Raw genomic sequence first — 497,172 nt, forward strand, 5'->3', positions numbered from 1 at the left:
AAATAGTTGCTAGAAAGTGAGAAGTATCACCTTTTGATGACCAGCCTCCAGTAAAATGTCTCGGTTTGAGCACCCAAAATAGTGGCATCTAAAATCACGAGTCCCTTTTCTGAAAGTGGTGATTCTATATATAATACAGAGACATCAGCAAGAGTAACATCCAAGGGAGTTAAAAATAATTTTGAAATATTCTGGAAGAAATGAGTTACGAGGAACTTTTCTTGACGGCTTGGGAATTTTTAATTTTTATATGTTTCCTTAATATCTCTTGATTTCTGTGGTCATCCTTTCTCCCAGCTTACCACAGAGAGATAATTACAGCAGTGACTCTTAGAAAAGGAACAATTAAACTAATTACTACAAATCAAATCAACGGAAAAAGATCTTATGTTTCCAAGAATCAAGAAATAATGCACATACGCTGTGGGGACTTAACTACAAACAGTTACTAAAGACAATAACAATGTTGTTCACACGCATTTGGCAGATATATCTCAAATAACAGTCATAGCTTGACATCCAGGGATTAGCTCACGGACTCATTATCATTTGAAAAAGCTTAATGTTTTTAAAATTACTAGATCAAGCCTTGGTCTGACATAGGTATTATGTAAGTTTCCTTCCAAAAGTCAGCCTATACGAGGTGCCGTCCATATCACAATATTCTTGATTTTCCGCTGGTTATTGGGCAGACTTCTGGGCAAATCAGCAGCAATTTCACAATCCACAAAACAAGTTTTTGGCATGAGTTGCCACCACAATTTATGTATTTACTTACTGCTCAAGCCCATAAAAACATTTTGTTCAGAACCCAAATGGTTATTTTAAGTTCTGACATAACCATACCTTACTTCTGGAAACAGAATTTATAAAGAAATTGGTGAGAGGCGGACAAGAATCCAGCTGGAAAATCATCTGAACCATCACGTTCCAAGGCTGGTGATCATGGGTACGAAGTCCAAGTGGCAGCCACTTACCTGTAGAGTCCCTCAGAGATCCACACTGAGGCCAATATTGTTTAGTGTCTTTACTAAGAGACTGGATCAGGGGAATGAGTGTGTTCTCTGCACAGTTTTCAGATGATGTCAACAGAGGAAAGCAGTCAATGCTCTGGGGAGCTGGCTGGAGAAATGGGCTGAGATTAACCTCATGAAGTTCAACAAAGTGAAACACCAAGCCCTGCCCTAGTGAGAAACAATCTCATGCACAGGATGGGCTGAGGTCTGACCGGCTGGAAAGCAGCTTTGCAGATGGGACCCAGAGGTCCCAGTGGACACCAAGTTGACCAGGAGCTATCAATGCACCCTTGAGAGGACGTGACGGGGAGACCTGCTGTCTGCAAACACTGAACAAGACTCTTCTTGGGAACGCATGCTGGAAGGGCAAGAGGCAACAGATACAAGTTGAAACATCCAAATTTTTGACTCAATGTAAGAAAAACATGTTGTGACTGTGCAACTTGTCCCCTTTAAAAGCCCGTCTGCTGGGAAACCAGTCCCTTCTGCTAGGCACCAGCCAGCTTCAATAACGTGACTTATAAATTTTACTTACAAGAAATCTGGATTCAGAAAAAAACAGTGAAGCCTCAGCACTGACCAGACAGTCACGGCAAGAGCAAAATTACCTCCCTGAGCCCCAGAGGGCTACCAGAATATTTGCCAAAAGAAAGGCATGTAACCTAAGGGCAAGAGCTCTTCCTCCTATTGCAAAATGGCATCAAAAGACAAGTTAAAATGCCAGGATGCTTTCAGAGGAAGACAGTGGCCCCTTCCAAGCCATGTCCCTTCCCTCCCAATGGGCTTGTCCAAAAGGCTTATGATACAGCCATGTGTCCAGCCACACTGCAGCCACCGAAGGCTGAGCTTTCAAAGAAGGCAAGAGAATTGCTAGACAAAACCCAAGATACTCTTTTCTGCTCTTCGTCCTGGCAAAAATGAATCCTGATCTTTAGAGTTCTGTAGCCCAAAAGACAAAGTCAAGAATAAAAAGTAAATTTTTTGTTCGTTTAAGATGGCATTAACTAAATTGGAACTTTCTACCCCTCAAAAAAAATGCATGCAGGAAACCCTTGTTTTTATTGGCTGAAAGTTCAAAATCAACCTGAAAAAAGATTAGCCAGTTATGTGTTTTTCAGTTTAGGACTAGGCTGTATTACAAGTATTTAGGGATCTGATGCTAGTGGGCTAGGCATTGCTGTTACTACTGCTTACAGCAGTGGGGGTTTGTAGCTCATGAGAGACCAACAACATAACAAGCAGATGAAATGTGTGGACTGTTGCTTACACAGCACCAACATCTTTATGAAAGATGCATATCTTTATGGCTTTACATCAATTCTGTCACAGACTTCCAAGAATAAATAGTCCCTCCCCTGCCTTGCTAACATATCAGCCCAAGCATCAAGCCATAGACTTACCTCACTTTAAAATGCTGATTCCAAGTGTCTTATCAGTTTATCAAAACAAATATTAACAAAGAGATTAAATTAAAGGATATGTTTGCATTCTTTTCAAGCACATATGCATCTAATATTTGCCTTGCTTTGGGGAGGAAAAATAAAATAAGACTACCTCCCCTGATTACTCTCCAAAAGCAGCCAGGTGAGGGCCAGCTTACGTATCTTCTTACCTGAATCAAATCAGCCATCACACATTTAGAAATAATGTGCACAATAAATTACAGTGAAAAGAAAAGACTAACATATGCCATTTTCCATACCATTCCACAAATATCCTGTGAGAGACTTATGTAAAGGGGGGGGAGGGTTTAATTCCACATAGTATTTTAACTTTTTTTTTCTTTTTCTTTTTTTATTTTCTTTGTCTGAGACGGATGGGTGAACCTAGCATTGGTGTAGGGAAATAAACTACATGTTTCAAATTATCACAGTCTCTTAATCAAAGTATGGAATTCTGATAGGTTTTTAATCATGATCTTGTCCAGAAAAGTAAAGACATAGGAAATGCTAGTGCTAGACTTAGTTATTTTAGTAGAGAAATAGCCGGAACTATTTTGCTGTTGTATCTTGCAGATCACTGGAGTAAGATCATTCAGCAATTAGTACCACAAACAGTGTCATGAGTAGCCCTTTGATGCTGAGCTTGCAGGGTGGTGTCTCTGCGGAAACAGGGAGTAAAAGGAAAGTTTCTCCTTGTGGAGAAATTGTCGTTTGATAACAGGTTGGTAGGAATTACCCAGAGCTTTGAAGATAAAGCAGAGAAAAGGTGCAAGACTGAGCTGAATCCCCACAACTGGGACAAAACATATTCCTGAGGAGGACTGCAGAAAGGTTTTATGCTGTCTTGTTAAGACAGGTGCACAAAAGTGCCCGGAGGGGTTTTTTTCAAAGCCTGAATAACTTCTCTTATATAGTAAACTGCTGCTTTTGATAAGTTCCAAGTTCTTAAAAAGGAAGCAAGAGCAGTAAAACGCAACCAGCATGTGGTCACGGCACCTGCTGCGGGGAGGCTGCGTGCCGGGGGTCCCCCCTGCTGCTTCACCCAGAACAGAGAGGAGTCAGAGAGGGGGCAGCCGCACTGCTCCGGCAGCCCTTGGAAAACCAGCCCAGTAAAAATCATGGGATACCCACAGTACCCAGTGCTTTCCCAGGATAGAAAGGGCAGGACTCTATGTTTGTAATTAACCCATTAACAGTAAGAAATTAATCACCTTTTACATTTGAGCTGGCTCTGCAGCCTGCTTGTCCTCCCGCACCACTCCCCAGCAGTTTTCCCTCGCTCTGCCCTCCCTCCTCGCTGCCTTGGGGGAAACACCGAGGGGGGGGCAATGCCCTGGCCATTCCCCATAGGCAGGGGAGGCTGTGCATACTGCACTTACTGACTGTTACAAGGAGTGAGATTAAGTGCGATTAGATTCACCTTGCACGTAGTTTAAGCGACTGTGAAAGGATTACTGGGTAGTCGAGAGAAGCTGCTTTTCCTCAATTCTTGCCACATCCTTAAAGAAACGTCGGGTAGGATGAGGACTGCTCAATGGCCTGTACATAATGTACTAGCAGAGGGTTTGCAAACATTTTTTTAAGCGGCTTGATAAAGAAAAAAAGCTGCTGTCTCTGTGCCCAGCTGCATCCCCTTCCCCTGGGACTTCTTCACCCTGCTGGCTAATGCAGGGTAGCTGCTGGGGGACCAGAGGTGGGTGCCGGGGGACGGGGATGCAGGGAAGGGCTGTGGGAGAGGGAGCGGGGGCTCAGAGAGGGTGCAAAGGCTTGGGACACCAGGCTGGGCTCTCTCTCCATGGCGCACCATCATGGTAAGGATTGCTTTGGTTGCAGCTGCCTCTAGAGGGCTCATTGTCTTGTTGGAGAGGCAGCAGCCTTTGTTCTCGTCTTAAACAGCATCGCTGCCTGAAAAATACTTCGTGCATCGCTTTGCTTTTCAATCTTCCCTTTATTCCCACCAAAACGTCCAGTGCCTTGACCTCAAAAGAGAAGATGCAGGGTGCGCAGGTTCTGTATGCTCTCCCTCTGGCATCACAGGGGTACAGCGCACACTTCCCATCAGGGAGGCAATGGGGAGCTGCTGCCCGTCCACCTCCTGCCACCACCACATCCCCTTTGCATCCTTCAACCCTCTGAAAGGTCAAGCCCTCAAATACTGCCTTCCATTGCACTTAAACCCTGCCTCACATCTGCTAGTACTGGCGCTTCTGCCACAGAGTTGGCACACACATGTGCCATGGTTATTTGTCCTGCTCCTCAAGATGGGCTGCCAGAAGCACAGAAATCCAAGACCAGTGCCACAACCAGGTTTTGCATCTGAACAAAATTTCTGACCAGAGAAAGGGGAAACCCAGACAGAAGTTGCACTTATTAATCCTATGAGTTGTGATGGCTTCATTGGGCAGATGGACCTTTACCTCCAAACACTTGCAAAGCCTTGGAAGATTTTCAGGACTGGCTTGCTTCTCCAGGATTAGTTGCTAAGTATGTACAGCATACTTTCAAAGCTCTTTCTTTTTTGCGGGCAGCTGTTGCACCTGCAATTAAAATTGTGAATATGCAGCTTTAACACTGTTAGCACTGTCATTCTTGTGACTTTCCCTGTGAACTACAGTGTATTTGTCAGTATTAGATTTCATCTGCAGTTGAGTTGCCCATTCGTTTATCTTCATCCTAATGCAGGATAACCAGCCAGGATTGCTTTGCAAAGCAAGCAACTTAAAAGCTGAAGCCATTTATTCTGACTAGTAATTCTCCCTTGATTTTATAAGCTTCAAAAACCTCTGGAGTTCATCTACATTTGGTTTAGATTAGTCAAACAGGATGAGATCATCTCACTTGCTGTACGGCACCTCCTTACATGGTGAGTTCAGCCTTTACTCATGCAGCTTTTGCTGTCTGCCACCAGGCTCGTCAATAAGGTTGAAACGGGGACAGACCATCAGTCCCCCAAAAGACACACACCATTTAGCAGTGGTGCAAGACTCCCGAGCAAGTCCAGGCCATGACTGTCAGAAGCTGGAGGCTGATAGCATGGGGTTGCTAGCAGGTTGTCAGGGCAAACCAACCTTCCCCTCCCTTCAGGAGGGATCTCCACCTGCCTTCCTCCATTGCAGTAGCATATATCTCCCTCTCCTTCGGGGATATGGCTAGTTGGATTCATTTCTCTCCCCAGGGAATAGAAGCAGCTTCCGGCAGGGAATGGCTCCTACAGTGAGGAACGAAGCTGACTTTCTGGCTACTGGAGTTCAAGCCTCTGGCATAAATTAGCGAACACAGCACACAACGACAGCCTAACAAGTCTTTATTGAAGCAAGAGTGTGAGTCAAAGCAACAGGCAAAACACAAACACCAAGCATCAAAAAGGGAACAAACATCTGACTTGGCAACGCTGTGTGCCAAATGCCCCAGTGCACGACAGGAGACTGTCATGTTGTTGATGGTACTTTGTCATAATTATGTGCAATTTGCTTACACATGTTGTTCAGCACAGATAAAATAATGATCAGCCTCTACTTGGCTTCTGACTGTGGAGTGACTATTTGAGTCCTGAAACAGCCCTAATCTGCGTTCCTTAGTGCCTCCGTGGTGCGAGGGTGAGTATTTGTACAGACGTAAGCAACTGGACTGTACATTTCACAGGCTGCCAGATTGATTTCATGCACTCTTGGAGGACTCAGTCTCTGGGGATCGCTCACAATTGCTTCAGTGTCCTTGATTGATAAACTTTGTCTTGTGGCTCCATGCTTTGGAAAGCCAATTTGCATGTATATTGCCAATGATTATGCACTCATTATTTTTATTAGGGAATCACACAGAGGCCTCTTCTGACAAGCTGTCCTGTAGGTGTTATATGAACATAAAGCTTTATGACAGTTCTGCCACAAAGGTTTTCTGGTGTCTAAGGCAAACGAGCTTGATCACTCTCAGCATTTACAGCTGCTGCAGAGCCAAAAGGAGAAGGATCCTTTCTGCAAACAGTCTTCTTTATTTGCCAGAGCTCATAGACAGCCACATCTCTTGCGGGAGTAGAGGGCAACACAATAAAATCCTCATAAACTAGACCACGTTCCTCCTTTGAGGACCATTTGGGATTGATCTAGATATTTATCGGATAATCTATGCTCCTCTGCCTCATTTCTTCTCAGCATCTGGAGACACCATCAATTTGTCAGGTATACGATATTCACTGGGATTTCAGAACAGTGTGTTGGCCTTCACTACTTAAAAAGCAAGCTCTGTTAAGTCATGCTGAGTTTACTTGTATAGTCTTTAAAAAAAATAAATTGAAAGAACTGAGTTATTTGGAGAAAAGGGGCCTGTTTTGGCTTCCATACACTCATCACTATGTCCTAGGACCACTCACAGTAGCTGCCTGGCACAAAGAAGTTACAAGGCCTGCTGAAATCCTCCTGTTAAAACTTCTTTGCATGTTTTTTTCTCCATTGCATTCTGCCCCCAGGCTATAAGCAGAGATTGGGCCAGAGCATGGCTTTAGCTCTGTGATTTGGGGTCAGCTGGAACCCTACAGAGTTTTCGTACCTTTGCACCTTTCTCCTGGAGGACCAGGAGGTGGGCTGCACCCTTCAGCCATTCCAGGAGTTGCCTTTATTCTGTGCTAGCAGCCAAATTCAACAGAAAAGAGGAGGAAGAGCCCTGAACTGAGAAAATGTGTGCATCCTAGGCTGCCAAACCTGCCCAGCCAGCAGCCCATCAATTTACCTTCACTAAGGTTAAGGTTCACTGGAGCTAGGTGCTGCAGAATCCATCCCAGTATTTGAAACCCCCTACCAGTCTGGCTAGAGCTCCCCATACACCCCAGTGCTTATTCACAGTCACTTACACTTTGAATCGCTTTAAGATTCAAACACTGTGACCACATCCCACGAGTTTCAATGAATTTAACTGGGCTCAGTCTTCCCACCTGGCTCAGGATGAAATTTTAACAAAGTCTTAGCAGACCTGGGCCACCCTTGAGAACTGGTTTATTGCACAACTGGCTATTTTCGTGTTAAAATGAATTATGCAGCCATGAAGATCATTCATATGAGTATATTAAAATAGTCGGATGTTTCCTCTCTGTGTTTTTGATTTTACAATTAATTCAGTATTCATCATTCTTTCATCTTTAAATAATGTAAGATAACTATTGTATAGCTTAAAAGAATTCCAGGTGTCAATGAGACTTGTACTGTCTGTACTTGTAATGTTCCTAGTTAGTGGTATGCTTTGAGACTATAACCATCAACTTCATAACCTGATAACCTTTTAAATTTTGATTGCTCTGTTTCATGCTGAAAGACTTACTTATAGCAATTTATTTTGTTTCATATCCCTTATCATAAGAAGAATACGTGAATCCGTGTAAGGACCAAAGTTTCCTATGAAGAAATGTGTCCAGTCTCCTGAAATATAAGGTCTAAAAGCTTATAATCAACTACAATATGTCCCTTCTTTTTATTAGCCTATCAAACCAAGTGTCAGAAGAGCGGCTTTCACAGAACAAGGTGAGTTTACATGCCTCCAGCATGATGTAGACTGTTTTATTAAAATATTACAGCAGTGATTATGTTCCCTGAGCCTCCATAATTCATTGGATCAGATTTTTAAGACAATATTAAAGTCGTCACTAAAACAGTGTCCCAGCCATTAAAATAGCTAAAAAAAAACTGTTCAAAACCCATCTTTGCTAGTGTCTGATTAATAAGTTCAATTTTATAGCCTAACTAGATAAACCTCATTACTGTGAATATAAACTCAGAAACTAATTTAGTTGCCATGTGGAATGTAAGCCACATACCAGTACAGTTCATAAAATGAATAGCTTCCAGTAATATACCAAAACCTCCTCCGTCCTCCTGGTGACTGAAACATTAGAGCAGTGACAGTGAACATTTGAGAGATTCCCTTCTGTCTCCATGTTCATTCAGGGTTTAGTGAGCCCAGTCTCCTTTTCCTGGTGGAGAGGTCGTGGTCGTATGCAGAGAGCCCACAGCAACTCAATGAGACTAAATTGGGACAAATATAATGCTGTCATAAATTTACTGATTTTTCATAGGAGTATCTCAGGGTTAAACATATTCTATTGGTACCTAAGGTGACTGTGGCCAGAACTGGTTACATGCAGTTTTAGTGTGTGTGTATGTACATACTATATATATAAAAATAAAATATATATACACATATTTATTTCCTAAATGCTCCTCTATCAGATTCTCAGCTGCTATTTCTGTAGGATAAAAATCTTTGTTAATACTATACAGTAAGCAAACCAGTATTCACTGAAAATTCCAGACGACATCCCAAAGCTGATGAATATGCTATATGCAGAATGCAAGATAGTGTTCTGCTTACATCTCAGAGAGCAAAGGTTTGATATTTAATGTTGCAGAGGTGCTCTTTATCACTGTCTTCTGTATCTTCAAGACTATCAGCGTTTCACAAGTGTTGCTAAAACAGTTGCCCAAGGTGCAGCTGAACATCTGGATCACTCTCTTTTTCCATTCGACCGAGTATCCAGTACAGCAAAATTACATGTGCTCATCCCAAAAAATAACTGTTCAGTTTGATGCCAAAGGGGGAGTGAAGGTTTCCCAAATACTTCAAACTTTTGTTTTGAATGTATATAACAGGGCAGAATTCAAATTGCTGCAGGCAGGAAGGCTGCTGCTCCCTCCTAAAAGCTGCTAGGTGGACTGTCTTCAGAGGTCACCACATTTCTCTCTGCCAAAACAAAGTGTGACCACCTAGGATGCAATAAATTTAACTGCTGTAAGTGGGACATTTTCAGAAAAAAATTTTAATTACTTTCACTTCAGGGAAGAAATATTTCATGCAAGCTTTATGCTTAGGACAAGATTTTGTCATCAGTATTGTGTAAATCCTACTGTGAGTCAAAGACCCAAGAATGGGTCAAAAGATCCAGATAACTTAAGGAAAAGCAGGAAATCACTTACATAAGCAAAAAAAAAAAAAAAGCAGTAAGTGGACTGGGCTGTGTGCGTCTTCACACAAGTATACTTACATTAACACCATCATATATGAAACAGTATAATCAAATGTATTCAACAGCTTTATTCATAGTTTGGCCTTAGCTCTGGATTTGAGAAGGTCCTGGCACCTGACATTTCTTTTCCAAAAATGTAGCTTGCCAAAAATATTCTCCCAGTTCCATGAGTTTCTCCATCCCTGAAAAGAGAACCACGCGTCCAGTGCATACGTAAGTTATATTTAGCTCTGCATCAGAAACATGAAGCTCATTGAAAAGGATACAAGCAGGATACAAACCACTCTCTCCTGAGTGTCAGACCTAAGACATCTCTATTTATGTATACAAAAGCCACCATGGATCACCTGCAAGGTATTTTTTTAGTCTCTGTAAGACCTTTAAATATTATTCAGGATTGGCTTGCTAAAATTTCTTTTTTCCACTAATTCTTGTTGCAAACAGAAGCCAGCCGAGTCAGAAGCAAAGCCTTCTGCATAGTGGGAAGGTACATCCACACGTTCTGCCTGGCCTGGCCTGGCCCGCTGGTGGCAAGTGGAGTGGTTCACCTGTAGGAAGAGGACAAAACTGCAGCAACGAAATCCATCAGGCTGAGGTGGCAGCCAGCTTTTGCTTTTACATCATACAGACTTCACAGCCTTTTCAGTACATCGCCGAACAGTAATAACTCTGTGTATAGAATACCCATGGTGCAGGAGAACAGGCTTCCTTGCACAGGGAATCTTTTTATAGCACTTTAATACTTCCATCAAAAATTATTTGACTCAACACGTCAAGATGATTAACTCAGTCTTTGTAAATGATTTGACCGACAAATACTAACTAATGAAAACTAGCTGGTTTTCTCTGCATACTCTCACTCTCACCCTGACACATATCAACAGGTAGTAAACTATTTTATTCCTGTTTTCACTTCAACAAATGTCCCTTAGAGCATCAATTTAGCTCGCTCATAAGAACCACTTGGAGTAGATACCTGGAAGTAACTTTCTCCATGGCTATAAAAGCTTCATTAACTTAGACTGGATTCATACCAACATTTCAAAAGGGAGACCCTTTTCACTTTCAAATGTTCCTCCAGACCATCAACTTTTACATCACTCCTAAGGGCTGGCTCTAAGTCAACAGCTTCATTTCCCAGGTCAAGTAGCAGTACACTTATGCTACTGTATGTGGGCAGTTTGCCCTGGAGAATTAAAAGAGTTTGGACAAGAACTCAGCAATAAATTGTCCCTGAGTACCGAACGTACATACACAGAGACAGAGGAAGAAAGCACTTTACAAATAATAGGATTGAAGCAATAAACACTCACAGCATTCGTGCCCATTTAAATGGACAGATGGAGCTGTTTGGGCCTATCAGGTCACTAATCCACAAACTAAGAAGGATTTATGTGATAGACCATAATGGCTTAAATCCACTTTAAAAAGGAGGTTTACAATAACTTGGAACAATGCTTGGTATATTCAGGGGGCTGATGTGGTAAATAACGACAAACCTTTTTAAATTAGCACAGTTATTTAAAAATCAAAGGTACAGGTGAAATAACAGGGTTTTTAAATGCTTCTATTCCACTGATCTTCAAACTACCTAAGCTTTAATATTGAGTGTCACAACAGTGAGTCAGAGGCAGGCTGGCAGAGCAGCCTTTCCCTGGGGAGCAGTGCAGGGCCAAACCTCCCTTCTCTTCCTGACTTGAGGAAACCAACCTCGGGATGTAGTGGGAAGATGCTTACTGTGGGTGCAGCATATGTCGGTTTTCCTTTTTCCCTTATTTGGCCTCTAAGCAACCCCTAACCTTTCAAAGGTTCTCAGCTGCCATAAAGCCCAGCCTGAATGAGGCAACCCAGGTGCGGTCAGAGCCCCGCTGATTTCCCACAGGAAGAGGAAATGGTCTCCACTCAGTCAGAGTGGGTTGCCCTTAGCTGGTCTGTTGTGGGAGCAGGGCAGGTAGAGTTGCTGAAGATTTTGCCTCTTCTGTTAGCTAAACAATTTAGCAGCTTAATTGTGGGTTAGGCAAACATGTTACAGAGATTTTACGTGTTCTTTTCTGACCAAGCAGGAGCAGGATTTCTTAGGTGCATTATGAAGCTGATTTAATGAGGTAGGTAAGTGTTTCTTTTATTGCTGCATCTGGGAGTGAGTCTAAAAATAGTAGCAAATATTTTAGAGTATTTAGAATACCTAGAGTTCAAGCTCTCATCTACCTTGCTGGGTAGTAGTCTATTTCTGTATTGTCTTCTCCTCTAAAGAGCCTTTCCTATTTCCAGATTCTTGGCTCTGGCCTCCTTAGAGTTTCCTACCCTTTCCCTCAAATTTCATTTCTTCTCCAAACTAATTTTTTTTTTTCCCCTTTTAACTGTCTAAAATATTGGAAAGCTTCACAACAGCAGTTTCCTTTCTTTTTCTGGCCATGTAATAGCTTTTAAATATTTCATTGTAACTGTGTCTGTCAATATTGTTACAAGGCATTAGACCATCTTTTCGCCATCTGTAGAAGGGATGGCCTCACAGCAAGTTAACAAGAGAGTTGTGTTTCATGGCATTCAGAACCTACCATTGTTATGAGGAATGCAACCAGCACCTCTTACAGAGAGGCAATTCCCCTCATGCGGAGGGGTGGGCAAACTCTCCAGCATCCCTCTGGTCACACCAGCACATCTCAACTTTCAACCCAGAGAGAAAAGCTCAAGGTAATTCTCTTCCTCCTGCTGATGAGGAAAGTAAACCGAGTGATGTCTGAGGCACTCAGATACTCTGGATACAAGTGTCCCATTGAAACCCACAAGCGAATACAGAATAAACAGAGGAGCCCCAGCGAATGCGGTGAGCTGCTCACCAGCATGTCCTTGGATGTGTGCATATTGCTCCTCTTCAAGTTAAGAGCAGTTTTCTGCCTGCAGCCCAGGAAAGCGCGTAGTTAAACACATTGTGATCTACATTTTTCCCTTTGTTGCTTTCAAGAAGTTCAAAAGACTTACACCCACCAGCAGCAGAAATTTGTGGGAGCTGAACAAAGGAAGGGTGCTAGGAGTTTGTTAACTTAACCACTTGTGGTTGGTTGTGCACGCTTGTTCCCCTGATGTGTGAAATGTATGTGCATGTATAAGACATAAGCAGCTTGAAACGTGTCCTTTTTTTAATTGAAATGTGTTCTTTTTTAATATATGTATATACAAATGGAGCCTAATCTGTTCCAAAACATGTTTGAACTAGAGAAAAATGAAGAACTGGACCTCAGTGTAAATCTGATTGCTTACTCTATTTGTATAGAGTAAGACAGGAGGGGGAAGCAGGAATATTGGTAACTTGATTGGTCAGGTGCATTCTGTAAGAATGATGTTCCTTCTCTTAATTTTCTTTCTGTTGATTTTTACTCAGCCTTTGTTTCTGTGTCTTTAGATCAATAAATAATATCTCTTTGGGAAGATGGGAAGGGGAATAACCCTTCAGGTGCTCAACAGAACTCACGTTATCTGCAAAACAGAAGTTTTGCAGCGGATGCTTTATTTTCTTTCTCTGATGATCAAAAGGTCAGGATTGGTATCTTTGAAATGTATGAATATTCTCATAATTTCTAAAACAGTCATTTTTATTTTTTTATTTTTTTTTTGTTGAGAAATGAAGAAAAAAAAACCCTATGTAGAAAATCTGCAGAGGAGAAAGGAGGATTGGGGAGTCTTGCTAAGCTTGGCAGTTCAGCATACCTGGCATTCATAGTTATTCAGTGCAGAACCTGAAAAGGTACTTAACAAGCCCTTAATTCTGAGGCTAAGTTTAAATATTCTTTTAAACCGGGTCCAGGATTACAGCTGAATGTGAAGAAGGGTTTCATGATTTGCTGACAGTCATAGGAAAATAAAGAAGTAATGTTGATTTGAGCCGATGAATATTTAAACAAAAATTCACAGAATTAAGAACTAAAAAGAATCACTTGTAGTGAAGAAATGTCTTGATTGGTCTGAAGCAGAGTAGTATTTTCAATCTGAACTTTCTGAATAATTTTTAAATATATTTTGAAAGTCATTTCAAATGGAAAAGTTGTTTTGCGCTTGAAAAGCAAAATACATCACTATCAAAAATGTCAAAGTACAATGTTTTTACTTTTTCAGGTTTGTCATATGCACCTTCTCATCCCTTCTCCCCTCCCCCCGCCCAATAACAGCTAATTATAAGAACACGCACTTTGGTAAAATTCATCCAAATTCAAAAAACTATTTCTGTAACTCTGTATAGAATCTTTCTCACTTGATGTTTCAGACAAAAATTTTTGTTCAGCTATGATCTGGATGTTGCAGGAAACATTAATAACACTTTACCTCTATAACCTACTGCCCTGTATAATCCTTCAAATGTCAGGGTATGTACTGGCTTAGAGAGGTTATCCCCAGCGAATGGGGATACACGTGAGTGTATCATGAGTTACACGAGTGAGCAGAGCACAAGATAGGCAGTGTGGTGGTGTCGGCAATAAGATATCGGTTTGTGAGGGCAGAGCAAGGAAATGTTTAAATGGAGCGATTTGTCATGTACTAATGCAGTGATGAACACAGAAGTCTGGATAAAGCTGAAGGCTGAACTTCCGATATGTACAAGGGGTACATGTTCACCGACTGTGGGAGACTGAACATCACTCTGCAGGCAAAATACCTTGTGATGAGGTCAACTAGAAGGAGCAATAGCAGAAATATCAAGAGCTCACAGGGGAAATCCTGACCCCATTGAACTGGCTGGGAACTTTGCCATATGATCTACTCTGCTGCCTTCATCTTTGTTATGGGACCCAGGGTACTTCTGGGTCTGTGAGTCTGAGTGTGCCTCCCAGTTTCATACCAAATAGGAACTTACCTGGGCACAGATTTAATTTTCTTCTTTGCCTGTGTAAACTCCCCTACCTCATGCATAGGCTATTTCACACAGAAGCCCAGCTATGAGGGATGTTAAACATCATCACATCCTAACAGGGCCTTGTCGGGGTGACCAGGAGATCAAAATGTTATAATATGCCATAGTAGAAGGTTACTTCCCAAATGGGAAGGACTGGATGCAACCAGAGGAACCACAATTCCTTCCTTCCTGCCCTTGTGCAGGTTTCCTCAGGTGGTCTACAGGCAAGTCTTCTACAATAACAGATCAACAGCACAGAAATCAAGTCATGTTGATTATTTCACATTGTATGAATGCATGCAAAGTTTCCATATGCGAGGGGCAGATTATTTTAATCATGAAACTTTAAGCTGCTATTTATAACAACTAGAGCTAGCTACATCTGGTGCCTCTGAGCTCAGCCTCTTCCTGCAAGGGTTAGTGTCTTTACTTGCTGTAGAATAGTACGATTTCCATACCCTTTGAGCCAAGGGCTGTGACGTCTCTGACTCCCTCAAGCTCAGCTTGTGGGCACCTACAATTTATCCCGAGCATGCAAAGGTCTTAAAACAATACGAGCAATAGAGAGGAAAACAAGTGGGGAAATTGACTTTAGGTGTTTTATCTCACCAGAAGATGTTTGTTTTCAACATGTCATGGGAACAGAGTGACACAAGTTCCCTTCAGCTTTCACCAGTTGAACCTCTTATGACAATCTGCTTGGCTGTTTAGCATGTTGCTTATGAACCTTTTGCATAGTCACTGGAATTGTTTTAATCTTAGTCTCCAAACTGACCAAAGAAATCCTAGTAGCTTTGCTGGAGCCCAGAAATAGGCTCTCCACAGTTGAGGACACAGGTTTTATTGCAAAGTGACCTGAGGGTCTTTATCAGTGGGTAGCTCGTATTAACCAAGTATTTCAGGCTTTGCCTCTGTCTTCTAATTAAATCAAACCAACATAATCATGCAATCAACATCATAAATCCAGGTCAGCATATACTATTCATAAATTATCACAAAGCGTCTGTCGCATGCTTAATCTGCTTTCTAAAGTGGGGGGCTCCCTTTGCTTAAGCCTTTGTCTTAAGCTACTGCTTTAGCACCCTGTTGTTTGACAGTGCACGATTGGAGGGCAAGATTGCTTGTGCTTAAGGTACAACATGCACAAGCAGCTGACTCATTATCAAAGAATATCTCTACATGGGTTGTTTAAAGCTTTTAACATTGGTCCTAAAAAGCTAGGATCCAAGCTAGCAGACCTTCATGTTGAATAATATTTATTCCTGAAATTGAGAGGAGGTAGGACTGCTTACTCGTTTTGAGATAGTGAAAAGGGTTACTTTGAGGCATGCAGAGTGTGTTAAATGAAAAATTAAAGTTTTAAAGATGAATCGGAGGTGGGCATTACAGAATTTCTCACTCCTTGGTCTGCAGTAGTTACGTAGCATTTTAGGGCACAAAATTCTGTGTGTTACTGGATTCAGCACATCTCCTCCCATATCTCAAAGTAAATTGTACAATTTCCCTCTTCACTTAGGCTGCTGCGGCCATGGTAAAGATGAGAGGCAGGAAAAGGAATCATGCTTTATGTTGTATGCACTGTGAAGGGGAGGAAGATGTAGTAAAAAACATTTGTCTGTTGACCTCTTGCCTCTGTACCTGTATGAACCACCAAAACCTTCAGGGTAGACAGTTGCAGAATATAGTACACCAGTTCTTTCTCCTCTTGCGTCAAGTGAGGGAATGGGATAACAAATAAAGCTTTCAATCCAAACTCAAACTCTCCTGCTAACATGCGTGGCTCCTGGAATGGCTGCAGGAAGGGGGCGATAACTGAGAAGGCCACTGCTGAAAAGAATACCTTTGGTAATGCCTCTTGTTCTAAACAGTCTAGCCCAGATGGATCAGAGAGACAGTAGAGAGTGTTGCATTTTGTTCAAGGAGCAGCACGATACCTGCCTCAGTCAGGCAGATATCCTGGTTGGGCTTTCATCACAAGCATCTGACCTGCACCACTTACAAGTAGCCAAGAGAACATCAGTCTGACCACACCGATTTGTCTTTTGCACGTCTCCATGAGCATAAATGGAGAATTGATTTTAATAAAGGTGTCTTCACAGGATTCTTCTATGGTGTCCTGAACACTGTCTATCAAAAGAGGATCTGTCCCTTCTGGTAAATCGCAAGATCACTATCACTTCATATCCCCTTCATAGTCCAGGCCTGAGTCCCTTGAGGACAAACCTTACTGTTCTGCAATGAAACAGGATCAAGCAAAATCCTACCAGAATTGGGAATTGCTGCATTCACTGTAATGCTTCTTGTACTCAAACAACATTCTGCCTTATCAGTGGAAAAAGCAGGTAACCAGCTTCCATAAGGGCTGTGACAATGGACCTGTCAGTCACCTCTAAATTTTAACTCTGCAAAAAGTAAATGGGTTTGTTCAAATCTTCTAGGACTTTCTTTCACTGCAATTGCATATATTTGCATAGTGATTCACAGATAAGTGCACGCCAATAGCCACTTCTGTGAACAGATGTTGACAGAAGTATCAACACAAGTATCAGAGTTACGTGAACAAGTATGTCTTTTTTGCATGCACAGAGAAATGCATAATCTAGTAGTGTGCTGGAAATTTCAGTTAGTTCTGCTTTCCAATGTGTGTACCGAGTCACTGCATGCTAATCAGCCTTTGCTGAAGTATTGGTGCTTCTCAGTAATATCAAGCAAGAATTTAGAATAAGAAGGGGAGAACCAGAAGAGTTGTGCTGAAGTAATATTGGTAACAGAGACACTGCATGCATATTTTATGACATCTTATTAGAAAAAAGCAACACTCAATTTAAAATGGTGTGTTTGTCAAACAGTGCAGTGATTGAATATGTTCTTAGTCATTATCAGAACAATAATGTAGCAAATATTGAAATAATTACCTAGAACTTCAAACATTTGGTACGGGCTGTTTTAATGACAGGTTTGAAGGGATCCACTCCACTATATATCCCCTTTGCATGTTGGTATTATGAGGACGAATCCTGCAGCAAAAATACTTGTTAGCTAAAAAGTAGGGATAGTCAACTTTGCTGATGACAGAAGCAAAGGAGGCTCTTATAAATGGCAGTATGTTTCCAGACACTAACATATTTTTCGGACTAAAATGAAATTAAGCAGTATGTAGACCAAACTCAGTCAGGGAAGTGAAATGCATATAATTCTCTCTGTTTCTATTCCTCCTCTGTTATTCTGAAGCAAGTCAACAGTGCTACCCCAGTGATAGATCAGTTTCTGTAACTAAACACAAAATCTGAGATGCACTTAGACAACAGGGGTTTGCGGTTTTTTTTCAGGTTTCTATTGTGATTAACATGGACTCTATCCACTTTTATTTTTATGTTCTTATTGCTGTTTTCTTTCAGATTATACACAACTAGCACTCTTTGAACTCTGTTTTTGTTTCATCAGAGTATGAGATACCGGAAATCTTGTTTCTCCTTTTTAATACCGTTCATCATGCTTTTGCTTTTGATTTGTGCTCAAGAAATCAAATTTTCTATTACTAGAAACAGTCTAGTAACACTTTCTTCTTCTTTTTAACATGGCAAATCATCTGAAACAGACCCTTGCCTGTCTGGAGGTCTCCTTTTATTGCAGACAGGAAGTGGGTGGCTTGATGAGAGCATTCTAAAAAGGAAGCAGAAGGGCAAAAAGGGGGGAAATATAAGTTATTTAATTCTTGAGGATTTGTACTTAAAAGTCAGGTCCAGAAGTCCTGTCCTGAAGGTTAATTTAACTACTCCAAACGTATACTGAGAGTTAGCAGCAGAGGCAAGCTTTTCCTAATGGCTGTTAAGTATACTCTTCTTCTAATGCCAAAATGGGTTTCCACACGACTCTCTGAATACTCGTCTGAAGTTTTGTCCCACTTTGCCAACCTTGGTATTTGGGGATAGGAAGGAAGGAGGTATACACAGTCACACAAAACTCTCAAGTTTAAAATCCTAGTATGGTTTTTTTTTCTGTTACTAAAAACAGTAGGGCACATTTACAAATGATCTTGCTGCAGATGAATGACAAATTTCCCTACATGTCATACATAGCTAAAGCCAAAAAGCACAGTGAATTGCTACTTCACTAGGGTCATCCTATGGGTCTGCCTAGAGAGGAGGGTCAGCTCACATAAAGGAAAATGCTGCCCACATTCACACAGATAATTATGTATCTGCGAGAGCCTGTATCTGAAAGGGCATGGGAATTCCCTTGTGCTTCTACTAGCTCAGGTGTTCTCTTGTGTTTCCTGCTTACACAAGAATAGGGCTAAAGGTCTTCTCTCTGGTCTTCATTATGGGCATTTTTTATGATACGGGTACCTTTTGTTTTCTCCAAATCTTACTAGAAGCCACATTTCCTATAACCAGCCTAATTGTTTCACAGTGTCCCTTTCCACTTCAGAAAATTTCAAGAGAAGTAATTTCTGTCACTTTTTATGCAAGAATTTCTCACAGGTTGAGATTTTTATCTTAGTGACTTTGATCTCTTTCAGAGATGCAAGCTTCCCTTGACACTGCTGTTGAAATGTAATGACTGACATTAGATTCCAGCCCATGTTCTTTTACTTAGTTACTTGGGGTTTCAATCTCCTTCCTGTATCTGAAAATAATAAAATTGAAATTAGCCACGGAGATTTTGCTAAATCTTCCTCTCAACATGATAGTTGATATTAGTGAGGCTATCTTAACACCGTTTAGTGAAGCACCTGAATAAACCTTGAGTACCTTGATTTTCTTTACTTCTTTCTGTGGTTTTCCCCCTCAGTAAGAAGCTAACAGGCTTTGATACTGCTTACGTGCTTGCAGTTGGCACAGTCACAAAAAAATATAAATTTGAGCTTTCGTAATTATATAGGTGCTACCTCATTATTTCCTAGGAGTGCTATACGGTGGCCTAGGCTTAAAGCAGAATCCCCAAAATTAAATGAGTGACCATTGCTGCTGCTGCCATTAGATTATTCAACCACAGTGATTCTCGTCTATAATACAATGTTTGTTCTACCAGGCTTTATAGGACTGGCTATCATACACATCACCAAGTGCAGTGATGGATAGCTATACTAGGTCAATTAGTAAAATCATAGACCAGTGATCAGCAAACATATTTGGACTGATGATGAAAGCTCTTATATCTTGAAGTTTACAGAATTGCAATACTTTGCCAGGGCTCTCATAAGCATTCTGTATTGTAGTATATTCAAAATGCAGCAGCCTGCATCCTTACAGGCATTCAACTAGCTTTACTTACTCTATTTCATTTACACGTACCAAGTGCCAATTCAGTTTGTTTAATCACTTTTCCAGTCTTTATAGCAGAGATTTTGGTTGTAGAATTCTATCTAGAGATAGAAGGCTATTTCTCTGATCCATCCACATACTAGATGAAGTGAGTTGCGTTAAGAGACAGCAAAATTAAGTGCCTGTGCCTCCATAATATAATAAATAGCTACAAGGTAAACAAGACAGTCTATAGAGGAGAACCTTCCTGAAGGAGAGCTTGGCCCTTCAGCAGTAAACATAGTCCTGACTTCACCAAGAATTTCTGGGAAGCACAAAGATAATAACTTACCTGTGGAGTTCTCATCTCTGTTTCTGGTTGCCTTCTTTAGCAATTATGTTCTGCTAAGTAGAGGACTAAGTGGTAAAGTACAGAGCAAAAATCATCTTAAGACATAGTGAAGATGCTAAAATATGAAACGGATACTTTGGAGCCCAGAGAGTCTGAGCTGGCTGATGTCAAGAAGTAGTATTTAATAGATTTTACTAAAATTAAGTGTATGTGTAGCTATTCAGTATTTTTAACTCATAAAAATGCAAGTTTTTCAAAAGTTTAGTCTCTGGAACTGTTTCACTGATTAACCTCCTCTCCTTTATAATAAAAATGAAATCACTTTTTGGCAGGGTTCTCTATAACCAATTCACAAGTCTATTTAAGTCTGCTTCCCAAAGTTTTATTTATTTTTGTATCCTATTTTTTAGCAGCTAATGAGCAGTGCAAAGTATCATTTGCTGAAGCGTGTGGTTTGAACAGCACTGGACTTACTGGGCACTGATTACTAAACCAGAAGTTAGTTGGTAAAGCTCTGAGAAGCAGCTGAAAACTTGGTTCTGAGCTTTGTTAGGCTCACTTTCATGTGTTAGCCTATGAATCAAATGAGGTATTGTTATGATCTCTTTTGCTGCATTTTAAAAAAAATTATAAAAATTTTTTGGGTCTTTACCATGTGGTTAATAACAGTGAGAAATTAACAAGCTAATTAAAACTCTAATCTTTTATGCTCTACTTTTTTTTTTTTTTATCACAGCGTCTAAAAGCTCCATGTATGGTTATAGGGCTGTACACACACAGGAGAGAACAAAAAAAGTTATCCTGCCATAAAGAGTTGACAATTAAAGAAAGAGGCAAAAGGTGAAAATGAGAAAGCAGGAAGCACTGACAGCATCACTTATGGGTTTTTGGTTTGTTAATACTACTGCTAAGGTAGCCAAGGTTGTTTTTTTTATAAAGAAAGCTTTGTAAGGATGGATGACAAACAGGACAAAGAAGTAACTGAAGATTTTTTTTGAGGGTGACTGGTGAAAGCAGAAACTTCTTGGCTGATAATCTTACAGTGCAATAATGGAAGAAGCAATATGTTTGAAGGAAATAAACTAGTCAAGCTTCTGTTATTCTAAGTACAGTCTTAAATTAACCCTTGTTCTGCAGAGCAATAGAAGTAGGTATGACTGAAGCACTGCCTTATATCCGAGTGCTGCACTGAATAAGAGTTACACTGAAGTTTGCAAAAGTCTGTCATCGAATTGCCACTCCATCCTATGCAGTCCTCCAGCTCCAGCCTGGGACTATTGAATAATTCCCTTTAACTGAAGGAAATAGCATTTTGCCTGTTACAGTGCAAGTAGTGCTTTAGGCTAGGTAAATACTTCCTAGTTCTTAACGTGATATTTAAGACTGTAATTCCCATTTCACACTCTATAATTTAGGTATTAATCTTTGACTCATCCTTGACATTCTACTTTACACCTACAAGTACTTTGGTGCACAGTGTGTTTTGGAATCTTACAAAATTAGATATACTGCAGTTTGCCAGGGAATGACTAGAGAAAAAAGTACTTTTTTCCTAAGCTAGCTGAGTAAAAAGCACGCTTCTGCAGCTTTAGCAAGTCTCTGTGTGTCAGGGCAGCTATTTCAGCATTTCACAGGGGGTCTACATCCACTGGAGATGAACAAACTATGCAGAAAGGAGAAACAGTTTTAACCTATCGCCTAAATTTGTTTTACCTACTTTTCTATATGTGCGTGCATCTCTGTGTATGTATATACTCCCTATAGAAGCTTTATGCTACAAATATTTCAGAGAAAGCTCTGCTTTCTCTATTTCATGGATGGTCTCTCCATCTTATCCAGTTCCTAGGGGCCTCACCTCTCCAACTATTTACCTGAATTTGTAATTCAGAATCTCTCCAAATATTTCCTAGGCGTATTTAGTGACTCCTAAGACATAGATCAGACAGAGAATGGTCTAGTTCCTATTTTTCTTTTCCAAGTTAGATTGCGTATGTGCTAGTGAAAACCCACAAAACTTAAATGCTGTGTAGCACATCAACGACATCTGGTTTGGGAGCCAGAAGCTGATGACGGCTGCTTCCTAATGATGCCTCTCACATTGCCATTGCTCCCTTTGTAGCATCTTTTTGATACCCTGTCTGGCACCCATGCCATAGCTGCCAACCCCTGCTCTAAAGCAGAGGCAAGACTTGAAAGACATTGTATTTCCTGTAATTAGGGTGCCACTCTGTGTGCTGGAGCCAGAACAGTTATATCCTGGAGGAAATAGCTCGCTTTGCTGTTTATGCTCCTTGCCTTTAGCTTGATGTATTTTATTTTTTTTCCCTTCTTATCACCAAAAGTTGATCATCCTGATTCTCATGTTGTTGCGTCTTTGTGCATGGAGCGGCAATAGAAACTGAAAATTTGCAGAAAGAATGAAATGTAAAAAAATTAATCCCAGAACAGCAGCAGCAATGAAGGAAGTCGTGGGAAGGAGGGGGAATGGCACATGGACACCTAAGGAAGAAATCCAGAATGGTTATAGCCTACTGAAAAGTAGGGAGCATTTGTGTATTTTGCCCGTGAGTTAAAACAATAGCAAGACACAGCAGGCCTGCCCTGATGTCCCACTAATAGTAATGGTCTGTCCTTTCCTCGTGCTCTCTTCATTATTCCCCTGTTTTCTTTCACGGAGCAAGGAGGCCCTTCTCCCAGCAGCTTTTGCTACTGATTTCAATGAGAAAATATTTAGATGGTTAATTCTTTCAGGCAGGGATTATTTCTTCATTACCTGCCACAGTGGGACTTTTGAGCTATGACTACAGGCATTAGGGACTCAGAAAGGCAAATTATGAAGAAGAATAGTACTGGAATAGCACAAATTGTAAATGATTTATTTCCTGAAGACTGTTTAAAGCAGACACATACAGCACTTAGCTAAATCTCTCAGCAAAATCCAGATCTGCAATGAACTCAGGAACACAATGCAGCTGGGATGGAGCTGTCCCTTCTAATCACAGTAGAAGTAATCCATTCAGTTAATTATGTCTTGGATATATGATCTTCTCTAGCCCGGGTGATGACCAGGCTCTGTCTCGCAGCCAGCCCTGCATTTAGGCAAGGCAGTTTCATAGCGAAGCAGACTGCCGGGGAGGAAGGGGGCCCTTATAACAGCAGTGGCTACAGAGCTCTGTTTCGGTTGTTTGCTTTGCCAAGCAGCTATTGCCAGGGAGTTTCAGTCCCTCCCAGAGGCAGCATCTGCTGCCCCAGCCCCTCCAATTCCACCAGTGGCATCAGAGACACAAGTCCAGCTTCCGTGGCAGAAAAGACCCAGCACCCATGGGGCTTGTTGCTGCCGCTCTTGGGAGCAGCAGCCTTTGCTTTTGCCTTGCAAGGGGTGAGCTCGAGCCACTCTGTTTTTCACTTGACAAGTTTTAGCTTTTATGCTGCTCAGAGTTTGTATTAGCCAACCCAATCTGAATATGCATCACTGGGGTTACTCTTGAATAAATTCTCTTTTTTGAGGGGGTAAAAGGGGAGGGTCTTTCCACTGTGATTGCCTGTCATCTCGGAGCCCTTCTATCTTTTCCCTTTGGAATCAGTTGTTCAATCTCAGACTCACCATTGCCCTAGTCCAAATTCAGTTGGTGAATGTGACTTAAAGGAATAAATCAAAGTGGTAGTGACAGAAGTCCTCAGAGACAGGAGATGGAGAGAAGTCTGGGACTAGATGACAAGAATTTATTTATCACAGAAATACAGATGAGTTTTAGGAGTAAAGAAGTTGTGGATGTGAAAATGAAAGGACATCTTATTGGAATAGTAATGAGAAATAAGCTTTTTTTTTTTACCAATAATGACAATATCAGGCTCTGTCAGTTTTCCAGATAATTGGGAAGTCCAATGGATTATTAAATAAATTAACTAAACATCATCCTTTTCTGAGGTGACAAAACTTAGTGAAAAAAACCTTTGCAGAAGGCAGACAAGGCTTGAAGAGCAGAGTGCTTGAGGGGCTAGACAAATATTTTGAGCATCTCAAATGCATTCTTCATTAAGAAGAAAATGGTCAACTGTGTTCTTCAAAGGTTCTCACATATCAGAATATCATGGTGGCTTTCTAGTCACCTACAGAGGACTATAATTCTCTCCTCAGCAAAGTAACTGAATACATTATTTCTATGTAAGACATTCTAGTTACGCCATCTTGCTCAATTATTCATGATATGCACCAGAAGAAAAGGGGAGAAAGAAAAGTTCAATTTGAAGCAGAGAAATCGGGACATTTTAAGAAAAGAAATTATAACCCCAAGGGTATTGTAACACTAGAAAGGCCTACCAGGGAGGCTGTGCTGTCTTTCAAGGGAGGTTTTAGGGTGTAGGTTAGAGAAACGTTGGTGAAGAATAGTTTGGTGAGGTTAATTTTGCCTCGGTGCACAGGGATTAGATAACTTCTTGAGGTCCCCTTCTGTCTTGTATTTCTGTGAATCTGTGCTTTTGTTGTTGCTTGCTGTCCTTTTATTGATCCATCCCACTATGCTGTTTGTCATTTAGACTGCAACTCTGTATTAAGTACTGCCTTCAAAGACTTTTTCATTCTCTGATAATCCTTTTCCTGGAGAGCACACTACATCTCTCTCTTATTAAACACATGCTATTTGTGTGTTCCACTCCTCACCTCCTCAGGCTTTTACAATTGTTTCCAGCAAATTGCATTTTTTTCATAGGCTCCAGGCATTGAGAGGAAAATTACAGTCTAGTAGTGAAAGTTCACAAAACTAAAAAATGTTAATGTTTCCCAATGTGCACTGCTCACATGGGGGCAAAGAGTGGGCTTGCAGAAGATGGGTGTAAAGCGCAGATTGATTTCAGTAGTGCCAGGATTTGGCTAAAGGAGCCTGTCATATACAACAGAGAGCTGCTATAAATCCTGTCCAACTAGTCCCTTTGGTTAGGGACACTTTAATTTAGTCATACACCACATCCCATTTTCAAGCTAAACCAAATACAGCATATTCTCCCCTACTTCTGCAGCCAGACAACTCATTCTCACTTGTTATGAGACCCACTGAAGCCTCCCTGTGAGCCACAGATGTTGAGCCACCACAGGAACAAACGAAGAGCCCCTTTGGGCTTGAAGGGGGAAAAGGAGGATTCTCACAGAGAGCTCATTTCTGTGGGCTCTTCATAAAAGCAGTGAGGAAAGCGAGACAGGATTACTCTGAAGTAACCTCTGGGGTAATTGTTTTTTGTTGGCAGAGCCCAGGGAGAATAGCTTCCCAGCTGAAGTGCCGCCTCAGGGGTAAGAACCTGGAGCAGCAGGAGGGGTGGTGGCCCAGTTTGAGCTCCAGTTGTCCCCCTGGTCCAGCCCTGATGAGAAATCTGGTGCTGGATGATTTTGTGAGAAATCATTCACAGAACTCTGTGACAGTGTGTTTCTTACATGGCTTACTGGCAGAAGCCCTTTTTATCCTAATACTAGAACATCTTGAGTACCAAATCATTGCCTTGGTCAGTGAATTTCAGTTTAGGACCTGATTTAAATAGAAACCAGTTTTATCTGTGTGTATTACACAGCTGCTTTTATTCCTTTACCTATAGAAGCCAAAAATACAAGCCAAATAAGAAATACGTGAAATATCCCATATCACAGGGTTACAGCCAGCTATTTATAGCATGCTGCAATATTCACTCCATACAGCAGTTGCCTCCCTCTTCCTCTGGACTCTGTCCTACTCCTTTTTGTCACATTGTTATTTTCATTTATCCACCACTTGAAGTTCCAGATAGACAATATTTCAGGGACGGACCTTGCAAAGACATGGTCAGTTGTCTTAACTTTAGTTTTCTATGGTTCCTTTGCTGGAAAGGTACCTGGTTAGACCTTCATCTTACTGAACCATGTTAGGAGACTATAGGTGTTTGCCAATGGTTTATGCCTGTAGAGGACTAGCACAAGGAAGGTGCAAGAAAAATGATTTAGAGGAAGCAGCTGGCACTGCCTGGCTTCAGTCACCATTGTAATGGCACTGTGCTCACTTACCTCCACTGCAGAAGCAGAGTTTCCTTGTACACCCCAGAAGAAATACTGTAAAAAAACCATTCTCCTAAGTTAGTTGGTACTTCTATCTTTCTTGACCATGCTGTCCATCTCTAAGAGGCACAAAATTCTGCATAATTCTTCATGTTTTCTCTAAGCCTAGTATAAAGCTACACAGCCTAGTTTATAGGCAATACCTGTCTTTGCTGACTGGTGATTTTTATGAGACCTTTTGTTTGCAAAGCCCAATACTCTAATAAAGAATATAAGAATTCAGGCAATGGCAGAGCTACTCTGTCTCTGTGAAATGGAGTCTTTCCACACTTGAACTCTCTACTGGAAATACCTGGGAGACCTGGGAGATTCTGATAACCTGGGAGTTTCTGTTATTGTTATAACAATGACAAAGGTGGTGTATTATCACACAATAGTTCTCTTCTTGCTTGTCTCATTTGTTTTCATATATATATAAAAACATACATGTGGACATATGTGTTCACATACAATGAAAATATCTTTATATATTTCTTTAAATCTGACACAACGAAACTGAGATGCTTTTTGTGCATGTTTGACCACTTCAAAGGTGGTAACAGAAAGAATTCATTTCCTAGTCTGTTTGTATTTAATAATGCTTTTTACTCTATGTTACTCTGCTCTGTTTAAAACAGGTATAGATAAAAGATACAAGGAATAGTGAACAGCAAAGCAGATGATCTGGACAGCCAAATAGTAACTGTGTGTTCTCTGTTACAGAAACTTCGTAACACAGAGCTGTAAGCAATGAATACTCTATATCTCTCTCCCTTTTGACAAGGAGATTAAAAAAAATCCATATTACTTTTATTTTTTCATTATTTTTATTTTAATATTTTAAGCCTCGAGTTCAAGCTGACTTTACGTAACTTCTAAAGCTATAAGGGGCTAGGCAGAGGAAGGATCTCCTGAGACTGCTTCGCAGCTTTTAAAGTTCTTTCCATGACAGACCACTGATTGCAGCCTGCAAGGATATTAAATACTGTCACTCTGCTGGTTTGATCATCAGTGTCTGATTTCTCCTCTCCCCCCTTCTTTTCTGAAGACATTGTTAGTTGTAATACTGGGCATTCCAAGACTACAAATATGACCATTCAGACAAGATATTTTTGGCCTTTGCTAATTTCCTCAACTGCATTTTCAAAATCACTATTTTTTAATTGGTCACTTGAGCTTTTTTCAGTGACGTTGAACCTCTGATGCATGTCATTTCAGAAGCATTTTCCAAACATTGTAGGCGTCATGGAGCAATTTTAGCATAAAAAGAAGAGTATAACTAGAGATGGCGGGGGAGCAAATTACATTTTGTATATATAGTATTAAATGCTTCCATTAGTTGCCATAGGGATGGGCAGAAGTTGGTCTGAAATGACAGCTTTTCTGATGCTTGATGTGTTTAAAAAGAAAACATCGGGGGGAGGGGTTTTTTATTGTTATTATTACCTTGGGAGTCTTTTATAGGGGAGGGGGAAATATTAAAGTCATATTTCTCAAAAAACCCACAGTGGGCCTACATTAACAGACCAGGCATCACCTTCACCTCTCTGCAGAGACACTGACCTCTATAAAACATCTTTGTAGCTTCAGGGCTGTAATTCCAGCGCTGCTCTGAGCTTCACATTTTCTTCTGTTGTGCAACACGGGAGCTATCACCGCAATCCCTCCTCCTGAGCAGTATCCCTAATTCTGCTGTAGTAGTAACCCAGGGAAAACCATGTCCTGTAATTACTGCTGTGCACGCCCTAACTACAACAGAACTGTGAGACCCGGTTGTCAGACCGGGCTTCTCCGTTTGCTCCCTTTAACATTTACTTGGCTTGTATATTGGAAATCAACAGAAAGCAAGCCCTGCGTTTATAGCTCTATGAGCTCCCACGCGATCACATCAAAAAGCTAAGAGGTGCAAGTCGTGTATCTCGGCGTGTGACCTAAGCATAAAGCCATCCGGTGTTAAAATTATCATTCATACCAAGCCTGACCAGGAGCAGGATGCCAGCTGTGCCGTTTGGTGGCATTCAGGTCCCTGGAAACGTTGTGTGGATGGTATGTGTGTCACACAAGGGACACTTGCTGGTTTTGCTAACTAAAAAAATGAAAATGGCTCAAAAATGACTACTACACAATACGTAAATGGGAGTTAACCAGGAGGCTTAATGTTATAACTTTCAGTGTTTCTGAAGGTAGTCCATAATAGAAGGATCTGCCCTGTAAGGAATGAAACTGAGGCACCGTACTTACTGAGTCTAATGTAAATTCACTGGACTTTCCACTGATTTTTAGTAGGTTTTTAAACAAATACCTGTGAAATGCAATTTTATTTTAAAAATTTAACTTCTAGGCTGCACCACAAGTGCCTTTTTTTTTTCTTCATTCTTCCGAAGACAATGTTTTATTAAAATTACTTATCAGCCTGGGGGGCACAGAGAAAACATTAAATGTTATTTTGAGAAGACCACCCATAGGCTGTGAAATGTCATTTGTCAGGGCAATTATTTGCAGTCTGCCTGTACGTGCTGTTCTGACAATTCATGGGGATACACCTCACTAATGTGATTGTAGTGTCTCTAATAATTAGTGAAACTTGGGCAACAGAATAAATGCGTTATTTTTCTTCTTAATGGGGTTGACTGAAAATACATGCAACCCACGTAAAATGCTGGACCCGTCCTAGGCTGATGTTTTTTTAGAAACTATATCCAGTCTGGTGGTGTTAAAAGACCTGATCTTCTGTCAAGCTGAAGAAACTGGAGGAGAGGATCTGCATTAGCTGTTCCATGGTGGAACGCAAATTTGATGTTAGTCCTACAAATTCCTACCGAAGGTGCAAAGAGGTTTTGCTCAAAGGCAAGCAGAAATTCTTTGAAATCACGAGCAACATGAAGAGTTTGAAGTACTCTCCTGAGCCTGAAATGTATGGTGAAAAAGGAGGAGGACATGGGCAGAAAGCAGGCATGTCTGAGAAGACATGAGAACTAGTGTAGCCCCCATCATGCTAATGGAGCATGTAGCTGCAATATGTATTCCTCTTTTAGGCCATACTTTTGCTACCAGGCAAAGTAACTTGACAGCTCTACAGTCTCACTATCATTAAGACAGAATTAGGTTCTTCTGGCTTGTTATCTTCCTCATCATTTTTGACATTGCATAGACCTGCATTATGCAGGATCAAATGCTTCGGTAAAGTACAGAAAGCACAGCAATATGTACTTGCATATGCTTATATATTTGAAATGCACAAAAATATCCAACTTGTGCACATAAAAAAAACTTTGTCCAAACTAAGTTAAAGGTAAAAGCAAACTTTGGAATAACTCCAGAAGTCAGGTACAGTGATGCGTGTCTAGGAATAGCTGGGGTATCGGGATGATTTTTGTCAGTTACATTCACCTGTTTCATCACAAGTCCTATAAATATTCCCACTGCAAACAATGTGGCTCCTCAGTAGCCTCTGCTACCCTACGCAGCACAGGGTAGGAAACATAAGACAGGTGGATGTTTTTTCTGAAGCTCTTGTTGTCGGTCCTTCTTGTAGGGAAGTTAATAATAAAAAACACAGGTCAAACACTTCTGAAAACTGTATTAGAAGTTGAAGCAGTTTTTAGAGGATAGCACAGTGTAGAATCAGGAAAGGAGATTGATTTTTATGTAAACTAGACTGGCATTCATATGCATTATTTAGGTATGCACAGTGCCCTATGAATATTAAGTCTCATCTTATTTGAGGACTACACCTTGTAACTTCATTAATACTCCATAGCTATGTCTCTGCCTTACATAAAGTCAGTTGATTTTGCTCTAACCAGATTGCAATTCCTAGATTTTTATCAAATGTAATCACGTTACTGCACTGTATTTATGTACAGCTGCTCAGTTACTTCAAAATTGTTTATCTCATTTAAAACAGCGACCAACTGAAACCAGATTTAGGAACGATCCACTATCAGCGCAATTTCTCAAAGGCCATCAGGAGACCGTAAGCAGAACATTTGTTTCCAGATTTCCTGTGCTGGTTTCCCTTTCTTTCAGTGAAGATTAAGACTGAGATTATTGGTACCTATGTTAGTGCAAATTAAAGGCATTGCCTATTACATCTTTGGCCAGTCGCACTGTCCTTTGGGTGGGGGATAGCTCAAACTCTAGTGGCTGCTCAATCCCAGGAAGGCACTAAGGATGGATGATTATGTTGTCTGTCATTGCTTCCAGCTGCCCCTTTGAATTCTTTTAAAGTTCCTTTGCCAGAACTCTCTTGAGTAGGCAAAGTGAGTAAGAAGCTGAAAGGGATACCTCCACGACTGCTGCATGCTGGTGGGGCAATGGAGGAAGGCTTACCCAAAAGATCTCTTTTAATAGTTTTATCCACTTCCCCTGCCACAAATAGCTCTGTGTTTCTCTGCTTCCACCAAGTCACCCATTGTAACGAATTCGTGAAAGTTCCTCTTCTTCCATTCCTGCATACTTTGTTACAGAAAAAAAAAAAAAAAATCTGGTCATGTAATTGAGGATGACGACGAAGGTCTATTAATGCAGAAGAACTTCTGCCTGTATAAGGATGAAAGGATTAGGCTTTAACATACGTGCTCTTCCAAAATCTCTCTTCTCTAATATGTTTATCATATAATTATGACTTCAACTTCTCCTCCCTCAAATGAAGGCGTATCAAACTGCCATATATCATCTTAGAATAGACTTTTTCTATGCAGGATAGCTAACCTTTGTTCTCCATGACAGCACTTCTAAGATTTTCTCAACTAGCAAGTTCTTGAACTTCTTGTTCACGACACAGGATGCTGGAGCTGACTCTTTTCAAGCTCATCTCTTCTGCTTTGGAATCTACGCAGTTCCTGCTCCAGAGCTAAATAACAAGAATGTGACCCTGATGCAATGAAAGCCCAAACCAAACTTTTCACTGATTTCAAAAGACCTTTATGTTCTCTTCAGTGTTTCTGGATACTGATAATTTTTATGGCAAAAGCATTAAAAATAAATACCTCTACACTGGGAGTGCCTCTTCTTCTGGACAACTCTCTTAAAATCCCTAAATGGTTTCAGCCTGAGGACCCCAAGATGGAGTTGTACAAAATTTGTAGAAACTTCTGAAAGCATCAATGTTAGATCTCTATAACTGTAAAGCACCTGTAACTCTCATTTGAATATTTTTATGTTTTATTGTATGTTGTGTGCTTCATAATATTTGTCTTGCATTACAAATAAGAAATAGAGAACATATTTGTGTCTTAATTTTGCTAGCAATCCTTTCTTTTTAATATATCTAAGCACAAACTGATAATTATAATTTCAAAAAAACCCATTTTTCATAGCTTAGGGGCTTAAACTTTTATATTCTTCCTTTATTCTGAATGTATCCCTCAGGAAACAACTCTCTGTAATAATCACCTTGCCTACACTTCTTCAGTCACACATTACATTCTCTCTCCCACTTTCTTTCAGGTTAATATTAGTGTTTGTCAGCAGCAGACTTTTTTTTCCAAGGCTCTGAGTCATTACAGTAACAGTTATGTTCTCAATAGAGAGTTCAGGGTAGGAAAAAACCCCAGCCCTATGCCTACATGTATCTGACTGTTAGAGAAGCAGAAGGCTACTCACTCCTTTTAAATGCCAAGTGTTCAATTACTTTCTTCTTGAAGATTTGTGGTTTTTTGCTTCATTTTCTTTTTTTAATTTGAGAAAAAGTCAAATGTGATGCAGTAGGTTACTTAAGCTCATGATGAGGAATGCTGGCTTCACATTTTTTCCAAAGCGTGACAGGTTTTTTCCAAGTATTTCTTTAGCAGAGTTTGGTTGGTTGGTTTTATGGTCTAGCTCCCAAAGAGTTCAGTCTCAGTCTAGTCCTCCGTGGCTATCTACAAAACCATTGCACTCATTATCCTGAACAGGGATCTGTGCTGATAAGACGTCCAGTCAATAGCAGAGGTTTTGCAAGTTTGGCTTCAGGGCTCGATAGAGCAAAGGGAAGCATTCAGAGAGCTGGAGAGTACAGTTTCTGGTTCTGGCTATTGCTGTCCTTCCCTGTCCCGCTCCCTGAGGTGCTCTGCTGTTCTGTGGGAAGCAAGTCAGAGTACACATTCCAACACACACTGCATTAGCACAAGAGCTGGCAAAACTTTCAGAGTGAGCCCCAAGGATATGCGAAGCCTAATCTGGGGGTCATACTTAACTGAAAACAGATCTGTTTAACCTGGATGTTTTTCTAGACACATAGGCTTTTTAACTGAACTGGAGGTAATGGATTTCCCTTTCTGAGGGCAGAGTTCTTTCTGGACTGTGGGTCAAATCTGAGCCCACACTACCATCGTAAAGACTTTGTAACCAGGCAGGGAAGGATTTCCCTCATGGTGATGAATGCCACAGAAGCATGTAAATATAAAGGCACTGTTATCTTTCTTGTTGCTAAGTACCCCCTAGTCAGAGAGAGCTCTTAGCAGCTGTCAGAACTGCTGCACTATAATTTAAAGTGAACTGTAAATCCCTGAGATGGATGAAGATATCAAGATGGATGATCTTGCAATGGTCAGTAGAGAGGCTGCTGGTGATTTCAATGACTACGCTTGTCTGTCAGGGTGGAAGATGACAATGCAGCTTGAAAGGGTGATGGCAAAGAGGATCAAAAGGACACACCAAAGGCTAAAGGACAGGTGCTATAAAACATTCTCCAGCATGCAAGGTTGTATTTTTTCCAGCCTCCTTCTGACTGGGAGATCCAGTGCCCCTAGGAAAAAAAAAAAAGTATTCCATGTTGCTTGCAAGCAAGCAGGATAATATCCTTGTAGAGAGTGAAGGATAGTGTTCTGCTGTCTTCCGTTTTTCCATCTGTGTGTCTGTGTTGCCAGCCTTTCTTCTTTTTTTTTTTTTTCCCTGGTTTTCTGTTGAAGAAATTCAGCTGGACTAAACAGGCAACTGGCCCCTGGTACGTAAGTTAGTGATCCGATAACTCTCAGAGGATAGCTTGGAAGGACCTGTTGTTCAGTAGTCATCATGGCAAATGCAAACTCTCCAAAATGCAAAGAAGGCAGCTTGCAGAGTTCTTGCTGTTTGTTTTTGCTTTAATTTGTGTTTAGGAATGAAAATGTTTGTCACACCTCTGAAAACAGGAACACAGTTTGCACAAGCCAGATCCACCACTACAGTGGCTCTGTGAGACGCCTACTCAATCCAACCATATTAAGTGGGGTGCTAGTGCAAGAACAGCCATACCAGATTGTACCTGGAGTTCATATAGCTCACCCTTATCTTTGATACTGTCTGGGTGCTTTGAAGAAGCATGTAAGAAATCTTAAGAGTGGAAATCCATGGAATAATCTGCTCATGGGGATTCTTACTTTCTAACCTGCACCAAAAAAAAACTGTATTCTGGGGTTTTATTTATATTCTTGGGTTTCTTCTTAAAAGCCGGAAAAATCCTATGCTAACTGATACTGAGTTTTCTGGTACTGAAATGAAAATCTAACCTTTCAGAACCCACAGTTTTGAGCACCAGTAATGTTTGGTGGCAATGGATTTCAGAGGGCATTTATACCTGATCTTTGGAGCAGAATATCTGCAAATACAGAAAGACAAAGCCTGATGCTTCCTGACACTTCTCTTGGTCATAACTTCTGAGTCTAAATTTATCAAAGGATCACTTTATGACTGCCTTCTTTGATCTCTGATCTGCTTCCAAAATCAGACTTTGGGGAACTACACTGCTGAAAGAAGCAGGGTCCTGACCCTCTTGTGAGGGATGCCCATACAACTTAATAGCGTGACCCTTGTTAGTCTCTAGTGTCTGGCTTCATCAGGATTCCAAACCATGTGCAGCTCCATTAATGCTAAACTAGATGAGCTGGAAGCCACCGAGAGATAACTGTGTTATATTTCAGTTTATTAGCCATACAAGCCCACTTTCAAACTCGGGAAAGGCACATTATAATTGAAAAGATCTCGGTAGAAACATACTCTGCTTTCACGGTCTATGGATATGCATGTTTAAGCTATCATGCCATGACACTGTGCTATTTGATTTATGTTTTTACTGATGCTTTGACTGAATAGTTTGTTGCAATGTACTGCTAAATGGAGGAAAAATCAGAAACTGCATCCGACAACCACTCTGTATTTCATTCTAGAAAATAGCTGGCAATTATAATTACTCACCATGTTTCTGGCTCAGAATAAAAGTGGCATTGCACAAAAACCACACTGAACATTCATCGTGATTAGAAAATGCTCCATACCTTGCAGTGCAGTGGAGACATAAGAATAATTTTAAATGCAAATTAAATTGTGGGGGTAGCAAAGAGAACAGATAAAAGACAGTAAAACAAAGCCTTTCACTTTCCTCAAATTAGCAGGCTAATGTAGTATAAAAAAAAACGGTTCTACTCAGATCTGTGCTAAGAGCTTTCATTTCATCATAATATAAAACAGCAGATCCGTCACCTTTCTCTATTCAGTACTCTTGATTTCGAGGTTGAAGTGAAAATTAGAAGCTGTTCATTCTGGCTCACAGGCTGGGTTGCATTTGCTTAGTCTTATTCCATGACAGTAGGATGGAAAGAGGTCAGTAACACTGGTAAGTACTTATCTCCTGCATCTGATTTTCTTTATTTATTTTTAAAATCTTTGACAGTGCTTTGGCTTTTTATCAATGTGTATTTCCTGAAAAAAGCTACATCGTATATTTTGTAAAAGGCTGTATCTTAAACAGAAACGCAATGATTCCTTGAGAATGCTTGTATCAGATGTTAGAGCTCCTTCAAGAATGAATTAATTACTTAAAGTAGGAATTCTGTAAGAGGAAAGGTTTCTGGATAATCTATATATTTCATAATGTTACTGGAACATTTTGTGTGTTGCTTTTTCTGTCTGCCTTGCCCAACAAGCAGTACTAGATAAGAAATTAATCTCTTTGAGATGTTATTTGCATTATATTCATAGCAAAATACTTAACAATCTCATTACCCTTGTGGTAAATGGTGGAGAAAGTAGGTATTTTAGTTACTGAAAGCAAATTATTAGACAAAACACAATGTTACGGTTAATCATTATGAAACACTTAAAATATCTCAGAATACGAGATGCAACAAGGAAGATTAGAGTGAAAAACAAATTCTTAAGGAAACTTGATGTAGATTTCCCCCCCTCCTCCCCTTGGGAAAGTTTTTATCAAATCAAAACCAGGGGCTTAATTTTTCAGTATGAAGGGTGAGGGGGAGTTGGGGAGATGATCGTAGTGTCACCTCCTGTTGCTAAGTAACAACATCTCCTGGCCATTTTTATCTGATAAAGGAAGTCCAGTTGACGTTATGCATTATTCATCACAGTTCCAATCAAACAATCAAAATTGTTTGCTTACACTGGGGACATTTAGTAAGATCAAAGAAACCCTCCTTGAAACTACTGGAGCTTACACCACTGCCTGGCAGCTCTTGATACTCTGCAGTAAGTATCGTTTCTGGTTTGGGAGTGCTCCAGTGAAGTGAATTGCTGAGGAATTTTAAAAGTTTTCTCATCGGGATAGGCTTCTGAATTTCAGAAAGGACTGCATGTTGATCAATGAAAACTGAACCAAAGGAAAAAGGGAAAGCTTTGGAACACTGATTTCCTGATTTCTGCCAACGTCATTAAAGGAATTGCTTGAAGCGAGGGTCAGGCTTCTTGCCCCAAACCTTTCTGTTAGGTTTGCATGGAAAAGGACTAGAGGTATTTTTGTCTGTCTGTCTTGAAATAAATGTTGTGCAGAGCTGTTTGTATGCTTATGATTATATGCTGTAGCTAACTGAGGTGTGGAGGAGAGAACTGGTTTGCCTGTTTTCTGCAAATTCTGTTTTTTAATGTGAGTTGTTCAGAGTAGAAGAAAATGCAGAAGGTAGCAAGAAGGCTGGAGAAGGGTCATGATAATGTGCATAATCCCGGCAACTCTGCCCGGCAGAAGCAAACCTGATTCAACGTACATCTTAGACAGTTGCAATATAGGATCTAGACAGATCCAAGGTTCGGAAGAATGCCAAAAATATAAACCTCAGCTAAGAAGCAGTGCTAAGAATAGCCTACCATTTCTTAATTATTGCTTTTATCACATCTTTTAAAACTGATGGTGGGATGCTCTGTTGCTACTTCTGGTCCGTAAGAGGGGAGAGGGAAAGCAAGGTTTCCCTCTGGTCATTTAGGTGGAATGAAATATCCAGAATATTGTGTCTTCCTTTCTAGTGCAGTGTTTTGGCGTAAGCAGCATGAATGCTATATTTAATGTAGTCTATTACGACAGTGCCTATTCGGAGGTGCTGGCTGTGGATCTGGCTAAAGGAGGTCCCTGCCCCGAGCCTTTCTGATCTTTATAAGAGCAAATATGACAGGCAGGTGAATCTAAGTATGTAGTGTAAGAAATGGAGATTGTGTCTAAAATAAATGTGATTGTACTGTAAAGGTACTAGGAATATTGCTAGTACTGCAGTAGGACTTTTCTTTTATGTCTTTAGACAAGGATTTAAACCAAACATCCTAAAATAGAAAAGGATACTTATGAAGTTCTATGAATACTGATTTGAAAATGCTTTGACCCTAATACGCCAAATGAAGCACTTCAGTGACTGCCTACACAATTCTTTCCACAAAAAAACTCACCAGCTTTTTTCTGTCTGACATCTCTGTAATCTTTCCCAGGAATCTGACTGATCATCCATACCGGAGTATTGTACACAAACATAAAGTTCCTTCAAAATGGACTACTTTCTGGATGTTGAGTCTGCTCAGAGACTGTTTTACAGTCAAGGAGCTCAAGGTAAGAAACTCTGGTACTGTCTCAGAAAATGACTACTTCAGTTGTATGGTAAAGACGTATAGGGCCAGACAAGGGCCAACCTTTGTGACTGACCTACTGAAGTGTACAGAGGCCATAGGGAAAGGCCTTCAAAATGCATGGGGTGTAAAAGAGATTACAAGAAGAGTAATGATAGGGTTGATCTTCCCTCTTGGAGGATAAGGAAAAGCTATGAGAGCTGTTGGGTGCCCAGCAGGAGCAAAAGGCACTGCCAAGATCCAAACCCTGGTGTTGTAGAACCAAAACAGACAAGTCAGAGGGGGTAGCAATGGTCCACTGCTTGCTGTGTAAGCCTGTGGTGTCCTTCCCCTTCTTCTTTGCTTATTGATGCTGTCAGGATCATAATGTGGTGGTATTCAGTGCTGCAGGAATAACTGGTTTGGGAAAGCCCTGAGGCAGTCCAGCACCCTGTATGCAAACAGCAGGCTCTCACTGGTCTGCATCCTTCCCTGTGAAATACTGGTCCCCACCAAGCAGCAGCAGTGCCAGAAAGGGAAAGAGTAATCAAGCTTCTTTGCTTCAATGTAGTTGAGACTTGTTCACGACATAGATGATATTTTTGGTAAAGTCAGTTCACATATTTCTCACCAGCTCTATTTTGGAGAAAACTTGCGATTTCAGAGAGAAGGGTTTGTTTTGTTGGTTTTTTTTTTTTTTTTTTTTTTGTTCCTTAAACTTTAAACACCATATTAAATTGAAGAAAACTGTAAGAACCAAGTAGCTCTATTGGCCTTTTTTTGGTTTTGCATAATGCCTGTTTTCTGAAAACGCGATCCAGCTTTTTTCCACCAACAATTTCATCAGCTCCTAATCAAATTCAAAGTCTGGTCAACAGAGTTCTGCCTTCCCTCTGGAGGCCCTTCTCCCAGAGCGAGACATAATCCAGCTGGGGGATGTCACCATCCCAGGATACACGTGGGTCAGTACCACCTTTAACCTTTGGTTGAGCTGAGATGCTGCTGCCCAGTACATGCTGCATTGCCCAGCTGCTGCCCCAGTTGTTGTGATACGTTTTCATCTGTACAAGTCACAGAAAACCTTTCATGTCACAACACAGCCTTCTGCATTGAACAACAGAAGCAAATGCTAAGCACCTCAAAATCAGAGGAAAAATTGGCTGAGGGCAATGACTGATTTTGCTGGTCTTTTCTCCATCTCTAAAATGCAATGGACACCTGAGCATTGCTACAGAAGGAAGATTAAAATAAGTTCTTCAATATCCCTATGAGAACAACCCCCTTTCCATTCCATAGAAACTGAAATTCAGGAACTTACTGCTTTACAAGCTATAGCAATTTATCAACACCATCCCTGTGCGCTGCAAGGTACAGAGGGGACTACAGAAGAAGGAATATATATTCATGCAATGAAAGTCTATTACAGTAATGTGCACAAGGTGACTAATAAGGGTTGCACAGGCAACCTTCACTGTAAGTATTTCCAAGGCAGCAAGGGAAAAAACGATTATTTTACCCATACTTGGAGAAATTACATTGTTAGCACACAGAGAAATGCTTGTACTGATCAGTTAGATGCATGACTGAAATTTTAACCTTAGCACCTGGTTGATTCTTTGTTTTAATGCAATTATTTTGCTTTCTTAAATGCAAAATGAGGAAAAAAATCTGTCATGCAGAACTGTATTCCTTGATACAAAAGTCATCAGCAGGGTGCTAACCTTTAAATCTGTCATGCGGGCTTCCATCCCTAGGCCAAAACAAGCAGGAACCAGCACTGAGACTGGGGGATTTTTGTCCCCCTGCTTGTGAACATTTTATGAAAGACACCAATGACATGCTTCCACTGTGCACCGCAAACATGCTCCCAAACCCCAGTTGCCTCCACAACTGGAAACAGTATTGATAAAGAGCCATGCTGCACTTACGCTCTGTCCCCTTCAACTTTTCACCTTTCTCTTTCCTCCTTTTACTGCATTTTCCCCAGCTCCTTTCCTTCACATCTCTTACCTCACAGTTCTGCGAGATCCCTTCCCCAAACTCTGGTACTTTCCCCTCTCTTCATCTCGCTGTGTTTGAGGTCAGCTGCTTTACAATAAGCTGGGTGCCAGCAGGGAAATCACTCTGAGCACAGAAGTGACAATGCTTCTGCTCTACATTCTCAAATGCTGCAACACAGCAGCCCCCTGGCAACAGGAGAGGTGCTTGAGGGGGGAAGGATGGATGGACAACCCCACCAGCTATAGGTGTGAGAGATGAAATGTGGCCTGTGCAGAGAGAAGCTTCAGGAAGCTTTCACTGTGTGAGGTAGCACTAAGCATCTCTGAGGTGACAGAGATGGCTTCAGCAGGCAAAATAATAAATTTCTGCAAGAGTTTTATCATCGAGGTTTCCTATAGTAAATACCTTTATCATCGTCCTTAGCCCCAAACATCTTGATGGTAGCATCCCCTTCCTCTGAGCTATCTTACCCCCTGTAGACAACAAGGAACTCAACCCTATCAAGCGTGTGTTGATGCTGCCCATACAGCTCTGACAACTCTTGTCATCCTTGTACTTTGTGCCAAATTTTAAGGTTGTCTTCCACAGAACAGGCATTTCTATATGAGATAATGGCATGATTTCTCCAAACATGGGCAAAACGAACATATTTCCTTCCTTATTTGCTTTCTGAGAAACATTTAAACTGTGATAGCTAGAAGTTTCTGAAAAAAAAAAAAAGAATACACTGAATGTGAGGCACTGATCTGTGTGAATAGCGTAGCTCAAGTAGCTAGTTTGGAACTGAATAAAAGGTCTGCAAGAAAGCATCATCACCAGATCTACCTTGATCTAACTATTTGATGTTAATATAATAACATGATGCTATTAGCAAATCATACTATCAAACAGCATGTGTATATGCAATATGCATTAAAACTGCACTATGAGAGAACTGATAGAAGACTACACTATTCTACCATTTAAATAGAAACAACATCGGAACACATTATATGTATTATTATTACTTCAGTTATTCATTATTGCATTAAAAAATGCTCTGTTTACACACTCTGGAATGGGAGTTTATGACCCACTTACTCTTTCTGTGAGATTTGAAGATTCCTGCCTTTTAATCCTTTCAGATTAAGAAAAAAACTCCTTTGTGATGTTTTCACATTAATGATATGACAGTGTTGAAAACGGCAGCTGTAAAGCACTCATTCTCATCTGTATCCACTCCTTGTGGGTGGAAGAGAAGGGAAGGAATAGGACTGCAAAATGTTGGGAAGGAACTCAAAGAGCTATGATGGCATTGCTAACAGATGATACCAAATCCCAACTGACCTGAAGTCTTGTGTAGTTGAATGCAGGATGCTCTGGCCTCAGCAAACAGACTAAAACAGGGTTTTGGCCCACAGCAACTAACCAGTTCTCTATCCCTTGCTGCCTGCACTAACATCCCCACCTCATTCCTACTCCTGCAGAAAGTGCAGAACAGCCTTTGCTGCTGTAAGGTAGGAGGAGAGAGGTGTTACCTTACCAGCTGCCTCCTCTCCCATCCTCTCCTTCTGCAGAAGCAGCCATCACCTCACTCCCGTGGGCTGAGTGCAGAACAGAGGATGTTTAGCCATTTGGGCTACATCTACTGTTCAAACAGCTGTTCCCTGTTTCCTCCAAGGAAAGTGAAGCAGAAGGGATGGAAAAGTCACAAAAGCTGGATCTGGCAGTAGGATTATCTAGATTTAGAAAACTTGGTAAATGAAGCCAGCTGGCTGTAGTCTTCAGATACCAGCCAGAAATATCCTAAGCTCCATAGCCCTCCCTGACTGTCTCTTCTGTGGCTGTATATTGGGATCTAGGAGATGGGGGGATGTCCTTGCCAAGTGCATAATGCCTGGTGACGCATCTGCAAATCAGAAGCAGGAAAGAAGAGACTGTGATCCCCTGCACCTAGCCCCTTGCCATAGGAAAGTCCAAATTTGAAATCTAAGCATGGAGCTGGACTCAAAAGTCTTTTCCCTTGAAGTGCGTGGAAGATAGTAGTCATTCTTGGATGTAAATGTATTCTAAATACAAATCTACCACAGCTTTCAGCCATGAGGGCTGAAAGTGTATGATGGGGCCTGGAAGAGGATTCAGCTCACTTATTCCTTATGTGTCCCCAGGGAAGATGTTTCCACCTAAGACTTCTGACTACCCTGGCATGGATCAGTGGAGAGAAACAGTCATTATAAGAGCAGGGTTCACCTAATCTCAGACATCTTTCTTGGGATACTATAAATCATGCCTTATTCTCTACTGATTATGAAAGCCTAGACCGCTAACTTGGGTGAAAGATGCCTGTTCTATTGGCATTTGTTTGCATAGAGGAATTATGTGTTGACAGGCAAGACAGGACCTAATTCAGGACAGGGAGTAACTTCCCCAAAACAAGTTAAGTTGTAATACGAAGCTGTAAACGTGCAGATCCCGTCTCAGCTGTAGCCTACTTTGGAGAGACATCAGCTTTGATCTTGAAGTTCTGCTTGAAAGAAGTTATGCTTTGGGACATGCAAAGAAAGACTTCATATTTGACAGAGCTGAGCAGGCTGGTGCTGAGGAGCAGCAGAAGCAGGCTGCTCCATAACGGAAAGTGAGCCAAGAGGCAGCAACATGGGCAGAGGCAGTGGCCTCGCCTACAAGAGGTAAAGCACTGCAGCACACAAGCAGGGCAGGTCCCATGATGGTCACCATGTTCATCCAAGAGTCCAGATCATCAGATAAGACCATGGTGATGAGGCAGGTGTGAGGCCAAGCAGGACACCAAATCAGCAGTAAGGATGTGGATCAGTGAGGAACATAACACAGTAAGTGGGCAATGGCCTCAGTGTAAACACAGCTCTCAAAAGAAGGGAGGGAGCAGCTGTTGAGGCTGCTTACCCCTTTCTCAAACAGCTCCAAAGCTGGTCAGGGCTTCTCAAGCCACTGTCTCCAACAGCTGTGCTATGTCAAGAGAGCCTGCCTTGAGCATAGCCAACTAAACTGTGTGCAGAAAGTGCACGCAGGGCTCTGGACATTGGTATCTAGCTCTCAGCCAGGCTTGCTCAGGATTAAGAAATGAGGAAGCCCTCCCTTCCCTCGTGGAGCCCCTGGGACGAACCCTTAAGAGAGAAGAATGACTTCTGCCCGGTACATTATAAATGAAGATTTTAGGTACTGTCATAAAAGGAGAGTTGCCTATCACAGACTGCGTGTAGCATTTTTCTTCAGCCATGAGTCCGATGGAAGGGATCCTAAGACTCACTCCCTCTTTTGGTGCCTCTGGCAACCCCACCCCACAACCTGACGGGACAGGCTGGACGTCATGCCATCAGGATGCCATTCTGGGCTGCATGAGCCCACATTTGTGCTACCATCGGACCTTCCAGTCCCCGCTGGGAGTCCAGGTTCTGCTCTCAGGTGCCTTCTGACTCAATGATAGAATAGTTTCTAACTCCCTGGTGACCTGTGCATCCACTTTTCCAATCTTATCTCCTTTTGCACCAGCAGGGGGCACAAAGCTTAAAATTAACTGCATTAATTGAGTATTTCTAAGATGCTCCTACATACCTTGAAGCTGCTTGGCGTGACACACTGTGCATATCTGGCAGGACACACTGTGCATATTTAAGTAACTGAACAAAACTCTCCTGAAGGCTTATCTTAAACTAACTTCTGTATCTATAAATAACGTATAGACCCACTTACATTAGGTGTGCTTTTACTGGTTGCAACATTCCTGCAATCTACTTGATGAATGTAAGGAGTGAATGAAAAAATGTAAAGTAGAAAAAATATGGAAATAAAAATATAGTACATGGGGCCAAGGGATAACAGGTGTACAAGATTGTATAGACACTTAGGGGATGATTGCTCAGGAGATTTCAGGAAATCCTTCTTCTTGATCAGTTTTCCAGGTTTAATAACGTACTCCCAGGCATAGTTTTAATTCCACATTTTCCTTTCGCACTTTGTCTCCACAGTTTATTTATTTCACTGTGCTTCACTTTTCCTATTTACTTTAATTCATACGGTGCTGACTCATTTTAGATATTCGACTTTAACCACTGCTGACTAGTTAGTGCTACTTCCCTTCTGCTTTTGCATATGAAATTTACAGTGTCCAGTATTTTACAAAAGTGTATCGTGGCACTACTCCCAGATCCTAATCCAGAACAATTCCACTGCAGATGTTCCTTGTGTAAGTAACGTTAGGATAGTCCATCCACCAAAATTTTGCGATTAATCCATCCCACAGATTAACACCTTTTCTAAGTGATGTTATTTTGCAGGTCTTTTTCTTTTTTTTCATTCACATGATGTCACTAGTTCTTAGATTAATAATAACATTAATAGCAAATGTGCATTCCGGATGTAATTTCCCTCCTTTTAAATCCATGGAAGTAACTGATCAACATCGACTCTTCCCTTTTTAAACTTTTTTTCCCCTTTCCCACCTCCTATTCTGTCATGTCCCCATTTTTTAGGAACGGGCAACTGACTGCCAAGATCAGAGCCTCTGGCTTGCAATCAGGTAGCCTAGCTTCACCAATGCTATAAAAATAGCTCATGATAAGTTGCAGTAACTGTACTTTAGCTACTTTTTGTTCATTTATTTCAATATCCAGTCTGCCAAATTAAAGTCAGAAGAAATAAGGATCTTCTAATTTCCAGCAGCACAACTGAATAAAACTAGGATGCTTGAGGTCCAGTTCTCTAAACCTCTATATAAAGAAAAATTTAGAAAACCTATGCATGGATCACACTTGAAAACATTTGATTCTGAAAACTAAATCTAATATTTTTCTGTTACAAATTAATTTTAAATATCCAAGCCTCCACTTGCCCCTATTTCATAATAATTATCATAGAATCATAGAATGGTTAGGTTGGAAGGGACCTTAAAGATCATCGAGTTCCAACCCCCCTACCATGGGCAGGGACACCTCCACTAGACCAGGTTGCTCAAAGCCCCATCCAGCCTGGCCTTAAACGCTTCCAGGGATGGGGCATCCACAACTTCCCTGGGCAACCTGTTCCAGTGCTTCACCACCCTCACAGTAAAGAATTTCTTCCTAATATCTAATCTAAATCTCCCCTCTTCCGATTTAAAACCATTACCCCTTGTCCTGTCACTACACTTCCTGACAAAGAGCCCCTCTCCAGCTCTCCTGTAGGCTCCCTTCAGATATTGGAAGGGATACCTGTTAATCCCTGGAAGGGATTATCTGTTTGTTTATTTATTTATTTTTAATAGTCTGTTTTCTGAAGCCTATGCCTTTGGACTCAACTGCAGAGGAACAAGCATGTTTCCTCTAAAATGTACAAAAAATGTTAGTTAGGCATATTGTGTGTACATTTACACAACTATCACAAACCAGCATAACGAGCATGTGCGTAAAAGTGGATGTCCTTTTGATTGTCTACTACTGTTTGCAACACTCAGGCCTGTGTTTGAATACTACGTATCTAAGTACTTTCTTTCAGATTACTGATGTCCATCAAACCGGCGTCAATGGTCTCAACACCTTTGCTTTAGAGACACACAGCAATCCATATGCATGTGTTTCTGTGTTTATCCAGGAGACACAAGACTATAAATCATTCTTCGTAAATGACAAATTATGTTCTCTCCAGTAGTTGCACACATCTTCTACTCTCTTCTCCTGCCAGTAATACACCATTTCCCATCTCTAATCCTCCAAATGTTATTCTTTATCAGCTGCATTTAAAACAAGACAAAAGTGAAGTGGCATTAAATCAGACCACAATATTTTTTCCACTTGGACCCATTGTCTGGTCTGTCTTGTAAAAAAGAATATTCACAATCTCATATTTATTTTTTTTAGCACAGATGGAATATCATGTTCTAGGTGCATCAAAATGTACCTGAACTAATGTTTTTAAAGCTTACATTTAGCCAAAACCACATTTCTGTGTGCATTATCTACATGTTACGCCATCTTGAGCTCTTTCCACAGAAGCATAAAGGAGGAGAACTGAATAAGAAGCTCATATGCTTCTCTAACGAAAAAAAATGGAAGAAAAAATCATACTCAATCAGCAACAGCAGCACTGCAATGAAAATGTTTTCATAGGTATTCTACAAAGTTGTTCAAAATTTACCCTGAGAAATTAGGTTTTCCTCAAAAAAGTCTTAGAGATTTCTGATGTAAACCAGTATTCCTTTACGGCGATTTCCATGTCCTCTGAAGTTGGTTGTGATTATATGGACCAGAAACATACCCTTTCCAATGCATCTAGGTCTAGACATCTCCAATAGAAACATTTTAGTACTTTGCTTGTGCTAAGACTAAGATCTTCAGGTATCAAAAGTTTTTGCCATTTTGAGGTAAGAATCTTCTATGCAAATTAAGGTTTCTAGATGAAGGCCCTGTTGAGCCCAAATGACCAGGGTATTTGAGTCACCAATGAGATATTTAAAAAACATTTTAATAAAAGTTGATTGATAAAAGTGGATGGAAAAATCCAGATGAATATTTCACATTTTCTCTGACTGATTTTTAGGACGATGGCTTTTCACCTCTGAAAGTTTTCCAATTAAAAATGTCCAAAATTTTTCTAAAAACCATGTATTTAAAAAATCAGTATTACAGCTCTTCAAAATATAAAGCTAATTCTTGGCAAACAAAAATTAGTACTAATATCTTCATTAAAATATGTGGAAATGTATTTTAATGGAAAAAATAGAAGCCATCAAAAACACTTTGCAAACTGTCCCCCATGTTTTCAGTAATTTCAAACAGCATTCAAAAATTGGACCACCTGTAGATGTAACTAAATATATTGAAATTATATGTTCAAATGCCTCTAAACATGCAATATAATCATTTACGTATTTCACATTCCCTTCTCCCAAATGCATACTTGTGTCGTACTTCAGTAACATACAATATTTTGAGACAACAGATGTGAGATTATATATAATCAGTTTGAAGGTGTCATTACATACATTAAGGCATTTCTATTTTTAAAGTATTATTCCTCCATAAGCAACCTTTTCCCTTTATAAGAAATGCCAGACAAGATGTTGCTGCAATGTGCCAATCATGGTGTAACCCTATAAGGAGCAATGCAAACAGAATGAAAGAATTTAACCAAAATGACTGATTTGCCATCTATGTGCTGTTAAGAGAGGCTCCTTAAAATGAGTTTTTGGACACTGGTCTCAAATACATTTGCAGTGTATGCATGCCCCATAATGTGTATCGTAATGTCATTCCTTTAATCCAAGACCATCAAGAGGACACTTTCTAGTTTTCCTGAAAACCATCTCCTAAAAATGTGTCCCAGAGACTGAGCTGGTTTGTGGAGAACAGCTGAAGCTAGAGATACTGGTAGGCTATCTGTGATGGACTCCATGGTCACATTGGGCAGCTTTCAAGTTGACAGCTTTACTAAAAAAATATATGGCAAGTCATTCTCATAATAAGGAGTTCTATGGAATACAGTTAGGAAAAGAGTGCATACAGGTATACGCATGGCATGCATAAATATTCAGCATCATCGTATGGATATCAGAATGTGATCAGCTATACTTCCCAGTTCTGTGGCTGCAAAAGAATTCGTCCTGGGTTTTTATTGCAAAACGTTTTAATGTTTATTAGCTTCCTCTGAAATTTTTCCAATGCTTACTTAAAATTTCCAATCACTCTTGAAAACTCCTTTTGGTAATAGGCACAAAGGGGAGACAATCATAGTTGTCAAAGTAATATATAATGATTACTCCAGGAAACATTTTCCAGCATCCACCTACCTCTAGTCAAAATGAATACAAGCCAGATCCCAATATTTTGACCCAAAAGGTAAAAATGATTTATAAACAATTATATAGAAAAGCCCACTCTTATTCTCTGTTTACCATAAATGTATATGCAATTTGCTGTTTTTTTTCCAAATAGATTCCTGTGCTGTGATCCATCCAGCCCTGAAATGCATGGGTGCCCTTTCACCGACTTTAACTACAGCTAAATCATGCCAGTTTTAAAAGACAAATCTTTTACATGGTTGTTTTATTAGATGATTTTTACAATGCTGACTTCATATGCAGATAAATCTTCCTTAAGTGTAATTTTGATGATGCAGTACACAAAATTCTCCGTAGCAGAAATTTTCCATTCTCTTTTATCTTCATTAGTTTACATCCCTATTACAAGGGAATAACAGTTTACAGTCTAGTCACAGTGTTTACTTTAGCTTAATCTAAATAGTTGACCCTATTAAATCAATTTCAACACTTGCCCTTAGCTCTTACTTCAAATCCAAATGCTAGGTTGGAAATGAGCAAAAACTTGAAAGAAATCTATTTAAAACCAGAAAACAAGTAAGTTAGACCAGAAATAACCGCTACCTCCAGCAGTGCAGGTATGCTTGTTTAGTAAACTACAATAATGCTGCAAATTGAAAAACAGAGCGTGACAGCTTTTGTTAACTCATACTAATTAAATGCTATCATATCTAACACCCAAGTCAGGTTTTAGGCATCTGAAGGCTTCTGATTGACAGGTATTACTTGGAACTCTAATAAACTTTTAAAAGAATCACACATTTAGCAGGCTGCAGAATATGCTCTTAGTCACTATCCGTCATGCTCTCCAGTCCCAGCAGGAAAATATAGTTTTTTATTAGTTATTTGAAGTGTGGTGACTTGCAGAAGCCCTAAGATAAAGACTGTTATGCCAGACAATGCCCAAATGGCAAGAAACATCCATGGCTTAGGCTCTTACAGGGTCCCACATGGAAGTTAACGTTAATAGTCCCTCAGTAAGGGTAAGGATGGGCTTTTAAGCTCTGAAATTCTCTTTCTGGCTATATATGAGGTGGAGGGGAAAGAAACACACTGAGAAGGTACTTGTGCATGGTGCTCACGCTTTCAGCGATCAGCCAGATCCCATCTAGCATTTGTGATAATCTTTATCTACTCAGAGAGAGAATTGAGGTGGATATATTTATAGAGGCTCTTCTGTTTGTGATTTGTAATTTATGGGCTCAGGACCCAAAGCATTCAACAGCCACTCATAATTATATTACACATAAAAACCACCTACATTAAAGGGACATTATCTAGGCTGTAAGGTCAAGTGCTAAATACTAAGGCAATGCCAGAATGAAGGTTGCCTCTGCAACATTAGTTCAGTCTCCTTATACATATGTATTATAGTACAGTTTCTAATTGCACAATGACACAGTATTTTTTACTATCCTGCCGTTTGCTTCATCAGTGCATGGAGTGGGCAGTGCTCACTTAATGAGACAGTATTAAATATTTTGCTTTCTTGTCCTTGAAGGCATGTACCCAAGACATTTAAACCCTGTTCAGAAGGGTTCAGAAATGTTCAAATGAACAGAACCCTGTTCATTTCTTCATGGGCTTTTCTTCAGTGCTTCACTAAACTATATGAATACTTTACAAATATTAACTAATTTGTATCTTCACGACATCCCTCCTGAAAGAAAATTATGATTTTCTCCATTTCACAACTAAGAAACTAAGACAAAAAGTGATCAAGAGCTAAAAGTAGCTGCTAATTTTGAGTGCCCAAATCAAGAGAAGAAGAAACTGAGTTTCGGAATAGTTGCTGTAGGCATCACGTTACGTGTCCGATTTCTGCAAACTAAGTGAACACTTAAATGCTTTCATTACTCTGGCATCACAGCCTCAAAAACAGTATTCAGAAAAAGAGAGATTGCAGCTATTGAGAAACTGTAAAAAGAGCAGTTTAAGTTGTCAAACTAGGAACTTTGAACAAGCAAGCAGTGGCAGGAAGAGAGCTATAACCTGTGTCTTTGGGGCACACAACACAGCAATCTTTTCTCTTTCTGTCATCATCCACTGCAGCCCTGAAATTCTGCAGCATGTGAGGCAGGGACCTTACAGCAAACAGCCTCTGCTACCTGCTAAGGATCCCATTTTCCACTGAGTGATTTTGTTTCTCTTTTCTTCTCTTTTTCTCTTTCTCCCTCTTCTCCCCCTTTCCATTTCTCCTTTCTCCTGCTATTCTTGTCTTCATTTGTTCTTTCTTACCAGCTCGTCGGGCAACTCTTCTCACCGTGCCCACTCTGGTGACAGCCTCTTCTGAGGATGACATAGACCGGAGACCCATCAGAAGACTCCGGTCTAAGAGTGACACCCCTTACTTGGAAGAAGCTAGGTTCTGCTTCAACCTTGATAATGGTAAGACCACCCCTCCCCAAACAGCGTATGACGTTAATGAAAGACTTTTTTTGAGATGCAGATGGACTAGATGGCACCTTCTTGTTCACAAGTGGTATGGTGGTTCACCAGACATTCAAGGACATCACAGCTGTCTAAATACAAGTACTTGCAGATGTACAAACAGGGATGCTTTTCAAAATTCTCCTGCAAGTACTAACTAAAAATTTTCCCCTGTTTGAGCAAAGGTGAGCCAGTGAGATCACAGCAAAAGAGCATGGCTTTGCAAACATGGTATATTTATATCTTACCCACTCCAGGAATCCAGAAACGTGAAAGTTCTTGTGAACATTTACAAAAGGGTTAGAGCTAACAGCAGACTTCAGCTAAACCCAACGTTACAACCATGGAAGAACATCCAGCAGGCCCCAAAACCTCTATAGGTTTAATTGGCAAAACAGTAACCAAAAATTCTTGGTTCTGCACGAACAAGTAAGAGAGCTGCTCCCCAAAATTCACACTAGCCAATGTTACTACTGCTGCCTTCAGAGTTATTGAGCCCCGGCATTCCCTAGTCCTTTTTCTCATTGAGGTTGACCAAAACAAAAGATTTTGGAAGTACTGACAACTTAGTGACTTTAAGCAGACTGGGTTTTCTTTAAAAAAAACTGAATTAAATGGGATGAACTAGTACATTCCCTGGCACATATTTTAACAGTTTAACTCTCACTTTATGTAATACTTTTGTGCTATCCAGATTTTCTTTAAAAATAGCATTTTTAATTATTTGTATTGCACTATTATTTAAAGGTCCCAAGCAAAGCTGGAGCCCTAACCTGGCAGGCAGCCTACAACGACAGGGTAAGAAATGACATCTACAGGAAGAGCTGATTACTGAATAGAGGAGACAGAATAGGGGAGAAGCAGCAAAACAGCGTCCCCAGTTTGAAGCTGGGGCGAATGGACTCACAGATTTTTGCCTATGGTCGCATTTTTTTCAAAGACCCGCCAAGGTGACTTACGAGTACAAGTCCCAGGCTTTAAGTGACAGTCGGTTTTACACGTTGAGCGTAGGCTCCTCAGTCCCCTTGGCGTTTTAAAGCGCTTGGCCTGGTGCACCTTTCTGGTTTACTTAATGGGTTTGCCCAAGGGAGGAGGAGAAGGAGGTGAAGGGATGAGCCCTTAGACAGCCCGCCAAGTCTCCATCCAGCCGCGCTTGGAGTTTCAGGACCCCTCGGCTAGAATAGAGCAGTTCAGGTTGCCCAAGGCTGGGGTGGGAAGCGGCACCTCGGCCAGCCAGGCCCACGGCGGCCTGTGGCACCTCAGCCAGGCCGGGGGGGCGGGAAATCACCTCAGCCGGGACCCTGCACGAGGAAGGGGGGGGGAGGAGGGGGTGTCGACACCTCAGCCGAGACCCCGGCCCGGGCCTCCCCTGGTCAGGGGAACAGGCAGGGCCGTGCGCGGAGAGGAACACAGCGAAGGTCGCCGCCCTGAGGCGACCGGTCGCGGGCGGGACTCGGCCGGCGGAGGCGCTGGCCGGCGGGCAGGGCCGCCGCGGCCGCTCCCGTCCGTAGATCCTTGACGGGTTTTCCCTGTCTCTTTCCCTCTCTGTCTCCCTCCCTCCCTCCGCTCCTTTCTCCCTTTCCCTCTCTCCTTCCCCGTCCTCCCCTCCCCCTGCCTCTCCCCCTCCTTCCCTCCCCGCCCGCCCCCTCCGCCCCCTCCTCGCCCGGCCGCCCCGCGCCGCGCCGCCGCTCGCCCTCGACCAGCTCGCCGGGCCACGCTGCTCACCGTGCCCACATTAATGGCGGCATCTTCCGAGGAGGACATCGACCGCAGACCCATCCGCCGCGTCCGCTCCAAGAGCGACACCCCCTACCTCGCCGAGGCCCGCATCTCCTTCAACCTCGAGACAGGTGAGAGGCGGCCTGGCACGGCGCGGGGTGGGGGGGGGAACGGCCCGCTTCGCCCACGGCCGCCCGTGGACCGGCGGCGGAGGCAGGGAGGGAAGGGGCCGCCCCCGGCGCCGCGGCCTCCTCCCCCGCCAGCGCCGGCGGGCTCCCCCAGGCGCCGCCGTCCGGCCCGGCCCGGCCCTGCCGCCCGCTCCTTCGCACCTCCCCGGCCTCCCTCCTCCGGCCCTGGCCCGCTGACCAGCTCCCCTTACTCCCGCACCTCTCGCCCGCCCCGCCAGGTGCCGGCTTCCCTTCGCTGCTCGGCCCCTCTCCCGTCCTCTGGCCCCGCAGAGCCTGGTACCACGTCGCTGCAAGACTTCTGGTCTGTCCCTCCTCACCAGGCTGTTCTGGCACCCCTCCTGGAGACGCTGCCCGTGGCGTTTTTGCAAGGCTCTCCCCCTCTCACTCTTTGCATTATTCCCCTGATGGGTTAGTGCTTCAAAAGTGCAGGGAAACTCGCGCCTGCCTTGGCCACTTCTGCTCAGTCTCGTGAGGTCCCCTGCATTGCTCTTGGTGACTCTCCACCAGCACATCTCCAGCTCCTCAGTTTCACCTCCTCCTGCCCGTAACCTGGACGAGCCTTCTGCAAGGCTCTACCTGGCCTTTCCGTCCCCCTTCTCCACTGCTGCTCCTTCCTCTCTGCCACCTCTTCCTCATGGCTCCCTTGAGATTTTTGCTGTCCCCTTCAGTTCAACCTGCACACGGTGACAATCCTGTTTCTTTCCTACTAGGCCTGTGGTTTTTCCTTCTTCCCTGACCGTATGGGTTCTGTCAAAAGTAAAGTACACCAGAGGTTACTTGCTCTCAAAAACAAAGGAAAATAAAGTTCTTTCTGTTGGTTCTCTCCACCAAACCAGACTTTCCCTGTCCATTGGGGAGGCGTGAGGGAGGTTCTGTAGCCAGGAAGCTCTTCTGCAGCCTCCCTCATGTCCCAGCAGCAGTTCACAAAATGACCCAACTGTGTAAGGGTCTTTGATGCTGAGCCTGTCAGCTCACTGCCGGCTGAAAAGGGAAAAGAGCTGCCTTGGAGTTGCTGCTTGCCACGCTGCAGTCTCCCCTATCCCTCCTCTGCATTTTCAGCTGGCAGAAAGTTGCAGATGGCACAGATGTGTTTCCTTCTCCATTTGGGGATGGAATGGATTCCCCTCCCCCTCTTGTTATCCCCCCTGTGGTTACAGCCTTTGTAATGGCTAATACACAGTTTGGTTTTACCATTGTCAGAATGGTTGGTTACATTGTACAGCAGGTCATTATTTCTTTACGATCATAACTTCTTAAAAATTACCAAGCTGTAGGTAAGTTGGGTGGCATTTCAGGGCACAGGTTGCAAGACAGATTCCAGGTTTCAGCTCTAAAGAACTGGGAGTGAAAATGGAAAGAGCATTGCTGTGCGTAACATGTAAATAAAAAGAGGCTGTATATGGTTATTTGACTGCTGAAATACCCCTGCGTTGACTTGTGCTGTCACAGGTAATGTTATATCATGTAGTTATAAATAGATAAACCAGTTAAGAGCAAGGCACCTTCAGGTCACCTGGTGCCTCACATCTCTATGCTGAGCTAGACATGTTGTCTTTGCTGCAAGTCCCAGAGGATGTGCAAGTGTCTAGGGACCTCTTTCCTGCAATCCACAGAAAATTTTGATAATTACACTTAGCTTCTTTCTGTTCCTCCCCTCTTCCTGGCTGTCTTTAATTTATGTCTTTACTTTTAAACTTGGGAATGGAATTCCTTTAAAAGAAATAATTAAATGAAACAGTACTGGTGTATCTAGAAATATAAACGAAAAACGTCGTAAGTAGTGAAAGTATGTGTTTTCATTAATCCATCTGGCAGTGAGTAGTTTTGAGCTTTTTAAAAAGAAAAAAATCGCTTAGCAACCAGTATTGAGTGAGTGAGCCAAAAAGCAAGAGAAACGTGCCACTGGTACCCGCTTCATTTCTGAGCTGTTGGATTTACTTGTCAGTTTGCTCAGAAAGCACAAACCAAGCAACCTAGGTTTGAGAACCCTCTATTCCAAGGAAACAGCTCTTAGGAAAATTTGTTTAGCCACTTTTGCACGTAGTTGATGATGCTGCGTGGCACAGGGTGTGCTTCAGAAACTCGTTGTTTATGAGGTGCAACGTTCGTGAATGTACTTTTTGGGGGTATGTGTGGAAAAAACCAAAACAAAACGGAGCTGGAGAAAACCCAAAGCAAAACCCCCTGTTTGTAAACTTACCTGGTTTTCATGTGCAGTTGCGTGGCTGGTGACGTTACTGATGTGCCGTGGGGGGTGCGGGTGGCTCTCGGTGCCCCGGCGTGTGCTGGCGGTCCCGCAGGCGAGGGGCCGGGCCGTCCAGCTCGCCCCCGCGGCGGGAGCCCGCGGGCACTGTCCGTCGCCCGTGGTGCTGAAAGCACCGGCCGGCGCGGCGGGGTCTGGCGGCGGTCGCTGAGCGCTCGGCCGGGGGTGAAAGCGGCACGTCCCGCCTTGTCGTGTCCTCACTCACTGTCCGTGGGTTGGCAGTGCACGTGTGTGCACAAAGGTGCGTGTGTTTCTTTGCCTGTGCAGCGGGAAGGTGGCAGAAAGGAAGTAATGCTGATTCTTCAACCCGTTGATGCAGTCAAAACTAAAGTGACGCTTGGGGCACAGAAGTAACCTCTTCCTTAGGTGCTTCTCTCTTGCTTTCCATTTAGTGCATACCATGTCTACAGCTGCTGCTCAGCCACTGCTTACAGAGCTATTTTTCCTAAGCAGCTACAGGTCGAGCTGTGTTCCCCAGTCATTGTCTTCTGTCAGGACATGGTCAGGGCTTGGATGCAGTGTGCAGCTGCTTTCCTGTATTGGAACTTAAAATCCACTTTTATTAATGAAACATAAGCAGATGCAGCAAATACTGCTCTTCTCTGCTCTTAATTACAACCACTAGTTAAGAACTAGCAGGTTTTTATCTACTTCAGCTGTAAGTTATAATTATACCATTACTGCTGTTATCTGTATTGTTGAACAACTGAGAGATTGCATACACAGAGTCAATTATACAATTTGGCTATAGCACAGATTTGGTCTGGATTGTAAAAAAACCACAATTTATAAGTGATTACCAGTGCAACTCCTACTTGCCCTTTCGATTATATTAAGAGTTCTGCTGTGTTTGATTTTCCAAAATACACTTATTACATTTGTTTCTAAATGTTGATCAGTTAATTCACAATTATTATCTAGCATGAATTAACAAATGCTGTTCAATTAGTTGTCCATGGTATGATTTTTTTACTGGTGTTCCCAAACTGATTAAAATACAAAGCTGTTTTCCAAACTCGGGGTTATTCTCCCTACTGTTATACATATGCAAATCCTATTAATCTGAGTTATGTTCTCATATCAAGGGGATAATGTTTCCCAAAGGATTTAAATTGCCACTCCTGCCAAAATTAATGTAGCTACATAACATCATAAAACTGTAGACAGTTATGAATTCCTTTTGCATATTTGATACTGAATCAGTCCACATACAGAAATTAATTTTTTAATTTTCTGAAAGACTTCCTCCAATGCGACACTAGAGGAATATGGAATGTGCTCTCACTTTCAGGTGGTGATCTTTTGTTTTCTTTATTATGATTAGCAATCTGGCCTGGCTCCATCTCTTTACAACCATTGTTGGCTTTTCATACACATCTTCTTAAAAGCAGTTTTCAATTATTTTTCTGACTTTCTGATTCAGGCATCTAAGATCTAATCCCAAATTATTTCTGAAAACTTGGGCCTCCATCTGTGACAGTTGTCCAATAGCATAATCCATTTCCCGGTCCTGTGCCAGCTGACGAGTTCAAGTGTTTTTTACAGGTTTTGACCTCTTCCAGGTTTTGACCCATTTGTATTTTTCCTGTTGCAAAATATTATACTTTTAAAATGGCAACACATGGTAGGTAGCTTTGAAGCTTGATAAATTAGCAAAGCTGATGACTGATAAGGAAATAGACCACTTAAATCTCTTACTAAATGATCCAAGCTTTTCTTCTGCTTTCCCCTTCATGCGGCTGCCTGGGGAATCCCTGTCAGAATTTTACTGATGTTTGTTGGGGGAGGGGGGACTACCACATTGAGTTGGTCTGATCAGGTTCTCTTTTAGCCCTTCAAGTGTCAGTCAGTATTGGAGGTACCTCTGTATACAGCCAGATACTTCTACTCCTTGCTAGCCGAAAAAGAATAAGCTTTGTACTGCAATCCTTTGCAAAGTTAATTCTAGCAGACTGGCTTCTTGCTAAGTGGTCCAAGAAGTTGTCTTTATCTCAGCTGCCATGGGACCTTCCTGAGCTCATACAGGGAGGTCACCAAATGTCAGTCTTTGTTTGAACAAGGCTGATTGTCTACTTAGAATTTAACCTGGGAATGGAGACTCAGGGAGAAAACAAGACAATGCCTTGGAGAAGGTGTAAGGCCAGAATGACTGCAGTAGCTGTAGTAGAGGTCAGCAAAGAGGGGGTGTTCCTTCAGAAAGAATATATTTAGCTTCCATGCTGAGAAATGAAGGGAGGGGAACTTTTCAATGCGAATGTATCCCACCCACCCTGACTTAAAAGTGTGCACCAGTAGTGCAACTGAACAGAAGCCTGTGGCTAGAGGGGTGCGGGAGCTGGGCTCTGAAGGTGGAGAGAGAGAGGTAGCAACAGAGTGGACCCGATAGGGATGGTGCAGCTTGTGCTAGCTGTGGAGCCCAGATGGCTCGTTCAGTCCTGAAGCACAGCACAGATTTTAAGTGTACTGAAGTCACTCAGTAATCTCACTGAAGTGGCTGGGTCCTCAAGTGATGTAAGTCATGTGTTGACTTCAGCCAGGGATCTGAGCCAGACTGTAGAAATATACATCTCTGCTTCCCTTCAATGATGAAAGATCTGTTTTATCTCTTTGTGGTATGGAGCCACATGTTCTCCTGGAATGTGTTCTGGGAAAGCAAAGCTGAGAGGGAAAGGACTGAGTGGCTCTGCACAATTTTGCCATGTGTAGAGAAGAAAGGTCCTTGTGTCTAGATAGGCAAGTGAACTTGGTACCATTTACTGTTCTTAAGCAGTGACAAATATCTCACATTGGGGAGAGGAAAAAAAACCCAACGGCAGCCTGTGTTAGTGCTGCTGCAAGCAGAATTAATTCACAGGATGTAAAGAGGGAGGAGGATCCTGGCAGAAACTGCTGAATGGCTGAGACAAATGTTAGTGAGCTGGGAAATGTTCATAGTCGGCTGTTTCTGTGATGCAGAGCTGGTGGGGGAAAGCCAGGACACAAAGGGTGGCTGTTGATTTTATACACAGGAACTTTCCCGGTCTGAACTGTGCACAAATTTGAAATCAAAAGCTTCTTCCACTTTTATTGTCCTGGCATCTTCCATGCTCTTTTTGGGCCCTAGTGCTTCTTACAGCCTTCATGGTAGACTGCCTTACTGCTATTATTTGTATCGCTGTATTCATTCCATTATATAGCTTTAGAGCTGTGCTGAATACTTTTCAGCGAGTAAAATGATGTATGATTGTTGTGGTTTAGGCTGTATCCGCCAATGGTGGGCGACAGATTCTCTCCCCCACCTCTCACTCTACGGAGAGGAGAAATAGAGATTTACGAGTTTAGAAGGAACTAAACTTCCTTAATGAGATATTAATAATAATATGAAAAGGAAATAATGAAATAGATACAATATATACAAAACCATAACAAGCTCCCAGGATGACGTCACTGGCAGGCACTGGGGAAGTCCCAGACTGGACTCAGCAACGGATGGGAACTGGATTCCAGCTCTGGATCAGGAATGCACGGATTGGGATCAAAAGCAGATGAACAGACAGGGTCCTTTTCGGACGTCAGCCGTTGAAGAGAGAGAGTGCTGACCCTTTGATCCCTCAGCTTTTATACTAAGCACAAGGCAGATGGGAGGGAATACCCTGTTGGTCAGTTTGGGGTCATCTGTCTTGTCTGCTCCTCCCTGGAGGTGGGACCCCTCTACACCTTTCTGTTTCTGACCCTCCAAGGGGGCAAATAAGATTAGCTGACCTTGGCTGTTATAGCAATAAGTATAAGCAAGAGCCTCTCTGCATACTGTTCCTTGGCATCAACTATAAACACAGGTGTTATCACTCTGAGAACAAACAGTTTTCTGCACAATATGCTGTTAATTTTGGAGAGTTAGAAGAGGCCTAGCTAAGAAGTAAAATTTCTGGACAGAAAGTTGATTGTTTTACCTCAAACCAGGACAATGATTTTACTTTCTAATGGAAAGGTAATGTCATGTGTATTAGCCTCATATGTGTTGATTCGTCTAAAAGGATATATTTTTCTGCATTGATCAAGGAGGAGGTTGTGCACTTTATTTTGTCACAGTGTAAAATAAGAAAGAGTATTTATACAGCTCACTGAGATGGGTACATTCTAAATAGGCGAGAATAAAGTGAAATGACTTGAGTGGATTTTCTGCAGGAAATTTCCATCCCATCCATTTTTAATTTTCTCCAAAACCCATCATTTGATTTAAAAATCTGTTTTGAAGTTTCTGAGTTTGCCCCTGGTCATCCTAATATATGATTTAGTACACTAACCTGATTAATCATCTCTGCAGTTATTTGAAATGTTATCACATTTGGAGTTGTGTTTTTTTCTTTCTTGTTTATCCGGCGTATGTTTGCATATATCCATAATAAAATATTCTGCATGGTTTCATGATTAGAGTAAATAATCCCTCAAAAGATATAAGAATTTAAACTACTTTGGATTTATGGAGCTCACAGATTAGAAATAATGTTGAGAGGGTAATCTGAAGGGCGTATTTGTATTTTTAAAAATACTTTCAAATTATGGTGGCTTTAACATTTCAGGTAGAAAAGATTGGGCTCAGGAGAACGGGGGAGAGAGAAATATTCAGTAGTAGGCTTTCTAATACGTGTGGGAGGTTTTATTTCTTTCTGGAGAAAGATTAGTGAAAATGGACACTTGGAAAAATTCCACTTTTTCTCTCTGCTCTAATCAGTCCCTCAGATTATTGTCATGGAGATCATCTCGTACTTAGGAAGCCAAATCACCGGCTTTGGCAAAGCATTTCTTAATACCTTTGTAAAAGGGCCTGAAGAACTGGCCTCTTTTGCCATCAGGCTTTGCATTACCAAAACTTGTGCCTGCACTTTAATTGAATGATGACTGTGAGTCTTAACAGTGCGTAATTTGGAGTATAGCTAAACATCAGATGTGTGCCTATCACTCCTTTTGTGGCTGTTTTCCAACCCCGGCACGAGTGCACGCACCAAGAAAAATGAGACTCCAAGCTGAACGATGCCCACTGTGTGGCAAGAATATGCCATTTGAAGTAACCAGCCTGTGCCAACGCCAGGTGGAGTGGCTGAAATCGCCTCTGTATCAACATCACATGTGACAGGTAAACAGTCTGTTTTGAGGTAAGAAGTCTTAAAAGCAATGGGGATTTCAACTCTCATACTAGTCTTTGGAGGCCTTTAGTTTAAGACTATGATCTTAAGTGAGTGCCAGATGGGTAAACGTTTACAGGTTCTCCAAGTCCTGTAAAGGGGAGAGATGCCCGTGCTTCACCATCTGTCATCCAAAAGGAATTGTTGGTGCGGGCTTTAGTTAACAAATATAATTGGGGACAATGTGAAGGGAAAGGCATAGCTAGTCAAAATGATGGAACTGGCAAGAGGAAGATGATACAAGATCCATTTCTCTGAATGCTGAATGTATTGGTGGAATCGGCTAAAAAAAGGTTTGATATTTTAACCACTCTTGTGGCATGGTACACGCGCATCACCTTTCTGTGTCAGGGAGGCAGTTGATACCCGTACAGTCAATGGCACCGACAATGGTGTGGAATAAGCATGACAGGAAATAGAAGGAAGGTGCATGTTTGCTTTGGGATTGGAATATGCAGACCTGCTGCCTCTTACAGCTCTCTGCAGTATGTGTGCTTTTAAGGCTGCTGTAATGCTTTGTTGCTAACCTGGTCCTTCAAGAAAGTGGATGTGGTGGAATTTGCCTGAGTAAGAGCTTACCTCTATATTTGCCTTTTACTTGATGAGCTTGTTGGGTTAACACAACCAAGTTTATTCCTGCAAGCTGGGACACTGCAGAGTCATTTTATTTTTCTTATTTCATCAGGAACCACAGTTTTCTTCTTGGAACTAGGTCTTTAAGGAAAATACGTCTTCCAAAACTTCAGATAAAATTGTCAGAACTGGCAACCCTGTTCAGAATTATTATCTGTAAAATTTAGTAAAAAAAAAGGCCTAATTCTCAGTAACAGGTATAATTAACTTTAATGCTTAATTACTCTGAGTCAACTAATTGGTTTCATTGGGACTACTCGCAGTAATACTCCCAGCCCCACTCTAAGTGCCTTCAGAATCAGTCTTAAAGTTTGTAAGTTTTTGCAGTATGACAAAAGTCATTAGTGCAGAAAGAATGTCCTGGGCTGTCTGCTTTCAGATAATATAAATGTCAATGCTAATGAAATATTGCGTTATTAGCAGTTGTTTCTTGTGCTTAGACTTTAGACCGGAGAATCAGTGTGAATTATTATACTTCTGCAGGAAAATAAAACTTGGCTCATGCTTTCTTGGTGACGAATATTCATGACAATTTACCTCGAGTGGATAAGGTGCAAAAAGTGTCATTTCTAACATTTTAGTGCTTATTAATTTAATGTATTTTACATGGTAAATGATATAGTGAGCTAAAAATGTTTTCTTCATTCAGAATACTTTTTGAGTAAAATCATTTATCATCATGCAATTACCATTTATAATCATGCAATTCTGTTGCCTTAATTTAGATTGCATTGACGGTCTTGTTTTATATTGATATGCTGAGGCTATGGCTTGGCCCTTGGTACGTGGTTACCTTCCCTAGGTTTGTGGAGCCAGTGTTACTGAATATTTAAAAGAAGATAATTATTGCCTTTACTGCAGACTTCGTAATAATTTTCGTATCTTGATATTACAGTTCAACCTATAAGAAAAAAAATGAAGATGATGTCCAAAGAACAACTTAAGTGAGTGGCAAATTCATCAAGAAAATAGGGAGGCAGAGTTGAAAAATTAAATTCCTGTGTTTCTTCTGCACTCCAGACTCGCTGCGGTTTCATTCTGGTTATGAAGTACATAAGAGAGGGGAAGTATGTGACAAGTGTTTGCATGCTGATATACTGTAAGGACACATGCCATTTCAACTACGATGGGTAACAACTGCAGCGCATATTTCAGTTAATCAGAAAATCCTTGCTATGCATAATTTATGGTGCAATATCATTTTTACAGTTAGTGCTTACAGTACTTGGACAGACAGACATCTGGTTAATAGTTCATAAGCAAATTAAATACTTGATGCATTATTAAAATGGAAGAGAAATTTCATCAAGCCTAAATCTAATTCTTTCCTACAGCGTCCGAAATAGTTGAAGCCTGAGGCAAGCTTGATGCCCCAAACTGGGGAGGAACTGGTTTGAGTGTGGCACTTGTCTGTCTGTGTGTCCTTATTTCTGTTCTATGGATAAAAAAATAAGGAGTCTACTGATGGTTAGTTTTGAGAACTGACTGAGGTGAACGTCGTTGGGAATCATGTTCCTAGGTTCCCTCAGTTAGTCAAAAAACCTAAGTCAGTCAATCGTTACGACAGTGTTAAGCCATCAGAAACAGCCTTAAGTTAAAAGATTCTGTCTCAAGCTAGTCCCATTTTGCTACGTTTTTGCACTAAGTCATAGGAATTTCTCTCAGAACAGAAAATACGCCCTTGGTTAGGATTAAAAGAGAAATTAATAGTTATATTGTGGTGTTCCTTGAGAAAGAGATTACTCCCATCTGACATCTGTAATGGTCCTTTGTTTTCCTTGCTGAGATGATGATAGTACAGTTTTCATACATAACTTTTTTCCTTCTGCATAATTCTCTGTTTTCTTGTAGTAGAGAAGTGCTAGAAACAAATGCAGAGACCTTGATGTGGCTGTGCTTGATGCACGAGGCATCCATAACGTTTGGAGGAGAACGGCTCTTCCCCATGCTCAGCCTCAGTTGCTGGAGCGTGTGGGCGTAAAGGTCATGTTGTGCAGATTGCTGGTGAAGAGGGCTACAGTCGAATATCTCACACCATGCTCTCAGCTTCTGCCTTCTCTGGGGTTTTGTTGTTGTTGTTGTTGTTGTTGTCATCTCTCTTTTCCTGCCGCCTTTTCCATTCTCCTGTGTTTATCAGGGCTACGTCTGCTGGCAGCAGCGATGTGTTGGCCTGCAGTTTCTTGAAGGCTGTCCCTGCTGGGTTGGGCGAGTTGTCGTACCAGTGTTTAAAGCTGTAAGTTGGGAACTGTGGCTTTAAATGATCACTGTATCCTTAGGACCTCTGTTAAAGAGCTATGTAATCTAAATGGTGTTTCCATGAACCCAGTTAAGACAATTATTCCCCTGAGATCTCGTAGTGAGTGCTCTTTGGGTTGTTGTGGTTTATTGAAAATACTGAGGTGGAGAGTTAGGAATAAACTGCATTGAGGTGCTAATGAGTAGTCATTGTTTATATTCAAAGCAGTTTGGCATGTTCATTCCATTGCTTATATTCAAAGCAGTTTGGCATGTTCATTCATTCATGAACAATTTAATTTTGTCTTATCACCTCCTTTGTTCATCGTTCCTTATGACTTACACTACATATGAAGGCTCTTTAGATTTCACCAGTGTGATGAACATTTTTCCAAAAAATTTTAAAAGTTTGTTTCAAAATTAGCACAATTACCTACAAGGTTGAAATAGCCAAAAATAGATGGAAAGCAACTGATCACTTTAATTTTCTCTATGTGGAAGCATGGCAAAATCTTGGAGCATTTCAAAGCTAATAATAAAAAATTAACTGGGGGTAACTAATAACCTGTAAAATAATAGCCTATCATTATAAGGCAAAAAGAAATCAATAAGGCTCGATTTGTAATTCAGTCTTATCTCACGCTTCAGAATAACAAACCATTGATAAGATTGCTTGAAATAGTATTTTTTGGGACAAATTAATTTATAAATAATGTTGGGGTTTTTTTTTAAAGGAAACGCGATAGGCATCACTGAATAACCTTGGGGGTTAACCTTGCAAGCTTTCCCCTCTGCAAGCAGTGCATGTAACAGCTCTGTCGGTGTTAAAGGAGACCCAAGGGGAGAGTGGCAAAAATGTTTGGTGGGGAAATATCATTACACAGATGGAATATAGCTTTTTGTTAATGGGCTTCATGACATAATAGTAGGAAACCAGGGGGAAAGAGTCACCAAGAGTAAGGTAGCATAGGACACGTGATGTCATTAAAAAATAGCAGGGCTTACTAAACGTAGCTGCTCATACTTAATGCTGCCCAAGGCAGCAGAAACACGATTTTAGCAGGTACCCACCTAAGTGGCTGTATATACTTAGAGGTATGTGTCAGCAGCCTTAGGAGCGTGCAGGGACCATCTGTTAACCAGCATGAGTTTAAAAGGCTTAAAGTGGGCAGCAGAGGGATCGCACTAAAAGATGCGCACTTGTTCTTTCAGTTGCCCGAGCCAGTGGCGGGTAGACAGGTCACCAGCAGTGATGGGTATTTCTTCCTTCATTGTAGCTGTTTCAGGTTACGTTTCTGTGGCTGTTGGCAATGCTTATGGGTATTTGTAGTCAACTGCAATTTAGCGTGTGCCCAGTGTTGAGAGGGAGCAAAATGTAGGACCTGCTTGCTTAGCTTTTCAGAGATACATTCTGCTTTTAAACTTCTTTCTTCCCTCTACTAAAATAAAACTTTGTATTGGCTATGTATCTGTGTGGTGAATAAGGAGGCACTTAGCTTTCATTAAAGCTCATGACAGAAAAAGTTTATTGTCAGCAAGAGATAGAGGGATGTATTGAAGAAGTGGACATGGAGTTACTATTAGACATAGTAAAATCCAGAGTTGTTTTAGCAAAAGATCATTCAAAATATCTGACTTGCATATAACTTTTTATCACAACGTTGGAACACGTTTGGTCTTGTTTGTTCACTTGTGTCAAACTATGGGATTAGGTTTTTGTGTGCAATAGCACTTTAGTGTACCGTAGCCACTAGTGTACGTCCACCTTCCCTTGTTGAATGGTATTGTTGTGGATGGTTTGCCTTTGGGAACAGAATGTTACACCCCTTTTAGAATTTTACACTGAATTTAAGGCACAGTTTTAAAGTGCATTAAGCAAGGAAATGTAGGTTGGCTCTTGAAGAAGGTGTTCTCACTAGCTTAGATCAAGTTTCATATTTTGGTTTAGCTGGTGTTGCTATCTTAGAAATCCAGGACTGTATATAAAGGTGCCCCTCATCTATTTGTTTTATTGGGTGGGAGGGGTATTGTTGCTGCTGCTCACAGTGTGGCCCCTTAACTAATATGTCATGCAATGAACACAAGAACTTATCTGTTGTCCTTCCCCTGCCTTTAACCGTGCCTTGAAGACTCCAGGATAACTCATCTCCAACCTTCATATATGTCCTTTCCATAAGAAGGAAGCTCAGAAGACCTAGGAATCATACAGAAAGAAAGGATTAGAGTTGTGGAGATGACACAATACAGGTTGTATCTCCAATCACAGTGGCCTTAGTAAGTGAGCTTAATAATTGTATTTGCTAACAGTTCTCCCTCTCCAAATTTTGGGATCAAGACATTTTCTGGGCAGAACTTGTATGTGTGGAGGGAGCGGGAGGATGGCCAAAGTGGATTTGATCATTAAGATGTATTTCCCTGAAAATAAGATTGTTGGACTGAAGAAAGATGTTCCTCTGTGCTAGAATTGAATGTGCTGGGTTGGGTTTTTTTTTCTGCTTATTGGATTTTAGAGGACTGTATTTTTTTTTTTTTTAATTTAATATCTCACTTCCCATACAACATTACCAAAACAGTTTCTATAAATGTTTATTGCAGAGTGTTTTATGTGAGCCAAAGATATTTTTTCTTGCCAGATCTTTTGTACCTTGTGACACAACTGCACAGGTATTTATGCGTATCCTTAAAAGTTTTTACTCTCATCCGTAAACTAGAATCTTGAGTGCTAACCTCTTTCTTCTGACAAAGTCCTCTGATGCTTTTCCCTTAGGAATCCCCTTCCTTATTTCTGTCCCATTCTGTGTGGTAAGGGGGATGTTCTTTCTGAAGGATGTGTCCTCCCTTCTGAAGTCTGCATCACAGTCATCTTTCTTTTGAGGCTGGAGAACTAGCAGTTATTTGTAACAGAGCTTCTGTGCATTGTTCTTCATATTGGCTAAAGAATTGACTATAAAAGCCAATAAAGATTCTTTTTCAACCCTTTATCTACTGATTTAGGTACCCTGAAACCACATTGGTCTCAGAGCAAACGACTAAGGATGTATCTTGTGCAGAGAAGCTTCTCAGGTCATTGCAGTGTCTTGTCACTGCACTTGCATGATTTGCCCTGTAAGAATTATGACAATGTGTTCGTTACAACGCACACCTCACCTTAGAAACCTTTTCTAGTAGCTTCATGATTAAGTAAAAGCAATGCTTTTGTAAGTTTTTTCAGGCTTCTTTCTCCTCTCTCTCCCCTCAGGAAAAGGATACAAAATATGAGAAAATAAGTTTCCTTTTAGTGCAGTTTTGGAGTAGTTCAGGGTGGCTTGAAAACAAATCAAAAATGTTCAGAAAAATAGGTCTGACTCATTTCCTGTTCATTTAAATTACATGTGTATCCAAAGGCCCTCTTATATAATATGGTTTTTATTCCCTGGTGGGTAGGAAATAGTTATCTGAAGCTCTCCTTACTTTTTTACACTGTATCAGAATGAGTCTCCCAAACAACCTTTAAAGGGTTGCAGGGTAATTAAAGTTCACTGGTACAAGGGTAACTAGATGGCTGTATTTAATTAGTCTCTCTGTAAGGTAGAATTGCTGCATCATAATTGAAATGCACTTTGAAGAAGATAATGAAATATGTCTTACAGGAGCTTTAGTGTGATGACAGTGTGGTTAGTATTTAAATTTGCTGCAAAGTGAGCTTCTGTTACACAGATAACAGCTTCTGATAGATCACCATTACAGAATCCTTCTTCAAATAAATAAATACATATTCTATTACAGTTCCGTAATTAGCCATGGGAAATAAAGAAATACCATCTCACAATGATACTGACTTCCCTGTCCACCTCCTGCTTTGGCTTATTGTGACTGTGGGAGGACCCAGTTCAGGAAAGCACTGATGTGTCTAGGTTCATCATTAGCAAACATCAGAAGTGTGTTCCTAAATTGGTCTCAAAGTTGCAAATGAAAATCTACTCTGTGGAGATCTTCATCTCAGCACCTTCTTTTTTTTGGTGTTTGTTTCAGAAAAGAGATAGTAAACTGGCACCCATCCCAAATAAAAGTGTTGGCGGGAGCTGGGGCAAATGAGGTTCTTCTCGTATATTCCCATTAGGATGCTTGCATTGTCTCTGGAGGCACGGCACAAACCCCGAGGTGCTGTCACACCTCTTCAGAACTGTTTGCAATTCTGCAAAGTGTCATGTTCAGAGCCAGGCTGTGCCCATGCACAGAAGAGTGCAGGGAACAGACATTGGAGAGAAAGGGGAAGACTTCACCACATCAACTCAAATAATGGTTCCTGCTGCTCTGACTCGTAACTGTTCCTTAGAGCCTCGTGCGTTCCCTGCTTGCACACTCACTTTCAACTGGGCCAAACTGTGTTTGCTAGACCAACCTCTTGGAAATCCGAGCCACATATGTGTGTGTCTGATGTGCACCCTGATGTGCAGCTGGGATGTACCTCGGTCACACACCCAGTTTTAGGAATGCAGGAGTGTTCCTCAGGTTCCTAATCACAGTATACCATTAATTTTTTCATAGCCTCTTCCACTGCATTTGTGCTGCTGGCCCACACAGCCTTGTAACATCTCTCGAGTTGGGCAGGTTTATGGTTGCCAGATGTGCTGCGGTGCTTGTGGTTTCTGCCCAAACGCAGTTTCTCTGTGGGGAAGAAATCCAAGTCTGCCAAATATTTGCCAGGGATTTCTAGATCTGAAGCAACCCAGTCAGAGCAATAGTATTCTACCCAGGAAAAAGCTATATCCCAGGGAAAGCTACCCACCCCAGCCTTACTAGCGTCCTCAGGATGCCCTCTGGAAAGTAACTGACCTCATGGTGCCTGCACTAGAAGGACACTTCTGGCCTGATGAGTAAGCTGCTGTGCTCTATACTTCCTTTACTTCCTTCTATTAGTACACTAGTGCACCAGAGAGGTGAAAAAACCCAACATTCCAGTGTTTCTCATCCTAGAGGTGCTAGCAGATAATTATTAATTGACTATATTGAAATACTAATAGGTACTGCTGAGTTAGATGGAACCTCTGTTAATACAGAGGAACTGATGTACTGAGTCAGTTCTGAGATCTTATTCTGAGGTTTTGAGCTCTTGTTCTCTATATTGTTTAAAGGACAGACAATTCAGGGGTTTGTGACTTTTGCAGCTCTTTAATTGTTGCAGAAAACATTGGTCGTGCTTATCAGAAGGTCAGAGAAATAATAGATTAACTGTTTATGGAAGTCATGGGAGCTGTTTCATTTTGGTCGTTTGCCATGCAGGATGATTATTTCATTGCTGATTCATATCTTTAAAACATTGGTTCTGCTGCATTTGTGGAGGGGAGCAAGAGAAATGGATGCGAGCAGGTGGGTCCATTTCATTGGGCAAATCAAGAGCCTGGAAGCTTAAACCTGTACAGCAGTGCAAACAGGGTTTGGATTCTCCTAGACCAGGATTACCAGGCAGTGGTGGTAGTGACGGATTCGGTTTTCACTGCTTCTGTATTTTTTAGGGTAGCATGACTCATGTGATGTCAAAAAATCAGTAAGCTCCTAGCAAGAAGCTTACTTGAAATACAGGCAAAGTTAGTGAATTCTTCTCCTGATAGGTGGTTGGTTGCTTCGCTTTGGGCTTGCTAACAGTACTTGGAAACTCCGTTCTAGCCTTAGTGTGGCAGAGAGCTTACTTTGGTGTATGGCCTTTGAAAATCCTATGAAAGAGTCCATCCTATTCCCTAACTCAACACTGGGCTTCACTGGGTGACCTGCATGCAATTTTATTAATTGCATGCTTTTATGGAAGCATGCCAGTCCTTGGCGTTTTCGGGATGGCCACTGTTGGGGTTTCTGGCAGAATTTGAAAGAAAATCAGCAGACAGTATGACAGTCATAGCTTATTCACATCCAGTTCTTGTCTGTTCACTGCCATGGATCTGAACTGGGATGGCTACTGGGGTGTGGACTTTATGGGTTGAAGGACTTGGAGGGATGGGGGCGGAATCTAGCCCAAATGGTTGTGTCCCTGAAGGATTTAATGAAAAACTCAGGCTATGAAATATGGAATATTTTCTGTCTTAAGGCTCTTCACTGTTCAAACGTACTTCCAAAGCTTTTAGACTCCAAATATTAATGCACTTCCAAAGCTGTATTTATTATAAAAAATAAAATAAAATAGCAGAGGTCAGGATTTTAACAGGTTTCCTTTAAAATAGTAATGATTGTCAGTTGATGCATTATTTGGCAGTTAATGGAGTAGCAGCGGTTCTAGTACTAGAGTCTCAATGCCAAGAAATGAAAAAGCCAAATGTTGTCACAAATACTCTGCACTCTGGAAAAAGATGAAGGTGAAACTGGAAAGGCAAGCTTTCCTACTCATGAGCTCCTTTTTCACAGGCATGGAGACTAGAGTTAATGGTGGGATATGAAGGGGTAAGGTGATACTCCATCTAAAGAAGCAAGACAGATTCTAAACTAAAGTATATTAGTTAATAAATTACAAGCTTGTTTTTATTCTTTGTTTCTTTTTGTCTACCTTTTAAAGTTTTATTGTGCTCCTGCTGTGGTGTTCATAGAACAACTTAGTTTCTAAAGATCTGATACAGTATCAAAAAGAGGAAAAAAATAATCACCTTGTTATGATCAGATTTGTAATTTACAGTTACCTTGGTTTACTGCAACTTGAACATTAAAAAAAAAAGAAAAAAAAAAAGGAAAAAAAGAACTTGTGGGGAGGAAAGGAGGGAAGAAAGCTCTCACCTAGAGCTGATAACATACGCTGAGGGGTTTTTGCTTGCTTCACTGCTGCATTCCTTAAAAAAAAAAACCACACGAATTTTTGTACTGCTGCTGCACAGACTGGTTTGTTAAATGAATCATCACAAAACTGGTAATCATCAAAGTTTGAAATTTTATGCTGAGTCCAAAGGTGGCAGGTTCTGAGTAGCAGCTACTTATGTGAGCAGCCCTGTTTATTTCCCTGGGATTACACAGGTGAGAAGGGACTGCAGAACTGAACTCTGCTTTGAAACTCAACTGGGATAGACTGCTGTCCTGGCTTTGGGAGGGTGGGAGGGAAAGGCACTTAGCAACACACTTCCCAGAGCAGAAGGCCACTGTTTCATCTCTGCTTCATGGGATGGGAAGACCCGTTTCCCCCATGTGGTCAGTCTGGACCCTGCTGAGCTGTTGTCCTCCTGCAGGGACGTGTGTCCAGCCAGGGTAGATGTTTAGCCCAAGGAGCGTTAAGGTCACGTATGTGTCTCAGCGCCAGCCATGCTCTGCTTGTGCCAGGGAAGAAATCTGCCCTTCGGGGCTTCCCTGCTGTGATGCCCTTCTGTGCTGCTGCCAGTGTGGAGTTACCCCTTGAAGACACAAGAATATTTGTCCCTCAATATTTGTCTGTTTCAAAAGCACCAATACGTCCTCTCTTGTTTAGATCTGTGTCAATGAACAAGAATGCCTATGAGCTAAGCTATTGTAAACCCAGTGAGAAGGGGATGTAAATAATGTAAGCCCTCTTGTTAAAATAATCTACTTTTTTCCACCCTCTGCCTCACTGGTCTGTAGGTAAGATTTGTTAATGGGTGAGATGGTTGATAAATCTAGGTGGGGTTTTACTGAGTAATCCAGAATGGGGGATAGCAATGTGTCAGTTGTACTGAGGCTGAAAGAGCATCAAGGTCATGTGTTTTGCAGCCTGATGTAAATACTGTCCAATGCGTATCGGTGGCCCTTCTGAGTCCTACAGACTTTGGCATCAGCAGGATCCTGCTCTGGCTTTCTTCTAATTGCAGTTCTTAAGTAGTCTCTAGGGAGTTGTTTTTCCTCTCAGCAAGTAGTGACTGAAAATCCAGTAAGTGATCTTTATGAACATCATTTAAATTCTCTGTATTGCATTTGATTACTAATTCCTGGCCTGCTCTGTGCTGTCCTTCCTACTTGCTCGTTCTCAGCTAGTGCACATGTAGTTTCATGTTGCTCTACCACCTTTCAACTCCTTTGTCTGGAGGCTAAAGCATGAAAGTTGAAGCAGTGAAGACCCCAGTTGCAGCCATTCAGGTGCTGTTCTGCTGGAAGAGGTCAGTGTAACAACAGGGTTGGAAAAACATGTTGATTTTTCTTACCACAGAGATTGGTGACCTTCTAGGGCAGCCCCAATGTGCATACGTAGATTTAGGTTTTGATGATTTGGTCAAGGATAATATGAAGTCAGAAGTGAAAACCGGAGGTTCAAATCAGTCATAGTTCACCATCTCTCAGGCCAGTAGGATTGCCAATTAAGAGTGTTACCTTTATCTATATTTCAGCAGCCTTGTGAGTGAAATACGAGCATTTGCCCTAAGGAGCAGCTGAAGAAACCCTCAAAGAGTTAAGGATATGCTGTATGCATTTGTATGAAAGGGGTTGTTGGCTTTTGGGGTTTCTTTTGGTTTTGGTGCTGTTTCCTATGTGTCTCTACTATTGGTAAAGTATCACCCAACCATCCCTGTACTTTATTAATTTTATGCTTTTCTTTTGATGCTGCTTTGTAAGATGACTAATGTTGGATTCCACTCCATTGCCATGGGAAAGTATTATTCAACCAGACAACGGAAACACAGAAAGAATCTCTTAAAACTGGGATTTAATCTGCTGTTTTGCTGTACAAGTGTATCCCAAGTACGTGAAAAAACATGCCCTCATTCGTACATTCTCGCTCCCCTAATCTGTGACCCTAATCTTTAAATGTTTTTTCTAGCCTTAGTTGTAGTTTGTAAGAGGGATGGAGTTGTTGAGACATTGCTCTGTCTGGTCAGGGTTTCTTTTGAAGGGCCCTTGCTAGACAGCGTCCACTTGCAGCTCACTGCAGTGTTTCAGCCTTGCATCATGGCAGGAGCTTCAGTTACCTGGGTGAAGTGTGGAGCGGTTTCCTCCCTTTTTGTTATTGTGGGGTTTGGTTTGTTTTACTTAGAGTGCCATAAGGACATAAACTTTCAGGAAATTCTTTTTATTTCTGAGGGCCGGATTCTGGAAATCAGTACTAAAGCCAGGTGTCCTCCATCTCATCATTTCCATTGTGTAGAATTAATCAGACCTGGATGCGTCTTCAGTGGAAGAGAGCATCATTTTTGGAGAACTATTATAGACATCAGGCGGGCAAACCAACTTCCCTTTGCAAATCCTCTTTATATAAAAGAAATACTTTTCTAAGTTACTGAATGCAAACAATTTAGGTGGTGTAGGTGTAGCAAAACCAGTATTAAGGATGCCTGTGTGGCCATTCAGTCAAATAAGAAATTACTCATATATTTAGTGTAATTGAACGTTTCTGGTAATGTGTATTGCTTATAATGTGCACTGACAGTACGCTCTGAAAATATCAACCTGAATATTTTCTGACAAATCTTTCCATGTGGCAAAACATAAATTTGCCTGTAGTCATTTAAAAATTGATGTGATGTCCTTGTACGGATATTTTGTGAACCAGTCATCTAAAGAAAAAACAGATGCATCTTTCGTGAAATGAGTGTTGAGTGCCTTAGATATATTTCTTTATTTTTTAGTGCTTGTTGGACCTCCAAGGATATCTTTGAATCCCTCCCTGTATTTTTTTGTTAATCTAACAGAATACAGCTGGCTTCTATGCATCCCTTACTTTTCTTCTTTCAGGTGGTTTTTAGAGTTTGGTTCTAAAGGTTATTCAGTCTGTAGATAATCCTGAGGTAGCCTACAGGTTGATAGAGGGAAAGGAGATGATAAAGTAAATGTTCCTTCTGCCAAAACCGTACTATGCTCCGGTGGCGATGCATCTAGCTCTAGTTCAGCTATGGTGAATGTCAGCTGCGATGCTGTTTCCTGACCATAGATGAGTGTTTTTAAGATATATTTCAGAGTTGTTTCACATAGGCCATCTCTATCGTGTTTGCTCTCGTTGGCTCAGATAGCACTGAAGCTTGAGAAGAGTTTCTGTGCTTTTTTGAGTAACTTTGCTGTTCTTTTCCCATTGTCCTTTGTAACTTCTCCAGTTGCTGGGTAGCGATGAATGTAATTGCATGTTTTATACCTTTTCAATAAAACAACTTGTCAAATTTCCTAGAGGTTTCTGTGTTTGGTTACTGGAAATCTCCAAACAAACAAACAAGCCAACTAACAGATGAAACCAAAAAAGCCCACCACCACCAAAAAAATCCCCAGCATAAACTCACCACCCTTTCTATTCAAATTCTTTCCATGTGGAAGCTCAAATAAAAAGCACTCAAATGCTGACAAGAGCTTACATTTTGCCTGTTATTTTAATTGCTACAAATCAGTTGTGCTTTATTTATACTTGAGTCTCTTCCTATCAGATGGGTTCCCTCTTGCCTAAGAGAATACATTTAAATCTATCCCTTTCATCCTGAAACAATAAATTTTAGAAGTATTCCATATACTATGCTGAAAATTTTAACTTAACCATTTGGGTTTTTTTAAATAAAGATTTTCTTTTCTGAAAAAAACCAAGGAAGTTGGTTTGCATTTGCAAGCAAATGCAGCACACAGCTATAATTTCAGTGTATTTCCAAGCATAAGACAGAGAAGCAACCTTTGAATAAGACTTAACAGGATGGGCAGACATGCTATTCGCAGAAAATTTGAACTGATTCATAAACTACTGATGGTTTTTTTTTTCATTTTTTATTCGCAAAAATTTAGATCTAGCACTACCTGCATTTCTGTGGTATCTGTCAGGAAGGAGGTTCTAGAGGCAGGGAAATGTCCCCAGCTATTGATTTATCCCAATGTCTTCTTTAAGAAGCTTTTCTCAGTGTATGTATTTCTCCTACAGCTGCCAGCACTGTAAGCACAAATCTTATACAAATTCTTTTTTAAATGGGTAAATGTAGTGTTCCTGATGTCTAAGGAAAGATCCAGTAATGGAAGCTGAAAAATAATGCTGAGGCTGCCTCTGTGGTCAGCAGAGAAGTTGCCATTTCCCAAATGGTTTGTTGGATTTCTTCCTGCAGAATCCCAGTCTTTGTGCAGAGAAACTCCTTAATCTTCTGTTGAAGTGGCAGGGATTTTGTGCTTTGGAAATGTGTAATTGAAGAAGTTTGCTTAGACAGTTAAAACTGTTACATCTCTTCAGTCAGCCTGTGTTTTGCAGGCTTTGGGCAGCTCTGGATTCATCAAAATAACATGCTTTGAAGTCCAGTGTTATCAGTTTCTGGACTTGATCTCTCCTCCCTCTGCCAACTGACTTCCAGATATTTTGAAAGCTTCTTGGTAATGGAAGCAGCTACTCTTGCAGTGTCTTTTTTCATTATGGTGTTAACACAAGTACTTTGCTGCCCTCCATCACTGGTCGTGAGATGTCTATTTTTAGCAAACACAGAATGCTCAAAGTTGGCTAGCTTTATAAGTGATTATTCTATACTTTCAGAAAATTAACTTCTCTGAAGTTGGTTTCCCCATACTGCTTTTAAATCTGGGAAAATACTACTTTGCTCTTTCCTGGCTTGATTAAAATTTATGAAAATTTTAGAACCATAAGACCTCCATGACTACATCGGGGAAAAAGCAGAATAGCCAAAATAGGATGAGGCTGTAATGAAAAGCCTTTGACTTGGAGGGCAAATTAACTGAAAACTAAAGCTGATGGTGGTTTAAGATCTACTGTGACCAAAAGCTCATATCTGATAAAGGTTGTTATTTGAGAGAAGGCGATGGCTATGGAGCCTTGCAGATTGCAGAAGGAAGGTTTCAGAAACATGACTGCCTTCTGTGGTCAAACATCATTTGGTTGTTTCACACATGAAAACCTGGAAGTTACTGTTATGTATAAGCAAATAGTTTCATGGCAGTTTGGGCTAATCTGTGTGTGAAATGCCATTATCTGTTCCATCCCTGGCCATTTCCTCATTTCAGCTGGAACTAGCACATCTCCAGAAAACCATCTAGTAAAAGAACAGGCCCCCACAAAAAAAGATTTTGGCTGAATCAGCTGTCTGGACCAGCTCTCCACACAGCTACAGTGGCCGGCTCTAGGGAGTGCACAGGCATTTACAGCTGGGAGGGAAAAATCCTGTGTCACCTTAAATTTAAATTGGATTGCCTTACTGTGGAACCACACCTAAAGCCGCAGCAAGGGCAGCAGGGAGAAGCAGAACTGCCCGATTCTCTCTTCATAGTATTAGTCATTTGTTGTTAATGTACCTTCCTATAGGAAGAAAGAGAGACAGGATTCTGGCTTCTGGAGTAGGATAATGGTGTGGAATGATTAAAACTAAATTGGTTGAACATAATACCCTTTTACATTGGTGCAACTAATGGCAGAATTAGGCCCCGGATATATAGGAAGGACAGTAAATTATCTGCTTCTTCCATAAGCTATTGTTGGCACGAGAAGTATTTAGAAATATTTATTGCTCTAATTTAACTAGGTCATATACAGAACATTCTTCTCTTTGTCTGGAAAAATGGGATGTAGGAGCTGTATTAAGCATGTGTGGTAATTTGAATGTGTTGCAACATCACTGATTTTTTTTTTTTTTCTTGCTGTGTTTTACCTGATTACCTGATAAAGATTGGGCAGTATTAGTCAAATGTGTCCTTTATGCAACAGTATTTTTTTCAAGAAAATTATGCCAAAAGGAGGCAATTTGAATACACTCAGCTGAGTCACGCAGGTCTAAAGTAAAGTTAAGAAGACAGACTTAAATAACAGTCATACCTTTAACTCATCTGATGGGCAGTAACATAGTGCAGTAGATGAAAAGATTTCTGATGACAATGGTAAGCCACAGAGCCATGCTGTATAACTTGCGCTACTAAATGTAGCCTTTGTCAGTTATTGCTGCTCTATGTCTTATGTCTAATAGTAGAAATAGTACTGATTTCAAATACTTGCTGTATGTTGAGGGTTTTACTCAATGAGTCTCTATCTTGTACTCTGTAAAAAAGGATCTCAAACTTACTTGAGGGCCTTCTGTTTACTTAAGCCTGTGCTTAAGGTTAAATGTCACGGTTCAGTCAAGGACATGGTAAGCAGTTGCAGTGTGGAAGCAGAAGAGGGATTGTTAAGTCTCTCATTGGTTTCTTAACATAGTTCTTTGAGGAATGACGCAACATCTCTTACTTTCCTAGAACAGTTTATTTCCTTCTCCCCTTACTTCTCTGATTTCTTGGTTATGATGACTTGGGTGTTGTTCAACAGGTGAGGGTAGAAGGCAAATATCTTTGCACACTCTCCCTTCCTACCATTTGGTAAGGAGGATTAACAACGTGAGGATGGCTGCTCTGACATCCTATTTCAAAGAGTTGTCAGTATCAACAAAGTTCATGCTTGTGTGCACCAACAAAGAATCATTAAACGGGAGTAGAAAGAGCTTTGAAGACATCATTGTGTCCAACTCTCTGCTCATGTAGCTTGCCTGAGGGTGGATCTGTGCATTCTCTGCCTGGTTGAAGAGCTTTGAGCTCTTCTATACTTTAGAAGTGCTACTAGCAGCATTACGTTGGATAAAGGTGTATGTTTTTCTTTGTTTGCATGCATTTGTTTAGCAAAACATATGTAAAAGCATGAATCATATGGTGGGACACTGTTATTGCTGTAAAAACATTGGTTCCCAAAACTGAAACAAGCTGTACTTACAGCTTTTGTACCAGTACAGCCATATCCTCACTTAGAGAATTTTGCTGCTTTTTACCATTGACTCTGTCTGTCCTAGTTAAAGCAACAGAAGTCTTAAATGTGAGCTTAAAAGCTTGTCTGTACTTAAGTATTTCAGTGAAGTGAGACCCAAGGAGTGCTCTTTCAGCAGTCCATCGGTTAATTGTGAGTGTTCTGGCCTGTAAAAGCAACTTGTTTAGGGATTTCAGAAGCAAGATTTAAACCATCATAACAATTTCTCCTGTGCAAGTACAAGTTAAAACAGTAAGTCTGCAATGGAAATCCTTCAAATCAGCTCTTAAGGCATTCATTATTTCATTTGCTTGCTAAACTGTCACTTCCATGTGTTTTACAGTATCCATCCAACCATAATTTTGGATTCTGGGTATTCTTTATTGTAGCAATGTGCTGTTGAATATATACAATTACTTTCTTTATATTACTTAAGGGATAGGTTTTCAAATTCATGGTTTTCAATGGTAGGCATGAGCCTGCCGTACAAAACTTCTATTGACTTCAGTAGTGTCAGTTAGGTCAATGATCAGTGCTATAGAAAATCCTCAAAATAAGGTGTAATATGAACTATTCCTCGGTATGTCAGAGTTGTAAGGTTAGAGGACTTTAAAAGAAATTTCAAATTGAGGTTTTATATAAGTAGTCTGCAGTGTAGATAAATCAAATTTTTATTCATATGCATTTGGACTTGTATAATTGGCAAAGGTGACTTGATGTTGTTTAGAAAATGTGCTGCAGACATGCTGTCCAAAATAGGAGTTATTGACCAACCCAGCTCCTCTTCAATGCCAGAGTAAGGTAGGAGATGTGCTCCCGGTGCTTTTATAAGCTGTCTCTGTGGGCATTGTTCTTCTGCTCCAGCCTCCTGGTTAGTGCCTCCTGAAGGCAGATCCCTTGCCTGAGTGAACTTTAAGTTGTTCTGGTTTCTGTGTAGATTCTCTGGCCTGCAAAGTGATTTAAGTTGAAAACCTGTAGAAAACAGCATAGTATAAACTTTTCTGAAACATTTTGAATAGTTATTAGCAAGCCAGATTTACTCAGCTCTTTTTTTTTTTTCAAGCTTCAGGAAGCTGAAGATAAAGGATGTTTGCTATTCTGTCTTCCAGGTGACTCACGTGGAGAATTTAACTTGTGGTAAAGCTTCAGTAGTTAAAAGATGTTGTGGGGCTTTAGTGGCTATCATGGTGTGGAAAGTGAGCAGAAGACCAAAGCTTGTGCTTGTGTGTGCAGAGGGCCCTCTGACAATGCTGTGTATTGCTTCCTCCTCTCTGTTGAGAACAAGAAAGGAAAGGATAAGAAACATCCATTTCCTTTGCCGTTTGCAGAGGTCCCTCAGTTTGTCCAGACATTGCCAGTGATGGGAGTAATAGCCTCTGGCTACACACACGAGGCATTATTCTGCAGTTTTAGAGCCATTGAAGTAGTCCTGTGAAGTAATTAGTGCTCTGCTAATGATAAGGGAACTGCCAGTTTGAAAACAGAGGCTGTAAAACGTCCCTCTCTCCTCCTTCCTCACCTCTTGCTTTTTCTTCTGGGCATGTCTCTTCCTTCTTACACGTGCATACACATATGTTCTGATGCAGGCTTGCCAACATTTGAAAGTGATAATCTCCCTCCAAGTCTATTTTTAGGTCATAAACCCAGACAAATGTCTGATAGCATGTTTTTTATTGCTCGTACATGCAAGTGTTAGCCTTGCATCATTGCCCATGTTGCACTTTGTTAAATTTGTCTTTTAACACCATGGTGAAAACAAACATAAGAGGATTATGGGAAACTTTTGGAAGTTCTCACTCGGTAATAGGGTTAATAACTTAAAAATAGGAACCATTAGATCCCCAGTCCCCAAACATCACCGTCACTATTTAGATGTGAGCAGCAAGAGAAAAGAAAGACTTAGGGTTAGCGTGTTCTTATGACAATCTTAAGCTGAGGGAGAAATCCCTGGGAGGGATAAACTGTCCATTGAAATCAGTGATTGTGCATTTTTGCCTAGGAGAAAGACCACAGGACCAAAGGCGGACACATGCTGAAAGCCCCATCTTGCCAGACTGCTTTGAAATATGTCACAAAATATGTCCAATAGCATTCAAATACAGTCTGCAGTGCCAGCTAACGACCGAAACCGAATGATTCCTCAATGTTTCATTTAAATATTTGTGTGTTTGTTTTTGGAATTTGCGAAATCCTGCATCAAGCTGTGAGACTGTAAAAGATGCAAATTATGATTTAGTGGGGGCTGCCCAACTGGGGAGTGACATTGGCTATTTGTTGGGAGCTGGAAGATTCCAGCTCAGGAGCTGACAGTGGTTATTGACATCTTGGACGGATAAGTACCACTTCTGAAGACTGTGTAATGTGCTTGTATGACATATTCTCCAGACATTGGTACACAGGGGACAATGATCTACTTCTGTGCACTAAATAAATTATTCACACTTTTATAGTATGAATAGTTGAGGTGGGAAGGGTCCCCTGGAGATCATCTAGCCTTGTTCAAAGGAGGGTCAACTACAGCAGGTTGCTCAGGGCTCTGTCCAGTTGGGTTTTGAATATCTCTGCGGGTGGAGGCTCCACAACCTCTCTGGGCAACTTGGTCCAGTGTTTGACTGCTCTCACTGTAAAAGAGTTTTTTTCTTATGTTTAAGTGGAATGTATTTATTTCAGTTTGTTCTCATTCCCTCTTGTCTGTTCACTGAATACTGCTGAGAAGAGCTTGGCTCTGCCTTCTCTACATCCTGCCATCAGATATTGATATCCATTGATGAGATTCCCCCGAGCCTTTTCTTCTCCAGGCCAAATGCTTCCAGCTATCTCAACCTCTATTCAAATTAAAGATGCTCAAAGCCCTTTTTTTTCGCTCGTCTCACTCCAGTACTTCCATGTCTGTCTTGAGGAGCCCAGAACTTGGGAACCCTAGAACTGGACACAGCAGTGTCCAGGTATGGTCTCTTACCTTCACCATCTGTGTGCTGAAACTCAAAAGTCTTTGGTTTGAGTGCTGTGTTAACGCATAGGGAGCAGGTCACTGCCACGTCAGTACTGGCTCAGGCATGCAACGTTCCCCATAGCTGTATTTTCCTCTTGCAAACATGAGGGACCCCAGTCCATCATGTTTCCCTAGCGGTGAATTGTAAATCTTGCTATTTTCTAAGACCCCATAAACAGACAGTCCTCATCTGCTCGTGTCCAGTTTCCCCTGTCACCTCTTGGTATGTTGACAGAGCAAGGTGTCCATTCCCACAAGTCTTGTACGAGGAGCCAAAATTATCCCCAGAGGGAAACCAGCACTAAGCCATAAAACTCTGTGCCGGAATATAGCAAGGAATAAAATGGAGTTATGATTGGGCATATGTGGGGTTGCCAAGTGCATGAGTATTGGCCAATGACCACAAAGATGCATGGAAGTAGGTTTCAGGGTACTAAAAAGCACATCTCCTAAATATGCATAGCTGCCCCTCCACCTAGTTCATGCACTACTTGTTTCTGGGTGACCACCTTGAGCCTGGCAGCCGGCTCCTCAAGGCAGCCCATCTGGGTTGATCTAAGGACCAGCTCCTGCCGTTACACCGGGTGTGTCTAAGAATTGCGATGCCTTGTGCTCGTGCCTTCCTCACATGGAAGTGGATGGAGGCAGAAGGATGTCTGGCTCCACCTCCCTGCCGCTTTGATGCATCTTTCAGCCTCTGCTGATTAAAGAACGTCCCTGCAGTCAGGGCAAGGAGTACTTAATTTGCTTATCTTGCTTTCAGATAGCAGAAAAGGCATGGTATCACCAAAGACAAACATTTGGTGTGTGCTGCAAGTTGGGAAGGGGCGACCCTCTCCCTAACATGGAAGTAAAAGCAGCTTAGATGTCAGTTCCACATATTTACTTCTTTCCCTGTTTTGCCCTGAAGGTATCAGACAAGGAGGCAGTAGGACTTGTCCTAAGTGGAGAGCTTAGAACGCTCCTCTGCAATATTTTAAAGTGTCCCTGCAGGGCTTAGGTTGTTGTTGGTCTCTGAAAACTGATCTCGAGCGTTAGCTTTGGATCCCTTATAATAACAATGTGAGCTTTTTGTGAGCATTTATGCAGTGCTTTGATACCGTCAGGTAGAAAGGCTTGTTTTTCTGTATGAATGTAGAGGATCTGTTTTTTTTTTTTTGTAATGTTAATAGAAATCACTTTCTTTAATTACATTTTTCTCATCGTGAAGACGTGTGAGCACTAAGAAGTGCTGAGAAGAGAGATGTAATGATGCAGAAGCCAGAAAATCATAGGGCTGCTTCTGGCTGTCACTCAGATGATTTTGTGTGACTTTAAAATTAAAGAGATGTATATCAAGTGGCAGGAGTGAGTCACCAGAATGGGGATGACTCAAGTTGTTGCTATGAATTCCGTGAGAAATGTTAAAAGACAGGCTCCCACAGCGGCAGTTCTGCAAGTCTCTAGGTGACAAGAAAGGAGCTTACTAAATATTAGCAGTAAGATGAAGTGAAATTTAAGATTACATTGGGATACAATGCAAACGGTAAGACTTTGCCAGTTGTCCAGTTTCGCAGCCTTAAAACATTGTATAGGAATATGTTACTAAGTCTTCTCATGTAAGGCTGTCAGTAAGGATAAGAGTAAGGAGAGTGATGTTTAATACAGTACTTCTGATTTTACTCAGGTGTTTATAAATGATTTAACTCTCTTTAAACAGAGGACCAGGTTATCAGCCTTGCTACAATGAAGACTTTAATGAATATACTTGAGCACTAGCCTGGAGGCCAGGTTATGCCTGGCATGAAATGAGAGCCGCTCAGCAGGATGTCACCGTTCCTGCACCCAAAGGTCATGTTATGTTTTGGGAGCAGAAGGGCTGAGAGATACCAGTGCTTGCCATCGTGCTTCCAAGTAACAACAGAGCAAAAGTACAGCCAGAAAGTCTACTGGCCTATTGAGCTCTCGCAATGTTTTATTTCTTGTGGACAGGGGAATCAGTTCTTTAAATAAAGAAAAGATGAAAGCATGAAAGGGAAAGAAAACAGCCCTTGTGACTGGGCATGTTCAGTAGAGTACCTGAAGGTAATTTGGCCTGGTTTATGAATGGAAGGCTGTGGAAAGCTGTAAACCGGTGACCCAGACAGAATGAAAAGAAAGCGAAATGCCTGCCTACTCCAGCTCTTGTTGATGCTGCCAATCTAAAATAATAATCCTCACAAAATTACCTTTCATGTGTTCTGCTGAAATCTCTGAACAGGTGAACAGTGTCTGTTCAGCAGTCAGCTGGATGGCGTGCAGGGTTTGGGTCCCTCAACGTGATTCTTTATTCCTAGATTGTGTGAAACAGGATAATGTAGAAAATGCACTTGCTTGCCTTCAGGAAGGACAGATGTTGCTGTATGACAGTCCTAAGGTGATGAAGCGTCACAAAGGTCTTCAAATAGTAGCCATAATATTATAACATATTTAGCTTCCAGTGCAAATTTCAGCCACAGAAAAAAGACATGAGGAGGGTATCTATTCCAGATGGAAACCTGCTGGTGTTTAGAGCAGTACTAGTTTTAAAATAAAACAATTTTACAACTTTTCTAATGTTATTGGCTATCAAGTGATCACTCCCACTGACCTAAGCTATTCAAGACCATAGTCTTAATACAGCTATGCAAACTGCCTTTGCAAGTTTATTTTTGCAGTCCTTGTACATACAAGTGCCCTTTTCTTACAAAGAACAAGTGATTCCTTAGTATTCTTACTTATGCAATTGCATGAGTTGATACTTTATATCAAGTCCATTTGTTTCCCCCCCCAACCTCCTGTCACCATGGAATACCAGCTGCCTTCAGTGCATCCAAAAACAAGTCTTCTGGACAGGCCAGGTAAAAATGTGCCTTTTCAAAAGAGGCTGAGGCACTAGAGTTAAGTTAGCGTGAGAGTCCTGGTGTTAGCTTTGGCTTGTCTGTAACAATGCCAAGAGTATGAAGCTCTGATGTTCTTTCTGGCCTACATAAATTCTTAGGGCCAATTCTGAGATTTGCTCACTCCAGCGTTCCATGAACAAGTTTATTGGTGGCTTTCTCATGTCAAGGATCTGGCTAACAACACTAATTCAGTTTCTGGAATAATAGGTGTGTTTTTCTGGAAAACAGAGATTCAGGTTGAACTGTGCCAGAATAGGTTTTGACTCTTCCCAGCCATCCTTTTTTCACCTGCCTAGTGAAGATTGAGTTTTGGGGGGTTTTGTTTGCTTTTTCAATACTTCTGTTATGCACCTCTCTAACTGTACTTTGCTATGCACAGGGAGAGAGACACTTCCCGGGTGTCTTTTGGCCTCCGCAATAACATGTCACTGTCCTTTTGTTAACTTAGTTGCTATAGCCAGAGCAATTCTCTGTTGACAAATCTAAGACAAATACTGTTCTTACTGATGTTTTGGCTATGCCACTGAATGATGTGCAAACCAAAAATAGACATTTCCCAACTACCTTTCAAGGCATTGAAACTCCACTAAATATTTAACCTTCTCACGTAACAGGTAGCCTGAATAAAAGCTTCTATGAAGAAATTGGCAATCAAAGCACTTCAGAAACTTTTCAGCCTTGACTACTCCTACTCGTTTGCTATTCTTAGTGCACTCTGTGTTGCCGTCAAGAATCTAGCTCAAAGCTCTGAGATTCTTCTCACTCCATCAATATCGTAAGACTCCTTTTTTGCATCTTATATTTTTAGACATACAGTTTCTGGCAATTAATGCACAACCTCCTTTTCTGGGGAAAAGTGTGATTGTTAAGTACTGCAAAAACAGGCTGTATTTCATGAACATTTGAGGGTAGAGAATGAACTTTTTCCTATTTCATTCTTACTCTGAATTGGGGGCAGATGTTGCTAGTGCAGCTGATTCTGTTTCATTTTTCTTAGTAGGATTATCCACACTCCTAAAATTCTGTCCTGCACTTGAATAAATATTTTACTGGCCTGGAGCTTAGTCTGAAACAATGACTAGGAAACCTGTTCCGAAGAAATAAACTATGCATCAATGAACAAGTGAATAAACACAGTGGACTGCAGAATAAGAAACACACTGTTTAAGGAAATGAACTTTGTTCATTTAATAAATGCTGTTTGGTTTTTTTATAACTCATAATTATACTCCTGTAAGATACTAGCACAAGTAGTCCTGTGTAGGACAGAAAAAGGGCTGCATATATGAGCAGAAGATGGAAGAAGCAGCAAGTCAGACAAGGGAACCCCAGGGAACTTGATCCCTCCTGAATGAAAACAGTGCTGCTGGCTGCCAAGTTCCTTTTCCTTAGCATCCGGAGCAGGTCTGAAGAGGGTACAATGACATTTATTATTGGTTAGTGTACGGTTGTTACTAAACAAGATATAAAGAGCTTGTGATTTGAATAGTAGCCACAGAATACCACAGACCCTGAGGAAGGAATCATTTAATATGCTTGTATTTTACTTTTTGCAGCAGCAGAATATTTTTGAACTCTCGAGAAGGAGTAATGGTTACTCAGGAAGACAAATTAGAGAGGATTTTTTCTATGGGAACAGAAATGGTGGTAGTTCAATGCATCATGTAAAGATGTTGACTGTTTCCAAAAGACATATAGTCTCCCCCCCTCTCTTTTTTTCCTTCCTCCCTGCCGCTAACTAATAGTGATACAAATATTGTTTATGAAAGGATCATTTTATAAATACGTGCTGACCTCTCTGCCACTGGGATAGTGCAGAGGAGCAGCCAATCTTTGATTGTAAGCACTCAGTTAAAACATTCGCCTACATAAAACACAGTTTTGCTGTGCCAAGCCCCAGTTAGTGCATGTTTTGAAGGTATTTATGCTGCTTCTCTCCCTGCAGAAGCAAAGCAGACCTTGCTAAAATGAGTTCTAGGTGGAGGGTGCATCCCTGATTATACATGACTATGTACAAACCAAGTCAGGGAAGTCTTGAGGCTGCTCTCACTTGACTCAAATGAGGAACCATCATCTTGGAGCTCAAAGTGAAGGGAGAAAGTTAAGTGGCAGTCACCTACTTTAATTGTAAAGTAATTAGGCAAAACCAGTAGCAGATTGCAGTGATAATTGAGAAGCCGTTGAACAAATTGTTGCCTTGAATTTTGACTTTTTTGCAAAGTGTTATACAGAATACACCAGGTACAAGCATAACATCTGCTGTTCTTCTGACAGTCTTAAGTGTTTCCTTCTGGATTACTGTTTTACCTTGAAGTGGCAGTAAATATGATTAAAAATAGGAATGAGGAAATGTGGGTGTCATACATCTGATGCTACAGAGTAAACACAGTCTGTGAAAATGAGACGACTGGTAGGACAATACTCCAGTTGATGATAAAAAGCTTCAGTTGTGTAGGGAGCAGAGGCCTTTTGACTGGATAACCATAATCTGAGACTGTCAATAGGAAATGAGGGAAATGCAGTGGTGGGAAGAGAGTAGATTCACCCTGTCGATTTATTCAACATACTACTCTAGTTTGGAAAGATTACTGAAAGTTTGGGATAAGTCCCTGTTCTTCTTAAAGTGGTCAAAAGCTTAACCAAGGAGCACTGCCTAGAGCCATAGCCTGTATTCTGCATGCAGGTCAGCCTGTTTGAAAAGCATTTTTGTCTCTGTGTTTAACTGATGTGCTGGGAAACCATGCAGAAAAACATAGAGTGAGTAAAAAAATGCTAGAATTAAGCTGAGCGGAGAAAAGCCAGACCTAACCTGCTGGAGTCCTTTGAAGATCTTACTACAAAGATACAGTGCGTGTTAGTGTGTTTAGCGATTTGTCTCCAGCTGCTAAAATCAAAGCACTCACTGAAACCAAACGATCACATCTGTACTGCACAAATATTTGCACATCACTCACCGAACCCTTCAGAGCTCAAGCCTCCATGACTACAGCCTGGCATAAAAACCTATGGGTCAGCCCATCTTCTTTTTGTTGTTATTGCTGTTATTATTATATCGTACTTTTAGTCCTTCTCACAGGGAATATGACAGTGATAGTTTACTTAAAAACACATCTGAGAGCCTTCCCCCTCCATGTATGACTCGACAGACGCTGCTGAGAAAACGAGGAACGCTTTTATTGTCTGCTTCTACAGTCACCTCTGTTAGAAAGTGTGCATATAATTGTTACTTAAAATGAATATTCCAGTCATGTTCTTCTCAGAAGATTTTAATATATAGAAAATTACTGCATCTGATCCCATTAGAGTGCTTTTATGCCTGGAAGAAATCAGGAAGTAGCATATACCCCGTGCTTTATTTAAAACAAACAAAAAACCCAAAACCAGAGTACTTGCTCAAAAACATACACCTAGAAAAGGAGACTTTTTCTCAGTAGGCCAGGGAAGTGGTGGTGTAATTCCTTGCTGGGATGCCTCTGTTCTGACCTGAAAAAATTGCCTGTAGAGTTGTTTCATGCCTTTGCGCGTTCAGTTTGAGGCACCTCTCTGGTGATTTCATGGTGCAGCCATCCCTCGGGCTTGCAGATAGACTGTGGCCACCAACCCCTTTCACACAGGCTACTGATGAGCTATTGAAAAGTAATGCCTTTTAGTCGCCACCTCCAAAGTGGCCTTCATCTGATTTAGACTGTATGGAGCTCAAAGGCTCCATACAGTGTTTCCAGGCCACTGAAAAAGCTGTTTGTCTCCTCGCACAACCTTGCCATGGAGAACCCAACAAAACAGTCCAGCTATGATGAGTTTTCAAACCGTGAACAGTCTCGTGGCTCTTTCCTCTGTGCTGGTCAGGCTTTGAGAAAACATTGAGTTTTCTCACTGCACTGAGAAAGCAGGAGGAGCTTTAGTATGTTCATCCTGTGTATCTTGGGTTGTGTTTTGCCTGTGTATGTACATACACACAGACTTTATATATTTGTGTGTAAAATGGCACCTTTCTTAGAAATGACATCTATCTGAGATGTCAAGTGTGTGCAGGCACCTTAATGACCTAAGAGTCAGAGACACTGAATAGAAATATTTGCCTTGCTTTGCTCGATGGCAAGTAAAATAAGAGCATGGAATTATTTAGCTCCCACCAGGAGTGGTGCTGCCCCAGCGGTGTTATTTTTGGGTTGATGGTAGCCGTGTCATCACTGGTTTTCCAAGTGCCACAGCAACTACTGACCTACCTGTCTGTGCTCCAGCCCTGCCTAAGCCACAAGAGCTATTTCATGCAAAATTACTCTCTAATTAAGTTGCACAGTGGTAGAGCTAGCACAAGCTGTACTGAAAAGGGGATGCCACTTTCCAGTAGGTACCAGAAGCTCAGCGTGACATTAAGCAAATGGAATAAATGCCTCTTCACAGCCTAGTGCTCACTGTGTTTGACCTTGTACTGCAAGCTATTGTATGTTGGCTAACATTACCCTGGCTATACTATAAACAGGACCCTGATAGTGACCCCAGTTACAGTAGTTATGCCCCAACCATATCACGAAGTGACTTTTTATTCGAAAGGTAGGCTGGGATATACAATTATGTTTCATAAGCTGGTGCTGCTCTGTCAGGGTGTTATTACCTAAGGCACCCTAAGAAGCTGGAAAGAAAATTAAGAAATAAGAAGTCCATAGATATATACGTTCTGTTGCTTTCACTGTTACTAGCAGGTGTTATGTGAGTAATTTCCATGAGGAAAATGTACTCTTTTGCTGCTGTTCTTGACATTCTGAAATGCAGACTATTTTATGTAAATTGAAAGAACATTTTGTAAGAAATTGTAGATGGAGAATGTATTAAATCTTCTGCTAAATGAAGGAAAAAATTATACTAGAGGAGATAGATCATCCAACTGCAGAAACCATTCACCTCAAAGTGTGAAGAGAGGGGAAAGTGAAAGCCATTAATCGGGTAGCATTAGAAGACTACACGAATTATCTGGGCTGCTTACTAACCAAAATGTAATTAGGTGTGGCTGGTTGCTTGAGGTTACTTTAGACATCAAATATGCGGGAAATGAGGCGGACAGAGTGGTTACTGAAGCAGGGGTAGGGAATAGCCTTGTCAGACCCAGTGCCTCCGTGACCATTGCCTTGGCATTCTGTGCCCTGCGCTGCCGGCTGCTCTGCTACATACATTCCTGGCTGTTTTCTATGTACTTCGGAGCCATTATCTGTAATGCAAACTAAAAAAATTTCTCTTACTTAAAAAAAAAAAAGAGACACTCACAGAAGATGTGGAAGTAGATCCACAAGGATTTATGCAAGTACAGAAGGTACTTGTGGACAAGTAAAGGGTAGCTTGGCATTTTGCTGTGGGAGAAGGTGTAGTGTTCATGAAGTTCCTTAATTGTCATCCCTGGAGAAGGATATCCTCTTTGCTTGAACAAGTCAAAGCGACCAGAAAATGAGTATCACCCTCCACCTCCCAGGAAAAATTGTGTTCATTTTTTACAGCTGTGTTTCACATTTGTTTCTTAGTGGAACATTACCTGCTTGCACTGCTTCCATTGATACGTATTTGCTGCTTTGTCTCTACACAGATGACTCTTTCCAGAAGGGTGACCTTTTTGCTGTGGCCTTAAGTACTCCTCTCTTGTGTGTTTGCTTTTTTCATTGTAAGCCCCTTGCTGAAGAAAAATAAGTCATTATGAAGGCTTCACCTGCAGTAATAATTTTTGTTCCTTATTTTAACAGTTTAGGGAACTCAGTCTCCCTTAAGTAATAAAGTAGAAGATATGACTGGTGATACTAGTCTGGTCTCTGAAAATTAAATGGGATTACAACTTCTCACACTGTTCCAACCAAGGACAGCATCCCACTGTGCTATATCAGGAGCAGAGTAAACTCCTCCAACTGTTGTTTTACATCCTCTGCCATTTGTTCAAGGATCGGATTAAATTATTTTTGTCATGTTTCATTGGGCTGGCACACAGGGTGTTACTTTAGGCAGCCAACATGGACATGGAGTTGGGACATTGCACTCTGCTCTTCCATGTTCCTCTTTGCCTGTTTACCCATCTCTGGGATGATACAAGGTGGGCAGTGAATGTTGACAGTTTTCCCGTTCCTTTCTCATCCTGTTGTCAGAGTCAGAAAGTGAGAAGGGACAGGGAAGCCAGCTCTTTCACAGGATTGCCCTTTTTTATATGGGAAGTAATCTGTGCTAGCACAGTCCCAAATTTACTATATAGACTGACCTCTTTCTTTAAAGGCCACAAGTCACAGCCTACTACCCATCATAGCTTTCTTGTAGGAAAGCAGAGGGATTGATGCGCTTCGTATTCTTGCCTAGCAAAATCTTTAAAGCTTGCTCAGTCTCAGGTTTCTCTTTTTTTTTTTTTTCCCTTCAAACTTGAAAGGAAGAGGGAGAAAGTGAGAGAGAATGTACCTGCAGCAGGTGCTCAGAGATCAGATCAAGATACTGTCTGTCTTCATTGTGTTTAGACTGCCAAATAAAATAATGATTGAAAATGAAGATTAAAATTGGAAATCTTCTTTCATATCTAATGAAAATCAGTAATCTTGGTATAACATATGGCGCTACGTTCAACTCTTAGTGCTGTAGGAGTAGTTTGCAGCTGACAGCACATATGTCTGTACAGTATGCTTCAGAATCCCCAAATTTAGATATTCCATTGAATCAGTAGTTTTTAAGCTTGAAACGTAAGCATATTCCTCTTCCCTTTTCTTCTCCTGCTCTGCCTCCCACATCCCCAAAATGCAAACCTTGAAAAGTTAAGCATTTCCTAAGGCTTTAGAATTATGTCTAGTGCTCATTTGGAGTGATCCTTTCTCTTATGCTTCCAATATTTCTTCAAAAAAAAAAAAAGGTACTTGCATTTCTGTTCAAGGGAACAAAGGATCCCGAAGAACCTCAGGTGGCATCATCTCAGAGCTCATATAATACCTGCCAGCAAAGCCTACTGAGTTGCTAATTTCCAATTCTAGACAAAAATTTGCTGCAACTGCCAATATGGGTTTGAGCAAAAAGGGTGTGAATTATATGTACAGTGCGATGCTGAGCTGCTTCTCTGACTGACATGGTAAAACTTTCAGGATGTCTGAGCTTTCCCTTTGCAGAGGATTTATTAATCCAGTTTCCAAACTCATCTCCATACCTTCACCATGCATAAACTCTCATTAATTCATCAAAGTGTGTGGTGAATTGTATTCTCTAGGAAGAAAGAATATAGAGTTCTATTATTAGGGTCTTGCTTTGCTTTGATCCCCTCAGGGTAAAATGTCAGACTTTTTTTTTCTTATGGCATTAAATTTTGTTTGTGTTTCATTACCAGTAGCACTTGAATCAAAATTTTGACACAATTTATATTCTGGCATTTGGATTCCAAAGCAGAAGACCATGTGTATGTTAATTAAAATTTTTATATATATAAAAAAATGGTTTAATGAACACAGAAGTAACACCTTCTTAGTCTGAATCAGAAGTTGGGGATAGCATGCCTTTGCAAATTCATGTATATTAGCCCACTCTCCTGAAAGCAAAAATCTAGAAAGTAATGGAGAAAAGATTACTGTTCAGCATGAAGTCAAGCATAGGGATGAGCTTTCATGACTGCTAAGGTGAATTAGATATGGGTGAATATTTGAAAATAAATATTTGGCTGCAAAGATCTGCATATTAAGAGAGCCTGTATCAAGATATCTGAGTGCAAATTTGAATATATTGCAAAGGCACAGTACTAGGTGCACTTTCTGACTTACTCATTTTGATACTTTAAAATTGAGTTTTTCTCTTTGAATATGCAATAAGACTGCAGGAGGTTGGGATTCATTTGCTGTATTTATTTTCCTGCATCCGTCCTTTGTAGAGCTGTGGCACACAGACTGCATGGAGTTCTGTACTGGCACGTGAGATGGCCCCGTTTCAACCTGTTTTATCCTTCCTGAGCGCTCTTTTACGCCCATCACCCTGTGTACTTACTCCCCTTTACCTCCAGTCTCTGACTGAACTGCAAGCTGTGTACCTAGCTTAAAATTCTCTGCACTGGACTGGCAAGCCTTTTGGCAAAGGTGCTTTTACCCTCCTTCATCAAATGGATCTCACCTCAGCTCTTCTTCCTCAAAGAGGGATCCTTGGCTGTGAAAGCCAAAGCACTGTTTGCAACACCAGCTGCAGAGCCAGCTGTTAATTCTCAACGTGCCTCCACTCCTATCCAGGCCTTCCCCTTCATCTGCAGGATCAAGGAGGTCATCGCCTGGGCTCTGATGTCCTCAACCTCTGCTCTCCAAGCTCTGTACTCATTCTGGAAGTGGTATCTGTCCATCTTGTTCTAGTTACTCACAGTAGTCACACAGCAAAAAAGAGAAAAATTTATTTTGGAAACTGTGTTCCTTTGATATTTTACAACTTCACGATGTCTGTTCTGTGACTCTTCTAAAAAGACCAAACAGACTATACTAATAGTTCTGATTATTTCAAGTAAAGAACTCGCACAGTGACATAAAACATGAAGAATTGATTATTGGCTTGAATAACCCAGATTTTCTGGAAATGTAAGATTTGCTTCCCAACAGAGTTGTCTCTATATATTCACTTTTTGGGGGAAAAAAATTATGTATGTAGAACTGTATGGACCACTGTCAATCAGAAGAGATTTCGGGAAACAGGATTGAATCTGGATTGGAACACATACAAAATCTTCTTGAAAACAGGAGCCAGAACACTTTGATGGTATTCATGAGCCCTTTCGTTCGTTTTTCTTGAGCAGCGACAGAAGTGACATTTTCTTTGCAAGAATGTCTGCAGAACTCCACCTTACTGGCAATTCTTCAATAGTCTTTTCAATACAATAATCATTTATAATATAAATAAATCTTTAGATTTTCCAGCTGATTTTATAAAAAGTTTCAGCAAGGGAGCAGAGAAGCGCTACAGGAAACCAAATCACATAGGTAAGCAGCTCTCAGAATTTATATGCTGAAAGTTGTTTGCTCAGGATATTTGAGAAATTTAGGCAAATTAGAAAAATCAGTGTTTTGTAAAGCGAAAAAGAAGCTAGATGCTTCTTGGCAATATCTTTTTGGTTTATTTCATGCTGGGTTTATTTTTGTAACTTAGTATTTTCATCTTCTGTTCCCCTACCCCTGAGAGTTAATGTTTTTGCTACCTGTGACAAAAATTGCTTGCTCTTCATAATGTCATGTTCTGAGAGCTGCTTGCTATAATCTGTCTTCCTTTTAGTGCTCATCTGCTCATCTTGGATTCTCATACTGATCCACCGTATCAGGGTACAGGCCAGCAACATATGGCGTATCATGAAAAACAGTTTATATTCCTGGTGCAATCTCCAGCAAAGGTGATTAAAAATTAAATAAAGCTCAGATTATTTTTAATAACCAAGTTTTACCTTTTCCATGGCATTTTCTTGCTGGCTTTTAGGCGTATGTGTATGTGCTGCCCTCTAGCAGGATATCCTATAGCATAGCTATTGTTTCTAATTGCTTAGATGTTTCTTAATTGCTGTGTACTGCTTTTTGGTATACAGAAATGCTCCTAAAAGTTGGGCTTATACTTTGGACTCCGATTGCAAAGAGGAAGTGTCACTCAGAGTTTCTCTACCTGTCCCCACTATTGCTTTAGAAGTACTGTTGGTCTCCACCTCCTCATTTGAGTGGTGTTCTTAGATGGGCGTTGCATACAGATGAGTAGTCAAGAGGGAATTTCCATGCACCCCTTATCCATCAGTTGGGCAATTTAATCTGAATGCCATGACAAATATTTGTGCTGCCTTTTCTGAACAGCTCAAGAGCAGCCCCAAGGGCTGTTCTTGTAGTGGGAGGTTGAGTTCCTCTAAAAAAACCAAACCAGCCACATTTTGACACCAATATATCTCTGCTGGGACCAGTCCTTTACTACCGTGAGGTCTACTACAAGTGTGGAAGGAATCATCTACTATATGAGAATTATTGAAAGGTATATGATCATTTGAGCCAAAATACTGGAGCAGAAACACCAGCCTGGATCTCCTCAGAGACTAAAGGATTTTCTGCAGGTCTAACATAACATGGGAGAAGTAAAATTGTCATGTGAATGACATTGGAAGTGCCAGGGAAACACATGATTGTCTTTGTCTAAATGTAAAGATGATGTAATATAGATTTCATTAAGGAAAAGTTGGAGGCTCAAACATTGTAATATTTTTTTTCTCATGGGAAGTTGTAATTTCTTGCCAATTTTTAATTTATTTCTCTCTGGCGTATGAAAAAAAATGCTGTTTAATTACATCTAAATTTGGTAGGGTGCATCTTTGAAAATGAATCTTGACTTATGAAAATTTGTAATTTATGCCATTTATAATTAAATAGATTGAAAACTTTGTTTAAAGTCTCATAGACAGGAACCAATCACTGACTTTTTTTTTTTCTTTTTCTGCATAGGTATTTAATTTTTAAGAGTTCTTTCAGATGAAAGTAAAACATCAGCCTCAAGCTGTTAGCACAAGTACCCCTCCCCCCAAATTAACATTCTTTTTGAATTTTCATAAAGATGTGATAACTTTTGAAAAGTAAATATTTCTCCCCTGTATTATTATTATATTTTTGTACAGTGAGACCATCTCTTATTTTCTTTGTTTTGTGTAACACTAGGCAGATGATACAGATGTTGGGAGCAAAGAGTTGAGGATGCTGGGATGGTTCAGCTAAGAGAGAGGCCACTCAGGTTTGTAGGCAGGTGTAGGAGGATTAAAAAAACCCCACCGTTTTCTCCTAACTGCATCTGCTTGGGAAGCAACGGCCATCAGGTGCAGGGTATATAGCTAATGCTGCTGGCCATCAAGGGAGTTCGGGGCTCTACATGACTCCAGTCCTAGTGGTATTTCTCTTTAGGGTGCACCAGCTGGGCCTGTTGCTGTGTATTTGGGCTTATACCCCTGTGGTATTTAGGCAGGGGGAAGAGAGGGATCTTCAATCCCTGCAGTTGCTGCTCTGGCACCTCTCAGTCTCTACAGAGACATAATGGCACACTAAACCTTCAGAGTAACTGTAAAACTACTGTAAAGTATAACTGCTGTCTTTTGACAGACTCTTTCTATTGCTGGCAGTTCTCTTCATTTATTCCTATTACTGTGTCAGTTATTTGGGGTTTTTTCTTGTCTTGAAGTGATTTTTTTTTTCCTCCCTTTTTTCTTTTTCTTCCCTCTAACCTGGCTCTGTATGGAAAGGGAGGGTAAGGTGGCTGTTTACCAGGTGATGCTTTTAGGACCCTACCCAGGAAGGGCAGTTTATTCGCAGTATCATTACCCTGCATGCATTTAGCAAGATCGGGGGGACCAAATGAGATAAGTGCCAACTCCTCATAAAACAAGCAAAACAAAATAGGAGTGCTGAATGCTGTGGAGGCAGTGGTTTGAGTAATCCTTGTTTGTTTGTTTTTCCAAGTGTCCTTCAACATACTCAGAAACAGTTCTTTAAGAATTGTATTGCTCATGTGATTGTATCCTGTATCATCAAGAGCCAATCTTTGAACCTCCTTTCTCTTCTTCATCCTGACTATCTTGCCACTGCCTTGGAGCACAGGGTAGGAGGGACAATTGGCTCAACTCCTTAAGCAGTTCACAAGTTTCAAGTCCCATGATAACCTTGTATAGAGATGTAATTCAGAGTGAAAAGGAGAGCATCTTGTTCAGGTCTACCAAGAGTTACGACATGCTCCCAGATAAACTATGGGGCCTTTAGTACAAAAGGTAAAACATTTCAGAGGTTTCAACAATGCATTGGGGAAAGTTCATAAAAGTAAAAGATTAAAAATATGTATTAATAAAGCCGTTTAATACTGCATAGGTATTGGAGGTCTTGCCAATACCTTTGCAAAGGAATTTTCATGCAGTCTGCTTTGAACAGGAGTCCTAATACCTGAGTCTTGATTGATGGACTCATTGTATAGCTGAGTGCCCGAGAACAGGATTCACACAGAGCTACAGACAGGTTTGAAGGCAGCTTAAGCAAGGCTACATGAGGTGCTGGGGAAAGGGTTGGGGCCTCATAGTTAAATGACTTTCTCTGGTGTCGTAGTTCACAATATTTCTCCTCTGCTGCAACTGTAAAAAAGAGCAATCCCGCTGGGAACAATAAGAATGTGCATGAAATGGTAATCAGAATAATAATTTGAATAATTTTGAGCATTAATTTGATTACAGTAGCATTTGAATTCAGTGTAGATCTTCTTAGTTCCAGATTTCAGCCGTTGGTATCCAAGTCTGAATTTTCATGGGCGACCATACTTAAACCCTAGTTTAAATGATACATAGTTCTTCCACTAATATCAGTAAAGCTGTAAGCGTCCTTATCATAAAATCCATTCTTGAACAATTCAGGGAACTGTCAGTTTCTTGATAGCAATGGTGTTATCTTTGCTGCTGATCGAGATGTTGTGATTATCAGTTGCATAATAGGGTTTTGTGTGCCATTGCTATTGTTGTGCACAGACCTGACTGAACTAAAGCTGACATCAGTGGTCTCAGCTGAAATAACTGATTCTATTAATTTGGCACACAGCATTTTCCTGAAACACAGTACATCAACTTAATTTAAGATTTTAGTATGCCTCCATACCTTTTCCAAGATTATGTTGTAGATTTACCACAATCCTTATGAGTAGGGCAATGGGAGGTGATTTTACACTGGAGTTTATTTCAGTGCTAATGCCCGAGGTGATGCACAGCACGGAGCAAATGATCTTGCACTCAAGGTCATGTGTCAGAACCATCCTTAGGTGTGCTGCAGCACAAGAGGAGATGTAATTCATTTGTCTCTAAAAATGCACCTTCTGGCAGGAAGACCCACTATGGTGGTGCTCCTGTTTCTTTTGCTGGAGGAGCCCCTATGCCATGTGTAGTGAAAATGGGAGAAAACTGTGAAGATCCAGTGTGTGTGTGTGTGATACAGCGAAAGGCCACATAAGGTAGTGTCACACTCTGAGCATAGGATATATTTTATGCTTGAAAAAGTATGCGTCCTCTGTTCTGTCCGATATGTTAAAGAAGGGAGAGAGGAAACAGTCTTCTGAGCTTGTCCCTGTGCTCCCATCCAGATAGCCAGTAAGGTGTTCTGGCCTCATCATTTTCTGGTCAAAATAAGAAAACGGGGCATCGCTTAGTTCTGTAACTTCACTTCAAGTTACTACTTGGTTAGAAAGGAATAATTTGTACATTAGTAGTTTTCTGTCTTTCCTAGGGATCTTCTACAAATGTCTTCTAGCTCAGCCTAGCAATGCCACCCGCCTGTGGTCATCAGGTAGGCAGGTTAAGAAGGTACAATTTGGTATCTGATAGCCACTTTTCTAAATTTTTCTCCTTGTCAATGCTTTTTTTCCCTTTATTTTAATAGGGGAAAACAAAAGGGATTAACATATTTTAGGTCAAGGAAGATTTTATGGTTTTCTGATATTTGGGGTCTTCAAGTATTTTTGTGAGCAACTACTGCTTGGGGCTCATTCTCAGCCTGCCCAAGTGAGCTGTAATGAACCCTATATTTAAATAAAAAAAGCTCATCTCCCTACTTATCCCTTCTTTGAGAACATGTACTTCATAGTCAGTTTTGGTTTGCTTGTTTGCTTGGGCTTTTTTTTTTTTTGCCAATATGGAAAACCAAAAAAGTGTGTCCTGGTTTGGGGTGGAGCAGAGCCAACTTTCTGTTCAGTGAGAGATGCTCTTGCTTATCCTTGTTGCTGTGGCAACCAGGGTCAGCTGACCTGGTTGCCTACCCCATGGAGGGGGTGCACCTGTGGGGAGGAGTGGGCAGGTCAGGTGACCCAAACTGACCCATAGGGTGTCCCATCCCATCTGCCATGATAACTATAAAAGCTGAGGGATCAAAGGCTTCAGGTTGGCTCTTCTTGAATGGCTGCTTCTCTGAGGGCTCTATTTCTTTGATGCCTGAAGAAGACTCGGAGTGGTCCCTGAGACCAGTCTGGAACTTTCCCACTGCCTGCTGGTGATGTCTCCCTAGGAGCTTGATACAGGTTTATATATATTTATATGTATTGTAGCTATTTCATTATTTCCTTTTTACTTTAATAGTAATATTTCATTAAAATAGTTTAGTTTTTCCTAAATTCATAGATCTCTTTATTTCTTTTCTTCCTTGCCTTGGAGCGAGAGGTGGGGGAGAGACTTGTCGTTGGCCAACCTGGCCCAAACCACATCAGAGTGGAATTTAATTTGCAGTGGTGGAAAACTGCTCTGTAAGTCACCCACCTAAATGGGGAGAACTGGAGGGATTAGATGCAGGACGTGGCTTGGAGTGGTGTTGAGGTTGTGCTACATATGTGCAAAGGTTTAGTCCTCTGCACTTTCACTGCTGAAAGCCTGATTTTGCTCCATGCAAGTAGGTTTTTTTGGTTGTGGTTTTTTTTTTTTTTAATGAGTAATTAACATTCTTGTGCTTTAATTCCACCCCCTCCAACTCTCCAAATCATGAGTAGCCTTAAATGTGCAAAATTTGAGTATACAGATTTATAAGCCTGTTTTCCAGCGTTCAGTTACGGATGCTTTTAGATTAACACAACACCATTGCAAAATTACACGTTGCAGTGCTCTCGCGGTGAGCATGGCCTGGGGAGAGGCCTGGAAGGCCAGAGCAAAGCACTTATTCTGCAGTTCAAAAAAAATTGCCATTAGCTGTAAGACAGCTGTTACCATTTTGAGTAAATGAACTTAAAATACCATACCAGCTTCTCTTTTACATTGTTTTTCACTGCTACTGGATACGCCATAGATTAAACTAAAGCACAAGAGTTACATACTGAGGAGGTTATGATTGACCTACTGCATCCATGTGTCCTTGTGCTGAGACCTGAATATGTTGGCCTGTGTTTCAGATAACTGTTGATGCTCTGCTCGGTTGCTCTTTTGCAGAAGTGAGATCTAGTAAAGGATACAACAGAAATTTGAGTGAAGGGGACCTGCAGATCTGCATGGCTATATAGTCTGACCAGAAGCAAGTAGACCATGTTTAGGTTTTGTGATAAGCTGCACTTGCTCTGCCCCTTATGTGTTTGTGGTAATAGCAGGAAGTGAATGGAATACAATTCTCAGAGAGTTATTAATTCAAACATAGATATACATTTTATTAAATAAGGAGAAAGTATGTAAAAATTAAGCACTAAAAGAAAAAGGGGGGAAAAAGCTGCCTGATTCTTAGATACCATTGTAAAAGATGCCATAGAAATTGGATACACATACTGAACTTAATGCAATAAGGTCCTTTGTAATCTAATTATATAAGCATTGCTATGGTTTGTTTTGTTAGTGGAACTATGGGGGGACTTAAAAAAAAAAAAAGAGTATTTGTCAGCAGAAGATATAAAAGCGATTTCCTTTAAACTGGAAAAACAACAAATCACAGCACTATGCATTCAGTCCACATAATAAATCATATCATATTGAATGCTCCAGATCTGAGAGGTGACATTGAGCACTGGAGACTTTCCAGGAATCAGCAGTAGCTAAATGGTGCAAATGGGCAAGATATCAGTCTTTTGTTTCTTGTCCAGTTTAAGGGTAGTACCTTGGAAATAAGAAAATAACAGGATTTCCCTGGCCTGTCTTGGATCTCTAGTATTCATCTGAACACAAAGAAAGCAGAGATATTTTGTCAGTTAAACCACTCCAAAAAGGAAAGAAAAATAGCATCTGGAAACTGTATTGCTCAAATTCTGCCAATTTTAATTGTAGAAGGCGGCCTGTTTTGAAGTGGTGCGATGCGAAGCAATGGAATGAGCTCAGTGAATATGAGGGCACAGAGTCTGTGGTCTTTGAAGCATGTGGCTCTTACTGTTGTATTTCACCTTCTAACTGGTGCTGCCTGTCCAGTTTTGAATTTTGCTCCTTTTTATAAATCAATTGGTGTTTCCTGTTCCTTTCTCCAGTACATGAATATGGTCCATGCTACTTCTTGGAAACTCGCTGGATCAAGCTCTCACTTAGGTTTCCCCTGATGCCCCTGCTCTTACAAGCACACGAGAGGGTCTCATGGCAGTCTCCCAGCCTCACGTGGGAGGTGGATGGAGCCAGCCACACTTGCTGGTGTTTCTGTGACCCTCCTGTGCTGGCAATGCTTTGGGTCTGAAGGTCTGCACTTCCAGTTGTCACCGCTACTTAGGCAGTGCATGCAGTCCTCTCCTTTGGCAATGCACCTATGGGTTTGCAAGGCTCTGGTCCAAGTCCTGGTTGTGTTGGGAAGCGGCGATGCTTCTGGAAGTGTTGGCATGGCATAGCAAGCCATGGTATTTTAACCACTGTGCTATTTAGGCCTGCTACAGAAGGAATTAAACGTTAGTTGAAGTGTCAGATAGTGCCTGAAACCTTGTCTGTCTTAGCTCACACCAAGAGTTGCCCTGCTGGCAGCAACATTGGGGAAGAAGTGTTCAACATAAATTTGCTTGTGATCTTGTTTGTCTCTTCTACAGAATTCAGAACAAGATATACTTTGTAAAAAGTATGTTCACTTGCTGGGAAAACTAGTGCAAAGAATGATGCATACTAGAACAGAAGAGTTGGTATTTATAGCATGAAGAATATTTACCATTTAGATCAGAGCAAAAATGTGGTGGCAGGGTTTTGGGGTTTTTTTTTTGTTGTTGTGTGTGGGTTTTTTTGGTGGTGGGTTTTTTTTTTTCTGTGTGGTTTTTTTTTTTTTTTCCCCTCAAAGCACAATGTCTTTTTGCTGGAGTACTCTTTAGGTCACACAAATGTGGCAATATTTAAACCTGTTTAAAGCATCCTGCGTGAATATATCATCTCACTTTAAAACAGAGTGTGTCCTGTAAACTAGCAAGGATAGGCCAGTCTGAAGAATATGTATCTGAACTGAGCTAGGTATCCTTGCAGGACTTTGAACTAGTTTAAATCTACTGGTGTAAAATTAGAACATGTAGTTCCTCTGCTGTAGTGTCTATCCAGGTGTGAAATCACACCTGTAATTAGGTCATAATTAGCAGGTGCGTCGATGCTGGTGTAGATCAGGAAGGCAGTTTTGAAACAGATTCCCTCCTGGTCCCCGCTTCCTGTGAGTTGGCTGGTGTGATGTGGCAGCCTTGGGAAGTCCAGGTGTCCTGAGCCTGAAGGGAGGCCATGCTCTGTGTGGAGATGCACAGAGGCAGGATGAGAAACAACAGTCATGAGCTGAGTAGGGGGAGAACCGGATTTGCCAAAGAGAAGAAAAAATATTCTGTCAACATGACTGTAGTCAAGGCCTGGACCAAGTTGCCCAGAAAAGCTGTAAGGTCTCCATCGTTGAAGACCCTTCTGGACAAAGTTCTGAGCACCCTGGTCTGTGATCCTGGGTGCTGGCCTCATCTCAGATTAAACTAAACCAAAGGGTGCTCTCTAGGAGGATCTAACATGCTCCACCCATTAGGTGGTCTTACCGGGATCTTCAGAGGAGATTTGAAAGTGAACAGAGGAGCATGGACAGAGTACAGGGGCATAGAAAGTATTTCTGGATATGGATAGTAGAACAGGAGGGAGTGCTGACTTGTTTGTGAAAGACAGCCATTGAGGTCACAGAAGTATAACACAGTGAAGGACACTGTGAATCTCATGTCTGTGGCACTACTTGATCCCCAGGGAACATCACTTTGTGAAACTGAGCAATTGTTTTTAAACACAGATTAATAAAACTCTTAAAATTTTTCCTTTATCACCTTCTTTCCCATGCTCAATTATGTTGGGCACCTGTCTCCGAAATTAGAAAAATCATAATCCTATATGATCTTCCTCAGAGGGAAACACTTTATGAAGATTACTTTCCTCAGTGAGCATCCTTCACGACGTAAGCACATTTACTGACGATTTAGCTGACCTTTCCTTTCTGGGCCCCGATAGTCAAGTAACTTCTGTTTGCTTCCAGGAGCACGTGCTGCGATGTGTCATGCTCCTGTCCTGGGTTTAGTCTGAATGGCTGCAGAAAGAACTACTGTGCGTATTTCTGCGGTACAGGCTTGTGTAGTGTTTGTGTTAGAGTTTCTGCATTGGTATCATTTGTAGTCACATTGTGAAGATTCAGAGTGCAGGACATCTCTACAAAGCATGCTGACTCTTGCACCTGGGTGATATTCAGCGCTAGTCATGGGAAAACTTCCATTTTCTTTGCTATCTCATCTCAAGCCTGTTCCCAGAATCAGAGATACCTGAATTTCCAGTAGTGTGCTTTTTCCATTTCACTGACCGATAGTGTTCTTTGGTGGGGTTTTTCCCCGTAGCGTATCCACGCTTCAGCACTCTCTGGAGCAGATAAATATTGAAGGCTAAATAAAATAATTACTGCTGTTTGTGGGGAATGAGAATTAGTTTTTGCAACTGTACTGCAAATACTTTGAGAGGAATGTGATGGAGCTCTCCTTTTCTCAAAATGGCTGCCATATAGGCAAGATTTCTAGTCCAAGAGACAGTTAACAAAGCTAGCTAGCTTTTCAGGTTTCCCAAATTAGATTTAACATGTACACATCATTACTTCTATGAAATGCTTTCAAATTGCCCTGATTACAAAATACTTCTTGTAATCAGATCAAGTTGAACAGGAAATCCCAACTAAGTGCAGTATCTCATGAGTAATTGCTGTACAAATACTTTAAATAAATTGTGAGCAATTTCTTATGCAGTGGCTTTAGCTAATGTTATTAGGATGCTTAATTGACTTTTCTGTGTGTCAGGTTTAGCTACAATGCTGAAATCTGAAGGGAATAAAACATCTGTACTGAAATTGAGGTGCAGTACTTCATTTGCATTGAGGCACGAGTGACAATTTTTCTTCCATAGATCCGTAAGCATTGATTAAAAATGAATAAGAAGGTTGGGGGGAAAAAGCTGGCATCAAAAAATTGAGGACTTTTTTGAAATTCCTGTTTCGGTATGTGGAGAAAAAGATTCAGGGGTGGGATGCGGGAGCATGTGCAAGAGGAGGGGAGTATCTGTAGACATGGAATTTTTAATTTTTTTTTTTTTTGACTTGCATGGGGAACCCCATTAGCAAAACCAGTCCTGAGATATGGAGATGAGCATTCAAGCTGGTCCTGAGTGAGCCAGAAACAAATTCTTGAACCATGGTCTTTTTCCTGGTAGGAAGTAAATGTCTTTATATGGTGAGGAGAGTATTTTTTTTCTTTTTTTTTTAAATTATTTTTCTTTTCTTCTGATAAAGCCTTTAAAAGTTTTGAATTTGTCTCCATATGACAGGAGGAAATTTCACATGTGGCTTCCACCATCCTTCTAAGCATTTGTAGAACACAAGCTTATTTCCAGCCTGGTTCTGCTAAAGTGGCTCAAAGATTTTGGTTGGGTTTGGGAGGCAGAGGGATGGGTGTTTTTGTGGGTATTTTACTACACTCTAGGTTGAGTTCACTGTGAAATGGTTGGTTGTTGGGAAAGTCAGCTTTTTTTGTTTGTGTTAAAGAGTTCTTGTCTTTTTCAAAATGACCTTGTCAGCATGTGGAGACAATGTTGTGCACTAAAAGGTGCTGTAATGTCATCATGTTTTCTTTTGTCATTTTGCTTTTGTTGTTGAATTTACATCTAATTCATCACTTGAGTGATTAGTCATATAGACTGATTTATATCAAAGTTATGTATTTTGTTAACAAACTAGATTGCTTTGATCTGGTGTAATATGGGAGTATTTGTCCAAAGATAAAGACACAACCAGTACACATATACTACAGCTATGCAAAGATGACTTACTTCTATGAAATGAAAGTAAAATCAGTAATGTCATTTTAGATAATTTTGTAGTCTTTTAATGTTAGCATTAATGTACATTCAAAGACTATCTTAATTTAAGACTACAATATCCACATAAAAGGGAGCCCCTTTGATTCAATTGTTGGTGTTTAAGGCAGAAGAGCCTATAGGCAGAAAGCCTATAGATTTTTGCAAGCGTTTCATTGAATCAAATCAGTTTAAAATAAACTTCAAATTGTGTGTTTTATTTCAATATCATCATAATGTGAATCTTTCACATATCATTAGCAGGCACTGCAAGTTGTTCTACAAAATAGCACAGCAGTTATTTACATAAAACATGAAAATAGCATCAAGGGACTTCTCTTACGTTTGCTGTCCTGTTTTAAATTTCCATTTAAGTTATTTCCGTTTTAAAAACAAAAGCAAAATATATGTTGAGAATTTATGTAAGTGAGGGGGAAAAAACCCTCTTTTAACACTTCCCAGTCCCTCCCCCGTTAAAACTATTGATGAGAAACTATTTGGAATATGCATGAGTATTGCTGAGGAACTGCAGCAGAGACAGATTTAATAATTAATGCATGGGAATTATTTATTTCCCTAATATATTGTAAAGCTTCATCATTTCAGTAATGAAACATAGTCTTGATGGTGCTGGAGCACTGAAAACACAAAGGAAGATGAAAACAATCACTGAGGCTTGTTTATCACTTGAATATGTGATTTTAATATTTTTAAATGTTAAAGTTTTTTAAAATATATATTCAATACCTACATATTGTTTAATAGTGGGTGTTTGTTAATTTCAGTGGGACCTTACAGATATATTGACCAAAGTGAGATTTTTCTTTCATCAGGAGATACTTTTTATCAAAGGAACTATCTGTTAGTAAATGCTATCCCTGATTTGTCATGCACTATTGCCTAGCTTGTGCTCACATTTATATGACTTGTTCCAATAGAAATGCCATTTCAAATATCTATTAGATATTTACTTTTCACAGTTTAGTCAGTTATTTCAATGCTCATGTTCTGCTTTTGGTTTTCTCCTTCTGCAGTGTAGTGGTTTTGCTTGTCTTCATTTTTCATTGTTGATATGGGGCTGTTTCATAAATTTACCAAGCTCATTTCTAATTCTAATCTCGCTTACTAAACTGCTTGCTGCTCCTCCAATCCAAAGGCATCCACAGATTTTAGACATCTTCTCCAATTGTGTCAGAGTAACTGCTGAAAATATTGAATGCACCCAAGCCCAGGAAAGACTTCTCCACAGAGATCCTACTTAAAACGCATTCTTGGTTTGTGCTGCATGATTAATAGCTACTTTTTTAGATAGATGTTCTCAACCAATTGATCAATCCAACAGTGATTTAAGGGAAAAATGTCAACAGGCTTGATAAAACACAACACTTGACGTCACCTCTTCTGCTCCCATTCTCATTTCTTTCTGCCCTTCCCTCCGACCCATGAGGTCAAGAGAGAAATTAAATTGATTAGACTTAACCTTGTTCTAGACAAATATGTGACATTGGGGGTTGGGGTTGAGGAAAGATGTCAAACAGCTGTTTGTTTAATAATTTAATATCATTCCAGGCCATCAAGTTGACTTGTCTGTAAGTCTTTTTCTTCCCCCTTTTCAAAGGCTGGACATTATTTGGTTTTTCTTCAGAAATAACACTTGCTGTTTTTTCCATTATTTTTTTCTAGCTTGTTCCTAAATAATACTGGGGTAAATATTATCATCCTGTTGACGTGAATAAAACTAACTTAACTAAATATTTCTTGACCTGTTCTTTCTGTATTTTGACCTGTATTCCTCCTCCATTGTTAAAGCTAATTTAAGCACTTAGTTATAACTAACTTTTTTATGATGAGGAGGTTTTGAATACTTTGGTGTCTTTGTAGGCTCTCCTTCCCCCTTGATTAATGGACCTGTTAATTAACTGAGATAATGGTTTTCCTCTTGTTCCTGGTATACTTGGAGAATCATCACTAATTGTAACTTATTTTGCCTCTTTACCTTTCTGACTTTATCTCTACCTGATTTTTCCTTCACGTGAATGGTGAACTATGTTTTTGCCTCCATGTTTTCTATATTTTATTCTGTTTAAGTCTTTAAAGTGTCTTGTTGCTCCTTATTAGTGTAGTTGTTTGGTGTGCTTTTATTATGCTCCCTTCCAATAACTGCAGTTTTCCTAAATATCTTTATCCCTCAGGCTGTAACAGTTACAAACCCAGAAGTTTGTAACAGTTTGCTGCAGCTTTTTAAAAAATAAAATATAATTGTCCTTATTTTGTATTTATTTTTTTATTGATAAATCCTGGAGCACCTGCTCAGGCTTTCTTTTAGGATGATACTTCAGTTTCTAGCTTTACAGACATTTTCCTACTGGACAATGCATTAAAGGCATGTCGTGGTGTTGTTTGACTACAAAAGAAACATGGATATACTGGGGTGAGTCCAATGAAGGGCCTTGAAAATGATTAAGGGACTAGAGCATCTTTTCTATGAGTAAAGGCTGAGAGAGCTTGGAATGTTCAGCCTGGAGAAGAGAGAGCTTGAGGAATTTCATCAATGTATATAAATACCCTAATGGAGGGCATAAAGAAGATGGAGCCTGGCTGTTTTCAGTGGTGCCCAGTACAGGACCAGAGGCAACAGGCACAAACTGAAATACTTCTGAACATCAGGAAACACATTTTCACTTTGAGGGTGACCAGAAAGGTTGTGGAGTCTCCATCCTTCGAGATACTCAAAACCCAACTGGACATGGTCCTAGGCAACCAGCTCTCGGTGGCCCTACTTGAGAAGGGTGGTTGGACCAGATGACCTCTGGAGGTCCCTGCTGACCTCAACCCTTTCGCGATTCTACGATGGCTTGACACTTCAAGATTGTGTCGTGTTCTTGTGCTCTTAAGGCTGAGGCTGTCACTACTACAAACACTTCTGAAGTACTATGCTTTAATATAATACTTCAGAGACTAATATTTGATGAAACTAGAGCAATTTTGATGATTAACAGGCATATTTGGCATAGAGGTAACATGGCAGGGAGCACCGATACTGTCACCTGGATGGTTATGTCTGGATTTTCTTTCTTTAGAAAATTTTATTGTTGGGGTTTTGGTGCTTTGGTTTTTGGGCTTTTTAATTGTCACAAAAAATATCTGTGTGGTTTGAGTCTGAGCTCAGTGGACCTGGTCAGACCTCCTTCAGGAACACAGGCTTGAGAGGACAGTTTTGGTCATCAAGTCCAATCACTATCATAGACATCGTGTCAAAGATCTGTCCTCATAAGCAGTCATCTTCTCTCCACAGCACTTCAGCTGGGAGAGAGAAGCAGCAGACAACTGTTTCATTGGCAACTGTTAGTGGCAAGACAGTTTTCCTGTCTCACCAAACCTTCAGTTATCTATAGAAGATTGGAATTAGTCATTTGGAGAGGCATCAAATGCAACTGTATCATTAACAAGAGTTTTTGTGTAGCACTCTTCCAGGACCTATTTTCTCTCCTCACTCCAGTATTTCTATTGTGTGTATGTAAACTTAATATTGTTCTTTTACAGAATTTTTATTTTTATTAAATAAAGGAAATAACACACCTGTGTGAGATGGGGGAACCTATGTATGTCAAGCATTTCAAAGATCTCAGAATAGACCTGGAAGACTACATTTGATATAGAGAACATTGAGGGAACACTCTCTTGCTTCTGTTTATTGCTTAATAGTAGCATAGTAGCAAGATTTAAAAATGGATAGAGAAAGAAAGATAGCACAGGCTTGCAGAGATCTTACTTGGTTTAATAGCTAGAGCAGTACATATGTTTTTCTGCTCAAAGTTACATATATGCGTGTGCTGCTGTTGTATTATTTGCCCAAGATGTTCAAACATCAATGGTTGGAGGACCACAGTACAGGCCCCACCTCACCACCTTCTCGGAATCGGCAGTTTCCACTTATTCCCTGAAGCAGCAACTAGTCTCTTCTCTTTTCTCTTTCCATGGATTCATTAGCTGCTGAAAGGGCTTGTTGCAGTCTGACACAGAGAGCTGGGCAGATCCTGCTGGCTCTGTGGGGAGGCATGGACAATTCATCTGCTGCAGTTTGGGACAAGATCCAGGTTTCTGTACCAGAGGGATGAGGAATAAACTCCTTTCCTAGCAGAGAGACATGAGCATTTTCAGCTCAGCTGCACGTGCTCAAAGCCAGCATAGAAGGGAGGAGGCTTTCTGCTGCTTGGGCTGTTTCCTCCTCAGACGTGGTTGCCTGCTTCTGGGGCAAAGGCAATGGACTGGATGGAAGCAATCTGCCTGCCAGATCCTGCTCTAGGGCTGCCCGCTGGACTGCACTACTATACAAACTTGTTGGTTTATTTTAGAAGTAAATTTGTGTATTTGGAGTCTGTGCATTGTATGCATGTGTGAGTGCCTTTCTTTTCATAGAATCATAGAATCGTCCAGGTTGGAAGAGACCCTTGGGATCGTTGAGTCCAGCCGTCTACCCTACACTACAAAGTTCTCCCCTATATCATATCCCCCAACACCACATCTAAACGTCTCTTAAACACATCCAGGGATGGTGACTCAACCACCTCCCTGGGCAGCCCATTCCAATGCCTGACCACTCTTTCTGTGAAAAATTCGTTCCTAATGTTCAGTCTAAGCCTACCCTGTTGGAGCTTGAAGCCATTCCCTCTCGTTCTGTCATTAGTTACCTGTGCGAAGAGGCCAGCACCAACCTCTCTACAGTGTCCTTTCAAGCAGTTGAAGAGAGTGATGAGGTCTCCCCTCAGCCTCCTCTTCCTCATACTAAACAGTCCCAGCTCCTTCAACTGCTCTTCATATGATTTGTTTTCCAGGCCCTTCACCAGCTTCGTTGCCCTCCTCTGCACTCGCTCCAGCACCTCGATATCCTTTTCTGACATAGGATATTTGTTGAGTCATTTCTGCAGGTGGTTCCAAGCATGTAGAACATATGTGCCTGGCTGGAATTCGAGCACTATATTGCAACAGTGTTTTAGGTCATCCCTCTTGCTCAGTAATAACGTATTGTGGCTTGTAGTCTGCATTTAAAGATTTTTCCTTGCTTTCAAAGTTTAACTAACAAGGTCTACTCCTCTAGTTGTTGTTGCATGGATGAACAGCCCACACCACTTGCCACGGTAGGCTCTCTGGGCCTGTCACATTAGCCTAAGCTGCATGGTACTCCTTAAAGCTTTGTTGAATAGTAAGCAAGCTTAAAACTTCATATTTCTCAGCCACCAATTCTGATAAGTTTACTGTCCCACTCCTTAATAACTTTCAGACAAATAACAGGATGTTATTTTTTATTAAGCTTTCTACCTCTCACTTGAAAAGATAGAAATGTCCATTCTGGACCAGATTTTTTTTTTTTAAATGGCTTTAACATTTGATTTGATGAGTCAGGAGCCAATGGATTGATTGAACCATATTAGATGTCCTCTTTAATCTTACCTTGAGGAATTAATAATGCAACAGACCATCTTTTGTGTATTCTCTCACCTTCTGTGGTGGCCAAATTATATTGTCTCCACTGTAGAGGGACACCAAAACAAAATCTGCTCTTAAATAAGTGAAACCTCTATTGAAGCTAATAGGAGAGAGCCCTACTTTAAGAAAAGGATTGACTTTTTATCTAAATATCTAATGATAAAAATATCCCTCTCCTAGCTTCAGTGGTGAGGTAACTAAGGTCTAGAGAAGGAACAGGGCTTGCCAAGATGACACAGTGGGTTAATGGCAGAGCAAGAAGTAAAACCAAGTCTCTGACTCATATCCTGGTTATTTGATGCTTTGAACCCTATTGTCTTGAGTGACTTCTTGGAGGCCATTGAGGAAGTATTTTGCAGAGCAAGAAATAGCTACCATTTATGCATATTCTTAAGATCATTTCCTGAGGAGTATTTTCTTATCCTTTCTTACTCTTTAGTCTCATTTGTTTTCCACTGGTTCTAATGAGCTTAATCTTTTCCTTAAATCATGTGCTTGGCTGCTGTCCTGGCAGGCTAAGGTTTCTGACAACAGATTTCTCTTTTTTTGTTATTTTCTTACCTGAAAAAGTAATTGGAGTAAAAGTTGCTGTATTTTTCTTGCTTATTGAAACTGAAAAACTGGTAAGACTGCAGGTTACTCTCTCCTAGATCTATTAGCAAGAGGGTTTCTTCAGGTTTGGAATCAAAGATTTCCTAAGCCATAAGCTTGATTGAGAACAGAACGTGTTTTCATCAACCCAAAGGGAAATGTGTGTGTGTGTATTCTCTATGGTAGAGTTGTATTAAAATTAAAAAAAGGCAAAAAAAATCCTCCCCCCAAGTGGAGGTTTGTTTTCTGAATCTTTGCTTTTTTGTTGTAACAGGAAAATACTTTGACTTCCTGCAGTTTAATTTTTGAAAATTAGTGTATATCTAGTTCTGTAGCCCTTAATTACAAAATGCCGTGTTAACTTCAAGGAGAAGAATGCATTAGTTCAGTCTCTCTGAAACGGCAAAAATAATGCTCTGTTTTCACTTGGCTCCTTGACAGTGTTCAAATTCTTAGCTGTGATCGATATTAGCAGAATTGACTCTCTGTTCTCTGGTTCTTCAGGTTTATGGTATGAGTAAAAATAATTTTTCATGTGTCAAGTTCTACTGGTGTAACTATTAGTATCCCAGATCATTCACATTATCCAAGTAATGAGATGTTGAAAAGGTTGCTTCTATGTAAAATACATCTATTTATACCTTCCTTGGCTCTGTAGCAGTGAAAGTGTTATCCTATCTCTGTGAGGTTATTCTTATTTGCTCTGTGGTGAAAACAAGTTTAAGGCAGCCACTAAAGTTTTCTTGGCAAATAAGCGCTTTGTATAGAAAGATATGAAAAATGTGCTTCATTGCTATCTGAGTTTGTAGCATTCCTCGTGTTTTATTGTCAGTGTCTCTAATTTTCTGATTTTTATTTCTTTTAATAAAGTGGAAAAAATTAAATGCTCCAGGAAGAGCTGTCCTCATAAACAGCAGGAGCTTATGACACTGTAAGATTCAACTGGAGGGCTCAAGAACTTGCTTTTGTATAAATTTGTCCTGCAATTTGTGGCTGTAGAAGGGTTAGCAACGTTTGCATAGCATGGTAGATAAAGCACTGATTTGTTTTGTGTTTGTAACAGCTGGATCGGAATTACAGGTTAAGAAAAGTGTTGAAGCCTCTTCAGGAAAGTTTGGGGTCTAAACACAAACGGTGAACCTAGCTCTTTCGCTTTGAAATGTGATGTGCTGGTGGCCACTTTGAATTTTAGCTGTGTTTCTGTCAGTGCCTACCACTTGTTTTAGGAAATTTTTGAAGGGGCAAAAGGGAATCTTTTGTATACAAAACGAATGCTTTCAAGTGACTTTTATCTTGTATGGGGGAGAACCTAGGCTTCTACTTTTTCAGGCACTGAAGGGAACTTGCAAAGCTCTGACATTTGTCCAGTGGCAGAGAGTTATTTAATCTGATAAATGATTCATACAGTCACAAAAAGAAAAAAGAGCTTTTTGCTATTCACAAAGCTTCAAGAAAGAAAATTAAACAGCCGCAGGAAAGACACCCAATTAAAACTATCTGCCAGCTGTTCCTTTCTTCTAATTTAAAAATAGCTGCATTTAAAATATAACAAGAAGCAATTTTGAGTCTGAGCACATACAGTCCAACTGATTATTGGCCATCAGATTTTAGTATCTTGTGTAACAGTGTGTGGGAACTGCTTAACAGCTCCTTAATGGGCCAATATCTTGTTCTCATTTATTTCTACAGTTCATGTACTCTATATTTTATTATGGGTCTCTGTGCAAATGGCTTTCCCACGTCTGAGAAGGACAAAAAACTGAGACCCGGTGTTTTCCCAAACCGAAGAATGAAGAATCAAGGAGTTTCTCTCTTTCAGTTTGCTATTTAGACCAAAACTTTTCATTGTTTGAGATTTTTTTTTTTTTTTTTTTTTTTTTTTTTTAGTGCAAATTGCAAAACAGAGAATGCAAGTGCCAAACTTTGTGGTTTTGATGTTCTGTTTTTGGAACAGTAAAATTATTTGTTTGATCCGAGATGTAGAGGAGGGAGAAAGTACAAACAGAATTTCATAGGATGTAGAAAAATTATCTTGAACTTGAAATGTATCTATGGATTTACTGAGTAACTCTGCATACATGTGTACTTATATATAAATAAGTATTTGCACTTTTTTATTAGCTCACAAGTAATTTTAAAAGTTCCAGTGATTAGCAGTATATAGAGAAGTGCCTTGGAGCCTTCTCAGTGTGTTTATTGCAGTAAGAGCTGTTCAATGCTGGCAAAAGATGTGCAGTGCATACACCCACAAAAACCATTTGTACTCTGGCCAAGTACTTTGTTCACATAATTATTTGTGATTTTCTCAGTTAATGCATAGGCTTATTATCCATATTCATATTCCCATCTTCTGGTGGTCCTTCAGCACTGTTTATTGCAACCTATTTTGGGAGATGCTGAAGATCCTTTTGGGAAAGGAAGAACACAGTGATTCTATGGGCAGTGTCTCAGCTGGTAGCGTGTGGGCTCAGCCATAAAGGAAAAAAGCCATAGAGGTGTTCTAGATGAGTGAAAACATGGTTTGAGTTTGCAGTGCTGGTGTACCAGCACTGTACCCCACTGTATTTTTCCACTGTACCCTAAACTATATTACAATCTTGGAAAATGCAGGACCGTGCTGCTATTGGGATGTAGTGGGAATCGGTGCTACTTGTGAAGGTGTAATAGGCATATTATGTTGGCTCCGTAAACCTGTGATTAGAGATCAAAGGAATCCTAGCTTGTGTATGGATTCAAAGAAATTCCCAGTAAAATCTTTAGGAGTTTATAAATCATTGCCAGGTAATGTTTCCACTGAACTTACAGTGGTTGCAGTAGTCATCCCATAATAAGATATTATACACCTTTGGTTTGTGTACTTGTCAACTGCTTTTGCCATATGCCAGTAAGTGTTGGTTCTCCCTTCTCTCCTCTACAGGAGCCACATTAAATAGCACAACAGAACAATATATAAATAGATATAGAAACAAAACCCAAAAATAGATATAGAATCAAAATAGAATATCAGAAACACAACCAACTTGTTGTCTATCTCATTAATAAATTTATTGACCCTGTTCGTCTGGCTTCCATATTATGTTATGTAGGCTTGTTTTAGTGTCCTTTTGCCCAGCTCTTGAGGAACGACAGTAGTATAACTATAGTACCTTGCAGGTGCAACACCTTTCTGTAGTCTCAAAAACACTTTACAGACACTAATTTTCTCACACCTCCAATCCTACCTTATTGCAAGGAACCAAATAGAATGTACCTCTTTAAATAGATGGGGATTCTGAAATTTAAAAAAAACTCTAAAAATATTATGTGATGTCAGTGAAAATGAACCTGTCTCTGTAAGCATGCTACAATGCAAAGGAGAGATACCTGAGCAAGCATCACCCTGTGGAGAACGTAGATTGAGCCCTAGATTACCCAAGCTCATTTGCTTTTAGTGTATCACTAGTTTTTTGAGGTAACACTGGTATTATTGCAAAACACTGTGTGTACTTGGGGTAAAGATACCCCAAGGATCTATGCTGCTAGAGCTCTGTGGGCATGAGATGTGGGCAGCTATCACAGCCTCCTGCAGGACTCTGAGGCTGACATTGAGCATCAGTCAAGGGGAAACAGAAAGGGAATAGGACAAGGCAGCCCCAGAGATCCCTGGAAAGACTGCTTCTCTATGTAGTAATATCCTGGGAAAAATAATTTAGCACCAAGGTCAAAACTTGAAGATTTCTGTTTGCATCTAGGCTTGTTAGGAGTAGCCTGGACCTCGGGAAGCGTCATTAGGACAAAATTAAGCTTGATGAATTGGCAGCAAAATTGTAAATGAAGTACAAGGTGAAGTGCCTTTACGCTTCACAGCTACGGTTAAACCTGGCTCTATCCACTCAAGAAAGACAGTGGGCATGCTGGACAACTAGTGACAAGCATCTTTTGCTCGGTTAAACAATCTGGTTTACTGTGGCTTAGTAGGTTTACCCACCTTATTGTCACCAACCAGCCCCAGCTGCTATGGTGAGGTCAGAGCTCAGAAACAGCCAATTTTGTCGAAAACCCTGCAGTCTCAACAAGAATTGAGAGGTTGGGAGAATTCCTCTGCCACAGAGGAAGCTTCCTCTTGGTTATCCCTCTTCCCTTTTGCCATTGTGTCAAGCTGACTATTTGTGTGTCCTTTCTGAAGGGTGGCAGTCACTTAAGGAGAAAGCAACAAGTTGAATGTTTGCATTTTTAGCACACTTTTTTATTTTCCAATCCAAAAATTAGTTATGTTTTGAAAGACAGTATTAATAACCCTCAATGATGAAGAATAATATTAGCTATGACATTAACCAGGAACACTTGTCTCTTACCACTTCTGCTAGCAAATCTCAATGCCTATGAAGTGCCTCCTATTACTCTGGAGTAATAGTACTTCTCTCCCCAGTGATCTTAGAGACTTCTGACCCTCTCTGACTTTGACCTGCGTCTGTAACAGTCCCTGAGACTGCTTTTGTAATTTCACTAATTATAAATTAGAAAATGCTATTTCAACATAATGACTTTTTTTTTTACTATTTAATACCATATTGGTGGCTAACATACATTGTTACTCCATCACCTTTTATTTTATTTTCTGAATGTTCCCAATGCTTTTGTGCCCCTTTTACAGTTATGACCTTGAAATTGGTTTGTTACCCCTATAATTTGCAAATTTACATTCTACACTTAGAATTGAAGTTCTTAAATAAAATATAATAGGATTAGCAATGTAAATCCTGCACTCCATCCTGATGGATCTCAGCCTGGGTCCTGGTCATATTAGTCCTCTTGCTAACTATATTGCCTACCTCTTCACATTACTATTAAACAGTCTCTTTCCCTTTTTCAAAGGGATGTAACTTCTGCCTACTCTGTACTCCCACATTCTCACTTGAGTCTCCCTTCTCTAGATGATAAAAGATTAATTTATCTTGGTGCTTTTTTTTTTTTTCTTTTCTGCTTCTATCTTCTCAGCTCAAGCTTCTTCATAGTCAAGCCACACGAAGCCCCATAATGCCAAAACCAAAAGATCATTATCTGGGTTTTGACTAACCTGAACAGTAGTGTTTGGGTCTGATCTATAAATTTGCTGTGTTGAAGCAAGGTGTATGTAATCGTCCCATTTAGAAAAGAAAAAAGGAAACAGTAGAATGAATGAAAACAATTGTCTTTATGTTTGTGTCAATGCCCTAGAATTGGGATTAATTTAAGGAAGTAAATTATGGTGCTGAACTATTGCGCAAGAAAGAAAGTGGCTACCATGGAGGAAAATGAAGAGGCAGGGGGAAAAAATTTGTTCCAGTCACTTTGTGAATAGCTAGTAACTTGTCTACTGGGTTTTCAGTGCAGAAGATGATTTTCCTTATATTCAGATTACTGCTGAAAGAGTGAATATTCAAGTTTCTGCATTTTTTTTTTTCAAATTCGGATGTCACTTTGTATAATAGAACTTTTGTGACAGGCATATTTCTTAATAACATGTTTTTAGGTATCCACAATGAAACTGATACCTCTCCAAGTGCTATGTAATTTGAAGTTGTGTAATAAAAGCAATGTATTTTAGAACTAAATCCAGTAATCTAAACACTGCAAGAATATCTTTCCTTTCCTGTCTAGTACGAACATGTTTTCATATCTCATGAGCATTTAAATACTATGTTCCCATTTCCCCAGGCACTATCAGTTTCTTTTTAAGAGCTATTTAGTGCTAGCCTGCTTTTAAGATCGTAAGATAGTACAATATTAAATTGTTCTCTCTGGTTATCCAAGGCCTCTCAACTTTCTTAAAAGAACTGGGTTTCCCAGTGTGATTAGGGTGTATTGTAGCCATTTGGGGACAAATTGGTATTGGAAAGCAGGTGTAGGTTGCCTGGGCCAGGCCACATGTCAGTGGAAGTAGAAATCTTTCCACCCTGGATGGGCTGTTTCAATGCACCTAATCCCCCATGTGGAAGCTGCAAACGCAAATCCAGCTCTAGATTTAAAAGATGTTAAATTGAGAATTAATATCAGGGAAGAAAGGCTGTAAGGGGATTTTTTTCATTCATATGAAATAAATCCTCCCTGCAGTGGCTGATCCAGCTTGATACCCTTAGCAGAAAGGCTGCTGAACAAGCACACTCACTGCTGAAACGTTTCTAAAGCTGTTTAATTTTATCACCGGGCTTGTGGAATTAGAAGCCAGGAGACAACTGTCAGCTGCTGCTTGTCTGAGCGGGAGCATCGTCAAGAATTATGTCCCACTGCACCCTGTCTGAGCTCTGTAAAGATACGTCAGCTTACAGGTGAAAGTAAATTTAGCCTAAAGTGAGTGTGTGTGATGGTGTGGGGTTTGGGGATTTTTTTTTTTTTTAATTTATTTATTTTATTTAATGCTTGAGGACTGGAAAGGGAAGAAGGGCTGCTTCTTAATGGCATCAGGGCATTGACAATCCATCACCAGCAGGAACAGTAGTTAGCACCTTTGCAATGCTTTTCAGCATGGAAGTGCTTTACACACATCAGTTAAAGTTATTCACCTCTCTTGATTCAGCAACCATTAATTTTCCTCTCCTTACGAAAGGGGGAACAATTGCCTGATGTGACTGACAGTTTATTCAGAGCTAGAATTATCTGCACAAAGAGGGAGCTGTGGGTTGGGGTTACTTAACTAAACCTCTCCAATCAGGGTGGGCTGAGTGGGCTGGCAGTGCCAGGGCGGCTCTCTGGCAACCGCAACTAGATGTGACGGGGCTGCGGCAAAGGCACAGGCAGAAGTTTATTTGGTGGTGGTTGCTGAAGAGAGATTTCAATGCTTAGTCTTGACTTGCAGAGTTCAAATAGAAGTTGTTGCTGTTGGTTTAATAATTGGCCAATGCAATTATATTTCAAGTAAGTAATATGGGCCAGCCACATGTCTTTATATACCGAGTTCAACGCTGGGCATGAACTTATTTTGGATGTGGCACTCCTGAAAATAATTGTGAGCTTTAATGGAATTTAACTGCTGTCTGGAGACCAAGGGTGCATACACCAGTCTGTATCAGTAGTGAAAGGGGAGACTGCATGAGAGCGGAAATGTCTCAGGCTCTTTGTTAGTAAAAGTCTTGGAAAAATTCTGGAGAGTAGGAACATTTCCATAAGGTTGTGCTCTTCTGGTTTTCGTTGTTTAAACCATCCAATACAGCCGAGTGCAGAATAGTAGTCCTGCTAACAAAGATGGGAGGTTCAGAATTGAATGAGTCTTTTGTGTTATGTTGTATGAGTAGATATCTGCTGCTTTTGTTGGGGTTTTTTTTAAGTGTAAGCTGAATTTATGTTCAGCTATACTATTGGACCATCTCTTGCCATTCAAACCAGTGAATTTTTAGAGTAATTTCTGTCAATTCCCCTACAGCAATTTCATTCTATCCCTTTCTTTCATTTTTGCCATGTGGATCTTATCCATAAAGGGTACCTGCAGGAAAATGATAACAGTGTGGCTAAAATGTTTCTTGGCAGCATTCTTCCCCCCAGTTTTGCAAGAGGCAGTATTTTTCTACCACATCATGAAAATTCAGGTCACCTGATTGATTACATCTCTTAAAGAACTTGAGTTCTACTTGATCAGCATGAGGAGAAGATGGTATGGCAAAGCATTTACTTGTGCATGTTCAAGCTCCTAATAGAAATAGAAGTTAACTTGATTTGACATGATTCTTTGCTCTAGTGAAAGTTTTCCTGCCTGAAGGTTTGGCTTGGCACAAAGATGGGGCTTGACTCTTGACTTTTATGGGGCCAGAGAGGAGAGAAGGAAATTCTTGCAGTGTAAGCAAATATGTGTAGCAGCTATGTAGCCATGCAAAATCGATTTTGCTGTCAATATTTAATACATAATTGGAAAGAAATCTGCCTCAGAGACTCTGGTTCCCAAGTAGGTAAACTGAAACAATGAAGACTAATCAGTTTATTCCAATAAGAAAATCAAGGTACTCTGCAGATACAGGTGGAACATGTTTCCTGATGTAGTGATAATTAATATTTCACGCTTTATTTTCCCTTCACTTAAATTTATCACTTAATTCCATTCATTAAAAAGACTAGATACCTATCTGAACCATGTAACTCACTCAGTGGGATTACTAACCTTGCTTTGCAATGAGAAAATTAAGGTTCTTGGGGAATAGTCAATGGCTAGCCAAAATGACAGGAACAACTCTGGTTATCAAAATGGCAATACAGTTGTTTTCCCAGTTCACTTCTTTCTCAGCCTCCATAAACATGCTCAATAGTGTCCTGAAAAGCAAGCAGATGTGAGTGGAGTTCACTCTTTCAAGAGTGTGCTTGAACCCGTGAGTTTATTTGCTTTCTAAAAATTTTGCATTGAAACCTACTCATCAGAAGGCTTTTTATCAAGACAAAATGTCCTCCATTACACCACATCTCTTTCTGTTTTGATACTAGTTTATAAAATTGTGTGCCTCTCTGCTCTGTTAATAGCAGTACACTTAAATCAGTTTCTTTGTGCTTCATCACAGAGCATCTCCAAATAAAGCCAGTAAATAGTTTGCCACTGAATTAGCCATGATGCCTGATAGTTTCAGACCTTTTATTGGCAGGAGTACCGTGAAATTTAGGGAAGGAGGGAGAAACTTTCTCCTTTCTATTAGGTGTTTTGTTTTCCAACAGGATTTAACTGTGCTAGGCTGAGGTTTCTTCTCCCTGTGACCTCTGAAGTCTGAGGCAAACACTGCCCAACTCTGGCTGATGTTGCTTGCTCTGGCTTGTTTCCAATCTCCTTAAGCATCCCTCCTCCTCCTGGGAGCTGTCAGTCTGTGCCTGGCATCTGTCCCCTTTTCATTTCTGGAGTGGCAAATATACATATATATATATAAAAATTATTATTTTATTAGTGTCTGTCTTTTGTCAATAAATGGTCCTTACTGAGTTTTAAAGGCATTGTAGCCTTGAAATTGTATAGTCCCCTTCTCCTAAGGAAGGGAATATTTGCTTTACATGTCCTAATACTGTTCAGTGAAATTCACCCTACTGTGCAGCAATTGTACCTCTGGGCGGGAGTGATCTTTCTCACTCCAGGAAGTGTGCTGTTGCTTTCAGCAGTTGTTCTTTATCGCTGTATCTGGCTGCAGTTCCTCTGTGAGCTAGGTGGGAACCTTCGCTTACAACCACAAACCAGAAGTGGCGCTAATAAACTAATACTTCGTAGGACAGCAGTCTGGCTTTGCCAAAAAAGTAACTTTGTGATCAGTCCAGATTTAGGTTAGATAGAAAAAGCCTAACAGAGAGGCCTCTTACATTTCTTTTCATTTCTACATTGAACTCTTTGCTTAACTGTTTTTGACCTTGCAACTGTAATGCATGGCTTCCTTTCATAATGCTTGAACCTTGTCTTTCTGTTTCACTCGTGTTTTCTTGACTCTTCATCATTTGGAGGTTGTTCAGAATACAGTGATTAGTTGCTTGCTGGCTGGAAAATTATGTCGTCTTCACATCACCTGTTTGCAAAATTGAAGACCGACTTTGCTTTATCACGGCTGCTTTCCAAAGCCAGGTTCTGGCTCTGCTCTGTTCCCTCTCCTCCTGACTGCGTGTCCTGAAGACTTTTCTGCAGCCAAGATCTCCCATCATTTTGTAGATGCTGAAGACATCAGCATGCCAATGGATAAGTGCATGCTGCACCTGCCTTACAAGTGTTCTTTGTGGTTCCGATTGGCCTGTATCGGAAGAAATATAGTAGAATGGAAATGGCACAGGAGGGTGGAGGTAATCAGAGCTATGGAAATGATTCTGTAGAAACAACTACTTAGGCCAGTCTTCTTCAACCTGCAAAAGGCACAGCTGAGGGGGAGGTATGATACAGTTATATAAAAGCAGAAGTGGGGTGGAAGGGAGGAATAGAGATCAGCTGTCCTGCACCCCTTCCAATACAAGGGCTAGGGCAAGTCAAGTGCAGTTCAAGTGGTGCAGGTTTAAAGGGAACAAATGGAGATGGTTCTTCACACATTGTGCTGTTAAACTTTGAAATTCCTCAACACGCAATGTTGATGTAAAAAAACTTACATGCTTTCAAGGGAAGACTGGAGGTGTTCATGAAAAAGAAATTGATCGAATGCTATAAACTACCAAAATATTTCCTTTTGGGTCAGGTAGTCCCTGAGCCTACATATATTCAAGCCTGGAAGAATAGTCTGGAAAAGGATCATTTCTTTCTTGCCCTATTCTTGAGCTGTCCTGTAGGCTTCTCTTTTTGACTAATGTCGAAGCCAAGATACCAGGCAAGATTGCTTTTTGTTCTGACCTGGTATAATTTTTCTTATGTTCTTAAGCATTGCTGCAGTGACCTTCAGGAATTATGAAACAGAGAAAATAAGTGTGGCATCTTTCTACAGGATCATGGCAAATGCACAGCCAGTGTAGTTAAATTTGTAGTATTATAAACCAGAGGCTTTTTTAGTATTTAAAATAAAAGTCCACTGGGTCCAACATTGTCCTGATAGACAGGAGCTATGAGGCTGAAATCCTTCAGACTGACAAGGGGATTAAGCCCAAATCTCTCAATGCTCTTCCCACTTCTGTACTATGTGAGAGGTGGGCAGCATCTCCCCCCTTTTTTTGAAGGGTCAAAGACTACAGTATTTGAGTAGCTTGTTCAGCAAGAACCTGCCAGATGGGAGACTTTGGTGGGAAGGTGCTTATAATCAAGGTTCGGGTCAGTAAGAGTGGAGAACTGCCATATGCCTGGGTGGGCAGTTCTAACACGCCAGAAAGTTAAGGTTCAAAACTAAATATAAGGTCTTGTATAGTTTAAGTGGCAGCTGAATCTACTCACGCTTTTTATTTTCTTCATATATGTCTATTTACATACTTAGTTGCTGTTCATACTTAACTTTCAGCATTTAGTTTTATTTTATCTAGCTGTTAATTTCTCCTAACCCCGTTTTATCTGTACTCTCTCTCATACACGTATCATATAATTGTTTTAGCATAATAGCAGTTTTGCAATGTTTGTAAAACTGCTTTGAAATCTGATGGAAATGCTAGAAGTTATTTTTGTTATTTTTGAATATCAACCATTGTCCTGCGAGACTAAGAGGTCAATATGAACTAAATACGGAGGGAAAAAAAGCAAGAAGTAGTTAGTCCATAAGATAATTCTGAACCATTGAGTATTAAAAATGATTTGGTGTAGATGGAATCCACTTTAAATCAGTTTCTGGTGATGGAAGTAATGTTAGCAGACTACTTCTCATTTTACAGTGTTCCTTATGACAAGTTAGAGAAACTATTAGAGTTGTCTCAAATTATTATTTTATTGCTAGCTATTCTACTGTTCATTAATAATCTGGAACTTCCTGCCATGAAGAAATTCTTTAATTTTAGAAAATGTTAAAGGAGTGAAATTTGAAGCAGTTCTTTTACAGGAGTTGGCTTCCTACATGGCAGTTGACAAATGATAATGTGGGATAATTTTTTTAATATATATATGTATCTGTCAGAACCATTCATGAGTATCTCAGGAGATTATTCTCATTTAGGGCATTTAATTTCTTAAGTCAAATTCAGAGTACTCTTTAAAAATGATAACTTGCTCCATAATCCAGCTGACGTTTTAAATAGCATAGGCATTTATGCACGTTATATGCATATGCTCTTCTGTGCCTTAGCATTTAAAAACCGCAAGCACAGAATAGGATTGCAAAGGTCATTTATGTATAAACTTGTCATAATACACCTTACAACATGATGTCAGTCTGGAATCCTGCCTCCACAATTTCAGCTGCCGCAGTTATAAGGAGTCATTTGCCTGCCATCCCTTCATAGGTGCTAAACTAAATTGCAGCATGACTGTGATCGCTTCCAGTTAAGCCTTGATAATAAGAAATGAGCTCTGCCTCAAAAAACCCCAAACAAAGAAAAACAAGCAAAGAAACAAAGCATCTGACTATTGTTATCATCTATGTGACTTAAGAAGCTTGTAGCTATGCTAGGATTAAAACCAGGACTTCTTGAATCCCTTTTTTCTCCCTTCTTTCCACTCTGAGGTCTGTAAAGCCACCTGGTTTTGCAGAATCCCCATTGCTGCACTGATACTGCCCTTTGTGGCTGCTAAACTGGTTATAGATTAGGCTGCAGTTTCTGGGGTCACCTACTTTCCAACAGCAATCAGTATGTTTTTAAACAGGTAAAGAGGGTATCGTACTAAGATGGAAAACACCTTGACTGAAAACATAGTTTATCAATTGAAAGGATAAAAATTGCTTCTTTTGATGCTAATGACAAAGCTTATATTGATTTAATTGGAGCCTGACCAGAAGTCGTTTGTGGGTTTTTTGGTGGTGTGTGGCGTTTTTTTGGTTTCTTTTAAATGGAGCTGATCAGAAGACAGCAATTCTGTTCAGTGGCTGTTTACAGAATCACATGGGGTTGGAAGGGACCTCCGGAGATCTAGTCCAACCCCTCTGCCAAAGCAGGTCCACCTAGAACAGGTTGCACAGGAACTTGTCCAGGCGGATTTTGAATGTCTCCAGAGAAGGAGACTCCACCACCCCCCTGGGCAGCCTATTCCAGTGCTCTGCCACCCTCAAAGTAAAGAAGTTCCTCCTCATGTTTAGGTGGAACTTCTTATATTCAAGTTTGTGCCCATTTCCTCTTGTCCTATCCCTGGACACCACTGAAAAAAGACCATCCCCGTCCTCTTGACACCCATCCTTTAAGTATTTATAAGCATTGATCAGATCCCCCCTCAGCCTTCTCTTCTCTAGACTAAAAAGACCCAGGTCCCTCAGCCTTTCCTCATAAGGGAGATGCTCCAGGCCCCTAATCATCTTTGTAGCCCTCTGCTGTACCCTCTGCAGCAGTTGCCTGTCCTTCTTGAACTGGGGAGCCCAGAATTGGACACAGTACTCCAGATGGGGCCTCACCAGGGCGGAGTAGAGGGGGAGGATAACCTCTCTGGACCTGCTGGTCACACTCTTCCTGATGCACCCCAGGATGCCATTGGCCTTCTTGGCCACAAGGGCACATTGTCGGCTCATGGTCATCCTATTGTCCACCAGGACTTGTAGGTCTTTCTCCTCAGAGGTGCTCTCCAGCAAGTCAGCCCCCAACCTGTACTGGTGCACGGTTAGGGTTTCCTTCTCACTGGAGGAAATGGTTGGGTACTCATACATATTCTATCCATTCTTTATATATTTCTGAGGACCTTTCTTCCCCCACAATTCTTGTATGCTACTTCTGGAGAGAGGCGCTGGGAGATCTTAAGTTTTATTTTCAAGTCTGAACAGAGTAATAAATCCGTGCTCACGTCTGGCTATTAGGTGGGACTGGGAAGTGAAATCTGGTAATACTAAACAATAAATACTAGAGCAAATCCTAGGATTTTAAAATTCTCTAGTTTAGAAAATTTAGAAATGCTACAATTTCCCACATATCCCAGTGTTTAAAAATACCATGATATATAATTCTGGGAGTTGAAGTCCTTCACACAGCTGGGAAAATATGTCCTCCTTTACAGGCTGGAAGGAAGCTGTTAAGTGATGTGGTCTCCAATGCTGAGATTTCTGTGCGGAGGCTCTCCACAGGTTGTTCCTGCCCTGGCTGAGAGCTGTGTCACAGTGCCTATTCTCAGCCTCTTGTTTGACAAGAGAGAGGAAAAATCTAAGACCCATGACTAGGGAGAGTAAATGAGCAAAGTTCTCTGTCGCATTTATTATAATTACAGCCAAAAAAAGGGGGGAAGGGAGAACAATGACTTCTGTCTCTACCTACTTTAACTTTTTATCTGTGAAACATAAAATACCAAGTGACAGGAAAACATCAGAAAACATGAATTACAAAGTAACTCAAAAAGAACAAAGCATTTATATACTTTAGAAATAGCCTCAACCATTAAGTTTGTCTTTATAAATAAATTAGTGGTATTTTTTCTTAAACCTAAATTTTAAAACACAGGGTGGTAGGGGATCCTGCCAAATTTTTCCATTTATGTTGCCTGAAGTTAGGTATCTAAGAGTCATATTTAGTGGGCTGCTTTCTGAAGGTTTTGCTCTGTGCAACTCTAATCAGATTGGTCAAATGTACAATTTCAGGATTCATTGCCATCCAATACTTACTTCACTCAGAACTCAATTCGCAGAAACACCAGAATGTAGCTTGCAGATGCCAGTTACTGAGCAGAAGAAATAGTTTAAGGATCTGCTAGACGGTATTTAGAAATGACTGGCTCTGTTTCTCATACATCTGTTTTTATTATTATGAGGGGACCTCCAGAAACAATGGTTGCATGTATGTTCCCCTTGAAACTTGAGAATATTAAAATGTCTTTCCAAATAGACCCATGATTAAACAAACAATGAGATGCCAAATAAATCAAGTATTACTATATAGACATTGCTCAGCATAGAGTTACCTAGAAATGTACCAAATTCTTTATTTTGTTTCCCTTTTCATACCCCTGTACAGCTTTATGGAAAATTTCCTGTATTAACTAGAGCTCAGTAAAATAAAATACTTCATCAAAAGTTAATCTTTTCTTCAGTTCTTTAGTAAGTTATGTTGTTTTCACTTTAACAATTCTAACCTTGGTTAAGGCTTAGAGATGCAAAGTATCTGAGAATAATTTAATTATTGGAGCAGTAAGGGCCATGTTTTAAATTACTTCTGGATAATGCTGTATTCACCAACTCTTCCCATCAACTTTCAGTTCCTTAGGGAAAGAATCTACACCAAGTACAGTGCAGAGTCCAAAAGCATTGCATCAATTTATAGCACTCCTACCTGAAATAGATACAGAGACAAAGCCTAAAAACTTAAGGGAATTCAGGTTCTGCACTGGTCTGTATAATTTATTTTACATTCATATATGGCTAATCTCATGGGTGCAGTGTGCGCTCATCCAAACCTTGATCCTGCCTCCTGTATTGCTTGCGTGTTTTCTGTATGTGTCCATGTGATTGTGGGCAGGGGAGTTTGATTTGTTTGTATGGTCCTTGTAGAACCAGGCCCAGAAAAGCATGCAGTTAGAGAAGAGGCTTCTGCTTTCTGTTGCAAAACGTGTGATATCTATTCTTTTATTATTTGTTTACACTTAGTGTTATGTGTTGCTGAGCTCTATGGTCTCAAACCAGGGCTTGTTTGTGCTTGCTGTTGTATAGGTATAGAGCAGTTTAATGAGCGTAGCTGTCTTCTGCAAAAGCTCTGTCGCCATTTAAATAACCCTTCTGCTGAGTTTAGGTCCAGGTTGTTCCTCATCGTTTAAGCTCCACTCCAAAACTGCAAGGAAGCTGTGTACACAGAGGTGATGCAAGTGATTCAACTGACTTGCTTTTACATAAGTTAATACAACTTTGCTGAAACTTTGGTTTCCTGTTTAAAACAAAGGAACAAACAAAAGAAACCCCCAAAATGGAAAATGCTGGTTTGACATACTGGATGCCTTTGGGATTTTGATACCCAAGGCAGCAGAGTCATTGAATGCTACCTCGAAGTGGGAGAGAAACAGATTTCTCTGGAAGGTATCTAAGTGCAAAGAGAAACATCTCTGTTTTGCATTGATGTTTTGTTTGAGAAATGATCTGCCTTATCTCCCCATTCTTCTATTAGTAGAAAATCATTGTCTCGTACAAATGCATTCTTCTTCTTCTGACATTATGGCTTAAGTAAGCTGGAGTTCATTTCAGATGGCGTTGGCATTTATTGCCTTTTTTACAGAAGTGGAAGAACTCCATTAGAACCAGTTGTTTAGCTGAGATGCAAGTCTCAGCCTCTGAAAAGAGATTGTGACTTGAACTACTCCTGAAGCATTTAGTCTAGAATTTTTTTTCCCCCTCTTACTACTTTAGGAATCCTTCATATTTAAAATGGGGCAACAGTTGGCCTTGCTTCAAACCAGAAGTCAACCTCATCCAGTGTCATGCCTGGCAATGGTTGCACCACATGATTCATGAAGTTTTGGAGAGCTATCCTTTTTTAGCATGTAGCTAAATCATGTCTTTGAAGAGGGACAAGCATATATCTGTTATCTTAAATTGGACTTTTTACTGAGAAAATGTATTTGTTTTTCAGACTGAAGGAAATAGCATAATTTTACTAGAAGTATTGGTCTCAGTGTGACATTTAGTAAGGGACTGTCTCTTAATATTAATCAAATCTACTGGACAGAGTTCATTTCCTGCGTTATTGCAGTGATACAAGCCTTGGATACTAGTGGTGTTCTCTTCGTGTTGTGTCATAGTTTAGTTCATGTTCATTGACTTTTCTCTAAACCAATTAAAAGTTAATCATATGTAGTAAATAATTTCCCAAGTCTGTATTGTAATGTGAGCCTGGTCTGCTGGGTTCATTACTCGTTTCTGAGTCTCGACATGAAATAATTTTGTAATATTCCTCTTTATAAGAAGGATGTGAAATTTGTTTTTTATTTTCTGTATAGACCTTTTTTATATTCATTTATAGTTTTGTTTGGCAAAATGGGAGTTCTTCTTTCTGTGTAACAGCAAGAAATGCGTTTGTTCAAGAAATGTACCTTGTTGGTTCTTATCTGTAGATATGATGTTAAGCAGCAGCATGCTTTATTAGTTATATGTAAAATAATTTTAGCATCATAGACCCCAAAGCAGAGATTTTCTCACCCTATGTAAGACAAGTACAAGGCTAAATTCCAGCCATTCCTGCTTTTAGGGAAAACTGTAGTACCTTAGCACAGACTTCAATAGTAACTATGCAAAAAAGCAAAACAAATGCTTGAATAGGTAAGACCTAATTTTAACGTACACGCATGGGAGACAAGCTTGCTACTCAGCCTTGCCAGCTGTACATACGCTTAGGTTGTCTGAGCACAAGGGAGCTGGGTCTGCAGTAAAACTAATAAAAATTAATTCTACTTGATCACACCATGTTGATTCCAGAGCAACCAAAGCCTTGAAAGGTGGTCTTTATTAACACGAGATATTTCTGTTTGTTCGTAGATGAATCCCCAGGTGAGGATATAAGGGCTCTTATGCATTCTTCCCCAGTTACGGCTTGTCTTTGAAAGACTGAGGAGAAGCTTGAGTGATAGCTTGCCTTTTGAAGAGGGAGAGGAAAAGGTATTTGCTTGGGGGCGGTGGAAAATAAGGGAGGTGGGGCTGTGTTTCCTGACTGTAACACATAGTGCTGCTATAAATTATGGGTCAGATTAGAATATTTGAAAAAAAACCAAACCAACCAAAAACAAAACAGGAAAAAAAGCAAATAAAAAAAATGGCCCAGTCATACCTGGAGAAATGGCTTAAACCACTCTGTTGCTTTGCTTTACTGCATTTCAGCCTTTGTGTCAGTATGTAAGCCCCTAGCGTGCTGATGGGCAGAGTTTTAGACCTTGGGCTCTGCCACCTGGGGATGCTGGGATCCAGCAGTCCAGGCCACTGTCCTAGTGCTCCTTCCTGTGCTCTGGAGCGGTAAATAGCAGCCAGGTCCTGAGTGGAGCATCGCTCCATGCACGTGTGAAGTCAAATTTAGAAGGCAAGTGATGTAAAGAAACTATTCCACCAGCCATCCCCTCATCCTGCTCCTTTTTGTAAGTAACCCATGCCCTTAGCAGGGCTTCTGCTGTTTCACAATTCTGCTGGTTGTTTTTACTCTTTTTTGCCGTCTCCACTGTTGCATTTACTGACAGCTATTTCACCCCAGCCCGGCAGCTCAAAATAGAGCCTAAACATGCAAAGGATATTAACTTTAAAAACCTTCCTATCAGCAGACCCAGAAAGTCTTAGGTGAGCAGATTACTGTGGTTTTTTCTCAGTACTGTGTCATGTGAATTTGCTGCATGCGATGAAGGAAAATGGGAGTGTGTCCTCCACTCTCTCAAAGTATTCAGATGCCCAGCATTCTGGCTCCATCTCTATAAAAGAGAAATGTAATGACTGTCACAAGTAATAGAAGGTAAGGGTGTTTTATGTTCTAGTTTAAAAAAAAAAAAGTTATTAGAACATTTTTAGAAATTACTTGAGAGTTGGGTAAAACTGACAGGGAATAGGAATTGTGGAGGGAAGAAATAAATCCCACTTTAATGCAGAAATAAGTTTGGCAGGTAGGTCCTAGAGTAGCACTGTCCATATCAACTGGCTACATGGGTTTTGTTGGGGAATGTGTTGGACACAAAGCACCTATAAGTTTTCTAAGCATGTGTGATAAGCCTGCTGTCTGTGTCTCAGTGGTTCTGCAGAAACTCATTTTAAATGGTAAAAAATAAAGAGCAGTAAGAAAAAGGGGGAACATACCAGTCAGACCAAAAGAAAAAACCAGCATGACAGATTGGCTTAAGATAATGAGTTATTGAGAAACTCCTGTGGTAGTTATCGCAGAGCTTCAAAATTGCTGAAATATAAATCCTATACTGTTATTAATATTTCTGTCGTTCTCACAGGGAACAGGTCTTAATTTTTCAGTGGCACACCAGTGAAATAGTAAAATCTATTAAAACCGCACTTTTGTCAAATCCTGCCAAAGAAAACCCAGAACACTTTGGAGAAATTGGCCTCTTAAATTTATAGCAAAAACCAATCATAGGAAATTGGCGCCTCTAGTGCCATACACATTAAATGTGTTATGAATCAAAGTCACTAGTAGTTTCTTTTTGAAACATAAAAAAGCTGCTATAATATAGTGCTTAGGAAAAAAAAAAAAGTTGTAAAGCTTCCTCCCAATGGAGCAGTGAATGCTTTACTGAGACAGGTTTTACAAATTCTCACCAGGGCAGGAATGGGTTGGAATGTACTCCTGGGAGTTCCTTATAAAATGCCATCAATTTTTAAAATAAATACTGGGAGTACTTTCCCTGAGGTGAGTGGACTTCACTTCCCTAGCTGGAGACTGCTTGGAGCATCCTCAGCAGAGGTTACATCCCTGAACGTCAGTCCTTGCAGAGCAGTGACTTGTGCTTCAGACACCATGTGTTGCAGTGAAAAATAGCCCAAGCAATGAATCCTCCAGGTTCGTGTCTATTGAGAATATCACAGACAAAGCATGGCAGTCTAAACTGCTGCTTGCGTTACCGTGCTCATCCTAAAGGCTTAACCCAATAAAAAAAAAAAACAAACAAAACCCAACAACAAAGGAAAACAGTCCCAGCCTTCTCTTTCTCCCCAAAAGCACACATTTACGCAGTCCTTCACATGCCTGGCATGTGGCCGCCATCTTTAGGTGGGGTTTTTTTTTGGTGTTTTTCTCTGTTTGGATTCTTTTGACTGGATAAACTAGGGAGGGAGAGATCAGGAGAGGTTCAATATCTTTCTCGTTTCTGTTTCTATTATGAATAAGGTAGGGTATTTTTGAGACAGCCCATTGGCGGTTAGGATACCTCGTTGTCTTTCTGCTGCAGGTATTAGGCAAAGAAAGTTAATAGAAAATATTTGTTTCCTGCTCTTAAATCTGCAGTCTCTCACTGACACAAACCTCACAGTTCTTAAAATTTCCTCCTTTTTTTAGTGATGAGAACCTTTTTACAACTCCTGTTTCTCTGTGTTGCTGTATCCCTGCATAATTTCTCCTCAGACCAGAAATCTGCAGTTAGGTAGCTTACCAGCTCGCTGGTGGCCCATGAAGGGCCTTCCGTGTGGTGGGAAGGAACGATCTGGTTCTCCCCTTTGGGCCACCGTGTACTGCAGGTGGAGAACCTGTGCTGCAGCCACTGAAACAAAACAAGCTTGTGGGGGCTGACCAGAAGGCCCAAACGTTCCATGTGTCCCAAAGTACCTGAGAAAATGTAGGATGGCTTTCTCGTTGCTGAGACCAGCTTGAAAAGGCTCCTTTTCCCCTCAGACCAACAGACAGAAAAATAAAGTCCAGGTGACATAAACCAGCATTGATTTAGCTCAGATTCCGTTTCATTTACAGCCTGAATACTTCCCCCCCCCCCCCCCCCCCCCGCCTTCTTTCTTTAATACATCATGTGTGCAACCCCAGGAGTTACTTTTGATTAGTATTTTTGTAACGGGGGATAGGATGAAATCCTCGGGATCAGATATTTCCATTAAATAGCCTAGCAAAGATGCAGAGCTGTTGCTTCTGTTTATTAGGATTTGCATTCGTTTTGCAGCAGCTCCTGGGATAACTGGGGAAGGCCCAGCAGAGCTAAATGCATAACAAAAGGACAGTCTGGATAGGATTCATGTCTCCTAACAAGGGGTATGTTCAAGGGAGGTATCTAAATCTGAGCTAATCCTCTTAGGCTCCATTTGCAGACAAAAGAACTTAAACAGACCCTTCAAGGCTTTAAAGGAGCGATTCATTTTCCGTATTGTGATGGGTACTTTAGGGGAAGATGAGCTGCTGTCATCTTTTTCCCCACTGACTTTAACTGGAACTTAGAGCGACTACCTCAGATGTAAATGTTTATACTACAGTGTGTTCATGTTGTGGTATAAATACATGCAAAATAATATTATTTTTTTTATCTTGGTAACTCTACAACTACTACTGCATTGTTTGGGATTCATAGCACTTAAATGAGAGTATAATGTGGTCTTCTAGCTAAAACTCATAGTTTTAAGAATGCTCTCTCCTTACTGCACGTACCAAACCCAGTCTGAACCTGTGACTTGAGCCTCTGCTCATTCAGTGGTCTAACAACAGTGATAACAAATAACCTTCCAAAAATCTTGACTGTGGCGAACGCTTACACTGAACTGGTTCTATATGAAATATCTTCAATGTTTATTTTCTTTTTTGAAATAAACAAAGCCATAAGTTACATTTTGAAAAATACTGAGAATAGGAGACCACAGAATTAGATGGCTTGCTTGTGTTTCAAGTTCAAACCACTTCCAAGGAATTCTGTCTTAGATTTTCTTAGCTATTTGTTTTGAATCAAGTGATAACATTTTATTGTAAAAGTAATAAAAGGAGAAAGTGCAGCTGTCAGAGTTCAGGCTGCTGGAGGTTGATTGAAGTACCAAGTTTTCTTCAGTCTGACACCCAAACAGTTGCATGTGTTCCTGTGATGAAAAGAGGGATTATCAGCCCTCAGCTGGACTGCATGGGGTGCTTCTCCACCCCAGAACCTTCCAAATGAGAAAAACAAAAAGGAGGGGCTTTCTCATGGCATTGTTTTTCTTCTGAACTTCGGAGTAGGTCTTCAGTGACTGTAATGACAGAAGGAGTTACTGGACACTGGGTTTTTTTCTGTTCTTCAGTGAATGCTGCCTATGTGGCAGGCTTTATTTAACTAAAAAGTGTGTATGTTTATTTGATACCATGTTTTAAAACAATTGGCTGTTTCATTGCATTCTTTAAAATGGGTTTCCAGAATGAAGTGTCATTTTGCTTTGACAGTCACCAAGACCCACATTTCAGATCCTTCAGGATGGGAGCCTATGAAACACCACTGCAATTCTTCCAAGTCAAATTTGCTCAAGTTTCTTGAGCAAATAGGCAAACAGTTTTAAGATCTCTAATGGTTGCTGCCAGGATGGAGGAATATCCAGCTTCTGAGTGGCTAAATAAAATATCTTGCAACATGTTTTGTTTCACTAGTTGAAGAATGGGGTAGCTCGCAACCTGGAGCAACAGCAAGGTAAAAGTAATTTTTAGTCTTTCTGAATACCTGAAGGCATTCTTCTCATTAGTACTTCACTAAAATTTGAGCATATAGAAGCAGCAGCTGTAAAAGCACAGACCTGCAGCTCTTGTGTACATATGAAGAGATGATTTTCTGGGTGTAAACAGAGAATGAGAATTAAATGCATGCCCAGCTGTGCATGTTAGAGAAAAAGATGTACATCAAAGGTCAGCTATGTTAGGAATTGGTGTACCTGATGTTTCCAGTAGAAGTTTATTTCACTTGCTTGTAGATTATGCTGGGTAAGGATTTGTTTTGGGGTGTTATATACACGTTTAGCCCATTGTCTTAGTGAAGTGAGCAGATGACGATACTTGTAGGTAGATGAATATTGTTGCATTAATCATCTTTAAGCTACATTGGTTAGAAGAGGTGCTGCAATCATCTGGTAATCAGTGGGTTCAGTCAGGCGAAGGTAGGGCCTTGCAGCCGTGTGTGTATTGGGTGTTTGCACAATGGTTTCCTGAGAGCCTCTTCAGTGTAGCTACCTTGGCACTTAAGCTGTGGATTTATTCACGTTACTATAGTGTAGCATTAAATTCAGACACTGTAAATGGTAATTATGCCTCCTGTGCATCTCTTCCTCATGCTCTATTTTCCACTTCATCAATACACTCCAGTAATGGTATCTCAAGTAATCATTTCTTCAGCATCTCCACCTGTTCGGCATGTCTAGGTTCAATGTCCCGCATACAAAAATTTGGTGAGAGAATCTGTTGTATTTTCATTTGAAATGTTTCATCTGCATTATTAAATGACAAGGTGCCTGCAAAGTACAATTGACTGTCACGAAACTGTATTTAAGTACTGTTCTTATAAGGAAGCTACTGTCTTGGAGGACTATTGTAAACTGTCTCTGTTTATTCCTGCTAAATTATGCTTGACCTTTACTTGGAGATGTCCCTCACCATGTGACCTGATGCAGGGAAGGGAAGTCCTTCAAGAAGTCACGCTCCTTAGAGTGTGCATCTGTGTTGATGAAATAATTCAAACCCTTTTCCCAGCAACAAATCGGTTAATGTTGAATGTTCCAGACCTATCCAGAGATTTTGGGTGAATTCCCTGACATTGAAATAAAGGGCTAAGCTTCTTCCACTAACTTCTGTAGGACCAGATTTTTATCCTTGGATGTTCTTGACAAAACACTTTTTTTAGGTATGTGACAACAGTGATATTTAAAAACCCGATCTTAAGATTTCCCTGTGAGTTCTCTAGCCCAACCAACTCCTTTCCCTGGTCAAAAAAGCCTGTTATACAAGTTAATAAAACATTTAAAGAATAAAAGACTAGAGCAACTTACTTGTTGTGAAGTAAGTTTCAGAGAGATTATGAATCCTGGTTTGTAATCTGGGATGTTGCTGTTAGTTCTGATTTTTAAATGGAAGACAATTATGGTCTGTGGTTCTTGACAGCACTGAGAAATCCTTAAGTGTCTAAATGAATGAATGGCGAAGAGGGTGGTGCAGTATTACACTGTATTCATTACTCTGCTGTAACTCAAAAGCAACTTGATTATTTATTTTCCTACTTTCCTAAGGGAGAGGAGAATATGCAATTATTGCTTATACCTTGGAAGCCTCTAGTGGGTGGGTGATCTTGCCTGATCAGAAGACTGTATAGAGCTTCTGAGGCTCAGCTGTGTCATTTATGGCAGGCAAAATTTCTTGCTTCTCCTAAAATGTAGACAGAGAAGAAGTTGCAGGAGGCTCTATTAGCTGGAGTTTGGAATGGTGTTGATGGCCACTCTTATGATATGTTGAATTCCCAATGCACCATGACGTTCGTATTTTTCCCCTGACAATAAAAACGCTTTTGTTTTTCCTCATGATAACTATTCTGAATTTAAAATAATTAACAAGATCAATGACTGCGACATTCCACTATTTTTTTTTTTCTCCTGAAATTCATATGAAAGAATATACAGTTGACTAAAAGGCATACTAAGCTGCAATTTTAAAGCAGTATTAAAATTATCTTAAGGTGACATCAAACTCAGGATAACAGGAAGGGTCGATCAGAAAACTTAAAATTATTAAGTAACCTTTAACCATTCAGCTCAGTGCAAAATCTTACGCCAGTTTAAGGCACAGTCTTTTAGCAGAATTCTTTTATTGGACTCTCTCTAAAAGAAGTTAATCTGTACTAATCAGGGAAGGTAATCTGAGATTTTTTTTTTGACACATTGCTATTTAAATGTACATTATCTGATGATTTCTCTTACCCAACAAGAAGAATGTTGCTACTGTCTAATGTGAACTTGGTGGCATTGCGGTCTGCTGAAGACAAAAGGTCAGATGGATCACTAGTTTAGATCAGCGCAGCTGTATTTGGCCCAATCTGCACAAGCTGAAGGTACGACTGAAGCACGCACTTGGCAAGTGACACTTTTTTCATCAAAACATGTACAAATAAGTTCCTTCTAAATACTTCTCATTTATGGGTACACAGAACAAAATAAACATTACATGTTCTTCTCTATGTTATGTAATCAACAATAACAGTGAGTGACTAGAATGGCCCTGAACTGTAAATCCAAACAACAATAATGACCAAGGTGAAGATGTGAGTAGGCGTTACTTGTTAGCTATTCATCTCCTGAGGAGCTCTCATCATGGGATGCCTTGGCTTAGAGTCCTCCTGATGCCAGGGGTAAGTAGCTTATCCTGCAGGAGCTGCTGTGACAGTAGCAGGCACAATTTATGCCAGTCTGACAGCTTGATTTATACATCAATTAAGCGTGTGGTTACTGATTTACTAACAAGGCTTGATTTCCTCCCCTCGCTCCCAGCACCCTCCCCTCCATAAGCTTAGTAGATCGCATCAGAAATCGTTATTTGCTGGCACAGCGGAGAGTCAGCAGGGACAGAGATAAAATCAGGAAACTTGGATCATGCTTGTTTGGGATTTTTGACATTCTTATGATGGCATCTCAACATGAAATTTAGGGATGAAGGAGATGCTGAAGATGTGTTTATTGCCACTGGTGGTGCTTGCTATCAGGTTGGTGAGATGCGGGTTTCTCATCTTCTAACTTTTTGCTGTTACGGGAGACAGTTAATTTCAGTGGTTTTAAATAGCTCAAATAGACTTGCTTGGGGCATTGTATCAACTGGATTTTGAAAGGTTGATTGGCACCCTACTGAGAATAAAAGCCAGCATAAATGACGCCAGTCTGCGATGTAGCCAGCTGAAATAGGCTTTCAGAGGCCTGTCCGTAAACTATCCTTCTGTTGCTCCACCGCAGAAGTCACCAAAGAAGAGCCTAGCTCTGTTCCTTGTGATACAGGAGTTCTGGGCAGCCAGTCGTGGGAGGAAAAGGAGAAAAGCAGTTTGGGGAAACAAGCTCTGTGCTGGTGTGAATTGGTGTGCTTGCACTGGAGCAATTGGGGCTGCACTGATATCCAGTGAACATAAAAGGGCAAGCGCACCAAAACCCATCGGGTGCTTTTTACTGTGGCTTACTACAAAATGTGTTTTCTGGTCTGTACAAAACCCGCTGGTGCATCTCCCTGAGAGCACAGAGGAGTCTCCTTCTGGATTAAAATGTAGTCTTCTGCAGAGTGGCCTGAGAAAATAGATAAGCTCTTGGAGAGCTTTTGTCTCCTGGGCTGCTTTTGACCAAATGTTTCACTTGATTCTCCAAAGCACTGGAAAAAAGCAACCATTCATACCTATTTCGATGTTCTTTCTGGATACTTTGTCACTTAGGTTTCAAGAAGGTAGCTCATCACACTTGTATGTCCCTTTCTCCTTTCCACATCATATTACTTAACACTTGGCTAACACCACTCTGAACCCTCTTCCTCACGTCTCCCTCTGATTGGAAAAACTCCCACAGTGGAAGAAGAGTAATTTTTTTTGAGTTAGAAATCTTTGTGACTGTATTTATGCATGCTTAGCTGTTCTCCCACTTTGTGCAAATGTTGCTGCCTGGAGGTGCATAGGCCACTGCCTCCCTGTTTGTGCCCAGTGATTAATGCAGTCCTGAAATAGATTTCTTCATGCTGGTGGAGCTGCGTGCACAGAGAATGGGAGTTTGAAAAATTGGAGTTAACAGCATGCATGGGAAAAGACGGCAACACACTTGACTCTGGTTTTTGTGATCATGTGCAGATGCTGTCCTAAATAATGGTAATAATGAGAGCAGGAGAAAAATAATGGTAATGACTAGAAATACAAGGCCAATCCCTTGTGTGCTCTCCGGAGTGATACTCTTCACAAAGACTCTTAAAGCGTCAGTCTCGTTTCTAGGCTCTCCTCTCAGAGAGGCGGCCTTGTGCCCCTTTGCCACAAGTGAAAACACCAGTGGTTTGTCCTTCACTTTTCATCTAGCAAGCTTGCCAACTATGTTTGCCTGTTTCCTTCGACAAACGTTCTCCAGAGAGGAATTTGCTACTGTCTGCTCTGGGGTGCAGGGGCTTGGTAGCTAATGGCTGGGTCACGGTCTCAGGCGAGATTTAGGTTCTTAGCTCTTACTGAGCATCAGAGAGCTGAGGACCCAGCTGCCTCTTTTGTCCTTGCAAATATCCCCTCTTGCTAAATGATCTCCTCTTTATCCTTTCCTGTAGATTGTAATTCTTACTGGATTTTGCTGCAGGTGACAGCAATTGAGCAGGGCACGGGATAGGGGATGTTAATCATCACTCGTGGTCCCAAAGCAGAAAAAGGGCGAAGTCAGATTTTCTGTAGACTTGCTCCCTGTCGCTGAAGGTTTTGCTGTTGAAGGAATGCAAAACTTAAAGTAGAAATTTTTCCTGCAGCTCTCTCCCCCTGCGCCCCTCCCCCCCCCGCCCCGGTCATTCTCTCTGGCTGTACCTATACCAGTGGATGAAATAGAATGTTTCTGGGCTCTTTGACCCCAACTGTCCTTGAACGGACTCTGTTGAATGTTTTTGACCACGGGCAACAAAAGTGCTCTCAAACAACCTCTGGACCTTGTTCAGGAGTTGGTGCAGGACAGGGATTGTTACCTCTGGGCAGTTTGCTTGTGGGCAACCCCTTTATAAGAATAAGGGAGCTGAATAGTGCAAGTGGAGGCTGTCCTATTGCCCACTGGCCCCTGTCTCAGAGAAGAGACCCAGGCGCGTCTTGTCAGTGGTGCCTTTGGAGGGTAGGCTGCTGTCTTGCTCTGGGGAGCCCGTTCATGGTGTCTCTGTGGCAAAGCCAAAGCCTTGCTAGCTTTACCGACATTGCAGGAAGGGGTCTGGCTGGGTTAGATGAACCTCAGCCACTTGAGTCTGCATTATCCAGTAGTACAGGCTTGACGGCTGCTCATGGTGGTGCCTCAAGGTCCATCAAAAGTTGAGGCCAAACAAACCATCCAGTTATTTTTCCTTCCCTGTAGAAGCACTAATGCTACTAATATTGCTACCCAGTGACAGCTTTGTCCATCGGATTTTTAAGTTATTGGGAAGGAGAAGGGAACTCGTACAGAGTGTGTCAAGGTAAACTTAATTTCCTGAGGCCACTGATCAAACTAGCAAAGTTGATACTGCCGATTTATCTTTTAAAAACTCCAATAACAATTGCTGGAGAAATGTGCTGACAACTCATGGTTTTGTCTATAATTAATTAGTGCCTAAGAACATTCTATTATTTTTCACAGTCCGCCGAAGTTCTTGAATTGATATTTATTGCAAATAGCTTCGAAACAGGAGTGTATTTACAGTCAGTTGATGGATTTGAAATCGTGATTAAAATAGATTATTTAATCAGCCAGCAGAAATCTTTTACGTAAATTGTTAACTTTTGTTTCATTTGTACTTGGTAGTTATTTTCCTGAAGAAGCATGCATTCTTAGGGCACATGTGACCATTCAAAACATGTTGATTTACAACTCAATAAAGCTTTTGAACTAAAAGCTAGGGTTACCTTGCTAAAGTGGCAAATGCACATTATATAATTGTCTACATAATTTCATTTACAAATACAAATATGTGTTCTTAATTTTTAGTCATTTTTTTAATTGGTGAGATATACTGGGTGTTTTTAACCTCTGTCTTGTGTCAGACAGTCTATGAGTGGGAACTAATGAAAGTGCAATTGAGATTCATGTCAGCATTTTGAATTGTTTTTATTTTATAAACTTAATAACATGCATACTGCCACAGACAGAAAGTCCATTTGGCCTAGTCTCTTTTTAGTACCACCTAATAGTTCATGCTTAGGAAAGACTATAATAATGAGGTAAGCGTATAGTAATACTTCCCCAGTGCACTGTACTGGTCTCTAGAGATTTGTAGCTTATGGACTATATGAGCCAAATAAGCTTTTCCACGTTTAATAAACCTGATAGATGTATTTTTCTCTTCCATTTATTTGTCTGAATGCTTGTGAATTTGGTAAGATTTTTAGCATCTCTTACTATAGCAAGTAGTTCCACTGCTGAATTGTGCATTGCATGAAAAAAAGCCTCCTTTCACTGTTTTTATCCTGCCACATGCTGGTCTTATTGATTTCATTTTATTTCCATTAGAAGAAACAGAGAACAGTCACTTCCTGTTCACTTTCTGCAAAGTAATGAGGATTTTATGGATGCCTGTCATCTTTCCCTCACCCATCTCCCTAGATCCTGATGAGTCTTGGTCTGTTTAATTGTTCTTTATGTGGATTCTGCTCTGTGACTTTGATTCTCCTTTTGTACCTATTTTTCTGTACTTATTTTGATGATGCTACATTTGTTGTCCTGTAGAGGGAACCAGTTTGGCCACTGTTAAAGATGCGAGTGTACTGTGCATTTGTACCAAAAGCATTTTCTCTAGTTCTCTACTCTTCTTTAGAGGTAGCTTTAATATTATAGTGCTGGGAATTATTACAGTGTTTTACAGACAGAGGGGAAAAATAAGTTTCTCAAAACATATTTCATGTTCAAAACTAACTAATCCATTCAAGAAGTATGTAACTATAGTTAGTGAATTGAACTAGCAGTTTATGGTCATGCACTACTCATATGTTTAGAACTAAAAGTTCTAGAAAAGAAACTTCTGCTGTGTTATTTTTATATGAGGGTGGTTTGGTTTTTTTTATTTCTCCAAATCCTAGTTGATTTTATTCAAAGTAGAATAAGTTAGCTTGACACCAATAAACGTGTACGATTTTATTACAGGGATTTGTGTCAGGATGGACTTTTTTGTCCTGATCTTTCTGGGAAGCAAATGATGCCTGGTACCCTTGGAGATAAGATGCCAGGGTAGTAAGAGTCATACTATAAAATGACAGTTTTCTTACTCCTAATTTCTTACAGACTTATTTGCACACACTTTTGATATAAAGGTTAATAGTATGAGAATTTATTCTAGGTCAACCCTGATGGGGGTCTCTAGGCTTACTTAACAGAACAATGTTAACATATCTTTATTAATTTTGCTCCTTTTAATTTATTCTTCATACCGTTAAAATATGATACGCGTGTCAGTATTCATAAAATGTTACATGTAATTATTTTTAAGTTTTAATTAATATAAAAGTCATTGTTGCCTGGGCACAGTTTAAATATATTATAACAGTACACACGTGAAATCTTTTTGGCTTTAATAGTCAGTCTTACTAAAAAGAAAAAGAAATAGTGGCATAATCTGCTGTTCCCCTTGGCAATGAGGTTATATTCAGTTGTATTGCCATAACATATTTTGCAAAGATTCACAATGGGTTCAGCTGTCTTTTCTCAACTTTTTTGACAATCGGTGAAATCTTAGCAGTGCCATTAGTTTTGATATGACTTCAGATTGACGGAGATATAGTCCATGTATGGTCTGTCATTAATAGCACCTGGTCTCTTGCATGCCGAGACTTCCGTCTAGTGCTTACGGTTCTAATTGCTTTCTGGTTTGGGTCCTTAAGGAACCCTTTGCTCCAATTGGTGTAATCAGTGATGGTGTGATTGCCTCTACACCTAATGAAAGGAGGGTGCCAGTTGTATTTTTTTAAGTTATTACTGTGGTTAAGTAGTGACAGCCATGACAAAGCCACTAGATTTAATTTTTTTGGACCGTAACATTTCAATGATAGTTTTGTATCATTGATAGGTGTCAGCTAAGCCTTAGGCAGCTAAGTCCTTGATGTAATGGTTTATTTCAGTGGAACTGTGTAATTTACATCATGTTTCTGGATTTTTTGCATTGTGCAGCATTCCATCATACACAGCTAACGGCCCAAATCCTTGGTTTCTTATGAGTATGTCCATTCCTCTAGACACAACAGTGCAAATATGAATTTGCTGCAGTCAAGCAATAGAAAGCATAAAATCAACACTCAATTTTGTTTGACTGTAAGCAAGGTAAGATTTTCATGGAGAGAAAATATTTTTGTTAGATGAACAGAAATAGTTGGGAGAAACAGGAAAGCTTCCAGGCCCACGAGCTTTCTCTTCTCCTTTATCAATGTAAGAACCAATCGCTTCAAAAATCTCATCCAGAAAGACATATTACAAGCTTTGTTGCCAATAGGCATGTATAAAATTAAAAACGATCAATCAAATGGGTTTTTTATGTTTTCTTAAAGAGAATTTTAGTGATGCATTTCCTTTCCAAGGCAGAAACTTTGTAACATCTGACCATGAATTTTTATCCCTGGAGCAAACCTGCGCTGTACTGTATTTAACTAACACTTTCTCTTTTATTGCTTGCCTTTCTTCCTATTTAGGTTGTGTTGTACGTGTTAGCCTCAGCTGGGGATTCGAGCTTTGATTGTAACTGTGGAGTGAGCTGGGATCTACATTTCATCAGCTCTAGGTCACCCTGTGTAATGAGGGTATTTAGCTGGAGGGTGAATAGACATGGGAAACAATGGAAAGCGACTTTGCTAACCTATTGAATCAGACCACAAATAAATATCAAATGTTTTGCAATTTGTTTTCTTAAGAACTGTGTTTATAAGAACATGCAGCGTTTTATATCCTGATGAAAAGGTTTTGTGGACAAAGGCTGCTGCTACATGATATAACAGATGAAATATCTGATTTTGTTTCAGTCCTTTCCCATTGCTGATCTTTGTAATTAGATCCCTGGGCATTGTGTAGAGAAGCTGCCCACTTTCAAAACAAGCTGATGCATCTTTTTAAGCATATTAGAGAAGCTTGGTATGGCATGAGAGCTTGGTATTAATAATATGAGAGCTAGATGTTATTATTAATAGTATGACTGTTTACAGTTGTCAAGAATGACTGGCAGGCAAAGGCAAGTGAAGAAAGCCATAACCTCACGCTTCTGAAATCTGTAGACACCTGCTTTGAAGTACCGTGCAGGAGCATCTCAGACTTGTCAGGCTTGCTCTCTAAGTAATGAACCACATTTCAAGAAGACTCTGTTGAAATAGGGGTTTGATCAATAAGGAGAGCAACATGGATCCTAGTGGCCTGAATAAATTTGGCTTATGGTATTGCCCAGAACTGCCTGAAATGCAAGTCTCTCCCTTCTCTAAATCTGTCCTTCCCCCTTAGATTTTTCCCATTCTTCTTCTGCTCTAGCCTTGGGAGCATAAGCAGCAGGATGTGAGAGAGTATGGCTATGTCTTTAAGATCCCAGTTGGGCTGTTTTCTGTCACGATACCTATGCTGCCCCTTCCCACTCACACATTAAATGCTGTTTCCCAAGCAGAGTGGCCTGTCCTGATTACCTTGTGATCCTGCCCCACAATCAGGGTGTTGCTTTTGCCCAAGAGGTTAACTAACCCATATGTTACCCAGTTTGGGAAATGGGCAGTGATGTGCTCCAGGCTACTCAATGGGCCACATTTATCCCTGCTCTTCCTCTGGGCTCAGAGGGAATGAATTCAGCCCTTTGCTTGCATGTAAAGTCAGCAGCTGTTGCACAGGGGCTGCCAACGTCTCTGCTCCTAGCCATTTCAGTGGTATTTTCTTCCCCTTACATCAACGAATCATTGGCAAATAGTAAAGGGAAAGCCGTGTCCTATTGCCCACACAAAGGATGTCAATAATTAATAATCTTGTGCATTGAAAGTGAAAAGAGAAATGAGAGTGAAGGAACACATTAACTAACTACCTGAATGATCACTGTTGTTTGAAAGCTGGATAGTAAAGATTTGTAATTTTGGTTAGCACCTTCAAGACTTGCAAAACAAAACGATGATGATAAATGAGAGGCGCTGTCACAGGGTACAATTAAAGGGATGTAGAAGAATTGTGTTAAGTTTGTATGCGCAGAATATAAATTAGAGTTGTGATGCCGTAACAGGTCTCAGTGTGGATGTGGGTCTTTGCAGACGGAGTTCCTGCTCAGTCAAGCTCTTCAGGAAGAACCTAATAGGAGTCTGGACTTGCTACTGCAGCCTGTTTGTGCCACGCTGCCAGGCAGAAATCACAGCCCTGACTTAGGTGTCTCTTTTCCATCTGCTCTGCACAAGGAGCTTTTGGCACCTGAAAATGGGGTGCACCAGAGTTCTTGCTTTACTGAATTCTTTCACGCAAAATGCTTAAAGGTTAGTTGCCTAAGTGAGTGCTGTGGCTGCTGGGTGACGTGCTTACCTGTTGTGGAAATGGAAGAGTATCTAACAAGGCCATTGAATTGGAATAGTTTCAACTGCAGTTCAGCAATGCTATTGCAGAATACCCCATAGCATACTCTTTCCCCAAGACCAATCACATGCTGTTATTTCCTGCCCATGTTTCTATGTGCTATAGGTTCACTTGAACCATTTATCTTCATTACCACTTTCAAAAAATTTCAAGTTAGTACTCTACACAACTGAAACGATAGGTGCTTTCACTCCATTTTCCAGACCATTATGAAAGTGATAACATGCTCCAGATAACTTCATGCAGGTTGTATCAATTGGTTAGGAAAACTGTCTGCTCATCTCAATGCGGATATATTAAATTCAGTATATAAAATCCGTATTTCCTGTTGTACAAGGTATCCTACTTAAATCTAAATTTTGCCTTTTTTTTTTTTTTGTCCAGCTGAGCAGTATTAGTTGACAGCAGGCAGTAAGTAACGCCAGGTTGCAGTGGCTCACTGCAAATGGACTTTTAATCAAAGTGTGGTTTTGCACATCCTCTTCACAAGGGTACGTGAAGAAAAGGAGCCACCAGAGCCCTGAATCTAAGCATACGGGTTACCAGATAACAGCCTGTTGCCTGCAAGAGGAAGGATTAGTGAAATAATTGTGAGGTTATGTATACATGTTTACTTATTTCAGCTTCAGTTGAGACTACCGCCTTTCTGGACCTTTCATATAGTCTTGAAAAAGCAATGCAACGAAGATGTAATAAACTTGCAGAGTAAAGCCAAAAGATATGTACAACTTCCCACATCCTGAGAAAAACTATAAAGCTTAACATTCGTGGGTTTGTGTGTTGTTTTTTCCCTGAGGCACGCATTTCTCATACAGCCAAGGAGGAAAATTAGGCCACTGTAAAACTTGAGAAAGTATGGGTGTAGCAGAACCCAACAAGCCAAGCAAATTGCAGGGATAAAGAATTCACTGAAAAAACCCCATCACCATCAACTGATGGTGCTGTAGCTTAGGACTCTCCGCTGACTCTAATGTTGGCTACTGGGGACAGTAATTGTTGCCATTTGATGATCTATCAGAAGGCCACTCTCAAAGTTAATTTGTGATCCCATTTAAGAGACCCGTGTTGTCTCCTCACAGTTTCGTGTTTTGTCGCTCTTGCTGAAAGTTTTACCAGAGAAGCCAAAAACTAAGTGAATGTGGAGAGCGACTCTCTTCTTCTGATAACATTTACTCATATTTTGGACATAAGACAGCTTTAAATTTCGGGTTAAGATGTGAGCATAAGCTGGACAGATGTTTGCTTGTGAAAGACATGGTGCATGTAGCACATGCTGTAGTTGTGCATCAGTGCTGCATGTTTTACCATGTCCCCTTAGGCTGTTGTGAGCTGCACCAGATGTTGCATTAGTTACGTGCCACTTGCTGTCTCTGTTCTGCACGGCCTCTGTGCTGCAGTTGGTATTGTGAAGTTACTTTTCTGTTGGCCATACAATGGGAAGTTTCAGCTCTCCACCAACCCACTATTTGGTGAAGTTCTCCAAGTACTTAATTTCCTCTCTTTCCTTTCAGTTTTCTAGGCTAGAGTGCAAATGCATGAACACGTCATGAGAAAAAACTATTTTTGCGTTACTTCACACCCAAGTGAAACTAAGAAGAACTAGCACACACACACCCACATCCACACTTTTCCCTCTCGTCCCTGTGCGCACACTCCTCCTTCGTTCTTGCATAATGCTCTTGCACTAAGAAGCGTGGGTGGGCTGAAATAAACTGCTTGATGTTCATCTGGCCTAAAGAGCTGAATCTTTCAAGATTTCTCATCCCTACTGCTTAATCACTCTACCATTGTCTGTACCACAGTTGATAACCATGTGTACATGTCTGTCCTTACCAAACTGCCCATTTCTGAATGGTTACATCAAATAACCACGCCTTATCTGTTGAAGAATTGCAATAATATTTCTATTGGTCTGTTTTCTTTGTATTACAAAGCCTGTCAAATTTTTCTTAAGAAACTGCTGAGGGGTGGAGATTTTTTACCTTTAGTTAATATGTTTGATTTCAGGCAATGCAGGCTTAGCAGCTATATTAAAGTTCGGTAATACAGCAAAATTAGAGTTAAAAAGTTATCAGAACTTTGTAGCACTTAATAAGAAGGCACATTTAAGACCGTCAGCATAGGGCATAACCTCAGGGTTTAAGACTTTGCCAGTACTGTTGTCGTTTTAGTGCCATCACGAGGAACTAGAGCTTCTATGAAACATCAAAAATAGTATCCTGCAGAACAGCTGCTTTTGCAGAACTTGAGTAACTTATCCCTCAGTGATTGATCCCCAGATCCACGACCTGAATACCTTCCTTCATCCCCAACAGTCCCTTATTCTCCATCTCATTCGGTGCTGGGCTGTAGCCAACATTGATGGGTTGTAAGGAGGTGCACAGGGCACTTCAGGGTGTGTAATTAGAGATTTATTCTTCTCACAATCAGTCTTGGAGCAATAGGAAGAAACACTACTTCACTGTGGCCTCCTAACAGAGAAACTGCTGTGTCCTTCCACTGTGTACAAGTGTCCATCATACTGACTGTCACAGCAGGAACTTGCTGCTTACTCTCAGCATGTGTGCCTGGCAATCTCGGGCACTTCTATAAATGTAGGTATCCAGTTGCTAGAAAATGGAATTAAATCCACGTATATTGGCTGTCAAGTCATGTGCCGACCAAAGGAAAACATGAATGAGCAGTCTGCATGCACATAAACAGCTTAGGAGGTAATATTTTCACAGAAAACATAATTTTCAATAACTGTGAGACTTCTGTGGCCTCCTAGGTCTAAAAAATACTCGTAGTGTTTCTGGTTTTTCCTCCTACTCCTGTTTTTCAGTCAGAAGTCTAATTTGTACGATACCTGTAACATCTCAGAGCTCACTTCTTCCTTATTACACCCACTCTTCATCATTCATGAGGGCTTCAATTATTCTGTTCTGTAGCTTACTACCAAGGATACCTGATTAAATAAAAGTAGGAAACGTAGTGGGCTTGTACTGAGCCTTGACAAGCAAAATAGATGTGTTTCTTTCTAATTAAAAAAATACATATAGCCTGTACAGCATCTTCAAAAGGTACTGAAGGCTGTGGAACTTTCTCCCATGTTAACGAAGGAAACTGGTTTTATCAAAAGCATTAACCATTTTTGAGTGTATGTAGCATATGGAAAAGCTAATGGCATCCCAGCCCTGGAAATCAAAAGCCTCTCTGGGAAACAGCAACACAGACTTCTTTGGCTGTTTTCTGAGGTGCTCAAATGAAGGATTTCCTGGAGTTGAAAGTTTGTTCTTCCTGCTTGTTCCAAGTTTTAGCTTCCCTATTGAAACTGCTACCAAAATGTGGTAAAAATGCCTGTTGTGATGGTGTTTTAGGGTTTTTGCTCCTTATGAAAAGAGGGGTAGGAGAGGCTCTGGCACTTCTACAGCAGTTACATGAGTGATTTAGATCATCCTTATTTATAAATACAAATGTACACTTATCTGCAATCCAGAATTAAAATTGAAATTGGGAGTACAGGATTGCAAGCAAAGATAGAGATAAAAAGACATAGTTAAAACTCGTTGAAACCCATAAGTACGCATTGTCTGTGGTCCTGTAGTTCAGAACATGATCATCTTGCAAGGTGATAGCGTTGTATAAACCTTCCTGTTAAAATAATGTCTTTCCAACTGTGGTCTTTCTCAGTTTCACCTCTAACAATATTATGAGGGGGTTTGAGTGTGCAAAAAATTTGATCACAAAGTTGAAAAATGTAATGATTGGATCTTGTTTGCTTTCTTAGGAAGCCCGTATGGCATAATGACTGTTCATGAGAGCTGGAAGTTCAGATCTTAAAAGTGTGAAAGGCTGCTATTTTTACCTCCCACGCCTGGCATTTGAAGCCTGTTTGATTTTCCTCCTTGCTCTGCCACCAGGGTCATTGGCCTTAGGGGAGGGCTGGGACATTCTGGGTATAAGCATAAGCTTTTGGGGTTTATGCCCAGAGTCATTAGGGTGTTTTTTTTTCCTCTTTAAACATCACAGGTTTTTAGGAATGCCAGTTTACAGAAGAAGTTGTTTAAAGCCAGGGACAATTGCAGGAGTCTGTCTTAGCAATTCTTCTTTTTTATGACACCACTCTCTTGTCTGCCCTGCTGTCCCTCCGTAATGCAATTAATCATGGCCCATAAGATAAAGTAACCACTTTTTTTTTTTTTTTTTTTCTGTGAATTGAATCAGATGTTTTCCCCTAGTTGTTTTGTTATTGTTTTGTTTTGAAGTATGTTTAATTCATTAGACCCCCACAGAACATACCTAGCAGAGGTAGATCCAGTTCAGACCAACTTGAGATAATCGTAGAGAAATTCGGCAGTGTCACCAAAAAAGCCCATCTTTAAAAAGGTATTTTAAGGGGTTAAGTTGGCTCATGTCAGGTGTAATGGCCTCTGATTTGCCTGGACAGCCTGCCAAGCACTCACCACAACAAATACCCTGGCAAGTCACCACAGTTTTATGCCACAAGTTAAAAATTACTCAGACTTGTCTGTCTGTGTTCAAGTCTCTGATTTATTATTTTTCTTCTTATTTTCTTCCCAATCTGGAAACAGGGAGCAAACCAGCAAATTTTCATATAATTTAGTTAGTATAAAGAGAGGTTGCATTTTCTTGAAGGAGAAGAGAAACATAGGACAATTTCTCTATAAAAAGAAATTCATTCCAGAGAATCTTTTTTTGCAGAGATGTGCAGGAAGAGTTTAGTCATAAATTTCTTTGTCTACATCATGATGAATGTGACCCAAGAGTATTTCATCCATGCGGGTTTTTAATTTTTGCACCAATAAAATTCTGTCCTGTCTTCTGTCTTTGCTATGGCACTTTTGTCCTTTAAAATGCTGTCTTGACCATCCACCACTTCTTTCTTTTAACAAAGCAAACAAAGTTCCTTCCTAGCTCAAGTTTCCTATGCTGCCACTGCACTCTTTGGATCCTTTCTGCTCAGCAAGTTATTTATCTCATTTTGGAGCTACCTTTCACGTACTATTGAGCCATTGACCTCTCTCAGAAAAACTTTTTTCACGTGTTATTAGCCATGCTTAGAATATGTGCCCAAGAGCCGTGAAAAAGGGGTCTAATGTATGGTCAGCACTTGCAAAGCAGAATAACCCAAAGAGCATCCAGGGTGAATGGGAAGATGGATACAGAGAGGAGGAATGGGCAAGCACAGTGAACAACACCATGGCACTAATGGAGGTGGGTTTGATGTATTTTGTGTTAAGTAGGGCTGCTTAGGTTTAGCAGCCAGCTCCCCTGTTTTGGAGAAGTAAGGAAAGGTGGGCAACGGGAGGAAGGGAAATGGAGAGGGAGAAGGAGACAGGAGGAAAGGAGCCAGGGGGAGACGTGTGGGCAGACCTGGGGGAAACACTCTGAATTTCCACCCTCCCTGCCTGGCTGCTTTCACAACTGCTCTTCCCATAGCTGCCATCTGCAGCCAGACTTCCTCTCTCATCTGTCCCATCTCCTATCAAACGCCTCCACGCTTTCTCCTCTGCTCTGCGTTATGCGTAGGAGGGCTTTCCACAAAGCTTTGCAAAACTATTAGCACTTGGCTCCCTTGCATTTCTCTCTCAAACTTACCTTTTGCTTGGGGCCCACAAAATTCTTGCTGATTTTCAGGCGTTTGGGGGTGCGTGTGTGTGCACACACGTGTATACATTGGGGGAACGTGGTCTTTTCTGGGTATGAAATTCATAGTGTTTATTTCAGGCAATTGCTTTCTGTATCTGCATGTTGTATCTCAGCTTTACAGTTTTACTGTGAACACTTGTGTGGACAGTGTTATAATGCACCTCTGCAGTGCTCGTCACAGAGTCCCTCTAGGCACCAACATACTGTCATACCTCTAAGAGCTAAAAATTAATATGTTTTTTGTCCCCAATAAAACAACTAGTGAAAGATCTCCAGTGCTTTCATAGTCCTATTATATTATGCAGTGTAGCTAATCCCTGTGTGTTGTGGGTTGAGCTCCTCATTTATTCTCTGCAGAGGCAAATAATCCCTCATTTTCCTGTTTTTACTACACAGCTTTTTCTTTCTTTTCTTCTCCTTATTTTTAATTTTATTTCTCCCACTTCATGCTTTAACCCTCTTTCCCCCACTGCAACCTTTTGGGTTTGAGGGAGACATTTTCTTAGAGTAGTTCGGAAGCTCTTCTGAAATAAATCTGTTTTGGTTTTCTTTGTTTTCACTCTTCCATTCACACCAGCCCCCTGCCTGCAGGTTCACAAGTCTCCGTCACCAGATTGAGTCCCATTTTGGTGGTCCCTCTGTATCGTTGATGCAACAGCGTCAGAGAGACTATCTATGCGCTACTCACTTCTGCCTGTACTCATCAAAGATCTAATGGTGCTTGTCCATGTTATCCCTCGCATCCTGAAAAGGATAGCTGACTAATCTGTTCATCCCTCACTAGCAAGGCCTTCCGGATGTGTGCGTGTTGGGTTTCAAAGGCTTTATACGAGAATTCAGCTATGTTTTTTTCCTATCTATGAAAATCTCTTTCAAATCCCTCAATTGCTAATGAACGTATTCACTTAGGCCATCATTCCGTGCTGTTCTCATTTGAACTAAATGCCTTCCTCAGAGTTAGTCCATGTATCTCTCTGTGGTAAAAGAACTTGCAGTATATGAAATCTTGCAATTAAATCACATTTTTTGCATTTGAAACTCTATTCTCTAAATCTGTCTTCTCTGTGTGACGTCTTATCTTACAAAGATTAAGTAAATGAGTCCTTCCTACTTTTGGCAAGAAGCAAGGAAAATCAGTGATTACTCAGAAATTCCCCTGGTTCAGGGTCTCCCTTAATTTCATCCCCACTGAATGGTGGCATCATGTGACTGCAGAGCTGTGCAGTCTTCACAGTGCATGTTGTGCTCCTCAGCCTCATCTGGTCCATAGGGTCCTGTAGTTTGCTTCTGCAATTGCAATGCAAGAATTGGAGGCTATTTTTACAACTACACAGTAGTGTGCAATGCTAGAGCGTCAGTTGTCTTGCTCACAGAGTACTCTCATGAAGTCTTTTTCAGAAACATCAATAGCACGAAGGACTAGATGTCAGTCTTATTTTAAAAAGTGTTTTAGTTTAAATCTTGACGTGCAAATTACCACCAGCAAGTATGATTAGGATGAACAAAGAAGAGGCAAAATACAAGTATTTGGGGGGAAAAAGCAAGCAATCCAAGAACGCTTGCTTCGGATCACACATATGTTTATATGGCTTGACAGTGGAAGTTTACAAAATATGTGAACAGTAGGCTTTTGTGTATAACTGAGTTCTCTATTCTTCATTACTCTGTATAAAAGGAATCAGTTCTTAAAGTAGATGAAATCTCGTGGTTTGGGGCTTCTCCCTAAAATCCCACACAAAGTCAGATTTTCCCCCTCATGCAGTTTTATACCACTCTAATTCTGGTGATTTCACAGGATGTGACCCGTTTTATGGGAGAAGGGGATAAATAATAACTACATCAATTAGATTGTGTTCTTAACCAAATGAAACAAACCAGGAATTTCAGATGATCAAATGAGTCTATTCTTGGTGCTTAAATCCTCCTTAGCTTGTTAATATTTAATATTGGCTTTGAGGACAGCTTTATTTTTGTTTTGAATGCAGTGTGCAACAATTCCCAGTGTTGTTTTTTTACTGGGAAATAGAACCAGTTAAACCAGGTAAAAGAGTCTGTCAAAAGTAAAAAAAAAAAAAAAAATCTTCCCTATACAGATTCTATCTCTAGCTTCAGGTATCCTCACAAAAGAAAAATATGAGCCCTTCCTGACATAAGGTCTTATATCAGGACTGGAATTGCAGCTTCAGGGGTAGGCAACCTATCAACAAATAGACCTAGGGCATGAAGCTTAAATATAATGAGCTATGACATCTGTATCTAATAAGCGCTCTATATTTGTTATATATTGGAAGAAATGGAAAGCAAGACAGTCAAGTTTAAATAATCGAGACGTGGTTTATGTGCATTTCATTAGTACTCATGCAGTCACTAAGAGGTCATATCAAGTCACACTGTTGTTCATCCTGTTACTCAGTTGCAATAAGTATTTCTGGGGGATTACAATAAATAAAAGGATCATTAGCTTACACTACATGGGACTTTGATTTGCATGTTTAAAAGTATACAGTACTTCTTGATCAAATTAACTTTGAATTGAGTATTTTTCCATTAATGTGGTTTGTTTTGGTTTTTTTGCAATGATCTGTCCTGTGAAATTAAAGCTGTGTTTCTAAGAATCAAAGTGAGAAACCAGATTTGAAAATTCTTGAAATTTGAAGACATTCACAGCTAAATGGGAACTTTCTAGCTCAAGCTCCTTGCCCAGCAAGTTAGCTCTCGTTATTTTTGCAGATACACAATACTTTTTAGTACTGAAAAACTTTCATACTTTTATGGTTTTTGTAAAACCTGGGCTACTGTATTTACAGTATCCAACATGACTTGTAAAAATAAATAAATTTAAAAAAAAAAATCCACAAAAATCTTGATCCTAAATTGGGTATACACCTGGCTTGCCTGAGTGATGGCTGTAGCTGACATGCTTTTTTCCCCTAGTCTTTCAGTTCAGTAATGGCTCGATTCTGCATCTGTTTCACCCATAACAAAATCTCCGTTGCCTGTTGCATGAGTGCGAGCTGGCCTAATCTCTCATAGAGAAACACGACTTCCATGCAAAACGTGAGCTGTGCCTTGGCAAGGAGCTAAGCTGAATGCAAACAGACTTCTGACGATTGCAATTCTCCATAAAACTTGTGAACCAAATCCAGCGTTATTTTCATAGTCATGGTTTTCAGACTCATGCTTTTGGTTAAAAAAGGTTAGATTTCTCTCCTGCTTCCCTCCTCTCCTCCACCCCCTTCTCTCCCCCTCACCTTTTGTCTGTCTTAGCACCTGGCTCTTAAATGCAGTACATCAAACATCTTTTGAAGGGCTCAGAGATTAAAGATTGTAAGTTACAATTAGAAAAGCTATAATGATGATCAACACTTAGGTCCTGCATAATGAGTAGGAAAATGAGTTACAGAAGACTCAACTCAAAGCGTTAGCTAAGATTTGAACTGAATCTTTTAAAAATTAATGTTGTGATTTTGTTAAAGAAGAAAAAAAAAAAAGAAGGAAACAGCCTGTAGTCCTTTTTGCACATTGGAGGTTCAGATGATTTGGAGAGTAGGCTCAGACTTTCAGGTGCTTACTCAAAATGGAGCATTTCAGAGGTTTTTTACTTTCTTACCTGAGACACCTTCAAACTTAAAGCCTTCTGTCAAGGTATAGTTATGTTTTCAAGGGACTGAAATGAATTAATCAGGCATTAGATTTGGGCGGGGGGGAAAGATGTACATTTTTTTCCCCCCACTGTGAGTGATGGCTGATTCAGGCACGTCAAGTAAGGTGGTTATTGTGAGGTATGATTGATGTGTCTCAGTCTGTGTTATTATCTGCACCTATATGCATATTTATATATTTATAAATATGCACCTATATGCATATTTAAAGCTATTGCTTTAAATAGCAAAATAGAGCCTGAATTGTCACAGTAAACATGATTTTAACAGCATGATGCAGCTGTGTGAAGTTTCTAAGTAATTCTCTCTGAAAAAGGGAGTATGCATTAGTGTTTTAGATAGCTTCATATAGCAGCCAACAGACTCCTTTAGCAAGATCTTCAGCTGGTGGCAGTGCTATGGTGTACCTCTTCTCACAAGGAAGACCATGAGACAAATAAGCTTGCAAACAAATTTAAGCGCAGCTTTTCATGTGGCCAGCAGTAGGGTAGTGCTTGCCAAAGGCTTGCAGAAGAGTCAGCATCCCTAGCTGGAGGTGAGGCAGCACAGAGTGCTGAGGGAGGCTGCCGGGGCCAGTTGATCTGAGTTCAAAATTGATCCTCAAAACTGAGCCAAGATCCATCCATAATGGAAATAACCAGGGAGCTGTTGTCACCTCTCACCTGAAAAAAGTGAGCACCCTTTGCTGTCTGAGGTACAGCAGTGTGTACAGTTCTAAGCCATCTGAGGGTTTAGCATCTGGCTTCCAATTCGGGGAGCCCTGTTTCTTTTCTAGAACTACTCAGGACTTGCACACTCGAGCTGTGGTGCTGTAAAATGACACCCCCTCTCTGCCCCCAGGAACTCAAATTATTTCAGAGCATTCTGGATATGCTGTGTTTTTTGTGCTGGTAGCTATCTCAGCCCATGTTTACTGGGGAAAAAATGCAGAGTAAGTATTTGATATGCAAAAGAATTGTCATCCTTTATGACTTCCAAGCTATTTGCTCTTTATGTTTATTTTCAGTGATAGCCGGAAGGAAATTACGTGACAAAATTATTTACCAACTTTCTGCTAGCATCTATATCACCTGCCAGCTTAGAGAAATATTTAGAATTACAACTCAGCTGTCCCAAAAGGAAAAACTATGTGTGTCCAAAAGCAACTTTATCTGATTGCTGTAACGCTCAGTTTCACTTACAATGAGGAAAACAATTCTCTGCCCGGTTTCCAAAGCGTATTGCAATTTTGGTCTGAGTTTTGATAAATGTAACCAGATTACCATGTATAGAGATTTTAAAGTGTGAGCAGAAGACTTCTTATGGGTCCCTGCCCTGCCTTGTGTCCAGCCTTCTATAGTTGTACATGGTGAACCAGAATAATCTTGGATTTAAAAGGTGATTGTAAACATGCACCATATATTGTGCAGGGGGAGTTTTCACTGTGTTTTCTGCATCTCTATGCTAGAAAAGTCTGTGCCAGACTCCTGGTTCTTCCATGCAGGATGTGGCTGGGCATTACCAGAGCCTGCGTGCCTGGATTTCCCTCTCAAGGAATCACAGGAAACCAAGGAATATCTCATCCCACCATGGAATTAGGATTAGAATCATAGAATCATAGAATCATCCAGGTTGGAAGAGACCTTTGGGATCATCGAGTCCAACCATCTACCCTACACTACAAAGTTCTTCCCTATATCATATGCCCCAACACCACATCTAAACGTCTCTTAAACACATCCAGGGATGGTGACTCAACCACCTCCCTGGGCAGCCGATTCCAATGCCCGACCACTCTTTACGCACAGGTGCAAACCTGACACGAAGGAAACAGTCACGGGTTGTGTGGTTTTAGATGCAGCGTGTACATCCTTGGGAAATCATCCCAATGCATTAGAGCACCCAAGACTTAATCTTTCTATACCTCGGTTTCCCTGCCTGTTCAGTATGGGCACTAACACCTCTTTCCTACGTGTGAGGGAACCTCACTGTTTAGACTGTGGAGTCCTTAGATCCTCCATCTAAGAAGAAAATCTTGCAATGTTTCTGAAAGAACTAACCCACAGAACTGTGGGCTGTTCCTGCTCTAACATTAAGCTTTCATCTTGCACAAAAAGGATACAAAAAAGGGGAAACCTATTCCCCCTGCAGATCCTTTCTGTTTGTTAAAGGTGCATCAGCATCCACAGCTCTACGGGGTTGTGCACGGTAATAATCTTCATTGTGTTCAGTCCTGTGCAGGGCAACTTGTTGACTAATTACTCCTGAACTACTTTGACATTTCTAGTGCACAGATTTAGAACATTCATGAATAAGGAGATCTTTGCTTTTCTTGTCTACCAATTAATTATTTTGAGAATAATCATCCCCCAGAGCCGGGAGGGGAGAAACATAACTGATCACAGCTTGTTGTGCTGTATTGGTCCAGAATCCAAGGCAGGAATCAAAGGCTGCTCCTGACACAGCACTGTAGTCCTTTATTCCACCCCAGATGAAATCCCACTGCGGCACGTCAGTACAATGTTTACTTTGTACTGATTGCATCCCAGGCTGCCGAGCAGAGAGCAAGGAGCTACGAAATCCCCATGCTGATAAATAAACCTCACTTGTCAATTAGACGGCATTAGCAATGACTGCCTATTTGTACAATTCCTCTCTGGCCAATTTCAGTTTAATTTTTAAACTTCACCTCCATCTTGCGGTCAGGCTAGGCATTGCATGCAAGAGGCAAGGGATTGCTTGCTGTCTTGGCAGCTCTTAAGCTCCAATTTTTCAGGCCTTCTCACCACGCACCTTATATCATGGTGTAACTATATCTATTGTAAATGTGTATTGTTGGGTTTGGGTTTTTCTTTTTTTTCTTTTTTTTTTTTTTTTTGAGGTGGGAGGGTTGGCTTTTTATAGCCAAAAGCTTGTCCCGCTGTGATACAGTGTTCTGCAGCAAAACTGTTCTTTTTTTGCAGATTAAGTGAGGCAGAGCATCACGCAGCAGAGGGAGGTTTCACGGTGCAGCAGAGCTAACCTAATGACTCTTTCCCACCCAAGCAGCATTCCCAGTCTTCCTTATTGCCAGCTCTCAGACACAAGGCCCTGCCCGCTTCCTTTTTGATATCTTGGGTATTCGTAAGCTATTCATTTTTCTTATGGTAGAGCTAATTTTTTCCAGATTAATGAGCCACGCAAGGGAAGCAGCACAAGTGAGCTGCCTGCGCGAAGGAGGAGGAGGAGGAGGAGGGAGATGGATGCCTTTTGGTAGCAGAAAGCCTTTGTATTAGTTCAACTGTTAAATGAGATCGCAGTTATCATAGCATCTCTCCTTCAGTCACCATTGTCCAGTGTTTGGCTTCCTCCAGCACACCCCTCCACCTCCGTAGAAGCCAGTGAGCTCTCTGAGGGTTTCTGAAGGCAGAGGGAAACTCACTTTTCCTCACTTGGGACCATCTAGCCCTGTCCTTCACTATTTCATGACTGATATATGGGTTAGGAAATTGCTTTTCAATAATGCAGAGGCAAAAAAAAAAGTTTAAATATATCTTGTGACTAGAGAGCCTTAATTTTGAAGAAATACCTACATGGCAGCCATGAAAAGCTACAAGGAGGTGTATTTTTTCCATTAGCAGATGAGTTAGTGTTAATGGGAATCTAATTTCTGTTACCATTCTGTTCAGATAAAAGAAAAAGTGTGCCTCTCCCTATGGTAAAATGGTGTAGTCAGTAATTTAAACTTGCGTCTCAAGTTTAAAAAACATTTTTTTTCTCATTAGAAAGCTTGATGAAGTAGGAAAAGAAAGGATCAGTTAGTTTCCTGATGCTTTAATGATCCAGAAAATAAGATTTAATCAAGTCAATTCATCTTGTCCATGGGCTCTGATCCTGCACCATTATAATCAATGGCAGTTTTGTTACTGTCTTAAGGACATGCAACTTAAATGTGAAAGGATTCCTTATAAAAGGATATTAAAATTGTGGACAACTCACCAAATTACTCATACCAAGTCTCATTAATCAAGTCAAAATTGTTAAACCTTTCTATTATGACAGTTTTATTTCCTGGAAGATTGCATGTCATAGCCCAGTAACTCAGTTTATATCCTAGAAAGTAAATTCTGTTAAAGAAACAATCAGTGTGAAGGTGCCTATGAGGGGTTGTATTGAACTTGGAATCTCCTCATAGTGGTCTGTGAATTTATCCTTCTAGTACCATCTGCATGTACCTTCTGCAGTACTTGTTTTGTTCTTTCACTTCTTGTGGTTTTAAGTCCCTCTAGTCGTATCTTATTTTATTGCAAATTTGAGGTAATTGTCTCCCTTATAAGAGGCAGCTCTATTTCTGAGAAAGACAACAGAGTATTTGGTTCATTCTTTGGACCTTTGTTAGTGCAAACCTGGCAGTTCTCTGGTAAAATGTGAAAAATAAGAGGAAAGAATCTGAAATTGATTTCTGAAAATTATCTGTAGTGCAGATGCCACCAGTAGTCACTTTATCAGTACTGTTCCACGCATCATTTTGTCAACATATTTTTAACCATCCTTAAGGAAGAAAACACTGTTCAACTTCGCATGCTAAGGTTTTGAATTTGGTAGGGCTCCTTCACCATAATTTACAAAAAGACTTCTCTAAAAATGTGCTCCAGTGCCCACATTATCGTTTAATTATCCTGAAATAACAGTTTTGTTACTAATTACATAATAGTACTATCCACCCTTCACTGCAATTAAATTTGCAGTGCCTGACTATTAGAAACTGTTGTCATAATAAGGGTAGTTTCCTTTATTTGCTTATGCTGAGTCGCAGAATCTATAATTATATGCACGGATCATCAATTTTAGACTTATTTGTATAATTACAAGTAATTGAACATGAAAGCAATTTCAGAATATCAGACTATAAAGTACTGTGTCTATTGTGGAGTTGGAATAATTAGTAGATTAGAGAGATGATTATCAGTTAAGAAAGAGCTTCATAATTTGGTAGTAATTTAAATATAAACAAAACCCCCACTTCATGAGTTCAACAGTAGCTTGCCTTGCTTACAGTCAGGGATAGTCAGATTTTCAAAGTTATTCAGCTATGTGCACATCCAGAATGACTTTGGATTGGTCTAGTGTGTTAACAGTTTAGCACAGTTATTTCTCCCAGTAATATATTTTATGTAGTGTATTAATTCCTGTAAATATAGGCCTTATTAGTAGCATTATTATTAGCAATACATTTTATTGCTAAAAATTGAGAGGCCTATAAAATAAATAATAAATATATATAATGTCTTAATTATCATTGTGCACAGAAAAGAGCTTCTCCATGGAAGCAAACACATTATTTGGAAGAAATTGCTGAAAAGCTTGGTGTGGAGGAAAATGTTCATTCTTTCACGCATCAGAAATGTATATTACAAAAATCTCAGTCTGTGAAAGTACATGCACTTGAATCGTCTCAGATCAGACCCCTGGACTAGACTGTCTCTCCAGAGAGAAGACGCTCTGAACTTTGAGCAGGACCAGAAGGTTTGGAGCTGGGGGCTCAGCTGGAGGCGAGAGAGAAAGCTGTGCCAGCGGGTCTTGCTCTCCCCATCAGGGCTACTGTGCTGTAACCCGCGGGGTCCCGCTGCCGCTAGCCCAGCTAGTGCTAACCCTGGCTGCAGAAGGGGATTTCACTCGGGGCTGACTTCATCCTTCCCCAGCGCTGAAGGCAGGGATGAGGGGAGAGGCAGCATCCTCTGCTGAGCTATGGAAATGCAGGCAGCGACTCTGTCAGCGTCACCCCAGGCAAGTCGTTTGAGTGTTCCGATGTTTTTATGGATTTCCTCGCAAGGATGCTGCTGTTGCAAGTCCCTCAGTGGTAGAGAGTGGTGATCAGCTCATTCCTCCTGCTGGGCAGCAGGAACGAGACCTGCCTGTATGCTCAGGGCGCGGGATGAAAAATAAGCTCAGCATTCAGGGACTGATCATGTTTTTTACTTTTTATTGATATTTTTGTGGTCACTAGTTCCGTTAATTGGGTATTCAGAGTGCTTCCCCATCAAAAGGCAGTGCTTGGGGCACGCTAGTGCCTCTCCCTCTCGTATTCAGTCAAGTCAGCAGGTTATTTTGGGGATCCCACTAATGGCTCTGATCACAGGAGGCAGGTATTTGGGACCAGATAGCAAAACTGTTTCAAGAAGGATGGTTTCTGTAATTCCCACCTCCAGGGATAGTTGCTGGAAACTAAGCACTTCATTGAAATTCTTTTTTTGTTCCCTCAAAAGGGAACCACCATCTCTAAGCTTTCATCAGCTTTATTTTGCATATGTTTTATTTCTCTTGCCCAAAATACATAAAAGCAAGAAGTTTTAAAAAGATAAGCAAATTTCCTTGGATTAATATCATTTTATAGCAACATTGAACTGAAACTTCAAAGGAGCAAAGTAAGCCAAACTCAGCAAAACCCATAAAATATGGGCAAACGTAGCACCACCTTCACAATACATGAAAGGAGACCTGCTTGCAGTGTGATCTATGGGGTTTTTCTTTGTGTTGGTGATGAGATTTCAAGCCTAGATAGGTTATTGCCCGGCTCCTGAGTGGTTTGGAAGTGCCACTATGCGCTGGTGTGACATATAGTTTATGTAGCACTGACATCTGGTGGCAAGAGGCAGTATGAACCCCAAGTTGCAGTCCAGCAAACAAAGCTGCAACAATCTGCATGCTCTTCTCACCCACAGTATTTTCATGTGTTTTCCAAGAAATGCAACGTATTTGAAAACTAAACAATCAGAGAAGATTTGGGGCTTATTAATGCTGCCACAGGATAAATATTAAGTAGTAATTAAGAGCTGATGATAATAAAACCCAAGTAGCAGCTGTTAAGTGGTAATTAAAGTTGAGGGGGGAAAGAACAAAAATAAAGACGAAGATGCAAATCAAAGGCATTATATTCCTTTCAGCTCTTTCATCTTTCCAAAGGGATTTTGAAGAACAAAATGTTATGTATGTCCTAATAAAATTATTAAACACTCACCAGTACGACTTAGAAATGCTGCAAGGGAGAATTCTCTTCTCTCTTCCTCTTCTAGTTAGGATTAAAAAATATCCTAAAAGGGGTTCATCTTCTTGCTTTCCTACCCCTTTTTTGCCCCCCTCCTCTTTTCTGCCACATTGCCCTCAGTCAGAGTCTCAGGCGTGCAGCTGGGTGTCATCAGAGACCTTAGATGATTCCGATAGCAGTGCCAAAACTAAGAGCTGAAAATCTTGGGACACCCCTAAAAAGACACCTAAACTTCCTGAGGTATTTTTAAATTAAATTTGCTGTGCTTTCTATTCACCCTTTGGAGTTTGAGATGTGAGGGCTCACGTTTTCAGGACTATCCATCTAGTTTCAAGGGCTAAGGTTTTGTTTTCTGTGCTTTCTTTTTTTTTTTCTCAATAAAAGCTGGTCCTGATGCACTCACCTGGTTCCACAAGCTGGGACCTCCAGAGATCTGCCAGCTCCTGGGAGAGTCACACGAGAGCTGCAGCTTGGCTGCACTGAGCATCTGGAGAAATGCACGTCTCTGCATACCCAAACCCTCTCCGTGTCTGTACTTTGGTGTTTAACCAGAACCTTGGATTCCTGTTAAGAGACACTCACGTCACTTACGGCCCAAAATAAATGACCCTTAACAGCATCTCACTTTTCTCGAGTGAAAGATCTTTAGATAAATTATCTAAAATCATAAATTACCATTAAGATCTTTAGATAAATTATTCATAGCATAATTGTTCTTATTATTAGTCTCAATAAGCAATAGCTTAAACTCTCTGCGAACTTGCCAGATTTTTATAAGGCAAAAGCTATTTCCTGACAGGCAGAGCTTGTAATTCTTTGATATCTGCTAGGGGGCAACATCTGTTAAATAATACCATCCTTTTCTGTGTGACTAATGCTAAGATCTGTAATAGTGATACAGTGAGGAGAAAGCATGTAATAATTACAGAATTTCTGTGCTTGTAGGGGGTAAATAATAACCCCAAGATGCATAGAAAGTGAAAGAACAGCAGAGACAAGAGATCCTGCTTGTATTTAGATGAGAAGATGCTAGCTTATAGCTTCACATAGACAAGTACTCATCTGGCAGATACTACATGCACGGACAAGGGTTAAACTTCGTCATACAGAGTGCAAACAGACAATGCAGGTTAGTCAAATTCTGCAGAAATGTAGTTTCCATACCACGGGCATTGCAGTAAACACAACTGTGGTGCTGCTGCTGCTGCTCGGGGAAGTCTGGTGACTAAATAGCTAAGTCTTGCAGTAATTCAGTCTCTTTGTCCTGGGTCTTGTAGGCATTTGAAGGCATAAAATCATTCTTTCTAGTGATTAAAGTAACGAGAAAACACCTGTTCTGTGCAAGTAAAAAGATGTTTCCTGTTTATTGGCCAAGCCATAGAGAGAAAGAGGATTTGTACCCAGGTTTAACACAAGTATAGGTCTGATCACAAATTTAAGATCAAAGAAATAAAAAAGACTGCAAATCTCCACAATATATAAACTTTATACACAGTGGGGCGCAACAGATGCATGTTAGGTAATGTACTTCATTTTCTATCTCTATTAGCATCTTTTGACTCTTGTCTTATGCCAGGCCTTTTCTTATGTTCGGGTGATTGTAGCAGTTACAGTATGTCATATTACCTTTCTACTCATGCTGAGCTCCAGTGCATTTCACTTAGGAGAAACTCATAGGTGAGAAATTCCTTTGAAGTCGTTAGATAGCATTGCTTTTATAATATTTGATCATTTATGAAATTCGGGAACACAGATTCACGTATTTGTTCTAGGACATGCTCACATGCTGGCAGATGGTTAGTATACCCACCGGGAACATATATTTTATGAGCACTAAACTGGATTTGCAAGAAAGAAAGTAATTCACCGTGGAAATAATTCAAGAGAGAAATGGTAGAAATAATTCAGTTTCTTTTATTAAAAAACATTTATCACCACCATATCCTTTTACAACTAATATACAAGTGTGGGTGCATTTAGCAGAGCATGAATTTTATAAATGGCAAAACAGGCACAGACATAAGCAAGTGAGTTCTTTTAGTTACCCGAGTAGTCCAATTGAATTCTTTCAGGATGCGGGCCCTGGGGAGTGTGATGAGTGGTTTAATTAGTTTTAAACCATCATATTTAATCAAGCACTGTGCATTTTTAAACTGCTACATTAATTCTACTTCTAGGAAGCCTGGTTCAGATCTTTTTATCATTAGTAGTTTATAAGAGTTTGGAGCTCTAGATTCAGTGTGAAGCAAATCTATTTAACTCACATCTCTGTGCTCTAAAAGAAATTATTATTCTCAAAGTCAAACCTTAGACTTAAACTCAACTTACAAGAAGGAAGAGCCATTGGACATTTATGAGCTAAAATTTTAATTGGGATATAGTTCATCTGCAAAGCAGCCAGAGTTCATTCCATTTATCCCTATGATAAGAAGCTCCAAAAGGCGTATGTGATAGAACAGCAGGCAAAAAATAAAGGAAATACACCCATAACAATTAATTTCATTTTGCTGAACAAATTTTTGAGTCAGAGCTGTTATGGGACAACTGAAATGTTTGGTTTACATTTTTATAACTTAATTCATTGAGCAATTATCAAAGCAAAATAATGATATCTTAGCCTCTTACAGTGGTTCTAAATAAGCTTTGATCAATTTGAAGAGAAGGATAAAGGCTCTCACTGTGTTGTGATTTTTTATTAAATGCAAAGAAGACATAAATTACAGTTTTCACGACATTCCGTGTGGAAGCAACACGCTTGCAAGCAAAGAAGCCGGTTTGGGCTGTATTCTTTGCTGTGTTAAGCAGGTTTGAGCTTTGTTGATGCTATAAAGCCAGTGGGGCGAAGTCTGATTCTTATTTGGACACAGGGACTCTGCTAGAGGCTCTCCACCACCCTTCCTGCCAGATGCTAAGAGGATCTGGAGCAGGTTCTGTGTCTGAAGATTAGGCTGCAGCTGTGTGGGGACAAGTAGGTGAGAGCTCCTGCAGACCTGCTGGCTTCCTTAGCTTCAGCCCTCCTGTGCGGCATCCCTGGAAATAACATCCCTGTCCTGGAAATAACCTCTTACTGAAATGATCTGGACAAGTCATGTCTCTTAGTGCCTCTATTGTGCTGGTCACAGATTCAAGAAAATGGATTAGACATTTGAGGTCAGTTTTCATATTCTCTTCTTTCTTAGCAAGCATGGAGTTAATCTTAAAAATCACTTAATCTGTCTTTTTCACAAAAGGTTTTTATAGTGGATTCCAGGAAGAGTCTTTCAGGGAAGTCTCTCCTTGTTAAACAATGAGTGCCATGAAATTATGAAACACGGGATCTTACGGTTTTAAAAAGTGGGGTTTTTTTCTTCATATTTATAACAATTCTAAAAAGCAAATTGGTTTTAAAGAGTCTGCACTGTCTGTAAGAGAAAACAAGAGACAACTGTTTTTCTTTGACTGATAGATAGCATCTCCATGCCTAAGTACTTTGAAATGATGTATGGTTAGCAGCCTTCAGTCTTTATGAATTGCAGGGGTAATGTTATGACAAAATGTAGAAGTTCTGGCACTCTGTAGCCTCTTTAAGTAGCCCTAGTGCAAGCACAGTCCTTCCCTTAAAAAGTTTACAATCTAAATAACTTAAAAGTTACAATCTAAATAGACAATCTAAAAGATGGTTAAGGAGATGAAGGGAAGTGCTTGCTGAGGGAAAGGCAAAGTGACTTGCACAAAGTCACCCAACTCATTTATAACAGAGCTAAAAGTGTACTTCCCGGTGCCCTCAGAACTAGGTGGGGTTTTTCTAGCCAGTGACAGATTTAAGGTTTGCTGTCTCGCAGTCCATCTGATCTAGTCTCAGGATTCATAACATTGCAGTAAAATTTATAGTTATTGCTTCTACCCCTGGAAGGACTTAAAGTATCAGATCTGAAAACTGCCAGAGTCTTATATATGGGGAAGCTGTACTGGGTCACTTTTAGGTGCCTCTAAAATTGTATCAGTCAATTCTCTACCTAGTACATAAAATAGAATGAGTCATTTCCCCCCAAAAAGCCACTTTATGTTTTCTGTATATGTGAAATATCCAGTACATGATGGTATGCCTGTGAGCTAAATGTTTTACTGACTTTTGTTAAAAGAAATACACAGTTAAAGCATCCTAGGTTCATGACTTCATGATAGACTAGCAAGAGGCTGTCCAGCAAAATGGTTTCTTTCTTTCTACCTGCAAATGCTGATTCATCAGAATGACAATGTTCTTTGGAAAAAATTCAAAACAGGCAAGAAATTACAATGTTCTTTGGAGAGGATTCAAAACAGACAAGAAAGCAAGCAAATTTCTGCTGGAAATCTCTCTGGTTTCTCAGCATCCTGAGCCGAGAGTGTTGACCACTGGCCGTGCCGGTTCCCCAGCTCCCAAGCAGGCACCTCCTCTGTTAGTACCATTTGCTCAGGCCACAGGTTATCTTCTCAGCTTAGGACAGGGATGAAGAGCACACAGGAGAGGAGTGGACTCCTTGACCCACCTGACAGGAGGAAAAGGGGTGTCACTTGCCTATAAATGTGTCTGTAGACAAGGTGATATAGATGCACCAAAATTCTGCCTCGTGATCTTTTTCTCTTTTTTTCCTGAGTTGCCTGCATTCACTAATGCACAACACCTTTAATGCTTCTTTTTGGTGGAGAATTGGGGTTTGGGAGAAAGAAATACTGTTTTGTTTTGTTTTGTTTTTTTTTTCTTTCATGGCACAACAAAAGTATACATAAGAAACCTTCGTAAGTTGAAATTACCTTTCCTTCCCTGTCCCCCCAGAACCCATCTCAGTGATATATTTACACGTTAGAAAAAAGAGATGATACTCCAATATTCTTCACTCAGATGCAATTCTGATAAATGTTGGCTAGGGGAAGATTTTCAGTGTGAAAGGTACCCAGCAGTAGGAAGGTCTGGGACTTGCTGTCAACCACAGAACAATGCAGATTTCCGAAGAACCCAAAGTCTCCAGGGTAAGGCCCAGATGTTTGATGCTAGCTGTGGAAGGAGGCTTTCCTGAAATATAGGCACTGTGGAGCACAGCTATAAAGTGATATGTCCTAATGAGCCTGTCTGGAGTCCTGAGAAAAGACCACAGAGGCTTGCTGAGACTAAAGCTACAGCTTGCAGTGCTGTAGAGATTTCAAGATTTTAAAAAATGAGGTTGCTACTGCTGTGAGCTCTTCATCCCCTGCTATGGAGGTACTTTAACATCTCTTCTTTCTTAACTGGACCATCTACCTTATGCCTCTCTGAGGCATAGTGTAGAACCGGAAACCTTTTTGATGTGGTTTTCTTTGTAGTCCCTTAATTTTATTTCTTTCTGAATGAAAATGTAGAGGCATTTTTTTTGTTTTAGATATTTTTCCTCCCCCAGGTGCTGTGGTATGATAATTTTCTGTTTCACAGTTTTGGCAATCACCTTGGAGTATGCATCACTTCTGCTGTTAAAAAACCAAATCTGTTTTATTAGTAACAAAGTGATCTTGTGGTTATGATTACAGAAATTCATAAGGCTGAAGTTCTGCAGTGAGGGAAAGGAAGGTGGCTCTTTGGGTTGACATGGCTGCAGAAGCGACCTTATTGAGTACAGAGCTCCAGGTTCTTGGTAGTGAATGTATAGAAGAGGATGGAGATTGGCAGCTGGGCCCATAAACTGACTCATGTTTTGCTAAAAGAACAAATAACCCACTACTCCTCTTTGACTTTTAAGTGTTTCTTAGGGGCTTCTCTAAAGGATTTCAGAGTCTGTTTTCCTGTTGTCGCTGGATGTGTGTATTTGTGTCAAGGTTATCAGGCAAGATCCTTCTCTAAGACAAGACCTCAAAGGCCAAAGTCCTTATCTTTATGGTCAGAGATGTACAGAATTCCTGTTTAAAAAACAGTAACATCTCAAATTCTTGTTTTGATTGATTTGCCTGGCTGGTTGGTTTGCTTTGACTTCCCTCTTGCCCTTAATGATTGTGCCTTTTTTCTTTGGTCACAGATGGATTTAACCTGGGATAGTTGATGCACAAGGAGCTTTGATCTGTTTTGTAGCAGCTACTGGTGCATCACACAGTTCTGCATTGTGTGAAACCCCCCTTCAGAGTAGAATCAAATCCTATTGAGATCCCTGCAGGGAGGTTCCTACAGCATCTCCTTGCACCTCCTGTGGAGGTGCGACCTTTTTTCATTGACAATTTGGGAATTGTTTGTATGTGTTGTCATTGATTTGTGGCATACTAGACATCAGCTCTGTGGCCAAATTTAGCTGAGTGGCTTTTTTTTTTGTGTTAGTTCAATTTAGGTTTGGATTTCTTGTTTGATTTCTTGGAATAAATTTAAGAAACTGAAAACGTAGTGTTACTAATAAGAGAACAATTTCTTTTTTTGGAGCGGGAACATTATTTCTTTGAATTTGACATTAGAGAATGAAAAAGGCTGCTAATTGTCATGATATAGAAGGCAGGATGGTCTCATTGCATTGTAAAGGTAGCTTTATGAACAAATTCTGCGTATCGATCAAGTTAGCTTGGATATTTTCCCAAGTGTTGTGCTAATCATGAGGGTGATCCTTGATGTGATGAGCACAGGCCCACTTATGCTGGAGCAATAAATGCTTTTTCAAGAGTCACAGTAATAGGCTGTGGATTGTGCTCTGTTTGATTGTACATAGCAGATAAGGGAAGTTGGGTGGCTTTCAATACTTGAACAAGGGTCCACACAATCATCAAATCATAGAATAGTTTGCATTGGAAGGGACCTTAAAAGGTCATCTAGTCTAACCACCCTGCAATGAGCAGGGACATCTTCAACTAGATCCTGTTGCTCAGAGCCTCATCCAACCTCACCTTGAATGTTTCCAGGGATGGGGCATCTACCATCTCTCTGGGCAACCTGTTTCACCACTCTCATTGTAAAAAATTTCTTCCTTCTATCTAGTCTGAATCTTTCCTTTTTTAGTTTAAAACCATTACCCCTTGTCCTATCACAACAGGTCCTGCTAAAAAGTCTGTACCCATCTTTCTTGTAAGCTCCTTTAAGTATTGAAAGGCTGCAATTGCATCTCCCTGGAGCCTTCTCTTCTCCAGGCTGAACAACCCCAACTCTCTCAGCCTGTCCTCATAGAAGTGTTCCATCCCTGTGATCATTTTTGCGGCCACTTTCTGGACCTGCTCCAATAGGTCCATGTCTTTCCTGTGCTGAGGACTTCAGAGCTGGATGCAGTACTCCAGGTTGGGTCTCACTAGAGTGGAGTGCAGGGGTAGAATCACCTCCCTCAACCTGCTGACCATGCTTCTTTTGCTGCAGCCCAGGATATGGTTGGCCTTCTGGGCTGCAAGCGCACATTGCTGGTTCTTGTCCAGCTTTTTATCCACCAGTACCCCCAGTCCTTCTTGACAGAGGGTCTGTCAATCCCTTCATCCCCCAGCCTGTATTGATACTGGGCGTTTATGCAACTTGAGAGTGTGACTGCACATCTCAAAGGTCTACAGACCAAAGGGGAACATGTTAGAGCAGGACAAAAGAGGAACCTCATCTCCTGTTAGTTCAGTGGGGTTTCCCAAGGCAGCAGTCTATGTCCTAAACATGGTCCACAAATACATGGGAGGAAATAATTTCTTTCTAAAGTTGATACCTCCAGCATGGATTGCATCATCTACCTTGCATTTATCGTAGGTGAGCTCTTGGTATTGTGTCAGGGCTTTGTATTTACTGGGGAAAAATTTGTGTGGGTTCTTTTGAACATTACTTTTGAAGCGTACAAATGGGTTTTTTCATTAACTGTGCAAGTACTGCAGTCTGTGCTCCCTCAAACGTTAAATAAGAGAATAAAAGCATTTCTCTGAAAAGTTAGAAAGCAGAGATGTATTAAAATGTCACAGTAGGAACTCAGTTTGGATCTTTGTTCCAAAAGATCAAAAGTTTAATTTTCTCTTCAGTACTGACAGTTGCTGGTTCAGCCTCTTCCACCTGTTGTCTCAAGGTTTACTCTCTTTTTAAACATTTTTTTCCATCTTTTTCACAACCCATGACACATAACTGAATATATTTTTAATTATTGTTAGTTTTTATGTCCTTATGGTAATTTAAGAAAGTCTTAATAGTTTCCTACTTCTTCTTTGCTCATATGGTAAATTATTGTAAGTGTCAGTGTGAATATTCATTTCATAGATGAGTCTTTCAGATGGCCCTTTGGTGGGTGTTGCGATGAAAAGTGTCTGTTTGATGTTATACTGAATGTAACGGAGATTAATTATGAACATGTTTTTGGTTTTTCTTAGGCATGATCCCCTATAGTTTAAGAGGTGCATAAACTGAGAATAGCAAGGCCTGTACTAGGAGGTTGAAGGAATTGAAGCTAACTGAGCAAGATGGCAGAGGAACCTGCAAGCTTATTTCAAAACCCCACCTGCCTCCCTTCCCCTTCTGTGTATGGATTCACGCCTGGGATCAGCCCCAGGCTGTGGAATTAGCGTGTGAGTCAAATCCACACCTCCTGAATCTGGAGTTCAGATCCAGCCTTTCAGGTTTGTTTGTGAGAACAAACTCGGCCAGTGCAGCGCTCTGTTGCGTTTCCATTGGTTACATCTATTCCAAAAGCAGGACATTGCCACAGACTGGCTTTCCAAAATCTCCCTTTTGTAGTGCTCAGATGCCTATTTTTGTCCAGTTAATGGCTGCTGGCTTTTGGTACTGGGAAAAAAAGAAGCTTCTGTTCATGAATTTGCTAGAAGGAAGAAAAAGAAATTGTTTGCATAAACATTTCTCACCAGCAATCTGGATGTCCCTGAGTACTTTCCTTGTTTAAGAAGCTTAGAGTGCTTGGAGTGAGGCATCTTCTGCACATGTCTTCTGACAATCTTCTTAATTGGTGGGTCAGAAAAGATTATTCCTTTGGTCTCTTTCAGTCCTTAAAAACAGAGAATAATAATTTCTAAGGCATTCCAGCTCTGTGAAACACTGACCCCTCTCAGTGTTCACAGCTCTTTGTCAGGTTGCTCAGGCCACAATTCACAAGCACTTAATTCTCCCCAGGGGCATGAGATGTATGCAGGCACTGAATATTAAGGGTTTGCCTGAGTGCCATACTGAGCACAGAACTTAAAACCTGTATTTGGAGATATTTTTGTCTCTGCAGCTTCATAAGCCCTCAGGAATGGGCTCTTTCTCTAACAGACAAGGCTGTGTGCTTCGCAGACACATGTTCCGTGCAGCTCTTTTCCCGATCTTGCCTGGTATAGAAGTTGCCCTATATGCAATCAGGGCGTGAGGGAAGACCTAGGGAAACACAGATCAGTTAGTCTAACCTCAGTTCCTGGAAAAAATATGGAGAAGATTATACTGGATACTATTGAAAGGCTTTTAAAGAATAATGCAGTCATCAGTCACAGTCACCATGGGTTCACAAAAGGAAAGTCCTGTTTAACTACTTTGATACCCTTCTACAATAGGGTCACCTGCCTAGTGGGTGAAGAGAAGGTGGCAGATGTAGTTTTCTGAATTTTAGTAAGGCTTTTGGTACTGTCCCTCACAGCATTCTTATGCACAACTTGTCCAACTGTGGGATGAGCAGGTTCACAGTGCGCTGGGTGAAGAACTGGTAGAACGGAAGAGCTCAAAGGGTTGTGGTGAGTGGGGCTACATCGGGCTGGTGGCCAGTCACTGGCGGTGTTCCTCAGGGCTCAATTCTAGGGCCAGTGCTGTTCAATATATTTATCAACAATCTGGATGCAGGAGTTGAATGCACCATTAGCAAGTTTGCTGATGATACCAAACTGGGAGGTGCTGTTGACTCTCTTGAGGGACAGGAGGCCTTGCAGAAGAATCTAGATAGATTGGAGTGGTGGGCTATGAATAATGGGATGAAATTTAACAAGTCCAAGTGCCAGATTCTGCACCTGGGATGAAGTAACACTGGACACAAGTATAAATTGGGAGAAGAGTGGCTGGCAAGCAGCCCTGCAGAAAGGGATCTGGGGGTACTGGTTGACAGCAGGCTCGATAGCAGTCAGCGGTGTGCCCTGGCAGCCAAGAGGGCAAACCACATCCTGGGGGGCATCAAACACAGCATCACCAGCCAGTGAAAAGAAATTATTATCCTGCTGTATTTAGCGTTGCTGCGGCCTCACCTTGAGTATTGTGTGCAGTTCTGGGCTTCACAATTTAAGAAGGATGTGAAGGTCCTTGAATGTGTCCAGAGAAGGGCAACAAAGCTGGTGACAGGGATGGAAGGCTTGTCCTCTGAAGAGTGGCTAAGGACTTTGGGCTTGTCTGGTTTGGAGAGAAGGAGGCTAAGGGGTGACCTTGTTGCTCTCTCCAGCTTCCTGAGGAGGGGAAGCAGAGAAGGAGGTGCTGATCTCTTCTCCCTGGGATCCAGTGACAGGACACGTGGGAATGGTTCAGATCTGTGCCAGGGGAGGTTTGTACTGGACATTAGGAAGCATTTCTTTACCACAAGGGTGGTCAAACAATGGGACAGGCTTCCTGGAGAGGTGGTTGATGCCCCAAGCCTGTCAGTGGTTAAGAGGCATTTGGACAATGCCCTTAACAACATACTTTAACTTGGTCAGCCCTGAATTGGTCAGGCAGTTGGACTAGGTGATCGCTGTAGATCCCTTCCAACTGAAATATTCTATGTTATTCTATTATAGCATGTAAGTCTATTCTATTCTATTTGACTTCAGGGGAGCTGTATTAGGGAAAACATGGGCCCTGCATGATATTTTCTCTACTCTGTATTGGCCATTCATTTCCCATTCTCACCTATTCCCAGAACTTTGCATTCTGAAGGAGAATGTTTTCACCTGGGTTATACTGCCACTATCCAAAAGTGTGACCACCTCTCTTCAGCTGCTTTGTTTTACCCTTGATCCCATTTAAAACCTCTCTTGTTTAACATGCAGCAAGTTCTAAAAATACACATATCTTGAAAGGATGTGAGAGATATGGCTGTTTGTGAAAACCACCAGTACTGGCATTTCAGATGCTTCAGATGACCCCTGCATCCACCTCCACGACAAAGCCAGATAATAGCTTTGTCATGGTAATCCTGCTTTGCCATTCTCTCTCTCTCCCACTTACTCATTACCTTGACAGCCCAAAATTCAGTGGAACTATGTGCAAGCTAAGGTGAGAGAATTTAACCCAGGTATTTGCATAGGCAGATCCAGACCTGCAATGAGACAAGAACAAATTAGTCTGGTCTATATTTAGATTCACTGTTAGGGTAATGTGGATTTTCTTGAACTTCCTCTTATTACAAACAGCTTTAGGTAAGCATCCCAGAGTTTTTTAAGAAATGTTTTCAGCAAAGACACTGCGCAAGTCAGTAGATCTACAAAGTGTTAAATTTGGCTCCCAGGTGCTGGCCAGAATTCCTAGCCATGGTACGGAGATACCCACAGAACAATGAATTCTCCCTGTGGCTCAAACTACTCTTCTACCATTGCTTTTAGATTTGACCTTGAAGCCAAGTCTCATCATGTTTGCTTCTTCCTCCTGTTCTTTCTGAATGCCACTTGTTGAGTCTACAGCCTGTCTTTTTGTAGCAGTCGACATAGCTATTGGTCACATTTGACACCCCTCTCTCAAAGGATACTGAGGACCAGCAATTTCCGTTCTCCTGCTTTTGTTATGGCTCTGGCTATAGCATCCAGATTGATTGGATGGGGGAGACTCATATATCGTCAAGCCAAGCAACTCTGCCTGTACTTTTGCCCTAGTATAGCTGTTTGTGTATTAAAAAGGATGTCATGGGCATTTATGGTTGAACTATGTAATTATTCCTCACATAGACACATAGTCATTTCTCTTCTCCCAGAATAATGTGGTCCTTCAATATAGAGAGAGCTACTGCCCTCCTCATTGGGAGGGATTTGGACCAAGCTTTCATTTTTAAGAACTACTGGGATATGCGATAACGAAAGTAACTATTCTAAAAATAAGACTGCTTGTGTAAAGGGTATGTGCCATACGGAATTAACGCTTCACATGATCTGCTGTGGCACAGCATCCAAATGCCTTCTGTACAGTATTGTGTCTCTGAGTGAACAGCCAAAACTGTGTATGGTGCAAGACTGTGGAAAGGTTCATTTGTATTCATTTATCCTACCACTTGCATGAAGGTCTTTGCTAAATAGTTGTACTTAAGTACTGTCTAACAGCCAGGTAGGAATGGGGCTGCTGTGTGGTAGGTGCTCCACAGGGAACCAGCAGGAAGGGAACACCACCAAAACCCATTCTAGTCACTAGACCTGTAACAGGACTTCAGTAGACTGTTTTCTTAAATGAGAGGTTATTCATTTAGAATGATTTAAGATGCCTGGAAACATGTTAGCTGTCAATACTCATTTGATTTTTAGCCCTACTTTTCCCTATGGCTCTAGCCAAATAATTTTACTATCCTACCTCAATGGGCCTATCTGTGAAAGGAGAATTAGTAACCTATGACTTTCAAAGGAATGTCGTAAGGATTAATTGGTTACTCTTTCTGTTGAATGTTTTGGAAAATGAAAGATGCCCTAATTCCAAAGCATCTTTGTTTCGTGAATTTTCTCTGAAATACTGCATTTTTATGCTAGGAATATTTGTATTATGGACTTTTTTTTTTTTAAAAAAAAACCATGCATTTAAGTTGCCTGTGTGAAGCACTACATAATGTGAGCTATATTAGGAAATTACTCAAAGTATTACAGACAAAAGACTGAATTCAGAAACTCCCTTACTATCTTACAGCCCCCTGAAATGCCTCATTACTTAGCGATACTTAATCGAATTTAATCTGCAGTAAATCTCTCTGTGTCATTAAAATTCTGGTAGGCATTACTTTTACATTATTTCTAGGGAGTTTGAAGTAGACAAGGTTTTGGATTTTTTTTTTTTTTTTAAACGTGTTATACTGAGGAAAGGAAAAATAATTCGATGGGCTTGCTTCACAGAGATACAGCATTAAAAATAAGTCTGTCTAGCAAAACTAGGAGAAAGTATTGCTGTCTCTGTTTCACATATACGTTCTGCTTGACACTAGATTGTTTTGCCCATTTTCCACTTTGAAATGTCTTAAAGTTGTTGTTTTTTTACAATTTCAATGAAATGGGTTTTATTTTTTCATCTTTATCTCCACCATGCAGAAACAAAAGACAGTTGGTTTGGACACTCTGTACTGAGTTCAGTAAACCCGGTGGAGCTGCACCAAGGATGATGGCTGTCCCAAATGTTCAGCCTTTCTGTGTGGAGCACAGCACATGACTGCACTCCACGCTGCAGTTTCTCATGGAACCCCAGCTCCCCCAGTCATGTGAACATGTCAGAATCACAGCTGTTTGATGAGGTTTATTTTTAAAGCGCAGAAAGTAAAACAAAAATAGACCAACCACACATAGTGAATCAAAGTGCAGTTGCACAGAGGGCTTGTCTATATTTATTACTGTTTTTAAAATATTAAGATTTAAGATCTGGGGTTTTTTTAGGCTGCACATGATGAAACTGGCAAGAGGAAACATCTGATTCTTCAGTAAATGTTGATCCCCTTAATGAGAGTATGCCTTGCATTTCTAAGCAGTTGTTAAAAGCAGCAAAGTAGATGAGAGACTGGAGACTGAAAAATTGGGTTGAGGGGAGAACTTCTATGGGATCATGCAAGTACAGGCCTCTCAAGATGAAACTGGACAATGCTGTGTGTCAGGCCACCAAAGATGTTCACGAGATGACTGTCAGATGTTGCTTTCCTGACCGTTCAGAAATTGCTCAGTACCGCTAGTCCATTTGACTTGCTTGTTCAGCTGGTGATTTATAGGGGGCAACTGTGCTACAATCTGCTGTCTTTTCACAAGACAGGCAATAGATTTTGATTCAGATCCCCATTGTATGGACTATACTATGGTTTTAAGCTCCCCTTTTTCTCTGTATTATAAAGGTTCCTGTGCCAAAGTGAAACACAAAGTTAAACAAGTGCTATGTGTTCCTTCCAGACGTCGATAGTTTTAGGACAGTAAAATCACAGAAATCAGTATATTCTGTCAGCTTTCTGCTTTAAACCTTTTCATACATGGCAGTTTTCATTTGCATTAGAGTCCAACACCAAATCCATCCCATCACTGAGTCCCCCCCTGAGTTTGGGGACTTCACTTCCACACCCAAATTTCCAGCAACCCAAGTGGATAATTTTTTTTCTTCTTTTTCCTTTTTTTTCAGCAGCAAAGTTTTCCATTTTTATTGTGAATGTTAACTTCCTGTACATCTCCCTGCGTGTGCTTTGCAGGGGTTAAGTGGGATGTGTAAGGAGAGGGCAGCTTGCTGCACAGATGAGGGTGTCAGGGTGATGTCATAGAATGGTTATAATTGGAAGGGACCTCAAAGATCATCGAGTTCCATCCCCCTGCTATGGGCAGGAACAACTCCCACTAGACCAGGTTGCTCAAAGCCCCATCCAGCCATACCCAAAGCGGGAAGGTTTCTGGAGAGGAAGAAGATGCAGTACGTAGTGATTGGGGGGCCACTTTGGAAAGGCTGAAAGATTTGTATTTGAAAGTGCTCTGGGCTGAAGCAGAGCAGAAGGAAAGTTTCAGAGGGATGAACATCACGGATCAGAGGAGGGGCAAGGTGCTCAGGAGCTGCCTATTCCCACTGTGGGTCTGTGCACCTCTGTTAGTGCCTCCTCCAGCAAGGTTCTGGTCTTTGGCTGGCTCTTGGATGCATTTTGGCAGCATAAGTAATACCCCTGATCATAAGGAGAATTGTGTTGTGTCTTCTAAGAGTTGTGTTGTGCGGGGACTTGAATGCAGAGGAGCAATACTTATTTGGTGTGGGGAATAGGGGAAGGGACATCTTGGGAATAGAGAATGAACAATTATATGAAGTAATCTGTAAAATCAGTGAATTGGTTAAAAATGAAACTGACTACCTCATTAAACAAATAGAAAGAAAACAATTAATAAGCAGAACTGTAATCAGGACAATAAGCAGGACTGTCATCAGGGAAAAAATATTACAAGCAATTTGTGAAAGAAGTTGAAAGTCAACTAGAAACAGTCTGACAGCTGAAGCAAACATTGTCCCGGAGGGGGCAAGAGGAACCTAAGGAATATGCCTAACCGCGTGTGGATAGAAGGGCATGACAGTATCCACCAGAGCCACAGATCCTTTTACTGGGGCTCACCACAGCAATGAATCCAAATGCTCCTTAAGTATGGGCAGGGAGGAGGAAGAAATGTCTTGGGCTCAGTTTTAAATCAGACACAAACTCCATGGCTGATCCCACTGTGACAAAGGCTAAGAGGTCTCTGTGCTACATTTGCATTTATAAACACCTCCATGCTAATTTTTATTGTGGTCTGTATGATAAAGACTTTCCAGAGTGTTATGATGGAGCTGGTCTAACCCAAAGTCTCAAAATATTTTTATCAGATTGCTGTGGACTTTATGAAACCCTGAAATGTTTGCTTAATTTTGAACAACTTTGAACCTTGGAGAAGGCTTGTATGGGACTTTAATTGGAATTAGAAAGTTTGTACTATTTGTATATTATTGAAAGTTCCGACCCCCCAGATCTGATAAGCTCACATTCATACATATTCTCTTCTCCCTGATAGCCATTCCATTGAGGATGTGTTGCAGCCCGTTTCCCTGCTTATTTTCAACTTCAGGTACTACCAGGTTGCTTTGTAGCTTAGGTGAGGTTTATACGACTCCATAACAGTTTTTCTGTGACAGCAAGCCCTGGGTGAGTGCAGCCTGAGAGAGTTACAAGCTTCTAATTGTACAAAGATAGTGTTTCCTTGTCATCATTTGGTTTTATTTATCTCCCCACCCCCATATGAGTTCCAGATCAAAACCCTAAAGAGCCTTAGCACGGTTTGAATCCTCTAATTGTGCTGCTGCAGCCATGTGACTGCCTGGCTGAGTAATTCCCTGCAGAAGGAGACAAACTGCATGTTAAAAAGCCCAACAAATAGTGTTTAAAACACAAACATGTGGCAGTAGTATCCAATACCCATGCCACTTTGCCTTTGAAATCTCTCTACTACTGCCGCAGCCACATGGAGGCTTGATTTATGGTAGTAAGCTTAATGATCTGAGGGGAAGAGCATGGGTGGGGAGGCAAGGCTAGTGGACCTTTGGCTTGCTTCTTTTCCCCTTCGATATCCCACTGTCTCCAAAACCAATTTAATCTATCATTTATCAGAACAAATGGTTCCTTGGCGGTCTCAGTGAGGAGGTTGAAATCTCTGCCTCATGGAGGTAAGGAGCAGTCGCCTTCCCCACCGCCTGGGAGCCTGAATCCGTTCTTGCTGTTCTGCAGTGGTGTAAGACAGAAGGAGAAACGGAGAGCAGCTGGCATAAAACATGCAGGGATCTGCTAAAGACCTTCGTCGTTTATAGGTAATATGTGGGAGGAGGGGAAGGGGCAGAGATAAACCCGGATTGTTCCCATTTTACAAAAAGCCTCGTACTGTTTTCAGGACGGTTAATTGCAGTGATTGTTCCGACCTCTGTATCTTCCTTTCGTAGGGGAGCTGGTCATTGAATTGTAACTTGTTTTTCGGCTGGCTGGCGGCGGAGGAGAAGGGGCTGTCTGGCACGGCCAGGCTGGATGCGTGTGTGTCAAGCGTGTGCGTTTGCAGAGCAGAACACTTAGGGAGGCTGTTGCTCAGTTGCCGAAAGCACAGCTGTGGCAGAGCAAGGGAAGGGAGCCTGGCAGCAGCCTTGTGATCTCTATCAGGTAGGCAAACGTGCAAGCCATATGCTTATTCCTGCCTAATTTTATTTCTCAAAGCGGCGGTGTTATTAGCGGGTAGGGCTCGGGTTCACAAAGTCCTCTTTCCTGCTGGTGGCAGTCAGAGGGGGTTGATGAGAGCAGCTGGGTGTGTTTGCCCAGAAGCCGGGATGTATGAATGAGGAGATCAATAGCTGTGCTAAAAATCACTGAGCCATCTGGGATTTACAGACAGAGGATTGACTTGCAAATCCTGCTGAAATTGAGATCTGCAGTAACTGCTGAATAACCGCACATGCGATGGAGGTAGCATAGAAAGTTATCTAGAAGACCTGATATGGCCTAGTGGCACTTTTCTCAGCCCATGGTTGCAAAGAATCTTAGGAAAGGGTGAGAAAATGTTGAGGCAGGAGGAAATTGTGTTCTGTTGCTGATATTTTGTAACCCTATTGTTGACATGCGATTTTGAACAGACCGCAGGATGATAGAAAATGCAGCTATATTTTACCAGTACCTGGTGGCTACCAAAACCAGTCTCTTCTACATCTGCATGCAAGCTGGGAAAACCCGTAACCAAGGGGAAGAGAGGGAGAATGCACATGGAGAGAGGAAAAAAGGCTCGTTCAGAAAGACAGCAGAGGATGTACTTAGAAATTGAGTTTAGGTTTCGAGTCAGTTTTATGCTTATTCTGTGCTCTGTGATTATGCAAAACTACAGCAGCTGTCAGGCTGCAAAGAGGAGCTAGGGACAAACCCAGATCTGAGGCTGGAAAGAAAAAGTGCAGGAACAATCTTCTACTGTAGGTGAAGAAGGCAGTGGATTCGTAGCCTCTGTAGCATCTTTCGGCATGGATAGGAAGTATGGAAATAGTCTGTCATTCTTTCTCAGTGGTAAGTAGTGATACTTGCCCGTTTTACTTCACATGAAGAAACTGAGGTATGAGAGAGTGTCTGTGGGTTTCTAGTCAAGCTGTTCTAAAACAGGGCCAGGAATGGAGAGGCTGGTTGCTGACACAGAATGCCGTGGTTACAGACCTACATAACAGTCAGGTAAATAGATACGTGTTCATGGTATGGAGCAAAATGGATATTCTGCTCTATATACTTCTCTGCTGTCTTTCATCATGGACAAATCCAGATGTTGACACTCAGCCATCCATAACCACGCTAGACATCTAAGTAGGAAAATAGTAACATTTGGAGCCTAGAAAGACTAAACAATTTAGCCAGTGTCGAAGAAGAAGTTTAGAAAAGAACTGGAAATGCAAACCAAATTCCCCACTGTCTTATGCACTAAAGTGTTCTAGTAAAGCAAAACAACAGCTTTTCTCTTGTAATTGTTTTTTTTGTTCTTGGCAGGGCACGGTCTGACCTTATGTTAGCTTGGATAGTTGCATTGTCCTTCTGTGTTATTCTAGCCTCTAGTTTTAAGAGGTGTTTCTAGTATGTATTTTATGGAGTTGCTGTGTGGAAAGCTTCCACATTAGAGAGAGAAAGATTTTGGTGGCAGATGATGCCACCTCTGAACTACATATAAGCTAGTTTGTAAATAAATGTGAGAGCACAGAACAAAATGATTATTAGTCCTTCCTAACAGTGGTATTGCTAACTGCTGTGTGTTCAGAGGTTTGTCAGTGTTAACAGTATTTTCCAGATCTTTTCCCTGAATTTATTTCTCAGTGGAGACATTAACAGTAAAAAGGCTTCAGGTAAAACTCTGATAGGTAGAAGGCATCTTTCATAACTGTAGCTGTCACTGCATCACACAACAGATGTAGCGGTGCTGTGATCGAACTCTACCGCCCTTGCTGATGGGTTTGTTAGTGAAGCTATGCTTAACTGCACTGGCCTTCCTCAGAAGCACTGTTAGGCCTTTGTAGAGTTCATCTCTTTTACTGGAACTGCAACCCTGGATCTTCTGCTTCCAAAATTGAGACCGTGGTGAGTTTCACTCATGGGGAGTTGAAACTGAGAAACAGTTGCTCTCATCTTTTGTTTTGTCTTCTTGGGGTGCAGCTACTGGAGAACATCTCTTTTCCTGTGACCTAGACCACTGAATGGCGTCACTCTACAGGGGAATCTCCCCAGGTAGACACTTAAGGATATGTTCATCACTTGGCATAATGCTAAAGGAAGCTCTTTAGCTAGTGCTGTAGGTAGCCAACAGCGTATCACTACGGTATCTTTTGAAGAAGAAGAAAAATTAATTTCACCGATTCCTTACAAACTGTTTCTCCATGCTCCCCACTCCTAGAGATCAGAATTTGAATGATCTGATACTACTTTCAGCATGGTCATGCTTATTTCCATGCATTACCTCCATTGATGGCAGTAAGAGTTAGGAGTAGCTAGCTAGGAGAGCACAGACCAGTTGATTCTCATAAGGATTAGTTAGTCGAACTGAAGATTAAACTGTTAATCTCTCAGGGAACTGTCATGGTTCATTGGGTAAGCGATCTTCACATGAGAACTTTTCCAAGGAAACTAACTGTGGTACATGACAAATGAAAAGAATGGTCCAAAACAATCTTTCATAAATTGATTAAAAGAAAAATTCTGGCTCGAGAGAAGTTAGGATCTGATAAATCAGATTGAGAAACAAACTCAAATTTATTCATTTTTGCCTTGATCTTCAAGCAATAGACTGTATAGGTATGTGAGTGAAGTCCAGAGTCCTCAAACATTCTAATCCTACGACTATCAGATAGTGGAACAGAAGGTGTCTTTAGCATTTTTAACAGGCTATCAAGCTGGTAAAAGAGCAAATGTGCCTGTTAGAAAGTCTGTGGTTTAGTATTAACTTGAGAGGGTAAAAAAAAGAAGGCAACAACAACAAAAAAAAAAACTCAAACAGAAAAATCTGTGCAGAGCTGTATTTATAAAGTAGAATGAGTAGAGTCGTCACAGAGGTGAAGCACAGAGCAAACCATAGCTGTAGCTCTGACTCTGACCAGCGTTGCAGTATTTCTGCCTGAGTAATTCTTGTTTCACCCAGTCTTGGTCTGATAGAGGTATGTAAAATGCAAGAAATGGCAAAATGTACCTGGTTTTCTAGTACTCTTAACCAGTTGTCAGGTCTCCGTAGATTCACCGTGTTGTTGACAATTGAAGAGAATGCTAGGAACTCTTTTGAGTGCAGCTATAGGAAAAAAACCTCTGTTTGCAGGAAGTGAGAGCATTTTTTGAGAGACAAGTACTCTTTAATAGTTGCTTGCCACGTAGCGGAAGCCCACACTATAGAATAATGTTGAAAATCATTTTTGTCACACTTCAAGTTGTTTCAGAACAGTGAAACAGGAAAAAGTCCCATGTGATTGCTCAGATTTTACTCAGTACCAAAACAAATCAAGCATTACTCTCAACTTTTCATGCTGTTTTTCTCAATCTAGTTTTTTAGGGATCTTCAATTTGAGTTAGACAGCTTTTCCCAAAATTCTTTTCCAACATACCAAAATTCAGTTTTGAGTAAACCAACACTGCTTAGCATCACAGAATAATTGAGGTCAGAAGGGACTTCAGGATGTCAAATCACTCAATTTAATGGTTTAATGTTAAAATGGTGCTCCATCCTGTGTAGAAGCAGGCAAGACTGAACTCTTGGGAAAATTTAGATTGTGAGTAGAAGCTGTAGAAGAAATTTGGGAGATTCCCTTTGAAGAGGGACTTTATGCAAAAGCTTTGAGGTTTTTTTCTTTTTTTCTTTATTTTCTTTTTTTTTTAACTTACAGAGTGGGAAGCTTAGTTTTGCTGAGCAGTGCAAGGCCAGACATTCCTAGAGAAATGATGTATTTCCAAAATACTTCACCTTTTTCGGATGTAATGGCAGGCTGGGCTGAGAGCCGTACTTTCCATGGTGTATTTTGCCCTCAGGCACTCAGGTCTGATTGTTCAAGTGTGAATCCAACACAAAATGTTTCGAAGCATGTAGCATTTGTCTTTTTGATAGTTTGTGTACACTTAGAAATGTATTGGGAAAACACTGAAAAACCAAAAAGCAAAACCCCTTCAATATCCTGGTGGAAAATGGTGATCAGGAGGAGTCCTCAGAGTCTGCATGGATTTGACATCAACTCAGAGCCTTTCCAGGAATGAAAGGGATCTGCTTTTGGAGCCAGTGCAATTACACAGGGGTTGAATCTGTCTCCCATTGTACCTTTCCCAGCTTTTGCTTAATGTGGTGCAGTGAACTAAAACTTGAAACTTATAGAGCACCATTCCCACTAATAGAAAGATCTGCAGATTAATCAGGCTGTGGTACTTAACATTAAATCTTGCTTATTATAATTGACTGTTATGTCACGCTAATGAGATTTCTTTCAGTTTTACTGCCTGCATGCTGCTGATCCAGACAGCCAAGAGTTTTGGTATTATTTTATGTTCAACTACGCCTTACTGGCTATTCTTTCTTTTTTTGCGGGGAGGGAGAAGGTAAACAGGGTAAATCAGGAAAGTAGATGACTTCTCTGTTGAATACTTTATACGTATCTGAAATGAATAGGAAAGCTGTGTGTTTAAGCATATGAGGTTTCTGAGGCATCTTAGTTTTAATTAACAAAGACCAATCAGATCCTGAAAATAGTGTCTTATCTTTGTTAAATATCCAAAATTAAAAAAAATGGCTGGGAATAAGAATTGGGGGGGATGAGAAGGGAGGGAGGTGTTGGGAGGATCACATTTTTAGAGAAGGAAAAAAAACAAAAACCCAGTAGTGGCTTTTCTTTTTTCATTTCCTCTACTGTAAGCAGTTATACAGAGTAAAGTGAGAAAATCCCAGTGATATAATGATATAACTAGCCAAATGTACTTTCTTTATTTCCCAAAGGCCAAGCTAATCTGCTCACTGGAGACCTGATCCAGATGAGAGTTACATCTCCTGGGGAAAACTTCAGGTCTTGAAATAAGCATTGAAGGAAGGCTGGTGGAATCCTTGGCATTGAGAGGCCAGTCGAGACTGCCACTACTCGCAAGGCATGACCGTCCATACTTTGAATTTACCCATTTTGCTCTAGTTTTTCCTGGACGTAATCTAACTTCTCACCTCACAGTGAGAAAATGACCCAGGGAGGTTTCATCTGTACATACCTCTTTATTCTTAGGGTATGAAGTGAGTATAGTTCTTTGAGGAGAGAGATGGACATCCAGATGACTTTTTTTTTATTACTCAGATCTCAATTGAGAGTAAATGGTATAGCCATGCTGAACGCGATGGCATCCAACCTGAACACCTCTCATTGCTTCTGCTATTTAAGGCATCTGTAAATAACTGGTAAGGACGCCAGCACTTATTTACCTCTCAGACAAAACAGCAAGCCATCTGAACAGTGATTTTTTGGGGTTTTTGCTTAAAAAAAAAAAAAAGAAAATGAACCCACCACCACTGACTTAGAGTGGACCTTGGAGAACAGGCAGGCTAGGGTGCCCAGGTCACATAGGGTGCCCAGGGATTTGTTTTGTAGGAGAAGTGATTAACTGCCAATCAGCCCTGCACGTGTTCCTCTTTTTATTTCTGATGCATAACTTTTCAGGAGAACAGTGTTGGGTTTTTTTACAGCCCTTAAAATTGGCCTGTTGTTTTTGACTCTTGGAGACCTCTGAGTCATTTTGGAGTGGTTTTGACCTGTTTTGTATCTGAGCTTTCTTGCTTACAAGCTGCTTTTCCCTGAAGAAGTGTTGTTATAATTGCTGCACTTGCAACCTTGCTTGTGTTGCTTATGTGAGTCTGTGTCCCTGGGAGTCACGCTTTGCTGAAACAGAGCTGATTCTGTGCTGTCTGGTTGTAAAATCCATGGTGTCATTTTAGAAATTGTATTTAAAGATGGGATTAAAATAAGTGGGGTTTAGGCTTACTTTTCCCAAACAACTGCTGTTTTGTTTGTTTGCCGATGTGGCCAGCTGGCCACATCTTAAAGGGGGCCGCCTTTTAAAATTTCTCACCCCTTGCTTTTGAAAATATTTAGTGCGTTCTAAGCTAGGCCCCTATAGTTGCTAGTCATTTGAAAACCTAGGCCTTCGAATTGACCTTTTTTGTTTGTTTTCATTTTTAAATCATCTTTCTTTGAGACCTCAAGGGAAAGGCAAATTAATCATAATCTGGTGACATTCCGTTAGGGAAACAAAATTCTTATTGCAGTCTCTGTGCAATTGTTACAGGGAAACTTTCATTGTGTCAAAACCTCAGAGATTAAATGTGTAAGACAGTGAAAACCAATATCCATTTCAAGAATGTGACAAAATACTAAATTTGTGCTGTGAACTAGTTTGCAATATACTTTCTTCTTAAAACAGATGCATATTATCCAGGATGGGGTATTGCATCAGTAGAGAAAGCGTCTGTTTCTCAGGCCAGCTTTCTGCATTATGTGAATCATAGAATCATTTAGGTTAGAAAAGACCTTCAAGATCATCGAGTCCAACTGTAAACTTAACACTACCAAGTCCACCACTAAACCATGTCCCTAAGCGCTTGTCCACGTTTGCATAAGAGTGTAGGTATGGGGCCTTCCTGGTGCTCCCAGCATCTGTAGGGTGTAATCAGCATAGCACTGGAGAAGCTAACTCATTACAACCGATGTTGGAAACTGAAACCAGTAGCTCAGGGGAATGGGATACTGAGTTCTGCACTGAGTTTGGCACTGAAGGATAGCAAGGAGGTGGTGAGCGTGGCTGGTGCTCAGACTGCTTGAAGGGAGGGGACAGGTTGCTGCTGGCTTGCTTCCATTGCATTCCCCCAAGCAGATAGTAGTATTGCTGACAGCCTTCTTCAAAGGAGAGAGATAACACACCGTCACAGAACCTTACTTGGGGCTAGGGAAGGAGAAATACTGTATTTATTCTAATACATGCCTATTCTTTTTCATACGCTGGCTTGTCTTTTTTTGAGAGACTTAAGAGAATATATGTTCTCTGAGCAACGCGCTTGCCATTTGGGGTGCCAGAACAGGGCACGTTCCCTGCATCTGAATGGGGTGGCTGTTCCCTTGGTGAAGGCCTTTGCTTCAACCAGCCTGGAAAAGGAGAGTCCAGAATGCACGTAAGCTGTTGCATTTTTACCAAAGCAGCCGAGGCTTTCTGACATCTATAGGTTGGCCCTTTTGCATGTGTCCCAACAACACAGATCTCTATCTCTAGTAATGAAATGCCCAGTTGCCAGAGGAAGAAGGAACTGGGTACCAGTTGAAACTCAGTAGGAATATTTTTGTTGGCTTTACTGGGCAGGATCTAGAAGTCTGCAGTCATTACTTGAAACTGAAATTGCGTTCTGGCAACATATAATTGAATGCAGAACTGAGCACTCTTGAGATGATAATGAACCACAAAAGCTCGAGGTACTAGATTATGATGCCAACTCTTACGGTAGGCATCAATTTATCAATTGTCTTGATATAAATGAGTATCCCATACCATGCTAAAATTGTGCTTCTGCAGCAAATCACAGCTAAACAGCAGGATTCATGTACAGATACATAAATCGTAGCTATGCTTAGCAATGCTCCCCCCTGTTTTTCCCTGTTTCACAGGGACAGTGAAGTCATTAATCTTTGTGCGTGAGAAGCTTTAAAAAAGGAGACAAAAAAGCTGAGGAAAGTGTCAACAATCCAGTCTCCAAAGTGAAAAGTGGTTACTGACAGGAGTCCTGTCTTATTTAAATCACTTCAAAGTGTGTTAGCTAGAGTTAGAGAGCGGTGGATGGCCATTGCATTGCTAGACTGCATCTGCTGTACCGCAGAGCATCCTTTTGGTGCCTTAGGTGAGATTCTGTGTGTTAGGTGTCTCTTCTGTGGAAGAGACATATTTTGAGCGTGGTATTGTTTCTGTTTGTCTTTTGAATGAAAGTACCACTTTACAGTTTCTAATGTCCCCCACCACATAATACATTCCCTGTGAAATGTAATGGAAAGTTACTGCTGTAATTAACTCATTAATTGTTTAAAACAATTCCTAATTGTACCTGGCTGGAAAGCTGGGAGGATCTCACTGTCACTAATGTGACTGGATAATTATAGATTTTTCTTTTCATATTTTTTTCTGTAAAACATGTTTTCTTTGCAGAAGCTTTTATTTCTAGCCAGCTAACTTTCAGTTCCCATGAATGGCAGATGCAGGCTAGCAATCAGCCCTGGGGCAGCAAATGGGATGAAGATACTTCAGACCCCGATAACTCTGCTCCCTTAGGGACACTCTAGGCGAAAAATGTATTCATTTTTATATGTAATGCATGGAGGCTACTACAAAGCTGTGAAAAACAAAGGTCTGTGCAATAGCAAAAAAGCCTGTATGCCACTGGAAACATCATCTTTGGGAGGCTTGTTCTAAGTGCCAGAATATGGTTCAGTTGTTCTTTTTTAGAAAAGGAAAGAAATAAAGAAAACAAATACCCTGGAAAGCCACCTCTGAGATGCTGCTTTTGCATCTTGGCATAAGAGCCTGTACACAGCCTGCCACAACCCACGCACATTCAGTATTTCTTTTCAATAGGCAGCACAGTTGCTAGCCATTACCACAAATCCTGGGGAAGCTGGCAAATGTCAGCTCTTTCATCTTCTGCTACTCACAGCCAGTTAACAGTATGTCTGCATCGCACAACATGTTAGTGCAGTACTTCTTCCAGATAATATGTTATGCTCCACGCATCCCTGTGCAGCAACGCATTGCCCTCCGTGGATATGTCTCTTTTAAAGCAAATGCAGGTCCTAGCCCTTGGAGTAGTAGCGGCTCAAAGCCACCTCTTCCAAAGATGTTGAGAGACTTTTTAAGTGAATGCGTCCACAAGAACTGACTGTAGCCACCATAAAAAGCACGGTACTCTCTTCTGATGTGTGTCTTGCAGCTCTGTCGCAGACGTCCTGTCAATTTGTGTGAACCATTTCTGGATCTCAGTTATTTATCTACAAAATAAGTACCTATTTGTCTATCTGTAATGGGACTTTTTCTGAGCCTTTACTATAGCGATTAGCCACGTATCTTTCCTGAGGCTTTCCAGGACATATTATGGTACAATTATAAATAGTAATATTTTCTTTAGGGGCTCTGTGTTTGTTTATGCAGTGTAGCTACAGTTTAGTGTTTTGGTGTATATTGAGAGATTTTGCCATTTCAGTGATGGCCTGATAATCACCACTCTAATGGGCTCATGCTACTTAAGGACTGAATTCAGCTATCCTTGCTAGAACTGAGTAGTATATTTTCCTCACTCTTCATCCATAAAATAACACTATAATGTCTAACGCAAGGCCTTCTTTACATGACATAAACCTCAAGGAAGTCAAACATTCTCCTTGAATTGAACTTCCCATAGTGTGGCTGAAGAGGTCTTGAGTGGTTTTGTTCTTTGAAAATCACATCTGTAGTCATGGATTCACTTGCCTCATACTGAGCAATGCAGAAGACATTACATAGCAATATTTGCATCTATTTGCATCCAGCTTAACTCAGCAGGGGAGTTTAATTCTGCATTAATCTGGGCATTAACTTTATTGTAGTTATTTCATAGCTTTACGGGGGAAGGCAAAGCTGCTGAAGAGTTGACACAGATTCAGTAGGATGTTCTTCCCATAAGACAAGGCCAAAGTGAAATCTCAGTGTATACAGGAGGAGAGGTATCAAACAGGAATCAGCCTGGGACATCTGTTTTAGGAAAAGCCTCAAAGTACTGTGGTAAAGGAACACATTTTTGAGGAATGAAGTGTGCCTGGCTTGTTTGTTTGCTTTTCAGGGTGAATGGACTCAGGGCATAGCCTCAGAGCCTTTGCATTCTCAAACCTTGAGGCTGAGAATGCAGCAGCAGATGGGACCTATTGGGCACAGGAGAAATGTGGTCTTTGGTTGTGTTTTTTCCATGAAAGGAAGACGGAGGTGGGGCGTATTGCTTGGATAATTATGGCCAGAATTTGGTAGTATTACGTTTTTGCCAAGAAAGTGTATTCTCCAAAGATGGCCAGTTTGACTTAGTTGAATGCATCTAAAAGACAAAATCTGTTGAATGCTTATTTAAATAATTCTTCACCAGTTTAGTGGGTTGGAAGTACTCCTCCCATTTCCATTTAAATTCCGGTATCATGACTCCTGTTAAAAAGCCGAAGAAGCAATGAAGATTCATTTCCTTAGTCTAGATCTGAATCTAGCCTTAAAAATGCCGTAAGTGTTTGTTTCAATCCAGCTCTGAAAAGATAAAAGCGGAGGAAGGTATGAATAAATTCTAAATCTTTCTGACCACATACCAACGTTTAAATTCTGTATTTGGATCAAAAATCAGTGCTAGTGACTAGAAATTAAGATTTTAATTCTCTGCTCTGAGAAACTAACTTGAGTAGAATGAGAGGGAAAAAATTAATTTAATTGTTAACTGGGGAAGTGGTGCAGGAGATGGTTTTTCAAAATGGCATTGATCAGGACTGTAATCAAATGACATCTTAAAGAAATGAAGAGAAGCTCAGCATAGATTTAGTTTTTAAAGAAAGCTGGATTTAGAGTGCTCCAGATGTTTTGCTTAGAATAAGCTTCATTGACCTGGAATGTGAAAGTGTGCCAGCATACTCACTGGAGCATTGTTAATGCCTCTGGTTGGGTTTGTTTCAGGATTTTTAGTTTGAATTTCAATGTATTTCATTTTGGGAGCGCAGAGATCTACAGAGAATGTTTTTTCTACAGAGAGTAAAATTATAAAGGTATACCAAGCATCCAAACACAAAGCTTTGCCTCGTGACACTTCCCTACTCTGTTTTGGTTTTAACTAAGTCATGCCAAGTGTGTAGATCCATTATTTCCTGAAAACCTATTTTTGCAAGGCTTGCATTATCAACAATCTTTATTAGGATAACTATGTTTGAAGAATGTTTTCACATTTTTAAAAGGCATGTGTCTTATCTGATCTGTCATCCAGGCACCTTTTGTAGCCAAAGATAGCAGAAGGCAATGCCTGAAACAATTGAAAAATTGCCAAAAAAACCTCTGTAATCATCATTAAAATGATAGTTAAACAATATTTTGTGTTCACCCAATGTACTTCTTTTACTGTTCTTCCCCCCAACCATAGACAATTGGACGTTACTCATTTACAGAATATGGCAGTTTTAGACCCTTATGACTAAGAGATATTGATATTACAGCGTCTCTCATCTAAAACAGTGCCATGCAGAGGCAAATGAGGCAGGCTTGCAGCAGCTCTTGTGTCTACTGACATATGGAAGACCCACCCTAAATTTTACAAGTATCTGTTATGCACAGGCAAAGTATATTTTCTGAGTTGCTTCTGTGAAGCAGTTGAGCTCTTTGTTCTAGATCTGAAATGACTGCATTCAATTTTAAAACCTGTGAACAAAACTAAAGGTCATGGACATTGTCCTTCATGCCTCAAGATCCTCAGGACCATGAGTCTTCTTGCTGTTTTCCCGAAAACTAGCATTCTCTTAGTAATTGGTTGTCCCTGGATGATATGTCATCTTGTCAAACCTAGCATCACCAGCTCTGAAACTGGACAGCTGTAAGCCTTTGGATATCCTGGGGCAATGCATTAGAAATCTTGATGTTTGTAGAAGGGTCCCAGTGTCATCATTACTGTGCAGTAAAAATGCTTTGTTAGATGCTCAGTCAAATATGTCAGGAGCCAGAATGTAAAGATAATAGATTTATTCAATCCATGGGCTTTTAACAATGGAATAAAACATCAGAAAGATAAGGTAACAGAACACAGTAGTATATGTGAAAGTAAAGAAATTCCTCAACTGCTCTAGCACCTCAGCTAACTCCTAATTTTTTCTCCAGAATCAAGCTGCAATCCTTCCCCCTTCCTTTGTTGTCCAAAATGCCTGCTTTTCTCTGCTCTCCTCAGAGGATGGGGAGAAGACAGAAAGAAATTAAGAAAAAGAGATCACTTTCTCCTGTGCCATCCAAAGCTAGATTCCCTTTGTCTCTCCTTACAAAGCTGTGCTTCTTTCTTTCTAGCTATGGGGACATTTCCTTCCATCTCCTCCCTCAGATGCTTTGATTAATATTCCTTGGTTATACCTGAATTACCCCGTTCCTGCCTTGGACACATTCACAAGTCCTGAAGTCCTACTCCTTAAACTCTATGCTTCAAACTTCTTATAATCGTAACTGTTTTAACTTTGGGAGAATTGTCAAAATACAAAATCTGATTGTATGGACTGCGCAGCCTAGAATGGGGAACTGAAGACTGGTTAACCTCCCATCCGCTCTCCTCCACACTGTTGGTTTTGTGGTAGTCATTCTACGGACCCAAGGAAATTAATGTTCAAAAAGTTCACAAAGTCCAGTTGCTCAACATGATTATACTGTTGCAAATGCCTAATGTGGTCCCATTGCACAGGAGTGGGCTAGATGAAGCACTGTGGTGCGTGGTATTTTAAATCCGTGTTGGGTCAGTGGCAATGACCATGGACTGCATCATTTATAACCCCACTGATGGGTCAGGTCACTGCAGTTTCTCTGGGGTCTCTGTGTATTAGCTCCCTGTCTCATCCTTGTTTTATTTCTTTTCTTCTCCCAGGTTCAACTTAATTTCCTAGAATTCCTCCTCTCCTTCACCTTTCCTACCTCTTTTTGGCCCCTTAACTAAGTCTCCGTTCTCCACTACCTCTAACCTCTTCTCATGCACTTCATTTACTATTAACAAAATGTCCAAAACAGAGGATTCGTAATTCTGAGTTGCTGCAAATTTCTGGTAAGGACTTGAAGTACAAGTTGTGGCTTGCAAATACCAGTGCTTCTCTGAGAGTAACCCAGTAGAAGAGGCAGTTGTCCATTGTGTGAAGATAATGTTGTTTATAGCTCTTGCTAGCAAGCCAGAAGCTGACGCTGTTACTTGGTACTAACTAACACGCCTTCTCTTTCTCACTGAGGGGATTTGTGAGAGCAGAAGCAGACTCTTGAAAGATGCTGATGAACATGGTGGCTAGCAAAGGGCACCTTATGTTCTTTGCTTCTTTATATAGACTGCAGTTTTGCCCAGCAGGAACACTTCAATTTCTAAATGTCCAGGCAGGAAGAACTGGCTTGTAATTAAATGTAGATTCAAATAAAGCTCTGGCACATAGTTTCTGTAAGGCATTGGACAAGCGATGCCATCTTCCTCTTTGTCATATTTAAATTATACTTTTACAGTTGTTATCTAGTTGAATCTAACCTTTTCAGGCTGGGCTGTTTGAACAGTACCGTGTATAAAGCACCTCCTCATGCAAGTTGAGGTGCTTATTATGGATAATTACTTATGAATAAGCCTTTGTCCCAAAGAGCTTACAAGAGACCAAGCTCATTCCACACAGCCTGATGAAATAAATCAGATGGCATTCGCGTTCAGTTGGTACTGACTTCACCTGAATTCAACCTGTCTGATATAAAGATGAAAATCTTTCCATATGATTATAAAACCCCTTCAAACATTCATCATGTCTAATTGCTAACTTCGTTATCCCCTAGCTAAGCAGCAAGCCAACTATTCCTAATAGCTTTATAATATGCTGCTTCGTTCTCTACAACCCATATTCTTTGTTTTCTCACCTTCTTTGCTTTTAAGCCCTGCTTCGGTCAGAAGAACAAGAGAAAGAGCAAAGCAAACACTTGTTCCCCATTACTGGTCCCTGCACTTCCACTCGGAGGCCAGATTGGCCTCGCAAAATTCCTGCTCCTCTCCCATGTGCAGACTCGGGTAGTGCCCCTATATTGTCAGGGGCTGGAAGCCTTTCGGTTTCCCTCTCTGTGTTTCTGTGCAGACATCAACAGAGTGGTGCCTCAGGCAGCCAGGGCAGCCCTTTGTCGAGTGATACTTGATGTGTTTCCCAAAGTATTTGTCTTCTGGCAGCCAGAGTGTGGAGATGACATTCCTTCAGATGGAGGTGGTTAGGAAATGATGGGGGAGCCTCTATCATGAAAGGTTACAAGACCTAATTGCAAAATGTGCATAGTTCAGGAATTCTCAAAGCAGCTAGAAAAATAGCTAAATATGACCAGGAAAAGAAGAAAAAAAAAAAAAAGTCAAAAAAGAACCAGTGCCTTGATATGAAAAGCTTATTTGCAGCTTATAGTGCATGAGATGTCTCAAGAAGAGAAGCTGCAGGTCCCATGAGGAAGAAAAGCCAAAAGGCTTCCCTGGAGAAAACTGAAAAGCTGTGTATATTCCCATGGGCGCAACTCAACAGCTTCTTATCAAAGGGCTGTAGCATGGTCACATCCCACTCAAATATCTCATCTGAGTGGCTGAAAGCTGTTACCTTGACCAGCCAGCTTGGTCACTGCAGTTGCAGAGTGCACAAATACACTCACACCCCTCTATGAGCTAGTCTTTGGCCCTAGACTGCCTTTGGTTGTTAGCTCAGAGGTGTACAAGTCAGAGGAGGATATAATTGATGGAATGGTTTAGATTCATAGAATAACATAGGTTGGATGGGATCTCCACAGCTCAAAGCAGCTCTAGTTAGATCAGATAGCCTGGGGACTTGGCCATTCCAGCCTTGAAAACCAACAGAGGTGGAGATTTTGCAGCCTCCCTGGGCAACTTGGGCTTACACTTGGTTGCAAGTAATTAGTAGTTCTACTTTTAAGCCTTCACCTGTTGTGGGGAGGGGAAAATACCTTTTTATGCAGAAGCATTTGCTTCAGTGCAGGCATCACAAGAGAATGCAAACTGGGTTCTCTCCTGAAGCTTCTCTCAGTGTGGTCTTTAAATGCTGCTTATGAACAGTAAGTTCTTGGTTGTTCGTGGTGACATAAGGAACATAGATACGTTTGGCCTCTTAGTATACATTTTGTTGATTGATTTCCAGTCATAACCCATAAAGTGATTGAAAGCTTCCATCTGCTGTTGGCCTCATGATGCTCTTAGAGCCTTACCAAAGTCTTGAAGCTGGGTTGCTTTAAGCTCAGAGGATCACTGCACTAGAGACAACTTGAAGAATATCATTAGGACAAAAAGTCTGTTGAAATGTCAGAGTGCATTTGTATACTGCAGTCCTGAGCTCTGCTGGGGCCCCTTGGAATTTCTGTAATACAAAATAATAAAAAAGATGTGCAGTGGGTTTTACCACTATTTTGCTGCATTTCCTCCACTGTGAATGAAATGCACATTGTACTGCAGACTTTCTACTTCAGCCGTCAGTCATATGTTCTTCTCTGGTTCAAACCTGTGGTAGAAACAAAATCTTGCTTTTTGTGCTGCCTTCACTTTTGAACCCTGAAGACTTAGGTTTTGGTAGATAGGCATTATGGGTCATGCAGGTGAAGCAGCTGGATCCATAAAACCTCGAAAAATAACAAATGTTAGGAGTAAGTTCTTATTTCTTATGAATAATTTACACGCACGATGGCTAAGATTTCAAAGACGAGTATAGGTATGTAGATATACATTGTGACAATGCATCATTGAGAAAGCTGCATTAGATTTTAGCTCCTTTTAGAAAAGGCCCTGAAAAATTACTAAAATCTAGTCTGGATCTTGAGGCTTTATAATTATCCAATAGGTAGATGTTAAAGAGCTCAGCAAATTTCACATTACAATATGTTCCAGGATTTCAGCAAAAACTGATTATACTGCTATTCCTTCAGATCCTTTAGCACACTGCAGCTTCTTTTGTTGACTGCTACTGAAGGTTTTAAAGAGGCAAACAATGTTCAATATGGCCTTTTGCCAACAAGATCTGTTGATGGCAAGTGTATTGTCTGTTGGTGTTGTAGAGAGGAGCCTGGTTATGTTACGCTCTGGGGACTTTAAGGGAATGATGACGTGAGACTGGTGCAAAGCCAAACTTTTTGCTCAATGCTTTGTGCATCGCACCAGTCCACAGTGAAAGTACAAACAGCGACTAAGAGATAGGAGTCCGACGATGAAAAATAACCGGGCTGCTGCAGAGATAATAGGGGCTAAAAGGGGGAGAGGAAGAATCCTTTCTTGCTGCTTTTCTTTGGACAAAGGGAAAGGCTCCTCATGCAGATTTCTGTGCTGTTCGGAGGAGCCTGTGTTTATGCTGAAGGAGGAAAAGACTGAAAAAGATGCTCATTATATTGTCAGAAGCTGCTTGCTTCATTTCAGTTACTGTGAGCTGCTAGCTCACTGGGAGATATGTATAGAAACTGCATGCTATTCCTAGGTATTTGTGTTGTCTTTTTTTTTCTAATTTGAGAAAAATGTGAGTGTTTATTGAAGTGGGGAGATTGATAAAGCGTGCTGCTGTCGGGCCCAGTGGTGGCAGGTGCTTGTGAAAGCTTCCCCCTACAGCTTTGCCAGCGTATGTACCTTAATCGGGCTTTGCAGCTGCCCCAGTACTCCTGGTTCCTGCACTGGTTGTGTGTAATTACAAAGTACTTTTCAGCAGTGAGGAAGCCTCTGAAGATTGGGAGAGTCTGTCAGCTCAAAGGCACCCTGAAAGTTTGAATGTCTATTCACAGCTTTCCTAATCTTCTCTTTTCCTTCTTCTTCCATTTATCTGCTTTCTCTTGCTACTGAATGTTGCTTCCCTTCACCTCATGTTCCCTCCTGAATCTCTGTCTGCCTGCCTACTCATTTGTACCTCTATTACACCCCACAAATATTTAGCTTGCTCCTTCAGCTCAGCCTCTCATGTTCAGTCTGAGCTTGGTCAGGGTTTGACTTTACTGGACTTGCTGTCTGGCTTTCCCCACATGTCCATCTTCCAAAACTTTTACATTTTAGGACTTTCTTAGATTGCCTCAAACACAACGGTGCTGGAAACCATAGGAACCATAGCAAGCCCTTAAACTGAAATAAAAACTTCCTGGTCCTGTGTGGCTGACCCCATGGCCCACAGGAGACATGGCGAGTCCCAGGCCATTGGCCTGGAAAGTTTGGGTAAGAGTGTAAAACCCTGTTACTGCAAATGAGCTCTTTGGGGCTAAGTCTGCAAAACTTACTCTTCTTCATTTGCCTTTTCTTTTTTTGTGTGTGCAGGCGCTCCCAAAACATGTGTGCTTCATGCACAGTCATATCCCTGACCTTCAAGTAAACTGTTCTGAACTAGAAGCAACAGACTTAATATGAGTCATTTATAAAGGCAAAAAAATCCAGTCATCCCTATTATGTGCTGATTGTAACTTTGTCCACTGTAGGCTGGTGATCTCAGTAGCCAGTAGAGACTTTCTGAAGAAATAACTATCCATTTAATTGTTTTGAAATAAATCTTTTGGTCTGTCTCGCAATTTCAAGCCATGCTCTTACTTATTTTGGATGTATTACTTTACCAGAGATTCCTACAGTCTGATCCTTCTCCATAATTTTGGCTTGAGAAGCAACAATAAAAGTAAAGATTATCAGTAGGAAATGTTAGTCTGTGTGTATTCTTAGGGAAGCCATGCTACTTGATATCATCGGGAATTAATTTGATTAGTCATGTAGACAGAAGTGCGGGGGCAATTTGTGCTGAGAGCAATGCTTTTGCAAGCTGATTGACTTCATTGCAATTGCCTGTGATGGAAAGTTCAGTTTGACCTATTTTCTTAAATTTTCCTTAAAGCCAGATGACTCAGACCTTTCTGGAGACAGGGCAGACAGAGCACTGCATATGGCTCAGTCCTTGAGTGCCTGTGACAGGGAATGGAAAGTCTCTGGGATTTCATGATATTCATGTCTGTCCCATACACTGTAAAAGGAATAGAGTTTCAGGATATCCCAAGTGGCAGATCTTGAAAGACTTGAGTTTTTCCTGGATGTCTCAAGCTGATCACCCTAGATTTGCAGGCACTAGCAATTACAAGTAGATTTCGCAGCAATGTTTTGTATCAGTAGGAAATGTTTACTCCCACCTTGAAACATGCAATTCTTGAGCAAACAGGGAGAAAACCATAGTGGCATCCTGAAAGATGGTGACTGTGACCTGCTTTACTGAGCTTTCTTTGCGTGCAAGAGTCTTCAGAAAAGGCTCTTCCAAGTCATTGGTTTGTCACACACAGAAAAAAGATGAATCATGAATTCACATTCCAGAGATGTCAGGTTCTCACAGTAATGGGCATCTCTGGAACCCTCCAATTACCTTTTTTGCTTTGCTTTTTCAGACATGTAGTTTTACTTAGAGCTAACAAAACCACAAGTGCTTAATTTCTGTATCCGTAGGAAGAGGTATAAAACTAACCCGTGATGTGGGAGCAGTTCTGCCTGTTTGCCACCCAGAGGTGGCCAGTACTTGACGTTATTTACTCCAAGAGCTTGGAGTGCTCCTCTGGACCTTCTCCCTCCCTTTTTCATGGCTAGGAGCATTTCTGACAAGAATAAGTCACATTGAGTCTTTCGCCCAGGGGCTTGCTAGACCTACAGGCATGCACCCAGGCAAAGCTCTGCCTTCTCCCCTCACTGAGTTTTTTTTAGTGTGCTGTGGGGGAATATAACCTAGTGAGGAATTACAGATGCAGCCAGATACCTGATTGTGGGTTTGGTTTTGTGTTGAGTTTTTTTGTATGTTTTTTTTAATATATATTTTTCTGCCCTGTATATAAGACAGGTCTGGTTTTGAGGGGAGGAAAGCAGAAGGTACAGAGCTGTTTATTTATGAGCAGAAGGAAAAAAGTATTTGGGAGGTGGTCCACAGTGTATATGCGACTTTATTCTTTCAATGTCAAGCAGGGAGTAACTAGCGAGGAAGCTGCTACGTCTTGTGAGTCTCCAAGTCACCAGTACCGTTGTATTTTGGTGTATGTTATGATGTGCAGAACTTGATTCAGGTTCCTCCTTGATTTCAGTCTCGTAATTGCACTGAGGTTTTTGGAACTACTTTTTGTTAACTTCAAGATTGCAGCTATATCTAAACCAAGGGTGCGGGAGTCCTACAGAGTCTATAAATTCACGCTTCTGCTCTAGCCTGTGTCTGTTGTTAAGGTAAAAACATTGTGGGCTTCCGTTCCCCTGGAAAGCCAGTTACGCAGGATCCACAAAGTGCTCCGAACAGATCACTAAAACCCCAGGGCATGCCACATCTAAATTAGATACAAAATTTCAAGAGTGGATTTTCTAAGAAAGGAGCTGATGACCTTGTTAGGACTGTAGTGACTAGTGGCTCTGGTGCTGGGACTTGCAATGACTTTGCTAGAGCTAGAACTTCATCTATAATTTCAGAATAAAGATTGTTTCTTCCTTTGAGCGTCACCTAATGCTAATGGTTGCTTGCTCAGCTGTTTTACAAATCCAGACTCCACATTGGTTCATTTCTGGTGTTTAGCCTTAACTTCATCAGGACTTTGTGCATTAATTACACATACATGTTTGGCCATTCAAATGGCAGCTCAGCAACTTTCTGTCTGTCCTGCTGGGTAAGGATGACATCTTCCTTTTATCCTTAGAAGTCCTTTACCATCAGCAATTCTTCACACTTGCAGCTAACAGGTGTTTCTAAGCTTATGTGGTTTTTTTGTGTGTAACCTTTTCTGTTCGTTTTTATCACACCATATGGTATCACACTGAAATAAAGCAGGGCTTCTCCTAAATAAGGAGAGAACACCATCATAGCAAAGCATGCGCATAGGGTATGGAGAGCCCTACAAGTAGAGCAAGAATGAGCTGTGTGATGCTTCAGCAGCATTGCTGGATATAGGAAGGACAGGACAGGGCATTTTCTTTCCTTTCTTCTCTGTTCAGTTTGCTTTTGTTTGTGTGGCACTCATCACCTGGCTCTCTTGGGCTGATGACTGCAAGGAGTAGCTGGGATTGTTGCTTAAGAATGTGTTTATAGCTGCAGAACTAAAAAGGTCACATTCTATTTTGGCCTGCAGGAGTCTCGGGCTGATTCTCCCTCCTCCATGCCCTCACACTTTTGCTGATGTGCCATGCAGTAAGCAGAAATCCACGGAAATACTGTCAGCCTAGCACCCTGGAGCCCCCGCCATGGACCAGAGTTCTGCTGCACTAACTGCCTGGCAAACAGAAAATACTTGGGTATCCAGGTTTAAGTTGTGGCTTGCAAGTAGAAGGATGTTGGGTTGGAGCTGGCCCAGAAGAGGGCCACAAAAATAATCAGAAGGATGGAGCACCTCTCTCCTATGAGGACAGGCTGAGAGAGCTGGGGTTGTTCAGTCTGGAGAAGACAAGGCTCCGGGGAGACCTAATTTGCAGTCTTTCAGTACTTAAATGGGGCCTGCAGGAAAGATGGGGACAAACTTTTTAGTAGGGCCTGTTGTGATAGGATAAGGGGTAATGGCTTTTCAACTAGAAGAGGGAAGATTCAGACTAGGTAGAAGGAAGAAATTTTTTACAATGAGGGTGGTGAAACACTGGAACAGGTTGCCCAGAAAGGTGGTAGATGCCGCATCCCTGGAAACATTCAAGGTGAGGTTGGATGGAGCTCTGAGCCACCCGATCTAGTTGAAGGTGTCCCTGCTCATTGCAGGGGGGTTGGACCAGATGACCTTTACAGGGCCCTTCCAACCCAAACTATTCTATGATTCTATGCTCCACCTGGTAACAAACTCCTTTGGCAAATGTCAATTGTCCTAGGGTGGCTTTTGGGGCATTTTTTGTCAGTGAATAGAAGATACTACCAAAGGCGATACTGTGTTAGTGGCTGATTCCTCTGTTGTAGTCAGTGGATCAAATTGTATGTATTTTCTATTCACTGCAAGTTGATCAGTTTGTTTCAGTATGTGTAATACAACATCAATGTATGCATTAATCACTAGAGCAGCTGGTAATTAGTTAATTTATCTCTTATCTCTTTTTTATTCTCACTGGGATTCATAGTACAGTGGGCAGAGGAAACAGGAAGGAAAGGAAAATATTTAGAAAAAATTGCCAAATACAGGGGCATCCCTGCAAAAACATCACTGTCTAAGTAGACTGTAAAACCAATGAATCATGGTGTTTTGGTTAGCAAGACTAAACTGCTAAGAAGAAGAGATGCTGCCTTGTTAGACTTGCATTTGTCTAGCATTTTCACCTGGACAGTGCCATTCTGTTAGTCACAGCTTCTTCACGGAAATCCCACAGCTCTCTAAGACAGCCTTTTTATTGAGGAATGTGAGAGCCTTCCATGCAGTGTCTGATGATGTCCACCTATTTGTGCTGGAAGCAGGAGGGACCCTGACCTGCCCTCACAGAAACCTCCATGTCGTTCGGCTGAGGGGCTTAGGGCAGACTTATGGGGTGTCCTGACTGGCCTTGGGCACTTGCATGGTACCACAGCTTGGAGAAAGAACCAACAGGAAATCTTCTTTTCTGTGGTGTGGAGGATATAGCCCAAAGCTTGCCTACTTTTGACTGTTTGGTTCCAGCATCAATTTTTGTTTTCACAGAGGTAGTTTTGAGGACACAGTGTCCCAAAAAGGCTCTCAGCCAGGTGACCTGTGACAGGGGGAGACATGGTTCAGGGAAAAAAATGGAAAGACAGGAGCTTCAAAGCTTTTGATGCAGATGTGAATCTGTATCTCAGTAGTAGTCATCTGTTTAAAGAGGATGCTGCTTTCAATTTCATCTCTTCTTTATGGAAAATGGAAGTGGCACTCTAGTAATGGCAAAGGCTGTGGCACAGAGAAACTGAAGGTACAAACGGTTTCTCAAGCTTACAGAAGAAGCGAATGCGGGCTGGGGCTAGGATGCAAGTTTGTTGATTCACTGGCAAATAACCAACTGTCTGACATCCTCTGCATTGATTTTGTTGTCCACTGTGCAATAAAATTATGCCAAGGTTTGTAGCCACATATTGAGGCAGTGAAAGAGTTATTATGCTTTTTTTTTTACTTATCTTTAAAAACAAGGCAAAGCAAGTAATTTTCTGCAGGCATACTCTAGTACGTTCATTTTACATTATTTGTCCTGGAACTGATTAGCAGCAGCAGCTTTCACCATAATTACACAGATCATAATTAAACATATTTTTGTTTTATGAGCTGTGGCAAATTCAGATTCTCTATAAGGCAGCTCTTAGGAATGAAGGCAATTTGCATGTTATAGCGAAGTGCATGTTACGAGAGACATACTAGCAGATGGCTTCAGGGCTTGTTTACATTCAAAATACATAGCACCTGCAAGCAAAAATGCCTTGAGCTTTCTCCATGATAATTTGGGGTTCTTATCCACACAGAATCAGTGTTACCTACTGGACCAGTTATTTAATTCCCAGACTTTCCCAAACATGTCAGAGCAGCTGGGCTTCTGCAGTCTTCTGGGATCTGCTTGCAAAAACTGTCCGTTCCCGTAATGTTTGGTGTTTCTTTCATAGTACCAAGTCCATGTGAAAATGGATGGAGTCACTAAAGAGCTTTCGACCTGACCTGCGGGAATAGTTACACAGATAGCCTCCTTCCAGTCCTTGCCTGAGAAAGGGGTTGCTCCTGTCCATCTCGAAAAGTTGTTTGAGGTTGGGAGGTAATAACAGAGTCACTAAAAATGCAGGGGTTTGGATACCAAATCTGTTTTCGGATCTGAGTTGAATTTCATGGTTTTAGAATCAAAAGAGTTGGAAGAGGATGGATAAACACTGTTGAAACAAAATCCAGTGAAACAAAAAAGCTTAAGTTTGGAATGAGTGAACCATTTGGACTAAGCCTGATGGAACATGTTTTTTCTGTTTCCCCTCTCATTTTTCTATAAATAGTAGATTCTGTATTTGAACAGTTAGTGTAAGTGTTCCCTCTCTGTCATACACAAACACCGTCAGAGCACCTTGAAATACGATTTCATAAAATTTATCTGAAAACCAGAAACATCAACATCACTGTTCTTTAGCCAAGGAGCTGAGCTATGAAGACATTTTAAGTAATCTGTCCAAGGTCACAGAGGGACACTGCAAAAGACTGATGTCCTGACCCAGTTTTTCATGTCCTGAGTTCTACCCCATTCCTGAACTAAAGAACATTTGCCTTACAAGACCAGCTCTGCTGGTCTTCAGTTCTGCTGAATGTATCACTCTGGTTTCCTTTCCTAGAACAGGTGAGGCACAACACCCCAATACTGCCCTGAGACAGCAGATGTTGTATTCCAGTTTTGAGTTCACGCCGCATTTCATTAACACTCATATTTCCCAAATTTGGGGAAGTTCACATTTGAATGTGCTTTCCTTTCCTGGCCCATTTCTGTAATGCAGCAGTGCCAGGTACCAGTGACAAACAGCTGTGAACTCTAAGCGAGTTCAGAAGGTGAATTATGGTCGTGTCTTCCGCTTACCTAATTATTTTCTAAAATCACAACCCAACTGAAGGTGTTCTCAAAGGCAATGAATAAGTTAGAGGGAAATCCATGGCAAGTGCCTGATCTGCTGTGTGACTGCTGGGGGATCAAACTCGTCTCAGCTTTTGTTTTCTGAAGGTGTAAGGTAGCAAATGGCATCTCAGCATCAGGCATTCGAAGGGACAGCTTTTCGGGGCATTAACTCATAACTACGTGATATGCACGTTTGGGGAATTCACCTGCTTGTTCCTGAATAATTCTGCATTCCGTGTTCTCCTACCACTTAAATGAAATGGATGAGAATTTTAGATGAGCAACACATGCAAAATCGAGTCCTTTGGCGCAATGCTTAACCTGAGGTGACCGACTCTGTTCAACATAAACCTATATACACAGCCCCGTGTGCAGGATGCTTTGCGTGACTTAGTGAACAGCGTGCTTCTGCTGAGAGCATGCTTCAGCCCGTAGTTCTGTGAGATCTGATGGCACCTAGGCTGATTTGTGAACACCGCCGAGGAAAGTAAAGCCTTGCCGTTTTTGCCGTATGTGACATCTCAAGGTTTCGGCTCCCAGGAGCGCCAGGTGAGAAGTTAGACCTGCATCAGAATGACGCAGAACAAGTAGGTCAGCAGTGTGGTTGCATCTTGTGTGTGTCTGTGCGCATGTGTTCGTGCATGCCTTTGAGAAAATGGAAAACCATGGCACTGAATCCTTAAGTTTCTGCTCCGTCTTCCTTTAGGGCAGAAATCTCACTGACTGTTCCATGTGCAGTCGAACAGAATAATCGGGGCTGTTTTGGCCTCTCATTGCAGTAAAACATGTGGCAACAATATGTGGAAATGGTGAAGAACTGCAGAATGAGTGGATTTCCTGTAGCAGCAAGCAAGGGCTTTGGCTAAAAATAAGGAGAATGGTGTTATTCTTTGCCATGTTTCGTCTGCCCCAATTGCACTCTCTCTCTGCTTAGTGCCTGCCAAACTGATAGCTTGCTGAAGATTTAAAGGAGCAATGCTTACATTCCTATAATAGCTACCAGAATAGCTGAGGTTATCATATCTTCTTTCTTCTATCTTTCTTGAAGGCTTTCTTTCCTGAAGCTTGCAAGAAGCAAGCATCCTTGCCCCTGCTCCCCCCTCTCGCTGTGTCACAGGCATTGTCCAGAGCTGCTGCTTCGGCAAGTTGGGCAGGTTGGGCTGTTTACTGTGCTGCGGAAGCAGACAGCACATTTTGGGGACAGCAAGGGATTGACAGAGCGTCTGGCCAGAGATTCTAATCCCCATCGGGCTGGGGGAGCTGTGGAAGCACCCTGCTCAGGCTATGGGCACCCGGGGATGGCGGGGCTGCTCTCCGGAGCAGCCGTATGTTGGGCAGGAGGCAAGAGGGGACAAAGAAAGGGGTATTCGTTCTCCAGATTAGCATCTAAAATTAATTCAAACTGTCTGCACTTGCCTGGGAGCCTCTGGACAGCCTTAGCCTAGGAGTTGCAGGGGGGCTGGGGCTGAAGTCACCAGTTAGTGCCAGCTGCTGTCAGCGGCTGGCATTGTGAGCCCCAGCAAAGGCCAGGACAGGCACCCCCTCTGTCTTTTAAAAGAAATGGGGAGAGAAAAAGCAAGAATGAAAAGCAGGAGGGGTTTGCAGGGGAGCAGTTGGTTTTCCTGGGGCACCCAAAGCAGAGGGGCCCTGTGACCCCAGAGCTGAAGCCGCCTGTGGAGGTGCTGGGCGGGGGGGAGGAGGCAGCCTGCTGGAAGCCTGTCCTTTTTGTGTAAAATATGAATTACGGCGAGACGTGCTGTTGTATTAATTACATGCTGCCCAAGCACGGGCTGGAGAATCGCAGCATGTCCTGCCAGGGGCCCACAGCGCTGGCAAGTGCCCGCCATCCCAAAGGGCTCGATGTGGGGCTCCTGTGGGTGTGTGGGGGCTTGTCAGAAGAGGGGAGAGGCATAGGAGATGGAGGGGGGGGGACAATGAAGGAATGCTGTGTGCTCCTGGGATGCATGGAAGCCAGCAAGGTGGCCAAAACTGTACCAGGCTCAGCTTTGCCGCCAAACATGCCCAGAGCCTGTGGCTGAGGGCGAGTCTTGCCGCGGGCATGGCCAGAGCAGGGACACGCTGAGCATCCTCCAGCCCAGCCCGGGTGGATCAGGGAAGGAGCAGAGGGCCGCCGAGGGCAGCAAGGCTCAGGCAGCGCTTCTGCCTGCTCTGCCTCCCGCCTGCTCCCCCCTCCTTCCCACTCCCCCCCAGCCCTCCCCTTCATCCCTGTTGTGTGTGTGGCAGCTAAAGGCTGAGGGAGCGGATGGCGGATTGCACGCACGCCAGGCAGCCTGGGATGCTGGCTTTTTCTTCTCCTGGCTGCAGGCAGGGCTCGGTTTCAGACATGAGTGGAGAGAAACCTAAAAAGAAAGCTTTCTATCTAGTGAGGATGAAGCCACTGAAGGAGCCCACCATCACCACCACCACTAACAACAATGTCTCTTTTGTGATACACTGTCACATAGGCAAGGAGATCAAACACATTTGCAGCAACTGCAGTCGCGGGGAGGAAGCCCGTGACGGTGAGTGCTGAGATCCTGTGGGTGTAGGAGAGAGGCAGGGGAAGCGCGTTTTGCTTGCATGGGGGGTGCGTGTACATGTGTGCGCTCCCGTCGGAGGCTGGGATGCTCGGCTTGCCCCTCCACAGATCCCAGGGAACGAGGAAAGGGAGCGCGGGAGGAATGCACTGGGCATCGATTCAGCGTGTCGATCAGAGGGATGCCAAGAGGGACAGGTCCCCTCATTTGCCACAGAAGCTTTGTGCTAACAGTTAAGGAACCAACTCTTTTTCTTTTTTTTTTTTTTTTCCCCCAGTTGCTATAGAAATTGCTGTGTGTATCGATTGTGTTTTGTTACCGTTCCCGTGAATTTTAGATCAGGGTTTTCTGCCTTGATACATCAACTTTTTCCTCGTCGTGCTGCAGTAGAGTTTGCTTGACTCAACTCAGTATTTGGAAGGACTGGTTTACCTGGAATCCAGCTAGTGTGATTTTCACCATGCTGTCAAATGCATGGGGGAAATTGTATTTTTATTGGAATTAATATAGTGCTCTTCATCAGACAACTGTTCTCATCCCTTCCCCCCTCTCCTTTTGGGACTAAGCAAAACCTCCAGAGGGTATTCAGAGAGTGACGGTGTAATCAATCACAGGTGTTGCTACAGGTAAGTATATGCTTTTTATGTTTCTGGGAATGCAAATACTTGAAGGCAACAATGACAAATTACTTGGATTTTGCCAAAGTCAGCAATTAGGAGAATCTGAGAACTAAAAGGAGCATAAAAGCATTCAGGCAAAAAACAGCCTCACAGATGTTAGCCCACATTCTTGTTCAATGTTGTATTACTTCGTTTTGCTGTGTGGTTTTACATGTTAGTTAGGACTGAAGGCACTCGACTTAGGACTCCCTATTAACTGATGTGGTAGACAGATCTCGTTTTCTGAAGGTCAGGGAAAGGGTTTTTGTGATAAATGTGAATATGAAATTGTTATCATTTTCTGAGCTGAGGTTCTCAGTAGTTGTTGGCACTTCATTTTTCAGCTTTTGTTGCTAAGGTTGATTATTGTTGTTATTATTAACTAAAGCTGCTTTCATTTGCTGTATGCAAAAGAACAAAATATTATTTGGGATGTGATTGTTCTTTGTCAACCAAGGTCTGCAGTTTAACGAAGTAACTGTGGTTTTGCTAAGGTCTCCTCAGAATTAGCATCCTGCTAGTGTGATTAGTTTCTTTTAATTAAACTGCAGCTAAAGCTGATTGGAATTGCTTTCAGTGGAAAGGGAAAAGATAGCCTGAGAAGCCTGGAGACCCACAGTGGGTTAAGCACTCTTACTGCTTGTGCCACTATAGCAGAGGGAAGAATCTGATGAATGCTATGCAAATGTTGAGCGTTTTCTTTCCTCATCTGTGCTGCTGGTGACAGCAAGCCCCACCGATACTGAATGAAGGGCTATGTGCAGCAGCAGCAGGTGCTTTACGCTATTACTGTGGTTTATTTATCCTTAAAAGCAGATTAAGCCATTTGTTAAAAATATGCTTTCCTAGATTAATTGAATTGACCTAAAACTCAATTGCATCAACATCTTTTGCTGGGGTTTTTTTGCAGCCTTGTACTTGAAATTTTAGCACAGTAAGAGAACATTGCTTTCCTCCCTTTTAATGCACACGTGTATGCATGGATGCTTATGAATGTATAACTCCAGTTACTTGTACCTCTTAACAGACTAATAGGTATGTATTGAAGGACTTTAATTCCTTTTTCATGTTTGATTATTTAGTTTCAAACCGTTAGATACTGTGAGGGGAGGGTATGCCTTTTGACAGGGGATAATCTAGTAACCCTAGAGAGGCAAAGAATAGAGTGGGGAGGCTTCCAGAGCATCTCATCGGTCTGCTTTCACCCTCTCCGTCTGTGGGGTAGGATTTCATTCCACTCAGTGCAAATAACTTTTACGGTCATCATTTAAAATGTAATACCGGTACGGCCTTAATCCTTTCTTTCCCACAAGCTTGCACAGCTGAGTTTCTTTCAGAAAGTAAAGAAACTATAGTCCCAGCTATGCTGGCTAAGCACACTCACCGGCTTGGCTCTGATACATTTTTCAGGACTAAAAAATGCCAGTATTTCTGTGGTTAATACCTGCTCTAGACCTTTTGTGATTTGGAGGGAATAGATGATACAATGAACAGAAATTATGATGTGATCATAATATTAGCAGGACAGATCAGGTAAAAAAGTGTGACTAGCCCACGTAGTGAGAAACTTGTAGGGATCTTGAGATGTCTGTGCATCCTCACAGTTGCACAGCCTAAAGAGCACCCAGAAAGGGGACTACTTAGTACTTCTTATAAGGGAAATGCATATAATTTTGCAACGTGGACACTCCCACCCTCCTATTCAAACCTATATATATTTTATATATGGTCTTGCAGGCCTGAAACTGCATTATTGGACGCAAAAGTATTATGTGACCCAAGCAACTACAGTATTTGTTGGAACTGTGTGCAAGGACCAGGATTCAGTCCTTATAGCATAGGCAGGCCAGCGGAGTACTTTGATTTAGTGCTGAAATACCTTCCAAATCCAGTTATGAGTCCTGGATTCTAGTCATCATCTTACTCTGCATTCTCATTTTAATACTGTACTGGAAGAACTGGAAAAGGAAAATTCATGCTGAAACAGAAGGAAATCCTTCAAAGACCACTAAGTAATCTAGCAAAAGTCACGACTAGAAGAATATCAGGAGAGAGAGAGAGCTGTGAAACCAAAGGAAAAGATGGAGGCGAGTGCTGAGTTGTATGATATCTTGGAAGGGAGGTCATGTAATTCAGAGAGAAGTCAGTGAAGGAACGTGGACATGCAGATGGGCTCACTGAAGTAAGGATAAAGGGAGTTGATGTGGATGCAGCATTTTGATGAGGTAAAAAATAAAAAGTGAGAAGCTCAAAGAGAAGCAGGAGGTTACAGTAAAGTAGATGGAAGTAGGAGATGCTTTAGCCTACTGGCTAGTTTGGACTGAAACTAATGGATATATTTAATGCTAATTTAGTTGGAAAATAGAAAACAGAGAGAGGGGTGTATAAAGCACCAAAATTCAGAATTTGGGTGACAGAATAGCAGAAATGGTTTTGGAAATGACAAAGTAGTGAAACTGTATGTGAGGGAAGAATGAGGGCTGTGGTTTCATCCTGTGAAGTTTGAGTCGCCATAGCACATCCAGGGCAGGATGCCAGAGAGGCAATCAGACATGGTAGACTGAACCAAGAGGGAGAGGTCAAGTGTAGAAAGATATGAGTCACCTCCAGGAATAAAAGAGCAATCAGGACTGAGCTCTGAATGCTGCCAGAGCAGGTCTGCGAGGGAGATGTTGGGAGAAGCAGGATGGTGAAGAGTTGCAAAAGTCCCAAGGAAAAGCAGACGAGAAGTGAGGAGACAACACAAGTGGAGGTATTTTGAAAGTGCCAGAAGCATGAAGGGGAATGAAAATACTTTCTTAACTTGAAAGTGGCTGAGAAGCTTGTAAAGCAGAAGGAGTTAGAGCTACAAGAGATCCAGGTGTGCTGCAACTGTGCGATGCTAAACATCTCCTGGTACGTACAAGGCACTTCTCAACGTACTGATTTCAGTGGCCTCTGGGAGGATTGTGGGAGTGCTGGTTCATAGCAGATGACATGGCTGATGAGCAAGGGAACAGTAGCTAGAGGAACAAATACATGGAGAAGAGATTTAGCTGGGTTTTATTTAAGGTGTCCATACACAAAAAACTGACTGCAAATCTCAATCTCCTGCAGAAGCCTGAGCCTGGATGTGGAACATGGTTTAGACGCATCTCTACTTTAGTGTGGCTAGAAAGAACTGTAGAGGTTTCAAAGGTACCCAGAAATTACCTGAGAGAAAGAGCGAGTGGAGCAATTGAAGTGGGATACTTTTGATTTTTATGCAGAGGATCTGACAAGAAACCTAATGGTGCATTGGAAAAGAGAGACTGCACAGGGAAAAGCAAGTCTTACCAGAGTAAGAAATGAGGGTTCTCAGCTCAGTTCCCAACCCTGCAGAGGATCTCTGGGTGGCTGTGGACATGTCCGTCCATGTGGCGTGCTGTACCTAAGTTCCCTGTCTGTAAAATGGAGATAATGGGATTTCCTTTCCCCTGCCTGCTGGTCTGTAAATAGTCTATGAGTCTTTGGGGTGGAGGGGACTGTGGGAAGACCAGTCCTGCCAAAGACTGTGAGGCTTCAGGTTTTTTGGGTCTCTAGGTACAAGTGTAGTAGAAATATAAATAAATTTAAGAAGAAACATACCCAAAAAGCTTTCATTTAGAGCTTAAATCTAGCCTGCTTATTGTATGCTCCTATACTTCAGGGTTTTGCTGTTTAAGCAGAAATGATTAATTATCTTATATATTCATGAAAATCAGCATGGACTGAGATGCTGTTGCTGTAGGAATTCCAACAATTGCTCCTTTTTCTAGAGGTTTCAAATAAATATCTTTTTTCAAATGGAAAGGGGGATAGGGGTGGTGGGAGGGATCTATATGTGTGTGTGTGTGATTCCCACCTGGAATTGAAGACTGTACGTTTTTAACAAGGAACTTTGAGAACATTTACTGTGTCATCACTTAAGAGATTGTCTCAGAGGTGATTATTTTGCTTCCCACAAAAGTAGTTATTAAATGGTTATCTTCTAGACAAGACATGAGCCCTGCAAGAGCTGTGTATAAAAATAAGTTTTCCTCCACTAATTCTCACATTATTTCAAATGGTAGTTGCTCTTCCATTACCATCTCTAGAGTGAGCGCAGTATGTGGCTATGAGGCATTGCAGTCGTTTACAATTGTACCTGTTAAAAATCCTGAAATATTTTGGAGGAAAAAAATTAGACTACATGGAATGGAAAAGAAGGCAAAAAAACAGCGTACCTGGTCCTGCTGTGAAGTGTGGGAAGCTGAAAAACGTTTGAGGTTTCAACAGCTAATATAATTATTCAATGTGTCCCTTCAGTCTCTGAGGGATAGTTACCTTAAAGAAAGGGGAGGGGGGGGAAATGCATGGGCTTCCATTACAGAGTGAAATATGTCTCTTTGAAAGCACAGATCGTAAAATCAGATTGGTTTATTTTTGTTGGTTGAACTCGGTAGAGTTTGATTTGGGTGAATACGGTGCTATGCCAGAGAGAGTTGATGAGGTCGCAGCGAAGGTGCTCCATATCCCAACAGGCTGCCGGGGCGCCAGGCGGGACTGTTTGCTCCCACCAGCATTGCTTTCTGCTTGGGAAGGTAAGAGCCCGGGCTGAGAATAAATGTGCTTTTCTGGGAAGAAGGTGTGATGGGAACTTGCAGATGGCAAAATCCCAAGGCAGGCAGGACACAATTGTTTACCTTTCCTTTACAAGAGAGTAGGGAGAGCAGAGTCCCAGCGCTCCACTCCTGTCAGTGTGTCTTGCACGTTAAGGACTAACAGAAACTCATCAGTTACCTGTGTTTTGTCCTGAGATCAGAGACTAACAGGGCTGCACTCTGCTGGCGTGGCTGGGCATGGCTTGCAGGCAGGGAGGACAGGGGGAAGGAAAAGAAAACGAAGAAGAAGGTCAGTTTGGGCTATGAGAGGGTGTACGTCTGGCTTACGTGCTAAGACTTGCAAATGTGAACGGCTACCCAGAGATATGCAAGTCTTCCCTTAAACACCAGCAGTTATTTCAGTTGGCTAGTCTGCCGTAAAAGGAAAGAAAAGAGATGGGAAAATAGAAGAGGGATGATATCTTCTACCTTTATGTCCCAAAATAAAGCTGAAGAAACATCACTAAGCCTGGGGCAAGTTATTAACTGCTCATGTGCATCTCATACCGGGTTAAACTGCCTGTAGCAAAAACTGCTGGCCACAAAATAAGCCAGTTCTATACAATTCCGTGTGAGGCCGTGCTGACAAGGGGAAGTTCACTGTCAGGGTTGCATAGGCTGTCACCTAGCAGAGCTCTGGGCTTACTTTGAAGAGCCCTGGAAGATGCTGTGGCCAAAACTGCCATATAATTTACATTATTGACCAAAACTGCAGGAAAAATATAGGTAGTAAGCGGGGTCTGGTCTTCACTTGGATAAATTGGATAGTATGGGAGAAAAAGGTATACACAAGATCGGGTCCAGTTTATGCAAGCACAGATCTAAGTCCATTGTTTTCCAGTGAAAACTCCTGTGTGTCTACCAGAGAAATGTTAGCCATTTTCCCTTGGAATTCTGTATTTCTGTGTCATTGATTTGAGGAGGTTTAGGAACAAAACCAACAAAAAATGATGGAATTGGTCAACAGTAGCTCAGCCCCCCTCTCATTTTTATTACACAGTGTTGACATAAGGACACTGATAAGAGAACACCTCAATTCTTTGGGTCTTTAGAGAGCAGACGGCCAGCCTGTTTCAGTCCTGTCTCTTCTCAATGATTTATCTCCTTTTCAATGCTGTAACTCAGTTGTCATCTTTTGATAGCTTCTTAGCATCCTGCTCTCTATTCTGAGAACCAAGTTTAAAGTGTTGGGGTATGTAAGCCTCTTAAGTACAAAGACTGGGGCAACACTGAATACATGATGAAAAAATCAGTTCCTCCTAGGGAGTTCAAAAAAGCAAAGAAAATGCCATCAAATATGATAAAAGCAATACAGTATATTTCCTATATTTAACAATAATACTCTGCTTTAAGTATTTGTTGTCGTCTTGAGTAGTATGACTAATTTTGATTCTTCTGTATCAAGCTAGATACATCAGATGTACACATAACTATTTGATAAACCATGAAAGGCTCCAAGTTTTATATGCGTAAAGGGCAGATGCACTGTGTAAAATGGTGCAAGGTGCAAAAGATGTCATAGATCATGGAGAAGCAGGTTCTCTTCTCACTCTGCTATTACTGGAGCGTTTCAAACCATCTGATATTGACCTGGCTGAACAAGCTTGGCTTTCTGTGCCCTTGTGCATCATCCCTATGTCCTATTTTAAGGTTTGATCCCTGCTCAGGTGGGCAGTTAATTTCCATTTCTGTGTTTGTCTTTTCTGAGTAGTCCCCTTGTTTGCTTAGAGATGTTTCTCTTAGAGGATGGATGGTTGGTATAGTTGGCCTCTTTCTTTTCTAAAAATTGAGATTCTTTAGAAGAACATGAGATATATGGAAGTACTTCACTTTACATCAATTATTGGAATTTTATTCATTAATATCATCGCTGCTAGTCAGAATTAAGCAGCAGAAAAAGACTGGGTATGTAGGGAAGAGATCAGAAGAGATAATCTGATTCGGTATTCTGCCATGAGACATCTCTTCTTTTCATCTCTTTTTGTTTTACTTTTTCTTTTTTGTAATTTATAACCAGTACTATTTATATCAGTGTGTGCTATTATAGTACCTTCTGCCTCTGTTTAGAAACAAGAGCTAATATCATGTCATTAAAAGCACCAGAGTTCATTTATGGCTCCTTGACTGATAAGTGAAGCCTATCCTTTTGAGTACGCTGTTTATAATGTTATCATTGCTGCTATTGCAGCAAAAGAGGTAGACATTCTACATTAATTTTTGTATTGTAAGAATTTATTTCTTGATCCATTTCATTGGCTGGTAGTAAATGTATAGCTATTTCTTTGTATCTCCTAAGATTTTCTTGTTTGTAATCAGACAATACCTTGGCTTCCTTTTGTTATTACCTTACTCAGCCCCCAATCAGCCAGAAAGTAATTTCAGGACCACAGTATAAGTTTATGTGGTACCAACTTGCTAACAGTCTGCCAGGATGTCTAAGATTAATCGTGTATGTTTGTAGTCTGTTAAATTGATCATGCCAGGTCTCGCCCATCTTCCCAAATCCATTAGCCAAAACCCAGCATCAGGGCACTGAGGCAACAGAAGGGCAGCACCAGAATGTACAGTGATTAAAACAGCCCTGGCTGGATGTTGCAATGGCTTTCTTAAGAAACGGTGATGTTTGCCATTATCTAGATGGATATGATAAAGCTGCAAAAGAGTGAAGCTGGGACATACTCAAAAGCCCCATTTTTCCTTTGTGACTTTGATTTGCACGCTTCTCGGAAAATAATGATGTTCTTGCCATCCCTATGAGCCGGAAAACTGTCCTTAGCTTTTTGGCTCATGTGAAGTGACATGAATCTTCACTGGTCTGTTGCTTTTAGTCTCCTTGTTTCAGGAAGGATTGGGCAGAGAGGAATAAGGTAATGTCTGATCTTGTCACTGTCACCTCTTCCTGACTTTCCTGGCTTTGAGTCCAGCTTACTGAAGGTGAGGCAGATCTAGCAGAACCTCTGCCTTTGAATAAGACTCTCAGATTTAAGAGAAGATTAATGATTTCTGTTGCTCTGAAAAACAGTGAACACACAGTATAATTCAAATCAAAGATAAAATCAGTCATTATAAAACCACCTGCTGTAGTTTCTTTGGAACCACTAGACATATCATTCTGGCTTGGTTATGCCCAAGCCATCCTGTCTAAAAGATTCCCCCAGAATCATAGCACCCATCAGCCATCATGAAGACGTGCTGTTGAGAGAAATCTCATGGACAAGCTCTGTTCCTCCCCAGAGGAAAGCTCTGGATCCCAAGTGAGACAAACCACAAATAAGAGATGACCAGACCTACCTGACAGCCTCTGCACGTTTTTTCTGCATAGATAGTGGACGTTTTGAAGGTTTGAAAATATGACTCAGGAATAAAAGCCAAATATTTCCCCAGCTTCCTCCTCTGTTCTGCCCCCTCCCCAAAAATGTAAAATTGTGTCCAAAATATCTGAAGAGAAGGGGAGGGCAGGTTTCTGCATGTGTATCCTTTGTGGTGTGCTAGTCAGGACGTGGACCAGGGTGAGACACACATGCTCCAAGTCCTTGGTTTGTGGAACTGAGATTACTGTTGTACCCATTTCTTGGCCCCTGTCTAGGAGAGGCGTTCTGTCCCAGCTACTTACTGAATCTCTGAAGCCCAGCGGTTGCAACTTAAGATGTACAACCTTTTATGCAGGGAGGGCCCAGTGTATCTGTTGCTTGGGACATTTTGGAAAGGATCTAAGGTGTACTTCAGTTCTTCTCTTTCCTTCCTCCTGCCCCGAGCTGTGCAGCCCAGGACTAGGATGATGGGTTTAGTGCTGCAGTTCAGCAGACACCCTCCCATATCACTACTTAAGAGAAGGATCTTGCCCTTTGTCATCTTTCATATGACATTTTTCAAGCCATTAGTCTAATGGCTTTGTGCAATAGGAGTGCAGGGAATAAAATTAAAATGGATCCAATTATTTAATTTATCTTGGGAGATTTTGGTAGCAGAGAATGATTTTTATTTCACCTTGCCTCCTAAGAGAAGTTGATTATCTGTTTGAAAAAACAGAGAGTAATGGTATTTTAAATCTTTCCTTGTAAAGGTCTGGAAGCACAAAAGTATAATGATGGTAACACTGAGAATATCAGGTCATTTCAAGAAAGGCATGTCTAAGTTTTGTTAGAAATAGGTGATAACGATATTCTTTATCTTCAGCAGTGGGCTGAGGGATGTACAGCTGCAATACAAATACCATTGTCCTGAACGTTAGTTATCCTTTTAACACAGATTCAAGAATCAACAGATGGAAATGCTGGTAAGCAGACTTGAATGCACTGGGGATCTTAAGATAAATAATTAGAATACTCATTAACTACATCCTGACAAATGAGCCAGGCTTGGAAATGCCACTGTGGTCTCCTGCATCTGCAGGCCACGTATTAGCAAGCTTCTCTGAAGTATTAGTGATCCATATATTCACATCCACATGGATCACGGCCACGGTTCCTAATGTCAGCAGTCCATGTCATAAGGATTATGGCACTGGCTTTATCTCTCTTTACCCATCCATTGGGTGCATCTGCTTTGACATTTCCAATATTCAGATACTATCTGACGCAGCATGTGCGCTTTTTTTTTAACATGGAGACTTTGTCAACCTTGCTTTTGTTAAAGCAAATAACATTTCTACTGATTTCATTTATTTATTTCTTCTACATCAGCTGAAATTGAACTGATAGAGTGTGTGTGTCATGCTGCTATAGAGCTTTATAACATCTTATCTTTCTCATTTTACTTTCCAATCTGCTTAAAATGTCAACATTGCTGAAAATTCAGATGGCCAGGCTGAACCATCAGCAGTGCAAGTGCACAGACATGTGGATGGCTGGACAGTGAAAGCTATTTGAACCAGAAGCTGAGCCAGAATTGAAAGACCTCTTCCCTCTCCTCTTCCCAAGCACCAGCAAAGCAGCATCCTCTCCTTCTAGCACAGTGGTTTTATTGGATAAATAGCTCTGAAATTTGGGTTCAGCCTGAAGGAAAAGCCAGGTGCAGAAACTTGTGTGGAACTTAGGCTGTTAGAATCTGAATTGTACTCTTTTGAGAAATAGAAGAGTAAGATGATTAAAGCTTTCGTTAGTATTTACAGCCCCAAAGTAATTGTCTGCTGGTCTATAGCCATAAGGGTGAGGGCTTGTCTTGTTGCGGTCTGCTGTGGCACTTAAAATGGGATTTGCTGCCTCCTCCAGCATCTGAATTGAGAAGAGCAATTTCTGACTGTCTACTCTCTAGGGCTGCCAGTCTTTGGATCTTCTAGCAGCCGTTGGAGAGAATTAGACTTTTCCTAAATGGGAAAGTAAGGAGGGACTTGTGAGACTTGGTTATGTAGGAGGCATTTTATTTTCTCTTTCTTGTGTGTCTCATTAAAACAAGGACAACGTTTTGCCTGCATTGCTTGACTCTAGGAGAGTACTCATGTTACTAATGTGGATTTGGCTTGCTATGCTTTTCTGTCATCCGAATCAAACACCGTTTTCCTTGTGAACTCAATATGCTTGTGCCATGCATGGAAACCCATGAACCTAAAAGAAAACAGGGAGATCCTGTAGTTCCAGTGAACTGATCCTTCTTTCTCCTATTCATCTCAAGTTGGCAGAACAGCCAGTTCACTAAGCAGCAAGACAGGCGTCAGTTCACTAATACATTTTCTGGCATTGTACAGAGGCTCAAGAAAGACACTTTTTGGCAATATTTTTCTTTGGGGTTGTTTTAATTTGTTTTTCTTTCCCTTAGCCTTCTTTGGACATTGGGGCCTGTGTGATAAATAAAAAATAAAAATAAAAATTGCAAGCCTATATAGAGGTGGTGTGTAATTTTAGAATTTAGCTGCTCTAAGCTTGCAGAGCTATTCCCTGTGTTCAGTAAACAAATGAAGGTGTTCTTCACCTGCTGTGATTCATTTATTTCAGAGTTTTGCATTATTAGAATCATAGAATCATATAGAATCATAGAATCATCCAGGTTGGAAGAGACCCTTGGGATCGAGTCCAACCATGGATCATCGAGTCCAACCATTATTTGCATTTGTTGTATATCAGCCTCCATTTTTATATGTTTGTGTGTACCTGTGAGCATATATCTCTTTTGTTTCTTCTTTCCTTCCTTTGTAGCAAAATGCTTGGGAGATTTGTCATTCTGAACACCATCACAAACCTTGTAAAGCTTCAGGTACTCAGCCAGATGTCATGGTTCAGGCCAGCCTTTGACTTGCTAATTCAAACCAAATGCTGTTTAAGTAAAGAGATTTTTGAAAATCGGGCTTGTGTGGCAAAGACTGCAGTTCAGTTTGAAGAGCATATACGCAGGTTTGACATTTGTCTTGACAAAAGGGCATCTGTGACACTTGTAGGATGTTATACAGATACTTTGCTGGAAAGAGATTGGTACTTAAAATTGAGAACACTGTTCCCCATAGGTTATACGAACAGAGGCAATTTGTAGTGTCAAAAATGCTCAGAAAGGCTTCTGTTGTAGTTGTTGTGGTTTGGTTTTATTTTATATCTTCTTGGTAGCAGAATCTTTATAACTTTGAGAGAAAACTTCCAGCATTTGGGGAAGTCAGATTTCATCAATTTGTTGCTTTGTCCAGTGCCAGCAGAGAAAGGGTGAAAAAAGATAACTTTAATTGTAAGAAATGTCAGGGTTTGGTTGGGTTTTATCCTACTTCTGTATTGAAGTGAAATCTCATGCAGATGCCTATCTCAGTTACCTTCGCAGTGCTGCAAAATGAACTTCACTGCCAATTTCATGATCAAGTGGCTCTGTAAAGGCACACCCTGAGGTGCTGCTGGGACGCTCCAGTTTCATTTGCAGCTCACAACATGCCTCTGGTTCTTCTCTGAAACACCACAGAAAGGGGTCATTCCCATCAATACAGAGGAAATCACTCATTAAAACCACTTGCTGTAATGTTTCCTCTGCCAATTTCTTTTTCTGTAGGTGAATTTTAGCCTGCTGGAAAGGTCCTTTTTACGGCTTCGGCCACTAAAGTCCTCTGACATCAGTAAGGAGGCATGTCTTAACATGCAACCAGCCTGTCTCAACCCCACATGAGAAGGGCCACACATAATACAATTCATCTCCCCTCGCTCTTCCTGCTCATCTCATTAGTCACCAGCAAAGAGCAGAGGGCCATGTTTTAACTTCATTTACAAAGTTTTGATGGCCCCAAGGGCAAAATATATCCCTAATTCCCAAGATGGTCTCCAGTCACTAGATGGCTTGGGTAAGGTAATCCCGTTCCTTGTGACCTTTGCCATTCACTTTGGTGTGGTCAGGATTTCATTTCTTTCTTTCTGTTAACATAATTTCCTTGCATAAAGCTGCTGGAACTATTTCAGTAGCTTTTTGAATGATCCTGTTTTCTTGGCTCCCTGTAGAATTTTTTTCCCTTAGCTCTGATCCACACTCTTTATCATTTTGAGCTATTTCTGGTTGCTGGACTCAGAATTATTCATGAACCTGAAGCTACGTGCATAGATCCTTCCTTTGGCTGTAACATTTCTTAGGTATATACAGCAATTTGATTACCTGATGGGCTCCCTCTTTTTTTAAAGGCAGCAGTTTTTAAAATCAGAGGCTTTCCTCTAAATCTGCAAGAGCAATAGCCTGCAGAGCTCAGCAACCATGAGACACCCTAGACCTTAATGCTAAAAAACAAAGGTGAAAAAAAGTGAAATCATAGCTATGAAAACCACACAGAAATACTCCGTGTATTTTAAACTGCAACTCGCTATGCTTTATTCATGACTTTAAAGGAGTTGTGGGTATTCTTCTCCGCTCCGAGTATTCATCTCTGAAACTCAAGCTTCTACCATAAGGGCCTAAACAGATATTTCATCACAGCCAAGGGTCTAAACTAAGCATCATTTGGATCAATAAAAGAATTCCTATTGTACTGACAATCAGCGAAGACCTTGTGTAGCTGCACTTAGGTACTCAAAGCAGAAGTATTTAGTCCTTGTTTTAAATCTGTGAACGTGGATACCAGCTGTCTCTTTTCAGAGTCCAGTGAAGATTGGCTTTTTGCTAGACTGTTACTGATTTATTTTTTTTTAACTTACATTTATGCTCAATATAAATGTGCCATTTGGTATAATTACTCTTTTCCTCTTGGCCAACTTCCTATCAACTTCTTTAAAGAACAGAAATAGAAGTTTCTTTTTCCCAAGAGAAGCAATATAGAGTTTACAAGGGAATGGTTTGAACTTTCTAGCTCTTAAATGAGGTACTTTGTTCCTTTTCTTCTGGCCATTAAAGTAATTAAAAACTTATTTTTTTTATCTTTATGATGATAACGGTGAGATGGTACCATTGTGTTTAGAAAGTTTCATGGTTGTGCCATTTCCTGAATGGGATTACTTCTAATAAGAGGACATGCCCTCTCAAATTTCTGAATAGTCTAAAGATATGCCTTCTAAACTGCACATTTTTAGTAAAATGAAGTATAAATATTGGGTATTCCTACTTACAAGAACTTCAAAAGATAAAGATCAGAAATTGCTCAGTCCATCAAAAGTCCCCTAAGAAATTAGAAGCATTTAAAATACTTTCTTCTGGGCTTTCTCAAAATAAACAGCCAGCCTTCAGCACTAGTGGTCTGTTTTTAGAAAGGCTGAACCCTTTAGCCTGGGAGAGCTTCCCTCATTCCCAGTGAGGAGCTGGTAGAGCAAGGCGCTCTCTTCGGTGTGAGCCGGGCTGCCTCTGTCCACATGGCAATTAGGAAAATTATCACCCAGTAGCAGAGGCCTAGCAAAAAGTGAGCAACAAGCCCATGGTCTTCATGGGCTGGATCCTTTTCTTGGATTACTTTTATTTTTTGCAGCTGAGTAGAATGTGCAACTCAGGCGGTATAAGAGAGAAATCCAACCATGAAAATGGAATCATTAGCAGCTCCTTCAAGAAGACACTTTTAATCAGTAGCAAGTCCTTCACTGAAACAAAACATAGGAAAAAATGTTATAAGCTATTTCTTCATTGGGTTAAATTTAGGAGTTGAAGGTAGATGGGTTTCAGTTCTGTTTTTTCTTGTTGAATGGGTTGAAGACTCTCCTGGAGGAAGACAGCTTCTCTGTCATCCATGGCTTTGGCTTTCAGAAAGAACTTGAGCTGTGATGGATGAGATTTAACTCTAGACTTGATGAGTTTGGGTATGACGGTTCGGATTGCTTAACAACCCAAGTGTCTGCACCAATACAGCCAGGACCCCCGAGCCATGGTGCTTAGTCCTGTCCACATGTATTGGGGAAGTTACTGGTGTTGGCAGTGGTTCGTGCCCGCTTGTAAGGCAGTGGTCACAAACACCGCTGCAACTGTTTTGCCTGGTAGCGTTTCATTTGTTGCACATGTTAGAGTCTTGCAAATAGTCCTGTGGGTATAACTCATGCTCAGCCTTCTCATCTGAATTTTTTGGTGTTGTGAGATTTAGTCTCCTCTTGTAGGCTCTGCAAAATACCTTTTAAGGAGGTTTAAAGAGTTGTATTTTTCTAATGCTATGTGCTAGGGGACACAGCTAGTTGTGAGTAGGCAGATCAGTTCCATCCTACCCAGTTTGTTTCTAGTCGTAGAAGCTGAATGGGTTGAATGTGGGTTCATCCAGCTCCCAGCATGTTTGCGCTTAGAGGTTGCTCTGCTCCAGGTCATGCAGAATGGACTGGGGCTTTCCAAGAACCTGTTACTGTGATGGTTACTTAGAAAGGGCCAGCTTTGTTCAGTAGGTGAGTTTTTAGTATGGTGGTGTGATGACAGTATGAGGCGGATACCTTGGAAGCTTATGCTCTGGGTGAGAAATTCTGCTTGTAACTGCTGTTTACCCCAGAACAGGAGGTTTTTATGGCAGTCCTTCATAGGCTGAAACACATCTCCCTCTTGCTGGGTGCCCAGCCAGCTCTGGTAACAGGGATCCATCTACCCATTCATCCTCTCCTCCTTTCTGGGGAGAGGATGTAAGAGACAGTGCCTCACCTCTCTTCTCTCCTCCCTCATGACTTGGATAGAAGATTCTATACCAGAAGTGAAAGAAAGGGACGGTGAGAGGCAGTATCTTCAATCCCCTTTGTTCTCTTTTGTGTGCAACTGGACAGGATCAGGCCCTCAACAAATCACAGCTGTGACTAGCCTTTTCTTTCAATCCATTAGTGAAGCAGAAGGACGTTTGGGTTATTTAATCCAGGGCAAAGCCCGGTCATAGTCTTGGAAAAGGGTCTTCGTGCTGACAGATGAGTGCCCTATCAGGAGCCGTGCTTCCACTCATGCTTTCTTTAAGACCCACTAGGTCTTGACTTCTTCATAATAATAACAGTTTTAGTAGGAGAGATGAGGAGTGCTCCCCATCCATCATAGTACGAAGTACAGTAATGTTCCCAAGGAAAATGGGAGATGTGGGCTTGAAGTTTCTCAAAAGGAGGCTGAAAGTGACCCTGTGATTCTTCTGTCTCCCAAGTAAATGCTCTAGCTGCTCTAATGGAAAAGTCTTTGCATCTCATCTTACTTCCTCTGCTTTCTTAAAAGCACAAACTGCATCTCCTCCCTGCTTGCCTTTAGGAAGGGTAAAATTTCCTTTCCTTTCAAGCTGAAGTTTCTTACCAGAGCAATTCCTGGTACTTGTAGAATTGCCTTCATGTGTCCCCAGGAAAGGTAGGATCTCTGCTTCTGCTCTCTGCTTCTGCTTGCCCCGTTTCTCTCTTAGTTGGCTTTTGGTTGTGCTCCACTTGTACTGGTGCTCCGAGTCCTGTTCTGGAGCTGCTGAGCCTCCACATAGTGTGTGTGGCACCCAGAATAGTCCTATGGATTCTGCTCCAGTGTACGGGTGCCCAGAAGTGAGGAGCTGCAGTATCTTTTACTGGATTTAGCACCAAATCTGTATGTAATAAACACTTAAGAGATGGAAAACCCAGTGAGTCGTAACAGCAATAAGGGATAGAAAAAACAGCAGATATCAGCGAATCTAACAATCCTTATTTTCTATAATTGCAGGGTTTATAGGAAGAGATTATGTAGCTATCGATGACATAACCTCATAAAGTGCTTTTGTTGCAAGTAAAAATCTTGTGTACTGTGTTAAATTATGGAAAGTGCTTGGTGTTTTGCAAGATTTCATAGCAATAAAGACGTGTTTAGAGTGATGCATGCAGTGCAGTATAGTTTGCAGAGGTTAAAAACGGCTTTCAGATTGCAATCACCATGAATAATTAACGTTTTACGTCAAAATGTAGGGAAGATGAAAGCAGGGTCCTAAAGGGATTTGACTTCCAAAGCTGATCTTTGCAATTCTCTTCCAACAAGAGAAATAAATACGCTGAGAGATCGCAGGAGAGAGCAGAGCCGTGCCACAGTCTGATACCTGTGCTGAGACAGGCAAGTGTGAAGGGTGAGAAATTCAGTTTATGGATACAATGCAAAGTGCGACACACCTGGGGAGTGGGAATAATTGGCAGGGGTTTGGAAAATATGTGGGCTGCCTAACATGCAAAGGAAAGCTACTGTGACAGCCTCTTCATGGCTCATAAACCCACTACACCAACCCAGTGTGTGCCGTTGCAAATGCATACATCCAGTGGGAGCTGTTGTCAACTGAGGAGGTAATCATCCCTGTTTGGCAAGACTGCATTTAGACTGCTGCTTGCCATGCCTCGTCTTTCATTGGAAAACAGACCTTTGAGAAAGTTAGGAAAAGTTTTAAATGGGCAATTCAAATAGTAAAGGGAGGGCTGATGAAAATTAATTCCAGGTGCAAAGGGAAATTAAAGGGAAATAACTGAACAGATGATAATAGAAGAGCAGAAAATGAACCATTTTCCTGAAGGAAAAACAAGGTGCTTTTTTAATTGAAACTGTTCCTGTTCAGGTAAAGAGAAGACATAAGTGTTCAGCAATTAGAGTAGTCGCTCAGGTTTCCTGTCATTTCAAAAAGACACGTGATGCATCTGCATCTTGATTGAGCAAAGCTGCTGGAGTAAGTTCTGTGCAGTCTGAAGTGGAGGATATTCAGAGTGCAGGGTTCAAATGAAACCTTGCAACAGGAGTTTGTTGAAAACTAATCTGCAGAATAAAAGGCTGGTTGGATGTGGATTATGAATAAGAAGTATGTTGTTAATTTTTTTTACTTATGCAAAGTTATTGTCATTAGATAAAATGGCACATTTTGTCAGTTGCATCTTTAGGGCCAAGATCATTTTCAGCCTGTTACTAGAGATTTGCACAGGTATAACAGAAAGCACAATGCAGCCATTGGTGTTTCCTAGGAAGGCTTAAAATCTGTCTGTCTGTTAAGATAATCATGTGTCTGATTATGAACTATGAGTGTTAAGAAATGGTCTGAAAGGAAACCTACTGTGATTACTGGTGAGGACAGTAATATTAAAGATCATGGATGGGATGGGTGGGTTTCAGCCTTCAGCAATGAGATTGCTCCGTGTACCCAAATGTGGTAAGAGTGTTTTTTTCTAAACACTCTCAACTGCTCCCAGTTCAGCAGACTGATCAAGCTGGGACTGCTGGAACTGCTTTCCTCTTTGAAGGCAAAAAAAAAAAGTGCAAGGCCTGGGTTGGTTTCCATTCACGCAAGTACCACCTTTTTTAGGAACAGCAAGGGTGTGAAACCAGCCTACGGAGCCTGCTGTCAGCAGTGGGTGTCGCAGCCCACAGCCAGTCAATAGTCATTAGGAGCCAAAAAGACAGAGAAACCCGGCCAACTTGAGCAAAAGATGCAGCAGCAAAGAAGAGCGCAGAAATCTGGCGTTTGCTTCTCGCATCGTGGTCTGCTTTTATTCTTGCTGTATTAAAACTGTCATGGCTTTATGCTAATGTGGTTCATTCCTAGCCAGTGATTATTATTCTTTGAATTAGCAGTGCTCTTGAGAGTATTTTTCATGAAAAAAAATGAGGTAGTCCTTCTGAGAAATAGGAGTGAGAGGGGAAAAAGAGCTGTTACTTGCATTAGCTCAAAGCTGTGTATGTTTGGAGAGGATGAAGAAGGGCCACGTTCATGGCTGATGGAGAGCACAGCAGGACTCCTGGGGCACAGATCTATGTGAGAGATTATACTGAAATTCAGAGAAGAGGCGTCAAAATATGGAAATGGTTTTGATGCTGTGTTTGGCTTTTAATGAACCCGCCCTTTGGGTAAATTTCTTTAACTCCAGTGTTAGTTTTGCCTGACTGTGAATCCATACTCATTTATCCTGAACGGGAAAAGCTTCCCGGGAGCAGTGAGAGCTCAGCTGGTGTGGGACAGAGGGGATGTGCATTGCAAAAGGAAAGAGTCTTTAAGGGATGTCAGTTCTCCCAGGAATGGCCTCAGCAGTGCCAGTGAAGACCAGCTCTCGAAGAGGAGTTGTTGCCAACTCTGAGATTCAGTAACTAAAGCACCTGCGTAGCAGAAATGGTGGCTCAGTGACGGGGAAAAGGAGAGAGGGTGAGCAGCAAGCAGAATTTCATTATGTTTCAGCTGTGGGTTTATGCAGCAGGAAGCCTAATTCAGCAGCAGTAGTTTGCCATTCGCAATTTACTCAACGAGTTGGTTCTGCACCCTGTATCCCTCAAGTAAGACAGCAAAGACAATACCAGCCCATTATTTTTAGCAGCATCTCTAAAACTCACAGCAGTGGAACACAATGTGATGTTATGTGCTTTAATGAGCAGCATCTTAAAAATGGAGGAAGGAGAAAAGGCATGGCCCCTTTGGATCTGCATATCAAGTGAGGTGGCCTCTACCCTGTACTGGTCTTCAAAGCCCAGCAGGTTCCAGTGAAATCAGAAAGTGTAAGGAAATTTCGGATTTCCCCTTCTTTTTACCCTCGCAATTTGTTCCACATAACCAGGCGATTTCCAGCCTTGATGCAGCATGTCCCAGCCCCTGTACAGGATAGAGCCTTGAAATGGGCTCTCTCTGTAAGAAGGTGTTGCTCTGGGCAGTCAGGCACAAAGAGCTCGAACAGAACTAAATGCTTTGCCCACACTACCTTTTTTACCTCTGCTTTAAATGGAAAGAAGCTGTTCTCAGAAATGTCTGTCTTTCTCTCCATTACCCCAAAGAATAGTTGTTTTTAACCATTTCCACTGAAGTAGCTGGGCTCTCTGTGTCTTGCTGGGTAGCTTTTTCTTCTCCAGAAAGTTACAGGCAGCTGTATCTGGCAGTGATATTTTACAGGAAAAAGGATTGTGTTGCCAATGTTAATAACCAAACAAAAGACCTTCTTGCAAAAACCTAAGGGGCTCAAATACTATTTCGGTTTGGAGTTCTGATAATGAAACTTCCTTTGTGATAGAGATGTGATTCCCATGAAAACCCAGCTAAATTTGGCATACTTAAAGCCTTGGAAAATTTTCCATTGAGACATACAAGAATTTGCCAGCCAAAATCTCTGATGTTTCTGTCAGTGTGGCGTAGGTACGCTCATCCCTTCAGAGCAATGTTCCTGCTGAGGTTCCCGAGCCTGTGCTCGTGGCTGTGGTTGATACTTGATATACTAGAGGCAAAATAGAAACCCTGGGCGGCTGTCTTCAGAGCGGGAGAGGTGAAGATCTGTGTCTTTATGAATCCAGACTCCGTGTGTACAAACCACTCAAATAAGTTTTACTGGCAGTGTCGCATTACAACGCAAGCCTGGGAGATTATATCCCTCTAAAAAAAACCCAGAAGACAATACCACAAAACCCCCCTCCCGTATGCTGACTGAACCGCGCAGATGCTTTTTTATTTTTTAAAGAGAGAGAGCGCGTGCTTCAGCCCAGGGCTGGGAGAGCTTATTGCAGCTTTGGCAGCTATGGCATGGAGAGACCCTCTCTCTTGGGCTACTGGTACCGTCCCCCTGTTGGCATTTTCCTTTGTGGCCCTGGCTTACCTCTCGCTGTGCCTCTAATGACAGGGACATTATTTCTCAAAACTATCAGCATCTTTTCCCTGCAAAATATGAGGGGAGGACCATGCAATGTAACTGCACCGAGTCACCACTCCCAGACTTCTCTTGGTCTCATCGGGGAGGAAGGATAATTGAAATTCTTCAGATTTTTTTTTAAAGTATTAAGACTATCATGATGTATTACAGTGTAAAGTCTGCAGAAAGCTGAATTTTTTAACAACAGAAGCTCAGTGAAAACCTGGAACACCCCCATGGGAATTCAGCCCTAAGTACGAATTCTATTAATATTCTCCAAGTCCCTGTGTTAAAAGACAAGTATAAGAATTGGAGGGGAATGAGTGGGCAGGAAAGTGGGACTGGAAGGAACCTTCTCAATGTTTAGCACCCTTTCTGTCACTAGGAAATTCCTAATGCAGCCCCTTTTGTAACCCTGGCAGTTTTAATGGACACAGTAACGACACCAGAGGGTTGTTACTTATCAGGGTCCTTGCTCCTGATAAATATTTGTTCATGGAAATGTCTCTTTCCATTGCAAAAAAAAAAGATTTGCAATATTTCTTTTAAGCAGTATTGCATCATTTTTTTGAGCTTTCTCCTCCCCGATCTCTGTCACGCTTCCCCAGGAATGGCTGGCGGATGGACTGCCAGCTGTCTAGAGCGATGCAGAACAATTTGTTAAAGATTATCACTTTGCTATTGTAATAATCCATATTCCTGTTGAATCTGGTTGTTAATACTGATCTTTACAGTAAATTATGGATTCCACTGAAAGCAAAGAAAATAATATTAAAATAACAATGACTACAATTTTTTCCCTTTTTTACTGTTCTCTGTAACTGTGGAAAATTTTGACCATCTGTGTGGTTCTCCGATAATTTATTAAAGCATTAATTTTACTTCCCCTCCCCCCCTTTTTTTTCTCCTTTTCTTGCTGAAACTACAGCTGAGGAAGTGGAAAGACTGGCTGCGATGCGTTCAGATTCTCTAGTACCTGGGACTCACACACCTCCGATCAGAAGAAGAAGCAAATTTGCCACTCTTGGAAGACTTTTTAAACCATGGAAATGGAGGAAGAAGAAGAGTGAAAAATTCAAGCACACTTCAGCAGGTAATAGTCGCGGTCGGGTTGGTTTGTTAACCTGGAGCTGTTTGCTCGACAAGGCTAAAAATTTATAGTGTAGCCCTTGTTTCTACAGGTTTTAAAGGTTGTTGAAGGCTGGCTTGGAGATATTTCTCAGATTCTAAGAGATCTTTAACTTTGGTACCAGCTTTTTTTTCTTCAAAAAAAACTCAACACATCGGGTGCACAATTAAAGCAGCAGCTTGCCAAAGACGTATATTCGGGCTCTGCTACGAGAGCTAAAGGGTAACCTGGAAGAGATGTTGTTACATTCATTTAGCAGATTATGGGTAAAGGAAATGGCAGTATGAAAGACAACACTAGTGGAGGGTTTATCCACATTCAAATTCCTGTGAATGCTAATAGAGGAGTGAGAAAAATACATGACAAAGGAGTTGACATGGTGTTGGGTAACTTGCGTAACCATAAATTATTTGTTCCACTGGGCAGGAAAGATGTGTCAGTTTTCTGAGAAAAACAAGTCTCTCTTCCTGCCACACCCTTTCTTCTGCCATTGCTTTCTAACACTCCTGGTTTAAGACTCTTTTTAATTAAAACATAAAAGTATGGAAAACTGCAAAACCGTGGTTTAATATTGTAAATTGGTCTGTGGAAGAATCCCAGGTCCAGGCACTGATGCACGTGGTGGAAGTTTGTACCTGGTATGTTTGTGTCCAAGCTTTGTGATCTGTTTAGAAGGTCTCTTTTCTTTGTTTTTCCATGATGACTAATTACTACATGTGGTTTTTGCAAGTCTTGAGCCTGGATTGTCTGTGAGAAAACATAAATTTTCTTCTGATTTTTTATTCTCACAAGAACTAGAAAGCAAGCAGTGAGGATCTTACCCCTTTACATGCCAGAAGAGGCTTGAGTTACAGCCCAGTTGCTCTCTTAGCTGTTTATTGCACAGTGGAAGCTTTCAGGCAGGACTTGACTGTACCTTCTGGCACCCTGTTGCCTGTGCTTCTGAAAAAGGCCCATAATTGCATGGGAAGTCCCATTTATCTAAATGTGACCTCTTGCATGAGGCTAAATGCAGAATAAGAGTTTTAAGGGTTCATACCTGAAGGTGCTCTTTACTGCATGTTGTTTCAACTGCTCTCTAATCCATCAGGCGGAGACTAATGAACTGGAATAGATGGCTGCATTACTCTCAGTGATGACTGTATATTTTGACTTGGCAGCTGAGAACTATTGTCACCAAAAATGATGTGTTTCTGCAAAACAAAAGGCTTGTCTTCATGTTCTGTATCAGTCATAACCATAGTGCAGCGTAGCAGGATTTCCATGATAACCTTATAGCCCTTAAGGACACTGGAGACTGTGGTGACAACTACTTTGAAGCTAGTTCCAGCATTCTGGGTTAGTTGGTTCCAACTAGGAGGATAACCACAGCAGTTCAGAATGTACCACAGATTGCCAAAACCTGCCTGGTGTTTATTTGTGTGGTTTATCCAGCTCTAGGAGCTGGGGTGGAGGTGCATACTGCTGTGACTGATCAGTTTGAAGCTGGCTTGCATACGCCTGCATAGTCTGCTCTGGGCATTACAAGAAGCGTTACGTAGATGTGCCCCATTTACCAAAACATTTGGAAAGTACACACCAGACATGCCATCAGATCTCCTCCCCTGGTACGAGGGACTTCAGAGTCTGAAGAACTAATTTAAAAGCTGGGTCTCCAGGTTGCAGGCAATGTTTGTCGATTGCAGTACTGGGTTTGATCTCAGCTGAATCCAAAAACCTTTTTTTTTTTTTTTTTAATTTTCATTTCTAGTAAGCTACCAGTATCCTGCAGCTGCTTTGCAAAATTGGTATTCCTTTCAGCTCCCCTGCTTCTAACTGCGGCAAAATTGACAAGGATGTCAAATTTGCTGAGCACCCTGCAGGAGGCACTGGGAGAGATTCACTTCTGGGCTGTACCAGAGCTGGGGACCCCACAGTTTCCATCATCCATGAGCCTGGGGAACAGGAATCTACCAGGATCCTACCAGACTCCCCTGGCAATTCAGCAGTGTTGGTTGAACCTAGTATGTGTAATACAAAAGATTTTGCACCGTAAAACTAGTATTTTTCTGCCAGCATTTCCATGACCTTTCATCTAATACCTCTGATCTCACTAAGAAAATATATTTAATTTTTATAATAAATCAAAGGACAAGCTTATGAGATGGCATAATGAGAGCCAGCATGAAACTTCCTAATACAGGCTTATTTTCTTCTAATGCACTGATAAATGTGATGCTTGGAAAAAAAAAGATATTTCCCATTAGTGTCCTACAGGTATGCAACCAAGCTTTCCCACCTGCATAGAACATCAGTAATTATCAAAAAATAAATAGTAATACAAGTATTTTATTAGGCTCTTATTTGCTGCAACAATAGATTCAATTATTTTAAATGTCGAAAGCAGTAAGGGTCAAAACACATGACCTTATCTGTTGAAACTTCCTTTGAAATTAATGGGAGTTTTTTTCTGGGAGAGGACTGGAAGAAATAGAGAGTCAGGCTGATATGTAAGGTTGAAAGGTTGCCTTTTTCTTGAGATTTCCAAGTGCTAACATTTTGTGTCTTTATCAGACTAAAAACTCTGATTATTTATTCAGGGATGAATGCTTTAGTTCATCTGTCAGTTTAGTTGCCACTGTCAGTAGGCAAAAAACCCCCTTTAGGTAGTAGGAAAAGTTATTTTCTGTCATCTGATAATTGCATAAGATGAGATAGAAAATCCATAATTTGATTGATCGAGGACCTTAACGTTTTGCTTATTATGTATGGTTCCTTTCAGCACATCAATACTCATATCATGATGTTTGATCATAACAAGTCCCCCATCCTCTGTCTTCATTATTGTATTGTCACTAACAAGCCAAAGGTTGAAACAATGAATGTGTTTCATATACTTTATATGTTTAAAGGTTATGTTGGTTCTGATATCCCTATAGTGACTATGCAGAAGGTTCAAAGTCTGGCATTGCCTTGGTACTTACTTAGTCATGAAGGTGAAAGTCATAGCTTTTGATGCAGATGTCTAATGCCTTGGCCTTGCAGTTGGTCTGTCCATGAGTGTTGTTTTGGTATTCTGTATTTTGTAGTTAGGTATTTTGTAAAGTGACCAGAACAGGTAGAAAAGATCATGCTATAGGGTGCTCTATTGTTGCAGATAGTAGGCGCCAGATCAGCCCGCATCTGGGGTTTGATTTGAGCGACCTCTTCTGCTAGAAGGTGGAATGTTAAGAAGGTTGTTCAGGGCATGGACCATGGGTGACAGATGGGTTCCATCTGTGGACAGGCTCAATGTCAGAGCAAACGGAAAGGGAGATTATACTGTGTGAGGGATGCCCGTGTACCACAGTGGGGCAAGAAACAAGTTAATTCTCACTGTAATCCTGCTCCTGGACAGAAGTGAAGCTCCCTCCAGCACAGAGCGATTTTCAGTGTCAGGACTGCAAATCATTTTACGACAGAAGGTCCTAATGAAATATCTTTGATGGACACCAAAACTCTCACAGTACAATATAAATGCTCCTGACAGTGAAGTTGCATGTACAGGGAGTTAGACAAAAAATTAAACTCAGCCAAAATGTTATTCATGCTATAGTCAAAAGTGTGGGGGTTTTCTTGTTGTTTTTTTTTTTTTAACTTGCCTAAAATTTCATCTTGCACAGGAAGCACAGAAGCCTTTATTACCATGGAGGGCTGAGGACCCCTCACTGCAGTGAACAGTATAATAAAGCTGACAGCTCTAGCTTTGGGAGCACAGGCAAACTTCTGAACGGCAAGATTATATCAGTTGATGGGACAGTTTCTTTTAACTGATAAGGAGCAGTCTCACTTATGGCAGAAGAAGCCAATTAGAAATACTGAATTTTCTTTGCCTGAGCATGTTTCCTTGGCTGGATGCAGCTGGGATGGCTTCAGGAGGATGCACAAGGTTTTTAAAGCCACACTGTGCTCTCTGGGAACCAGCAAAGCAGATAGCAAAAGTGAAAGCTGACTGTCTCCTCAGCCAGACCTTTGTAATTGTTTTTAATACCTTCATCTTGTTCTGCTCACCTTGATGTGAATTTGAAAACAGTTCCTGGGTGTGCTGTTATTTTATTGCAGTGCCGTACGCTTGCTGGTGAAATGTCATTTCCTGGTGATGTTTTGGAGAAAGGAGGTGCTTCTGAAATAAAGACGCCTGGGGGAAGATTGGTTCTGGGCTTACTTGAAATATTATTGAAGTTTTTTATCACTGTATTCATCAAGAGCCAATTGCTTGCAACCTTTCAGAAAAAAAAGTATTTCAGCTGCTTGCAGGAGTCTGAGTAGGGGAAAAATGTCTTGTTTTGCCATTTTACATTTCTGGTGACCTTCATTTTAAAGAATTGGTGTGTCTGTCTTCCCTCTTCCTTGCTCCCTGAGTTGCAGTGCTCAGGCAGAGGGGAGTAAGAAGCATGTAACTTGTACTTGGAGGAAACTGGTTGGACTGATAAGAGGAAAGCAGGAGATGGTAAGAAATTAAGAGCTGTAGAGAAAACTCTAGTTGTAAGTAGGAGAGGCAAAGGATTCAGCAATGTTTGGGTTGGGTACGTAGGCACCCTGTAGATTGAGCAGAGAAAGTCCAGTGTCAGAAGAAAGCTCCACAGCAGCTCTGTTGCTAAGCAGAGGATTGTCTGACACAGTCAGTCATACTAAAGAGAGAAAAGAAAATCTGTTAAACTCAGGCTTTCCACTCCTTCTAGGTACTTTGAAACCTCCCTTCATTTGTCTACCATGTCCCCCTCCTAGAAACACTTACAACTTCTTCCACGGGGCAGTGAGGATGGATGAGTCCTCTGGTACCACAGCTGCCATCCTCAAAACTCATGGTTGAGCTAGCAAGCCATGTCCTGTTCTGTGGCCAAAGAAAGGTATGACAGTGACTTCCTAGCCTTGTGCTTGGAGTGCCCTCCTGGGAAGAGTGAAGTCCCACTCCTACTTCATTTAAAGCTTTGTTTGCTTAGTGTAAAATTGTAGAGATTGCTGTTCAGGAACCTGTCTCAAGGTGTAGGGCTGGGGAGTTTGTAGAGATAAAGACTGGGGCTGAACAAAGTAGACCTGGATATCAAAAAAACCAAGAGGCAAATCAGCGTGAGCCAGGCATCATCAGTTGGGTTGGGGAAGGTTGGGTTGGGGGACTAGGACTTTCAGGGCAGGTTCGTGGGTTGATCTGCTGCCCAAGGACTTTAGGATTCTCTTAATAGTTGTCTGTGCAGAGGATGACAATCTTCTCTTGCTAGTAGTTACTCTGCTAAACAGGAATAGCTGAGGTCTGCACTGAGGATCTAAAGATTAAAGCCCAGTAATGTGGACAGTGCCACAAATGGAGCATCTGGATTTTTTCATTTTGCTTTTTAGGGAGAGTATGTGTGCTCTTCCATTTACTTTGATTCACACTCAAACAGTTTAAAGAAAATTAAGTGTGCCAGACCTAAATCCACTCATGCAACCTTTAGCAGGCCCACTCCCAGAATCTGCATTAAAACAGCCATTCATTTTCTGTTCAAATGCTATTTTTTTCACTTGCTAAGCCTTGGTGCTTTGGTTTTTCCAATCACAGTTTTTTAAAAAGTGCTCTATAAAAATTCGTATGCCAATGTGTTTATGTAAGTTAAGTCTCCCAGTCAGCAGAGAGATTGTTTAAATTTGGCAACACTTACAGGCAAGGACTTTCAATGTTTCTGATGAATAACAAGAAGAAAACAAAATGTGGTAAATCTGTGTAATTAGAGGAACTGCTATTCATAAACCATCCCCAGATCATTTTATTTCTACTGTGGATTATTTCTAACTACAATAGGTAAATATTTTGAACTTTGCTTTCCAGAATGTTCGAATCGGTAGAAATTCAATAATGTGTTGCCAGTTCTGCTCTTAAACCTTCCTACTCCCTTCTGCTTTGCCAATGATTGCCTCTCGTGTTTTCTCACGTAAAACTCTTGGGCTGATAAACTAGTCGTGCCATTTGGGTGAGACCTTTGCCTGGGGAAGAGAAGGAGAAGCGCAGCCTGCAGACATGCCTGCCCTCACCTCTGCCTGTACTTTTGGGGAAGTGACCAAGGTGGGGGGAGATTTGGGGGTTTTTTTCCCAAGCGCCTACCAGGTTATTGAAATCTATCCACAAAGGTACTACTTTCAGCCCGTACTTTGAAAGCAGTGGTTTTGTTTGGATCATGTGTTTTAAAGTACTTTATGTACCATTCTGTTCTCCTGAATTTTACTTAATAACAACTCTTATCCCACGTGAAAGGTATTAATATTTCAGTTACAATTCTTCTTAACTTTCAGGGCAGACTGTCTCTAGGTTTAGTTATGGAGAACTGAGGTAATTATGTTTTTTTTCTTGCTTCACCCCCTTATTCTGATAATTTGGAAATGTAATTCTGAATCAGCATTGAGAAAGAGAGCAGTCTCCCCCCTGCAGTGTACCTGGGGCTGAAGTTACCCTGAAGCCTGAAATATCCCAAAGTCCTGTTCTCATCCTTCATGAAGTCCATCAGTGAGACTGTGTAAAAACCTCCAGTAGCCCTTTCGATGCGAAACAGTGAGCAGGTGATATGGAAATTGGTCCCAGCCAGGTATTTTTGCTGTGCTGGAGTGGCTCATAGAGCATTAATGCTGCAATGAAAATCACTGATCATTCCCAAGATTGTGGGAGAAGAGAAAGAAGCGGCACTGATGTAAAACTTAGTCCAGTCTTCCAAAAAGGAGCTCCAGTTTTGTAAAAACCCAGCAGTACAACCACTTTTTAGAGTTACTCAGTGATTCTTTGTTCCCTGTTTTGTGGGGTTTTTTTGAGGGAGGTGCAAATTGTCCTTCTCTGAAGAAAAGCGTCATTTTGCAGGAACTTGGGCTGTTCAGGAATGCACATTGAGTTAACAAAATATTTTTATCTGAAAGAAATTCCAGAAAATAAGCACATTATATTTCAGGATATTCTAGATTAATTTTAGAAGAGTTTTTATGCAAATACACATTTCCGTTTCAAATTTGAATTAGATATTAACAAGCATAGCTAAAAATTTGAATTACAAACATAAAATGACCTGGCAGACAGGAAAACACTTGTATTTTACATCTGCTGAAATGTTACAGTGCTTCAGCTGAAGGACTGAATCAAACATTAAAATTAATTTTCAGTTTTAGTTTTTCCATTAATCCAAAATTGCACACTTGATGTCTTCTTAATTTTGGAAGTGAAAAAAATATCATTCTAAGTTTAAATGCAGGTTGCCCATAGCTTCTCTTTGCATGCACTAACATTTTCTTAATGACTTTCAAGAAGCTGGCTAGAAGTTGCACCAGAATTCATGCAAAACTATAGGCAACTTTTAAAAAAATGAACTTTTTGCCTTTCTACAGAGGGAGCAAAACTAGCCTGTGTATCTGCTTGCTGCTGTGGAACTGAAGATCCACAGAGATTTTTAAACCCGGTGGTCATTTGCAACCATGGGATTAGATAAACAGCCCAAAGCTTATGGTAACAGAAGGCACTTCATAGCACAGGAAAGCAGCGAGTGATGTTTGCTTCTTTATTGCTGGATTTATAAATTATCAGTGGTTTTAGATTTGTCATTTTAAGCAGATTAAAATAATTCAAATGCGTTCAGAAGTTGCGGGTCTAATTTGTAGACAGAAGGCAGTTAAAAGTAGTCTAGTTTTATATTTGAACTGCCAAATGGAAGCTCCTGGTTCAAAAATGGGGGGGGTATAATCACTCCCCCAGGAGCCTGTATTCCACTATGGAGCAGCATCATTGTGTCTTCCTCAGATCTGCTGCAGAACGTTTCCAGGGTTTAAGACGTGGACTTTGCTTAGCTGGACTGGAAAATGCATCTTGGGATCGTTCTAGCCCCGTGCCAGCTCTAATGGAACATGGGAGACGAGGCCCTTAAATGTGTCCCTTCTTACAGGAAAGAGATGTTTAATTAGGCTGGTTGGGTTTTATATTAATTACTTTTCCAGCTGCTGTGAAGATTATACGAGGCCACCCAAACTGTAATACTGCAACATAATTCTACAGCAATGCACTCCTGTTAAAATAATATAATAATACAATTAATCCATTAGAGGATTTACAGCAAAATTTGAGGATTGAAAAATAGATGCTGTTAACAGCATAGGCTTCTGCATGGTATGTGGATTAGAGAACGCATTCGTTGGAGGTGTTTTAAGAAGCGTTTCACCAACAAATCAGCAATAATAGAATATCTGGTTGGGGGGAGAGAGAAGGAGCGTGTTTGGAAGAAGCTCATTCTTGCGTAAAAAATCGTTGCATATCCTCAGCTGCTATTGCCATGACTCACGAAAGTACACTCTTCATCAGGCTGGGTCCTTGCAGATTATTTTAGAATGCTTTCATTTAACACCAAAATGCAATTAAAGCTGCTTTTTATTTTTAGATTGCATTTAAAGCATGGAAATTAGTTAGAATTTCTCAGACTGTTGGCTTTCATTCTTTAGCTTTTTGCCACCGTTTTTTAAGATGTGGGGGGAAAAAAGGCAGCATTTCACGGTGACATGGAGCCGTGAGGCATCTGGTCTGTGATGAGAACAAAGCCTGGGCGACAGCGATCAGCCGTAGCGCCAGGTTATCCCAGTGACCCCAAAAAAGCTGCGGGTCCTTTCTGGCAGGATGTGGCTGGTCGCAGGATCCTGCTTGTAGGCAACTCGTGCCCTGGGTCATTCTTCTTGTTCTATCAAAGCAACAGCCATTGAATATTGCCATGCAAATTTGTCATCAATCAGTGATCCGTATTGGGCCGGTGCATGCCTTGATACTCGGCAGAGCCCATCGGTGGCACCGCAGAGACCAGGTGCTTCAGGTGGGGCAATCTGCTCAGTGACTCCACCGGCTCCTCTGCGCTTTGTTCCGAGGTGAGCATGGTCCTCTCAACTCTCCTAACAACGGAGAGGAAAACCTCCCCTGCCTTTCAGAGAATGCTGCCGGGTAGTTTCTGAAAGCAAAATTGGTTAGATGCCTTCACTTGGAAGCGCTATGGAGGAAGTTTTATTCCTAGAATACTGTTTTGCTCTTGCTCAGGATGTCCCGCAGACGGGAATTGAAGCAGGAATCCCCGACGCCAGCATTGGTAGTACCTCAGTTAAGCCCTACCGTATCAGTGACCTGATTGACATCTGACCCGTGTTGTGATTGGGAAATGGGTTGGTACATGCAGCCCAGTGACTCTAATCTGATGGGATATTTTAATCACAGTAGCTGTCCTTTATTTCCATGTCTGTGAACTGCATTAAAAATGCACATACAGCTAGATGTATAGGGTATTGTCAGCAGGGATGAGAATCCCAGGTCCTTGGGGATCTGAAACATGGATGAGAGTCATCCAGACAAAACCATTAGCTTCATAAGCTCTTTCCAGGGCTGCTGGGGCTAATATGTTGAGGAATAATAAATAGTTACTAGAAAGAGAAACTGAATTGCCCTGTGTACAGAGGTTTAATAGGAAAAATCAATTATGGATCCGTAATCAGATTATGGATTGGGAATCAAAGGTAGCTTGATGAAGAACAGTTTCTTAGAAATCTTGGTCTAAGTCTTATTTATAGTAGGGCTTGTTTAACTTGAATTATTTAAACCATAAATATGAAACAGATTAGTTGTATCACCATAGACCCTTGGGTGTGGATGTTTATTCAGTTCATAAACTCATTCATTTTATTTTAATTCATTAAGGCCAATTCAGTTCTGAATTAAAATGTCCATGCAAGTGTTTAATGTGGCATTGGTGATCCTCCTTGAATCACTTAATTCTGATTGCTTTTCCTGAGCGCCCATGTAAGTAGCCATAGGTGCTAGTGTGTGGGAAAGAGTCGATGAGATAACTACCTTATCTGCCACAAGAGATGGGATTTAGAGGCTCCGTTCAGTGAGAGCTATGCCTGGCTACTTGGACTGAGCCAAGGGACTAGGCAAAAGAAGCCTGAGGTCGTGATTACAGAATTTAACAAAGAGAGAAAGCTGTTGTTGCTGTCTTCCAAATTCTGCTGCTAACCCCATCCCAGTCTTGTTGCGAACGATGCCTATAGATCATTACACTCCAAGTATTGCAGGACTTAATTACAATTTCACCAGGTCTCCTCTTTTTTTTTGATCAATGTGTCCCTGTGTGCAGTTTCTTCAGAACTGCAGTTCACTAAGTCAAGTCATTCAGAGAGGATCTTGGATTACAGTAATAAAAAGTATTATTGAAAACCCCGTGTGACTGTAGAAGAAAGTTTTGGAAATCAAAAGCATGGAAAAAAAATCTCAAACTCTTACTAGAAATTAAATTCACTATTTTGAGGAAACTTACGGATTTTTCGGAATATTTATAATTTGCTTTACTGATACCAATTACATTTTCAGAGGAATGTTTCAGTTCCATAGTATAATGTCTGCGTGAAGAAGACTGAAGTACTTAAAAATAAGTCTTATTTTCTTATCTTTGTTTCATTTATTTGTCTAGGCCAAAGATATAATACTATCTGTTGTTAACTGCAGTTGTTTATTATCTATAGATAATCTGTAGTTTATTGTTTATTATTGTAGTAGTTGTTTACTATCTACAGAATGTCCCACACTTTGAGATACACTAACGATAGAATAGATCCATGATGCTGAACATCGCTCGTTACTCCTTTTGTTCTTGCTGAAGTAGCAGGTATATGTTCCTAAGCTGAAAAATGGAATATCTCAGTCTCTTATTTTGCAGGTGAATATGTGCTTGTAGCCTTTTGAAGGAACAGACCTTTGTTCCTCTTAAAAAGGTTTTAATGTGATAATTAACACTCTTGGTCCTTTATGTCTTCAGAGTTATATATATACACATGTCTCCAGGTTAATCAGGCACTCACAATTCTGTGTATCAAAACAGGCAGTAAAAGCCATCTATTTGCTGTGATGAATGATACTTTTTCAACTTAACCAACAGCATTATTTGTCTATTTTAAAAGAGAAGTTATTAGGGAATTTATATTTGCCACTAGCCACTGCTTGAGCCTGAAAACACCAGTCCCTCACCTCCCTGTGTTTTGCAGGAAGCTCTTGGTCTCCACGTGCTCTTCATTAATTCCTTAGTTGAAAATAGCATGGGGCTGACAGCTGAACGTGCATAGATAAGCAGTACTCTGATGAAGGTCCAAAGAGTACCTAGAAATGCTGCTGCCCGAAGGCGATGGCGTGTATTTGTGCTGAAAATGGTTGACAGTGGGTTTGATTTTTTTTCCTGCTGAAGCTGGTGAATTCCCCCCTCGTCTTCACTGAGCGCAGGGTGCCTGGCAGGTAGTCACTGAATACCAAAAGCCTTTGCTCATACAGAGAGGCCACAAAGGCTTCTGGCAGCTGCACGGTCTCCCTTCTTCGAGGTGCTTTGTTCCCAAAAGAAGACCATGAGACTCGGTGGGTGCTCAGCTCTTTGCAGTAGTTAACTTTGTGTCTGCAGGCCAAAATGGTTTCAGGATGTGCACATATACTCAAAACACACCCTTGCAGCCTTTTATATTTAAGTTCTGCCTCAAGACGCTTTGAAGCCAACAAATTTTCTATCACCATCATCCAGAATCAATACTGCATTTACACTTCTATGCTGACACTTAAATTTTCAAAACTGTACACGTACCTCTAATAGCCTGTGTGCTCTATGGACCTGATCAAAAGCCCAGTAAAAATGATCGTTGGATTCTCTCTGGTTTTCATGGCACAGGATCAAGCCTATATTAAGTACTCATTGTAGCATTCCTCCCAATTTCATATCTAATGAGAAAATATGCTATAGGTAGATTAAACATCAGTTAAAAAAAAAGGATGTAGTTGCCTGTGACGAAAAAATTCAGATGGCATTTGGACTAAAGTTTAAATATGCCTGAGTGGTGATATTTTTTTTCACCAGCCAGTGGCTTCTTGTACATCATTTCCTGTGGGGAAAAACAATTTGATAATTCCATGAGCAACAGAATTTATGAAACCCAATTTTGTATGGGTTGCTCCTTCCTGGGTCTTTTGCTGTTTAATCATGAGGCTAGGAATGGCAATTTGGATCCATTTTCCCTAACCAGCCTCCCAGTTTCTCTGAATTTTAGAAACATAACGAATATATGGTCTTTTGTCCTGCCACCAAAGTTGGAAACAGGTAGAGAAGTTGTTAACCGGGACAGAGAAAGACAAGAAAGCCACTACTGCTGGTAGAAGTACACAGGAATGGATGGGAGGAAACTGGTGTTGACTGGCTGGTACAGAAAAGGGTACCTTGGCTGTTCTGGTTTTAGACTGAGCGATGAGTTTGGGAGAGTGGCAACGCACCTGGCATCCTTCTACGACTTCAGTCTTGACTCCAAAATATGTGGAACTAACATACTTCTGTAAGGAGGGCACGTATCAGAACAGGGAACTGCTCAAAAATTGTCTATGCAAATAATTTTGGATTTTATGATCAGTGGAGAATCTTTGTGTGTCCTCACCCTTCCATTTACTTTGAAAAGGAGGTAGGAAGGAGCAGGTATTATTGACATGTGAGTATTTGGAGGACAGGTATTAGACATTAGCAAAATTTAACAAAGATTATATTTTCCTTTAACTAATTGTATCATAGTTAGAGTCTTTTCACCAGAACAGCTGAGGACACAAGATGCTTTTTCTCCCTTTCTTTTAGAGTTGGAAAACCTTTGTTAGGTGCACTCACGCTTACAGGGGCATAGGGGAGGGCAGCAAGTCAAAACAAGGAGGGAACAGAAAAGGCAGAGTCACAGCAGCCGCTTCTGGAGGTGCAGTGGTGAACCCCAGTGCATTAGCACTCTCCTGTTGAGCATTTCAGTGCTCCTCACAGCGTGACGGAGCTCTGCGCCACCTCACAACTCAGGTTGTAAACCAGTTGGGACATAGTTTCCCAAGACCCTTGGCGTTAGCCAAGGTGTGAATGGCACTCTGCAGGTGTTTGTGCGGTTTGGATCAGACCCCTGAGAGGGAGAGGAGGTTTCTCTGCAGACGAATTAATGCAGAACTGTTGTGGGAGTTTCATGCGTTCCCCGTGAAGCCTGTTGAGAGGGCAGATGTTGGCCAGGGTGGAACAGAGGCATGGGAACTTACTCATTTCTTCCGATTCTCCAGTTGAGGTTTGCAGAGAGGCTGCGCAACGACATCTGGAACTGTTTGTGTGATACCACCTGCTTACTGATAAGGGAAAATGGGTTTCCTCAATCTTCCAGTAGTTTCATAAGGAGTCAGGTTTTGGTCTTCCTTATCCTGGTTACCTAGGACAGTATCTCAGGCAATGGTTATATTTTTATGGTTCTATGGTTTATTTCAAGGACTCACAGCCTGTCCTCTTGGGTAGGAAGAGCACAAAATCAGTCAAGATCTAAAATTGTGAATTCTACAGATAGATGACATTTTGCAATATTTGATCCTAGTAGGGCACAAGCCTCAATAATTGCTCTTTGGGTCATGTCTCATTCAGCCCTTGAATTAATAGTATTGAAAATTTCACATGGGTGTCTTAATTAGTTTGGAATGAACAGCATCAAGGGCGAGGGGTATCTTGATTGTAGAATAAATAACTGGTGTGCTTGTTTTTCACAAGGCAGATGAATGCCAACCAGAGCCTCTGCCAGTTGTAAATCCCCTACTACTATATCACTCTGATGATGATGTGATAATTGAAAGACTCTGTAAATCTTTTCTAGCTTTTATTTACTTATTAACCAGAGGATAATTATAATTGTTTATCTCTGTAATCTCATTCAGCTTTTGCTACAGCTGCTAATTCATATATGACGAGCTCTTAGACCACCACCATCTCCAGAAATGGGTGTACTGTAGTGGCCTCAGTCCATCCTAGAAGGGGAGCTCAGTGCTATGGAGACTGGTTTTCTTCTGCCATAACGGGATAATTCACTGCAGTATGCACTGGATCTGCTCCTTGTTGCGTCTGTCTCTCTTCAGAGGTATAGGAGGGGAAGGTAGAATCTGAGTCCCTACTACATGTGCTGACAGTATTTCTTGGTGTATGTATGTACCGCTATACAGCACACGTCTTGGTAGTTCACAGAACCCATTTCAGCACAAAAGTGAAGATCATTACAGCAAATTCATGTATATTGGTTTATAAAATAAGAGAATGCAATCAGCAACAGCTACTCTTGTTAATTAGGGATGGCTCTAAACTGGCCCTAGTTAGTCAGGCATCCATTGTTAATCTCCATAACACAGGAGTCTATCACATTGGCAGCGCTGATGCAGCAGCTGTAGCACATATACTCATCCCTTCTAGTAACCAAGTCCATATACTATCTTTTATTTAGTTGTGATGTTTACGCCCCAGAAAGCTTGTAGTTTGGAATGGCTACCTCTAAATATTGATGTTGACTTTTTGCATCTGAGCCTGCAAAGGCATTGTGCTGAAATGAGAGGCCAGTGACGCTGTGGCATTTCTGGCATTAATGTGCAGACAACATTCCTGCAGGCTAAAATGCACTGCAAGGAGCTGACAAAACCAATCAAAATCCCCTGTTTGTTAGTCTTGCAGATTAGTCCATTTTCTGATTTCACTGCAAGGGTTGTGAGACTGGCTTAACACAGCTGCCCTGGTTTGAGTGGCATTTAGATCAAGGCCAGTCTCAGCTGTGTCGTGGTATCGCACCTTTTGAACTCACACAGCTGAGATTGAATTGGTGCCATTGAATTAACACATTTAAAGCTAATTCACATTTTGGTTAAGATGTTTTATTTAGGATACTTGCATCTGTTGAGAGGGAATTTGCTGAGCTCCTCTTGCAGAAGGTCATGAGCCAGCTCCCCACCACTACCTCCCACCCGATGGGAACCACTGACAGCACCCCATGGGCTATCCTACGTGATGAGACCTGACCCTGGGTTTCTAGAGGACCTGAGCCCCTACTGCCAGTGAAGAGGTAGCAATTTTACTATTTCTTCCTTGCCTTCTGGCACAGTTTCATTTGCTGAATTGAGCTGGCTCTGAGCTCTTCAGGGTAGTCGTGACATCTTCCTCCTGGGGTCCTGATCATTAAATGGCCACTGAGAAAAAGAAGTTGTATTTGACCAGGATCTTCAGGATTTATCTCTGGAATTATATGCCCTGAGAATGGCTTTTGTGTGTGGTATCTGTTGTCTTGGTAACCTGGTTTCATCGAGGAAATACAGTGTGTATTTGAGCACCCTTGATACCCCAAGCCGCAATATGAGTTATATCGGTCTGTCTGTTTTCTTTCCTTGCATCCCTAGAAGGGGGAATCATAAAAGTGAATGCTGTGAATACACAGGATAGAAAAGCCACAGGGGAAGAGAGCTGAGATGCTCCCTTTCTGTGCTAATTGAAAATATGCCAAATCATAGTTCACTGCACAGATAAATGAGCGAAACAGTAGACAGGCTTTGAGGGTTGTGCTATCTAATAAAACCCAGCAGTATCTCCAGAAGAGCAGAGCTCTCTCTTAGCCAATGTTAGAGGAAACATGGTACCAGTATGCATATTATGAATAAATTGGTGTGCATACTCGGTCTGAAACTCCCTATAGATTAAGATGAACAAAGCGATAGCTATTCCAAGCACGTGTGACAAGGTATGGGCTAAGTGAAGCTGCTGGTCTAATGATGTCTCTTGTGCTGCAGAGGAGCTGGATAAAAAGAGGGCTAATAGTCATGAGCCCTAGATCCATATTATAGTTGATTTGCAGCAAGTAGGGTAAAGAGTCTCCCTATTCATGTAACACCTGCTAGTTCTGTACAATCTTTATGTATATATGCTTATGTCCTACTTTTTTCCCTAGAATCTATACATGTGTTTGAGTGCTGTACCTCACGACATTGCCTCGCCGCAGTGAATAATGTAGGGCGCTTTTTTGTCTGTTAAACTCGGTGGTAAAATCTCATTGCCTTGAGTGACAACAGGCCTGACCCTATGTAAAAATGTGGCGAGGGCAGGAGGCTTTCTTCTGCATATCTAGGACACTCTAGTTAGTGAGAAGACCATTTTATATAATGCTCTCAAGGAAAGGAGAACACAAAAAATGCTCACACATTTATTAGAGGAGATAACTGTGGAACAAAATTACATTGTTGAATAACAAAGTGGAAATTGTTTACAAAATGCTGATTTCTGGGTCATCATTTGCTTAATTTTTCCTCTTCTGCTTTGCTTGAATAATGCAAATGCATCGGTCCCATTAGTCTCCAGACAATCTTTAGTCTTTTCCATTTGTTAGTTGCTCATGTGAGTGTTTCCCAAAGTCTTTTGAAGTGGGACTACCTCTGTGTAGGAAGACAGTCTCAAGAGCCACCTCCCATCCTGTTCCTGACTCCGTGGCAACCCCATGGTAATCGAACCAACTGCTTATGTGGAAAAGTAATATGAGGAAACCACTGAGGCAATTTTAGCTGTCTCTTAATGAAATGTAACAGCTGGAAATCAGGAAGAGCACGAGCGTCATGGGACCAATCAGCCCTCTGTGGAGAAGCAGCAAGTGCTGTGTAAACCACAATCAGTGTATCTCTGATGAGAGCAGCACTGTACTGAGTGGGTAGCTAATACTATGGTGGAATGCTTAAATCCAAACACCACTTTAATTAAATTTCACTAAGTATTAGGTCTAGGAAATATAAATTAAGCAGTTGACAAGATTTTAAAAATTGGAACCGGTCCTGGACTGATGTGAGCACACTGACCTGTGTCTTCTTGCCATCTGCCTGAGATCATTTTCGTGCCTTAGGATATCCTTTCCAGCCAGTGGTCCACTGTATTTTAGTAAAACCTGTGCTGTTTTCCATTCTTTCAGTACTGTCTGCTTTGAGATTGCTCAAAGTTTGTCCTGGAGGATTTTGGTGGTTTTTTTCCATACTCCATATCACAGGAAAATCCCTAAGTCAGATAGGAGCTTCCTCAAGACAATGCAAGTTAGGTCTCCAGTTCTTCCTGCCAGAGACGCCCCAGACAGATGGTGGTGGTATTCTATTCACTGCAGAAATAGACAGTAGGAAAAGACCTTACCCATGGTGGGAACAGAGCACCCACAAGGGACGTGGGGTGGTTCATCACTCACATGTCAGCCCTTTTACATCAGAAAAATGACTACAGAAGTCCTGGATCTGCCCGGAGAATAACTCCCATGGTGAATAAACTGTAAGAGACAACCAGCAGGGCCTCATCCGAAGCTGTGCATGCAAGCGCTTGCCTTTGGGTATCTCAAGCAGGCAGCCAGGCCATGTCCTTGGCTCACAGCATTTTCTCAGCTTGTCTTCTGTCCTGCAGCCCAGTGGGCAGGCTAGGAGAGGATAGAGAAGGCACAGAGTGCCTTAAAGTCATGCTAGCAACAAATGAAGTGCTAGGCTAAGGTTTCACTTCATTTTATTTTGCAATGTCCTTTATGAGAGCCATGTGTGATCTTTCCCATTTTTGTAAATAGTCAGCACCAATGCCATGTGGATAACACAAAGCAGCAAATAACAATTGACTTTTGCTTACATAAGATCAAGTTGTATTTTGCTTTACACCTTTATTCCACATATCTCAGGTCAAATTTTGCTTGCAGATATTTTCTAGGTATTTCCTGTTAAATCCATCAGGTTGGGAAACATTGGCATTGTAAATAAAAGCATAAATTTTGCTTCAAACTACGTTGTTCTTCCAGTTCATTTTAGTCTGTTCAGTTACATGTTTTTTCATTGTCAAGCTAACTCCTAAATCAAAGTGAACCTGTGCTCAATGCTTGAAGGTGAGAAGCATGGGGCAGACTACATACTAGTTGTAAATGAGTAACAAAGTTAGTGGCTGAATCCAGACAAAAGGAAGACAAACAAGGCATGACTAGATACCTACTGTGTATTTGTGTGATTATTGCATACTCACACATGCTCACATGCACTCATTCTTACTTTTCTCTTTCTAGTTTTAAAAACCTAGTCAAAATCCATATACTGAAGATTTCTAGTTCATAAATTGCATTTTGGTAGCACATAGTAGGTGTGTATTGATGTAATTACTCTATGAGGTTAAGTGTATTAAGAGACATTTAACTACTCAACTTAAGGAGTGGACCATCCAGAGCAGCTTATTCAAGGGTGCTATATATATAAATAAAGATACTGCATAGCTCAGTAGGCTGGAACAAGTCAGACAGGCATTAAATGGTGTATGTTCTAGTTCTTACTAGCCATGTTTTGTTTTAATTTGTTATATTTGCTATACAATATAAAAGTTATTCCTGTTCTTGGCCATTTGTAGAACAGTTTTAACCTTGGTTATGTAAACACGTGCATATTTTATATAACTTTTAAATTGAATTTATGGATTGGATGCCACTGAGTAGAAGTAAAGGCAATGGAGCACATAATTGTAGTAGGTTTGTTTTCAGCTTTTTCTAGCTTTCAGATGAGACATGAGTAATTCAGTCTTTTTTCTTACCAATTATTGCTCCCCAAAAATAAAGGCAATGCGAAGTCTCCAACAAGTAAAATGTTTTGCTAGATTTGCAGGGCTCCTAGTGATATAGAAATAGATTTAATAATAACGAGATGTAAAGTGATTGTGTATTGCCTGGGCCCTTACAAGAAAGTGCCTAATTCTTCCAGTCTCCTCATATTTCAGTATGTGCTTCAGCACAGATACCATGTGTTAATGTGCACGGGCATATATACTCTTTCCTCCTCTCTAGGATATTGTCAAAGCTCATCAAGAGTTTCAGGTGCATAATTCCTATAGGAATTAACTGCAACTGAAATGCTTACTGGCCAGGAAGCTGAGGAGAAGTGAAAATTTGCACCACAATTCCTGGTATTTTGCGTACCTGGTTGTTGCTTCACGCCGCAGCGTTCAGAAATGCCCAGGACACTCCCAGGCATTTTCGATCATGACTGAGTGAAGTGCCAGAGCAATGCAGATGAATCGGGTTGTGAATGGCTTCAGACCTTCATGGGAACACGCAGGCAGGTGAAACCACACGAACTGGATCTGACAGCATGGCTTGTCAGACTTGCATGCTGCTTTAAGCTTAAGGAGGCTTCACAGCGTGGAGCAGCGTGGTGGAAATCCGTGCAAAAGAGTCAGTATGAAAAACCAGGCAGGCACCATTTTCAGTCCTGCCAGCACCAATCCGTTACAGAGACAGAAAAGAAACTTGCGCACTGAATGGTGGCTTCCTGGGAAACATAAATCCTAATGAATCTATTTTAGTGCATCTCGGATATTTTGCTGATGTGTGTGTGTTTATGTGTCTCGCTTCTGCTGGCTACTGTGTGCCAGCTTACAGTAGCGGGCCAGCTTGGAGCGATTCTGTTGGTAGTGACGCTGCGGCTGTCTCAACCTGTTCCCAGTGACTCCAGAGGGGGGGAATAAATTAACAATCTGCCATTGATTCAGTGAGCACAGAGGTAGACAGGATTTTGGGAGCTGCCATCCCTTTGGCATTTTTAACATTCGGACTGCCTTCCTGTTTGAGAATAGCAAGTCTTTAAAAATACATATAGGTGTGCTTTTGTGGCATCAGTTTTTAGAGGTATATAACGTAGGTATAATTAATTAGATGACTTCAGTGTTAATGAAGCACTTGTGAAATTCTCAGAGAGCTTCACCTATGATGGTTCTGGTTAAAGTTATATGTGTACCGAGTGTACCTGAACCTTGGTCAAACGTATTAAGATGAGAATAGGTGAATTTGATGATCCACCTAAAAATTTATCATGATTTTTCTGAGTTGGGTTTATAACAATGCTAGCAAAATACTGTCAGAGTTTCAAACGTTGTAATGGGGATTTCATATTTGTCGTGTCCTTTCCCTACTCTGCTCCACTTAATTACAGGAGAGTAAAGTGGAAATACTGTCTTTGTTTACATCTCCGTGTCCTGCTTGAGAATAAAGGGATTGCTTTGGTGTACTGAGAGCAGTATCTGACCGACAATGGCTGTAATGCCATCTGCTAATTAGAGGATTTGGCAAAATAATTGCAATTTTCTACTTAAATTAGAAAAGTACTCTTAGACTCTGTAATTCTTCTTCAGCTTGGGGGATATACAGGAGGCTTGCATCAGGGCAGGCAAATAACTGCCTGTTAACAAAACAGACTGGCATCAGAAAGACAAAAGCCACAGTTCTTTATAAGGAAAAAACACGGCACTCCTCTCACCTGGGACACATGGTTCTCTCTACCTCTCTCTCTCTACCTGTGTATGCACACGCCTCACAACTCTTACCTCTTAACTGTGTTATTTTAATATTAGTCAATAGTATTCCATAGAACAGCAGCATTAGGGTTGTTTGAGAAAAGGACAAAACATACTATTGCAGCATTTTATGAAGAACAGCAGGACATCACAAACCACTTAAAGTTTCCGTGCTGCAGAAATATGATTATGTATTTATAAAGATTAATTTTTAATAAAGTTGTTAGCTACAAATGTGCCTAGATCACATGTTTGGGTATAAATATTCCTTGAACTCTGGTGGAGTTCACATCTAAATTCAGAACAACGAAATCTGTACAATATTTCGACTAGGTCTGGAATGTACAAAAATTCTGGATATTCAGTTACCATGAAGTTTTCATACCTGATTGAATATTACTGGAACTTCTGACGCTTTTGTTGCAACTATGCCCATCGTTCATTTCTTTGATGTATAGTCAGTATAACGCTGATAATGCAAAGAAAATTGTAGTCCTATCATTTTCTTTAAGTATGTAACTCATGACAGTGCAGAAAGTGGTATTGAACAAACCTGAAAAGCAAATAACTCATAAATTCATATACGGAGTGCTATCTATCTAAGCATATTTTCAGATAAACGGAGACTGAAAACATAGCAGCAGTACCAAGATTGGAGTTTGTAATATTTTCATGTAAGCTTCTGGAAGCTCATGTGCACTTGCATATTGAAAGTGCTCTCCATCTTCTGTGGAGAAACCTCCATGAAATTCAGAGCCAGGAGCACCAGCCTTGCAGAACTGGCCTTTCTCAAAGAATAAATGGACTGGGAAAACTGTTACAATCAGTGGACACTGTTCCCTCTTGCTGTTCATTTCTAAGTGTAAGTCCTCTGTGAAGACTTTTCATTAATAAAGTCTCATGCTTCAGATGTCTTTTCTCCATATAAGTTGCTGGTTTGGGATGGGCAGCCTGGCTCAATTCTCTGTGTTTTTCAGAGACTTCTGGTGGAAGGTTGGACATGGTTGAAGCCATAAAGACGGGTGTTAAAATGTTCTCTGTTTGTATATGGGTTAATCTTTTCCACATATTTTCATAGGTACAAATTGTATACTGCATAATACTAGACATTTCTCAAACAAGATACTTCAGCTATTGGGAGACCTCAGAGACATAAATGCAGCAAAGTTGGATGGTGAGGGGAGAAGTGTTTCTGCACTGAGGAAAAACTTTTGATCCACTCTTATCAGTGGTTTTTGGTGTTATTTTGGTGTTAAAACTGGCATAGGAACTTACCTGACACTAGGTTGTACATGACTGACACAGAGTAGTCTGTAAACTTGAAAAAGAATTTTGCACAGAACATGCTGTCAGTTGGGTGCCATTTCCAAGACTATTACAACCTGGAGGAAAAAAAAAATCTGAGATTATGTTTATGTAGTAAATTGTACTCTGTAAGACAGGCAGAACTAATACCAATAGGGGGGTGAAGAGGCTTCAGAGGTTATAATGCAAGATCCTCCCTGGTTTTGCCAGGTTTGTTATAGCTCATCTATACAGTAGATGCCTCTGTGTTATAGAGAGGGATTTGCTTTTAGTGTTTCATTTTAGCTTTGATAATCGTATTGTTATTTGACAGAAAGCATGAGGCATATCAGAATACGTAATCTCCTGTACGTTTTTGGAATACATTTTGTATCTGCAGTCATTTTGCTGGACACAGTAAATTCAGTAGCAGTAAGGTGAATTTAAAGTAAAGCAAGTACTTTAGAGAATGCTTTCTGCTGTTTAGTTTTGTTTCCAAAACTTCTGCATCTGGTCTGCTACTTCCTCAGCACAGCTGGCTGGGCTTCCTGACGCTGCCTATATGTATCATTATATTATGCTATATAAAAATATTGGAAAACTCAAGTTCAGGTGCCTCCATTCTGATTCCTCTGAGGTGGCTGGATCATTGAATTGCTTATTGCAAGTACCAGCTAAGCCTACCTTGTTGAACTCGCCTGTATCTTTAAGTAATTTATAATGAGCAGAAAATAAAAAGAGCACCTTGTGTCATAAACTGCCCATTCTTTAGCCTGTTTTCCTACTAGCATGTTTTCCCGAAGCAGAAGCATAGATATCTTCTTTAGCATTAAAACTTAGCATATATCACTTTCACAAATATTAGTCTGGAAAAACATCTCTGCATTTAATTTTGAATTTATTTCAGTCATGCATATCTGCCTGTTGGCATTTTCTTTTCGTAAATATTTGCACAATCAAGGTTCACTCGTGATTACCCATAAAAAGCAGTTAGCTGGCTGGATGAGATGTGAGATGTCCCTCCTTTTATATAGGAAGAGATGACTGAAGTGACATGACAGGTTTTACCAAATCCAGTCACCAGAGCCTTAGCCTGGTTAGTCAAACAAAGATCTGATCCTCACCTAATATAATGCAGACCTTTTGAAACAAAATTAAGTTTTAACTGTATACTACCAACATAATTCATAGCTCAGCCTCATTTTTGTAATGGCCCTTTTGCTAATGATTGTGTGACCCACCAACATTTGGCTGGTGGGGACCAACCACAGCTGACTACACCAGCACAGCACGGGTACACAATGCTCTGGGTCAGCTCCTCCATAATTTACCTGAATAGAGAATGAAGACAGTGGTGGAAGGGGGAAAGCTGATTGAGCTCAAATCATACCAGTTCAAGGATGTTAGACTGCTTCTGTAAATTTATTTCAAGATAAGAGTACATATTTTGTTTGCTATGTTTGAATATGTAGGAAATATATGGGAGCTGTGGAAATAACTCTTAACAGTGACAAGCAAGACTTTCTAAATCATTGGAGATTTTTACTGCCATTTTCCAGATACATTTTCTTCTGCAGGTTTTAGCTAGGCAGTACACGGTAAGCGTACAGCTTTCTGTGTTTAGGAAGTGCTCAGCACAGAATATAGCTCTTGAGAAACCATTCATCTTAAACAGATTTATTTCATGTAGATGAAATTCAGCAAGGAAATCTCCCTCAGGTGCCTAAGCTAGTCATTAATATCCCTAGTTCACAAGGGAGCCCAGGAGAGCAGCAGAAGAGAAGAGCAGTCAAAGCCAGAGCTGGGACCCTGCTAGTGGCAAACGGAGGGTGATCAGGACACCACACGCCTCCTATTATGTTATCTGAAAGCTCTCTTTCCCCTTAAGCTGAGCTCAGTTATTCTCATGCATAAAGAAACGGTGGTGGTCTAAAGGGTATTTGTTTGCTGCCAGGCTGGGCTCTGGTCAGCAGATGCTACCCGCACAAAGCAGTAAGAGGGGTCTTTCCCCTATCATTTCACTCTCTTCCTGCAGGGTTTTCACTCTCTGCCCCAAAGGCTTTTCCTCACTGTTAGACAACTACTTAGATTTGCAGCTGAAGTTCAGTTTAGTCAGAAATTGCAGCATGGGGGTGGGACTTATTTCTGAATTTTGTTCACCCATTGTACTCGGAAGTTGATTAAAGTTGGAGTGATGACTAAGCAGCTGGGCTAGGGATCAGAAAACCCTGTCATGCTCTGAGCTCTGCTGCCAATCTGCTGTGCAATGCAGAGGGCCTCTTCATTTCTGCAGATCTCCGTGCACGCGAAGTGCCTGGCATGGGGAGCGGCTTTACCATGTTGGTTATCAGTGGGATGTCATCCTGGGACAGCATGCTTACAGCTTCCAGTGTCGTCTACCACATCTGGTTGGAGATTGCTGTGCCATCCCCAGCCTTCACCTTATCCTTCCTGGCCTCTTGGGACTTGTTAAGTAAACCTTGCTCCTCAGCCTTGCTGCCCTGAACATAAACGTAAGCCTTCACCCAGTGATTTCAACCTGCCCTAACCTGAAAGCAGCCAGGTAACCTCCCCTGTCAAAACTGCAAAACCTGGTCAGGCTCTGTTGAAGCCGGTTAAGCTCTGGTTAAGTTGCTTAGTCACTGAGCAACTCTTTGAAGGCCCAAGGGCTTCTCCATGCTGGAATTACTATTGGTAAAAAAAAAAAAACCAACTAGCTATAAGCAGCTGGTCATAAAAAAAATGTGAAGAACATGCCTGTTAAGTCAAAAGTTATTTCTACTTAGTCCCATTTGTAAGTAATTTAAATTGAGATGTTTTTGAACTGAAAATTTATGTCAAAATATGAATATAAAATCAGTTAAGACTGAAATATTTGGCATGATGATATTCAGTGCTTGAGCCCCTGACAGAAAGAGCATGCAGGCTCGGGGCACCTTGTCAGCAAAAACCTCCGTTAACTTCCCCCAGCCCAGTTTTATTAGTAAGGCATATGAAAGGTCAAGCAGATTTCTTGTAACAGCCTGGTTATGCTATTTATTTTAAGGAGTCTAGTCTCTATCATTAAAGTAGCTTTAATGCAATTAAATTTAGACAGTTATATGCAACCCGCCTCTATCTTTTCGTGTGCCTGCTAAGTCTTACAAAGAGAGGACTTTTATTTGCCCATAACAGCAAAATAAACTGAAAGTGTGTTCTCAGGTAGTCACAAAAGATAAATTAAAAACTGTGATAAAATAAAGCCCACCGTTCAATATGTTCGTCACATAAAATAGACTTGACTTTCAAATTCAGATTTTCACACTCTATTCTTGTCTAGCATTTGACAAGAATCAGACTCCAATTTTATTTTGACTTCAAATTCAAGGCTGGCAATTCTCTCCCCCATCTTGAGGTTGGCAACAAGAGATAGTCATAAAGAAAATGACCAGGTGGAAGAGTAAAAGCACAAAAAGAAATTGGAACTTTGTTGTTTGGTTTTTTTAAGTATTGATCTTAAACAGAGAAGTTGTGTTTACTATAGCTTGAGGCTTTCCTTTCTCTAAAAATAACGTTAATATTATAGGCATTGGTTGTGACAGCAGGGACCAGAACACCTACAAGGATGTGACTTGTAGAAATACATAGTAAAAAAAAAAGAAATGTATTGAAATGCCTTACTTCTTCCACTATAATGGCTCAGGTTCCTTAGCTGCCTGACTGGAGAAACAGGAAGGCATGTGAGTGATTTTCCTTAGGCACCTCACCAATTTCCGTGGCTTTATTCATCATTTCTCCAGGAAACTCGCAGCATGGCAGCGATGTGTCCTCTTCCTTACTGTAAAATGCAGGCGTATTGGGACTAGAAATTCGTACACAAAAAAAAAAAAACCCTGTTCATGTTACTGAAACTAACCTGAGAAGCCTTTTCTTCATTTCATAGTTAGCCTGGCTGGGCTTAAAAATTTACATGAAAAGCCCGTGCAAGCTCGGAGGTTTCCTGCGGAGGCCTTGTCTAAAGCTTATAGCAGAGTAGCGTGTTGGGCAGGGGCTGGTGCCAGCGAGTGAGTTAACTGCGTATTGCCTCACCGTTTCAAACTGGGCCATCGATTTCCCTTTGGCTCTTGCTCGCTTTCTCCTCTCCATTTCCTCCTGTGCAGCTTCTCCCTTTTCCTCCTTCAGCCACAAAAATGCCTGAACCCCAGCGCCTCCCCCCCACCCCCCCTCCTTTGCCACAGAAAGCGTTCAAGCAGCAGCGGGAGGAGGAGGAGGAGGAGGAGGAGGGGAGTGCCAGCCCCGGCTCAGGGCTGCAGCCGGGTCACCCCCTCTGTGCCTGTGCCCTGGGGGCACCTCCCAAATTGGTGAGTCTCACAGCTGAGCCCCGATATACCCAGAAGTGGAGGTTAATAAGAATGCGATAACCTCCATGTGAGTCAAGTTTAGGGAGTGGGGAAACTTGACTGCTTTAGACGTGCTCTTAGGGGACATTTTTTGCCCTGCATCCTAAAGAAGGGCAAAGTGAATTCAAGATGACAGTTTTGTGCTCATATAGCGCTTTTCCCCCTTACAGGCAGTAACTCTTACATTTTTGAATTCAAAGGGCTGGACGCAGCCCCTGCAGCTAATTTTCCAGGCAGTAACGCACAATAAAAATAGGCAAATATGCCCTCCTTACTCCCCACTGCAGCCATCCTGAACCTCTTTTGGTAGATCCGTACCTCCAGCTGTGACTATCATTCACAGAATAACAACATCCAGTTCAAGTTTCCTCTCTACCTTTTTTTAAGTCATGTTTAGTTTATAATTAAAAACTGGTATACTGAAAGAGAAATGACGCATCTCCTGCTTCATTCTCACCAGTTCTGTTATGAGGGCAGACTGAGGGAGCTGGGGTTGTTTAGCTTGGAGAAAAGGAGGCTCCGGGGAGACCTCATAGCGGCCTTCCAGTACCTGAGGGGGGCCTACAGGAAGGCTGGGGAGGGTCTGTTTACAAAGGCCTGCAGTGACAGGACGAGGGGCAATGGTTTTAAGTTGGAGAAGGGGAGATTTAGATTGGATATTAGGAAAAAATTCTTTACCACGAGGGTGGTGGAACACTGGAACAGGTTGCCCAGGGAGGTGGTTGAGGCCCCTTCCCTTGAGATATTCAAGGTGAAGCTCGACGAGGCCCTGGGCAACCTGGTCTAGTTGGGGGTGTCCCTGCTGACTGCGGGGAGGTCGGACTAGATGACCTTTGGAGGTCCCTTCCGGCCTGGACCAATCTATGAATCTATGTTCTGGCCTTGGTCTTAGACGGTTGCAGCAGAAGAGCTAGGTCTTCCTGAGTACCCTGAGACATCTGTAGAGGACGAAAGTGTTTCCCTGACAGTTAGAATAATTCTGTCACTCTTACCAAAATGACTGTTTCTGCAGCACCCCACAGGGAGATTGTAGTGTTGAGAGTTGCCTTTGGATGTAATTCCGTGGCATTTTTCTTCACATCCTAAAAAACTGGAATGTATTTTCTCAGGGAGTGTTGTGGTTTAGGTTTTTTTGAAATAGTGATTTTGAGCACGCATATTTTGTGAGATGGATAATCAGATTTCTTTATAAGACCGTGTAGATATTTAGTATTTTTCTGAAAGTTAAGACCTTTGAAGCTGAACATTAGGACCAAGAAGCACAAGCTACGTATTACATCACTGTATTTTAATGTACTGAACAGCACTGAAGTGAGCCTTGATTTTAGTTGGTAGCATTCAAAATGCCAGCATACGGTGACAGTACTACAATAGCAAATATTAGAGATTTCTCTGAGGGAATGCTTAGTTGTGGCTTATATATGGAAAACTATTAGCTAAAAATAAACCTTAAAAATAATTCTTAAATAGACCCGCAAGGACATTGTATGTATTTTTCTCTCATTAAAATGAAACCTTTCCTGTTGTCTAAAATTATCTCTAATTAGGATTGCATAACCTAACAATAAAACTGCTGAGGATTAGAACCAGCAGACACATTCAGCTCATGGCTTTAATTAGATTAAGCTCTTCATTGCCAGAAGTAAGAGATGGAGGCTTAGACCTCTTTAACATTTAATCTGGAGAATGCTTTATAATTGTATTTAATATTGTGAGGCAAAAGTTTACAGGGGGAGGGGGAAAGCAATCTGCCAACATCTTTTTATGTAATGCTTGCTTAGCTGTTTGTCACATTTTAAAGACAGATTGTTTCAGGAAGGCATACCAAGATAGGGAGGGGGGAGGTCTCACATGTAAGCACAGTCTCATAAAAGTCCAGATTGCCTCTAAAGTCGCTCTGTCAGTAACTATCTCCCTTTCATCCCGATTTAATCCTGTGTTCCTCAAGACCTATGGAAAACATTTGAAAAAGAGTAAGTCTAGTAGTGTTTCTATTAAGTCATCAAATCCATGATCAGTCAACCCAATGGCTGGGGTCACCAGTGCACTGTACTTTGTGTTGAAACGCGTTCCTACTCAGTATATGATATTAGGTTGCTAATAAGCAAATTTATTAGCCGTGTCAGGGCTGCAGACTCCACATTCCCAGTGCAAGCACTGGAGACTCAAAATTACAGCTCCCCTGTCTCCACCAGGTACCAGGCCATCATGGTCCAGTAATGGAGTCAAAAGTATCTTGTTGAGCTTTGTTGTAATTGACACTGTTCACCTTTCAGCTACTTCTCTGAGACCCTCGAGAGTATGAGACGGAGTTCATCTCCACTTTCTTAGCAGTAGATTCCTGATGTGGACTGTGGAGAAGATTATTAGGGTTTCTGTGCTTCGCCAAGGCAACTGTGCAGTATTTAGCCACTTCTTTTCTCTCTGAGTCTGTACCACAACAAAGTCCTAGAGAGAAATCAGATCTGTGACCTCCCTCCTGCAGGCAGTGCACACATAGTTTCTTTCCTCCTCACCCATAAGGGATAAATGCCTACAGAAGACGACACAACTGGACAGATGTGCTCTGGCAGTCACCAGCTAGCAGGGAAAAGGCAAAATGAGCATCTTCATATAAAGGTAGCGTTCAAGCTTTGCTGCTTAGGACAGCTCAACCTGGCTGACAAAGTTTCAAATTTTTCTTGCTCTCTTTAGTGCTGTCGTCCTATTTTCCAAAATGTAGTTCTGACCTGCACAGCTTGGTCCAGAAAATAAATTCTATGATATTTTACTCAAAGATGCCATTTATAATTGAAATGTGAAACCACGCTCCTGAGCCCTTAAATGCCTCTGTCCCAGAGATGTTTTTGGTAAGTTTTTGGGAAATGATCTCTATGGAATCTCAAAACATTCTGTTTTCCTGAATTCCTTTACTTCAGCAGAATAGAGGGACTGCAACAGTTGTGTTGATGTGAATTGTGTGACTCCACTCCATCAGGAAGGACAATAATGAGGTAATTCAAGAAGAGTAGTTGATAATAAGTTTAAGATGTTTTTACTAATAGGTACTAAAGTAAGGCTAGGGGCTACAGCTAATAATCAGCAAGTTCTGCAGTTTCTAAATGAAGAGAATTGTAGGTGAAGTCAGCTGAAAGCTGGGCTTGGTTATTTTTGTCATGGTGTACTTGGATCCTGGTCCAATTGAACTCGGTTGTAATGCTGCAGAGTATTGCAGTTAACCACCCCAGTAATACCCCTACAGACAAGGAAATAATCAATGTGTTCTTCTCAGTGAAAGGAGGTTGCCTTTAAGGAGTTTGACCTTCTACCATTTTACAAAATGTCCTTGATGAACAGAGTTCAGATAACTAAACCTGTCTAAAGGTTGTTCAGCCGGGCTAATAAAATCTGTCATTATTCAGTTCCTTAAGTTCAGTAGTAAATTACATTGTGGGAGCATTTACCCTGAGCATTCATCTTCAGACAGAGGTACGTGATATGGTCTTTTTAAATAAAATCTTATATGAAGGCAATGTCATCTTAAGGGAAGGGAATTCATATTAGGACAATATTCTGCCTTATATCTTGTCTCATTTAAACTGGACTCCTCTTAACTGAACCTCTCATTACAAACCTGTCTGAGGAAATCACTATGACGTGTGCTTATTTCCAGGCAGAAAGGTTAATACTTTTAATTAGAAGAGGCTTGCTAAGGTATTTTTAAATCAACTGTCTTTGATCATAAAGGCTTCTTAGACATTTTAAACTTTTTATTTATTTATGTTGAAACCATTCCTCATTTAAATTCTACTGGAGAAAGAAGAGGCATCACAAATGTTAGAGTGTGTAGGAAAGATGGTAGTTTCCAGCTAGCTGAAACAGAACTTAAGGTTACTGGTTTATTTTCCTTGCTTAAATGCGTATTCATGTGAAAAACATCATGTTTCAGTTCTCCCAGCAAGCTTTGTGTTTTACTTGTACATTTAGAGGTGGCATTTGTAATGTTTTCAGAGTGATCCTGATATTTTTACTTACCGAAGTTGGATTAATTTCAAAGGAAATGATGCTTTCATTTCAAAAGAGTTAATCTTGCAATGCCTAATTTTCTGGGATGTGTATGGAATTAGTTTTGTTGGAGATGTGGGTATTATTGCTTTTTTAATTATTGGCCAGCTTTATGGATATAACCAGCAAAGTTAACCAGGTAATGATGCTAGCCACTCAACCAGTACAACCACTTCCTTCATCCACAGGAAATCATGGAAATCACAACTAAAGTTAAATTATCGGCTGGGAGTAATAGTAAAAATTGAAGTGGTATTCCCACTTTCTAAGCAATGGAGTGCTTTGTGGGGGGCAAACGTATTGCCCAGTGATCCTGTGGCATATTGCTACAAGAACTGTGGGGCAGAAGGGCACTGATGGTCTGTCTGTGGATCAAGCACCAAGCACAGATGTGGAGTTTGCCTTAGATTTCCAATAGGAATAGTACCTGAGAGAGAGGATGTTAAGATACTACTCCAATATTTGAGCTCTCTTTGATCTGCTTTGACAGAAGCTGCTGTTGAAATGCAAATGATTTATTAATTACAGCACGGTGCCTCACAGGGCAGGAGAATTGGGTTGTGCTGTAATTTATGAGTCCAGCAAGACAACCTCATGAAACTTTACAGAAACTCAGGAGCCTGGGAAAAAGGGAGTACTCAAGCCCAGATTTAGCATAGCAATTAAGCACCTACTTTATCAGCTTGGCAAAGCAATTGCCTCCCCTCTTCTCCATCTGTGTAGTTATTTCGTGTTTCTAGGGACTGAAGGAGAGGAAAAGAATCAAAGAATGAGAAAGGAAAATCTTCCTGAAAAAAAAGTACAAATTCAGCAAAGACAGAAGCAGCAGTGATTCTTCTTGGCTATGATTGTCTCTCCTAGTAAGAAGAGGCTAGCTCACCTGGGATTTGATAATTTTGTTCCGATACAATTAGCCTGTGAGCCAGACTCATCCTCTTGTCAGATTCCAAAGCTGCAGGATTTCACAGTTTGAAAGAATTATCTTATTGCATTCATAAAAACTGGCTTGAGGAAGTATTTTCAGAAAAACATCAAAAGAATTGCTTTTTTTTTTTTTTTTTTTAAAAACCACAAAACTATTGTGGTACTATGGAAAACATCACCTCTCCACCTTAGGAAGCATGGTTAAAAGGCTGCCAGTGTTGATGCTATGAGGAAGGCTGGCTGCACACCATACCTTTCTGGGTAAGTTAATGTAATGTGAACAACTATTTCGTATTCTCTTTGCACTACTCATCACTTCTTTGAAATAAGCAGACTCCTGTTTCTCTTTTGTATAAGAACTTGAGAGTTGCCAGTAGTCCACAGTCAATGAACACCCACTGATGGTGTTGCTTTTCATTCATGACTTCAAATAACACTGCAGCACACAGTTCCATGAGAATACGAGACTATGTTTAGGGGACTATAGCAGTGCAAAAAGTGAAATATTGCTATCAGCGAAATTGGGCAGAAAGGAAAATTCCCATAATTATATATTTCTTTATTTATAGTTTCTAGAAAGCTGAATTATGTCATATTTTCCTACATACACATGCTTTGGGAAAAGCTGGGAAAACTTTCTTGCATTATCAAGCTATTTATTTTGCAAAGATGGTAAGCTAATGAATTCCATCAAGGGCAAATTCATAAATTATAAAGATTTCACCAAGCAGGCTTAGCTTGTCTCTTTTCTCCATGAAAATTTATGTACAGCTTTTATTTTAGAAAGGTCTTAAAAATATCTAAGCTAGGATTGGTCTTTTTTTTATTTTCCCAACTTCTGGTGTCTGTTCTGTACACTTTCCTTTGCACATCATGAGAGTTGCTATGAAAATTTGAAAAAATGAAAATTGCAGCTGCTGTCAATGTAACAGTTCAGTCCCAGAAGAGTTTTGTTGAGGGCCAAGTCATGGGGAAGAGTAACATGGTCACCTTCTCAGGCACAGCGCTATTATGGTGCAGGGTCTGTGCTTCTCTAAAGGAACATCCAGGTTTTGCTCCTATTGCAGTGAAGCTTAGGTTCTTTATATTGATTTGTCCCTTATGATTTACGTCGTTTCTGTGGAAGCCAGGAGAGCTGTAGAAAGTGTTACTAATTGGCTACAGGATCCACTGTATTCTCTAAACTTAGCTTAACTATGTCACTAAGGAAAGTCATACTGCTAAGGATTATGTTTCAGAGGAAGGCAGGCATTAACAACTGCTTGCAGTCATTGAAGATACCTTAGAAATTTTCACAAGAACAAGGACTCTATCTTAGCCTTCGGATCAACTTCCACCTCGGGCAATTATTTCAGCCTCCCCCTTTCATGCTTGGCCCGTGCGATTTTAACTGATGGTGATTTTCTTGCATTCCCTCAAGAGTCGCTGTGCTGTGTTGCTGGCACATGGCAATTACTGCTTCCCACCCTGGTACTGGCTGCACTTCAGGGGTGGTTGAGTAATCTATTTATGTAGGCTGAGGATGTCTTACCGTCTTTCTGATGAAAGATGTAATACCAAAAGCAATTTTAATGTCACAATTGATTTTTTTTTTAAAGTTTGATTTGGTTGTCAGAGCCTGTACCTAATGCTTATGTTACTGTGATTGCTCTTCTTACAGTATGCCAGGCCAAAATAAAGGGATGGAGCAGAACACAATCAAAAAGTCACTTGAAAAAAAATTGCCTCTTCTTTATAAAGAATGTGGGAAATCAAATGCATCATAGATTTTTCTTTGAGCTCAGCTGTCGGATCTTTGGTAAAAGCGGCCTACAATGAGAGGAGGACTTTTGTTTCCATTTTCTTCCATTTACAAGGAAGATTGAGATTATTGCACATTTATATTTGCATTTTCTCCTGTATTAAAAGTGCAGATTTTATCTGCCCTGGAAGACACTTACCCTGAGTAGTTCAACTTATGTCCTCTCAAGAACAGAGCAGCAAAAAATGTTTACCAAATCTGTTCGAACATTTGTTCTTTGTAGCATCAATTAAATGTGTATGATTAATTCTTTGGGGAAAGAGAACAGTTTTACAAAGTCCGATAGCATTATGCAACAAATATCATTTCAGTCCCTCAAAAGTTCATTAACAAAACCAGAGATAACCGAGCATTTCTTTATCTGATGTTTCTGAGATGAAATGAAAACAACAGTATGGAAATACTGATCACCTCTGTCTCTTTTCTGTCTTTTTTGTGTACCAAGAAAAAAATCAAATAAGGCAAGCAACAGTAATTGTTTGAAAAAAAAAAAAAAAGAGAGATTCTACCCTTTTAAATTATTTTTTGAACTGTCAACTTATACCATTGTTTAGAGTAATTTAAGTAATGCAAAAATATGTGCACCCTGCTGAATCAATTTGTATCCGCAATAAGCACATGAACTCTAGTGAAATTTTGTCTAAGATTTAAAAAGGTATAATGAGAGCAGGATTTGGTTCTCTGATTGTAGTAATTAGTTACCTAAATTGGGCCTTTATTTTTACTCTTGAAAAAAAGTCAGATCTCACTATAATATGCTGAGATGAAGGGAAGCCAGCTGGCATGTCCGTATCTATCCATTGACTAAATAAATACAGTGTCATTAAATAATTTTCTGGAAATATAAAATCATAATTATTTAATTATGTTCTGTTCTTTGCCAAGGCAGCAAGCCTGTTGTGAATATGCCTCATTCCACTCCGTATATAATACTGACTGACTACATTCCTACGGTGATACTCAACAGTAACACCTGCCTGACTCCCCCTTGATGTCTAAATGACAAGATAAAAGGCTATTTGAACTCCAAAACATTCAAGATAATGCCAAGCAGATTTTTAAGTCCTGCAGGGCTTTACTTCTTAAGCATTACACAAGAGATTCTTGCAAGAAGAACCCACCCAGTAACCGTTCAATGGTTTTCATACATTCATCATCTCCACCGTATTTAGCCCTTGGCTTTTTCTCAGATACAGCCTTCAAAAGCCTAATATGTCGTCTGAATCCCAGGAAAAAAAATAATCTTTTTTCTAATTTTCTACTTTTCTCTGGATTTTTTGGAGGTAACTTTCCATTCTGCATTATTTTATTTATTGGCTTCATGGGTAATCATATATTTCTGTGGTTGGTGTCAGTTTGCATAGTTATTATTACGCATAGTTGTTATTATTATGTTAGATACCCCAAAGCAGTCTGGAAATCCTGCTCATATTCATGGGCATGTGTGGACTGCTTGACGGAGCTAGTACTTTTGAAGCTTAGAAATGCTATGGCATTGACATCTCAATTATTTTCAGCCAGTACCTATCAAATAAACAACAAAACAGGAAAAAGAAAGGCAACTACCTGCTGCTGTTCAGCAAATAAATCATATCCCAAAGGCAAGAGAAACTCCCTAAAAGTCTGATGCCCTTGAGCTTTTCTTTGTTTCTTGAAGCAGTTCTTAAAGACTGCAATTATATCTGAAGAGTCACATCTCTGGGCTTTCAAAGCTTTGATAGATGTCAGTGGGAGAGTTCTGAAGAAGTACGTCAGGATTGAGACCCGAGTTCATAGTAAGTTCCTGTTAATCTACGTGGTTTACAATATGAACAGGTATACTCTTTCCAATAAAAAAAAAAAGATTTCCTGAATGTTTCCCTAACCTTAAAGCTTAACAGACCTTTGCATTTCATTTAAAGAAGGTGAAATAACGTATGTCTTGGGTTGTTTTCTGCTTAGAAACTCTCTGTACTTCCTGGTCCCATTTCCTTGTTCAGTCACTCAAGGGTGCCTGAAATCTTAGGAGGGACTGAAATCATCTCATTTTCAAGTTCTAACCTCAGTCAGTTATCAGCTGTTATCAGTTATCAGTTACCATATCTGTAATTGGGAGAGGAATTTCCTAAACTTCTGGGTTTGTGACTTGCAAAATGTGTCGTCACATCCATCCTAGAAGTATCTAGATCATCGATTCTCAAGCAATTGGCCTTCAGCTTGGCAGTGACCACCATTCTGAGACTTAACGTCATAATGTAGCTGCAGCATACAGCTGCATAATGCAAATATGCTTTCATGTGGTAGCGGCTGTGAGAATTGCTGGGCTAAATAATATCAGAAATTAGTTATAAAAGAAAAATAAAAGACAGTGTATATTGATACACAAATGAGATCCAGTGGAAAACTGCAGTGCGAAGGAGAAGTCAGTGTGGGGAGAACTCACTGCAGGAGCCTGTGCAGCTGTTAAAGGCCACATCTCTCTTATGACAAAGAAATAGCTCACATGTAAGAAGAAGTGATGTGATCCCAATTAACTATTTGCAGTATCCAGCCTGTACCAAGTCTCAGCCATTCTAGGAGATTTCAGTGCAGAAAGTGTTACTCCTTCATTGCTGCAGAAAGAAATTCAAGAAGCTGGAGGTATAAAAAGTTCTCGGTAAAACCTGATCTTTTCTTGGGGTTGTTAGAGCATCTCTCAGAGCTGTACTGATGTGTAAAGCTGCAGCTGTGCATCATGGTTTTATTTAGCATGCAGAAGGTAGATGCTGCGGATCCTGCCCAGCTTTTATGAGAGGCTGGGAGATGTGCAGTCTCTAGTTTGACCAACATAGAGAAGAAAATTTACAAACCAGATGCATTTTCAGTTTTAGATATATGTGCTTAATTGCCTGCTAAGCAAAGCCCTTTAATACATACAAACAAATCAGTTTAAAAGCAAGAGGGTTCACATCAAATTAGCCTAATTATCAGGCTACCATATCAGCAACAGTGGCTTGAAAAGGTACAGTAAGTTAATAAAACAGCAGGTGAGTGTGTTTTGGGTTTTGCCTTGTTAAGTGACTGATGTGAACTCCTCTCTGAACATTCGGGATGGGTCAGAATGGGGTGTTCACACAAACAAAGAGATCTTTCCATTCCAGTATCTTTGAACACAAAAGGCTTGTTGATACTAAAAACACTCAGTGTTTGGTTGCTCAATCAGTATAAATCCACTGATATTCTGAGGCTCTACCATCCATGAGTCAGTCCACCTAAATTATCTTTATGATCTTAATAAGGTGCCAGGATACTTGTTTGGTGTTGAAAAAGCTATCTAAATAATGGCATGGAAATCTTGGGAGTATATTTCTGGTATCAGTCACTCAGCTATGCTCACAGAGGGGAAGAAATCTTGTTTTACAAGCAGCTGCTTCTCGCTTTCCCTTCACGTTTCAGAATACAGCAACTTCGCTCTAAACAGCAGTACATAAGAGAATACTTAGCTCAGTATTTAGCTCAGTCAAGCTTTAAAAAGTTTGTTTCTTCATAAAAGCATAATTTGGGGAATCTTTTTTTTTTTTTTCATGCAGGCCAATTGCGTTGTGCTACTGAGGCAGGAAAGGCAAAGATTTGATAATGCTGTCGTTTTGGAAGTGCACACAGTGGCTGTATGAAGGCAGCATCATTAGACACAACCAATTATGCAGTTCTCGTTAGACAGTTGAGGTGTAGATTGGAGCGTCAGCCAGCCCTACAGCAAAATACGACATAATGCAAAGGACTTCTGTTCTAAAATAGTACATCAGGAATTTTGTCTACTTTGTCCTTCCTCCCTCCGAGAGGTTCATTAGTCTTCAGTGAAAGATGCAGTTTGATTCTTGCCTTTTAAAGAACTATGTCAAGGGGATAATTCCAGCCACTCTTCATGCAGACACTTGAACACCTGTTTCTCCTTCATTTATCTGCCAAAGAATATTAGTTCAGGATAACACCTACTGATTTTATGTACTACAGCTATGGGTTTTTTTACCTCACAGTAATAAAGGTGAGTACAATAAGTCAGTTTTTTCTATAGGCCTGAAGCAAAATTATATGTAACAAAGTCATAAGATGCATGTGTTGTATGATAATTTAACATTAAGCTAAATTTAAGATGCCATCACGTGTAACTGTCGTGGTTCTTCAGTGTATCCATCTGAAATGTACACCACCCCCATATTCTGTGAACCTGCTCTTTACTATGGCAAATTCAAATATCTTGTACTTAACTAGTTTCAAGTAACCTTGCAATATTTGGAGATTATCAGTGTCATCTCTTCCTGCTGCTTATTCCTCATTTGCAATTATAATCCATGATATTTCAGCCATCTCCACAGCAACTAATTATGATGGCAGAAATAGACTGACATCTATTGCTATTATGCAACAGAAATAAGTGAACTTTCACAAAAATAAATCATCCAAATCTTACTGATGTAAAAAAAGACCAGGATAAAGTTGGAACAGAAGAATATTTAGGTAGATTTAATCATTAAATTGTATTATTTCTTCCCTTGCATCTGAATTTTGAAGCTACTTCATGAATATTTTAATTAATGTATCTATAACAACATAATGGCATTTTGATAATCTTCAGAAAAATATTTCAAGGTAGTGCCAACTTTCATCAAACTTGTAATTTTACATGGAACAGTGATTTGCAGCCTCTTTGTGGTTTTTCTGTGAAGCATTAGTCAAAATCTGCAGAACAGCTTGACTTTATTCTTTTTGTTAAAAACCATCTACAGTGAGGTCTTTACCTGAAACTGGGCAGAATTTCAGATTTCAGGTTCGCATTCCATTGGCGCTTCACATACTGTGCTGTCAGAAGGCAATCAATAATAATTAAGGTTTGTCCAATGTGAAATGTAGCGCACACTCTTGTATTTCCTAGATCTGAAAGAAAAAAAAGTTTAAAAAAAAAGTCTTATCTTTTTCTGGACTTCATGAATTGAGAAATCCTGAAGCCCATGATGAAAAAGGGTTCTAAGCCTGGATGCCACACTAGCTAGTGAGCTACTTTTGCAACCAGCCCTACACAGGCAATGAAACCTCAACACATTTTTATAATTCTAGATGCCGGTATGTTGAGCTCTGTATTACTTAACAGGTCTGATTTAATCATGCAAGAAAAATCCCCTGCCATGCACACCAAGGAGATAAAAATCCAAGTTCCTTTCAAAGGCAAATTAGATGCCTTTGCACATTTCCCAAAAATTAGATAATTTAATACAGTGTGTATTTTTGTGTGTTGCAATCGAGGGTGTTTTCCTCTGATCCATTAAACATATCCTTTAAAGATAAATACACTCAAGCACAGACATAGTAGATCAAACCGAAGTCCATGTAGCCCAGTATCTTTTTTTTGCACTTATGTTTAGTAAAAGCATATGTAAGAAGCAGGGTAAGTATGTAGTTATCTGTCCCCTCACATAACAAATCAGATTCCGGCCTTAGAAATTTATAAACCAAAAGCTCCATCCAAATTAAGGAGCCATGAGTAGATTTATCCTCCCATCACTTTGTGTCATTTGAATGCAATTACACTTTTTGTCCTTGCAGTTAATTCCACAATGATAAAAGACATCGTACACAAAAGCACCTTTTTTTTCAGGTGTACCCTTATCATTTTGTTGGGTGCTCTTTATTTTTTGCATTTTATAAATGAGTGATGACTATTGATGTTATTACAGAATCACAGAATGGTAGGGGTTGGAAGGTACCTCCAGAGATCATCTAGTCCAACTCTCCTGATAAAGCAGGTTCACCTAGAGCAGGCTGGACAGGAACACATCCTGGTGGGTTTCGAATGTCTGCAGAGAAGGGGGTTCCACACCCTCTCTGGGCAGCCTGTTCCAGTGCTCTGCCACCCTCAAAGTAAAGAAGTTTTTTCTCATGTTATAGACCTCTGTTGTATTCCCTGCTGGTTGCCTCTTTCCCAGCATGAAGACTTCTGTTTTGTAGTTTGCTGTCACGGTGTTTGCTCTAGCGTGGCCCATGGTCCCAAGGGCAGGTGATGCAGATTGACTCACATCTCTCTATGTTGTTACGGCCGCAGATCTGGAGCAATGGGTTGTGAGCATGCTGCATGAGAGCAGGAGCTCTCACTGCTGCCAAAGGCCACCCCATGCATTCAGAAGGCAAAAGGCCTTCTGGCATGAGTTTCCCCTCATCACTGGGCCCAGAAGAGTGCAAGGGCTGTGGGGATGCTTCAGAAGGCTCCAAGGGAGCCCTGTCTGGTGCAACTCCCACCAGAGAGTGTGTAGAATACGTGTACTGCTGTTGGCTGTCCTGTTTTGTGCCTTGATTTTCCTTCAAGGGAACCACCTTGTTCATGCAGAGCACAGCCTAGGTGACAGTTACCATGTATTTTTGTGAATATCAGGGGATCAGGACCTTCGTATAAAAGAAGAGATGACAAAAAATTACAGTTATACTATTACTCTTTACTCCTGTACAAGATACTCCATCCCTTTAATAATTCTTTTTCCATTTTCCATAACTTTTTTAGTTCTACTGTATCTTTTTGGAGATGAGTAACCAGACTTATGTCAGCTGTAGACTAGTACACTAGTGCAAAGATGCTGTATTTATTTCCTAATAATGCCTAATTTCAGTTTTCTTTTTTACTGTCCCAAGCATTAAGATGATGTTTTTGGAGAATTCTCTGCAGTTTCCAAGCACTGTCTTCTGAGTGGGAATGACTAATTTAGCTGTTATTATGTATGTATAGTTTAGGGCTACCTTTTCCCAAATGTTTTTTTTTGCTCTTATTGATGTTGAATTTTGTCACACGTCATTGGGTATCGTAAGATCTCGTGTAGCTCTTTGCAGTCAGCCTTGGTTTTGACAGCAGTCAGCAACTTTTGTTGTCTCCCTGTTGCCAGCCTTTCTAGAACTTGTCCTTGTGAAGAAGAGAGCCAGTCCTACCTTATCCCTCTGCTTGTGGACGGGGCATTCCTCCTTGCTTTCTACATGTTATTAATCCACTAGAGAATGCTCGCTCTTATCTCATGCAATTTTAATTGTTTCAGTGACCTTAGCAAGGTAGTCAAACATTGGAACAGGCTTCCTAGAGAGGTGGTCGATGCCCCAAGCTTGTCAGTGTTTAAGAGGCATTTGGACAATTAACAACATGCTTTAACTTGACCAGCCCTGAATTGGTCAGGCAGTTGGACTAGGTGATCGTTGTAGGTCTCTTCCAACTGAAATAGTTTACTCTGGTCTAGACTAGTCTATTCAAGAAAGGGGTTTTGAAACTCTAAAGACATAACGTGGAAAAGAGCGTCTTCATTCATTGACTTCTATGAACTTCCACCTCAAACCCAGGATGATTCTTCTCCCATCTCTCTTCTGTTCTAGGTCTCCTATTTCTAGCTCTGTTCTATATAGCTTTTCCTAGGCTGGTGATATGGAAACCAAGCTTACTGTCTGTAATTCCCAGGTGACTTTTGGACTCTTAAAAATATCAACCTTCTATTTGCCACCTCCCACTTTTCTATCTTATCTAGGTTATATGCCACACTTAATAGGTCATATATTATTTCCTGAGGAACTCTGGGAAGAAAACCGCCTGATCTTGGCAGTTCACTACTCTTCATTTGGTTGATTTCTTTCAAAAGTTCTCCAAGTGACACTTCATTTAGACTTCCACAGTTCCTCATAAAGAAGAGTTTCACTCTGCGATTCTGCTGAAGCTCTTCAGAATTAGCACTGCTGTGAAAAATATTTGGCTTGTTTACCATGGCCTTTACCCTTCTGGACCATTACTTTTTTAACCTTAGTTCATCTATGAATCTACCAATTTTCTGTTTGTTTTTTGGCAAATTTAACTAGTAAACTTTATTAAGTTCTGGACGGTAGAAACACACTGGGATTCTGAGATATCAGACTGCCTTTATTTTATACAATATTACCGACATTTATAATGTGATTACACTGTGAGAAATGTGTCAGGCTATTATCATATCTCCTTCACTTCACTGTCTTTCCTGCCTATCCTTTTCTGAATGTGCTGCTTATATCAGTACTTCAGTTCAAAACTGTTAATGTCTGAAGGTGTTTGGTGTCTTCAACTCTGTCTCCGCATCCCAGACAAGAATCATAACTATGTTTCTGCACACACAAAAAAAAGCACTAAAATAACATAATACTAAGGGTAAAAATGCCTTATTTTCTCAGATAACTTCAGCACCGTATTTCCCGGAGAGAAGGATAAAACCATTTTGTCATTTTCGATTTAAAAAAAAAAATACCTCCTAGTGAAATAATGGAATAATTCATACTATGAGGCAGGATGGTGCATGCCAAATTCTCATGAAGCTATTCTGCAGTCCTGTTACTGTAACTGAGATCCCATCCTTTTTCAGTCTGTTGATTCCAGAGGACTGCCATGCATAGTGGAAAGTTTCTCTCTATCTGGAAAAGTTATCTTTTCAGCCAAAAAAGGCAAAAAATCATACCAAAACTCTGAATGCATAAAACACACTGAAATTGCACGTGTGGCTTTACTGTAGCTTGAACTATTATCAGCTTCCAAACCAGAAAGCAGACTGCACTATCTTGGGTGATGAGACAATGGTGTTAAAGACACTTCTGAGTTTTTTCAGCATTAAGTCTATTGTATACCAACCAGCTACTGCCATTGCACAAGCTGAAAATGTCATCCCAAGATAACTGCTGGCTGATGTGACAGCTGCAATTCAGGAATCTTCTTATTTCGGAGGAAGCGTCTGTTGCTTTGTGATTCTGTCATTTCTATAATCAAGTACTAAATGAATGATTTCCTATTTGGCTTCTAACAGAGGTTTGCGTTGAAGGGTTGATGCCAGTTGATTCTGATAATAAATGCATTTTTAGTCTGTGTGTGCTTAGTTGAGATTTTCTGGTTGTACAAAGTAGTGATGGTTTCCAAGAAGTATTTGAAATCTTAATAGTTTCTCTCTTAAAAAGGTCCTAAGCCAACTTCAGAATTAAGTATGTATCTCTTAGTTGCAAGCTATGCTTTGTAACACTTATTTTAAATAGGTGTACATACGGACACAGATAGACAACTATCCATCTGCTTTGTGTGTCTATTTGGGAGGCTACTGTATACTAATTATTCCAGTACAAGTGGAAGAACTGTTTCCTAAACTGTAATTTACTGTTGTTGTATGTATAAATACACACCTTGGGTAATGGGCAGCTGTTTTTTAAGTTATTCCAAATCCCCAACGGAGGAAATAGAAGCACCCGGCAGATCAAGCTCTCTTCACTGTACCCAAGAGAAGATTTCATTAGGGAGGAAAGCACTGTTCTTACATATCTTCTGGCTGTGGGTACCAGGCAATTTATGTCTGTAAAGTTACAGCTGTAAGGTAAACTCAAGCTGTAAAGCAATCTGCACGGCAGTTTGTTGTTACTATAGAAAGAGTTGTGCTGTTTGGCTTACTGAGCACAGCTCTCTTTTCTGTCAGCAAGGTGGTCCTCCCAGCTGCCAAACGAAGGGACCAAATACTGGCCAGTCATCTCCTGGTGGTCTGTCCAAGCATTCCTCCTCCCTTATCATTGGCCATTGTTTTGGTTCTATCTTTGTATTTTTCCCCCCTTTTCTGTCCCAGGAAAACTGACTCCTTCACCCTCTAAAAGTTACACTGGAGAATCCAGTTTCCTGACATCTGCTAGACTTGTTTCTGTAAACTGTGCTCTGTATTTTGCCATCTGGATGTGTTGTCTGATGAGGAGCAAATCCAAAGGCAGCAGCTTGCCTGGTTATTTATATCCCATGTGTAAACTCTGTTCTGGAGAGAATTCTGTTCAGCTGCAGAGAGTCACAGGAGTCGTTATCTTATTCTAGTGATGCCCACCATGCCGATGCTTTGGTTTATGCTTTGAGGAAGGTCCCTTAAACTGTTACGTAGCAGAGCATTGCAAATAGACATTTCTGCCATTGCAGATGACACTGCAGAACCCTACTGCAGTATCGTCTGTCTGAGTACCATCTTGTCAGGGTAAGGGAAACACACTGCAGATATCTCACCCAGCTCTTGGCTGATTTGCTTTTAGCAATAGTTGTTGTTTGTTGTACGTACAGAAATCTGAGACAGCAAGGTGCCTAAAGCAACTCGACTCATTTATAAAAAGCAACCATTCTTTGGAATGTGCAGATGATGATGTTCCTACATATTTCTTTCTTTAAAGTAATTTCAGATGGCATCACTCATCATGCCTGGTTGTGAAGGCTTGATGAATAGAACCCATATTCTTACTGTTCCTTTGACGGTACAACTTCTGCATGTTGTAATGCAGAAGCCTGTAGGAGAAACCATCATTTCATCTGCTAGTGGTCCATGTGAAAATGTGGATCTCTTGTCATAAGGATTGCGTCAGCTGCCTTCTGCTGGCATTTAGGACATAGATTCATTGCAGCAAGAACTGTGGTGGTAATAGCTATGCTCAAAATATCTTTAATCTAGCTGTAGTTATTTAGGGTGCTGGTAGCAGTATGGACTTCAGCATGGGCTGTTCAAGCCTGCCAGGTTTTTTACTTGGATGAAAGCCTTCAAATAAGTCAGTACCACCCCCTCATTACTGTTTTTGATGCCCAAATTACATATATTCAGAATGGCCAAGGCATGGCTTTCTGTGCTGCAATCACACTATAATTGCAGAGCAGGGGTCCTCTATGCTACCTTGTTGCAAATTTCTTTTAATTAAGCTACACAGCCTCATTTTTCATGAAGTTGTGGAGAGCAATACCTGTTGGTGGCTCGGCTTTCCAGTTTTTGACCTAGTATTACCTAGGAATTCATGAAAATGCTGTGCTGCAGTTCAGAGGGAAGAACAAGAGGAATGTATTTTCTTCATTTTTTCAATATTCTGGTCAGCTTTCTGAGTTTCTCCCTAACCTGCTGTACAATACTTCTCAAATGTGACAAGAAAAGCAATTATGTAGAAAGGGGATGAAAATGTGAGTCTTTCCAAAAGGCTATCACATCTCATTGACATGGTGGAGTTCTGCTTTGCTGTTTATTAGCTGGGCAGTTGAGGGTGATAATATTTTTCTTAAGGGTGTCTACAGTCTCATTTTCTTTTCACTCCATTTTCTTCGATTTTTTCAAACACACACCTTTTGTTATATTTGTCAAGACTTCTTGTTTTATCTCCTCTTTTCATGTATTCATCTTCCAGGGTTGCTTTGCTTGGCTTGTGAAATCAGTTCTGTTGGGTTTCTTTGGATCTAGCTTGAAGTTTAGTTCTTTCCCTAGGAAGGCAGCTTCTTTGATTTTTTTCAGTCCTTCTATATGAAAAAATTACAGACCATCTGCTCTTGGATTAGATTTCTGATTTCTTCAGTTCTTTCTGTTAATTATGGTAGAACTGTTCAGATTTTATTTCTCTGCCTTTCTCTGTGTTTGCTGAATTCTCGGTTGTATGCTGCATTTCTAAGTTGTGTTACTGTATTGTGATCTTCTTTGCTTAATGTGGTTTGCAGTATTTTGATTAGCTCTGGCAATTCTATATTTAGATATTTGACTTTGCATCCATTTTCCTACTGAGTCTGTCCTCTGGCAGTTTACATATAATTATGAACAGTGTAAATCCAGGGTTTTCTTAAGGCTGATTTCAGCTTCTTCCCCAGTTTTACTTTCTTTCACCATCAGTAAGGAAAAGAGAATTCAATTTTTATGTGTAATTACCAGGCATGGCAACTGTTATACCTCCTAAACTCTTCTGGTTAGTAACTAGGAATTTGAGGTTTGATCCTGTGTTGTCAAAGGAACATGTCTATTTTTATTGTGTGATTTGATAGACTTGCCTGTCACTAATGAAGATTTACCATGCTCCTAGTCCAGTGCTTCTAAATGGAGATGGACAGGTGTCCTGAGTTGATCTGAATTTGACTAGAAGCAAGATGCCCTAATATTGTCTTCTCTGTGTTTTAAGTAGTCATAATCTAAAATAAATTCAGTGTACTTAAAAGACTGGAAATGAAATAAATTTAAGAGGCTTATTATTATTATTATTTTGGCCTCTTTTTCCTATTATTTGTCTTAATTATAGATTAACACATTTTAAGTCTAGAAGGATCATTTCTTTGCCTAGCCTGTTGGCCACTGTCTGCAGAACAGCTGCTGGTAATGCTTTGTTAATGCTGATGTAGGAGGTGATGAGCCAAGCTGTTTCAACTTGTCTGTACCTCACTTTTCCACCTCTTTAATGATACTGGTTATAAGGATACTGAGTATTTTGAGTTACTCCTCCGGTGGGACATCAATGCTGAGCATTGCTCCTGTTTTAGTAGTTTGTCTCATACCACATGCTACAGAAGTTTTCCAAAATATTCATGCACTGAAAGGGATTTATTTGGTCAACTACTCTAGCGGCAGCTGATTTGGAGAGGTATTTGCAATATTATATTTTTTAAATCAAGCTTAACTTTTAATACCCACACATACTTTCCCTGCTGATGTTCACTTATTTTGTAATCTCATAGAATAGGAGTCCTAGGCTACAGTCAGAACAAGAAATGTCATGTGTGGACATCACAGACGAAAAGGCACTCCTGATCCTTTCTAGGTAGTGATCTGAGTCAGATTTTGTACATGGTACTGTTATAGGAAATCCCAGGCTGAGATTAGAGACACAAAACTTCTGTAAGGAACTTTAAATTTCCAAGATTCAAAACTCCATTGGAATGTTTTTTCTTCCCTCTGGCTTCAAGGGACTTAGGAGTGTTTGAAGCCAAGCAAAATTCATATTTAGCACTGAATAAAGCAAAACAGTTATTTCAAACAAGCTATGTTTTGGCATTGCTCAAACCCCAAGCTCACAGCAGCAATGCTGGGTGTCATGCCACAGCTATTGGAACAATCCCCAAATTAATGGAGCTCTGTGTGAACTGACACATCTACATTTTCCTCAGCTCTGAGACTTTCATCTACAGCAGCATTTCTTTTCTTAAAACTGCCCTCTTCTGTCTGTGGATTTCAGGATTGGATTCAACCCTAATTTTATGCATCTGTATCTCAGCTACTCACCCTTAGTTTCCTTTTACGGTCAGTGAAGACTAACAGGCACTTCCAAGGTGCAGTTCAGACTGGTTTAGATGCTCACATTAGGCTGAGGTCAATGATGCCCAAGAATTGCTCTTAATAAATAAGGAGGCAGAAGCCCATACTGTAAAAATTTGTATCAGGTGAATCCTGCTCCATTTGATTATCGAGAAAGTCTACATAGTTGGAAGAATTTCAAGATTCATAGATTCATAGATTGGTCCAGGCCGGAAGGGACCTCCAAAGGTCATCTAGTCCGACCTCCCCGCAGTCAGCAGGGACACCCCCAACTAGACGAGGTTGCCCAGGGCCCCGTCGAGCTTCACCTTGAATATCTCAAGGGAAGGGGCCTCAACCACCTCCCTGGGCAACCTGTTCCAGTGTTCCACCACCCTCATGGTAAAGAACTTTTTCCTAATATCCAATCTAAATCTCCCCTGCTCCAACTTAAAACCATTGCCCCTCGTCCTGTCACTGCAGGCCTTTGTAAACAGACCCTCCCCAGCCTTCCTGTAGGCCCCCCTCAGGTACTGGAAGGCCACTATGAGGTCTCCCCGGAGCCTCCTCTTCTCCAAGCTGAACAACCCCAGCTCCCTCAGTCTGTCCTCATAGGAGAGGTGCTCCAGCCCCCTGATCATTTTGGTGGCCCTCCTCTGGACGCGCTCGATCAGGTCCATGTCCTTTCTATATTGAGGGCTCCAGACCTGCACACAGTACTCCAGGTGAGGTCTCACCAGAGGAAAGTAAAGTGGCAGAATCACCTCTCTGGATCTGCTGGCAACACTTCTTTTGATGCAGCCCAGGATGTGATTGGCCTTCTGGGCTGCGAGAGCACATTGCCTGCTCATGTCCAGCTTCTCGTCCATCAGCACCCCCAAGTCCCTTTCCTCAGGGCTGCTTTCTAATACCTCATCCCCCAGTCTGTATTGATAGCGAGGATTGTTTCTTCCCAGGTGCAGAATCCTGCACTTGCTTTTGTTGAACCTCATGAGGTTCATCTGGGCCCACCTCTCCAGCCTGTCCAGGTCCCTCTGTATGATGTAACATGTTTTGATACATAATCCATCACACCTGGAAATCTCTCCTTCCTTACAAGTCTAAAGGAAATGTTGATGGTTGTTTATCTTAACACTGTGCAAAGCAATTGGTTGACTTGGTTTTAGTTATTCAGATCTGAATTATTAGCAGAGCAAATTTCTGCCTATTGAATCCATATATAATTGGTACACCAGAAAGCTCCTGCTCTAAGCTCCATTCCTATAACGACCTTTGCTTCCTAAAATCATCATGAAAATTATAGTAGCCTTTGAAAGGAAGAATTCATGCAAAGCAACCCCCAGTGCTTTTTAAGACAAAGGCCGAGGGCACCCTCAGAAGGAAACGAGGTTAAGATTCAACTGGCTAGCACAGACTGGGGTTTAGTTTCATTTGTCAGATGAGAAAAAAGGGCAGGACGTGTTTATTTAGTCTGTCCCTTGGTTTAAGCAGCAACGTGATGAGTTATGCAAAGGTTTATTCTCATATAGATGCAGGTTGGAAGAGTCCATCTGAGATGTTCTGGTCTTGGAGAAAAGGCTGGGAAGGACAGAAAGGTTACAAGTCCTGACTACGTAAATGCCTCTCTGGCTGGTTAATGGAGCAGCAGAGGCACTTGGCGCAGAAGCAGTGGTGAGCTTCACCTTCTCAGCTGGAGGAGCAGCCCACAATCACTGCCATCATGGAGTGCAACAGCTTATTAAAGGAATAAAGACAAAACTGTACTTGATTTCCAGAACAGAGGGGCAGGAAGTCCTCCTAACCCTGTCAAGGCTTTACTGATCTTAATGGGTCTGCCACAGAGAAAATCTCCGCTTGAAAAGCGGAGGGGTGCTGCTCCTGAGGGACGAGTTCAAAAACACCAGCTCAGAAACATTAATAAAAACATTTCCCACTGTTTCTTCATCAGATCTTAAAAGAAACAGCGTACTGCAGAGCACACTGGCAAAATCTGTACACTTATAGCATAAAATATACGTTCTCATTTCTATAAACTACTAACTGAGAATTGCTTGGAGAATGGATGAATTTGTTAAGATAACCAGTTTCTGGCATAAGTAGACCCCATAAAGAGGGCTTAATGCTTATTTCTAATCTCCTGGAAGATTGTACAAATGAAAAAAAATGAGGTTAATCACCAAGGAAAATCGCCAATGAAGTAATACATCTTTTGTTAAATATTAATTATATTTCATTTTTCCCCATCACAGAATTTACAAGGTTCACATGAATCAAGGATTAATTCAGAGGTTTTTATTTATCCTCTGCTGTGAATGGATCCCTTCTCAGTGGAGAGTGAATGAATTTGTTTTGTATCAGCTTTCTGCTTGAAAAGAAAATCCTTCGTAAAAGAACTGGCAATCTTTGCCAGAGAAATCCAGACCGAGTGAAACATTTCATTGTTCAGGCTGTTAGATCCTAATGAGTTCTGCATCTAAGCGCTTGTGGTTTTTTTCCATCTGATCCAGCAGTAGCATAGCAGTTCATGCACTTAAATGTACGAGACTTGTTTGGGAGGAAGATTTGTATTAAAGGAAGGCAGCATGTTCCATAGTTTTAGTATAACATCTGTTATTATCATTCAGTGCTGCTCTTAGCCCAGCATGCCCTTCCTCTAAATATCTTATTAATTAAACTGGCTTAGTAGGAAAATAATTAATACTTTAAGTCCTGTACCTACTTAGAAAGGATTTAGAAACTGAAAAAATTGTTTTAGTCTGAGCTTCAAACTGGAGGGTTGTGGGTTTTTTTTCATTCTTGAGCAGAAGCAGATTACAACTAAAAGGGAGTATCTGAAAAGCCTGTGTATACACAGTCTTCCAAAAATACGTATTCTACCTTTGAAATTCTGCTAGACTGCAAAAATAGTCCATGACTTCGAGAAGTCTTGGTCAATACTTGAGTGTCTTCCCCAGCAACAGTTTTGAGAGAGGCGCTCCTGCACTTCTTGAAAATGTCCTGCTGGCCCAGTTTAGCACTTGATCCTCCAGAAGTCTTATCTCCAATCCCCCAAATTACTGTGTTTCTTAGCACTGCTTTTATACTGCGATGGGACTTCCTAGCCATGAAGTCCGTAGTAATGTTGCTACCTTGCATAGCCAGCTGTTGACCAGGCAGGAGGGTGAGATGGTGAACCTGGGTGGGTGCCAGTGAATTTGTGTGTAAAGTGTGGATCTGTTACTTAGCTATTTAAGATGAAGTACAGAAAAAGCAGTATTTTTCCATGTCTTTGTTTTGTGAACAGTGCTGCTGTTTATATGGAGAAACTGCTGCTTTGCTGAGGTTTCACCCAACTTTGTTTCCCACTGAAGAACAAGCTCGGACAGACTGCGTGCTCTTTGCTGTTCACACTAACAGAAAATTATACTTTCTCAGAACTATTGGAAAAGGTGTTGGGTGCCACCGAGTTGCTCTTTAAAGGTAGTCAGGGTTTTAACAATTTCTTTGATGGAAGAAAGCTCGGGAGTTAGCTGTGGCTTGTTTGGGCTTTTTTGGAGGGGGTGGAGGCAGCTATTAAGGAGGAAGGGGGGAAAGGTTTAAATACTGTTCCAGAACAGGGCCCCTCCAGTGCAGGGAAAAGGCAGGTTGGGGAGCAGTCTGCAACGTGACTCCAGAATCTGATTGTTGGGCATTTCTTTTCAAAATCCTATTAGAAACTTAGAAATTGAAGTTTCATTGAAAGTCAGTGAGGTGCCTGAAGAGCTTCATCAAATGGGGCTAAAGCACTCTGGAAAATGCTGTGGCTGTTATGTCAACAGCCTCAAAAATAAAACTGTACTATTTTATTTAGGTCACTGGCTAATGGGTATGGGGTCTTGTGCCTTAGCGAAGGGACCTGCCATTAATTCTGATCGATGCTGAAGTTGAGGGTGTGTTTAGGGGAGACCAGGGGGGTACTGACTGTACCTGAAGTACTGTACCTGAACTGTACCTTCTTTGTCCTGAGGAATGCATGTTCAAAACAGATTCTAAAAATGGGGAAACCTAAATTTACCCTATGGGAAAAGGTGAAGCAGAGCCGGCCCTGTACGTTCCAAGCTGTACATATCTGACAGCAAATAAGTTGCAATGAGTGCAGTGTGTCAGTATAAGCATAGCTAATTCACCAAGTATACTGTGCCCCTGGGGAGCAGCCAACGTGCAGCAGTGCCAGAAAAGGTTACATCCTCCGGTTTTCAGAGATGGAGAGAGGGTTTCTTTTTTGCTTTAAATTTTGCTTTAAATCTGCCTTGGGCAGACAGAAGATGCTAAGTCCCAGTTCATTTGTGTGTGCGTGCATCTGTGCTGGGCCTGATAGGGGAGCATATGGCAGAAGCGATTCGCCCTTGACTGTGCCTCTTTTTTGGCAGGCAGAGGCTTGTTTCTCGCAGAGCGCATGCAGTCGCAGCCACTGCTGCACATCACTTCTTGCGCCCCTTGGTTGCTGGCTTTCAGCTCTTTGCCTGAATGCCTGTCCTTTGTGGTGTTTTGGTTAATTGGACATTGTTTTAATTACTGCTGAACTAAACAAACACGGAATTTCTATCTGTCTTTTTGCTGCCCCAGTGACCACAGTCTCCAAGCAGGCAATACAGGACTCTGTATAGCTGTTCAAATCTGGTGTAAATTGCAGTGGCTCTTGTGGAGTTCCCCTCATTTACACCTTTTTAGGGGACAACACCCCTCCAGGGAGGAGAAGGCTCCATTAAAAAGCTCATTTTTTGCACTGTTCCAGATGCCTTGCTCTGCTCTCACTTGAGTCAGTGGAAAACAAGCCTTGGCTTCAGGGCAGCAGAGGTGCCAGTCCTCTTCCATGGCCTGGGGAGAGTTCTTGGCCACATCTTTCATTGGTGTGATCCTTCACATTGCCACCTTTCTTACCTTCCCCCTCCAGTTTCTGCACTAATTGCCCTTTTCTCCCTTCGCTATCTCTAATTCTCCACAGCAATGCTTTGGTCATGTGTCAAAATTAAGCAATGGGAGTGCAGGCATGCCCTCAGATCAGTCAGTCTGTAACCATTTCTGTCAATAACACCATGCTACAGCAGCAGGCAGATTCTCTGGAGTGCCAGTAGCCTTTATTTTGAGATGCTAATTTGCCAATGACTTGAAGAGGAGAAAAAGCATTATTTAAATGCCTTAAAAGGCATAGAACCTTATAAAACAATCATGCCCCTTCTTTTCTATTTATATTGACCCTTCTCCTTTGCTTACAGCTTTGGAAAGAAAAATATCGATGAGGCAAAGCAGAGAGGAGCTTATAAAACGAGGAGTGCTGAAAGAAATTTTTGATAAAGGTAAGTGTTCTTTTCACAATATTAAATTGACATCCCATATAGTTTTATGGCTAGATATTACATTATTGTAACATTAAGAACTGGGAATACAGCCTTGAATTGCAGGACTGTGCAGAATAAGGTCTCCAGACATCTCTTGATTTCACTGTGGGCTGGCCCTCGCCGTTGGATACATGTGATAGTTATCTAGCAAATAAAACTGAAAGCTAATCAGAAATATAAAGCCATAAAAATACAAATCACAGCATCATACAGGAGTCACTTGCTGCAAAACAGTGAGGCATCCAGACTGCGGGGAGATGGAGTGGGTCCGTGCCTGCATGTGTTGTCATTGTCTGGTTGAGTCACTCTGGGATTTTCTGTTGTGGAAAAGGGAAACATTTAAAGGTTTTGGATACTGGCAAGCACAGAACAGTGCACATTCCCTTGAAACAGCTCAGAAGACATAATAATAATTCCTTGTTCAGGATAATTAATTTGTTGAGTCGCTAATATATTATTTATGCAAAATGCCGTTGTTTTGCAAACACCATTGTTTTACACTGGTAATGCAACAATATTTGACATCTATTACGTATGTGTCAATCTTTAACCACAGCTTTTATTTGTTTTGCTGCTTCCCTTGTCAATAACTAAGACAATGAATTCAGTAAATTATATAAAGACATTCCAAAGTTGCCTCTTAATTTCAATAGAACTTATGCATGTGCTTTAAAGCCCCATTAATTCAAAGTCTAAAAGTCTTTATCTATACCAGTATAAAACCTGTTAAAAGTCAGTGTAAGTTGCAAACTTTCACAGTTACTGAAAGAGGGTAGATATAGATTAGGTGTTAGGAAGAAATTCTTTACTGTGAGGGTGGTGAGGTACTGGAACAGGTTGCTCAGAGAAGTTGTGGATGCTCCATCCCTGGAAGTGTTCAAGGCCAGGCTGGATGGGACTTTGAGCAACCTGCTCTAGCGGGAGGTGCCCCTGCCCATGGCAGGGGGCTTGGAACTAGATGATCTTTAAGGTCCCTTTCAACCCAAACCATTCTATGATATTTGAAGTAGGGTCTACCTCAGGAAGTCTGGAGCATTTAAATCTGCTACCTTCCTTTTTAATCTGGCTTATTGGGAATTTAAAAATTTACTAACCTGAACTGTTTTTGTAAGTGAAAAAAATGCAAAACATTGCAAAACCAAAGAAATATGCTGCTTGTCATTAGATTCTACAGTTGTTACCCATTGTGCATTTTAGATGCTGCTAGTCCTCTAGATCTAACATTGGCTGAGCTCTCACTATGGCCTGCTGCCTTGGAAGTCATGCTAGATGCAACTTCAGGGTAGAACCAACACCTGATGAAAGGTTTGCTCTTCTCACTGCCTTGGGTTGCCCACGTTTTGGAGCGTGACTCAGATCGGATACATGGCCATGAGGCAGGCATCCCTGCGGCCAGCGAGGCACAGTCCAGGCTGTCACACCAAGTGTGTCATAGCCCAGGAGAGGCCAGAGCATAGCTCCCCATTCTGTGCCATGGTCAGCTCAGAAGTCAGCCTGCAGTGACATCTCCATCCAGGGTGTGCCCTCCTTCATCCCTGCCTCACATTCCACACATATCTCCTTTCCGACTCACCCCTGCATACACCTAAAGGCATGCCGGGGGAAAAGCCTTTTCTGTGCAGCCTGACCCTGCCCTCCACATTGACACCTGGGGAGTTTCCCCCTACTTTGCTACCAAAGCACTACAGCTTTCTTCATTCCTCAAATAATCCTGTAGTTTGTAATCTTCTATGTCATCTTGTGAAGCAGATGCTAAGATGTCTGGATGTCCTCGTCTGAAAAAAGAAATTAATTCCTCTTTATAGTCATTTTTCACCTTCTCATACTAGAAAAAGCTGGTATGAAATACCTGCTGCTGCTTCCTATTTCCAGTGCAAAAAGCAGAGACATCAGACTTTTTCACTGTCAGCTGCCACTAAAAGGGAAACTAATGCAAAAGAGCTGGACTTCTTATTCAGTATCCTACATTATTTCCTGCTGGGTGCAAACACAGGAAGCTAAGAATTGGTACCCCTCCTTGAAAGAAAAAGAGAGTAGTGATACACAAGTATTGTGGCAGTGATAAGTAGCTTTGATGATATAAGGATATGAGTAAGGCAAGATTTGTAGAGCAAAAGCAATATTTCCTTCAGTGGTGTAATAATCCGAGAGTAATTCTAATACAGGATATTGTATCTCACTGCAAACCTTAAGTGGAAGTAACATTTTCCTTGTAATTCCCATTAGGGAATCTCTAATCCTTCAAGAAAACACAGCAGACTTTAGTACTTAATAACAGAAGGCTTCATTTGATGATGGTAGCACCTTCCATGCCAAGAGGCATCTTGCACAGACAATAGGTGTAGCCATAATGTTAAATCTCTTTGTCTCCCTTTCCTAAGAGGACAACAGAGCAGACAGAATCAGCCTGTGAATGAGTAATTTTGCCGCCTTCTTTCTTAAAAAAATCCGTGCAGATCAAAGGAAACTTAATATGGATTAAACTGACCCAAGAACAAAAATTCTGGAGCTTGCCCTGTGCTTAGTATTGGGTTTATTGTATCTTTTATTTTGAAGAAAAACGGAATTAGTGAGTTTGTTCACCTGCTGTATAAAAATGACACTCTGACCTGTTTGCTTCAGGATTTGCTGGCTTTTCAGAGGACGTTGTGTCGTGCAGCAGGTGAAAGTTAGCAGAGCACAGTAAGTCACAGTGCTCACACATGGGAGAGTCACTGCAGTCCAGCTGCTATATTTGGGAAACAAGAAATGCTTTTATCACTTCAGTGACCCCCACAGTTAAACTAGTCAAGTGAAACCACTCCAGACTGAAATGCAGAGAGCTCTTTTCTTGGCAAGGGCCAGACTCATAACCGAATCAGGTTTTGTCATCTTCCATTTCCAGGGTTATGTGACTTGAGTCTTCTGCCAGTGCAGGCAAAGGTTGCAATTTTTTCAAATACTGTCTGCTTTTAGAAAAATAGTAAGTTGAAGAAGTATCTGATGAGGCACCCGCTGTTCTAATAGTTTGTGGGTGGGCAGTGCCAAGAGGTTAAAAATACAGCTTCCACCTGCAACTCAGAACATACCACAGCATTTAGAATAACTCACATCTTTGCTAAACCATTGCTCCCACACACAGATAAACAGCTTTGATTTTTTATATTAAGGTGTAACCGTCCCAAAAGCATCTGTCTTTAGAATTACCCACTGTTCCATGGTGCCGGTCAAAGAATTAAATCTACTTGTAGTATTTTGATGCCTCTTCTTTTATCTGGACATAGATGAGATTACCTGTAGTGTTGTGGTTTAACCCCAGGTGGCAACTAAGCACCACACAGCCGCTCACTCCCTGCCCTCCATGGTGGGATGAGGGAGAGAATCAGAAGGGTAAAAATGAGAAAACTTACTGGTTAGATAAAGACAAAGTAAAGCAAAAGCTGTGGATGCAAGCAAAGCGAAACAAGGAATTCATTCACTGCTTCCCATCGGCAGGCAGGTGTTACGCCATCTCCAGGAAAGCAGGGCTCCATCACGCATAATGGTTATGTAGGAAGATAAATGCCATAACTCCAAACATTCCCCCCTTCCTTCTTCTTCCCCCAGCTTTATATACTGAGCATGATGTCATATGGTATGGAATATCCCTTTGGTCAGTTGGGGTCATCCGTCCTGGCTGTGTGTCCCCCTCTCCCAACTTTTTGTGCGCTCCCAGCCTACTCGTTGATGGGATGGTGTGAGGAGCTGAAAAGGCCTTCACGGCTCAGCAACAACCAAAACCATGAGTGTTTTATCAACACTATTCTCCTCCCAAATTCCAAACACAGCACTATACCAGCTGCCAGTAAGACAGTCAACTGTATCCCAGCCAAAATCATGACACTCTAGTGAGGAATTTCTGAATATGAGTCTGAACTGATTGCTTGCTACAGGGATGATGGCGCAATGGTTCTGCAAAGAAACATGGGCAGTCTTCATTTTTTATACTTTTGTATTTTTGTACTCTCTATCTAATCAAAATGATGGATTCAGACCCAAATTTCAGGTTACCTAAATCCTGACAGGATTTCGAAATGGGGCACTTATGTGCTAATGCAGGTTTTGTGGCAGTATGTGAGCATAAGTTTGAAGAAGTGGCTTTGGTAACACAGCAAGGAGGCAGAAGGCACGGCAGCCACTGGAGAGCCAGTTGTGCTGCAGTTTCAATACGCTTAAAGGATTTGAACTCCTGCAGAAGTAGGGAGGACATCCAAGCGTCAGCCTGTCTCAAGCTCCACAGGATTCCCCAAAATCGGGGGTCTGCTTAGAGACTGAGGATCCTAGCCCCTATGCTAAGGTAGCCACCAAGGCTAGGAAACAGTCCTGAGGGCAGGTCTTGACCACGTGCAAGAACGCTCAGTTTTTCATCCCCTAGCCCATGGCAGCCATTGCAGAGAAGGACATGACTTTTTTTCTGCTTTCCTAGTTTTTGCCATCAAGAATCCTTGCCTGGACAGTGTTATTTGAGAGCAGGCAAGTACTGAAGGAAACAACCCAAAGTGGAAAATAACTCAGGATTTCAAACTCTCATCATTTTGACTTCCTTAGCCATTTGTCTGTGGAAGGAGCTCATGAGCGTGGTGCTTTTTGGATATGCAAGTTCTCTAGTCCAAAACATTCAGAATGAAAAGACACAGTGAGAGGGTAGGCAGAGCTCCAATGTAAAGAAACAACAAAAGGAGCGGTCTGTACCAGTCAGTGTGATGCACTGTGGGCTGCTTCACACCAGGCAATTTTTGAAAATGTGCCTGAAAGTGGAAATGGCAGGTGAGTTCAGGAGTACAAACCATGAGTAGGGGGCACATATTTTGAACATACCATCTATGCATTTCTGGGCCTTTACCCCATGGTGTTATTTTCACGTTAAGGTGAATCAGAGTGTCTGGGTAGAGTCCTCTGCATCAGAGAGTTTCCTCTGAGGTCCCATTTCTTCAGTGACTTGGGGTGTGTGGAGCCTCCTGCGTAACAGAAGAGCAGCCTTCATGTGTTCCTTTTGCTGCAGAGGTTAAGGTGACTTCTCTGGTCCCGTCCAGATCCAGTTGATTCAAACTCAGCTGGCATTATCAAGCTCATGCATTTAGGGAAGTTCGTTGTCCACTAAGCAGCAGCAGGCTCTGTGAAAACACAGCAAAGGACTTAGCAAGTGTGAGAAAAAAAGATTACATACGTTATCACTCTGCAAAATTAACTTTAAACTCATAACCAGTTCCTGAAGACTAATCACTTCATCTGTGTATATGTAATAATTGCATTACCAGGATTCTTTTCATTTGTCTGTCAGCTAACCAACATAGATTTTAGTACTTTAAAAATAGTGAGTAATTTGCCTCTTATATCTGGTTGTCAAGCATGTCTCTGATCCTGGATTAATTCACACTAAGATATTCTTCATTCTACAAATTATTTCATCTGCATCTTCGATCTGTTTGCTGTACTTGAGCAGCTCCCCATGTAGTTCTCCTTTAAGTGAGATCAGATTTAGGGTGTATATTTCAGTCATGATTCTCTGTCATGTCTGATGATTTCAGTCAAATCCAAGGACAAGTTTTAGAGTCTAAATGAATATTGTACCTATTCAGGAGGTAAAATTAAAAGAGTTTATGCTGTCAGTACAGAAGGCTCTCATACCTGTTATTATGACAAAAAGTAAAAGCCAGAAGCTTATCTCACATTTTACTTTTTTGCAATTGTAAACCTTCAACAGGTCGTTTGAATGCTATCTTCTTCAATCATACTGAATATACCTTGAGAAGTGCAAAGTGCACTTAGGACAGTAAGATTTCAAGGTGCTCAGCATGTTACAATAGGCATCCCACTTCATTAAAAATGTGTAGACATGCCTCCCCAAAATAATTGTTACTGGTTTTGTCACGCATACTTTTTGTCTGCTCACAGTTACAGCCTAATTTAGTCCTGCACTGAATTAATGAGTATTGCTGAACACAATCACTGCCTTTCATTCAAGAAACAGTTGTTCTGCATAAGAAACAGTTATGCTCTTTCATGAAACCAGGTGACTGAGACAACAGCAGCTCCTATCCCGAACACGTGTAAAGGTCTGTGTTTATAAAAGGGAGGCAGAGCAACCACAGAATACATAGCATTTCCACCCAAACAGCTAAGTCAAAAAACATTCATACTGGCTGAACTGCTGTTTGATTTTTGCTGCCTAGGGAAATAAATGGGTTTGTATTGAATGACCACAGCAGTTAAAAGGAGACTGTGCTGCAAATAGTTGGCCAAAAACTTTGGTTTTGATGAATGTTGCCACCTTTTAGCCAGCTCAGTTGATTGCTCTGAAAGCTGTGGGTCAGGTTTCAGTCTATTATGATGTGGCTGTGTACCATAATAGCTTTCCAGGTCTTCAAAAAGCCTCCAACAAAAACAAGAAAGTCAAGACCTTGGTATTTCTAATAATTCCAAAATAAGCAGAAGACCATCTTCACACACTGTGGAGAAGCTTTAAAAGGCAGAAACATAGTTCTGAATACTTATCAGCTAATGTACTTTCAGACTTGTTAATTGCTGTTTCCTGATGCTTAAGTGAAACTTAATTTTTTTTCTTGTTTCAGTATTGTTTTCCAGTGTTTTGCACATCTAAGACCTGCAAGGGGAAAATGTACACTCACTTGAATAATGTACATCTCCACTCAGTACATTGAACAGTAATATGGCTAATCAGAAGTACCCAAAAATCAAGAACCAGATCCTGAAATCCTGAGTTTGACTTAAAAGAATAATTTAAATGCATAGTAAAATTAGGCTCCATTTATTTGCCTGCTGGTTTTTAGCCTTACAGGTCACATTCTGGTTATATTTTCAAGCTTCCACTCATAACCATGGAGGCTGAACACTTTCCTTTATAAAATTGTAATTGAGATATCCATGTAGTCATTGCCTCCAGGTACCAGAGTGCTGTGCATAACAAGTTCTGAGATAAAAATCATGCGGGTTGACACCATAGAGAATGATCTGATCCCTCACTTCTGTTCTTTATTATTCTAATGTGAAGTGGCGTTTGACAGGAAAGAAACTACCAGCTGCTGTTACAGAAATTTTGCTCACAGGAGATATTAATAATAACTTTAAGAACAGGCTTTCTAAATAGAAACTGCTATATCCCAGTATCAAGACCTTCCACCAAAAAAAAAAAAAAATTATTCTCTCCCTTACTTAAAATCTCGATGCTGGGAGCTGAAATGTTTTTATTTGTGTGCAAAACAGGGACATAATTCTGTGGTTTCGCACGTGTCCCTTATAGCATAAAAATTGGTTTAAGGGAAGAGAATAATTGTTGTTATTATTAAAATATCATATACTGTGTATGTTAGTATTCTTTAAGAAAGCTCCATAGCTTCAGTTCCAGCCCATTCTCATTCCTGACTTCCCAGCTTCAACAGAGACAGAGAGAAAACAGATTTTGTGGCCCTGGATGGGGCCACATGGCCCCATGCATGGAGGATGGTCGGGAACCATCCAGCTTAGACCATGGATCATAATGACCATCATAGGGTAAGCAAAGGATCAACACAGATATTTGACAGATCTTTCTCAAATCTTAATAACCCCTTAAGGCAAGTAGAATGCTATCAGACTCCTGTGAAACTGTTGTGGACAGAACATCACAGTCAGACATCTCCAAAAACTGCACAAGTTGTATTTTTGAGATACAAACCATATTGATTTGATCCTTATCAGTCTGATCTCGGTTCAGGTTCCTCATTTGCAAGCAAGCTAATGGAGATAGCAGATTTCATTTTAAATTATTTCTGCATCATATTTATGTGTCTTCTGTTGTCATTCTGCTTTCTTCCAACTATGAACAGATGGGGAACTTTCCATACCAAATGAAGAAGGAGCTTTGGAGAATGGGCAGCCTCTGGGCTCCGGGCAAGTGCTGAGCTCCAGCCAGGTATCCCTGCCAGCCCTAGCAGAACTGGAGTCAGGTCCAGCACCTGGGGAACCCTGCTCATACGAGGTGCTCCCAACCACAGAGATCATGGATGGGACAGGTAACATCTTGTTTACATTATGATGTAGGCACTCTAAGCTGTTTGAAACAAGTTTTTGACTTCTAACATTTGGTGTCTAGCCCTGAGAAATCCTTGTCAAAGACAAAAGTCTTCCAGTGGAGGAGGTGACAGCACACATATTGTCACTGCATGCTCCATGAGAAATTTTGACTGACTTGGCGTAGAAGACAGCTTCTACACAAGTAACCTCTTCATGAGTAAGGCAAAGTCCCTGCACTTTGTGGACGTTTAAGAGTAGATTTCTCTCTCGCTGTGTCTCAGCTGTGCCAATGAGCTCTAGAGCAGAGAGCTCCTAACGTTTTTAACCCTAGGGTACAATGTCATGCCATTTAGCTGCCGCGTGTTGTTGGGTGATGTTCACACCATGCATGTTTGAGAAGCTAACGCAGCCAGCTGCCCTACCCTAGGTGAGGCTCTCTGCACTGCTTCCCCAGCCCGTGCAGAGAGATGGCAGCGCTGTGCATCTAGGTTAGCTCCTCTTCCTGCACCACTTAGTGCTGAGAGTTGTGGACGAAGGTCGAGTGAGGAGAAGTGACTGGTAGAAGTGTTCATCCATGATCCTGCACAAGTATGCGGCCTCTTTGAAATGCAGTAGGCCTCCTGAGGTGCCTTTGCATTTATAGGATAAGTTTAGAGACCACCTGCTAACATATGTGGTCCTGAGCAAGCTGTGGTGACAGACCATCTGAGATGTGACATTTTAAGGCTCTTGGTTTGTGTTCAAGATGTGGGAATACGTCCCAGCCTGGCATTAAGGGAGCTGGCTTCTGTCAGAGGTAATGGGAAATTCGGCTGTTGTGTAGATGTGTGTTACTCCTGCTCTTTCTCTTTTTCTCTCTTTCTTTCTCTTCTCCTTTCCATGTTATATGATGTTCGAGTGAAATCTATTAGTCGTTCTTAATCTGCATTGCTGCGCTGCTGTTCTTGTCTTACTGCGCCTGTATCCGCTGCTGCTTTGCTCGTAACGTTGTTGCGTCTATGATGTGGTTGTGTCCTCCAGTGTCTGAAGAGAGCCCCACATCCAATGAATCCGGCGTCCTCCTCTCCCAAGATCCTACAGCTAAGCCAGTCCTGCTACTTCCCCCCAAAAAATCTGCCGCTTTCCCTGGAGACCATGAGGACACCCCAGTGAAACAGTTGTCCCTCCTCAAACAGCCCCCTGCCCTGCCTCCTAAACCTATTGCCAGGATTGCCAGCCATTTAACTGGTAAGTAGGTGTTCCTGGACCCTCAGCACCACCGTTTCCCTTACAGGAAGAACCCACCCTTACAGCAAGGTTCCCAGTGTCCTTCCTCCTTCTGTAACGGTGTTTGCACGTGTTGTTGTGTGTAGTGGTAACGTGTCTGTGTTGTACCTAGGGCAGGGATCACGGAGCATTTTCAGCCTATAACTTCATCAGGGTTGCTTCAGGGTGCTTCCCCTCTCAGCTGTAATTACCTAAGACCGCCGCTGCGTTTCCTAACCCTCCTCACTCCTATTCATCAAGATTTACCATCACCACAAAAATTGCAGGATGTGCTTTGATAGGAAAGGAAATATCAGGAAAATATTAGGATGTCTTTAAATGCCTTTAATGAGAAAAGGGGTGAGGGTTGAGGGGAAAGGGAGATTTTTGGTTTCTCCTTTGGCCCTTCATTGCTTCTCCCCTCAACTGCCATCTGGACAGGTTCCCCCTGCACACACCCTGTATTTTTCCACCTGTTTGTCTTTTACTTGGCCCCCCAATCCTTAGACAGGCCATTCTGTCCCATGGCTTCTTGCCATTTTGCTTCCGTGCTCCTACTCCCTGCCTAACTGCTCTCCCTTTCCACCCTTGCTCTGACTACTCCCCTGCCACTGGTGAGTTCTGATGATGATGGGCAGCTCCAGTTCCCAGTCACCAGGATTTTGTGTCCTGCAGCTTATGCTGCACTTTATTTCTCACTGCATGGCAGCTAGCAACTGTGGACAATACAGGCTCCTTTTTCTGTGTTCCAGATGTTTTCACAAGTGTCCAGGCTCTTTGGGATTCAGAGCTCTAGGTACATGTGGAAAGAGGATTGGTGTGTCTGCTCTCTCCAGTCTCTCATTTAGACCACCAAAGCAAAGGATGGCTACACTTACACAGACCAAAAAAGGTTCCCTAAGTGCTTGCCTGCACCTTTTGAACAGTCTGCTTGTAATTTCAGCTGCTGCCCAAGAGACAGCACCTCAAAATACTAAGTTCAAGACAAGGTGGGGTGCACCTCTGGGGCAGCTACCCATCTTCTCATTGGGTCAATGTTCTTGTGTTAATGCTGCCCTGATCTTTTCAGGGCTGATGTGAGAAATGCTCAGACCCTGTTAGTACATTCTAGAGGTTTGGTTTTTTCCCTGACAGTTAATACCCGTTTTATTTGGGTTAAGAGATATATCAGGAAAGAGCTCATTAGGAAAGAGCATGTTCTGGTTTTCTCTCATATCTCTACGTAGTCTTTTCGTGTTTCTGTTCAGATGACCACACGTTTTTGTTCTGTAGAGTTTTGTTCATTTTATGTGAAATCTCTTTACTTTCTCTCCTGCCAAAGTCTACACATAATGCTTAATATTTTGCCTTATACTACAAACTGAATGGGCAGTTCTGCAGCCTGCAAAGCAGTATTAATGGCTTCAGGTGAGGACAAAACCAGCTTCCTATGATCTCCCATAATACTCTGTCCCAATTACAAGAAGCTGCTCAGAAATGAGGCCAAAATGGAAGAAATAAAAAAATATCGGAATAGCATAGGAAAAAACTCAGGTACTAAAGGTCCTTCATTCATAAGCCTTTCTTTTATAAGAGACAACAAAAGAATCAAAGGATGAGGGCTTCTGATGGGGTTTATTTTGCAGCTGGAGATTTTGTGCAAAGTAGAGTCAGACTCAAGCTATCAGCATAAGTCAATTGCTTGATGGTGACAACTTTCCAATGAAAGTGAAACAGAACTGTGACTTCTCTTACTTTGTGGTGGCCTTTAGTGGTCTCTCACCCAGTCATAAATGAACTCTTGCATGTGCACATAGACAAATTTTTGCATGTGCATATACAGAACCCTCAAGGAAAAGGAACAGAGATTCACATTTAGTCACAGGGCCCTAATTTAACTGACAGGTATTCCTGGTAGAACTGAAAGCCTCGTTTATACACACCTTATAAATAACAGTATTAAACTTATTCTTAAGGGTCTTTTTACTTTGGTGGTCTAAAGGATATATGTGTTGTTCAGTGCCTTGTGTTCTCCACTGGTAGTTATTTTAGCCATGTATAATCTTTGGAAACGAGCAATCAATCCTAATGAAGCACCCTCATCAGTGAGAAGTAGAATTAATGCTATTCTTTTACTAATTGCTCCAGAGATATCTTCAGCTTGTGTGTGAGAAAACCAGTAAAATCTGAATTCTGACATTTGAGGTGAAGAGTTTTCTGTTGTTGTTGCATACCCATTTTTCTACTGAAGTTTTTGTGAGAAGGTTGAAGGACAAATGAAAACATACTGGCCTTGGCTAGTGGAGAGTGACAGTGGTTTAATGGTCTGGTAGCTCTGTTCAAGATGACTGCAAGGGGAGATGTGATCTTGTGAGAAGGGTTCAGGTACCCATCTGAAAATGCAGAAGTGCCTCAACTTCTGTCTTAAGATATATATATATGCATATTTTTATTTAATAGAAACTTGTTTTATACAAACATATATTACAAAAACGCTACAGGCGTGGTCAGCAGCAAAAAAAAAAAAAGAGAACTATTTTAAATACAAAACTTGAGGAAAGAAAAGCTTCCTTTGAGTCTGACCACCTTCTTGCTGTGAACTTATCCCGATGTTCTTCAATAAAGGCATGAAGGCTGACTTACAGGGTTTGGCAAAGGACATAATACAGGTTTTAGAAAGGGAAAAGAAACATTCCTCATCTCTGAAAGCATTTGTGAACCATTTCAAACATCTATCTGCCTGTGCCAAGACAAAGATTGTCCGTCCCTTTGATAAGAAATGCACATAAAAGAACAGGCCTAAAATAAACATGTAAGAGTGCATTTAATTTTGGGAAGAATGAAAAGAAAAAATCCGTTTTAAAGGTGACAAGAAGAGAAAACTACCACTAGCAAATATAAATCACACAATGGCATGCTTTTTCTCAAGGCTGAGGTACTGTGGGGACAGGGCAGTGCCGGAAAGGGTACAGAACCAAGAGAGGACTGCAGGTTAACCCCGAGGAATGGTGCCGCTGCTGCAGAAGATGCTCCATGCGTTGCCTCACACCATCTCCCATGGTCTTGATGATGATGCCTCCACAGGGAACATCCCTATCACAGCACTGGGTCTGGAAGTGCCCGTACAGCCCTAGAAGACAAGCAACTCTAGGAGAAAAACATGATCCTTAAATGTTTTGATACTGTTGTTCCACAGCTCTGCATTTTCTGTTGGCCAGTCACCTCCTGGTGAGCCTTCTACTGGTTTTCAGATATGTTTATTATAAGGCAATGTTCATAGACAGAATTTCTTTCATCATGTAATTCTCCAATATCCACATGCAGAACCCAGGCATTTAGAATAACACTTGCAGCCCCCTTTGTGGAAAATGTAGGAGGAGCTGAAATAGTTATCTGGGACCAAATGTAATTGGAATGCTGGGGTAAAGTCCCCAGATTATCATAAAATCTTGAGTGGCCAAAAGTGACAAGAAAACTGGTCATATCTGATTTGGTAGACAACATAGTGGTGTAAAGCTCCTTTTGACCTTGATTCATTACACTGTTCTTACCAGCACAGATAATGTTTTCTGAAATTAATTAGATATTTTCCATTCAAACAATTGAATCACCAGTAACCGATGAAGTACCCTAAAACATCAGAGAATAAAATATATGCCAGTAAACTGGGATCTCAGCAACACCTGATTGTATTTGAGCCCAGATTTAGCCTAATATTATGGTAGGGTGTAGCCTTGGTCGTATCTGACCACTCAGCTATTGTATATAAGCTTTGCAAAACCTTTTGTGTTCTCTTGCTTTCTTCATTCAAGATTTTGAGGAGAGGAATAGCACATTTTTAGTCCTGAGATTGTGCTTTCTAGTTATGTCTCTGTAGAGTAAGAACTAATTGATAATTAGAGGGAAACATTTAATAGGGTAGAAAGCGTTGAGAGACCCCAAAAGTTATTTTTGATAATGCAGACAAGCCCAGGATGAGGTTTGAGAACATGGATGCCTGGTGTCCTGCTGCATTGCCACAACACAGCTTGTTGTTAGTTACAGCATTATAACAGTATTTACAACTACAATTTATCCAATAAATATTCTCTGCAGTATTTTATAACACAAAAGTCAGATGTGTCTCAGAAGGCTCCTCTGTAGATGAGCCCAAGACATTATCCACAAGCTTCGTCCTCTGTGACGTTACCTCCTGCAGCCTGCTCTGGCAGGCTACATTCATGAAGACAGGTTACGTTCATCTGGGGGCAGTGGACAATCCTCTTTCCACGGTGTGCTTGAGGGGGAAGCAGCAGAGCAAAAGCAGCTGTCCTTCACCAGCAGTCCCAGGCTCTATGGGAAGCTGGACCCTGATGCAGTTGCTCTCTCCACACTTCCTCTGCCTGCCACTACCTGAAGGGGAGGACCTAGCACATACAGGTACCAGGAAATCTTCTCATCTTTGAAACCCTCTTCAAGGCTCTGCACAGGAATTCATACAGAGCTGTACTTTGCAACCTTTAGGCTAAGCATTCTTGGTTTGTATTCTCCAAATTCAACTTGAAGCTTGGATCCAAACATGGAGCAGAAGAACAGCAAAGAATATCAGTCTTAAATCTTCCCTGAAGATACGGCTGCAGGTCTTGCCATAGTCAGCAGGAGATGCATAGCAGATATTTCAGAACAGTTTTTAACTTGTTTTCATGAATCTACTCAAAAAACTCATTGAAAGAAGGAGAGAGGCTCCCATTGTTCAGACACAAGTGATTCCTGGAGAGAGGACCTCAAAATGTAAAAGCCACTTGTCCAAATGCTATCAGCAAATATCAGGCACATCACCTCGTTTCCACTGTGGAGCTCCCGTCAATAGGCAACGCTGGGTTTTGCACATTTTTTTGCATGTTACTTTGCAGAATTAATTACTTGGATGGAATTTAAAGAGTAACTCATTAACTTTATGATAAGTTGTATTACTTGTAGTTGTATGTAGTACAGCAAAGGTCATAGTATAACGTTCTTCAGGTGGGAAGGAACCTCAGCAAGCCTGTAGTCCAACCTCCCACTCAAAGCAGGGCCAGCTGTGGGATCAGACGAGGTTGCTGAGGGCTTTGTCCAGCTGAGTCTCGAAAACCTCAAAGGATGCCAACTGCACAACCTGTCTGGGCAGCCATTTGGCTCTTCTCATGGGGGAAGATCTTTCCCTTATAGTCCAGTCCAGAACCTCTCTTGTCTCCCCCTCCACAACTGTGAAGAGCCTGGCGCCACCTTATTGATAATCTCCTCATAGGTACTGGAGGGCTGCTGTTAGGTTCTCCCCAGCAAGCTGTCTTTTCTCCAAGCTGAATAAGCCCTGGTCCCTCAGTTTCTTCTCACAGAAGAAACTTCTGAGTTGCTCCAGCCTGCAACCCTTGTGGTGGCCCTCTGCTCAACTCATTCTAGGCTTTTGGTGTCTTTCCTGGGGGGCCCAAAGCTTGACACAGTAATGTAGATACAGTCCAAGGAATGCTGAATAGAAGGGGAGTAATCACTTGATCTCCCGTCTGTTCTTCTTCTCATACAACCCAGGAGGCCATTGACTTCCTTGCTGTCGGGGTACAATGCTGGCTCCTGTTTGGCATCACAAGGAGTCAAGAAAGAGCTTTTCTCCCACTGGCAGGATAGAAAACATAGCCAGCTCTGCCACAAGCCCAGGATTCCCAGGCGTGCCCTCTTACTGCATGCAGTAGTTGTGTTGGGGGAGGATGTGAGGATTTTAATGAGCTTTTCTAGCAGCCCCGCTGGAGCAATATTTGTTACCATACATCCAGAGCTTCCTAACACTTTGTTTGCAACAGGTATATGTGCAACATGTGCTGACCAACTCTCCAGCCATGTTCAGTAGCTGGGAAGCATCATATTTGGTGTAGTTAGTGTAGAGCTTCAGTGTACTCCAAACACATCAGAAGAACCACATGTGGACCTTCTGTGCCATGAATAAAAGTTTATTTATCTGTCTCCTGAAAATAACAAGAGGAAATGCAGCAACTACAGATATTAGCAAAATTATCTACATGGAAGGAGTAAGGGGTGGCCTCTTTGTCATAGGTCTCATCTGCAGCAAATATTGTGGCATCCACAACTAGCTTTTAAGTAATTTATTGTCATCAGCAATGTGAAGGTTTCTATGTTTAACATCTCTTTCATCAGTTCTGGCAGTTATTATTTAACCATGCACACTGCTGAGTGGTCACAACCCTGCTGGGAACCAACATCTTGCAAAATTGCTCATTGTTCTCTTGAGAATGAAGAACCTTAGCCAAAAGAGATTAATCAGACTTGCACACCTGGCTTCACACAGTTTGCTTCTCTGCCGTCACACGAGTGCTTTGTGCAATGATTTAAGACTCTGGTAATGTTCCACTGAGAAGACACATATCACAGATTCCATGTTCATATTTCCACTGTCCAGCTTCATATTCATCTAGAGATGTCCGTGTCTGATGGATATACCATGCTGGAGACGATAACTGTTTCCATCCCTGGTTCATACATCACATACATTGTGAAATTAAAACAAACAGTGGAAAGAATTATAAAACACAGTCATCTCACTCTTACATGCAGGGACAAGTTGTTCTCTCATTTACTCCAGATAATGGTAGTGCAGTTTCCAGCAGCATGCTTGGAGCCCATGGATTTGAGCAAGGCCCCATTTGTTCAGCACACTCACTGGTCTGACCATGTCTTTGTTACTGATGTCAGTGAAGATATACTGATACATTTCCAAGCGAATGGATTGAACTCTCCTTCTCTTGGAGTCATTCTCCTTTCAGCCATTTTTTTTAACAAAGTAGAATTCTCCCAAAGGTGAAGGGCAGACAAGTAGATTTAATGCCTCTGGTTCATTTTCAGGGCTCTATTTAGGTATTAGGGTCATATTCAGACAGGTTCAAGGACTTGGGTGAAACACAGTCAGTCTGAACAAAGCCTTACGTTAAAAATAATGGACAAGATTTTTGACAGGTGTCCAGTGAAGTCACCCTGCATTGATACCAATGAAAACATGTTGATGTGAAGGATTTCTTTAAATTTAAGTAGAAACTAAACCTTTGTTGTGAAGAGTGGAAACCAGATTATGCACATCTGATTCATGATGGAGTATGTGGTTACTTGGGGTAATTAAGCTGGACTTATTCTCCCATGCAACTGCAAAGCTGCAGTGTTTCTGTCACAACTCTACTAGATGAATGCTTGCATGAGAAAGGAAAAGAAATTTTCACAATATATTAGAAGAAAGATGGAAGGATTCCTGTTTGCTTCATACCTGAATCATTTGGCAACACTCCCAACATGCAATATTGATCTAATCTTCAGGATCACAGAAGGCAGCAAACCTAGTTGATGCTCCCAGTTATTATTTTGTCAGAAGCAAGAGGTGCCTGCAGTTGGGATCTCTTTGAATTCACTATTATGGAGGACTTCTCTGCATCTGATGGGGCGTCTAGGTGCACACACTGTCAGATGAAGATGTTAATTGAGATACAGCAGAAAAGGATCTAAAACCAACAGTCAAACCTGCACTTTTCAAAATGGAAGTTCAAATCTCAGTGCAGTCTTTGTAATTCAGGACTAGCTCTAGAAGTGAAATTGCCTGGAGCACAAATGTATGAAAGCACTTTGTTACTACAAATCCCATAGGAGCCTTATTCTCAGGGCTGTATACAATTTACTCTTTCTGTTATTTACCTTTTATTGAGGATGGTGTGTTCTTTTATGCAGGATACAAAGAGGAAATATACACAGATAACGTGTATGTAAGAAAAAAACGGTAACTTGGAGACCTTCCTGTGCTTGAATAAAAAGTCCTGGAAGTGTTTTTTTTTCTGCTGTACAAAAGGCAATCTGCTTTAGAGGAAAGGGCAGTGCCCTGTCGTTTGGTAATCCCATGAGTTAGATTTCAGCCTTGGTGGAGCCATCAAAAGAATTTTTGCCTTCAAGAGCCATGTCAAGTGGCTACGATACTGCACTGAAAGCCGAAAGACTCGAGTTGTGCTCTCTGTAACTCTCCCACTCTGCAACATGGGGAGACCACTTTCCCTCCATGCCTCTGTTTCATCTGTGCACAGCCTTTGCCTCTCCTATGTCTTTAGCCTACAAGCCCTTTGAAGAAAGGGAAGACTTGCTGTCAGCGTGTTGTTCCTAGCATAGTAAAAAAACTAGTATCAGGTGAATATTGTGGAGGCTATGAAGCTACTACTAGCTCTAGAAAAAGATTTAATGTCATCTGTAGGCTTGGCTCCATGTGTGGTCTTTTTCCACATTACTGTCCTTAACCAGTTTCAAGAAGTATTAGTGCTTGGAAGTCCTAGTATCAACCTTGTGCTGGTAGATATGGATACTAATACAGGCAATACCCAGAACAGGCCAGGAGGGAGGAAGGGGGCAAGGAGAAGGACAGTTAATGCTAAAAAGAACCATCTGGAAAAGGACTTCAGAAATCTGATATCACTCGGGAGGGTGATGACCTTTGAAACCTGGAGGGCAACATCTTACTCCCAAGCTTTCTCAGGTCAAAAGAAGATGCTAGCCCTTCTGTTCCTTTACCATGTTACAGCAAGAAGAGTGAACTGAAGCAACAAGAGGCCAAAAAGCATGCAAGCTTTGCACGCAGAGCTGCATTGCAGTGCCAAATGTCCGTGATATTCCAGGCTGGAAAGGGCATGTCCTTCCTCCTAAACACAAACTCACAGTTGCAACTCACAGCATATATATTTGCTCTCGTTTCTGCTCTTAGCATAGGTGGTGGCCATTTCCCACCATCTTGGGAACTACAAGCCCTCCCATTAACTTCTTTTCCCTTCTGAAAACATTTCACAGTGCAACTCCAAAAATCTCCATCCTGCAGTTGAGTCCTGGCAGACAGAACAGATTTGATTGTGGACCTTTCATTGATTTCCCGTAGAAGTCAGGGTAGTCTTTGCCTGGCAGATCAACTGTGTGATTCAAGGAATATGCCCAGTGTTAAAAAGGTTAAAATTCAGTGCGTGAGTCCAGAGAAAAGTGCCCACCAAGTCTTTTGTAAAAGAATACATTAATCCTAACAATCTTCTGCCCATTACCATTTTTTCCTCCTGCGCCCTTTGTTTTTCCAGACCACTTCTGTTTAGTATTCAAACCCTATTTCTTTTCTCTCTTGCCCTGTAATGTAATTTTTTAACACCAGATGTTTTGCACGTTACAAAGCTGTAAGAAATGTGACTTGCAGTGATTGCACTGCAATGACTGAGAAGGATCAGGAGTCCCTGAGCTTTTGCTCCAGCAGTGATGGTGGTGAGTCATCCTGTAACTTCAGACACCGAACTGCTCTTCCCCTATTTGTGTGCTTGTTGAGCGGGAGACATCACGCTTACCTCACAGGGCTTCTTCTGGTGGATTAGAGCTTTGGAGCGTCAAAGTGCGCTGCAAGCCTTGTTAAGCATTGCTTAACGTGTTTATTAAGGGGCATGCACAGCCCTGGGATGTTTTTTGTGAGACTCAGAAGTGCCACAGAACAACAGTATTTTTTCTGAAGACCGTGCTGAGTGCACGCTATGCAGAGCTGCCTGTCGCAGCAGGGAAGGGGTGCGCACTCCCGCGTTGACTAGCAACCTCAGTACCTGCTCGTCCAGGCAGATACTCTGATCTCCATCTTAGTGACGTGAAAATTAACACCGAGGCCTCTCTTTCTTCTGTTTTAGATCCTGGCGCTCCTGTGAAACTGCCTTGTATGCCAGTTAAACTGTCACCTCCACTACCTCCAAAGAAAGTCATGATTTGCATGCCTTTAGGGGGGCCAGACCTCTCTCTCTCATCCTATTCCACGCAGAAGAGCTCCCAGCAGCCTTTGACCCAGCACCATCACACTGTCCTGCCATCCCAGTTAGCAGCTCACCAGCACCAGTACGGCAGCCACAGCCAGCACCTGCCTTCTGGATCCAGCACGTTGCCCATTCACCCTTCAGGGTGCCGGATGATAGAGGAACTGAACAAAACACTAGCCATGACCATGCAAAGGCTAGAAAGGTAATGAATCAACTTTTAAAATTACATATTGATGTGCACTGTTTCCTGATAACCTCACTATCAATATCACCACTTGAGTTATGTTGATAGTACTTGAGTGAGGCCTCTCTTCTGGGGGTCTAACAACTCCAGGGAAGTCATTGCTGGAGAAACAGATGGGGAAAGAGCCTGTCCTGACTTGTTTCACGAGTTTGTGTCAGAAAGGAGAAGAAGACCAAATTTCCTGAACCCCATCGTCCTGTGCAGAGTGAGATAACACAGCCAGCAGAGAAGATGTTAATTGGACATGCCTGGCTTGCAGTATGTACTGCAGAGTGCGTAACTGCAAAGCTGTGGTTACGTGGAGGATTGCTAAAAAAAGGAGAGGAAGTATAAGATTCAAAAAAGAGCAATAAAAACCAATGTGCCACTCAGCCAGGGCATCTGATTAGTATTACCAATTAGCTCGAAACAACCTATAAGGACTTCCTACAAGTCACTCAGAGGGGTTTTAATATACTATTTCAATTAATTTAAATTAAATTATATGCTTGGTCTTAAAATAAGTATTTAACCATTTCACAGCAGCTACCTTCTTAGCCATTTGTATCTGGAGGAAGGTTGTACATTTGGTCAGAAGAGCCTTACCTGCCTTGGGGCTGTTTCCTGTTACTGTCACTTGCAGGTATATCTGAATGCTACTTCAAATAGTCTGAGTAAGCAAAGCGTGTTGTATAAATGCAAGCTCTCCTCATAGACTCCAAGATCAGCAAGCTTTGGAAAATTTATTTTGTCTTGTAGAGGAAAATTGAGCAAGTCCCAGAATAGGGAAGGTAATCCAAAAAATGACATGTTCTATTTAGTACCAAGGGCAGCTTTGTAGCCAGCTTGTTCTAGGAGCATCAGATCATCCTTCTCTTAGACAGGATGTGAAAATATTTGGTCTAACAGACAAAATTCCTGATGATTTGCCCCAATACCTCCTTGCAATAATGTTACCTTCATTATAGCACATGGTTAAAAAGAATTTGATTAGGGATCCAGACTCTCCTTCATGAAAAACAGTCAGGGGACCAGAGGCTGTCCCACTCTGCCAGCTTATTTTAGTACCAGGATAGCAAGACCTCTGTGGTTATATTGGGGGGGGGGGTCTGATGTTTCTGCAGTGTGGGGAAATCTCTGCTGGGGAAAAATGGTTAGGGCTGTGAGGGAGGTTCCTCTTCCCATCAGTAAAAGGGCTGTAGCAGTAGGATTGGAAAAAGCATCCACGTTCCCCCTTGTGCCCAGTGGCTACCCAGTTACCGCTCACATTGCTGGCAGGGCTGGTCCAATGCATCTGCATCTCCCCAAAGCTTGGTGCACCAAACACAGAGGAGAGCTGGTGTCTCCCAAAGGCTCCTTTGGGGCTGCACTGCCCATGCCATCCCCAGCATAGGTCTTACTGTCTGGCTCACACTGCGTGCAGAAGGCACTTTGTTATCCTGAGCCCAGTGACATCTCTCAGAGTATGACTTCATTGTGGCATCTGTTGCCCCACAGCAATGAATGCTCCAATTTCTAGGCATCCATCATGTATATGTCTACAAATACATTTAACTGATTTGAAGAAGGTGATGCTGTTTGGGTTTAACTATTGATTTGAAGCTGAAGCTCTGCTGCTTATTAAAAACTGAATAAGCAAGGATTCATTTCCCAATATGAAGCAATTGCCTCCCTTTGCAGAAGAAAATAAGAAAAGGTCGTGGCACCAATATTTCACATTTAAAGTGAAAATGAATCCTAGTTCATAATATTGCAGGCAGTTGATTTTTCATAGCCTTTTTGCGTTGATTAACTATTATTTCAATCACAAAGTATTGAGTACTTCAGTTATTCTCCTTAGTGTCAAAACAAATCAATAACATTTGCATTCACAAGAGATAAAATAGGTGATGGCTGCTTCCTCTGCAAGAGCAATTGTTATTTTCATAGTATTTCGAGGTAAAAGTATTTCAGAGTATTTACAGATCTGTGGAGCTGACACTTGCTGTTAAAATCTTAAATTGCTTTTTCAGGCCACATTATGATCTTAGTGGCCTGACTTTTTAAATTTGCTGACTTTTACTGAAGATTTTTAAAATACATGTATTTAACTTAGGAGAGGATTATTTGCACCTAATGCTGCTATTTCCTACTATTTTTGACAGTAGTTCTTTTCCCTTAATTGTATAAAATCTGAATTAAACCTAATGGAAATCATACTGCAGTATTTGTCATCAGACACATCAGCCCAGAGGTCTTAAGGGCCTGTTAAAACTACAAAGGTCCTGGATCTGCTTTCCTCCATTTCAGATTAGGTAGTGTGCTCACTGGTGTTGCATGCATAGGATATGCAGTGACAATCCTGAGCTTTACTGTTCCTTCCAAGATAACAATGTACTGGGTCACTGCTGTTGGGTCAATAATCTTGAGGAGATGAGAGAGCCTGACAAGTCTCTGAGGCACCTTCTGGGGAATGCAAAGTTCCTTGGCAGCATTTATTTTTGCTGATCTCAGTCTTTATCTCAAAAGAATCCTACAACTTTATGGAATAATTGCTATGATGCTGCAGTAATAATGCTGCCAAGTCTGGTAATTTATGAGATTATTTAGAATAGTATTTTGTTTTTAATAAGGGAGGATCGTGTAGACAAGTGCAGAGCAGTTTTCTGCTCTAAATTTTTTCTTCTTTTTTTCCCTTCAGGAATCTTTTTTTTTCTTCCCCGTGTCTAGTTTCTTTGGTCCTGGTGCAGTGGAAGCTCCTCAAGTCTGTTAAACACCGTTGACATGCACTGTATCCATAACCAGTGTGTATCAATTCCACATTTTGCCCAGTGAACTTTTCTTAGACCTCACAACTCTTCTCTCCACCAGGACCGTGAGTGTTGACAGGAACAAAGAACAAAAGACTAAAACATCCCCTTCCTCTAGCAATCTAGATTTTTCACTTTCACAGATAAGGCCTCCAGAATTCGGATAGTCTAACAACATCTAAGACTTGATACTTGAAATCAGTGTTTTGCCAATGAGCTAGAAGCTTGCCAAAGAAAAATGAGCTGTCCCTCTGTACCGGCCTGGAAGCCAGAAGTTATTTTGCTGTGTTTGACCTTGAGAAAGCTACTGAGCTTCTCTACCTCTATTTTCCCCTCTGCAGGAGTGGTTGCATGTTACTGCCTCACCTATTATCTAGTACATATTAATAATTTAATGTCTTAAGGTACATTAGAAGCATGTAATAGCTATTCAAGTCCCAGTTGTTCTTACGACTTCAAATGGCAGTTAATTCCAGGGTTTTTTTATTCAGTTTTATTACAGACATTATAGAACATTAAGTTCATTTGCACACTTAACGCTTTTGATTGCAAACATTTTCTAGTACTCGTAACATCTATTCATAACCTATTCTCAGAAGGGCAATCTGTCCCTTGTCATAGTATGACTATTATGACATGTCATTTGTGCTGCCAGTTTGCCTCTGTTTTCCCTGATAAATTACCAGCTTTATGATAGATTAAGCTGCAACAGAGAAGAGTGTAATTTCCACTCAACCTTTTTTCTGCAACCTCTGTTGCTAATTAGTGCCCTACTGCAGACGAATTTCCACTTCAGCCAAAGGGTATGTGTCCAGCATAAGTAAAACTCTAGATTCTGGTATCATTTTTTACCTTTTCAGAATGCATTTGAAGAGTTGGTGAAAATCTGATAAGCCTTGCCACCAAAATCCACAGGTTTCATCCTCCTGACTTAAATGAATTTGAGAAGAAAGACCATGCCCAAAAGCCGTGTGTGTCACAAACAGCAGTAAAAGAAGCTTTAGAAACCCTCTTGTGCCACTGGAATGTATCTTTCATTTTGACTTAGGGAGGCAGCTTCTTGATCTGAAATAGCCTTATTTTCTGCTTTGCCCATATACTTCTCCGTCTGTCTGGTAAGAGGACAATTAATTTCAATTACTCTATGGGCCATTGTAGGCTAGCAGCTGAATCAAGGCCCCAGTTTGCTCAATGTATGTACTAAAGAGCTGTTAAAGTGGCAGTATCTCACTCTGGGCTAGAATTGCCTCTGTGGCAGAGCAGTGAAAAATCGCTGTGTCCAAAAAGACAATGTGTGAGACCAGTTCCTCTGGGACACCCAGTTCAGCTTCAGACTGTAGATTTATGAAATGAAATGCATTAGACATTCCTGCCAGTGTCTTGTAAATCTTATAAAACATATTTGAGTCAGAAAACATTTATCTTCCATAAAACTTGTCAAGAGAATTGCTTTTTGTCTAAACTTCAGCATTGCCTAAGGATAGAAACACTTAATATTTATGGCTCTGCCTTCTCCCTGTCTCTCACACATATGCCTGTATAGTAGAAATGTATATACAATGCTTTGAAGTTTTTTCAGATTTTTGTTTTGCTGATAAATACAGAATAGTGTACTGTGGATCTGAAAACATGCTGATAAAAATGTAACTCTTTATTCCACAATCAAAGAGCCTGGGATGACAGATGAGAAGTGTGCTTTTTTTCCCCACTAGATTTTACAGGAGGGATTTCACTTTTTTTTTTTTTTTTAGATTTTGTCTGTACCATGAGTCGCTCATATGCTTAAATTCTGATTTTTCATTAAAATCTTTTCTCACTGGAAACATTGAAAGCTATAGTGGCAGAATTTTTTGCTGTTTTGATCACGTAAAGATGATGCAACAGTAATTGCAGGTGCTTGTACTAGTCAGCTATGAATCCCTGAAATCTATGGGTTAAGATATATTTACCTTAAGTACTTGCTTAGCTGTGGCTTTGTTCTCTAATTTTATTGAAAAACATGAAGCTGATTTAAAATAAACTGTTTGACATAATAGTGTGCTTTTTGGTAAATAAAGCTAAAAAATTTTGTGGTGTAGACCACCTGACCATGTGGGGTTTTTGCTAATAACCCAGAGGAATTTATACACAATGGAAATATCCAGTGACCTTGATTTGTCTTTCTGAAGTATACTGCAATACTGCATGTATTTCACAAGTGCTTTGCTTAGACAGCTGACTTAGTCAAAATGCTGTGGAAAAGGCTGATTTTAATCAAGAAGAACACAAAACACCAGGAAAAATGAGGAGCTTAAAATAGAAAGTAGTGTTATCAAGAAAGTGGATGATTTGGAAAAATTACAATGAGATGAGAAGCCATCTATTTCTAGATCAGTAGTTCAAATAAAGATCTAGCGTGGTAATTTGTAAATCTTGTTGCCGTCTGATACCTGCTTTGGTAACCTAAATTGGTGAACCACTTTGATACCTGCTGCCCTATGGGCACACCCATAAGGATGCATCTGTCACCTACATACATCCTTCACAGAACAGGGAAGCGCCAAATGGTCCTGGATGCTGAACTACTTTTTGCTCCTTCCATTTGTACTTCCAGAAAGGACATATTAAACTCGTACTTACTCTCTGTGTATGTATTGTTTTAAAAGTAACTGAATGATCTAGTGGTTGAATTCTCCATTGCAAGTTTTTTATTTATCTTTTTTTTTTTTAGCAATGTTAACAAAATTTCACGGCATTTTAGTTTCTTTTGTAAATTTAATTCCAAGTTTATTCACTTCCTACTTTTCCTTTTAAAAAAGTTACACAAAAAATAGGTTACAGAAAAAACAGATTTTAGGAACAAAGTTAATATAATTAAAATTATTAAAGCATATCAGTAAATTAAAAGTTAGTTGAAAGTTTTTAAATACTAAATATAGTGCATTTATGTGTTATTGAGAGAATTCAGCTGATGACTTCTAAAACTACCTCCAGGATAAAAAAAAAAATTTGGCTCAAACTCATTGAAGTCTAGTACAAAAATTCACAAGCCAGTTCTTCATGAATCTTTCATCGTTTGTGGCACAAAACATAGACTAAGGAAATGGAGTGACTCTCTTCAAGGCCTCCAGTAAAGCAATGCATCTCATTGCTGGTTAGCCTGCAATAGTAAATGTTGCAATTAAGAAAATTATTTAAGAAAGAGAAGTGTTTCAAGTTGACTCAGTAGAATATCATTTAAGGAGAAGAATGCAAGATTTTTTCAAGACGCAGAATGCCTCTGGTATTCTGAACAGGCTAAAATATTCAAGAGAATTGAGGCTACTCAGCACTCAGTAAGGTCAGAGCCAAGTTTAGGTGCCCTAAGTGCAACTTGGCCAGCACATCTGGCTTCTCATCTATGTTCTCATGGAAAGTAAAAATGGAAGTTTGACGTAGAGAGGGTGTCTGACAGGAAAACGTTCCCCACCTTGTCTACAGCTGTTGCCTCTGCTGGGACTTAAGAGAGAGAGTGGTTGCTGCTGACTCAAAAGTAAACCTGATCAGCCATCATTTCTGCCTGCCAGTCGCTCATTCTCTTTCTATATTGGAAAAGGAACATGAGCTATTAGATAAAAATGGTTGGGAAACTTGGTTCTGTTCCTGACTTTTCCTTTCACCTTTTGTTTGACTTCGATCTTCACCTCCTTGTGTTCCTGTTTCCATATTTGTATTGGATATTACGAAAAATTTCTTCACTGAAAGGGTTATCAAGCATTGGAACAGGCTGCCCAGGGAAGTGGTTGAATCACCATCCCTGGAGGTATTTAAACAATGGGTAGATGTGGTGCTCAGGGACATAGTTTAGTGGTGGACTTGGCATTGGACTCGATGATCTTAAAGTCTTTTCCAACCTAAACGATTCTATGATTCTGTGGTTGATATGTTCCCTGCTAAAGGGCTTTAAAATCAACACATAAACAGAGCTAGATGGTAGTAGTACTGATGACAGGCCTGAACCTGGTAAGCTGCAGGAAATGATCAGTCACACTTTATGTGACAAAAGAAATACATTGTTAGCTCCAATTCAGATTGATCTCCAGCACCTGGCTGAAGTGAGCGGTCAGGGCAGGAGAAGGAATATCGTCACATAACTGTGCCCTTCGCAAACAAACCTCATAGGTTTTAGCTCCCTCCCTCTCACCAGCTCCCAAAGTCTCTTTTCTCCAAGCCCAGTTTCACATGCTTGGTCCCCTGAGCTTCAGACAGTCATACCCTTCCATTCCCTCAAGTCAATCAGCAACTTGCAAGTCATGGTTTCCCTCTGCCTTTCTACAATCTTCCTCTACAACCTATACCTTTCCTCCCTCCCACTCTCTTACTCCACCTTTTGCATTCAGGTGAGGCATTTTCTCCTTACTACCTGCACACCAATGAGGAGGGGACGCAACACTGGACTGAAGACATGCTTATTGCTCTGAGTAGCTGGTGCAATTCCCACTAAGACTGTATTTGCTGCATATCCTTTGTTCTCAGTCCTGGCTGCCAGTATTTCTGCATGCTGTCCTACCTCTCCCTAACCAATGTTGTGCCTTAAATCTAATCTATACTCCGTTTAAACCTGTTAGATGTCTTGGTCATGAAGATCTTTTCTGTCCTCATTTCTTCCCAAAAAGGGATGAAAGACCGCTACTTTCCTCAATACAGTGAGAGAAGCAATTCAGTCTTCCATTGAGCTGTTTCCTTGAGTTTATTTATTTGTTTTTCTTTCCCAACAGCTCTGGTTTACACACAGGTGACAGTGTTACAAAAGCAGGACCTGGGGGCCTTCCAGACATGAGACAAGTGCCAACTGTTGTGATCGAATGCGATGACAATAAAGAAAATGTGCCTCATGAAACCAACTATGAAGACTCTTCCTGCCTCTACACAAGACAGGAAGAGGAGGAAGAGGAAGACGAAGATGAGGATAACTCAATATTTACAAGTAAGACTCATTCCATTTTTTCCTTTTCATTTATTTAATTTTTCCTCTGAACTCTCATAATACAAGACCTGTGGATTTTCTTTCTTGACTGTGGCTTTTGCATCTTTCAGGGCTTGACTACATGAGGACACTTGGTAAATTAATCCAAAATAAAAAATAGTATGAATTTATAGTGATTTCCCTAATCCACATGAATCCCTATCCAGGTAGCTGTCAGGCAGAGTTCAAATGATTGTTTTTGGCTTATATTAGTTCACTGCCAAATTGGCTTTTAGATCCACTTTCCCAAGTGTCCATGGTCTAGAGAATCCCTGGTTTTGGCTTAGTTCAAGATCAGCTCTAATAGAGTTACTTCAGGAGGATGAAATAAGTGACACTGATAGAGAATCAGAGCTTTTATATATATTAAGTATTAAACCATGTCAGAATTGTAGGTCTGCACATACTTTGAAAGGGTCATGATCAGAGAATTGGGCTCAGGTAAGAAAAGAGGAGGTTAATTGGTAGCCATATTGCAATTACAATCTGGAGAGGGACCTGTGGCCCCTTCCTGACCTGTCTGAGAAACACATCTCCTGTCTCAGTGTGGCATCATAGGACTCTCCCATGAAGACAAGATGCTATACTCTATGTATGACAACTGCTTGCCACCCTGCGGGTCAAGCTGAAGTTTCAGGCCCTTGGATTTCTTTTCTTCAGAAAACTGGGAGCAGTGCAAACAAACAACACCCTTTTAAAAACACACACAAAGAAGCTGCTAAAACAGGCATATTTTATCTTCTCAGAATCCTCCCTTACCCTGCAAGTGAAATTAAGCAGTCTTTGTTCTTAAACTAAGAAACAGAGCAGAACTGCACTATCTCACACTCTCCTCTCAAAGCCCAAAACCCCTCATGGGATGGTGTGTCTCTCTCTGCTTCTGTCCGTCTTCCTGGCTCAAACTGCTTTGGATGCAAACCTAGGAAAGCAAACTTCAGCCATGAGAGGCCACTGGTTTTCACAGTGTCTTTGCCACTGTCACTGGCTGAGAAGCAAGTGTCAATTAATGTACATAGAGGTCTGTGCTGCTTCTGATTGACTTTTGATTCCCTCAGGTGCTAGCGTTAATGTCTTGATATTACATTGCAAGGGAGAGAGAGAGATACCTCTTTCCACATGCTGTAGCTTTGCTGCCTGCCCAGACTCTGAGGTTGAATTATTCGTTCCATTACATGGTTCAGAAACACTGTGCTAAAGAAAGCTACAGATGCTACTAGCAATTCTGAAATAAGCCCTTCTTTTCCACTCCCCTCTGTGGAGCAATATTTTAATTTCTTTTTCCTGTATACCTACCAAATTCAGCTTTTCCTTATTATAATATGAATTGAGGTTAATTGCAGCACATGAAGTTAATTGACGCCCCTTTTCCCACAGTCCATACCAGTATAAATGAGATCCTAGTATCCTCCCTTGGCTAGTACTTCTTTACCTGCTGCATGCTGTAATGAAATGTTGATACCTCCTTTGGCAGAGCCTCTCCTCTCTCCCACAGGCTCCCTGGCAATGAAAGTCTGCAGGCAGGACTCTCTAGCAATCAAACTAAGCAACAGGCCTTCCAAGCGAGAGCTGGAGGAAAAGAACATCCTCCCCATGCAAACTGATGAAGAGAGGCTCGAACTTAGGCAGCAAATTGGGACAAAGTTAACAAGGTAGGAGACAAAATGTTTTTCTGACTCTTGCTTTTGGAAATATGTGGTGGAATGCAGTTTTTGTCCTTAGTCTGTAAACATTTGAGATCTGTTTGTTCACAATGTTCAAGAGGAAGAGGCAGGGGCAGGGGGAAGAGGGAAAGACTGTAGACACTATTTCTGCTCAAATATAACTTCCCATACAACTCCCCATCTCATTTTCCTGGCATATCCTATGGGATCTTTGGTTGTGTTGTCAGCAGGAACTATGTGGATTTGGTTGGTTTTGGTGCACCATTGGGAAATGTTCAGCTTTGATAACATTTTGGACCGTAGCTGCAGGTGTCATTTGATAGGCTATTAGTTTGGCCAGCGGGCAGAGGTATAAGTTTTCGTCTGACTGCATCTCCCGTGAGTAGCTGAGTCTTTTCCTGATCCAAAATGCTTACATCCTTCAGTACTTGCTTTTGTTGCATCAGGTTGGACAGATTTACCCTGTCTAGACTCTTTTTTTTCTTCACAAAAGCATTACTCACCAGCTGTTCTGGTTTTCTGTATTGCATGGATATAGAGGGGCAGCCATTAAATGTGGAAGATTTCTATCACTAATTACTAAACTGAAGTCAGGTAGATATGTCTAAGAACCTCTTGTGCTCCAGATGTGATTTCTGTAATCAATTTAATCCTGTTATGTTATCAACTTGTTGGTATAAAGATGGTGAATGCTGTTAGTTGCCCTCCAGCGTGACTCCAATAAAACCGTAAGGAGAAGACCAACCGGTTGTTGGGAATTTCCTTGTGGGTTTGGTTTTTTGGTTGAGAGGATAAGAGGGGAACACCACAGCCTTGTTGTGGAGACAGGAAGAATAGGAGCTCCTGGTAAATACCTCTTTCAGCATTTTACCTGTTTTTTTTCATGGCCTCATTTATTGCCTCTTCGAAATAAAATAACCACATCTTTCCAATCTGTCTTTGAAAGTCTTTGTGCTGGATCATGCTTAGCCTACTCCAAGACCTGTCTAATTCTTCAGTATTCTTGTTGAAGGGCCTCAACAGTGATGCCCGAAGGACGGAAGAGGGTGCTGCACTGTTGCTGGTACTATGATTTTTCAGCCCAGTCTTTATTCAGCCCAATACCTTGTTAGTCTGCAGCTGCACATAGAGCTCTGGGTCCCAAAGAGTAGCACACGATAGCAAGGTCCGAGTGCTTATATGATTAATTCCGAACCCTTTTGAAGCATGTGAAGAGTTGAAATTTTTATCTCTTAGCATATCTTACTGTGCAGTGCTTGACCTTGCAATGACATTGAACAGCATTTCCACTATGTTGCCTATTTGCCTAAATTACTTGGGTCTCTCAGAACTTTTACAGCTCTGTCTGATGAAGGTAAATAGTGTCATTTGCAAACATTGACTCTGCACAGCTCACTGTGCCCCAGGTAATTTTCATTATAAATGTTTTATATCTTACCTCTCCAAAACCTGCTTTTTCCCCAGTAAAGAATTATTCTTCAGCATCTCTCTTGTTAACAAGGGAAGCTAATTTTGGCAATGCCCAGAACCCTCCCAGTGTAAGCCCCATATTCTCACAATGTCGTTGTTTGTTTCCCCAGTTGCATCTCTGCTCATTCGGTTTGAGGTATAATGCTTGATCTTGTCTTCTAATACAGCTAAGACTTAGGGGCAATCACCAATAGTTAAAATAAGTAAAACTGTGTATATACGAGCTCAAAAAATAGCTCTATTTCAAATAGCTTCTATTTCATTCCCATTTTATACCAGTGTAGCATCACTGAAATTGGTAAAATTTTACGAGCCTTATCTGGAGTAATAGGGTTTCCAGTCTCACCTTTTAATTACTAGGATTTACAACATAGTATCTCATCCTTTTGAGTAGTTAAAAACAATCAAGAAATATGAGGAGAAAACAACTTTCCTCATCTCTAATATGCAAAAAGCCACAGATATTTCAGCAGTAAAAAGGAGGAAGGTGCCTGTCTTACTAGTGCTATGTATTTAAACATGAAGCATCCATGTGCACAGACTGATGAATGTTAGATTGAAAGAGAGAGAATATTTCAATTTGGACAGTATTTCTTTGCTGTCCATACGTCATTACTGAATCCACCCTTTGCCATTACTCGGTAATTGTCACTCAGTGATGCAAATGCCAAGCAAATTAAAGTAGTGAAGCATTTATAGCCCTTAGAGAAGATGCTAGATGCAGACTATAATTGCAGCTGGCAATTTTGGATTTCAGAGGGATTTGTACTGTTCCACCAATGGTCCCCAATGGTTTAAAATAGCCAGCCAATGAAATCACATAGGCTACTTACAGAAGTAAAAAATGCAGAATAAAAACTTCAGCAAATAGTTATTGTCTGTAATGGATCAATTAATTTTCACCAAGAGGCTGATTAGGATACTTCAGTATTTATGCATAATACTCACAGTATTTAGTTTGGAAGAGCTCATTGGCTGGCACATTTGGCAGATTAGAGTTTAGTACTATAAAGAGAACGTCATTTTTAGATGCTCATAGCCAGGCATATTGAGAGATTGACCATTGACATATTGTGTGGGACCAAAATCATCCCAGGTGTAGTTCCTCCAGCCTTACTAGAGCTGCACCAGGAATCAATTTGGCTCAGAGCTGTTTGCTCAGATCCTGTTTAAGTGTAGCTTGGAACCTCTGAACCTCCAGTTAGTCCCAGAAAATTGTTATGACTTTATTATTGCATCCGCCAACTGGTGGAGAGACCCCAGAGCAGACTTCACCATGTCACCCGTTTCCCATGCTTGGAGAAGAGTGGGCTGGCTTACACCAGACCAGTTGTGGGGGTGAGGCTGCAGAGACCGTATCTTACAGCAGGATCTGGCCAACTACACACCTGAATATTAGCTCAGCCAGGAGACCAGTTAACACCTTTGTGCCTATCGTAAACACTTCACAGGAATGTAGTGCTTTGCTGGTGTGCATCTTGTATCAAGACTGAGCAAATGTAGATCTAAACAAAAATGGATCTTTTTGCCCAAGATGGCAAAATACCTCCTAGCAAAGGCAGGAGAGCCCACAACACGTGAATTCCAGCCGCACAAACAGGCCAATGCACTGTAGCCTATTTCTGGGCAGTCTTTACGCAGCAATTAGAGCACTGATTAGACAACCTCTTCCTATAACCCAATCAGAATGGACTACTAAAATGTGATACTATGAAGCCAGGAGCAAAAATAGTGACATAATATGCAGAACTTCAGCTCGTAACCTCATGGGACTTGGGGGTAGGAAATGGATGCTGGAGGCCATGTTCTTGGCTGCTAAAAACCCTTACAACTCCATTAACTTCTGCTCTGAAAAGCAGACCTTCTGCACTAAGTAAATCTTTAAGTGGGTATGGTTTTCATTTTTCCTGCCTGCTCAGCTTCTCCCAACCTCCTCCTTCGTTTTATCCCTCTGGTGCCTGCACAGCTTCACAGCTGTTCAAGAAGTACTTATAAGTGACTGTAAGATAGAAAATGGAAAACAGAATAAAAAGCAGGACTCTCAAAGTGAACAGGCAGAGGGAAAAGACACAGTTCTGTCTTCTGCCTGTTCCTCTGGCTATGTCAGGCCTTCTGGAAAGCACTGGTTGCCCAGGCTAGAGCAAGGGACAGGAAAACCTGGATTTAGCTTTCAGTGGTTATCAGGGTGAAAGGGGTGGAGCATATCTGGGCAATGACTGTGAAGCAAGGACTCAAGACAAGCTCTGGATCTGAACTTGAAGGTTCTCTCAGGGGCAATGATAAAGGCATGGCCTGTCAGGAGCCCCTGGCAAGGAAGAGGGCCAGCGCTGATGGGTGATGCACGTCAGAGCCGTGTGTCTCCCAGAGAGTGCAGGACCATCCCCTGGTACTGAGATGGGTGCTTCAGTGCTGGTCCTTGCCCTTCTGTTTCACCAAGGAATCATAATGGTGATCATAAGAGACCACACAGACTTCTTCAATCAACATATTATTTAGTAAGCACAAAAGCCCTTTAGAGAAAATGTGTTCTGCAGGGCTGCACACTACTCCAGACTTTGCTGAGGACTTTGCACTCCCTTGAACTGGGAAGACCTGGCTCCTTTGCGTGTCTTTCCCAACGTCTCTCCCATACCTTGAGACAATGTGTGTCTTTAGACTATGGCTGATCTCCATACATCCTACGAGAGAGGCTTTCTAAAGCACTCAAGTCTTTTTTAGAGTCTCTTAACCCCCCCCAACTCTAGTGAAAGTGCTCATTAGCAATTAGATACAGGAATATCAAAGCTGAGATTTTAATCCACAGCTTTTGAAGAATGCATGGCAGTGTCTTTATCTGGTTTCCTTGAATTGCTTCCATCCTGGCTTTTCCCACCTGCTGGAGTAGGATGACTGACTCATACTAAATATCTGGTAATCCAGAATTATTAGCAGCAGATTGCTAATAACCAATGTTAAGGGGACTTCTCAGTATTCACAGTATTATTACTGGTCAGCACCACGTCTGTCTCAGCAGCACACTCCTGCCCACCTCAGGGCAGAGGGCAGACTGGCTACAGGTCACAAGGCAGGGGAGGCAGATAGAGGCTGTCCCCAGGCAAGCAGCACATGTCAGGGGACTGCTGCCCATCACTGGCACCTGTCACAAGCAACCCAATAAGATTTTGGAGCTGGTGCTGTGCCACTGCCAAATGCTGTCAGTTTTAGGAGTCACATTTAACCCAAGTGTGAAAGCGAAGAGAGGTGAGGTGGGGGAGAAGCCCTCTACCCATTAACAAAATAATTAAATTAGAAACAAATGAAGAAGAAAGAAACTTCTTGCAGTGTCCACACACTACCGTTTGCCTCTCGTGTGACTTTAAGTGATGGATATCCCATTGCTCGACTGAATCCTGTGAGTGTGTTGCTGTATATGTTCAGCTGGCTTTAAAGCAGTGAATCAATGGCAAGCTCCTCTGTCAGTATACAGTAGTGCTCTGGTTGTTTATTGTATAGCCCTCGATTTACTCGCTACGGTACCTTACAGGGTGCTGTCCTTACACCAGTAAGTGGATAATCTTTATCCAAGCAATATAAATAATATATTGCAAGTATCATGAGGCAAAGGAGGGGACGTATGAAAATAGATCACAGAGACACTGTCTGTGTGCATATGGCTGTAAATATGTATGCGTGAAATATGGACATGCACACCTGCTAGATGTGCTTATAGTCCCATTGATGCTTTGGAAATAGCACCAAGATGTCTGTGACTGAGAAATGTAGCATGAAAAGACATAAATCTTTGTTATGGAGCAGCAGGTTTGACAAATGATGGTCACCTAGTACCTCAATCAGAAAGGTAATCTACTCTACGCATTCCCCGATCAATACTGCATCTTCCTCAGCTGTGCTGAAAAATACCACCTAGAAACAGAAATCCTGTGATGAAATGAACTTGGTGAATACCCACAAGTATAAAAAATTGCCACTGATTTTTAAAATGTCATGTGGCTGCTGTGAGATTTTTTGGACTTGCTCACACCAGGTGCTAGTTGTCCGTGTGTCCCTCTGCATGAGGGAGAGTACTCAGGAGAAAGAGCAATCGAGTATGTTTGTAAACAGAAGGAGAGACATGAACCAGAAAGCAGAGTAGAAAAATTGGACAGTTTGGGAAAAGAATGGGGTTTTCAGCATCGCCATGAAGGTGACAGAGATATTACCAATGTTGAGGAAGGGCCAGACTGCAAGGCTTGCACAGTCATTCAAATGCACAGCAGTTGCCTCAGAGGATGAGGGGACTGAATAGTCCGAAGTGATCATTTTTATTTACTAAAAAATGAGGCTGTGAGGCGATTCAGCTTTTTGAAGCAGTTAATTATTTAAACAGCATTGCAGGTCTGTAGAGGAGAGGGTTTTATTCAACCAGAGGATGGCAGCAAGACGGCCCCCATTGAGCACAGCTGAGTCTCTTCATGGCTGTCCCCATCCAGCGCTGTGGAGAGCATTTTGTGCCCTCCCCATCTCTGAGTCATTTAGGGATAAAAAGAGTGGGCAGACAGCAGGATTAGGCTTTATTCACAGACCTCATTTCGTTGGGGAACGTGAAATAATTTCTTCCTAATTACCTCTGACGTCTGCAATTCTCACACTTATTGTTAGCTTCCACTAATGAGAGAAAAGCAAGTGCGTGTGTGTGTGTGGAGCTTGCCTCTTCACATGTCGGGTGCTGGGGATAAATCACACGGAAAATGAGATTGTGGTAAACAAGCTCATCTAAATCCTGGATTAGAGGGGATGATGCGACAGCACTAGATGCATGAATGGGGGTGACTGAAAAAAGCCGCAAAGGGCTGAGACTGGGTTTTAGCCATGCTGGTACCCGGGGAAAATGATGGTTTTTTTCCCTTTTAGTTTAGCTTCATGAGGAGACTGTACTTTTGTGAGAAACCCCAAGGGAGCTATCTAAATTGCCATTAGCATCAGAAGGAAGACAGCAAAAGCAGGTGATTATCCATGGGTGACAAGCTCAAACCAAGTTATCATTACACACCTGGGCTCAACCGCCAGGAATAGATACTCTGAGCAGAACTGAACTTGGTTCCGTGCAGGGGTACGAGTGAGATGGGCTCTCAAGGCCCTTGTCAGCCCTCTTTTCTGTGGTGGATGTCCTGGCAAGCTCTGTTGTGCTGAAAGGAAAGGTGGCTTTGCAGTTAAAACACTGTGGGAAGGTTGCATTTTCCATAGGCTTTCCAACTTCAGGCAAGCCACTGAAAGAAACACATGCACACATATGCATATATTTTTAAGATGTGTTGGGGTCTCCAAATGTACATATGTATGTATGAACTTTGGAAAATTCCCCTAGTAGACAAACTCTCATTGACGGCAAAGTTTGTGTCCTTTCAAAAAAACACCCAGATATCAGGATTTCTTTAGACATCTAACTATGTGTTTCAGTAGGACAAGAATCCTCATTTCTGAGTATGGTTTGGACTTGTGTCTTTATATTAGGAATTTTCATAGCTAACATCATGATTCACCATAGAAAAAGACAAGTCTAACATCAGGAATGATGCTATTATTATTGTTTTGATATGAATTTCAACAACTAACAGCATGAACTTGCCTCATCTGAGTAATTTGCTGTGGGAAAAGGTCAATGGAGCAATCAAGGGAAAGGGGAGGTGACAGTGGGTAATGTCACCACAAAACACCTCACCTCTACTTGCTCCCTCATTTGTAGGATGAACAGTGTCCTTAACCTATGATCTGGATGGGCCCTGGCAGTATGACCTCTCCTCTGTTGCAGTTCCACTTTGGGGTGAGATGAACCCCTGCCACCACCAGTTTTGCTCAACCGGGGCCAGCAGATGTTTTGCTGTGTATGAAAGCAAAGCCTCGCAGAGATGATATAATCTGTCCTTGGGCAGATGTGTCTCTCCATGTTAGAAGGTGGGGCTCCAAATATGCAGAGACAATTTGTTTATGTTAGTATAAAGGAGGAGAAACATTGTGCTGAGAAGAAGAATGCTCTTAATGGTAGGCAGCAGGAAGCGGTATTTGAGGGCAAGGTCTCCCCAGAGGTACCCAAGTGGCTGTTGATGAAATGGAAAGTGTTTCTTCCATGTCAAAAGTTCATTTCAATCAGAGATGTCTCCAGCCCAGGAAGGTATTTGTTATTCCTGGGGTCTGTTCCCTGCTCCCGTTGCCTGCTCTCAGGGAAGCAGTGCAAGTCACTCCGCGCTGTCGTTGCAGCATCTGTTTCTCTCATCCTTCCTCTACAGAAGCAGAGGCAGAATATACGATGAGGTTACAATTTCCCCTTCATGCTTCCCATCCTCCCCAGCTCCCTGACACAGTCTGTATTTGAGGTCTAACTTAGGCTGTCAGCACCACCAAGACAAATATATTTAGTCTACCTTAGTTTCCTTTGCAGTTTCAGTGGGGTGTGGTATCCTTCATTTTCTGCCCTGAATTGATTGCAGTGTTGCTTTTACTTGTCAAACCACTGTCAGCTTTTACCTCAAAGGAAGCCACATTTCTCTGCTGGGCAAAATAATTCATGGTGATATAATACAAGCTTGTGGCAGTAATGAAATAACATATGTCGGTAATAGAAATAGTCTTTTATTTCTCCAGAAAACAAGAGACCGTGTGGAGTCCACGCAGTACTCTCTTTTGAGTAACAGAGTGACAAATATTAATAAAAACAGGTGAAACAAATACAGGCAAGGAAGTAGAAGTAGCTGATGCAAAATATTATATTCTGGCTTTAAAAGAAGAAAACAGGGTGGTTTGGTGTTTTTCTTTTGCTGATTAATGCTGACAAATTTAGGGCAGGTCCATTAAGAACTAAATTTCCACCTTGGAAAAAAATCTAACCATAAATCTTCATGTTTTCTGTCTGCTGATTGTGGGGAGTTAATCAAAAGCACAACAGTTGCTCAGCTTTGATGACCTTGTAATTTCCATAAAGGAAACAAATCAGATGGCAGTAGAAGTAGATAAAAGAAGTAGGCTGGCAGGAATAAATTTCAGCCTTGTAGGCTGATGATTGTGAAATGGAGAAATTTCTTTTTGAGCAAAATATTTAACCTCTCTCAGAAGATAGTTTCCTCTTTTTTCCCCTTCAGTCTATTATGGCCTATTTGATAACACATGTGCAGGAGATTAATAAAAGTAATCCTTGTAAATGAGTCAAACACACATAACCAATTTTTTATCCTGACTCCAATCAGCTTTAAATATATATATATGCACATATATGTGCACTGTGACTATTACTGTAAGCACAAGCAGGACTGATAGAGAGGTAAGTCTAACTTGTGGGCACAGTCATCTATCCGTGTCTGGAAACACAGGAGTTTCATAAACACATTTATTGTATGTGAGTAAATAGAGGTGACTTTTTGAAGAGTTGGCCCTGTAGTAAATAGGATTGAATGTTTTATATGTTTGTTTTACATAGGATTAAATGTCTTTTGGACAAATGTACCAAGAAAGTGAATATACTTGCCATTACACCTGATACAATTGTGTAAGGTCAGAATTTTGCATGGTTTCCCTAAGACATAGGGTTAACATGAGGATCACTTAGACATGAACAGGGACTTTTTTGCTTACATGCAGAAAAGTTGCAACTGGTCTTTTAGAGGCAAGAATTCTGGGTGAGAATTATGCTCATATTTCAGTGCACTGGGACTCGTAAGCACTGCACAGGCCATATGTGGGGATTAAACTAAGTCCTTAGCGTCAGACCTGACCATGTAAAATTACCCTTTATGTTAATAACATTAGGGAAGAGGAAGTGTTCTCATGTGCAGTAGACCGTATCAACATGTCTCTAAGTATGCAACCTGTAATATTCATTGATTCCCTTTCTGATGATAGATAATTTTCAAATCGGCAAACTACAGGGAAAGCATGTTAGCATCAAGGTAAATTCACTAACTTGGCTCGTCAGTGACATCCTGAATTCAGGATGCAGCAACGCGAATGGTTAATGGGTAATTAATAAAATAGGCATTCGGTATATTGTACTTTCTAAATGAGCAAGCATCTGTAACATCAGGCTGGACTATTTATCCTGCAGAATATCTGAGATTTTCAGCATGCTGGAAAAGTCTTCCTGATTTCCTTTGCCACAGTAATCAAGACAGAAACAGTCTTTCTGCCTCCCTGCAATCAACTGGCTTTGATATAAAAGCTAGCCTTGGAAGCAGGAGCCACTGATCTCAAACAGCGGGGACTGCAAAGACACCAGCCCTCTCCCTCTGTGGGGAACAAGAATGCTGCCTGGACCAGGGCTCCTTCTCCTGCACATGCACAGGGACTTCAGTCACCTGGTGGGATGGTGGACGGCAGCATTTGGGGGACCTGAGTCACCTGGTGGGATGGCAGATCGCTTGCACCCAGGCCCTGTCGGGGGAGTACATGGGGAGATGTAAACTGCAAGTAAATGCTATCCTCAGGAGCCCTCACGGAAGCTACAGGGAAAGGTCCCTGGCCGTCTGCCATGAAGGTCTTTTCGCAGGCCCATCATCTGGCCCACCACCAGCCAAGCCTGTGAGCAGCATGAACAACAAGCTCCTTTGACCTGTTTGGCTGCACTGGGAAGTTGGAGCACCCAGACTGTGGTCCCTGGCACCCTCTGCCCCAATGCAACGACTTCCCTGCCCCAATATCAACGTTTCAGCTGTAAAGGAAAGAGGGCAGGCAGCCCCTCTGACAGGAATTGGTTTGTTTGGAGTTGGGTTTATGGGCACGCTGTAGCTGCACATCAGTCTCATAAGTGGGGAGCAACTTCCCTGACAGGAGTTTGGTGCCTTGTTGAACCTCCCCATCAGGGCATTCTCCAGCTGATCCCCAAACCTCCCTCTGCTCCTTTTATGAGGAGTGACTGATGTCCCAGGGCCAGAACGTCCCCAGAGACTCCTTCCCTTTTCCCAGTTAAGAACTGAGTGTAAATGCATGGTGTCCTTCACCCTCGGGTTGGGCCAGAACCCCTTGTTTGTGCAGACATATACGCTGAGACAGACTCGGGCAACTGCAGGGATCATAGAGCTATGCAGTAGTCCACCATCCATTTCGTCTTCCACCTCAGACTAGCAAAGTAAGTCTAATATTCTACTGCAGTTAGAAGAGGTGCCAACATTTTGCACTGCGCTGTTTAGTTTCAACGCGTTAAGGGCTCTATCCTATTTTCTAATGTAACATGACAGATGAAAAAAGGCTCCGCAGTAGTGAAAAGATACGATTTTTGCCTCTGAAACCCATCACAGGTGACACATTTTTGGGAGGTACTTTTATTTCCCTTTGTCTTGACTAATTCTTCTCTTCAGAGTTTTTATTCTGTCTTGTCTCTCCTGGTTGAAGATACCGTACAGCACTTGGCCTCAGTCTGAAGGATTTTGGAGCAGATATAAAGACAGTGCAAGGCATCAGGGGGGGAATAATAGGCATCACAGCTCACTTGTCTTAGCATCCTCCCTGATCATTGTGCACTTGACTGCCTCAGACTTGATTCTCCCACCTGCCTATCACTGTACCTTGCCTTTCCCTCAGTTCTGTGCACTTGTCACTAGACATGTCATGTTTTAACAATTAAGGACATGTTAAAATCTTCAAGAGAGAACAATGCTGCTTCACTGTTCAGCATAAAAGTATATCTGAAAGGATGAGCAGCTTAACAGAAAAGGATCTGGGGGTCCTGACAGACACCAAGTTAGACATGAGCCAGCAACATGCCCTGGCAGGAAAGAAAAGGCTAATGGTATCCTGGGCTGCGTTAGAAAAAGTATTGCCAGCAGGTCAAGGGAGGTGATCCTTCCCCTCTGCTCAGCACTGATGAGGCCACACCTGGAGTGATGTGTCCAGTTCTGGGCTCCTTCATACAAGAGAGAGATGAGTATATCGGAGAAAGTCCAATGAAGGGCCACAAAGATGATTAAGGGACTGGAGCATCTCTCCTATGAGGAGAGGCTGAGAGTGCTGGGACTGTTCATCCTGGAGGAGAAGAAGCTGAAGGAGCATCTTATCAGTGTGTATAAATACCTGAAGGGAAGGTACAAAGGGGATGGAACCAGGCTTTTCTCAGTGGTGCCCAGTGACAGGACCAGAGGCAACAGGCACAAACTGAAACATAGCAGGTGCTGTCTGAACACCATCAAACATATTTTTTTTCACTGGGAGCGACCAAGCACTGGCACAGGTTGCCCAGGGAGGTTGTGGAGTCTCCCTCATAGGAGATACTCAAAAGCCATTTGGACACCTTAGATGTCCTTAGGTGGACCTTAGGTGGCCCTTCTTGAGCAGGGGGGTTGGACAAGATGACCTCCAGACACCCCTGCCAGTCCCCACCAGTCTGTGGTAACATAAGGCATCAAAAGAGCTGACAAAGTCTTTGTGTTTTAGAAACATCTTTGCCTTTTGAAATGTATGATGTTGTTGGCTGATTTTTTTTGTGTGCCTTTGGCACTGCAGAGTGGCCAAGTTCTGTCTCAGACTTTCCCAAATCCCAACTCCCTTCACTCCTCCAGTCTAAGTTTATGGTGAGTGTGTCTCATAAAGCTATTCTGTGCAATGCTTGATGAGTTTCTGCTGCTATGGGTTATTGCACAATGGCTGTGCTGGCACAGACAATTTAGCCAGATCACAAGCTCTGACAAACGCCTGTCTATGACATGTAGACCATAAAAGTCTCTAGCTCACTTCAGTTCCAAGAGACTATGGGCTTAGGCCTTGAGAACAAACTCCTCATGCTCCGCTCCATGGAAAAAATTACCAGGATTCAGTTTCTAAACAAGAACATCTCACAGGCAAGCTGTATTCACAAGGAAATCAACTCCAGATGCCCCACTTCCTCAAAAAGCATTTCTCTTAGCCCTGCATCTCCCCATCCCTTCAGTTCACCTCTGCCATAGCAAAAAAACCCAAGTCCCAATTTCACTTCCAAGAGTTTTTAAAATTCCTTGCACCCTTTGCATCATTGCTCTTTTCTCCTTTCCTAGCTATCCGAAGCAGAGCCTTAAGATCTGCCTTCAAAACTTTCTGTTTCTGGGTGGATCCAGAGACAACAAACAGCAATTTATTGTTCTTTCTCAATTTGGGGAATTGGGAGCTTGCTCCTCTGAGAAATGTCCCAGAGAGCCTGCAGTGGTGCTGTCTGGTATCCGTACAACAGCAGTGATCTCCAGTAGCGCAGAGTACAGCAGTGTTCTAATGGCTCTAGTGAGAAGTAGGATGGAAGCCTGTGTTTGCACATTTTGCCAAAAACACTGCTCATAGGAGTTTGAAAAGCTGACAGAGTGTATAGTTGTGAGATGTTGTTTTCCCCCCCTCTTCCTTAGCAGCTGGTGTTCATTAGCTGGGCTCAGCAGAGCACCACTGCTGTCAAGCAGGAGCAAAGTTGTTCTTAGCACTAGGTAATCTCCAGTCATGAGAGTGGGCTTAACATCCAATAAACTAGAAGATAGAGATATAAATTCAGTATGCTTGTAAAGCAAAACACAACTCCACATGGCTGTGGCCAGTGAGGGCTGGAAGGAGGAGCTGAGAGAGTGTACTTTTACTTCAGCTAAGTGCTGGATGCATGAGAAGTTGCACATTTTAAACTAATAATGAAGTTGAGCAGAACACTAGGAAGCAGGCACTGTATCTGTTTGCCCAGGCTCTCCTATCTAGCATGTTTTAGTACCAATCTGCAGCCTCTCATAGCAGTAGGTGTAGTTTCCAGTTTTACAAACACTTTGTGCATCACCGATACGTGTTCAGAAGGGGTTTTTGTTAAGGTGACTGGGCTGATTCCCTTTGCTACCTCTCCTTGTCTTCACTGCAGCTGATTATGTAGAAAACAAGTGGATGCCACAAAAACAGGGCACTGAAACCCCAGGACAGAGGTGTTTCAGTCCTGGCATCTGAGTGAGCCCTGCAGGGAAATCCAGGCTTCTCCTATGGCATGTCAGCAGCCATAAACAAACATAGTTTGCTCATCTTGCATAGGAAGTGTTTTAAATATTAACTCTCTTTGGCCTCTCTGCCTGAGTGCCAGCTACATAAACTATTCAGACCAGTAAGGGGCTCAGAAAACAAACACCAGTTTAAGGCAGTCTTTCTTTAGAGGACAAACAATAGCAAAAATGTGGGATTTAATAACTCCCCTTGTTTTAAATGTCACAGGGAAGACATCTACAACACTGTCCCAATGGGGCTTAAGAAGTGAAGTGTCTGAAGTGTAAAGGAGAAATTACTCTTCAGGTCAGCTGGGCCAGGAACAGGTGTCTCTCCCATTTTCTATAAAGAAGATGGAACATGTCATTGCACATTCCCTCCCCCTCCATAGCTCTAAGTAAGAAAAAATATAATGAAAAGACCAGTACTGGTCTTTCCCCAGCAGCTAGATTGTGGTAATGAAGCAGGTTTTCACATGGATAAAGTGTCAGGGGGAGCTGGGGAATGTGCAGGCAAGAGTACTGGCACCTGGTATTAGTTGGAAAACTAAAAGTGGAGAAACTTCAGTAGGGGTTGAACTGAGCCCTCCAAAGTTCAGGGAGAAGATGTAAAAAGCCGATGTCACTTTATGCACAAGAGGAAGAGAAAGGCCATAGACTGTTCAGCATAGCACACAGGGTTTCAGTGTCCCTCTGGAAGTGTTTTGTTTCATGGGGGTATTGTTGTTTATTTTGGAGTTAAGAGTATTTGCCTGGAAATAGGATCTTTGTTACTTTGGAGATTATTGATTCCTGCTGCTAATTCCTTATTTGAAGTAATAAGCCTCTTTGTAACATTCCATTTGTTTTGCTGTGGCAGTACTTATAAAGCAACAACAACAGAAAAAGATTATCACTTCATGGTCCAAATTTAGCCTCTGGGTAATTAAATGCATCTCAGTAGCTTCAAGAGAAGAAAATGCAGATTGGACAAGAATTCTCCCAAGTAAAAAATATCTTGTCGTGCTTTTAGGCCACTAGATTAAAACCTAAAGGTGATGATATAACTGTGAGCAAATCATGCCTAGTATCTTGTCAAAATAACAACTGTGCACTTTCCTAAGGTGTGGTTTTTTTTAATTTTAACCAGATGAATAATTTATTCTCTTTTTTTAAAACTAGACATTCTTGGTATTTTCTGTCTCTGGTGCAGCATGTTTTCACTGATGTTCCATGAGATGCTACGATTTAAAAAAAAAATTCTGCACTTTGCTAACGCATAGAGGCAGAAGTAGGCTCTGGCAGTGAAAGTGTTAAATGCACAGTAGCTTGAAGGGGGCAGGTTGTGTTCTTGAACCAGGTGGGAATTTATACAATGGGCAAATCTCAGGGTACGGTGGTGAAACATGAAATTCTCTAGAGCCGTAAGAAATGAATTTGCAAACAGTGATGCAGGTACAAAAGAATCAACATTGTAAAACATGCAAAGACCCTGTCTGATCAGCAGGTGTCACAGATCCAGATGTGACCATTAAAGGGCTAGGAATGACCCAGACATCTGCACTGCAGCTGGCAATGCAGCTACTGGGGAAAGCTCTCCTTGTAACCTGCTTAGGTAGATTTGTGCTTGTAATTACCGTAGCAGTTACTGCAAGAAGAGTTGTGTGTACTGCAGTTGGCTGAATAAGGGATTTTTTTGCATTTGGTACTCAAATGGAACAAAACAATTAACAAGTGGGGTAGGGAAAACAGTAGAAAAAGAGCAAATTGAGGCATTAACTTTTTATTTCAAACTGAAAACTAGCATTTCAGATCAGAATCAAATACTTTGTCCAACACATTTTTAATGCATTTTTAAATTATTTTTTTGAAGAAAAGTATGTCTAGTGAATTGTTTTCTCAGCTGAAACTACTCACTAAATTTGACCTCACTTCGCAGAGAGTTTCTGACCTGCTGAAACTCAATTTTTCAGCAGTTTTACTGTTTCACCCAGCCCTAATTCTCAATCTTCAAGTGAACATTTTAGGTGACAGCCCTTCACGGTAAGTCACTGCTATTTATCACCTGCTTTTCATGCAATCTGGGGGTCTGAAATCCCTCTGGCACAAAATAGTTAATCACTCCTAAAGCTCCCAATTTTGTTCACTTCCAGGAATTTTTCACTTCAGTAACAAGACGAAGTGTGGTCACCCTGCTATTTCCTATGCATCTTTTCTCCTAGAAACTGAATTATGGTGGTTTTGAATTGCTAACATTGCCAACTTCTGTTATAAAAGTTTATTTGGAATTGCTGTATTGTGGCTCTTCCGAGTCACTGAGTATTTTAGCTTTTGATTCATTTCTCAGAAAGTGGATAAGTTGCTCTTTTTTGATATTACCAATATAAAGTGGGTGTTTGCAGAAATAAAATTCATCTCCAGTATTGTTCGTTTGTCATTCTTCATGCTGCCATTGGTAAAATGGTCTATAGCAAACTAACGCTGTCAGGGGATATACATAATTCCCACCTCTCCATTCTTTGAGTGGTCTGTAGCTGCTTCAGTAATAGAGGAGACTTTTCCAAGTTGGCTCTGTAAGTGTTGAGCTTGCCATCAGCAAGCTGGTGAAGCTCCTCACCCAAGTTTCTTTCGGTAAAACCAACAGGGTTTTGCATTTTGGATTGAGATTTGCCATGATGGTCATATATTATTTGGACTGCCAACCAAAATTGGTTTGTTTGTTTTGTGTGTTTTAAATGCCCCTGGCTTGATATTTTAGGATTACAGCTGTGTTAGTGCATATATGAATAAGAAGATATGGTATTGTTGCTAGTGCTAGAAGTGTAAGATACCTGCTAATGCACAGGCTATGTAGATACAGTCACTATGGTCCATATGTAATCACCACATAGACACTGTGGTCCATAGAGGCCCATCAGGAGGTCTGATCTCCATTATGTGCTTCAGCCTTTAACCCTTCCTTGGAGCCAGCAGCTGCTTCTCAGCATAGGCAAAATTTAAGTGTGTGTGGCAACAGATTTCTCAGAAGAGGATCCTTAGAGGAGAGGGGTGCTGGGAAAGACCAGTGAGGTTTTAGAGGGTTGTAGAAGGTTTGGGAGGTGGGGTTGGGCTCCCGTTGTCATCCCTCAGCTATCCTCTGTGGTTTCTTCCCTGGCCCCATAGACCCTCTTCCTGCCTAAAGCATTGCTTCCTCTCTCCATCCCAAGGCCACCACGTGCACAGGAATAACTGCTTTATTCCTATATCAAATCATGCTCAACCACGCGACCTTCCCTGAGTACCAGGAGCCAGCGTGGGGGGACATGCCAAGAGGGAAGGGGGCTCTGCTGTTCTGGCTCTTGCTTGGAGATGGCTCTGCTTTTAAGAGTGTAACATTTATGCTAAGAAGCAGCCATGTGCTGGAGACTAGAGGGGTACCCCAAATTTGTTTAATCCAAGTTGCTAAGAACGCCAGAGGGTGGTGTCACAATTCCCGTCACAACTGGTTGGTTGGGTGACAGAGAGCTGAAGGGGTCTGGGCTCCTGCCTCAGATCTGTTGTTTGGCAGAACAGTTCATAGTCCAGGAAGCCCTTCAGCCGCAGAAGATTGGAGACACCTTTGCAAATATATTCCTGGCAATTTGGTCTCCTACAGATCTTCCAAATACAAAGTCACACCTCAAAACTGAGTAAGTGCAGAAGGTGACAGGAGAGGCCTCCAAAGACTAGTGTTTGGAGGAAAAGAATATTGCATTTAACTAGAAAACTGTAACTCACTATGAGGAGTAAGGCAAATAATGTGTCTAAGGTTTAGCATCTAGATCTTTCCTTCAAAAATGCATCTTTAAAGACTCATTGCTGTATGTTTGTTCACAGACACAAAACCACATTACTGTAGAGAGAAGAGATTTTAAAACAAACCAGACACAATAATGCCTATAGACAGCAAGCATATTTGTTCAACTCAGATTGATTTTCGTGGTGCCATTTTATTCAAGTCATTCATGGATTGACCTTGAACTGTGAATTATGATCTCTTTAGCTTTGTAAAATCAGCTTTTTGTTCAATAATATTAACTTTGGAGAAGCAAGTGTCTTCTCACAATGCTGTACAGACAACAGAAGGACAATCACTAACATTTTAGAACATTTTTTTTCTTTATTACAATGGATCCTAACATCCATCTGTGTTTTTCTGGCATGCTTTAGATTTTCAACCAGCATTTAGTACATTTTTCCCTCTGGATTTCTAGCACTCAAAATTATCCCATTTTTATTGTTCAAAAAATATATTCTTGAATTAGATACATAGTAAATTCTCTCCTCGAAAAAAGATTGTTCTTTGTTTCCTACTGCAGTTGTTGGATGTTTTGTTCTTGGGATTAGGGATAAGAGACTTGAGAATTAATGCTGCAAAGCTCATGTGGTGTAACTATCTTAATTCCACCATGCCCTTTTTTTAAAATAATTTAAATTTGCATGATCATATTTTATGTGAACAGCCAGCATTTGGCTAAAAGGTTTGATGTTAATGAAACAGTACAGTAATGAAACAGAGGAGGCTCCATTTTAGAGCTTGAGGTGATCTTGCAACGTTCCACATACCAGTAGGCATTTTGCAGTTAGTATTACTGAAAAGGAAGCCAAAATCTGAGTTTAGCTGTCTAGCGCTACTTGGCTTTTTCTTTAAAAAAGAATAAGAAATTAATGCCTTGGGAAAATGCAAGTGTCTGCATTGGGATGCTGCTGTCTAATGAAAGATTGATGACTTGGGTATGTCATTATTCACACTGTTTCTACTCAGAGTCATAGGACTGTCTAGTCATTCCTTTATTTCTTTTAATAAAATACAGAGTTCACGGCCCAAGATGATTCTGCTTTATTTGGGTATTTTAAAAAAGTGTGTTCTGTATATGATAGGCAAAATTTTAACTTTATGCAGATATAATGAATTGTAGAAATCTACATTTTGAATATGATTCTCTTTCCCCAGGAGACCTAATCTGGGCAGCCTGTTCTTTCTTGGGGAGCTTGTAACTTTCCCAAGAGTAAATCAAAATCATAATAAATCAATCCCTCAGTCAGCTGAAATAGAAAAGACTGCATTATTTGAGCTATGAGTCAAGAATGGATTCACATGGGCTAAAGAATGAGAAAACAAATTGGTCAGGTTTAGAGTTTTAAACAAAGGGCCAGCTTGGTTATATTTTTCACTCGCCACAGATGCTTGAGCAAGCAGAAAATTTGCTGATTAGTTTTTCTAAAAATCCGCAATCTAGACTAGGAGGAGCTTTAAAGTTTGTGTTGAAGCTGTTTCTCAACACAAAACCAAGTCTGGGATAAGCATAATTTTGGGGGGTGGTAAAAGACTGCATAAAGCCTAAATTAAAATCTGAATAATTTTAGTTGAAAATCTGATCTTCCTGCAGAGCTCAGCTGGATACATGACTGCAGATGTGTTATGGGAACTGTTATTTGGTTGATTTGTGTGCCAGACTGCTCTGTATTCCTTGCGGTGCACTCGGAGAGCTGCTGAGCAAAAGCATTGCCTCTCTCCTCCAGGACACGGGACTGGGGTAGCTATCCTGGACTAGGCGATACAGTCTGGGGAATAAACTGGGATGCTGAGGCAGCAGTACTTAGGTCTTCAACTGATACTTATCAGTTTTTAAACGTTCACCAAAAGCAAGCACTTCCTATTGAAATTGTATAAATAGTTCTCACCTAAACTCTGTCTCGGTGGTGCTTCACCCATTTTCCCAGGGATGAACAGGGGTCTCTGCCTGCTTTGGTCTGCTCTGGTCATTGCTGCAGGCTCCTTTATAGCTGCAGAAGCACCACCATCTCCCAGGGGCTGAATGTTTAAAATCAACAGGGAAGTGGAGTGCAGTCATTACATGGTAACTGAATCGTGGCAAACACTCCTTATGGTTTTATTGCCTTAATTTCTCAGGAAAAGGAGTTATAAGGCATATTACCATGACTGATACCAGGAGACTTGTCACATAGGAAAGAGAGCTTAAAGGAAGAAATAATGTATCCTACAAATTAGCAACATCTTAATGGGGTCTAGTACCAGAATTTTAATGGTGTAAAACTCTTACATTTGCTTCTTTGGGTAGGGATTTTATATTTAATATGCCATCAGTTTATTCACTCATTGATAAAACTGTATTTAATCCCGTTTTATAAATCCTGTTAGGAGAAAGATAGTTCTCTGTAGAGTCTAAAGTCTGGCAGGCAATATCTGGGCTGATATTCCAGAGAAAGTGAACCTCCAGGTTTACAAATATTTTCTGCTCATTGTGCAGTGACGTAAGGAAAGGAGGTAGTTCATTCCTGCCCTCTGCTAACAGTTAACTAGCAGAAGAAAATACAAGATTTTCTCCTCCATTTTTCTATTCCAATTTTCTGTACTGGGCATGGGAGTGCGAAGAGCCCCTGGTAGCCTATACTTCATCAATATTGCTTTGCTATCAGCGTTATTATTGGGAAAGGCAAGCTAAATTAAGCAACAGTAAGACTCTTTACTCCCATCGAATTTTCCTCATGTTGAATTCTATAGCTGATGTAAATCAGCACAGTTCTAGTGGCTTTAGTTGTGCTCATTTACACCAACTAAAGAGCAATGTGACAAGTAGTGCTTTGTAACAGCTGGCTTCTCATGTGCCCAGCTCAGATTTACTCCTCTCTTAGAGCAGTCTCTAGGGTGGTATGAACCCAGTTGCAACTGAGTAAAAAGATTTACATCTACAGAATGAATTCAGGAATTGCTCCAGAGGTTATGCCCCACTGTGCTCAAAGTTATTTTACATCAGGGTGACCTATGTCATCAGGAAGAGCTGCGTGAGCGTGGCTGGGCTCCGTTTGGTGATGTTCTGGACACTTCACCATACTGCCTCGTGCCCTCTTGTGACCACCCGTGACTTTTTTGCCCATCAGTCCTGCTCTTGGGTCACGCACACCAGATGTCACCATTCAAGCACTGGAGAACTGCTGGGTTCTACCTCTTCTATCTGCAAACGCTCAGACAGCGTAACAAGCCTGGCAAGTGTATGGGGCATCATTTTCCAGCAAGCCCTGTACTATATCCAGCTACTTATAGATGACCCCATACTAAGTTCTTAGATTTTCTTGCCCTCTAGGCAGAGGCAAAGATGAATTCCTGATACCCAGAAAACACATATCCAGCACTGTCCTTTTCACACAACAATGAGCTGAATGGCATTAACCAGCTCTTTCTCAGAGTTCATCTACAACAAAGCAAGAGACTAAGGAGAGAAAACCCAGGACTCCTAGTAGAGGACAGCTGAGGCAGCCAGAGGCACCTTGCTTCAAAGGTGCTACCAGACAAAAAGGATGCAAGAATCTTACCCTCAGCCCCGCAGCTAGTTGGCCACTGTCCTGAGAGCCCTCTGGGTATGGCCACACTGCAGAGCAGGGTAAGCATCACTGTGTGGGCTCTTCATTTAAGTGTTTTGTATTGCCTGGGGAGATGTACAGCCAGTTTTTCCTTTTATTGCTCCTGCAGGACACTGCCACATGGAGCAAAAACTTCCCATTCTGAGTTCTCAGTTTGCTGGGCAGGTGCCAAACAGTAGCATCTATCAGTGAAAATGCTGCCTTTCTTTCCTCTGGCTCCCTGAAGAGATTACACTGCCAACAGCCAATATTTTAGGTTTACAGCAATTGATTTTTCATGGTTGTCCCTCCTGCCCCCAAACTCCTACTCATCCTCCATGACATTCCCAGCCCAGCCCAGAGGTAATTCAAAAAAACAAAACAAAACAAACCCACCACACAACGTCCTTACAAAGAGCTGCTTAGCTCTTGTATAGTTCTAGCACAAGGAGTGTGGTGGATTTTGATCATGCAGGGAATTAATTCAGAAAATTGGTTCACCATAAATTTTAGGAAGGTTTTCTTTGCAGTAAATCCTTTGTCAGTGTATTTCCAAAACCACTATTAACAATATTGCAAACCTATATGAAGTATAAACCAGGCAATACTTTGCAAAGCACAGATTACAAAAAACAAACTTTCCTATCCCTTTGAATGCCTGAAGCCTATTGCAAAACTGTGTGAATGGCACAGGGAAGGTCAAGCATGTTCACCCAAGAAATTGTAGATACAGAAAGTGCTGTTAAAGGTTGTTACTTTTCAAGGGCTGTCTTGCCTTTTTCTAGGTTAGACACCTACGCTCATACAGCTCTATGAAACAGCTTTAGTTACCTTTCTGATCAACAGCAACACTGCACATCCCACTCAATTCTTGCCGTTTTCACAAGCAGATCTGTTCTTTGCTGTTGTACCAGGCTCCTTCCTTATCTTCATTTTCTCCTGTTTATTCTGATCATGCTGCTAATGAGACACTTGTTTCCTGACCTCTGGCCTCTTGACAGCCTCATGCAGCCCCTGTGATGTTAAATAAAATAAGGCACAGCAGCAATCCAGCAATCAAACCACTGAAATCAACCTCTGCAAGCTAGGTGGGCTTCATTAATACTTATTTATTCTGGGCAGCACAGGAGGGAAGGAAGGAGAGGGGAGGTATCATGCCTGGTGTTTTGCCAAGATCAGAGCAGCGTTCTGGAGATGGTACACTGAAATTTGGTGGGGGAAAAAAACTGTATCTTTGCAGCCATGGTAACAAAGCAATAGCTGCTTACATTTCTTGATTTGCAGGATCTGTAACTAGCATCAAGATTTTATAAGATGGTAATGTTAGCAGCTGTTCAACATCTGGTAAACCTAGAAGTTAAGAGGCAAGAAAAAAGAACTAAAATGACACTGTTCTGAGGAGCTGGTGGAGTTTGTAAAGCCCAAAGATAGTTCGGAGGAAGAAGTCACTGTAGCAGCAAGCGAAGAAATGAAATGAAAAGAGCAAGAGACCAGGAGATAATTGTGAGAGCTTGGAAGGGAAGCTGGGGAAGGAGCTGGGTTTGTTTGAGGAGCTCATCAAGGGGGACTCACAGTGAGGGAGCAGGAGCAGGTTCAGTCAGTCCAAAAGGATAATGGAAATGAGGATGTGACAGCAGTTCATGGAGATTAAAGCACATACCCATACTGGAGACCAGGAACCTTCACAGCTTCCATTCATTACCTTCTTCATCCTCCAGCTGTGCTTCACTGCTTGTACTGTAAGGACTAGTCAGGATTTTGTTCCACTACAAGGATACCTTACCTTTTCTTACTGCCTGTGTCTTGCTATTAAAAATTCTTGGGCTTGTAAGAGTCTAGAAGTGATCGATAGCCCATGAATGCAGATAGCTTCAGATTTCCAAACTGAGTCTTATCAAAAGTGCCATGGCTTTTTCTGCCATGTAAGTGGATCACTTGAAGATGGTGGTCATCATTTAGGCATGAGCACACTGCAGCCTGAAAAGGGTGGATAATGGGATCTATGAAATAATTTGACTTCCGATGGGGAACACTGGTATTCTTGGCTGGCTTTCTCTAGGGGACCTACCAGGCAGTGTGGAGAAGAATCCTGCAGTCTATAGGTCTCTGAGCAGCACAGGAGTAGCTGGTGCATATAGTACCAAAGGCATACTTGGAGGAAATTTCTGTCTTCTTGTGTGGAAGCAATGACACGGTGAAGTGAAAGCTTTGTTTAAATGCATCTACTTCATGGCAGGTACCCCAGTAAACACATGGAAGACTTGGTCCTTTTCATAAATCAGCTACGTAGATAGATAAAAATTTTGCCTTTTGTTAGAAACACTCCAGTGCGATCTGTTCTTGACAGAGCTGTTAGCTGAGTCCTTCAATCCGTTTTCTTGGAAAGGGGGGGACCTTTTTGGGAGCGTTCTCTTTAGACTAATTTCTCCTTTTACTTGTGTGATGTTTGTTTCTATAGAAGCAGCCGCACACTGGATGGCTGGAGTCCATCCTTAACATCCCTCTGATGCATCCTCTTGAAAAGCACCACAGTGCAGTGGATTCAGAACATTGTATAACTCAATTCCTGTAGACACACGTGGCGGGGCTGAGTGGCAACTTTTTCTCTTTGATTCTCATGCACTGCTAGAAATAAAGTAGTTTTAATTGCTTCATAGTCCTAAGGTGAAGTCTCCCATTAGCAACAGCTACTATATCTTAAAGATGGTAATAGGAAGCGCTTGAGTAGCACTTTCTATCTTCCAAGTACATTGCAGGCATTCTTTACTTCTGAATTAAGGATGAGTTTCTGTCCTTTTCAACACTTTTTCCAATGAGGTAAATGTTCAATCTGCTGTGGGAAAGAGACAAAGGTAATGACTCCAAATTCTCCACTGGAATAGGGCCATGTTCTGCTGGGTTTTTTTCATGGTGCAAAGTGGCCCCAAAGGACATACGGCTGGAATTACTTCTGCTGGTGGAAATCTTCAGGCTATATGAAATCAGATGCCTGTAGCACTTCTTGCCTTCATACAGCTCGTGTAGGGGGTTGGCTCCTACCCACCCCATGCGCTTCAGCCCTGTGCATCATGCACGATGTGAGGGGCAGGGGTGTTGAACTGGCCCACAGGCAAGCTCCTGCCTCTGGAGAAGGCTGGGGATGTGTGTGCATCTCTTAGCAGTGGCTCAGCCCCTGTATTGTGGGGAGCTGTTGTCAGACATCCCTCCTCCAGCCATGCAGAGACAGCCCTTTTTCAGTGAGCTGCTGTGCCCCGAGTCAGGGGAAGCATTCATCGCAGAAGATGAAGCTGTGCAGCCGGCCTTCATCTCATGTTTCTCACCAGTACCCGTTACCTCACATGGGAACTGATGAGCCAACTGGCAGAGACTGGGGCCCCCAAGTCGGTGTGTCTCTGAATGACCATGTCTGAAGGAAGAGGCTCTGTGCTGTCACTGGCATCATTGACAAAACGCCCATTGACTCAGAGAAGAGTATGAGGAGGCCTAGCAGTGTTGGCTTCTGATGTCATCTCCCTGATTTACTTTGTTTTCCAAAGACCCCTTTGTGCTTCTCTCCCTTGCTTTGTATTCTGAGTATTCAGACCATTTTCACACTCAGGGTCCCCATTTTTAATTAGATTGCGTTTGTTGTGACCCCGTTACGTACAGGTTGACTAGCAAGTCACACGATCCTTCAATGTAAGACTGAATAAAAGCCACGAGAGGAGGAGGGAAGCGAGGGTGCGGAGGAGGAGGGCTGCTATTGTTCTGCCCTTGGCGCTGCCAAACCATCCCTTGTTTTTGCTGCGGACTGTCTGTGTGCTCAAACGCTGTTTGAACAAACGGGGCACAGGCAGGAGGCTGGCAAGAGGGCAGCGGGAGGGTTAGCCGGGTCTTAGCTAGGAATACTTGCACGAGTCAGGAAGCAGGCATGGGAGGAAGGAAATTAAGTGGAGACATCTGTGTGGCTTAGCTCTCAGCAGCTCTGCCTGGGGTAGGGGTGGGAGAGTCATGCCTAAGATGACATAACGTATTTTGTCTTTCATGAGCTGAAAACAGAGGAAACTGCGAAAGCGAAGCATGGTCTGTGTCACGCATGGTCCGGGTGTACCAAGTACATAATGGAGCAGTGTCAGTGCTTGCTGCTCTGCCTTTCACACCCCAAAATAACTCTTCAAGACAGAGAACTGAGGAGAATGTGATATGGTCCAAAAACTGATCTTGGACTTTTTTCGCAGACGACTGAGCCAGAGGCCGACTGCTGAAGAATTGGAACAGAGGAACATTCTGAAACGTAAGTCCTGGTGCTGCTGACACTTAACCTTAAGCCAGCTAGTTTGGGTTAGTTCAGATATATATTGGGTGGTTCTTTTATTATAAAACGTAAACTGTTCTGTACTTGCATCATTAATAATAATAAAGTGCATCATAAATGCAAATAAGCATGCAGGTCTGTAGCAACATCTGGAGCTGCAGAAACAATTCTTTAAAATCAGAATCAGTAAATTCACAAGAATGAACAGTCTATGGGGGAAAAAACCCTAGATGTTGAATCTCTTTTGCAAGTCTTGTTCCAAACAGAGGGTCCATCGTTCTGGAAAGCCTTTATGCGGCTCTTAAACAGGACGAGCATCCCATTGTAAGTTAGTAAAGACATTAGGGCATGGCTTGATTAGTTTTCCTAAAAATCTTCACAGCAAACTAGATTAGGTGGAACCTTTACTCGATTAAAAAAAAGAAACCAATGTGACTCAGGATTGTTTCCCTGAAATGTCCCCCTGAAACTCTTCCTTTAAATCAGCCAAAAACTTCCTGGTAGGTCCTCAAAATGTGAAACGATGTTTTAAAGAGACACCGTTTAGAGACTCTGATCTAAGCTGGTAGTTACATTGCCACCAGTTTCAAGGGAAACAGGACTGAGTCTAGCACAAGTCTCATCATTTCATGAATTAATAGGGAAAAATTTAGTTTCTTTACTCACGTTGAAGTGGTTTGAATATTTAAAAAAAAAAGCTGTTTATCTAATTGTTGTTATTTTGGAAACAAAAACCAAAAGAAACAAGTTCTTCCCTTGTTAAGTTAGTAAATCCATCATTCCAGGGAAATCTAAAAAATGACTACAGAAAAATGTATTCTTAAGTGGTGCCTTAAAATACCATAGTGTCTCCTTAGGTAGTCCATAATTTACTTTCTCTTGTTGTTCAAATAACTGCATTGTACAGAACCATAAAAGTGTGGTAGCAGAAGATTAATTCTCTGAAAATTAGCAGAATTGATTGATTAAGTACTTCAAAATCAATTTCCTAGCAATTTAATGATAGTGTTAATGCACAGCAGCACTTTTTCATCTGCTCGTGTTATTACATGTGGCAGAGAAAGAGAGAGACGCCACTGTCAGTGCAAAGAGGAGAAAAGACCAGAGAGCAGAGAGGCGTGGGCGAGCCTGAGTCTGCCAGGAAAGCCATTTGCTTGGGGTCAGCCCCCTTTTGATAGCTGTGCTCCTGCCATCTACTCCTGACTCCCATACCTGGCAGCTGGAGAACATCAGGGGCAGAAAGTGGGGAAACGGGTAGCACATCCAGACGCAATTGTCTCATGAGGGGGGCACCAGAACAGCTGGAGGAGGGGGAACCTGCAACGTGACTGATGCCAGGCTTGGGCGAAGAGGGACAGAGGCCAATTCTCTGGGCAGCTCATGTTGTCATCCTGGGACTTACCACCAGCATGACCCAACATGTGTCATGCACCACCTGGCACTGGTGCGTGACCAGTAAACACCGCCCTGGCACTGGTGAGGGTGTCTGGGGGGAGGTGGGGGTCTCAGGCAGCTGCTTTGGCAGTAGTGTTTGAACCAGCATCAGCAGAGGCTGCATCTCCAGCGCTGGGTGCCTTACAGAGATTCCTAAAGGTCACATTGCCAAAGCAGCCATGTAATGATCTAAAGATCTATTACATTTCAGAGGAATTATCCCCCGAGTCACAATGGTTTCTTTTTGAATTTAATAAAGGCTCTTAAATGACATGGATGTGTTTGAAAATATTACCCTGAACCCAGGGTAATATTGTATTTCCTATATTGTATTTCCTAAGTGGAATTTTTGTAGCTTGATTCCTAAGCACAGATCTGCCCCAAAACATGCGTGTCTTGGTAGACAAACAACTTCATAATTAGAGGAAAAAGTAATGTGGTATTTCCAAGGCATCTCAACTTTTGGTGAAGCACAGCAGGAAAGGAACAAACAATTAAAATAGCTACATAATTTAAAAAAAAAGAAAGAAAGCGTAAAAATGCTCCACTCTTAGGCAAGTAAATATAAATAGTGCCTGGTTTGTACAGCATCACTTTGTGTTCTTTCCCTAGACTTCTGAGAAAAAGAATTATAACAAATATAATGGAGCCTAGAGAAAGAGAGACATAGGAAGCAATAATTAAAAGAGTGTAAATTCTCTGCATAAGCAGGTCGAGCTGTTTGCAAAAGCCCAGTTCATAGCGTGCACACACATACAAAATAAAAGAAAACCCAGATAGCTCCTGAGTAGAGTTTACTCTGCAGTTAAAGCTGAAATCTCCTTGATGCAAACGTCATGTCTGATACCATGATGATCCTGTTACATGTGTAACCACATTATTGCCCATTCTGATGGGAAGAAATGAGGCAAAATGCAGTTGGACATCCAGTCTTTATACATGAAATGACCACTTCCTAGCTCCATGCTACTGCAGTAATTGTGACACAGTCAGCGTTATTGAATTGCAAGGACAAAGCATCCACTGCACAAGTTCCACTACTTGCTGGTAGCAACAGTGAGATTACAGCAGCCACAGGAAAGAAACTGAGAACAGGGACACTGGTGCTTGAGGGGTCCTTCAGTGAAGGATACCAAATCCACTGACACTTATTTAAGTCAATGTCATGTAGTGAGAGGAGTCCTGACCTGCAGGATTAGCATGAAGACTAAAGAACGCTTTTTGCAGTTAATACTTGCTGGCCAAGTTTCTGAGGAAAGATGCCTCAATCCCCCTCATGCACCACCCCCATGCTGGTTCTCAGGTGGATGCAAGTAATTCAGTTGTCAGCCGGGCACATACAGGGCTGCATAAATTCCTCACAAACATGATGGTTAGATAGGCTCTGAGGGTCTATTTCACACTGGCACAGAAATCGGGCCTGAAAATTGCACCCACCCACCCACCCACAAGTCTAGAGAAACAGAGCATCTCCTGAACACCTAAGATAAAGCAACAGTTTTGTAGCTTCACAAGGTAGGCATGACTTGATTAACTTTAAAGAAGCAGCTAAAACAAAGTCACTTTCTGGTTTCAGAGGAGAATATATTCCTTATTCTCAGCTTTTACCTGACCAAGGTCTTCAGCCTGCCTGGCAGTCTCTGAAGGTGGGTGGCTGGGCTAAGAAGTGAGGAGAGAAGAAAGACATTGTATGCAAGTACAAAATGAATGGCCGTAACTAGGTTTCATACATAACTCCTCAGCTGCTTGCAGTATTACCCTGACTCTGTATGAGCTGTTTAGCACTGTGTCTCTTTGCCTTACTCTTACAAAGGATTTATTACTGGCTCTGTTTCTGAGAGTAGGCATTTGCAGGACCACCTCTTCCAAATCTGAGACACAAAGGGAAGAATGAAATTGCTAGAGGAGCAATTGCTAGAAGAGAATCCAGCTCAGTATGGACAGTAACCATTGAAAGAGGAAAAAAATATTTATCAGTGTAGTTATTTCAGTTATCACCTAAAAAGCCATTTGTGATTCCCTGCTGTCTTCTGTTCTTTTTACTGCAGTATCAATTTCCTTCATCCTGAGAACGTAAGCAGTATTTTTGGTAAAACGACATTTAAAGATCAGCAGCGTATTGTAAAACATCTTAACATTGACTGGCTCTTTGTCCTCTTTGGTGGAGATTTCCCAGTCCTGCTGAAGTTAGTGAGCAGTTGCGATAGACCTGTCAGCTCTACTGTCCTGAGCAGCAAGAAACCTGGCTTCCAGCCTAGCCCTCCTCACCTGCTCAGAGACTTCTGTGGTCTCTGAACCTTAGGTCTTATTTCTGTGAGGGGAAAGCCCCGATTTTGAATGCATTGGTTTGAAATGTTGCATCTCCTCCACTGTGGGCAGACTTCCATTGGATTAGGACCTCCTTATATTATTTTTGGCTTGTCTCGGTTAGGGGGGGTGCTGACCTGTGCTCTCTTGGCTGAAGAAGTTACAGCAGGTGGTTTGTTACTGCCACTCTGCCAGGGGTGCCTGCTGCTCCCGCAGGTTCAGAGGAGAGGAAAGTGGGATTTCCCTCACCCACCCCCCCAGGTTTAATTCAGTCCAAAGTTGGACAATTTCAGTCAAGCCACCTATCCCAAACTGGCCTTTGGGGTCCATACTATCCTGGGCAAAGAGTTATTCCTGCCTGAGCTAGTCCTATCTGAGGGAAAACCGGGTCACACCAGGGGAACAGGGTACTTGCTGGAAAAGTTGATGAGCTGTTTGCTCTCATCCGTTATGCACAGGTATGATTGGAGTAAGGAGTAATTCAGCCAACAGCGAAGCAGTGGAAACGGATCCTAACTGACTGAGGAGCTGGGTATCTAGAAACCTGGGCTTTTAGCAACTTTCAGTAAAGTTCAGTGGAAAGACATACATGACAGGCTGCTCCTAATTTGAAGAAGAGTTAGTATACTCAAATGTTATTGTCCTCTTGAGGGATAATGGTTGAGCCTTGCCCTGTTAAGTACTTGTGATCTTTTGGCTTAATGTTGAAAGTGGATTGCCCTAGGATGTGCTTTTACGGTCCAGTGTGATGCTGTGAAGGCTCATGACGGAAGGACATTCTCTCCTTACTCTGCTCAGGTCATGGGAAGTTGCAGATTTTGCCTGGCACCCCTAATTCTGATTTTTTTTTTCCATTCTCTCCAAAGAGCAGCTGCAGGGAAATTATTCTGTAGATGGAAAAAAAAATGCATGCGTTTCTTTTCCAACCATTGACCTCGCAGCCTCTTAGAATCCAACCATATCATAGCTGAAGCCCCTGAGGCCACCAGGTCTGTGGGGAGGGAGATAATGGTTTCTGAAGAGCTGGCTCGCTGCCTGGCCCTTCTAGAAAGTGACACACATGAAAAGGTGCCAACACAGGGAAAGGAAGGAGACCGTAGGTGTTTTATGAAGTGTGTGAAGAAGTGAAGTAGCCCCAGGGGGACACACTGTGCATCAGAGAGCTCCTGAAACATTAATAAACTGATGGAGAGGCTTATTTTGTTGCATACTGTGCATGTCTGATGAGTCCACAACCTGAGATCCTTGTAAATCTTTTACAGCCCGGAATGAGCAAGAGGAGCAGGAGGAAAAACGAGAGATAAAGCGAAGATTAACACGTAAGGTGAGAAGCAACTTTGATCCTATTATGACACTACGGTAACTTTCTCCCTACTGCACAGTTGTTTCCCTTTCTCCTTTCCCTCAGCACCATTTTCAAAAGTAGAGTGTGAAACAAGTCCTAAAAGAAATCTTTGAAAGAAATCACTGACCTGTAGGGTGTAAGTCCACAGACAGTGAAGGGAACTGCTTTATGGGCTATTGCTGGTAACATTTTGAGACAGGACAAAAGAAGATCTAGCCTTTATAACTTTATAGCTTTGAACAGTGAAGGATACAGAGCCTAGCATTTGTCTAACCCATCTCCCTGTAAATTTAATGGCTTCTTCAGCCATTATGAAGTGAGCAAAGTTAAAACAATGCTGATTGCATTTGAAAATTCCACTGAAAAAAAAAGCATAAAACTGGGAAATAAACTTTTTCCAGAAAGAGAGAGACTGTCACTTGAGGCATCTAAACTAAATAGAGACAAGCACTCACAAAAGGGTATATAGTGCAGAAAAGAATCTTGTATTGGCAGGGAAGGACGAATGAAACAGCATAGTTTGGGTTTGGTTTTCCTCCCATTTGAAAGTCATTTACTCTTAAAACTGAAGAACAGTCATTTCACATACACACATTCAGTTTCTCAGCTGGCATAAACGTCTACAGATGCTCCGATATACATAGCCAAGAATCCATCCTGTTATTGCAGATGAACTTTATTTCACCACTGACATATTTCCTATCTCCAGAAGTGGAGAAAGCCCCCTAAACGCTCACATGCCTGTGAGACAGCACCACCATCCCCTTCCTGTATATATTTAAGTGGTTTTGTCTTTTTGACCTATGTGATCACAAGCTTTCATGGTATGAATAATGGCGAGGAAAGGGCTGTAAATCTACCCGCAAAGGTTACATTCAGAAGCTGGATTGTTTTCTTTCATTGTTAAAAATCTCACACCTTGTTCTCAGCTCACATAAATCAGCAGAATTCTCCATCACCAACACCAACAATTCTCTGCAGGAGCTAAAAATGTGACCCAGAGATCTGTAGTATTATTTTTTAAACACTTAAATTCCGGACAGCAATGGCAGGGATGTTCTCGTGTCTCCTCATAGCGCTGCCTGAAAGAAAAGATCCTAACTGCATTGCAGATGTTTCATGGGACTCAAGCTCTGTGCAAAGGCTAGAGATACTGTTTTACCAGGCTTTCAATTTCCCTGTACATTGAAAAGTAAACACATACAGGAATCCACTCCAAAGCTTTGTACCATTTGATGAACAGCTGTAATAGATAAAAAGCAAAGCTGCCCATACCCAATCTGCTGCCTAAGAAATGGAGGCTTGCTAACTCAGCCTGCGGTTCCCGTCCTCCACTACTTTGTAGGAAAGCTACAAAGCACATGGATTGTCTGTTGCAGGCAGAGTCCACAGCTACTTGCTATACTAAAACTCCTGGGCTGTTAGAGCATCGCAGCAGTGTCCACTCCCTGAAACCTCAGTAGTCTTCTATGAGATTTATTTCTTTGTCTTGGTTGCACTTTTACGTAGAAACAACAGTGAGAGCAGCGTCAGCCCAAGCCCCTGGCAGTCCGCTCTTTAATGTCATGCCCCCATTCCTGCTCACATTCCTTTTTAGGCTTCTTCCCTCCTAAAGATTTTTCTCCCCGACATTTGTGAGGTTGGTAGCAACACGCCTTAGTTAGCATTGTTCAATTTTGGTCATCTTTTTAAACTGTTGCAAGTTGTTCTAGTGGCACACTGTAGTTTTAATGAAAGAACCACAGGCCTGGTCTAACAGCAAATTTTGTTCTCACCTACCAAGCATACTGTTATAAGAGCTCAGGAATCACTAGAGGAAAGAAGTGAGTAAAGTGTGCGAGTGGATAGATAACAACTAGAAATGCCAACCACCTAGTGAATCCTGCAAAAATTGTTGTTATTCCCCAGCCCTGTCTTTCATGAGTGTGTCCCAGATGTGTCGTTGTGTCTACAGCAGAGCAGCAGCCTCCTTCTGTCGATTTGTACCGAAGCCTTATTACCAAAGGATTTTCAACCTCAGATCAAGCAGAAGTTTAATTGCGCACGGCAAATGTTTTGCCCAGCAGACCTTTCTCTTTGCACTGAGATCTGATGCACACACATGCCTGCAGGGTAAATCCAACATAAGGAAAGTGTGCCACCTTGCCTCCTTGTGACCACGTCTAGCTGGTAATAAGAAGGGAAGGGGGGGGATGGTCTGCAGAAGCCACTGAAAAGGCTTTTGACCTTGCACTATAGAAATTGCTGCTGTCCCCACATTTTCTGGTGGCGTGATTCTACCGCCAAGGGAACAACCCACTTCATCCATTAAAAAAGCTGTTCTTAAAATTCCTTCAGCGCTGACATTTTGTTACAGTATTATGATGATAAGTTGTAACATGACATGCTGTAATAAGTAAGATTACCTTGCTAGGTCTAGATGCCTTATTAAAGTCGGCAATAAATATCCAGTTGAATTCATCACCTGGACAGGCAATTTCTAAAAAAAATCAGGTGAACTATAGCGAGTTGCCCCTTTAAGCTCTTTTCATCCCCTCAGACTCATCAAACTCCAAATGAACTGGGGATGGGGAATAGGTGCCATCCAAAGGACAAATAGGAGGTGAATGCTGCTTGATTCAGTTTCTCTGTAGCTTGTGTCCCTCCCGCCCGATGCAGTAGAGGTGAAGCGTGTTTGCCTGTCACCTGAAATGCCCAGGGATGGGTTCTGCCCATCCAGCCACCCCGTGCTCCCTCTCACTGCCCCTCGGGGTCCAAAGCAGCTTCGTTTGAGTGGAGGGACATGCAGATTAGGAGGGGTTTTTCTCTGAGCACTGATCTTTGCCCACAAGCCCATTCTGGAAATATTTACCTGCAGAGGCCCTCTGGGAGAAGTGTAGCAGGCGGGTCCCCTCCATGAGGAGATCTGGGCCTCCAGGAATTGCTACTAAGAATTTATCCTCTCTGAACCGTGGTGAATTTGGCCGAGCACCAAGGCAATTAACACAAGCCTGAACTCCCCCTGAGGACTTCCACTACAGAGAGAGTCATAGCTTGGATTACCAGAATACATTACAAACCACTTGCAAAGAGGAATAAAACTCTTCTTTTCCTACCTTCTCTTGTCTCAAATAGCATCATGCTCCCCATTCCCAGAGCTGTTGACTGCTTCCGATCTCCCACTGTCAATAGCTAATTTTTCTCAGCGGTCTAACTCCAAAACTAAAGAATCTTCTAGCTTTAATAATGACAAGCAAAGTGATGAGGTTTGGCTATTTCTTAAAATCCATGCAATAATCTGGAATCTTTGCTCCCATTAGATTCCTGCCCCAGTACAACTTAAACTCTCTGCTCACTGGAGAGCAAGCTGGTGCCTCACTAGGAAATGTCTTGCTGTTCAATCTTTTCTTTAATTGACCTCCACTGGCTTGCATCAGCGCAGGCTGTTCAAAATAATGAACTCTTGAGAGAGGTGGGACTTATCAGAAGGAGGTGAGAGGGAGGCAGGGGGAAAAAAAAAGGTCAGAGAAGAAAAAAGGTTAGCGGCTAATTTAGATAAACTGCATTTATAGTCAGAGGGAAAGGTCTTCGGGGCGTTTTCATCACACCCCCCTCCTATGTCTTACCACAAAAGGTGAGGAGCAAAGGAAAGAGGGGGCTGTGTGTGCTGCTACTTAGAATCTGTAATTTTTCACCTTGGTTTCTTCAGTAAATAACAATCACATTTTAACGAGGTAACAAAGCAGGCAACAATGAAGTGACAAGACAGTGAGCTTCATTGTGACTGAAGTGGAGCAAACTCAGCATTTCACATTGACTAAATCCCAAGACCAGACTGGCCAGAGTATGTCCCCCTCCACTTTACCTGGTGGCAGTGCATAGGTTTGCTTCATTTCCCCCATGCCGGGAACAAAAGGGTTTGAGTTAAACCTTCCCTTCCAAATTGGTTTAGTGTCAAAGCTTGAAACGTGCCCATTTTTATCTCCAGTGATCCAGAATATACAGAGGAAAACTTGAGCTCCTGTGACAAGATATGGGAGGTGCTGTCCTCATTTACACAGCTTTTGCATTAATAGAAATTTACTTCGAAAGGAATTCTCATCCTGGTTCCTGCTCAAATAACGAGGTACTCGCCATAAAGTTGTCCTGCTCCCTCAGCTCTCAAATGTTCACAAACGGGTAAATAGAAAAGTGTAAGACCAGGAGGCACACCCAGAAAAAGTCCAGACATACACATGCATATACCTCTGATGTTAACAGAGGTAACTAAAGAAAGGTCCAGCTCAGCGAGTAGGATCCCTTTGTTCCTGCATGGAGCACCACCACCTTGTGCACACGATAGCACTGTGTCCTTGACCATGTCCTTTTACCGAAACTTTCGAACGTGCCCTGTTCTTTCTGCCTGTTAGAAGAAGCAGAGCTCATTCTCAGGTGCTGCCCAAGAAGGATTGTGTAGCCTTAAGCAATTTTGACCCAAGAGACTGCAGCTCACAGGTCATAAAAATAAACTCCAAGGTGAGATCTCAGGTGAGCTGTCTCTTATTGTGAACAGACATTGTACTGACGCCTACAGTGGAGCCACTTACAGTCTATTAGCAAAGCTGTTTTCCCAGCTATTTAAGAGTTAAGGGTGCTCTGGGTAGCTCAGACATACTGAGGGACCCTCATGCTTAGCAGCTCACAAGAAATCTCAGCAATGGCATGGGAAAGGGGCAGAGCAGTTTGTGAACTGTTCAAATAATGTAGCTTTAAGTAATTGCTTTTAGAAAACCACTCAGCGTGGTTGTCCCTCTCTTTTCATTCAGTGTGATCAGATCGGCACTTTGGTTTAATGTACTGAATATTTTGTGTGTGTTTATATATGTAAATATATGCAGATTTATGCCTATATGTGAACTATGTGGTATAAGCTGTGGATTTCAGGACTCTTTCATAGTCAGAGCACTGGCACGAGATTAAGTGTATCTTTTTTCTGTTCGTAGCTCTGCCCTGGGCCTCCTGGGTCACCTTGAGCTGGTTGCTTGGTCTCTATGCTTTGCTTGCTCCAGCTGCTCTGTGGGGATGGACACGCTGCCCACCACTCTGATGAGGTGGATAAATACCTTAAATTGCACTGGTTGTAGGTTTCTGAAGCAAAGACAGGACATCTAAAAATAATACGCAGTAATAGTTGTATGACTTCAGGAGAAAGAGAAGCAGCAGCTTTTATTCTGTGTTACGTTCAGGTGTCACCTAAGAATGAAAAATGCACATTAACACCAAAGTTTCATAATGTGCTTATGCCCTTGACATTTTTTCATGTATAACTGAGTGCACTGTTCTTCACACCCAGGGAAGGATTGCAGTGTTTCAGTGCAGGGGTTGCATCTAATCTGGTTTTTGTGCATTTGCGAATGCGAGAACTTACCTCAGATTTGTCTCATTTCATCATGTGGCTCTTAACATTTACAGTCACTTCTCTGATTTTAACCCACACCCAGTGCCCCGAGGAAGCCACATGAGCTGGTTGAGACCCAGTGCATTACTGAGGTAAATACCAGCAGCAAGTTCACATTGCTGGCAAAAGTACCACTGCCTCTGTGGCTCTTGGTGCTCTTGGGCTCTTGACACCACGTAGACATCAGCCTGGCAATGGCCATGCTTCAGTGTATTAACAGCCACCTGCCTTCTCCTTTGTACAGACTTACTAATCACTTAGGCTACAGTTACAGGCTGGATCGATGGGCTGAGACCAACGGGATGAGGTTCAATAAGGCCAAGTGCTGGGTCCTGCACTTGGGTCACACCAACCCCAGGCAGCCCTACAGGCTTGGGGCAGAGTGGCTGGAGAGCTGCCTGGCAGAAAAGGACCTGGGGGTGTTGGTCGACTGTGGGCTGAACGTGAGCCAGCAGTGTGCCCAGGTGGCCAAGAAGGCCAACAGTATCTTGGCCTGTATCAGGAACAGCGTGGTGAGTAGGACTCGGGAGGTGATTATCCCCCTGTACTCGGCACTGGTGAGGCCCCGCCTTGAGTACTGTGTCCAGTTCTGGGCCCCTTACCACAAAAAAGACATTGAAGTGCTGGAGTGGGTCCAGAGAAGGGCAGCAAAGCTGGTGAGGGGTCTGGAGCACAAGTCTAGTGAGGAGAGGCTGAGGGAGCTGGGGTTGTTCAGCCTAGAGAAAAGGAGGCTGAGGGGGGACCTTCTTGCTTTCTACAACTACCTGAAAGGAGGTTGTAGAGAGGCAGGGGTCAGTGTCTTCTCCCAAGTCACAGGTGACAGGACTAGAGGAAACAGCCTCAAGTTGTGCCAGGGGGAGGTTCAGGTTGGATATTAGGAAGAATTTTTACACTGAAATGGTTATGAAGCATTGGAATGGGCTGCCCAGGGAAGTGGTTGAGGTACCATCCCTGGAGGTGTTCAAAAGACGGGTTGACATGGTGCTGGAGAACATGGTTTAGTGATGGGGTTTTTTTGTCAGAGTTAGGTTGATGGTTGGACTAGATGATCTTGAAGGTCCCTTCTAACCTAGATGATTCTATGAGTCTATGATTAGCACAAACTTGAAAGCCGGCTACTGTCAAGAGCTGACAGAACCTGTGAAATAGAGTCAGTTGTTCTGTGAGAGTCCTCTTCCAGCTTGGAAAGCCTATAGGAGTTCCTGCTTCCCTTGTAGCCATTTAGAAACACAGAGTTTAACTCACAGGATTTTATGTTTTGTTCATGTCATCATAATCTGTGTAATAAGACATTTTGTTTTTTAAAAAACTCAATCCTAATTTAAAACAGAATCTAGGCTACATCCTAAAATGATAAAAGCTGAGAAATGTACAGATAATATTAGCGATTCATCCTTAATGCATGCTGTTGTGAGAAAAGAAGCAGTTGATGCAAATAAAGATGGAGTCTCACCCTTATCTTTGACATTTTGGGGTGTAGTCATAATATTATTTCAGCATAAAGATTCTCTATTCCTATAGCCAGGGCTTAGATTTTAAATAATCAGAAGCAAAATTCTGCTGTGCTATCTGAGTAATAATGCATCAGCGCTGACAAACCTGCAGCTCCTAGTGCTAGGGCTGCTAGAAAAAACTACCAATGTGAAATCACATTCGAGATGGCTTGTGAGAGAGAGAGAAGCCTCGCTCACAGAACCACGGAATCGTTGGAGTTGGAAGGGACCTTCTAGAGATCATCTAGTCCAACTCCCCTGCTAAAGCAGGATTGCCTAGAGCACATTACTCAGGACTGCATCCAGGCGGGTCTTGAAAATCTCCAGAGAAGGGGACTCCACGACCTCCCTGGAAAGCCTGTTCCAGTGCTCTGTCACCCTCACCGTAAAGAAGTTCTTCCTCATATTTGAACGGAACGGATTTGAACTTCACTCGTCACATAAGTGTGATTATACTCCAAACACAGTATAGCAGTTTGGTTTGCTTGCTTTTGTTAAAAGTCCGTCTATTAATTGCAGCATGTATTGGGCTTGCAGGTGACTTAGGAGTGGGTATCAGGGCTGCAGGCTGAAGAGGCAATTCTGTTCTGCTAGAGTGAAAAATAACATTTTTAAATCTATACGTGTTTCAAGCTACTTTATTGTGCCCTCTGGCTTTTCTGACATGGTACTCTAGCTCACAGATGGGTTTGTCCTGTTGTCTGAAAAAAAAAAAAGGTTATGCCTACGCATTTTGGTTTTTTAAAAAAGGGTCCCCGAAACTTGTAGTCTGAGCTCAGAAAGGCATGCTTCTTGCCAGCCTCACTGCCTACATGATCTTTGCTGACCTGAGCATGGGTGGCCTGAACATGAGTATGTGAAACAGGGCTTTTCTTGGAAAGCTTATGGAAGAAATAGGAGGAATGTTGTGTGACAAACACACACAGAGTAGCTTGCCACAGGAAATTTCATGCCTCCTGTAGAAGAAGGTGGGTGTGAGAAAACTGTCTAGTTTTAAGATCTTTGCAATATTCAGAAGTTTTGAAGTTGTGCTTTTTCAAACCAGCAAGGAGTTTTTCCCTTATTAAATGCTGTAATCTACCCTAAAATGGCTATGGAGACAACACATAAACTGCCAAGCAGCAACGTGACTGATGATGGCTGTCCTAGGCAAGAACATTACGTAGCAGTGTAGAGTTGTGCTCCTGGCTACACTTGTTCTTCCCAAGGTTTCTCTTCCTTCAGTGTGTGCAAAATGGCTGGGCTGCAGCCAGGAGGGGTAGAACCTGATTCCTGTCCTTGAGCATCTCACAGGCAGAGCATTAGTGCACCTCTGCAGGCTCTCTGCGTGAGGTGTTTGAACCCAATCCAGGAGTGTACGCTCAGGGCTATCCATGTAGAGAGAGCAGCCTCACTGTCACCTCCCATTGCAACCATCTTTTCTAAAAAGAGAAGAGTAAGGCAACCATCCATGCCAAGAACAAGCACACAGGGATTTAAATACAGAGGCAGGATGGGGCGGTGGAGCTGTCTTGCATCAACACCCAAATGCTGGAAAAAGGCGGGACTTCAAGCATGTGCTTCCCTTTCTTGTGGTCTTGCAAATTTTTCACCCTCCACTTAGCATCCTGGCTGTTTTGAATCTTAGTTCTCCCTGGAAGATGAAATGCAGGGAACTTACTTTGGGAGGAAGGTGGAACTGTATGTCTGGATCCAGAAGCCTAGATACCTTTGTGGAATAGACTCAAGCATTTTATGAAATATTTAGACCTTTTGCTATTCACAAGGGTGAAGTATTGCAACACACACCTATTTCTAATGAGTGGGAATAGCATGATACACTGTCCAGCTAATTGTTGGCAGGATATTATTTTTCACTCTAATGGTGAAACCTTTGCAACTAATGTACAGCCACATGCATGCACATACGTAGCACCTTTTTCAGAAGCACTTAATTGCTTGACATTAACCAGCATGCTGTCCATCCAAGGAGAACTGACCACTGAAAGCCAATTCCTGTCCCGTGTGACTAACACTGCAATACGTGGACTACCAGCACACTACTGTTTCTAATTTGAGAGGAGAGTTTTGGCTGTGGCTGCCTATTCTGCTGTGGAATTTGAAAGAAATGCTTTGGAACAATGAAGATGTTTTCTTGACGTGATACAGTCCACCCTTGCAATTTTTTTTTCTGGACTTGTAGTATGCAATGTAAACTTTTAAAAGTCAAATTCACTGTGACACAAAATTGAGCTGCAGCATACAGTGAAGAGTTCAGTGTGCAATAGTCATCATCTTGCCTGCCTTTTCTGGAGGTAAGGACAAGTCTGCAGAATATCAGAATGGTAAGGAAAGTCATTTTGTCACCTTTTGCACATAATTCAGGGCAGGAGCGGCTCGGTGCCTTTGCTTGACTCTTCCCAGGCAGCACAGAAGCACACGCAGCAGCTCAAGGCTGGGGATCATACAGCCTGTGCGGGTAGTCTTAAAATTGTGTTATGGTCTTTGTTTCTTCCTGAGACATTGGTGCACGAGGAGACTTCCTTGCATTACATCTCATTTCTGCCAGGGATGATTGACCTCAGCCAGGGATTGAGGTCTCCAGCCACAGCTGCTTCCCAAACAACAGTGGGCTGCTCCGGCAGCAAGGTGGGATGATGTTCAAGGTGCTATAACAAGTGGTTATCTCCCAAGTAGTAATTCTGTGAAAGGCTGATAAAAACAATGGTCCTGGGAATGTCTGAACCCTCTTAATTATCATAATAACAAAATAAATGCCCAAGCAGCACTCTGCAGGGAAAAAGCGAAGTCCTGATGTCTTTTTCTACTCCTCTCTCAAAACCTGCAGCTGAGTCAAAGGCCCACGGTAGAAGAGCTACGTGAGAGGAAGATCCTCATCCGCTTCAGTGACTACGTAGAAGTGGCAGATGCGCAGGACTACGACAGGAGGGCAGACAAACCTTGGACACGCCTCACAGCCGCCGACAAAGTAAGTGGAACAACTTTGAGAGCGCCATGGTCTGAATAGCTAGAGCATGTCACAGCAAACAGCATCCCTTGGGTCCCACAGGTCCCACGACCATCAGGGAATAAGCTTCCACCTGGCGTCCCTTCCCAACATACCTGTGGTTTCTTTCCATTCACAAGGTTTGTTGTTTGAGTCATAAATCTTTGGCAAGAAGGCTCCTATATGAGTGGAAACCAGGAGCAAGGCTAGCAGCGTTATACCACTGAAATAGAGAGGAGAGAACATGAAGCCCTTTGAGGAAAGGTCTCGTAGCAACCCTGTTATTTGTTTCTTGGTTTTGGTCTTGCCACATAATTTCTGCCAACTGAGAGCTCCTGCAAGACCTGGCAGAGCAGTGTGACGACAGCATTTGCCAGAATTGTGATGCCAGGACAGAGCAGGCCTAGGTGCAAAAATGGAAGCAAGTCATATAATTGGCAAAAGCACCTGCCACAGAACCCAGGTAACTTCTTTATAGTGTGTTAGGACAGGGATGTTTACTCAGGATTTCTGCTCCATTCCACAGAGCGTTTTAAGCACTGAATTGAAATGGCATGAGCCCTGCAGGTAAAGAAAAGCTGTGTGTTTGGTATTGAGTGTGCTGTCCTCTGAGTGCCTGTGGGACCTTCAAAAAGTGATGTCTCTAGGGGCAGCATTGGTGGCAGAGGCGTTAAATTGCTGGCAAATTATAACAGTCATATCCTGAGGGTCTTTATCGTGCCTCAGGAAGAAGACTTAAAAATTTTATGGCCACTGTAAGAGAAGAGGACTACGAGGCTGATCAGTGACTCCCATGCTTTAGTCACTCTATGATGCCCATGTAATTTTAAAGACTTTCAGGTACCCGACTATTTCTTTGCTGTGGGACTCATGCAGCTGGAGACTACAATGTCCAATGTTTAGACAGGGGAGCAGGATTCCTGGCCATGCCACTTATTTATGATGCTCTTGGTTTTATTCACAGAGGAAAGGGCAGCCTGTTACACTTGTGTAATGGAACCAAAGGACTTGTATAGTTTTGTGATCGCTGGTTTTCTCCTTGACAGAGGGTTTTTTCAGATTTTACGTAAGTTAATGTAGCATAAACTGGTCTGAAAAAAAAAAAAAAAAGAAAAACTTCCTCAGGACTATACACAGACCATTGTATACTGGGTTATATTAGCTTTTCCCATTTTATCTTCTCCACATTGGATAAGATCTTATTCAACTGACTTAGTTATATTCTCCCAATTGGTAGATGAGGGAGGGAATAAATCTCCAGCTGCTTCTGTACCCTTTGAGAGATCTCTGTCTGGGATGAAAGGCATGGAGAGACCCAGCTGGGGAAGGAGAAGATTTGGTGTCCAGAGAGGTCCTTCCTCATCCTGTGTCTGGGAAAAGAACAAGTATTAAATACCACTATTAAATGTAGCCTGGTAAAGAATTGAGTATTAAGGCCTCAGAGTACTTTGAGGTCACTTTTTCGTTTTCATAATGAATATGTGAAGTCCATACAGAGAGCAAAGGGCTTAAGTTCTCCAGTTCTTTTTCTAAGCAAAGCAGGAGTAGAAGAAATGTTTGTCCTTCTAATATGAATGCCACTTATGGCATAAGGAAGGAGACATATTATTTCAGGGGTTTGAGTCAGATGGGTGGTAGTCTTTTTTCTGCCATTCAGATGACCTGCTTTTCCCCACCACTGTGTCCACTGTTGGAAAAAATAGCCAGACAAACTGGAAGCAACTCTAAAATGTCTGACAAAGCTGCAACATCCTATAAAAGATTATTTTCTTGCAGAGCTTTGATTCAATAACCATCTTCATTGGTCAGCACAGGCTAGATTTATTGCAAAAATAGATTTTTAGTAATGGACTTTTCTGATGTCAGTAAATCTGGCTCTGTGTGCTGGGTGTCGGGAACTGCCTTCAGTCTGACTTCATCTTTACCATGTCTGGCTGTTAGAGGAAAGAAAAGGGCACTTCTGAATCTCTCCAGCAGATGAGGGATGCAGGGGGGAATAGATTTCGGACCTTGTGGGATTCAGCAGCCCACCAGGCCTCCTTCACAGGCACTTCAGCAGCAAAGTGGTCTGCTGAAGGTAAGGCCCTTGTGTTGCTGCGTAGCCATGGCTCCATCCTGATAGATGGAGGCAGAGCCTGACAGACATTTCTAAGGTAAATAAAAACCCAAAGCTGTGCAGAAAGAGCACAAAGGGCCTTTTCTGTAGATCACACTCGCAAAATCTATCACTTAGAGCTTGTCAAGGCAAAGGTAGTTGGTGACTGGATCAGTGGCTGTTGCAAAAGCCCTGTTTTGGGCTCATGCTGTTCATAGAGGTTTAGCTTGCCTTCATCAAGCAAAATTCCTGATAAACATGAGCACCACCAACTGGAGCAGCCCCTTGCAGCCACTGATGCTTTCAGCATCACAGTTCCAGGCAGTGGAACACACCTTGGACCCATGGGAGCATTTGGCTGCAGCAGCCTCACATCTTCGTACCCTCACAATGAAACCCACCTGTGAGCTGCAAATACCACAGGGCTGTCAGAAGCGACGACTTCAGGGCCTGGGACTTGAGCCAGTTCCACTGAATGCCCTCTCCAACACAAAGCTGAGTCCTTCCAAATCATCCCTTTTTACTTTTTTTATTTTATTCTTGAATATTTGTCTTCCTGCCAGTCACCCCTGGTTTTCTTTTCTCTCATGGACAAACCATAGAGGCTGTAGGTAACCGAATCTCTTGTGGATGCTGAATATAACCACCTGTGGCTAGTTTTCTGCTGGGCTGGTGTGTTGAATCGACTCAGTAAATGGCACAGCCGGGTCAGAATGGCAGAGGAGCACAGCCTGAGGCAGAGAGGAGGGCAGGGAGCCAGGAACCCTTCTTCCCCTTCCAAGTACATTCAAGGTCAGGTTGGACAGGGCTCTGAGCAACCTGATCTGGTTGAAGATGTCCCTGCTCATTGTGGGGGGGGGTTGGACTAGGTGACCTTTAAAGGTCCCTTCCAACCCAAACTATTCTATGATTCTGTGATTCTGTGAAGTCAGCTCAGCTGCTTTAGAAATTCAGGACCTCGTAAAGGTGGGAGACATCTCAAATACGAGTTTGGTGAGATCTGAGCAGAGTTTACTCACAGTCTGGCTCTGAAAATGATCGCAGTGTTTGAGCAACTCTGGTGCACATTCTTTTTCTCATGCTTATGCTAATTTGGATTTTGTACATTAAAGTGTTTATATAATAAGCCAGAATTGGGTTCTGTATCTGCATTGTCTTCGATAGGTTTTCAAATTGAGCCATTCCACCGAAGCATTTATCTCTTCCCTTTATGTGATTTAGAACATGTTTATCGCTGTTCCTTTTCACATTTTAAAGTCTTTTTTATGTTTTTCTTTCTCTCTCTGATAGTGTTATCTATCTGCTTCACTTTTAATATACTGTTTTGAGAACAAAGTGAACTTATTTTGATCTTTCTCATTTATACATTCATGAGTTTATTTCTCCTTTGCAGGCAGCCATTCGAAAAGAGCTTAATGAATTTAAAAGCACTGAAATGGAAGTTCATGAATTAAGTAGGCATCTAACAAGGTAAGCTGAGATTAATTTTTTAAAAGTATCAGTGAATACTGTTGTTTAAAAAAAAAAAAAAAAAGCAGCTGTTTCTCCAACACCCACTGAACACACCGTGAGGTCTAAACAACATTTAGAATTACAGGCTGTAAAAGAAACTCGCACAGAGGAACTCATACCGCCTCATTCCGTGGCGGTATGCAGGCACGGGCCATCTGTTTAATAAAGCGTAACCTCCTTTTATTTTATTTTTTTAAATCATCACTCTCTAGCTGCATGTCTATTCTTCTGATGTCAAAAGCAAATAGCGTTGGTGTAGAGCAAATAGTGTTGGTAGAGACCGAATGAATTATCGGTGACCCCAAACTACCAACCCTCCTCTCTGACAGGCTATGGCCAAGCCACACTGGGAGGTCAGGACACGTCTCCTCACACGGCCTGTGCTGAGTCTGCCCCGGCTTTGGTGCCGGGATGAGCTGAACTCCTGGCATTTCAGCTGAAGTCAGGCCTTTGCAAATCAACATTAACCCACACTCATTGTCAGACGTTAAAAATGAGTGTTAGGTATTGAAGACAAGTGAGAGTGAGATCTGGTACAACACTGGAGCTGCCCTTGTATTAATACGTTCATCAGCTGGGCACTCATAAATAATGCAGTTAATACTTTCAAGAAAAATACAGAAAAGCTTAAGGCAAAATTAATTTTGTATTAGGGGATTTTTATGTGTATAAATTAATAATTATATTAAAATTCACCACATGTATTATGCATATATTCCCTTGCAGAAATGATCTCCCTTCTACTTCCTTAGCGTGTGCTGGGGTGGTTGCACTGGGGTTTGTAACGAGTGCTGCTAGAGACACGCCAGCTGCCTTTCAGCCAGGAGGTCTGGAAGACGCTTTAGGGTGTGCAGTTGGCCTAGATCTGTTGACCCCAGTGACTGAGCCTTTGAGGGACATTTGGCTCACTCCTCCAGAAGGGTGGTGACAAATTTGGAAAGGATGAGGCTGTTTTAAGGGGGGTGTTGCTACAAGGAATTGAGCTCCATCGAGAGCTCAGTATAGTTCCACAAGACCTTTAGCATCCCACATAGAGGCTGGTTTAGTTTTTCAGAAGTCTCTCCAGCTGCTTGCCTTTCACATGTTTCTGGGCAGTATTTTGCTTCTCTTCCAGTGTTGGGGTGAGCAGAGACCCTCTGAGGTGACTCAGTTTGTATTTGAAAGCCGCCAAGTGGCTTTGACTTGCTAAGTCTGGGCCTATACTCGGATATAGCTAATGGAATAGAAATTGGGATGAGGGTTTGTCTGAAGTTCAGTAGAACTTACTGGTTAGACAAGTGGCCTCAGGAAATACGCACTTGAAGGAAGCGCGCTTAAACAAAACAGTAATTGCCTTAAACAAACATAGCTAAATCACCATTATAAAATCATTAGCAAGGTAATGAGCTATTCATGTCATTAAGCAGTGGCATGAGCTGAGCAAAGAATGTGAGTGTTGCTTTACCAGTGGGACACATTAATTCATGACAGAGTGGAAAATCAAAGCTTAAAAATAAAAAATACCTCCGCAGAGCTGACAAACCCAGGCCTCCTGACACAGGGTGGACTTACAGAAAGAGTGGCCGTTTTATTTTAGCTCTACTTGTCTCTTCAGCCTCAGACATTAAGGAATAATCATGCTTGAGCTGTATGTAAATCTTTCTGGGTGAAGAGCATAAGGTTTGTCTAAACCAGACAATTTTTGTGGAATCAGGCATGGCGTGGTCTGAAAGAGGCCTAGCTGATCTGAAATAACTCGCTCGGAGATCTGATAGGATGGACCCAAAGCGTGTTAGTGCCTTTGGCAGATTTTGGTGCAAACAGCTTATGCCTATGAACTGTGATTCTGGCAAGGACCAAGGCAGCGTGTGTCTGCTCTGGGTCCACACTGCCAGCGTGGCTGATGTCAATGCTGCAGGAATCAAGCTGCCTAATTGTGTCACTGTAGCAATTAGTTCTCCATTTTTTTTAATGTACAATATGCACTTGAAGCTATTATCTTACTCTTTTTTTTTTTTTTTTTGCATTTAGGTTTCATAGACCGTAGCAGTTCAACTCTACCTGACTACTATGCCGTCTTCACAACTAAAAGGAACCATAAGTGCTGGTATTATTCACTTCCCTGTTACGTACAATGTAAATCTTCTGAACTGCCTTTTTAAAAAAAAAGAAAAAAGAGTAGAAAAATAAATATAAAAAAAGGAAAATTGTATTTACATGTGATGGGTACTGCAGCATCATCAGACCTGCTGGTTCAAGCTTCAATAACAGAAAATACCCCTGGTGGGAATCGTGCCAAGACTTGGCATCTATGTATAAGACTTTCCTGGCATGTGGATTTGCCATACATGTTCAAGCCCAGCTGGTGGTGCATCCATTTCGTCTTCAGGCGCCCCTCATCCTGACAAGCCTCTGTCATCAACTCCAGAGACCCCTGAGATGCTGTTCAGGGAATCACTGGCCTGGGTGAAGTCTCCAAAAGACCAGCACCTATGGCACTAAAGCACTTATACCAAACACTCCTTTCAGGCTGCGAGCACCTTAGGAGGATGGTGAAGGATGAACACTCCTCTACGGGCCACCCCATCTGTGAATATCATCTGACTAGAAATGCATTTCTTTCCCTGGAGAAATTTATGGCCAGTCAATAGGCTTTGTTTGGCTCCCAAGCAGAAAAAGGCATCGCCTATAAAGAACAGGACTCCCTCGTGAAGGCTGGTTGAGTTCTATAGCAACTGTTTATTTTTCATCTCCTTCACGTATAATTTTCTAAACCCAGCTGTGAACCCACCAGCAATTAGCGACAAGAATGCTGAGGACAAGCAAGCAAAACTCATCTCTTCATGGTCACTGCATGGCATTCTTTGCTCAGCTTGTAGATTGTTTTTACGCCCAAGTCTCGTGATTGCGTAAGAGCCGACGCGTGCCCGGCCGCAAGAAAGGCTGGCATTCCCACCCGCTCACAGGAGGAACTGGGGGGTCAATGAGGGGTATCTATCCTCTCTGCATCAGGTGTTTCAAGAACTGATCCTAACCTCACACTGAGAAAAGCATGACAGATCGTGTTACCTGGCCTGACAAAAGGAGTCTGGTGCATTGCTACGGATGGTGGGACTTGTCACCTGTACCCACGGCTGAGGCCCAAGGACAGCAATTCAAAGGTTTTCTGGTTTGGTTTTAATTTATTTTTATTATAGTAGTTTAACACACAAACTGACCAAGTAGAGCTCAGAGAGCTGGTCGCTCTGGGCCTGGTTTACCTGCCAACTTAAGTGTGTGCTTAATACTAAGTAAGCATGCAAATAGCCTCACTGCATTCAAGAAGATGTCTGACAGGCTTAATTGAAGCTGAACACATGTAAGTGCTTTTCTGAACTTTGGCCAGCACCTCCCAGAATCAAGTCCTTAACTAGCATAACGCCAGCAAGCTGGGGCAAACATTGTCTAGGGTTCCTTTCCAGCTCTTAAACGGAACTATTATGCCATGTTTTGGGCCACTGGCCCAAAGCACTGTAGCAACATCACTGGTAAGAAGTTCCAGATTATTACTTCAGGACACCTTTCTTCCACAATAGCTATTTTGCTTTGACAGATCGAACAGAGAGGCCAAAGTTTTTTACTACAATGTTGTTATTTCTGTTATTATTTTATTATTTTTTTTTCCTTTCTCACTGTCTTCCATGTATCTATCCACTCTTCTGTGCTCCCTCTCTACCTCCCCCGATGCCATGCTAACATTGCCCTTTACCGATCGCGGGCTGAGAAGCCTCTCTCACGTGAGCACTTAGTGGCCAATGCTGTGTAGTGCCAACACTTCTGCCTCTTCTCAGGCCTTCTTCTCATTCCTCTGGTCTCAGGAGTAAAGCGAAGGAACCTGCGCGTAGCCCATGGAGTTGCTCTAGCTTCCAGCCTGACCAAACGACACCGGCACTCCATTTCGCTTCACAGCGGTACTCAATACCTCACAGGTTTGCTCTCCATCAGAGACAAGCGACAGCATTTCATTCTCATCTGCGGCCATTCTTGCAGTGCTATGGGGTATTAGCTATTGAACAACAATTGGCTGCTATAGGATGGAAGATGCTACAAAGGAAAAGTAAAAACCAGCTGGTTTCTGGTGCCTTGTTTTTGAGACAGCCTGTCTCTGATGCGAGACGCTTCCCAGACGAGGTAATGATTGCTGAAGAAACACACACGGCGATCCCTGTATCACCAGCTCACAGTTGCTTTAGATTCAAGTTCATCAGCAGTGGAAGCCTTTAATGTGCAATGTTATCAGCTCAGTGCAGCAAAGACAGACTTACGTACTAGCCAGGAATACACTGCTTTCCCGTTATTTTTCATGAAAACGCAGGGGGCATCATGTTTTTGAATTCATTGACATACACATGCACTCAGAGCAAGACTGCACCACAGCTTTAAAAAGGGGAAACAAAAGTAGGCTTTTGACTACACACACATTGCATTAGGGAAGGGCTCTGCAACATAGCTGTTTTGAAGAGCAACAAGCCTTCACATTCCCAGTATGGATCCCATGCCTACCCTGCCATCTTTAGCTTAGAGGTTCAGTGTGAAAGGGAAAGGAGGCCATTTAAGGACCAGCTGTGACAGAAACCACAGGACTCAGTAAGGTGGTGGGAGGAAAAGGTGAGATTATTTTTTTTTTTTTTTCATTTTATGATTAAAATTAAGAGGAAGGAGGTAGCAGACTGCTGCTGTCAGTCTGTTGTCGGTGCTACAGTCCCCAGGGGAACAGGTAGCCTGTGGGCAAAGTCACTTTGGGTACTGCCACTGTCCCTCGTGGGCATGGACCCCAGCAGTGCCGCGCCTGCCAGTCTGGTAGCCTCAATAAACCCTTGGGCAGCAGTTGACCCTACTCCTGGGTGACGGCCAGATGTTCCCCAGCACCCTGCCTTCATCTGGGTGGGCCCAAGGCAGGTCCCTGCTGACCTCTTACCAAGTTGTCACCCTCCGCCTGCCTCAGGATTCAGGCTGTCCCCAGGGCAGCTACATGTGGCAATGCTTTTTTCTTTTTTAATGATGTTAACTCCTGGCTGAGCAGACACCAGGACACAGTGGAAGAACTGCCATATTTCTCCCGAATTGCAAGGAGAGCTTATTACTGAAGATGGAGGAGGAGGAGAAAGAAGCCATATAAAGTGTTTGGCACTGTAGTAAGCATCACAGAACTGGCACTTCATTTGGTTTTAGCTTCAGTTTATCTGGGTATTTTGCAAAGTGACCCTTTGGCGAGGCGTTCTTCAACAGCCTTTCAGTGCCTGAACGCTGCACGCAGTTTGCACGCCCGCCTCTGGCATCCATGGGAAGCTGCAAGCAGACTGGGGAACAGTTAGTCCTTTTTTTATTTTCTAAATCTGTTTTCTTCTCATCTGTGAAAGCCATCTCTACCACAGTAAAGTAGTCGTGATTCTGCTGAGGGTGAAAAAATTAACAGTCATGATTTCCCCCCCCTTCAACCTGAATTACGTGCAGGACGTAAAGATGATAAAATTTCTGCTAAGACTCGGTTAATACCACAGTTACCACCACCCATTCTCAGTCACATTAGGAGGAGATTTAATAGTAGTAATAAAGAAATTGCATCAGGTTTAGATAATGGAAAACTCAACTGAGAACAAAAATGGCTGTTCCAATCATCCATCTCCAGGGCTGATAATGGAGATAATACTCTAGACTCAAGAAAGAAAAACATTTTGGTTATAATCCACTAAATCCTGAGGGGTTATTCATACTTAAAATGTACCAGTATTGTGACATGCTCTACAGCCTGTGGAAAGATGACATGGACAATGGGGGGGGCTGGGGCGTTGGTGGGGATTGGAAAAGCAGCTCCAAAACATCTACACAAGTTTTGATTGTTTGGGAAAAAAAAAAAAGAAGTGATGGTGAGGAAACACAATGGTGGCCTGGCCCTCCCACCCACGGGCCTTCAGAAGAGAAGGAAGGGGGGAAAAGAATATAATAGACTTTTAACGATTTTATGTTAACTGAAACTATTTAGTGAGCCCATTACACAAATATATTTCAGGCTAATATTTATACGTAACCACAGTGCTTTGTCATCACTGCAACTAGTCACCAAAACTCACCCATTCTTCACTTTGCCAGTGCCGTCTGTACAGTGGAAACACTAAAAACCGACAGAGGGGAGCACTTCCAACATGCCTAGTGAAAGCTTGCACTCACAGTAAAATACAAATGGGCGAGATGGAAATGCAGTTATACAAGAATGGGGGCTCCCTAACGTGCCTGCAAATAAAATCACTTTGTATAAATAGCCATGGGAGATGACTAGGCTAATAAATAAAAAAAATCAGGAATGAAAAAGGGGACAAATGGTTTTTCCCAGGTGTTCGGTCTGCTCGAGCTTGGAACAACTTGTGTAAACAAAGAGGAGGTGACGGGCACATTACCTGCATTCCCGTGTGTCCCAGTTACTCCTGCACCAGTTGCATTTTCCAGTTGATATCCAAGTGTATGTATATAGTTTGTCTTTGTATAGGAGTGAGTGTGGTGGCTGTCAATCATGTGCTCTTCCAGTATTGTAATTTAACAGATTATGGCTGTACGAAAATGATGTAAATAACTAGAAAAAAATTAAACTGGATCTCTATGTCCTAGTTTTTGTACATACTGAAACTGCATGGTATTTAAATTATTGTTTGTCTCTGATGTATGCAGTTTCTTAAAAAAAAATTCATTTAAAAAAAAAAAAAAGCATTCCTGTGCTTGTGTATTTTATCACCCTCTGCCCCAGTGACTGATGGAGTACCAGAGGGACGCAGTGGAGGACACCAGCCCTCCTGCTGCCAGCCAGGCTCAGCGCGGCAGCCTGGCAGCTGCAGTGACAGAGTGCATGCCCACTGTGTGCCCACTGTGTGCCCACGGGAGCAAAGCGGAGGAGCAAGGCTTACCTGAGCAGATGGATGGGACCGTGCTGGCTCTATGAGCTGGTTCAGCAAAGGTGTGCAAAGGAGGATGACTGGTATCTCAGCTGCTAAAGTTGTACCCAACACCAGGCTAATAAAGAACAAAACCAAGTCTGCGCTAGACACATACACACACCCCCCCCCCAAAACCCACCTCTCACCACAACGTTGTCAGTACAGGGAATGCTCGGTGAAGTGCCTACTGCCAGAGCCAGCGTGCAGCATTTGCCAACTCTACTTTCCTTTTCCTGTTCACAAGTCTTTGTCCAATGGGGAACACCCTGTGCATCCCAGATGCACACAGAGACTTCCAATGAAAGGTCCATATACGCTCTAACTGACCAAATTCTTCTCTTTTCCATTGCTGATATGGAGACACACCATGACCAAAATTCTGGTACTGGGGTTTTTTTTGTTTGTTTCCGTTTGTGTAAATTTTCACTGACCTTACAATCCCTGTTTCTGTCTATCCATATTTCCATTCTGGCAGCCAGCAAGTTTGTAGCTAACCAGTGAGGTCTGGCTAAATAAATGAAGTAAAAAAACAACAAACAACTAGTTTTGACAAAAGAGCCCCTTCGCCCACAACTAGCTGTGGCTTCTGTGGCAGCATTATATATAGTGGCTTTTGCTTTTTTTTTTTAAGGTTTTAACTGAAGCATTTCATAAAACTGGTCTAAGGAAAGAGATGTGTGTCTTCAGCAAAGTCCATGTAATTACTGGCAATCGAATTGCAATCTAATGCCATCTTTAGGCAGGAAAGAAAAAGGAGGGATGAAATTAAAAAAAAAAAAAAAAAAAATCAATTCTCCATTAAACAAGCAGCCCCTGGTGACCAGCTCAGCACTAGCATTTGTGCTCTTTCTTTACCAATTGCTTCAAATCACTTCAGAAAAAACCTTAGGATAGCAGACCCACGGGACACACAGCAGTCACTCTCTTGCAACATTCCCTGGTAATGGGACATAAGATACAACAATTTATGCTTTAACATCTATTTGATGAGTTTTACATATACGGATACATTAACCCTGAGCGGTAGAAGACCAACATAGCTGTTCAGCAACCAGTTTAGAATGTAAAGCTAGATACATACATGTATCTCTGTGCACACATATGCTCAAGAGCTGCTCTTCAGCCCAAAATAATGGCCAGTAGGCATCTACATAATTTTTTTCAGGGGTGGGAGGGATGTAAGGAAGTGAGAAACCTGCTGAGGCCACTGAGCAAACCCTACAAAGGCACTGGAAGCCAGAGAGGAGCACGGCAGAGCCCCCACTGAGCAGTGTGCAGGCAACACCACCCTATGCCCATGCCACCATGCGTTGCCTACAAATTGTACAAAATAGCTTATCAAATTCTGCCCTGAGTAGCAGAATGAACGAAAGCTTGGCTTTTCGGTAACTTTGCGCCATGTGGTCAGGAGCTCTGGTGTTCAGAAAGACATCACCTGCAATTGCCAGTTGTCCCATGGAGTGATGGAAGTTGATCTCCACAGAACTCTGCTCTGTATCACTGTTACTTTATCAGCCTCTGCATTTCAGCCACTTCTGTCTCCATATTCGCCTGCTTTTCTTTCCATGTTCTCAGGCCCCGTACTAGAGTTCAAATCACTCATCATTTTTCAAGCATCATCCTCTGACATCTGCCATTACTTTTCTTATCTGGAATTTCCATCACATTTGGATGTCAGCTGGAAAAGAACGTGGGAGAGCACAGACATGTGGCATTGCTCTAAACCTCTCTGGAGAGAAAGTAATGCTTGAGGGGAGGAACTGGACCAAATTAAGCTTATTTTGTTTGTTTGCAAAGTAAGTCCATGAAGATATTTGGCGGAGCGGGGGGGAAGCTTGAGGGGAAAGCTTTCACTCTCCAAATGAATGCTTCAGTGTTGTTTCTATTGTCTCCAGGAAAAACAGAAGAAAAAAAAAAAACAAAAAACACCAACAAACATATGCAACAGCTAGTTCTAGGTCAACAAACAAGCACACAGCAAGCAGTTACATACTCTGCCAGTCAAGGAGAAATACTGGAAATAAAGACAAAATATTTAATTTTCAAGCTTTTTGAGGAAAAAAATGACCGTCAGATGACTTGTTACCACACTCTTCCTGCAATAACATGGAGCTAACAACAACAAAAAAAATTTAAAAAAGCAAAGGTAACCCCTTACCCCACTACTTCACCAGGGGTTTCAGTAGCAGGCTCAGCTATGTGCAACTTCAAACCAAACTGTGTAAGGAACTAGTAGTCCCCAGTAGATAAATGACCAAACTTGGACTGCCCACTAAAAGTGCCCAGCTGGACACTACAAATATTACAGTGTTTTAATTCAAGAGGTCAAAGAGCAACTCCAGGCCGATTACAGTTGCTGGAGGCACAGACCAAGGCTTCCCAGTAGTGGATTCTGGTCTAGGCTGGGACTTTCAAGGTATCTTGCCTCAACCTCACTGCGCTCACCACATGCTGGGGACAGTGCAAGCTCACCTTTTGCTGTTTTTCTCTCCTGGGAAGTAGGTCTCTGAGCTAAAGCGTTATGTACAACTGAGCAGACATCACCAAAAATTAACTGAGCGTTACGTTAACCATACTTTTTCATACTTTCACTCTTTTGGGAATTCAGTAAGTTTTTCTGCATAAACTGTATCCCTCATAAATCCACAGTGAAAGCTTGGAAATGGATCCATTAAGATACAGACAAATGTCTCTTACCAGATCGGTGAAGGAAGCATGGCGTTAAACCACTGTCTACCCTCTAGAGAACTCCCCTCCTTCAGCACAGCCCAGAATAAATAATGCACTCTGTTAAAGAAACATTCCTGTTCTTTCTTTGTACGAGAAACTGAAAAAGCTGCACACGAACTTCAGCTGACATTAAAGTGGAACAGTATTTGAGGATGAATTCCACATACAATCAAACGGTTAAGTAAAATTGCTGTTGCTCGTGGAAATATGAAGATTTTCACTGAGGATGACCAAGCACTAGCACAGGTCGCTCAGAGAGATTGTCGAGTCTCCCTCCTTGGAGACGTTTAAAAGCCACATGGACATGGTCTTGGGCAACTGGCTGTAGGTGGACCTGCTTGAACAAGGGGGCTGGTTGGACCAGATGACCTCCAGAGGTCCCTGCCAACCTCAACCCGCCTGTGATTCTCAGACAGTAGATCCGTGTCTCTCATCTGTGAAGCTCCAGGGCCTGCCTATTAATGGAGAAAGGCTTTTTTTAAATTAAAAACTAAACAAAAAAACCACATTTGAAGCTTTCAGTCAAGTAGTGATTGGAGGAACACTCACTGGCAAGTCTGGAAGCAATAACACTAAACTGGCACTTCTAATCCTGATGCAGTGCATCTCTCTTCACAGAGTATGAGTTATTGATTCCCTTCCAGGACTGAAAGTGCAACACCTTCACTGTCATCAGGACTTGTTTTTTTTTAATGATTAAGTAATCTGCAGTGTAAAGGCCTGAATAACGCATATGTAACTTTGGGGAGGTTGTAAATACGCTGTGCAGCCTGAGGGAAAAATGTTCAAATGGGTCATCTCTCAGACTGTACCTGTGGCCATTATTTGAAGAACTTATGCACGGCATGTTACAGAATGCAGGGCTGTTATTCACAGAATGTATATGCTCTTTCCTCCATGCTTCCCCAGCTCACGTGTGGAAGGTAAGCCTGATGTAGTTTAAAACAAAAGTGAAGTTTCTAAAGCATTTCAAGTCTGCACTACGCTGAGTGCAAGCTAAACACACTCTTTCAAGTGCAATGAGCACACTTGGCACTTGGCAGACTAAGCACCAGTTTGAGTCAAATAACAGCTAAGCAACACATTTTTATATACAATTCCCTGGTCTATGCAAGACGTAGAAATATGATTCCACACGTTTACAAGAAAAAGATTAGTTCTCCAGCAAATCTCTATCTATGGCTAATCACCCTACTTTTACTTAGATCATGAATTACATTTCTGTATTAAATTTCTTTTGAAATCTAAACCAAACAAGACTCAAATTACAACAACTTTAATCCAAGCATTCAACAGAGGCATTGTTTATTACTGGCCTGTAATTCTGAATTATATTGACTCGCCCCACTGATTTTCTCCATACCTGCCCAAAATTGCATTTTAGGATAGGACAGATCCACCTTTGTAGAGCATCTTCCATGAAGAACGAAGAAGGAGGTACAACCATAGGGAGCTGGCTGACAGATAAAAAGGAGTATTTTAAGACACTTTAGAAAAGCATGTCAGCCCTGGTCATTGTGATGTCCTCTTCCTCAAACTTGTGATGCCTCTTCCAGAACATTTACCATATTAAGGAGTACATTTACATTTCTAGCAAAGGCATGCTTGTTCACCAAAGAGTTCCAGGAGACTAACATTTAGCAAATTCACATTAAAAACACCTCCAAGTAGTAACTAGTTATATCAAGTATAAACTGGCATACAAAAACATTTTTGAATTACAAAAATCTATTTACCTTGCTTCAAGAGTTAGAATTATGTTCCCAAAGAGAGCACACTGTGCAATCAGAATACTGTAGGTGGCTGGCCAAGAAACATTCTGGACATGATCACCCTGACACTAGGTATTTCATTCCACCTGTATTTATTAAAAAATATTTACATATTGATCACTATGCTATTAGCTGCTGTAATAGCATCTGTACATAGAAGGGGTAATGAAGAACATCACACTGGGATGGAAGAAGAGTGGTGAAAATGTCTTTTCAAATGTCTCTTTTTTTTCCCAAGCTGTCATAAGCAAAGAAAAGTTCTCAGACTGAGTGTGCTGGAGTCCCACAGTGTGTGCGCCAGAGATCGACAGCTTTGCTGACAATAGCGTCAGTGTTATCTTGAGGAATCTACGAAAGATCAGGGCAAGATGCCTTGTCAGAGTACTTTATTTGGACTGTTTCGTTTAAAATAAATATTTAAATTTCCAGGTTTTTTATTTCTTTTTAAAAAAAGAAAACAAAACTAGAATCCCATCTCTCTGCTCTACCATCCCACCATCCCTTTGTCCTACACACATCATACTACCTCCAGGTTTTAGACAAAAAGCTTTTATTTACAAAATGGTACGATGACCACCCAGGCATCTCACACTTCACACATCCCTACCCTGACATCAGGCAGAATTTATACTGGCCATCCATGGCCACAAACTTACCTAATCTAACCCACCTGCATTACACTGGGATCCTACAACCCTGCTGTGACGCTCGTTACTAATCACAGAAGCAAAGGTTCAGGATCAGATTCATGATCTCACCCTCATATCCACAGAAAATATACCTTGAGTCTAGAGAGCCACACTCAGGCAAGGAACAAAAAAAAGGTGTCAGAACCAACCCTGTAAGGAGCTTCCAGAAAAATGAAGCTAACCTCATCTGCACTTACTTTCACAGAAAAACCCTTTAGTATCACAAGAAACATTGTCAAATCTGTACAAGCACAGATAACATTCCCCAAAGCCTAAAAATCATTTAAATCTATGAAAGCCTTACCTCCTGATAGAAAAAAATATTATTCTCATCCCTGCACATTCTCTCTTCACCTTGGTACTACTACACTATTCTCAGCGAGTAATGTAATAGTATCTTATGGTATGTTTGCAATAGGCAAACTAAGGCTGAAACATTTTTATAAACCATAAAAGGTAATGCAAAGCACAACAGTACTTACATTTTCCAAAAACTGTGTGATTTTTTCTGCAGTATTCAGTGCCATTATCTTCATTTTAAAGGTTAATAATATCTCCAGAGCAACAAAAACAAGAATCTTGCAGGACCCACTAATAACTTTGTCCCAAACTCTAAAAAAAAAAAATAATGAAAAGGAATCACTAAACATTGTAGTGCTTATCTGCTTATTTATCTGCTAGAACAGTCATTGTACAATCACTTTTTTCCAGATTAGTTTTCTGGATAACAGCAACGTATTGAATTATTCAGTCGAGGGTAAATAAAAGACGTTTTATCAACTCCTAAATCTGTACAGGGGAGAGTGCTGGCAAGCAGTAATGCATTGATATGGTGTGGTCTTGTTTAGAAATCGAACTGTTTACAAGCTCAGATACAAAAAGCAAATCTTAATAGTGTGAACTGTGACAACTATGCTACAGTATATGGTAAAGGTGAGAATTTTTCCTAGTGCAAAAAAGGAAACAAACTTAATTAGCATGCCTAATAGAGATACTCTTCAAACAGTTAAGCAGCTGAGAATTCAAAAGGATGTAATACTGATCTACTACATCTCAAGAAGCTAAATATTCCAGGTCATTGCTGTATGAGATACAAATATGACATATCAGCAGGATATAATCCACGATGTTCAAAGTGGACGCAAGGAACAACTATTAAGTCTTTCAATCCATCCCACTGTGCACAGACTCTCTCAGAATTATCTAAGCACTCCTGCCACTTGTATGAAACTGTACCTGGACCTCACATTTTTAATGAAATCTGAAGGGCAGGCCTCCAAAGGCTGCAAGTACTTTAGCAACAGAACTTGGATGAACATTAAAATGGATCCACACTACTAAAATAGCCTGCAACAATTTGAGATCAACTCCTAAAGCCTGCAACAATTTGAAATCATCCTTCAGCCAGCAGCTCTCTCAGGCCCAACTCAACAGACTTGGGATGAAAGATTATCCAAAACCAGTGTGAAACCATCTGTCAGATGGCAGCTTATATGGGCTCGCATTATTTTTAGTTCTTGAATTTTAAGAGCTGTGTCAGAAAGACTTTCTGAGGATTACTGTTCTTGCTCCTTCTGAGCACTTGTTAAAAGTGTTTCTCCTTCCAAATAAAAACATGGGGGTCAAAGATCACATACTGTCCTCCATCATCTCTGAATACAGTAACACTTAACTGGAAAACACCTACAGCCTACCTACAAACTTGGATCTATGGGTATACTTCTTCCAAAGACAATTCGATTTTAATATGACCTTCTCTCTCAGCACGCATAACATGAACTTTGACAGCTGAATCGAAGAGTAGGTATCACACCTTTAAACAAGAAGGCATTAAGAACTAAAGAGCCATGAAGAGGATGAAAGGCCTGGAGCATCTCTCCTATGAGAAGAGGCCGAGAGACCTGTGACTCTTCAACCTGAAGAAGAGAAGGCCCAAGGGGGAACTCATCAATCTATATAAATACCTGAAGGGAGGATGCAAAAAGGGTGGAGGTAGGCTCTTTTCAGTGGTGTCCAGTGACAGGACCAGAGGCAATGAGCACAAACTGGAACACAGGAGGTTCTCTCTGAACATCAGGAAACACTTCTTCACTGTGAGGCTGAGTGAGTACTGGCACAGGTTGCCCAGGGGGGTGGTGGGGTCTCCCTTCTTGAAGACATTCAAAAGCTGCATGGACATGGTCCTGGGCAACCAGCTCTTGCTGGCCCTGTTTAAGCAGGGGGTTTGGTGGGACCAGATGACCTTCAGAAGTCCCTGCCAATCCCAACCTTTTTGTAATTCTTTGTGAAAACTTTATAACTCACGATGTGGAATGGCTGCTGCTGTCACAGTGCTTATTTTTCAACTCTTTGTTGGTTTCTTAACATTCTATTCACATAACTCTTTTGATGATACTTTCACAACCTCTCCATTCATAAAAGAGTTAGACTAGAATTTAACTTATAATGAAGAAATGAGGAAAAGAATATGTGAAATCCTCAGGACTACTCTTACAAAAGGAGGAAACAAAAAAAAAAAAAACCAACACATGGACAGATGGGAAAAAAGGCACTGCCAGTTTCTTTCTCCTTTGCAGTTTAATTCCCTGTCTCACTATGATTAAAAATGAATATAATTCCCATATGGCTAGGAACAATAAATAATCCAAGACTAAAATCTTACTGCTTCCTTTGTGGTTCAAGCATCCCAGGAGAAGTGATCACTGTAAATATCACACTGATGTTGAAGTCAGGTCCAGAAGATTTAAGCAAGGCTATGAGAAAACTGAGACCACATTCCTGTTCCACACTGTACAGGTCATCCCTGTTTATTTCTAACACATTTTCCTTCACAAATGTATTGTTTAGAACCCAAGAACAGCTCCCCATGTGTTTCATGGGCATCAGAACTGTAATTATGAATGACAATACAGAGAGTAGCAGATCTCAGAAACAGGGAAGAATTTTTAAAGTTCATATTAAAGCTCGTTATTTTGAATACAAACTTACTAATCTGAATATAAAATATCCAGCCCTCTTTCACTATTTTGCTCCCAAGTCTCCTGACTTCAGTTTCCATTATTACATTACAGTAGGTTACATTTCATGCTCAGAAAACACTCTAATGTTTTCCTGCATTATTTAGTCTGATTCCAGAACAAATGCTTTAACAATGGCAAAACAGATGCAGTATCTAAATTATCAGTGCGTAACAAATTTTGGAAGGGGGTACAGAGCAAAGTGGATGAGATGTCAGCACTAATCAGCTGTGTCTGCTGCAGTATTTTTCCCCTTAACATTTCCAGCTATTGTTACTCTCAGTACAACTCCACCAGAGACAGCAATAGGGGAATGACTGTGCGACACTGTGATAAACAGAGCAGCGGTCAGCACCTTGTCTGTACCAGCAGAGCCAAGAATAGCAACGTAAACTGTGTTTACTTAGAATGGAAAAAACCCACAGCAGTTTCAAGGAAACAAGTATTTTAATGATCCTATTTTAATACAGTGGCCTTTATACATTGTATCTCTATTGATGATAACATAACTATTCTACTTCCACTTTTACAATAACAGCAAACATTTAAGATCAAGCAAACTGTCAGAGATTACAACTTTTTACTCATTTTTTGATATTCCTAGAGATGGGAAGATTATAACAGAAATGTAACACAACTGTGCCTATAGCCCTCTACTCAGGAATGCTGAAAAAGAAAGTACACGCAAAATTCATTATGGTTTTTGGGACTATCAGCCTCTGTGAAATAGACAGTACTCAGTTAACCACGGGAGCACTCTTGTACGTATTTCTTCAACAGTGAAGTAATAGTAATAACCACAAGGAAAAATAAAAAGAAACAGGAAGGTATGAAAGTAAAAAGCATGCCAAGGATTATGCAAATGAAGCCATTCACTTTTTTCACTGAGCTTTTTCTGTAGACAAGATACAACTTACTCTGTGTGTGCATGTGTGTGAAGGCATGGCATTCTCAAGGCAGTTTCTCAGGTTCCTCAACCACTACAGCGCAGCAGCACCCAAAAAGCATCACAGCATTGCTGCACTCTCCTTTTCTGAAATATTATCATTAATCTCACAGCTTTTTCCACTAGGATGCAGGGTAAGCACATTCAAACATTCCTTGGTTCTGGTCCTCCAGTCATCCAGGCCAGAGGCATTTAAAGAGAACCAATGCTTGCTCCTCTGGCTGCATTTCTGAGTGTCCTTCCAATGGTAACCAGGCATGGAGGGACATGATGAGGCTCACAAAAGTCTCATCCTGACATCATGCCATGAGCTCATGCCCATCTGTTTCCAGAGCTGGGAAGCAGCTCACGTATTTAGACAAAGGCAAACAGACTAAGTTTCTCTATAGTAGTAGCCCACTTGCACATTCTTACGCTCTCCCACAACACAGTAAATTTAACCATTTTTCATATTTCAGTTGTCTCTACTAACAAATGACTTGTATTTTTACAACTAGATGTAATTTGTGCAGGACACGGAGATCACAGATGTAAAACTACAGAAGCCATATATCAATACATGAGGCAGTGCCAGTTTGAAAGGCAGTCATAAGATTTCAGAACTACCAAATGCTTTGCCACAAACAAGTTAGCAGAGGCTAATAACCTAACACCACCCCCTCAGCTATTACAGCCCTGCTAATGCCGAGTCTTCAGTGCAGAATACAAACGATGTGAGTCAGGGGCATGATACGTGATTGGCAACGTTAGGCCATAAAAAATGTTTGGCTTATTCACAATTATATCTGCAGAGCTGCACTACTTCTGTTGTAGCTGGATCATCTGGGGTGACAGTGCTGGAATAAACTGGCAGCCAAAGTGCCATTTTGCCTGTAGAGCTGAAGCCACAAACAGGACGCTGAGCTTTAACAGCAGGGCTCTCTGGCTGGGGGCCCACGCAGCACCATTGGAAAGCTCTCCACGCATGGGGCTTACGGAGCAGATGACAAGATGTGCTGTTGCAGAAATCGAGCAAATAGGGCAATGCTGAGTATAAAACCAAAGACGTGATCCAGTTCTCTCCCTGTTCCAGAGACGAGTAAGCCTTTCTGCCCCTCTCCAGCCTGTGCTACAGGCTGGTTAATGTTCCAGGAAGCACTCTGTCTATATTTATTTCAGGTGGGATACAGAAGCCCTGAGGATACAGGGCCTCGGAAATGGCTGGTCTGCTCCTCTCTTTTACCAGTGTGGCACCTTTAAGAAGTTTGTTAAGAAGCTTGTCATATGTCAAGTGTATTAGGGCAGGCAAAGACATTGCATAAGCTCAAAGGAGAAGTTTCTGCATGAAACCTGTCTATATATGTTTTCCAAGCCCATTTAAATTAAACGGATGCATAAATTTTATCTATGGTATAACTAAGAGAAGTGTGCTATAAAACAGTATTTATACTAAATGACAATGCCTGTCAGGAGTAAAGCTGGTATTACGCAACTTCATCTCACCATTATTGGATAAAATTTCTGCATAGCATATACAAATCTTGTACACCTTAAATAAAAAGAGAAAACCATGAAATTTAGATTTAGCTGCCTGGCAGAGAAGACTACAGTTTATAGAAAGCAAGCAACCTCTCCAAGAAATACAGTACTACATCATGAGTTAAATTAAATCACAAAAGACTGAGCTCAGATCATCTCTCACATGACAAAAAAGTAAAACTCACAGGAGAATTGGAGACCTGTTTTCAATTCTCAGCAGTTTCAACACTGCCATTTGGATACATTTCAGATAAGCGTTTGGGCTTCTAGATTCCAATCCAAACTGAATCTCCAAGCATTAATTAAGTTCATCTGTCACATGCTGCCCATGAAGTATGTTATTTCCTTAGCAAATGAGGCCATTATGATTACAACTGAATAATTCAGAAACCTAAACTGGCAAGAAAAAGTGCACTTGTATCATGTTCCCACAAGAACTGTTGGGAAACGGGATCACTGTGCCATCAGAAGTACCAACACTGAAATTCGCTTTTACTCCAGAGTGACACAAAAAAGAAATCCAGTATTTTGACCTTTTCCATAAAAAAAAAAAATATTTAAAAAATTTCAGGTCATCAAAATATTCTATTTTAGTAGCGTACAACAGTATATGAGAATGCTAAAGAGTAACTAGATAAAATATTTTATATAAATGCACTGATTCAAAATGGTAGAAGTTTGAAACTAAAGATTCTGACAAGATGAAATACGAAAATCAGAATTCTTCATCTAGATTTTTTGTTTCACGCTATCGAGATGACACAGCTCCATAAAATGTTCAATTGTCAAGAGAAATTTTAAAACAACCCTGAATCTTCCAACAGCAAAACTGTTCTGATGCAAATTCCTCTTTCAGCTCTAGTTCTCAGCCATAAGACCTCGTAGAAAAATTAAACCACATAAGCTCTAAATAAAAATATCTCCTAGAAGGCAAAGAAAGACGTTTCTAATGCAGTAGTTTGCAAAGACTATGTCAGATCACAGAAGCCTACAGAAAAAAAGGCAAGTCCCAGGTACAGCAGCCAATTTACTGACAAACTGCATTAAGTTTCACACAGAGGAGCACAATGAAACAAGATCAATCATTATCTGCTGAAAGTAACCTACAAATGCAAATGTGAAATGGAGATGCAGGCAAACCACAAGTGTTCAATTGCTTTTAAGGATGTAAGAAACATTTTATACATGTTCACATAATTATGTAGCCATAAAAGCAGTTAAAGTTTTAACCACCACACCACGCACAATCACAACACAGAGATGAATATTTTGGAGCCTTGTGCGTGCTTAATGAGAAGAACTTGCCACATAACAATTAACAAACTGCACACGGCGTAACAACTAAATATCTACCACCAAATCTTTCCGTTTTGGTTCAAAAAATTGTTTTCTCAGACATATACCTTGCCACCAGTAGAACACACACAACCTCAAAGATCACTACCACAAGACTGAAGAGCATGATTTCTGATCTTACAGCTTGTTTCCTAAAACCTCCTTACATTCCTAAGGGCAAATAAAACATTTTTAAGAACAACTGTTTCCCACTTTCCTTCATGAAATGTGAAGTCCTAAATAAGCAAGCAAGACTGACTCACTATTCAGATTATGATCAACTTTACTACCACAAAGCATTGTCTACAGAGCACTTTACAAAGCGCTCTGTTTCCACGCTAGGTTCCTGTATTAGTGTCCTGGTTTCAGCTGAGATAGAGCTAATTTTCTTTCTGCTGATTGCTGTGAAAGGAATGTCAGTAATACATACTGGTTTAGTTGTTTCTAGGTGACGTTTATACTTTTCAAGGACTCTTTTCAGCTTCCCACAGAAGCTGAGAAGGAGCCTAGATAGAACAATGGAATGACCAATGGAATATTCCGTACCATAGATGTCATGCTTGGTATACAAATGGGGGTTGGCTGGGGGGGTGGGAATTCGCAATCACTGCTTGGGATGGTGCCAACTCACCAGGTGGTAAGGCTGACTTGTGTCATTATTATTGTTATTTTCCTTTTCTGTTATTCTTCTATTAAACAGTCTTTACTTCAACCCATGAGGTTTTCTCCTTTCCCTTTCCCCTCCTTTTCTCCCTCTTCTCCCTGCCCTTCTGGAGGGGAGGAGGAGAACTGCACAAGTGGCTGCATGGTCCTAGTTGCTGTCTGGGGTTAAACCACGACAACTAGCCACTGAATTCCTGGAGGTGCTGGAGTAAAACTTCCCTGGCCCATATTACTTCTCCAAGTTTTAAGGTGGCTGAAAACAAAACCATTGCTTTCTTTGTGCCATCTCCTACTCAGCTATTAACAACTCCTTTTAATGCAGAAAGCATATGCTTTTCTACATCTAGATTGCATTTTTCGCTTTCCATGAGTTCTCAGACAGCAGAATTAGAGAAATTATACAAGCTTTACTTCAAAGGCCCTTTAGTGAAGTGCCACGCACAAGAGTTTTCCCCCTTTAAAAGCTGGACAGCCTATTTTCAGCCATAGAATCTTGATATAATGCACTAATTCTGTAATACTCAACCTGCCCTAGTACTTTTAACAATAAACATTCCCAAAATCTTTTTCATCAAATGATAATACAGTTTTATAATCACTCCCTAAAAGAGGATGTTGGTTAAAAAGCCTGAAAACTGACTACCATTTAGCTATCTATCACTAAGAGGGGATCTGGAGTTTTAATTCCTCGAGGCATTAAGTGTCTAACAGAATCAGCTGCTATATTTAACTCCATCCTTTTTTAATTTCAATGCGAGAAATGATCACACAGAGATTACCTTGCATCAGTAACAGTTGGAATCAAATCAAATTTTATCATTTCTAAGTCAACAATAAAGTTAACTCCATAATCTTATAGATAAGGTAAGGAAAGCTCTTTGCCAGCTAGTTATGACAAAAATTACTATGTAACTACAAACAGAAAGGAAAAAAAGAGAACTTGCCTCTGTAAACTGGACTCAGGTAAAGAGCCTGCAAAACACTTTTTAAACCAAAGATCATAAGGCAGCTTGCTCATTGCAGCACATGTTTTCAGATGCATTAGAAGTCTGTTATCTTCAATGTTCAAATACTGCTCCAGAACTTTTGGCTGAAAAAGGAATTGGAAAATTTTAGATAACTATGGAGGGCACTCTGATGTGAGTTAACACACACTGTAAGTCAAGAAGTGCCTTAAAAATTAAAAAAAATCAAATAAAACAGCATGTTAAAATAAAGAACTTTCATTACTTTAACTACAAACATGACATTCCAAAATACAAGCGTTGCTGATTTCTGCAATTAGCTAAGTAAGTGCTTTACTAAACAAACAACCTCTGGTTCCTTAAATTGCTGACCACTAGCAGAACTTCCAAAACATGCAGTATTCACTAAAGCAAGGAGGTGTTTGAGAGCTTAAGGCAATGCAGAGATTAAACCTGCACTAATTACTGCTACCTTCACAAGTAAAATGAAGTTTCATTCACCTCAAACCTAATCGCCCTAGCACACATCAAAAAAAAAAAAAAAAAAGATCACACACAATGCAGCAAAACCCAGAAAATCATTTCTGAGAGTAAAATCCCCATGCAATATACTAAAAGCTGGACATTGATTGCTTGTTTAAAAGTCCAAAGTAGTTTGAAATGCCAACAGAAAAGCGTAAGATAGAGCTAAAAAATGAGTAATTATCTTTTTTAAAAAAATTCTAATGTAACACAACATACATTTTCATAATTTCAGTTTTTGGCATAATTAAGTAAACAGCTAATGACTTCAGCTGTCAAAGGACAAGACCACTTCCCTTGTCCATATTCTAATATCCAGATTCTTGGTACAATGTTCACATTGCAATGAAAACTTAGGAAGGTAGACACTTGGCACTCCCTATGTAATGAGAACACATACTTTCTTTAAAAACTCTCCTCTGTCCTTCAAAAGGAATTACAGAAATGTATCGCTTACAGCAACAGGAGGTAGGTTTAAAAAGTATTTCTTACTTTGAAGAGAGTAACAAAGGACATGCATAATTTTCTGTAACAAATTTTCACTCAGCGATTGTTAGTGCACAGGAAGTCAGACATTTTCACCTCAGTTGATACTGTTAACTAAAAGGTTTCTTATCTTTTAAGACTATTTGAAGAATTACAAAAGCTTTCGTATAATGAAGCAAATTTTATAAGCATGCATTTTCTTTAAAATCAAATTTTAATTTTATGAAACAGTAAGACAGAAATTCAAAATTAATATTATATCAGAGCATTTAAATGATCAGTGCCAAAAGAACTCTATACCACTTTTTACTATAACTTAATTTGCAACATACTGTTTTTCTGAAGATGTACCCTGATCCATTTATAAAGTGAAACAATTGTTTTGTTTTGTGTTTTGTCTATCACCTAATGAGCAGCATATGGATAGCAGAGATGCAGCCTAAAAGGTAGCATACATCAACACATTCTTAACTTTGTGACATCTTTAATTGTTTAAAATAAATAAAATTTTGTCCAATTTGTGAGAAATATAACTCAACTAAATACAATTTAAGCTTTAGCTAACCTAAAAAGAAAATGAAAGGCAACTGAAAACTGCCATGTAGCAACCAAAAACAACTTCCTAATGTTATGTTAGACAAAGTGTCCTACAGGACAGTACATACACAACCCAAAAAGCACTCATTTTCTCAAAGCAGTTGATGAAACAGAATCCAAGGGTGTCACCTCTGACGCTCCAGTTGTCTCCATATATTAATGCTTTCCATGACTTCCTCCTCTCTCCTTTATAGCTCTCCTCACCAAAAAAAAAAAAAAGTATTTTTTCCTTACCAGTTGTTGTAATGAATCTTTGTGCTTGCTGTTCAGCTGATTCACAAAGCAACTGACAAGCCAATAGCATTCTATGGGATCCTCCACCATCTCCTCCATTGCTTTAGCAATAGCAAGAAACACTTCATCTTCAGGTTCCTGGAAAACAAAGCAAAAAAAGTGAACTACACAAAAGTACTGGACTATCTGATTTAACTTATTCTTATATTCCTTTTCCCTGCTATTTGGGAAAAGAAAAGGCAATCAATATACACAAAGAGCTATTCTGACATTCATAAATAAAACATTGGGCAGCAACTGCATTACAGTGACAGATACCCATTAAAGCAGGACAAATAAGACTTGTCTTGCCTTTAAAACTAAAACATACAACAGGAGTTTAGAATAACTGATTCAAAGTTCTCAAATGTTCTCAAATGAGATAATATTACATCCTAACAAGGTAGCAATAATCCTACCTCTATGCCCCACATTTTCATACTGCACAGCAGCAGAATTTTTCATCCTACTCCTTGCTAAGGGCCAAACAGGCCCTTCAAACACAAAGTCATGAATGTTGCAGCTACTGAAAAAAATAATGCTGTACACCGACCTTCAATATACAGAAAATAACTTGGTTTGAGATAAACATCTTCCTAGATACAAAAGGTGACGAGTATCTTATTCACCACAATACATGACCAGAAGCATGTTGATGGGTATGCCGTCATCTTTTCTCCAGAGGACACACTTTCCCAACAGAAGTATCAGCATGGCTAAACCACAGTTAATGGTATGACTACACGTAGTGCAGATGGAGGTGAGCTAACTCTAAACCAACTAGACCTCATGCAAACAGCCAGTTCAGGAAGTCTCTAAACTTGGAAGATGCACAAGGTAAGGTTCTATATCTGCCCTGTTTCTTACAGTCTTCCTTACAGAGGTAGTACTGACTACATTATGAGGCAGGGTAACAAGCCAGACGTGTCCACAGTCTGATCTGCTGTAACCATCAGTAGCAGTAAGTTATCGTATCACAGGCTTTTGCACAGATTACAACTCCTGCAAAACACGTGGACAGCCTAAATACTACCAGGATATGCCTCTGCTGCACTGACTGCCGCAACACACACATATCTCTACTTAAACTCTCTGCTTTCAGATGCACAAAACGTACAAATCAGGAAAGTCTGCTAAATGACTCAAACATTTCAAAATATTTGGACCAATCCAATATTATCTTTATACTCCCTCTGCCTCCAGAATAGAACATGTGCGTTACTATCAAGCAATAACCTCTTACAAGTTTAAGGGAACAGCGACTGAACTGAAAACTGGCTGGCATGAAAAGAGAACAAATGCCTGCTGCAGCAAAACAAACACAAGTTACAGGAATAATAGCTGTGGAGCTGCTAAACACCATCTCTATTAAACCCCATCATGGTACTGAGAGCAGCTAGTGCTCTGGGATGCAAAACACCTGCTCAGAAAGCAATATTGCTCTAGAAGGAATTAATTTTCAGTCCAAAATATTACTGGATTTTCTATGTTAAAAATGAAAAAAAAAAGTTAAAGTTAACTTTTAATTTTTTAACTTTTTTTAAGTTCTTACACCAAACTGTATTATTACAGATGAAAAAAACAAGGTAAGCTGAGCTAGAGTGAACATGGATAAATTAACTTTAAATACAGGATAAAAATCCGCTTCAGAAAGTCCCATGACTCATTTCATCATCTCCTCTTTCACAGAGGTTTATATGCAAGTTCCACATTGTTTTTATCTTCACACTATAGACTTACCACCAAAACATAGACTCACTTACCCACGTGTGAGTACACTGTAAACTACAGAATACAGGCATTACCTGCCTGGATCAGTTCAGACTAACAGAAAAAGGAGGTCAAGACATTAAAATCTAGATTTAAAAACAAGTAATTTAAATATATGATGTAATTTGCAATAAACAGCTGCTTGTACCAGCTCTGAATTATGCTTGTTCCAGGACATTTAAGAATCTATGAGCTCCGGTAAGATTATGCCGTTTTCATTTCAGTGCTATAAAGAAACTGAAGTGTACTAGAGTACAAAAGGCTTGAAGCCTAGCAAGCAAAATACACAAAAGAGATTTGAAGGCATAAAAATCTTATGCAAGTACTCAGGGGAAGAAAAAAAGAAAAGCACTTTGACTAAAATTCCTGATTTTATACTTTTACTTCTTTTTTTTTTTTTCTCCATTCACCTTCCTTTGTCTATCTACGTGCATTTGTGGGGCTACTAGCAGTTCAGTTCCTCACAGGTTTGTAGTTTGAACTTAAATAAAATACTGTATTTAAAAGACTGTTAAAATGACAACTAACCAACGGAAAAGCCAAGTTTCGAGGCAATTTTCCTGATTCCAGTTGATGTATGCGGAGGAAAATATCAACCTGTGGGGTAGAATCATTAATAAAACGAATTACACGAAGAGCGTGGTGTATATCCCAGTACTGCTCCTTCCGGTACTTCATCACCAAAGCATGAGATTCATGGTGAGGAGGAATAATTCCTAAAAAAAAACCCCAAAAATAATAATATTAAAAAAAAAAAAAAACACCAAGAAAAAAATATATAAGCAACTCTAGAGAGAAAAAACAGGGCACTCAAACTCCCTTTCCAAGAGATCTGGCTGAATTCAACTTCTACTACAATTGCAACCTACAGCAACATAGGACCTGGCACTGCAGTTTGTTTATAAACTTGGTCAAAGAATACAGAGCAAAAATTCCACAAAATTCTAACTCAACGGACCGACAAAGCACTTTTATGCTTATAAAAACAAATTTCCTATGGTAACTGAACATAGGCAAAATCTAGTCTTAGACTATTGTTTCTCAAGTTCTTCTACAAGGTTTTCAGGAAATGAATGCTAACTCTTTTGTATACCACATCAGCATGCTGATAAGAAACAACACTGTTGGGATAGACTGAAAATAATTTAATTGGTTTACTCTCCCTCTCCAACCAGCTTTCTTTATTTTTAAATTGTGAATCTTACTTGTTTATACCTGCCTGTAGTATTTAATACAGTACTAGTTGCGTATTTATAGCTAGCTTCCATTTATTTCAAAAACACAGCAGATGCAGAATGGTTTTTATATAAATTAGCTGTTAATATTCTCAAATTCTACACTTTGAGGTGACCAGAGAATACATATATGCAATTAACTAATGCAAAGATACTGTACATTCCAGTATTATTTAATCCACTGTTAGATCTCTGCTGGAAAATTCTTTACTCGCTGTAATATAGAGATTAATTCTCTCTAAAACAACATTCAGAAGCAAAATCAATCACATATGTTGAATCAGTTACAGATTAAAATTTAAGAATACCACCCAAATTACCAAATGTTACCACGTCAGGTAACATTTTTTACTTTCTTAGCACAACACAAATATTTTTCTAGTTTCCTAGGAGGAAAAATAAAAAAGGAAAAAAAAAGGTATCCAAGTAGAAAGGCAAAGAAAATTAAACTGTTTACAATCTCCAGAAGAGATGCTCAACGTTTCACTCGATCCTTCCCCTCACTCAAGACTCAGTCTTGCCACGCACTGATGTTCACAACAACACTGTCACGGGCTTCAACAGAAATAAGATCTTACATACACCAAAGCAAAAAAATGCCACTTCCGTATCACTAGCAGAGCAGAATTCTTCCCATTGTAGAAACCCATGAGAACAAAGTATTCCTCAAAACTCAGTTCTGAAACAGGCTACCTGCTGCTTTCACCTCTCATTGAAAGAAAAAAGTATTTCTGCCATGTGTTAAAACATTAAATGGCTGAGTTCTAGTAACAAGCATAACAGACAGAAAATTATCTTTTATTTTCCAACTACAAACCTGTCTGCATTTCAAAAGCTGGGACAGAGCAAGACATTTTTCACATTATGCAAAAACAGAGTCAACATCATGATTTTGTATGTACATACTGCCAACTGCTCTCCTCAAATACAGAAGACTACCTTAGGCAGACAGAAAAGAAGCTCCAACACCACAGGGATGTCTAGAAACCATCATGAGTCCCACTTGAAAAAGAAGTTGAGAGAGACATCATTGACACACCATGTAACCTGGGACAGCATTGAGCCTTGGTATGTGTCTGAGATAATTTTGCTGACAGGATAGAATCCCTTTTGCTAAACTATTAACATTACCTAGAGGAGATGTAACGCCTCCCACCAGAAGTGGACTGGGCTGTTGTTCCAGTCATTTAGGGAGAGAGATTTCACATTGCCCTTCTGAATACCAGCTTGTCTAATGAGCGTTAACACTGAGATGCAGCATAAGAAAAGTCCTTGTACCTCTGCTCACCCAAGGAATATACAGAATGACAGAATGCATACTTGAAATAAATCACTCTGGGTTTAAAATATAAAATCCTTTAAAAAATCAATATAATCTTCTATGCAGTTAACTCAGAAGGTGTTTTGTTCTATCATACAATTCACAGATCATCCTATCTAAAACAGTCAAAGACAAACCACTGGCTCTGCAGTGAGGTGCAAGTTTGCCAAGGGAATGTACTTTGCTATTATAATTTTGGCTGAAGGATCTTGTACTGAGTAACTTGTCCAAACCTCCTACACTATACTTCCTACTACTAGTATTTTAAAGGATGCTGACTATTTCACTAGAGCCCGGGGTACAAGAATCTTTTCCATCCTAAAATTAGTACTTTTAACAGCAGAGGCTTTTATCAAGTAGGATTATTCTGTTAGTTCAATGATCAATGCCAAGAAATTCAAGTTTTATAATTAGATCTTGCACGTTCTGCACACTGTTCATTTACTACCTCTTCCAAAGAAAGGCTTACAAATCCAAATAATAAGGAATATGAAGCCATGACTTTTAACTTGTAGAAAATAGGAAGGGGAAAAAAAAAAAAAAGAAAAAAAATTAAAAGATTCCTTAAAAGTCAGCTAAAACTTCCTAATACATTATTTTAAACTCCAGACACTGTAGTGGAACATGGACACCAAGAAGGGAAACAAAAGACACCTACCCGAACATTGTTCAAGATCATAGCACAGCCTAAGATAAACAAACATCCTAAACCAGAAAAGAACTGTTCTGTAAAGTACTCCTTCTGAGGTAGGAGTCACCAATCTTCCTGACTCTGAATCACATGCCAAAATCTTCATGTAAGAGAGATATATGGGATCTGTATCGCATATTCTGGAGAGCCAAAGGACAAAGAAGTAGAGTAGCTCACAGACAGCAAAGGACAGCAGCTTCTAAGCCAACCTGAAGACTGATGCTGCTGCTCTCTCCCTGACAAAAAGACTTTTTGGATATTAGCACCCTTCCTGCCAGCACAGCCCTGGTAATACAAGACTGAGCAGGGGAGCCACACTCAGGCTTTTCAGAAGTGGCACAATGCTCCACGACCAACAGTATGGTAAATCGCATTTCTCTTCCAGAGATTCAGTCAGACAATGTACCTTCACACTCAATCTGGCAGTGTTTCTCTACACGCAACAACTCTCCAGGGAAACTCTCCAGACACCTTGTAAGGGTCAGAACTCCTGGACCTTCCACAACCCCTCCTGTCTACAAGTGACATGACTTCGCATCTAGTAAACACAACATACTTGACCAGTTACTGCAAAGCCATTAGTACTTTTGAATTTGTCATCTAACACACTTCAAGTAAAATTGAATCGATTCATGAAGGGCTTTTTATGACTTCTGGGGATACCATAATTTGTCTCTGGCCTCATGACTTCTTTAATGGCAAACACAATTTAAAGCCAGAAGCAAAACCAGAAGAAATCAAGATTTTATAGAACACAAAACTTCTCTTTAGAATAAACATCTTTTACATACTTTACCCCTTTTTTTCCAAGTTTAATCACAGCTTTAGTTCAACTTAATTATCTGTTATTTTAGGAACAAAACTAAGTATCTTATCAGGTATCAGTGACTTATTATAATCCACCTTTCAAATCCATTTTAGAAATTTACTTGAATAATGTTACAAAGTTACATATAGAAATACACTATTCTAGGTACACTTCAGCAAAAGTTCTCAAAAAATATGCACAAAATATTGCTTTATAATTACCGTTGTGCATCCTACACGGATACAAAAATAGGCTAAAACTGTATCAGTAGGCAAGGTAGTACAGAATAATCCACGTCATTAACTCTCTAAAGAAAAAAAAAAGCAAACCAGAAAAAATACACCTTCCTACATACTCATTTCTACAGAAGATCACAAATGTTACATTTCATACCTAAAAGTACTTTCCACACCAGTATACGATACATGGATGGGAGAGGAAACCTCTGACTAAATGTGCAAAGCTTCTCAATATCTGTAGAGAAATAGAGGGAGTGAAAAACAAGGTAAATTTAAATATAATTATAAATAGGTTTGAGACTGTAATCTAGCTAAGTATGACTAATCCTTAGCTGCAGATCAAAATCTCCACTTTCACCATATATGATCAACAAATACTTTCACTGCTTCAATTAAGAATAGAATTTACCCTATAAACTGCAACAATTTTGAAAAATATACATGTTGGCTTGATTTACAATACAACTACCCTAGGTTTCACCAGGAAGAAACTGTACTATTTTATAGACATTTTGTAAATTGCGTTGCTATGTCAAAACAATTAAGGGCTTTGTTAAAGGGACAACATTTATCTTTCTTTTCTGTTAGAGATGGGGCACTCCTCAGGGACCACCAGCCATAACAATCATTTTGATGGAATCAAAATGATGGACTTAACAGCATGAGATGATGTATTTTCAGATTAAAACTACTTTCATTAAAAAACTTAGTTTCTTGGGCATTGAGAATGAGAGAAGGAAGAAAAAAAAAAAGAAACTAGCAAGCAGACAACAGCTTTAATAGTTTTAAAATCAGATTTTCAGATCTTTGAAACACAAAGGACTGCTAATAATAACTGAGAGATTGGTGGTAAAAGATGCAAAACTTAAATAAGTACTAAGCACAGCAGGCAAACATTTTGTATTATTCCTTCCTGAGCCCCAGATCACCAAAGTAATAGAGGAAACAGTGAAATCAACTTGCCCAACCGGTCATCTTTTAACAGAATTTCCAATGACTTCTTTTCTTCAACTCCACGAAATCCCACTTTTTCATAATACACTGAGCGAAAGTTTCTCTGAGAGTCGTCAGCCATGATTGATTCCTTCTGGAGAAACAGTAATTCCCCTTAAGACTTACAAGAGTACATTCCTATTGTGTTAAGGTCAAGTACTGATAACAGTTGACTGCCAGTATCTCTATAGTATTAATAAACCCTACAAAATGTAAAAATTTCCAAGATTTTTTCATCATATGCTCAAACAATCATAAAAATAACTGAACCGAAAAAAGGTCTAAAGTTTTCCAATTTCTAAACAAAACAGAGGGATTTAAAAAAAATTTTCATTCCCATAGTAAATTATCCTACTTTTCCAAAAGTTTCAAAAAAAAAAATATGCTGGAGATACATGTAGTCTTTTATGTGATATTATGTATTTCAAAACCAATATAAAAAATACAGTTAAGAGTCAGAGAAAATTTTATCTACCGAAACCCTAATCAAGAACAACTGTTACCCAGATAAGTAAAATCATCAGGTTTCATACTCACCGGACAAGAACAAGCCGATGTTGGCCTCAGTAGCACAGAGGTGATAGGAAAGAATAAGGCTAGGTGTGTAGGTTTGTTCTTAAATTGCAGATTTGAATTAAATGTTCACGTTGTTATCAGGTGCTGTAACAGCCACAGGCTTGAGCTTGTGATTCCAGTACTAAAAAGAAATAACTGTCTCATCCCTATACTGGAAACAATGGTAAATTGCAGTGAGTACTCTGTGTTTTATGACATATGTAATTGACAATTCAGTTCAACCTTCTAAATATCAATTCTCTTTGCATGCTTGCAAATATGAGAAAGTTCTGTTTTGTAACTCAAAAGACTAAAAACAATCTTAACTTTTATGCCCAGTGACAGCAGCAAAATTTGGAGAAAAAATAATTTATTTTGAGAAGTAATGGGTGAATTGTGCACTGGAACACTCTTCCAGTTAAAGTCTTCTTTTCCTTGCTAAACTAAAGTACACATCAGGAGCAAAGCATTTGCAGATATAAACAAAGGCCACAATTTTATAAAGAATGCACATATTTAAATTTGTATATCCACTAGGCCTATTTGTGTTTCAAATTAAGTACATTTTTAGTGCTTTGCAGGATCAGGGCCAAGACCAAACAGAAAAATATAAACAGCAAAGGACTGAATTAATGCTTGCTGAGACAGGTCAAATACTATCTCAAAACCAGAGAAAAAAATATTTTTATTACTTGCAAGACATTCCAGTTGTGCACTATTCTTATGATGACGACTGTGATGTTCACTGTATCGTGCACTTAAGGGTCCAATGATCCCAGTGTTTACTACATAGATTGCAGCCATGTCTTAAAGCAGACTTATGATGCTACAGACACTCAACTACATTTAAAAGATGTGAAGTTTTTAAAATCTGAATTTAATATGGGTTATTTAGAAAACATTTAGCCCATACCACTTATGGAAAGCTGACGGTAGAGTCACAGAACAGAACAATACATATCACTTGAAAAATAACGTCATGATCTGCAAGAAAGGAACACGATTTTAATAATTTTAAACTATCACTATTCCAGCAGTACATTTTATTTACTCAGTGGGAAAACAGAGGAACGCTGTTTCCTCCCTCCAAATTTAAGATATATATTTTCACGTTAGGCAAAGGACCAATGTTCCAATCTTTACATGTATCACTGATGAACTGGAAAAAAGGGAGAAAACAAATCCCTTGCCAACTCCTTGGAAGTGTTCTGTACAAAAGAGTACAATTAACTCATCCTGCCCGCAAAGATTAATGCGTTTTTGGCCTTAATAGCACTTTTCAACGTATTATTAACATTTCACGCCAGGTGATTTTAACAGCAGCAATGAAATACAAAGAGGGAGCGAAGAGCCAGAGGGGACGCCGGCACCCTCCTGCCCAGCCACGGGCGGCCCCCCCCCTTCCACAGACCGAGCCACACTGCGGGCTCAGGCCGGAGCGCAGCGGCGGCGCTCCCTTACCCCCGCACCGCCCGGACAGCGGCCTTGGCCGCCGGTCCGGGATTTGGGGCTGCGGTACGCGGTCCTCGTTATATTTCCAAAGGAAAACACAGATGCGTTTGGGCACACGACCGCTTACACACACACCCCCACACACCCCTCCGCAACTCACACCCTAAGCTGACGGCCTCCCACCACCCTGCGGGCCGGGCGGGGCGGAGACGGGGCACCGGGCCGATGGCGGAGGGCCAGCGGCGCAGAGGCGGGCCGCGTCACTCGCCACCCTGCGGCAGGGTAAGGGCTCGGGATAAGGGGATGAGAGCGGGGCCGGTGACAGACAGACACCCCCCCTCCCGAACCGCGAATACCGGGAAACCCCCCCGCCCCTCCACAAGCACCTACGGCAGCCTGGCGCGGCCCGGCGGGGCATGCGCAGGCCGCGGCGGCCCCGCCCCGGCGGCGGCGGCGGTGGAGGGGCGGGGCGTTGGGTGGGGCCCCCGCCCACCGGTTGGGCCACGTGCGCAACGGCAGGGGCTGGCGCGCGCCCGCCTGTCAGCGGGGGGCGGTCGGCCGTTACGGCCATGGCGGGGTCTCCGGGTTCCCCGGTCTCTCACACACCTCGGTTGCTTTCCTCCCCCGCCAGTACACTCAGGTTAAGCCGGCCTAGTCCCTCAGAGCTGGCTTCCCTCCTTCTTGCTCCTCCCCACGTTTCATGGGGCGCCTTCAGGTAGGGCGAGGAGTGCCGGAGGGAAACGGCAGCCTCCCTCTTAGGCCCGTCTCAAAGGGACACCGCAGGCCTGGGCGTTTTGGCAGAACAGGCCATGCCCGCTATGGAATTGCACAGAGCAGTGATCCAGAAAGTACAGTGCCACACGAGACCCACTCATAATGCTCATCGATAAGGGAATAACTCCCTTAATGCTGAGGCCGTGAAGAATAGCAAAGAATGATGCTGCCTGCACCATAGTATTTACTATAATTGGCATGCTTAGCTTTTTGGCCTATACACTGTGACATCTAGGGATATTTTATTTAGAATAATCTCTAGGAAGCTAAGTGAATTTTCCAAAACCAAGATGTACTCTGAAGCATGTGAGCAAAGTACTTGATGCTAAAACTCCCACCTCTCAAAACAGCTAAAGGACCTAGATCTCATTGCTGAAGGCCACACTCAAAAATCCACTCATGCTGCCAAAACCAGGGGACATCAAATTAATAGTGTGGTTTTATTTGGGTATTTTTTGTAGTTTGTGGTGATGTTTTTCTTCAGATCTTTGAGATCTTGCCAGCCTCAAGCAGTGTAGTGATAGGACAAGGGGCAACAGTGTTAAATTGAAAGAGAGATTTAGATTAGGTATTAGGAAGAAATTCTTTACTGTGAGGGTGGTGAGACGCTGGAACAGGTTGCCCAGAGAAGCTGTGGATGCCCCATCCCTGGAAGTGTTCAAGGCCAGGTTGGATGGGGCTTTGAGCAACCTGGTCTAGTGGGAGGTGTCCCTGCCCACGGCAGGGGGGTTGGAACCAGGTGATCTTTAAAGTCCCTTCCAACCCAAACCATTCTATGAGCCTATGATTGCAAGGACTAAGCAGCTGCTTTTAATAGGAGCTGAGTTTTCAGCTCATTGTCCCTTTCCAGGAGTGGAAACTTGAACAAGACCATCAAGCACCTGAGCTAGCATCACCAAGATTTAAAAGTTCTAGAGCCTTCCAAGAGAGTCTCTTAGGTTGTGGCCTTTTTTCAAATGCACAGAACATTCCATTATTTTAATCTTTCTCAATGTTTTTGAAACACCAAGGGGAAAGCATTCTGCAACACGTAGTTGCAGAATGGACATGCTTTTGTTGAACCCAGTTCACGCAGGAGGGCTTGAGCCAGTGGAAGGCCTAGCAAATATGTTTCCCGAAGTAATTCTGTACAGCAGCAGGTGGCAGGCTGGTGCCATTTTTTTGCCATTTTTGGCTTCTTCAACTCAAATGCATCTTTTATCGATAGGTGGCACTTGTCTCTGAGCTCGGTTTAGTGCCGTTGGGAGCTAAACAGTATCACATGGTTCAGAAAACAGCTACTGAAATTCAATCAAATCTCTATATTTTTTAATTTTTAATTATTTTGGGCCTTGTCAAGATGGATTACATAGCTATTGTGGTGCTCTAAAAAAAGGCTGAAGCTAGCACAATTTATTTCAGCACTAATTTATTGTACAGCAGATACGGCAATATTTTAAGCAGTTTAGCTATCAGACACTGTGCTATGGATTTGCATTATATTAATGGTAACAATTATGGCATTGCTAAAAGTTCCTAATAAAAATTAGGGTCTGAAAGATTTAGCTGCCTAAAAATAATACCTGCCCTGAAAAACAATAAAATTAATGCTCTCCCCCTAGTAAAGTTTCTCAGCCCACATATAGAAAGCTTCTTAATCATGTTATTTGTACGGACAGATTTTCTTGATGGTGTCTGTAAACAGTTTCTAACATATAGATAATAGGTTATAGTGGGATCCCATCCAAAGTCAGTTGTAAATATGACTACCGGCATTATCTTTAGGTCAGTGGGAAATGAATTAAAGGTTTTAATTTGAGACTTTTGAAACTGCAAATGAAATTAAAAGCATAGGCTGAGCGTGAACTGCTAATGACTACAACGATTATTGTGCGGTAACACATACACAGTGACATAAAGATGGCTAACCTAATTTTTTAGAAAGACAGCCATGCACAGAGTTAGACTTTCTTACTTTAACAGCCTTATTTCTTTTAACTGCCCTCGAAATACCTAAATATGCTGTAAATCACTCTTGTAAAGCTCACAGGTGACTCATTACTTAAATATTTCATTTAAGGAATTTTACATTTTCATAAGCCAAATAATTACCTTATTTTCCTTTGTCTAGGGACATAAAGTATTTTCATTTCTACTGACAAAATATCGTTGTTGCTACTGTAAATTAAAGCAGAATTTCATCATTAATAGCTGCAGGTGTCAATCAGCCAAGTGGAGGACTGTGTTTATAATAAAATTGATTAATACGTCATTAATCAATGATACCTTCCTAGGCATCTGTCCAAACCATGAAAACCTAAACATTGAATTTTTTTAACTGCAATAATATCAGAAAAGGTAGCACACATAAAAGGTAAAAGGCAAACAGGTTTGGAATTGGCTTGGGATTATCTGAGAAAGCAGAGCCAAACTAATTAGTACCCTGCTAGCATACTGCATCTCTCATTTTTATCTGTGACTTTGAATATTACTGTTTGTATTTTGTAGTGATATGTTTATATTGCACAAGTGAATTACTCACTGACATAAAAAGACACATGAGAAGGAAGCCAAACAGGCATTGCTAATGTTTTTTATTGCGAAATGTGAATTGCATTGTGTCGATGGTTCTTCATGGAAAGCAAAGCTTTTGCTATTAAAGCTGGAATAATTTTATGGGAGCAACGTGCTGCTGAATATTACATCTCTTCGAAAATCTTCAGGGTTTTGGTCTCTCCTATATGACTGATCTATCAGTGGAATTACAGATGATTATCTGAAGCACACCTTGTTATGTAAAGTTGAAAATGCAAAGCAATGGAATGTCAATTTTACGCAGCATGGAGGTCCGTGTTTGCATGGCATTATAACACATGTTGTAACATACAGAAAGTAAGTGCAGTTTTCAGGTGGGTTTCATTTGCTCTGAACTGGCTGAAGATGCACTTTCTCTTTTTTTTTTTAAAGACATTTGCCTAATAATATCTCCACAGTATATCAAAACCAGTGTGTACTTTCAGCCTGCTAATGCACCATCCCTTGTTCCTATTGCAATAGGAAATGATTGATGTTCAGGCAAGGAGTAACAAGTTTGGTCATTTAACCTTTTCTAAGATATCATCTCCTGTTTCTTCAGAAGCATGGATAGTTCCAGATGACGAGTAGGACTGTGTTAATGGAAAGGACAATTTACTTATACATTCATGTAATCTTTTCATTATGAACATCGGCAGATCTAGAAAAGCTTGGCCTCGTTTCCTGGCCAAAGCAGCATCACTCTGCTGTTTACATGCTACCTGAGAGAAGAATGCAAATGTTGGAGCTATAAATGTTCACAACTTAATCCCTTGTTGAAGTGAGATGGAAAAAAAATAACACCTGGGGTAATAAAAATATTGTAAAACCGTCTGGCAGCAAAAGGGAATTCAGCCTTTCATTTTAGCATGGCAGGTCTGTCTCTGCACAACAGGCAGGTCTGTCTCCAAGCAGACCAAACACTGTCTCTGTAATCACGAATACACACCCCTAGATGACAGCAAGGAGAAGGCTTATGGGGCTGAAAACAGCATAAGGAGCAGCTGAACTTGGAAAGCTGAGTTCAAATGTGTCCTACTTTTCCGTTTCTCATCCTGCTAGAGAATGAGAGCGCTTCAGAGGTGACATGCTTTTGTATGCAGAGATACACAGAAACTGCGTGACAATTACGAAGAAAATAACAAATGGCTGTTGCTTGTTGCAAACATAATTGAAATAGGATTTGTTTTAAAATTGTGTTAGTGATTTTTTAGGATAATGTCTTCTGGATTCTAGTCATAACTTGAATTTGTTGCTTAACCTCTGATATCAACAGTGCCTGCCCTAATTATTCTTTTACCAAACTGCTGAGTAGCTGTGTTAAGGGTAAGATTGATGTTTTTGTCTGAAAAAGGGTTGCGAGTTTTTAAATAGCGCCAAAAACATGCTTTATGCTGTCAGTGAGCATGGCACATTTGGGGCACTACACAATAAATAGTCCACAATCATCTTATCTCAGTTTTGTTACTCTTTAATTGAGAAGTGACAATGAGGTGACAATGAGACAAAGATTGGTCAATTCAGGGACAGTGGGAAAATTAAATGATACACCTTGAGAATCCTAATCAAGAGATTTGCTATATGGATGAGGTATAGTTGTTATGATCAGTATATATGGTTAGAAACGGAGCAAAAATTGTGGCAATATGCAGGTATCTGCCATGAAATGAGAAAGGAAGCAGAATTAGGAACGGTTTTCAGTCTTTGCAATATTTCTCCTTGTATCAGAGCCATAAATGTGCCCAGAAGCTAATTCAAGGTCACAAGCTGGATATGGTACATAGATTCTGTATTCCTCACTCAACCAAGTACCCCCAAAAGTTCAGGGCCTGGGCAGACGGCATGGTGCATTGGACCCAAAGGATTTGGGAGGCAAAGGATTCTACTCTCTTGAGCACTGTAAGCCAGGATGGAGATGGGGAAGGTTCGTTTCAGTCCCTGAGCATATTTGGACCAGACATTCTCTAAAGCGAGCCCAGCCGAGCCAGAGTTTCAAAGCATCATTTCAACAGCCAGGATTGCAGAAGCCAGTTGGGCGTTTCTCACCATTGCCATCCTCCTCGGCCAGGACCTGCGCTGAGAATGGCACCTGGCTACCTGCTTGCACTTTTGGCCATGGAAACGAGTTCATAGCCCTGACCTGCTCCCTAGGCTGAAAGCCAAGAGCCTAACCCAGTGGCTTCACCGGGACCACTAATGTAAGGGTGAGAGGATCGGATCCAACCGAAGCAACACAGCAGACACAGCACTTGTACCTCCAAAGAATAATTTGTCACTTAATCACCTTCTTTCAGAAAGACTGCCTACCAAGGGGGAGGGAAGCCTTGTACACAAGCAGGCTTTTGATCTCGGTGGAGCTCAGAGGGCTTTGCCAGCACATTCATTTAAAGGATTGAGCAGCAACTAATTAATGACTCTAAATTATATCAGTCATGGTTTGGAGGCTTGTTTTAATATATGAAGACAAGCTGCTAAACTGGAATGGCGGACTGATTTTTATTTTGTAACAGGAAAAAGTAGACTCACCTCTCTCCTGATCATGATTTTCAGTGTCAGCTTTCCAGGTCTGCGTTTCTATAGTCATTAAAGGTGCTGCCAATGTCCTGCTTTCTGGTTGTTGTTGTACAGAATAATGGAAAGCCATAAAAATCGCAAACAATTTACCTCATAAATTTCTGAATTACACTAGGATGATTATCATCTGCCTCTCTAGGTAACAATTTTCAGCCATTACATTGAGAACTCGCCAGGAGGAACTGAAAGGAGTGTTCTCTTAGGGGCTTTGGACCAGAAATCCTTGCCAAACCGAGCAGTGTGAACTATAGGGTGCAGGGAAATACACTCCTCTAACATCCTTACTCAAAACGCACAACAGAACTGCGGTTTTGTGCTAACTGACTTGGACTTTTTCAGGCTGATTGATTATTTTAGTGGTTTTCTGGTCAGCACATAGATCTGGTGCTAATTTTGTCAGCTTGGTTTTAAAATCAATGCATGGAGAGTGCAGTGTCTCTCATCCTCTCCTCTATAGATGGAATTACACAAAATGTATTCACTTAGATAAAGCTGTTGATATTGGCTTTGGTGTTGCTAGCACTTTTCTAAACTGATGAATTTGAACTTAGACTGTGGAGACAACACTAGCTTATTTGGCATTCACAAACCGCAGCAGCATATTAGACATTAATTATATATGACTAATTATATTAATTATAACGAATGAGAATAATATTAGGTTTAAGAACTGTTTAAAGGGAACTAGAAATTAAAGCAGCAGGATTTAGTATCTGGCTGTCATGGACTTGTTCTGTGTGGCCTTGGGCAGCATCGTTTGCCATTCTGTCTCTAGTTTTCTGAAAGACAAGGTAAAGGTAATGGTATGTACCTCCTTTGCACAGCCAATGAGATCCTGTTATAAACACAAATATCACTATATATATATATTAAAATCACAGCACGTCATTTCAAATCTTCTAGCACTATGGTTTTAAAACCTTTTTTTAAAGCTAAATAGTTCACACCACTTAGTCCATAGAAGGAGAAAAATCCTACCACCGAAAACTGCCTTTTTAAAAAGGTTAGAAGCTACAGGTAAATAAGAAATTATTAAAAAATATTACTATTTGTAGGAGTATTTCCAAGTAAGCTGAAATTACATAAAGACCTGAGCTGGTACCTGGTCTGGAATGAGACATTTCTATCATCTCAGACATTTGGAAGGCCCTCTGACAGTGATGTATTGAGTGGTGGGTTCAGCCACTGGGAGAGGGCAAACCTAATAATCCAAGTAGGAAATTCAGAGAAAAGAGAAATTCATTAGAGAGTGATCTCACAAACTTCACCTCTGCCTCTACCTTGCCAGCTGCAAGACGGGAGTAATCACAACAGCTCATTTGGTGGGGATTTGTTAACCTTTATAAGGTACTTCATACGTGTGAAGCGGTACAGACAACGTTTGCCGTGTGCGAGTGGATAGCTGTGAGCTTTGTCAGCTCAGCAAGTGATTCAGTCCCTTCTTCTCCGCAGAGGCCCTGTTCCTGCTGTAGGCCTAAACAACAGGAATTACTCCCAGCTAGCAAGGGCTGGGCCGAAAGGGCAGAACATCCCCCAGGAAGTTGTCATGAACATGTCATGGAACTGCAAGCAAAAGGCATAGAAAAGTGAATGGGGAAATAGTCCATTTTAACCAAAAATGTTGTGCTGAAACAGCTCGGCACGGTTTATACCTGCATTTTCTCTTACTGGGACAGAGACTCCCTCATTTTTTAACACACTAGTTTTGTAATACCAACATCCTTCCATTTTATCGATCAGTTCTCAACTCTCAGCTACGTCCATAGCAGCAGATGAAGGACCACCCTCTGGCCCTAAGGCCGGTGGGCACAGATAGGCCATGGCCTTATTAATTTCATAATCTCCAAAAGAGGATGGTTACAAGCAGCGTGCTTAGTGGGAATAGTCTCTGCTGCATGCTAACTTCCTGACTGTGCCACAGAAGGGATATAGAAGAATATAAATTGATCTAAGCCAAAAATCATGTTTGAGATGTTTCTGTCAACTTAACAGGATAGAGAATCAATCGTCAGTGCCCAGGGACATTCTTGTTTCTTGTGAATCTGCTTTTTATCCTGGTCCTGACTTTCCCTCTCTTTCTGATTACCTTCTTTCTTGAGCTGGAGAGCTTGTCACGTTAGTAGTGTAAGGCCTCTTTTCATCACAAATACTTCCAGAAGATACAACAACTAGCACCACTGAAAAGAAACGTTAAAAAAATAAAATCTAGCAATGTAGGGACAGCAGCAGGAAGAAAAAAGCCACCAAAGAAAATGCCTTATGCTACAAGTCAAGCTCCATCTCTTTCTGCATTCCCGAAGTCTGAAATGCAGGTCTGAGTGTTTTCAGGTTTGGCCGAAACGCTGTGTAGAACTTAACTCGCGCAAGTGACAAAGCTGGTTGCATTCAGAGGCTGCCATCATTGCCTGGATGTGATATGATGATTCCTGTAAAAGTCTTTAGTCTGCAAGATGTGATTAACGGCGAAGGGCAGAGTTGTTAGAACAGACTGGAGCAGACTCTGAAAGGCTTCTCTAAGGATCTGTGTGTGTATCACTTCCACGTCTGGAGCGGGGGGCTTCCAGTTTCTTAAGAAACATTTGCTTACATGTATGTCCTTTTGTATAGAAATACAGGACTTAAAATTGTTTTCCTTTATCCATTCCCTTTTCTTTTGGTCCTGTTTATTATTCTGCAGTTATTCTACCGACTCTTTGATCTGATGAAAAAAGCACGTTTCTGGCAGTCAGCAGACCTGGTTTCTATTTACATTCCGCTATTAAAGTGATCTGGCATAAATTGCTGTCGACAATGACTCAGATCAGGGAACGGATCTGCCTGAAAACTAAACCAGTAAAAAAAACCCATGTTGTTAGTTTTCATGATCACGTTAACCAGGTGGCTGCAGACACGCTCCCCGGTGCCAGTGCTCAGGGGAGGCAGGAACAAGCAGCTGGGGACAAGAGTAAGGAGTGGTGCCCTGCGCTTGTCAACAGCCCTGCCTCATCCCTCAGGAACTGCTCGTGGAGCTGCCATTACTCATTTTAAAGCCAAGACGCAGTGCCACACCAAGGTTTGTGGTGCTAAATTCGCTAGTTGGAGCAGTCCCAAGTGGAAAACGTATTACGAAAGGCAACATAAGCTGGAGATAAACGTTGGCTGGTACTAGCGGTGTGGGACAGGGGACAGGTCTGGCGACCCCGAGAGCTGCCTGCTGGGGATGCCTGGTGGAAATTTCCTCCTTCCATGCTGAGCATGATGGCTACAGCAGTGACTGGCAGAGGCACGTGGGCCTGAGCAGGCCAAGCAAGAGGCACCTGGGTGCCGTTCCTGCAGCTTCCAGCCCCAGGAAAGGCTGCTCTAGGAAGAGCCATGCCATCTTGCGCCCATTTGAGCTGCTCTGGAGTATTGCATTGGGCAAAAAGCCCTGTTGTCCTGTGCATCACGTACATCCACTCTGAAATGTGAGTTTTCCACAGGCACTACAGCGACACAAAGAGCTCTGCAGCTTTCCACCGCCCGACAGGGATCGGTAACAAAGGCATTAAGTGTGTCTTCTCTGGCACAGCAGCACTTTTTAATAAACCTTGCCCCAGCAAACTCTTAATCCATGAAGAGAACAATGCAATGCATTTAACATTCTTCTGATTAATATTTATGGCTACAAGCCACCCATTGTTTTTGCTACATAGCTGCTAATCAATAGGGGCTCCAGAAAACAGCAGAACAAGCTAGAGCAGCTGTGGAAGCCTTGGTTCCTCAAAAATTATGGAAAATGTCGAGGTTTTCCCCCTCACCCACATTTCTGCAGTTTGTTTTAAACTCATACCTGGGTTCATAAATCTACACTAAAGTGTCTCACTATGCTGGTCCACGTTTGAAAATGTTTACTTTAGCATTTATGTAGCCTCATTAGTGTGGAATGTTTACACTTGCTCTTGCATTTGCACTTACCTATACAGTTATATATTGTATGCTCTGACTGTGTACTAATAATTCCACTGTATCTCTGACACTCTTTCACAGTAATTACTCCCCTAGGTGCTGTTTTCCAAAGATTTCTATGTTTTAACCTTTGAAATGGAAGTAGGCCTTGTTTTACTATGAAGTTGATAGAAAAGGATATACCATAAATTTGGCCCTATTTTATTTCAGTGCTTAATTGATTAGTTGGAGACAGTGATCTGGAAACCTGAGCAAGGTTATACTACATTTACTCATGAGGGCAAGGCAAACAGTAAAATGTAATTCCTGAAGACCTGGGCACTGATTCTTCCTTGCATTGTGCTTTTCTCCTCTTCAGCCTAAGAAAGAATGTGTATTAAAACAGATGTAAATGTATTTTATGTGTATATAAATATCATTACATCTTTAAAGTATGATACCTGCAATGGTAGTAGTAGAAATTGCTAACATGCTGAATTTCTGGGATGAAGTAAATGTTATATCCACTCTGTAAATTTATATATATATATAAAAAATATACAGTTCACAATATAGTGTGATCTGGGGGGAGGTGTGCATTGTAAGGGATGATGATTTCCCATCCCTTCACAAATTTGTGCCTCGAATTGTGGTACTTTCATAGTGCCTGGGAAACGAGTGAGCACTGACATGAGTAGAATCCAACATCTTTCTGTGTGGTCTCCTGTAAAATAGAAAAATCAACATAGGAAATGCTCTATCCTTTTTAGGAATCAATCACAGAGGCAATAAATCTTTCCTCAGAGCCTAGAATTGCCCACTGCTTCGTATTATCTTCTGCTTTGTTCTCCAGCATCAGAGGGGCTGGAGTAACAAGCTCCTTACTTGGCTGATGAGATACTCACATGTAAGAGAGAAAAGGAGCACCAGAGTACACGAGAAAGACATGACAGCTCCTGGCAGATGGAAGCAAGGATCAGGTCATGGATGGGCATGTCGCTGGAGGAGCTGAGGATGGGGAAGACAAAGGCATCCCAGGACACTGGAGGGGAGGTTGGAAGAGAATCTCCAGGCTGTGCTGGAGAAAGGAGGAGAGAAAGGATTCAGGAGAAAAAGGAAATCCAGGAGAAAGAAATCCTGTGCTCAGCAGGGGTGTCCAGTGCCCCCATTTTTCTATGCCACCATTTTCTATACTGGCATCCTTTGGCAATAAAACCAACTGTCTCCTCAGGACACATCACTCCAGCAGGCGTTAGTTCAGTCCTTGTCATAACGTTAAACCTTCAAATAGCTCAGTGTTAAACCTTCTTCTTTCTCTCCCTCCATCACAATCCTCACCCCCAAGCACAAAGTCTGTGTATTTTACTCCAATGTGTTGGACTTAACAAGCTGGCCAGAAACCGGGTTATTACCCTCCCACCCCAATACAAGTGTGGGGAAGAACAACAGACAGCCGAGATCACATCCTTTTACATCTTTATTTGCCAGTTAAGATCCTTTTATTCCATCAATGCAAATATGCAGAACAGCAGGAAACCATGTTTGAAGCAGCACATACCAGTTGGCTGAGAATAAACTAACTACATTCCCCAAGCAATGTAAAAGTAACAATGCACATCATCTTCCAGAAGAAGACACAAACAGATATTGCAGCCGAGAGGCACAGCAGGCAGCTTCCGTACAAAGGGGTTTGGCTATTTAAAATGCTAGAACCAGCCCTTGCCCGTTTCTTCAACCCCACCCCCCGCCCCCCGAAAGTCCTACTATAATTTAACCACTTTTTTTTTTTTGCTATCTACATAATATATAAAATATAAACTCTGTTTACTTATAACACTTACTTTTCTTGATAAATAGCTCTTTAAAATATCTACTGTACATATGTCCATGCGTTTGACATTATATATATATAGCATTTATATATATGTATGTATGTCTGAAAAACAATAAATATATACTCAATATTGACACAGCAACAAACTGAACATATTCTCATTTTCAAAATCAAATAAAAGAAAACCAGTACAGAGAGAAACAATGAGTGTCGCTTGTGGAGCACAGCACAGCAGGGAGCTCCGATTCCTGCCCCGGCGGGGCATTGGGTACAGCCACACACTCGAGTAGTTGTGGTGTTAACACATTCTTTAGTGACTCTGTGTTAAAAGTTACTTCAAGTTGTAGGTTAGCCACCCTCTATGCCGTGTGTAACACAGACCGAGCGCGAGCTCAGCGGGACACAAGGGAGACTCGCCTCCCGGCTCGCAATGGAATGAGAAACAGAAAGGGGAGGGAAGCGAGTCTGCCGGCTGGTGTGAAAAGAAAAAGAAGTCATGGCCAGCACATGGCGGAAGGTCATAAATAACCATGGTAAACAAGTTAATAGAGTTAAGTGCTTTTAAAGACGATGGCTGGCACTGCTGCAAGAAGTGTCTTGGTTATCTGTTGCCAACTCCATGTAATGAACCAGTTTTCCCACTGCCACAAGGAGACACAAATGAAACCCAGATTGCCAAATTCAGATGCTAGAGATGGGGTCCCTGCATGACACTGCGAGGCTGCAGGTTCAGAGCCAAACCTGCCCAAGGGCAGCTGAATTCACTGAACAGCCTTAAACCTAATGGATGGGATTTTTTAAAAGTATTAGCTTAGAAAAAAAACCAAAACAACCAACCAAAAAACCCCACACCCAACCCCAAACAGTTAATTTCACACATGCCAAAACATAATAAAAGATGGACGTTTTTAAACTTTTCATTTCAAAACAGCATTCTTTAAAAATGGAACTTAATCCCAAAGGAAAAAAATTAAATTGCCTTCTATAAACATGTTCTGTGTTCAGTTTTGGATAGACGATAGCCATTCTGTTTATTCATTTAACCGAAAATGCTGAATAAAAGCTATTTCACTTTGACCTAAGCTGATACCCTTCATTCCCCAACCCCACAGCTTTGATTTGGCAAGTCATTACTTGCCTGGGCTCTGGCTTCATACACTCAGTAAGTCATGAGGTTATGACATCAGTTCATGAATGCAGCATTATGTATAGTCCCGTCTACTTAAAATTTCATCTTTTAATGAGCAAGTGGAAATGGGCAGTTATTGTTGAAGGGGAAATCATTTTTATTGGACAGACTTCATCCAGCTGCTCAAGAGAGAGGAAATTTTAAAGCAGATAAGACTGCCGATTATATTTTGTCTCTAAAATTTACAAACTGTGCTCCCCACAAGTAACAACTTCAACAACAACAGCAAGAAGCTGCTATCCTGAATAATCCTGCCAGTTCACAACCAGTCCTAGATACCCAGAGAGCACTGCAGAGGTCAAACAGTCCAGTGTTGAGTTTCATACGTACTTAAGAGTACATCACTGGGCCACTGGAACATCATACCAACATGTTGATTATCTGCATGAAGCCAAAAGTCTGCTGGCTGGTTTTAAACCCTTGTAAATACAGAACTTAACAGTGAAGAGACTTGATAATTTGTGGTATTTTATACTGAAGGCAATAGATAAAAGCCAAATCTAAAAATTCCCAGCAACAAGAAATTCTGTCATCAGTAATTTCTGAATCTCTGCAACGACACCATCAAGATACTTTACACATTAAACTTTACCCATTAAATAAAATCTGGGTTTTGGGGTTCTTTTTTGGTAGATAAATTAGTCATTTTAAATTGTCTGGATCTTTTTAACATTTGTATGGACACCAAAATAAACAAGGTAACAGAGAAATTGAATTGTCCTTGCGCTGTGACCACACGCAGCAGAAAAGCCTCCTGTTTTGAATGGCTGAACTTCCAGGACAGATGTTCACTTGCACTGTGACTGATTGGAAAGCTCTCCAAAAGAAGGAAACACTAAGTACAAAGTGGAGAGTGCCTCTGATTGCCCTATGCTGGCTGGGCAGGAACTTCTCATGCTTTCAGCCAAAGCTGCCCATCCTGAGCCTAAACTCATCTATGTGTGCCCTGATTCTCTGCCAAATTGGCTGCATGGGTAAGAACATATCATCTCTACTTGGTATTTTCTAACTACACAGTTAAAGTACTACTAATTGAACGCATGCATGGTACTAGATATAGGAAACCCCAGGCTCTTGCAGAGTTCTTATGCCTCCACGTAGGACTTCACTGAGTTCAGCACTGAGGACATGCACGGATCTAGCAGGAGTACAGGACGGATGATGCTTCTCTGAGGGCAGGGTCCCTTCTCGGGCTCCCAAACACTAAGGTGCAGCAAGGCTGCTGCTGTCACCCTCGGGAAGGGCAGCCCTCATCCTCCTCATGACCACCATGTTCTCCCTGTTGGTGTGGGCATTTTAGGTACCAGACTGCAGACACCACTCTCCCTTTGGGCATATGGAAGGACTTCAGTTGTGCCCTGCTGTTGCACAGCATAGGGTTGCCCTACTCCTGGTGTGGACCCCAATGCAATTCCTACGGAAAATAAGACATTGTCTCTCAGCTGACTGTCCCAGCGTTGGAATAAACCCCTGCAGAGCAGCAGAGAACTTCACCTGGGCTCTCCCCTTTGGCTCTTTTTGTCTTTGGCAACAGACCGTAATGTTCCGTATCCTCTGTGCACAGATTGATGGCAAAGGAAAGAGCCTCTCCAACAGCAGCGCTGGGAAAGAGGAACAAACATTTCTTACCTAGTGTATGAACAAGCTCATTTGGGGGCTACTGTAAATTCCAGCAGTAGCCGCAATTTGGCTATTAGGCCTGCACCAGTTCTAGTAGCATTCATCTCAAACCTTGTGGCACAGCATTAAGGAACAGCAATAAAAGTGCAATTTCCAAATACATTTTTCCTGTTGTGGTACCGCTTTTGAGTTCAATCAAGTCCATCTCTGCTATCTGCTGCCCAAATTCTTAAACCCAGCGTGAACTCCGGAGGCTACTTAGGGCAATTCAATGTACTTTCAACTGTACCAAAATAGCAGAGGGCTTGATGCTGCCATGAAAGATCCCAATTTATCAGAATAGTAAAACAGATTCTATAAATAAACTAAATTCCTTTCTCTTCTAAGCCAGGCAGAAGGTTAGTATCTTTACACTTGACACTACAGCACCTTCACCTCCCAGAGAATGGAAAAACTGTCATACAATCCTGAATGTATGCAGTTACTGCTGCTACCCCAGTTAGGTAACAACTTCCCCTAAATCTAGCATAAGATCTCTGTTGCTGTCAGAAGAGGAGGACCCACCCCTTCCCTGCTCATTCTGGCTGCTTCTCTGGGGCCAGCACTGTGGTCCCACAACGAGCCGTACAGGACTGAACCCATTTGCAAGCCAGTACTAATACTAGCATCAGATGGCTACGTAACCAAAGCATTAGATTTTCTTTCTGCTAAGCAGTACTATCTGCACCAGTAAGTCTGCACAGAAGATGGATAAAGTCTGTCACCTAAACCTTTGAATCTGGGACAGAAAGGTTGAGCTTAGTAGTAATATTCCTGTGTCTCACCTGGGGACTTGTCCTGGTTTCAGCTGGGATAGAGCTAATTTTCTTTCTAGTGGTTGCGGTGTTTCAGATTTGGTATGGCAGGAATGTCAATAATGCATATTGTTTTAGTTGTTGCTAGGTGGTGCTTATACTATTCAAGGACTTTTTTCAGGTTCCCACAGAAGCTGAGAAGGAGCCTAAACAGAACAACAGAACGGCCAATGGAATATTCTATACCATAGATGTCATGCTCAGTATATAAATGGGGGTTTGTGGGGGGCACAAATTCATGATCACTGCTTGGGATGGTGCCAACTCACCAGGTGGTGAGAGTGTCTGGTGTTGTATTACTTTATCATTGCAGCATATCTTCTTCTAGCTAGTATCACAAGACTCAGAAAGGAGAAAAAAAAATTAGGAAAAACCGTCAACATTTGTGAACCAAAGCGAGGTGCAAAGACATGAACAGCAATTCCAGCACAACAGCCAAACCACTAAGAAGCAAGAGACACAAACATTTTGGTCTATGTTTAGTTCCAATTTTGGATGATGTTTAACTTGACATGGTTAATTATCCACCAGGCTTGCATTCATGACTTGAACTAGCCACTATTTTCAATAAGTGGCTTTTGCCTTACTATATGAAAACTCTCTTGATCCCCTTGGGGCTAATTCCATTTTTCAGGACAAAAAGAGAGATGATTTCTTGATCAGATTCTCCCTTGTGTATTTTTCAGGGCAGGAACTGGACAGCATGGTATACCGTGACAATTAGAATTGGAAATTCCTGTTGGCACTACCTCAGGAATTCTCAGAGATGCATTTTTAGGAAAAACATCCAATCTTGTCAAGGGCTGCTTTCAAGGGCTGCTTTCATGAAAGTTTGCCCGAGGTCTTAGCAGAAGTGGTCAGCCCCAGAGAGAGTTGCTAGAACTGGCAAAACAACATGGATAGAAACAATTCCAGTGTTACATTTGGGTGTGGTTTTGCAGTATTACATTATTCCTTCATCAGTCACACTATTACACTTTAGGGAATATTTCATGAAAGGTCACAAGTATGCTCTTCAAAAATTGAGCACACATTAATAATTTTGGGGTGGGAGTCAAGTTTCCTAACTTTAGCCACCTAAAAATTTAGAAGCCAAGATTCTCTGCAAAGGAGGAGGACAGGAATTTCCAATGGGCACCTCCTTCTATATGAATCTCAGGATTAACTGAGCCAGCCTTTGTAGAGCTCTCTCTGCATTGACTGCTGTGCCCTTGCACAGTGCATCAGGACAAGACACCAGATTTTCAGCCGGCTAAAGTCAGATGAGATGAACCACCCTATTGATGCCCTCCTGTTCAAAACCATGAAGCTCTACAACTGGGAATAGGACAGACAGCAGCATACAGCAATCACACGGAGTCATTTGTAGGAGAAGCCCTAGAGAAGCCCTTAGCGCTCCTAAAAATAGCAAAATGGCAAGTGCTTTTTAAAAAAATCTAAATTATTCTGGCAGTTCTCTTTCTAACCTAAAATGGCAACACTAATGTGATAGCCTTGAGAAAGAGGGTAATATTTTCTCTTTTAATTTACTGCTCATCATCTTCTTTCCCCTAGTCAAAATTAACAAAAAGCCCTGACAAGGTTTTTCTCAAGTTTAATATAATTTAGTGCTATATGCTTGTGTTCTATTTTTTTCCTATGTGAGGACCTAGCGCTGTAAACACATAAGCACTGGAGCAGCTTTATGCAGAAAAGCAGTATCCCTGTTTACCGGGATAATTCATGTGCCTGTCACTATATTCTTTCAAGAATATATTCTCGAAAGAATATACTATTTCAAGACTGCAATCTAAAATATTAAAAAGAAGAATACGACAAACATATCAAAAGAGTTTGTCCACCCCTGCACCGCTGACAGGGAATGATGACTACAGTACCAGTAGCTGGCCACTTTAAGGAGGTGAAGAGGTGGGGGTTTTATGTAATTTTTTTCCTGGAAATGGACAGGAAATTTTCTCGTCCCTTTTTGTTTTTTTCACTCACACTCACCACTTGGTGGAGGTGAAAGCTTCTGGGTTGAGCTATATGAAATTAATTGTCACTATGCATCTCTCAAGTGCAAGTTTACAAAGGTTTAAAAGAACACCGCCCGTCTAAGCATCATACGGTTTTGGGCTGGATTTCTACTGTTTTCCACCTAAAACCAAAACGCATGATGAGTTCACTCAAAAGTCAGTTCCAGACACAGGAAATTGTGTGTAAACCTTCATAAGGCTAGCCTGGGTTCAGCTGTGTATCAAAACCCACTGCCACTACTGTGTCATGCCGCTTGCCATCCACGAAGGTTTTGCACAACCCATTTTAATCAGCAAATCTGTGCAGTTAACACTAAAGCTTACTGGGGGCTCACAGAAGACCCTCCCTCCCCCAATACTAGGGAATATGCACTGTGGTTGAGGGCTGCTCTGTTTTAAAAGCCACACATTTTCCTACTTAGTTGTGCTTTAAATAAAACAAAACAAAACAAAAAACAACTAGCTAAATCAACACAGAGAAGCTCCTAACAAGCTATATGAAAAGTGAGCTGCCAAGATTTTCCATATCACGCAACGCTTTCACACCAAGTCCTATTATTCTGTGTGTTGGTTAGAGGTGTAGTACTACAGCACGGCGGTGTCAGCTGTCATGGTAGGAACCATTCATGTCAGACACTACAGAAAATTTAATGACATGACAGTACCTTCACAGCCCTCTGGTAGGTAAGGAAAATCTAAAAGGATCTTCCCAACCTTTCACAGTAAACACAATTGGATAATCTAAAGCACCTGCAAGCAGGAGATGAGTCCATGATACATCTTTCCAATCAGCCAGCTAATACTGTTATTTAAACAGTTACATTATGTCAGCTCTTAAGTCTCCTATCTTTTTTGGGCATTTCTAAGGACCTTATCACTTTGGCATTTAGCCACCAACAGATTTAGTTGATCCAAACACCGTATCCTCAGCTGTTTCTAACATGCCCAGGCCCTTCACAGGGGCTGAATTACTATTTTTTTTAAGAGCTGTCGGGTTCCTATTCTTTCCTAGGAGCTGAGAGGAGCTAGCAGTACAGAGACATCCTGCTCTTCCGCATGGCTTCACTGATTAAGTATGCCGGGCTCAGTTCTGGCTCCTCAGTCATGATTGAAATGTTCTGCCACTCCCCCAACTGGTTTGACTTTTTAATGGTGTCCACCACACACAGGGCGTACAGACAGTCGTCAAAAGTGGCAGCCATCGTGAGGGGCCTCCCGTCCCAGGTCCTCCTGTCGTCCTGGTCCTCAAATGCCTGCCGGACAGCTTGAACCATCTTAATGGTGCCCCGGAGGTAGGGGGATGGGATGTCACTGAAGGCCTTCTCTGGAAGTAAGGAGTTGCTGACTGGCGTGGAGTCCTTCAGCAGGAGCTCCCGCTGAGGAGAGCTGTTGCTCTGTCCGTAGAGATCAGTGCCTATTACAATCAGCCGTCCTGCTGAACCCACCACAATAATGTCTTGTTTGAACTCCCCTGGGACGTTGAAGTTGAGCGTCACCGTGCAGCACACGCCGCCTTCCAGGACCATCTGAAACGTACAGAAGTCATCGCTGGTGATCTGTCGTATCCCCTTGATGTGGTCCGTCTGCTTCACGAAGGTCTTGAGCAACCCGTGCACCTTCACGGCCTTCTGGCTGGTGAGGAAGGTCAGAAGGTCGATGATGTAGGTGCCAACTGAGTGCAAGCCCCCACCTCCCATCAGGTCATCACAGCTCCAGTTGTATTTCTTGCCCAGCAGGCTTCCGCTGTGAACCTGTACCTCGCACACCAGCAGCTCCCCTACGTAACCCTCCTGGATCAGCTGCTTCATCTTCACGAAGGCGGGCAGGAAGCGCAAAACGTTCCCCATGATGCTCATGAGCTTTGGGTAATAATGAGCCGCAGTCATCATCCTAAAAGCATCCAGGGGAGTCGCCGTTCGGTCACAGATGACATTTTTTCCAATGCCTGAAAAACAGTTTAAAAAAAAACATCAACAAAAATATATTGATTGAGTAAGCTGAAAGCTTTCAAGGCTATTCTTTAAGACTAAGCCAAGAAGAAAGATCCTTGAAAGAAGAAAACATTTCAATGTGGTGTTAAAGGCACTAAGATCCTCTCTGGCATGTTTCCAAAATGCATGTAAGACTTTCTTAAGCACCACAGTGAAAATGTATCCCTTTATATTTTCAAAATGCACTCATGACTAAAAACAGCACGAAGGTGAGGGCCTGCACAGATAAGAAAGTAAGCTAAGCTAAGGTGGACTGCTACCCCACATTGGCCACCTTCTGGGAACAGATACAAAACCAACCACCCCCACTTGGCCATCTCACAGACATCTCTCCTGTGATAACCTGCCTGTGTGTGGGCTGCTGAGAGCTGAATCTGAGCTTCAGATTCAAATCCCTGAAGCATATGAGTAACACGACCACAAGTAACTTAACATAGGTACACTGAAAAGCCTGGGCTTGTCTTCTCAATGGTCTTGTCCCTTCATTTTTCCTGTTCCAACTCTTTAAGAGGCTCTGACTGTAGAGAGGGAGAAGTACTGGGCTTGTTGCTTGATTTAAAATGTAGGAATTGCCTCTCACTCATAAAATTCCACACTATTCTGACAATGGCACTCATTTTTTTTTGAAGCAGCTCTGCTGAAATGTCAGCAGCACATCCATGGTGCCAAGGGAGAGCCACGACTGCTCTAAAACAGGTCAAATGTAGCTGTGACAATCTGTTCCCTCACGGAATTGCCCATATGGGCACGCTGTTTACTGAAGCTTGCATGACAGTCCTGTTTTATCTGGCCATCAAGGTGTGCAACTGAATGCAGTGCAGGCTGAGATGCCTAAAAAATGGTTTTATTATTGATTTCTCCTCGTCAAGTACTTTCATTCTGTACCCATGCACACATAAACTGTCAGAATCTCCAGCTTCCTTTTTAGCTGCATACAAAGATTTTTTTTTTTTTTACACTTAATGAGCAATATTAGGTGAGCTATACAATACCTCATAGCACTAAATACCTTTGCCTTGACAGCTTCAGGCTATAGCTGGGCCGGGCACTCTAAAGAGCTGAATTTGGAGCCTGTCTGCTGGAGTCTGGATGCATTAATCTGGTTACACACTAAATCGCTTTGTGTTGTGATTCCTTTTCCCTTCAGATAGGTGAGAAATCCTTTTTTTTTTAAAGAGCTATTGTGAGGATAAAATTTTACATGTTTTGGAACTGTTTGGATGAAGTCATATAAATACAGACAGATGGCAGGGATCTGTCTGAGCCCACTTACATGAATATTTAACAGCCTGACTGGAAGAAGAAGGGGGTCACAGTCCAAACATTCAATAACCAGCTTATCCACACTGCCTATTCCCAGTCTTTGTCTGCTGCTATTTGAGCAGCTGAAACTGGACGGAGGGCTCTCACCACTGAAGTGGCAGTCACATCTAGCTAACAGCCAAGAAGGGAAAGATCTTCCTTCAGTTTGCTCCTATTTACCTTCTACTTAATCAGGTAAGTAGAGACATACTCATTTTCCTCTTATATTAGGCAGGAATCCTCTCTTCAGTGGCCATGGTCTTCCTGTCTCAATTTTCTTTCTCATCTTTACAGACTGCTACTGGTGGCCTAGTTGACACATTCAACCATATAGCACTTCTTTTCCTGCTCCTGAATAATTTTTTTCTGTATCTGTTTTATACTGGAGAAAGCATTCATCCACCTGCCCTATATTCCTCTAACTGGCAGCTCCAGCTTTGGCACTTGATACAGATCACTAGTATAACAGCCCTCCTTGAGTTACACAGACTCTTTGCAGAGAGATTTTAGTCTGGCAAACTACTTATGAAAAAAAAAGGGAAATCTTAGAGAAAACTTACCCATAGTCAAATCTACCTGAAACAGTCATTTTTCCCATAAAGAACCCATACGTACTACGCCATCATCTGACCTGCTCACCACTGATCCACAAGCATCATTTTCTGCTCCAGTTCAGCTTCCATCATTCTGCCTCACAGGCGCCTGTCGCATTTTGTCTGGGGTCTGTGCAGGCACTAATCTCTCAAGATACGCAGCTCTGCACGTGTGCTTGTGAGGAAAAGGGTCTGCTTTCATTAGGAATTGCAGCCCAGGGACAATCTTTTTGCTGGATGTTCAGTACCGCGCGCAGTGGGGGTCTGTCCTTCACTGAGCGGGGCAGGGAACACTTGGGACTGTCACAATCTGAGCACCAAAGGACAATTATAAAGAGGAAAGAGAAGCTTATGGGTTTTTACATCCCTTACAGTCAAGAAAAATTCCCATTAGGATGAGTGTAAGTCAGGCACACATGCAGAAAAAAGAGAAGAGCCCTAACTATTTGTACGGAGACAGTAAAAAGGTGAAGTCTTATGCTTACTGCTTCCACCATTTCAACCTTTCTGGAAAGGTTAAAACCTTTTAATTACAGCAAATCCAAAATGCAAATGTTTTGAGAGCCCTCCCATCTCTCTGCATACACTGACAACGCAGGCTGTGCTCTCATCCCTGTCAGGGATTTAAACAGATTTTTGCTTGGTGCCTGGAAAGCTTTTATATTCTATTAAAGCTCGTGCGCGTTCTTTCAGCGTGACACTGCTCAGCGCTCGAGCCTGTGCACACCACAGATCTTTGTCTTCTCTGTAGCTGCAGATCTGCAAGCAGCCACATTAGCCTTCTCCAAGCAGGGACGCAACATGAAAGGTCTGCTTAATTTAATTTAAAGAAATACTCTGGTGTGTTTATGCAACTAGAATAAGAAACAGGCGGATCAAAACACCATCGTTTTCCGCTCTCCTCCCTCTGCTCCCTTCTCAGAAAGAGAAGGAAAAAAGGCACCCTTCCCTTTGAGCCGTTCACCAAAGCAGCGACAGGCAGAGGAGAGGGGAGCGGGTGAGGAAAACCTCCCAGTCTCAGGCAAAGGCCGGCTCTGACCCCAGGTGCTGCAGGGGGAGTCACGGGGAACTGACCCCTTTCTCCTGGCCTGGGGTTAGGGGCTAAGCCTGTCCGCTTTTGGACAAGACTCTCCAAGAAACAACCAACTGTTCACTGCTTGTCATTCTGTCAATGTGTTTTGCTGCTTCACACACCTTTGAAAATCACACCACAGCTACCACAGCATACAGCAAAGGCTTCATTAATTACATAAAAGCAGGGCGGTGCTGTTGGCTTGTTTCAGGAAGAAAGCGCAATATATTTGTCCACGGTGATAAGCAATAGAGGCAAATACATCTCATGGTATGAAAGGAGACATAGCCCTTCCACACACATCAAGAAATCTGGTCTACGATGCTACACTTCTCAATCAGGCAACTTCTGAGCATTGACTTCTTGAGTTCTTAGGTAAAATGAAGAAGAAAAATAATTTAAGTACACATCATTCTTTTTGAGGGCTCCACACAGCCTTCACCCCAGTCTCTCTGCTTGGCTGTGCTTCAAAAAGAGACAGAGCGGTGCCAGCGAGGTGGTAAGTGACATGATACGGCATGGGATTTCTCTGACCTGGCACGGAATAGGGGAGGGCTCACTCCCAGTCAGCCTGAGTCCAAAGTTGAAGTCAGGGAACACATCTCCTAGCAAAGCTCCTGGGGGTACAAGTTGACTCTGTGGAGTCAACCCACAGCTGCCATGCAGGGCTTCAGCCTGGGACCTGCTTTGCGGCCGACTGCTCCAGGCACAGATGGACAGGAACACAAAGAACCTGCATCAGCAGGCACTGTGCTGTGGTGCCGGTGAGCCACCTGTGACCGGAGGTGTGGGGCCACCCAACAGGTCTGCTTCCCTGAACCCCTCTGACTTCTCCCTCCAGCAGGAAAACAGGAAAAAACAAATAATGGTGGATCTGGAAGATGTCCATTCCTGAGACAGACCCAGATCCCTAGGCCAATGACTTAGGTATAACTCGCTCTAGCAGTCCTTAAAAACAGGAAAGGACATGAGTTGAGCAAAATGACACATGAGAATCGACTTCTAGGTTTGGTTGCTAAAGACTGAAAGATGGCAACATCTGACAACTGCTTGGTTCCTCTTTAAAATGAATCAAAGTTTCCATAACATGTCCACATCACAAAACCACTACTAACACTAGTGTCTTCTCACTTCTCAGTGTCTCATAAGGAAGGTTAAGGGCTGAATGGTCCATCTTAACTATTCTTTTTCTCCCAGGGTGCATATATCCCCCAAGCCAAACTTCAAGAACTTACATTCCAATCTGCATTTATTTTAAGAAGGTTTTTTAATAACACTGATCTCTGAAGATGTAGATGTCTAACCAACTCCGTAGAAGCAGCTGAGCAAATAGAAAAAAATTGTCTATAGTGTCACTGGTGCTATCATTTGAGTGAAGATTTCTCTAGCACCTTATGCTAGAAAGTCCAATTGTAACCACGAGCTAATGGCTCGCAGTAATTATTTTTCTCAGGAAGTCATGTGATCTATTTGGAAACCTCAGCCTTCGTTTTAGAAAAAAGAAGCCCTTGTGATGTGGAGATAATTTTGAAAACCAAACAGCCCAGAAATGAGTGGCGAGTAGATACAGTGCAGGGTAGTAGTATTTACAATTTTTTTCCAAGTAAAAGCAGGGGAAGAGTAAGGTACTAGAGGAAGAATTTAACTCCAGATTTTGAAATGCCTGGTGTTTGCAGCTCTTCATTTTACAGACAGCACTAGCTCCTTGGCTACCAGCAGCCCGAGATTCTTTGTCCCTGTAACTTTCCAGTGCTGCACAGCCTAAAACCAACCAGACCTCCTGGGTCCACAGTGCAGGGAGGGTAGCACGGCTGTAACTGCCACAGGCTTTATCAGTTCCAAAACCTGCAATGTCAGCTTTCTTCCCCCATCTGCTCTGATTCTTTTAAATAACCATAGAATCACAGAATCATAGAATGGTTAGAGTTGGAAGGGACCTTAAAGATCATCTAGTTCCAACCCCCCTGCCATGGGCAGGGACACCTCCATTAGACCAGGTTGCTCAAAGCCCCATCCAGCCTGGCCTTGAATGCTTCCAGAGATGGGGCATCCACAGCTTCTCTGGGCAACCTGTTCCAGTGCCTCACCACCCTCACAGTAAAGATTTTCTTTCTGGTATCTAACCTAAATCTGCCCTCTTCCAATTTAAAACCGTTACCCCTTGTCCTGTCACTACACTTCCTGACAAAGAGTCCCTCTCTGGCTCTCCTGTAGGCTCCCTTCAGATATTGGAAGGCTGCTATGAGGTCTCCCCAGAGCCTTCTCTTCTCCAGGCTGAACAACCCCAGCTCTCTCAGCCTGTCCTCATAGGAGAGGTGCTCCATCCCTCTGATCATCTTCATGGCCCTCCGCTGGACCCATTCCAACAGGTCCATGTCCTTCCTGTGTTGAGGACTTCAAAGCTGGACACAGTACTCTAGGTGGGGTCTCACGAGCGCAGAGTAGAGGGGTACAATCACCTCCCATGACCTGCTGGCTCTCTTGATGCAGCCCAGGATTCGGTTGGCTTTCTGGGCTGCCAGTGCGCATTGCTGGCTCATGTTGAGCTTCTCATCCACAAGCACTCCCAAGTCCTTCTCCTCAGGGCTGCTCTCCAGCCATTCTCCGCCCAACCTGTATTTGTGCCTGGGATTGCAGTGTCCCAGGTGCAGGACCCTGCACTTGGCTTGGTTGAACTTCATGCAATTTGCACGAGCCTACCTCTCAAGCCTGTCCAGGTCCCTCTGGATGGCATCCCTTCCCTCCAGCGTGTCAACCGCGCCACCGAGCTTGGTGTCGTCAGCAAACTTGCTGAGGGTGCACTCTATCCCACTGTCCATGTCTCCAACAAAGATGTTAAATAGCACTAGTCCTTGCATCAACCCCTGAGGAACAGGGGAGGAGGAGAGAAACACTTTCACATTAAAAACTCCAACTAATTAAAAAAAAGTGTTCATCATTGAACTGAAGTAAGACGAGGACTCTATCTGTTCAGCTCAGGACATGAGGCCCCAGTACGGTATTTTCTCCTCCTCCTATTCACAAGAAAATCCAAAAGGGCTCTATCTGGAGTCTGGGCATGTAATCAAAACCTTCACTGGCACCAGAAAGATTCATTAGTTAGCAGTCGCTACCTATTGCTCTTGGTCAGGAGAGGGGTGAGAGAAAGGGCAAAATAAGGTTTTGGTGCATGAAGCTAAATTAGCCAGCAAAAAAAGTACATTTCTAAAGCTAAAGAAGAATTCAGCACTCAAAGAACAGTCTGAGAGTTTCAGCAAATACAGGAGGAGTGGAAGAGCGTGCTTACCACATTATTTCAAATGGATGATTTTAAACATTTCTAACAGATTATAGTATCTTCTTTAAACATAGTTTTAATTTTTTAAAACCAAGCTAATACAAAATTACATTCCAAATGGTGATAATCCACATTACCATTAATATGGTTACAATAAATAAATATGGGCAAATTTTTCTTCTCAGATTTTGACCATCGCAGCTGCCATTGTTGCCTTTGCATCCTATGTAGAATCAGAGGAGAAATCACCTTTGGCACTCAGTTCTGTTCACAGCTTTTAAGACATGTCGCAATGATACGTGCTATATTATTAGTACACGTATTATTAGTTGTAATCAGATCACAGTTGCCATCCTAATGCAGCTTGACATGGTTTGCAAATACAAAATAGTATCATCTAACACATGAATGAGGAATATCTCATACACGTTTTTCCACCATTGTAACACTGAAAAAATAAGCTGAGATATTCAGCACTTTTATTCATAAGACGTACAGCTACTCTTATAAATGTACCCAAGTCAACAAACAAAAAGTAGCAAGTTTAGTTAAAAGGCTGTATTTTGCTGCAAATCAGTCGTTTTGGCCATATGACAAAAGACCTTTCCTTAGGAATGTATCAAAAAACATAGTCAAAATAAATGGCTTAAATCAAAAATCACTACCTCTCATTTAAATAGTTGATTTACAGCAATTTGCTGTACAATCTTCTGCACATTGTAACACACACATTGTCAGCTCTATGGTTTTGCACAGAAACCATCTCAGAAACTACATTAGGAACCAGGAGCCAGCGCGTGGTTCCCTACAGCTAAACTGATGTTTGATATAAGCTGAGTATCAGTAGAACTGTGTATTTTGCACATTCCTATACTAGACAGAGATCTGTTTGCAATACTAATCGGTTTAGTGAACGGTACTACTGTAACCCCATCGGATAATCAGAAAATGTCTTTCCATTTCTTCGAATTCTGGTGTATATCTATATGCAGAAACATACAGAATTGTTTTTTCCTTTTTCCCATTTCAGTAATAATGACTTCAGAAATCCTCACAGCTGTTTGAACGATTCCCTTCTATCCCTTTCTTTCAAAACTGCAGAAGATACAACATTTGGCATCTGTAATTTAGCAAAGCCTCAAAAAAAATTTCAAGTTGTCTACACTGACTCATGGCAATACTTGAAGACTCTGAATAAAAACAGGGCTTGGTAATGAAGTTCTCTTTCCCTTCCAAATTCATCACTCCCTAAGAAACCCAGAAAAAAATATAAGTGATCTGAGCTGTAACTGCGCTGAACTGTTGACTGCAAGAGAGACCCGCAAAGCTAAAAGCAGATTTTTGTGAAACAGCAAAAGGCACTATTTTTGCTGTTTCAGACCTGTCTATATGATAATCTCACAGTCATGGTCCCTTTTGTATGTAGCTGGAACAAACCAGTTCGGTATTATTCTGTATTTCTAGCAGATGTATACCAAGGAGAGAGACGCAACATTGAGAATGCCCCTTGGAAACTGTATGCAAATACAGAATTTGAAGGCAGTAGCTCATGCAGCCACAGTTCATTTATTTTAAGTTTTGATAGCTGGAGTGGCTCTTCAGTCTCTCAGAGATACAGCCATCGTACAGTCGGTTTACCCTGCTACATGCATGATAAGCCACAAATATTTAGCACCATAAATCATGATTTTTTGATCTGCTCTTCAATCAGTGCAATATTACTTAGTGAGCAGTACCCCCTCTTAATTACAACTCCGCAAACGGCTCCTTGCCCACTCGGCTGCAGATGATGACTCTAAGGATACTTTGGCCCCTTGCTGTTAGCAGCAGGCAATGCCCTGGCCCGCAGGCACTGTTTCCAAACAGTTGTCTCGCCAAAAAGTGCTTCTTTCATTTGGCTCATTAATATGAAGCTCATCTGGGTGTTGGAGCAGTGGGAAGGGACTGGCAACCTTGGCATTGGGAGGACCCAGGAGAAGCCCAATGTCTTGCTTCCCTCCTGGAGCTCCTGGGGGAACCCAAGGTGGCCATGGGGGGTGGTTCTGGAGTCACTCCAGATGAACAAGCAGTGGGACAGGATGCAGCAGAGGAAAGCGGGAAGGCGGATGGAGGAATGGAGAACCCGAAAGAAGAGGGAAGGGGAAGGAAGAACGCTACAAGATGGAAAGGAGGACACTGGAAGGGGCTGGTGCAAGCAGTCCAGAGGAGCTCCTGCAGCTCCAGGAGCTGCACAGCAAGTCCTAATGGCATCAGCAACATCCCCAGTCCTCAGAGGTCCACCCTAAAAGGCTTTCCTTCAGTCCAATATTTGTGTGAGCACTGCTAGCAACTTTTCTGCAGAAGAAAAAAATAACAATGGAGGAGAATTAGACAGATTTCAGACAAAATGAGCACCCTTCTGTACCCAGAGACTGGACAGGAGGGAGGGATGATGAAGAAAGAGCATCTACATCAAAATGGTGATATAGGTGTGAGTTAAGCTATTGCCCGATATGTACATCATGATAGAGAAATACAATACTGGGACAGGCTTTTCTATGGGGCTGATATTATTTTCTGATGCTTTACACGTGGAGATGTGTGAATCACATGCTGCATAGTGATGAAAAGCTTTTGATTCCCTCAGAAAATGGTCTAAATAAATACGGATATGTGCATTCTAGCAGGAGGAGTGAAAAACCTGACAGAAGGTAGCTCTGCTCTGGGAAATGAGCAGCAATTTCTGGGCTATCTCATAAAAACAATCACTCAGGTGATTCGAAAACGTGCTCACACAGGACAAGGATTTTTTTATTAGTATATAGAGGTGTCTCTGCTATTATTAGATGCTGCTGCTATTGATATTGTGATACAGTAATAACTACATTAACAATAAGAACAATAGTTGTATTTATTGTATTCAGTGCACGATCTATCACTCAGTTCCTTGAGTGGCATAAAAAACGCATTTATTTCAATCAATACATCTGCCAGGGGAAAATTCATGGCAAGACAATGTTTCTTTGAGGAAACCTTATTTAACAAAACTTTTGACAAGGAGATAAATCTGGATGATGAATGCCTAACAAGATTGGCATTAGTCACAGCTCTAACATTGGCCAAGGCAATCTTTGTTAATCACAGATATGTATAGCAGTTGCAAAAAATCAAGTTACTATAGCATAATGAGTCATAGCTCATGAACTGATTCATATTAACAGGGCATGTGTGTGTTCCTAGTCTGCTCTAAGTGTGAAGGAAAATAACAGTGACTGAAGGAACATATTTTCCTTCACAGCTGAAACAGACGGCGAATGCACACAGGGAGTAATACACCGCCCTGCTGACAAGGAACAGCTCATTTGGCCGCAGCAAATCAATGGCTTACACAGATTTTACAAACCCTGCATCTCTTCCTCTGCATCAAAATATTATGAAGTAAAAGAACACATGCGCTGTTACATTTTATAGTCAGCTGGGATGAGGCACACTTCACAAATATTAGATGAAAAATTCTATACAGTAAACATGCACACGCCCAAGCTGTACACACCACCACTACAGCAAGAGTCTCAGTTCATGCACCTACATCTGGCCCTGGTGCATCACACTATGATTCAATTTTTTAGGCTGGTTTACCCTCGCTGATATAACCTCTTTGCCACACAACTGCTTTGAAAACAAAACCCTAAACATTCAAAAAAAACTGTTTGTGACTGCCTCTGCCTTGGCTGGCCTGTAACCACAGGCTAAATCAAAGTACGCTGAAGTGACTAGCTGCGTGATGAAAAGAAACCCTGCAAAGACACCCTGCTGCTAGTGACATATGATCATCAACAGTTTAGGTGTCACCAACGAGACATGGGCAGGTCATGCAAACAGCCTGAGAACTGCAAGCAGGCTCAACAAGCAAGAAGGTGAACATGAGCTGTGAGCTTACAGAAGTGATTTCAGTTGGGTTAGCGGTCTGTAAAACCATTCAAGGAAGCAGAAAAACAGGGAACTGGTTTGTCTTGAAATAAAAAAAAAAGAGATGCTGGGTTCTTTGTAGATAGCTGCTGAGGTGTGGTGCCTAGGCTGGGAAAATACCCCTGCTGACTCCAAAAGATTATAACGATGCCTGCAGGTAAATAAGTGCCATCTAAGCAGAACCAGGATGGTTCATCAGGATGAGAGAAGAGTGCAATGATGATATCAATTTTCATTATGTATTAATATTGCCACTAACTTTTATTTGCACAGAAGTAGTCATTAGGGTTATGGACTGAGGCCATGTCTGTGCATATGTTACTGTTGCTGTAGGTATAAATGCTGCTGTAGCAGTATTCAAGATGCTTTGAAATAGATGCAGACCTTTTGTGCTTGACGCCGGACTGGAGGCTGCTTCATAAAATTTTAGGTAGTCCTGCGAGCAGCAGGGAGTCAACTCGATGATCCTTATGGGTCCCTTTCAACTTGAGATACTCTGTGATCCTATGACAGATGGTCTCTTCTGCAAAAAGCATATGTATCCATGTGATTTTGACAATGCACTGACTTGAAGGTAACTATTCTAATTAAGTCCATATGAATTTTTGATTGCTTATTCTGTTAGTTTGGCTAGTTGGGGCCTTTGATTTGGGACCTATAAAGCATCTGCATCACTGAATCCATAGGCAATGTGCTTGAGAGCAAGGAAAGCAACGAAATCTTGCATTACTATGTATGCCAGCACACTTTGCAAGGCAAAGCAAAATTCTCTAGCCCTTTACTAACATGGGCTAGTTTGATGCTTGGTTTATAGCCCACCTGGCATGTCATTCTGATCTCTTCTCTGTAGGCACTTACGCAAATAAAAACACTGGAGACTGAAATAAATGAAGCACTTCATAGTTCTTTAACTATTTAAAAGCCTTTAACTGCTGGGAAAGTGAGAGAAGGTGCAAATACAGCCTGACAAACAACCTACTTGCACACCACAAGGAAATGCTTCAGGGGTCCCGGCTTGAGATTATCTGTTCAGGCATGTGAAACATGCTCAGATTTAGCATTCCCGGAGCCCTACCTGGATGCTTTCCATGCTCTCATATGCACTTGGGAAAAAGTATATGGGACAAACCATGCTGGGTTTCCCAAATTTCTATTCAATTTTTATATCTTCAAATCTTCATCAAAACTGCAGAGTCACATCCCCGCTGAGTACTTCCCTTTGAAAGAAAAAAAGCACTACATACTCAGATAAACTGAGAAAAGAAAACCATTTTACTTAGACCTTATTCAAGCAAACACTCATTAATTTAAATGGGATTTTAATTGTTTTAGGACTAAATAAAAAAACTCAGTGAAAATCTCTGTATTTGGTCCTTTATTTGTTCCAATTACTCTCAATCCCTCTATTCAACTTCTAGAGCAAAATGCACGCCATCAGTCCAGTATATTATAATACCTTTCTTTTGCACAGTAATGAAATCACAGGGCAATCACAGCCTATGGTCGATCTCTATTCTCCTGAGGCATTATTATCTGTATTTAAATATGTTTCTTTTTGTGTTAGCTGACAACAACTAAATGCCCAGCTGTTGTAAAGGCTTTGGGAGGATTAGGAAACCAGGCAGTTCAATTTTCTTTCAGCTTGCCTTTCCATCACAGAATTGTTTACGCTTACTGAGTCAGATAAATTTATGGCTGATAATTAGAGTTAATTTTCCTTATGTTTCTCTTGCCTACCCCTTCTACCCCCACTAAAACTAGCAAGTTGTAATCTGGTACTAAATAAACTGACAAAACATAAACATCAGACTAATGCTGGTGAGTAATTAATGCAGCCATTAGTTTGGCAGATTTGTACAGGATTCATGAAGCTTTATGAACATTGAAAAATCACATCTCACCAGCCAAGTGACAGGGAAAGTGACAGGAAATCCAAGTCTTAAGAAAAAAAACCACAACTCTACAAGTTGTAGTGTCAGATCCCTATCTGTATCTTACACGGCATCACCGTGCAGAGCAGCAAACCCTGTACTCTCCCTGCACTTCATATTTCGGGATTGTTTTTCTTCAGTAAATGTTCAACGATACTATCAGTTTGTATGAGATGCACTGCAGTTTCTAGTATGATCCTTCCTACGTGATGGATTACATGAAGCATTAGCTTTGCTACCTAGTTAACCCAGACTCTGGTCCAAACATTTTTCTTAACCTTATTTCTCTGCAATATTTTCAGCTCGAGTATTTCTACTTCTTTTCCTGCCCAGTGAAGTCTGAAGGATCTCTGTGCTGAAGAAAATGTGTGTCACCCCTGCAGTTCTGGATGAATGGAGCATGCATTTGACCTAATTTCCTGATACGAGTGGTTAAAATAAATTCTAAAATCATTACTCACCTTCCCAAATACTGTACTGACTACAGACACCAAAGCACTCAACCATGGACTGGTATGCACTAATATAACTGGACACATCTGAAAACTGCACACGCCCCCAGTTTTGACTTTAGTATTTAAGCATATACAGACAGACGCACACACGTGCAGAGAAAGGAACGTGAAACCGAGCCCCTTTCGCATACCTAAATACAAGGACATGGCAGGTGGAGGTGAGCATTTCATTCCTTTCATTTGGTAGTGTATGTATGCACACTCTATGTGTCCCTGTGTGCATCCGCATGTACAGGATCACACCATAATTCACGTCTCTCTACAGCTGCAGAAATTGGAAATGTAAATTTATAATTATTAGGCAAACCCTACTAGAGCCCATAAAGGTTGTGCCTAGCAGTGGAACAGGATTTTCCTGAGTGATGTGAAGTTACGCAGGATGGACGAACACCAGGTTGCAAAATGCGTCTTGAGGAGGAGAACATTCTCTCAGTGGTTTTGTACTCGTGTCAGCAGGTCCCCTCTCTGCTCAATGAGTGGCATCAGCAGCAGGACTGGAGAGGCTGACACGACTGCTCCACTCTCATGAAAGGCCGCAGCAGAGAGGAAGAGAAAAGTTGGGAAGCAAAGGGTGTCAAGACGAAACAGCTCAGCTGGGCCAACCTCCCAACTTCACCCAAGGGGCTCAAGGCTGCCTTTTCTATCTGCTCATTTCTGGTGTGCCATTTCATCAGCATCTGGGAGACTACAAAAGCATATACACAAACAGTCAGTCTTCAGGACAGCATTTTTCCGCCTGCCTAGGTCATCAAAGTTTGCCTAAGACTATTTACAGATGAGACCACAGTTTGATTCTTCATGGCTTCTCATTTCTGCTTCACAGTCTAATTCCTCCGCTCAGCCCAGTGGTGGTTTTTACATCTTGCCAAGAACAGCAAGGATCAGGACCACAGAACACACAGGTGAAGAAAATAAGTAAGCATGGTCCACATATGAAAATCAAGCCAGTTTAATTAAAACGCTGATCATAATGAAATCCCTTTGTTGGGATGCTGTCAAGCCACAATACGTTCTCATAGGAACTCCCACCTCTCCGAGTCAATGGTGAGTAGCACAGCTCTATCCCAGCCGTTACTGGGTCTGGTTCCTTCAGGCCAGTCCCGTTCCCATTTTGAATTCTCATTAACATGAGAATTTTGAAAATGGAGTTTTCCAGGGATTTGGCATCAGGCCTTAGCAAGCTTCAGGTCAAATCTACCCCAGCTGTAATCCCATTAATTAAGTAGTGACACTGGCCATTGGTCTAGCTCTTCAAGCAACACCGTCAACAGAACAACACTGAGCAGATGACAAGCAAACTGTAGTTTAAACTAACTGCACTTTTGTTAATTTCTCATCCAACACTACTTCATAATTCTCAGTTTCTTTGAGAAACTTCTAAACAAATTATAAAGCCCCTCCCACACACAAAGGCAGTTGCTTAGAATTGGTGTACTTTCTCAGATAGTATTTTATTCCTGTCAGCGAAAGCTAAGTGCCACCAAAGAGAAGCCATAACCCCATTCTGAAAAGCAGCAGCGAGAACGGATCAAAGTGAATCAGCAATTCTAACTACGTGAGACGCTGACATCGTGCTTCCCTGGCTCCAACCCTGGGTCCATAAGAAAGATGGACGCTTGATTAATTTCTCCCCAGACTGCAGAGCTTACACAAGAGCCAAGGACTCAGCGGCAGCCCAACCAGCTGACTCAGACAGCAGTAACTCATCAAATGCAATCTGCCTGGATGCCAGATTGCCCTGTCTGCAGTCAGTCCACAGACTAATCCTCACAAAAGGGTTTCTTGGAAAATGCCATTCACGCTCACACTGGTTAAGTGTGCACTGGACAAGACACAGCTACACTACAGTAGCAGCTGAAGCCATATTTCACTATGCTTTTCCACAGCTTGCTGTAATGGAGACTGGGAACTCGTCCCCACCAATGAAAATCTGCCAGAAAACACGTCAAGGCTGGAATGTTTCCCCATTATGTTCAGTAGGCTGGATGTAGTCAATTATGGTAGCCCAACTTGACGTGTTCTTTATCAACCTCAATGCCTGAATGCATTTGTATGGTAATCCCAGGACCCTCTTGTGCTAGATGCTCCACAAGCACACAGTAGAAAACGCACCCCTATTTGCAATGGGCTTTGTTTTACCATGTACATGCTGGATACCTGGACTGGAAAGACTGATCAATGCAAGTAGCTCCTCTCGCTGTGCCACCTTCAGACAGATCTTCTGCAACGGGACAAGTGTGACCTGTACTTTATGCTGCCCTGAGCTCGCTGCAAGGCTATATTCAGATCTCATCCCTATGAAGCCCCAGGAGAACTTGAAGCAATATTCAAGGGGTAGAAACTTAAAGAAGAGAGTTCTCCTGCACTTGACCTCTGCCGAGATGGGTGAAAGAAATGTAATTTTTATCTACCTACACTCTCACAAGTACCTATCTGACTCAATGAAGAATAAAATACCTGTAAAGTAGGTCAGTAATTCTTAAAAAGCACTTGCACTTACGTTTCCTTTCAGAAGCTGCGTAACACTGATCTCCAAGGAAAAGAAGGGTGGAAAGGACAAGGCATTTTCAAGTGAATAAAATCACTTTATTTCTCAACGACAGTATGCAGCTAGAAGCCTAAAGCCCTTCAACTACTGCATTTTTCAGTCACAGATCTGGCTCAGATGCCTATGCAAAACAGCCCTAGAAAGATTTTTTTCAACGTAATAACACTGTTTTCCCCAAATACATGCTATTTTCTACCTGTAGCCCATACAAAAGAAGAATGAGCAAGAACTCACGAGGAGAAATATCACAGTGGGCACAGACAGTTTTCACTGTAAGTCCTATTGAGATGCTAACTCTGATTGATCTTCCCACAGAGCACCTCTCCACTCAGACACAGCCACTCAGGAGGCCCAGGGCTGGGATGCTAGAAAGAGGCTTAGGCTAATTAATTGCATTTCTTTTTCTGACTGCAGTGTTTTTCTGCCCTGCTGGATACTAAGAGGCCAGCACTGGCTCCTCTGATTAACAGTACCTCATCATCAAATCAAAAGAAAAGCTGCAGGCTAAAGAAAACTGGATTTTTGTTAGCAAGGATTTGCTCTTGGCGAATAATTATAATTGCCAATGTTAAAAGGAGATTGTGAATCAACTACAGCAGACATAAAAAATTTGGAAAAAAGCTTTCAATAATTACAGTGCATATGTCAAATGGAAATTACTCCAATTTGCATAGCTCTGCAGTCACACTGTACAATATCTCAAGTGGCTTCATAACAACAAGCTTGTATCTTTAAAAACACTTAATATAGCCCAGGGTTTTAATAACCCAAAAGACACTTCAGTAAGTGCAGACGGAAAGCTAGCCTAGAATTCTTCATTTTTTTAGGCCACGTCTACACACAGTTCATTATTATTTCGTAATGATGCATTAAAAAACATACCATCCCCACCCCTTAGCACACACATGGCTTTACTGATAAGAAGTACTTTATAGTGGTTTGGCTCATTTCTATAGGTCATCTTTATTCCAGTATAACCAGCCACATTAGAAGCCACACCACCGCAACTCTGTATGTAAAACATCATGTCCCACATCTTATACCAGGACTAATTTCCATGCAGGTCAGACAGACAGTTCCTTGGGAGGTCTGCATTATTTGCGATGTGCTTCAGTCTGGATGAAGTTTCTGGTTAGAAACCCAAATGTGACTGCATGTGGGTGGATTCAGACAAGAGCTTTGCTCTGAGCTCCAGCCGAGGATCACAAGCTCGTGGGCCATTGGAAAGGACCATTCTTGGCCAGTCACACAAGGGTGCCACTCGGGTCTTGTGTGTCAAGGGGCTGATTCCAAATTCATATGCTTGTTGCTGTTTAAGAATGCGAGAAAATTATTAAAACCACCCTCTTACTTTCCCTTTCACCTGTGACTCCAGCCTATTTAACTTGAACTGGGAATCTTATATGTCAAACCGAAGGCTCCCTAGGACGTGTCGGAGCTGAGCTTTTTGGTCCTTCAGTGTCATCATCTACTTCCACCTTAACTGTGCATTTATACCCACCCGTGCCGCAGAAGAAATTGGGAGTCAGATTATCCCTTTGCAGGAACAACAGGTAACCACAATATTATTGAAAGCAGCCATAGGTCAGTTATGGACCACAGTTCACTCACAGATCTCAGAGCACTTGATGAAGTCAAGCAGGTACAATCCTCCCATTACAAAGACAGAGGAAAGAAGAGTCAAGAGGTTTGCTGATTTCTCCTGGTACAGATACTGTGAAAGTGGCAAATGCAGCAATCATATCTAACCTTTTCCTCCCCTGGTAACCCTTCTGCACCTGCAGGAATTATACCATCCTTTCAGATTTTCCATCCAATTTTCCATCCAAAGGCCTTCATTTCCACTTTTCTTAAAAAAAAAAATCCATATCTGCACTTAGCAGAATATTTCAACTTTCTGTGTTAAAAGTGATTGCTGTTTAGCTAGAAATGAAAGACCAAACCTTGTCAGTAGGAGTGTTGGTCTAACTGCCCAAGGGCAGAGACTTCCCAGAGATTTTGCATGTAGCACAACCACCAAGCTCTTGTTCTCCTGCCTTCACACGCTTGACTGTGAGTGCTAGCTCTAGGCTAGATTCATGCCTGGCTATTTTCCTGTACACCAGCCTGTAAAGAGAAGTGGGGAGGGTCCTGAAACAAAACCTCCCTAAAAACGTGGCAGAAACACTAGCTTGCCTTGGTTATACCCATCAGCAGCAACAGGTCCATGTGGAGAGAAGCCAGCTGGTTGTGCAAGCCCTACAGAGGGGTAGGCACCGGCTGCAAGAGATTATTTGCAATGCACTCGTTTCCAGCTAAGGGTTAATATTTACCCCACCTAACCAGAAAGGAACAGAGTGCCAAAGGCAGGAGAGGCCAATTTCTCCGCAGGCAACTGGCTGCCGGCAGAAGCTCACCCCCATGACTCAGTGCGCCAAGAGGGAGATGCCAAAACAACTATTTGCAGTTTCTCGTGAAGTAAGCCTGGTCCCAACACAGCGCTGCAGGGCGCTCGGCTGCTCACAGGAACCCCTCCAAGCCCAAATTCGGCTCAGTAATGGCCAACTGCGCGTTGTTATGCCTGCCAAAAGCGTGGTGGCCTGGGTGAAACGAGAGGCTCGCTCTGCCTCCAGATGCCAGTCATGAAGCATCACCGTCATGAAAACGTCTTGACAAGACCAGTGACTCCCCCTCAGGGCTCTCCCAGCGGGGTGGTGGGGGCAAAAGCAGAGCCCAGCAGCCGGCTCCAGGCACACGTTGGGTGCTCATGCTGCTGTGCCCTGCACCACATAGGCTGTCCTGACCGTGAGGATTTTGGTTTCCCAGGTTGATCAGCCCACGAGCAAACTTTTTACAAGTAGCAGCATGCACTGAAGAGGTGTTTCTATTGCAGCAGTAAGTACATCCCACCAAACGCTCCATTGCTCCACAAACTTAGGCACTTCTCTCGGGCATATTACAAAAGCTGGCTTTGCACCCAAGGCAGAAGTCCAGGGTAGAGCTCAAACAAGTCAAAGTTAGTTTTTTTCAGGATGGACACCTGAGCTATTTTAGTGAACATGTCCATATCATCTAACGGCACATCAACACAAAATAGTATGTACGTGTTCCTTCCCTACCCTTCTTCTAGCAAGTGTCTGCACGTAGGTCTCCCATTTTCTTAAAGACGGTACGAGAACCCATGGGCAAGGTCAGAGACAGTAGATGCATGATCCTTTGCTGCAGGAAAATACAGCCAATGTACTTTTGCACAGCACTATCTGTCTATTGAGTGCTGCTTGCATGGCCTGCACTGCTACCTTGGAAGAGACATGGCGTGGTGGATCTGAACAGACTGTCCTGCTGCCCACATTGGGGACATAACAGGGAAATACCAGCTTTAGGCTAGATTCATCCCTGGCTCTTTTCCTGTACACCAGCATGTAGAGAGAAGCGAGGAGGGTCCCGAGACAAAAATTCCCTAAAAACATGGCAGAAATACCAGCTGGCCATGGTTATACCCATCAGCAGCGTAAGCATCCAGCCTTTGCCTTGAGCCTGGGGCCAGCTGCTGGGCTCTCTTATGCCCCGGCCCCCATTTCTCACTTTATAGAGAGAAGCTACAGCAGAGGCTGTAACAAGGTGCTGACATCTCCAGAAAGCTCAGAATACCAGGAGACAACAGGCTGTTTAATCTTTAGCGATTTCTTACATGTGCTGCCAAACTACTGCATACATTTTGTATGCTGCCTGGATACTTAGATTCCTTAAGCGAGTTTTTGTTCACTGCAAATGTGTTTGGTTTCAAAAATGCTTTTTCTAAACTGTGCAGCTTGTATTTGTCCTTGAGGCCTGACAGGACATAAAAATGTGGCAACACGCTGGAACAGCCTCTCTGCTGCAAGCTCCATTTTGCACCACAGCAGCACATTTAGCAGAGGAGTTTTCCAATTCTATAGGATGTCATCACCGCAACACAGATTTCTTTAGCTCGGACAAGCCTTAACTTTACTGCTATGCTATAGGTGTGGCTTCCCTTTAATAAAATTATTTTTAACGCTACAATACTCGAGGGTGAACAAAGCACACGCCTGTGCCGATGCCAGTGTTTTTACAATACAGCAGGTTTCGGTTGGCTCTGTGACACCAGAAAGAAGCTGGGCTTCACAGAAATTTGGATAGTTCCCTTCTGAGTCACATCCAGTTGGGCTATTCTTTGGAAAAAAATTGTGTTGTTTGTTCTCAACAAAACTGGCCCTCTTAAGTCTATAAAGAATACTTTGTTCTCCAACTGTATGATTTGGAGCTTCTGTTGTTGTCATCGTTGGTTTGGCTGATCTAAAATTGTCCCTTCCACAGTGAGAATTGACAAAACAAATCTGGTCACCTGGTCACAATATTCTGCTGAGGGGAAGCAAAGACAATTCCAGCTCATCTCTTGCGCTTTTGCTTCTATTTCAGAAAAGACTCTAATGCATCCCTTCATTTACAGAAAGCAAATATTCCCAGTGTGCATGTTCACTGTATTACCAAAGAGTTTTCGTTGCCATGCAAATAACCCTCCAAAGCACAAGCAGCAATGAACACATCCAGACGAAATATCGGGCTGCAACATGCCTTCATTCATCCACATCTGGTCCCTTGAGTCAGTTGCCCTGGAAAATTTGAGGGTAGGCAACAAAACATCAATTTCAGAGAAGGGAAGAAGGCAAGAAAGAAGCTGGTTCTCTGACTTCTGGCATTATTGTACAAAGCCAGGGAAAAGGTGACAATATTACACAGAATACAGAAAACGAAGAAAGGATCTACTAGAGGAAAGGAAAAGCTTAGTTTGATACAATCGGTAACTTAAGCAGGATTTTTTTTTCCTTCCAAAAAGCTTCTGACAATTTCACTAATGACTGAAAAAAGCCAAATGAGGCAGGCAAGACCCATCATTCAGAGCAAGTATCTACCACAGGCTTAGCTTTCCAGCACATCCTTTCCCAGTGACAAGGACAGAACAGCACACCTCCAGCTCTCATATGGAACCAATTACTTGTGTGAAAACAGCCCTTCCTAGGAGGAAACAAATGAACCTCATGCCCAGTCTGATTAATGACTACTCCCATGCAGATATGTAAACAGCCACATAGTTGCTACCTTAGCTTAGCAAAATTTTCAAGTTACATGATTTTTTCTCACTTGTTTATGCTGTTCTGCCAAGCACTGGGTTTTTGGAGGGGATCCCATTTAGAGGACAGAGGGTGGCTGCAGAAACAAAGAGTACAGAGCTCTGCTGTCCAGTTCTCCCCATCTAATTATGAAAATGCAGTATCTTTCAGGTTTCTTTTCTACTTGCTAGATGTAACCTTTTTATTCCCTCCAGCCCAAATAGGATCTAAGAAGGTTACTGCTTTCTCTACAGTGGATATACCAGACAATGTTGGTGGCTCCTGCCTCAAAATATCACAAATGCACTTAGAAAAATGATTTTTTTTTATTGACTATAGTTACAGGAGAGATCTCTGCAAGGACTGTGCCCCGCTCACCCCCAGCCAGCTTTATACAGAGACCCTCTGGTGACAACAGCTGGTGACATTGGTTAGAGTCTCAACTCCACTGTCCCCTGAGCCAGAACAGCAAAGGCATCGGCCCATCCTCCAACACCCTTCCCTGAAGTGCCACCAGACACCAATTCACCCCTAGCTGCCATAAGCAGCTGGAAAAGACCTTGGCATATAGCAGCACGAGGAGCATGGGGTACACCCACATCAGAAAAGGGTGATCATGTTGGTGGGTCAGACACAGGCAGCCTGGCACGGCTTATGCTGCAGGAATGTTTCCACACAGGCTGACGCTCAGGTCTGAGTGCCAGAGATCTGTGTCAGCCACAAAACACTGACACAACCTCACAGCCAGTCTGCAAGCGCAGGAGCCTCCAAAGCTGGCTGTGAAAGGAAGGGAAGAGGAACACCATATCCAATTAAAACTGAAACGACTTTGTCTCCCTGAATGACCAGAGATGACTTCCCACTGCCCGAGTTCAGTTAAGGCTTCTCAGCCATTAATCTGCAGTCCCTTTAGGGGACTGGATCTGCGCTGGAAGCACTTTTTATTTTCCCCCGAAGAAATTACACAAGTTAAATCCTGTCTTCAGCACTGGGCTTTGCCTCCCTATAAAACATTTCAATAGGATCAGGCAGTTTAAGCAAATAGAGGCTGGGCGGACCCTATCTCGTCTGTGGCTATTCATTTGTCACTAACAGCCACTGCAACTTACCTGACATTTCCACTGAAGCTCACAAGGAAAACCACCTCTGCGTAACACAACCAAAATGTCCTCAGGGAGAACGTGAGTCCCAGCATCACAGAGGCAGAGGAGCAGGAGGGATTTGCTTCTCCCTCCTTGGGCAAGACCTTGCTCCAGCTGCCTCACTAGGGCTTAATTTAGTTTTCCACACAAAGTCATCCACAGCTTCTTTTCTTCCCCCCACCCCCCCAGCAAGAACTGCTTGTCCCCATTTGCCCCTCTACACTGTCACTTCACAGTGGGATCAAAAGTAGAGACAACAAGGAGAAATCTGATGCATATAAATGTGAATTTGGGCTGTGCACAGCTTCTGTGCAGCCAGTCGAGTCAGACTAAAGCCTTCACTCACCACTTTGGTGCAGACAAACGTACGTGGGTGTAGAAAGGGGACAAAGCTTTCCCCGCCGCATTAGCGAGCAGAGCACAGAAAGACTGCAACTGTCTCTCTGCCACCTGAACGCTTCTGAAAGGCCCAGAGGAGAAGTGCACGGACAGGGACTCCTGAGGAACACCTACGTGTGCCTTGCCCACCATGAGAAGGTGCTTCAAACACTGGTTTGTTGTAGAAGCCAGATCCTATCAATGCATACAAGCTCCTTGGCGTACAATTAAATATTACTGATACAACGCTGGGCTTCTAGGCACCTTTTAACTACATGAAATCCAGATCTCACAATAAATCATTACACTGGGCCATTTTTCATGTCGCAGCATTAGGACCAGTAAGTTGGCCAGCCCCACTGCAGAAGCTGTATTCCACCTCTATGGTTGCAACTGGAGACGGGACGTAGCATCTTGAACCTGTGCCTGCACACGTCTACAACTGCAATGCTTCATCTTAGAAGTGGTTTCAACATACTCTGAAGTGAACTTTCCCGTAGCTGGTATAACAGTTTTTTGGAGGCATTTTTTCATTGGTTTCTTTTTTCTTTTTTAAATTTACCAATCCTATTGGGAATATTTGGAACAAAGTATTTCCGTATCTATTATTGAGTCATATGCCAGATTTTACGGTAAAGTTTTATTCATTCAAATCCATCAGGTTTAGCCTGTGAAGATACAAATCAGAGACTAAAGAAACAAACAGAATAGCACTGGAGAGGGGATAAAGCTTCCATTTCTTAACAGCTTGCAAACAACCTGCAAACTAGCTTGACCATGAGAAACCTTCAGAGGTTCAAGTCTCCCTATTTTTTTTTTTTTCCCTAAGATAGACTAAGATAGGACTGGCCACAGAATAATTTTAGGCTAATTTTATAAGCTCACAGGATCACACTTTGTTTGTAGGCCAATATGGTTGACCATCTGACTCCTGATGAGTTTTTCACATGTTCAATAATTCCACATAGGGGAAAAAAAAAAAGAAAGCTATGACTGTTCAGCAACGCATGTCTTTACCTGTGCAGGTACAACGTATTATGAACAAGATGCGTCATGATGATAAAGTGGTCATTTCAGGACACAACAACAACAACAAAAAAGCAGGGAGAAGGGGACACGATGACACAGGATTGGATGAGGACACACGCAACTGATCTTCCACTTTCTTTTAGAAAATGCAGTTGTTCCGACCGGGGCGGGATTTTGATTCATATTGCAGAGGTGCTGGACAACAGACAAGGTGCCGAGCAGAGAAGAGATAAGCTATATAAGCAGGAAACCGAAAACTAGGCTAACACACGGCCTTTCCCTGACCCATCCCGAGTAATGCAATAAGGGCTTAGCAGTATCCCAGCCAGCAAAGAAAAGCTTGTTAGAGGAAGTCAGTGAGCAGCGTTTAGCTGCGGGGAGCTGGACCATCATCTGGATACGATACTCAAAAAACTCTGCTTGCAGACATGGTGGAAAGCCAAGCCCGGTAAGATAAAAAGAAACAACTGGCAACCTCTGTATGCTGGCAAGGGAACCCACACGATCGGCCAGCACGAGACACTGACCCCTGAGTTAAAGAGGAAAAAGTGTCACTAAATATTTAAAGAAGGACTTCAAAAAAGAGTCCCAGTTATATAAAGCAAAATCAATGACATTTAATAGCAATTTCTTTCAGCTTGACCTAAATCCTCTTTCAGAAACATTTGTCTCCTTATACATCACTGCGTTAGGAATACAATAAACAATAAAACAAAAAAATGACGATCAGAAGCCAAATTCTAGGGCTGATTTATGCAGTTACAGGGTCATGGCGGGCCACAGAGGGTTTCAATCTGTGGCATAATGCCAAAAATGCGAGAACCTCTGAGCATTCAGTCAGAGAAACAGGAGGAAATCTCAAGGCTCAGAGTTCACATTCACCAGCTCCCCAGCCGAGAGAGAGACACGGTGCTCTTACAACAAAATACAGTGAAACAGATAAACGTAGCAGTGGTATGGGTACGCTGTCTGAGATCACACCAGGTCATAATCTACAGCTTTGGTGAAAAAGGGAGTCTAACATGTCATTAACAATGTACATTAGAGTGTGTCTATGAGCGAGATGCAAAAGGGAATGAGTTAAAAGACATAGGGCTTTCTTCAACACACACCTTTCTTCAAATTACCCTGCATGCCATAGGGTTTTGTTTTGAACGGGGGAGTTCTCTAGAGCAAGGGGAAGTGTGAAACATCTAGTGGTAAAACACCTGGAGAAGGTCTCCCATGGACAACCCCAGCCGTGCGAGTGCCATAACATCTGTCAGTCTCTTTAAAGGCAGCTCTTGCAGCGTAAGCGTAATGTGCACCTACAAGGGAAAACGCTTTTCCCTTCTCATCACATAGTACACGGTGGAGATGTGCCACCAGGAACATACTCCAGGGTAAATGAGAAGTGTCATATCTCCCGTTCAGGGTGAGGAAGGCAGTACCACTAAAGGGATCAAGGACAGCACAGCGTGCAAGCTGCCTGGTGGGAAGTGACATATTTGTATCACAACCGAAAGCCAGCGTAGCAGGTTTCTATGGAAAAGCACTTGAAGTCTTAACTTCATTCCCCAGTTTCCTCAATAAGCGCAGACACAAAGGAGCGGGAAAATGGTTCCAGAAGTTCCTATTACCCGTGAGTCATGCCCTGCTGGGATTAATGCTGCGCAAATACACAAGTCTGACTCCTTGGGTGGCTTTTACAACCAATCAGAAAATTTTTAACAAAGTATTTTGTGTGATGAAAGCAGAGTAGTATAGGGCAAGCAAAAAAAACCACTCACCATTCCACACCGGGTCTCACGCTAAAAGAAACAGATTGTTTTTCTCTAGACCCTTGAAATTGTTTTCAAACAGTGCCTCAGAGGTGTGAGTGAATATAGCATCTGGCTCTGGTGGGTCAGTTTCTGCTAAACAAATATGGATCTGATCTAGGAGGAAAAACTAATTGTAACTAAGCGGGTCTTATCTGGCACCTGAGGCATCACGCATTGCAACCTCCTTGAAGCCTTTCCAGGTTGTCAGGTGGGATGAAGCACACAGCCAAAACCTGTCAGGCAATGCTGGAAGGCCTTCACACGCCTTTCAGTAGCATGTACTGAGCTAAACCACCTGGTGGTATGTCTTCATTGCTGCCCTGCTGGGCTGAATGAGACCAAATGCAAAGCCTGAGAGCCTCACGACTCCCACCACTGTGCAGGACACATCAAGATCTCAGGGTCCTGCACGATGACTCGCTCTCTGCTCAGATGGCCAGTTCTGACCAGGGAGATACCAAGCTCCCTGGTGGCTGGGATCAGTGAACCTGACCACACTTCCCAAAGACAGAAAGACACCAGTGTCTTCTTCACAAAACCCTAGAAGACCAGGGTGTGAGATCCTCTCACAAGAAGGATTATTACTATCCCAAAAGGGTAGGACACGTGTGGGACTTTTGCATAACAATCTATTCCATTAACAGTGATAGCAAGTGGCCCAACCATAAGAGCAGTTGCTACCCTCTTTCTGCCGGGAAGAAGATCCAAAGACCAAAAAAGCAGCCAGAAGTCCTGAGTAAAGGAACCCAACAACTTGCACAGATCTCCCCAGTTTTCCATGTGACTGTAGGGAGGAACAGAGGAAAAAAACACGATGAGAAATCAAACAAAATGGTAGCTAGAGTCCATCTGCACCTAAAGCACCCATCAGAGAATCAAGAGACCATCCCTGTCGTAATTTATCCTCTTGGTCCTCAAAAAACATCATTCAAACCAGAGAAGGGAAAGAACTACAGAAGAAAAACAAAATGAAAAAAAGAAAAATTCATTTACTCCCAAAACTTGGGTAGAGACACAGGGTTTGTGATCAGACAGTACATATACAGAAATCTGTGAAAGACTTAACTGTAGGGGAGCAGAAAGTGCAGTCAAGATTGCCACAAAAGCTGCTTATACTTTTGACTTTATAAATTTAATGAAGCTAGCTGTTTGAGAAGAGAATAAAGGTTCTCTTTTTATTTCCCACTCAAAAGAAGCCACTGTCACTTCATTTGGGTCACCTCTGCTTACACGGGGGCAGGTTTCCCTTCTGCATAACTTAGTTACTTATAAAATCTCTGGGCACTTTCATCATTACCAACCACAACATCCTGTGAAACAGCAGATAATTATTGATGATTTGTGGAGCCTGTGAAAAGAAGCATAGAGAGACTACAAACTCTGGATTCATTTCTGCTCCTTTCTGCCATCACAAAGTTAAGCATCTTGTCTAAATTAATAATCTCGGATTTCTGTGGACTCAACAGACAGAAACACGCTGCCAGAAGGCTATTTACCTTATCTAATTTAGGCACACATTTTAGGACGGTGCCCATCTTTCTACCATCTACAAAGAGCCTTGGTAACCAGTCAAGACTAAATACATGGCTTTCAGACCAGATGCCTAAAGAGAGACTGTCCAAAAGTTAATTGAGACAGGCCTCCACTACAAAGGAGGCAGAAAATCAGTAGCAGGACAGAAAAGTTAATTTGCACCTTCCAAATTTCAGGCTAATGGGCAAACTATTGGAATGACCCTTCCAACACTGCATTATTTCATAACGCTTGTTTGGCACGTTTGTGCCTGGTAACAGAGGACACCTGTAAGAGCAGCACCATTAAAAGTCCCTCACACTGGGGCTGTTTATAAAAACGCAGGTTTTTCACTAGGGCTAAACAGCCTAGAAGAAGATGGCTGTGTCCCCAAGCACACAGTATTAGCACCAGTCCCTCGTGCCCTGCGGGAGTGACTGTGGGGCTCAATACTGTTGGGGTGCTACGAACCGGGCTGCTCGGATTGGCAGTGGTTCTGTAGGATGTCCACTCGGACAGCTGAAAAGGCAGATGCCTGGCAAGTCTAGTAATAAACAGAGATTATCAGTTCAAGCTCAAATCTAAATAGAACTCAGAAGTGCTAATCCATGTGAAACAGTAAATTCACATATCCTTGCCAATTTTTTAATCTGAGTTAGCCAAGCCAAGCTGAAAACGCATCTCAGCAGGCACAGAAAGACGCTCACTGTAAGTGGAGGCCATGAAAAAGGCATCTGATCTGAGCTACCACACGACTTCCCTCTCTGGCTGGAGACAGTTCAAGAAGAAATCTGAAGGGTGGATCAGGCAGAGAGAGCAACGGGGATTTCATTAATTGGGGAGATGATGTACTGGCAGAGCAAGCTGAAGGCGACGACAGCACTGCCGTCAGGCTCTGCTGTTCTCCTCTGTGACATCCCCGCATCTGACTTACTATCAACGGGCAGCTGCTGCAGAAATTGAAGCGATGCTGAAATGACAACTCTATTAAAGGGGCAGATGGTCCTATGAGCAAATGTTTCACCAAGGACTGGGTAGGTATCATCAAACTCATTTCTCAATGACTCAGAAATGACAGCTGATGTCCCACGAGATGAAATTTCAGAGTGCTACTGTACCGTGTAGCCAGGGGCCAGGAATAGTCTTGAATATAACCTCACCTAAAAATATAATTAAGCCGGTCCAAAGACAAGTCTATCAGTAAGGCTATCCTTGGTAGCAGCAAGAACCCTTGGTAGCAGCTTTTATGACAGTCATGGTTGAAATGTGCCATTTTGGGAAGACAGCCAAACTGCTTATACATGGACTGCAGCTGTACCATAAAGCCATTGCAGCTTTTGGATGGATTATCATAATGAAGCAGGATAAGACAGAAAAATGAATAAAAGAGGTGCCAAAGTAGACCATATTTATCCTAGAAAGATGTGCTGCTCTTCTTAGAGCACTAGAAATCAGATTCATAAGACAAAGATTACTGGACAAAATATTGACTGTAAATTAGTTCTCCTGTTACCTTAATAGAAAATCTTTAAATTCAAATTGATGTGTATTGTCACCTCTCCCTATGCACGAGGATTGAAAAAGCCGACAAGTAATGCAATGTCTTTCACACGTAATGCTTCTTTCCGTTTTCTCCTTGCCGATTAATCAAACTCAATTATTTATAACTTCCAATAAAAAACATGGATATCCTTGGAGCATAGGTCAATAGGGTAAAACTTCACAGCTAATTTCTGCATAAGCATTAGTCTCTAAGGCTTTCAAGAAAACATGTACCAAAGCCAGGACACAACTAACGAGGTTCAAAGCATGCAAACAACATTCAGAGGACGTAGGGGTTAAAATGCACATGAAGCTGATCACACAGCAAGAACATGGGATAGTCCTTCACTGTTCCAAAGGACAACGCCAAGAAAGTGATAGTCCATACTACACAAAGTCACCCCTTCAGGGTTTAATCCTCCATATGCAGGGAACAGTGGCACAACAAAGCTTGGCAAAAATAACTCACAACAAAACAGATCACCAGATTTAAAAATTCTTACCCATATGGTCAAGTTTAGGGACCTTCAGATCCACTCCAATTCTTAAACTGCATAAAACATTACCTCAGTCTAGCTATCAATTTTGTACACCAAGGGGAAATTCCTGCCCTCTTTCCACACAATTAAGCCAACCTTCACACTGCCTTTTCAAGGCACTGACATTTACATTGGCAAAATACAACAAGGGTTAAAAAAAAGCCTTTACCTATATATGCACATATGTATGTACATACCTAAGCATCGTGGTTTCAGAGGCAACGATGCTGCTCACCACCGTGACTAGTCCCTACAAATTCATGTGATTGTTCTTGGCAACACTACAGCTGGAAATGCTTGCAGGGTTGGGACCATGTGTTAAACCATTTTGCTCATAAAGCGTGAGGTAGTGCTATGTTATTTCGACCCGCCCTCTCTCTGTGTTTCTGTAATGTGCCGTTCATATTTACAGTACGAAATACAAAATATATTATAGGATCACAGAATCATATTATCAACCACTGTTATTATTTTAGTGTTTTACAAATTAATTTCCATCTCTGTGCCCAGTGAATATTCAAACTGGCAGCTGTGATGGTTCTTCTGTGTGGTAAATTCTGCAGGGCTTTGGTTCCATCTCCAACTTCAATCTCCACTAAGCCTACAGGTATCCCAGGTACTGGGAGCATTTCTGGTTTCTGCATTTAAAGAAGGATGAAGTGGAAACAGAAAGGTAAACAGACAAGCAATTTGTCTGAAGACAGTTATGAAGACAGTGGATAAGGTACTCATAGAACTGTTTTTCACTAAATTCAGTATTATTAAACGTGGAAGGCATTCACTGAAACTAGCAGGAAATCATTTAAAATTTATAAAAGAAGGTACATTTCTACTGAGACTCTAGTGAATTTCTGAAATCTGTTGCCACAGTAATGACTTGTAACATCTGTTACAGGCAGACAGTATCAGCAGGTTCAAAAAGGGATTAGACAAATCCAAGGACAACAGGTCCATAAACAAACAGTACAAGGAACAGGCAAGGATGCTCCTCCTAACATGCCCAATACCAAGTGGTGGATGCAGGAGAGTCCAAGGATGCAGACTGCAGACAGGGGCCAGGCTCCCATGCTCTCCTTGATCAGCACATCCTTTGGGCACTGTTGGAGAGGAATCCAGGGCCAGGTATGAACTTTGGTCTGATTCAGCCATTGAACTTTGGTCTGACTCAGCTAGGTGACTGCTAGTTTGGGGCGCTTAATTTGGGATTGATTTCCACAGTGTCCACTACCTCACTTGCAGCAGTGGGTGCTCTAAAAGTCTCTGGTAAAGGGCATCCAAAAAAAGGCAGCAGCCAATATTCACGAAGCCTACTGAAAAGGGAGGCTATAAACATTTTTTCCCTTTACCCTGTCCCAGGGGAACGAACTCCCCGGCAAATGAGCACTCTATTATACAAACATATTTGTAGTTATTTCACTTTCACAGCATTAAGAACCCTCATAAACACCCTTCGTGGATCCCGCTAACAGGCTGATGCCCCTTCAAATCTGTTTTTACCCTAAGAATCCCAGCTCACCCGCTTCTCCACCAAGGCTTGCTTTTATTATTCTGCACAGAGACTGGCTTATAATGCAGTTGCCTGATGAAAGTTCAGCGCTACCCTTGAGCGGTCCACATGACAGCCCAGCTTCATGGGAACACGTGTTCTCCGTGGCGCAGCAAGCAGCATCAGGATGGAGTTGGAAACGTTAATTGCAAGCATGCCTGCCAGGCCTGGAGCTCACATGCTCTGAACAATAAGAGCAGAAGGACACTGAGAAGGGACTTCAACAGATGTCAGAGGACGTGGAGGAGTAGTTCCCTTGCTGACTCTATCACTGTTGTTTTTTTATTGCGATAATTATCTGGCATGCAAAGCCTTTGTATATGCACTGTATGAACCTAACATTTTCCATCCAATAAAGGAGCTGCTTTACGTTTAGTGGCCATCTAGTGATGACTGACAACAGTGACAGGAAGAATTTAGTTTGGATCTTCTCACTCGTGCTTTAGCTATCTTTCACCTGCATCTAAGCTTTTGGCACACTGTTAGGGGCACAGAAATAGGTCAGCAGGAGTCCAGTTGACTGCAAAAGACCAAGTCAAGTGAACTTCAACTTAAATATTAGGGAAAAAAAACCCACCTTTGAGTCTTACTTCTTGTTTTCTGTCTATGTACTAAATAGATCTTAAAAGTTCAGCTCCACATGTCATTTGGTCATATGAACATTCATGTGAAGCTGATTGCTCATGCTGATGAACTTTACTGTCAAATCCAGTAAGATCCTGTGCCTCAGCAAAGGACAAGACTTCTGAGTCACTGGTGAGATACGTGTGACCTACACAACTTGAAAACTCTGATTCATCCTAACTTGGGGCATCTTAAACCTCTATGGATTATTGGCTTGTACTTTTTTTCATGTGTTATGGTAAGAATGAATAAAGAAATACCTCATGGTTTTGGGGAATAGAAAAGGTTATTTAAAATGAAACCGGCAGCCCTATGCTGCTGCGTGGGAACATTCCCCAAACGAGGACGGAGTCCCACCCTGAAGTCAGGAAAGTCTGTAACTTGCTACACAGCTAAAACACCCCCCAGCCACTTCAAATCCAGCTGCAAAGCCAGTAATATTTTTTTTTTATAAAGCAACTGATGTTTCAAGAAGTTTGGCACTTGCAGTACCCAAAACAAGGTCAAGTCCCTTTCATATAAATGAAACCACTGCACCTTCCCCGGTGTCACGCTGGCAAAGATGACACGAGTGAGGCCGCTCCCTTCAACAGGAAGCTAAAATACATAACACCTTTTGTAATTAGCCCCTTAGGTTCCCTGAGCTCCTTGGACACCAGGAAAATACCAATGGACTTCCTTGGGATTATTCCTGATTTACACTGAAGAGTCAAGGCTCACTGTAGCTTCATATTGTCAGTAAGAAAATTAGACAACTATTACAAGAGAATAAAGCAAAAAGAGAAGACAGGGCATACGTTTACATCTAAAAGCTTTTTTACTTTGCTCTAGGCAGAGCAACATCAAGGTTTCCAAAATATATCCACAGGAGGTCTCTTTGCAAATATAGTTGTTCTTAAGTTAGTTTTATCCTACCTAGTAAGCGAGATAGAGCAGCAGAGACTTTCCACTGCCTCCCCCGTTACTACTGCTGTAGCTTCCCTCTACTACCACCACACCTGCACCCTTCCGTGTTGGCACCATCCTCTTGATGTGTCCACATGGCACGCAAAGGCATAACTGGATGTCATGCAGCCACCTCCACGCAGGTTTGAACTCACCAGCTGAAGCAGCCGTAACAGGCTTCATCACAAGCAGCAACAAGGATACAAGCCTACTAGGTGCCTGGGCACACATCCACGACATGCTACCCTGGGTCGAATGAAGCCCGCACTACTATGTCTTTATTAATGTTACTACCTGCACTGACTACGTTAGGGCTAGCACGGATGTACCCAGCAGTCATACAGCATCAGCACACCCTGTTCAGGGAACCGGCATCACACGGGCTTGGGTTTACCTACAAAATCCGAGCCTGAGCGGCAGCTTCCTCCACCAGAGACCCCTGGGCTGGACTGCTGCGAAGGCTTTGAGAAATTCTGTCAGATGGCAAGTCACCACTTCTGCCAGAAGAAGTGGTAACCCATCATCATCGGTAGCTGAAAGCTTGTCGGGGGGAAAGGCAACAAAAAAAAAAAAAGATTAAACAATTTTTTTCCTCTCCCTCTTTTTGTTCCTCCCGTTTGCTGTTTCTACATCTGAGGCCACTGCATGCATTATCAGCCTGGCTCCCAAAAGCTTGTGCAGGGTTTTCACAATGCAACTTTGGCAAGAAAGACATCTTAAAAACAATACAGAAATGTGACAAAATAAGATTGTGAGCTGTCTGAGGAAGGAGCTCCTTTCTTGCTTCATGTTTGCAGCCTACACCGAGTTCACATTGGGCTCCCACGTGCCAACACAGTGCAAGTGTAATAGCTGGTAACTCAGAAACACCAGCCAAGGGAAAGCCTTTTAACTTGTTTTTTCCAACTGACTCACTTCCAAGGAGACCGTGCTCCTTCAGTAACAGGACAAGACCTTTCTCCTTCCCTTCGGAGCATTGTCATGGTGTAAAGAGTCACCACACTCTCACACCATGTAACGGTTGTCAGATGTGTTGGTATTATCCCTAGGTAGAAGGTGCCTCTGTTTACATATATAACTGAGAATTTATTTCATAAAAATGTGACCTATAATGTAATCAGTAAAAGTAATATAGGATTTGACACTTAGTATTTGAAGTGCACTAAGATAGTTTGGTTAGGGATAGTACAGAGAATTAATCTTGACTAAGTTATCAAAATTGACACGCGGTCTTACGTACGTCAAATGGCCTCTTAACCATGCTCAGGTATTCTCATCTGCTGCATGCAGTTGAGATACTATTTTAGGGAAGATCCAAGGAGAGCATTCTGATCTCTTGGCTTGGCTTCAGTATGATGGGAAGAGTACCACTCTTCCCATCTCACAGCTCCTCAAGTCACTCATTTCTGTTCCCAGAATATATATATTTTCCAGAGAGAATCAGAAGTGATTTACATCTCAGCAGGAAGCCCACATCCTTCCAGGCACTACTGGCTCAGTTCCTTTTGTTTAAAGAAAAGATTTTCCCCAAAAGCTGCATGGAGAAAGGGGCTCTTTAACTGTTTTGTCCTGTGGTTTGCTCGCGTAAGTCTCTTGCCGGAAGCGTGCAGGGCTCACGCTGAGTCTGCTCTAGTTGGAAATACAGGCAGAAGATATCTCCTGGTGATTAGGCACGTATTGTCTACATGGATACGAGGTGATAAGTAATTTAGTTCTGCTTTGTTTCACAGACTATTCCGAATGCGCTGCCCCAAAAATGCTCTAACGATAAAACTATGTCATAAGAATGGCTGGAAAGTTTCCTGCTATTTCTTTCTTTTGGCATCAGGATATGTGTTTCTGTGCTAAAATTTAACTGATTTTGTTTAAATTACAATTTTCTCCTGGCCTGTCTTTGCGCCCAATAAGGTCATAAGCTCTCAGAAAAAAGAACATATATATTTACTTCAAATACAACTCTTTCGGCCCTGAAAGGAGCCTAGGGATGCTACAGAAAAATAAGTAACAGACTTGTTTAGATCACTGACCTGAAGCTGGCCTGGTCCATGGCAATCTCCCTGCTCCTTATGGCCAGGGGAGGCAAGAGAATGAATGCCACTCAGGCTAAAACACTACAAAAGATACCGTAATCCAGGGCTGACCACATCATATGCTTCTACATCCTGCCAGTCCCTGCATCCTACAAAAGCTTTCAATGAACAAACACCAAAAGAACCAGGGCTAACTATGAGAGTCCTAAATATTCATGTTCCTTGAGCTCACGCCAGATGCTATCTCCTTTTACGAGTGATGTCTTGGAAACAGAGAAGGTTCGTACCAAGGGGAATGCCACAGCTGTAAGAGCAGCCTGATTTAGCTTAACAAGAGAAAAGAACGCACACCAACCTCCCCAAATTCCTTCTAGACACAAATCAGACATCAGTGTAAAGCAGCCAGTCGGTTACAGCGTTACCTGAGTTAGAAGGTACAGCACCAGCAAGGAAACAATAAAAATTTCTTCCCTGCGAGACAGATCTGAACACATCAATGGTGAATGTATGCTAAGGTTAATTTCCCTGTTTAGTTACTATAGCAGAGTATTTCTTGGCAATTCATAAGAAGCTTTTCCAGTCACTCTGCAACCTGAAGTGCAAAGCTGATGCTTCACACACAGGTAGATCTCTTCGGGCAGTGCAAAGACTGCTAGAGAGAGAGTAACCTGAAGGCTGAGGAGGAGGACGTTTTCACTTCAACACCTAAGTAAAACACAAATACTGGTAGGGCTTCTGCGAGCAAGAAGCGGGAACTGCAAGCAAAGACACTGTTGTGTTTGCTTTTTCTCAATTTGTTTCCTGCTGGATCTCAGAGAGAACAAATCACTATGCCTGGTAACAACTCTACAGTCTTTTTGTTCCAGGGGAAGAATAAATTAGTTTTACCGTGCCAAATTCTGGTTTGGAAAATTACCATTTACCTACCCATGAACTTCCCCATAATGACAGCAAGCGCACAACTCCCTCCCTTGGCTCAGCTAGCATGGGCAGCACTTCTTTGTGCTGCCTGACAAGCGGCACCTTTCAGCACTGAAAAGCCAGCATTTCAGAAACTGGTGAATGAGCTCCTGCTGTCTGCAGAAAAAAAAAAAAAATAATCAGAGATCAGAAGTGCCCTCATAAATCAAAATATATGCTTTACAAAATACGTATTTGTCAGATCCAAATGAATTATGAAAAGGATTCATATTGAATGCAATCCACCAGAGTGTGAATTGTAACTGCAGGATACATTCGGTTCTTGTTAGAAAGATTTAAGCAGCACCTGCCAGTTGTTTTTCCCACTAATATTTGTCCTTACATCTGCAAGCTAAGGTGCAAAACTTCCGAAGTGCCCTTCCATTTCTGTATATCCAGAACATCTGACCACATATTAGAAGAGTACACCCCTCTGGTTCAGAGAAAAACCTTTGGGCGGTGGTTTTCTCCAGTTCTTCTGATTAGAAGACTCGCTTTTGGTGGTATATCCCACTTTTCCTGGCTTGCTATCCCAAACACCGCTGATCGGCTAGATTCCCAGCACCACTCCTCCCAGGCACAACTCGTTTGGGGCCTCTGCCTTGCAAGGCGTGCTGGATGGAGAAGTTGCTCCCTTTGAGGCTTACAGGTGGATATATTTTTTTCCCCACACACATTTTCTTCTTGAAGCTTCAGACTTCCTTGAAGCTTTTTTTAAAGGGAGATCTATTCTTCCAGAATACCAGCCAAAAATCTTGTAGTTACATACTATTTAGAAATCTGTGGAAGACAGATATAAAGACAGATCTTGGTATTCCTATTTGGAAAACATATCACAAAGAAACATACTCTCTCCTCATCCAGCATGCCTGTTCTTTCTCATGGCCTGTATTTCTGTGAAAAGACAGCAGAGTAGAAAAGCGTTCTGCAGATCAACAGGCAAACAAGCATGCTGATTAGTTTATAGTCTGACTATTTTGTGCCAGAATTGGGAGGTTGTTTTTTTACCTTCTCCTTTTACAGGTGAAAAATTGTCTTCGCACCTCTCCTCGACTACTGGTCATGGCAAGAGGAGGCTCAAAAGTCCAGTGCAGAGCAAAGCTTTTCTCCCCAAGTTATGGTGGTGGTGCTGTCAGCGTTGCAGAGCTCTTATCTCCCCAGGTTATCAGCTCACCTGGCCATCTAGCAAATTACAGGCCTAAAAGTGATTTTCTTTCTGCATTTCTACATCCAAAGATTGGAAGGGATCCATCCCTTCATTTTAAAACAATGCCTATGTACTGTGGTTATTGTTTGCCTTCTAAGACTGGACTGCGCTATAAAAGCAGCTAGCAAGACTCCAACACGGTCAGTAATCATATAAGAATTAAGGTAGGGGAATGAACAGTTATAACTGTGGAAGGATTAGGTGTTAGGACAATCGCTCATTGACATGACCCTCTCAGTTCTTTCGTTCTAAGCAATGCTAGTGACTTTTGTACAGCACCCAAACACTTACTTTGTCCTATCTACAGTACCACTTGCTCCTACTTGATGCCTTTTTTTCAAGTGAATGGGAAACTAATGTTAGAAGTCAACACTTTCAGAAGCGGCCATTGATTTTGGATAATACTGAATTTGAGGATCCACCATGGGTGCCTGCAGCAGAGTTGCTTCAGGTGTTTTGAGTGATAAAATACATGCACATGCTCAACAATCAATAAAGTCAGGCCCAGAGGATCCCGCTTCTTCCTTACTATCCTTTCAAATGGGAATGCTACTGCCAGTGGAGCTTAGTTTGTAAAAGTGGAAGTTACCAGAAATGCCACAAAGCTGCCTGGGGACACTCCAACTTCCTCCACGTGGAAGGTACCCAGATGTCCCACTGATGGCACTCCCAGGATCAACAGTCATCTCTGCAAGGCCAGCCATATATAGCTGAAGTACTGACCTCCAAACTTACACTTTAACGAACATACCTCCCTTTTTTTACCAGTTACAACGAAGCCATCCTGTATTACGGTCAGTGATGTATGATACAGCATATCCTCTCCGATTCTCCAAGGTCTTAAATGACTCAACTGCTTTAGTTTATACGCACAGAGACAGTTTCTATGACTATATTTAGAGAGGGTCTGGAAAAGTGATATCACCACTGGAATGAGGAAGTATTTATCCCCCAACTGGAAACACATGATGATGATGTAAAGGTACTATTTAGGGAGCTCTATTAATATTGTTGTTTCCTGAATCTTAACGCGACTCAAGAGAATCTCGGGACGTAACGTGGTGCCACCGCCGTAGTCTGCGGGAATCACAGCCAAAGTTTTGCAAAAGCTTGACTAACAGCAAGTTACCTCGGCACTGCGAAGCAAGGCTGAGCAGCGGATGCTGAAATTTAATTACTTGACCAGTTTTTTACCAATGGATTTAAACTGCGTTATTAATGGTAGACCAGTGACAACATGACATGGAAAATAGCCAACAACTACAGTATAATAAATATGCAAGGGCAGTTAGTGCAGAGTGAAATTTGATTTCACTAATTACCGCTTGTTGCAATTATTCTGCTTTTATGGATCAATAACTGCTTTCCCAAAGCCAATTCCCTCCTGCTTCCTGACCACTCAGGAATTTCTGTGATAATCAGTTGTTTAGAAGTACTTTCTGTAAGGTTTACAAAGGCAGAGGAGATCCAGCTGCAGAACAAGCTCCCAGGAGCAAATCTTGTGAAGTTTACAGTCTGAATGTTTCCCCGAAAGGACCGCAAACCTTTTCGCTCAGACAGGAACATATCTCCATTAAAGGCAGCAACATTCAACCACGTCTCTTTCCTTTTACCTTTAAAAAATAAAAATAAACTAGAACACAACTCTCTACTCCGAGCAAAAACTGCCAGAAGCCCGATGGCTGACCAGTCTATTTGACGTAGCAGGCTGAAGAAGAACATGGCAAAGGTTATCAGAAAGAGGAAGAAAAACAAGAACCAAAATGTCACACCTATGAGTGCCAGCGATCATACTGAAGCCAAGCCAAGCCCATTAGAAACAGCAGTAAGGTAACCTGGCATTAGCATTCCTAATTTGATATTAATATACCTAACAGATCTTCAGCACTCTTGCAAAGCCAAGGCGAAATCCAGCCACAAAACAGGATCATCGAAGATGAGAGGTTTCTTGTACAAATCATCGTCTAATGACTTCGATACGTCAACATGGATCTCTCTCTAACTATGGTCATCTGTTTCTGCTCCAGCCTTCTCTCTGGAACTCATCCATATCCATCCTTAACAACTGCATTATTCTATATGCCATACTGGTCCATGTACCAGGACATGGATCGAGCGCAGCACTAACTGCTATCCTGTCAAAATGGCAGAAGCTTTACACCTGCTTTGCACAAAACAGACGAGTAGTGAATCAAGCCATGTTTATAGTTTATATTTGGCTGATTATTTACTTCTTGGAAAGTTTAATATTTAATGAAAACACAGGGTAACAAAATGGTGGTACACTGCTCACTTCTTAAGGGCAGAAACTCCCATTGATTACAGAAGCAGGTGGGATGCCTAAATACAAGATAGCAGAAAGCATAGAAAAGAGGCTCAGAAAGGAGGGGATCATACCTTTATTTCCTTGACAGTAGTTTGTGGGGTTTTTCCCTTTCAGTCATTCTCGCAGGAGGCAGATTTGCTTCCAACAAGAAAAAAGAGCTAGGGTAAAAAACACCACAGACCTCCCCAGAAATTGTTTAAACTTCAGGACAAATGGGAAATAGGGACCATCTACCAAAAAATCCTCATGTTACCATACCAGCAAGGAGACCTCAGTGATCACATACAGCTGAGTCACATGGCCCTGGGTTCTCCATGGACACCGGGAACATCAAGGGTTCCCTGTCACAGCCCAGAACGGTCTTACATTTCTGCTGTCACACAACAGCTCCCACACCAGCCCCCCAATCTTGCTGGGCCACCTGTGCTCTTTTATGCCACTTATAGTCCCCAGCCTCCAAGAAAAACCCAGGTTAAGTCTTGCTGCTGCACCCTGTTCAGTGTCCCATATAAAGATACAAGCCCCACCTGCAGACAGTATCACAGACATCAGCAGCACCCTATTACTTAGCTTGAAAAGAGAAACAGAGCCAAACTTAACTGGGTGTAGGCTGATTGAAAATTGTTTTTCAAAACGTGCTTATTTACTTCTTCAGTATGAAATATGGCTTTTACACTAAAATTGCATTTCCTCAGCAAAAGTCTGCTATCAGTAAAAATACTCATGGTTTTACATTGTGAAAAAGGTATATACGCTTCAGTCTTCAGCAAATAGCTTTCCTTGCTCCTGTCTTGTCCTTTCAAGTTTCAGTAATCAAAAACTTCAGCTAGTTGCAAGATATCTGCCATATAATCAGAACCAAAAGTGTCCCATAGGCTACAATTTGGTTGCTGAATCCTCTCCCCAAAATATTTAGTTTAGGAGGCCAGAAAAAAAATAAATCTACAGTATCAAACCCATTTTTGTTACTGTTGGTATCTTTCACAGAGTTAAGAAAACCAATTGCACTCTTCCATAACAGAGCAGCAGCGCTGGCACTGAGCAATTAATCATTATATAAGGTTCTTGTCTCGTTACCATCACAGACAAAGTTAATTCAATTGTTTGCCAAGATTAGAATGCTAATAATAACCATTGATTGCTTATATTCTTTATTACACAAACATTGTAACAGTATTAATCATACAGCATCCAGCACCTCTAATGTGACCTTACAATACTACAACAGTATTAATAGAATTTTTCAGGTTGTCTCTCAGTACATGTAAAAGCCATTATTTTTATGACTGTGTTCAAAACTGATTTCTACTGCTTTACTCATGCCCTCCTGTTACATACAATACTCTGATCAGCTTTTCTTCCCCCTCTGTGTCTTGTCTCTGGCTAATTTTAACAGCAGTTTCAACTCTTTGTGAACTGATGACACATGGATGTGCAACTATTTCCAGACTTCTCACTTTCAGCACTCAGTAAATCCTTGGCTTGTCTTTTGGACGACACATCCCCGACATCCAGCCCTCAGCTCCAGCACAACACAGGGAATGTTTCATTTCCCATTGAATTTCACCTCCTCTTGCTTTTCATCCTGGGGACAACACAGCTCCGCCCCGTATCACTAGCTGTCATCTTGGATATGCTATGTCATCTTTTAGGTCTACACATCTGGATTATGTTGAAGGTCTTGCTGCGACAGAGCTTCTCCCGATTTCTTCAACTCTGCAGGAGGACACTTTTCTTCCAGACCAGAAATATGCCTCTTTGCAGTTTCACTTGAAAACGGTCAAGCTAAAGAGAAAAATGCATCTGTTGTTCCCAAACAGAGCTACCTGCAAGTGGAGTTGTTAGTAACAGAAAAAGCGCTTTAAATTCACAACTTATTTTAGCCTGTGTCAACACAGAGGGGTAGATAGGACACCCTCCACGTACTTTTTACACAGCATCTGTACAGTTCTCCCTCTCAGGCATCCAGCGCTGATCATCTCTGACTCAGACACCGTTTCCTCAAGTCCCAATAAAGAGAAGCTTGTTCTCTCCCACCCAGAAGGCTTCGGAAAAGACCATGGTCCAAGTCTGTCACTATCACCTCACTCACTGCCATTTTTACCAGCTCTCTCCACACATTCTTGCATCAAACTTATCTTTAGTTTCAAGGCTTTCAGCATCAGCTTATCTTTGATTTCAGGGCTTTCTGTCACTTACCCTCACCCTATCTATCACTCTTCACTTGCTACTGAGGCATTGATTCCTGCTTCTGATCATCCCATGAAGCCTTCTGCTATCACCCTACTATCAGATTTTCCAACATGTGCTTTTGTGCTTTCCTTCATCCTGCCTTTTATTCTGCTACTGCTCATCTCCTTCAGTTTTTTCTGTGTCAACTTCTCGGTGCCACTTAGAACTGACATCTGACTCATGAAAAATATTATGCCGAAAAATATTATGCCCTTGTCTTCTCTGCACTCCTCCATGTACCATCTATATCCATCTGTTACATATTGATTTCTATTAAGATGAAGAGCTCAGAGAGAATTTCTGCTCTGTGCTGATACAGTGCCTAGCAAAGTGAGTGGTGCTCATGTGCCTACGGTATGGTAACGTGTTAACATGATAACATGTGTCGTATGTATGTACCTTGTTAATGTATGGTAACATAGTGCTGATCTCACACATGGCCACATGCATCTTCGCTTGTTCTGGATACAAGTAGGGCTGTGTACCAAAGGAGCCAAGAGGTAGAAGCAAGCGAACAAAATACACCACTACTTTTGCTGTTTGAATTCAAATCTGAAATTGTAAAGTAAGATAAATTTTTTAGAATACAAGTATCCTGATTTGGCTTATTAGTAGCCACCCACAGAAATGGCAAACAATTATAGTCTAAACTCTGGAGTAATTCTTAAAACCCTTCCCAAGTGCTCACAGATTCCCCAGTCTATCTGTTGTGAAAACAGTTATATCTGTATCATACTTTATTTTAGCATAGCTTATTCCACTCTTCTTACAGGAAGAAACTACACTGATACAAACCATCTTTATAACTACACAGCTGCACCGGCACTGTTTCTGTTAGTGTAGCTATTTCAGGTTTCATAATAGCTTAACAAGTAAAAGCCAAGCCTGAGTTTAGCTCATTGAGTCATAAACTCATGTATGATACCATCATACAGAATCACCACCCTGAATGAGAACAATGGAGAAAGCCTGCATGGCGATTCCCACCTTAATCTACCTTATTTTAAGTTTTATCCCCATTTTAAAGGTGAGCGGTTGTAACACATTCTGGAGTCATGCTTGCCGTTTCCCTCACACCTGTGAAGACACCACCTTACCACTGTTCTCTGAGGCCATGTCTACACTGCAAGCAGAATATGAGCACTGCACACGCTGACACACTTGTTGAATGACTTTTACTCCAGCAGCAATAGCAATGAAATCACAGCAGCATGGACAACAACAGACCAAAGGACGCCTGGTGACTTTGCAACGAGTGCGCTGATGTCTGTGCTACTCCAGCTTCACTATTGCTGATCACCAACCTATCTAGGTTAGGGCATGCAGGGCACCAACCAGACATCTGTGTATTTGGGGGGGTTTGGGCTGCCAGGGCAGAAAACCGTGACTCTCAGCCTGTTTTTGTTCCTGTTCTTGTTGTGCTCCCACCTTCTGTACTTGAGAGCCTGGGCCCTCTGCTGCTATGGTCCAGAATGCTTGAGATGTGAGAGCCATTTCTCCTGCCTGAAGTATAAAGAAAATATTGATTTTTTTTTTCTTTGACCACATTCAAGTATGATCAAATCTACAGTACAAGGTGGTCCTAAAACAAACAAGGCAATGACACACGTGTCAAAAGCATATCCAGTCATCAATGAGAACTTCTTGCTTGTCCAGACATATAAACCAAGCACAGATTAACCAGCTCTGATTGTGCGAGATATTTTTAATCCAGCCTTTTAGGTGATAGAGCAGCATTGGTAAAAGCCTGAATGGCAAAAAGGGAATTCTACTGCGTGTCTGCTTAAAACTACATAAGCTCTCAGTTACACTTTTCCGGCGTGCACCAGTGAAGTGGAAAGAGCTTTAGCATGGTTCACTGCCCAGAATGCAAAATAAAACTAAAGAACAGAAAGTCTGCTGAAGTTTCAGCATGTCTGTCTCGCCCATTAATGCTCCTGTAATACTCAACTAAAAAAAAAAAAACAAAAACAAAAACCACCAACCCAAAGAAAGGTTTGTGTGCTTGAAAGCTTGCTTTTTCTTCAAAAACCAACTTTTTCTTCAAGTGACCAACTTCATCAGTTGGTCAAACAGAAGATACTGTGTCGCTCTGTAGACCTTAGATCACCTTCGACCATAACTGCACAATGCCAATAAAACAATGCATTTGCAATAAAACAGTTTAAAATGTGCTCAAAAAGCACATGGAATTCTTAAAGGGTCATGGTCTCCCTTTCTGCACACACATACACTCACATATTTGTACTTTCTACAGACAGGTCATGAAGTTATTGCTTTTATAAAACGCTTTTTTGTCAACCAAGTGACTGCAGCGGACAGAGTTAAGCTTGCAATGCTGGTTGAAAAACAGATTCCCTACAAATTGGAACACATTATCGGATGGCAAGAGAACAACCCCTTCAGAGATATTAAGGATTATGAGCCTGACTCTTACCTACCCAGAGCCCCCCCTCACTCCATTCTCCTAAGTCTAAAGCAGCCTTAAAGCGTATTTACTACATGAGCATTTTAAAACATTTTTACAGTAGGAGGAAGCGCAGTAGTGTAAACGAGATTCACATCCTCATACTCTACCTCAGTTTCAGGAAAATAAACATCAGGAAAATCATTGGGTATTTTATGGGAAAACTGCTAACAAGCAAAGAGTCCGAGACCAAAAAATATCCCATCACAACCTCCCCCGTAGAGCTCGGTGTTGGCACTGACAGAGACTTCAGCTTCAAACAGTAATCACAAATTTCACATTATATCATTGCTAGGGTTTGTGTACTCTAGTACAGGCCCAACAGAAGGCACGACAGCACGTCCGTGTCTCTGACAAGAAACGCACCTGGAGATCTTCACGGGGAGAAAGCATGCATGGGCAAGAGGAAGCCACATGGGCATCAAAAGGCAAGTTTGGGGTTTCATAAAATGCAGTAGGCCTAAACTTGCAAACCTAAATTGCCAAAGCCAAAGACAGCCACCCTGTTTTATCAAATGCATGTAGAACCTAGATTACTCTGATTACATCAATTTTTGTGATGCTTTCACATCAGGCTTTTGACAAGTCACTTGCCTATAAAGAGTCATCTACCCAGGCTCAAAACTGATTGTTTTTTTCCAGATTGTTAATTTACCTGTGTGATTTTTCTGCTTGCCATTGCATAGTTTGTTATTAGTATTTCTTCACCGTTAGTGATTATTGCACAGCAGCCATCATGAACAACAGGATCCTATCATCCAAAGTCTCTGCCATACACTCTCTGCCAGGACCTCTTCTGACAGGCTAAACACTTGCTTCATCTGAGTTTTCAGTGGCATTCACTCCCAGTCTTGAAATCAGGAGTGAATCTCTGACTACACCCTAAGAAATAAGTCCCTATAAACTCCAAAACTGCTCAAAATGGAGCAGTAGTCACTGTTTCAGCTCAGATTGTAGATACTATACATGTCTCTCAAGCTCCACAGGCACACAGATTGGAAGGACTCCCAGGAGAATTGAGACAGGAGTAATTCTGCCATCCCACCACCTCCAGTTCATAAAACTCAACCCAGCTTATGAGCCCAGCAGTATTCCCTATTTTTTAAGAACACGCTAATTAGCACGTAACACTCTATTAACCTTGCCTGCACAGGTCCCCGCACATTTTAACTACTCTGGAACTGAAATAGATATGTCTAAACATCTACATGTGGATGTCCTATCCCTGGAAACATGTAAGGTCAGGTTGGATGGGGCTCTGAGCAACCTGAGCTAGTGAAAGATGTCCCTGCCTGTGGTAGGAGGGTTGGACTAGGTGATCTTTAAAGGCTCCTTCCAACTTGAACCATTCTATGATTCTATGAAACAGGAGGAGCTGTTTTCCACATATTGATGAATACATGGCAAAACCGTGCTGCAGACAGAGCAGAGGTATACATTTAGCATATGCAATGTCATCACAGGAAAACCCAGCAAGTTCTCTCAGGTAAGCCCAAGAACTTGCTACCATTATAAGGTTTTAAATATTTTTTTAATTCTGTGCTCAGTACTTCAAATGCTAGTATTGTTTTCTAGCCTGACACTTCCATGCTTGGGGCCATGTCAGGCCTCAAGATAAAAAAAAAAAGAAAAAATAACTAAAAAATCAGTGATTTATTTCAGAACAAAAGGTCACTTTTTACCACCCCATGAAGATTATGTACGCACTTCCATCACAAACCCAGCTAGTTTGCTCCAAGGCAAATGCACTTCTGAAAATTAGGTCTTTTTTGTGTTTCATCAAGTCCATTGTTTCCAAAAGTAAATAGCCATTATCCTTAATGATTGAGTAATCACTCCCCTTCCTTAAATCAAGGGCTTTGAAGGTGATAGGGGAAAGGCTGCTTGGTTCAGATAGCCTCAGTGGGAAAGAGCAGCCAGCTTTTGTGCTGTTGTATTTGCAGGAAGACTTGCTCTTGTTTTTATTATAGATAGGTTTTGTTTTGTTTCTCATTGACAGGAATTATAGGAATTCAAGCAAGAATAAAGAACCACCATGAAACCCTACAAGTTATGAAAGCTGCCCCACAGCTTCCACTGGCTGTCGAAATGTGATAAATGGCAGCCTGAAGACAGCAGAAGAAACCAGAGCTCAGGAAGAGGAGTAGAGTTTAAGGAGATGTGCCCTCGGAGGGCTTCCAGATGTTAAAATTTCTTGCTCTAGCTCCCTTCTCAGACAACCATTAAGTTTCCCCAAGAGGGCTCCCATCTCCAGCCAAAAAGCTGTGCTCAGCAATGCAGACTCACCTTTCGCTGCCCCTGGTTTGGCACAGCTGCATGGAGTAAAATAACTCACATCAGCCACGTGGTCAAGAGAGCTTTATAGCTGAGTTTAAGTCACTTGTAAAAATCAGCTCATGAGAGAGTATATACTGTATCTGACTTGAAAATGCAGATTATTTTTCCTCCCCTCAGTGCTTTTAAAACACTCAAAGACATGTTAAATCCAGCAGGCCAGGAAAGCTCAGCACTGGGTTCTCTGTTCCCCTCGGAGTTAGGGTCAATGAAGTTGAGCGCTGCTGACTGCTGCTGAAAATCTCATCCAAGGACCCAGTCCAAAGCAGGCTAAATTCACTGGACAACTTCTTTAGACTTCTACGGACCTTGGCTCCAGCCCAGGCTATATTAGCATCCCCCAGACCAGTGTGTTTTAGCAATTTATACTGCCCAGCAGCTCTCAGTTTTCAGTGTCTCCAACTGAGCCAGAGTAAAATGTGCTGTTATTTAGCATTATTTTCATAGTGTCTATTGTACATTTGGGAATTAATTTTTTTTTCTCCTCCCAGTAGCAGTGACTGAACCAAGCTGCTGCTTTCTAAGGACTACCTAAAAGACCAATGGTCTCAATGAGAGGGATGTTTGCAAGCATCAAACACACCAGGTCATTCACTCTTACAGGCATTACATAAGTGCAGCTCCATTTGTCCACAGAATACAGACAATTCCGTTAATGAAATGCATCACACCAGTCACCAAGAGCCTTGTGGCATAGCACATTTTTGTGCCTTATGCACTGCTGCGTATTAGCAAGTGACTCCTGTTCAGAAGCCTGCATGTAAGCTACAGTCTGAAGGAAAATATAGATATTAATTAAACTACAAATAAATGTCTGAAAGAACTATCAATCCACCAACATCAAGAAGTGATAGGCAACGTTGCAGGGAAGGATAAGCAAAGCTTGATGCTGGTGTACATGCCTAGATGTAATCCTGCTCTTCTAGAAAAGTAAAGGGTTTCTCCATCATAAGAAGGATGAAGATTTAAAGTTGTACTATGGTGACAATGAAGAACTTTAAAAAATAGCTTTGATTGTAATAATATTTTTTTCCCGAATTCAAAACTAGTTGTTAATCAATAACGTTCAGAGTTCAACATCATTTGTCACAAAATTCAGGGTCCAGTTTCAGAAGCTGTCAGGTCTGACTAACCCAAAGGAGGCCGAGCTTTGCTGATAGGTGCCAGAGAAGCATTAAGCCGACATATTTACAAAGACTGTGAATTATACATGAATTTCTGTATGAACCAGATGGGTTTAATGCGCCACACATTCTTCATGTATTACATTTGGATCTCATAATACAACAATTGCATTTTACTGTTCTGTGAATTTAAGGCTGGTGGAAGCACAAGACTGACATCCCTAGGGACTCGTATGCTGCTCCTGAACAGAATAGCAGCTACGATTTTTTTCCACACCACTCTACATCAGTGCGTCCATTCCTGAAGGGGCCAATACCTGAAAGTACAGGGGTTTCCGTGCTCATGGGAACCTCTCTCCCCATGGGGTAGCACCTCAGCCACAACCTTACATATATTTTATAATGTGTTTATACAACCTGGGGAGTACACTTATACATCTCCAGGGTCTAATACTGCCATACTAACATTTAACATAAACCCATGCACTCTAGCTCTATTTCTCTAACACCCTCAGTATCTTCGTTAACAAGACCTCTACATTCAAAAGGCTGCATCCACCCCTGGATTTCCTGACAGCAAAATCCTTGAGCTTCTTAATGCAGAGCTTACATGCCCTCTCAGCGCATCCAATATTTAAATAAGCTTTCCAAAAGGCCACTATCCCCCTCGTGAGACTGTTCTGCCTTGATGCTGTGAAATTTCAGCTTCAGCTCAGGATACAGAACAAATGTTCCTGTAAAGCATATGCTAGTTTTTGACTGGCTGCATCTGATCATCACCCTTTTCCGCCAGCTCTCAAATACTGCTAGAACATCACCCACTTGAATGGCAAGAGACACTGGCAGGCTTGCAGTGAATAGACATCACAGCTACTGTCTACCTATCTGACACGACTGTGATCAATGGGCATGCCAGATCCAGCATCATCATGCAGACTGCCTTCATACAGTGCAGAGTGAAAGCACATCACATCCTACAGACAGCTTGTAGCAGTACAGAGTGAAAACACAAGCCCTTCATAACACAGTTGTTCCAGAGGGTCTGAGAAAACACATTACAATTTTCTTACCCTGCTGCTTCCCTCTGATCCATCCAGCTCTACAATAGTGACTGCTGACACATTCAGCATTGTCTTTGCAGGCTTTAAACGGTTTAAATCCTCTGATGGGTCATCTGACCACACATCAAAAGATGGACTGCGACCACAGCATCATGAAAGCTGCTTTTCTGCTTTTTACTACACCATTTGGACATGATTTAAATTGGAAACAGATTTGGGGGATTATTCAACTCCAAGCTTTTCTATCCCGATGGTCTAACCCTCCAAACAATTTTAATGACATCTGAATGCAGTTCAAAAGATTATGCGAGTCATTAGTAAACAGATAATTTCAGCAATCACACTGAAAGATACGTATGACACACTAATGCAGAAATCCCTAATAGAGGTAGATGTGAACCTGAAGAATAGGACATAAAGGATTGAAGGGAACTCACTAAGGTATTAGAAGTTGGAGCAGCATGGAAATAGTGTGATTAAATTAAGAAAGGACAATACAACCTAACTACAAAGGTACCTCTTCCAGAAGAGAGATCAATCTGAACTATAGCCTTCTGAGGAAGGTGGTGGAATCCCCACCAGAGAAAATATTTAATACTAGATATATCACAAAATAGGTGGTAGGGAAAACTGCTCTGTGCAGGATATTGCCTAGGTGACCTCAGCAGCTTTGTCTGTCTCTAATAGCTATGAATGCATCACACAATAGGAGACTTTGTCTGTCAGAGACAAACCCAAACCTGAATAGTTGTTTTCATGACGAATCCATAGCAGCTTATTCCAAAGATTTAACATGACCAGTTCTTCCAGTATGCTATGATTATGCCAGCTCTCTCTCTGAACACTCTTATTTCTTTGTAATGAACTGTGACTATTACGAGAAAGGGCAGTCCTGGGACTAAGAACATTACTGCACATCTGTGCCAGCTAAAATATCCACCGCTACACATGTAACACTAAATAAAACTTGGTAGAATATATTCAAGTGACAACATTAATCTGCTCTGTACGATCATAGTATTTTTAGTAGGTTTCACTCATGGTACATTAAATTACAACTGTTGTAGCCTCAGTGCTTAGACGGCAAAGTAAGCAGTGGAGGATGGGAAAGGAAGAAAATGTCATTCTAGCTTCGTGGCTGGATTAAAATCAGAGGGGAGGGCAGCTACCAAGGAAGTAGTCAGAAGTGGAACTTGCAGGAATGACAAACACAGCATGAGGGAAATGGCAATGGCCACCAACCACTATCTTTTTTCTGGCCACTTCAACTACTCCAAGTCCATGTTTCTGCATCTACTTAACTCCCTTGTGACAAGATGCTTCAAGAAGAAACCACACAAAACACCAAGTCCTCCCACAAACACATCCCACATGAACGTCATAGCTATGGGTACAAACAAGGACAGCCCTCTGCTCTTGGGCCAGGTTACGGTCAGCTGAGCTGAAACATCTCACACCAGATCCAGCGTCATAAGCCTGTTATTGGATTTACTGAATTCCTGCTGGGTGAGGTATGCTTTCTACAAGGTTATGATTCAGAAATACACTAAAGGAGGCCACACTCAACAGTGCCTAATGAAAATCACTGGTTTTATTTTCTGCAAGGGAGATACAGGAGGTACAAGGATGAGATGTGCTCGAGCCTGCAGCGTTACTGCGCAGGTATGCTTGTGCCTAGGCAGTCTTTCCCTGCTGCACTGCTTTCATGTGCCTCAAACTGTTGGTCCCCATTGACCACTGTCTGACAAACACAGCATTAAGAAGTCACATGTGAATTCATATGGGCTTCCCATAACTGCACCTAAGTTACAGTGCCTAATTGTATCAGCAGCCTTCTTTGCTCTCCACTCCACCTCTGCAAAAAGTAGACCCTTCCCAGAGGGCCAGTCAAGCAGGTGAAGCAACTAAGTACGTTTCTGCATGTCCCAGTCTGCTGGAGGAGGGCAAACGGTCAGCTAGCTCATGAACAATGCACCGTCTGTTTATGCAGCTCCAGTGATCTACTTCCAATCAGCTTGTGGTCTCCAAAATTATTTTCAGTATACTTGGCCAGTCTCTTTGGTAGGCAAATCAAAAAGCTGCTTTTGAAATTCTCTCTGCTCACTTGAGGCTTTTACTCCTCTCTGCTATACATAATCCAGAAGGAAGGAGACATGATTTTCTGGTCACTCCAGTTTCACGCTGGTATTACTTGACTGACTTCAGCAGATTTACTCCTCATGTATACTGCTGTGACACAGTGAGGTTCAAAGATGGCTTAACAGCATACAGGGATGTACCAGCAATTCAGAAATGAGTCAGGAGGAGATCAAGCTGCATGTAGTACCATCAATGCCTTCTAAGAAGATGGTTAAGCACAAAGTATCACAATAAGGGCTAAACCAGCCTTTTCTTCCATGTTGTAGAGGTGGAATCTGAAATAATGAGCAAGCAGCGCAAGAGTGAGAGGGTGAAATCACAAAATATTCCTCCACCCTGAAAAAAAAAAGAATAATCTTTTTAAATACTGGCTCTCAGCCCAGAGGTCTGACCCCAGGGGATATGATGTCAGTAAGCCAATGCAATAGCAGAAGCAAACCTTGAAATGTAATGCCAACTCCTTGTAAATCTCATCTAATCCAAAATATTTCACATGAGAAAAACTTGGATAAAAAGAAGGCAGAAGAAGAAAAACATAGCTCAACTATACAAAGTCATGCAAACTCTAGAAATAGCCATTTTAGGAAAAGGCTAAGCTTTCTATTGGGCCAAGGCAAGCAAGTCATGGTGACAGCTCCCTGTTCCAAGCCCAGCATTCAGAAATGTGCCAGTGTGGGCTCTGAACTAGGTAAGAGCTAGACAGTAATTAGCTATAACTTACAAGCAAAAGGTTCTCAAGAATTTTTAATCCAAGGACCACTAAACTTTTCTTAAAAAGAAAAAAAAAAAAAAAGATACTGTCTTGTACCTTGGTTCCCCCATTTGTGTCATTTGCAATTGTATAAACATTAAGTTAAGCCTGAAATACTAATTTATTGCTTTTTTCCCCCTTGTAGATTGATTACTTGCACTTAGAGGAAGGTATGTATCTGCAGACTCTTATCTCACAGACCTCAGCTTGAGTAACATTGCTGGACCTTTAACCCCTCTTAAGATGAAGCATCACTCATCCTCACAGCTGTGTTTCTGTTGTTATTTTTTGGTTCAAGCCATACCCTTTAAGTCACAGAGCAGAAATACTGCCCCTGGAAAAGAGAAAGCAGAGGATTTCTGTCATGCATTCCCACTCTGGAGACTGATAATAAACAAGAGCTTCAAGAAGGATTCATTAGGACCTAAACATCCTTCTTCCTCCCCTCTCTGCCCCCTCCAGACATAAGCCTTGTTCACATAGCCAAGGAATAATCTTAAACCTTGCCCAACCCAGAAGTAGTATCGCTGAGCAGATAAAGTGCCACTTAGTTTGCTCTCTCTCTCTACCTGGGCCTGGCAGAGTCACAGATCGCTCTGAAGATGCCCAGCATACAATTTGTTGCCTACAAGCCCCTGGCTGGGGACTCCTGGGGCTGCAGGAGTATGCTCAGGTATTGCATGCATTGGGAAAGTTCAGCCTGTGTCTCAACGATAAAGAAGGCTGCAGGGATGCTGTGAACGGCATCTTTTCACCACTGGGGCATTTAACTCCACTCAAACAAGACAAATGAGTTCATGCCCAGCTAACCATAATGCTTGCTGCACAACTGGAATACACTGCAGGTGAACCACCGCCAGAGCCAGACAGCACTGTGGCACAGGTTGGGATAATACATACTTATCTTTACAGGCCATCGCTAACATGAGCTGGGTGGCACCAGCAAAACAAGGCAAACGACAGGGTTGTCACACAGAGCTATGTAGCAAGCCCTGACAGAGCTCTTACCAGCACTGTCCCCTTCCCAGAGCACGGGAGGAAAGCTTTGTCCTGGAGGCCCACTCCAGACTTCCACCCGTTCTCTACACACAAGTTGCACTCAGGCCAGGTGACACTGGCTGCCTGTCCATGTGCATTTCAGCAACCAACTTGGGAAGAAGAGGGCTCACATAGTTTCAAGTACGTGAGGCTATGCCACACGCAGACGCATGACAGGTCACTTCAAACAGACCTTACTGTGTTTGGCATAGACTTCTGAAGTTACTCAACATGGCTCTTATCAAATGTCTCATGGCTTATTGATGCTGAAACAGTTACTCACCACCTCTGTTTAATAAACAAAAACCTATAACTCTGCTTAACTTCTCAGGAGGCTAACTTTCCATCCTTCACCACCACAACTTATGTTCTCAGTAAGCTGCTGCATTTGGTGCCCAAAGCAGTTTCTGCCTGACCAGAACACGGTTTGGTAACTCAGTGTGGAGTCAGCAGCCAGACAGGTTGCTTTTCTTGAACTATGAAGTTCACATCCACAGGGAGAGCATCTTGACAGCATCTTTCTCTGGGAAGTTCAAGCTTGAAGAAGCTTGAAGAAAAGACAGTAAAGGGGAACACGCTTCTTTGTTTAACCTTTTTCACCACCAAGGTATACGGCTAGCACTTTCACTTCCAAGGAGGGTTCATTAATTCACTGCATCTTAGTGTTGGAGATGCTACAGCTCCTCTCTGAAGTCAATCGTGTCTCCCCCCCCCCTCCCTGCCATGCACTCCCTGCCTCCTGCTCTGGCTGTCTCCCATCTCCTCCCCTGCCAGCCTTTATTCGGCTGGTTTCCTCGGGCCAAATCCCTCAGCGTCACGGGTGCTTTTCCACTTTCTGTATTCATCTGTTTTCCCCGTTTCTAACGAGGGAGGTGTCGCATGCTCAGGCCCCAGAGAGCAGCCCCTCCCCTCTTATCATTTCAGTGAAAGACATCCTCCCCTTCCAGGCAAATGTTATCTGGAGTTGGTTTCAAAGACAAGAAATGCCAAAGAATGCTACGCCTTTTCAACACCAGGCTTCACACAAAGCTGGGCACGGCTCTCCGCATTGCTGCTACATTCAAGGAACCTGCAGCAAGCGTCTGGCTCCCACAAAGGGGGGGGGGGGGCAAGCAGAGGGAAGACTTTGGTGGTTCCCACCCCTAATCTAGGACCTCAGACACTCAACAGCCCACGCTACTCCCTCCCTCATAAGTGTCCTTTTTTGGCACCGCTTCCAAACGGAGGTAACAAGCCAAACGCAAGCCACCGAATGCAAGAAAATCGGCCAGGCAGAAAGCAATACGGTGTTTGCTGATTTGACTAGAGCTTGCTGCTGTGCAGACGGCAGCGGCAGCCTGGCACAGCTACGGCCCGCTGCACATTCCCAGCACAAATTCCACTCTCTTTATCCCACTCCCAGTATTTACAGCTTAACCATAAAAAACTGCTCCAAGATGAAAACCGGCAACAAGGCATCAGCCATAAAGCAAACACTACACACACACACAAAAAAAAAAAAAAAAAGAATTTGTTTAAAAAAAAAAAGCTTGGTCTGGCCACTTTCTTCAGTCTCGCGGAAGTGCCGAGACAATGCAAGCGCATGGGTTTGGCTTTCCATTTTTTGTAACGCCGTGTTCAGTAGAAGACCTGTTTCTTTGGAAGTTTTGGGCAAAACAAAAACTGCTGGACAGAAAGCAACTTCAAACAGATGACTTTCCGCCAGCTGCAAATCAGAAGAAGGCTTTCAAGTCTTTAGGTTTCAGGCATGTGGAAGTTCATTTAGGGTCATGCCTGGGAGCCCTGACACTGATCAAACTCTCATGGGCCACATTTGGAAGATGTTTTTGTGACCAAAAATTTCAGAGACAGCAAATTCTTTGAGGCTGTGGATCTTTCAGCACTTAACCTTGAAAGTAAATCTGCTTGAGTCTTCCCAGGTACCTCCCACCAAGTAAAAGTCATCTTTGCACTGATGGCTACCGAACTGCCTGCCTGTAGGACAACTGCATCTATTCCACTGCTTTTCACCAACAAAGAGAGCCCACCCAGGCAGGTAACCTCCTTCCCACGCTTAACCCCAAACACCCACTGCTGTACTGAGGCAGTCTGCAAGGACAACAGTGTGCAACACACCCGAGGTGAAGATTGGCAAGACTTCACAATACACCCATCTCCCTCCTCCTCCCCTAATCCAAGTGACACCTCACTTTCTGGAAGACCCCTGCCAACTAACGCTGCCTTCGATCACTCACCACTGTTGATGAGCTTCAAATCAACAGGCTCCAACCCCTGCAGCTATCAACAGCATTGAGAATTTTCCTGTCACTGTAAAACTTCTCATGGGAGATGTGAAAAAGCACAGGAGAGAAGGATTTTCACAGCTGTGTAAAGGGCTATAGGACCTGTGAAACTGGGAACCGGAGACTCCTGTCCCCGGCTCCCCAGAAGTGTTCTTCACCTGCTCCACCTCTGCACAATTTAATCCCAAGGAGGAATGAAGATGACTGGCTGCATCCATATTGTTGTGGGAAAGAGTTTGAGTTGCATGAACACACAGGAGATACCGCCATGAACACAAAAGATTAAATTCTTCTAGGAAATCTAGAGGTAAATTTCAGATTACTCCACACATCTTTTTTTCTGGCTTGCGTGTCTGAAAAGCAACAGGCCAGTTGAAAGTACTTTAATCCTAACAGAATGAACATTTGAATATCAATACATTGTTTTCACTTAGGGCCCTGAATTTTGACTATCATGCACCCCATGAAGCAATTTACAGTTACTTGCAAAAAAAGAAGAAACAAGACCAAAGACTGATAACTCATGGCGTTTTAAATGAACTATTCTACAGTTTCTTTAAAAAAAGCACATAAGGCATATTGTTCCCCACATCATCCATGCTATTTTAATTAATATCCTAACTACTGTCCACATGAATTCATCTCTCATAGTCTTGTAATTACAGGTTTAGGGACCGGGACAGCACAGCTGCATTAAATCAGGACAGAGGCTGGTGGTACACAGTTCTCCAATCAGAGCTACAGAGTCTATCTTAGTCCAAAGCTAATTTTCTGACTTCTCTTTCTCTGTAGCCATTTTTTTTTTCCCATTCAAAAAATTACACCCACTGTTTGCTGTGAGCAAACTGAAGCAGCACAGTCACCCACACCTTTAATTTCCCTAATATTAGTTTCAGGCCCTAACAGGCTTTACAGTTCCAGGCAAGCTCAGCAATAAAATAATAGATAGAGAGAAAAAAGACAGAAAGGAGAGACTGAAAAGGTAATCTTATTACTAGATATGTACATGAACAACAGTCAACTGCAAATTCATATAATTTTATTTGCTGGCAGAACTTCAAGAATATGATACACAGTTTTTCCTACATTAACAGTTGTAGCAACTTTGCAAGCCTGTTGCCGCAGCACAAGCCCATCTGAAGTTTGTTCTAGTGATTTTTGATACACAGATGAAGAATATATACATACATTTACACTCATTACAATCACGAGAGTAAAATCCATGTGATCTGCTTGGTTCCCAGCTGTAAGCACTCCACAACCCATGCAGAATTTAGGCTAGCATACTTAGATCAGACAGGCAGTTATAAAAACCTCAAAATATCCATCATCCTCGCCCTGGTCCAGAGCTGTGGTGCAAACACCTGACGCTTCTGACCAGGAAACTATCAGCATGGATAATATCTGCTAGGACAACTTTGAAAACACACAGTCCTCTCAAACAGAGGGCCAAAGCCATGTCCTCAGTGTCTTGGTAAAATCTATTCTTTAGGCAAAAAAAAAAAAAAAAACAAACCACCAAAACCCAACCCAACAGTTTCTTATATTTCTGTGCTATCAAATGAACCTTACAGGGCAAGCACCTCCTGCATGTTAACTCTTTCGATGCACCCTTTCCAGTGAAAGGAGATGCAGGTAATTCCTCCCCAAAGTAAGCAAGAGCCTCAAAATCCACTCTTTGTTCATTACACTGAAAAGCTCACAAGGGCGGTTAATATCACACTTGTTGCATTACTTTTAAGACTCTTCAAGGGAACCTTTGATTTGCCAAAATCCAGTTCAGCAGTTAGAGCATCACCCCACAATTTTCTTTTGAGCATCAAGCAAATGAAATGTTTTAAAATACCCTGTTATTTACCGACTTGGTGAAACAAACTAAAATGCAGATGTAGCCAGAAAGGGAAACGCATCACACGTGGCTCCACACAGCGCAATCCCATCTAGCACAAGGTCCTTATAAGCACGATTACGCTGAGACAGTACATGACAGCTCCAGCAACAACCAGCACCCTACTTGCTTTCACCCAGCGCTCTCGGATGATTCTGCCCGATGCAGGAGGCCCTAGTCAAGCAGTCTAGAGGACTGAAAAAATAACATCCAAACTCCGTATCTTCCTACACTTGAGCACCTCCTAACAGGAGCTGCAAATCTGAACTTGACCCCATCGGCTTAAGCTGATGCTCAAGATAGTATTTGCAACTGGCATGACTTATGTGTGTGTTATTGTATGTCTTCCAAAAACGCAGATGCTCCAGTCGGCATGGAAAGGCCCTGCCTATTTGCTAAAGAAAAGGGTTTCCAGTATGCAGAGGGCCATAACATACACTAAAGACAAACTCCATACTTCATTAAAAATAAATACACAAGTCTCCCAGCTGCTGAGCCATCACTGTTCATAGCAAGCTGGCTTAGTAAGATATTTGCAGCATCTGTTAAATTAAGCTCCAACACTGGAAAGATGATTACTATCATTAATAACCCACAGAATATTCAGTGCCAGATACAATCCTCAAGCTTGACACAGCCACAAATCACTCAATCCCAGCCATGAATCTTGCCCAGAGAAGGGAGACCCTCTAACAGTCTGCAATTCCTTCACAAGCTGTCCCATAAACATTAAAAAGGGACACTAAAAGATGAGTGTAGAGCTTGTTTTCAACTGGAAATCAGGTTTCCCTGCACTGTCCCCACTCCTCTCTTCCCACCTTAGTTTTAGACCACCTGCACAACCATCCAGGAAAAAGACATGGCCAGAGTGACAGACAAGTCTCTTCCAGCAGCGTAGAGATATTTGTCATGATGGCCATCCATTCAACAGCGTTCAGCCACAATGGGTCCCACAGTGAAAAAAGAGCAGACATCAGAGGACCCAGCTTCTGTCCCTGTCACCAGTTGCACACACAAGCTTCAGTAAGTCTCTTAATTCCTCTGTGCTCCCCCATCCCAGCTGTAGTTTTGGGAGCCCTGAAAGATGAAACCAGCTTCAGGAAGGCTGGTAAATGCAATCTATACAACCTGCCTTATGGAGAATGAAAGCTCGGGACAGAAACCCTCAAGCCTATTCTCATTGTGCCATTCTTGCTTAGAGCAGATTGGAGTCTCACACACACACACCAGGTGTATAAACGCAAGAATTTCATCCCCACCTGACACGTAAGAGGTCAGGTCTCTCTGCACACAGATGGCAGAAGGTGTGGTCTCAGCAGCTGCCAAAACATCTGTGCACATCAGGCCTTGTGAAGGATTACCTTTACCTATGTGAACAAATCTGTAATTTCAAACAACAACAATCACAGTACCAACACAATTAAATTTATATGAGGAGCTGCGAGACAGCACTATAATCAAAGGCATAAATAAATCTGCCAGCTAGCATCAAATCTCACAAGCAAACAGATCAGTGCTTATGAGACAGAAGTGAGATGGCTTGTGAACACAGACTTTCCTTATTTTAGGCATACAATGCGTCAAAGTATTTTTTCCTAATGGTAAGACGGTGGGATCCAGTAAAAATTACAGACAGAATTACATTTCAGGTCCACGGTTCTCTCAAGCCATGCCAATAGTGACAGACCATGTCCAATTGTACTTTGGCTAATTTAGCAAAGATGTCACCCCTGCAAATTGAGCATCTTGTGACGTGGATTTGTAAGCAGAATTCTTCAGCAACATAAGTAATGAGTCCTGCCTGTTAATCAAGGATACAAATTCAGGACACCTTCCCATGTATTTGGATAACGCTGTATCTTGTTTCCACAAACTAGACTCGGGGAGTGCTGCTTGGTGCTCTGCCCAAGAAATGAGTCTTTATCAGGGCATCTCATACTGTTTAACCATGAAGCATCTTTCACAACGCTGAACTGTCAAGTTCCGTCAAAGCAAGCAGCAAGTCACAACAGTTCTGCAAGCTCCACCACGCTCATTTAGTGATGGACTTCTGTAGGCTATGGCTAACATTTCTAAGCACCTCTGCTTCAAATATTTTCCATCCTGTTTTTCATTCCTACAGACATGCTGCCATAACATGTTATAGAAGCACAACCGTATTGAGCTGTGGAATTGCACAGATGTAGCTCTATCTTCATTCTCAATGAACTGGTACAAAAGCAGGTTGCAAGCAAATTCCTACTTACATGAATTATTGTGCCTGACAAACACTCCCTGCAAGGAATCTGGGATTTTCTCTTCAAGGAAACTACTGAAGTAAGCAAAGGTTTGCAGAACCATGTCCCAAGACTCCCACCAATCATTTCCTAAATTGACAGAGATGCCTTTGCCAAGAGGATGCAGATCTGCAAGGCCAGGCTCCTGTCCCTACTGCATTGTTGGTTTTTCTTTTGTGCCACAACATATTTTCAGTACCATCACCACAGATTTCAACTATTTTCTTTGATCCAGCAGAGCTTTTCTGGCATTTACAGCGGACCAAGTGAGATCAGAATCCAAACTTTTACATGCATCTTTCAGGCACGTTTCTGGAATTTAGTTTAACATGCACGAGCTCAGCTGCAACTGTTCCAGATGTTCTCCGAGCTTTTCTCTCTCCCCTTTCCTATCCCCACACAAAACAGTAACAGTTGCATTGTCTTTTATGGGCTGAGGAAGTGAAGGAAGGGGAGGGACTTCCAGGAATTTTTAATTTATGTATTTTTCACCTTAATGTTGTTTCTTTAATTTTTATACATATATGGTACTATATATAATGCATATGTATAGACACCAAGAGAAAGAATTCCAAGTGCTCAGTCGAGCCTTTGGTTTCACATTTTTAAGCAACACTACTCCAGCCCAGAAAGGACAGCTACTATTTTTATAGTTCTCTCTCCTTGCTTGGCTATTTGGATTTTGAAAAGCTCTCTCTATTAAGGCTTCTCACTAGCCATGTGAAGCCCAGTACCCTAGAGACAGTATTTAATTCAACCATGACCTCCCTTCTGGGCATTTCCTGGCAAAAAATGGCCAGATGGAAGAGCTAAAGACTGCCAAACATTCATTGCAAGGAAGTGCCAAAACAAGAGTCTTTATTGCTGATAAAAGCCATGGAAACATCAGAATGGAAAACAAAGTCGCTACCTTTTTTTCATCCCCATCTGCTTCACTAAAGCTATGACTGCTGCTGCAATGCAATTGAAGGCACTGGTTTTCACCCCAAGGTTAAACTCTGGCACGGTAGCAAATGAAGAAAGGAATTTTACTCCTTGTGTGAAATCATAATGTTTCTTCATATATTACTACCAACCAAGTTCCTCACACAGTGTTGTCATTTTCTGTGCACTTCAGCATGCTTATACTTAGGAGTATTATTTATCGGTATTTATATATATTTATATAACTTATCAGTATTTAGCCTGATAAATAACAACTTTCATCATTAGACCTGACTGTGCTAAAAAAAAGGGTGCTGCTATCTCTTTCCAAAGGAGAAAGGGAAGGGTAAACTCTCATCCCTCCACAAATCCCTAAAATTCCTGTTACCCTGCGGGTAAGACTGCAGACCTGTGTATTAATAAGATCTGGTGTTTATGCTACCCTGGATGCCAGTTCCACCATCTGGAAGTGCAGAGGCATCCGCAATGCTCAAGGATAATTAGGCTCACACTTGCCAGGTGCACGAGTCTTGTCTGACACTGGTCTTCAGTGCCAGCTGTGCAGTGCAGCAAGGCCCAGCCTCCTCTGCTCTTCACCACCACATTCTCACCACAGCCAGCTCCCAAACAACCACGGAAAAACTCTTTAGACCTTTTGGGGACTTCTGCTCAAAGGCCTCCAAACTCACAGTGACCCAAAAGCCAAACAGGATTCCTCCCAGCATCCACAACCATAAACCACCTAAATTAATACATCAACCACCTTTACACAAAGTACAGCTGTACCAATACAACTAGAGCTGGCCTACACCAGTAACGTAGACATTTATACAACTTGAATGCTCTAAATGTATATGCAACCGACAACTTATGCCTGGACAGGAGCTGGGAATAGCCTGTACCAAATACAGGTGCCATTAGGCCAGCAGAACAGCATTCACGCCAGAAGTCACACCAGCTGGACTTCTAATAGGCATGCAGCAATTATTACATTAAAGAAATCATACCCCTTGCAGTCATAATTACACTGGTACAAAAATCTATGTGCAGGCCTTAAATCAATTTAGGGAACCTACACAAGGGATTGTTCCTGTTTAATTACACAACCATTTAAATCAATCAAGACTTAAGACCTGAAATCATTTTTCGTTACCTGCATGCACGCTGACCTTGTAAATTAAGTCCCTGACTTTGACAGCTCACTCTTATGAGCTAAAAATTTATCATATGAGCAATAAACAAAAAGCAGCAGGGTAGACACTTCTGCTTTGGTGGTTTGAGGAAACCAGAACAATTCATAGCAACTCCGGATAATGCTGTGGCAAACTGATATTAACAGAGAAGGGTGTTGTTGCATTGCAGTGTCCTGTGAAAAACACCGGTCTTGGCTGTCCTGGAAATTTAACTCCATTTTCATCCTCAGTGCTTTGCCATCACTATTGTTAAACGGGCAAAATCTATCGCACATATGAAGAAAAGGACAGTAAGTTGTATTATGCTTCAACACAATTTACCTAGTTCTCAGACACACAGAACAACGTATTTAGCATCTTGCATAGTTTTCACCCTGCCTCCATCAGGGGCTGTGCATGACCATTCATGTCTGGAGTCATACAGCAAATCTCTGTGTCATGTAGTGTCAATCTCAGGCATGAGAGGTCTTTAAGGAAAAAAAAAAAAAAAGAGAGAAAAGAGGCAACAGTGGGAAGCTTGAAAATTTAGTCCACCATATTTACCTTTCTTCACATTTATCTACACATTCTTCCTTAATTCCCCTACTATTTAATATTTTTCCAAAACCTGGAACAACAGAAGCAGGTCACGAGTCCTTTGTCTGCAGAGCAGCCACTCAAAGTTTGCTGTCCTCTACCTACATCACTGAGCACTCAGTAGTACAAGTCCCAACAGCCAGAAGCAAGACAAAGCCACGGGGGGAAGGTCTGTTGAAGAGGGATCAAACAGCTCAGTACCATGGGAGGCGTTAACGGTGCCCACTGCCTGTTGGAATGAAGGCACCAAGCTGTGCAAAAAAAAAAGCATAATAATAAAAGATCTGTTTTCTGCTGTTTCTCATGTTATAGGCATGCAATAATTTACTCCAGAAGTTAAATAATTACAATACTCAGCCTGGGCGTAGCTCTAACAGCATAAACATAGCTTTTATCAGGACCTTCTCTCATCTTCTCATAGAAGAAAGCTATGCTACACATCTTCTGTTTGTGTTACAGCATCCATTAACACAGTCGTGCCATTTGAACCAAAAAAAAAAAAAAAACCAGTTGCACAAGATGCTGTCTACATGATATCCACTCTATCAACTGTGCCAGCAGGAGAAATACAAGAGGAGATCCTCACTAGCACAGCCATGAGGTTACACACACATGCCTACACCTTTAGCAGCAATGCAGTAATGCCCGATTTGTTCATGAGAGATGATTTTACTACATCCAGCCCTTTCCTAGTTAACAACTCGTTAGTCAAATCTTTGTCAGCCACACCTAACAGAGCTACCTAGCTCTTTCAGCCATTTTCAACACCAAATCAAGACACTATGGCACTGCTAATGCTGTTGTGTGGCTGTTAACACTGACAAGGATGCCCTGTAAGGACCTGCAATGGAAACAGCACTAGTGTGCACTAATCTTTGAGCAGCTGAGTTCTTACAGTACCACAGACGGTAGGAAAAATAGTGGGTTTGCCACCATCGCTAGCACCAACGTAAGACCAGAACAGTTCAAGAAAAATAGCATTCAAAGTGCAGTGAAACAGAGAGCGGCCTTAAGGACTTGCCTATATAAAGATTAAAAACAAGACAAAAACCCCTTCCAACTCTTGTATTTAAAAGAAAGTCTGATTTCTCATCAAAATATCACCACCCTGACTATGGGCTCTGCCTAACAGTGTGTGACACGTCAAATGCTGGCAGTGGCATTGGCCAGTGCCACCCTTGCTTCCTTCTCTGCTCCTGCACCCAAGTTCCAAGCCCCCAACAGCTGAGCAGCTGGAAGGAGGGCATCAATGTTCTCGCATCCCATCTTGCTGTTTAAATCACGCTGAAAAGTAGGGTGGCTGAGGGCTTGGGCATGTATTTGTTTCAGCCAACTCACCTACAAGGCACGGGAACTTCTGACAGAGAAGCAGAAAGTTGAAGTACCTTAACTTTCTAAACTGAGGGCGCTGCCGCTTTCCACATTTCTACGGCCTCCAGTTGAGTGGGCACAAGACTAGACCCACAGCAGTCCTCAAGAGCTTCATCCCATGCTGCTCCAGCTGCCCACACTGGTCCAGAGACAGCAACACAGCAACCGATCTTTGCAGCGTTTTGGGATCCCCGAGGCCTGGCACCCTGTTTTTAAACAGTATGGAGGAGACCCCAGCAACACGAACTGACCCAACCAGGTACAGGATCACGATGATGGTCTTCACGCCTGACGTGGTTTAATACAACCACTTCAATTGCCACTAGCTGTTCCTCAGTCTAGGCTAAGGGTGCGTCATCGCTGCATGAGCTCAGTGCCCCAATAACCTAAGTCTGGTCCATACTGGGCACCCAACTTATCCTACCACTGCAACAACAGAACTGGTGGTTATTTTCAGACAGAGCAGAATAACTGGGGAAAATGAAAAAGTGTCTTTGATTTGAAGGCCAGAAAGGAAACAAGGGGTTTGTTCAGGGATTAATTTTTTTCCTTATTTGTTTAGTTTTTAACCAGTACCTAAACAGTGGTTTTTCCCTTAGCTGTCTCAGATGCCCAGTCCCACAGTATCTCTGTAGGAGTTTTACAGGAACAACACTGGAATTAAAGGTCTGCAATACTGGAAAGGTCAATGCAAGAGCTAGGTGCCGTTTTCTGTGGTATACCATCATCACTCAAGTAGGAAGAAGACTTGCAGCCGACTGCCAGAGGCTTTCGACTGACTTTCTCCTATGTGCAAAAAAGGCATCACAGCCTTTGCTAGTTCTGCTGATTAAAGACAGACAGCACTTCATCTGACTTTTTCTTTTGCAATAAGATGACCATAATTCACATTTAATATGCTGCAAAGTCATCTGCCTTCCAAGTACAAGAGCGTGTTCTGCTGAAAGTCACTGCTGTTAGCTCAAATTTAAACTCAATATTGCAGGACAGATATTACATTGCTATTAATAATAAATAATCATGATAATGTTTTCCCTCAATAGGGCATCTCATCCCAAAGGATCCTAACCACTTTACAAACTCTGGACCAAGTTCTATCTGCCGCTACAACCTTGTAACCTCTGCCTGATTTGCATGGGTGCAGAAGAACGTAGAAATTAGAGACTGCATCAGATCTGTGAATTACTTTTCTGCAGCTGATGTTCCTCCCACTTCAGAGTTGATCCAAAGCTATATTGCCAGTGCTTTAACCAGGGGTTCTCAAAAGCATTGTCCGGACAGCAGGCCTGTACTACAAGCCTGGGTGATGCCCGTGATTCCTGGGAAGGCGCGGGAAGGTGAGGATCTGAGCAACACTACATACATTTCTCTCTAAAGACACTCTCTAATGATCCAAATCAAGCATAGATGAAGCACTGGTCAGCCAACAAATTTAAGTGCTCCTTCAGGGGAACAACCTCTGGAGGGCTGGGGAAGTCATACTCTGTATAATCCCCAGGCAGAACAGACTCCTACCATATGCTACTACAATATAAACATTTTAAAAAGTAATACTATGTAGACATGGTTGTGAACACGTGCAGAGAATACTCAGCACACAGCTCCGTGTTCCTGTCCTTAACATAAGATGAAAGAGTAAGCAAACCCACTGTAAATAGAACTAAGGGTAACATCTCCAGGGACACGCTTGAAAAACATCTGGTACTTGATTCTTCCCAGAAGCAAAACATTTGCTCCCCAGAAACACGTATGTGAACCTCAGGAATACATTCTCTTTAGCCAAGTTGACTTGACTCAAGCATCAACAGGACCAGGCACACAGAAATGTCTGTGCCTTCCCCTTCAACTTCAAGATGAAGTGTCATCAAGGACTTCTCAGCACCAGCTGCAGTAAGACACTTCACCTGATGTGGCAGCTATTTAGTCACACAGGGCAACCCTTCCAGTCAGGATCTGAAGAATGTCATATTTAATTGAACAAGGGGGAGGGATTACACTATGAAGAGTCATGTCTTGACAGTTCTGAACTAGGTGGAGGGTCATATCATACTGTCTGTGCCAGCAACTCTTCTGATGCTAAGTACAAACAAGCGCTCCGGTGACATATTTTTTCCCTGTATGCAAACACATCTCCCGTGCCAGATTGGGCCTGGATACACGTGTATTTGCCAATGGGTGCAGGCAGGGGAAAAGCAGACCACTCGTAGCAAATATGCCAAACTTTTCAGCCCAGTGAGAAGGGAAAATGCCCTTCTTCAACAGTAGGACTATTTTCTATGCTTACCTAAACATTCAGCCATTGATCTTTCTTGACGACCAAGCAGCAAGTCAGTCGGGACATCAGTTTTGCATTATGCTACAGGGAACAAGTATGAACAGCAATAAACAAAAGAGCTCCTGAGTGAGCAGAATAGAGAGGAGGCAGGAAAGAGAAAGGGTCGATCAGCCCCATTTTGTAGAAGCAAAGAAGGAATTTGATTCCTTTCACACAGAAGTGACAGAGGCCATCAGCATATTTCACATAAAACACCACGGGTTTTATTCATGCTTTCAGTCATCATCCAAACCAGCAGGGTTTCCAATTCTGTCTTGAACTTGGTCTGTTCCAGAGCCTTGCCCAACATTGGTCTAGCTTCTAAGAAAACTGCCATACAGAGTCAGACCCGGCTCAGGACTCTAACAGAGATGAGCTCCAGAGGCTTAGAGAAGTTAACAGCGCACGTTTAGAGCCATTTTTCTCCCATTTTCTCCCCCCAACAGCTTCCAGGAAGCCACACTCTGGGGACTTCCTCAGCTGGGGCGTGTATTCACACATTTGTGTTTTAATAGCAGTTGATGGGCTGCCGTGCCAAAAACACGTTTCGAGCAGCAATACATCTACACATCAGACGTACCAGTGAAAACAAAGCAACTGAGTTTGGGGGACACCTGTTTCACCCCACCTTCACCTCCGGAGTCTGCACCAGAAATAGGCCAGAGTGGATTTGAACATGCTGCAAACTCACAGTGTAAGCACAGCTCTAGATGGGCAACAGAAACACTGCCAACTGCTTCCTCAGGCTTTGACTTTTTAATAATGAAACCTCCCCAAATGAAAACACAGCTTTGGGCAGCAAGCCAATTTAAAATAAAATACAGGTACAAAAGAAAAGTTGGTCCCTGTCTCTTCCCAGGCCAAATATGCCTCCTCTCATATGGAAGCCAGACCTGGGTGTATGAACAATTAACTCATGTCTGTCTTAACCTTTTCTGTTGCAACATAGGACATCATGTTTAGACCTGCTGAAGCCTCCAGCTATGAGTGTTTTATTCTGGTATCCCTGTCTATGTCCTATCACTAGATGCTGCATAATGTTTCTCGTGCGAAATCCCAAGAGGAAAAAAAACCACCACACAAAAAATCAAATTGAAAAAAAGAAAAAAAAAAAGATAAGACCCACATCCTTTCTTTATGATAGTAAGGAATGTTTTTCCAGTTTCCGTTTCCCTCATTCTGTACAATATTGCCCCTGCTTACTAGAGGCTTTTGAAACCCCCACTTGATAATGCAATCACACCCCTCCCCTCAAAACAGAAAATTCAGTGATTAAAGCAAAATAATCACTCCAGGGCATAGCAGTTCCCAAGCCATGAAGCATAAGCAAGACCAGGAGAAAGGAGCTGTCAGCAGGGAGGCATTCCTCTCAGCAGTTTGGGAAGCACTGCTCTAGCCCCCTGTTTGCACCTGTGTGAACATGCAAGAACTTTCATTGTTATAGGATCCAATGGCTGAATTACCAAAAAAAAAAAAAAAAAAAACAGAAAACACCACCCAAAACCAACACAACCAAAAAACCCACATAACAACCAAAGAGTAAAAATTTAACTCTGAAATAACCAGGGAAGAGTTATTTATAGTCCAAGAGATATTTCTATAAATAATAATCCTTTAAGTAATATACTAAAAAAAAAAATCACGTCACGTTACCACCTTGTAACATGTTTAATCCCTACTTAATGACCATTTCATGCATTTTCACACACATTTCACTGCCCCTGCAACATACAAATAATGATCGTTGAGGAACAGGAGTAATCCCAATTAACTAGAGGTGAAAGGGAACTGAGAATGGTATGCTACTAATGAATAGGGAGAAAACACCTTTTTTTTTTTCCTTCCCTCTACAGTCTGTTGCTAGCAGATTGCATCAGCAAGTTATCAGTAGTATCTCAGCTACATCAATTGTCAGCATCATTCATAAATTCAGCACATGTTTGGAAACAGATTTTTTTTTTCTTCTTTAGCTGCAAATAGCTTCGGAGAGGTACAAAACATAATATTACTTTAAGCCCTCCAGAAAAATCACATCTCTTGTGTTTCTTTATTATTTCAGAAATTTTGTTGTTGTACCAGATGCCTCCTGTCTGCCTGAAACCTCATGAGACTCGACCTCTAAGAGCACAGAGAAGCTGGGGCACTTCCATGAGCAACACCTGCAGGAAAACGTGTCACAGGAAAACTGACACAATTGTCACCAAACTCACATGTCAAACATGAAACCTTGTTACCTTGATACTGTCTTTTATTTATGTTTTGTGGGATATGTATTTCTACATTGCAAATTCATTTGCACATCATTCTGGCAAGCAAGTCAGGCTTCTGGTGCAAGTGTTGTACCTTGAGAAAAAAAGTCAAAAGTATGTTATAAAAGACAAGCATTTCCAAGTATAGAAAGTAACCCTGAGCAAGGCTTCCAGACAAATGCCTACACTGTACTTAAGGTTTTTTAGGTACTGTCTTAATTCCCTTAACCGCTTCATTTTAAATGCTGAAAACACTAGCTGGCTGTGATGTTAGCAGCGTTTGAATGGTAACTAATTCTAACGACTACGCTGGTAGCCACGTAACACTAGGACACGCCACACGCATTTCTGAGGCTGAAAGCCATAGCCATCAGCCTACAAAGCTGCAGCCCCAGAGCAAAACCCGCCACCCCGACTCGCTAACCTCAGCCATCATTCACAGCATTTCCCCCTCACTTTTACCCTTTCCCACCTATACTTGGTAGGGACAAATTAAGACTTCCTTACTCCGGAGGGTACTCCCACTAAAACCCACCACAAAGCAAGTGGTTAAGGACCGTTGGTCAGGAAGCTGGAAGAGCGGAGCCCAGACTTGGAGAAAGCCAGCAGCTTACACCAGTGCATGCCCACTTTCTCAGTCCCTCCTTCCCTTTTGTACGTGATCTTAATTAAACCTCGGGTGTAAAAACGTTTCCTCTGCTCTCACCGTTTCCTGCCTCCCTCCCCTGGTTTGCAGCCGGGGTGGGGCGGCGGGGGACACACACAGAGCCGGCACCCCTCAAGCCCCCCGAGCAGCGTGGGTGCCCCCAGGCCGGCAGCGATGCTCAGCTCCCCACTCCCCTGCCAAGGTGCCGGCCAAACGCGGGCGGGATGACGATATTCTCCTTTTTTTTCACCCCGACTTTGCCCTTTTTACCGTCACACGGATGACACCCGCTCCCTCCCACGCTGCGGGGGCTGGCTGTCAGGCCCAGCCCTGCCCAGGCTTGCCCCAGCATCCCCGGAGGGGCGGGTACCTGCTGCCTGTCGGGGACCACACCGCCGGGGACCGATGTCACACCGGGAAGGCGCAGCGACATCCCCCCCACAACCACCCCCACCCCCCGCCCGCCCGCCGCCCCCCTCGGCCTGCTACAGCGGGGAGCGCCGGGCACCCCCCTCCAAATGAACGGGGAAGATGGGGGGGGGGGGGGGGGGAAAGCGAAGCAGAGGGAAAAACTCTGCGCTGAGGCGGGGTTTCGGTCCATCCAGCCCGCGGCGAGCCCGACCCCAGAGCGGGGTCGCCCCCCCACCCCCTCCCCCCACTCACCCAGGGTCTTGACGGCGACCTGCCGGGTGAGCGGCGGCGGCAAGTTGACGCAGACCAAGTCGACGTCCTGGTGCAGCAGCACCTCGTCGATGCGGCTGGTGTAGAAGGGGACGCTCATCTCCTTGGCCAGCTCCTCCGCCTCCTCGGGCGTCCGGCCCCACAGCGCCTTCACGGCGAAGCCCTCCGCCTTCAGCAGCGGCACGATCACCCGCGCCGTCAGGCCGGTGCCGAACACCCCCACCCCGGGCAGCATGGCGGCGGCGAGGGGCGAGGCGGCACGGCGAGGCGAGGCGAGGCGAGGCGCTCCCTCCTTCCCTCAGCGCCGGCCGGGGCGGTGGGAGGCGGCCGCCGGGCGGGCGGGAGAAGGAGGCAGCCCCTGCCGGCTGCTGCTGCCGCCGCCGGGGCCGGGACCAGCCGCCCCCCGCCTCAGCAGCGCCGCGGCTGCTGGCTGCCCCGCCATGCCCGCACCATCACACACACCTCCGCGGAGGCGCCAGCGTCTGCCCTGCCTTAACGGACGGATAACCGCCCTCCCGCGGCGCAGGAGGCGGTGGCGGCGGCGCGGAGCTCAGCGCCGCTCCTCTCCCATGGTCGCCGCCGGCGCCCGCTCGCCGCGGGGAGGGCGGGGCCTCGCTGTCACCTCCCGGGTGTTCCTGCCCCGCCCCCGCCCCGCCATTGGCCGCCGCCCGCACCCGGCCCCGCCCCCGCTCCACCATTGGCCGCCGCCCGCACCCGGTACCGGTACCGGTACCGGCACCGGCGGGGCGCCCCCTGGGGAGCCGACAGGGAGCCGCCGGGCCCCGCCTGGCGAACCCCGGGTTTGGGGAGGGGTGAAGCCCCGCTGGTGCTGTGCGAGGGGGTTTCACGTCCGTCTGGCGGCGGGGCTTCGGGGTACCTCCCCACCGGCGCCGGCGGGCACGGGAGAGCAGCCGCCTCTTCCCCCGCGGGAGGGGCCGTGGTGGTGGGGGGTCACGCCCGGTAAAGGCACAGGGGAGGTGGGAGAGCCACGGCGGCAAACTGGAGTGAGGTGGTCATGCCCGTTGGCCTTCAGTCCGGCTACTGCCAGGACGGTTCTCCAGAAATGCCATGCACTAAAGCACGGGGGGAGCTGCCCTGAACCTCGGCACCAACCAGGCACAGCATCAGATCTCGGCTGGTGGCCCCCGGGGAGGTTCCCCGCCATGCCCGGCCAGCTGGGATGCCCGGCCAAGGTCCCCACCACCATCCCGCAGCAGACAGTTGCTCGTTTACTCCCTTTATGAACATCAGCCTTCCGGTACCCAAGGGTGGCCTACAAGAAAACTGGAGAGGGACTTTTTACAAGGGCATGTAGTGATAGGACGAGGGGTAACGGCTTCCAACTGGGAGAGGGTAGATTCAGATTAGATATTGGGAAGAAATTCTTTATTCTGAGGGTGGTGAGTCACTGGAACAGGTTGCCCAGGGAAGCTGTGGATGCCCCATCCCTGGAGGTGTTCAAGGCCAGGTTGGATGCAAAACCTTTGGGAAACATGGTCTAGTGGGAATTATCCCTGCCCAGGGCAGGAGGGTTGGAACTAGGTGATCGCTAAGGTCCCTTCCAACCCATATCATTCTATGATACCATGATTGTGTGATCATGTCTCTACAGCTTTACTGGGACATTGGTTTGTGTTGGAAGGACTGCCCACTGAAATCCAGAAGAGCGAACTCCTGCTCTTCACAGCTTTGGCCCTGACCGGGGTTAAATTAATTAAGATGGGCATCTTCTACTGACCCAGGGGCTGCCAGGTGGGCCCAGGAGCAGCCAAGGACCACAGTGCCCTTGGGCCCTGCAGGGATTTGTGTGAAGCTCATTCTCTCAGAGGTGAATCTCTGCCCTGGCTCTGCACAGATCAGCTGGTCTGAGAGCAGGGTGGCTCCAGTGAGTGCCGCACAGTTGCACTGCTGTCTATCGTGCTCTTAAAAAAAATAAATTACGTAACATCACGGAATCACAGAATCACGGAACTGTTGGAGTTGGAAGGGGCCTTCTAGAGATCATCTAGTCCAACTCCCCTGCTAAAGCAGGATTGACCAGAGCACATTACTCAGGACTGCATCCAGGTGGGTCTTGAAAATCTGCAAAGAAGGGGACTCCACAACCCCCTGGGCAGCCTGTTCCAGGGCTCTGTCACCCTCACCGTAAAGAAGTTCTTCCTCATATTTGAGTGGAACTTCCTATGTTCCAGCTTGTGCCCGTTGTCCCTTGTCCTGTCACGGAGAACCACTGAAAAGAGTCCGGCTCCATCCTCCCTCAAACCACCCTTTAGATACTTATAAGCATTAATTAGGTCTCCCCTCAGCCTTCTCTTCTCCAGGCTAAGGAGTCCCAGCTCTCTCAGCCTTTCCTCATAAAGGAGATGCTCTAATCCCTTAATCATCTTTGTTGCCCTTTGCTGGACTCTTTCCAGTAACAACCCGACTCCAATTTACAAATAAGAATAAAGATGATGGTTTTTTCCATATATTGTCTTTTTTACAAGTTCCTAAGAGAAAGGAAGAGAAGGGTAAGGAGGGAAAGGAAGGAAGGAAGCAATGAGAAGAGAGGAAAGGGAAAAGGAAAGGGAAAGAAAAGGCAAAGAAATTAAAAAATGTTCCTTATATTTGATTCCTGGAAATGTGCCAGGGACAGTATTGCAAAGGTAATCCACCAGTGTTCGAAAAACCAGCCTTGGAAGCCAGCACTCCTTTCCCATATTCTGTGAAGAGGTGGGGTGTTTATTTCCTGCCACCATCTCACAGCAAACACTTCTTTATTACAAAAAGCACAGACGCTGTAAGGATCACCGCCAGTTAAGCGTGTTTTGCTTTCCATGCACTATTAGCGCTGAAGCGAAGGAGAAGGATACTCTTTGCCTTCTGACAATTGAAACACAATCTGGATCCATTTGTCGAATAACCGCAGCGGTATTACCTTTCTTGAAAATACGAAGATTGAGTTGGGGCTCTCCATCAGCCGTTCAAACCTGTTTATAGGTGATGTTCCCAAGATGGGCAATTTGGAAAATCTTTTTTGTCTTATTTGCTTGTCTGCGCATAATAATAATAAACCCCAAGAAAGCAGCCAGGTTGCAGGAACAGGATAAATACGTGAAGGTCGAAGAGAAATAGATGCTGTATGCCTTCAGTCATTATATAGCCTTTACTGTTTTAGTAGGCAGAAGCCACTTTATGAAGATTTAGATAAGGTCATTGTTTTGAGAAATTTTCAGCAAGGCATACAAAATGGGACTTAAGGGCTAAGGAATGAAATTATTACACTCTGCTAAGTCCGTTGCTTTCCTAGAGAGAATTTTTCCTCGCTTTACTTTTTAAAGTGTTGGGTTTTTTTTTCTCCGGTTAGGTTATCATAGCTTTGCAGAGTTAAGCTGAGCAAATCGCCCCCACCTCTCAGCCAAGTCAGCCTCTGTCTGAACTCATTACAGCGCCAAATCTGAATTGCCACATCTGCAGTTGCACTGTGTTCCCCCTCATTTGTTGCAGGGACTTTTGGGGACATACCCCATAACCGTTTTTACTGGAGTAGCGTGCGATTCTTTCTCAATTAATTGTGTGAAATAGGGCCACCAGGCTACGCTTGCCTGTCCTTGTGAGCACCCAGACGGACTGAGGGAAGACTGAGGCAGCCTTTCAGTATTGCAGACCACGTCCTTGCTGTCCCAACACTGACATGTAGGTGACTGCAAACGTAAGTGAAAGCAGAACCTGTGCTCAAATCCGCAGCCCTAGTGCTGCCAGTTCCTCCTGACTTGAAGTACTATCAAATCTGGGCAAGATTTTTTGTGCAAAGCAAAAAAGGTTAAGGTGGCAGCAAAGTGCTTTGCTTTGAAGATGTGTCTAACCAGGTCCGAGGTACCCCGGGCTGTGTGTATTGAACTACAAAGCCTCCGGTGTTCTGTATATTAGATCTTTCCACTTCTAAGCCTGCCACTTTGTTGAGAGAGCTTGCATTTTGTTCTTAAGGTTGCCGAAGTTTCCTTCAAGAAAAACACATACACACAGATTTCTCTCACAAAAAAATACCTTTTTTCATCCTTCATGTTTTCTTAGCCTGAAATAAGTTATTAGCAGTTATTATGTCTTCTAATAATTAGTTATTATGAAGTTGCACATACACACAGATTTCTCTCACAAAAAAATACCTTTGTTCATCCTTCATGTTTTTTTAGCCTGAAATAAGTTATTAGCAGTTATTATGTCTTCTAATAATTAGTTATTATGAAGTTGCACATAGAAAAAAACTATAAAAGTCTCATACAGCCTTTTTCTGTTTCTAAATTCTGTAAATGAAAGCCACCAGCAGGAAACTAATAAAAGTGTTGCAGTCATTATTCTGTTCCTTTTACATATTTTAGTTGAGTTTTGCAGCTCTGGGTCATTATACTGTACAATGTACATATAGGTACACCACCAGCTTTACATGAGAAATCCTAACTTAATAGCTCTTCTACAGAATTCTGAAACAGTTGTTTGCAGAGATTTGAAACTGTCTTCTCAGTTGGATTTCATATATTTTATGAAGTTCTTTCTGTAGAACTATATATATGGTTCCTTCTTAAATAAATGTTGAGATTATAAAAGTCAGCAATCCTTGGGTTTTTTACTTTTTATTTAATTATTTTCATTTAACTTTTATTTGGTTTTATTATTACTAAAGTAGCTAGTGAGTTGAAAGCACTAGATATAAAAGGATATATAACTGGTATAAAAGCATCAATCAAGCATACATGACATGCAAACACTTGTTATCTGTTAGTGTAAGTAAAATGCAGAAAGTTGGTGGTCTTCCAGATACAGATAACACTTAGCAGATAAAAGTCCTCAATTTACTTTCTGAATGTGTGAAGGTGTCTTCCCACACATTGCAGAGGTTTCTATCTAGAGCCTGCTGAACTCAACAGAAAGATGAAGATTCATCTGATAGAGCACCAGGATCCCACACTGTTTCTTTCTTACTTCTCTGTACTTGAAAGAAAATCTGGTCTTTTACAGACTTTTTTAACGTTTATCCTGTCAGACTCCACAGCTGCATTTCTCAAACCTCTCATACATCAGTCTGAACAACAATGGGAAGAGCTGAATAATACATAGCTTCAGTGAAATCCTGAAATGGAGCTTATTGTCTCTCCAAATACTTCTCAAGTTCCAGGATTTTAAGATTAATTAGCTAATTTCCTTTTACATAAATCAGTGTCTTCAAACAAGAAGCAGCTGCAAATTTTCATTAAGCAGTTGGCTCCTTCTGGAGTATGAGGTTTGTGATCACCAGTACTGGGCTTCTTCTATGGCTTTGAGACTTGAAATTATTTGCATGGAAATAATAGTGCTTCAGAGATGAGGAAAAAGTGGTGATTCAGACCTGTCTGGTTCTCCCACTCAGCCATATTGACTCATCCACAGCTTGTGTATGCAGGACAGGAAAGGATGTGTGAGATGAGTTGCTCAAGTCCTTTTTAACATCTAATGTCACACAATTGGCAGTTTCTCAGGCAGACAGGAGCTTGTTCTTGCGAAGAGACATACGCTTCATTTTAGTGTCTCTTTGAACGCATTTCCAGTGAGACAACCCACAGAAGTTCTTGCTCTGGGACCTAAAGACAGGAACTGCTTTAAGGTTTGTAGGATTACATGGTGCAAAGTGCAATGGAGAGGACTGGAGAAGAGCAGACGACATGTGCTAGCAAAAGATTCATAATACATTCAGCCCTCCTTTGTCCCGGTCAATGGGAGTTGTGCCCCTGACTGGACTCTCTGAGCCTGTTCGGTACATTTTCTGAGTTTATTCCTTCCCGGTTTCCAGAGCCTTTCTTTAGAAGATGTGTATGCCACGTGTGGATGGGCTGTAAGGAAGCCAGCAAGGCTTTGAAAAACTATATCACTAACAAGATACTTCTGAAGGCATTGGTGCTCTGTTCACTAAGGCACAGAGGAGGACCTAAACAAGTACAACTTCCATTCTTTGGCAACACAGACAACCTATGAAGGAAGACAAGCACATGTGTTCCCACTTTACACGCGGAGAAACTGAGGCGTGGAGAAACTGAGGCGCAGAGAAAACAAGTGCAATGTTCGCTGTTGTTCTCTGTTGTGTCTTTTTGGGTGCTTGAGGGCAAAGAGACACCCAAAATGGGGGCACTCAGCTGGCAGAGAGTGACAGTTTTGGCCTAGCTGGCTTTCCTAGGCTCATATTGGTCGCAGTTCAATAAGGTGAGAAAGCAGGTAGAGAACCTGTTAGCAAAGGTGGACACAGGATCCCTTAATGAAAGTAGGGAATGGGCACATAGCTGCATGGAATAGCTGCATGGGTACAACCATACCCCATGACAGTGTAATATGTGCTTAAAGCTCACATCAGTCATATGCCCTCACAACAGAAACGTGGGTGTATGCACCAGGCAGCACACATACAGGCACCGAATCATCAGATGTGCTGCATGCTATGAACCTGCAGCTGAAATCCCTGGCGTGCCTTCAGCAAATCGGACATACCTGAGACATACCTAGAGCACAACATCGGGTATTGGATCTGCACAGGAGGCAGGATTCCTGCCCACAATAAATTTAGCTTTCTCTACCTGAGCCTCGGCCGTTTCCTGCTCTGCCTGGGCTCCTGCCAGGCATCCAGAGGCCCTGGACAAATGCAATGGACTGGGTGTAAGCAGCTAAAGCTTACTAAGCCACCTTAGCAAACGCATGGTTACTGAAATATGTAAGTAGACCCATGGAGAAGGGGATTCTCATACTGGTACTTTGCTGTGGGAAAAAAAAATAAATAAATAGCAGGGTGAATGAGTGGTATAGAAATTCCTAATTCTGAAAAATGCTTTTGAGCCTAAGCAGTAGCTCGTGTCAGATCACACTTGCTAAGCACTGTGCAAAGAGCTGTAATACACCGCCGAAGTGGTTATTATTTCAGCAATAGAACATTGCACATTGCTTGCAGGGCAGCTGAGATGTTACTTTCAAATGAAAATAGCAGAGAATCATCACTTTATTAGTCATGCAGGAGTGTGTGAAAGCGAGCACGTGCGAGATCCCAACTTCTAAGCCTGCCCATGCAGCATGGGCTTTGAAAGGGTTCAAGTTTGGCAGAAACCCCCTTTTACATGGGAAAGCAGCACAAGACTGCTCAGTGCTGGAGTCAGTCACCCCCCTGCCTCAAGTGTCCTCTCCCTGAAAGCAGCCGGGACTTGAAAGAAGCCTTAACGAAGACAGTTATGGAATAGGTTTTAAAGCAAAATGTATCTATTGCAAGAATAATTTTTAAATGTTAGGCATATGAAATACTGCAGATTTGGACAGCCTTCCAGAATACTGCAAATCAGTTACGTTTCACAACGGAAAACCTGCTGCTGTTTGACAAAGTCTCAGTGATTCAGGCAGGGTAGGCTGGAATTTCTCTCTACCTGTTGCAACAAGACCATGTCCCACGTGCACTAAGAAGATACTGAATCCCAGGAGGATCTGTTTCCTGGGAACAGATGAAGCCAGCTAACTGCTTCTGGAGAGCACTCTCTTCCAGTGCAGGCTTGTATGTCCTGCTGCTGGTTTTTACACATACATTTTTTTATGATACTCAGTACAGAAACTTGCACTTTTCTTATGATCTGTCCAAAAGCAGATTTGTTAGCTTCCTGGATATGCTGAAATACCACCTTTCTCTTTCCCCTTCTAGGCTATTGAAGGGAAAGATACCGAGACAGTGCTATTTACTGCATTAGCCACTGAATCCCTGCCAGCCTGAGGTACGATCCTATGATCCTAGGCTGCCTTCTCCATTTGTTTCCATTTTGATTTTGAATTTATGGCACATGCATTTGGAGCTGTGAATTGGTACTGTGATAATTTTTATTCTGAACAAATAAATGCAAGTCAACAAGTCTTTCTTTTTTATGGATTGAGGAAAAAGTGAGAGAAAACTCTAGGTCTACACCAGTACCCTAAAACAAGCAGGGTTAGTGCAGTTTGCTTTCAGACATTGGGCTGCCTCTGCACAGCTATTGTTCCCTTAAAATCATGCTCTTTAAGACTGTAATGCTGTTAAATCTCAGGCTTTAGATTTGCCAACTGTACTGATGCGATCGTGCTGAAGTCTGGCCTGCATTACCTGCTCTGTGACCTTGCTTCATTAAATCAATAACGGTCAACCATGTGTTCTTTATTTGCACAAAGGTTAGATTCAGTCCAGTCCAGTTTCTAGGCTACTGGCTCTTTGCAAATTCTCCTTTATCTGCAATTGTAAAACCATTCTTTTGGAGTGTTTCTGGATGTTCGTTCTTCAATCCAGGTGAGTATTGAACCTCTATAATGTCCGTAGTGAAGAAGGTGAGCACTGTCCTCATCAGGAAGGCAGTAACATCTCCTGGTTGAGCAGAGAGGCCAGCCCGCCCCTGGGGTCCCTCAGGTCTCCAGGCAGGGAGACTACGCTGTCACGCGCTTCAGAGGATCGGAAACTTTCAGCACTGTTTTCGTTATAACAAAGAAACAATCAGATGGTTTTCTAATTCACTCCCTCCTCAGAGCCAAAGATATTTCTTGGCTTTTTCAAAGCTGGAGACTTCCTTCTTGAAATCAGGCTTAATGGCTTCCCCTTCCTCTTCTGCCTTGCCCCGTGCCTGCCGTCATTTGGAACAGGTCCCCCCCCGGTGTGCCCAAAGGAGCACTGTGAAAGTCAACGATTTCTGGTGTCCAGGCCTGAATCATCACCATCAAAATGAACAGGAGAGAGTGGGTCTCTTATGAAATCTGCAAAGTAAGGCAGGCAACCGGGCATCGGTTTTAATGAGGTTACATTTTTGAGATGTTCTTTGAAATCATAACAGCTAGAGTCCAACTCCCAACTCAAGATAAACAGATAATTTCCACACCAGAAATTCCTGTTAATATTTAAGCAAGGCTTAATCGTCCTCCTGAAATGAAAATCGGCTCTTTCAAAGGAACTTTATTTAAGAGGAGAATGTTTCTTCAAAAGTATTTTAACAGCTCAGATCACTATATGTATACCATCATCAGGCTTCAGGTGTTAATCATTAGGAATAACACAGATACTTAGCATTTTAGGAAGTGGTGCAGCAACTGCGGTTTATTAAATAAACCCTCATGAAAGGACTTTGTGATTTCTCATCAGAGTGAGTGCTGCAGCAGGGACCTTCCAGTTGCCATACATCTCACCTCTAATGTACAGGATGGTGTTCCCGCTGCATATGTGCCTTTCCAGTGTTTAAGGACACACCACCTTTCAACGTAGGACAAATGTCTGAAAGTGGATGAATGAGGATCACTTAGTAATAGGAGAATATATATATTTTTAATATTAATGAGGTTATACTATAGCACTCAGCACTTCTAATATTAGAAAAGCATAGCAACAAAGAAAGTAGGACAGCTTTATTAAGGACATTATGGAATCACAAACCTAATGCAGTACACATTGGGCTGTGTCCCACATATATTCTATGTGGGACACTGTAAAATGTATGACTGCGTTCCTGTTGTTCTAAGAAGAGACAAGACAAAGGTGGGTGCTGAATATGGCAATGCAATCACTGGATGTGTTCAGCTAAATATCTCTGTCAGATGTATAATTTTTATTATTCACAACGAAAAGCTCGGCTGGCTTTAATCACATTTGCAAACCATTTTACAAATCCAGGTTAGAGCGTTTACCCCCAGACTTTAGACTTAACTGGATTTGATTCCACAGAGAAATAGTTTTCAATGTAGTAAACGTTGTGATTGGGCAAGGCTCAAAGGAAAGTCAAAAATAAGCATGAAGCGCTTGCCATGAAATCGTGCACATCTTGAAAGGAGAGATGTTTGCATTGTTTTTCATTCATTTCACACTTGAAAAAATGCAGGCATTTCAGATCCCGGTTGAGAGAAGGAGAAGCTCTGTGATTTGAGTCTTGGAAGGTGACGTTCTCATCTTTGCGTTATTTTTATCATTTCACATATCTGAGCAAAGAATCCCTGTACCACTTATCTGGCATAGAAAATGGACCAGAATTAAATTGTGACTCATTTTCATGATAATTAAGGAGACAGAAATATTAACTCTTTTCCCACAGCAAATGGCCTAAGCCTAGATGCAAAGCACTCTCATGTGGATGCAAATCCTGCTCTTCTGTGCATTAAACTCTGCAAATAAGCGCAGTCACAAGGCTTTACAATCCTGTAGTTATGCCTTTCATTCAAGACAGACAAACCTGCCTTGAGTCAGTTCCCCCACATCAGACTTGCAGTAGAGCTAATCAGTAGCTAAAAAATTTTAGTGGCGCCCAGTGTCATCTTCCTATTTCTTTTTACACCCCACCCCCCCCGCAGTGCATCATGCAGTGGTATTTGATGTGAATATCGAGGGCTGCCAGCATGCTGCACTCAGCGTGTTTATTTTGAAAAATAAAAAACAACCCCCAAAAAATTCTAAACAGTTTTGGAATAACTTAGAGGCAACATCTGGGATCAGGGAACTTGGTAACCTGCACGCACAGCAACATCCCAGCAGAAGGACTGAGCTGCCCTTGGAAATGCCACAGAGCCCAAGTCCTTCCAGTTCCTGGAAGAAGATGCAGTTGCAGCAAGTGTGCAGTGGGATTTTGAAACTCTTCCGCAGGCATCCAGAGGAGATATGCCGTGTTTGGGGTGGGCTGGTTTAGTACAAAACGTGGGCAGGACGTGTAACTCTGGAGTGACTCTGAGGGCTGGACAGAAAGGAGGGAAGGAGCAGATGAGTCCCAGGTAACAAGCACCGTAGGAAATAAATAGCGTCTCTTTCCTTGGGCTGAACTGGTGCATCAATGCTGCTTCGCTTTTCAACCCCTGACTTCCCAGGATGCCAAACTCCAGCTCCCTGGTTTCCTCCCTTCAGATGCAGCGGTTCCCTGCATGTCCTAGAACCCTCACTGGTCGTGACTTGCCACTCCACAGAAACCTTGGGCTTTTCCAAGCGTTTCTGGTCAGACCTACCTGACGGTTTCAGAGGTAGCTCTCCATCGTGAGAGAGCTGTGGGGAACATAAATGGGACAAGACAAAGGTAGAGAGATGGGTGTTTGGAAAGGGGAAAAGCCGGGCAGAAAACACAAGTGCCTTGCTCCTCAGAAGGGCAGTACAGAGAAACGTGAGGCAAAAAGTACCTTTGCCGGAAGCCGTTTGGGAGGGAGGGCTGGGGGTGAGTGGAGGTGAACCGAAACGGCAGCCAGCAGCGACGGGGTTAGCAGCGTGCCTCCTTCCTCCTCTCTTTCCTCACCACAGAGGCACAAAAACTTGCTACCTCCTGTTGTGAAAAATGAGCTGGGTGGAGCGATTCATACCCGTGGGATTTAAACAATCTATTTTAATTCTCACTTAAAGGAGAAAGCAAGTGACCTGGGTTAATGTTACCAGGTTTTATTCCTGTTTTGAATTTGTATTTAATCATTTTTCCAAAGAACAGTCGATGCCTAGTGGTTGGTAACACTGACATTTCTTCCACAGCACCTGAAGCCTTTTGCTGTATTTCCTACTTTCTTGTTTTGCTAACTTAGAATGTGATATGTATACATTCAAATACTTAAACAACAGAAAATTTTATTCAAATGCTTAATGTTTACTGTTTATTATATTAGAAAGTGGCAAATTATATTTTATGTTTACTAGGTAATTCAATTTTTTTCTTAGGAGTTATGTTGAATTGCCTTCGGATAGAAATAACATACAAAAAGGCAGCATTGGTTTTCATTATCAAATAAAGTCACATTAAATCATTTGGATATGGAAGAAAAAGAAGGTGTGAAAACATTTGAAGTTAACCGAATCATTAAAAAAAGAAAACTGATCTTCATGAAGTAACTGTTAACCAGTGCTTAAACAGCCTAGAATGAGTAAACCTCAGCCTTGGTGTCTCAGTTTATTCATGCACTGGTGGGTAGGAAAAAGAAATTTCCAGCTTTTTTAAGCTGTAATTAAATTCTTGTTTCTAACGAACAAGTCATTGACAAGCTAAAATGAAGAAACAAATAAAGGATTCACTTGCAATAAAGGCTCCAAGTGAAACACCACTTCAGTAAGTGGCTGTTCCAGGAGTTTGCTTACTACCTTGGCTCCCCGATTCAGAGCTCTGCCTTTCTTTAAAACCTTGTCAACAAATGTGTTACTAAAACACCGAGCTTTTAATGTGAGCAAGGACTGAACCTCAGGTCTCCCCTCCTCTTCACAAGCAATCACCCTCTCTTGCGAGCTGCGAGGTCGAAGCTGGCTTAGGAAAGATGGAAATATTCCAGAGGAAGTGGGAGGGCTCCACTGGGAGGGAGAGGCTGAGAGCTGCCAGGAGCCTGGACGCAAGAACAACCTCCCAAAAGGTGGGAGAGGAGATTTCACATTGCCTCGTGGCAGATACGGGGGTCGAATTTGATTCTTCTGCAACTGCAGAGTTGCCTTAACTGCAGAGTTCATGCACGAGAGGGAAAATACGAATCACCTCCAGACTTGCCAAATGGGTGGTGAGATGAACTTACGCCTTATGAAGCTTCCAAATGCAGGTTGGGCAAGCACCAGTTTGGGCACCCTGCTGGCATTTGGACACAAGACATGCAGCTCAGCCTTGTCAGAGACGTGCATGTTTGACTGCATGGACAGCAGCAAAAAGCCATGCATTGAGAGCGATGCTTCTCAAATCCAGGGCCACTTAATCCTTTCAGGAAACAAACCAAAAGGTTAATCTGTGCAGTCACCACAGCAGCTTTTATTTGCAACCAAATACAATTAGGGATGTTCAGTATTTTCCCCATTCTGTCTGTTCATGCTGTCATGGGTGATAATTTCATTTTGTTTTTAAACTGTGGTGCTTACACACACACCTCCTTCTGATCACTTTCTGATATCTTACAGACTGTTAGTAGTTTCCAGACTGGAGGTTAAAAAGCTTTGACCCTGGGGATTCAACCATTGGAAAATTAAGTGCATGGAAAGGTTGGGAGCACAGAAGGTTAAAACTAAATTTTGTGACCGCCAAAACTATTAAATTCAAGCCACCATCTCAGTCTCCTAAGTCTAGCACAGAGTATTTTCCCATGTCACAATCAGCACATCCCAAAACAGAAACCAGATCTTCTGAGTTCCAGCCCAAAACCTCTCCACGGGGCTATGGTTATTGCATCTGCATTAATTTTGCATTCCCACGTCTGGTAGAAAAGCACAGTTTTAAAGTCTTAAAATCCCAGTGAAACCTTCATTAACACCAAGAAGCTTCCAAGGCATCCACAGTACTGCTGACTGACTCCAAGTTTACTCCTCTTGAATTAGACTTGTCGCACAGCCGGCTTATGTTGATTATTCACAGGAGAGAGGTTTCTCTGGGTTTTTGTACCACATTGATTAGAACCACCCTGTTTCCACCAGGAGAAGCAGATGATTCATACCATGGAACCTTCGTTTCCACATAGTTCAGACGCACTGGCTACTTCCCTCTGCTGGAGGGAATCAAGATTCATTCTGGACAGACAGTCCAACCTACAGAGAGATCCCTCTAAGGTCAAGGAGACAGAGGTGCCAGTCAGGCTGTGTTCAGCACTTGATGCTGTAGAGTGCTTTTAAGTTAGACCTCAGCACTGGGTAAAGCAACATACACAACTGAGGATTTGGATTATGCAAACCAAGATGCTGAGGTCAAGATTTCCAGAAACCAAGATTTTTGGTCTGTCCCGCTGCCCTTGGAAAACATTTTCAGCCTTTGTGCTGTGCTTGCTTTCTTGATTAAATACAGAAGTTGCTGCATGCTCATAAACCTCCAGGGGAGCAGGAATACCACCGAGTTTTAAAGAGTTTTAAAAGCATAAGATGGCCTAATTTCCTCTCATGACTCTCAAAACTCTCTCCTAATTTCCCGTCAAATAACTGCCACATTAACCAAATTGCAGCTTGCATGGCAAAATGTGATCTTGCCAGTTTCTGTGCCTGTAACTGCTTAGTGCTCCTTCAACTGGCTTCTGAAAGCCTGGTTCAAATGGATAAATTTTTTTACATTCAGTTCGTCTCCAAGGTTGGGAGAGCTTTGCCATGCCCAGTACACCGGTATAGAAAAATCTTTTCAGTAGGAGAAAAGACATATACCACATAGAGTCATTACCTTTTAGTCACCCAAGCCTGCTGGATTGCCTGAGACAAAACAGAAATTACCCGGGCAGGAACATCCGATTGATACGTGGGGGAAATTTCTGTGCTCTTTGCAGAAGACGCAAGGGAAGGGGAGAGACGAGAGAAGAGAGAAGCAGAATTCGCTGCCTTAGAAAGGGAAGATGAAGATGTTAAAAAGAAATGTCAAGTAGCACAGGAAAAGTAGTGAAGCTGAAAAAAAGCTCTCTTTACAAGAGGTCCCCAAAAGCCACAGCATAAAACAAGCATTGAACTGTAGAGAGTGGTCTGGCAGTTGATCACGTTTTGTTTGCAGGCAGCAAAACTCAGAACAGTTTTCGTCAGAAACGCAGTATTTGGGGCATCCTCTCTCTCTCCAGGAATTCACTGTTGCTTCAGAGTTTCACAAGTAGCTCTTCCAGTTACCCAAAAAGTCATGGAAAAATGCTAAAAGAGTCCTCCCCCCCGCCTCTTTTTAATTGCTTGCTGGAAACTTTTCACACTATCCATCACACAAGTCCTGTTCAAACCTCCCTTGCAAGCAAGCTGGACTCTCTGCAATTCCCCTAGGAAAGAGGCAAGTTTAATGTTTGCTGCCGGTGAGCTGGACCACAGCGCGTTTTGGTGACCCCCCTCTCCCTGAAGTATTCCTCTTCCTTTGCTCTGCAATGAGCTCTCCTCAACACCTGCCTGTGGGGAAGAGCGAAGGAGCTGGAGGTAACCTCATGCCTGGGGATCGCTCTTCTCCCTTCCCACTTGAAACCAAACCCCTGCTCTTCGCAACAGCAGAGGCTCCCTGAAAAGGCAAAGAGGGGACCGGGGCTCATGCCCCTTCACGAGCGGGCTGGGGAACGGTGTGCTGCCAGCGGTGCACGAGGGCTGTGCGAGGGCTGCATCGTATCCCTGCGGGTAACCATGAGCCCCAACGCGGCAGCCTTGTAGCCCTCCCAACTGAGCCCAGAAGTTTCCCAAACCCTCTGGCAGAGGTTTAGCCATGCGGCAAAACCCCATCAGTCCTTCCCTTGTCTGTGAAGCCCAAAATAGAGGGTACCAACAACCAAATATGTGCAGGAGAAGAAGATGAGCCACAGCTGGGGCACAGATACAGTGCCTGGATGTCTCCTGCTGCCTTTGCGTGGACACCATGCCAAATCAGCATTTGAGGGAGGTTTCTGCTTTTATCCTGGACCGTCTTCCCAGGTCATCTGGCAGACCAGTTGGTGGAGCTATAGCTGGAAATTTTGGGCTTCCCTGGAGTGCAGGATCTGACCAGACATGTGCTGGGTGCTTGATAAGCACAGCCGTTCCCATGCGTGGGCACAGCATCGCTGCATGGCCTTACCATAGGTCCAACACTTGCTGGCAGCACTGTGTGTACTCAGCACACAAACACCATCTGTACGACACACACACACAACACGCTCACAGCTTTCCAGAAGCCTGAGAGCTGCCGAGGAGGATTACATCGCACAGGTGGGCATCTTTGTACCCAAAATCTCCTAGGGAGAAACATGACAACCCTCAGCATGGGTCTTCCTCCATCTGCAGAATGGCTTGGCCATCCCTGTTGAATGGCCCCTCTGCACGTCCCTGTATCCGTAACTCATCTGGTGTGCAGACTGTGCTCCAACAGGCTGTGTGTGATGCCTCTTTTCAGCCAAGCTAGTGGGAGTTGTGCTCTTCTTTACTTATCTCTGACTGGTTCTTCACCTATTTTATTGCATTATATTCGTGCCTTTTCACTCTGCAGAAATAATTTTTAATGTGCCCATAGGGCTGACTGTGTAAGATGCCACATCATGACAAACAAGGCATTTCATGTTCACATAATGCCAACAGTTTTTCATCAGCAGGTCCCAAAACACCTTATAAAGAAGTCTGGCATCTTTACCTTCAATTCGTACACGGGGACACTGAGGCCCAGGTAGGTGGGAAATCTAGGGTTGGTCTCAGCTCAGCAGTGAGTCCAGGGATAGAAACAATGTCTACATGATTGAAGTCCAGTGTTGTATAAAAAGGGGCTCCTTGGTTTGGTTATTTGGGTTTTAAGCCCCTATTTACCACGTACTCTCATGTACCTTGTGTATGTTATACCTTTTCATTCCCCAGTTGCAGAAGCCCCGTGTTGTGCACTTCACCCTTCCCTCCATGGCAAAGCAGATGGGAGCCAGCTGACAGCAATCCGCTGCTTCTTTCTGGCACACATGTGATTTCTGATCGAAAGCCAGCAGCTTGGTTGGCAGGAAAAGACTGAAAAATATCATTGCAATTAATGTGGAAAAACTTGAAGCTACACCACTATCAGCAATTCCGTGGAATGAAGCATGAAAATGCAAAAAGACTAAGCAAAGCTTCGCAAGCCATATGGGTGCTTTTTTTCAGGGACTGCTGGACAGTTATTAATAGACCAGTCAGATGGGCAAATTTCTGTGATTTTAGGGCAGGGTATGGGATGACAAAAAGTCTGTTAGATGGGCATCTCTGGTGGAAAAAGGAAAAGAAAAGGAAGGTGGATATCAGAACCACAGAGGGTTTAATACTGCTGGGTTAATGCAGACAAAACCTCTTTAATGGCAATCTGCCTGGGTTGGGGTTGCAGAACCTCAGTCAAATTCAGAAGCAGAAGAGTGAGATCAATACAGAGCAGAGTACCAATTAACATCCCTCATTTTCAAGAGCATCCTTCCTTTGTCCTCTAAAATTTCCTTTGTCTCTGTCACAGTTCAATAGACAGCACTGACATTTCCCTTGTAAGTTATGAAGCAGGTTGCAGCTAGCAGGAGAGGCAACACCATATACATTAGAAATCTGTGTTAATCGTCCATAGAAAAACAACTTCCAAGTTTAAATATGTGTGGTTCCTTGTCTAACACCATTCCTTTTTCAGGGCAGGTCTCCACTGCAGGGCTGAACGGGCCAGCCAGGCTGTTTTAGCCCTTGCTCCTTTACCTCCTTCCCTTTTTTATGAAATCTTTTGCATTTTTGCTCCCTGTGGGGAACATTGGAGAAACACTTCAAACCAACAAGTGGAGATGGCAGCGACTGGCCCGCAAGCAGGGCAGGAAGCCCAGCTGCACCACAAACAGGTGCTGCACACTTGTCGTCACTGAGGTCCCCTTGCCGTTTCATCACGGGGTGAGTCTCGCTCGGCAGCCATACCTGCCAGCCTGGAGGGTGTGACACAGCCAGCCCGAGCCATGAGCAAGCCATCAGCCCCTTCCTACCTCTACAAAAGACTCCCCTGTCTCACCAGGCTGCTGGGGGGGAGGGGGGGGCTGCCTTTTTCATAGAAGTGTTTTTCGTCTCCCATCTTAGAATCAGTTTGGGTTTGGATTTGACGGGACCTTTAGAAGTCATCTAGTCCAATCCTCCTGCTACAAGCAAGGACATCTTTCATTAGACCAGGTTGCTCAAAGCCCCATCCAACCTGGCCTTGAACACTTCCAGGGATGGGGCATCCACAACTTCTCCGGGCAACCTGTTCCAGTGTCTCACTACCTTCATCATAAAAAATGTCTTCATGTCCAATCTAAACCTACTCTCTTTCAGTTTAAAACCATTGCCCCATGTCCTTCACTACAGGCCCTGGTAAAGTCTTTCTCCATCTTTCCTTTAAGCTCCCTTTAATATATTGAAAGGCTGCAGTAAGGCCTCTGCAGAGCCTTCTCTTCTCCAGGCTGAACAACCTCAGCTCTCTCAGCCTGTCCTCATAGGAGAGCTGCTCCAGCCCTCTGATCATTTTTGTGGCCTTTCTCTGGACTTGCTCCAAGTCTGTGTTTTTCCTGTGCTGAGGACTCCGGGGCTGGATGCAGTACTCTAAGTGGGGTCTCACCAGAGTGGAGTGTGGGGGGAGAATCACCTCCCTCGACCAGCTGGCCATGCTTCTTATTGTACAGCCCTGTGTACACTTGGCTTTCTGGGCTGTGAGCGCACATTGCTGGCTCACGTCCCATCTTTCATTCACCACTATCCCCAAGTCCTTCACTACAAGGCTGCTCTCAATCCATCTTTGGTAACAGAGCACTTTGGAGGAGCAAAGTGTGACTACCTTGAATTGCACAGGTATTCACGGTGACAGCAAAACCAATGAGGAATAATGGCCGGGAGTATTTAGCAACCTGTTCACTGCCAGAAGCACCACAAAAAATTCGCATTGCTTCAGGACTGGATGCTCTAGAGTCTTTACATATCCTACCAGAGTGATTTCACCCGAGTGGTGGCCTGCTATAGACAGCCATTTTCCCCTACATCTCCTCTAATGAGCACATCAGTTCGGGTCGCTCTGGCAGGGGCAATGCATTCCCAAGCACTATTTTCCCAAGGGAAGTGGGGGACACATCAGCCACGGACAGGTCATGCAATAGTAGGCGTCAGGAAGGTGGCAATGCTAATTGCTCTGTATTAATTTAATTAATTTTAGTTAATTGATCTGGTGAGAACAGCCTGCTGTCAGCTGTTACCTCCTCCCTGTGAAGGGCTGAATCACTGGATTTGCTCTGAGTAGGGACTGAAAAATTGATTGTATTGAGCAGGGGTGGCTGAGGTGACCAGGGTGATGCCAGGGACAGTGGTACACCCCAGGAAGCAGCATGGCACAGCCAGCTGGGGGTACCCAGCCATCCAACCCCCTCATATCACTGCCTTGGGAAGGTTTTAGGGATGAGACTTTGTCTGGGGGAGCAATTGCCCATACCTGAGGGTTTTGAGCCGCAGCATGCAGAAGCCACTGTGTGCCCCGTGAGACTTGTATTCAGGGATTAAGCTCTGCCTCTGCAACTCCTCCTCCCCATCACTCTGTGCTTTGCACCATACCCAGGAGCTCGACCACAAGCTTGCCTGGCCCCCTCCCGCATTTAGGTGTGAGGAGGTCCTTTGCCTGGCTGTTTATTTGGCAGGGCTCCAGCTGTGTGCAACCTTACACACACGTGTAGTCCTACTTACACATCTGGCTAGTTGAAGTCACCAAACTACAGGTAAAAGAGACTGCACAAGAAAAGCATAAATGTTCAAAGAGCACAAGACTAATTTTTCTGCAAACTCTCACTCTGCTGCTTCTTTGGGAAAGAGGCCTGTCTACATAAATAAGGGCAACAACTAATTAAAGGGTGGGAGGTGGGGAGCGGGTGTGCAGCGATGGGGAGAGGTGAGTTACAATCTCCATTCTCATTCTGTCCCACAACCAGATTCCACCTTAGCTACATTAATTAGTTTTTTTTTAATTAATGTTTGGGGTCAGCCTTGGTAGCAATGTATATATAGCAATTCAGCTGGAAATCTAAAATGTGATCAGGCCTGGTGAAAGCAAGCTTATTGGTATTTATTTTTCTTTAAGTGCATGACCTGAACAAAGCCACCCTTACTTTTTTCCCCACAGCACCTTTTGTTTAAGTTTATAGCACCTTGCAGTGACTCCACCGTGCTGCAGCCATCATATCACCTTACAATTCTGAAGAAGGAAATCGTATTTGATTTTGTCACCTGAATTTCATTTATTGCCAGAGACAGATTGCTGGCGCTTCTGCACTTTGTTGTAGGTTTATATGAGAAAGGCTTTTGAGATGAGGAAAAACGAGAGGTCAGGATTCCCATTCAGAGCCGTATTTCTAGAGCATTTTATCATTTATAAAAATTCACTCCAGCCAAAAAGTAGATTATTTTTATTTATTGATACAATTGGTAATTCTTGTATTTCAGGAATGTAAAGGAAAACACTCATCGTATATATATTTTCAGTTTACATGCATTGCAGGGACACGGATCAGCGAGTAGGGAAACAGAGAAACAGATGAAGGATTCGGGCACATAGAGCAACAGGAGGGATATCTTTTTCTGTGCCCACCACTCTGGATGAGCAAGGGACACAGGTCTGACTTTGGAGCCTGCCTGTTGCACAACTGAGACACAGCCATTTTGGCCCAAATCCGAAGGTGAGGAGCCACAGCACCCTGCAGGTACCCTCCAGCAGGGTCAGAGGGGTTTAGTTAGGGGTTGTCGGATCCGTCAGTCTTAGAGAGGAGAGGCCACTGCAGCTCCACTCCCCCAGGTTCAACCCGTAGCACAGCTGAGGATATATTCCCAGCAGGCACACACACGAAGGCAGGTATATATACACCGTGTACATACATAGATACACATGACCCGCCACGTAGATCAATACAGAAACACTCAGCATTCACACAAACACATGCAGCACCAACAGCCTTGTCCTGTTCCCTTCTCAGCCTGATCAGGGTGAAGATCCACTGGTTGGGCCTAAAAAACAAAGAAAAAAAAGGTACAAATACAACGTGGATCCCTCCAGTAGCTGCTCATAGACACTCAGCCTGCCCAGCAGCTGGCACTGGCTTCCCTCACCTCCAGTTGCTTCCTGTTCAGATACACACACACACACACACACACACACAGAGGTCTTCCAGCAGACCCCAGCTGGCCAGGACCCCTTGGCTCACCAGCACCTCCAGCTTCTCAATGCACACCCAGCCCAGACTTACGGCCACTTCCATACCCAGCTCCCTGGCCACCTACCCTTCCAGCCAGCTAGTCTATCTCAGTATTTGCTCCTCATCACACGCCAACATACATACCCAGCCTGGCTCCAGTTGCTGGTACCATGGATGCCTGGGTGCCTGTGACGCCCAGTCCCACTCCAGCAGCTAGCACTTGTACCCTGTACACACAGGCACACACTGATAGGGAGACCCTCACCCAGGAAAAAAGAGTTTAACAGGGAGACAGGACAGACTGCACTGGTCAGGAGCAGACAAGCATCCTGGCCAGCCTCTGCTTACCCTTAAAACCCAATTTTCCCATGCTTGTTCCATCTCAGACCACTTCGATCCCTCCCTGTCCTCACCTTTGGTTCCTCCCCAAAACCTCTTGTAGTAAGTCTTGTGTGAGCCCAAGATGCTCATCCCCTGGACCTCACCCCCCAGGCAGGGAACCCCTCAGTCACTTTTGTGTGGCACTTTTGTCATTCTAAGTTGCCCCCTGTTCCCAGCAAGCTGTGAGCAGCCGACATGCCTTAAAGCAGCTCTGCAACGCCTTTAACTATGTGGGGGCGAACAGCCGCGCTGCCCCCGCTCCTGGCTGGGTGTCACACAGATGGCTCTGCCGTGGGCACAGATAACTGAGAGCAATTAGGAACTTCAGCCTAAAATTACTGATGACTTATCCAGTCAACCTTGCTCATAAGCCAAAGCCATGCAGAGCTTCGTTTCCGATGCAGAAGGAAATCCCAGGGATTATGAAACTTTCCTGACGAAGAGGACAAGGAACATGGACTCTGAGATCTCAAAATCCCAGCCTGCTCCAGTTTGCACCACTTTACTCAGGGAGGTTGGGTGGAGGACGCCTCGGACTCCTTGTCTTCAGGGAGAGGATCCCATAAGTGCATGTCCTTTAAAAAACAATTTTGAGTGGATTAGTGAATATTAGTTTATCAAGGCATGGTGATTAAACTAAGCCTGAATCAGTATTGCCTCCAGGGGAACCTAAAGAAAAGCTTACTCCTTCAGTTTTCTCCTCTTCCGTAAATTTCAGAGCAACCTCAGGAGAAATTAACACAAAAATACCTTCTCCTTCTGCTCTCCTCTGTAGGGAAATACTTGGATTTCTGAGACCTTTTTTTGAAAGATCTGCAAATAGATTTACTGCTGACCACAGTCAGATCTCTCCGTTGAAAAGCAGAAAACTAAAGACAGAAGGACAGAAACTCAGGTGGGTCAGTTGGCACAGCACGCCTCAGGTCAGCAACACTCAGCCCTGCCACACGTCAGTATAATCTTCTCGGAAACCTTTGTCCAGGCCACGTCTTCATAGCACTTCAGATGTTTCGCTTTTCCTTTTTTTTAGTTAACTACCTGTCTTTTTTTTTTTTTTTTTAAACTTTGCTCCCGAGGATGCTGCACAATCCTATTCAATGGAAACAGATTTGATGGAAACAGGGGCATATGCCATCTTTACATTTTCTGGATGAAGTGGAAGCACAGCACCTGGCACTAGGCAGAGCATGGCAGTACATGAGTCACTCTCCTACCTGTGAGAAACACCGGCTCACACTTAAAATTTTAAAGAGGACGAAGTCACTGGAGCAAAGGTTTATTGTACGAAGCAGCGCTGAATCGGGTGCATCTCAAAGTAGAGGCACACACATCTTTAGTTTTTTTAGATATTTTATACCTTTCTTTCCCAGCCGCCTGAATACCTGTCTCTCTTCTCATTGGCTGAGAAGTTGGAGCTCACATTCTTCCCGACCGTCTAAAGACACAAACCTTTAATTAACAATACATTGTTTCACAGTCTCTGCTAATATCTACTGTCTAATGTTAGTAGTTACAAACATCCTGGTGGTCATCTTCTTGATCTAGTGTCCATATCCTTCTTTTCTTCAGTCACCCCCCCAGGTGGCCTTTATCCACTTACCACCTTCCACTGTCCTTTGTTCGCTTATCAGTCTACCATCAATTCGGTTCTCCTTACCTAAATGGCTTCTTGTAAACCAGAGTCTCTGGGCCATTCCAGGGTACTTGTAAGGATTAGTTAGATGCTATAACCGAGCACACAAATAGAAATATACCAAGTAGCTGAAGCAAAATTCAGCTCATTTCTCACATACCTCTGCGCAATACCACAGCTGAATTTAAGTGTTCAGCTGGATATGAAATAGACGTTTAACAAAGAATGAGAGACTACTGAAGACAGGAGGACTCTGAGCGAGCACAAATCTCGCATGATGTTGCCATCTTGGATTTTAAACCAAGATGTCAATTAAAGATTTGAATGAGGTCGACTGCAGTGACCCAGCTAAACAAGATGCAATTAATAGTAGGCTGACCTCTCTTATCCTTCATCCCCCAAACCTCCTCTTCTTCTGTGTACACTTATTGCTTCTGGCAAAAAAGAAAAATGGAGATTAGCACTAATTAGCTCTTACTTAACATGGTTGTTTAAATAGTTAACTCTTCTCTTTCCTGCTGGGTTTTTAACATATGCACCACACCCTGATTATGGTTGATAGGGAAGGATTTGAATGCTTTTAACATCCTCTTTTAGCAGGTTTTTTGCTCCATCCTTACAGAGAATGCTGTCTAAAGCAAGACAAGTGTCTATAGGTTACACCATACAGTTAACGCTCACATGCAAGGAATACTCTTGAAGAAACTCCTGATCCTGAAGGGCATCCTGCGGGATATATTCTATAAATCAAATGCGTCTAACAAAATCTATGGCTATTTTCTGCCACTGTGCAACACACAGGGAATCCCTAGAGAATCTGGTACTCTGACGGTTGACAGCTAAGAGGAACAGGAATAATTGCAGGCTGCTTCCACCTCTGTCTCAGAAAGTCTATAGCTTTTTACCATTGACTATCAGGAATATTTGCTTGCTTGACAGTATGGGAATGCGATATACAGAAATAAATGTTATATGCGCTGATAAATACCAAAAACATACCTAAGCAAACAAAATGCTTTAAGAAAGTGTAAATAAAATGCCTGTGCATTCATAGTATTGTCTGTTGCTGTGTCACATGCATGAATGTGTGTGTTGAATGCACACCTGGCTGTGAGAACGATGCAGCTTAAGTTGAGTCTGTGTTGATCAGGGACTCTCCATGCTGCCCGGGGAACTGGCTATCAAACTACCTATCTGTCCTTCACATAAATAAATGAATTTATACATAAATAAATTTACATAGGTGGTATTTATAAGAGTAAGTTGAATGGAGAGTCCTTATTGTTTGGCAGGGATGAGACAGTAGTGGCACATGGAGGAGAAAACCTGGCGACAGCCCCTCAGCCGATGTAAATGCTGCAGGGATGGCAGGTGAGGTAGTGTCTGGGGACCGAAGGTGATGTTGGGTATAGGATAAACACATTGCAGAGTGGAGCATCAGGCACACTGCTAAACACCAGGGATACGTAACTACCCAGAGAACCAGAAAAATCATTTTCATAAAAGTTCGATTGTTTAGGATACTTTGAGGGGATTTTAGGGTTGCCACTCTGCGTCCATTGTCATGATTCTTGGGTTCTTCAACCCATCACAAAAAAAATTCCCCTACCTCCAAGTCTAGGCTTTGTTTTTGTTTTGAAAACAGAACTCAGGTAAGCAGACCAACCTCACTCTCATCTCAGAATATTTTAGGTCTTGTCACGACCTCACAGACCAGCAGGAATCTCAGCAGAGAGAAACTTCAGTCCAGAATTTAAAAGTGTTTACTTTGCTCCTGCTGCTTTTCATCTATTTTCTCTCCTCCTGGTGTGTATTTTTCTGTCCTGCTGGCTGTGGTGCCGCATACTAATCGAGCAATACTTGGCCCATCCCCAGAGGAAGTTGCGCGCAGGTTTACTGGGGAACAGAGGAGAGAGAAGGAATTTCGGCGCATCCAATCACTCTCCTGCCGATGGGATGCCTTCAGGTAACAGCAGATAATTTGATCCCAGCCATTTCCTATTGTTATGCCACTGCTGAAAGAGCACTACCGCCAAAGAAACGTATCCACGTATCCAACGTCCTCTCTCTGATGATATATGTACTGCAACATATAGAAACTTAGAAAACTAAAATGTTTATGTGTTTCTTAAAAGTGCTTAGAGATGGAGGCCTGTCCTGCTAAATCCCCTCTGCTTCTGATTCAGGCTGACAACCTGCAAATTTTGTTTCTTGCCGTAAACAGGCACTTGAGAAAGGCTGGGCTGATCTTCCAATACAGATAGGAAGCGATTTCCTTCAGGGGGTGTAAGAACAGTGGCAGGAGGTTTTTATTTTCATTCTTCACGCGACTATTATCAGCTCCTTAGCAGCACTAGCTTGGGATTGAGTAGCCTTTTGCCCCTCGACCTTTTCCTTTCATTGCTCAGGCCAGCGCAAAGGTCACAAAGAGGCGGACGCTCTATTCGGCTGAGAGAGCAAAGGAACGTATTTGGTGTTCCAGGTCAGATAACTACAAGTGGGCGGGTAAACCTCAAATTAGAAGTAGGTAAGCACTGTTTATTGTTATTTATCCTCGCCTCCATCTTTCGAGGTGGGGTGTCTGCCAGTTTGCCGGGCGGAGCGGCGGCCGCTTCGGAGCAGCACTGCCGCCCTCTCTCGGCGCTGCAGGCTGGGGAGCCCCTCCAAACCCGCCCCATTCCCAGCACAGGCACTCACTAACAAACAAACAAGGGGGGGGGGGAAGAACAAATAAAGAAAGAAAAAAAAAGAAGAAGAAGCGGAAAAAAAAAAGAAAAAAAAAGAAAAAAAAAAGAAGAGGAGAGAAGAGGAAAAAGAAGAAAGAAGAAGAAAGAAGGAAGAAGAAAGAAGGAAGAAAGAAGAAGGAAGAAAGAAGAAAGAAAGAAGAGGAAAAAAGGGGAGAAAGGAAAAAGGGGGGGTGGGGGAGAAAAAAAAACCCCAAGACTAACAGAAAAAAAAAAAAAGAGAAAGAAAGGAAAAAAAAGAGGCCGGGGGGGGGAAGGAAAAGAAAGAAAAAGAGTGTTCTTCACTGAAGGTGTGGTCAAGCACTGGAACAAGCTCCCAGGGAAGCGGTCATGGCCCCAAGCCTTTTCAATAAGCATCTGTACAGCGCTCTTAAGATACATGTAAAGTTTTAGGTTGCCCTGTGTGGAGTCAGGAATGGGACTCGATCCCCGTGGGTCCCTTCCAACTCGGGATATTCTATGATTCTAAGTATTAGTACTAGAACTCAATTCAACTTAGTTATAGTACTTGGAAGACAGAATCTCAAAATATTATGCAAGTGCTAACATTTAATGAAATTACATAAGGGAAATAGACATTTGTCTTACCATAATTTTTCTCATTAGGTATTTTTAAAAGGACTATTTAATTAAAACAAGGACAGACTGTATTAACTACCAGCAATGAAACAGTATCAGACCTACCAATTCATGCTTCTGGGCAGGGAATATGTTATGTCACACGCTGTCTAACACAGCAATGTAGAAGACAAGCAGGGAAGGGATACAGAAAACATTATCTCCATTTCACAGGTTCAGGAAAGGCACAAGAATACTAAAAGGAACACCCAAAGTCACTTGTGCACTGGATTGAACTGGGGATATGGCACAAAACCATAAGCATTTTCATCTGCTCCAACATGGCATTTCAAGGAAGCAGGAGAGGAGATGTGTCCAGATGTTTCTGTGCCACTACTGAGGCAACATTTTGCCATTTGTACTGGTAGGGCTTCTGGAGGAACAAAGACTTTCCCCCTTCTGTCATAACCGCCGGGAGGTTCTCCTGACCTTTCTTCCCCCTCCCCTTTTTCCAGGTCATTAAATTGTGCAGTCAGAAAGCATGACTATAGCGCCAAGAAGCCAGCAATTTTAACACCACAAAAGGATAATTCCGTAATACTTCAGGCCTTATTAGTTTCAGCACGGACTGACCCTCAGCCGGGGATGACAGAGCGCCAACAGCTCCCAGCACAATGACTGACAGAACTGGGACATGGCAAATTGCACTTTCGAAGCCTGCAGCAGAACAAGAGCTAGGGGATAGGCTTTGCATTAAAAGCAGTCATGTACTATATTCTTAGAACAAGGGACAAAGCAGAACAGCCCATGACTACTTCCCTTCTAAACCGTTTCATTTGAAACATTTTCCACCCTCCTCTCATTCTTCTCCTTTACTAGTCTGTAACAGACAGTTGTCTGCTCTACTAGTGTAACATAACTTACATTCTTACACTACAGATTTGTACTAAATTAAAGAGATTTTGCTACCTGCGAATCTCACATTAATTGAAAGAACAGCTTAGGGTGTGACATCTGTTGATGGGTATAGGTGAGTAAAAAAGACTGCTTTTTCCTCCCCTCAACTCAATGCTGCAGTTGAGTCTCACTGTTCTTGCATTGGAGGTCTCAGCATTATGCTGTATCTGTAAAGAATAAGGCACAATTGAGACACCCAAGTGCACAAGGTTTTGCCTCCCCCTCCTCCCGAATCTTTGCTCACATCTCCATTGACTGGTGGTTTGTAGCATTCCCAGCCTGGATGTGCCTGGTGCTGCCCCATCGCGAGCAATTGGGACTCCACAGGTAAGACCCTGAACGGGAAAGAACCTAGAGTTAGCCAGAAGTAAACATAGAACATAGGTAAATTTAGGTTGTCCCATGGGGTTTCCACCCGGGCAGAGAGGAACCCGGGTTTCATTTCTCAGCTTCAGGATGTTTCTGTATTTTTGCCAGCTATTACTTAGCTTTAAAGCATAGACTAAAAAAAAATAGTTGCTCCTGTTCCCACAAGTCCCAGGAACTTTGTGCTCTCTGCTGCAGTGTGGCTTCCCAGGCAACATTCCCCCTGTGGGATATCCCATGGTCTGAGGCACAGAGCCCTCTCCTGGGAAGGGACCTTGAACCCATCCAGAGCGGGAACTGAAGGGAGCCCAACATCTCTCACTTTCCAGGACTTACAGTAAGCAACTGCTATTACAAAGACAGGTAGGCTTATACATCCTCCTTACAAAGTCTAAGACAAGTTCCTGCTTTCCACAGCCTTTCTGTCAAAATGAACAGGAAATTTCCTCCTCTCGTCTTGAGTGAGCCCTTCAAGAAAGGGGTGAAATACTTGACATATCCTATTGCCACCCAGTTTCCACCAGGCACTGCAGATGTGACAGCAAGACATGGAATAGAGAGGGCCGGGGTCTTCACTCCGGGAAATGAGGATTTGATAACCCAAACTCTCTTCTTCTGTCATACTCTAGTGTATTTGAGTGCTGGAGGCATGACTAAATGCTGAGTTGTTGAATCCTGGTGACTCAGTATGTGCACTGTAAAATTAGTTTCCTGTTCCCGTGCCCCGTTAAAAAAAATCAGTACTCATTTCAGCTCATGCTGACAGCAGAGACTATAAGTAATATTAAACTAATATTTTTATTTTCAGAGTGTGCTTTGAACAGAATAGCCTTAATTTAAGAATTATTTTAACAGTTCATTTCCTAAAAATAACTAAATCACTCTTTCCAAACATTACATCCACACACAAGCATGAGTCACAGCATGAAGCTTCACTGAAGCCATGCCATGGCCACAGGGAATTCAATGCAAAAGTAATAATCTCAATTTTCAGAGAGACCACCTTCAGTGGAAAAAAAACCCCACCAAAATCTACACAATAAAAATAGGAAAGAAAATTTGTAGGATTATCCAACAATCAGCCTAAAAGCACAGGCAGTCTGGAGAAAGGATATTAATGTCTTTAATTCTTTTAACGGCTGTAGAAAATTCTATAGCAGGGATGAAACTTTCTATTTCATTACATAGGGTGATTTAAAAAAGTAATTACAAAAATTCTATTGGGTTTTGCTTACAGCGTGGTCAAAAGAGACTATGATTTAACTGAGACTAGAATTTCAGACATGCTTTTACATGTTTTTAGTGTTGCTCCCTGCACATCCATCCTGTATAGATCAGGTTATTTACAGATTAAGAGCCTGGAAATAAGAGAGGTTACAATATGAAATATGTTCCAAAACCTGGGATTAATTTTGTAACTTTTGCTAAGAGAATTAGTAACACACAGCACAATTGGTCCAACATCTATGGATCTGCTTGTAATTACTACTTTCTAATACAACAACTTTCAGTCTACTACCATATGGGTTTCCATTGAACCACAACAATGGAAATGTCACTCTGGCTCAATACTGTTAAATGCCATTTTCAGAACAGAAAACACAAGCTCTGAAGTGACCAACAAAATAGAGCAATTATGTAGTTCAATATTTGATCTATGCCGTTTGAGATGATAAGTACTGTGTATAAGATGTAAGTTAATTTAAACCTACTTTGCCATAATTACCTTATGCAGTTGACAAAGTTTTGATATAATCAGTGATATAGAGGTCCAAAGTAAAAAATAAAATAGTCACTTTAAAATATATTACACACTGTAAGAATCCTAGTATATCTGTAATCATATATCACTAAAGCATAAGCTGATGAAGTTCTTTCAAACATTTCTTGCCTCTCCTTTCCTTCCCAATGCTAAGCCTCTGTTAGCTGTGCCTGCACTAACAGAGCTGGGAGACTGAGTGGAGGAGAAGCAATCAAGATTGGAGTGTCAATAAAGGCACCAGATGCCACTGATGCCTCTTCTACACTTCAGTCCTCAGGCACCACAGCAAAACCAGGAACTTTCCCAAATCCAAGGTTTCCTAGTAAAGACAGATTTGAAGAGGCACAGCCACTTCTCTAAGTGATAAAAATAAAATGCTGATAGATTCTATGGTCAAATAAGCCTGTAAGATCATAATTACATAGTGTTAATGTTAAGCTATTTTGTTCTAGTTATACAGTCCTTTGGACAGATCACATTCAAGTGTTCGTTTAGCCTAGCACAGTTCTCGCTTTATTAATGCACACAGTATGATCCTTTCCAACAACTGTTTTAATGCAGTGTTAATGAAGGCCCCTAATTTAAGCTTCTGCCCCTCCATTTAAAAAAATATTTTAAAATATTATCAAAAGACAGCACTTGGATAACAGCTCACTGCAAAGACTTCCACTGAGAAGAAAACACGAAGCTAAAAAAAACAACCCAACAACTCCTTATGCCCATACACACAGACAGGATACAAAAAAAATGACAAATAAAGGTTTGTAATAGATTTTACTTGTAGAAAAGCAACATTCTAGCATAATTTCACAATAAAAAGGTAAGATCTGTTTGGTGTTATACAGACATGGTTTATCAACCCTGAGTGCAACAGGTAAAGCATACTGTAATACTCGGGATGAATGATATGAGATACACTGTTGCGTTAGCCAATTACTCCTGGTGCCTCTTTGTGGATACTTTCTTAATTACAGGTCATCTCTGCTTCATACATGTCAGCAGTATATTTTGGAATATAAAAACTGGAAGTGTTAAAATACACCAAAATGCACCTTGAAAAAAATCAAACCAAGGACCAATTTCTCACTACACAATAATACCTCTACCGTATCACTGAAACAAACAGCACCTTGTATGTAAACCATCTGTCCCATCATTCTACTCCCCTTCATATAAAACAATGAAAAAAATTGTCTTGATATAGAAAATTGTTCCATCTTCTTGCTTCTGCATTCATGCAACTTCATTATCTGGTTTCCTTATCCAGATATTAAACTGTAAAATCAACAGTTACTTATCGTGGGGCTTTTCTGCCATCTTCAGTGCTAATCTTCCAACCATTAGCAAACTGTATATGGGGAAAAACACAGAATTAAACAACAATAATTTCTCAATTCATTTTCAAATACTTCCCATGTAACTGGGTGTATAGAAACAAAAGTTACACAAAATATGATTCACTCCATCTCAGTTTAATTAAGCAAGTAAGAAATCACACATAGGAGGTTAAAAAAAGAAGTATATTGTGTTGTACCTGACACCAGCAATTAGCCCTGCAGGCATGAATTTTCCAGAGTTGTAAAATCTTGTTCCCATGACAGCAGTCAGTGTTCCAGATGTAACTTAAATGAGAGATTAGACAGTCCACTCAGCAGAGATTCATGCGTGTGTGAGAGATACTACAATTCAAAACTAACAGAACAGAGAGAAGTAGTAGTAAAAAATTAAAGTAAAATGTGAAACAGGGTTATTTCATATGACGGACTAAAAGAGTCAATAAACTGCCTAGGCTTTGGACCTCAGTATGTGAGTACTAAACATTCTATATCAAGTTCTAGCAGACAGCACACTCCATATGCTTCTGCACAGACTGTCCTCAAATTTCTCCGTCAAACTGTTCTTCTTTGCAGACTGGAAATAATCTATGCTACACGGCTCTGGAATTCACTCCTTCCCCGTGCACAGGCAAATCACTAAACCTGTGCACATAACCCCCCCACTTCTCATAAAAGGGAGAGAGCATTTTCATGTCTAACTTGTAGTAACTTTCTGAGAATTAACAAATTTGTGTTTGGAAAAGACTTTGAAATGGAAGTGTGCTGTGTGAGTGTGCATCACCAATCCATTTCAGCCCTGCACCACATTCACTAAGATCGCAGAGTTAAATCTATCCACCCTGACCACTTGACAGAGACAGGAGCCAGGTAGTTTCACTGAGCCAGTAAAATAGAAAGGGCAATCCCTGGAACACTGTATCTCAAAGAAAGATGGAATACCAAGAAAACTATACAGAAAACATACCAATTAAATCCTTAGCCTTATCACGCATCTGCTATCCAGCAGTAACAGCTACACGTTAACTTGTTCCAACCACTCTTATTTCCTACCATTGCTTCTATGTGATAGCTAGTCCAGCAGGACCCAGCTCATCTTTAATCCTAGCCGTGGCAGCCCTCCTGCCTTTCACCACCCTGAATATTGTCCTTGACGTTTAATAGTCTCATATAAGTAGACATATAAAAGACTGGGACCACAGTCTAATATACAGTATTCAAATACCTCAAGCTCTAATCAGTAGCCAGTCTTCAAAATATACACACCTCACTAAATGTAATTTCATCTAAGACAGCAGTAGAACACACCTTCTCCAAAAACTTTAAAGCATGAAAAGGAGGAGGAAAAGACCCCATATGCTACTGAATTATAGAAATGTATGTCTCTTGCATTCGGGAAAATACTTTGTCTCACTCCTGTTAAGCTTTCTGTATATGCAGTTGATTCCAGTTACTTACACTTGATCACGCGCAGCTCTGACCTATGCTGTAGATATGAAAGTGCACTGCACTGTAGACAATGCTGAAGTGGAGAGAAACACTAGGCCTTTCCCTTTCACTTCTTACTTTCACATATCTAAGAGCTAGATGCTATGTCACTGCTTCAGTGAACAAATGCTATAGTCAGTGGCAGCTCTTTAAGCACTGACTAAGCAGTGACTCTCCACAGTTAGCTTCTCAAAGTGAGGGAGAAGGGAAGCTCCAGTTCTGAAAAGAAGGAAGAAGATACTGCATTACTAAGCTTCTTTCTCTGCTAAATCTCCTCAGGTGTGCAAAACCTTTGTAATTCCACATATTTGCCATACATAAAAATAAGCCAATCACAATCTCTGCCATTTTCAGCAATAATAAAATAACCTGCTAGTGGTATGGGCAGCCTGCAGGGAAATCATTCTTCCTGAAATGCTCCAGCTTCCTGTAGGATGCTGAAAGTACAATCCAGCCAAACAGAGAACACACAGAGGTCAGGCATCAATTTACTAGCAGTTCCCTCCCTCAAACGAGACAGGTGCATAGTGGCAGCCACCAATTCAGCCGAGCCTGGGGTCTGAAACATAACTAGTGCTAGAGAACTGTCATGCACTGATGTCTGCTACAGATCAAGAGAGAAGAAGGTACTACTAACAGATACAGGCCAAAGGACTACACAAAACACATGCTCGTAAGTATTTGAGATACAGCAGCCTAACAAGCGTCAGGCATCAGCTGAGTTGCAGGAATTATCTACATATATTTTCTCAGCCCACTTCAAATGCAGGGTATCCTAATTTCGTAGTGAGCGAGAAAAGTTCAAGTCATGTTATTTTGCAACTGGCATGAGCTTTAGGCATGCATAGGTCAAAGCGATAGGTGATAATCATCCTAACTTGATCACGACCCCGAGCTCTACATAGTAAATGGCAGAAAGACAAAAATTGCATTTTGGAGATTCACAAAATGCTACATATAAGTTTTTATGCACAAAATGCTTATTTGATTTTCTTTGCTGAGGGATGTAAATTAATTGTATTTGGTTTTTTTTTAAACCATGTAAGTTTCACTTTATCTTAGCGCACATCTTCCTTCACAACCTGTAGGTTTTTTGATGTTCAGAAGACAAACTCTAACAATAAATAATAGGTATTTTCCTCTCCTGTAGTAAGAGAGAAAGAAAAATATAAGTTTGAACTACCACGCAAAGCACTTCTTGCAAAAGGGATGCAGAACGTAGTGAGAAATCAGTGAGTAAGACACATCAAAAAAAAGCAGTCTTTAATATGTACTCTCAATGAATTCTTTTAAAAAAATAATTAAATAATGCTAAAAAAATCACATTCCAGGGACAACACTGGAGTTTGCCCACTAACAGAGATTTTCACTAAAACACAAATTTAAAGACTGGATTAAAAATAGATTTACAACACCATCAGTTTAACTCTTCTGCAAAGACTTTCAGGTACTCATTTTAAGTATCCAGTTATTTTAGGGTAAATATAATCCCTTCTAATTAAAATTGTAAATTACTTACTCAGGGAAATCCAAACATTATTTGGATTCTGCGAGAGCTGATAGGCACCCAGACCAGCCAAACTCCCAAAGAAAAGGCCAGCAGCTAGCGATGGGACGCTACCTGAATAAGTGAAAAATAACACATTTATTAGAAGCTCATAAATTAACTTGTTCATTAGCTTATCTGTTTTGTAAAACGTCAACAATAAAAAAAAGATGGGCATGCATTGTTATAAAGCAGATTAGAGAGTTTTTTTTCTTTTAAGATATTAAAACCATGCCTATCTGAACCAAGGGTTGTGTTTAAATACTCTTGCACAAGGTACAAATAGCATTAATATCTAATGCATTAACAGCAAAGCCATGAACATATTTATGATGGAAAGAACAGTGAGAAAAACCAAAGAATTGGTGTTTACTTTGTACAAACCAAAGCACATCGTTTCAACACAGTGATTCCAGAATTTCTTGAGAGGCATTAAAGGGATTAAATAGTAAGGGTTTAAGATTAGAATGAAAAAGGACACGTGAACTGAACTGGGCAGGAGGACATTTAGACAAATAAGAAGTTGCCAAAGAAGAGAGAGGAGTCAAATAAGAGAGAACATGTCTCTTAAGTACACCTGAGATATGATCCAGAGGTAACTGCAGACTTTGGAAGAAGGTTCCCTGGACTTGCCTAGATGTTGGATCAAGCCCTCAGTATAAAAGATAATCTCGAGCTACCAGAAGATAAAGGATACCACATCCAAATTGGTGATTTATAGATGACATGAAGTAATGAAGTGGCATGACCACTGGTGAATGCCCTCAATAAGGCTAATGGAGAATTCAGGACTCAATGCTACTGAGGGCGGTTCTTCATATCTTCCATTTTTTTAGGTCACCTTTAAAAGGACTCGAGATTGCAAAGCTAAGATGATAAAGATCTCCTCTCAATATTACAGGAATATAGCATATCACTACCAGAAAGTAATCAGTGTTCAGTCATCAACAAGGCAGCTCTGACATTGCTTCAGATCCTGCTTTTGGTATGAAAAGCAAGAGCTAAAGATGATAGAAAGCACAAGATATTCTTGTACGTGTGCAAGCAAAATATACACACTCTAGTAAGTGAGCTGCTCTGGACAGAACACAGTTTAGCAACCAACATGTGGTAGCTATAATTCTTTGCACAAGCCTAGGAACCAAGAAATGGCCATCATATCCTTGAATTTTACCTCAAGGCATTTTTTAAGCAGCTGTGGCACATGCACTTACTAGGACAACTACATCACCTCTGGCTCAGGAAGTTCCCGAGTCTCAAAACACTGGGACCCAAAGAACTCGCTAAAGAAAGAGAGAATATAAATAAATAAATCAATTACTTTTTGCTTGCCCTGTTCTCATATTTTTCCAAAGGTAAATAGACCTGGTTATAAAAGAACAGATGACTACCTTAGCTTTATGGATGAGAGTTCCATTTTCTTTTGGTTTCTCCAAGTTATTAGTAGGGATATGGTAACTTTTTTTTTTTTTTTTTTTTTAATTTCCCTAAAGTCACCATACAAGTTCCTGTTCCCCCTTCAAAAATCCTCTGACCTGGATTCCCTTGCTGGGCATGACCACGTCTCCTGTATGGGAATGGAGTATAAGAAACATACCTACCATTTCATAATGACTGCAGAGAAATATGGATGCAATTAATTACTAAAGTTCTTATTATTGTCCCTCCTGTCCTAAACTCCACTCACACCCCAAAAGATAAAGAAAGCCAGCAGAAAGCAGACAGGAATAGACATTAGCATCTATGTAGTCAAATGCTCTGGTAAAATTCTTACTGACATCAGCAATGCAGGAATATGCCTTCGTATCACAAGCACTAAGACGTCTTAGGGGTTTTCAAAGCTGAAAGAGACAGTATCACAGCAGGGATGAATCCACAGTTCTGTCCGGAGGAGGGCAAACTCAGAAAAATGAAAGCAGTAGGTCAGAGGGTAAGCTTGTGATGCAGAGCCCAGAAAAGGAACAAGCTTAAGGACTTGCATTATTCAGCTCGACTTGCAGAAAGGATCCTTCTGAAAACCCTCTGCAGCTTGCAGTATGCTGTCACCATCAAACATTAAAATGAGAAAAAATGTCTAAGGAAAAAAAATCAAGGTGACGTGTTATTTGAAGATACAGAACACATATTAAATATAGCAGGGGAAAGGCCTTTGTGAAGCAAACTTACATCAGTTCACCTAAAGAACACAATGCAGAGACAGGACACCAGCATCCACCAGAAAGCAGATCGTGGGCTTATCAACCCAAAGCACCAGCTCAACCCAAAAAGCACCACACCTCAACAGCAGCAAGTTATCAGCACATGGCACAAAGTGATAAACTTTACATCTGCATGAATTTCGAGACAGGAGGCTTTCGTCAGAAGCCACCCAGCTCACACAAAGTTATTGAGGGGGAAGGGGGACGGGGGGGAGCGAAGGATATACAAGCACCTTCCCGCACCGTACCTGCTTTTGCATAGCCAATGATCCCTCCCGATGCCACCAGGGCGGCGTAGCCAAAGCCCAGCCAGTCCACGGCCATGCTGAAAACTGAAAGAGAAATCGGGGTGAGCGTCGGTATCTCTTAATTTTTTAGGGAAAAAGAATAGTAACATTTTGCCGGGGGGGTTGGGCGGGCGGAGGCTTTTCCACAAGCAAGGCTCGCCTAAAGCCTAAGCCCACTCCAAGAGCTGAAAACCGATTTGTTGGGAATGCAGCCCTGGGGCCGTCGGGACGGAGCTCGGGGTCAGCCCCGCCGGGGAGGGTACGCGAGCGGCGCTCACCTGCCCGGCGGCCCCGCTCCACAACAGTCCGGGGCGGAGCAGGCTGCGGAAGGGGAGGTGAGGGAACGACGGACCGCCCAAAACTTCGCTTTTCCGGCTGCTCTGAGGGAAGAGAAAAAAAAAAAAAAAAAAAAAATCCGAAAAAAAAAAGCGCCACAACCCACAAAACCTCCAAAAGGCGGGGCAGAGTGCGTCCCGCAGCCCGGGGCTACGGAGGAGACAGCGGTGGTGCCTTCCCACCGGCCCCGGCGGGGGGTACCGGGGATGCCCGAGCAAGCTCGCGTGCCGACAGATGGGAGGGAGGCTTCGGTGCCGGGTTTTGCGTGCTTCAGCAGCGAGGGGCAAAGCTCCCTCATAACTGCCTTCGTGTGCACCCAATCCATCCTAGTCCTGTAGGACAGAAGCGGGGGGATGCGGTACACCTGAGAATTTGGGGTTGGGTTGTGGTGTCGGCTCTGGGCAGCCGACAGGCTCCTTCTACCTTTGATGGGTAATTTCAGTATAGCTCTTTCACGGAAGGTGCAGAGGTTTTCTGTAATCTTCACATTACAAGCACAGCTAGTGCAACTGAAAAAGAAGTCTGCTGTAGAAATTACACAGAAATTACTTCTTTGTATCTTGTAAAGATGTTTTGCTGTTTTTTTAATCGGGATAAACACACAGAGGTGTTTATAACTGTCTACAAAGATCAAGTCTTTCTTTTTTCAAGTGCTTTCTCCACTTAAATGGCGCTGCATGATTTACTCCAGTTGGCTAAGCACTTACCTCCCATG

General features: G+C 41.9%; 4 protein-coding genes across 6 annotated transcripts; 1 reads left to right on the plus strand and 3 right to left on the minus strand.

Moving 5' to 3' along the window:
• Positions 1 to 36,724: 36,724 nt before the first annotated feature.
• On the plus strand, positions 36,725 to 342,026 carry PHACTR1 (phosphatase and actin regulator 1). The gene is made up of 14 exons (XM_074146816.1): positions 36,725 to 36,785; positions 48,831 to 48,977; positions 50,723 to 50,869; positions 218,514 to 218,678; positions 269,574 to 269,654; positions 277,541 to 277,726; positions 278,748 to 278,954; positions 288,647 to 288,971; positions 296,518 to 296,726; positions 298,258 to 298,414; positions 323,400 to 323,455; positions 328,480 to 328,541; positions 338,299 to 338,439; positions 341,946 to 342,026. Exons 1-14 carry the CDS (start codon positions 36,725 to 36,727, stop codon positions 342,024 to 342,026), a joined length of 2,025 nt encoding a protein of 674 aa, XP_074002917.1.
• Positions 342,027 to 353,588: 11,562 nt separating this feature from the next.
• Positions 353,589 to 374,034, minus strand: TBC1D7 (TBC1 domain family member 7). The gene is made up of 9 exons (XM_074146524.1): positions 373,976 to 374,034; positions 372,116 to 372,305; positions 371,549 to 371,672; positions 370,740 to 370,820; positions 366,820 to 367,007; positions 364,483 to 364,620; positions 362,623 to 362,768; positions 354,682 to 354,811; positions 353,589 to 353,858 (listed from the first exon to the last, which is right to left on the minus strand). Exons 3-9 carry the CDS (start codon positions 371,658 to 371,660, stop codon positions 353,772 to 353,774), a joined length of 882 nt encoding a protein of 293 aa, XP_074002625.1. The 5' UTR covers positions 371,661 to 371,672; positions 372,116 to 372,305; positions 373,976 to 374,034; the 3' UTR covers positions 353,589 to 353,771.
• A 17,892-nt stretch (positions 374,035 to 391,926) lies between these two features.
• Positions 391,927 to 460,552, minus strand: GFOD1 (Gfo/Idh/MocA-like oxidoreductase domain containing 1). Of its 3 annotated transcripts, XM_074146681.1 has the most exons (4): positions 460,300 to 460,552; positions 457,570 to 457,586; positions 434,989 to 435,007; positions 391,927 to 392,846 (listed from the first exon to the last, which is right to left on the minus strand). In XM_074146681.1, the coding sequence occupies exons 1-4, from the start codon at positions 460,550 to 460,552 to the stop codon at positions 391,927 to 391,929; spliced, it is 1,209 nt and encodes a 402-aa protein (XP_074002782.1). The 3 variants fall into 3 exon arrangements, with proteins under 3 accessions (XP_074002782.1, XP_074002783.1, XP_074002784.1); XM_074146682.1 differs by lacking the exons at positions 434,989 to 435,007; positions 457,570 to 457,586; XM_074146683.1 differs by lacking the exons at positions 434,989 to 435,007; positions 457,570 to 457,586; positions 460,300 to 460,552 and adding an exon at positions 427,206 to 427,342.
• Positions 460,553 to 489,761: 29,209 nt separating this feature from the next.
• On the minus strand, positions 489,762 to 496,433 carry LOC141463887 (transmembrane protein 14C-like). The gene is made up of 5 exons (XM_074146557.1): positions 496,400 to 496,433; positions 496,083 to 496,166; positions 493,610 to 493,711; positions 490,803 to 490,890; positions 489,762 to 490,616 (listed from the first exon to the last, which is right to left on the minus strand). The coding sequence occupies exons 2-5, from the start codon at positions 496,156 to 496,158 to the stop codon at positions 490,559 to 490,561; spliced, it is 324 nt and encodes a 107-aa protein (XP_074002658.1). The 5' UTR covers positions 496,159 to 496,166; positions 496,400 to 496,433; the 3' UTR covers positions 489,762 to 490,558.
• Positions 496,434 to 497,172: the final 739 nt, after the last annotated feature.

This window comes from Numenius arquata, chromosome 4 (genome assembly GCF_964106895.1).
Source record: "Numenius arquata chromosome 4, bNumArq3.hap1.1, whole genome shotgun sequence".
NCBI lineage: Eukaryota > Metazoa > Chordata > Aves > Charadriiformes > Scolopacidae > Numenius > Numenius arquata.

Excerpts from the sequence above, each read along its gene's own strand:
- TBC1D7 (XM_074146524.1), bottom strand. The coding sequence starts at position 371,660 with ATGGCTGACGACTCTCAGAGAAACTTTCGCTCAGTGTATTATGAAAAA. Across the intron at positions 370,821-371,548 it reads GTTAAAAGATGACCGGTTGG|ATATTGAGAAGCTTTGCACA; the intron begins GCAAGTTGATTT and ends ATTTCTCTACAG. Across the intron at positions 367,008-370,739 it reads GGTGTGGAAAGTACTTTTAG|GAATTATTCCTCCTCACCAT; the intron begins GTATGAAATGTA and ends GTTTTTTTTTAG.
- PHACTR1 (XM_074146816.1), top strand. The coding sequence starts at position 36,725 with ATGGACTACTTTCTGGATGTTGAGTCTGCTCAGAGACTGTTTTACAGT. Across the intron at positions 48,978-50,722 it reads CTGCTTCAACCTTGATAATG|CTCGCCGGGCCACGCTGCTC; the intron begins GTAAGACCACCC and ends GCCCTCGACCAG. Across the intron at positions 288,972-296,517 it reads ACCATGCAAAGGCTAGAAAG|CTCTGGTTTACACACAGGTG; the intron begins GTAATGAATCAA and ends CTTTCCCAACAG.
- LOC141463887 (XM_074146557.1), bottom strand. The coding sequence starts at position 496,158 with ATGGCCGTGGACTGGCTGGGCTTTGGCTACGCCGCCCTGGTGGCATCG. Across the intron at positions 493,712-496,082 it reads CATTGGCTATGCAAAAGCAG|GTAGCGTCCCATCGCTAGCT; the intron begins GTACGGTGCGGG and ends TCACTTATTCAG. Across the intron at positions 490,617-490,802 it reads GGGCTAATTGCTGGTGTCAG|TTTGCTAATGGTTGGAAGAT; the intron begins GTACAACACAAT and ends CCCCATATACAG.
- GFOD1 (XM_074146681.1), bottom strand. The coding sequence starts at position 460,552 with ATGCTGCCCGGGGTGGGGGTGTTCGGCACCGGCCTGACGGCGCGGGTG.